This window comes from Prunus persica, chromosome G7 (assembly GCF_000346465.2).
Source record: "Prunus persica cultivar Lovell chromosome G7, Prunus_persica_NCBIv2, whole genome shotgun sequence".
NCBI lineage: Eukaryota > Viridiplantae > Streptophyta > Magnoliopsida > Rosales > Rosaceae > Prunus > Prunus persica.
Window position 1 is genome coordinate 17,254,892 of NC_034015.1, and position 534,431 is coordinate 17,789,322.

The 534,431-nt window shown below is 37.6% G+C and overlaps 113 protein-coding genes, 4 long non-coding RNA genes, 2 other non-coding genes and 2 pseudogenes across 155 annotated transcripts in view; 51 read left to right on the top strand and 70 right to left on the bottom strand.

Annotated features, from left to right (window-relative positions):
* LOC18770453 (protein EARLY-RESPONSIVE TO DEHYDRATION 7, chloroplastic) overlaps nt 1-2,420 on the top strand; it is a 3,464-nt gene extending 1,044 nt beyond the window's left edge. Inside the window, exons 1-4 of the mRNA XM_007203623.2 lie at nt 1-257; nt 787-953; nt 1,528-1,612; nt 1,977-2,420. The exon at nt 1-257 is cut by the window's left edge and continues 1,044 nt beyond it. Coding sequence (XP_007203685.1) covers nt 1-257; nt 787-953; nt 1,528-1,612; nt 1,977-2,166 — 699 coding nt within the window. The 3' untranslated portion in view covers nt 2,167-2,420. The remainder of the gene's footprint in view (nt 258-786; nt 954-1,527; nt 1,613-1,976) is intronic.
* Nucleotides 6,525-12,653, top strand: LOC18770717 (histidine kinase 1). Its single transcript, XM_007201864.2, has 13 exons — nt 6,525-7,107; nt 7,373-7,615; nt 7,717-8,514; nt 8,614-8,861; nt 8,991-9,150; nt 9,318-9,444; nt 9,520-9,609; nt 9,705-9,890; nt 9,996-10,065; nt 10,327-10,369; nt 10,477-10,617; nt 10,722-11,873; nt 12,177-12,653. The coding sequence occupies exons 1-13, from the start codon at nt 6,853-6,855 to the stop codon at nt 12,390-12,392; spliced, it is 3,729 nt and encodes a 1,242-aa protein (XP_007201926.1). The 5' UTR covers nt 6,525-6,852; the 3' UTR covers nt 12,393-12,653.
* On the top strand, nt 16,234-18,220 carry LOC18769042 (proteasome subunit alpha type-7). The gene is made up of 3 exons (XM_007202418.2): nt 16,234-16,533; nt 17,261-17,675; nt 17,817-18,220. Exons 1-3 carry the CDS (start codon nt 16,361-16,363, stop codon nt 17,976-17,978), a joined length of 750 nt encoding a protein of 249 aa, XP_007202480.1. The 5' UTR covers nt 16,234-16,360; the 3' UTR covers nt 17,979-18,220.
* Nucleotides 18,801-18,874, bottom strand: TRNAI-AAU. Its single transcript has one exon. It is a non-coding gene; the product is annotated as a tRNA-Ile (tRNA).
* Nucleotides 18,948-20,761, top strand: LOC18769544. The gene is made up of 3 exons (XM_007202708.2): nt 18,948-19,069; nt 20,146-20,259; nt 20,391-20,761. Exons 1-3 carry the CDS (start codon nt 18,965-18,967, stop codon nt 20,526-20,528), a joined length of 357 nt encoding a protein of 118 aa, XP_007202770.1. The 5' UTR covers nt 18,948-18,964; the 3' UTR covers nt 20,529-20,761.
* On the top strand, nt 22,063-24,418 carry LOC18769805 (protein POLLENLESS 3-LIKE 2). Its single transcript, XM_007201915.2, has 4 exons — nt 22,063-22,573; nt 22,683-22,895; nt 22,991-23,146; nt 23,242-24,418. Exons 1-4 carry the CDS (start codon nt 22,406-22,408, stop codon nt 24,175-24,177), a joined length of 1,473 nt encoding a protein of 490 aa, XP_007201977.1. The 5' UTR covers nt 22,063-22,405; the 3' UTR covers nt 24,178-24,418.
* Nucleotides 24,454-26,598, bottom strand: LOC109950245 (L-ascorbate peroxidase 3, peroxisomal-like). The gene is made up of 9 exons (XM_020568606.1): nt 26,463-26,598; nt 25,995-26,128; nt 25,873-25,922; nt 25,719-25,784; nt 25,585-25,633; nt 25,411-25,493; nt 25,246-25,325; nt 25,061-25,163; nt 24,454-24,809 (listed from the first exon to the last, which is right to left on the bottom strand). The coding sequence occupies exons 1-9, from the start codon at nt 26,573-26,575 to the stop codon at nt 24,627-24,629; spliced, it is 861 nt and encodes a 286-aa protein (XP_020424195.1). The 5' UTR covers nt 26,576-26,598; the 3' UTR covers nt 24,454-24,626.
* On the bottom strand, nt 26,800-29,606 carry LOC18769065 (L-ascorbate peroxidase 3, peroxisomal). The gene is made up of 9 exons (XM_007202343.2): nt 29,343-29,606; nt 28,898-29,022; nt 28,538-28,587; nt 28,034-28,099; nt 27,897-27,945; nt 27,653-27,735; nt 27,486-27,565; nt 27,271-27,373; nt 26,800-27,166 (listed from the first exon to the last, which is right to left on the bottom strand). The coding sequence occupies exons 1-9, from the start codon at nt 29,453-29,455 to the stop codon at nt 26,975-26,977; spliced, it is 861 nt and encodes a 286-aa protein (XP_007202405.1). The 5' UTR covers nt 29,456-29,606; the 3' UTR covers nt 26,800-26,974.
* Nucleotides 31,835-35,296, top strand: LOC18769472. Of its 2 annotated transcripts, none has more exons than XM_020568041.1 (5): nt 31,835-32,052; nt 32,345-33,092; nt 33,266-33,483; nt 33,713-33,936; nt 34,248-35,296. In XM_020568041.1, the coding sequence occupies exons 1-5, from the start codon at nt 31,981-31,983 to the stop codon at nt 35,026-35,028; spliced, it is 2,043 nt and encodes a 680-aa protein (XP_020423630.1). In that variant the 5' UTR covers nt 31,835-31,980; the 3' UTR covers nt 35,029-35,296. The 2 variants fall into 2 exon arrangements, with proteins under 2 accessions (XP_020423630.1, XP_007204230.2); XM_007204168.2 differs by having other exon boundaries at nt 32,348-33,092.
* Nucleotides 35,790-37,862, bottom strand: LOC18771250 (L10-interacting MYB domain-containing protein). 2 transcript variants are annotated; one of them, XM_020568044.1, is made up of 4 exons: nt 37,576-37,862; nt 37,148-37,250; nt 36,630-36,986; nt 35,790-36,551 (listed from the first exon to the last, which is right to left on the bottom strand). In XM_020568044.1, exons 2-4 carry the CDS (start codon nt 37,148-37,150, stop codon nt 36,024-36,026), a joined length of 888 nt encoding a protein of 295 aa, XP_020423633.1. In that variant the 5' UTR covers nt 37,151-37,250; nt 37,576-37,862; the 3' UTR covers nt 35,790-36,023. The 2 variants fall into 2 exon arrangements, with proteins under 2 accessions (XP_020423633.1, XP_007204771.1); XM_007204709.2 differs by lacking the exon at nt 37,148-37,250.
* On the bottom strand, nt 38,235-42,779 carry LOC18771771 (cell cycle checkpoint protein RAD17). The gene is given in 13 exon segments (XM_020568042.1): nt 38,235-38,745; nt 38,968-39,028; nt 39,118-39,316; nt 39,511-39,636; nt 39,892-40,095; nt 40,098-40,242; nt 40,336-40,646; nt 40,927-41,029; nt 41,364-41,420; nt 41,679-41,726; nt 41,819-41,904; nt 42,158-42,215; nt 42,327-42,779. Coding segments are annotated over 13 exon segments (1,797 nt in total). The 5' UTR covers nt 42,522-42,779; the 3' UTR covers nt 38,235-38,541.
* Nucleotides 44,070-47,107, top strand: LOC18771889 (3-dehydroquinate synthase, chloroplastic). The gene is made up of 8 exons (XM_020568043.1): nt 44,070-44,597; nt 45,056-45,206; nt 45,297-45,464; nt 45,557-45,783; nt 46,064-46,187; nt 46,360-46,422; nt 46,506-46,649; nt 46,739-47,107. Exons 1-8 carry the CDS (start codon nt 44,230-44,232, stop codon nt 46,868-46,870), a joined length of 1,377 nt encoding a protein of 458 aa, XP_020423632.1. The 5' UTR covers nt 44,070-44,229; the 3' UTR covers nt 46,871-47,107.
* Nucleotides 49,086-52,100, top strand: LOC18769059 (rac-like GTP-binding protein ARAC1). The gene is made up of 7 exons (XM_007202478.2): nt 49,086-49,805; nt 50,625-50,712; nt 50,805-50,914; nt 51,069-51,132; nt 51,350-51,414; nt 51,505-51,570; nt 51,656-52,100. The coding sequence occupies exons 1-7, from the start codon at nt 49,707-49,709 to the stop codon at nt 51,755-51,757; spliced, it is 594 nt and encodes a 197-aa protein (XP_007202540.1). The 5' UTR covers nt 49,086-49,706; the 3' UTR covers nt 51,758-52,100.
* Nucleotides 53,017-59,864, bottom strand: LOC18769600 (vacuolar protein sorting-associated protein 35A). The gene is made up of 21 exons (XM_007203726.2): nt 59,698-59,864; nt 59,504-59,600; nt 59,254-59,377; nt 58,604-58,789; nt 58,412-58,499; nt 58,162-58,218; nt 57,975-58,064; nt 57,738-57,860; nt 57,063-57,197; nt 56,700-56,816; nt 56,285-56,524; nt 56,148-56,213; nt 55,895-55,984; nt 55,322-55,411; nt 54,877-54,966; nt 54,691-54,759; nt 54,522-54,602; nt 54,258-54,365; nt 54,075-54,178; nt 53,678-53,791; nt 53,017-53,585 (listed from the first exon to the last, which is right to left on the bottom strand). The coding sequence occupies exons 1-21, from the start codon at nt 59,788-59,790 to the stop codon at nt 53,375-53,377; spliced, it is 2,373 nt and encodes a 790-aa protein (XP_007203788.1). The 5' UTR covers nt 59,791-59,864; the 3' UTR covers nt 53,017-53,374.
* On the bottom strand, nt 60,604-64,462 carry LOC18770818 (putative mediator of RNA polymerase II transcription subunit 26). The gene is made up of 3 exons (XM_007203594.2): nt 64,099-64,462; nt 61,873-62,197; nt 60,604-61,759 (listed from the first exon to the last, which is right to left on the bottom strand). The coding sequence occupies exons 1-3, from the start codon at nt 64,177-64,179 to the stop codon at nt 60,906-60,908; spliced, it is 1,260 nt and encodes a 419-aa protein (XP_007203656.1). The 5' UTR covers nt 64,180-64,462; the 3' UTR covers nt 60,604-60,905.
* LOC18770688 (heavy metal-associated isoprenylated plant protein 27) lies at nt 66,300-67,280 on the bottom strand. The gene is made up of 2 exons (XM_007202876.2): nt 67,164-67,280; nt 66,300-66,827 (listed from the first exon to the last, which is right to left on the bottom strand). Exons 1-2 carry the CDS (start codon nt 67,242-67,244, stop codon nt 66,441-66,443), a joined length of 468 nt encoding a protein of 155 aa, XP_007202938.1. The 5' UTR covers nt 67,245-67,280; the 3' UTR covers nt 66,300-66,440.
* On the bottom strand, nt 68,182-70,544 carry LOC18769971. Its single transcript, XM_020569019.1, has 4 exons — nt 70,007-70,544; nt 69,698-69,918; nt 69,324-69,532; nt 68,182-69,229 (listed from the first exon to the last, which is right to left on the bottom strand). Exons 1-4 carry the CDS (start codon nt 70,542-70,544, stop codon nt 68,182-68,184), a joined length of 2,016 nt encoding a protein of 671 aa, XP_020424608.1.
* Nucleotides 71,442-76,550, bottom strand: LOC18770550. The gene is made up of 6 exons (XM_007204568.2): nt 76,222-76,550; nt 74,631-74,960; nt 73,445-74,096; nt 72,928-73,127; nt 72,591-72,835; nt 71,442-72,444 (listed from the first exon to the last, which is right to left on the bottom strand). The coding sequence occupies exons 2-6, from the start codon at nt 74,897-74,899 to the stop codon at nt 71,648-71,650; spliced, it is 2,163 nt and encodes a 720-aa protein (XP_007204630.1). The 5' UTR covers nt 74,900-74,960; nt 76,222-76,550; the 3' UTR covers nt 71,442-71,647.
* LOC18771640 (GDSL esterase/lipase EXL3) lies at nt 78,847-81,178 on the top strand. Its single transcript, XM_020568702.1, has 5 exons — nt 78,847-79,165; nt 79,334-79,464; nt 79,544-79,777; nt 80,107-80,362; nt 80,744-81,178. Exons 1-5 carry the CDS (start codon nt 78,880-78,882, stop codon nt 80,935-80,937), a joined length of 1,101 nt encoding a protein of 366 aa, XP_020424291.1. The 5' UTR covers nt 78,847-78,879; the 3' UTR covers nt 80,938-81,178.
* LOC18769486 (translation factor GUF1 homolog, chloroplastic) lies at nt 84,168-86,692 on the top strand. The gene has a single exon (XM_020568560.1). The coding sequence runs from the start codon at nt 84,355-84,357 to the stop codon at nt 86,398-86,400; it is 2,046 nt and encodes a 681-aa protein (XP_020424149.1). The 5' UTR covers nt 84,168-84,354; the 3' UTR covers nt 86,401-86,692.
* On the bottom strand, nt 86,805-89,693 carry LOC18769287 (F-box protein At4g35930). The gene is made up of 6 exons (XM_007202394.2): nt 89,465-89,693; nt 89,293-89,339; nt 88,706-89,175; nt 87,647-87,721; nt 87,427-87,536; nt 86,805-87,341 (listed from the first exon to the last, which is right to left on the bottom strand). The coding sequence occupies exons 3-6, from the start codon at nt 89,054-89,056 to the stop codon at nt 87,080-87,082; spliced, it is 798 nt and encodes a 265-aa protein (XP_007202456.1). The 5' UTR covers nt 89,057-89,175; nt 89,293-89,339; nt 89,465-89,693; the 3' UTR covers nt 86,805-87,079.
* LOC18769521 (protein MID1-COMPLEMENTING ACTIVITY 1) lies at nt 97,018-102,395 on the top strand. Of its 5 annotated transcripts, none has more exons than XM_020568711.1 (9): nt 97,018-97,471; nt 97,561-97,636; nt 97,854-98,525; nt 99,278-99,678; nt 99,964-100,073; nt 100,371-100,442; nt 101,580-101,686; nt 101,844-101,940; nt 102,091-102,395. In XM_020568711.1, exons 3-9 carry the CDS (start codon nt 98,115-98,117, stop codon nt 102,141-102,143), a joined length of 1,251 nt encoding a protein of 416 aa, XP_020424300.1. In that variant the 5' UTR covers nt 97,018-97,471; nt 97,561-97,636; nt 97,854-98,114; the 3' UTR covers nt 102,144-102,395. The 5 variants fall into 5 exon arrangements, 4 of the variants coding, with proteins under 4 accessions (XP_020424300.1, XP_020424301.1, XP_020424302.1 ...); XM_020568712.1 differs by having other exon boundaries at nt 97,059-97,471; nt 97,554-97,636; XM_020568713.1 differs by having other exon boundaries at nt 97,059-97,471; nt 97,561-97,964; nt 98,054-98,525.
* LOC18769239 (SKP1-like protein 1A) lies at nt 104,539-106,119 on the top strand. The gene is made up of 2 exons (XM_007202646.2): nt 104,539-104,995; nt 105,702-106,119. The coding sequence occupies exons 1-2, from the start codon at nt 104,699-104,701 to the stop codon at nt 105,873-105,875; spliced, it is 471 nt and encodes a 156-aa protein (XP_007202708.1). The 5' UTR covers nt 104,539-104,698; the 3' UTR covers nt 105,876-106,119.
* LOC18769748 (pentatricopeptide repeat-containing protein At3g51320) lies at nt 106,233-108,405 on the bottom strand. The gene has a single exon (XM_007204708.2). It carries the CDS (start codon nt 108,375-108,377, stop codon nt 106,671-106,673), a length of 1,707 nt encoding a protein of 568 aa, XP_007204770.1. The 5' UTR covers nt 108,378-108,405; the 3' UTR covers nt 106,233-106,670.
* On the top strand, nt 108,879-110,080 carry LOC18771770 (UPF0434 protein ECH_0194). Its single transcript, XM_007201941.2, has 3 exons — nt 108,879-109,047; nt 109,156-109,210; nt 109,573-110,080. The coding sequence occupies exons 1-3, from the start codon at nt 108,947-108,949 to the stop codon at nt 109,705-109,707; spliced, it is 291 nt and encodes a 96-aa protein (XP_007202003.1). The 5' UTR covers nt 108,879-108,946; the 3' UTR covers nt 109,708-110,080.
* On the top strand, nt 112,243-113,822 carry LOC18769090 (SKP1-like protein 1A). The gene is made up of 2 exons (XM_007202645.2): nt 112,243-112,699; nt 113,355-113,822. Exons 1-2 carry the CDS (start codon nt 112,400-112,402, stop codon nt 113,526-113,528), a joined length of 474 nt encoding a protein of 157 aa, XP_007202707.1. The 5' UTR covers nt 112,243-112,399; the 3' UTR covers nt 113,529-113,822.
* Nucleotides 113,930-116,399, top strand: LOC109950476 (annotated as a pseudogene).
* Nucleotides 117,135-117,206, bottom strand: TRNAE-UUC. Its single transcript has one exon. It is a non-coding gene; the product is annotated as a tRNA-Glu (tRNA).
* LOC18771451 (protein FD) lies at nt 118,760-120,424 on the bottom strand. Of its 2 annotated transcripts, none has more exons than XM_020567878.1 (3): nt 119,434-120,424; nt 119,216-119,293; nt 118,760-119,085 (listed from the first exon to the last, which is right to left on the bottom strand). In XM_020567878.1, exons 1-3 carry the CDS (start codon nt 120,178-120,180, stop codon nt 118,954-118,956), a joined length of 957 nt encoding a protein of 318 aa, XP_020423467.1. In that variant the 5' UTR covers nt 120,181-120,424; the 3' UTR covers nt 118,760-118,953. The 2 variants fall into 2 exon arrangements, with proteins under 2 accessions (XP_020423467.1, XP_020423468.1); XM_020567879.1 differs by having other exon boundaries at nt 118,760-119,098; nt 119,434-120,422.
* LOC18770005 (la-related protein 1C) lies at nt 124,182-130,313 on the bottom strand. The gene is made up of 6 exons (XM_007204258.2): nt 129,401-130,313; nt 128,451-128,970; nt 128,226-128,376; nt 128,026-128,116; nt 125,560-125,631; nt 124,182-125,330 (listed from the first exon to the last, which is right to left on the bottom strand). Exons 1-6 carry the CDS (start codon nt 129,935-129,937, stop codon nt 125,067-125,069), a joined length of 1,635 nt encoding a protein of 544 aa, XP_007204320.1. The 5' UTR covers nt 129,938-130,313; the 3' UTR covers nt 124,182-125,066.
* On the bottom strand, nt 131,697-133,614 carry LOC18771086. The gene is made up of 4 exons (XM_007204671.2): nt 133,201-133,614; nt 133,062-133,119; nt 132,824-132,901; nt 131,697-132,042 (listed from the first exon to the last, which is right to left on the bottom strand). The coding sequence occupies exons 1-4, from the start codon at nt 133,513-133,515 to the stop codon at nt 131,849-131,851; spliced, it is 645 nt and encodes a 214-aa protein (XP_007204733.1). The 5' UTR covers nt 133,516-133,614; the 3' UTR covers nt 131,697-131,848.
* On the top strand, nt 133,700-135,726 carry LOC18771738 (methyltransferase-like protein 23). 2 transcript variants are annotated; one of them, XM_020567615.1, is made up of 6 exons: nt 133,700-133,985; nt 134,076-134,162; nt 134,588-134,638; nt 134,758-134,863; nt 134,977-135,061; nt 135,198-135,726. In XM_020567615.1, exons 1-6 carry the CDS (start codon nt 133,764-133,766, stop codon nt 135,367-135,369), a joined length of 723 nt encoding a protein of 240 aa, XP_020423204.1. In that variant the 5' UTR covers nt 133,700-133,763; the 3' UTR covers nt 135,370-135,726. The 2 variants fall into 2 exon arrangements, with proteins under 2 accessions (XP_020423204.1, XP_020423205.1); XM_020567616.1 differs by having other exon boundaries at nt 133,710-133,985; nt 134,770-134,863.
* LOC18771476 (peroxidase 64) lies at nt 135,566-137,061 on the bottom strand. Its single transcript, XM_007202188.2, has 4 exons — nt 136,803-137,061; nt 136,525-136,713; nt 136,271-136,433; nt 135,566-136,168 (listed from the first exon to the last, which is right to left on the bottom strand). Exons 1-4 carry the CDS (start codon nt 137,010-137,012, stop codon nt 135,774-135,776), a joined length of 957 nt encoding a protein of 318 aa, XP_007202250.1. The 5' UTR covers nt 137,013-137,061; the 3' UTR covers nt 135,566-135,773.
* LOC18769329 (pre-rRNA-processing protein esf1) lies at nt 138,894-142,645 on the top strand. The gene is made up of 7 exons (XM_007204182.2): nt 138,894-139,531; nt 139,640-139,714; nt 140,026-140,255; nt 140,343-140,505; nt 140,724-140,849; nt 141,130-141,851; nt 142,048-142,645. The coding sequence occupies exons 1-7, from the start codon at nt 139,037-139,039 to the stop codon at nt 142,319-142,321; spliced, it is 2,085 nt and encodes a 694-aa protein (XP_007204244.1). The 5' UTR covers nt 138,894-139,036; the 3' UTR covers nt 142,322-142,645.
* On the bottom strand, nt 142,716-146,146 carry LOC18771264 (aspartyl protease family protein 1). The gene is made up of 10 exons (XM_007203583.2): nt 145,629-146,146; nt 145,371-145,506; nt 144,654-144,889; nt 144,282-144,512; nt 144,025-144,160; nt 143,863-143,936; nt 143,697-143,778; nt 143,554-143,617; nt 143,241-143,312; nt 142,716-143,145 (listed from the first exon to the last, which is right to left on the bottom strand). Exons 1-10 carry the CDS (start codon nt 145,952-145,954, stop codon nt 142,943-142,945), a joined length of 1,560 nt encoding a protein of 519 aa, XP_007203645.1. The 5' UTR covers nt 145,955-146,146; the 3' UTR covers nt 142,716-142,942.
* LOC18770677 (aspartyl protease family protein 1) lies at nt 149,225-152,881 on the bottom strand. Of its 3 annotated transcripts, none has more exons than XM_020569516.1 (10): nt 152,415-152,878; nt 152,188-152,299; nt 151,386-151,621; nt 151,069-151,293; nt 150,825-150,960; nt 150,603-150,676; nt 150,422-150,521; nt 150,280-150,337; nt 149,944-150,015; nt 149,225-149,849 (listed from the first exon to the last, which is right to left on the bottom strand). In XM_020569516.1, exons 1-10 carry the CDS (start codon nt 152,735-152,737, stop codon nt 149,638-149,640), a joined length of 1,548 nt encoding a protein of 515 aa, XP_020425105.1. In that variant the 5' UTR covers nt 152,738-152,878; the 3' UTR covers nt 149,225-149,637. The 3 variants fall into 3 exon arrangements, with proteins under 3 accessions (XP_020425105.1, XP_020425107.1, XP_020425106.1); XM_020569518.1 differs by having other exon boundaries at nt 152,188-152,309; nt 152,415-152,535; XM_020569517.1 differs by having other exon boundaries at nt 149,751-149,849; nt 149,940-150,015; nt 152,415-152,881.
* LOC109950178 lies at nt 153,775-154,359 on the bottom strand. The gene is made up of 3 exons (XR_002272476.1): nt 154,262-154,359; nt 154,045-154,096; nt 153,775-153,949 (listed from the first exon to the last, which is right to left on the bottom strand). It is a non-coding gene; the product is annotated as an uncharacterized LOC109950178 (long non-coding RNA).
* On the bottom strand, nt 155,120-158,087 carry LOC18771828 (CSC1-like protein At4g35870). Its single transcript, XM_007204589.2, has one exon. The coding sequence runs from the start codon at nt 157,680-157,682 to the stop codon at nt 155,238-155,240; it is 2,445 nt and encodes an 814-aa protein (XP_007204651.2). The 5' UTR covers nt 157,683-158,087; the 3' UTR covers nt 155,120-155,237.
* On the top strand, nt 161,166-164,969 carry LOC18771659 (probable protein phosphatase 2C 60). 3 transcript variants are annotated; one of them, XM_020568050.1, is made up of 5 exons: nt 161,166-161,562; nt 162,017-162,429; nt 162,653-163,020; nt 163,784-164,039; nt 164,349-164,969. In XM_020568050.1, exons 2-5 carry the CDS (start codon nt 162,111-162,113, stop codon nt 164,489-164,491), a joined length of 1,086 nt encoding a protein of 361 aa, XP_020423639.1. In that variant the 5' UTR covers nt 161,166-161,562; nt 162,017-162,110; the 3' UTR covers nt 164,492-164,969. The 3 variants fall into 3 exon arrangements, with proteins under 3 accessions (XP_020423639.1, XP_020423638.1, XP_007202114.1); XM_020568049.1 differs by having other exon boundaries at nt 161,168-161,562; nt 161,998-162,429; nt 163,784-164,020; XM_007202052.2 differs by having other exon boundaries at nt 161,168-161,562; nt 163,784-164,020.
* LOC18769197 lies at nt 165,995-168,012 on the top strand. The gene is made up of 4 exons (XM_007204427.1): nt 165,995-166,499; nt 166,588-166,808; nt 166,974-167,185; nt 167,280-168,012. Exons 1-4 carry the CDS (start codon nt 165,995-165,997, stop codon nt 168,010-168,012), a joined length of 1,671 nt encoding a protein of 556 aa, XP_007204489.1.
* LOC18771501 lies at nt 170,984-174,470 on the top strand. Its single transcript, XM_020569020.1, has 4 exons — nt 170,984-172,227; nt 172,683-172,915; nt 173,238-173,416; nt 173,503-174,470. The coding sequence occupies exons 1-4, from the start codon at nt 171,297-171,299 to the stop codon at nt 174,314-174,316; spliced, it is 2,157 nt and encodes a 718-aa protein (XP_020424609.1). The 5' UTR covers nt 170,984-171,296; the 3' UTR covers nt 174,317-174,470.
* Nucleotides 174,565-177,179, bottom strand: LOC18771798 (probable serine/threonine-protein kinase PBL22). Its single transcript, XM_020568868.1, has 7 exons — nt 176,862-177,179; nt 176,295-176,498; nt 176,120-176,191; nt 175,955-176,023; nt 175,810-175,872; nt 175,394-175,716; nt 174,565-175,226 (listed from the first exon to the last, which is right to left on the bottom strand). Exons 1-7 carry the CDS (start codon nt 177,058-177,060, stop codon nt 174,747-174,749), a joined length of 1,410 nt encoding a protein of 469 aa, XP_020424457.1. The 5' UTR covers nt 177,061-177,179; the 3' UTR covers nt 174,565-174,746.
* On the bottom strand, nt 181,487-184,398 carry LOC18771436 (NEP1-interacting protein 2). Its single transcript, XM_007203830.2, has 5 exons — nt 183,463-184,398; nt 182,745-182,923; nt 182,543-182,626; nt 182,274-182,441; nt 181,487-182,157 (listed from the first exon to the last, which is right to left on the bottom strand). Exons 1-5 carry the CDS (start codon nt 183,614-183,616, stop codon nt 182,035-182,037), a joined length of 708 nt encoding a protein of 235 aa, XP_007203892.1. The 5' UTR covers nt 183,617-184,398; the 3' UTR covers nt 181,487-182,034.
* Nucleotides 188,190-194,538, top strand: LOC18770920 (aconitate hydratase 1). Its single transcript, XM_007203178.2, has 20 exons — nt 188,190-188,443; nt 188,562-188,666; nt 188,889-189,049; nt 189,145-189,237; nt 189,393-189,578; nt 189,687-189,848; nt 190,023-190,167; nt 190,291-190,433; nt 190,506-190,562; nt 190,653-190,732; nt 190,834-190,909; nt 191,642-191,827; nt 192,083-192,150; nt 192,238-192,356; nt 192,444-192,565; nt 192,741-192,839; nt 192,972-193,451; nt 193,601-193,699; nt 193,787-194,029; nt 194,126-194,538. Exons 1-20 carry the CDS (start codon nt 188,440-188,442, stop codon nt 194,192-194,194), a joined length of 2,697 nt encoding a protein of 898 aa, XP_007203240.1. The 5' UTR covers nt 188,190-188,439; the 3' UTR covers nt 194,195-194,538.
* On the bottom strand, nt 194,949-197,745 carry LOC18770273 (probable prolyl 4-hydroxylase 10). The gene is made up of 8 exons (XM_007202339.2): nt 197,133-197,745; nt 196,967-197,048; nt 196,608-196,705; nt 196,376-196,473; nt 196,053-196,182; nt 195,764-195,951; nt 195,419-195,507; nt 194,949-195,260 (listed from the first exon to the last, which is right to left on the bottom strand). Exons 1-7 carry the CDS (start codon nt 197,336-197,338, stop codon nt 195,434-195,436), a joined length of 876 nt encoding a protein of 291 aa, XP_007202401.1. The 5' UTR covers nt 197,339-197,745; the 3' UTR covers nt 194,949-195,260; nt 195,419-195,433.
* Nucleotides 198,138-199,457, bottom strand: LOC18769468. Its single transcript, XM_007202623.2, has 3 exons — nt 199,063-199,457; nt 198,699-198,838; nt 198,138-198,586 (listed from the first exon to the last, which is right to left on the bottom strand). The coding sequence occupies exons 1-3, from the start codon at nt 199,267-199,269 to the stop codon at nt 198,442-198,444; spliced, it is 492 nt and encodes a 163-aa protein (XP_007202685.1). The 5' UTR covers nt 199,270-199,457; the 3' UTR covers nt 198,138-198,441.
* On the bottom strand, nt 199,940-200,578 carry LOC18769729 (uncharacterized protein At4g08330, chloroplastic). The gene has a single exon (XM_007202671.2). It carries the CDS (start codon nt 200,537-200,539, stop codon nt 200,108-200,110), a length of 432 nt encoding a protein of 143 aa, XP_007202733.1. The 5' UTR covers nt 200,540-200,578; the 3' UTR covers nt 199,940-200,107.
* On the top strand, nt 203,660-212,795 carry LOC18769771 (DNA-directed RNA polymerase II subunit 1). 2 transcript variants are annotated; one of them, XM_007202996.2, is made up of 15 exons: nt 203,660-203,983; nt 204,317-204,580; nt 205,293-205,592; nt 205,671-205,829; nt 205,958-206,119; nt 206,263-206,483; nt 206,609-206,750; nt 206,836-207,171; nt 207,259-207,545; nt 207,939-208,197; nt 208,302-211,384; nt 211,580-211,651; nt 211,800-211,853; nt 211,959-212,106; nt 212,336-212,795. In XM_007202996.2, exons 1-14 carry the CDS (start codon nt 203,900-203,902, stop codon nt 212,068-212,070), a joined length of 5,535 nt encoding a protein of 1,844 aa, XP_007203058.1. In that variant the 5' UTR covers nt 203,660-203,899; the 3' UTR covers nt 212,071-212,106; nt 212,336-212,795. The 2 variants fall into 2 exon arrangements, with proteins under 2 accessions (XP_007203058.1, XP_020423833.1); XM_020568244.1 differs by having other exon boundaries at nt 212,339-212,795.
* On the top strand, nt 213,157-213,759 carry LOC18770091 (uncharacterized protein At1g76070). Its single transcript, XM_007203074.2, has one exon. It carries the CDS (start codon nt 213,157-213,159, stop codon nt 213,757-213,759), a length of 603 nt encoding a protein of 200 aa, XP_007203136.2.
* On the top strand, nt 215,399-221,810 carry LOC18770169 (phospholipase D delta). Its single transcript, XM_007204223.2, has 10 exons — nt 215,399-216,660; nt 217,262-217,378; nt 217,503-217,697; nt 217,961-218,260; nt 218,386-218,454; nt 218,560-218,707; nt 219,193-219,341; nt 219,744-219,905; nt 220,595-220,795; nt 221,185-221,810. The coding sequence occupies exons 1-10, from the start codon at nt 215,716-215,718 to the stop codon at nt 221,476-221,478; spliced, it is 2,580 nt and encodes an 859-aa protein (XP_007204285.1). The 5' UTR covers nt 215,399-215,715; the 3' UTR covers nt 221,479-221,810.
* LOC18771303 (serine/arginine-rich splicing factor SR45a) lies at nt 222,564-226,215 on the top strand. 3 transcript variants are annotated; one of them, XM_007202438.2, is made up of 8 exons: nt 222,565-222,674; nt 222,768-222,787; nt 223,778-223,906; nt 224,423-224,446; nt 224,579-224,678; nt 224,797-224,946; nt 225,545-225,614; nt 225,715-226,215. In XM_007202438.2, exons 1-8 carry the CDS (start codon nt 222,672-222,674, stop codon nt 225,939-225,941), a joined length of 723 nt encoding a protein of 240 aa, XP_007202500.1. In that variant the 5' UTR covers nt 222,565-222,671; the 3' UTR covers nt 225,942-226,215. The 3 variants fall into 3 exon arrangements, with proteins under 3 accessions (XP_020424273.1, XP_007202500.1, XP_020424274.1); XM_020568684.1 differs by lacking the exon at nt 224,423-224,446 and having other exon boundaries at nt 222,564-222,674; XM_020568685.1 differs by lacking the exon at nt 223,778-223,906.
* LOC18769563 (ankyrin repeat domain-containing protein, chloroplastic) lies at nt 226,635-229,672 on the top strand. The gene is made up of 7 exons (XM_020569320.1): nt 226,635-227,433; nt 227,759-227,835; nt 228,070-228,168; nt 228,265-228,363; nt 228,452-228,550; nt 228,640-228,738; nt 228,999-229,672. Exons 1-7 carry the CDS (start codon nt 226,710-226,712, stop codon nt 229,095-229,097), a joined length of 1,296 nt encoding a protein of 431 aa, XP_020424909.1. The 5' UTR covers nt 226,635-226,709; the 3' UTR covers nt 229,098-229,672.
* Nucleotides 229,883-232,758, top strand: LOC18769207 (bifunctional nuclease 2). 2 transcript variants are annotated; one of them, XM_020569321.1, is made up of 9 exons: nt 229,883-230,414; nt 230,717-230,929; nt 231,022-231,074; nt 231,157-231,213; nt 231,500-231,508; nt 231,648-231,719; nt 231,916-232,025; nt 232,107-232,198; nt 232,339-232,758. In XM_020569321.1, the coding sequence occupies exons 1-9, from the start codon at nt 230,156-230,158 to the stop codon at nt 232,389-232,391; spliced, it is 918 nt and encodes a 305-aa protein (XP_020424910.1). In that variant the 5' UTR covers nt 229,883-230,155; the 3' UTR covers nt 232,392-232,758. The 2 variants fall into 2 exon arrangements, with proteins under 2 accessions (XP_020424910.1, XP_007202227.1); XM_007202165.2 differs by having other exon boundaries at nt 229,893-230,414; nt 231,500-231,565.
* Nucleotides 233,226-235,124, bottom strand: LOC18769306 (ammonium transporter 3 member 1). Its single transcript, XM_007203424.2, has 3 exons — nt 234,522-235,124; nt 234,131-234,416; nt 233,226-233,760 (listed from the first exon to the last, which is right to left on the bottom strand). The coding sequence occupies exons 1-3, from the start codon at nt 235,122-235,124 to the stop codon at nt 233,240-233,242; spliced, it is 1,410 nt and encodes a 469-aa protein (XP_007203486.1). The 3' UTR covers nt 233,226-233,239.
* Nucleotides 240,635-247,497, top strand: LOC18770759 (serine/threonine-protein kinase STY17). The gene is made up of 16 exons (XM_007204140.2): nt 240,635-241,018; nt 241,377-241,491; nt 241,773-241,867; nt 241,984-242,103; nt 242,669-242,723; nt 243,584-243,694; nt 243,783-243,833; nt 244,300-244,475; nt 244,551-244,658; nt 244,749-244,822; nt 245,124-245,299; nt 245,476-245,571; nt 246,600-246,680; nt 246,805-246,858; nt 246,945-247,079; nt 247,149-247,497. The coding sequence occupies exons 1-16, from the start codon at nt 240,822-240,824 to the stop codon at nt 247,224-247,226; spliced, it is 1,722 nt and encodes a 573-aa protein (XP_007204202.1). The 5' UTR covers nt 240,635-240,821; the 3' UTR covers nt 247,227-247,497.
* Nucleotides 247,585-248,454, bottom strand: LOC18771228. Its single transcript, XM_007204742.2, has 2 exons — nt 247,908-248,454; nt 247,585-247,807 (listed from the first exon to the last, which is right to left on the bottom strand). Exons 1-2 carry the CDS (start codon nt 248,163-248,165, stop codon nt 247,622-247,624), a joined length of 444 nt encoding a protein of 147 aa, XP_007204804.2. The 5' UTR covers nt 248,166-248,454; the 3' UTR covers nt 247,585-247,621.
* Nucleotides 248,605-250,152, bottom strand: LOC18771804 (senescence-associated protein DIN1). 3 transcript variants are annotated; one of them, XM_020569322.1, is made up of 6 exons: nt 249,742-250,152; nt 249,502-249,612; nt 249,316-249,389; nt 249,155-249,225; nt 248,948-249,076; nt 248,605-248,829 (listed from the first exon to the last, which is right to left on the bottom strand). In XM_020569322.1, the coding sequence occupies exons 1-5, from the start codon at nt 249,906-249,908 to the stop codon at nt 248,993-248,995; spliced, it is 507 nt and encodes a 168-aa protein (XP_020424911.1). In that variant the 5' UTR covers nt 249,909-250,152; the 3' UTR covers nt 248,605-248,829; nt 248,948-248,992. The 3 variants fall into 3 exon arrangements, with proteins under 3 accessions (XP_020424911.1, XP_007202638.1, XP_020424912.1); XM_007202576.2 differs by having other exon boundaries at nt 249,023-249,076; nt 249,742-250,141; XM_020569323.1 differs by lacking the exon at nt 249,742-250,152 and having other exon boundaries at nt 249,023-249,076; nt 249,316-249,412; nt 249,502-249,608.
* Nucleotides 250,911-253,562, top strand: LOC18769685 (thiol-disulfide oxidoreductase LTO1). The gene is made up of 6 exons (XM_007202020.2): nt 250,911-251,326; nt 251,481-251,740; nt 251,834-251,946; nt 252,566-252,713; nt 252,951-253,088; nt 253,242-253,562. The coding sequence occupies exons 1-6, from the start codon at nt 250,960-250,962 to the stop codon at nt 253,320-253,322; spliced, it is 1,107 nt and encodes a 368-aa protein (XP_007202082.1). The 5' UTR covers nt 250,911-250,959; the 3' UTR covers nt 253,323-253,562.
* LOC18769166 (ganglioside-induced differentiation-associated-protein 2) lies at nt 254,369-255,671 on the top strand. The gene is made up of 3 exons (XM_007202535.2): nt 254,369-254,764; nt 254,861-255,125; nt 255,225-255,671. Exons 1-3 carry the CDS (start codon nt 254,641-254,643, stop codon nt 255,442-255,444), a joined length of 609 nt encoding a protein of 202 aa, XP_007202597.1. The 5' UTR covers nt 254,369-254,640; the 3' UTR covers nt 255,445-255,671.
* Nucleotides 256,342-257,475, bottom strand: LOC18769646 (F-box protein SKIP23). The gene is made up of 2 exons (XM_020569021.1): nt 256,584-257,475; nt 256,342-256,466 (listed from the first exon to the last, which is right to left on the bottom strand). The coding sequence occupies exons 1-2, from the start codon at nt 257,473-257,475 to the stop codon at nt 256,342-256,344; spliced, it is 1,017 nt and encodes a 338-aa protein (XP_020424610.1).
* Nucleotides 258,965-260,501, top strand: LOC18770364 (UPF0548 protein At2g17695). The gene is made up of 5 exons (XM_007203037.2): nt 258,965-259,078; nt 259,527-259,587; nt 259,685-259,861; nt 259,951-260,149; nt 260,253-260,501. Exons 1-5 carry the CDS (start codon nt 258,982-258,984, stop codon nt 260,439-260,441), a joined length of 723 nt encoding a protein of 240 aa, XP_007203099.2. The 5' UTR covers nt 258,965-258,981; the 3' UTR covers nt 260,442-260,501.
* Nucleotides 260,585-262,292, bottom strand: LOC18770132 (F-box protein SKIP23). Its single transcript, XM_020569022.1, has one exon. The coding sequence runs from the start codon at nt 262,290-262,292 to the stop codon at nt 261,045-261,047; it is 1,248 nt and encodes a 415-aa protein (XP_020424611.1). The 3' UTR covers nt 260,585-261,044.
* LOC18770403 (F-box protein At2g17690) lies at nt 266,560-268,005 on the bottom strand. Its single transcript, XM_020569023.1, has one exon. The coding sequence runs from the start codon at nt 268,003-268,005 to the stop codon at nt 266,560-266,562; it is 1,446 nt and encodes a 481-aa protein (XP_020424612.1).
* LOC18770335 (zinc finger MYM-type protein 1) lies at nt 269,439-270,263 on the bottom strand. The gene has a single exon (XM_020569024.1). The coding sequence runs from the start codon at nt 270,261-270,263 to the stop codon at nt 269,439-269,441; it is 825 nt and encodes a 274-aa protein (XP_020424613.1).
* Nucleotides 274,546-276,099, bottom strand: LOC18771717 (uncharacterized protein At1g65760). Its single transcript, XM_007203343.2, has 2 exons — nt 274,786-276,099; nt 274,546-274,712 (listed from the first exon to the last, which is right to left on the bottom strand). Exon 1 carries the CDS (start codon nt 276,021-276,023, stop codon nt 274,791-274,793), a length of 1,233 nt encoding a protein of 410 aa, XP_007203405.2. The 5' UTR covers nt 276,024-276,099; the 3' UTR covers nt 274,546-274,712; nt 274,786-274,790.
* On the bottom strand, nt 277,275-289,818 carry LOC18769592 (putative F-box protein At1g65770). The gene is made up of 6 exons (XM_007203303.2): nt 289,738-289,818; nt 288,773-289,093; nt 288,600-288,656; nt 287,936-288,077; nt 280,538-281,818; nt 277,275-277,482 (listed from the first exon to the last, which is right to left on the bottom strand). The coding sequence occupies exon 5, from the start codon at nt 281,806-281,808 to the stop codon at nt 280,555-280,557; it is 1,254 nt and encodes a 417-aa protein (XP_007203365.2). The 5' UTR covers nt 281,809-281,818; nt 287,936-288,077; nt 288,600-288,656; nt 288,773-289,093; nt 289,738-289,818; the 3' UTR covers nt 277,275-277,482; nt 280,538-280,554.
* LOC18770438 (F-box protein SKIP23) lies at nt 277,682-279,160 on the bottom strand. 2 transcript variants are annotated; one of them, XM_020567909.1, is made up of 2 exons: nt 278,056-279,160; nt 277,682-277,847 (listed from the first exon to the last, which is right to left on the bottom strand). In XM_020567909.1, exons 1-2 carry the CDS (start codon nt 278,935-278,937, stop codon nt 277,782-277,784), a joined length of 948 nt encoding a protein of 315 aa, XP_020423498.1. In that variant the 5' UTR covers nt 278,938-279,160; the 3' UTR covers nt 277,682-277,781. The 2 variants fall into 2 exon arrangements, with proteins under 2 accessions (XP_020423498.1, XP_020423497.1); XM_020567908.1 differs by having other exon boundaries at nt 277,682-277,853.
* LOC18769946 (putative F-box protein At1g65770) lies at nt 289,843-292,203 on the bottom strand. The gene is made up of 2 exons (XM_020567907.1): nt 290,929-292,203; nt 289,843-290,092 (listed from the first exon to the last, which is right to left on the bottom strand). Exon 1 carries the CDS (start codon nt 292,156-292,158, stop codon nt 290,959-290,961), a length of 1,200 nt encoding a protein of 399 aa, XP_020423496.1. The 5' UTR covers nt 292,159-292,203; the 3' UTR covers nt 289,843-290,092; nt 290,929-290,958.
* On the bottom strand, nt 294,471-296,660 carry LOC18769196 (putative F-box protein At1g65770). Its single transcript, XM_020569057.1, has 2 exons — nt 295,359-296,660; nt 294,471-294,738 (listed from the first exon to the last, which is right to left on the bottom strand). Exon 1 carries the CDS (start codon nt 296,594-296,596, stop codon nt 295,388-295,390), a length of 1,209 nt encoding a protein of 402 aa, XP_020424646.1. The 5' UTR covers nt 296,597-296,660; the 3' UTR covers nt 294,471-294,738; nt 295,359-295,387.
* Nucleotides 297,114-298,734, bottom strand: LOC18771410 (GDSL esterase/lipase At4g16230). Its single transcript, XM_007202813.2, has 5 exons — nt 298,488-298,734; nt 298,223-298,368; nt 297,806-298,051; nt 297,474-297,723; nt 297,114-297,378 (listed from the first exon to the last, which is right to left on the bottom strand). Exons 1-5 carry the CDS (start codon nt 298,732-298,734, stop codon nt 297,146-297,148), a joined length of 1,122 nt encoding a protein of 373 aa, XP_007202875.2. The 3' UTR covers nt 297,114-297,145.
* LOC18771203 (protein S-acyltransferase 10) lies at nt 304,064-309,093 on the top strand. The gene is made up of 12 exons (XM_007202242.2): nt 304,064-304,158; nt 304,333-304,587; nt 304,811-304,925; nt 305,462-305,536; nt 305,653-305,724; nt 305,874-306,011; nt 306,284-306,317; nt 306,905-307,014; nt 307,491-307,577; nt 307,875-307,958; nt 308,279-308,344; nt 308,632-309,093. Exons 2-12 carry the CDS (start codon nt 304,494-304,496, stop codon nt 308,807-308,809), a joined length of 1,053 nt encoding a protein of 350 aa, XP_007202304.1. The 5' UTR covers nt 304,064-304,158; nt 304,333-304,493; the 3' UTR covers nt 308,810-309,093.
* Nucleotides 310,006-313,148, bottom strand: LOC18769379 (lysine histidine transporter-like 8). Its single transcript, XM_007201980.2, has 5 exons — nt 312,609-313,148; nt 312,243-312,379; nt 311,724-312,148; nt 310,901-311,032; nt 310,006-310,791 (listed from the first exon to the last, which is right to left on the bottom strand). The coding sequence occupies exons 1-5, from the start codon at nt 313,049-313,051 to the stop codon at nt 310,303-310,305; spliced, it is 1,626 nt and encodes a 541-aa protein (XP_007202042.2). The 5' UTR covers nt 313,052-313,148; the 3' UTR covers nt 310,006-310,302.
* Nucleotides 315,698-316,627, top strand: LOC18769127 (40S ribosomal protein S30). Its single transcript, XM_020567698.1, has 3 exons — nt 315,698-315,855; nt 315,967-316,104; nt 316,373-316,627. The coding sequence occupies exons 1-3, from the start codon at nt 315,852-315,854 to the stop codon at nt 316,417-316,419; spliced, it is 189 nt and encodes a 62-aa protein (XP_020423287.1). The 5' UTR covers nt 315,698-315,851; the 3' UTR covers nt 316,420-316,627.
* LOC18770337 lies at nt 317,167-320,332 on the bottom strand. The gene is made up of 8 exons (XM_020567657.1): nt 320,050-320,332; nt 319,550-319,682; nt 318,960-319,063; nt 318,716-318,887; nt 318,419-318,559; nt 318,203-318,282; nt 318,048-318,110; nt 317,167-317,960 (listed from the first exon to the last, which is right to left on the bottom strand). Exons 1-8 carry the CDS (start codon nt 320,139-320,141, stop codon nt 317,375-317,377), a joined length of 1,371 nt encoding a protein of 456 aa, XP_020423246.1. The 5' UTR covers nt 320,142-320,332; the 3' UTR covers nt 317,167-317,374.
* Nucleotides 321,244-322,921, bottom strand: LOC18769155. Its single transcript, XM_020567892.1, has one exon. The coding sequence runs from the start codon at nt 322,443-322,445 to the stop codon at nt 321,507-321,509; it is 939 nt and encodes a 312-aa protein (XP_020423481.1). The 5' UTR covers nt 322,446-322,921; the 3' UTR covers nt 321,244-321,506.
* LOC18769531 lies at nt 324,000-325,128 on the bottom strand. The gene has a single exon (XM_007204796.2). The coding sequence runs from the start codon at nt 325,037-325,039 to the stop codon at nt 324,146-324,148; it is 894 nt and encodes a 297-aa protein (XP_007204858.1). The 5' UTR covers nt 325,040-325,128; the 3' UTR covers nt 324,000-324,145.
* LOC18771858 lies at nt 329,032-331,711 on the bottom strand. The gene has a single exon (XM_007201926.2). It carries the CDS (start codon nt 330,720-330,722, stop codon nt 329,784-329,786), a length of 939 nt encoding a protein of 312 aa, XP_007201988.1. The 5' UTR covers nt 330,723-331,711; the 3' UTR covers nt 329,032-329,783.
* On the bottom strand, nt 331,880-334,928 carry LOC18769075 (pentatricopeptide repeat-containing protein At2g17670). Its single transcript, XM_007204123.2, has 2 exons — nt 333,267-334,928; nt 331,880-332,489 (listed from the first exon to the last, which is right to left on the bottom strand). Exon 1 carries the CDS (start codon nt 334,662-334,664, stop codon nt 333,270-333,272), a length of 1,395 nt encoding a protein of 464 aa, XP_007204185.1. The 5' UTR covers nt 334,665-334,928; the 3' UTR covers nt 331,880-332,489; nt 333,267-333,269.
* LOC18771211 (endochitinase) lies at nt 335,246-336,701 on the bottom strand. Its single transcript, XM_007202208.2, has 3 exons — nt 336,215-336,701; nt 335,833-335,983; nt 335,246-335,738 (listed from the first exon to the last, which is right to left on the bottom strand). The coding sequence occupies exons 1-3, from the start codon at nt 336,642-336,644 to the stop codon at nt 335,369-335,371; spliced, it is 951 nt and encodes a 316-aa protein (XP_007202270.1). The 5' UTR covers nt 336,645-336,701; the 3' UTR covers nt 335,246-335,368.
* On the top strand, nt 339,546-344,666 carry LOC18769349 (probable acyl-activating enzyme 1, peroxisomal). The gene is made up of 2 exons (XM_007203745.2): nt 339,546-339,779; nt 342,991-344,666. Exons 1-2 carry the CDS (start codon nt 339,576-339,578, stop codon nt 344,422-344,424), a joined length of 1,638 nt encoding a protein of 545 aa, XP_007203807.1. The 5' UTR covers nt 339,546-339,575; the 3' UTR covers nt 344,425-344,666.
* LOC18771150 (protein STRICTOSIDINE SYNTHASE-LIKE 7) lies at nt 348,082-363,605 on the top strand. The gene is made up of 4 exons (XM_007204004.2): nt 348,082-348,536; nt 352,123-352,224; nt 362,096-362,182; nt 363,318-363,605. The coding sequence occupies exons 1-4, from the start codon at nt 348,264-348,266 to the stop codon at nt 363,603-363,605; spliced, it is 750 nt and encodes a 249-aa protein (XP_007204066.2). The 5' UTR covers nt 348,082-348,263.
* LOC18771092 lies at nt 353,951-356,252 on the bottom strand. The gene is made up of 3 exons (XR_002272623.1): nt 356,204-356,252; nt 355,666-355,995; nt 353,951-354,550 (listed from the first exon to the last, which is right to left on the bottom strand). It is a non-coding gene; the product is annotated as an uncharacterized LOC18771092 (long non-coding RNA).
* LOC18770394 (protein STRICTOSIDINE SYNTHASE-LIKE 5) lies at nt 364,225-366,632 on the top strand. The gene is made up of 4 exons (XM_007203388.2): nt 364,225-364,804; nt 365,580-365,887; nt 365,981-366,113; nt 366,230-366,632. Exons 1-4 carry the CDS (start codon nt 364,325-364,327, stop codon nt 366,509-366,511), a joined length of 1,203 nt encoding a protein of 400 aa, XP_007203450.1. The 5' UTR covers nt 364,225-364,324; the 3' UTR covers nt 366,512-366,632.
* LOC18770483 lies at nt 366,674-369,893 on the bottom strand (annotated as a pseudogene).
* On the bottom strand, nt 369,710-372,719 carry LOC18771859 (probable acyl-activating enzyme 2). 3 transcript variants are annotated; one of them, XM_020569277.1, is made up of 3 exons: nt 372,290-372,719; nt 370,567-372,042; nt 369,710-369,896 (listed from the first exon to the last, which is right to left on the bottom strand). In XM_020569277.1, the coding sequence occupies exons 1-2, from the start codon at nt 372,626-372,628 to the stop codon at nt 370,588-370,590; spliced, it is 1,794 nt and encodes a 597-aa protein (XP_020424866.1). In that variant the 5' UTR covers nt 372,629-372,719; the 3' UTR covers nt 369,710-369,896; nt 370,567-370,587. The 3 variants fall into 3 exon arrangements, with proteins under 3 accessions (XP_020424866.1, XP_020424865.1, XP_007201990.2); XM_020569276.1 differs by having other exon boundaries at nt 369,710-369,901; XM_007201928.2 differs by lacking the exon at nt 369,710-369,896 and having other exon boundaries at nt 370,174-372,042.
* On the bottom strand, nt 373,429-377,223 carry LOC18769077 (isocitrate dehydrogenase [NAD] regulatory subunit 1, mitochondrial). The gene is made up of 5 exons (XM_007204313.2): nt 376,338-377,223; nt 375,289-375,528; nt 374,612-374,690; nt 374,152-374,439; nt 373,429-373,844 (listed from the first exon to the last, which is right to left on the bottom strand). Exons 1-4 carry the CDS (start codon nt 376,857-376,859, stop codon nt 374,165-374,167), a joined length of 1,116 nt encoding a protein of 371 aa, XP_007204375.1. The 5' UTR covers nt 376,860-377,223; the 3' UTR covers nt 373,429-373,844; nt 374,152-374,164.
* Nucleotides 376,858-379,462, top strand: LOC109950412. The gene is made up of 5 exons (XM_020569025.1): nt 376,858-376,922; nt 378,015-378,209; nt 378,298-378,386; nt 378,566-378,664; nt 379,274-379,462. Exons 1-5 carry the CDS (start codon nt 376,858-376,860, stop codon nt 379,327-379,329), a joined length of 504 nt encoding a protein of 167 aa, XP_020424614.1. The 3' UTR covers nt 379,330-379,462.
* On the top strand, nt 382,331-386,186 carry LOC18771390 (serine acetyltransferase 2). Its single transcript, XM_007204081.2, has 10 exons — nt 382,331-383,119; nt 383,431-383,628; nt 383,726-383,785; nt 383,881-383,976; nt 384,077-384,101; nt 384,574-384,668; nt 384,779-384,945; nt 385,033-385,106; nt 385,408-385,467; nt 385,575-386,186. Exons 1-10 carry the CDS (start codon nt 382,865-382,867, stop codon nt 385,610-385,612), a joined length of 1,068 nt encoding a protein of 355 aa, XP_007204143.2. The 5' UTR covers nt 382,331-382,864; the 3' UTR covers nt 385,613-386,186.
* Nucleotides 386,604-423,386, top strand: LOC18771169 (protein GRIP). Of its 2 annotated transcripts, XM_007204207.2 has the most exons (22): nt 386,610-386,838; nt 386,978-387,404; nt 387,542-387,657; nt 387,753-387,922; nt 388,033-388,126; nt 388,248-388,334; nt 388,463-388,543; nt 389,335-389,460; nt 389,625-389,733; nt 389,821-389,900; nt 390,050-390,178; nt 390,289-390,389; nt 390,855-390,988; nt 391,129-391,226; nt 391,309-391,428; nt 391,547-391,574; nt 391,719-391,777; nt 392,229-392,300; nt 392,374-392,421; nt 392,596-392,701; nt 392,797-392,855; nt 392,988-393,774. In XM_007204207.2, the coding sequence occupies exons 2-22, from the start codon at nt 387,005-387,007 to the stop codon at nt 393,096-393,098; spliced, it is 2,328 nt and encodes a 775-aa protein (XP_007204269.1). In that variant the 5' UTR covers nt 386,610-386,838; nt 386,978-387,004; the 3' UTR covers nt 393,099-393,774. The 2 variants fall into 2 exon arrangements, with proteins under 2 accessions (XP_020423686.1, XP_007204269.1); XM_020568097.1 differs by lacking the exons at nt 392,229-392,300; nt 392,374-392,421; nt 392,596-392,701; nt 392,797-392,855; nt 392,988-393,774 and adding an exon at nt 423,303-423,386 and having other exon boundaries at nt 386,604-387,404.
* LOC18771288 (ubiquitin-conjugating enzyme E2 J1) lies at nt 394,753-397,175 on the bottom strand. Of its 2 annotated transcripts, none has more exons than XM_020568102.1 (2): nt 396,462-397,175; nt 394,753-395,731 (listed from the first exon to the last, which is right to left on the bottom strand). In XM_020568102.1, the coding sequence occupies exons 1-2, from the start codon at nt 396,915-396,917 to the stop codon at nt 394,919-394,921; spliced, it is 1,269 nt and encodes a 422-aa protein (XP_020423691.1). In that variant the 5' UTR covers nt 396,918-397,175; the 3' UTR covers nt 394,753-394,918. The 2 variants fall into 2 exon arrangements, with proteins under 2 accessions (XP_020423691.1, XP_007202470.2); XM_007202408.2 differs by having other exon boundaries at nt 396,372-397,174.
* LOC109950184 lies at nt 397,251-397,950 on the top strand. Its single transcript, XR_002272480.1, has 2 exons — nt 397,251-397,336; nt 397,552-397,950. It is a non-coding gene; the product is annotated as an uncharacterized LOC109950184 (long non-coding RNA).
* On the bottom strand, nt 399,660-404,075 carry LOC18769547 (ubiquitin-conjugating enzyme E2 32). Of its 3 annotated transcripts, XM_020568100.1 has the most exons (4): nt 403,253-404,075; nt 402,071-402,595; nt 401,900-401,985; nt 399,934-400,063 (listed from the first exon to the last, which is right to left on the bottom strand). In XM_020568100.1, the coding sequence occupies exons 1-4, from the start codon at nt 403,769-403,771 to the stop codon at nt 400,045-400,047; spliced, it is 1,149 nt and encodes a 382-aa protein (XP_020423689.1). In that variant the 5' UTR covers nt 403,772-404,075; the 3' UTR covers nt 399,934-400,044. The 3 variants fall into 3 exon arrangements, with proteins under 3 accessions (XP_020423688.1, XP_020423687.1, XP_020423689.1); XM_020568099.1 differs by lacking the exon at nt 401,900-401,985 and having other exon boundaries at nt 399,660-400,063; XM_020568098.1 differs by having other exon boundaries at nt 399,660-400,063; nt 401,900-402,595; nt 403,253-404,073.
* LOC109950183 lies at nt 409,289-413,330 on the bottom strand. Its single transcript, XM_020568106.1, has 2 exons — nt 412,415-413,330; nt 409,289-409,612 (listed from the first exon to the last, which is right to left on the bottom strand). The coding sequence occupies exons 1-2, from the start codon at nt 413,066-413,068 to the stop codon at nt 409,580-409,582; spliced, it is 687 nt and encodes a 228-aa protein (XP_020423695.1). The 5' UTR covers nt 413,069-413,330; the 3' UTR covers nt 409,289-409,579.
* On the bottom strand, nt 415,282-416,775 carry LOC18771733 (ubiquitin-conjugating enzyme E2 32). The gene has a single exon (XM_020568103.1). The coding sequence runs from the start codon at nt 416,366-416,368 to the stop codon at nt 415,424-415,426; it is 945 nt and encodes a 314-aa protein (XP_020423692.1). The 5' UTR covers nt 416,369-416,775; the 3' UTR covers nt 415,282-415,423.
* LOC18769885 (phosphoserine aminotransferase 2, chloroplastic) lies at nt 417,189-417,890 on the bottom strand. Its single transcript, XM_020568107.1, has one exon. It carries the CDS (start codon nt 417,873-417,875, stop codon nt 417,336-417,338), a length of 540 nt encoding a protein of 179 aa, XP_020423696.1. The 5' UTR covers nt 417,876-417,890; the 3' UTR covers nt 417,189-417,335.
* Nucleotides 421,265-422,709, bottom strand: LOC18769915 (ubiquitin-conjugating enzyme E2 32). Its single transcript, XM_007202847.2, has one exon. It carries the CDS (start codon nt 422,312-422,314, stop codon nt 421,535-421,537), a length of 780 nt encoding a protein of 259 aa, XP_007202909.2. The 5' UTR covers nt 422,315-422,709; the 3' UTR covers nt 421,265-421,534.
* On the bottom strand, nt 424,829-426,559 carry LOC18769942 (ubiquitin-conjugating enzyme E2 32). Its single transcript, XM_020568104.1, has one exon. The coding sequence runs from the start codon at nt 425,809-425,811 to the stop codon at nt 424,975-424,977; it is 837 nt and encodes a 278-aa protein (XP_020423693.1). The 5' UTR covers nt 425,812-426,559; the 3' UTR covers nt 424,829-424,974.
* Nucleotides 427,089-428,788, bottom strand: LOC18770835 (phosphoserine aminotransferase 1, chloroplastic). Its single transcript, XM_007202017.2, has one exon. It carries the CDS (start codon nt 428,719-428,721, stop codon nt 427,423-427,425), a length of 1,299 nt encoding a protein of 432 aa, XP_007202079.1. The 5' UTR covers nt 428,722-428,788; the 3' UTR covers nt 427,089-427,422.
* LOC18769163 (G2/mitotic-specific cyclin-2) lies at nt 429,214-432,716 on the bottom strand. The gene is made up of 11 exons (XM_007204849.2): nt 432,475-432,716; nt 432,211-432,346; nt 432,061-432,117; nt 431,773-431,818; nt 431,524-431,691; nt 431,301-431,426; nt 430,651-430,740; nt 430,302-430,523; nt 430,078-430,176; nt 429,811-429,989; nt 429,214-429,681 (listed from the first exon to the last, which is right to left on the bottom strand). Exons 1-11 carry the CDS (start codon nt 432,527-432,529, stop codon nt 429,537-429,539), a joined length of 1,323 nt encoding a protein of 440 aa, XP_007204911.1. The 5' UTR covers nt 432,530-432,716; the 3' UTR covers nt 429,214-429,536.
* Nucleotides 434,194-439,316, bottom strand: LOC18771911. Of its 6 annotated transcripts, XR_002272667.1 has the most exons (16): nt 439,155-439,316; nt 438,984-439,065; nt 438,803-438,913; nt 438,516-438,613; nt 438,332-438,415; nt 438,049-438,182; nt 437,842-437,914; nt 437,695-437,740; nt 437,483-437,592; nt 437,285-437,392; nt 437,133-437,195; nt 436,864-436,925; nt 436,218-436,530; nt 434,882-435,741; nt 434,729-434,781; nt 434,194-434,430 (listed from the first exon to the last, which is right to left on the bottom strand). XR_002272667.1 is itself a non-coding variant. In XM_020569192.1 (15 exons), exons 1-14 carry the CDS (start codon nt 439,224-439,226, stop codon nt 434,890-434,892), a joined length of 2,208 nt encoding a protein of 735 aa, XP_020424781.1. In that variant the 5' UTR covers nt 439,227-439,316; the 3' UTR covers nt 434,194-434,781; nt 434,882-434,889. The 6 variants fall into 6 exon arrangements, 4 of the variants coding, with proteins under 4 accessions (XP_020424781.1, XP_020424780.1, XP_020424782.1 ...); XR_002272666.1 differs by having other exon boundaries at nt 434,729-435,741; XM_020569192.1 differs by having other exon boundaries at nt 434,194-434,781.
* On the top strand, nt 446,551-451,684 carry LOC18769913 (ubiquitin domain-containing protein DSK2a). Of its 2 annotated transcripts, none has more exons than XM_020568387.1 (8): nt 446,551-447,175; nt 448,080-448,811; nt 449,335-449,540; nt 449,612-449,725; nt 449,998-450,062; nt 450,719-450,747; nt 451,110-451,199; nt 451,273-451,684. In XM_020568387.1, exons 1-8 carry the CDS (start codon nt 446,932-446,934, stop codon nt 451,419-451,421), a joined length of 1,629 nt encoding a protein of 542 aa, XP_020423976.1. In that variant the 5' UTR covers nt 446,551-446,931; the 3' UTR covers nt 451,422-451,684. The 2 variants fall into 2 exon arrangements, with proteins under 2 accessions (XP_020423976.1, XP_007203623.1); XM_007203561.2 differs by having other exon boundaries at nt 446,689-447,175; nt 449,332-449,540.
* On the top strand, nt 453,079-454,009 carry LOC18770655 (CCR4-NOT transcription complex subunit 3). The gene is made up of 2 exons (XM_007204758.1): nt 453,079-453,730; nt 453,846-454,009. Exons 1-2 carry the CDS (start codon nt 453,079-453,081, stop codon nt 454,007-454,009), a joined length of 816 nt encoding a protein of 271 aa, XP_007204820.1.
* LOC18771820 (phosphoinositide phosphatase SAC6) lies at nt 455,131-461,929 on the top strand. Of its 2 annotated transcripts, none has more exons than XR_002272403.1 (21): nt 455,131-455,402; nt 455,539-455,710; nt 455,815-455,898; nt 456,151-456,278; nt 456,405-456,496; nt 456,632-456,689; nt 456,883-456,939; nt 457,043-457,076; nt 457,292-457,372; nt 457,887-457,993; nt 458,141-458,227; nt 458,319-458,396; nt 458,810-458,880; nt 458,981-459,079; nt 459,744-459,843; nt 460,137-460,245; nt 460,395-460,467; nt 460,732-460,825; nt 460,925-461,017; nt 461,203-461,351; nt 461,454-461,551. XR_002272403.1 is itself a non-coding variant. In XM_007204526.2 (21 exons), exons 2-21 carry the CDS (start codon nt 455,563-455,565, stop codon nt 461,582-461,584), a joined length of 1,791 nt encoding a protein of 596 aa, XP_007204588.1. In that variant the 5' UTR covers nt 455,133-455,402; nt 455,539-455,562; the 3' UTR covers nt 461,585-461,929. The 2 variants fall into 2 exon arrangements, 1 of the variants encoding a protein (XP_007204588.1); XM_007204526.2 differs by having other exon boundaries at nt 455,133-455,402; nt 461,203-461,269; nt 461,454-461,929.
* Nucleotides 461,935-462,925, bottom strand: LOC18771599 (dirigent protein 19). Its single transcript, XM_007202797.2, has one exon. The coding sequence runs from the start codon at nt 462,621-462,623 to the stop codon at nt 462,051-462,053; it is 573 nt and encodes a 190-aa protein (XP_007202859.2). The 5' UTR covers nt 462,624-462,925; the 3' UTR covers nt 461,935-462,050.
* On the bottom strand, nt 463,051-465,751 carry LOC18769892 (rubber cis-polyprenyltransferase HRT2). 2 transcript variants are annotated; one of them, XM_007202040.2, is made up of 2 exons: nt 465,607-465,751; nt 463,051-464,399 (listed from the first exon to the last, which is right to left on the bottom strand). In XM_007202040.2, the coding sequence occupies exon 2, from the start codon at nt 464,355-464,357 to the stop codon at nt 463,269-463,271; it is 1,089 nt and encodes a 362-aa protein (XP_007202102.1). In that variant the 5' UTR covers nt 464,358-464,399; nt 465,607-465,751; the 3' UTR covers nt 463,051-463,268. The 2 variants fall into 2 exon arrangements, with proteins under 2 accessions (XP_007202102.1, XP_020423211.1); XM_020567622.1 differs by having other exon boundaries at nt 463,051-464,392; nt 465,607-465,718.
* LOC18769186 (probable serine/threonine-protein kinase PIX13) lies at nt 466,655-470,160 on the bottom strand. The gene is made up of 6 exons (XM_007202195.2): nt 469,651-470,160; nt 469,115-469,461; nt 468,273-468,408; nt 468,038-468,180; nt 467,716-467,839; nt 466,655-467,344 (listed from the first exon to the last, which is right to left on the bottom strand). Exons 1-6 carry the CDS (start codon nt 469,721-469,723, stop codon nt 466,923-466,925), a joined length of 1,245 nt encoding a protein of 414 aa, XP_007202257.2. The 5' UTR covers nt 469,724-470,160; the 3' UTR covers nt 466,655-466,922.
* Nucleotides 472,129-475,637, bottom strand: LOC18769336 (protein RKD5). The gene is made up of 5 exons (XM_007202517.2): nt 475,128-475,637; nt 474,726-474,975; nt 473,480-473,715; nt 472,882-473,099; nt 472,129-472,606 (listed from the first exon to the last, which is right to left on the bottom strand). Exons 1-5 carry the CDS (start codon nt 475,195-475,197, stop codon nt 472,394-472,396), a joined length of 987 nt encoding a protein of 328 aa, XP_007202579.2. The 5' UTR covers nt 475,198-475,637; the 3' UTR covers nt 472,129-472,393.
* Nucleotides 476,746-481,668, bottom strand: LOC18769635 (rab escort protein 1). 2 transcript variants are annotated; one of them, XR_002272404.1, is made up of 9 exons: nt 480,587-481,668; nt 480,050-480,172; nt 479,473-479,569; nt 479,055-479,093; nt 478,703-478,946; nt 478,524-478,608; nt 477,702-477,856; nt 477,276-477,356; nt 476,746-477,158 (listed from the first exon to the last, which is right to left on the bottom strand). XR_002272404.1 is itself a non-coding variant. In XM_007204515.2 (9 exons), exons 1-9 carry the CDS (start codon nt 481,306-481,308, stop codon nt 477,051-477,053), a joined length of 1,692 nt encoding a protein of 563 aa, XP_007204577.1. In that variant the 5' UTR covers nt 481,309-481,659; the 3' UTR covers nt 476,746-477,050. The 2 variants fall into 2 exon arrangements, 1 of the variants encoding a protein (XP_007204577.1); XM_007204515.2 differs by having other exon boundaries at nt 477,702-477,894; nt 480,587-481,659.
* Nucleotides 481,858-484,017, bottom strand: LOC18771588 (heterogeneous nuclear ribonucleoprotein F). Of its 2 annotated transcripts, none has more exons than XM_020567623.1 (2): nt 483,875-484,012; nt 481,858-482,829 (listed from the first exon to the last, which is right to left on the bottom strand). In XM_020567623.1, the coding sequence occupies exon 2, from the start codon at nt 482,615-482,617 to the stop codon at nt 482,141-482,143; it is 477 nt and encodes a 158-aa protein (XP_020423212.1). In that variant the 5' UTR covers nt 482,618-482,829; nt 483,875-484,012; the 3' UTR covers nt 481,858-482,140. The 2 variants fall into 2 exon arrangements, with proteins under 2 accessions (XP_020423212.1, XP_007202459.1); XM_007202397.2 differs by having other exon boundaries at nt 481,946-482,918; nt 483,875-484,017.
* LOC18769524 lies at nt 485,572-486,310 on the bottom strand. Its single transcript, XM_007202967.2, has 3 exons — nt 486,187-486,310; nt 485,978-486,069; nt 485,572-485,864 (listed from the first exon to the last, which is right to left on the bottom strand). The coding sequence occupies exons 1-3, from the start codon at nt 486,231-486,233 to the stop codon at nt 485,572-485,574; spliced, it is 432 nt and encodes a 143-aa protein (XP_007203029.1). The 5' UTR covers nt 486,234-486,310.
* Nucleotides 486,689-487,851, top strand: LOC18770062. The gene is made up of 2 exons (XM_007202968.2): nt 486,689-487,093; nt 487,205-487,851. Exons 1-2 carry the CDS (start codon nt 486,809-486,811, stop codon nt 487,751-487,753), a joined length of 834 nt encoding a protein of 277 aa, XP_007203030.2. The 5' UTR covers nt 486,689-486,808; the 3' UTR covers nt 487,754-487,851.
* LOC18770063 lies at nt 488,182-490,799 on the bottom strand. The gene is made up of 7 exons (XM_007202573.2): nt 490,487-490,799; nt 490,299-490,378; nt 490,082-490,152; nt 489,405-489,475; nt 489,221-489,302; nt 488,869-488,918; nt 488,182-488,632 (listed from the first exon to the last, which is right to left on the bottom strand). Exons 1-7 carry the CDS (start codon nt 490,601-490,603, stop codon nt 488,549-488,551), a joined length of 555 nt encoding a protein of 184 aa, XP_007202635.1. The 5' UTR covers nt 490,604-490,799; the 3' UTR covers nt 488,182-488,548.
* Nucleotides 494,480-497,089, top strand: LOC109950299. The gene is made up of 3 exons (XR_002272609.1): nt 494,480-494,536; nt 496,052-496,781; nt 496,869-497,089. It is a non-coding gene; the product is annotated as an uncharacterized LOC109950299 (long non-coding RNA).
* LOC18771114 (ankyrin repeat-containing protein At5g02620) lies at nt 500,252-503,087 on the top strand. The gene is made up of 3 exons (XM_020567837.1): nt 500,252-501,212; nt 501,702-502,219; nt 502,326-503,087. The coding sequence occupies exons 1-3, from the start codon at nt 500,567-500,569 to the stop codon at nt 503,040-503,042; spliced, it is 1,881 nt and encodes a 626-aa protein (XP_020423426.1). The 5' UTR covers nt 500,252-500,566; the 3' UTR covers nt 503,043-503,087.
* Nucleotides 504,476-508,184, top strand: LOC18771789 (ankyrin repeat-containing protein At5g02620). Its single transcript, XM_020569027.1, has 3 exons — nt 504,476-506,242; nt 506,384-506,907; nt 507,144-508,184. Exons 1-3 carry the CDS (start codon nt 505,444-505,446, stop codon nt 507,813-507,815), a joined length of 1,995 nt encoding a protein of 664 aa, XP_020424616.1. The 5' UTR covers nt 504,476-505,443; the 3' UTR covers nt 507,816-508,184.
* Nucleotides 509,314-511,598, top strand: LOC18770228 (protein ACCELERATED CELL DEATH 6). The gene is made up of 6 exons (XM_020569028.1): nt 509,314-509,775; nt 509,910-509,976; nt 510,110-510,170; nt 510,248-510,632; nt 510,960-511,226; nt 511,533-511,598. Exons 1-6 carry the CDS (start codon nt 509,314-509,316, stop codon nt 511,596-511,598), a joined length of 1,308 nt encoding a protein of 435 aa, XP_020424617.1.
* LOC18769639 (HMG1/2-like protein) lies at nt 517,063-518,710 on the top strand. Of its 2 annotated transcripts, none has more exons than XM_020569402.1 (8): nt 517,063-517,212; nt 517,310-517,365; nt 517,506-517,607; nt 517,722-517,779; nt 517,898-517,942; nt 518,048-518,128; nt 518,214-518,267; nt 518,416-518,710. In XM_020569402.1, the coding sequence occupies exons 2-8, from the start codon at nt 517,322-517,324 to the stop codon at nt 518,434-518,436; spliced, it is 405 nt and encodes a 134-aa protein (XP_020424991.1). In that variant the 5' UTR covers nt 517,063-517,212; nt 517,310-517,321; the 3' UTR covers nt 518,437-518,710. The 2 variants fall into 2 exon arrangements, with proteins under 2 accessions (XP_020424991.1, XP_007202727.1); XM_007202665.2 differs by having other exon boundaries at nt 517,067-517,212; nt 518,214-518,306.
* On the top strand, nt 520,133-521,946 carry LOC18770435 (high mobility group B protein 2). The gene is made up of 8 exons (XM_007202528.2): nt 520,133-520,419; nt 520,518-520,572; nt 520,707-520,808; nt 520,931-520,988; nt 521,112-521,156; nt 521,269-521,349; nt 521,448-521,540; nt 521,635-521,946. Exons 2-8 carry the CDS (start codon nt 520,529-520,531, stop codon nt 521,653-521,655), a joined length of 444 nt encoding a protein of 147 aa, XP_007202590.1. The 5' UTR covers nt 520,133-520,419; nt 520,518-520,528; the 3' UTR covers nt 521,656-521,946.
* On the top strand, nt 523,038-524,689 carry LOC18769765 (cancer-related nucleoside-triphosphatase homolog). The gene is made up of 6 exons (XM_007202560.2): nt 523,038-523,145; nt 523,273-523,360; nt 523,457-523,544; nt 523,747-523,831; nt 523,991-524,147; nt 524,409-524,689. The coding sequence occupies exons 1-6, from the start codon at nt 523,104-523,106 to the stop codon at nt 524,522-524,524; spliced, it is 576 nt and encodes a 191-aa protein (XP_007202622.1). The 5' UTR covers nt 523,038-523,103; the 3' UTR covers nt 524,525-524,689.
* Nucleotides 524,765-532,829, bottom strand: LOC18769669. The gene is made up of 24 exons (XM_007204730.2): nt 532,558-532,829; nt 530,394-530,524; nt 530,211-530,295; nt 530,057-530,110; nt 529,867-529,958; nt 529,665-529,762; nt 529,466-529,538; nt 528,986-529,367; nt 528,551-528,874; nt 528,245-528,448; nt 528,024-528,119; nt 527,866-527,929; nt 527,616-527,743; nt 527,251-527,497; nt 526,978-527,126; nt 526,768-526,889; nt 526,464-526,587; nt 526,316-526,374; nt 526,110-526,206; nt 525,838-526,021; nt 525,588-525,701; nt 525,384-525,502; nt 525,213-525,272; nt 524,765-525,061 (listed from the first exon to the last, which is right to left on the bottom strand). Exons 1-24 carry the CDS (start codon nt 532,594-532,596, stop codon nt 524,960-524,962), a joined length of 3,147 nt encoding a protein of 1,048 aa, XP_007204792.2. The 5' UTR covers nt 532,597-532,829; the 3' UTR covers nt 524,765-524,959.
* LOC18771792 (DNA (cytosine-5)-methyltransferase 1) overlaps nt 533,260-534,431 on the bottom strand; it is a 5,656-nt gene continuing 4,484 nt past the window's right edge. The window contains exon 2 of the mRNA XM_007203144.2: nt 533,260-534,431. This exon is cut by the window's right edge and continues 3,586 nt beyond it. Coding sequence (XP_007203206.2) covers nt 533,429-534,431 — 1,003 coding nt within the window. The 3' untranslated portion in view covers nt 533,260-533,428.

Sequence of the window (534,431 nt, forward strand, 5' to 3'; positions counted from 1 at the left end):
TTGATTTCGGATAAGAAGAAGGAGTTGGAGGAGAGGAGTGCTGCGTATTGGACCACATTGGCTCCGAATGTGGAGGACTACAATGGGAGGGCGGCTAAGTTGATTGCAGCCGGGTCGGGCCAGCTGATCAAGGGGATTTTGTGGTGTGGTGATGTGACAGTGGAGAGGTTGAAATGGGGAAATGAGGTTATGAAGAAGAAGATGGACCCGCTTTCGAATAAGGAAGTCAGTCCCCAAACCATGAGGAGGATTAAAAGGTACAATGACTTGTGTTATTGCTTGCCCTTGTGATTATTTTTATTGTTACTTTTGAGTTTGATATGTAGTTTGTCTCTCATGTTGTTTGGTTCTTTGATCCTGGTTGTCTACTTCTGATTAGTAAATGTTAAATGTCTTGTTCTGGTTGTTGTTTTTCTGAGGGATAATAAGGGCAAGTGAAATATTCCATTGAAATTAAAAAAAAAAAATTGTGTTGTAACTTACAATGCACATTTCCACTGAAACTGGTTAGATTTTGAGGCTACTTATGGGAAAATTATGAATTTGATCTTACGGCCATGCCCGTAGACCCAATATCCCTTTTTGGAGCTTGGTCTTTTATCTTCATATGTTATTGTAGGATGCTGGGTAGATATTAGTTGCAAATGTTTTGACATGCCCTTATGGTTCTACCACATCTGTGTGTCTATGAACATTTTGCAACAAGGATATCATTTTCTAGTTGAGTGTTTGGGTCCTTGCAATTTTCTCTTTTCGGTCAGGATAATATTTTGACTTTTTCTGTAGGGTTAAGAGTGTGAGCAAAACGACACAGAAAGTTGCAGCTGGTGTCCTTTCTGGGGTTTTGAAAGTTTCTGGATACTTCACAAGTTCGGTGGTAAATTCCAAAGTAGGAAAGAAATTCTTCCGTCTTCTGCCTGGGGAAATTTTGCTAGCATCACTGGATGGATTTTGTATGTTGATTATCCCTCTTTCTTGATTTTGATGCTTATTTAATAACAGATAATACTAAATCTTTTGTTTGTAACTCTATCTTGCAGTTTTTTGTCTTAATTTCATTAATGTTTCCACTCTGAATCATATGTAGATTGTCTAAATGCGTGACAGGGTTAGTGAGCTGGTTTATAAACTATAAGAGTGGTGAAGATAATCTATTTCTTAGTGTAGGTTCAGAACATAAGTTTTCTTTTTAACCCACTGTAGAAGGGTGGGATTCTCTTGCAGCTAAAGAGATTTTTTTTAAACCATTATCTGCTGCAAATTACCATGTATTTTGAGTGGTCTGTAGATTAAGATGCAAACATGCCATCATAAATGATCTATTAAGTGTCTTCATCTTTTCTATTTCTGCAATCACTATATGATCATATTCCAATCAGATGGTAGAACTTTTGTCCTCGGAGTACACTAGGGTTGCAACATGCCTTCTTAGATTTGTTTCTTTACTGGGTCTGAGCCCAGTTGTCCATTAATATGTTGTGTTTTATTTTTATAGTATTTTAACTGTTTATATATTCTTGTAACTAGGCAAGGTGTGTGATGCAGTCGAAGTAGCTGGAAAAAATGTCATGTCAACGTCATCTACTGTAACAACCGAGCTCGTCTCCCACAGGTAAGCTTCACCAGATGCAGCAGTAAATGAAATAAGGCTAGAGTAAAGTAGCAGTAAATTAAATGAAGTAAGACTGAAAGATAAACATGATTCATGCTGACCTACTATTTGGCTCACTTTAAATAAAGATGCATTGACCAGGAGCTATTGACATTTGTGTTGATTTACATTTATTAACAAGTTAACCCCAGTTTCGTACCCAACTTATGTTTGTGGCTGGAATCAATAAAAGGGATACTCTGTCCACATCTTTATGAAGCAATAGTTGACCGTCTAAGGATTTGCGATGTTAGAAACTCTATAGATGAATGATGTTTATGATTCTGTAATAGTGTGTAAATTTTGGAGTATGTCTGTCCTGCAGGTATGGTGAACAAGCTGGTAAGGCTGCGAACGACGGGCTTGATGCAGCTGGACATGCCATAGGAACTGCGTGGACTGTTTTTAAGATCCGCAAGGCACTCAACCCAAAAAGTGTTTTCAAATCCTCCACCCTAGCCAAGACTGCTGCTAAGTCAGCGGCTGAGGAAGCAAGGACTAAGAAATCCAAATAACTGGTTGTGGGAAATTCTTCATTTGAAGGACTTAGCAGCCCCCAAAATTTTTCATCCCTTATTTTTTCCGAAAAGGTTACACACTTGCATGGAACGTCGAGGCCTTTGTTGCTGTTGTTGATACTGTTGCTGTACTACAGGTAAGGCGAACCATGAAAATATGTTTATCTTTGTAATATAATTCTTGTATTTATAAATTTGATGTTCATATTTGTTGCCTTAGCAGCACAAAACACAAAGCTGTCTTTGGTTCTTTTCTTTTCTTCTTCTCTCTTTCCCATACCAATTGATGTTCATATTTGGAATTTTTCACCAGTGCTCTCGTAGGTAGGATTATCTGTTTGGTAGAGAGTATGGAACGCCATTTTTGTCATCGCATGGTTTGTATCACTCAAATTCGAACATCACAAGACTATCGCTAAAAATATTCGTCCATAAAAGTAAAGAGAATAAAATATTCATCCCATATGACATTAACTATTTGTTGGATGAGTGGAGTTGATTAGTATTAAATGCATCTTCACCTAATTAGTGATTAGCGACGAGCATGCATGAATGTATTAGCAAGATTCTCACTGCCATGCCTATTATGAAGCGAAAACACATGTTGAGTTCGATTCTAAAAAACACAACATGTTGAGTTCGATTCTAGTCCGATTTTGTGAAATGAAAGGGTTTTTATCCTTTTCCTCACTATCATTTTGCTCATGGACTTTGACTGGCATCCACCCCCTTCAAGATTCAACCAACATGGCACCATCCACCCACGGAGATTATAATGTGTGCTTTAAGCTCAAGCTTTGTCCTAACTACCTAGGTCATCATGCTCATGGACTTCGAGTGGCACCCACCCTCTTCAGGATTCAAACCATGGTGCAGTTAGCACCATTGCACCCACCAAACAACCTGTGGACCCCATCCTATCGTACCCCATATTTTAGTGTCCGATTATATAACTTATATGATTTACAAAATGAGAAATTCTGGTATTATTAAAGCGTTATGATATGGTTGGATGATGTGGTGTATACGGAAAGTGAAGTGTATAAATAACAATGTGATAATGTGACCGTCACATCGAAAAATTGCTCGAAAGATAATGAATGGTGGACCCAAACAGCTCTTGAGGTTGCCATGTGTACACCACTTTTCCGTCCTCTATGGCAAACAACAAACAAACAAAGATTATGCATTTCTGTGTACACTAAATTAAATGGATTGAGAAGTACAAATGTGTTGTTTTATTTCCTTTAATTCTAGGCCACTAGCTATTCTTGGTCTCATGGACTTTTTCAAGTCATAAGTAACGAATCAAATCCCTCTTTAGTGTAAATCCTTCCACAGATGATATTCTTCTCCAAAGCCAACTTCTACATCAAAGTGTCTCCACTTGATTTGTTTGTCTGATTCTAGATATCAGTTATATATACTCACCCTAACTTTTATGATTAATTTGAGTGATTGTTTTTATCTCTCCAAATTAAGAAAGAAATATTTTGTAATCGGCATCACAATCATATCCAATATTTTTCTTTTTCCCATCTATAGATTTCCACTTGTTGACATTAACAATCTTACCTAAGATTCTTTCATCATTATGACTCAAAAAGCTTGAAGAAAAAGAGACAAATTTCGTGAATCCTATATACCTAATAACTCAGTATTTTATTTCGAAAATAAGACATCATATATTCTTAACCACTTAAACTACGACTGCATTGAGCTAATCAACCTATTTGAATCCGACCTATAAGTTGTCCCCATATTTGCGACTTTAGCTCATTTTGGTGCAAAACTTGCTGTGATATCAAATGCCATGACTCGCAGTAGATTTCATTGAGATTCAAATCATGGTAGAAATAAGTTAATTCTAATCTTTTCAACTTTTTACCTGCATGTTTTTCCAAGTAGGAAACATATATATCAAATGACCTTCGAGCTGGAAGCCATAAAATAACTCTAAATTGGTCAGCAAGCCATTCACTTGTGTATACTCCAAAATCTATACCTTTTCTTTTCTGTAAAGGTAAAAATCAACATAGTAAGTAAATGAAGAGAAAATATAGATTAATTGTTATCTTTCACTTGTCATGCACAAAAGGAAACAGCTGTAACTCCAAGTATGAAAAAACAAATCATTTATCAATATCTCTAGAGAAAGAGGATGAGCCACTATCTGGTATTTTTTATGAGGATCTTTTCTATTGAAAGAAGCGATAATAATATACTAAATTTTTATACATTACACTGATGTGACTCGAATCTAAAATTTTGGAGGGAGCAATACTCCAAACTACTATACTAGTAAGTCCTTTGCGCTATATAATTTTTTTAATGTGAACAAACTACAAATGGGAAACAGATAATGATATCGTTTCCTACTCTTTTAGTAGGTTATCCTTTTAGCCAATCAAATATAGGGTTGGAGTAAAAGTGTAAAATTTGAAGGTAAATCCAAGATCTTGATTCTTAAGAATAACTAGTCGTTTTGTCACGCATGTGCCAATTGATTTTATTTTTTATTTTATTTTATATTTTTAGAATTAAGAAAAGATAATATTGGTAGTTATGTTCCATAAAAGTAGGACTTATTATCTGATTTTTGTTTTTAATTTAAAATTTTTTTAATATGAAAAAAAATGTGAATTTACCATGTTATCCTTATTTAATTAATAATTTCAATTGTTACTGTTTGAATTAACCAACAGCATTTTCTAGTATTTTGAATGTTTAACCATTCTTTGCCTTTTGCTATATATATAGATGTTAGTTTATAACATAAAAATAATGTTAATTTGTCAGATATTAGCAAAAGATCATCATGGGTAGTGAGGTGGATCACAAAACCAGTGTTCTAGAGGATGAACCATGCAAAGTCAAAATCCATTTGCACGCCCATATTATGTTTGTATTAATTAGTTCCAATCAATTAATTAATTAATTACTTAATTGCTTAGTTAATTAAGCCGCCTTCATCATCTTAGTCTTATCGTAATTAAAAAAGGAATGTTATCAGCACTCAGCAGCTACCCCAACTTGCCCCAAAAACTTACGACTGCTGAGATATTGTTCTTAATTTATCCCCTAAAAAGTTGGGTTACAAACATCTTAATCTCACCTAATAATCAGAATTATAATCACTAGATTACAATATGAAATCCTTTTAGCAAATCAAACCGGGTTTGCCAGGTTGATGTGGTTACAGTCATCGAAATAGAAACTAAATATCGCTAAACCAAATGATGATTATTTAAAGTAAATTTAGGTTTTACCCATAAAAAAACTTTCACTTTTGGAAAAAGCCAAAGCTTTTTCAGGCTTTTTCAAAAAAGACAGAATAACCTCTCAACTTTCAAACCAAAGACATGCAAATGTAAAGGATTTCTTAGGAAATTAAAAAATAAATAAGGGTAATTTTGTCCATTTTTGCTTCTTTTAAAAATTTTCTCTCTCCTTTGGGTTTTTCCAAAGTCTCCCATTATTTAATGCCTTTATTTCAGTAGGCAAGTCGGGTTCGAATCCGTTTTGTGTCATTCAGTAGTTGTATTTTGTCTAATTCTCTATTATTTAAAATTTTAAATATATATATTTTTAAAAAACCAAATGATGATAGACTTATTTAGTGAAAATTTGAGTCCAAGGTGTAGGGAGTGATTAATTATCGTTTTATGAGCAAAATGAAGAAAAGCAAAAAGAAAAAGGAGTTAATTTAGGACTTTGACTCTTGCAGCATCTGGTCCATAGGCTTTTTATTCGGTATCATTTCAACCTACCGACTAAATGAAAACACATCATGACAGTTGACAAAATAGAAAGATCCTTCATCCGAGAATCTCCTTACGAAATTCTAGAAGAGGCTCATTCTAGGACCACTTCCATCTTCAGTAAATATGTCCTCAGTTTCCAACTTTCACCCATTGGCATACATCCTAGGGTGAGTGAGTTAGGGAAGCCACCTCTATGTACCTTTCATTTTTTTTTTTTTCCTTTTTACAAGCGATAATAAAAGAGAAAAAACAAATACTGAAGATATAGATTGAACTACAAGCCACTTGCGCCTTTTACTCACTCGAATTTTGTTTAAATTTCACAAAGTTTATTGGTAGCGCCATAGATCAAGTATTTTCACACAAACTTGATTTGCTTTAAGGAGATTCATTAACAAGAATTAACACCCAGCAGATTAAAACTCAAATTAATGTGTTTAAGTACCAGTTGATAAGGTTGCTTTACAAGGGCATGAGGGGTGTGGGCCCTGGCTAACCCACCTCATGTAATTCTCAAATAGCTGTAATGGCTGTACCAATATACACTTCTGTGTCTGGTAGTACTAGTGCCTTAAACAACTGTGTATAAAATCCAAAACCACACCAGAGACACAGAGGTGGAATTTGGCAAAGCACAATTTGGAAAAGGAGCTTAGAGATGTGGCATTGATGCTGTGGATGATGAGGAATAAAAACACCACAACCCCCCACTCACAGCCATTGCAATAACCAGATGTGCCTCTTGCCTTCAAAAAGTGGGAAATGACACAAGAAAGCAGTATATTATAAACACACCTCCACCCAACAACCCTCTCTCTCTCTCTCTCTCTCTCTCTCTCTCTCTCTCTCTCTCTCTCTCAAACATAAACACAAGTTTTCTATTGTTGCTAATGCATACTTTTTAGTTACAAGGCTTGTTATGGCAAAGCAAGCAGAGGAAGGCCTTTTTGATAGTTCTGAATGTTCACCAAGTAGAAGCACACCAATCGGAACTCCTTTAAGAAAGGTGTTTGATAAGATTTCAGGTTTTGCTACACCTTGGAGAAAAAACGGTACAATTCCTCAGGGTAGAAGAATCTTTCATAGGGATGTTGAAAGAGACCAGTTTCAGTATGCAAATGCTCATTGCCTCTCCTCATACTACAGCGTCTTCGTGGCCCGGCTTGCTATCATGGTTAGTAGAATTTTTTTGTAGAATTTCATCACGTCGATGAAGATATAAAGGTTGAATTGGGCTGTCAGAATATGTACTTAAAATAGTAAGCTTGGTGGTGACTTTGTCTGTGCATTGTTCTTTTTATCTCTTGTCTCAGCATTGAAAAAACCCTGTTCTTCAAAGTGAATATTAACATGTGTATTTGTAAATTAAAAATATAAATAAAAAGATATCACTTTTGCTAATTCATGCATTGCCTTATATTGATGGTTTTTGTGTGCAGGTTATGCTAGCCATTTTAATTGGGCTATTGACCATACTGACTTGGCATTTCACAAGGGTCTACACAGCAAAATCACTGAGCAACTTAGCATACGGGCTACGTTATGAACTTCTGCAGCGTCCCGTTTTACGGATGTGGAACATCTTGAATTCTACAGCCGAAATAACAGCAGCACAGGTTAAGCTGTCGGAGTATGTAATCAAACGGTACAGCAAGCCTACTACTCAAGCAGAACAAGTTGAGGTTGATTGTTATGCCATTGTCCTGTTCTTGTAATGTCATATATGATTGAGTTGAGACCATTTTGCAATTTTCTTTATTTGATACTTTTCTGTTCTTAGCAGCTATACGAATCGATGAGGGCTGTGACATGGGCAATGTTTGCAAGTCGTAAAGCTCTCAATGCAATTACTATCAACTACAGAAATGGTTTTGTCCAGGCATTTCATAGAGATCACAGGAGCAACAACACATACTACATCTACTCTGATCTTGCAAACTATTCAATCAGTGCCAGTGGAGCTTACGATGCTAATATGATGTCAACACATCAGGGGTGGAGTGATCAAACCATACATGGCAACATTTCTGCAAAATGGTACCGCGAACCCCTCAATCCTGTCACGGGTGAGAAGATAGGAAAAGCAAGCCAAATCCAGCCAGATGATCTGATCAATATAGCAGGGCTTTCACAAGTACCAGATGGTGTGGCCACGTGGCACGTGGCGGTGAGCAAGTACTCAGATTCACCACTGCTCTCAGCAGCACTGGCAGTTTCTGACCCTTCAAATAAAAGCATAGTGGCTGTTGTGGGTGTTACTACAGCTCTATATAGTGTTGGGCAGCTGATGAAAGAACTGGTTGAGTTTCACAGTGGACATATTTACTTAACGTCTCAAGAAGGTTACTTGCTTGCTACTTCTACAAATGCTCCTCTTTTAAGGAATTCAACAGAAGGGCCTAAGCTTATGATGGCTGTCGATTCTGAGGATCACATCATTCGAACTGGAGCGGAGTGGTTACAGAGAGCCTATGGCAATGAGTTCCCTCCTAGTCATGAGGTTCATGTTGAGAATGCCAGGCTTGGACACCAGCAATACTACATCGACTCGTTTTTTCTAAAATTGAAGAGACTCCCTCTGGTAAGTCTTGATCTTGAACATATATTATTTGACAGAAAGAAACTAAACTAATCAAATTAGCACCTAACAAAAAACTAAATTGAGCTAAGCTTTGTGCAGGTAGGGGTTATTATCATCCCAAGAAAATATATAATGGGGAAGGTAGATGAGAGAGCCTTCAAAACATTGGTTATACTGATTTCTGCATCATTTTGTATCTTGGTCACTGGATGTATTTGCATTTTCATACTGACAAATGGAGTATCAAAGGAAATGAAACTCAGGGCAGAGCTGATAAGTCATCTTGATGCAAGAAGAAGGGCAGAGGCCTCTAGCAACTACAAAAGCCAATTTCTAGCAAATATGAGGTAGGTTTTCATAATTTGGAGCTACTAATTGTATATCAATATGACACAATCATGTTTAAATCTCTCCACAACTAACCCATGAGAGACTAAAATTAACCCTTTATTGTGTTTTACTTTGTTGCATTGCAGCCATGAACTGAGGACACCAATGGCTGCAGTGATTGGGCTGCTGGACATTCTTATCAGTGATGATTGCCTTACAAATGAACAATATTCCACAGTCACTCAGATTAGGAAATGCTCGACGGCTCTACTTCGGCTTCTTAACAACATATTGGATATCAGCAAGGTGAGATATAAAGAGGTTGATTATCTTATTTTGAGCCATTCAGCCAAAAGAAATTTATTGACTAGTGAACTTGAAAGAAAATATATTCCTGTTTAATTTTCCATTTTTGACAAAAATGTTATGAACATTTCTGACTCAGAAAATCAATTTTGAAATATGAATTACAGGTTGAATCTGGAAAACTGGTGTTGGAAGAAGCCGAGTTTGACTTGGGAAGAGAACTTGAGGGGCTCTTTGATATGTTCTCTGTGCAGTGCATTAACCACAATGTGGAGACTGTTTTAGATCTCTCTGGTATGACTTTAATTTCATTGTGGAAAGGAACTGATTAACTTGAAGCAAATATTTTCTGATCAATCTGTTTTTCAGATGACATGCCAAAATTAGTTCGAGGAGATTCTGCAAGAGTTGTTCAAATATTTGCTAATCTAATCAGCAATTCTATCAAGTTCACTACATGTAAGTACAACTTCCATACTGATGACTTGACAAGATCTGTTTAAAAAACAATTTTGTGTTATATTTGATTTGTTAAATTTGGCAAATGTTTCCAGCGGGCCATGTTATACTCAGAGGATCATGTGAGAACATTTCTGGTGATATCAGGAGAATCCCTTTCGATCAGAAAAATTTTCGGCCTTCTCATAAGGCAAAGCTGAAGCAAGGGAACCATGTAAAGAAGGCCCCAAAGAAAGACGACAAAATGATTCTTTGGTTTGAAGTTGATGACACTGGCTGTGGTACGCACCTATGAAAAGTTAGCTCATTTCAAGCACACAATCACACAAAAAACCGTTTTAATCCATGATAACTTGTACAATTTATCTTTTTCCAATATTATGCAGGAATTGATCCTGGTAAATGGGAGTCTGTCTTTGAAAGCTTTGAGCAAGCTGATCCCTCAACAACTCGAACGTAAGTAAATCAAACAATTTCCACTGACCACAATTAGGTGATGAGTTTTATTAAATTCTGAGATGACAGATGTTTCAGAAAGCAGTGCAACTCAGACTGTGAACAATTCCACCCACCAGACCATATGCATACCAATGTAGCATATGCTTGACTTTATTTGGCTCAAGAAAGAGCTTAATCATTTCGGACTAGGCCTACCTTCTGTGGTTTAGATTAGAATCATTTATTTGCAGGCATGTTTAAGTGTGTTATCTTTTTCAGGCATGGTGGCACTGGACTTGGATTGTGCATCGTACGGACGTTGGTGAGTTCAGTTTCTCAAGTATATAGAATAGTCATGCTTGTCAAAGAAAATCTCCTTCTTGTTGAATCTCCTTTTTTACACTTGAACAATTGTACTGGTGGTGACAGGTTAACAAGATGGGTGGAGAAATCAAGGTTGTAAAGAAGGATGGGCCTGGAACTTTAATGCAATTATACTTGGTTATCAATACGCCTGCAGATGGCACAGAGCAACTTTGTCAAGTAGATTTAGCAAAGCACAATGTAGTGGTAAGTTAAGTTGCTTTCATTGGGGTTTCAGGTAGAAAGTAGAAACTGTTGAGTTTCTTGTATTTGGTTTCTTATCTGCTTACGATTTTTGAATGTGAATGCAGGTGCTACTTGCACTACATGGCAGCATGGGTAGATTGATTACGTCCCAGTGGTTGCGTAAAAATGGAGTGTTCACTGTGGCAACATCCGAGTGGAATGAACTGACACAAATTCTTCGAGAACTCTTTCAAACCAGGAATTCAGGTCACAGTAACAGCTTTGAAACACAGTTTTCACTAAGCGACTCTTTGAGAGGTGAAATTCGAAGCGTATATGACATAAGGAACCCAGCTTTCGTCATGGTTGTCGATATAGGGCTGCTGGACTTGAGCACAGATATATGGAAGGAACAGCTTAACTTCCTTGACAAGTACTCCGGGAAAGCAAAGTTTGCATGGATGCTGAATCATGATACCTCCAACGCCATAAAGACGGAGCTCCGGAGAAAAGGGTACGTGTTGATGGTTAACAAACCTCTATACAAGGCAAAGATGGTTCAGATTTTGGAAGATGTCATAAAAGAGAGAAACCTTGAAACAGAGAGGAGAACTGCAAATGCTTTGAGAAGTACCACAAAAGAAGGTGAATTGCATGAATGCCTTGAGATTGATTCTACTCAGTTTGATGTTGCCAGCTCTGATGATTCTGATATATGTGAAAAGAATAACCCCAATTCCAAAAATGCACTTCATATTGAAGAAAACCAAAGAGACAGGAACACAAAACCTAGTTCCTCACAATACCAGACGGTTAACAGCTGCTTAGTTGAACTGACAAATGTATGCTCAAAAGAAAAAAATTCAAGGAAAGAAGAGTCATATCAGATAAGGTCCAACTTATGTGACATGGAAGATGAAGAACATAAATCTCAATGTGGAAATTCCAAATTTCAAGAACAGCATTTGATTGCCAACGGACGTGAAGAGCATGGTAACTCACATAGAGCTGTGAATCAACAGAAATCTCTCGAAGGCCTACGCATACTGCTCGCAGAAGACACACCAGTGCTGCAGAGAGTTGCAACTATAATGCTAGAAAAAATGGGGGCTACAGTAATTGCTGTGGCTGATGGGCTGCAGGCAGTTGATGCTCTAAACTGTTTGCTCACTGCAGAAGACAGTAGAAGGGAGCTTCGCTTGAAGGATAGAGATACAAATGCAGAAAACAAAAGTTGGGTCCCCCGTCCGTTTGACTTGGTTCTAATGGATTGTCAGGTAAGAATCATAGCTCAGAAGATAGTTCATATTTTTCTGAAGCTTTTAAATCTGTCTTTGATCATTAAATTATTCATGTTGAAGGATATAAAACTTACTTAAAACTAATGAAACCCCTATGACTGTCAATTGCAATGAACTTGTCTGGAACTCAATTTGTTTAATCCAAACTTGTGGATTGAGCTTAACTGGACTAGAGTGAAACAGAATATCTAGGATTTAGAATTCAGATTGACCTTGGATAAGTATAAATTGCGCGATACAAATCCGGCCTGTTTGAACTTGTGTGTTTGCTTGAATCAGATGCCAAAGATGGATGGTTATGAGGCAACAAAAGCAATCAGGAAATCAGAAGAAGGGACTGGTTTACACATTCCAATTGTTGCTCTAACAGCCCATGCAATGTCATCAGATGAAGCCAAATGCTTGGAGGTGGGCATGGATGCTTATCTAACAAAGCCTATTGACTACAAGTTGATGGTGTCTACCATTCTTTCACTCACTAAAGTGACAGCCTAACTTTCAAGCTCAATTTCAGGCAAATCAGATGTAAGCAAACAAATTGCTTAGAGAAATGTGAAATTAATTGTGCTTCGGAAAATACAACATAACCTGTACATTAGATATGTAGAGCCAATTTTCCTCTTAAGTTGTGCAGACCAAAAGGTCACATGCTCCAATTTTCCAATTTTCCCATTTTCTTCTTGTGTTTTGCTTTCTTGGTTCCTTGATGTGGTTCTTATGGGAAGAAATATAAAGGTTGGCTCTGATGTGAGGAAAGCAAAGGTGTTTTTTATTTTATTTTTTCCAAATCCCACAAAAAAGGAATGAAACTACAAACAAATCAACCAAGGCCTAGAAGCCCCAATCATGTCTTTCAAAGAGAACATCCTGACCTTGAGGAGGGGAGCAAAGAACATTGTGCAGCCTAATTAGTCCAAAGATAATAACCCAAGGCTGGCCAAGCAAAGTTCCTTTCTGCATAGACATGAGATAGGCTGTCAATCCTCACGAACAGATGTTAGAAAGGATAAAATTAGAAAAACAAAACTTCTAATCCTATAAAAACTTGTACAATACTATAAAAATTACCCCCAAAAAAGACAAAATAGACTTGCGTACTATTTGTGGTTATGGCGAGCACAATCATCTTCTCTATAATTTAGAATAATTTTAACAATATCTTGTATAAAAACCAAATAATAATCAATTGAAAAATGACCGAGAATGATGCAGGACGCGTAGGACCTAAATTTATTAGTTTCCTAGATTCTCTAGTTTTTCAAATTCTAGTCGGATTTCTACTTTTCCAGATTTCCAAATTTCTAGTTTTAAGCTTCCTATTTTATTTGGGTTAGGATTTCTGTTTAAGCAAGAGATTTTTATCCTATTATGTCTAGGTTTTAGTTTGCTAAAAATACCCCCACGTAATTCTTTAAAATTTAGATTTGAATGTTGAGTAAACCTTTTCCTAGAACTCTCTGATTTCGTCTCTTCGATCTATATTTTCTTCTCCTCGACCTCTGATATTCAATCACTACGAAACGAACCCTTAATTTGAAAGAGGCTTTTGCTTAGCCCCAAAAATATTTAAATATCAAGGCCAGCCCATGGCCTAAGCCCACGTGGCGAAGAGGCCTAAGCCCACGTGGGAAAGCGGTAAAGCCATACTGTTTTCTAAATGCAAAAAAAAAAAAAAACGTATGGCCGCACGACTATACTTTTTTTAAAATTCAAAAAAAAAAGGTATAGCCGTGCGGCTATACAATTATATATATATATAAATACAAAGGCCGGCCCATGGCCTAAGCCCACGTGGCGAAGAGGCCTAAGCCCACGTGGGAAAAAGGTAAAGCCATACTGTTTTTTAAATGCAAAAAAGAGGTATAGCCGAGCGGCTATACTCTTTTTTAAAATTCAAAAAAAAAAGGATAGCCGTGCGGCTATACAATTATATATATATATATATACAAATATGAAGGCCGGCCCATGGCCTAAGCCCACGTGGCGATGAGGCCCAAGTCCACGTGGGAAAGAGGTAAAGCCATACTGTTTTCTAAATGCAAAAAAGGAGTATAGCCGTACGGCTATACTGTTTTTTAAAATTCAAAAAAAAAGTATAGCCTGGCGGCTATACAATTATATATATACATTTAAATATAAAGGCAGGCCCATGGCCCAAGCCCACGTGGCGAAGAGGCCTAAGCCCACGTGGGAAGGAGGTAAAGCTATACTGTTTTCTAAATGCAAAAAAGGCGTATAGCCGCACGGCTAACGGTTTCTTAAAAGAGATATTTAGTGATATACCCATTTCTAGCACTAATATTATAAATAAACCCTACACAATTGAATTCCTATAAACAAACCCAAAAAAGACCCAAAAAATGATAGCTGGCCTTATTGAATTTAATATTGATTATTAAATTACTTTGATGCCCTATTGAGTGCTTTGGGTATTTTTATGAGATTTTGGGGTTGGGCTTGTTTTAAGAAATTGATGGCAGTTTTGTAATTTATAAGAAGTTAAAAGCTTTTTTGTTATGTGGTAAATGGGCTTTGGGTGTGTTTCTAAAGTCCATTTTATATAGGATATTTTTATAATTTGGGCCCCTATATTGGGTATAATAGTGAATCTCCCTTCTTAAAATTCAAAAAAAAAGTATAGCCGTGCGGCTATACAATTATATATATATATATATATATATTTAAATATAAAGGCCGGCCCATGTCCTAAGCCCACGTGGGAAAGAGGTAAAGCCATACCGTTTTCTAAATGCAAAAAAGGAGTATCGCCGAACGGCTATACGGTTTTTTAAAATTCAAAAAAACAATATAGCCATGCGGCTATACAATTGTATATATATATTTAAATATAAAGGCCGGCCCATGGCCTAAGCCCACGTGGCGAAGAAGCCTAAGCCCACGTGGGAAAGAGGTAAAGCCATACTGTTTTCTAAATGCAAAAAAAAGAGTATAGCCGCACGGCTATACGGTTTCTTAAAATTCAAAAAAAAAAGTATAGCCGTGCGGCGATACAATTATATATATATATATATATTTCAATATAAAGGCCGGCCCATGGCCTAAGCCCACGTGGCAAAGAAGCCTAAGCCCACGTGGGAAAGAGGTAAAGCTATACTGTTTTCTAAATGCAAAAAAAGAGTACAGCCGCTCGGCTATACTGTTTTTTAAAATTCAAAAAAAACGTATACCCTTACGGCTATACAATTATATATATATATATAAATAAATATAAAGGCCGGCCCATGGCCTAAGCCCACGTGGCAAAGAAGCCTAAGCCCACGTGGGAAAGAGGTAAAGCCATACTGTTTTCTCTGTTTTCTAAATGCAAAAAAGGCGTATAGCCGCACGGCTATACTGTTTTTTAAAATTCAAAAAGACAGTATGGCCGTGCGGCTATACAATTATATATATATATAAATATAAAATCCGGCCCATGGCCTAAGCCCACGTGGCGAAGAGGCCTAAGCCCACGTGGGAAAGAGGCCTAAGCCATACTGTTTTCTAAATGCAAAAAAGGAGTATAGCCGCACGGCTATATTGTTTTTTAACGTTCAAAAAAGGGTATAGCCGTGCGGCTATACAATTATATATATATATATATACATTTAAATATAAAGGCCGGCCCATGGCCTAAGCCCACGTGGCGAAGAGGCCTTTGCCCACGTGGGAAAGAGGTAAAGCCATACTGTTTTCTAAATGCAAAAAAGGAGTATAGCCTGTTTTTTAAAATTCAAAAACCAATATAGCCGTGCGGCTATACAATTATATATATATATATATATAAAGGCCGTCCCATGGCCTAAGCCCAGGTGGCAAAGAGGCCTAAGCCCACTTGGGAAAGAGGTAAAGCCATACTGTTTTCTAAATGCAAAAAAGGAGTATAGCCGCACGGCTATACTGTTTTTTAAAATTCAAAAAGAAAGTATAGCTGTCCGGCTATACAATTATATATATATATATATAAATATAAAGGCCGTCCCATGGCCTGAGCCCACGTGGCAAAGAGGCCTAAGCCCACGTGGGAAAGTGGTAAAGCCATACTGTTTTTCGAATGCAAAAAACCAGTATAGCCGCACGGCTATACGTTTTTTAAAATTCAAAAAAATAGTATATCCGGGCGGCTATACGCTTTTTAATTAAAAAAAATGCGTAGTATAGCCGCCCGGCTATGCTGTTTAAATACATTGTGTTTGAAAGGGTCTATCCCCTTTAATACAAAATTAAAAACTAAAAAGGACCCCTCCTAGTAAATACAATATAAGCCAAATAAGCAAGAGCAAAAATCTTATATGACCATTTTGCCCATATTGCGAAAAGAAAATTAACAAGTGACTTGTTGCCTAAGTTGAGAATTGCAAAATATAATTTGTCACTGCAAAGTTGTAAAAGCAAAAAGACCTGCTCGCACAAATACTACTAGATCAGAAGAATCCGAAGAGGAAAAGGAAGAAGACAGTGGAACGATGGCGAGGTACGACAGAGCCATAACGGTGTTTTCTCCTGATGGCCATCTCTTCCAAGTCGAATACGCGCTCGAAGCTGTGCGCAAGGGTAACGCCGCCGTCGGCGTACGTGGCACCGACACCATCGTTCTCGGAGTCGAAAAGAAGTCCACTGCCAAGCTCCAGGACTCCAGGTCCATCTCTCTCTCTCTCTCTCTCTCTCTCTCTCTCTCTCTCAAACAATGATTTTCTGTGCTTTGATCTAACAGATTGAAAATGAGGTTGGGTTTAGGGTTAGGGTTTTTATATGACATCGATTTCTAATTTTGCTTTCGATTTCTTCAATCGGTTGATTGATGCATCTGCATTTGTAAAGAAATTGAACTAAGGAAATGTAAGATGTTAATTGGGTCCTTGCTATTTTAAACAAACATTATGTTAATTTTACTTAGGAAATCCCAGTGTAAAAAAAAAGATAGCTTATTTATTCGTTTCTGATGTCTTGTATCGCCCTTTTATTCAGAATTTTGGTAATCAGACTTTGAAGTCCTAATCAAATGAAAACTATAATGAAAATGGGGAAGAATTTTTCAGAAGACTGTATTATTATTGTGCACTCTGCGTCCTCTAAGATATGAATTATGATAGGCCTTATATTTTTGTTACATTGGCCTTGAGACGAGCGTATAATAACACTTTTCAAGTATTCCAAGCTTTTATATTTGACAGGACTCCCAACCACATATCAGTTACTCATTTAGGAATTAGGAAGCAATTCAAGTCCTAAATCAATAGCCTTTTAACTTTATAAGTTTTTCTTCTCCTTATATTTCATAATAGAATCTAGTGCTTCTCAGGGAACAGAAAGAGAGGTCCTGCTTTTGACTGTCTTCTAACCATTTTGTTGCTTCTGCTGTGCAGATCAGTGAGGAAGATCGTGAACCTGGATAATCACATTGCTCTAGCCTGTGCTGGGCTCAAAGCAGATGCTCGTGTTTTGATAAACAAGGCTAGGATTGAATGTCAAAGCCACAGGCTTACTGTTGAGGATCCAGTAACAGTTGAGTATATAACGCGTTACATTGCTGGTCTTCAGCAAAAGTACACACAAAGTGGTGGTGTGAGACCATTTGGTCTTTCAACTTTGATTGTTGGGTTTGATCCATACACGGGTTCACCATCACTATACCAGACAGATCCTTCTGGGACTTTTTCAGCATGGAAAGCTAATGCAACTGGAAGAAACTCCAATTCGATAAGGGAATTTCTGGAGAAGAACTTCAAAGAAACTTCTGGGCAAGAAACCATAAAGCTTGCAATCCGTGCTTTGCTTGAGGTATGTTGTTTGTGCGTGTGAGTTTAGATGTTTTGCTTGAGGCCTTAGCATCTAATTTGTTCTTGTGTTATTGTATGCTGAACATTTACATATTGTTCTTTAGAAGCCAAACTTTCAAATTGTGTAAAATTTCATTTGTAGGTTGTTGAAAGTGGGGGAAAAAACATAGAAGTGGCTGTGATGACTAAGGATCATGGTCTGCGGCAACTTGAAGAAGCTGAAATTGATGCTATTGTTGCTGAGATAGAAGCAGAGAAAGCGGCTGCTGAGGCGGCAAAGAAGGGCCCTCCTAGGGAAACATGATCTTGTATCATCCTATTTTCATTTTGCAAGTTTATTTTACTAGCTCTGGTTGATGTCCTCCGCCTTGCTGTTCTTTTGGAGTTGTACTTTGCACTTGCTGTGGCTTAAACTGATCACTGTCATCAGCACTTAGTATTCTCATGAGCTTCAAAACTGCTAGTTATTACTGCTAATATTTTCAAATGGATTGGGATTTGCTTAATTAAGTTTTAATTGAGACTGGTAGCGTCATTGTCTTTTAATTTGTGATGATTAATTTGGTGATTTTATGAAGATTCAACAGTCCAGTTTATTCTACCATTTGCTACACCCAACTTAATTTGGGTGTCCTCCAAATCTGGCAGCTTTCCTCCCATTAATGGCTTAAAACTTACTTGGAGGAAATGGTTCTGTAAAGAGTGACCGGATCCAGATTTGATCTTGTTTATAGTGCCTTATTCTCCAAGTTGGTAAATCCTATTTTCACCTTTGCGTTTGATCCCTCTTTATAAGACCAAAATTTACAACTTACCCGCTATAAATGCAGAAAAACAAACTTACAAACTTAATTATAATGGGGATAGCAATGTTTTGTTCTCTCTGACTAATAACATAATGACACGTGAAAAAATTATCTTATATGTCATTGCATTATTGGTCGAAATAGTAAAAATTATTATCCCCTTGGATGAAAGTCTTTCTATTAATGGTTTCCAACCTCAGATCAGGCCGAAAACATTTACTAGGTTTAGTTTTAGTTGACCCGCGAACTTAGGGCCTACAAGTACTCAACAATATAATATAACAAAAGCCAAATAAGAAAATTTACTCAAAAACACAAATTGGCCCATGCAGGTCTCGAACCTGCGACCTTCGCGTTATTAGCACGACGCTCTAACCAGCTGAGCTAATAGGCCGATTTGCTCTTTCGTTCGTTACTTTTTTATTTCAATCGTATTTTATTTATCTAACTCTTTCAATCGTATTTTATTTATCTAACTCTGTTCATGCCTTTTGGTGGCGGTTCTTCCTACTTCTCCTCTCTTCTCTTCCCCGATATTGGAAAAAAAAAACATAGACGCAGAGTTTCCGCCATGAAAGAAGATTACGAGGTACAGTTTTCAAAACTTGAACTTCAATTCTTTTCTTTTATTCCATCATTTAGAATAAATTAAATTTCGTTTCAATTCTGATACCATCGACATCTGCACCGTCTCTAAACCAGAACCAAAACCAAAACACGACCTTCATCTGTTCTCTCTTTGGCTAACCCTCGAAACAACACCCAAATCCAACCACAACCACCTCATCAAAATTTCGATTTTTCGCAAGTTTACATGTTCTTAATCTATTTAGTTTTTGTTTTACGTTGGCTATTGGAAATTTTATGGATTGTAGGCGTGGTTGGTGTCAGATTTTGAATCATGGCGACCTTTGTGTAGTGAAAACTTGTAGCTGGATTTCAGAAATTGAAAGTTTTGGTGTGTTTGTTTAGAGGGTCAATCAATTTTATGAACTCTGTGGTAGAATTTGCGTATTGGAAGATTAAGAATTGGGGATGTCCCCAATTGGAATTTTCTGGGCACATAAATCTTAGAAATTCATGTTCCAGTGATCTGTGGATTTTGGACGATAAATCACGTTTGCATATGTTATGTTCTGTAAAAAGCAAAAAAATAAACTAATGCATGATTGAATTGTTTTGGGTGACAATTGTAGAAAGCAAACGGCAAAACGAAAATAGGAAGTGATAGTTTTTCCTTGCTTTGTCAGTCTAGTGTTACCTTGTGCCCCTTGCTCCAATGGGGAGTGATGGTACACCATTATCATTATGCACAGATAAAGTGAATGGCAGAAGAAATTTGTTGAGGTTAACATCAGATTATGCTTATGATCGTGTTTTGGAGCTCCATGAACAGGTGTTTTGTTCTATGATACGTTTCACTTCTCGTTGGTTTTGCGGATAGAGATCTAAATTAGGTGACTGAACCCTTGGTGCCTTCTCAAGTTCATATGACTTAAATCATTTGTGTTGTGTGCTTCAGGCGGATAGAGGTTTATTTAGTACTTAAATTTCTTTCGTTTATGTTTTGGATCAGCTGGTGCTTGGTGTTGCAAGTTTGATGAGATGCTTCTTAATTGCCGAAACGACTTTAATTTGTTTTTTTCTGGCTTTATTTATATATAGATTGATGAGAAAAAGCAAGCTGCTGCTGATGTATTGTTTAACTATTCAAAATTTGTGATGGCGTGCATTGGAAATCAAGTTCGACCTTGTGACTTGAGGTTGCATCTAATGAAGGTAATCAGGAATTGATTGTTTTATATTGTTCTATCTGATGAGAGAATAGATGTAGCCTGTAGGATTCTTGCCTTATGTATAGACATGTTAACTTATATTTGCCTCTGGTGATTACTCCTTTCATTCTTCAGGAGATTTCAGGTATACCAACTTCTCTGAAGAAAGATTCAGCCCAGAGAGCAGCTTCTCCTGATGCAATGGGCGAATCATCAAGCTCGGGTACAGCTAGACTTGATAAAACAGACAGTTTTCGGGATCGGGCGCTATAGTTTGAAGTAGTGGCAGTTATTTATTTGATATTCAAGGCTATCTGTCTTGTATGGCTCCCTCGCCTCACCCTGGTTTCCCATTCCCTTTATGTATGTAATGTTCTCATTTTACTTTGTGATATAGCAGAATTTTACCTATACTTGTGATCATAACTTGGGGTAGATCTTGCTTCTCTCTTTCTCTGTTCGCTAATGTTGTTGTCTCTATGATTACTTGAATTTTTGGACACAAATTTATGCGTTAGTTTGGTGAAAATTGGTCGGGCAAAGGTCTGGGGCAACTCAGACAACCCATCTATCGGACCAATATTATGGCCCATCACCTTAGTGTGATTTTTTGTGTGGGCCCATTATGCACAGTTTGTTAATCCAAATTATAGTCTCGTTCATCTAAATTACCTAAAAATGAGTCCTGTGAGGTTCCTCATAAATACCGGTCATTGGATTAATCCGATGACGCATATAATTAGTAGTTTATTCTAACCCAATAAATAAAATAAAAATCAGGATAAACGTTCAATTTGTCTTCCACCCCAGCCATCTTCTTCCCTCATCCCTTCTCTCGCTCTTCCTCTCAGCATCTTCATTCCCTTTCTATCTAACCCAGGGATACACATTCATTTGTCTTCATTCATCCCAACTATCTTCTCATTATCCCCTCTCTCTCTCTTTCTCTCTCTCTCTTCCTTGTGTCGTTCTAAGTTTAGGAAAGAAGAAGAAATTCATACAAGCGATTCCCTGGCGGCTTTTCATTCCATTGACAACGAAAATATCTTCGTGAGTCAGATTATTAAATTCAATAAATTTCTTAAATATTTTGCAAATAAATATGATGGCCTCAAGTCCAAAGATGGATCATGGATGTATGGCATTAACATGTCATAAATGCACCAAGAAGGGAGAACATGCCTGGGTTTGAACGTGTAACCCTAATTTTTATTTATTTATTGGGTTAGACTAATTAAAATAAATAATTAAAAGAGTTTGGGTAAGGTAAGGAGCACGAGTGAGCGTTTAAATTACTATATCACATGTGTCATTGGATTAATCCAATGGCATGTATTAAAGAGGCCCTCACAAGACTTCATGTTTAGGTTTTTAGGTGAGCGGGACTGTTACACTGCATAATCAAATAAGAATATACTCAATTAATGATCTACAAAAGCACTAAGTGATAATCGGTTAGCGACATAATACGACACTAATAACTCAATTGAACTTATTAAATTACTAATGAGTTAGTGCTTGAGCATTATTAATACAACTTAACATCTTTATAACATAATATATCTATTGTCGAAGCATATAACACTTCCTTGTATAAGAAATGAAATTTTAACTTAATATTTCTCCATCCATATAATTGGACGTTTATATCTCCTTGGTCATTTTGAACCTAGGGTAGAATTTAATTTGAAAATAATCACCTATGTTCTTGAATTTGAATATGTAATTAAAAGGGGATATTCGTTCAAAATTGTCAATAAATTTTTTTATGTAAATCTTGTATGTATGGCATGTAGCATCGAATATAGAAAATGGAAATTAATAATAATTAGCAAAACTTGGACAACGGCGCAGATACGCGCATACTCCATTTTCCGCCACAATATAGAAAAACACCCGCAACGGCTAGTTTGTCGAACGGTAACACCCCAACGGTCAAAAAAATTCAAATCTCTATAATTTCTCATATTACCCCCCACGAAACCACACCGTTTCTTTCATTCTCTCTGCCCCTCTCTCTCACCCTCCTTCCCCATTCTTCTTCTCTCCTCTGAGACTTCTCTTCTTCATCTAAAAAGCCTTCCGTATATCTTCTTCATCTTTAGATCTCACTTCTGCTATAAGATTATATATATCATTCAAATTCAAAGATGTTGCAAGATATGTGGAATGCTCCGCCTGGTTTCAGACCCACCAAGTCTGCCCCTTCCTCACCAGCCAAGCCTCTTGGAGTTTCGAGGACCCGGTCAGAGTCGTTTCATGTGACTCACAAAGTCCCAGTAGGCGACACTCCTTATGTTAGAGCCAAGAATGTTCAGGTAAATCTTCTGGGTTCTTTTTAAAATTTGGATCAGAAATCTGGAAATTGTTATTTTTTCTTGTTTTGGTTCATGTTCTAATTGATGGGTGCTTTTTGTTTTCCAATAGCTGGTGGATAAGGATCCAGAAAAGGCGATCCCACTATTTTGGGCTGCCATTAATTCTGGGGACAGAGTGGACAGTGCTTTGAAAGACATGGCTATTGTGATGAAGCAACAGAACCGGGCTGAAGAAGCCATTGAAGCCATCAAGTCACTGAGACACCGGTGTTCGGATCAAGCCCAAGAATCTCTTGACAACATTCTTTTAGATCTTTACAAGGTATGAAAACCCCCCAAAATATTCGTAAATTCTAATTATAATATGAGACTTACAAGCAGTTACTGAAAATTTGGACGAAATTTTTTTTTCTGTAGAGATGTGGGAGATTGGATGACCAAATAGCACTTTTGAGGCACAAGTTGTACTTGATTCAGCAAGGGATGGCCTTCAATGGAAAGCGCACCAAAACTGCCAGATCTCAGGGGAAGAAATTTCAAGTCTCTGTGGAACAAGAAGCCACCAGATTACTGGTAAGATTTCGATATGCAAACGAAAACCAAAAATTTGTTATTTCACTTCAAAATTAGTGACAACAGTGAGACTAATTCTGTGTTTGTATTTTCAGGGGAACTTGGGGTGGGCTTTAATGCAGCAGAACAACTACATTGAAGCTGAAGATGCTTATAGGCGTGCTCTAACAATTGCACCAGATAATAACAAGATGTGCAACCTTGGGATTTGTCTAATGAAGCAAGGAAGAATTTCTGAGGCTAAAGAAAATCTTCGCCGTGTTAAACCCGCAGTTGCAGATGGTCCAAGAGGAACGGATTCCCATCTCAAAGCCTACGAAAGGGCTCAGCAGATGCTCAAGGATCTTGAGTCTGAGATGATGAACAAGGGCGGGGACCGGGTTGAGCAGAGCAGGCTTTTCGACGCCTTCCTTGGGTCTTCATCGATTTGGCAGCCTCAGCCTTGCAGAGACCACCACCACAGCAGCTTGCCAGTAACAACAGATTCTGTCAAAACTCACCAAGATGAGTTTCCTGATGAGAATATCAATTCAAACATAAACGTATTCACAAACCAGATGGGGCTTCCTCAGCATAAAAGTATAAAGCAAGTTCCTCAAGCCCCTCCTCCTCCTTTTGGAAACTCACTAAATGTTGCTGCACAGCCTTACTACGCAAAGTTCATGCCAGCCCCAACTAGCAATCAAATTGCTGAGACCCTTAAGAGAACAAGGTCTGGAAATGCTGCCAACTCAATGAGAGTGACCGATGCGGCTGAGATCACAAAGCCTACTGTGGAATTGGGTGTACCAGAGAACAAGACCAGAAGAAGGCTCTCTCTTACATCTGAAGAAACAGGGGACGAGTTAACAAATTTGTTGCCCGACAACAAGGACTTTGAAGAGGCTATCATCTCTGCGGTTATTGACCCAACTAATGAAACTGGGAAGGTGACTGGTACCAGCAACAGTTCCGGGATCTTTCCGAAGAAGATTGAAAAGAGGCTGAGGGTTTTTCAAGATATTACTCTCTCTTTGAGTCCAAGGGCCTGAACTAATTTAATCTAATTAGTCTTCTATATTAATCATTTACCTTTAAACTCATTTAATTTGAAGAATTGCATAGTTTTTTTAGGCTGGAGATGAACTTGTTCTCCTTTCTTTATCTTATCTTCTGGGAGAGAATAGAGTATGTAGTTGAAGTTGTACGGGTAGAGTTATTCTATGTATGCCTTGCAAATTGTAAACAGGGCCAATCTTTAACAGAACAATAATAATAAAGGCTCTTTTTCTACAACTCTCAATACTGTGAAGTGTGAAATCATTTTTGTTCTGGCTCGTTTAAAATCAACTGTCACACCATCATATTTATTCATGACAATTTACATAAAATCTGGACAACAATAAAATTTAAAAGAAAACATAAGGGTTTAAAGGAGGGATATTTTGGAAATATTGGTGATTGAGTTGTCTCAGGTTCCCAGTTAACTGTAGTTTCCACTCTAATTGAGGGTCTTCATGTCTTGGATGAAACCTTGGCATTTGTCGTACACTAGCGCTGCAACTATTGCAGCAGCAATGCTAAGAGTAACTACTAGTTTCGGACCCAGAGAAGGTGAGGTAAAGCCAAGTTCTGATAGTTTCTTGTGTGATACTGCATAATCTCTGAAGAATGCTTCATTATCCTGCTCATATACAAAACACTCATGTTAATTGCCAGATGTGAATATGGTAAAATTATCAACTACCACAGCCTGTGATGTGATACCAATCTTTTTTCTTCTCGTAAGCATGGAACACTACAAGGAATTGCAGAAAATAGATAAGTTTCGTAACCACAACAATCAACGGTATCAACTAACTGCGTGGAAATCCTTGCGTTCTCCTAACTTCATTTTGTTTTTGGTTTAATTTTTGGCTTGGAAACTTTATTTACCTTTGCATATAGCTCAACATATCGACGGAACACAGGATCCTCCACTAAAACCTTGTCTGTGGGAAGTTTCAACAGTCCCTCTGATTCCCCTTTCAGCAGTTCCCTGATCACAGAATTTATATCTATAACCAGAGGGAACATTCATTATTGCATATAAAAGTAGACAGCTTTCATGAATGTCTTACACAAAATATGAGTTATCAAACTTTTCAGGCTCCTTTGTCCAGGGGCCATCAAAGCCAGATCTGTTCTGATGTGCCCTTCCCTACAGAACCAAAAGAAAAGAAGAGATGAACTCTACGTACAACGAAAACATTGCCCACTTTTAGTATATGGATGGAGAAAGTTACCAGTGTATGGCCTCCAGACAATACCACAATGTCCTTGTCAGACAGGCCCATACGATAGAAAACTTCCCTCAAATGGGATGCACCTATTAACGAAAGGAAACAAACAAACATATTTCTTGTGCTACAAGCTGAATTTGCAAATGAAAAACTTGATGAACATGATTGATGACATACCAAGTTTTGCATCGGGAACGCGCCCGTCGGCTGGAGATTGAGTTGAGTCCTGATTGAGAGATAAAGAAAGGTATACATTTTTTAAAGAAAGAAGAACACCTTTTAAGTAGGTGTTTCAAAACCGATATGCATACCTTTCTGCCCGGAACAAAGTTAATGGATGGACCTCCAGTGATCTCTACTGCAACAACCCCAGCAAGCTGGAAGACAAACCTTTGAAGTTAGCCAAATTGAGGGTTTCATCAATAATAGCTATTATCCATGTCAAACTATGCATTGCATAACAACCTGGTAGAGGTCAGCATATGTAATTTTGGGGTGTTTGGCCTTCACTTCTTCTGAAAATCAAAGCACAATCAGAAACACGTAGAGAAAGTGAATTGAGAATAAGTAAAAAAGCAAAAGCTTACCACATAAATTAACCGCAATATTCAGTCCAAAATTTGCACTACGGTTTAACTCTTCCTCGTTCCTGATTGAGCCATTAGGCCCTCCAGCTACTCCATTCTTTGGTTTAGCGTCGTATGTTGCTGCATCATGCCACCTATCAAAATAATGGTTATATACTTTACTTCTGATTGATTTAAGATCACCTGAACCATCATTAATTAGTTACCATTTCGATAAAAGTTAGAGACTAGATTTTTAAAATGGTATATTTAAGGCCTAAGAAGGGACCAAATTGTTAACAGCAACAATCGGGTACCCCCACGAAAACAGCTAATGATCCTGTTTGGTTGCTGAGAAAATGATGAAAATAGCGACAACAAGACATCACATTCAAAAGGGCATTTCCTTTTCACCAGTTTTCTTGAGCAACCAAATGTAAGGTCATGGGAGGACCAAGTTTAAGGGAAAAATGAAGAATGAACATTTACGCTAAACGAAGCATGAGAGGGGCGCAGTTCTTGCTGTAGATAAGAGCACGCAGGTCTCGTCGAGCCTTCTCAATTTCATTGAGGTACTCTTTGTTTACTACTGGTGCGGCCATGACTCGAGAGAGAAGGGCTTATTTTAGTCACACTTTACAAAGAAGACGATTTTGATCCAGTTTTTATGGGGAGGTTTAAAAGAAGAATCGGAATAAAGGAATGACTGGCAGGAGGGTTTTGCAAGCGAACAAGAAAAGCATTGGTTCCCTGTTTCGAAGGCCAGGGAAGCATCATCTTGCACCTTCTTTCTTGTGCTTTCAAATTTCTTGGTGAAGTTACGAAAAGCAAGCAATATATGGGCCATATCTATTGGAAACATGTCCTTTATAAGTTCAGTTCTAGAATTTCAGAACTTATTACAGAACAGTAAGACAATTAAGTACTAATAACATATGTTCCCCTGACGGAATATGCTTCACTGGCTTCTCATGATATTATTTAAAATATTTACATTTTTACTAGACTTTTTTACGAACTTCGTATAAGTAACTCAGGATCACAACAGCTGCAGCAACGGCAACTCCCACAGCACTTTGTGCCACCAAAGTACTTGTCTTTACAGCTTCCTTGACACTAGACGATGGAGCAAAGCCTAGCTCTGATAGTTTCTTGTGTGACACTGCGTAGTCTTTGAAGAATGCATCCTCATCCTGCAAGGTAATAGAGCCAAAAGGTAAAGCCTTGATTTCACCCAAGCTCTTAATTTCCTTGCAATTTATTTACTGATTTACCGAAGATAAATCAAATTAGTTACCTTTGCATAAAGCTCAACATAGCGGCGGAACTCAGGATCGTCCAATAAAGCCTTGTCTGTGCGAAGTTTCAACAGCCCCTCTGATTCCCCCTTCAGTAGCTCACTGATAAAAATTTAATTACAACATAAAACAATTGTCAATGTGTGCTGCATTTGGTCCTACCAATTGAAAGTTTTAAAAATCAATTGTGTTAAGTATAATATTGATTTCTTACACAAAGTATGAATTGTCGAACTTCAAAGGCTCATTCGTCCAAGGGCCATCAAAGCCTGACCTTTCTGGATGTGCTCTACCCTACAGAAACAAAGAAGTATTCAATATATGTATATTTTATATAACTGAAAAGTATTTTGCACATTGTTGAGTCCATTAAAAAGCTACCAATGTGTGGGCTCCTGACAATGCCACAATGTCTTTATCAGACAGACCCATGCGATAAAAGATGTCCTTCAAATGTGATGCACCTGCAGCAAAATCGAAAAAACAAACCATTACAACATTGAAGGAAATCAGAATAATGATTTGTTCATCTTCCTTTAGCACACTAATAAAAAATAACCCAAGAAGAAGAGACAGAACCTAAGTTTCTGTATTAAAGCAGCTGAAACTTTATAGGCATGCATACCTTGTTTGGCATCTGGAAGCCGTCCTTCTTCCGGAGACTCCAGTGAATCCTGGATTCAGAGATAGAAAGAAAGTTGAACAACTGCAAGGAACATACTTGATAAATATGTTATTAACAACTGCCATGAAGGAACATACCTTTCTACCAGGAACAAACTCAATAGTAGGGCCACCAGTGACCTCCACAGCAACAACCCCAGCAAGCTAAGATCATAAGACAGTAAAATTACGAGTTACTCAAATCTGGTTCTCACATGGAGCTAGGTAACTAGCTCATCCAATATTTACAGAAAAAAATAAAAGCCCCTAACTATTGAATGTGTGTGACGTTTTTTATCTGATCAAAATAAAACTTGCTCCATTCATAAAACAAAATAAATAAATAAAAACTAGACCTACATTGGTAGATGAGATAGAAAGTTTCCATAAAGATGAGATCCTCCCCAAAAAATCACACATCGGAACCATAATTCATAAAACAATGGCCCTTGAAATCTACCAGAGTCCATTGAGCTTTGCAGTGTATTATGTTACACAAACATTTTCCTTATGAAATAGCATATATCAAGGACCAAACAACAAGTACAACATAAAGCCAAAGGTTCACAACAAAACAATGAGAGATTATAAAACTACAGCCACCTGGTAGAGGTCGGCATATGTGATCTTCTGATACTTGGCTTTCACTTCCTCTGTTATCAAAACAGAACAACAAAAAGAATTAGGGGAAAATTCAACTGTTTGGCATCTACAATTAAATTTCTTGGGAGACCGAATGGTTTCCAATTTCAGTCATTTCAAAGAGTACAACAACTCAGAATTGGAATTAACTCTAGGATACTGCAAAAACAATAGAACCCAATAGATAAGCTCTGCATATGAGTTGACCTCATCAAAATCAGTACAAATTTTTTGCTTTTTTAATATGAAAATTATCAGTATAAACTATCAATGAATTGCTTAAGAACTTCAGTACAGATAAAAGTTCCCAAAAATTCTCACCACAAAAATTAACAGCAATTTTCAAACCACTATTTGCGCCATGGTTTAGCTCATGCTCATTCCTGATGGAGCCATTAGCGCCACCGGTTTTCGTTTCAGCATTGTATGTCCCAGCATCATGCCACCTGCCTCAATTGATTGAAAGTGACTTCTGATTAGTAAGAATTTAAAATTTAAAAAAGAAAGAATAAATTAAAACTTTCTTCTTCTTTTATTCATTGACTTTGTTGATCGAACAGTAACAGACTAATGAGCTGTTTGGTCAAACGGAAAATGCAAGAAAGAAAAAAAGAAACTAAAAACCTAAACAGTAAACTCATCCTTACTCAAAAATAAAACTAGACACTAGATATAAATTTCATTTCCCCTTCCTTCTCCTAGTTTTTCTCGGAAGCCAAACGGAACGTGGAAACAGTAAAGACGAAAGTGAAAAGAGAGCACTTACGCCAATCGAACCATGATAGGAGCGCAGTTCCTGACGGAGATGAGAGCGCGAAGGTCCCGACGAGCCTTCTCGACTTCCTTGAGGTACTGCGCGTCCACTACTGGTTCCGCCATGAGAGAATCGGCCGACGAAATCGCAGGCTTTGCGGAATCGAAGGAAAATCAAAAGCGAAGACGGCAACGAACCAAACGATTGAATTGAAGGCAACGATTGGTGTATGGATATACTGGATTGGATTAGCGGGAGAGAAGCTTGAGCGTTTTATTGTTATTATTATAATTTTATTTTTCGTTATTATTTTATTATTGAAGGTGATTATGGTGCAGCGTAATTAGAGCGCGTGTGGAGCACCTGGCTTGGAGAGCACGATAAGTGAACTATTGGGAGGTGTTGGTGGAGCGTGGGATTTAAAATGATTTGTGAGCGCGTGTGGAGGAGAAACTCCTTATCTTTCTTGGGCTTCGGACCTTCCAGTGCGGTCGTGGAACGGATTAACGAACTATTTTGACGAAAACCTTGGGGTATACGGAAGGACGATTATCGTTACGTTGCGCCCGCAGTTTTGGTCTGGCCCAGTAGGGCCTAAAAGGCTTTGAGAAAGATGGGAGTTTTTGGTGAACGTACTGTGATTCTTGTAGCCCAATCATTTCCAAGCCTTGCCGATTACCGCAATCCGAGAAAAACTTTCATGAGGCGGTTCTATAACAATTCTGTGTCTAGACCCTAGGTGATATGAGACATAGACCCAGAATATGAAACCGTCTCATGAAAGTTTTTCTCCTTCCAATGTTTGTGGAAGTTAGGTTCTTAACTCTTTCTTTCTATGATATTATCCTTTTGGGAACTGATTTGTATGTTGCACTCATTCTCTCTTACCTTGACTAGAAGGGGATGTTCTTGTGAGAAAAATTAGCAATTAGGTTATATTGTAAAGGGTGTTTTTGTATAATTAGCTAGTGTTTCAAGTTTTCCTATTTAAAAAGTTTGTATTTTATGTTGGTTATTAGAATTTAACACGATATAAATGTTAGGTGAACAACATAACGTACCTGACTATCTGACAGGAAAATATTTATCCTTTCGTACTTATACGTGTACTTCAAATCTGCTCACTTATGTTGCCACCATGTTGGTACCCGCATTTCTTTTTGTTGACTTATTGTTGAATTTCAAGTGCATAGTGGTTTAGGTGCATGTGGTGCAGTATTGTACGAGTACGTCTGAACACTGAACACTAATTTTAAAACAAAGGCTAGCATATGTCCGTACAATTGTTGATGCACTTGGTCTCCATCTCTAGCTTCAAGTTTGTGATAGACGTGGTGCAGGCCAAATTAAGAACCCTAGATGGTAACAAGCTCAAAAGCTCTCTGCTTTCTTCATCAGTTAATAATTTTCTGTCAAAGAAAACAGAAGACGTATAATTGCATTGCTGAGATGAGTCAGGAAGCTTCAGTTTGTGAAGTAAAACCATCACATAATATTATGATTAAACATGAGTTCCTGTCAACGACAATGGTCCACATATGCATTGGTCACTTGAAATCAACGGTTTATAGTTGCCCAAACAAATCTACATTCACTTCAATCAAGGGCCTATAACTGTTGATGCACACGTTAAAGACTGTGTCTAACATTTTATATATGTGCCCTGAAATGAAATGCTCTCTCTCTCTCTCTCTCTCTCTCTGGAATCCACCACGGTTCCCAAAAAGAACCAAAGAGATAGAAAACAAAACAAATTTTAACTTCCAATTTGATACCCATCTGATATCCGTATCAAACAAAATTTTTGTTTATATCATATGGTAATAGAATATACTTAAAAGTACAGTTTTTTATTTTGAGAAGAATAATGCTGTCTGTTTTTAGTATTAATATAAGGTTTCTTTGATCGGATTAACATTAATTTATTTGAATTGTTATTTTAAGTAATTCTCTATTTTCATGTTTCTCTCGAGATATCACAACACCGTTTGATTGTAAATTGACTCAACTGTTAATGAAAAGAACAACTTATATGTAATATGTTTCATATACATAGATGTATGAAACACGATATGTATATATATGCTTTTCTCTTTAAAATCCGTCAACATAAACGTGCAATTTGTTTACACACCACTTGTTCACTTGGGATTCAAATCATCAGCGTCCCAAAATCCAAATGTTAGAGTTAGTTAGAGTTTGAGGTTATGAGAAAAGGAAACTTAACGTTATGAGTAAAATGTTGAGGTTAGAATTTGAATTTATTTTTGCCACAAAAAGCTCTCCAGCACTTAAATCAGTTGTGGCAATCCAATAACTTAATAAATGGTGGTAAAAACAAAAAAGAAAAGAAGCTTGAAGAGTTGAAGCCATAACTCAAACTTTGGATGCTGACGGTTTTGAGTTCCAGACTGACACACCAGCTCATGGTAAATACAGACACATGGTTGGGGTAATTTGGTCAGTAAATTCAAATATATACAATGCTCTCTGGCTCGCTTCCCAAAGCCCAGTGTCTCTGCTCCAGCTCAAGCCCTGTCCCTTGTCCCTCCACCACATCCTAGATAAGTCCCAAACCTACATCTTCACTTCAGAGAGAGAGAAAGATAGATCGAAAGCTCCTGAGTTGAGATCAAATCAAACTGGGCAAATGTTGTTTTGCCAACCCAGAAAATCCTACAAGAAGAACATTGCAGCTACTAAAACTGTGTGGTTTTTGGAGGTAAGTGTGTGCTTCTCTGTCTTCTGTGTCTGTGCCCATCTGGGAAAGAGTTACAGAGCCAAAGCAGCCAACTTTGCCTTTAAAATGTGCACAAAATACAACCACTTTTAGAGTTTAGACCACCTTTAGCAGAATCCATGACCCCAATAACATGAAAGACCCTCCATTGATGGAGACACTGCAAGCTTCATCTGTTAATATATAGCTAAAAGAACCTTCCTTTTTCTTTTTCTTTTTTTCCAAAAAATCCTTCTCATTTTTCCTTCTTGTTCTTTTTCTCTCTGGTTTTTAGCAGCAAATCAAGCGGATCAAGAGGAAAATGGGGTGTTGCTATTCGAGAATAGATAGAGAAGAGATGGTTTCGAGATGCAAATCAAGGAAGAGGTACATGAAGCAGCTCGTGAAAGCAAGACAAGCTTGGTCTGCAGCTCACACCATGTATCTTCGTTCTCTTCGCAGCACTGGTGCTGCTCTGCTCCAATTTTCAAATGCCGAAACTACCGTCCATCACCACAACAACCACTACAGCCACCACAACAACCACCACTCGCCACCACAACCGCAAACCCCACAAACCCCTCTCACCCCACAACCGCCGCCGCCGCCGCCGCCGCCGCCACTCAGCTCAAGCTCTGACACATGGACAACATCAACCACAGCCTCGACAGCTCTCCCGCCTCCGCCTCCCCCGCCGCCGCCTCCGTCGTCCACATGGGATTTCTGGGACCCATTTGTGGCTTCTTCTTCGAGGCCAGTGACTGAAGAAGAGTGGGAGGACAACACGACCGCCTCCGAGGCGGTGATCACCGTCACGGCTGCGAGCACGGCGGCGCCGCTTTCTGTCGTCAGTGGGTTTTCTAAAGAGAGTGGGGCGCCTACAAGTGAGCTTGCCATGGTGGTTTCGAGAAATGCTAAAGATCTGGTTGAGATTATAAAGGAACTTGATGAGTATTTCCTCAAGGCTGCTGATGCTGGCGGACTTCTCTCCTTGCTCTTGGAAGTTCCCACCCCTGGATTTTCTTCTTGTCAAAATAAAGGGGGTAAAGTTTTTTTTTTTTTTTTTTAATGTTTGAAGTGATTTTCTTTTTGGGTTCTAGTCTGTTTGTTTGCTGAGAAAACTGGGGAAAAATGAGAGGAAAGAGAACAATTTTAATTTTTACTGTTTTATATTTTGATGTAATGAATGGTTTTGTTTTTCTTTTTTTTTGGGCAGGTAAAGTTTATAACCATGGGTGTAATTTGAGCCCCTCACTGTGGACATGGGGAGGTTCAAGTCCCAAGTTTGGTGGGTTTGGAAAGATGGGTTGTGATGAGATGGTGCTTAGCCATTTAGGTAGTGGGGTTGGAGAGGAGGGTGTTGTGAGTAGCAGCCATTGCTCTACTGTGGAGAGGCTTTATGCTTGGGAAAAGAAACTATACCAGGAAGTCAAGGTAAACTTTTGGTTCCCATATCTTTTGTGGGCTCCTGGTGGAGCTTTTGCCCTACACAATCATATTGTTTTGTTATTTTAATTTTACTTTTGGGGCCCAAGCATGACATATGAACTTTGGAGTTTTAAAGTTATTCAATGAGATCATGCACATCCATGTGTGTGTGTGTGTGTGTGTGTTTTTTTTCATTTAGTTTAGATTTATGTTTTCGTTTTGGGGATGGTTTTAGGATGCTGAGACAATAAAGATAGAGCATGAGAAGAGGGTGGCTACCTTGAAGAAGCTAGAGATGAAGAGGGCAGACTATGTGAAGACTGAGAAGACCAAGAATGATGTGGAAAAGCTGGAGTCACAAATGATGGTTGCTTCACAGGCCATTGACACAACTTCTGCTGAAATCATCAAACTCAGGGAGACAGAGCTGTACCCTCAACTCATTGAGCTTGTCAAGGGGTTAGTCTTTTTTTTGGTCAATACTCAAAGGGTTAGTCTTGAGCATACACGAGTTTTCTTTTTCTTTATCTTCTTTTTGGTAAATATATCATCTCAAATTAATAGCCATAGATATTGAATATCTGGCTTAAGAGAGTGAAAGTCAAAGCTCTGATATTTTGGGGTAGCAGTAAAAAATTTCGTTTGACTGCTTTTGACTGGTTGTTTTGTGTCCTTTGTTTGCTTTTCCTTAGAAAGATTTACTGATTCGTACAGCCATGTAAACTTTGAAAATACCTTAACACAATACCATATTTTGCTTGCTTTTACAGATTGATGTGCATGTGGAGAAGCATGTATGAGTGCCACCAGGTCCAAAAGCACATTGTTCAGCAGCTCAAATACCTGAACACAATACCATCTACTGAACCTACATCTGAGATTCACAGGCAAGCAACACTCCAGCTTGAGCTTCAAGTCCAGCAATGGCACCAGTCATTTTGCAACCTGGTCAAGGCTCAATTGGACTACATCCAGTCCCTAACAGGATGGCTCCGGCTTAGCCTCTTCCAGTTTAGGAGACATCCAATATCAAAGACAAGTCAAGAATCAAGAATTTACATGCTCTGTGAAGAATGGCACCATGCAGTTGACCGGATTCCGGACAAAGTAGCATCTGAAGGAATCAAGAGCTTTTTAACCGTAGTTCATGCTATTGTAGTTCAACAAGCAGAGGAATATAAGCAAAAAAAGAAGTCAGAATCGACATTTAAAGAGCTTGAGAAGAAGGCAACTGTGCTTAGATCGCTGGAGTCCAAGTATGGCCCATATTCAATGCCTGATTCTGCTAGCACTTCTACAAAGAACCCAGTTGTTGAGAAGCGGGCAAAGGTGGAGGTGTTGAGGGCAAAAGCAGAAGAGGAGAAGAGCAAGCATGAAAAGTCAGTGAGTGTGACAAGAGTCATGACACTAAATAACTTGCAGATGGGGTTTCCTCATGTCTTTGAGGCGATGGTGGGATTTTCAAGTGTGTGTATGCAGGCATTCGAGTCACTATATAACCAAGCCAAAAGTGCTAATCAGGAGCTTGACGTTAAGAGGTTACTACCGTAAGGAGAAGATTCGAATTTCAGGAAGATTGGCAGCACTGTAATCAGTTTTCTGTGTATATCGCGCATCCATTCAGTAAGCTTGATGTTGAGGGGGTTCCTAAAATAATTAGAAGACTTAAAAGTTCTGGAGGAATGACAGCATTGTAATCAGTTTTCGTGTATAGATAGATGCACATCCTTTCAGTTATCATTAACCATAGTGGAGGAGACTATCAGTGGCAGGATTCCCCTTTTTAAGATAACCTTGACACAATTATGCAGATTAGGGAAACACCGACCCGGAAACAGAAGTGGTTGAATGTTTGGAATGCAACAGAGTAAGGATATTCTAGTTAGTTTTCAACTTTTCAAATGTTTGTTCTGTTTTCTCACATGAAAGGCGTCCGGAATGCTATTTACTCTTCCCTTGTTTAGTTTGATAGTTTCCCTTTTCTTCTTGTGGGTTGACTGTTCAGTTTTGTTTAATTATTCTTAATGAAGGTGTTTTTTGGTTTGTTTTCTAATTCGTTTGTTTAAAGTACTATGGCAGTTGTTATGAACCACAAGCAAAATTCAAGTTCGGAGAAAGAGAAGGCTTTGTAGGTTACCTTTTCTTCTTAGTGTTCACACATTACATTAAGCCTGATTACAATATTCAGATTCATTAAAACTAGATTTTCATATCAGGAAGAGGAGGCACAACAGGTTGCTTTCCATAGCATCTTTGCCCATGTTCTCTGTGTTTTGGGCTAAAGCCAAGATATTGTTCATGTTGGCATAATATAAGTCTAGAATTGAAGGGATTATATTTGGACCTCATGTTTCTTTACAGTTCTTGTGTATTACAGAAAAAATTTTGCATACCTGAGATTCGGAATGTAAACACACTTACGAACCAGAAGTTTGACGAAATGGGTTAAAAGTAAAACCAGGCTGCTGAATATATATACAAAGCCAATATTCACACAACACAGATTAGATAAAGATCAAAACTACATGAAAGTTTTATCAATCAATCTAGTGAACGGGGTCTGATGTGCACTTCCTAAGCAACCAAATCAAGCGTTTTTCACCTTTGAGAGACAAGAACACCTCCCTTGCAATAGGTTTGTTGAACAGATCAAGCGCAGCAAAATAGACTTGCTCATCAACACCTTGCATCTTATCCAATTCTGCAATACAATTAGCTATGGTGTATCTAGCATTATGTTGCTGTGTAGCAGCTGTCCTTAGCTTTGATGCAGCTGCCATCTCCAATATAGCTCCTGCAATAGCATCATCAATACCCTTGCGCCCTCTTTTACGGATGCCAGTAGTGCTAGGTGTACTAGGTTGAATTGTTTCTTGATCATTGATGGCGTCATTTGCTTCCTCAGAATCTGATGAGGACACTTCTTGCTCCGGTGGACGAGAATTTGGATCCCCACCCTCATGTTCAGCTGGATGGTCATGTTTCCCGTTTGTTGGTGGTTCTGAAAATATAGTGCACAGCTCTTTATAAATTGGGCAGCCACTGACTTTTAAAGTCTCGGAATCAGGATGTTCCTGCTTAAAGAAGAATCCTACATATCAGGTAGGTTTAGAATTGTGCTGTACAAGCAACATATATGACGAGGAACATACCTTGACATATTCAGCCCACACTTCATCACTGGCTACAATAGCCCCTGTGGATTCATCCCAACTGAAGTCACTTCGATCAAGAAGTGAAGTAACTGTAACATAGATCCTCCTCAAAACTGCGCCTCGGTTCTTCAGTTGTTCCTTGTCCCATTTCAGACCTGTTCTCTTATGGAACTCATCACACATATACTTCCATGCTTTCTTGCCAAAATTATGATTTTTTCTGTTCCCTTTGTGTACTTGATCCACCATTAAGTTTACAAGTATTTCAGTAAGATGTGTTGTCCACCTAGCCCTTGACTGTTGCTGCTGATGTTGAAGCGTTAGTCCCCGTGTCCGAGTAGGACGGTTTGCCATCTGAAATCACAAAACATGATTCAAACTAGAAGGCAGGTATAAGCCCAAACAACTAATGCCAAAGAATGAATATTGCCCTAAATTTTATAATTGTGTCAACTTTACATAGACAAAAAAGCAACAAATGAGTTGACTAACAAGCTCAAAGAAGTCAAAATTACCATGTTCTGAAGTCTGAACTGACTTAAATGAACCACCTTTTTATGACCAGGGGATGGTTGCACGGATTCTGATGGCAACCCATTTCTTCTTATAACCCCACTTCTATTCAAGAAGTCATTTCAGAACATTCCCATTACAATTTTTACATCAAAATGCAGACCCACTTGGGATAATCATGCATCTGCTTGACTTTGAGTACGGGTGACAAACAACATGCAAAATACAATACAACCTCAATTGATAAAACTTCTACAATTAAGACAATAGTTTTCCCTGATGCAATTTTCACCAAATAAAAAACATATTAACTGAAAAATTAAGTGCAAAAATAATTTGAAATGATTCATATTTCAAAATTAAAAGATTGAAAGTGTTAAAATAAGCGGAACCAAGAATAAACCCTAAAGAAGTGGAGAGAGAGAGGTACCTTTGAAGAAGCCCCAACTCTCCGTTGAGGAATGAACTGCTGCTATATTATTAAGGAGTCTATATACCCAATGATGATGATGAGGCGGAGGAGGAGAAAGTAGAGGGAGAGTCTGAAGACAAAAAAAAGCGGAAGAATCGCCGATTTCCTCCGAGTTTAAGAACTGCGTTTTTCCGGCGAACAATTTCGTGCTCCCAAACAAGACTCTCTCTCAGTCCCAAAAAAATTAAAAAAGTTAAAAATTTCTCGCTTTGCCTTCGTATGTTCAGGAGAGAAGAGTAATTTTGCTATAAGTCGGAATTAGATGTTAAAGACTTTTTTTTGTTTGCTTTTGTCTTTTTAGCGAAGATTTTTCTGTGCTAATTTTTTCTGTGATCATATTTATTTTTTAGTCATCTTGAATAGGGGTAAATAAAAATTTATTAAATTACCATTGACGTTACATACAGTCCATAGTAATTTCAAGTTTCAGCAATAAAGAGAATTAGGAGATAAAATTTATAATTTCAAGTTTTGACATTGACTTTACAGTCCATAGTTATATTTTAATTTATATTTTCTTACACCAGATCATATTATTTTGTCGGAGATAAAATTTGCATTTTTATTATTTCTCAAGAATATTTGTAAGTTTCATTTGTTCTTCTGATCACAAGAAATTTCTCAAGAGAATCAAAAAACGAAAAAAATACAATTCTCAAGATAGTGGTTTTTATAAGCACTTAATCAGCTCCTAAGAAGACTAGAGCTAGCTCTTTATATGACAAAACTTCCACTAATGACTGTACAAACAACTCGGATTTCCAAATCTGGCATTGACCACAAAAGGTTGTACAACTTTCGTTCGGTACCAGAATTTTTTTTAACATTACCCAAAAAAAAAAAATAATGATTACTTTCTAGGAACTAGTTTACAGGAACAAGCCAATCTAAACTAAGTTTTGCTTCTCAAGTACTCCCTATGTCTTACCATTCTTCTATTTCATCATCAGAAATTTCGGTTTCTTGACCGTCAAAACTTATCGTTTCAACATTGTCTTCTTCCTTGTAGCCTTGCAGTGTCCTAAATCCAAGCCATTTCAACACAGGTGTGTACTCAGTAGCAATAACTGTCAAATCGGATGCACACATTCCACTATAAGCGCCAAATCTCCGTTTTACCATCTCCTTCTGCAATGGCACATAAAAAAGAAATGTCACAAACAGCGGGGAGTAAGTACTATGGTGGTTTAAGCCATTAAAGTGACTGACATGAATATTATACATAACCACATCAATCATCTATAAAGACCTAGTACTAGCTACCAACCATATAATTTATTTCATTAAGTTCGAAATATGACACAGAGCAGCACGCAATCGAAAGTGATGCAATTTAAATTCAAAACCAACCTTGTTACGCAATGATGATTGCTCAACCTGCCAGACCTTTGGCCGGCGAACGGCATGCCACCTGCGTACTTGCAACAATTGGTGATATTATCTGAAATTACATGAGTCGTTGCTCACACATTAGGATTAATTCAAGCATATAGAGAATACCTGGAAGGCAATGGATGAAAATTTCCAAATAGGACACCCCGAGCAGCAACTGAGGCGCCAGCTGATTGTAGAATATTCTCTGCCTCATACTGTCTACTTAGCATTCCACGGAAAGTAGCAAGAAGCAAGTCAGCATCACCTAAATATGAAGCAACTGCCCATGCATCATCTATGGCCTCCTCACTCAGAAAATCTAGAACTGCAAGAAAATTGTGTGGAAGAGTTAGAAATCAGCAGCAGTCTTATGACAGAAAACAGCAGCATCAATATGCTACCATTTTGCTCTCTGTCTCACATGTGTATGCATGTGTGCATACACTTTGCATCCATGTATGACAAAGAATAATTGTGATTACATTCAGGAAGTCACAATTTATAGGTAAAAAAGGTCACCATTTTCATGTAGAAAGTCGGCAACAGGCCTAGCTTGTCCATGTGCTTGGCATAGAATCTTTTCTGGAGCATCCATTTTTAGTGGTAGTCTAGACAATCCTTCCCGCACATGAAATGCATCTCCGTCTACAAAACAAGAACATGAGCACAGATGTGAACATCTGAAGTGAAATTAAACCCTCAGGTGGGTATCCACACTTGAACGATTGTATATATGTGTGTATGTATAATACATATATATAAGGGATTAAGTTGTTCCCAACTTTCGAGTAATATATTCTTGAGAATTTAAATGGGGAAAAACATTTAACAATATGCATGCACCAAAAAACTGACTAAAATAAAAGGTCAAAGCTGCATACTACTTTCATCAGAACATACCCGCCATGACATTTTCCGTCTCTCTTTTGTTATGCAGAAACTTCCCAAGGGCATGGAATAGAGAAAGTGTATCATCTCTGCCAAATTGGAAGGAAAACCCGTCATCCAAAGCATTTACTTCATATGGTTTCTCTTTAGCAGATGTGGTAGCAGGACTTGATGAAGACAACAAATGCCTCGGATTTGGTTTCAGAAAGAAAAATGCAGAGATGTAATTGCATGTCTAATGTCACCTCCACTTGCTTTTGCTATTAGACTGACTTGTTCAGTAGTCACATTACACTGCTCTTCTTTACATATTCTAGAAAGTACTTTCTTGATGGAATTATCTGTTATAGGATTGAAGGAGACCTGACAGTTTCCAAAATCATTATAAAAAGTAAGCATTCAATAATGACCTTAAAATTTTTTTAAAAAAAAAAGAAATTGATCAAGAAAGGTAACCTTACAAGCCCCAACATTTTCAAGAGACAACTGAAGTTCTTCTAAGTATCCAGTGGAGTGATCTGCTGAATCGGCTTTACCATAGTCGGTGATCAATATAGCAGTTGGTATCCGAGTAGATTGCACAAGAAGATGCAAACAGTTTTGAAGTCTTCCAAAAGCAACTCTACCATTTGTCACCGGAAGGTCATCAATTAAGAGTATGATTGATGATTTTGAACCCTCATTAAGGGATGATGGGATCAATCCATACTTCCTTATTCTCTCCACAAAATTTTCAAATTCATCCAACTTTGACATGTAGCGTATTCCTAGTAGCAGATTGGTATATGCCAACAACAGCATAGTCTCCATTAGATCACTTCAAATTCAAATCCTTTACGGAGATTTTATGTATTGTAATTTTGAAGCTTGGTTTTTCCTCTTGCATTACATTTCAATTTGTTTTCGTTTTATCTTTTATTTTTTGCAAAAATACTGATGGTAAAGTTAGATTTCAATTTGAGAATACTCAACTGCAAAGTCATGAAATTTATACTCCACTCTATTTAACAAACCCTTGGCTGCATGATTAAGAATTACTCAAAGTACCTGCACTGGAGTTGTATAAATGTTCTTGCCAAACTACAGGAGTTGGTGTGTTCCATTCACACAATGTGGCTCCAAGGTGAGATGCAATCGCATGAATAGTTGCCTACAAGATGAGAAGAAGCATAACTTTTAGTCAAGTGTTTGATTCTATTAGCAGAGTTCATTCAAGAAGCAAATTTTTAAAAATATAGTAAATAGCCCATCACATAAATTATCTGAAGCAGCAAGTCAATCACTTGAGAAAAATAATATTAATCATGCAGGTCATAAGCCCATTAATCAAATTCTTGGGGAAGTTTTGTTTTAAACTTAAATGTTGGAAAGGATGACACAAGAATTCTTTTGCATATTTTGAAGAATGGAAATCCATGAAACTAACAAAGCAACTGAACAAAAGATCTCAAGAATAAATACATGAATGAAACTATGACACATACGGATTTTCCAACACCAGCTTGCCCAGTGATGACAAGAACATGATTACTAGATGAACCCTGTACATTATGAGAGAAAAAAAAAAATTGAGATCCACAATAATGAATTGCAAGTAAAACAGAAAAGAACAGAAATTGTGAAAAATGAATCAAGAACAGGAAGAAAAAAATCACATAAAAAGAAATAAAACTCCATAGTTGTAATCAATATTGGAAAAGTAATCAAAGATGTCTACCAATTAAAGGAATCATTTTCCAAGTAAAATTAGACTTGCTGATAGTCTTTTGAAGGAAAGGATCAATGAAAAATATAATAACCTTTGAACTTGCTAATCTTTCTTCAAACCACAACTTAACTTCTTCCACCTGCAATTACAAAGACAAAGATGGAATAAGAAATACGATCAATCTGGTAATCAGATATTCATTATTTACAAAACAAAGCCAATAAAGTCAACCTTCTTCTTGTGAACAGCGAGCTCCTCAAAAGAACGGGGTTTGTATTTATCGACCCATAACTCCTTTACGTTGCTTCTTCCAGAACCTGATTCATACTTCCACAATTATTATAGGTATTACCCACTTCAAGAATTAGTAATATTAGCTGTGGCCAATTTTATTGTATCAGTTGTAATTGTAACCATAATAGCACACGATAAAATACCAACAGAAATCAACATTTGTCAGAGCCACAGAGATTACAGAGGCAAATGGAAGCAATGAAACCAGTGTTGAGTGTAAACAAAAAGGAAACCAGCACATGAAGAACAATAACTATAGTTACATCAATGGCATACCATCAGATACCTTGAACCCACTAAACACTTCGTCAAAATCTTCACAGAACAGCTTGACCTGCATAAAAAACCATTTCGCTTAAATTGCATAAAACTTATCTCTACTGTGGTAGGCTGCATATTCGATTAAGTATATAGATACTAAACAACCAAGAAATTTACAAATTACCTCATCCCAATTACTTGGTACTGTGCCCAAGCTAGCGCGAGAACTCGAAACACGAGCCCTTTTGGATCGTCTAGGGTTTGTGCGCGGAACCGTAGAGGTCAATTTGGTCGGTGTATATCTCCGATTGGCGCTCGATGAACGATCTCTATCTTCTTCGTCCGATGACAAGACCACCACAGTGTTCCTCTTCCCCATCACAAAGACAACAAAAAACTCAATTTCCTATGGTTTTGTGCAGACGATGATCCCTCCAGCTCGTAGCTCCATAGCTCGAGAAGATGCACAACCCTAAATCGTTGAAGAAAGAAGATTTCGAAGTACTTCGGAGCCTAAACGCTGCGTTTTGAATGTGAAATGAAACAGAGTGAACAAAAATAAAGCTTGAAATGCCAGATTTTGGGTGGAGTGGCACTGGCAGTGAAGAGAGGTTTGGTTTCGCGGGTTCGAAAATTCGCGGGGTTTTGTCACATTTTGTACTGTGAGAATGGCAAGGCGTCGAGGAGAAGCCAATGGGGTAATGCTCCGGTGCATCGACTTTTAGTAGTAAATTCGTAAGTCTACGCTCGGAGCCGTTAGATTCATCGATTGGATATTTATAATCGTAGTGGGCCTGTGAGGTTTTCGGACTCTTTGTCTCATCGTAGTGGGCCGATTGCCTCGGCAGAAGTAAAAGGTTGGTCTTTTTCTAAGCCCAACTCCAAAATACGAGCTTCAATTTAGTTATTTTCTAAAACCTCCATTTGCCACGTCGACTTTGGAGTTGTAAATGTCTTACATAAAAATGGAGTCCACTTCATCTAAAGATTGGTCTTTATTTTTGTCACGTCAACATTTAACAGAGTTACTAACACTCCCACTAACAAAGGGTTTTATTTGTATGTTTTATGTGACTTCATGTATTGTTTTGCAAGATTTTAAAGTTTGGGTATGAATTTGATATTTCTCCCAAAGTTTAGGGGGTTTTATATTGTTAACCCTAAAAATAAAATAAAAATTATCAAAAAGGTTCAGCCTAATGAAAAAGGGTCTTAACTTGCTGACTAGAGATTTCAAATTCAAATCCCCACATCATCATAGACTCATAGTTGTGTGTTTGTGAAAAATCCCCTCTCATATAATTTAGTTATAATTTAGACTATCGCTTATACTTTAAAAAAATAGAAAAATAAAAAACAAACAAACTTATGGTTTCATTTTGTATCATCCAAAATGTTATGTGATAAAAAGGGTGATGCAATGCAATGGTCCAAATTCAATTTTATTTTTTTATTTTTTTATTGATGACACATTTTTTAGTAGTGACACATGCTTCTCATTTTGTTTGTGAGTGGCACATGTTTTTCATTTTTTTTATTATATATATACAGTCTTGATCTCTTGTACCACAGGAGTTTAAGAGATTGTAGTCACTCACTATTAGATATTAATTCAATGGTTCAAAAAAGTTTCTTAAAAGAAGTGCAAGAGTGAGTGAACTATTGAATTTACATCAAACGGTGAGTGACTATAAATCTCTTGAATCCATGTAGTCCAAAAAATCATGAATGTATATATATATATATAAGAAGAGAGCAAATACACTGTATGAGCCAACTGATGTAATCTACAATTGTGCAAAAATACCATTTTTAAAATTATCAAAGTTGTTTTTATCACGAAAATTTTTAATTTCTCACGATAAGTAGTGTCCATATTGCGAACTCCTCGAATCGGACCTACTGGTCGGTCCATCTCGTGGCGCCCTCCAATCAATCTCTCCCTCCCACTCACCTACCCCGCCACAATACATCTTCTTCCTTCTTCAGCATAACACAATGCCCCACTTCTTTATCACACCAGAACCAGACGCAAAATCACCACCCTCTCCTCTATCTCCACCCAACCCAAACCCCCACCCGAGTCCATGGCTTCCACGGCCAGCCCATTCTCTATCTCCGTCTCTTCCAAGCCGACCCTGAAAGCTTCTGTCTTCACGCCCAACAACTCGGCCGAGCTATCTCTTCGGGTTCAGAGCTCTAAAGCCGCTTCTCTGCGGTCTTCGTTCGTTTCGCAGGGCTCCGTTGAGTTGACTCGGCGCGGGAACTCGGCGTTGAGAGCGAGTCGAGTGAGATCGACGTCGAGGATTATGGCGAGTTCGGCGCAGGTGGTTGATCAACCGCCAAGTAAAACGGGTCCTGTGGCTCCCACCATTGTGGACGTCGATTTGGGTAATCGGAGCTACCCAATTTACATCGGATCCGGACTTCTTGATCAACCCGAACTTCTTCAGAGGTTTCGATTCTTAGCTTGCTCTTAAAAGTTTCAAATGCTCATAATTTAACATTTTGTAGGTCGTGTGTATTAAAATTCTGTTGAAATTGATTATGTAAACTCGTAATGTTTTCAGTTTCTGAGAGAAATGTATAAGAAAATGAAAAATTAAACTTGTGAATTAAAAAAATTGTACTTGGAGTGATTGGATTTAGTAACAGGGCAAGCTAGCAGCTTTCTATGATAGTAAGTTTTCGGAGAAATGCTGGTTCTATCATCTCTTAATGCTGACGCTTTAAATTTTCTGAGCGAAATATATACGAAGTGAGAAATTAAGATTTGAATTTTTAATATTTTTACGTGGAGTGATTGGCTTTAGTAAAGGGCAAGCTTTCGTTTTTCTTTGAAAGTAAGCGTTTTTAATTCTTTTGGTTTCGTGGATACCGGGGTGCTCATAGTTGATTATTAATTTAATATAGGCATGTTCATGGAAAGAAGGTTCTTGTGGTCACTAACAACACAGTTGGGCCATTGTACTTGGATAAAGTTGTTGATGCTTTGACAAGAGATAACCCAAATGTGTCGGTTGAGAGCGTGATTTTACCAGATGGTGAGAAATATAAGAACATGGTAGGTGTCCAAATGCTTGTTTAAAGTTTAGTCTATAAGGTGGTATTTTGGAAGTTGCATTATGAGTAACTGTGTTCTTTGAACTGGTAGGATACTCTTATGAAAGTTTTTGACAAGGCTATTGAGTCAAGACTGGACCGAAGATGTACATTTGTTGCCCTTGGAGGTGGTGTGATTGGTGACATGTGTGGCTTTGCTGCTGCTGCTTTCCTTCGGGGTGTTAATTTCATTCAGATTCCAACAACTGTTATGGCACAGGTCTGTCACTAGCTACTTCTTTCCTTTTTATGAATCATGAACTTATCTATGAATTTCTCATGCATCAAATTTTTATGTTGGTCGACTTGCAGGTTGATTCTTCTGTTGGGGGGAAAACTGGTATAAACCACCCTCTTGGGAAGAACTTGATTGGTGCTTTTTACCAACCCCAATGTGTGCTTATAGACACAGACACACTAAACACGTTGCCAGAGAGGGAACTGGCATCAGGGTTTGCTGAGGTCATCAAGTACGGGCTGATTAGGGATGCAGAATTCTTTGAATGGCAGGAGAGGAATATTCAGGCTTTAATGTCCAGGTATAAAATTCACACTAAGGAACAGTGAAAAGTTTCCAGACTCAGTACCGTGTTGCATATTTCTCATCATTTGTGGTCTATTTGACATGAAAAATGTCACAGGACATGAAACCAAGAGAATATTTTGTCAGAGCTAGTGCTCGTGACTTTAAGCCTTTAACAATATGTATAGTCTAGCCATTTTTTCTTTTCTAGTCTGTTGAAGCTTCATGACTAATTGTTCTTGCAAAGGATGCATTTTAGATTAGTTATGTTGATGAGTATAGTTGGTGCATTGCAGGGATCCAGGGGCATTGGCTTATGCTATAAAGCGCTCATGTGAAAACAAGGCTGAGGTTGTGTCCTTGGATGAGAAGGAAAGTGGACTGAGGGCTACACTGAATTTGGGTCATACATTTGGCCATGTGAGTTTTGGCTTTGAACACTTGATTGTCCAGTCTAATTTCTTTTTATTTTGTGAAAGTTTTGCGAGCATTTGTATTAGTATGTGATCTTCTCCTTTTGTTATATTTTGGAATACTCTGCTAGATGGTCCATCTAATTAAATCTTTTGCATGTTCTGCCATGTCTATTCAGGCAATAGAAACTGGGGTCGGCTATGGGCAGTGGCTCCATGGGGAAGCTGTTGCAGCTGGCACGGTAATCAACCTCTACTTTTTCATTTCTTGGTTCCCTCACAAAAGCATTCCTCAATGTTCAAAGAGCTTGTGTGATATGTTTAGGTTATGGCTGTTGACATGTCATACCGCCTTGGTTGGATCGATGAATCACTTGTGAAGCGAGCTAACAACATTATCAAGCAGTTCAAGTTACCTGTTGCCCCTCCTGAATCCGTGACGGTGGAGATGTTCAGATCTGTAATGGCGGTAAGAGGATGAGGCTGTAAGATTACTGAAGGAGCTGAATAACTTCTTTGCTTATTTCTTAATGTGTCTGTCTTCTTTTGGTATGGCAGGTTGATAAGAAGGTAGCTGATGGGTTACTAAGGCTCATCCTTCTGAAAGGTCCTTTGGGCAATTGTGTTTTCACAGGTGATTACGATAGAAAGGCCCTGGACGAAACACTCAACGCATTTTGCAAGTCCTGAATCGTCGTCGTGTAGTTGATGTTGTACCAAATGCGTGCGCCTTCTGAACCTGCATTTTGTATTTTAGATGGCCCCAGGCTTCCCTTTAATTTATTGGCAAGAGCCCTTGGCGAGTTGTAATCCTATAAATTGTTGCATTTACAATATATTCAATTATGGGAAATCATGTTGTTTTAACACTTATTCTATTGTGGATATCTCGAATAAAATGTGCACATGCTTTTCTAGTTCCAACAATTTTTCATTCCTTCATGTTTTGTTTTACTTTTTAACCTCTGATCAGCCGCATGCTTGTAAGTCATAAACACACAAGGAGCTAGCATTGTCTAACACATCAAACCTGTGGGAAACTACCTTGAGAAGCAAATAAAGCATTCTTCCTCTTCCCTCCAGCAGTCACCGGTCCTGCATTGCCTCATGAATGTTCCTGAAGACATAGGTTAGAGAAAGATGGAAACCAACTGGAAAATGTTTCGGAGTATTTCATGGTACTACTAATGTGCTGAATATAAGTCAAAATGATGTGCAGGAAAGTGTCAAATTAGGTTCGAAAATCCCGGAGCTTTGGTTGCATAATTTGTGTCATCGTGGTCATGATCTATTTTGCTTCAACTGACCAGGTTGCTAACTGAAATTCGAAAATGGCGGGTGTTTCTCTTTCCACTTAACGCTGTAATTTTTCTTTTTCTATGGTTTTTTAATCTTTTCTCACCTTAGGCCATCTCTAATCATGGACCATAGGCCAAATGCAGCCCTTAAAATGTGTAAAAAGTTAAAAATCAACTCTAGTCATGGGCCCACAAAAAAAATAGGCCAAATTTTTTTTGTGAGCCCAACGCATTTGCTGCTCAGATGGAGGAACAATCATGCGTGGGCATGATCAGTGGATGACTTCGTGCAACTTTATTCAAGAGCCCAGCGCATGTATGCTGCCCAGTTAATTTCTAACTAAAAGTTCAAGTCACTTGGATGCTTAAAGCAGCTCATTGTGAATGTAGGTTTTAGCCATGGGCTTTGCATTTTTTTAATACCTCCTTCCTTCCCAGCATATATATGATTAGTTTTTGTTCTCTCTCCAGCCTTGCAATTTTATTCCACAAATAAATAATGTTCTGCAATATACTTTTCAAGGAGGGGAATGCAACTGTTCTGTTCCATAATGGGGAGGACACAGCTTGGAAAAAGATCTTCTGCCAAGCTGTCCTTAGATTTGATGTCAACTTCAGCTACCCTTATACTTACTGTGTCTGCTCTTGTTAATACATCAGTTCGCAAATGGAACTTGGGTCAAATAGCTTTAACAAAAATTAAAAAGAAAATTACCAAAAGCATAAGGGTTTTTTTTCCCTCCATAATCTTAGGTTACCTGTCTTGTACTTGAAGAAATTATCATATATAGTAATGGAATTCTCTTGTATTTGGGACTGGATGAGGTTGTTGTTGTCATGTGAAACATACTCTTCAAGTTCCAACCACCTCTGCTGTCACCATTGATTGGCAAGCAAAGGTTGTTGGTATGGTAGGAAGACTAGTTGCCCCACTTTTAAAACAATTCTCTGATCAGAAATATGAGTTAATTGTAATTGTACCCCATGTCTTATCATAAAAAGAACTAATTAATCATCAATTAGGCAGTTGATTACTGCTTAAGATATCAACTAATACAATTTCGTACATGACGAATTTGCTTTAAAAAGGAAGACTTTATCACAACTCCATCCCTAAAATGAGTTGTGTTTTCCTACAAGCAAAGGACTACTCTCTTCTTTTTTGGGTCAACAACAAAGGACTACTTGGGAAAGCACTCTTATCTCCTTAGGATTTATACTAAACTATAGTACATCATGAGACTCCAAAAACTCTTTTAAGTGCATTAGGTTTTAATGTACACACATAATTACAACCTTCTCTAGTGTTCCTCCTAAGCTAATCAATAATATAAAACAAGTAACGTTTTCTTAGTAGATATTTAACGTGTTGTATTATTGTCATAAGAATTATTAATCAATGGTTCATATTAACACGTCAAACTCTTTAATACCTTGAACATAAATAGAAATTGCCCGATAATTACGCGTGACAGAACCAACCATTCCAATATTACCTTAAATCGGGAGACGATTTCGAATTAAAAAGGATAAAAATTTAAATCACGCAGAGAAGATTTAACGTTGAAATAAAATCCATTTTTGTCATCCACTGAAAACACCACAACCAACCAAGACTGAAATAGCATATTATCCCTTCCACTCCACCCCCGAAACAACACCACCAAAATCCGGCCCGACAGAGTCAAGATCCGATATCCAGAAACAAACCGGATCGAACTTCCTCGCGATTAACGCGTTAAAAAAGAAAAGAAAAAACTCAAAATTTACTAAGAAAAAAACAGAAAAGTAGAGTGAGAGAGTAAGAGAGGGAGGCTCACACAAATTGTTGGTTTGTTGCCCAACGAACGCTTCAACGGCAAAAAAAAATTCGCGGCCAAAAATAAGGAGCCATTTTTGTTCTCTCGCCTCCTCTTTTCTCTTTCTTTGATCTCCAACTCCAACCACACCTCGCCCATTTTTCTCTTTTCATTTTCCCCTCTTTCGAAATCCCCCAATCTTTTTCTCTTTCCCTCTTTCTCTCTCAATTTTCCCTCGTCCCCCATTTGGTCAAATTAGGGTTAGGGTTTCGTTGAGATTCGTCCGGATTTCGATCCTTACAGATGTGTGATTGAAGAGGAGGAAGGAGAAGAAGAAGAAGATCGGGTCCTCAGGTTGAAGATCTGGGGCTTGGGTTTTTCTTTCTTTCTTTCTTTGCTGTTTGAGAAAGTGAGAGCGAAAATCGCAAAATGAGCGCGTCCAGGTTCATAAAGTGCGTCACGGTTGGGGACGGGGCTGTGGGCAAGACTTGTCTGCTTATCTCCTACACCAGCAACACCTTCCCCACCGTAAGTGGAGACCCCCCAATTCGTTGTTTGATTTTATTTTTTCTTCTCAGTGCTTTAATTCAATTTCCTTATCTGGCATTTGATTTTAGGGTTCTATTGTTGTGATACGTGGAATGTATTTGGTAATTCATTTATTGCTTTTAATTGGGTTTTGTTTGGTCCTGGGGAAGTTTAGGTCAAATGCAAAGAATTATTGGTGACTTTTTTCTTTCGATGCAAGAATTTTTTTCAAATTAGCTTCCTTTGAAAATTGAATGTGTTTTTTTTTTATTTTTCTTTTTGTTTCTGCTCCTAGCTAGGACCAAATGGAGGCTTGGGGACTTTATGTTATTTCCTTAGCTCAATCTTGTTGACGTGACTGGATTGGTTTAGGAAACATTGGGAAAAGATATTTGGAATTGTATTAATTTTTGTCCAAATTGCCAAATTTTTTTTTAGGGAGAAAGGCTCGAGAGTTCTATCTCCATTTTGAATCTTCAGAAAGGTTGGGAAATAGTGGTTTATTTCATTAGTTAATGGATTTTAATGTCATTTTGGATCTTTTCTGCAGTTAATTTAATTTCACACATGCCCGTAATGTATTTGGAATGAAGGTGTTTGATAGGAGTTCTTTCAGATTTTTGGCATTTTGCAACAGCAATTTCACCTCTAAGATGTTATTTGATCTTATATTTTCAATTTCTTTCTCCCTAGAGTGTCTTAACTTCCGTACTTTTTTGCAATGTTTGTTTGTAATTTCATATTGTTAAGGTTGAATGAGAGAATTATTCATAATGTTGTATGGTTAATGACTTTCCTTTGCACTGTGGTGGGAAACAGGATTACGTGCCAACTGTTTTCGACAATTTCAGTGCAAATGTGGTCGTCAATGGAAGCACTGTTAACCTGGGGTTATGGGATACAGCTGGTAAATATGCATAATCACTTTGGTTTTTGTTTAGTAGGGATGGTATGCCTATATAATTTTCTGTGGGTCTGAATTTGTTTTCTGTGCAACAGGACAGGAGGACTATAATAGATTAAGACCTTTGAGTTATCGCGGTGCTGATGTTTTCATACTGGCGTTCTCTCTCATCAGCAAGGCCAGCTATGAAAACGTGTCCAAGAAGGTGAGATTATGCTATTTCAGATTCTGGCAGCTTTTGTCTGAGCACTGATACCACTTTCATAAGAGTAACATAATAATATGCTAATAATTATTGTCTTTTGACTTTACAATTGATGATGTGCTGACGAATTGAAATATATTGATTTCACTTCCAGTGGATCCCAGAATTGAAGCATTATGCACCCGGTGTTCCGATCATTCTTGTTGGAACAAAGCTTGGTAAAAGTTTATCTTTTCTAATGTGAATTCCCTGTACTTATGGAGAAAAAGTTGCCGTTACTTTGGAAATATACTTTTTTTCCTCAACTTGAGATAAATCTTGGGATGGGCTATTGGCCACGTTGAGGGTTTTCTAATTAATGGTCGTTCTAACTGTGGATTATCTTTAATGAGGACACTTCTTACTTTTCTTTTTTCATAAAATTTAATGAGCCAGATCTTCGGGACGATAAGCAGTTCTTTATTGACCATCCGGGTGCTGTGCCAATTACCACAGCTCAAGTAATGTTCTTGTCTTGTGTGTTGCCCAGTGTTGCACCTTTTTTTTTCTTTCTCTTGCATATTTGAGATTTATATTCTCTACCCTTCTAGGGAGAGGAGCTCAGGAAGCTAATTGGAGCACCAGCATATATCGAATGCAGTTCAAAAACACAGCAGGTATTTAGATTATCTATTGCATAATGCTTGGGGGTCTTTTTCATGCCTGGACTTTCATTTATAAATATGTGCTTGCAAACTGCAGAATGTGAAAGGGGTCTTCGATGCAGCAATAAGGGTTGTCCTTCAACCTCCGAAGCAGAAGAAAAAGAAAGGCAAAGGGCAGAAGGCATGCTCCATATTGTGATTGGAAATATGTGTAAAAAGATAATGACCAGCCAATCTGCCTGTATTCCCTCCCTCCCACCCCTTTCTCCCCTAATATTTTCCCTTTTGTCCTGAAGAAGTTGGAGTCAGTAAGTTGTCCTGTTTGACAATCCTATGGTTCTCTGTGAAGCATCAGGTGGTTTTGGTGTTGCATTCATGGAATTGTTGTGATCTCTTACTGTTGAATTGTATGGTTGGCAACTTTTTCTCAACTCCGGTTTTGATTTCTTATATGTATTAATAGACTGGACTCCCAGTTAGGAAATCGACCTTGTTTTGCATGGACACAGTTATATTTATTACTATCTCTTGTGTTTGAAGGCTTGTGGGTCTTTTCAGTTTTGGTTTTTTTAACTTTTGTGGTTTGCCTCTTATACAAAACATAGTCCTGAATGAGATTATAGATTAATAAATTTATTGGTGAGTTGGGGAGGGACCAATGCTAGAGAGGGATCTGTTCATCAAATAGGATAATTGTAAACTGATTTTAACACAAGCAACATGTGCTAGATTGGCGGCTAGGATGGGAATTTAAGATATGATTTTTCTTCTTTAATGAAACCACCATGACCTAGTTTGAGCAGCTGATGACTTTAGGCATGCATCAGGGTGTCTTCACACTAGGGGACCAATTGTAAGACAATATATATTATATACAAGTGATTATATTGGAGATTAACACGTAGGGAAAAAAGGGAGGCGGTAAAGTTCATACTTCCAAATATTAAACAAAAAAAGAAGGAACAAACCACCGGAAGAGCAATTAAAAAAAAGTAAATTCGAGCTCATTACATCAAAATAAGCTTTCCATTATTTCATTGCCCAATGTCAAGGAACTCGGCCAGGGATGGGAATGGCATAACTTATAAGACCTCCCAACCCTCATGAACCAAAGCCATGGTCCAATTGGTCATGACCCTGTAACATTCCCACCATGGTTCCATGGCAACGCTGCAACCATTGATCTAAAGAGTGGAGAGATCGAGTGGGCGAGGAGGGAGGAGTTTGAAAGTCCAAAACTATAAATGAGAAAAAAGGAAGAAAAAAAGTCTATGGAGTTGTCTTCAGCACACAATCAGAAATCACCTTTGTTGTTCAATCTTTACAAGAAACAATTGCACGAATCATACTGGAAAAACAAGGCCAACGAACTTTAAATTGAAGAAGAAAAAAAAGGCCGTGAACAAGTAAACTCATTGTAAGAGAGAGACTGATGAACACATAAAAGAGAGATGTGATTGGGTCTCCTCTAATCTAAGTCGAGTAAAAATAACGTAGGGCTGGCTAATCAAATATATGTTGTACATTGCACTATTGTAGTAACGAAATCAGTATACAGAGAGACTTCCTAGACGAATGACCATTTAACCACAGTAAATATCCTATTGGCCCCAGTGGAGTGGACCCCACTGGTCTAGTAGCCACGGGAGCCAATTCAACATCAGGGATAAAGCATACAATCTGATTCTCTCGGGTCTCAACGAAACAAAACAGTCAAAAAGAAGGAAATCAGTTCGCAGCCTCCACACCAAGGGTTTACTATCTGCAACTCTCACATTAATAACAAATATTCTTCGGCATCTGGTGGTTGAGCAGGTCACACTTTGATGGACTCGTATCTTTCACCAACTGCGCCACCTTTCTGCTTCTGGAACTGGATGTACCGCAGTGTGCTGGCAAAGAAAGCATCTGTAGCCGGCTCTGGTGAGGTCGAGTCGCTATGCAGTTCAGTTGTGATCAATTCAATCAGGCTTTGGACTGAAGCAACAGTTATCTGTGGGTTCCCCTTCTCGAAGAAATATAGGTACCTGAAAACACAATAAAGTAAGGCCTTCTCTTTCACTAGTATAATAGAAGATACAGAAATGAGGCTTGGTACAATCCCTTCAGTAACTATTACTTGTTCAGTATTTCAACAAAGAGCGCCACTGGGCCGGTGCTACCCCGAGTTGCATTGGACATCTGTTGGGCAGCATTTGCAATTCTTAAAGCTCGCTTTAGGCAAATCAGTACCCTGGATAGAAATTTTGTACAAGAGAAGACGAATGAATTATAACCAAACAAGGCAATGGGCATTTTCATAGTATAAACCAGGAACGGCTCCAATAAGATTTTTATAATTGGAAATCATCTCTTCACTTCCCATCTTTTTCCATTTTAACTCCTAAATGTCCTTCAGACACCCAAATAAATGATAGTGATAATCTAGTACTTATTATCTTTTAAGAGTTCACGCTTAAAAAAGGAAAAGATAAAAAGCACTCCAACAGTCGAAATGAAGAGAGAGAGACAAACACCTTTCTCCATCCTTCATGGTTTCTTGATCATCAACCCAGAAGAGATGCGAGCAAGCATAAACAGCTCGGCACTGATCAGGCTTCTTTAAAAGCTTCGCCGAATACTGATCAAAGACAACGCATTAAGTAAGATTTTCAGAAGAAAAGGACAGATAGATCTAGAGCTAATGAAATTAGGATTACCCCTGTGGCTTTGTGAGTTAAAGTATCCCTGTTCTCAACACCAAATACATGCATCCTCTGGAGAGTCCCAATAATCAAATGAATTGCAGTCACCTGTGCTTTTGAATCCTATTAAAGCAAAATTGCAAACAAGACAGATTAGATATAATTCAGTGTTCAAAAAGGAAAGAGAAGATACAATCTAGTGTTCCATTGAAAAACAAATGGAACAAGGTATAACACTGCCAAATAGGATTAGCTCCCAAGCAAAAGGGGGACACTTACTGAAATTTCTTCTTCGTAAAGAATATATGCTTGGGTGAAGAATTCATATGCAACAGGTTCCAAATCACAGTCATTTGCAGCCTAATTGATGAAAAATAAGAGGCATTCAATTAGGGATAACATTTGTTAGGTCATCTACTTTATTTATAAACCAAACATTTCAACGTACCTCCGCACATTGCAAGTATAACCGTAATGCCAGTTCAGGTGCTGGAACATTCAGCAGAGCCTCAATAGTCTGAAGTAATAAACCAGAAGTGTTATCCCATAGCTAGAAATATCAGAGGTCTAAGCTCAAACTGTTTGTGGATATACAAAAATGCGAGCCTTTTGAAAGCTTTCACTAACAATTTACCTGAGTCAAGAGCTGAAAAAGTTTCTTTGGTGTGGTTGATGCTTCATCTCCAAAAGGATTCTCATCCTGGGCTTGCAATTTCCTAACCAACTGCAGATTACAGATAAATCATATACAATGCAGATGGAGAGTGGTAAAAAGAAACAGATCATTAATTCCACGAAGAACAGGTTACTCAAAACTCTACTCTCGAGTAGAAAGGAGGAGCAAAAAGGGCAGCCACCTCTCATTTGTCACAAGTTCCCATTCTTGTCAAAGAATTATACAATTGATCAACAAAATAATGACAGAAACCAGAATTTGAGACCAAGCTATGATGCCACAACAATAATTGCACCATACCTATTCTTGAAATTTCAACAAATAGACTCAAAAAGCAAAAAGCTTACTAGCATAAAAATATAGCACATCCAACTGTTACATGATAAGGTAGACAGAAGGATACCTTTAGAGAAGAGAAAACTAGGGGAGGGACAGTAAAAGGTAGACGCTTTGGTCCTCCAGTAAGGATGTGCTTCTTCACAGTACATATGATCTGCAATTCAGTACAACGAGTATGACAAACATCAGGGATGAATGGTGCTCAAATTCATGTAAGATCCCTTGAAAGAAGAATCAATACACAGAGTAATCTGCATCTACTACAATTTCTATAATCTATATACCAACTAAATTGCCCATAAGTGATAATGTGATGTCTTCCATCAATATAAGACAAATATCCCACAAGCAGGAGTGGGGTAGCATGAAATCAAGGCACGACAACATAACTGTCACGTCAGTTCAAAATGCAAAAATGGTAGCTCTTGTAACATTTTCCGTATACTAGCACAGAAAGATGAGAAAACAATGAAAACATAAGGAGAAGGATATAACTCAGGAAGACTCCAAGAATTAATCAGAATCCCTTTCATTGGGATAACCTCAACAGATGATCATGTAACATAAGAGTAAAAAACAGAAGCTATGCAGACATATGAAAGAGGCACAAGAATATTATGCTCAACAAATCAAATACCTTGAACATCTCTTCAGAATCATCATTAGAGAACATTTGAATAAGTCGTGCAACTGAATTTTGCTCCTCCTTGAAATCCTCTTCATCAACCTAGAGTTGAGAGAAAAGATATGTTCACATCCAAAGCGTGTGGATTGACATAAGAAATAATTGGATATATCGGTTTAAAATCAGAGGAGAATATTGTAGAAGCCTAAAGAAGAGCTTTTGTATCATCAACAAATGTATGACCAATAACATATATAGAAATCACCTCATCATCAGGAGTTCCATCCAAATCCTCAATAAGTCCTTTTATCAATTCAAACAATGCCTCAACCTGTAAAACATAGCTTTCAATGTCATTAAGAAGTAAACTCAGAGAGAAGGGCAAACAATGTAAAGGCATACCTTCTCAGCAGTTAAAACATGAGTCGTATTTTTCATAATGCTTTGAATTATAACAGTAGCCATGACTTTATTTGTTCCGCTATCAAGGAATTCTAGGACACGTGGATAATTTGAAAGCTTCAAAGCAGTGACAATATCATTGTATTTCTCAAGTGGAGCGCTTAAAAGAGCAACCACTTGCTTTGTAGCCCTGCTGTCTTCAATTTTCCCTTTTCCAGAAAGTTTCTTAACAAATGATCCCTGAAAAGAGAACAAAAATGGAACAAATTACATATGTGCTGACCTTTTTATACAACAATATCTAAACAAGTACTCATAATAAATAACCCATTGATCAATTTACAAAACAGCAGGATATACACAGAAGATAGATCTAAGGATGCATATGTTAAAACAGTTCGTAAAGGGAACATACCAACACTTGATCAGCATAATCGAGTCGATCAGGGTGCACATGGAGGGTGAATTTAAGAAGAGATGAATATAAAGTTACAACACCTATGATAGGCATGTCAACTTGTGCTTCAATCACCTGCATTGGCATATTATTTAGGTATCAATATGACTGCAAATAAATACACAGAGATGCTCGTAAACACAAATATCAAGACAGTTTATATGTAAAACGAACGCCTTATCCTGCAGAAGAACAAGAAGTTCACAAAAGCTTGTGGAGTCCATGTGCAACCACTTGGTGACAGTAGATAAGAAAAAAAGATAATTAAAGAATAACACAAGCCCTGTATTTAATTGCCAACTTACTACACACAAGCTTTACCTTTCCAATAGCGTTGCTCAGTTTGGAAAAAGCTTCTACTTGTAAAAACTCAGGCAACACTTCTGTACTTGAAGCAGCATAATTTGAGAGCCTTTCCATTAATTGGGATAGAACTGTCTTGATATCAACAGATGGCTATAAAAAGGAAAGTCCGACAATCAGAGGAGAAATAAGTTAAAAAGACGATGATGAATGTAAATCCACAAAATATACATAATATGACAACATTCTCAAGAAAATTTCAAACACAGACAAAAAAAAATTCTAAATTAAGAGTATACCCAAATAAAGTCCATAAACTATTAGCCCAATCATTAACTAATTTATTAAATGAAAGCAGAACGTGAATGTAACATTCCATTCATCCATTCTTGGAGAGTTGACGCTCCACTTCTCTTCCTATGAAAAATTATATGCATCTATCCACGCAGCTAAAAATTAGTGCAACATGTCATAACAAAATGTCAAGACCTCTTACAATAAAGAAGGTGCATAAAATCCAAGACGACAGCAAATCACAAAAGAACCTTCAGTTTCAAAAGATCAGTGCATAAAACCCATGAAGGCAAGATATGAAATAGTACAGTATAAACAAAATACTGACTATGTTGGTAATGTGTCATGAATCAGAAACAATTCGGATCGCACACAATTTGTGCACATGATGTTAGCTACCTGAAGTTGAGGGCAAGCACCCAATAATATATCAAGAGTTTGCAAGTGGTACTCATCCGGGAAGACTTGAATTATGCAATCCATTAAATAAAACTGTGCAAGCTCATCTTTACAATTGACAACCTGTTAAAAAAAAGTTTTCAAGTGATGAAGCCACCTTTTATGGTTAACAGGTGAGAGTCACGCATGATAAGCTTTAAAAAATTGACCAATAAGATAAATCGAAATCAACCAGACCTGCTCCAAGACTCTCGGAAGTACTGTATCCTTGTATAACTCCAGATCGACACCTTCTATCTGGCTGAGGACATGCAGGTTTTTACCAACCTAAAGGAACAACAGAGAAGCCTTCTGTAAGCGTTCACTGCATACGTGCACAACATTATAGGAGAGAAATCAACCATCTATCAGTTACTGAGATTACAAGATCACGTAGCTCGCTCCTTTCTTTCTCCCGTTTCTCCTTTTCCCGGGCAGGTCCCTGCAGACCAGAAAGCCCGATAGCAAGCCTCAACTCAGGATCAGCTAAGAGTATGAATGATTCACAAGCACTACAACACCTGCATGACCAGAAAGCATGCCCTCATGACATATTTTTACCTTCATGACATGCAAGCATTGTGGTACCCATGCATGTCTAAACATGACAGCGCTCTATAAAAGTATCAACCAACCTGATGCTGCATCCGCACCCAAAGTTTGTTCATCTCAGTGAAATTTTGGAGCACAAACTCAACAGCATCCTTGACAGTGTCAGCATCTCTGCATAAGTTAAGAATACCGACAAATCAAATTGAATCAAATGCAAGCACGTTTACCTAACACAGAAAAATGATATAGGAATGAATGATATCTGGTTTCCTTACCCTTCATATTCAGAACCAATATCAGGCAATTTATCCCTACTCACTTGAGAAAGGTAACTCCTTAAGAAAAGCCCACGTACAGGATTCTGAATGCCCCTGGACATTTCCACGAGATCTTTCAGAACATCCTTGGCAGGAGCCTCCTTAGATTTGATGTACACAGATCCTACTGTACAGAGAAGATACCTGATAGAGATCATGAAACTCACATATTAGCCATGGAAACGCTATAGCTATGATTTATTCTTCACGTTAGATGAATTCAACACACTCAAAGGAACAAACTGAAAGGACAAATCAACCAACTCACATTTGTATAAAACTACATTACAAAGACACCGATACTAGATCAAATCATCAATTGCAGTTTCGGCTAATTGAGGGTCTTTGGATAAGGTTTAGTATTGTATTAGTGAATTTGTTAAATTGTAGCATGTTAACTGATTTTAAACTAACAGAATTACAGTACAGGAAGAAATAAGACCACAATGCTAATTAGGTGAATAAGATGGTATGTGCAGCATAGTTCACAAACAGGGTCATATCCTGGGCACTCTTAATGAACTACCGAAGCCAAAAACTAAGTAAGTGATACATGTGCAACTGAAGATTAACAATTAGGTAGAGTTTTTAACACAATTAAGACTTACAATCTGGGCAATATGTTGCCAGCATGCTGCACAAGCTCATAGAGATCGATAATGGAGCAACCGCGCCGAGCCTCCTCCTTGAAGAACATCTCCAATTTCCTCAATTCGTCAAACGCTCGCATATCTAAGGGCATCCAAACCACAAAATCACCAAGCCAAAAACTAAGCACACGTTCAGAATTTCCCAAACTGCAAAAAGAAGCCAAGACAATATCTCAACCTCACTGGATCACCGAGAAGAAGTACTTACAGAGTTCGTAGTATTTGTGAGGGGAAAGCTTCGAGGTTCGAAGTTCCGAAAGCATCTGAGCTGAATACTTGAGGGCATCTCTGAGATTGTTCGAGTCCTGACGGAAAAAAAGGGCTTCACTCAATTTTCAGGGAGAACAAACAAGGTCTAAAATCAGAGAGCAAAGAATTAAGGATTTGATTGATTGGAGTTACCAGAGCGCGATGCATATAGAAGGCGTTTTGTTGAAGGCCGGAGATTCCCGCTGCCAGCCATTTCTCTTCATCTTCCACTCCGTCCGAGATCATCTTCTCTCTCTCAGTCTCGCTCGCTCGCTCTCTCTCTCTCTCTCTCTCTCTCTCTCTCTCTCTTTCTCTCTCTCTCTCTGTGAAGTTGCGTTTTGACCAGTCTGGTTTGGCCTCAACTGCCCGTCCAATTCTATTTGGTCGAGCCTGTCTGTGAAACTGGATCCGGACCCGGTTTGATGGGTTATTTCTTTCTTTATCAATCCCTTATTTGGGCCCTTTGGTTTTGGAAAGGAAAAAGGCTCAGTATTCACTAACCAAAAATCTTATTTCTCCGAGTTTTTCTAAAATTACAACAATAAACTTGGTAAAGTTAATAGTTCCTTAATCATTTCGAGATTGTTGAAAATTATAAAGGAAATCCTTCCATACTACCTACGACAAGTGTTCATAGTGTTTTTAGTTGTATGAGATATTCAGAGAAATGTTAATAGTGTTTGTAGTCGTATGAGATATTCAGAAAATAGTGGAATGTGTTCGTAATTATATGTGATGTTTAGATATTTAGAGAGTATGAGATATTCAGGAAATGGTGGAATGTGTTCATAATCATATGTGATGTTTAGATGTTTAGAGAGTGATCGTAAGAGACCGATCAAAGAATTCCTTTATAATTTTTTATAAGGAGGATGCGAATTACAATTAATTATTCTGCTTAAACGAGTAATAAACCTTAAGCCAATCAGACCGTTGTAGCATACAATTACTAGTTAGAGACCGGCAGCTAATGAACGTCATTAGACGAAGTACACAAGGCTGATGACAACTGAGTGAGCAGAAGAACCAACTACCAAAAACAAAGGGAGAATGCCAAAATTATGAGAAACGGAATATGATATTATAATTTATCAAAGAATTGCAAAGTTGTGATACATCAAGATGCCATCTACCTACAAAAAGAAGAAACCTTTAATTCCTCAATCTCTACCACCCAATGCTATTTTTTTTCTTTTTTTCTTTTTTCCAACCCAACCAGGCACAAGAGGCAAACAACAGCACAAAAGCCGGAAACAAACTCTTCACACTTTCTGCACCTAGAACACGTATGAAGAACAAAGTTCACTGGAGCTCCTCACTTGTCTTTCTTCCACTTTCCAATGCAGTTTTCCAAGGGCAGTTCAGAACGGTACTGTAAAGGGCAAAGTGTATATATCGGCCTCGGGCAACTCGCGAGCACATGGCCAAGACGCTGAGTCTCCATAGCTCAAGCTGCCACTCACAAATATTCGTTCATCAGCCATGCAGCTCCGGTTCTGCTTTGTCTCAAACAACCATCCCTGATCATCAACATCCATGGGAAAGCTTTGCAACAAAGGATGTTGATCCCAGTTTTCAATTAGCTCTGTGTATTTCGATGTTATAGAAAGTGAAGCACTACCAGTTGCTCGGAGCTTTTCTTTACCAAGTCTGACAGGGACTTCTTTGCCAGAATTTCCAAAAGTAGAGCAGCGATGTTGTCCCTCATCTCTGCCTTGTCTAGGAGCAGCTTCATGCATTCCTTGTACAAAGGCATTATCAGTCCTTCCCGAGGCAGAGCAAGGCTGTTCTTGGCTGGGTAGCACTTGCGGATCTTTGTGCCTTTGGAGAGACAACCGGGAAGGCTGTTGTTGGCTGGGTAGCATTTGTGGACCTGTGTGCCTTTGGAGAGACAGTCGGTAAGGCTGTTCTTGGCTTGGAAGCACTTGTGGATCTTTATGCCTTTGGAGAGACAACTGAGAAGGCTGTTCTTGGCTTGGAAGCACTTGTGGATCTTTGTGCCTTTGGAGAGACAGACGGGAAGGCTGTTCTTGGCTGGGAAGCACTTGTGGATCTTTGTGCCTTTGAAGAGACAACCGGGAAGGTTGTTCTTGGCTGGGTAGCATTTGTGGATCTTTGTGCTTCTGAATAGGCAACTGGCAAGGTTGTTCCTCTCTGAGTAGCACTTCAGGATCTTTGTGCCTTTGGAGAGGCAACCGGATCCGGAAAATGCTTGCTTCACATCATAATAACATTTGGAATAAAGAATATCAGTGCCCATGAGAAGCTAACAAACCCAACAGGCAAGCAACCTTCTTCCAGGTAAGGAAGAAACATAAACACACTCACCAGAATTATGCATGCCATCAGGGTACGATTTCTGCTTCGGCCTTTTGTTGCTGTCAACAGTGCTATCAGAAGAATTCTGGGAACCAACTGGATGTTCGTGCTCTTCAGTAAGGGTACTCTTGTCAAGGTTTTCTATTTCATGCTTTCTTTTCTTTCCATGGTCTCTACCTTTCTCGTCTTCTTGATGCCTTTCATCTTTGTGCCTTTTTTTATGACCGTGCTTCTTATTTTCAAGCTCCCCATTTTCTCTAGCCTTCTTTTCTTTCTTCTCTCGTTTTTTCTCTCTCTTCTTTTCTTTCTCGGCCTTTCCATCTTCTCTTTGGAGCTTCAAATAACAAGAGTAACCATCAATTTTTGAACTCATTAAGGAACATTTCAACAGAAAGTCACAAAAACAAGCAAGCAAAAGCAAACAGCAATTTCTTGTATATGACATCCTTTTAAGATCAATTTTCAGTTAAGAAGTATGAGGACGCTTGAGGTCAGGAGGAGATGTAAGAGAACAATAGCCCTCATGCAATCAACATTGAAGCCAGAACCAGCTTCACATGATCTATGATGAGAATTTCTGTATCAAATTTTGGTATGTGACATCAATAACAATGTCATTGTTCCAACAAGCACCTAAACCAATCAGTGTGCAGAATTTAGAATAGAAACTACACCAACTTCTTTAGACGCACCATCGATACTTACTTTGTTGCATAGAGATAGCACTAACCATAGCACATCCTCCACTCAAATGGAATAAGTATTAACGTTCAGCTAGCAGGAGGGTATTTAAAGGTGAAACTCTATAAATAAAATATGATCAATGCAACTCCAACGAAAAACGACATGAATGTTCATTTTCTGCCTTGAAGAGGACTCGAACCTCCACGCTCTTAAGCACAAGACAATTTTATGTCTCGCGTGTCTACCATTTCCACCACCAAGGCATCTTTAAACATAACTTAAACCATACACGTCCCCCAGAAAAACAAACAACAAAAAAAGAACTCAAGTCCTACAACATACGCCACATCCCCAACCCACCAGTTGACATATCTAAGCGTACTTCTTTACATGTACACCAAGCAAAATTTTATAACATTATTTGATGCATGAACTTACCCAGTCTAATAAACTTAACTTAAATTAACACCCAAACAATAAGATACTTAACAACCTCTAAACTGATTATGAGTCTCTAAGGACACAATTAACCTCAATCACTTCATAATCCACTGTACTGCAAACTCATTCTTGGTTATCTCAAACTTTCAAACTATTTTCAACATAGTGAGAACTATAATGAGTTTCAAACAAGCCAGGACATGCTTACATATATACACATATACTTCTCAAAACATCTCATCTCATAAATAACGCAAGAATGTCATGCATTTCCATCTCATACATCTCAAATCATCTCCGCTTATTTTCCACATAATACAATCCCAAGCTTAACAACTTGGCACTGTGAAATGCCTAGAAGATATCATAAACACAGGCAAACGCATGCATTAGCAAAAACCTATTCAGCTATGGTTGAAGGCCAAACGACACAATTAGAAACCAGAGCATAGCATCAAGGAATACAAAGAGGTATCAAGCCTGGTTGTTTGATTCCAAATACCATGAACACTTCACGTGCAAACAGATGACTACCATTGACACACATCAACCGAAATGTTACCAAGTTACTACCAAAGTTTCAGAATACCATTTTCAATTCGTACAAGGAAGACAGCAGACAATAATGTGCCACAAGCATGAACACAAGATGTAAATACCGCAGTACAAGTACAACTTGGACAAAGATTGGTCTTCCTACTTTAATCAAACACCGGGATGATGTTTTTGATATATTAACATTAAGAGTCCAATGGCAAAGACAACAATTTGGGAAAGGGGCAATTGCTAGAGATATATATATACAAACGAGCAGTCATCCATTCAACGATGCTTGGGAGGTTTGATAATGATTACTGGCTTATGTTAGGTTCCCAGGGGATTTAAAAGAGCTATCGATTGTAAAACCCACCATACAGTTCTGGTAAAACGGTCTTTTCATTTTTATTCCTTCTTTTTTTCATTTTTTTTGTTTGCTCTTTGTTGGGTTCTCATAAGTACAAAAGCATTATCATAGGAGAGCTGAATATACACATATCGAAAAGAACCCAATCGAACACACTACGTCGAGCACAAAGTCAAAGACCCACAAAGCAACGATGCTCAACAAACCTTAATCGATTCGATTAGGGCCTCATCGTTGATCCCCTTCTTCACGTATCGAGGAGAGGGATACGGAAAGCACCGAGACATTACACCAGCAACCGAATCATAAGCGATACAAGTTTAAACAAACTGATTCTTGATGTTTGAGAACAAAGATTTTCTCAAACCCTAGCTTGAAAAAGATCGCAATAGAATGCGACTAGGGTTTTGATCCTTGTCTCAACGGTTAATTTGATTTATATATGTCCCGCGCAGACAGTTTTGAGTAGAAAGAGAGGGAACAAATTCTAGGGTTAAGGTTTGGAGGGAGAAATCAATAGAGACCGAAAGGATTTTGGGACGAGAGAGGCCCCAGATCCAGAATGTGTAGCTCACCCCAAAGAGCAGTATTTATAGTAGGTATTGCGTCTGCCTGCCAACGCTCTTTGGACACCACACACCCCAAAACGACGTCGTCTGTGCACTTAGCAACGCAAGGCCAGAAATATGTGTTAGGGTTGGACTAATATTTGTCAAGCCTAACATAATATTAATTGTATCATGTAAATTAGCCCAGTCCAACATTATGGGTTGTGCTGCTAACCTAGGCCCAATTTTCCTTTATATATATATATATATATATATATATATATATACAGTCCCCTTCTATTGAAGGATCCCTCAAATAATTTATTTGAGGGACGCCCTTTAGAGTACCCTACAATTCTTTTCCCAATAATCCAAACCATCTATTTTTTAGGTATTCATTCATAGATCATCCTTACAAAAAATTAGACAAATCGGAAACCGTTTCGACATCCAATTGTGTCTTACAAAATCAATGAACACGGTGCTTTAAGAAAAGTACTAAAATTTCAATAACTCAATTGAGTGGTCACATGATATCGGATTCAAGTGATTTTTTGTAGAGATGATCTTTGAATGAGTATCTACAAAATAGACGGTTTGGATTAGTGAAATACAATCCGGAATGGGGCCTACAAGAGGTGTCCCTCAAATAAGCTTATTTGAGGGATCCCTCAATGGAAGCTCTCTGTATATATATATATATATATATATATATATAGTTAGCTTTAGTTGAGGGGTCCTTAAAATAAGTTATTTGAGTGACATCTTTATAGGGCCCACTTTATATTGTATTTTACTAATCCAAACCATCGATTTTGTAGAAATTCATTCAAAGATCATCTATACAAAAAAACCACTTGAATCCTATATAATTTGACCACTTAATTAAATTATTTAAATTTTAATACTTTCTTAAAGCACCGAGTATTGTATTGAAAAATACGTACATATGTGTACAATATGAGTATTGTACTTTTGTTTAAAAAAAAACATGTATTTTACCGAGTTTTTAAGACATGTACAGAAAATATGTGTATTATTGAAAAATAGGTACGTACGGAAATAATACGAGTATTAAACGTGAAAATACTAAATTATTTACACAGGTAATAACTCTGGAAAAGTAAAAATATCAAAAGGGGACAATAGAGACTCGAGTAATTGCCTAATAGTGATGGATAATGATCTAAACTACTCTTATCGATAAATGAAAATCAGGAAAAAAAATTTAAAAAAGGATCCCAATATATATATATAAAGAGTATAGTCGGGTGGCTAGACTATTTTGAAAATAAAATAAAAAATAATACCCAAGTATAGATAAAATAAAACATGCGTATAGCCGCGTGGCTATACTATATTACTATTTATAAGGGAAAAAAAAAAGGACAGGCCTCGCGCCTATTCTATTTTTAAATAAAAAAACGTATAGCCGCCCGGCTATACATTTTTTAAAAAATAACCATAGGAAAGCCGCGCGGCTATATTATTTATATAAAAAAGGACCCGCCTGGTGGCTAGGTCCCCACGTGTGAAAACCAGTATAGCCGTACGGCTATACTATTTTTAAAAAAACCCATAGTAAAGCCGTCCGGCTATACTATTTTTTAAAAAATAATTATCATAGTATAGCCGCGCGGCTATACCTTTTTAGAAAAAAAGTGCCCACCTCGTTGCATTAGTTTATAATTTGCCATCCAAAAGACATTCAACAAAAGTTTGTTGGACCAAATAGTGTCGATCAGTATACCAAATGATCATACACTTATTTGATCGGTGGATGGTTCTTCTCTATCGCGTATATAAAAAAAAATACAGAATTACTTGAAAATCTATAACAATAAAAAGATTTGGTTCTTTGTAATCTTGGTAAAAAAAATAAAAAATTTGGTACTTCAACTCCATTGACATAAACGAATTTTTACAGCTAGTATTACTGCTACTTACTACTGAAGCGTTACAAAATTTACAAGTGCAATTAGAACATATTTAGATAATAATTACATGACCACACATGCATTTGGGTTGTCGTCGCTAAACGCCGTCGTATACTTCACTTCAGTGGAGCTGGCACGTGCGATAGCCGAGGCCACCGGATCCTCCAGGACGTTCCGCACGTACCCAGGTGGGGCCTTCCTGTCATAAGCCTCCGGAGCATACGGATGCGGAACAACATCGTACGGTACATAGGGCCATAAATCAGCCTTCTTCCCCGTCCGATGCCTGACACGATGCAATACCTTGTTGGGGTCCACATAGCCAATCACGGTGAGCTTGCTCAGCTTGCGGTCCACCTCAACCTGTGTGACTCCCTTCATGCCTTGCACTGATTTCTTCACTATTCTCTCACACCCTTCACAGTCCATCCTCACTTTGATCTCCACCGTCTAATGTTATAACCCAATAAACAAAAATAATTAAAATAAAATTCCACACCTATATTATTATATATTATATAGAGTAATTCTTTTCTTTTTTCTTTTAAGAAATAGTGTAATTCTTACAAACCAATAGATAGTTAAAAAAAAATATACTAAATGAAGAAGCGGGATGTGAATAAAGAAAATAAAAATTTCTGAATATTTAAATAGTCATACTGTGAATCTAAATTGCACATTCATAAAAATTAAATTGATCAATAATTCAGATTCGGAGATTCGGAATCGAGAACATTCCTCATAGGGTAGGGTAGGGTATCTAGTAGCATATACATACACACATACCTGTAATTGCTTGTTTTTCTTTAGCCTCTCATGACTGTGAGAGCAGTCACAAAGCTCATAGACTTTACTCAGAAGACCCATTCTGCATGCAAAGTTGAAGGTAGAAAAAATTGTTCAAGGGCGATGCTTGATCATGTACAAAACATCAGCATGAGCCGCCAAACTGTTTGTGCGTGTGGGTGTAGGATGTTGACATGTGTATTTTTCTGTAAATGTGGAGGAGTCTAGAAACTACACGTTGTTGTTGATGGATGTTTGGGCTTATCACATTTGGTTCACGTTTGATGTCCATCTACAATACAAGAGTATAAAACTACAAGTTATTGCTACATGTCAGCATACTGATAGTAGCTAATGTAGGTATTGCTCTGTCTGGCTGCCACAGAGTCCTAAAACGACCACGTTTCTGCCCTTTGCATACTGGTCGAACCCAGCACGATATTAACTGGGTCATGTAAATTGACCCAGTCCATCTTTATGGGCTCAGGGCTGTCCTAACCCAGGCCCAACAACAATTAGACCCAGATTGAACAAGCCCCATTCATTCTGGTCTTTATTATTATTATTATTATTTTAAATTTAAAAGCCATTTTTGTTTTCTTTCAAATAAAATTGATTAGATATTATTTCATTTTCAGGACCTTTTCGAAGATGGATCTCTGCATTGTGGGTGCCCTTGTTCCTCTTGTATTAGTTTTTATATTTGTTTTGAGTACAAGTTATAGTTTAAACTATAAAAGAGAGGAGTTTCTCGCATACACGTATATAACTAAGATGTCATGGACCGTGATAGTTCGAACATGAAACTTCTTGTTTGTAAGTTAATGATATTTTTCACTAGACTAGACTCGTTGATATTAGCTCTCAATACATTAGAAATCTAAGAAAGCAAAGAAACGGGTCTGCCTGTTGATGTGATATATTCTCAATCCCTTTAATAACTATGTTCCATATATATATCCTTAAAAGTTAAAAATAAACAATTTAAAAAAAAGGTGCCTAAGATTCTAAAAACCTTTTATTTTTTATGTCCTCTATGCATTTTTTTGTGTCCTTTTCCTTTATGTATATTTTTTATCTCATCGGCTTCAACATCAACTCTTGGTGGTTGGCTACTTTGGTCATCGGCTTCAACACGAATTCTTGGTGCTTGGCTACTTTGGTCATCGGCTTCAACGCGAATGCTTGGTGCACGGCTACTTTGGTCATCAGCTTCAACGCGAATGCTTGGTGCTCGGCTACTTTGGTCATCGGCTTCAACATGAATGCTTGCTAGGTGGCTACTTTGGTCATCTATCTTCATTCCATTCTCGTTGAATCTTATAAGGCCATCATACATTTCCACAACACTCTTTGAAAACTCGGTTAAGGATTTAAACACGGACGAAAACCCCGTCTGGAATCCATTCACAGTAATATTTTGTGTCTCCTCCACGCTTGTATGAAGTTTCTCCTTCTTTGAGTTTAGCCTTGTCTTAAACTCAATCACCTTGTTCTCCATCTTTTTCAACCGCTCATGCCATTCCTTTTCCTCATAACGCTTAAGTCCCATAATCCTTCTCTCCCAATAAAATACACTAGCCTGCCAATGAAGTTCTTTAGCAAGCCCATCTATCTTCCTCTTTTGTTGATGATCCTTGGCTTGTCGAACCATCAATGCTTGGACGTCCTTGCCAAAGTTTTCCATGGCACTAGCCACTGCTTTATGCGGCAGCTTATTTATGGAAGCTAACCAATTCTCACAAATTTGAGTTGATGGCAGCATGCCAACTCTACACGACCGTAGCGAGGACCACATATCGGAGTCGGCTTCACTTTCAGGAGCAACAAGCTTATGTAGCCAACCATCAAGTGCTTCAATGTATTCTTTTTGTGAAGAAACATAAGAAGCAAAGCGAGCACGCCAATTTTGAAGTTCTGCTTCAAACTCATGAGTAGCAGCAAGTTGGTGTGAGTTGTCATTACACAACTTTTCATAGGATGAACCGCTTACATACTTCACTTCGGACATGATTCTGTGTTGGGTTTCATGAGTTTCTGACATGATCTTCCAATTTTTCATCAGCCTGCAGAAAGTGGGAAACAGAGGTTATAACAAAATAATTCTAAAAAATTCAGACTCGTCATGTGTTACAAATAAATTTCTGACATCTATCTTACCCTTGTAACAACTCAATAAGTTGTGGTTGCAGCTCCTCATCTCTCAGTTTTCGAATTTTTTCAAATGTTGATTCCGCACTTCCTTTGGCAACCGAAATTCTGGAATGCAATTCAACTCGAATTTTGTCTTCAGTCTTTAGGCCATGTCCTTGGTTTCTCGAATACTGGGAGCATTTTCGATCAAATAATCTTCTGGTTTCCTCTCCAGCCTGCACATAAAAATTTAAAGATGATTCAAGTTATTCTCAAATTATCTAGGTTGTCCATATGGAGGAGGGAACACATAAGCTAAAACAATCGTATTAATTAATGATCAAGTTATGAGAAATCCATAAAACTGAATAAAGCAAATAATTCTTAGATTCATATTTTACCTTCACCTCCTCATAGAGTTTTTGCTCCAAAACATATAGCATCCCTAGTGTTAACGAATGGCACTTGGATCCCATTGCTCCATTGTCATCAAAGAGACCACCATTCAAATGGGTGATTGTTGAAGAACTTCTGGTGCTAGATCTAAGGAGGCTTTTTCGGGAGGAAGACGAAGATAATATAGATGAGACGGAGCGGCTTTTTTTGAGTTTACTTGAGTTCTCTGCACCCAAAATCATATAAACATGAATTATACACCATGACCAAGCAAATCAAAATAACAAAAAGGGCTTTAAAAGAGAAAAACCCACCTTCAGTTTCCTCCAAGGCAGATTGCATTTGATCCGTGTTGGTGCCTAGCATCCTGGTAACATCCAAACTGGAATGATAGGCCCTAAGGAATTGGACCTCAACCTCTTTCAATGCTTCCAACAATTCCCTCCCTTCTCTCACAGCCTCATCATTCAGCAAAACCAACCCAAATTCTTCCCCATCAGTCCCAGCATTATGATCCCTATTCTCTTCAACTTCTTCTCTATCATCTGAGTTTTCTTGCAGCTTTTTTTCTCTGTCTATCTCTGAAGAAGAGCTTCTAGAAATTCCAGAATCAGAAGAAGGGTAAGCATTGGTGTTTTTGGTTGGTTCAGAATCAGAATCAGATGGAGAGGAATTGCTTTCTACAAACGACCTTATAGCAGCTGCCACTGCTGACAGCGACTTGTTATACTCGCACTGTGCATCTGCAAACGCATACCTTCTCTTCACAGCCAAATTCAGCTGCCGCTTTCTCTCCCGACAAAGCAAAACCACATCGTCTTTTTTACTTTGCTTAGAGACCTTGCCACCCATGTCTCTTTTTCCTCTGAATTTCGCTTAATTCTTTAGAACGGGCTTTGGCGGGAAAGTAAGAAAGAAAAAGTTGGGTTTGCAGAACTCAACTGAAGTTACAGGCTTAGAGAGCTTCAAAGTATTGTGTCTCTTTGTTTGTTCATGGAGGGGGTATATTTATACAAGTACGAAAGAAGTCCTTGTTTCAATGGGTGATTGTAACTTTAATTTTGGGCAACTCTTGTTCTTAGCCGTTATGGCAGTGTCTGGACATCCCTTTCCTTGCAAGCATGGGAGAGTGTTGAAAACAAAAGGGTAAGTTTCTGGGGTTCGAAACCAGAAACCTCTTTCCATGCAGAAAGTGAAAATTTACTTTCCTTTTTTATTTCGGAAGTTTTTGGGCTTTGTTATTCTTTTTTCTTGGGGCCAAAGTTACATTCTCTCATGGACGTGATGGGATAAATATAATGTCATGAATTCAAATTTTTATATTGACTGGGTCTGGGTAAAGCATTGCTCAATGTTAGAATATAAGCTTATTTTCTCAATCGAGAACATTCCTCATGAGAACAGTCGCGAACCTCATAGACTTTGCTGAGAAGACCAGTTGCATGCAATTACTATATCCTCTATTCAAAGGGGCGAAATGAGTGGATATTCTGATGATTCAAAAAGATTTAACTCTTACAGAACTGATTAAAAGGGGAATTTTGATTATTAAACCAATTTGTCTACCTATAAAAAGTGACGGAAAATTTATTATGTATCAAACCATCGGTATTTCATTAGTTTATAAAAGTAAACACCAAATTAATCAAAGATACCGAGAAGAAAAACATGTTGATAAGAATTCTGAAGTTGAAAGTGTAAACATAACATTTTAAGGGTTATTTGGTGAAGAAAAAGGAAGTATCAATCTGCAATGGAAGCCAAGATTTTCATGTATTGTAAATTATCACGTCAATGGTAACTCAAATATACAAAATTTCCTGTGAACATCGAGATCATAAAATTGACACAACTGAAATGAATTTTTTTCTCTATATTTCTTTCAAAATGAATGTGAAACAAAAGGGAGTTGTGAAAGTAGGGAATCATATATCTAATCTGCCAGCCTAAAACAATTATCTCAATCTTGACAACCTTTTTCGCTTCCGGTTCTTTTTCCTTGCTGCTGCAGCTCTGTTTGTATCAATGGAACCAGAAGGAAGAGCCAGAGAAGTTGATGGCTTTCCAACACCTGTTCTGCCTTTCTTAGAAACCCACTGCAATGGCAGATTGTTTACCACGGTGCCAATGTCATTAGAACTCGTCACTTCTACAAGCTTTCGTATTTGATCGAACATCTGCATAGTCCAGGCCATCGACTGATCAAGTGCAACTGAATCATCCATTGGTTTTTTCAATAGGCTCATCAGCAACTCTTTGAATGACTGAAAAGACATGGAAGGTTGATAACCCTGACGACTTTCACAGATCATATTGACTTTGATGATATGCTTGCAAAGGTTTCCTTGCATTGACCATGCACAATCGCAGAAAGAGAATTCTGATCCAGGATTCCACACAAGATGCACAGTGCTGCTGTCCTTCTGGCTTAAGACCTTGGCATAGAGATGGTCTTTGTCATCCAAGCTAATAGCAGAATCAGGAATTTGCAGTGCCCTGTGCCATGATGTAGAAGCAATGTATTCTTCCTTAACATTTTGAAAAGAATCACATTCATCTGCATAACGGTCAAGCCAGTAGCTTGAATGCAGCTCAGTTGTCAGCTTGTGCACCAACCAATCAACTCTTTGGAGTGCTCCAAGATGTGAATCATCAAATAATTTCACTTTCATCTTCACATGATACGCTTCAATAGCACCAGATGCCTCCTGGCTTGCAAGCGGAAGACTTCTCATAGTCGAAAGCCACATTTCTGTTAACAAGAAATAATATACGATAGTTTCATGCAAAACTTATAATACAATTCAACATCTTTGACCCAAAAAAAATAAAAAGACTATTCAACATGATGCGTGCATGAGAGAGAGAGAGAGAGAGAGAGAGAGAGAGAGATCTAACCAATCTTAGGTACCCAAGAGCTCTTAAAATATTCCATAAAAGCCGTCTGATCAACAAATTCTTGGGTTAGTTCTTCTAAGGCACCCAGGGTACCATTTCCACCCCAAATGCCATACACAATGTTACCCAGACGTTTAAAAATTTCCCGCTGAACTTCAATGTTATTGCATTTCTTTACAATATTCCTCAGCCATGATCTACGAACGCGCCAGAGGGAAAATAGTATGGGACAACAAAAGATATCTCTGAAAGAACAGAAATGTGTTATTAGAATGCACTATATTCTATGACCAGATAAATTTAATGCATGAAGAATTACAGAGCAAGAACATCCTGCCTGATGGGATCAGTCTCAGCTGCTGCATCATCAATTAAAAACCCATTGATCTTCCATCCAGGCTCAACACTACGAGCTCGATCAAGTAGAGCTTTCATCCATTTAGACACATCTGGCTTTGCAAAGCTACGTGTGATGACCCATGCGACAGGGAGTGCGTGTTGTCTTGAGTCAAAGACAAGAAGTGTGCACAAAGGATACTGCCATTTCAAAACACACATTTATAAACATCTACATCACCATGCACATTGTCTAATCTATAAAAAATTAAAAAATTAAAAAATTAAAATCCCTTATACATTCATGAACCATTTCATGCCTTAGTAACCAGTCCATTCCAAATGAAATGTGATGACAAGATAACCACCCACAAACGTTTTGATTTATTTATTACCACCTATGTACTTCCTGGAAACAGGTCCTACTAAACCTAGAAATCAGGAAAGCAATCTCTTAGCGCGTGTGAGAGGGTTAGTCAGTTCGGAAGCTTCTACAAACAGCATCAATGATTTGTTACCTTAAGTCTCTTTATGCCGAATGTTGAATCAGCTGCAATGAGACTGCAATGGCCAAAACGAATCATTTGTTGCAGCTGCCACTCTGTTTGAATCCCCAGAATGAAAGAATCTTTTTCTGAAGTATCCTGATATATGAATATGGATTTTTTATTGCGTTCAACCCACATGCGGATGCTAGCTTGATCATCAAGATCCAATTCATGGGTAGAGCGTTTAATAATCATCCCAAGTTTGTGGACGTACTGGGAAGCAAGGCTATTGACTTTTGCATTTGAACCACAATATCGCTGAATCCCCTCAATGTGTTTCTCTAGTATATTTTCTTCTGGAATGCCCAGGTAGATCATTGACATTGTTTGTTGTTGGATCTCATTACAGATATATGGAACTGTCTTTGCTCCGGGGCCAATCGCATCTCTGTCAAGTGGGCCATGGCAAACAAAGCCAGATTTGTTCACATGGCGCCTCTCATGATATATAATTAGTGCAAGTGATGGACGGGCATACAAACGTTTCACTACAAAATTGCATGTACAGCCCCGCATGGATTGAGGTCTAGCAGCGCGATTGCGGGTGTTGAGGCGATATCTTCTGCTAGGCAATATACTTCCTCCTTCCCCATAATTTTCAGGACCAAAAGAACACCAATACCTTCAAGGAGAAAGAATGATCAACTTAATAACTGTAGCGCCTAAGTTAAGGAAAAAGAAGGGGGGTCTATCTAAACACCCATTGCTCATATGGCTTATTTGTTAGTCGAACCACAATATTAATAATTGTGATCCAATTTTTTTATATCCAAAACAAGGTTTAAGCTTTCAGTTATAACCATCACAAATACAATGGTGTAATTGGAGCAGAAAAAAATGCCAACGTTGTCCTTACACCTGATTTATATTAGTCAAATCAAGATAGGTCTAAATTAAATTAAAGAAAAGAACACACACACACACACACACACACACACACACAAATTAGTTCTTCAGAACTTCATTAATAGTGAATCCTGAACCAGAGATTAGATAAGCTGGGAAACTCAAAGGTTTGAGATCATCGAAGGGTCACCTTATCAGAACATCATTATACTATTTCAATGATATATATGGAAAATTATGGGTTTTTTTTTTTCATCAGCAGAAGGAAATATAAGAGCAATAAGTTAAGTTTAAGAAGTTTTTTACTCACATCCTATATTCCAAATACTCATCGTCCTTGTATTCCTTTAAACTGCCCATCTTTCTTTTTCTTCCTCTCTCAATATGAAACCTTGTTGGGCACTCTAAATTTGAGCCTTCGCCAATTATAAATTCATCCACTCGATCATATGGAATGAGGGCTGCATCATCATGGTGCTCAGCAGTGCCAAATTTGGTCCAAGTCAAATCAGCAGCAGAGAACTCCTCTTCTGGTGGATCTTGAACTGGAAGATCCCCTATACATTCAACAATAGCCATAGGGCTGTAGATCCTTACCGTAATATATACTACCAAACCAGCTTAACAATTAGCAGCACATCTGCGAAATACAGCAAACACAATCTCATTAACAAAGGAATATCATAAACCAGTCAAATCAAGAAGTTGCAAATATACTTCCATGGTTGTTAAACTTGGAATTTTACTTTGGATATACTTCCATGAAATTAAATCATCACATCGTAAAATTCTTAGAATTTATGTAGAAGAAAGTACACAATATAGTACACAATAGACAGTCCAACATATTTGTTTGCAGTCTAATGTATAATTTAATACTCACACAACCCAGATATTTAACAAACTAAAATAGAAAACAAGAGAACTAGGCATTATCGACCAACAGAGAAATTTTATTAGCATATGAAACAGAGAGAAACTTATAAGCTTATTCTGTTTTTTCGTGAACTGAAGGAAAGTTTGCAGTGGAAGGAAAGACCAAAAGAGAGAGATCCGAGAGAGTGTGGAAATCAGTTAGACAAAGAAGGCTGGACATGGATGCCGCAGCAGTGTAACTTTCTGAATCCCTAGAGGTTCCACTTATTTTGTGAAATCAGAAACAGTATTCAGGATCCAGAGAAGTGAAAACGAAAACTGTTCTCATTTCACTACTTCCCAAATATCTGAACCCCTTTTGCTCTGTAATAGATCAAGATAGTTTTTTTAATACATAAAATTGTGAAAACATGATTGTCAATGGACTTAGCTATAAACCCACCAACACCATTACTCAAAAAATACCTACCACAACTGCTCAAACACGAACTCTGTTTCTCTTTCCTATTTGATAAGTTTGTCTAACAAGATAAAATTCAAAATTTCAGGCTGAGCTTAGCTAGAGTTTCCGACTACTAACTACTAACACCACCCCCCATCTTCCTCTGTTAACAACCAACAAAATTCAAGGTTTCTCTCAGACAGTCAGACTGTTAGTCACTACAAGCAACCAATATCACCAATATTTATTAGGTATACAATCCAACTCAAACCCCAGAAAACAGCCACCTTTTTAATCACCACCAAAAACCCAATATCCATTCACAATACTAAACCACGTTCAAGCAACCTAAACACTACAGTAATATTAGAGAGGAAGAGATAGAACAAAACCACAATTTTAATCCAAAATAAGTAAAAACAAAAGAAGAAATTGAAATTGGAACACATTTCAGCGGGTTCAGTTGGTGCTTAACTTGACACAATATCACGCAACTGACATGAATAAATTTCATACAAAAACACAACAATCTTTGATTGAGAACAAGGGAGAAGAAAGAAGAAGACAGACTAAAAGCACTTACCTTGCACTTGCAGCTGCTGCAGCAGAGGAGCTGGAGATACGCCTATTTCATCTCTTGATCTTCTCCGTCGATTTTTTTTTGTTTTCAATAAATTGCCCAAAGGGATTGCCTTTGTTGTAGTTGAGGAAGTTGAAAGAGAAGAAAGAGAGGCGACAGCGTAGGTTTAGATAAAAAGAAGTTACATTTTCATGTAATTGCTCTCAGGGAGGCTTCAATTTTGCAGCAGTCAGTAGTTCATGTCCAGGAAGAGACTATTTTGATAGGAGGGAGCTCAGAAGTTCTAGTCCTGAGGGCTAATGGCTAATTTCTTTTTTGTTCGTTTTTTGGTTCTGATTATAAAAAATAAAAAAATTTGTTGCCATTCAGTCCTCTGACCTGAGGTCGTTTTCATTTAGAAACCCTAAATAGAGGTCCGACTCCAAAGTCATACCATAGTAATTTGGCATGTCACGCTATTAGTAAATGAAAATATTTCTTATAATGATACAAATATAATAAGAGTAGTATTATTCATATATAAAGTCAACTTATATTATGTCCGATAAGAAGTTTTTCGTCCAATTGACGTCCAATACTCTATAACAGGTCTCCTAAGAGTTTTTCGTCAAAAAAAAAAAAAAAAAAAAAGGGTCTCCTAAGTGTGTTGAAATGGGTTGAGTTATTGTAGGTTGTCCTCCAATATAATAAACAGCTTTATCAGTTAAATAGTTGTTTCACCTAGAAATGCTTAAAGTATGCCAAAAAATCATATATACCTTATAACCATCAAGTTTTGTTCCACCTTAGATAGAATAAAGTGTTTGTCCTTTATACAAACAATATTGAAGAAAGGGAAATTGAATTTGAGAACACAAATAGAGAAAATCGAATTTGAGAATATTTTTAACCACTTAAATTACAATCCTGGATGAATAAGTGTCTTAGAATAATACTAAACAATAATGCATGTTTTGGCTTTGGGCTGACATATCATGGATGGATACAAAACAGTGCAATACCATGTGCTGATGGTGAAAATGCAGTTGGATATTACTTGTCAGAAAGCCATTAAGCAGTAGGATATTTAGCAAAAAAGTTTGGAAATTCAAGTTTGGAAATTCAATGGTATCCTGGCAAAAGTGCAGATCGCATGGACGGCCTCAGAATAGACTTATAACAGCCGCAAGGGACTAATTAATGGTTCTGGGTTGTGAAGATGGATGTAAAAAGTAAAAACCACCCAAAAAGGCAAATGATTTCTGAGTTAAATTTGGTTTTCTTTGACTGCAAACCAATAAATTGGGTGACCTTTTGTTAGTTGCCCTTAGTCATTTGTGTACACATCTAGAACAAGAAAAGGAAGGAAAACAGAAAACAAACAGGACCATGTGTTCTCCTGATTTAGTGAGGACAGGATTTATGCAGCTACAGGAAGCTGGACTCTCTTTTCTTTCTGTGGCCCTCAATAAGCTTGACTCTACAATGTGAGCTTTACGGAACACGCATTTTGTGATACCAAAAAGTTTTGAATCGGCAAGCTAATATCAACTAGCTATTGATCTAATCGTACATATTTCTCTTCCTAATGTTAGAAGATGTCCTAATTTCAAATCCTCTCCCCCGTTAATTAAAAAACATTAATACTCTTATGCTCATATAAGACTTCTTCATTGAAATACACGGCAGCAAAGAACACAGAGGCAAAACCAGTCAGATGATGGACAATTTTTTTATTTCTTCTTTGGTGGCCAACAAGCCAATTCAAAAGGGGGAGTTTTGCATCTGTAAGAGTATTAGAGAATGAAATTGATATGTAACTGACCATATTAACATGCCTTGAATATAACATAACATGCCAGTTAGGCAAAAATCAAACTACATTAAATTAAACCAAACTACAAGCCCCATGCGAATAAGTGCCTTATTATAATACTAAACAATAATGCATGTTTTGACTTTGGGCTGATATCATGGATGGATGCAAAACAGTGCAACACTATGTGCTGATGGAGAAAATGCAGTTGGGATATTTAATTTTTGCAGTTGGGTATTCCTGGAAAATATAATATGCAGAGATCACAGGGCAGCCTCATACAAGACTTTTTAAGAGCCTCAAGGGACTCATTAATGATTCTAGGTTGTGGAGATGACTTTAAAAAGTTGAAAACCAGCCAAAACATATAGAACCAAGGTAAATGATTTCAGAGTTTAATTTGGTTTCAAAGTCTTAAGTTTTTGACTGCAAAGCAAACCAGTAATTGGTGTGCTTCTGTTAGTCATTTTGTACACACCTAGAACAAGAAATGCCTTGACTCTGCAATGTGAACTTTTACAGCACACGCGTTTTGTGATACCAAAAAAGTTTTTGAATCAAGTAGCAGCTCTTGATCTAGTGGAACATTTTCCCCCTTGTCAAAAAAATACGACTGTTACCTTTCAAATGAGGGACTAAATTTTTTTTCTTTTTCTTTTGTGACCAAAAACTAAATTCAAGAAAAGGTGTTTTGCAGCTGTAAGATGCATCCAGATGAGAATACTAATGACTGAACCAACTCTATCTAACAACTACTAAAAACTACACCTTTTGAGACAATAAATAAGCTGACTCTACTTATATGGAGATGCTTAAAAAGACCTATGATAACTTGGAAAAGCAGTGTATTTTCTCCACTGAATGCAATGAATTTTCTCTTCCAAAAACTTCTTCCTTCATCTAATTCATCTGTCAAAGTTTTCTTAATCATCATAGTTTTATTCTTGTACCATAATGCTGCTGCTGTGACACTACCCGAAAACGAAACAATTCCAGCAGTGATTGTTTTTGGAGATTCAATTGTGGATCCTGGCAACAACAACAATATCAGAACTATAGTCAAATGCAATTTCCCACCATATGGCAGGGACTTCATAGGGAGAAAGCCTACTGGAAGGTTTAGCAATGGAAGAGTCCCCTCAGACTTGATAGGTAACCTCAACACTCTTTGAGGGTTATAAGATTTTTCTGCATTCACACTACTACTGTTGCTACTATTATCATTGTTGTCTTTAGTTACCAACAAGAACAAAAGGTCTGACCTGAAATTTTCATCTCAATCAACAACTGTAAAAAGGTTAACTCTTTGCAAATTTTCAGCTGAATCGGTTGGAGTGAAGAACATTTTGCCAGCTTATCTGGATCCAAGTCTGAAGGTTCAAGACCTACTTACTGGTGTAAGTTTTGCCTCAGGGGGTACAGGATATGATCCTCTGACTCCCCAAGTAGTGGTATATATCTCTATCTTCCCCTCTTTTCTATTTAGCAGTCTTATATATCCTTGATTTATTTTAATTCTATTTCTATCAGTCCGTCTTATCATTATCAGATCAACTAGACCTGTTCAAAAAATACCTAAGCAAGGTAAATGCAGCAGTCGGGGAGGCGAGAACCGCGACTATACTATCAAAAAGCATATACATTGTGTGCTTAGGAAGCGATGACATTGCAAACACTTATTATTCTACATCACTGAGGAGACCTCAATATGACATTCCAGCATATACAGATCTGATGATTAAATCAGCTTCAAGTTTCTTTCAGGTAAAAGTCGAACGACTGCAAATGCCAGCACTAGAAAAGAAATAGTTTTGGTGCTCATGCATTGCCACTATGTAGGCAGAGACTAAATTTGCAATGGCCTGCATCCTGAGATACACATAAAATTAAGCCTGCAGGATTCAGAACTAACCAGCCACTATAGAAGAGGAATAATTTCCAATCTGCCTCATATGTTATTGTCCCATGTAAAAAACAAGCAATCTGGTTCCCCAAGTAACCTAAAATCAAGCACAAATCCATTTAAAAAAAGTGTGACATTAACTAGTACTTTGTTATTTATGTTAATGCGGGCAGATAAAATGGGACTGCAGGAACTATATGACCTGGGAGCTCGAAGGATTGGCATAGTAAGCTTGCCAGCAATTGGGTGTGTGCCATCACAAAGAACACTGAATGGAGGCATAGACAAGGGGTGCTCAGACAATGCTAACCAAGCAGCAAGCCTCTTCAACTCCAAGCTCACTGCCCAAATAGATGCCTTCAACAAGAGGCTTCCAGAAGCAAGGCTTGTCTACATTGATATCTACCACACATTGCTTTCTCTCATCCAAAACCCTTCTCAATATGGTAAATCATCATCTTGCTGCTAAATTTTTGGCTCATTCCAACTTCACAACCTGATCGCAAATGCGGGTGAGGTCAGTTGGTCAAGGCAGTGTGTCTGCCCCATTGCATCCGAGTTTGAACTCCCTTCCTGCAATAATTAAGAATATCTCCCTTGTAAAAAAAACATAAAAACTTCACAACCTGATCAAATTCTTTTAAGTAATACAACATGACCCACCATTACAATCAGACTTCACTTCTGTTTTTTATTTTTATATCCTTTCTATCTTTCTGATAAATGATTCTGTACAAAAGAGTGGTAAATTATGTTCAAAACCCAGATGCCACAATTGCATATTTCAACATTATGCGTTGATCTGATTTTTTTTTTTATGGGTTCAGGATTGGAAGTGGTGAACAAAGGCTGCTGTGGAACAGGTAATATTGAGGTCAGTGTTTTGTGTACTCGTTACTCTCCAGGTACCTGCAAGGATCCATCAAAATATCTATTCTGGGACAGTTACCATCCCACAGAGAAGGCATATAAGGTTCTTGTCCCTCTGGTTTTTGATAAGCAAGTTCATAAATTCTTCTGAGGCTTCTCTCTCTCTCTCTCTCTCTCTCTCTCTCTCTCTCTCTCTCAAGCCTCAACAATCAATAAATTGTGAAGCCAGATTAATTTGTTGTAGTTCCCTTCTTTCTTTCTTTCTTTTTATTGTCCCAGATGTTTTGCTTTTCATGTAAGCTGGACCCAATTTGGTAGAAACTTATGTAGTTTTGTATTGTGTGTTCCATTCCATGCAATGCAGGAACTGTTATATAATTGTATGCATTCTGTTCTGCTCTACTGGCATTTTGTTATTATACATGGCTAGGACTGGAAGAAGCTAACAGAAACAAGCAGATCTTGTGAAGTCTAACTCCAAACAAATTTATTTATTCTTATACTTCACAACGTTTTCAATGTGGTCTAAATTTAATTAAATTATCAATCTCTAACATTGGTTGAGGATGAACAATAATTTTTAGCCTAATTTCACCCACCAATGTGACATAAATGTAAATATAACTAAATTAGTACAATTGAGAATAAATTGTTAATTTTTGTAAAATTCACAAGGGGTTTGTAACTCGAACATTCATTCATGTACCGAAACAATGTGCTCCAATTTGAATTTTTCGAGAAAGCTAAGTGTCGTATCATAATAACGACTAGACCAACAACCTATAACCAAGTACATATTTAGTTATTTACCTTGGTTTATAAAAGAAAACCATAATAATGCAATCCTAATTTCGTGTGGCATAGTGTCCTAAGTTTTGTTAAGACATGCCGCCAAAGTTGGTTGTTCTTAAACCCGTTTCCTGTTTAAGTTTGGATGACTGGTCCTGTCTTCGAATATTAGTTGGAGATGAATGCCATGTCATGTCATTGAGAAGCATTCAAAACCCTTAAATACTGAGTCTGCTGTCGTCAGTTTCTTGTTTTCTGGCAACCTTAAATAATTATGCTGCACTCTTTAGTTTTCAAAAACAATGCATCATGATGAAGAGTGCAGGGCAGAATTGTCTTTGGATTTTATGAATACTTGGAAAGTTCTTTGGACATGTGACCAGGAAAAAACAAAGCAAAGGTTATTGACTGGATCCACTGAGTTGTAAATTTGTAAAAAGATCTAAAAACGACACACAGTTTGAATCCTTATAGATCTCAGGGTTGCCTCCTTCCATTCCATTCATTTCTACAAGTTCTGCATATGATCTGTGGGGTCACCGACATAGCTCAGATAATTGAGCTTTGGCCGTTTGAGGTTGAAGAAAGTGACAGACCAGAAAGGTTATGTCAACCATAGTGCGTTTGACATATGGTAAACTGTGTAGTTGGATATTTAATTAACCATTTATGCAAGTATGGCCCAGAAATCTTACCTCATAGGGTCATAGTGTAACAGTTTGAAGAACTTTTTCGATCAAAATAACATTAGAAATGAAACATTCATTCATAATTCACATTTTTTTAAAAAAAAAACATTACAAGCTATAATTATCCACGACGAGGTTTCATATTTTGAAAACGTAGCATTCATTTTTAATACAAGCAAAAACATCATTCTCAACGTAAACAAGCAAATTATCACTCAAATATTGATCTTCCATTTTGTTTCAAAGTAATAACTCACATTAATTAAAGAAAACACCAAATTTATACCAATTAACTACAAAAAAATTCATAAATGAAACATCCAATAAATCAAAACAAAATAATAAAATAATAATTTCAATTCTATTAATTTAGGCTTAGAGTTAGAATTTATTTGAATTATGAGGTGGTGGACGAGGCGGCAACAATGGAGGAGGAGGAGGAGGAGGAGGAGAGAGGGTGGGGGGGGGGGGGGGGGGAAAAAAAAAGAAAAGAAGGGAGGGGGACAAATTGGGGATTTAGGGTTCAGGACAAAAGAATTGGGGTTTTGGGAGTTGCTGGGATAGGTGGAGGGGTTTTAGAATAGTTGGGGCAGTTTTAATTTTTGTTTTAAAGACCTGGACCAAAACAACGTCGTTTTGGCCAGTTCATTTATAAAAAAATTCGTTGGGCCAAAACGACGTCATTTTGCCAGCATTTTTTCTAAAAAAAGAAGAAGCGCAGCGCTTCTTCTTCTTCCTCTTGCAGCAGCCATTTCATTCAGGCCAAACAACAAGCAAGTGGAGGGCATCTATGGGGTCGCATAGTCAGCTTAAGGGAACCTTCAAGCTTATTTTTATGGAGTCCATAGGATCGTTTGACCCCACTGTGAGTCCGTCCCTGCATTTATAGGCAAGCTTGCAATTTAACGTATGTTTGACTATAATGTATGCCTAGTTGGTTACCTTGTACATCTTCTCTTGTATCTTCAAGATATTGCATGCATTATTAACATGTTTTCACATCTCATGATTCATTTGCTTGCCCTAACCTTTCATATATTAATTGTCAAAAGGGATCAATTGAAGTTGTATATTTAATATGCAAAATGTATGGATAGAAACATAATTTCAATGTGGAAAAGGGCCTTGAATTGATATTAGTAGTCTTGGGTTCAAATCCCATGATACATTGTCAGTGTGTGTGAGGAACCCTCCAATTAAAGTTGTATATTTAATATGCAAAATGCATGGATAGAACCATAATTTCAATGTAGAAAAAGGCCTTGAATTGATATCAGTGGTCTCGGTTTCGAATCCCATGATACATTGGCAGTGTGTGTGAGGAAACACACCCTCCACCACCCCCCTAACTTTGGCACAAAAAAAACCCATAATTTTTGAGTTCGAACCCGATGATACATTGACAGTGTGTGTAAGGAAACACCCCTCCCCTCCCTCCTAATTTGGCACAACAAAAAGCATTCAAAATTAAAAATAAATAAAAAAACAACCATAGTTTCAAAGTGGGTTATAGGCTTTTAAGCTAGAAGTATACTTAGAGATTTATGGTATGTTTGGGAATGCTTCTGGGAGAGCTAAAAGCACTTCTAACTGCGTTTGGCATAAAATGTTAGAAGTATTTCTAGATTGTGGAAGCACTTTCTAGATAAGCATATGCTGAAGCACTTGAATTTCTTATGAAAAGTTCAACTTCTTTATAATCAAAGCACTTTTAAAGCGATTATGAGCAGAGATGCTTCTAGAGAAGCAATCCTAAAAGAACCGTTAATTTTTATTTTTATTTTTTAGCCTCATTGCCTTATACAGTCAAATTCATTTACGTCTCACCACATAACTTAAATTTTTCATTGCACATAACAAAGGTAAATGAGATAATCAAGAACACACATATGTTAGCTCTTTTTTAAAAAAAAAAAAAATTTCTTCTTTTTGTTTTTGTTTTCTAATTTTCTTTTAATTAAGAAAAGTAGTTCATTTTTAGTTTTACATGGGCCATAGATATCAGACGAAGACCAAAGTCAAAAATCCAATCCAAAACCAACTATAGCCCAAGCCATTCATACGATTCAATCCAAGTTTGGTTCTTCGCCATGGCCGCAGACCTCTCTGCTCAATCTCAGACCCTCCTCCTATCCACAACCACCACCACCCCCCAACGTTCACATCCCAGAACCACCTCCTTCTTGCCCTTCTTCTCACTCTCTCACTCTAAACCTCTCCTTCATCTCTCCAGAACCTCCTCCAGGCCTCGGCAAAGACTCCAAGTGCTCTGTCAAGCCACTGGAACCCAACCCATTTCCCAGCTCGGCCATGACCGTCTTTCCAAGGTACCCATTTCCCGTATCAGGAACTTCTGCATAATTGCACATATTGACCATGGCAAGTCGACTTTGGCTGACAAGTTGCTGGAGACGACTGGGACTGTTCAGAAGCGTGAAATGAAGGAGCAGTTTCTTGACAACATGGACTTGGAGAGAGAAAGAGGCATCACCATCAAGCTACAGATTGCTCGGATGCGTTATAGTTTCAAAAATGGTGAGCCATATTGTTTAAATCTCATTGACACTCCTGGGCATGTCGATTTTTCTTATGAGGTGTCTAGGTCTCTTGCTGCTTGTGAAGGTGCTCTTCTTGTTGTTGATGCTTCACAGGGAGTTGAAGCTCAAACATTGGCCAATGTTTACTTGGCCTTGGAAAACAACTTGGAGATCATCCCTGTTTTGAACAAAATAGACCTTCCAGGAGCTGACCCAGATAGTGTAATAAAGGAGATTGAAGAGGTTATTGGGCTGGATTGTAGCAATGCAATACTCTGTTCTGCCAAGGAGGGAATTGGGATATCTGAGATTCTTGATGCAATTGTTGAGAGGGTTCCTCCACCAGCTGATACCGCTGATAAACCATTGAGAGCTTTGATTTTTGATAGTTACTATGACCCATATAGGGGTGTAATTGTGTATTTTAGGGTAATTGATGGGAAGATAAAGAAGGGTGATAGGGTTTATTTTATGGCTAGTGGGAAGGACTATTTTGCTGATGAGATTGGGGTTTTGTCTCCCACTCAGTTTCAGGTTGGAGAACTTTATGCTGGTGAGGTGGGTTATCTTTCAGCTTCTATAAGATCAGTGGCTGATGCTAGAGTTGGGGACACAATCACAAACTATAGTAGAAAGGCAGAAAGTTCATTGCCTGGTTATGAGGAAGCCACTCCAATGGTGTTCTGTGGCATGTTTCCTGTGGATGCTGATCAGTTTCCTGAGTTGAGGGATGCACTTGAGAAACTGCAGCTTAATGATGCTGCTCTGAAGTTCGAGCCCGAGACTTCAAGCGCTATGGGTTTTGGATTTAGATGTGGATTCTTGGGGCTTCTCCACATGGAAATTGTTCAGGAAAGGCTGGAGAGAGAGTACAATCTGAGCCTGATAACTACTGCCCCAAGTGTCGTATATAAAGTGAACTGTGTAAATGGTGACATTGTTGAATGTTCAAACCCATCTGTACTTCCTGAACCTGGAAAAAGGAAGTCAATTGAGGAGCCTGTTGTCAAGATTGAGATGCTTACACCAAAAGACTATATTGGTCCCCTTATGGAGCTGGCACAGGACAGAAGAGCAGTGTTTAAAGAAATGAAGTTTATTGCTGAGAATAGAGCGTCACTCACATATGAATTGCCCTTGGCTGAGATGGTAGGTGATTTTTTTGACCAGCTCAAGTCCAGAAGTAAAGGCTATGCTAGCATGGAATATACTTTTCTTGGGTACAAAGAAAGTGACCTAATAAGACTTGATATTCAAATTAATGGTGAACATGTAGAACCATTGGCAACCATTGTGCATAAGGACAAGGCATATGCTGTAGGGAGGGCTTTAACACAGAAGCTGAAGGAGCTCATACCAAGACAGATGTTTAAAGTGCCTATTCAAGCATGCATAGGTTCGAAAGTGATCGCTAGTGAAGCTTTATCAGCAATCAGAAAGGATGTTTTAGCCAAATGCTATGGTGGGGACATTTCAAGGAAAAAGAAGTTGCTTAAGAAACAGGCTGAGGGAAAGAAAAGAATGAAGGCGATCGGGAAAGTCGACGTGCCTCAAGAAGCCTTCATGGCTGTGTTGAAACTTGAGAAGGAGGTATTATGATACTGCAATTCTTTGTGGCTTCTAACATTGTTGTGTAAATGATAAGTATTTTGGTTGAATGAGGAGCTTGTGTAGTCATCTTTGTCGTTAAACGTCAACGTATACGGTATAAATCCTATGTTGGTGTATTTGTCTGCTATGCTACCAAACGGCAAAGAACACAGCAGGACCAGACATGACCAATTTTTGCAATTAGTGCCTTTTTTCTTCCTTTTTTTTTCATTGTTTCCAAACGATGGGTTTGGTTTGTGAAATACTCATAAGTTGTAAGGAAAGAAGGCGTATTGGTTTACACGGATGCTGTGATTCAGGATTTGAAAGGGCGGACGGAGAGGATCCAAAGAAAATCATACAGAAATTCATAAAACAAAATAGTATTTATCAAAGCATTTTGCATAGTCAAATAGTAGAAAATAGAAATGATATTGCTGAAAAAACAACTAGCCATTGTTTCGAAACACATATAGGAAATATACAAGTAACCAGTTTTAAAAATTAAAAACTATCCCACAACCGTGATCTGAATTCTTTTACCTCCTAATTCAAAATATGAGGTTCCATTTCATATCTCCTAAACTGCCCCAAGCAACTCTACAAAACTGCTACTTCCTACCTGACCACGAAATCTATAGATACGGGAGAGGAACTATATACATGTAGAAAACACAAGGCAACCAGCTTAAAGAAGTTTATTCTGAGCAACAGCCTGACATAATTCGTCCTCATAGAACAAAACTCTATTTGAAGCCAATGATTTGCAGAGGGGCTTTGGTAAGACAGAAGGGACCATGCATCTTGTAGGGAAGTTTGACTCCTGGAAGAGAACTGCTGCAACCTGCCGCATTTCCGAGACTTTGAGGCGAGATGGTGGTCGGGGACCATGCCTTGGTGCTTTTGGAGTATGGGGGCTTCGAATGAATATGCCTTTCCCATCTCCCTTGCTGCAAAAGTCATGCAAAACTCGGTAAAATAAGAAACCTATCTGACAGGGTAAACAGTGATAAAAACACAGTTTAGAATCCCAACCTTAAAAAAGGCCAGTGCTCTGTCGGATGGGGTGTCATTGTATTTAACATCTCCTGTCTAGAGCGATCTGGAGTTGTATAATTAAAATAGAACTGCCTTGCAAGTAAAACCTGTTTCCAGTAGTATAAACATGGAAGGTCATTTCTATTCAGATTAAACTAAAACAAAAGGCAAACACATGAGAGAGAGAGAGAGAGAGAGAGAGAGAGAGAGAGCTTACAGCTTTTCTAACTCGTTGAGAGACATGAAAAACTGCCTTCAGTTGGTCATGGTGCAAGTGACACAATACTTTAACCTTCAATTACAAAAATAGAGGAATCAATACCAGCAGAGAGGCATGTGATAACAACATGAAGTAAAATACATACACATGTACATCTAAATTAATAGTGATAACAGCACTTTTATACCCCCAAAACAGTAATATCTTTAATTCTTACACACATGATTAGTTGGCTATATCTCATCAGTAATTGGTTTGATATATGATATGGCAGATTCTAATAAGAGTGTTAAAATGTTAAGTTCCCAGTGAAATTGGAAAGATTCAAATCCACGTTTGTGGGAGGGAATCAAAAATCAACCCCAACATCCAGTTTTATGTTGACACGGAAAAAACTGCAAAAATTTGGTTCCAAAACATACATCAAACGAAGGAAAAAAAAATAAAATCTATTACTTAAAAAGCAACAAAAGACAAAGGCAATTTGTTCTTTACAGCATAGTCATAGATCAAAGGACCTAACATCTCTATTAGACTTCTTACAACGCTCGTCAAATACCTTGAATTGGGTCTTCAGACATTTCAAGGCAACCTGGCATAACTAACCAGTATCCAAAGCAAACCAATTATGTGTGCAAAAAGAATCAATACCAACATAAAAGGCAAAAAATACCACAAACACTCTAAATCTCAGCTCATCTAAAAAACAATCACACCATACTATAAAGAACTATTGAGAAACCACGTACTAAAAGAAAAAGCTCCAACCTACTATCCTATATCGTCTCCACTTATTGATTGTTTTGCCTCAATCAGATATACAAATTGAACAGTGGCACAACAAGAAATTGGTAAATCCAAGTAAACACAAATAAATCACAAAACAACCATCCTCTCTGACAGCCAAATTTTCAGAAAATATCAGATTTACAAAGAGAAATCCCAGTAATAGATTTACATCGGCATACATAACATTTCTTACATACACAAGTGATGCTAAATCAGCATATAGCAAAACGAAAACTGTGAAGACAGGGTTAATAATATAAACAATACCAGCAAATCCATGGGGAGAGATTCAAGCCGGGACTCCGACACGCAATCTTCAGTTCGAGGGGTCTTTGGAGTTTTCAACAAACTATTCTGTCTAACCAAATTCACAGGCGACAACATCAAAGGGCTTTTATCAATAGCCCTGTCTTCAAGCACCATATCGCCCTTAACCTTCTTGGTCTCCAAGACAGCCACCCGCTTCCTGCCAAGATCGGTGCACGACTTAGCTGAAGAGGTCTTGCTATGCTTAAGCTGAGCAAGAGCACCCGGCTTCAGATACTTGTTACCTGAGCCTCGTCGCTTTTTCTGTTTGGCCTTCTTCGAATTCCTTTCTTTTGGAGACACTTTTCCCATTTTCCCCTCTTTTTATTCAGCCCCAAATTATTTCGAACAATTCCTCAATTTTCCCAAATAAAATAAATCTTCAATTACTTTGTTCAATCAGAAAACCTAAGCAACCGCAGCTTTTAAACCTGAAACAGACAATTTCAATCTTAGCTATAGCCCTAATATAAATATAATCTAAAAAAATCAAAAACAAAATCAGCGAAGAAATTGGTTACTAAACATTATTATGTGGCGAGCTTTACCTTTTTAGGGTTAGAGATCGTCTCGATTCTTCGTTCAATTTTCCCCTCTGTAACAAAAATCACAACCGAAAACTCATCAGAAACCCTAGATTACCAGGCTTGGAACTAACAGATAGCTACTAGCTCCCCGAAACAAGAACGAAAGCACAGAAAATTATACAAAAATTCAAACCTTCAATCAAAACGAAAGCGAAAGGCAGAGAAGCACGAGCATCGTAGTGACAGAAATTCCAGAGAAAATCCAAAAATAAAAATAAATAAAAATAGGTAGCAGTGCAAACAGAAGGACAGAGAAGGAGAGATAGAGAGAGAAAGAGAGAGAGATGGGGCCGCTAGGGTTTACTCCTGATTTGAAATTGATACAAATGCCCGCCAAAGTTTTTCCAGCAAACAGTTGCTGAGGCTATACAAAACAAAAACCATAGAAAGTGATTTGTATAAATAATCTAGCTGGCCACCACGTGGCGGCCTCTGAATGGCGAGGTGATTAACTGCGGAGAGGAGTGGGCCAGTGGGTGTCTTTAGTGCTTAGGTCACTGGGCCACATCGGACGGCGTAGATTGCGTGATGGGTACAGATATTGGACTTGTTTCCTAATCGGGTGGAGTTTTTGTTTAATTTGAAAATAATGTTTGGAGGGAAATAAAAAAATGTGATTAGGTTTGAGAGGGAAAGCGAAAAATAATTTCTACGATGACTAATCTACCCTCGTTGTTTGGTTTAACTTCTAGCTTAATGAAGGGTATTTTGGGGGATATTGGTTTGTGTGAAAGGCGGTGCTTTAGGAACCTCGATTCTTGTGAGAGCTGGGGACGTGGGCCCATATCAGGCCCATCTTATGATGGATTCAATTCGGTGAATGTACATAATCGACCCTTTATGGCAGCATTAACCACGCGTGACTGCCGCTTCTCTGTGTTTTGACTTGGAGGGCATAGCAGTCAATGCAAGTTCAAATTTTCCGTAGCCTAACCATGGTAAAATGGTAACCTGGTGAACAGTCAATTTTATTTTCCAGGGTCAAAGTTCTCTTATTTGGGCTGGACCCAGCTATGTTTAGCACGTTTGAATTCTTCATAATACTCCTGGGCCCAGCTAACTTTCTTTTTCGGGTACAACCTTGTTAAAAATGCCCCAGTGCATGATGATTCGAAAACTTCAAAAACGGGCTTCATAACTTATTCGGCCTTTCGAAAAAACTCTTACTGAGTAGTCAGACGGGAAGGTTCTATGACGAGGGTCTATGTTGACGGGTTACAAAGAGGAAAGAGGACATTCAATCCAATAATCCAATAATAATTCTACATTGGATTGGATGGCTATTAAGGACCTCATCATTATAACCCTCCTTATAACCCCTCATTCTAGCATCTTTGAGTCAGACGTATACTTCTTCCTCTTATGACAATCTCATCACGTCACTCATTTGGCTGCGAAACCTGCAAATGTGGGTTAGGTTAGGTGGTCAGGGCAATGAGCACACCACCTTTCTTTCACCCAATTTAAATCCTTATTTAGTTTAAACTATCGTTTATATGACGAACCTCTTGCAGCAAGAATAAATACACTTTTTCATTAGGTTTGGTTTGGATTGGAGTTTGGAGTAGGTATGTAGCACTTATTTGTACACATAGAAAAACCAACCATGTTAGTCATTCAACTTTTGGCCACCATGATTGATTATCAATGATGATTTTCACATAAAATGATCTCATGATGGTCTCCGATTCAAATTTTCCTTGCATGCGTTTTATCCTCAATTCCTACCACGGCATCAATCTGAGCAGGCCAATAAAGCACATATGGTCTACCAATCACAAGATTCTAGGAAGCAAAGCTTTGAATGATGGGATGAATTGTACGACAAGATTACAAATATATAATAAAAAAACTTATGTTGAAGATCGTTCTAAATTGATTACATAAAAATAATAGAAAAATGTTCGATTAAGGATTATATATATACAGTCTTCTTATATTGAGAGTACTCAATGGAAGTTATTTCTTTTTTTCTATATATATACAAGGGATAGTAAGTGAGGAGGAAATCGAACTTAAGAGTTCAGGGAGATTCACTATTATACCAAATTATAGAAGCCCAATTTATTTATTTATTTAAAAATCTATATGAAATGGACTTTAAAAATACACCCAAAACTCATTTACAACATAACAAAAAGGCTTTTAACTTTTTTAAAATTATAAAATTGTCATTGATTTCTTAAAACAAACTCAACCTCAAAACGTCATAAAAAAGCTCAAAACACTCAATAGGGTATCAAAGTAAATTAATAATCAAAATTAAATTCAATAGGGCCAGATTTTATTTTTTGAATTTTTTTTGGGTTTGTTTATAGATTTTAAATAGTGTAGAGTTTATTTATAATTTTAGTGCTAAAAATAAGTATATAACTAAATATATCTTATAATATCAAGCATTGAATTGCACCAACAGTAAAAAAAATCTGGATTTCTCTGTAACATAAACCCAAAAAACTATAGAATGTACTTTACTGCCACCACCAAACCAAATCATAGACAGAAAAAAATCTTCTTAATTTTCTTGAAAAATCACAATTAAAACCCCAGTTCCCCTGCATGTTGGAGTCAGAAAATATAAAATTATGAACAAAGCTGACGATTTAACCCCGCCTTGCGAACCTCCACAGGTGGGGTGCTTGAAGTATACATATTTCTTGTCCACTAGAGTTTTTGTATTTTCACTAGAGTTGTTGCTTCATGTATGGATCCAAAACCAAGAGCATATGATTTTTCTGTACTTATATTGTCTTTCTAAATAGAATTTTTCATTCCCAAAAATTTTGTTCTAGAATTACATATATATATATATATAAATAGAGAGAGAGAGAGAGAGAGAGAGCTAAAATTTTCATTTATGATCAAGATAACTAGTCTAGAACTTGCAGCTATATTCTTTAAATATATACGAATTATTTAAGAATTATTTCCATATTCCAATTACGTGTTTCTTCCGTTTTTATTTTTTTCCCAAATATTTAAAGAATATATCTGCACGGCTATACTTCTAAAATATTCTATTTATATATTTAACCTCCTAACAAATCCAATTGATGATTGAGAGTATAAGTCTTTAACCAATATTTAACTTTCAATTCTTAAAATTCTTAATTTTAAATCTGACTAGAGGTATAACTTAGTTAAAAATGACTTTGACTTGCAGACTAGGGGTCTCATATTCGAATCCCCATACACTGTAGTTGTGTTAAAAAAATCCTCCTCTCCTATAAAATAAAGAGTGTTACATTTTATTACGTGCTAACCCATTTGGTATAAATTAGTTCACTACAGCTCAATAAAAATTGGCCCACGTCACCTCACCAACTCAACTATGAAGAGAAAACTAGTTAATCATTCACATGTAATAGATCGAAACAAAATATAGACCGCCCCTTAAATTTGTTGATTCCCTCTTTCAATACAATGAAGTTTAAACATGTTTTTGTAGTAGTGATCTTGAACTTTTAATGTCTCTTTCGTTGCGGTTCATCGTTTTAAATTTGTCACTTTCTATGATTTAAGGATGGATATTAGCTTCGATGCGCTTTTTGTTAAAGGAAAAAACAAATTACAAAAATTGAAAGAGATTCCTTAAAAGCTATTACAAATTAATTGGGATAACATTGCTTGTAGGACAATGCACCAACAAAAATGAAAGGCATGTTCTAGCCTAAGAGAAAGGACCACTTATGAGATGGTGGGTTTATAGCTTGAATGAATACAAACAAATTGGGTAGGGGCATTGACACTATCGTTTTTAGGTACGCACCAACAAGGGCTCTATCAAATGATGTCAATTTGCCATTGGGCTTCCTTGCCTTTTGGGCACGTAATTGTCAATGTTTCTGACCAGCCAGCCAGAAAATATAAGACACCAAAATTATAAATGGAAAGGTTGTTGGTCACCTTTTCTTATTTTATTTTCCAATTGAGCACTTAGGTTTCTTAAACAGAAATTGATTAGGCCATAATATTTTGGCCATGTTACTCCAATCATTCATTTTCCAATGGGTCACATCCTTGGGTAAATGGGGTAAAATGCAAAAGTTGACAACCAAGTACCAACAATCACCTCTTTTCATATTCCTTTGTTTATATTATTTTTATTTTTGACTTCTACCCCTTTGTCCCCAGTATTCAATTATACAGACAGACAGTACAGAGATTCGTCCATCTATATTGTATTATATATGTAAAGCTGGAGTTTTAAACACCCAAAAAGAAGAGATTACGAAGCTTTTTTTCTTGTGAATCTCTTTGAATATGGAAGCCAAATTGATTTTCTTTTTGTTCAATTGTAGTGTGAACTGATTGGAAAGCAATACAATAACAAAAAAGTGTCACATGACAAGTTAACGTGTTGTTATTAACCGTATCACGATTCATATATAGTTAGAATAATTTATAATTAATTAATTACAACTTATCTTATTTTTCGCCCACCGAAATTTAGAGAAAACACAATTAACAGTATTCAGATTTTTGTTTTGGTAATGTGTTACATGCATATATATGATCAAACACTTGACATTGACAGGGACAATGAGTAGTAGGTCAATGGAAGCTAGGTATGTGCCAATTGCAACCTCCTCCCTCCACAAAATTAAAAGATAGAATAAAGAAAGTAAATTGGGTCACATTCACAGCACTTAAAAAGGGTACAAACTTTCTGTACCATTGCACAGAAGTTTATACTCCAAAAGGCAAAAGGTATAGAATTTTTAAAAAAATAAAAATAATTCTGATATTGTTGTTGTCACACACAGCCTGTACATTTGTGCCAGCCAAACTTTTGTACCTTATTTTAAACCTAGACATTTAATTTTTGGTTCACCTATATATTAAAAAATACAATGCTAATGTTATAGTACAAATTTTCAGGTATTTTTTAAAATATAGTGGGCAGCACCCAACTTGTATTTTAATGGAAATTTTGTCCCAAACCATTGAGAATGAATTGCTTAGCTACTGTTTTAAGTGACCTACTTCTCACTCTAGGCCTTTGTGGTGGGCATGTCTTTATCCTTTTTAATATTGCCTAATTTTAGCCCACCATGTCACATGCTTACCATTGCGCTATCAATAAAATATACTATACACATGTGTAAGGCAAGCCTGTGGTTTTGTCATTGCCTTCCCAAGGTTAACAATGGAACTCAACATCCAAGGTTTAAAATATTCAATTAAGCTAGTTTAATTATATTTGATAGACGGATTTGTTTATTTTAAAGTCCCGTTTGGTTTGTGAAAAATGAGGTTTGAAGATGAGAAATTAATTAATGTCCTTAGTTTGATAAGTTTAGGCATGAAAAATTGTTGCATGATCAGTGTGCTTTCCTCCTTATGAGAAAATTTGGAAAAATGAGCAACATTAAAAGTGCCGGGCATCCAATTTATGCTCATACGCATCATTTTTTGTTGTTAGAGAGTAGTTTTAGCCCTTTTATACGCGGTCTCAAAACATATCCATAAAATTTGACATGTTTCTAAGCAAAACACATGTCATTAGAGAAAGTCCCAAACCAATTCTAAAGTTGCCGGCGTACGCTTCTAGGATACACATGTTGTGCATAAGCATCGATAACAACCCGTGAACCAAAGAATCGAAGGTGCCTGCTAAATATTATATATATGCGTTCGGATGAAGAACAGATAAGACACAATTAGCACAAAATAATATGTTTTATCGGACAAAATTCTGATGATTTGTAACTTCATAATGCAGCGAGGAAGCAAAGTCCAAGAACAGTCAGCCCATGATCAAAGGTTTTTCCTATTTGTCGTCCCCACCACATTCCCCTTCATTATGTCCCCACGATTTTGTCTAATTGGATTGCCAGGCAATCAGTACCCACCGAATGAAACTTTCTCCATATAATTATATATTGACGATGAAAACTTTTAAATGTAGGAGCTGTAGTTTCTGTTTTTGCTTTTGGCTAACTGATAATCGCTTCCTACCAATCTTTCTTTTGACTAGACGCTTGGGCAAATAAAACACTCATTCAAATACTTTTACGTTGAACCCATTGGGTATATAATTCTCCCTTGACTATGTCGACGTGTCAAGTTTATTGTAGGAAAGTACCATCCTACCATACCCTCACATCATTTTTTGATACAAATAATATTGGGAGAGGTTTCGAACACACCGTACATCTTAACCACTTAAGTTAGAAACCCCTTAATTACCACCCTCACATCACTAAAAATCAACATTGGTTAGGAAAAATGTAAACATTACACATCTTGTAAGACCATTTGAGTCCCGTTTTAGGATCAAGTTCATTATCAAATCTTAGACTTTAAGTATGAAATTCCCGGTGGTCATAGTTCAATATTCAAGGATGAATTTAATGCTCATAGCTCTTATGTATTGGGCTTGGAGCTAGGTCGTAGTACAATTTTCGAGTCATGTTTTGGTTGGTTTCGAGTCCCAAATTACCGGTCTTAGGTTATTGGTTATAAATTGGATCAAAGTTATAGATTTAAAGTTGAAATTCAAGTTCAATTATTGCGTACATAAAGTAGAGCACAAATCTTTAAATTATAAGAAAATTGCAAGAATGAAATTGATATTCCTTATCTCTAAGTTGAGAATGCTCATTCCATGTTTGGAGATATTAGAGTGAGCATTTCAAACCACATTTGGTGAACCAAACAATAAAATTAACATTCTATTAAATAGTTTTTTATTTGAGATATGTGAGTTAAGTCAGTTGATGCTATATGTGTTTTTTTTTTTTAATTACTCATATTCGATCTCTCCTCCAATAAATAGATTAGAGTAATATCAAATAAGTTGCAATATCGCATTGATAGGGAAAAAAAAAATCCTAAATTATGAGTGGTGGTGGAGTTAACGTGGATTAGTTTAAGGGTACAAATACCATTTCCCATATTTTTCTTTTTGCTTTTGAAAACATTATTGTGTTGAGGTGATGAAGTTAACGTGGATTTGAGGGACACAGAGAGAGCTATCAGCGGGGGTGTTGTGCTGGAAAAGCTAAAGTTTACACGTGGCATTAAGGTCATGTGGAGTTCGTCACCGTCGTACAACATTGGGTCCACATGGCAGTTGCCAGAGAGTGGATGTTGAGCTAGAATATGCGGTCTTCCTGTTTATCGTTGAGCCTTTAAATGACGCTTTTAGCCTTTTCTCCTTCTCAATGACCTTGTCGGTTGATCTTCATTATTATGCCCTGCCCTCCCCAGCTGTCACCTTGTTTTCATCGATATATTTTTTTCCCAACAATTATTTACCCATTTTAGGATAATATATTATACAAAAGCTTATATACAGAATTAATTTAGAGAAAAAAAATTCAAAACTAATAATTTGTTATTTTTAAATTGTATTTTAACATTTTAAGATTTTATAAAAACTAATTAGAAAATAACAAATAACTAATTTTGAATTTTTCACTCCTTATGAGCTTTACTTAATGCATTTAGATGTTTTTGTTTTCGGTCTGATTTAACTACAATTTACCGTTATATATAGAGATATAGATATAGGTTACCGAAAACAATCTATTCCAAAAAAAAATATAATAATAAATTTGGCGCAAGTTTTACTCTAAAAGTACCCGCCACCTGGCGAACAGCGGCGTACCCTCCGGACAGCGTGGTAAAATCGAAAGCGAAGTAGGGGTAAATGTGTCTTTGTATCAACACCACTAAATCCCAGCTCGTCTGGCGTGGCGTGTGCGCTCAAGGGCAAAGAGAGAGAGAGAGACTTTGGCTTTGGTGCAAACAATGCACGGACAAACAACACCGAAGCAGTGAGAGGTTTTTTAGGATAAAAAATTGGGATGAAGAGAGAGAGGAGAGAGAGAAAGAGATAGACTGATATAGTGTGAGTGAGTGGGAGTTTTCATCAGAGACCTCTCTCTTTGTCTCTGCTCAGATCTTCCAAAATCCACACACAGGTTGAGGAGAAAGAGGAAGAGGAGGAAGAAGAAGAAACTCGTTCCGCAAAGCAATGCCTGCAATGCCCAAAATCCGATGCTTCAATTTTGACGTTTCTTTCAGTTTCATGCAATAAATACAGCAAAAAAGGAAAAGAAAGAAAAAGAAAAAGAAAAAGCCGAGCCAAGCCCAAAAGTTGCTCAAAATTACAGCACCTGTTGCAGAGAAGGTGAAGCGCTCTCATAGCCTCATACTCTCTTGCATTTTTTATTCTCTCTCATATTTGCATTCTCAGATTCTGTACCTTTTAGTTTGCAGGAGCCTTTTCTTTTTCTTTTTCTATTTTCGGCAAAAAAACACAGCGGCTTCTTCTTCAAGACGACGGCGAAGAACTGTGAGCTGACGGCGATATATTTGTTTTTTTTTTCTCAGTATTTTTGAGTTTGTTTCTTCGGGTCAAAGAGATAAAGCAAACAATCTATTTTTTGTTTTGATTTTATACCTATTTTTTCGCTTTTGTTTATTTTGTTGGCGTTGAAAAGCAAGTCAAGAAGCGTAAAGGTTAAAATTGGAGATTTCGTTATCTGATATTTTGCGTCTTTTGGATGCAGTTGAAATGCACTCTCAATTGTTCTAAAGCTCCGAAACCTGAAGATCTCCAATGGAAATGCGTTTTCGTTTCTGAAAACCCAGTAATTTTCACTGAGATTTCAATTTTCAGAGTAATTGCTTGCTTTAGAATCTCAAATTTGGTTCATATCTCGTTGATTAAAGTCAAACCGAAGTGATTATGGTGAAATGCAATCTGTAGCTGTGAGCCTGTGAGGTGTTAGTTTACACAAGTCGAGTTTGGTCCATTTTGAGAGGAAAAAATGGCGTCGTCGTGGGACCACTTCGGAGAGATTGCAAATGTGGCTCAGTTGACCGGCCTCGACGCCGTGAGGCTGATCGGAATGATTGTGAAGGCGGCGAGCACGGCGCGAATGCACAAGAAAAATTGCAGGCAATTTGCGCTGCATCTGAAGCTGATCGGGAACTTATTGGAGCAGCTCAAGATCTCGGAGCTTAAGCGGTACCCGGAGACGCGCGAGCCTCTTGAGCAGCTCGAGGAAGCTCTAAGAAGGTCATACATTTTGGTCAATAGCTGCCAAGACCGGAGCTATCTGTATTTGCTTGCAATGGGATGGAACATTGTGTATCAGTTCAGGAAGGCTCAGAATGAAATTGATAGATACTTGAAGCTTGTGCCTCTGATTACTCTGGTGGACAATGCTCGAGTCAGGGTACTGAATTTTTCTTTTTATTCTTTGTTCTTTGGTTTTGTTTTTCATGTTATTGTTGTTTTTGTTTTACTCATTTGCTTTGCGGACAAATTTATGAGTTTGGGTTGCAAGGAATTTGTGATCTTCATTGAAATTGGACCTTTTAGTTAGATTTTCCTTCTTTCGGTGATTATGCGCTATCCACCTGTTCATCAAAAGTGCTTTCGGGTGCTAGTTGAAGATTGAACTCCTGAATTTTGCTTTACTCCGTTGTTGGATGTCTAATTTACTCAATAGGTATGCTATCTAATGTTGAAGTGATAAAGATCGCTTACTTTGAGTAGCTGGGATGTCTAGTCTAGTCGGTGCTTTAGTCAGAGCGTTAGATGTTTAAGTGGCATAGATGGCTTATTTTACTCGCTATGACTTTTGTTTTCCAAGGATGTATAAACTGACATGGATTGGGCACTGAACCTCGACTGGCAGTTTCTGACATATTGGATCACCAAATCATGCTTTAAATAAATTCTAAGAATTTGTCATTTTTGTTTGTAATTACGAATTACAGTTAGCACTATATCTCTTCATCAACAAGCATATGCTTCTCCATTTACCTTTTCTTTGTCTCCAGATCACAATCTATTATCTACATTATGCCCCACATGTAGAATTAGACTAAATTATTTACTTAAGATTGCTAAATTTGAGCTGTTCCTGCTATTCTATAACCGTTTAACCTGATTTAAGTTCATTCGTTCTTCTCGCAACTACAGGAGAGACTGGAAGACATTGAAAAGGATCAACGTGAGTACACATTGGATGAAGAGGACAGAAAGGTACAGGATGTGATCCTTAAACCGGACCCCTCGAAAAATGACACTGTAGTGCTGAAGAAAACACTTTCTTGCTCTTATCCAAACTTGGGTTTTAATGAGGCGCTGCAAAAGGAAAATGAAAAGCTTCAACTTGAACTACAACGGTCCCAATCCATTTATGATGTGAGTCAATGTGAAGTAATTCAGCGTTTGCTAGAAGTGACAGAAACTGTCGCTTCAAAGTCTTCCCCCGAAAAAAATAATAAGAAAATAGAGCGGAATTATTCAGATGCCAATAGTGAGAAAGAACCTTCATCTAATGAAAGCTATCAGAAAAGTGAATCTCGCAAAATGTCAAGGTTAGTTTTCTGTTTATTTTAGTACATTTGTCATTTATGTTTAGTCTAAATAGTGCAGTTAAAATATTACTGTTGCATTTGGTGAATGTAATAATTGGTGATGTACATTTGCTAATTTCAGTCTTGGCACTTCTCAACATTGAATGATCTCCCCCAATCAGAATTTTCTGATGAGAGGAGCTATATATGTTATGCAAGGGATTCAGATTTCCCTATCTATTTATGCACTCACATCACTGAACTTTTGGGGTCTTTGAAAATATGATTTTGCATTTATCTGTGTAGAAACACATCTTCAGTTTCTTCTGGACATGATTTGCTGTCAACTAGAGGTTCACATCGCCATGAAGAATGGAATACTGATCTACTTGGATGTTGCTCAGAACCATCTCTGTGTAAGTTTCTTTATTCTTTTTGTGTAATGGTGACTTAATGCATAATCAACAAGTTTTATTGCATTAGCATTACTTTAATTTTTCCCTTATGTTCCCTGTGCATCTCAAATTAAGTTCTGGGGATATGTATAGTATTAATTTCATATAAATGCTTTAGAATATTATCAGGGTTGGGTGGTCAATCAAGAGCATCATTAGACACTAAGCACTAAAATTGACAAAATTGTCCTAGATCAAATGTTTAAAGGGAAAACTGTTCTGTATATGCTAAAGTTTTGCACACTTTTTCCTTTGCAGGTATAAAGACATTCTTCTATCCTTGTGGGACGTTTTCTAAAATTGCTTCTGTGGCAACTAATAGGCATATGTGTAAGTTTTATCTGGATTATCTGCACTACATGTTAAACTGTTAATGTACTGCAAAATCTTAGGAATGGGTAAACAATGTATATCCAGCTAACACCCTTGCTCACATGCAGCCCCAATTTGCATGTGGTCTGGTAGAGAGAAAACATAGGTGTCCAGCCCCATTCTGCATTGCAGTGAGTTAGAAAGTATCCGGGGAATGGGGAATGAGATGCTTTGAACCCAAAACCTCTTAGAACCAAAGCTCTAATATCGTTTAGAGTACCAACTTGGCCAACACATTAAGGAGAAAATGTGCCTACAATCTATATCAAGGTAACCATGACGGGGTTGCGTACTGGAAAGATTTGGAGCCTATTTAAATAAGCTATATCTGAATGCTTCTTTTGCATTTTGTTCAAGTCTTGTACTTTCACATTATAGAGTTTAAGATAAATTAAGTAACTGGTGGCCTTAGCCTTTGGTACCACCAGTACATTTTTCATAGAATCTCTGACATTACTTTGTTGAAAATGGGGTGATCAAATTGTGATCTGGTCTTTACTATGCCATTGCGATCTTTGGTATCATAAATCCCTGCTAAAATGACGTCTAGACCCTGAATAAATGCTGAATGTGCGTTGATGTTGAATTTGTAGTATAGTCTGGATTGTAGTGATGCCTGATTTGTGTGCTATTAGTTTGCATAGGATGCAGAAAACCAGATGATTTTTGAAAATCCCTATTCAAAATATTGCATAGTAGTTTTAACGGAATCTCATTTTTCTTTTGATACTGAGTACTGTCATTAATGCGAGTGAATGTCTAAACCCATCCTTTGGATCCAAGGTTTACGTGATTCTCTTGTGCTACTGAGTTGTGATGGCGTTATAGTTGTGACGGGGCCATAATTTTGAATTTGCCATGATTTGATTTAGAGAAAATATTTTATGGCTTGTCGAGTACATATGTAGAAACCAACTATTTTTCCTGTAATTTAGCTGTGCTCTATGTTTCACATTATTTCCACACTTACTGTTAAACAAAGTTGCAACACTGCAATATTGATTTTCTTTTTGGCCGTTGGGATATTGACATTCTGCACATGGCTTTCGTATACTGTTGGAAACTCATACAGAAATTCTTTTCTATGATTATCAGCTTCAGCAGAAGCATGTAATGAATTGATGGCTTATTCGTTAGTATTGTCTTGCTGTTGCTATACATGCTGCATTCGAAGGAAACTTCGCAAGACGTTGAATATCTCGGTAATTCCTTTCCCAGTTTCCACACTGAAATTACAAAACCACTGTAATTCATCTTCGCCGCTGCATATCATGACATGTATTTTGTGACATGACAAGAACCCACTCTAATCATTCTCCTCTGTTCTGCTCTGCTTTTTCTTATTTCTCTTTTTGGCAGGGAGGCTTCATTGATGACTTCCTTTCACATTTTATGTGTTGCTGCTGCGCCCTTGTTCAAGAATGGCGAGAAGTTGAACTACGCGGGATTCCTTATGGTAAGTGCTTCCATGCTTGAGGCTTTGTATCTTTGCTCAAACGTAATCGGTATCTTGTATATAAAACACAATATTATGATCTCTAATCTCATCCCGTTCACTGCTTCTAAACCAAATATGCAAAGTGTTTGATATAAAACCAACTTGCAGGTGCTGAAAAGACAAAAATAAGCCCGCCACCCTCACAGTACATGGAAACCTAACTGATAATGGAATTTTGAGATTCATCCACTTTGAACGCCATATGTAGAGGTAATGGCTAGTTGCCATTGTTACAGGAAAACTTATTTTGGGGGAGTTTATGTCTCACTAATTTTCCCATATGTAAATTAGCGCTTTTTATATTTTTTTATTTTATTCAGCACATTGTGTATCATAGACTTGCTTTTCTTTTTCGAAAAATAGTATAGAAGTGCTTGATTTTACCAATTTGTTTTATATGATTGTTTTTCCTTCTTTTCTTTTGCTTTTGTGACTTTGCTTTTTCTACATTTAACCAATAGGATTGATAGATCCACATTTGTGGGTTGCTTAAAGGAGGTTTGGTGTTGGTCATAAAATTATCACAAAATCTCCTCTTTTAAGTATTACCTGAATATTATGCATGCATTTGCAACCAGATACATATAAAACGATCACAGCGTCTTTATTTTGCAGTCAGTAGGGCCCGGCCATGTGTTAGAGAGAGCAATTCCCCCAATCTCATTTTCATTGGTAAATAAGTTGGGAATTCTGTTTAATCAATTATCCTTATCAATTCTAGCAATCAAATATAAACTTAATAGTGGTTGTTGCTAATTACCAACAAAATAAAATAAATACCGACGAGTTTAGCAGAATGGAAAAAGCATTGACTAGAAGATTAGTGGTCTCATGTTCGAATTTCTATGATATTACAGTAGTGTGTGTGAGAAACCCCTCTTCTCATCAGTTTAGACTATTGTTTGTATTAAAAAAATAAAAATAAATAGGATTCACATAATTTCTTTTAGTATAAAAATTGTATTGTATCACATTTTCTTTATATTATCATTAGCCAAAGAGATTCGAACGTAGAATTTTAGAATTTCTTCCCCAATTGAAGGGAAAATTTACGATTTCTCTCACCGTTGAGAAGAGAAATACAACTTAAACTAAATCAATTGACTCGTTCTTACCAACAGAACTTTAGTTCAAGGTTTTTTTTTTTTTTTTTTTTGATAGGAACTTTAGTTCAAGGTTAACCCGTAAAGTTACCCATAACTTCTTACTTGGCCCAATCCACATTTCTGAAGTTTCTTTTTGGTACGCACTTTTTTGAAGTTGTGGATTTCTGTCTCACTACTTTTGTTTTGAAGGTTCTAAAGGAAGGGATTAAGAATAATAACCTATTGCGTTATAGGTGTCGATGGCCTAATTACTTTTCCGCCAGAAAGCTACCAAGGTCAATCATTGCGCAAAAAGTAATTTTATAGCACAAATCAAAATAATTGAGTTGAATTTTACACCGCAAGAATACCTTTTCCCCATTTTATGCATGCCATACTTGCATTAGGCGTGCCAAATCTTTTTGGTTTAATATATCGCTACATTTTATATTAAAAAACAGTATACCTTTACCAATTTTGACAATTATAACTATAAATCTTAAAATTAAGATAATAATTCTGGTTCATGGTGGTGAATACTTAGATATGAATGTGTGACAAACAGATTAGTTAAAGTTTACTTTGAGTTTATGTTATTTTGTATTCCATGTTTGTACTTATATTGCAAAGTTTTTAACCAAGATTATGCTTTTGTTAATGATATTCACGTTTCGATTGTGAATACATGTTTTTTACTATTCATTGTATATTTTGTTAAATTTCAATATTAATATTGTCTCCAACTTAACCATCTACATAGTCCGGCGAAGTTTTATCACAAAAGACCTTGGTAATATTAGTAATGGAACAATTCATTATATGTTATATTTTATTTAGTCAAGTTTCCGATGCTCGACTTATATTCTTCCACATGCCTCCTCATGTAGGACCATCATACGTGGAGCCAAATCCACATCTGAGTCAAACATTGAAGCCCAATACGTGAACACTGCATATTGATAAGGGTAAACATTCAAGTCTAACATGTGAACATTGCATATTAGATAACAGGCAAGGGTAAAGACATAGTTAATCAACTCACTCTGATACAAAATGTGTTAACCTTAATTAAATTAGGAAATAAATCTAAATTACAATAAGAAATAAATATCAATTACAATAGGACTAAAAAAACAAGTAATGAAACAAAATCATAACTAAATAAGGAATCACCAACACATTTATTTAATAAAGTATCTTAATAAATAAAAAAAGTTACGGTCAATTTATTTTATTCTATTCGTTTTTTTGTAATAATAATATTGACTTGCAAAAATAAATCAATATGTGCGACCGACCGCGGGAGATTGGAAATTACCTTTCCGATTTGGATACGCACGCCTCTCCGATTCATATTGGAATGGGTTTCCCAACCAAAAAAAAAAAGTGAAAAAGGGACAGGCTTCAACGAATAATCAGTAGAGCTCAGTCCACGTGTCCAAACCCTCCTCTATAAATGAAGGAGCCTCATATCTCTTGCCCATCTAACTCTTCGTCTATTTGTTATTTTCTTGCGAAAGCAAAATCACTCACTAACCAGAAACACAAAGCGGTCTCTCTCTCGCCTTCGAGTTTTCTAGGGATATCCAAGACCGGTGCTGTTTCGAAACCCATCAATCGTCATAACCATCATGTCGTCGTCGTCGAAGAAGATCACCCTGAAGAGCTCTGATGGCGAATCGTTCGAGGTTGAAGAAGCGGTGGCTCTTGAGTCGCAGACCATCAAGCATATGATCGAGGACGATTGCGCCGACAACGGCATTCCTCTGCCCAACGTGACGAGCAAGATCTTGGCCAAGGTCATCGAGTACTGCAAGAAGCACGTCGACGCTGCCAAGCCTGATGAGAAGATCTCCGAGGATGATCTCAAGGCTTGGGATCAGGACTTTGTCAAAGTTGACCAGGCAACCCTATTTGATCTCATTCTGGTACGTTAAAACCCTATCTTAACCCTAATAATGATTTGCTTATTTGTCGCGATTGTTTTGTTCGAGTATAGGGTTTCGGAAATTGGGGCGTGGATTAGGTTAGGGTTTCCGAATTAGGGATTGGGTTCAATCTTGTTTGAATTTTGGATATGTTTCTATCTTTAGAGATTAGGTTTTTACTCAATTAGATGTTTTCCATGATGATTGGGTTGGTGATGCTGCGATTAAATTGATTTGGCTTTCTGTTCGGGATTTGATTTGGGAGTGTTTGTTAATTTGAATTCTTTACTGATGCGATATCTTGATGAAGAAAATTTGTGCATGTACAGCAACTTCTTCATGTATGTACTGTGCATATGTTGAAGTTGAGATAAAGATGCGATAGCTTCATAAATTTTGTTGCCTTCTCTACTTATATTTATTTTGTGTTTCTATAGAAGTTGAGATAAAGTTCACTAATATGAGAATCTGTCTCTTGAGGTGCTAGTATGTAGATTGTGGTAACAATTAACTAGTTTTCTTTGTAATGGTATTGTTCTAGTTCAGCTAATTTGATTATGAATGTTATGTATATGTATGTTCTGAAACTACAGTAATTTGGTAATTTTTTTATATTGTTAATAGGGGTGGCTAGAAAGTCTGACATAGCTGATTGCTGAAGCTTACCTTGAATATTTTTCTAATATGTTGTGATATCTGTTCACAGGCTGCAAACTACTTGAACATCAAGCTCCTGCTGGACCTGACATGCCAGACTGTTGCGGACATGATCAAGGGGAAGACCCCGGAGGAGATCCGAAAGACCTTCAATATCAAGAACGACTTCACCCCGGAGGAGGAGGAGGAAGTTCGTCGCGAGAACCAGTGGGCATTTGAATGAAGTTATTGTGATGGTGTTTATTTAGTTGGAACTTAAAACAGTGGCATACCCTATCATGTATTCTAGTTAATCAACTGACTTCTTATCATTCTCTGGTATTTAAGTACTTTTTATGGAAGTTGTGAGTCCTTTTAAATTGTAGATAAAACTTGGATTCTGGTATTGATAGTGGTTCGTTTCGTTCTGCTGTCAATCCTACTGTCAGTACTATTATGAATCAAATCTTTTGCTGCCATTAAGTTGATCTGTGGTTTCTCTAGCTGAAAAGGGGGATTTTCATTAGAGCGCAACTGTCCATGCATTTTTGGGAACTTATCAAAACCAGTGACTTGATGAAAGACACAGAATGCCAAAAAAGGTTTGAAAAATATTCTGTAGCTTTTTAAAGATAATGTCAACCCCGTAGAAATAAGGAACAAAGAATCTAACCTAAAAGAAAAAGAGGACCACACTACACTTTTAACCAAAATAATATTTGACTAGAGACCCGAAAAAGAAGAAAATGATTGAAAGCAACGCTTTCATTACAAATACAAAATCACTTAATATCCCTGTACCCAAAAGAAGAATCCATTGATTAACGTTTGTTTTTTCTTGTCTGGGGCATTCATTGATACCTCTCTTACAGAAACACAATTTTCATCTGAGCATTCCCCATCTCGTTAGAAGGAAGGATCACACGGCTGCTTTGGCTCAGGCCGTGCCGAGCATTCACCATCTTATTCGCTTGTCTCTGTAGTCATTGCTGTTAAAACTCAATATTAAACAAGCTCAACTTCTTAGCCACTTCATTCATCATAATGCACAATTCTCTTGCCAATGTCGACCAACCCTGAAATTATGGACAATTTCATTCAACTCCACAAGATTGCATCCAGGCATTCTTCCAACCTTTTTTTCTTTCATCATCTCTTTCACCCGAGCAACATCCTCCCATCGACATGCCACAGCATAGACATTCAGCAGCAAGCGATAGTAAGCAATGTTTTCAGGTTCCTTGTCAATGAGGGACCTTGCAATTTTTTCTCCCATTGTGATACCCCCTTGAAAACGACATGAACCAAGCAAATTAGCCCATGCCAAGGATTCCGATGACAAGTCCTCAGCAATTTCTGGCATGTTCTTAATTATTTCCTCTGCCTCCTGGATAAGCCCCGCACCAGCAAAAGCATTAGCCATGCACCAATAGTGTGCAAACTTGGGCTTTACGCAGAATACATTAATCATTTGGCTGAAGTAATCTGCAGCTTCTCTTACAAGTCCAGCACGGGCACACGCACAAAGAACACCTATGAATGTAATTTCATCTGGGATAATTCCTCCTCCATCATCATCTGGCCTCGAACTCCCCTTCGCAGGGATGGTTTCACCATCTTTTGATTTCATTCTCCCCACCATTTCTCTATATAGGTTAAGTCCATCCTTAGCATTTCCATGGATGCAATGCCCCAAAATAATTGCATTCCAGCAAACCAGGTTCCTATTCGCCATGCTCTCAAATACTCTGCACGCCACTTCCACCCTTTTGCATTTACAATACATATCAATCAAAGCTGTGCTGATAACTATGTTAAACTCAAATAATTTCCTAATTAAATATCCATGAACTGATCTTCCTTCATTCAGTCTAGCCGACCGACCACAAGCCGCTAGCATATTCGCTATGGTAGTGCTGTTCCCCTTCAATTCCATGCCCATCATTTTCCTAAACAGCTTCAATGCACACCCCGGCTTCCCACCCTTCCAATACCCACCAAGCATAACATTCCAAGAGACCACATTTCTCTCCGGCATTTCATCAAACAAATTATGAGCAACGTCCAAATCACCGAATCTAGCATAGCCGTCGAGAATTGTATTCCAGGATACCAGGTCCCTTTCGGACATTTCATCGAACATCATTCTAGCAAGCTCAACTTTCTCACTACTACAATACATGTGAATCAAAGAGTTCTGCACTTGCAGCAGAGAGTCAAGCCCATGCTTAACCACCTGCCCATGGCATTTTCTCCCAGATTCAACAGAACCCATTTTAGCACAAGACCCAATAAGGGGCACAAAAGTATAGCTAGTGGGAGCAAACCCATTTCTCAGCCATTCGAAATAGACCACCAAAGCTTGGTCGGGCATTGAACTAACTGAGTAAGCTTTAATTACCGTATTGACGCAAAAAGTACCAGGCAAATCAATGCACCTGAAGATCAATATTACATAATCGAAATCTCTGAAATCAGAATAGCTCTTAAGCAACTTTCTGGCCCAAAACGAATCGAAAAGACCCCGCGTGATCAAATGGGCATGGATTTGGGTGATCTGGATCAAATTCTTACACGCATCGAGAAGCGAAAAAATATGGCGGTTAAGAGATGGTTGGAACGAAGAAGAAGAAGAGCAAAATGGGGAGGATGATACAGAAAGATTGGGTTTTGATGGGTTAGAAGTGAGATGTCCGAAAATGGAGCTCCTGAAGGGACGAAATTCTCGTCTTGAAATCCTTGCCATTCAATAGGGATATGGTGTTGAACGAATCGTACGAATCGTTTCGAACTCCACTGGGTTTTCGCCATTAACGCACACTGGCAATCTTCTCTTTGCTTTAGCTTGGATTTCAGGCTGCTGCTTCTTTTGGAGGCGGGCAGTGAGATTCATTGGACCAAAACGCGGCGTTTTAAACCATGACGTCAGGTTCGCGGGTTTTGTTTGTGCTTTCACCAAAACGGTGCGTAGCAAGGAGGGGTATTGTGTCTCTCGGGGGTTGGAATATTGAAGGGGGAGGGAAGGCCGGGGTGGGTGGTTGAGTGGGGGAAGGGAAGAGGGTTGTGTGGCGTCTATAGCAGGGGCATAGCACAGGGAAGCCGGAGGGGGAGGGGTGAGGGTCGTTAAAGTTGAAGGGTAAAGTTGTAAGCCAAAGTCCAGTTGTAAAATATATTTTAATTTTGTTTTAAAAAATGCATGTGGCAGATTTTGAGTGGGAGTATCACCTCACTCTATAATTTCTCTTTGGGGAGAGCCTCTCCAGACTCGGGAGGGAGGTTGGCTCAGAAAAGAAAAACGGAGTTGAGAGAAATGAAATGGTGAGAGGAAGCATTAAACTTCTCAAGGATGCTGGGTCTGGACTCAGCAAGACCCTCTCTGAGATCCTCGTCTGCCCGCTTTCCAAACAACCTCTAAGGTCAAATGCTCATCTCTCTATTTTCTGTTCTTCTCATTTTTTATATTTTGTTTTTTGTGTGGTAATTTTAGTTGGTTAAATTGGCTTGTTGTGTGTGTTATTTGGTAGGTTTTGTGAGGAAACGAATTCCCTAGTCAGTGATTCAATTGGTGTCTCCTTTCCTGTGAGTTCCAATTCTAATTTTGAAGCAGCAATTGAGTTTTTTTTTTTTTTTTTTTGGGTTTCACTTCAGTACCATTATGCTGAAAATTTTGGTAAATCCAGTTTTCTCTGAAGTAACAATCACAGTGCTGCATAAATTCTGTCTATTTGGTTTCTGTTCAGTTCATGCAACATGGGAATAATTTACAATAAAAGACCCTATTGTCTCTGTGAGAATTGATAATGCCCTTTTACTTTGCTAGAGGTTATCTTCAGAGTTGAGCATGAATGATTATGATCGTCAAACATTTCATATTTTCTATATGTTTTTGCCTTTATAGCTGCTGTCCTGTATGATTCTTTCTTGTACTGATCATTTGATAGATAAAGGATGGGATTCCTTGCTTAGTACCAACAGACGGCAAGGCCCTTGACCTTGAGGCCGATAATACAATAAAACCCGAAGATGCTGTGACATCATCAGTCGAACACGAGGCAGATCGAGGAGGCAGTCACTAGGTTGAATTTTGAGACTTGTGGTATTGTCACAAAGTGAGTTACAATTGCAAATTCTCATATGTGTCTCCTTTTTTAAGCTTTTTTTGTTGAACTGAGTTCTTCATTAATAGTAAGCAGATGGAAAGGTCACATGATTAAATTTTCTTAAAGTGAATTCTTATTGTCACAAAGTGAGTTACAATTGCAAATTCTCTTATGTGTCTCCTTTTTTAAGCTTTTTTTGTTGAACTGAGTTCTTCATTAATAGTAAGCAGATGGAAAGGTCGCATGATTAAATTTTCTTAAAGTGAATTCTTATTCCATTTGTGAGGAAATTGCCTGAGGAATTTTGTATGGCTTGTGACCCGATAACTTACGAATGATTTCTGTGCTTTATTATCTGAGAGGAATTCTGTTAGGGATGCTCTTGGAGATTTCTTCCCAGATGAAAAATTATACTAAGAGTTGCCTTTCATGAATATTATTGTTTGCTGAATAATTCATTTATCATTTCCATGGCTGCCATGTGTTAATCTCTGTTATTAGCTGTTATTAAAAGGATGAAAGGTTTCTCTGTTGTCTAAAATGCTTTCCAATGGATTTTGCTTGTGGTTGATCTTTCACAGGCTCGCATTCTATGTGCTATGTTTTGGTGTCTAGGTTTTACCAGCTCCGTGTGGGAATTAAGACTAATAAGACTTGTATTCGTTTCTGAGAGACATATAAGATTGCTATGGTAGCTGGTTATCTTCTGTTCTGTCACCCCACCCACACCTCTCTTGCTTCAGCTTCACTCTCGAGTCCCGGCCCTAGCGGTTATGAAAATGTCTATTTTACTTCATCAGAGTCTCTCCTGGCTCTATTATGCTTGTGTCAAACAAAACATCATGTTTTAAGCTGTTGGATGAAAATCCAATGATTTAGCATGATAGACTTCAAACCTAAATCTGCCCTGTATGCGTGAAATATATTCTATATAGTACAGACATGATACATTACATACGTAGCTCTCCTTGGCCTACATGACAGTGTAGCTCTCCTCCTCCCTTACCCTTTAAACTATCTGTACTGTTGCCCAGTTAGAAATCCAAGCCTTCAAACACCTTACATTCATTTTCCAACAATACCTAAGCAACGTGTCCAAATGTTAAGTAGCATTTGTTTGACACTTACTAGTGTGTAAATTTTTGAAATGTAATGAATGATTTTTCATTCCTCCAACTTCAATTTCCTCATCTAGGTTGCCCTTATCCAATTTTGCTCTCAAGTTGATCTGTACGCAATTTATGAGTTGTCCAACTGCTGAAACGCCAAGAAACTCTTGGTACGCACGCAGAGCAAGCTTTTGCGCCCTTTGGATAAAAGCCAACTATAAAATAAAGTGATTCTTGGAGAGAGAGAGAGAGAGAGAGAGAGAGAGAGAGAGTATTCTTCTTCACCAAAAAAGAAAAAACTAACAAAGCATAGCTAGATAGTCACCAGCCTTGTTTTGCTCTTTATACTATGCAATCTTCAATGAAGGAGGTGTGTACCTTTGTAGAAGAACTTATATGTAACATAATGCCATCGTGGCAATATTCCAAACTTATCACACATTTATCATATTGAAAAATTATATTATCATGTCAAAAAGTTAAAACACATGACAATGACCATTAGTTCAGGATCGCATGTATCCTAGTGTACGTAAAATTTTCTTGTACCTTTTGGATTTGGGCACACACCTTCCAATTCATAATTATAATAGGTTTCAACCAAGCTGTCACGAACCGAGCTCACGGCCCAAGATCTCGGATCGTTGGGCCGAGTCCATTGTACCACGACGGTGGGCTTCAAAGCTCAACCATCCTAGTCTTGGTCTTGGGCTCGGAGTTCACCATTTGGGCCACAAATGTGGTCAGATACACTAATGCCACATTATTTCTTGTGAGGCCCAAGTGGAAAATTTCAGGTATAAACCCTTAACAAGAATAAGGTAGAAGAAACAGACGCTGAGCAGCAAAACTATCTTGAAGATCACATCGTCATTGAACGAAAGATGCAGAGTCAGCGGCCCAAACTTGAAGGCAGACCCCAAGAACTTCCACCTCCAAACTCCACGACTCTTTATTCATCCTCTCAAAGAACAACCACCTCTTCTTGCCCACCGTATGGAAGAAGAGAAATTCAGTCATGCCTGCCTAAAAGTTCAATATACCCTTAACGACAACCTCACGTGCTATTTACATGGTCAAACTCTACGGATTCAAGACCTAATTGCAACTACTTGTCAATTAACGGATCTAATTGCCTAAAAAAAATATTGCGAGACTCAACTCAATTGAAATTCAAGTTAAAGTTTAAGGACGTCTACAGTTAGATGGTTATTATTATAGTTTTTATTAAAATATCGTGTTCGTCTATTTTGTTAATTTTCATTAAATATTTTAATAATTTTTAATTTACATTTTGTTTAGAATGGTTATTTATGAAGGAAGATATGTCGCTGAAAAAAAATGAAAATCTGAAAAATGGACGGTTTGGATGTTAAAAAATATTTCGTATGAGACCCTAATGTCTCTCAAAAGATCCTCAACAATAGGATTGATGGCGCGCGAAAGCAAATTCATTCACTCACCAACCAGAAACAAAGCGCTATCTCTTTCGCCTTCGAGTTTTCTAGAGATATCGAAAAGCGGTGTCGTTTGGGAACCCATCAGCCGTCATCATCATAATGTCGTCGCCGTCGAAGAGGATCACCCTGAAGAGCTCTGATCCCGCACTTTTCGAGGTTGACGAGGCGGTGGCTCTCGAGTCGCAGATCATCAAGTATATGATCGAGGACGATTGCGCCGACAAATGCATTCCTGTACCCAACGTGAAGGGCAATATCTTGGCCAAGGTCATCGTGTACTGCAAGAAGCACGCCGACGCTGCTAAGCCTGATTCGAAGATCACCGAGTACGATCTCAAGGCTTGGGATCAGGACTTTCTCGACGATGTTAACCCGGCAACCATATTTGATCTCATTCTTGTACGTTAAAACCCTATCTTAACCCTAATAGCGATTCTCTTCTTGGTGGCGGGCGATTGTTTTGTTTAAACTTTAAGTATAGTATAGGGTTTTGGAAATTGAGGCTGGCTGTTTCCGAATTAGGGATTTGGTTCAATTTTGTTTAAATTTTGGATATGTTTCTTTTGTTAAAGGTAGGTTTTTACTCTATCAGATGTTTTCTATGATGGTTGATTGGTGATGCTACGATTAAATTGATTTAGCTTTTTGTTAGGTGTTTGATTTGGGGGTTTTTACGAATTTGAGTTGGTTTATGCTGTGTTTTCTTTACTGATGCGATGTCTTGATGATGAAATTTTGTGCCTGCATAGCTTCTACTTCTAGTTTGTGTGTGCGTCTGTTGAAGTTGAGATAAAGATACAATAGCTTCATATTGAAATTTTGTTGCCTTCTAAAGTTCGGTAGTAAGAAAATGTGTCTCTTTCTGTAACATCTGTGATGTGTTAGTATTGATAATACTTAACTAGATTATTATGTAACGTTATTGTCTAGTTTGTGGTGATAATATGGTCAGAATAAATGGATTATGGATATTGGATGTCATGTCTATTCTTGCTCAGAAATTACAGTAATTTGATATGTTGTTTTTCTAACATGTTGCATTTTCGGTTCACAGGCTGCAAACTTCTTGAACATCAAGAGCCTGCTGGACCTGACATGCCAGTGTATTGCAGACATGATCAAGGGGAAGACTCCGGCAGAGATCCGAAAGACCTTCAATATAAAGGACAATTTCACCCCGGAGGAGGAGGAGGAAGTTCGTCGTCAGAACCAGTGGGCATTTGAATGAAGTTCTTGGCGGTGTTGTTTCTTTAGTTGGAACGTGGAACTCAAACAGTTCCATGCCCCATCATGTATTATAGTTAATCAACTGACTTCTTATCATTCTCTTGAGAGGTTTACATTCTTAGATTTCGACCCCTTCTCGATTTTAGTTTCTCTTTTGCAAACCCTCTCTTGTAAACATAATTCCCCGTAAGTCGTGTGCATAACTGGTATCAGAGCTGGTACCTTTGGTCTTGAAGACTGTAACATATGTCTGGTATGTAATAAAATTCCATGTTACTTCTTACTACATGTTTAATTATTCGGGTTTTCTGGTATCTGTTTGATATTGATCAATCTAAAACCAAAAAGGAAAAAACAAGATCAATTTATGTTCTCAACAAATTACACATGAAAATTAGCTTGAAAAAAGGTGGGATCATATCGATATTCCTCTCTTTGCTCTAGCATGGATTTCAGGCAACAGTCACAGAGAGCTGCTGCTTCTGTTGGAAGCAGGCAGTGAGATTAATTGGGACCAAAACACGGCGTTTTAAACCACGACGTCAGGTTCGTGGGTTTTGTTTGTGCTTTCAGGAAAACGGTTCGTGGTGAGAAGGGAGTTCAGCTCAGAAAAGAAAACCCAACAGAAACCGGAGTTAGAGAAATGAAATGGTGAGAGGAAGCATTAAACTTCTCAAGGATGCTGCTGGGTCTGGACTCAGCAAGACCCTCTCTGAGATACTCTCTGCCCGCTGTCCAAACAACCTCTAAGGTCAAATGCCCATCTCTCTATTTTCTATTATTCTCATTTTTATTTATAAAATTTTCAACTTTCGTTTTTTTTTTTTTTGGGTAATTGTTGGTTAAATTGGCTTGTTTGTGGGTTATTTGGTAGGTTTTGTGAGGACACGAATTCCCTAATCAGTGATGCAATTGGTGTCTCCTTTCCTTTGAGTTCCAAGTCTAATTTTGAAGCAGCAATTGAGTTTTTTTCTTTTCTTTTTCCTCCAAGTTTGCTCTGAAGTATCAATCACTGAACATGAATGGTTGATAGAGGTTATCTGTTGATCTGAACATGAATGATTGTAAAAAAATTCATCTTTTCTGTATGTTTTTGTGTTGTATAGCTGATATCTTGTATGATTCTTTCCTGTACTGATTACTTGATAGATAAAGGATGGGATTCCATGCTTAGTACCAAAAGATGGGAAGACCCTCGAGGCCGATGATACATTAAAACCTGAAGATGCTGTGAAATCGTCAGTCGAACACGAGGCAGATCAAGGAGGCATTCATTAGGTTGAATTTTGAGACTCATTGTATTGTCACAAAGTGAGTTACAATTGTGGGGTATACTGCAAATTCTAATGTGTCTCCTTTTTCAAGCTTTTTGTTGAACTGGCTTCTTCATGTGTTAGGAGATGGATGGAAGGTCACATCACTAACTTTTCTTAAAGTGAATTCTTATTCGATTTGTGAGGAAGTGCCTGAGGAATTCATGAATGGCTTGTTACGCGATACCTTTCAAATGATTCTGTGCTTTATGATCTGAGAGGAATTCTGCTAGGGATGTTCTTTGAGATTTTTTCCAAGATGAAAAATTATACTAAGAGCTTTCTTTAATTTTATTGTTTGGTTGAATAAATTCATTTTTCATTTCCATGGCTGCTGCTGTCTTTTTTTTCCTGTTATTAGCTTGTGTTGAAAGGTTAGGGTTGTCTGTTGTCTAAAATGCTTTTTTAATGGCTTTTGCTTTTGGTTGAGCATTCACAGGCTCGCATTTGCCTGTGCTATGTTTGGGTGCCTAGGTTCTACCAACTCGATGTGGGAATTAGAACAAAGACTTATATTTGTTTCTTAAGAGACATTTAAGATTGTTAGCTGGTTATCTTCTATGTCACCCCACCCACATCTCTTGCTTCAGCTTCACTCTCCCTGCCCTCGCGGTTATGTTATTCTTCCTCGGAGTCTCTCCTGGTTCTAACATGTTTGTGTCAAAACACAGCTTGTTTTAAGCTGTTGGATGAAAATCCATTAATTAGAATGATAAAGACTTGAGACCTATTTATGTGCATGCATATATAAATCTTATAAGTAGCTCTCCTTGACCTACATGACAGAGTAGCTCTACCTTACCCTTTAAACCATCCGTACCATCGCGCGGTTAGAAATCCCACCCTTGAGACACCTTACATTTTGCAAGGATACCTAAGCAACTAGTCCAAATTCTAATTAGCCCTGGAATTACTGTTAGTTTCTGTTGGAAGAGATACTGTGATTTTCTGGAATTATTGTTTGAAGTTGGAGGCATCTCGTCTGTATTTAAGCATGTCATCCAATTCATTGTGGTCTTCAAAGGTTACCACTTGACCAAGTAGTCTGGTATGAGACATCAATTTACCTCCTGACTTGACAAGCAAGCAGTTTGCTTGACCCAGACATTTTTTCGGTTGCAAGTTTACATCGCAATGTTACCCTCTGCCATAAATCCTTTGGCTCACCAGAAAAAAGGAAAAAAAAAAGAAAAAAAAGAAAAGAAAAAGAAGAGAAATTTGAATGATAGATCCAATTATGCCAAGATAAAAATGCTAATTATTTGCCATCAACACTGATTACCTTAATTTTTTAAGGTGTCATTTGTTATAAGAAGAAAATGAAGCAACATAGGGAAGCAAGAAAACCAAAGTATTTAGGTTTTAGAATAATCTACCTATGTGATTAATTAAATTAAGAAAGGTCAAGAGTAACACTCTCTTTAGGTGTAACTGCCTTGCGTTGTTCCTTTGAGAAATTGTTCCTTAACATATCAACCCTTCCAACCCACGCAAAACTGCTGACCACATTCTGTTTTCTCCAACTATAAACTCACCTTGTTCAAATGCTAATCTAATCCTTCATTGACAAACCCAAATGGTTCTCAATAGGGCAGCCTCCTTCATCTACAATTTCTTCAGTCCGCTTTTAGGGCAGACAAGTTTTAAGGCAGCCCCATGTTGCTATGAGGTGATTGAATCAGAGGGTGGGAAGATAGTTGAGGAGGATGTTTGTTGTGTGTGTTTGTCAAGATTGGTGGAGGGTGAGGACGTGAGAAGTCTCCCTTGCCTGCATGAGTTTCACAAGGTGTGCGTTGATAAGTGGTTCGACGCATGCCGGACCACCTGCCCGCTGTGCCGTTTTCCGGTGGGAGGGAACAAGTCTCAGGTGGTGGAGTTGCTGACTGAGGAGATGATGTTGTATTTTTCTTCTTTTCATATATCTGGGTTCTAAGTTGAGAATTCCACTTGATGTTTGCTGGTGGTGTTAAATTTGCATGGCAATGGCAAACCACAGGAACATTGAGTGGATGTGTAAATGTTTTAAAAACAATCAAGGAGACTCTATCGACAGCTCCAACTCAAGCCTGCGTCTTTTGAATCAAACACACAACATTTCTTGCTTTAATTTAATTTAATTTAATTTACTTGCATTTGGAAAGAAAATTTCAAAAATAAAACAGTGAACATTTGAATGAGGGCAAGCCAAGCCCATTACATTGGGTTGGTCGAAATTTCCATCAATTCCATAAACAAACTGATGGGTGCGGCCCAATAAGAGGCCCAGATGAACTGGGTGCTTAAAAAGCAAAAAGTTCCGTTGCCGGGAATCGAACCCGGGTCTCCTGGGTGAAAGCCAGATATCCTAACCGCTGGACGACAACGGATTGATGTTAAATTGTAGCACAAACATCCTAATATTGGAAATCTATGTGCACTGCTCAAGCTTTTTGTATAAAGAGTGTTTTCAGACCCTATTTCTTCTTTGAGTTTTCTCTGTTGTTTGCAGACTAATACTCACAAACTAGTTTCATTGACTATGGACGAGAGACCAAACTTGCCTCTTTATTTAGACTACCCCAAATACCATGAATATAACTTTAGACAAAGACACAAACAGACAAGTAGGTTCAATCACACTTTACATCTTGCAAACCAACAAAGAAAGAAGTGGGGAGACAAACATATAGGTGGAACCTCACTTCACACCTTGCAAACAAACAAACAAGTGCTTAACGAGAATCTACCAAACTGAGAATCAAAACCAAACTGAGAATCAAACTCTTTCGTCCAAAAAAAAAAAAAAAAGAGAATCAAACTCGGCACCACTGATGCCTTGATAGATAAACACCAGTCCTATAAATTTAAGAGTTAACTGTTGATTTGCCCTATAAACTTGTACACTACTTTCAATTTGTACCCTCAACTTTTTTTTTTTTTGAAAAATTAAGTGCACGACCTAATTTTTATCGCCAATTTCCCCATGCCATTTAAATATCGACATTTAATTCAATTTACCGTTAAAATATAAGGATAAATTAGTCATTTTATATTTTAAAATAATTAAATACAATAAAAATAAAAGAATATGATTTTTAAAATGAAAAAAAAATCAATTTAAATAAACATCAATCTTGCTAACACAATTAAAAGACAACTTTATGATGGGCATAATACTTGCCCTACATGTTTCATAGACAAAATACTTATCAATTGTTTACACTGCATCCACTGTCTCCCCCCCTATCCCTATTTGGAACTAGAAACCTTCTCAAACCATAACTAGAACTTGGAACTCCTAATCTGACGCGTGTCTTGCAAGGAGGAGAGGAGATGATAAAAAACTGAGTCTGTATTTACCTTTGTCCTGACCCGCCGACAGCAATCTCCACATCAGTCCAAAAAATGATTAACAAAGGCCAAAAAAAAAAAACTTCCCACTTTCCAAAAGTTAATCGCAGGCATAATCACTTGATTAACTTGCTAAGTTGCAATTAAGGGTCAGTAACTTTTCCCCACGTTATCATGATTGCTTCTTTTAGACCGTCCTATAGGGGCATGGCAAGTAATCATCTCCATGACCAAGATATGCCCTTACAGCCGACAACATAGTACATTAATGGCTGCCTGCCATAGCAAAGAAAAAGTAGAGCTTCTGCATGTGGCTACGCCCATTCTCCATGAGCTGACTAAAGGCTTGGGATAAGAGATAAGAAAATGCAGAAAGCAATTGGCCAGGTGAAAAGTTATTCAACTCTATACATGTTCTTGGCATCCTATAAAATTGTCCTCGCTATGATTCCCACTTACCCTTCAAACAGTTCACTATGGGGGTATTTTTCCATGAAAATGGAAAATTGGTTTCAAGAACATGAGGGGGAAAGAATTTTATGTCAACGAAAGCGAAGGAAAAAAGAGATGAATACGAACAAAATAAACAAGACCCACCAAAATTAAGTTCCTTCTTGTTGGGAATTTTTTCTTTCTTCTTCTTTTTCTGCATACATACATTGAGATTTGAAAGTCATTGTTATAATATTCTAAAGCCTAAAACCTCTACTTGTAGAAAAAGATACATTCATTTCACCACCTAAATATTACCACAAAATATTGAAGCACCCATTGGTCCGGCTCTTATAACTCAAAATCAAGAGGACCTTGGAAAAAAAGAAAAAAAGAAAAAGAAAAGAGCAATGCCCTGAGGTTTTCAAAATGGAGCTGTTGAGGATCGATGAAGATTGTGCTTTTTGGGTTGTTGAGAAGCTGCTGCAAAACATAACTGCATATATATATAAACAAGTCCAAGTCAAAAAAAAAAAAAACACAGAAGAAAATAACTTTTTTTGGAAGCAGTAGTTTTGCTGATAATAAGTACAAACTAAGACTGCTTTCCTACCTGTTCTTGCTGCCTTTTGAGTCTTGTATTTTCTTCCATCAAATGTGCAACTTCTAGCTCCAACTCATTTGTGTAAGCCTGTTGGTACCAACCAGAAATCATAAAAACATAAAAAGCAAAAGACAGTCCAAAACACAAAAAAAGCAAGACTAAAAAAATAAAGAACAGACATAAAGTTTATATGAATAACAAATTGGGATTATTAGACAGATACATTCCTGCTTCCTGGCTCTAGATCGAGCAGCAGATTCTCTGTTCTTGATCATGCGATTATGTCTTCGATCTCCTCCCGAGTTGCTGTGATCAGAGTCAGGGAATGCTCTCTTCCCAAAAGAAGGCAAGCCAGAAGAGGAAGCAGCCAAGCTCTCAAATGGGGAAGCACTGAAAGAATTAGAAACACTACTAGAAATGTTGTTGGGGTTAGACTGACGGTGATGAGGATGAAACTCTGAGGAGGGAGGCCTAATAAGAGGGTCAGAGACATAGAAAAGCTGAAAGTGATCAGAGCCAGAATTGGTCAAGCTGAGAACAGGGGGAGGGCCTGGTGGAGGCAGAGGAGGAGAGGCAGGGCTGTTGAGAGTGGCCTGTTCAGTGGGTGTGGAGACCAAGCTGACTGGAGGTTCATTGTGGGAAAAGGGTCTAGCAAGGAAGTCTTGAAGATTTCTGAAGTTTGGGTCGTGGGTTCCATGAGGGAGATTAATGTGGTGAAGGAGTGATGATCTCCTGTTTGGGGTGGTCTCAGAGAGAGAGGCAAGATTGATGTCTTTCCAAACCTCTTCCATGGTTCTCTGGGGGGTTTGGAGGGAAAAGGGTTGGTGTGAAAAAGGGGAAGGGGATGATGAGGACCAAGATGAATTGGTGGATGAAGAAGCTACTCTCTTTGGGGTATTAGTACTGTTGTTGCTGGTTGTGTTGTAGTTGGTTTGGTCACTACTACCTCTACCAGTTGATGTTGATGACAACATTGAAGAGAGAGAGAGAGAGAGAGAGAGGGAGATGTGTTTTCAGAGAAGAGATGAATGAGAGAGGGATTGGTACTTTTTGGCACTGTATATGTGAATGACTCAATTGTTTATGTCTTTTTTCTTTTTTGGTCAAGAATGACTCAATTGGTATTTGGTAATGTCTAAAATAGGCTGCAGCCATGGAGCTCTTGTTATTGGGAAGGACATATAGTTTTGTGCGTGCGTGTGTGGGTATCTGCAATGAGGCCATTTCTTTCTCACTTTCTCTTTTTAAATTGGTTAAGGGTCTCCCAAGGAGAGACAAACTTCAGCCTCCTCAGCTTATAATCAAGTCAAAAATGTCATCTTGGCAAGTGTATTTTGAAGGGAAAATGATCTTGGCTCTGCTGTCATGAAAATTCTGCTTTCATCTAACCTAAACCCTAGATTGAAAAAAGTTTTGATCTTTTGTTGCAAAAGAGTTTAAATTTTCGGATTTTGCATTATATTATACTATGAGTTACTATTGGCAAATATGATTCTAGCATACATGGAAAACGTTACATATGGTCCCCAAAGACTTCTGGTGGCAGCAGCATCAACATGAAAGTGAAAGGGCAATTCGTGGTCAAACTCATACTGAGCTACGCAGTTGACAGTTTGATAGATATTTTATGTACTTTTTGATTTGGCAAATAATATTTTATTTCTATGAAGATCAATTTATTTAATGTTTAATATTTAATACCTTGATTTGCACCACAGCCACCAACTCCAAGGAAGCATGGCAGCTTCTGCCTCCTCTCTCTCTCTCTCTCTCTCATAAAATCAGTCACACTATCTCACTTGTTACCATTTTCATTTCATTCAAAAAGGGTACCCACTTAACAGATATATATATATATTTTAGTCGAAACCACCTACCGGATTTACACACCTGTATTATTCATGGGATAATTTCCTGCACCTGCAGGTGGGCTTGCTTGGTCCCCTTTTCCTCCCGAAGCCCGACTCACTTCAATTGGAGAATGGAGAATTTATCTCCTCCGCAATCATTATTTTGGCCAGTAGTTCTGTTTGTCCGTGTGTGTCTCACCAGGTCAATAGTGTTTCTGGTTTTTATTTTATGTTGCAAACTTTGCTTAAATCAGGAAAGGAAATGAAATGAAATGAACATGATCATGTGTGTACGTTCTCTTTATAATTACAATATGATTTCTTGGTGAATAAGCTAAGCAATATAATTTATGTTAGCAATTTTGGCATTCCTCTATTCAACATCGAGCGTCGGATTTCTGAATTGACCAGAAAATTTCTTATAAATCCTTAATTTGGACACATACGGAAATGAAAACAGATACGAAATTGTAATCCCCAATTTCGAGTCTCAACCTATATAAAGAGGCTACAAGAGAAGTGTGGAAAATCACTAATCATATTGTAGACCGTCCTTGAATGCCAGCCAGGAATGCAGTGCTACATTTGGCCTTGCATAGGAATATATTAAAAAAATACTTATACTTTAATGGGATGTGATTTCTTTGGATTTGCAGTGTTCTTTTACATGGAAAAATAGTATTATTTTTTCTCATTTACAAGTGCCGTACATTGACAGTTGGCTCATTACGTACGATGAAATTTTGGCACTGTGAATTTGACACAAGACAACCGTTGGACCATACACTGTTGACCAGTTCTTGAAGATTTTAGCTTTTTTAAATTTATTTTTCCAACCAACCAAATTAGAAACAGTAAATTTGTTACTTGTGTTGTCAAGGGAAAGCATGGGAAGTTGGTCAGGGATTTGAGAGATTGATCAAAATATTGCAAACAGAGTCTAGTCCTGGAGCTATAGCCATCTGTCACCACAGTATTGCTCTGTCCCAAACTCCTTCACACCCTTTATGCTTCTCTCTCTCTCTTCACACTGAACCAGCTGAGAACTCCAGAAATAGTTATAATTTGCATAATTGGTTTTTTCGTCAAATTCTATTAAATTTTTTGTCATATTGCATCATTGGAAAAATAGACAGATTTGCTAGAAAGGGCTAGTAGTGCAACAACTTAGGTGACTTTTATAAATATTTTTAAAATTGAGTGACCAAAATATAACTCCGAATATAATTCAGAAACCATTGCTACACTTAAGCCTTAAAATTAAAATGAAATTATAAAGAAAAGGAAGAAACCCTTTTATCACACTCAAGTTCAACCTATTATGTGCCAGTTTTTCTTTTTCTTTTCTAATGGCCTAGAAATATGCATGGTATTGTACCATTACTAGTTACTGTTTGCTGTTTTCTGCATATGCAAACAATAATAAGAAACTTTCTTTTATGGTTTATTTATACAGACAAAGCAATAAAAAAGGAGGACACCTTGTTGCTGTCTATATTGATGGGATGGGGTTTGATTTGATTGAGGCTAAATGGCTTTCCATAACTGAGTTACCAGAGAAACCCAGAAAATTAAAATGAATAAACAAACAAATTCAAGCAAGGTTCTGATATTCTGATATTATTTTTAATACCCAATGTGATTGATTTGTCTGTTTTGCTCAGTCTAAAAGCCAAGGGGTGGTAACAGAGGAGCAGTCTTTTAACCTTTGGATTTTGGGATAATGCTGTATAAAATCCAGTAGGCTCAAATTTCAAGGCAAATCTGTAGGTATGGTGGCACTAAAAACACTTATTGCTCTTCGAGCTCCTTTTTCTGCTTTATGGGTTTCTTTTTGGCCACTTGAGGTTCTAATTCTAGCCAACCAAATCCATGATAACCGTTGCACTCTTCTTGTTCTTGCGTTTTTTCTGTGTGTTTGGGATGTGCTTGGAGGAGCCTCTGGACTTTATAACCATTTATGCAAAAGAAAATACCACGAGCTCAATCAGAATGTCTAAATTTGACACCTAAAATGGTTGGAGGTTGGGGGGGAAGTAAAGTATGGCCATTTGCCCAAAATCCCCCAACCAAGATGTCATCTGCTAAACAAACTAATACATATATTTATATAAGATGTTACCATATTATATAGCTTTGTTTGTAGGTAGGTACATGTGTTGTGGGGGCAAAAGAGCACACTTGGGGCAGACAGATGACTGGTTTCTTTCCCTTTTTTGGTTTTGGTTTTTATTCAAATGGGCTGGAGATGAGATGACTAATTAGGACTAGCGGAAGATGCCATGACCCAGAAAAGTTAATAAAACTGAGTAATATCCATGCACCAAAACTGACTAATTATGGCAAGCATGAGATGCGTGATTGTAATCAGGGTTTTTTTCTTCTTCCAAAATCAACGGAGGAGAACAAATTCTAACTCGAGAATTATTTTAATATTAGGAAGAAAATTATCATTAGATTAATAACTACTCGGTTACGCATCCTCTCACCTTATATGAGGTACATTATTTGATGTCGAGCTAATATTAGTGGGAAAAGAGTGGTGGATCCATCCAAATACAAAATGATATCATGAAATGCAAACAACTCTCTTCACATGATGTGATTTGCTTAACTTTACCTCCAAAATGTTTCCAGTACTTCAGTTTGGGAGGAAAATCCAAGATCATCGGCTTTTATCCACCATGACATTGACAAGCTCTTTTTTTTTTTCTTATTGGGTGAAGCATGAACTATTTGTCACTTTGTTGTAGTTGTACAAAAACTATTTAGATATGGCCCAACCAAGATGACAACAATCTTTAAAAGGGTTAACTCCAAGCCTTTCTTTGTCATACCCCATTTTGCACAAACTACAAACAAAAGAACATTCACAAAAGAACACATTCTACGAAGAAAAATCTTTTTTTTTTTTCTTTTCGTATTGTACACGTTTACGTGCAGAAAATTGATTTGTGATTTATTTACATACATTATGCAAAAACATATGTAGTTTGACAAAAAACTAGTGAGACTCAAACTAATAAATATAACGTGAGAACCTTCGGAAATTTTGTTCCAACAAGGGACACAAAAAACTTTTTAAAATATGGGGAAACTGAAATAAAAAAAAATAAAAAAAAACAGATTAGAAAATAATAGAATAAATAAATATGATCCGCTACATTTAATTAAAATATCAAACAAAAGCTTAATCCAATGATTCTGAGCAGGTAAAGTTCCAAACTGCAATCAACATGAAGTACCAACCACATCCAGTTCCGACCTGGATGGATACATCAGTTCGTTCCACCAGGAACCATTTATGCCGTAAATCCTCAAATGGTGAAGATGATAGAAGGTATACATATATGTCAATTTAATTCTAAATATTATATTAAAAGTGAGAAAATAATATAAGATGACCCTCATGCCATCAATAGTAGCCGAATTTACTGTAGCACCGTCCAGCAGAATCCGGCGAAGACCACCCTCTCCCCTCAGACACCCAAACACCATCCATCCATCCCTCCCTCTCTCCCTCTCTCCATCACGCTCAAAATCACATAATCTCTTGAAATTGGAGGTTGGCTGACCCCAAAGATTGTAAAAACCAGCTGAGGGGCAGTATGGGGAAAAGACAGCAAAAATTCCCCAGAAGAAAGCACCAACCATGCCACCATAAAATTTAAACGGAGAGAAAGAGGAAACATAAAAAAAGTACAGAAATCCCAATAAACTCATGCAACTAGCTCGAGTCATCAAACGTTTGGCTTTTTTTTTCCCCAACTAGTCTTTTCTTCTGTTCCTAGATGGTTCTCTTTTCCCCATTTTTAGTTTCTTTCTATTTGCCTGGCGAGAAACCATGTTTCATCATGCCAAGGCATCAGTACTATTTTCAAAAAGAAGAAGAAAAAAAAAAAAAAAAAAAGAGAAAACAAGATATTCACCATCGCGTCTTTTAAACACCTTTTCCCACAGTTCATTTTTCTCCAAGAGTGTGCATAGTCAGTGCACATCCCTCTTTAACTCTAATTTCTTGCCGAAATAGAGCGATCGGCACCTGCTTGAACACCAAATTGACCTGCTCCCTCGCCACTAGACGGCTGTGGCTGACTACTGTTCTCAATATTGATGTTGCTAGCAGTCTTCTCATCCAGAGCAATACTTTGGATCTGAGCTGACAGTATATCTTGACCGGACTTTCCTAGGGCCTGAGAGCCTGACGCATTAGGAGGCTGGGCAGTTGGCATTACCCATCTCATCCAATCATTGCGCCTCCTTATTTTATCACCCTAAACACAAGGCAAACATTACATATCACAAGATTTGGCATGTTATTAGAATAGCTATAGAACTCAAACACGTAACACTTTTTAACTGTATATTATGGGATAGGAGGCAAGAGGGGGGTGGGAAGGAAAAGTTAGAGAAGAAAGGAGATTTAATACTAACTCAACAAGTAACATTAAATTCTTGATTCCATGATTACATCGGACCTTAAATTATGGATTCCAGAATTACCTGTACTTCCACAACAGTTGACATTCTCATAGCATCCAGTATAAGCTGAATGTTGTCTGTCAAATTCATAACCTGAAAAGGAGATACAGAAATTGTGTTTGAATTGATCATATTAAAAAGAAAAAAGAAATCTCTGACAAAAGCAAAAGAATCAGCGAATTTTATGAGTATAGAGATGCGCAAAAATTGACATTCTCACTACTTCCATGAAATCTCTGGCACACTCACTCTTAGTTTGCTCAACAGTACAAAAGATGAGAAAGAAATCAAACTGGTACAGAAGGTAAAGGACTTGATTCTAAACTATTTTGAGTAGATTTATTGCAATATCGGCAACACATATCCTTGTTAAAGTTTATATACAAAGACATTGATAACAGTTTCATTTCAGTAACAAAATATGTTTAAAGCTTATGTATGTTGGAAATTGCACATCTGATGTCACCAACAAACACTTTAAATAGAAAAGGATGAAAAAAAAACAGAAGCACAAAATAAGACCAATATTATTCCCCCCACCAAAAAAAAAAGAAAAAAAAAAGCATAAATTTGCCATCAATGTGTCATTTCTCCACATGACATAGATAGACACAACTTTTTTCTAAATAATATTAAAATGTATCGATGACAAATTATATAATCTGAATCTGATGATAGTCAACACCAAAAGGATATTTTTCAGATGGGTATATCATAAAACAAGATTAAATTGTATTTTCTTAAACTGTAACAATTACCTATATAGCTATGTGCACAATAACACCCATGCTTTTATGGGAGGAAAATACTACCAAAAAGAAAAAGACTACCTCATTGTTAACAGACAAACGACTAAGGTATAGGGAGTGACAGACTAAAGTAAATCACCAAAGGGCAAAATATTTATTACTGAGGTTTTAATTGTTAACTTTGATTCATTACTTTTACCCATTTATACTCCTAAAACTCTGTAGCAAGATAGCTATGGGAAAGAAAAAAAACAATTTATACGAGGTGATATACAACTAAAGTATAAGGAGAGAGCATAAAGTAAATCACTGAAGGTCATAATACTTATTAGTGAAGTTTGTAATTGTCAACTTAGATTCATTATTTTCACCCATACTACCTAAAGTTTGTAGCAAGATAGCCACGAAAAAAACAGATTGTATAGTCTAGGCACAAAGAAAGGCAATGGGAGTTTTACATAGATAAATTGGGACAAGAGAGTAGTAAGACGTGAAATGTATTGCATCAAACTAGTAAAGTACAGATCAAGGAGTATTATGCCAAAATGACCCTGTTGACCATCTCATAAATGCTATTGCATAGCTGGAGTAAACAAACACAATTAATACTTCTCCAAATTTTTTTTTTTCCATTAAAATTTGAAAGAAAAGATTTGACATTATGAGACAGCTATAAGACAGGCTGTGCTCAAGATAGAAATAATATGCAATCTAGGGACAAAAATCCCACAAAAAGAATTAGTCTTATAGAAAATGAAACATGATTAGCAAACCGCAAAAGATTAAGCACAGTGATAAAAAAGGATTGGAAAACTAGTATCCTATACAGCAAGATAAGGAAATATTTTGGCATGTCAATGAAGATAAGTAACTTCACCACTAAGTAAATGCATCTGACAAAGTATGTTGGCCTCAGAAGGACAGGATGTCCAATAATTTCATAGGAAACAAGCAAAATGCAAAATACTTTTAATTCACAAGCAAAGGGTACAAATGCTACATTAGGTATAAAATACCTAAAGTAGTACATTTGGACCTACTAAACTCAAAACACTTATAGATTGCGCATTCACAATGAATAAGCAAACTGAACTTTAGGGAACCCAAAGAATACAAAGAGAAATCAAGAAAGAAGAGGACAAAAACCTTAACCAGAAGACTGACAACACTTCAAAGAATAGGAGGAAAAAACACAACCAGGAGTGCAGGATGTCCTTAAAAGTTTTCCAGCTAAGCAAACTCTTTTTGGCACATATCAGCATTCATATACCTATTTGTATATATCTAAATCAAGTCATAAGAATCACTTTCTTCAGAACATGTAAATATCATCCCATGTCGATGTAAAAGATAACAAAAGAATCACAGAAGTACAGAATCTGAAGGGCTCTCCTGAGCATGACATGCCATAATACCATCCCATACAGCACCACATGATAGTAAACAAAATGCTATTATACTTGGTATAAATCACAAGTCATTTTCCTTAATGTGTTTCTATCCATTATTTACTTTTATTTATTTATTCAGTTACTTCTTTTAATGCATAAATTGAAGTGATTAATTGACTAATTCCAGTGTTGAAGATAACCTAATCATCACCAAGAATTTCAACAACTGAAAAACCTAAGAGACAAGTGAATGTAGAACATAAAAAATATATATGTATATATGCACAGAAGACCAGATCACTAACACCATAAGTAATCCACAAAAGAAAGTTTCCCGAAAAACTCACTTTATTGAAGCCTGCTATTAATTTAATACGAACCCATCCCTGGTCATCCATGTTCCGCCTCAAGAATGTATCTTTAATTAAATTGTCATTACTGCAATAAACGAGTATGAAGGGCAACAGCAGTTAAAGTTTCAAAGGACTTAAAAGGGAAAATCGCGATCACTGATCTTATGATAACAAGCAAATAAGAAAAGGAGTACCTGAAATAATACTCTATCTGATTAATGATCTTAGTATGCAGCTGAGGATCAGGAGCGGGAAAAACCATGGGATGTCGCATTGGTGCAACGAAAGGCACTCCAAGTGGCTCATGTGGTGTATGTGTAACATAAACCAGTTGAGGTTGCATTTCTGAAAAATAGAAAGATATTAGAATGAAGTCGCCTGTTAAAACCATCTAAGTTCCATTATGCCTAAGTGCTTACCAAACCCTATGGGCCCACCAAAAGCCCTCATCTGTGGTTGGTGGATAAATTGGGCTGCATTAGGAGGTGGTGGTGGTGGTGTTTGGTGGGGCCTCATCATCCTAGGGACACTCCTTTGAGGATGCATGTGGTTGTCTCTATTGTTAAAATTTCGATGAGTGTTCCAATCTTGGCCGCCGCGGTCCTGATCCCGCCTATAGTTGTGATGGTGAGAACCATCTCCACGAGGATGTGAACCGCCATTTCGGTTCCTGAAGGAGTTACGCTGCTGTGGATGATCATTATTGCTGTGAGATTGTGAGCCGATTGCACTCCTATGTGTATGCTCCTTAGGAGAAGGGTTATTTGGAACCGTTTCAACACCTTGACCAGCTGAGGATTGATGCTGGGGAAGACCTCCATTAGAGGAGGCACTTGCATTATTTCGTTTCATAGATCTCTGGCGCGCAGGTCCAGTATGGTTTGGAGTTGAAGACGAATTCACTTGTTTCGGTGATGAGGTAGGTGTGGTTCCAGTCCCCTATACCACACACATCAAGGAATATGAATGTACATATGCACATAGAAATAACCTAATTAACTGATATAGGGAACATAAACTATAGTACAAAAACCAAATACAATACCCTCCATTAAGGTTAATCAAATTTGCTTTAAAAATATAATTTTTCAATGCCTCAAACAATCAGAACCAGTAATTCAAGATATACTTTCCACTTACTTTCCTTCTTTCTCAATGAATAAGAAAAAATGTCACTTATGCAATTACCCAAATTTTCTCACAAACGAACACGCTCACTATAAAATAGCACCATTCAAATGCAGAGAAGTATAATGCATTGCTTGATTATAGTCAAATCAACTTAAAAATAGCATATCAGCCTAAATCATATAGCATTTTACGTTCTTCTCAGCAACCAAACAATATCAGAGAGATTCAAGGAAGAAACCTGCGACATGGAGACAGACAAAGGTGGTTCCGATACACCTTTGAGTGGTTCCGGAGACAATTTCGTCGATGCCCGAGCCGACTCGGACAAGGCTGGCCAAGAAACAGCTCCCATTACGGGCCCAACCTCGATGGCCCCATTCGAGGGCTTGTTCCAAGCTGGCCTCTTACCCGCATTGCCGTTCTCGGAGCCCTCACCCACTGACTCCTCCGCCGGAGGAGGCGAAGACGAATTCGACTGAGGAGCAGAGTTAGACTGAGACTGAGAAGACGAAGAAGAAGAAGGAGGGGGAGGAGGAGGCGCAGCAGCGACAGCTGGCTCAGTCACAGCCGTCGACGGCGACGAAGGAGCGACCGCGATCGGTTCAGATTCTCCCCGCACGATTTGGGTCCACGGAGACGAGACCGCCCTGGCGGCTCGGCGCGATTGGGTGGTGGGGCTGCTGACACTCTCGCCGGCGTGACGCGGCGATTGTACGGCCGGGTACGACGCCGTTTCTGGATTGCTGCTCTTATTCGCGGAGTTAATCATGGCCATAACAAGCAAAAGCTAGGGTTAGCGAGCGCGAGAGAGAGTCGACGAGTTGATCGACGAGGAGGGGAGGGGCAAAATGGGGATAGAGTGATCAAAATTTCAGCGGACTTAGAGCGATAATGGAGAAGTGATTAGGGTTTCAGAGCAATGTGAGGGCATAAATTAGGGTTCCAAAGATTTGGGGGCGATCGGATCGCAGAGAAGAAGGAGAGAGCAGAGAGAGAGGTGAAGAAGAGGAGCGAGCGAGCGAGTGCTCTCTGATTTTTCTCTCTCTTTGGGGCGTGTGTTTGTGTGTTTCTTCTTGTTCTCGTAGTTGCTTAGCCTTTGGGCTTTGCGCTGTGAGATTTCCTGGACGCCCAGGTTTTATACGTATAAGATTACTTAAATACCCCTTCTAGCGTACCCGCGGGGCAGCTTTGCCTTCCTGTGTTTGTTTAGGTCATCCACACAACACCTGAGTTACATGGGATTCAGGATCAGGAATGCAAATACGACTAGGACTCTCCTTTTAACTTTTTACTAGACTTGCTCTATTTTTTTAAAATATATTTTTTACTATTACTTGCCTAATTACGGCTCTACGTGGAGGCAACTTCTTGACCAAATAGGATTAGGACACATCATCGACTGCACAATGTGATGGATATTCTATCGGTGTGTCTCATTCATATTGGAGATTAATGCTTTTAAAACGCCTTCGACCAAGTTATGAGTGATTAGATGTGATTATAGAATACTATATTAGTATGGTCACGTGGTATATTTTGTATACGTGTTATAAATTATAAAATAAGTGGATCTTTATTCATACTATTCCCTAAAAGGGAGAAAAATAAATCATGTCGTCCACATATATTATAACACGTGTACAAGATATACTATGTGACAATACTGCCATAATATTCTATAATTTCTCTTATCCATCAAAATTGGTAACATATCCTACTTCAATGTCTTCCCAAATTTTTAGTTCATTGAAAAAATATTTTTCCATATTTTTAAATTGACATACATCACTTACCTTCTTTGGATTTATAAAAATGAAGAAATCTAAAAACTTCAGGTGGAAAAAGAAAAAAAAACCCTTGGAATTTAGAAATAAAAAATTATGACTTTAAATTTTATCTAAATAGAAATCTAAAGAGTAAACAAAAAAAGAAAAAACAGTGCCATCACGACTATTAACTACTATCATTCATTTATAAATTAATTCCTCAAAAAAAAAACCTAAACATGAAATTCCGTGTTTAAATCTCGTTATTCTTTATAAGTCGGTCAAACAAACTAAACTTCCACTAATTTTACATCAAAGTCCCATCATTTTGTCTGACCAACAAACAAAAAAAAGGTCCCATCATGTTGAAATTCCCTAACACCAGCGTAGGTAGGAATAGGTTCTCGATCAAGAGCTGAACTAAATTGTGGTAAATTTGGACCAAAATAAAAACCTTAGTAAAAAAAAAAAAAAAAAAAAAAAAAGAAGGTTTCGATGAGTCTGTAAATCTGTCTGGTTTTAAGTATATTGATTTGGTAAATGGTTCTACTTCTCAAGAGCAAAAACCTGAGCAACCGATGACAGAGCCTGTAATTCCAAGTGAATAAACCTGTTCCTCCCATGACTCAAGCTCTAAAATTCAATTCAAACAATGTTAACTCAAGACCATTTGAAAAATATCAACCTCAGCTGCTGTCTTCTATCTTTGTATGATAAGGTGCCTACAAAATAAGCATTCCCAATGAATGCGAATGGTCCCCAACACCCTTCAGCGAATAAATTCAATTCTATATTGATTTTTTTTCTTCTCAACACAAGAATAAAAGGTCAAAGAAAGAACCAACACGCAAGAAACTGGCATTTGTAAATGGGAGGGAGTTTGAGTTTGAAGTGATTACTTTACAAGTTATAATGGAAAGTTACAATGGCAAAAGGATGACCGGGCAAGGAATGAACTCTGCAAGCAGGTTTGCATCAACATGCTTGGAATGAATAGCTTCCATGCTTATAACAACTAAATCCAAATTCAGGTCATCAGCAACCTCGCCGATGATGGCTGTCGGCTTGTTCCCTTCCCCAAGTCGCTCTAGCAGCTTGTATTCTTTGAACCCACCTATCAGTAATTTTTTGAAGGGGTTACAAGTAATGTTAGTGTTAAAGATGCTGCTCTAAACATATACAAATCATAAGTAGATCAACAATCAATTCTTTTACAAGCATACTTAAAAATGTTCACAAACCCTATTCTTTGAAGTAGTAAATTTTGTCAACAATTGCATACGATATTCTTACAACACAATAATAAAAACATGATGCCTAGATCCTCTTCTACATTCAAGAGTTTTTGACAAATTAGCATAGCCCCCAATAATACAGTATTATAGTCACTTCTTTCTAAGAAAAAATGCAACTTGAATCAAGATTTGATGCTTCAACCCTTTTCTAGTATTTGAACTCCCTTCAAGCATCAAACTTTCACCTAAGGTTGTACCTTTACTATAAATTGAATATATTAGGGGGCTAAACTTTGGCCATTTTTGCCAAAAACTTCCCATTCAATATCAGAGTTATCAACTAGCAAATCACCCTTTCGGTTTTCTAATGAAATATGACAATGTGGCTCCTTTTCCATTGCCATTCTTCTCTATGCATGTTTTGATTCAGTCAGTAGAATTAAAACATTTAACTTATTGTGAAAAACTGCATACAATCAAAATAACACCCCCGGAAAACCCAATCGGCACATTTGTACATGCAAACATAGTGTGTACGCTTTCATTCCTTTGTTAATTCACATCCCCAATCAGTCCTCACATTTCAAAACATATCGATTGAAAGTTGAAACCTTCCCTATTGCACATAAAATTGTAAGAGCATATATACAGCACACAAACCTTCAGAGAGATGCCAGCGGATAGTAGAAAGTTGGGTTTCATGTTGCGGCAGAGACTCCTTCTCCTTCTCATCGATAACTGCAAACAACACAAAATCCTATATTTCTAGACTAGGCATATCGTATCAAAATGCAAAAAGGGTCTGTACAGTGAAAAAGGCTATATCTTGTGCTTGATTTCCACACCATATATAAACAACGTAAAAGCAGAGAGGTCAGTGGTGGATCAGTACACATACCCACAACCGTAATGTCAGCTCCATACTTGTTTGCCAAAGCAGCAGCAGTAGCTATAGCCTGTAGAAAAATAAAAATTCAAACTTTTTTGCATGCATCACACACAGAAGCAGCCATGTAAATTATGTGGGTCAAAATTACCTGTCTTGTTCCCTCGGAGAGATATGGGTTCCCATCGACGATGGGCAGAAGCAGATGCTTGAAATGGGTAATGGCATCTGCAGCTGTACTGACTTGAGGCTCTTGCGGCTCAGCCTGTGCTGATGGAGAGTGAAAGTATTTACCATTATGCCCCAGCCGTCTGAATCCGGAAAATATGGAGAGATTGCGAGGTTTGAGAGGAGGAGGAAGAGAAAGAGAGAGAGACTCAGAAGAAGAAGGTGGTTTCAGAATCGAAGTCTTTGCGTGCTTTGTGGTTTCGACAGGAATGGTTACTGGGTAGTGAGCAAAAGCCATTGGAGAACTAGGCGAGCTCCGAGTTGACGAGTTCACTCAGTGAAGCAGAGGAAGAAGATGTTGAAGATTAGGGGTGCTTCCAGAAAGCGCTATCAAAGATCGACTTCAAAATTGATGTTGGTTTTGGATAATCTTAATTGGGCCTTGTTGGATTCGGCCCATTGGGCCTTAGTGGACCCATAACTTGCCTTCACAGCTCACTTCGTCCCTCTGTTACGAACTTACGACTTTTCGCAGGTAGCGAATCTATGGAACCCATTGACTCGGCCGAAACCGAAACGGCCGATACTCTTATGACGACGGTGTCTCGTCATCATTTCGGGGATGAAATGGACGAACCGGCCTTCTCCATCTCTATCATCGAGAACATGAAGGAAGACTATGGTCTGTTCGTGTGGCCCTGTAGCGTGGTCCTAGCGGAGTATGTTTGGCAACAGAGATTGCGCTTTTCCGGAGCCGGTGTGTTAGAGGTGGTAAAATGTACATGTTATCCTTATCCGGGTTTAATCTTATTCTTTACTTGTTAATTAATTATTAATAATTACTGGGTTAGTTTGCAGCTTGGTGCTGGAACTTCCTTGCCAGGTTTAGTTGCAGCCAAAGTTGGTGCCGACGTCACTCTCACTGATGACTCGAGTAGATTAGAGGTATTGAATTTCAATTAAATTTGTTTTTTAGTTTCTGTTCAGATCTTAAATCAGTTTCTTCTTTCTTATTTGCTTGAAAGCTCAATTATCTTTATGATGGTCATTGGTTAGAATATATGTTGGGAAATGTTATGTTTTATGTTACTTTTTGCTTAAAAATCCCACTGGAAAAATTTTCATTTTAATCAAGGAATGTATTTGAGTTTTGGTCCGTTGCCGAATTTCGATTTTTTTGATTCAGAAGTATAATTTTGCTATGAACTGCCTGCTTTGGTCCCAATTGACCCTTAAAGTTGATAAAGAATCTTCATTTTCTTTGCTACTTCAGTTACTTAGTTCAGACTTGTTATTTCTTCTCCAAGCAACGTCTCTGTTTTAAATGGCTATAATTAGCGATTTATGGCATTGTTGTTTTGCATCTGCAGGTGCTGGACAACATGAAACGAGTGCTTGACCTTAATAAACTTGAGTGCAATGTAATTTCCATCAACAGACCAAACTCCGTTTCTTATTTGCGTATCGCCTAATAAGATGATGTTAATTGTATCTTCCTTTTGTGTCACCATGACCTTGTTTATCTTGTTAGGAGATCTAGTTCTGTTTTCAGGTAATGGGATTGACATGGGGAGTTTGGGATGCATCTACATTCAGTTTACATCCAAAATTTGTTCTTGGGGCTGATGTGTTATATGATGCTAGTGGTAGGGTTATTATTATCTACTAGTTTTTTGTTTTTGTTTTTTCTCGTTTTTCCCTCTTACCATCTCGATCACTTAACTTGAGCTGAAATGTGGATTTTGTTTGTGTTGTTAAGCCTTTGATGACCTCTTTGCCACTGTTACATTCCTGCTCCAAAGTTCTCCGGGGTCAGTGTTCATAACAACTTACCATAATCGGAGGTATTTTCACCTGCTTTGGTTTCTAATGTTATTTCAACTCTAGAACATGTGCACATGTAGTATGCGCATAGCGCTGGAAACGAACTCTCTCTTACTTTGTTACTCTCTGAAAACACTTCGTGTGTATAATGTGCAGTGGACATCATCTGATTGAGTTTTTGATGGTCAAATGGGGGTTGAAGTGTGTGAAGCTTCTTGATGCCTTTTCATTTATGCCATCCCACAAGGCATCCGGGCTAAGCGGCAACCTTCAGTTGGCAGAGATTGTTCTGGATAGTCAACGGGCTGAGATACCGGTTTTGCATTAGCAGTGTGGGAATGCAGTAATGCAGCCGCTCGGACTTGCATTAAGACTGCTTGTTACTGTTGGAACTCTGCTGCAGCAAGTTCAGTAGTCCAGTTGATTGAGCGCACTGTAATGGAGGACATCATTTGTTCATCTTTATTAAGAGTTAGGTCAACATAGACAGATTTCAAGTTTCACAAAAGAAAGTATTGTTTCCGTTCAAACCAATATTTATAATAGCTTTGTATTTATAACAGCTTTTGTTGTAACAAGATCCTTACAAACATTATGAATTACAGCAGACAAACAATTTCTCTCTGAAATCTCTCAAACAAAGAAAGATAATAACAGAGAACCATCTTATTTGATGGATTTTTCAGCTCCCTGGTTTTAAATTTGACTACAACTAAGATTGAAGGCCCTCAATTAATTTACTATCCTGCAGTCTTTCCTGACCTCTTGTCCACCTGTAATGCTACTCATCTTAATCATAGAATTCACAAAAGCATCTAAGAAAGCTTCCTTTGAAGTAGCAAACTTAGTAACCAAATTTTTGGTCTTTGGAAAACTAAGCAGAGCTTGGTCTGAAGAAAACAAGCTCTTCCCCTGGAGGATCAACTTGTAGTATGCGTTATCAAAAGTTGTTGAAGAAGGATCCATGGTGGCGCCAGCGTTTTTTGGCCTGTTATTGATGGGACATGTATTCTTTAAGCTTGCTGCAAAGGATGGTCGCAGTGAAGGATCGACGTCGTGTGTGGCATTGAAGTTGTGGATTCTGTTTTGGAAAGATGAGCAGTGAGAGAACCCTAGAGTGTGACCTCCTGCAGATGTTTCAATAGTTAAGCTCTCCATTTCTTCTTGAGATAAATGAAAAATATGAAATAGCAATTGCAATTGCAATTGGGATATTGAAGTTAGTTTACCTGAAAGAGCCACCAGGTCATTCAAGGACAGACCTCTCTGAGAGAAGCTCTGCTGCAGTTGAGATATGTTGAAGGTTGGAGCTGGCAATTGTCTGGTTTCAGTAGCCTTTGATGTTCTTCCATCTTTTCTTCCTTTTGGCACATCCCAGTTTGGACCTCCAGACTGCAAAGATTAATAGTACAATCAGAAACAGCAAGAACTTTTTCTTGTCATTTTTGTTTAAAACCAGTTGTGAGGACTTTTTCTTGCTTACTTGCACAACAGCATCCCTTGCAGCTAGAGCCAAGATATCAGCACATGAGACCACACCAGGGCAGGAAGCCTCCACTTGTTTCTTTGCATTGTCAATGACATAAAATGCATGCAAAGAAATATTTGGTGGCCCATCTTTCTCTGCTTGGTTGCTCCCTTTGGAATTTAACAACACAGAGGCATCACAACCCTGCAAAAACAAGGGAAAAAGTTTCGGCTAACTCAACCAGTGCATTTAAACTGTCAGACAACTTGTACAGAAAAAATATACATATGTACCCTTATGAAACAGTCATGGAAATGCATCCTGAGCAGAGCAGCCGGGACAGTTCTGTCATTAGCTGCCGCTTTCTTGACAGCATTTGAAACTATTTGGTCAACGTTAGGACAGCTCTTATCGTAATAATTCGAGCTCAGTGCGGTAATCACCGGGGAAAAGGCTGAAAGGATGATGAGGACTGAGCTCAAGAATGCAAGATTAAAGGCCATCCTTACAACTCTCTTTCTTAACTCTTTGTAACTTTGTTTAAGTGTGGGAACTAACAATGGATTAGAGTGGTATTTATAGATGGAGAGGGAGAGAGATTGTTTACTGATACAATGTTGGCCCCATGTAATGAATTAGTTAAGAAAGTATGCTTAGAAGTAATAATGAAGGCAATGCATATGCACCTTTACTACAAGACAATCACCATCCCATCTGTCCTTGCACCTTGAAATCTCTCTTTATTTATTTTAATTATTTTTTTACTAAGAAAGTTACCATCAGACAGCAAAAGTGATCTCAATAATTTCTTGATATTAATTTCAAGGTGTTCATCATCAAGCATGGCTCATGTCTCTCTATAATTACCTCTTGCTAGCTAGGCTATATTATTGAAATTCCGTTTCAATGAATCAATCATTTAAAAGGATGAAGTTAAAAGTTTCCTCTCTGAACATTATGATTTTAATACTTGAAAACAGAGAGGATTCTCAAAACCAAAAAGAAGCAGAAGATTCTGCATTGGGAGCATTGTTCCATTCCAACAATTACAACAAATATTCTCAAATTAAAAACTCAAATATAAAACCCTTCTGCATGGTATGGTAGGTGCTCCTAATTCAGTATCTTCCCTTTTTTAAAGGCTATGCATGCATCAGCAAGTTATAGCAAACAGTTCTCTCTTTCATATATATATATATATATATATATATATATATAAATATATAACATCCGGACGTCCACATAGCAGAATTTTTGTATTATTAAAACCTGTTTTTCAACTCTTGATGTGAAACAAAGAGAACCAATAATTCTGCTGCTTTAGCAGAAAAAGGAACGTCTCTGATCTGAAGTGGGTAGGGTTGAGCAATCAAAAGTTGTTATTTTTATGGTCAAGTTTGCTCTCAAAGTCTCATGCTTTATTAGTTATAGTGGGTGCTGGCTTATCTAATTCATTCATGCTTGCTAATTTGTACGTGAGCCTCAGATCGTCATGTTCCAGACATAATTAACTAACTTCAGTTGCCCCCAACAACCATGCCCCCAAAATCTTTTCATTTTCTCATAATACAATTAAGGGTACTTTAGGTGAATGCTGGATTACTTAGCCAACCTAATTTCCAGAAATCCTTTAAGGCTGGCATGATTGGTTGCAGCATTTTGGTCAACGGAGATTTGACTATATTTTATAATTTTGAGGCTTGACTTACAGCAGGCTATAAAACTAGGGCCTAGAGGTTAGTATAAATCCTAACAACTTGTGCCAAACTTAATCCAATTATTATATACCATCAAAATTAGTTGGGGTTTATCTGGTTTGGTGGGTTGAGTTTAGTCACACGCTTCTATGAATATATATTTAATAGTAGTAAACCGGCAGACACTGTTTTTTTATGTAGCAGTCTTGCTGGCTTATCTTAAATGGCAAACATAATCAACCATTGACCAAATGAACTTGAATAAATAAAAACATACCTCCTGGCCTCTCTTGGGTCAAGTTAGAGATTGAATTGTGTTCTCATAGAAAAATACTTGGAAACCTTAAACAAAACTTGTGCCAAATTGTCAAATGATTAGCTTCAAACTTCTGATGTTGTGTCCATGAGTGAAATTGTTAAGTCGGTAATTGGTCGAGCGGTTTTATCATTATGTCTAGATTCACAGTTTAGTAGTGCAAACATTTTATGTTGCCAGATTATGAATGTGAACCATTCATCTTAACACAATCAACTAATGAATTTTAATATTGTATATAATGCATCAACAACGGACAACTGGAGAAAGAAAAAGGAAAAATTAGAATTTGGAGTTGGAGTTGGGCTTCAACTATAAAGAGAATTTAGAGTTGGGCTTATATGACATTGGGCTCAGCAGGTATCCAAGGTCCACCTCAGAACTGTTTCTAATTTTTGTTGGAAAAAACAACCCGCGATGTTAAACCCTAAGGAAGAAGAAGAACGTTAAGCCCCTGCAACGCCACCACACCACTGAACTGAAACCGAGCAACGGCGAAAGCTTAGCCTAGACCATGGGATCCAATAAGAAGAACAAGAAGAGCAAGAACAAGAATGAAAAATCCAAAGGCAGCGATGAGAACCTCATCACTGACTCTCGGTTTTCGTCCGTACACTGGGACCCTAGGTTCCAGAACGTCCCGAAGCACAAGGCGAAGGTGGAGATCGACTCGCGATTCGATCGCATGTTCTCGGACAAGCGATTCGGCTCGTCCTCGGTCCCGCTAGACAAGCGAGGCAAGCCGAAGAAGCTCGACCAAGGGAATTCGCTGCGCCATTACTATAAAATCGAAGAGGACGAGGATAAGGTCAATTCCGAAGTGAAAAAGAAAGAGAAAAAGATTGAGGAAGAGGTAGAAGAAGAGAGTGAGGAGTTGGAGGAACTCGGTGGAGAGGAATCGGAGGATGACGTGGCGAGTGGTGACTCGGATACGACGACGGACACAAACACGGATGATGAATATGAAGAAGAAGAAGTGGTTTTCGAGGACGGTGAGCCTGGAATGGAGGTATTTATTATTATTAAGATTTAATTAGTTTAAATTTGGAAGAAAAGAGATCATTGAGTAGAAAATGTTGGTTAATTTTGGTTACTTGATTCTTCTTTGTGCGGGCAGGCGGAAGATGTACCAGAAATTGATAAGGAAACTCACAGGCTTGCTATTGTTAACCTGGATTGGAGGCATGTTAAGGTATGCATTTTTTAAACTTGGCATCGAATTCATTTTCATTATGTATGTATTCAAGTGGCACATAGTAAAAGCATCAAAATTTGAATTTGTTAGTTTTCTGTAATTCGGTCTGGAGATGGAGATTGTGTTGTCAGTACTGAGCACTTTTATTATTCGAAGAAATATGAGTACCAAATGAATTGTCATATAATATACTTTGTGTTAAGTTGTTTGAGTAAGAGTCTTTTGAGTTGAAGACTGTTAATTTTTGTGTAAGCTTCCTCTTTGTGGACATTTGCTGGTAACTGAGTGTTTTGTTGCGTTTCGTGTAGGCTGTTGACCTGTATGCGGTGTTGAGGTCTTTTCTCCCAAAAGATGGAGAAATGAAGTCTGTGGCTGTCTATCCATCTGAGTTTGGACTCCAGCGTATGAAAGAGGAAGAACTTCATGGTCCTGTTGGCCTATTTGATGATGAAAATGAGAAAAGTGATGAAGATGAGGACGACGATGATGATGAGTTTGATGCTCAGAAATTGCGTGCTTATGAGATAAGCAAGCTAAGGTGGTTAATTGTGCTTATTTCATAGTTATTGTTTGTTGTATGTTTTTAAATTATATGTTTACTTATATATAACTTATTTTTTCTTAGGTACTATTATGCTGTAGTGGAATGTGACTCAAGTGCCACAGCAGATTACCTTTACAAAAATTGTGATGGAGTTGAGTTTGAACGGTCATCAAATAAACTTGATTTAAGGTTTATCCCTGATTCAATGGAATTTCAACACCCACCCCGTGACATTGCAACAGAGGTATATGTTCCAACCATTTACTTATAAGTTTATATAGAGTTTGAGCAATAGATTTTTATATGCTAATCTGTCTGTAGTGAGCGAAGTAGGGATTATGTGCAAATGATGGCTCTTCATGCTTCTTTATGGAGTCTGAAACTTTTTTTTAACAAAAGGAAATGAATTGAATTTTTTCTGTAAAATGTAGCAGTGATTGTGAAGTCTTTGGCTTTTGTTAGGTACCTGCAAACTATGTGGGTTTGGATTTCCAGACTCAAGCTCTGCAACAGAGTAAAATTGATATTTCTTGGGATGAGGATGACCCAGGACGTAAGACCCTGAAACGGAAATTCACTGACGATCAGGTCAGTAGATTTTATCTGAGTGATATAAATGCTTGCATTTTATGTAATTTGTTAGTAGGGTTCATATCTTGCTCCATGCTTGAGGACCTGAATAAACATTTGCTACACTTATCTGAATGGGCATTATGTTACACTGATCTGAATGAACAATAGGAATTGCAAAGATGATGGGAAGAGCAACTGAAGAACTATCAACTCCAAATTTGTATAAAAATAATATAAAGTAACTACTTCGTGTACTTTTTGCTTCTAGCTGATATGATCTTTGGTTTGTTTCTAGCTTTCTGAATTGGAGCTGAAGGAGTTTTTGGCATCTGATGAGAGTGAAAGTGATGAGGATGAGAATGATGATGCTACAGAGGACAAGTCCGATAAAAAGAGTAAAAAACGAGATTTGTACCGCACTTTAATCCTGTCTGGAAATGGAAAGGGAGATGCTTCAGATGGAGATGGTGAAGGTGAAGACGATGACAAGGACATGGAGATCACATTTAATACTGGCTTAGAGGATATAAGCAAGCGCATTCAAGAAAAGAGAGATAAGGAATCAGAAACAGTTTGGGAGGCCTATCTCAGAAAAAGACGTGAGAAAAAGAAGGCTAGTAAAAACAGATCTAAGGATTCATCAGAGGATGAGGGTAGCGACACTGATCGAGAGGCAACAGAAGATGCAGATGATTTCTTTATTGAAGAGCCTTCAGTCAAAAAAAGTAAAAAGGGTTCTCAAGGTAAAGGTAAAAAAGGAGATAAAGGAAACCAAGATATGGATAGGGAAGCAGAAGCAAGCAGAAACGAGCTTGAGTTATTGCTTGCTGATGACAAGGGAGCAGATACAGGTCTTAAGGGCTACAATTTGAAACGTAAAAAGACTAAGGGAAAGAAGGGTAAAGAAGTTCAAGAAGAGGACAATATACCAGCTGTTGATTACGAAGATCCACGGTTTTCAGCCCTCTTCACATCTCCCCGTTTTGCTCTGGATCCAACAGATCCACAGTTCAAAAGGTATCTACCTCTTGTTTTACTTATTATTTGACAAAACATTTGTTTCTATCATATATGTTGATATTTTAACAAAATACAAATTATTGCTCTCCTTTGTTTTCCATACTTCCAAAAGATGGCTCCAATAGTTGCCCTAATATGTGCCACTTCACTTATTGACTGTCATGTCATATACATTTGTGGTTCGTTGTTGCAGGAGTGCAGCTTATGCTCGGCAGTTGGCATTGAGACAGCAGAAGGGTGACCAAGAAGAAGTGGTAGAAAGGGAAGTAAAATCTGATGTCTTGCGGTCAAAGATAGAGAAATCGTCATTAATCAGATCAATAAAGATGAAAGCCAACCCCTTTGATGGTAAGATGTCAAAGAAACAAGAAAATTTGCCATCCAAAGGGAGAAAGGAAAAGAAAGATAAGCAGGAGGCCCCAAGCTTGGTTGAACCAGTTAAGAAAAAGAAAAAGACCAAAGCTTAACGAAAATGAAAGCATTGTTAAAATTGAAAGGAGTCTTATTGCTGCCTGAAACATCATCCAAATGAATGGATCTTTGAAGGGGTGGAGGCCATAACGAACCATGCCTGCTCGGTCCGACTCCTGAGACAGTTGAGTTGTTGTTCTAATTATTGTCATATTCTTTTTCTTCAAATAGAAGATTATTGTCAACTGTGAAGGTTTTTATTTAAAAAAATCTAGGCGTTGGCTTTAGGAACTAAATTTATTCTCTGTAGAAGACAGTTTTGTTTGTTTTTTGTTATGTTTGTTTTTGGTGAAGGTAAATGTGAGTTTTGGTTCAATTTCCATTGTTATACATATAAGACCGCCTGAAAAATTTTGTTTTTCTTATTGAAAATGATTAGCACGTTAAATAAGAGACCGAAAACGATATTTATTTATTTCTGTAGGAAAAAAAATTTCTTTGTTCCCTATAGTCATAACTAAAATCATATGTACAACCCCATGTTTCTATCAGTATAAATTGTGTACCAAAAATAGGAAGTCGACGTCTTCCAATTTTCTCTATAGTCTACCTCAAACAAATGCCTATGGATACATATGATACGGGGCTGAGAAAATCTCAGCACCAAGAAAGAATGATCAAACTATGGCAAAACATGCAAAAAGAACCATGGTGAGCGCACACGCAAAGGAGTTCAACTTGGGTGAATGATTTGATGGTGGTATATGAGAAGTGTTGGTACTCCCTGCTGTGGCTTCCGGATTGATGGTAGAGCTAGGGGATGCGGCCGGAGATTTGGATTTAGTGACAGGAAGAGTGACGGTGTCCTCAACATTATAACCTGAAAAGAAAAAAAGGATCTTACTGTCACTGCAAAAGATCATGAAGAAAATTTGTTTGCCAAATTTCATTCAAAATGGTAGAATTAGGACTCACAATTGGACTCCTTCCAACCCAATACCATCCTCTCACGGTCAAAAATTACACGATAGCCCGTCATGAAGTTTTCTGCACGAAAAAATCCACATTGTGAGCAAAAGTTAATTCAAACATGAACTAATATATTTGAATGACAGTGATCGTTAAAATATCTCTTTAAGGGTGTTGGATTTCTTCAAGCAGTATCTTAATCAGGGTTTGACAATTCTCAGAATCGCATACTATCGTACCATTTGGAATACAGAAAAGAAAAAAACAACCTTAACTTGAAAGATAATCAAAAGTTATTTAGAAAGAGATGGATGCTTACGTCCAATGATATTTACATCTCCACTTTTGACGATGCCCAGACAATAAAGCATTGGTGTTCCATCCTGGGGATCAGAAAAGGAAAGTTTAGCATGACATGCTGCAGGACCAGGAAAAATAGACATGCTAAAAGTAGAAACTTACTTCATTAGCAAAAACCACAAGCGGATCAAGCAGAGGATATTGCTTTCCACCTTTCAGCGTCAAGTTCACTGTTTGATTTGGACTGCACATAAGCTTAAGTCAGTGCCTGTGGGTTCGGAAAAGAGAGAATTGAAACAAAGTTTTTATCGTTTGATAGAAATATAACCTTATATCATAACAGTATTCAAAAGGGATGCTAGAATCCTTCGAACGCTGCTTGTTTTTTAGAGCGCTGTTGAACTGGAAAATGAGAAACAATTACAAGGACTGATATAGTAAATCAGAAAATCGAGAAAACATTATGAAACAATGAACTGAAACTACTTACATTCTCAGTAATCTGTGTGTAAGCTGGATCATTTAGGTATGTAAATGAGGTACCAGAGTCAAAAATAGCATAGAATTCAAGATCGGTAACACTTTCTCCAATAGCTAATTGAGTAATGGTAATGTTGTAAGTTGGACTGTGACAAGTTCGAGAGGGGAAGATTAGTACAACTTGCATGATATTCAAAGCCAAAGCAGTTTACTTGTGAAACTAGTAAACTTGTCATCAACATATGGATATTTAAAGGGGCCACTTACTATGCACGCCCATTTTTAAGATTGAATGGCGTTTCTGCTTGGTCTAAGCTTCCATTATCACCAAAGCTAATTCTCCCAGATCCATCAAGTCCGAAACACATGGAAAAAGAATTTGAAGCAAGCCCCTGGCTCGCTAAAATGCTAGGAATGGATACGTCATCCATACCAAGCCCTAATAGACCGTTGGGAGCTGCACCATCCAAAAATATTCCAGTCTGCTCCTTACCACAACTGCAATAGAGTAGCACCTCAACATCAAAAGTGTCCTATACAAGTTAAAATTGGCATATCTAGGAATAATATAAACATCATACTCTCTAATGCAGATTTCAAATATCCTTTTAATGGCAGAGCAATGAAAAAATTACCCACCCAAAACCAATCTGTGCATTAACATCTTTTTGTTTCGCATCGTCAGTGGTTAGGTGCAAAACATCCTCTACCAGGACCCCCGTAGATGAGGTGTCATTCGACAGATACTCAATCTTGTAATGACAATCACTAGCTGCTGAAGCGCAGTGTTGTGGTTGTTCACAATATGTGCTGTTGCAAGAAACCTTTTTGCTTGTTGACGACGTATTAGGGCTGTAGATTTCAAATTTTTTTACCTGGTTGATAAAAAGGATACAAAAAGGTAATTGTCAATGAAATGAACCACCAGAGCATGTTTCATAGAACCAAAGGCACTAACAATGTTTACCTGTCTGGTAGAAAGTTTTGGATACTGCAAGAAGCAGCTTAATAGTTTTTTACGGTATAAGAAAACAATGTTATCTTGTTGCACATTTTGAAGTTTTTTACATTTGCATTCCTTCTTGATCAAGAAATTCTCACCCTAAAGATGAGGACTCGAACTTATTTATTGCAGTTCAAATTTCACAACAACAAAAAAATGACACATTTAATCTTTTTAAGTCATCCTTCCTCCTAGCCCTTACATTAAAAAAACCAACATAACACTAAAGTCCATTTGAAGTAATTACAAGTCAAAAGACTTCAAGTAACCAAATTTTCAAGAGAAAAGGTAGCAATTTCCCAAGCTGTATAAGATTCAAGGAAAAAAAAAACTGAGGAATTCAGCTCACTTACAACTCCATTTGAGAACTTTAAGCCACGCACGCAACTGCTACAATCACATGGCAACCAGAGCAAATCACTGCCCGTGTCTAAGGCCACAAGGTATGATGTGCTTGGTGTCCCCACAGAAACATTCGCATAATGCAAACTGAAATTCAACAACAACAACAACAACAACAAAATAAAAATTATACGCTGGAAAAAGTGAGGACCACATGACCCAAAACAACAAAAATATGAGAACTTTAAAAAATAGAAAAAAGCCCATACTGTCCAAAAGCACCAATCTGATAAGTTTCGTTGCCATAAACGAAAGTAAGCGGCGTCGTTTCGTCGGCGGTGGAGAGATGACGCCCTCGAATCAAGCGATCTCTGTGCGCCATAGCAGCATAGTATTCGGCACTCCCCTTCTCCGGCAGCTCATCGGAACCCAGAATTGCCTTGACGGGATCCGAGAATCGGTGGTGGATATCGAACCCGTATGACCCGAACCCGGAACAGGTCCGAGAAGCCCAACCCAATATGAAAACAGACACTAAAAGACGCGTGGCAGTGAAAGAAGAAGAAGAAGAAGCTCTGATGCAAGTAAAGGCCATGGCTTTATTGATTCAGAGTGAGAGGCAGAGCTTTTCGATAATTGGGTTTTGGAGGGCATGAGTTAGAAACAGTGAAATGCGAGCAAATGGGTTTATATGGTGGTTGAGGTTTTGGGGCGGCAACGCGTTCTCATGCCCAAGTCGTCATTGTTGAAAGAGAGAGGGAGAGATGGCAAGCTCGGAGAGGTGTTTGGTTGTTTAAGTTTGGTCAGTGTTAGACGAAATCGCGGGTAAGTGGGTCCCATTTTTCCCGTATTCTCAGCTTGGGATGATTTTTGAAAGTTGGGAATTGCTTTAACCGTCCATTTCTTTTCTCCTAATTGTGGATCATGATCCAAGGTAAATCTTGGATTATAATTTATATTCTAATAAAAAAAACATCCTGTCTACCTAATACGCGTGGTTCAACCAATAAATGCATATAAGCGAGGTTTATAAAACTTATTGATAGGATTCCGAACTTCTGTATTTAGTATCTGTGCATTTATATACGTTTAAAATAATATTAATCATTAAATTAATTTAATAAACTTTAACAAGTCTACATCATCATAATTGTATTAAACCATTTACATCTTATTATATTTATCCAATAACTCTGAAGAAAAAAAAAAAAAAAAGGTATCTCATAGAAAGAAAAAAAAAACATCTACCCCAACTCAACCTCCTACCCCACTGCCATCTATGGCAGCTGCCCCTCACTCTCTTTTACTCACACACCTTTTTTTTTTCTTTTTTTTTTTTTAACTAGGTTCTATAGTTGGCAGACACATATAAGATTTTCATATGCAGTATTTGTGGCCAATTGGTTTTCAGTTATGAATTTGCATATTTAATTGCAGTGCTCTGTTAAAAAGATCCATATTTCATAAAACCTCTTCCTAGGCCTTGTTGAAAGTCAGTAATCCCAAATCGAGGGAGGGAGAGAGTGAGAGGGAGATAGAGAAAGAGCGAGAGAGGTAACCATGGCTGTCCTTTTGGGGTAGGGTGCTGCGGTACTTTTATTTTTTATTATTATTTATTTCAAAGTTATTGGATAGTATGATATGGTGCAAATGCTTGTTTTTGGTTTAATACAATTATGATGATGTGGACTTATTTAAATTTATTAGATTAATTTAATGGTTAATATTCTCTTAAATGAGTGTAAATGCATGAATATGGACTTACAAATACCGTAAAATGACGAAATAAATACATCAAGAAAATGTGATGAAGTATTTAAATATTCATCACCATGCCTTGTTAAGAACTTATAAGTTAACCCGTAAACGAATAACACGAAAATGCAGGGCCAGGGTCGGAGTTGCTAGACCATTCTCCCTTCTTCTTTCTTTTTGGTCTCTCTTTTGTGCAACCCCTTTTGGTTCTAGGGATTTTTCCCTAAAATCAACCCCTTCAGCTAATAAATCGGGTGACTCTCTCCCCCGTCATGTTGTGGAGAGATTTTCCTCCCCAATTTTATGATGGGTTTTGCTTCTCACCAATTTTGTATTGGGTTTTGTTTTATTTTCAGTCCTTTTGGACTGACTTTTAAAATCCTTTATGTTGAGGAGGTAGAGTTGCTAGATCTAGATGGATATTTCATACTAGGTGCTATGAGATCATGTAGGATGTTGGAGGTGTTATGACCTTCTTTGGCCAAGTGGATGTTGAGCGGTAAAGCCCTTTTCACTTTTGGTGCTTCCGGTTCCCTGTTTATGCATAATCAATGGTATTCTTGATCCTCTATCTGTCAACTATGAGTGAACTGGGCTTGAATTTGTAATAGTTATTATTCACTATCTTACTGAATTTATTTTTCCTAATTTATTGTATGCAAAAACCTCCATCTGAGGTGTATTCTTCTTGTACATATCTTATAATTACCCCTTTACTAATGAAATTCTACTTGCTCTCACCGAAAAAGAAAATGCAGGGACCAGTAAACAATAACATTGAAGTTAAAGGATGTGAAAGGAAAAGTGTGATTAATAAGAGTTGGAGGTAGTTGGGTAAAAACCAAAAAAACATTGACTTTGAAGTCGTAGTTGGAAAGCTTAAGCTTGGAAATGAGTGGGATAAATCGCACGCCATGTCAACTATCATCAAGCCACTTGTCGAAAATCAAGCATTGAATAGTATTGAAGGATCGGTTTACCGTAATTCCTACTTTAATTTAATGTCTCATTGGATCAACATCATCCCACGACCAAATTTTTGTCCATTAAATTGTGTGGACGGTACCTAGAACACATGAATTTTTTAGTATTGTATCAAACCACCATCACAATTTAATTATAATTATAAGTAACCCAATTTTTTTAGTATTGGAAACTAATAATAATATTTAGAATTGAATAACAAACTAGCCACTTGTTATTTTCTAATTAGACTCTATAAAGATTTTTGTATAATATGTCATGTTAAAATAGGTGTATTTGTGAAAATTCCTTTTTTTATGGGTACAAATAAGCAGATGAATAATTGAGAAGGTGGTAGGTAAATTATGTAAAGATTCGTTTTCTACATAGAGCTTTAAAATAAACACCGTGAAAAAGGGGCCGCAATAGGTGCTTCAATTTTCTACTTGTAGAATTTTGGTAGGCTTCTGGGCAATAACATTTGGAATTATATATAAACTATCTTTGACAATTGAAACCATTCTTCTAACTTAGACTCGGGAACCCAAGAAATAGAAAAGAAAGAAAAAACTTAAAACCCAAGGTTCCTACGGTTCAGACCTTTCACCATCTTTTCAAAGGAAATTTCAGTTTCATCTTCTCCAAATTTGACAACTCAACCAAAATGTATGGAATATACCAAAGAACGGAAACAAAAATGAAATTGAAAAAGTTGTCATTTTGCTTTTTGTGGCTGGCTGAGTCATCCTTTTACCACCAATCACTCTCCTACTCATTTTGCTTTTCATTTGGTCAAGTCCACCTACAGAGAGAGCATTACAAAATTCCATTTACTATGCAGTGGGGCAATTGGAACCTAGTTTAATGCCATAAAAATGCACGAACAAGAAGATTCCAAGAACAGCTCAAAGTCCTCTTTGTACTAATAATGCCATCAGTGTCTGATGGATGGACCATAAAAATAGACCAAGATAAAGACCAGACTAAGTCTTCTCTCTCTCTCTCTCTCTTTTCCCGCAATCCAAAGGCAGGAGGAGGTCGGGGTGATTAAAATTAAGATAAATTAAGGGTTCGATTCCCTCCAATGTAACTAAAAAGATAAAGAATCCCGAATGGTTTGTGTTCACATAACAATCTGACATCCAAATGCATATAATATGAGCTTGATATCTTTAGACATTATAATGACTGAAACATGTAGTATCATATATTGTGTAACTGTCTATTCAAAGAACAGGATCTCTTGATCCCTGTGAAATTTTCAATTACAACAATAATGTGAAGATGCCTATGCTAGATGATCAAAGGCTAAACATTATGGGGGAAATTGAGGCATTTCACATGGAGAAAGTGAGATTTATCCACGGCAAGGAGCAAAAAGCTGGCCTGCCCATGAGCTGAGTAACAGAGGTATTGCAAGATTCCCCCAACCATGAAGTATAAGTGGGACTGATTAGAGAGGATTTACATTAATACACGATGAAAGGATTTGATCTAAATTCTTATAACCTGTGGAACTGCATGACCGGATAAAAAAGATGGCCGCATAACAGCTATAGCCTATAACAATACGAAAAGAAGGATGACAAACCGAAACCAAGTCAGAGGAAAATGGCTATGGTAAGGCAGAGATGCAGCTGAAGTCTGACTATTCCGGGTCTTTTTCGTTGATTCTGGAGTAGAATGGTGACCTAGTCCAACAGCAACAGCAGGAGGCACATTGGTAGAGTTAGGTTTAAAAGGCAAGCTAGTATGGTTCTCAACGTCATAACCTGCATTGGGATCCAAAAATTTGGTCATGCAATTAGTTCATACATCAGGGCATGGAGAATAGCTGTGTGCATAATAAATGAGAGTAACACCTACAGTCAAACTTCTTCCAGCCCAAAACGAATTTCTCTCGGTCAAATACAACATTGTAGCCAGTCATATAGTTTTCTGTAGAGACACCAATAACTGAAGCATAAGCCAACATGTAATAGCAAAACAAATGCAACTAGGATATTTAGATTAAAGTGGGCTATTGATCTGAGAGGAAGAAGCTGATTCGTTACGAAAGCCTCCTTGGTGTATCATTATGGAGTACCAGGCAACAAAATAACCCAACACACTGAGTAATGGTCAGCTAAGTTAGTCCACAAGTTAGAGCAGTCACAGCCACTTTACTGTGAATTAAAATCAACTGCCATGCAAAAGACTTACGTCCAATTATATTTAGTTGCGTACTCTTGACAACAGCCAGGCAATATACCAGCTCGCTCTGCAAATCAACAGCAAGCAAGATATTTGTGACCATTCTTGGCAAAACAACAAATAAAACTGGGGCAAAAAAACAAAGCATTACCTGGGTGGAGATGACAATGATCGGATCATAGACTGCGAACTGGCTCCCACCTTTCATGGTTAAACTTAGACTAGGTATAAAACTAGCATTTGCATCAGAACTGCACATTGAAAGAATTTTTTTAGGAATAGAAGAAATTTTTTAGCTGGAGTTAGAAATGGAGACAAATAAGTACACAAACCTCATATCATAACAATATTCAAATGGGATCCTTGGGTCAGGTGGACGACGCTTATCTCGAGCCAGTGAATTGAACTGCAAAATTCATAAAGCATCAACTATTGAGTTGTATGTCCATGTGTGTGTACATGGTGTTCTCTTGTCCGACATACTGACGTGTGTTGTCAATTGACTGTCTGATAACATAAAGAAGTAAAATTATTTACAACACTTAAGTGCTTACACTCTCTGAAAGCCTTGTATAAGTTGGGTCACCCAAGTATGTGAAAGACGTCCCAGAATCAAAAAGAGCTGTGAAGTCAATGTCCATAAGATCTGTTCCCACTCGAATTTGAGTTACGGAAATGTTATAGGTTGGACTGTAACATGCGTCCCATTATATGACATAAAACCAACGTTAAAACCTCCTTTCATGAAAAATTAATTATGAAAAATCAGCATAAAGTATCTGAGAAGTTACCACTTACTGTGACGGGTTGACATTAAATGGGGTCTCTTCCTGGTCAGGACTCCCCTTGTCACCAAAATTAATTCTCCCAACCCCATCATGTCCAAAACACATGGAAAAAGAATCGGCTGTAAAGCCTTCCCGGGATAAAATGCTAGGAACAGAAATCTTCTCCATACCAAGCCCAAACAAACCATTAGGCGCTGCAACATCCAGGAAAGAACCACTTTGCACCTGTCCACAACTGAACAATTTACAATGCATTTTCAGCTACCTGCATGAGACTAAAACAAAAGGAACAAAAAGAGGTCCAAAAATTACGATGACAGAGCTCACCCAAAGGTAACGTATGCCTCAACAAGTTCCCGATGACTATCTTCTGTTTTTAAGTGGAGAACATCCTCTACCAATATCCCAGAAGTAGAAGTTTCAGCTGAGACATAAGAGACCATGTAAGGGCAATTGTTGAATGAACCCATACATCTATTACGGTGTGCACACAAACTGTTGTTGCAACTGACTCTTTTGCTTGTCGACGACCCTTCAGGGTCATATTTGCTAACCTCAAAATCCTGCCACGGTAAATCATATGTATTTACTAACTGCTAAAGCAGAAAGAGTAATAGATGAATGCATCAGGAAATTGATATCACCATTCTTGTCCTTTACACCCAAAATCATAACAAGATCTCAGAGTGCCATTCTAAACTGCCTACCCCTTTTTGCATACAAAAATGATAGTAGCTACATTTTCCTACAGTCGAACTAATATGACATAATCTGCATAACTTAGAATTTGATTTCTCTCTGCCAACTCTATAAAGATAGATAAACAAAGGAATACAAAGTTTTCATTTGCTAATTATTTGATTAGTCTTGAAATCAGATGCCGGTGTGTGACCAACCCAAATACAAGTTACATTTTCTTGATAAAACTGAAACAAGTCGGCATATTAAAAGCAAATCAAACAGACACCAAATTCAAATGACACTCTCATCAACAGTTCCACCATCTAATTGGAACGTGCACATGGATTGGAATAGAAAGAACTTATCTTTTGTTAACATAATTAAAGAAAGAAAAGAAAAGGCCCAAAAACTGATAGGAATAGGAAATGAAAATGAGTGCAATACTTACAGGAGCATAAGCTGTGCCTTCACAAGGCACCCAAAACAGATCACTCCCTGTATCAAGCGCCACCATAAACTTCATTCCCGGCGTACCCAATTGCACCGTGGTGTAATGCAGGCTACAAAAACCTCCCCAAATATAAAATGTAAATAAATTAAATTAAACTCCAAGAATTTAGTTAACAAAATTGAAGCTTTAGAGAAAGGCATTGATAGTAACACAAAGAAACGTACAATCCCAAGGAGCTGATCCGAAAAGTCGAGTTGCCATCAGAGAAAGCTAGCGGAGTAGTAGTGTCGCTCTGGTCGCTCTGGGCGAGCTTGCGGCCGCGAAGAAAGCGATCGCGGCGGGCCAATTCCGAGTAGTACTCGAAGCTTCCCTTCGCCGGAAGGTTGTCCGCCGGCGAGAGTTTCCCGGAGACGGCCGACCACTCCTTGACGGGGTCGGAGAAGCGGTGGTGCATCTTGAAGCTGAAGATGCGGCCATGGCAGCTCTGAAGGCCCAAGATTGACAGAAAGAAAAGGAGGACGACGAATTTACAGAGATCAGTAAGCATCTCTCTTTGAAATTTTCTCGAACCCTAGAAAGATTTGCATTGGGGAAAGAAGAAGACAACGAATGGATCGAGAAACAGTGGAAGAAGAAGATCTTGGAAGACGAAGAAGAAAGTGCGTTTGGTGGGAAATGGAGTAAGTGAGTGAGAGAGTTTGCTTTGCTCTGATGCACTGTTGTTTTTTTTTGGCGTTTGTGGCGGTGGGTCCCGCAACATGATTTTAATTTGACAGTTGAAGAAGTTATTCAACTCGGAAGTGTGACTCACTGGATTGCGCGAAGTCCTGACTTCGAGGGAAAACGGACAAATTGAGATTCGACGCGCGTCAAATGTGTTTTTTACCTAGGGAGATTTTCAACGGTCAACTTTTTTTGGAGGGAAATAATCTACTACCTTATCCGACGGTCCGGATCAAAACGTGGTTTATTAATCATGAATGAAAATACTCAAAGCTCTTGCATATTTGGGAAACAAAGTGTAACAAATATATATATATAATATTTAGTACCATACATTAAAGTTTTGATTGATATTTTAACTCTTGCTTCTACTAATAATTTTCCTTGGTATATTTTGTCACAAGTTCAACTTGAGCAATTTCAATTTCAACAAGTTTATGGATAAGTAAATATGGTCGCAAACTCATTAGTAAATTTAGAATATACTTTCATTTAATTATGTGTTAAGATTTATTTCGATATTCAGAATATTAGGTTTCGATGGGAATTTCGTGTAATTTTACTTTTTCATAAAAAGAAAAATATTGACAGATTTCTGATTATTTTGATTAATTTGTTAGGATTTTGATATATATTTATATATAAAATATTCATTTGAAGTGGCCACACATAAAGATTGAAAGCTGCAAATTTGAGGTACTCATCTCATCATATATACAATTTGATACTCACAATTGAACTCAAAAGGTTACAAAACTTTTACAAATGAACACTACAAAAACAGAACCCTGAAAATTCAGGGAGAAAAAAACTCTCATTCTTCCAACAAATCGGGAGACGATCACAGTGGAGAGGCAGAGGTACTAAAACCAAATTTATCTGAGAGCTTTGTTCTTGTGAATGGAGAAAGAAGTTCCATCTGATGAAGAAACTGCACATCATGAACCAGAGGGTTATTTGTTCTGCCTGGTGGAGATCCTGAGTAACATGCTGGTGAACACTTGGTGCATACATGTTCTCTCCCATCAAATATTTCCTGCACCAGGTCCCGAGTTCAAATTTTATAGACGACAATTATTTCGATTTGAATAATAAAAAAGTAAATAAGATTCAAAAAGCGTGAATGCTAACCTTTTCAGTGATCATATTCAGAATTCCGCTTCTTTCATCAGAATTTTGTTGGCTGGTTACAAAAAAAAGTAAACAGAAAAGAGCTACATAAGTTGGTAAGCTATGGAAAAATTATTGTGTTTTGAAGAAAAATGAAAACCCAGAAACATTTTTTTGTTAAAGATCATGGAACACGAAAAAAAGAAGGTTAAAGCAACTAAATAAAATTAATTAGGACCTGTGCTTGTTACATCTTTGAGGCTTGAGGAATTCAGGTATGGCAGGGCCAGCTCTACGAGGCTTGGGGCAGAGAGGCTGGTCATGTTTGCCTGTAGAGCCAAGCTTGTTTGTCTCTGCAGAAGCCAAATCAAGAAGATTGCTTTTCTTCACACCTAAATGGTGCATAATTTTTATCTTCTATATCTTCTGCCTTCCTTTATAACAACAAAATGAAGAGGAAGAAGAAATCAAAGTCGCAAGTACTAGAAAATAAACGATTAACTTGTGACTGGCAATTCAACTGTTGCTATTTATTTTACCCTCATTGAAATGGTAATTAATATAATAAAACCTGCCCAATTTATTTAAATATTAGCCACACATTTAAGACAGATAGGAGAGAGAGAGAGAGAGGAGAGAGAGGAGAGAGAGATAACAGTGAGAAATTAGTGAGAAGTGGAGCCACATTTTGGTTGTAGACCCTGTTCAACTGTTCAAGTATTGTAGAAAGAGCCTCTTGAAGAAGCAAAGCATTTGCTTGGCCAAGAGTGGAGTTAGGATGAGTCTTGGCTTTTGATCTCCTAATATTCCTCAATTTTCCATCTTTGCCGACGATTTTTTTGGTCCGGGTAAGTTACACTAATCCCATTATTGAACCATTCTTTTTTCCAAAATGTATCATCATCAAGTGCATGTTTTTAACATTCTCACATCAATCCAGAACCTTATTGTTCTCTTCTTGCAAAAATGCATTGCAAGAATATTGGAAGAAATACCGAATTCAAATCTCCGTCCCCATAATCAAAAATAAAAAACACTGACCGATGCCAAATACTTGCAATCTTTAAAATAAAAAAATTTGTCATAAACACATAAATAGCCACAAATGAACACAGATTTTTTTCTTCTTCTTCATAATAACGCCAATATGGACAATAATTACGGTGCAAGTTACAAAGTCAAACAATTGGTGAATAATAGTATTGTAGCTCAAATTATGAATAATATATATCCCAATCAAACTTGGGCTGTGAATAGACCTCATAATCGATGGTTCCATCCACAACAACACTGTCTACAGTTTGTATGCCTTCCAAAAGGGCTGGATGAAAACTATCATTCTGGGAAGGCAAGAGTTTATACATTACTAATAACCCAAGTGTGAATATGGCTTGCAGCTTTGTTGAGTCTCCATGGACAGAAAAGAACAAAAGCATTGCAAGCAGGAACAAATCAACACAAAAACGCATGATGCACAATACTGTATCCATCAACTTCCCATCATTCCCAGCAGGAAATCCCCGGACCCTATAGACAAAGAGAAAGTTGTACTTATCAACCACATACCTATACCCAAAATAAACCGCACCAACAGGAACCACTAGTGGAGCAAAGGAAGAATATATAAAGGTCAGGGCGAATATCGTCAAATTAAACGCATAATATTGTGCAAAATCGAATGTCTGCTTCGGGGCTGTTGAGGTTCTGTTGATGGGATATTCAGAAAGATCTTGTCCCGGGAGATCAATTCCATTCAGTCTGGGAGAGTCATATGTGTGATCCACAATCAAGGGCCTCTCTAGACTATCAGTTTCCTGAGTTTCTAATGGATATTCTTCACTTTGTTCTGGTACCAGCTGCAGCATGTCATTCTTCCGAAACTTCTGAATCTTCCTTTTTATCCAAGGGATTGGGGCCAGTAGATCATACGATATTCCCAGAAAAGTACTTGTTATCAAAAATGCAAGAGAGGAAAGGCATGATCTTGACAAAAATGATGCACTCATGTACTGCTCAATCCTCTTGCAATCTTCTCCGTCCAAATAGCACCTTCCCATCTTTAGGATGGCACTCTCTAAAGATGATTCAACCAGACCCTTAAGAAGTATAAGATTCACCAGGAAGAAACAAACCATCTTAAGAAGAGCAGCTCTTTGCTCCCCTGACACTGTAAGATGCCGCTCAAACTTAGAGAGATAGGAAAGTGCTGATGGGATTATTATATACATGCTTATAAAAATGAACACATTGGGTAAAAACTGAAAGATAAGACTCCCAAGCCAGCTTGAGCTTTGCATCCAAGCTAACCACAACTGGGCGTTATCCATAGCTTCTGCATTTATAATCCGCCAGGCATTCTTGAAAGCACTAACAACTGCAAGAGGAGAGCTAAAGAACAGGAGAATCAACAGCAAGCATGTGTTCACCAACACTCTCCTCAATTTCAGTGAGACTTTTGACGATCCCAAATGATTCCAGTAAATATCTGTTGCCAGGGGTGCCTGCTCAACTTTCCATTGGTTCCGTTGTAAACGCAACTCCACAAGAGAAAAGAACTTCCCTATCCGACTCTTCTTCTCATGTCGAAAGTCCTGAACCGCTTTATTAGCAGTGTACACATCCTTAAACACCACAAACGCAACACCAGCGCCCAGTGCACGCCCTTCTTTATAAGCTGCAAGTTCAGTCTCCAATTCAGCTCTCAATCCCTGCAACTTTCCTAATTTCCTTTCATCCGTGTAACCCAACCTAGCCATAGTTTGATACCAGAAATCTTTTACCTTTCCCCACATATAACATGCCCGACCCCTTACTCCCTCTGATGAAGCCCCAAGATATCCTTCCTCTTCACTTTCATATGGCAAGAGCCGGGAGTCAATTCGTGCAACCAACCAAGAAATTTCATCCCTAACCTTCACCAATTCCGAGGCTAAATCATCCAATGCACACAAATCCATCGGCATTATGACCCTATAAACCTTTCCCGGATACCTATGTTGAAAATATTCATGCAACACAGTCCTATCATTTCCTATAGTTTTTGGTACCCCCTGGACCATTATAGTAAAAATAGCAGTGGAATTCGCAGTTGGGTCACTCAAATTCCCGTTCCCATCCCTAATCCTAGTGATCCTCAGCCTTCTCTCAATAGCAGATATACCAAAATGCACCAAAACAACAACCACCACCACGAAAACAAAATGCACCCAAAGCAAAGCCGAACCTTTCTCAATGTGATTGATGGTCGTCTTCGAGAATTGGTCTCCAAGCACAGCATTCCCAGCATATAGATTCAACGGAAGCATCACAAGCACAGCCAAGACCGCCATGGACAAGAGCAAGCCGCAGCTGCCACCCTCGATCAAGAGAAATTGGGCCGCGTCAGCTCCGCAGTGGCGCGCAATCTCGCGACACGTGGCGTGCCACACGGCGAGGAGCTTGGAGACGAGGGCAGACGGGCCAGGCATGCGGCGGTGGTCGCTGCGAAGCTTGACGAAGATAAAAATGAAGACACAGAAGAAGGAACCGATGGCGGAGATGTTAATAAGGTATTGGATGTTGCCATACCAGGCCTCGAAGGTATCGTCGCCATCGCCAGGGGACGGTGGAGGAGAGAGAGTATCGTTCATGAAGGAGATTGGAAATAGGGTTGAGCCCATTGGCGGGAAATCTAGAGTTTGAAGAGCCAGAATTTGGGGTTTCTTTGGTGGGATTTGAGGTAATTGACGCTGAATTGGATTGGAATTTTCTTCATGTGGGAGATGAATTAGGGTTTGGGTTGAGGGGTTTTTGGGGGGTTGTCTTGTGGAGGTGAAGAAGAGGAAGACGCTGGATTTTTTAAGGTGAAGTGTCCGAGGTTCCAAAGGAAGGAATAATTTTGCGCTAAAACCCAAAAATAAATTTAGAGCTGTTTCCTTTTCTTTTCTTTTCTTTTTCCTTTTTCAATTTTTGGGTTGGGTTTTGGTAAAATCATGTCATATAATACAAGTTGGGCTTTAATTTATTAAATTTCTACATAAAACTGTGATTATGAGTTGGATGCTTTAACTAGTAAGCTAGCAAGAATACTACTCCTACATGCTAAATAACCAAATTCTAATTCAAATTAAGAATGGAACAAAGAAAGGACATCAATGGATTTGGTCTTTAATTCCACATGGGTTAATGATGTGATGGTTACAAGTTTGGTAGCATAAGGAATCATGAAATTCGATCAACCTTTTTACTTTATGATTATATTTGTTTACGACTCATGACTTAATAGACAGTATCTTCCTTCTACTCGAAATAGCTAAATAGCTTCTATTCTTATTACCCTAACAATAAAATAAAAACATTACAAGAAAGGTAAAATTTTACCTTTTATAGTAATAAAGCTTTTTATTTAGCAACTGTCGTTGATCATTATTTGAACACATAACCCCTCCTTCCTAATACAATGAAAATTTATTAGCCTAGACAAATGGTCATGGGCTATTATAGTTTTTTGTGATCGACCTGAATTTTGGGCCTATATTTATTTCTTCTGTGGTTTGTTCTCGAGGTTTCTAGCTTCATAATGTGGGGCCTCCCCTTCTTCTATTGCCTTTGGGCTAAATGAAGCAAAATGTGCATCACCAATTGTACGGTACCATGCTATGTTTTTATTTTTTTTCCCTTCTTTTTTTTTTGGGCGTTTTGACAAGAATGTAATAATGATTTAGAGCGTTACATATCAATCATTCTTGGCAGTGATACTTTCCACCAAATACGCGTTTTAGACTTTTAGCTTTTGTTTTATAGCTTTTGAACTTCAGAGTGCTGCATTTGTTTCTCTCTCTCTCTGTCCATATAAAAACTTTGATTGCCTGACCTCAACCTGTTGTTTGTTGAGCCCGAAAGCGATCAACTGCATTGCGATTGCAATTATTGGGTTCCCACCCAGATTTTCACTTGGGTCTAGATTTGGACGTTTTCGTTCTCATAGTTTTCTGTGGCCGAATAACATCATTACATATACTTGTAATTTAATTTGATCAAGTTTATTAAACATGCAATCAAACACACACGCATTTTTTTTCTTACATTTTATTAGAAACAATGACATATGTAATAATATTATTGATGGTAAGAACGAGAATGTCAAGATCATGACCTAAGTATTGTCCAATTTTTAATGCTTTCTAATTGTTCTCGAGCTTTCTAAAACCAACTTTTTCGTAAATTGTTAAATACCAAAGCTACGTATAAACACAACTTTAGCCTAACCCTCTAGGTCTAGGCCAACCAAGCTACCTAACGAATAAACAATGTGAACCTACACTAAAGCTTCTTTTTGCTTTCTTTAATTTTTTTTAATCGAGGAAATGTGCACTCACTTATAGATAAGTTGATTCCATATAATGCAAAGCTTGGGATATCTCGACTGCGAGCATCCATATGTTCTTAAAGTTGTAAAGTTTAATCACAAGAAGCACCTCCTTCCCAACAAGGCAACAACAATAAATATATTTACTTATTTAAATTTTTAAAAAATAAAAAATAATAATAATAATTGGTCGGCTTGGTCTTTGCCTTTCTTGTGTGAATTGAATTACGATTGCAATGGTCCTAAAAAGGATATGCTATAGTTTCACGAATTTTATCCCCATTTTCATGTTTAAAAATATGAATAAGATAAAAAGAGAAAGCAAGTGGTCGGTTTGGTCGTTTTCTTGCGTTGACTGTGAACAATGCAAGAGAGGGTCTTACCTCTACTGTCGGTGGGCATAAAACCATTCAACTACATCCTAGTCCAAATCCCAAAATACCGAAGCATAAATCATAGTCAATAATGAGTTTTGACACACAAGTACTTCCTTAATTAGGGTTTTGCAAAATTCAAGACTTCAAATTTTGGTATAATTAACTTTTCGATTCAACTTGTACTCCTTAGTGAGTATGTATATGTGTAAAGTATGACTCAACTACAAAAAATGAATTACATGTCACGTGCATTAGGATGTTGCTAAGAGCAGAACCACATTTGGTCCGAAATAATCATAGCACCTCATAACATCAGAATTTCATGTAAAATTTATATGAAATGTCTACCTAATAATAATACGTCAACCCTTATGTCAAACAGGTGTACTAAAATGCATCATTGCATACAGATGCAAAATGTTGAAAATCATATTTTGCAACTGGTTTATTTTGGGATATTCATCGACACATATGCTCAAACGACAGCCTAACTTTGTCGTTTGCCAATCAAAGAACAATAATTTTTAGTCACAATCAAAGAACAATAATAAGAGAAGAAAAAAGAAAAATAAAACTCTTGCTCGGGAATTGGCGCCACAAAATGCGACAATGGTTTTTAAATGAATAGATCTTGTTCATTTTCTGGGGGCGCAATTTTTATAAAAAATCTGGCATTCTTTTTATAAATATTATTTTACTTTAAACCCTCCAAAACTCCATATAATGATTGCCACTTTCTCGTGATTGTGTGTAGACACGTGTCCTCAAACCCTTGACGTTTGGACACCTATGCAAGGAAGTCACAAGCTCACAAACACAACCCATCTTCAAGAATCAAAATTGGTTATGAAAACCTTAAACATTAACTCAAACAACACGTAACAAAAATCTACAAGTAATGTGTTTCAATATATTAAAAAATAAAATAAAAATAAAAAAAGCAATTAAGAAATAGAGAATTGCATTTTTCAATTTAAAATTCTTTTGCAGCAAAAGTCAACTTTTGCTTTAAAAAAAAGTCAAGACAATAAGCAAATGATAATAGATGCCATATTGCTAATTGAATCATAAATGTCATTAGAGATCCTTTATCTAACAACCAACTTAAATATAACATGTCATAACTTATCACTCTAGCAATCTTTTTGGAAAAAATGACATACAAAAGCACTTTTTGAAAATCAACTACAAAGAAAAGTACTTTTTTTCCTCCACAATAAAAATGTTAATCCTTTTCTCACTATAGATTGATGAAAATATACCCAATTTTGATTTTTATATTTTGATTTTATCATAATATATTATTTATTAAATTATTCTCCCTCTTTCTATCTACTTTCTCTTTCTTTGGTTATATGTGGAGCCCATGGCTGCCCATATGCATTGCTGGCTTTCAGCCATCGCTTTGTTCGTTTTCCTTTATAGGGGTTTGTCTGCTGGAAAAGACCACCACAGACAGAGAGAGAGAGAGAGAGAAAAAAGAGAAAAAGAGTTTCAGTTCGTTCAATCACACTGATTGAGAGCTCTCTTTTGTTAAATCATCTATATCTTCTTCTACCTTCTGCGTCACCCACAAGAAAAACCCAAATTCAGAAGAAAAAAAAACAACCACCAGTCGAGCAAGTTAATCCCAGGATAAACAGAAGTGACCCCTATCCAAAAACCCTTTTGCCCACAGTTTTTGGTTTGATGGATCTACAGATCTAACGCGTTAATACCCACATGTATTGCTCTGTTTCATTTAGATCTCCTTCGTTTTCATCAGCCACGATTCAGTAGCTGACCTCAACTCATCAAGCAGCCTAATTTTACACTGTGAGTTTCTTTCCCTCAAATTTTTTCTCTTCTGGGTTGTTATTTTTGTGATTGGTTTATCAAAAAGGTTAGTAATTCGTCAGTGGATGTTATAAAGTCGCTGAATTTTTTTGTGAGTGTGTGTGAATAATTGTATGGTTGAAGTGTGAGATATAGAGAGGTAGATATGACTGCCACTGTTTCCCAAAACTCTCTGTTGCTTGTGTTGCTTTCTTCATTTCAAGGTAGTATTAACATGTGGGTCATGGTCCCGCTAAGCCTGTTAGCAGAAATGTGGATGGGTTGATGTTTTGTACCTGATTTTATCATCTTGGTTGAATGAGACTGTTAACTGAATTTACATAGTAAGCTGATTCTGTGGTCAAGTATATGATCAAATTTCGTTAGCTAGGGATTTTGTTGTCCTATATTAATTGGCTGTTTTCCCTTTTATAGTAGATTTTTTGTTCTTCAGGAGAGGAGGCTGGTGGTGGGGTCTTTGGTTGGGAGTGATTTTGCATCCATTTTGGATGTGGAAGCATTGGAGGCTGGCCCAGGTGAAATGAGGGATGTTATCAAGGTTGATGAACTTTCTGAGGGCCTGCTGGCTGCCATCCTCGGACCGATATGTACAGCTAGGTTCGGATGCAGCTGGCAGACAAGATGGGTTACTTTGGTACAAAGACACCGGGCAACACTTGAATGGTGAATTTTCAATGGCTGTTGTACAGGCCAACAGTTTGCTTGAGGATCAGAGTCAGGTTGAGTCTGGTCCCTTGAGCACGCTGGAGTCTGGCCCATATGGCACCTTTGTTGGAATATATGATGGTCATGGCGGTCCTGAGACCTCCCGATACATCAATGATCACCTATTCCAGAATCTAAAAAGTAAGCTACATTATCTCAGTCCCAGATGAGCTTTTAAGTATAAAAGTTTTTGTTGCAGGAATAAATTGGATTCGCTCAAATTCGTTCATGTTAGGATTCATTTTACCAGAATTAAATGAATCTCCTTATTACAATTCAGGGGATGTGTATTATCGATATTTCAGTGATGAGTCTTGAGATTGGAATGAAGTCATTGCTGATGACTTTGTTTTTTTTTTTTTAGGGTTCACATCAGAGCAACAGTCCATGTCAGTGGATGTGATACGGAAAGCATATCAAGCGACAGAAGAGGGATTCCTCTCTGTTGTTACCAAACAGTGGCCTATGAAACCCCAAATTGCAGCCGTTGGGTCTTGTTGCCTTGTTGGTGTGATCTGTGGTGGCACCCTTTACATTGCCAATGTTGGTGACTCTCGAGCTGTGCTGGGGAGAGTTATGAAGGCTACTGGGGAGGTTCTTGCCATCCAGCTGTCATCAGAGCACAATGTGGCCATAGAATCTGTCAGACAGGAGATGCATTCTTTGCACCCAGATGACTCACGTATTGTAGTTTTAAAGCATAATGTATGGCGCGTAAAGGGATTGATACAGGTACTTCAGTACGCGTAAAGGGTTTCCATCTCCCTGAAAGCATGTTCTTTATAGTTTCATCTTAAATTATACATGACAGATTTTGTATTCCTGATATTGACTTGTTTAATGGTTCAACAAGAAGATTGAAATGACTAAGCAGTTTGTGATTCTTGGGAAGAGAACTGTGGTCCTTAATAGTACAAAGTGGTATTAATATCTCACATGTCAGGAGGCTAAGATGTTGGCTTCATGTCGGGTACTTAGACCTTTGAGCTAGTAGATAGACTTGTAGGCTAATTTTTGCTTTTACTTGAAGAATAAAGATGTCATGGGTAATTATTAACATTATCCGTGAGAACCTGGCCTGAGAGTGGTTTAAGCGGTGATAAATTTTGATTTTATCAGGGTTCACTTAGATTGACTTAGAGCTGCTATTATTTTAATATTTCAATATAGAAATGATTGAGCACATGCAGGTGTTACCAGTGTTCAGCAGATTGATTACATTAGCCCTTCAGAAAAAAGAAGCACAATTTGAACTTTGTAGAACAATTTTTAATGGAATAGTGTGGAGATCTCTGATTATTTAGGAGAAGTCCCTTTAAAAGAGCTATTTATTTAAGGTTTTTAATGCATCAAATTTATTATTCGAGGTGAAATATTTTTAAACATTTCTTTATTTTTGGTGTTTAATGGATCAAAATTTATGATTCATAATTGAATGTTTTATTGTTATTGATAATTGTTGTTTTTAAAGAAAAAGGATATTTGTCTTTTGCAGGTTTCTAGATCGATTGGTGACATATATCTGAAAAAGGCTGAATTTAACAGGGAGCCTTTGTATACCAAGTTTCGCTTACGTGAACCTTTTACAAGGCCAATTTTAAGCTCTGAACCATCGATCTCTGTACATGAACTTCAACCACATGATCAATTTGTCATATTTGCTTCTGATGGGTTGTGGGAGCACCTTAGCAACCAGGAAGCGGTTGATATAGTTCAAAATCACCCACGCAGCGTAACATACTTATCTCAATGTTGGATGCAATTTCTGTTTGCTTTAATATGTTTATTTAAATGGAATAGCCAGTTGTGCGTTGTACTATATTTGGGCTTTATCTGGCTAGGATAGGATCAGTGTGCCCTATACATGTTGTTACTGATAATAAACAAGTTGTTAGATGGGCAAGAAGGCTTTGAGGGGGATATATATGCTTGCATTGATAGGTTTATGATTAACAATGCAGGAGCAGCAAATAATAGTGCAGAATTGTACATCGAACACCATATTATGATATTGGTAAATAAGAGACGGAATGTGACTTTACTCTCTTCTTGTTTTTCAGGGAAGTGCTCGGAGGCTTGTGAAAACTGCCTTGCAGGAAGCAGCCAAGAAAAGAGAAATGAGATACTCAGATTTGAAGAAAATAGAGCGTGGTGTCCGCCGGCATTTCCACGACGACATAACAGTCATAGTCGTATTTCTTGACTCAAACCTTGTGAGCAGAGCCAGCTCAGCTAGAGGCCCTAGTTTGTCTGTGAGAGGACGTGGTATTAATATACCTGCAAAAACTCTTGCCCCTTCCATGGAAACCTCGTGAAGCCGGCTCATGTAATATTGTACCTATTGTTGAGTCCTTCTGAGAGCTCCGGTGAACCATCAGCTTGTAAATCCAAGAGAGATAAGGGAAGGTGCAGTCAATTTTTTTTCACTGTACAATGTAACAATTAACTTGAACATGTATGTTACTTTAGTTTCTGAGATCTTGAGCAGAGGTATAAGGAAAGAATCAAAGATGTAGAGCTTCAAAGATGACAAACACGAGATTCTTTCTTGAGGAAATCTTCTCTGCGAATTCGTATTCTGTTCTATTTTTCTTTGTGTACTTCATGCAGAGCATTGGGTTTTGTAAATCATGTGGAAGGACAGCCCTGGAAATGGAAATCTCTGCATGATGTTGGTTGCATATTGCACTTAGGCCCCGTTTGGTTCATGGGAAAGGAGACTTAGAAATGAGAATTCAATTGCTTTCCCATGTTTGGTAAGTCCATACATGAGAAATGATTGTCTGGCACATGGGAAAGTAAGGGGGAAAGTAAAGTCCTTTTCTCAACTTAGGTTTTGTTTTTTTTCCTCATGGGAAAGTTTAGGAAAATGAGCCAACATTTTATGCACAATTTTCATGACTATTTTGTTCTCATGAATAATTTAGAATTATAATGTATCATTAAATGCATTCTTTTTTTATTTGATTTAATCTGGGTATAATTAGAAAATTATACAAAATTTGTTTTCTATTCCTACTCAAGACAAACATGGGAAATGAAACAAAGTGAAATTTTTCGGTTACTTTCCCGACATTACCAAACGTAGGAAATGAATCTTTCATTCTCATTTATTAGGAAATGATATGAGAATTGATTTCCTCTCAAATTCATTTCGTGAACCAAACAGGGCCTTAGGGGGTGTTATGACGGCTGAAAAGTTGGCTTCACTGCTTTCGCCAGAGAACTTTGATGGGGCAAATAATGGGAAAACCTTCAGGGAATCAAGGAGACTATCAAAACGAAATCCATGACAAAATATGACTTTGGCCCCAAGAAAAAAGAGTAACAACAATGTCCAAAAACTTAAAAAATAAAAAAGGAAAGTAAATTTTCACTTTCTACATGGAAAGAGGTTTCTGGTTTCGCACCCCAGAAACTTACCCCTTTTTTCTCAACACACTCTCATGTTTGCCAGGTAAGGGATGTCTAAACTTCTGCCATAACGGCTAAGAACAAGAGTTACCCAAAATTAAAGTTACAATCACCCATTGAAACAAGGACTTCTTTCGCACTTGTATAAATATACCCCGTCCATGAAAAAAGAAAGAGACAATACTTCGAAGCTCTAAGCCTGTAACTTCAGTTGAGTTCTGCAAACCCAACTTTTTCCTTCTTATTTTCCCGCCAAAGCCCGCTCTAAGCGAAATTCAGAGGAAACAGAGAGATGGGTTGCAAGGTCTCAAAGCAAAGTAAAAAGCTTTGTAGGAAGAGAAAGGAGCAGCTGAAATTGGCTGTGGATAGAAGGTATGCGTTTGCAGAGGCACAGAGGGAATATAACCAGTCGCTGTATGCAGTGGCAATTGCTATAAGGTCGTTTGTAGCAAGCCACTCCTCTCCACCACCATCTGATTCTGAACCAACCAAAAACACCGGTGCTGGCCCTTTTCTTGATTCTGAAACTTCTATAAGCTCTTCAGAGGCAGACAGAAAAAAACAGCTACAAGGAAGCTCAGATGAAGAGAATAGCGATCATAATGCTGGGACTGATGGGGAAGAATTAGGGTTGGTTTTGCTGAATGATGAGGCTGTGAGAGAAGGGAGGGAATTGTTGGAAGCATTGAAAGAGGTTGAGGTCCAATTCCTTAGCGCCTATAATTCCAGTTTGGACGTTACCAGGATGCTAGGCACCAACACGGATCAAATGCAATCTGCATTGGAGGAAACTGAAGGTGGGTTTTTCTCCTTTAAAGCCCTTTTTGTTAGTTTGATTTGCTTGGTCATGGTGTATAATTCATGTTTATATGACTTTGGGTGCAGAGAACTCAAGTAAACTCAAAAAAAGCCGCTCCATCTCATCTATATTATCTTCGTCTTCCTCCCGAAAAAGCCTCCTTAGATCTAGCACCAGAAGTTCTTCAACAAGCACCAATTTTAATGGTGGTCTCTTTGATGACAATGGAGCAATGGGATCCAAGTGCCATTCGTTAACACTGGGGACGCTATATGCTTTGGAGCAAAAACTCTATAAGGATGTGAAGGTAAAATATGAATCTAACAAATATTTGCTTTATTCAGTTTTATGGATTTCTCATAACTTGATGAGTAATTTATAGGATTGTTTTAGCTTATGTGTTCCCTCCTCCATATGGACAACCTAGATAATTTGAGAATAACTTGAATCATCTTTAAATTTTTATGTGCAGGCTGGAGAGGAAACCAGTAGATTATATGATCGAAAATGCTCCCAGTATTCGAGAAACCAAGGACATGGCCTAAAGACTGAAGACAAAATTCGAGTTGAATTGCAATATTCCAGAATTTCGGTTGCCAAAGGAAGTGCGGAATCAACATTTAAAAAAATTCGAAAACTGAGAGATGAGGAGCTGCAACCACAACTTATTGAGTTGTTACAAGGGTAAGATAGATGTCAGAAATTTATTTGTAATACATGACGAGTCTGAATTTTTTTGAATTATTTTGTTATAACCTCTCTTTCCCACTTTCTGCAGGCTGAAGAAAAATTGGAAGGTCATGTCAGAATATCATGAAATACAACATCAAATCATGTCAGAAGTGAAATGGCTCAAGTGTTCATCTTATGGAAAGTCACAACAGCATGCAACTCAAACGCTTCAAGTAGACCTTAAAAAATGGCGTGCTTGCTTTGCTCAATATGTTTGTTCACAGAAAGCATACATTGAGGCTCTTGATGGTTGGATGATTAAGTTTGATGCTCCTGAAACCGAAGCCTCCTCAGAGAATTGGTATTCGCTTCGACCGTGTAGAGTAAGCGTCCTACCAACAACAGAAATATGTCATAATTGGTTAGATGGCATAGATAAGCTGCCATATAAAACAGTGGCTGGTGCCATGGAAAGCTTTGGCGAGCATGTCCAAGCCTTGATGGTTCAACAAGGTAAGGAGCATCAACAAAAGAGGAAGGTTGATGGGCTTGCTGGAGAACTTCGTAGGCAGGCTTTGTTACTTGAAATGAATAAACACGTGAGTGAGTTAAAGTTATTTTATGTGCAAGATGATAAACCGCATGAGCAAAAGCACACGAAGCCCTTGAAAAAGATGGAGAACGAGCTAGAGCAAGAGAAGGCAAAACATCATACAGCCATGGAGGAGACACGTGATATGTATGTGAATGGATTTCAAAAGGGGTTTTCGTCAGTTTTTAAATCCTTGGCCGATTTTTCCAAGACTTCCATGAAAATTTATGATGAGCTTTTAGAATAGAATGACATTCAGTGCGATTCAGTGAGAATCCAGTCAGGGTAGATGACAAATGACTGATGAACAACAACAAAATTGCATAAAGGGTTTTTAGAATGCTAGGTACTTTATTTTTATTTTTATTTTGGAGGAAATTTTAAGAATTGATTCATGCTTTTTTTTCCCTTCTTTTTGCTGGAACTTGATCTGATGCACTTTGTCTTTTGGATGAACTTCTTTATATCAGTCTGGTGATTCCCAAGAATCCTTTTTATTTTACTTTTTGGCTGTTGTCAAGCCCAAGAATCCAATAGTAAAATCTGAACAAACAATGGCTGGCTGGGGACAACAGAATATAGAAAAGCCAGCCTACCTACCTATCATGGAAACTTTTTGGGTGAAGGCAATATCTGTGCAGGAACATGAGTTTTCTGGATTCGTTATAACAATATATAGTGTTTACCATGTGATGTGGTCCATCTATAATTATGCATAATTAAGTCAGTATTACTATTAATCTCTCTTAAAAGAGAGATAGTAAATAGATTAAGATTTCCAAGAGCGGCTTTTTATCACTGTGACTGTGTGAATATTCACATAAATCTATATGTGAGAGAGAGAGAGAGAGAGAGAGAGACCTTTCTAGGCACAATTCTCCATGATATTAGAGCTGTCACACCTTCCTGTTTCAATCTGCCAAGCTAATCTCTGTGTATTTGTTGAAACAAAAAAGTTGTTTGCAGTCCCCGAGGTACTTCCCTCCTTGCCTATAAGGAAGACCTGATTCAACCACAAATTGACATGTGTCTTTTTTTTTATTTAAATAAGTCTCAAAAGTGTTTTTCCCTTCTCTTTCATTAGCATAACTAATTTCCTTTTTTATTTCATACCTCAATTAAATTTTATGTTTGTTGTAGAATTTTCTAACTCCAACCACCCCAACAATTCACCTTCATCCAAATTACCATTGACAATGTTGGTAGGCGTAGTTTGTTTATAGAGGAAATTAAAATGCATCTATAATGTCTCCTTGCCTAGTTATGAAAAAAAACTAAAGAGATGGTTTGTGTTATAGATGAAAGCAATTTAAAAAAAAAAGAATTCAATTATGAATAATAAAAGAGAAGAAAGAAAAATATTTTTAAGGAAAAAAAGGCACATGTCAGTTTGTAATTGAGCCACATTACTAAGTAAAAAGGAATTTTTCTTTATAAGTAAGGAGAGAAGTATTGTCCGTATAATTTTAACCCTTCAACTCTTCTATTAACCTCACTCCAATTAACATGTCATGTGTAAATACCTATCAAATTTTTTCTTCTATAAATACCTATCAATACCCTTCACTTTCAACACCAATCCTCATACATTTTCTTCTACTTCTACCATTATTCACTCTTTATACTCAACATTTTTCTCTCTATACCTTATTTCCATTTTCAACATTTAAGTAAATGTCTTTGTCCTTTTACTTTCATTTATTTTTATATTACTCCATTTACTTAAGTTTACAATGTAAATAAAGAAGTACCCCCCATTTGGATTCAAATAAAAATACTAGAAAATTAAATTCCCACCAAATCAAAATATGAAAAATCAGTTTTAGTGCAAAATACGATTTATGCTAAAAATGATGGCTCATTAAGTCAATATATACTTCATATTAAAATCCCATAAAATCAAGTTTTCTTATTTGATGTGTAACGAATAAAAGCCGCCAAAAATTATCTTGAGAAAATGATTATTCCGAAAAATCATTTTTCATACTTAGCCAATATTGCACCTCCGCTAAAAAAATTATGGGTCCGCCCGTGTCTATAAATACCAACCAATACTCTTCACTTTTAACATCAAATCCTCATACTTTTTTTTTCTATAAATACCAACCAATACAACTAATAAAATAAAATCTTATCCGATATGAATAGTATTGACACGTAGGAACCCAAAAATCTTATCCGAAAATATTATCCAAATTAATTATTTAAGTAAAAAAAAGTTGTGAAAAAACAAAAAAATGAATAGTAATTGCCCTTAGCCATGGCAATGGGTGGAAACACAAAATACTATTTGCAAGGACAACTACTATTCACGTGAATAGTGGCTGCCCTAGCTCCCCCCTTGTCATGACTAAGGACAAATGAGTGGAATTGCTCTAAGTATACCAGGTCTTCCAAGTACAAATCCCAATCAATTCATGTGATGCGAGCTCATGGAACCAACAGTAATAAGTACTCAAAAGTTTGACCCAGGAAGAATGCAAGCAATTGATGGTAAAAAAGAGGTGGGGTGGGGCTATTTACATCCGTACACATTTGCCTTCTTCCAAGGTCAAGGGTTTTTTTCGGGTAAGCCTGCCATGGTCAAAAGTTTTGATTCGTGCAGCCAGTGTTCCTTAATGGCAAGAGTTAAATATGACTTTTGGTAGACCAATTCTCCCCCATTAGTTAGCTTAATGGTGGTCTTCTCTACTGAAATATGGTTTTTATGGGCATCTCAACAATTTCTCAATAAACAAATCTTCTTATCTTGTTCTCTTTCTAAGATAGATTTATTTAATTCAGCTGAACAAGGAATATTATGGAATGTAAGAAGAAGGTGCAGAGAGCTCACTAACCCTCTCATAAAAATTCTTAATTATATGGGGGTGACAGACAGATGAGCCACCCCATAAAACATTTTATACCAAGTTTCAGTCTTTGGCTGACAAATGTCAACTATTCATGCATGCATGGCCTTCATGGAACATTAAACACACCAACTAGGCAAGAGACCCCTGTAAATTAATTAATTAACCCTTAATTATGTGCTAAATTGCTAATGTGGGAATCTAAATATGGCAGGGAAGTAAAGTTTTTTCAGTTTTTTTTCAGGCTGCATTAAACAGAACAGCTAAACATGACTCTCAGAATGGTAAGGAAGCAAGTGGGCTACTTTTGGTTCAGATTTTTATGTAACTTCCTCTTATTATATGCAATGGTGAGGGAGATTTTGACAAACCCATATTTTTTTCTCTCTTACTTTCCCACCAAAACCTGTGCTAAAAGACTTAACCAACCCACCTCCATGTTTCAGCCAGGGGCAGAGGACAAACTTATACAGTGGTGTATCAGTTACATTGATATGATGTGATTCTCTACAGCTTTTCCAAAACCACTTTCTGGCTCTCTCTCTCTCTCTGCTACCAAAGGCCACAGCTTTCAGGTTTAGTTTTACTGTTTAGCATAACCCACCTTCTGTTTTGCACTGAACCAAGCTGAACCAAACCCCTTTTACCAAAGTACATCTCTAAATTCCGAGGAAACAAAGACATGGGTTGTGTTGTGTCTAAGAAAGGTGAAGAAGAAGATGTAGTTTTGCTTTGTAAAGAGAGAAAACGGCAGTTGAAATTGGCTGTAGAGCGCAGGTATGCGTTTGCAGATGCACAATGCAAGTACAATCACTCTCTCTATGCAGTTGCAGCTGCCATAAGGTTGTTTGTAGCGAGACATTCCTCTCCTTCTTCTCCATTTCTCATCACTTTTCCTTCTACTAATTCCTCTGAGACCACTGAGACCATCATCTCCAACAACCCCATGTTCCTTCAACAGAGGCCATCTGAACCCAACTACCAAACCATTGGTTGCCCATTTTCTGATTCTGCAAATTCTATAAGCCCTCCGAAGGTAGATAAAGAAAAACAACTGCAAGAAAACCCAAATGGCAGAGAAGAAGATGAAGAGGGTGGTAATGATGATAGCGAGACTGATGAGGAAGAAGTGGCTTGTGAGCATTTTTATAGTGGGATGGCTCCAACAATGGCATCACCGCAGAGAGATTTTGGGTGGGATTTCTTTAATCCATTCTTTGATGGTGTGAGAACAGAGATGGGAAATGGGTTGAGTCAGAACTCTGATGAGGATTTGAGACTGGTGAGAGAGAAAGAAGGGATTCCGGAGTTGGAAGATGATGGAGAAAGAGTAATAAGTGATGAGAAGGTTGGAGATTTAAGTAATTGTGGTGTGGGTCAGGAAGAGAATGGTGGGACTGAGGCTGTGACAGAAAGAGAGGATGCTAATGTGAGCCAAGGGGAGCAAAATGGTCTAAGGGTGATTGATACACCCACAAATGGGAGGGAATTGTTGGAAGCATTGAAAGATGTTGAGGACCATTTCCTTAGGGCCTATGATTCTGGTTTGGATGTTTCCAGGATGCTAGAGACCAACATGGTTCAAATGCAATCTGCCTTGGAGGAAATTAAAGGTGGGGTCTTTCTCTTTTATGTCTCTTTGTCTTCCCTCAACAAATGCCATGTCTGTTATTTTTATTTTCTTGGTGAAATTCATGTCTATATGTGGGTTTGATTATAAGACCTTTTGAGATATGTTACTGATTGCATAAGAAAAAAGTTGCAATTTTTCCAGCAACATATCCATCCTATTTATGCCCCAAAAAAAAAAAAACCAACTTACTTCCCTTGTGCATATGTAGAACTGTTGAAATTACATCTCTTTGTGATCTTTTTCCCATCCTTTTTACCTTTGATGGCTTTCGGGTCAGTAACTTGGCTTCTGGTCAAGTTGTCCCATGAACATTTTATTTGGTATTCCATGAATTACTTGAACCAGTTGTCATTGTCGTGTGCAGCAAATTGCAGACCTACTGATTCCCATCATATTCTAGCTCTACTATCATTTCATCTATGATTTTGGGTGCAGAAAATTCAAGTAAGCTCATGCGGTCAATCACACGGAGCCGCTCCACTTCATCCACATTATCTTGGTCTTCCTCCTGTAAAAGTCTCCTTACATCTAGCTCCCAAAGTTCTTCAACGTGGACTCAATTCAATAATGATCTCTTTGATGACAATGGAGTTATGGGATCTGGGAGTCATTCGTTAACACTAGGAAGGCTATATGCTTGGGAGAAGAAACTCTTTGAGGAGGTGAAGGTAGAATACGAATCCAACATTCTTTTGCTTCATTTAGTCTTTTATATGATTGTTCGTATTTCTTGGGATGGATGATCTACATTGGTAGCCTAATGATATTAGATTAATGTATATGACTTCTGCTTCTTATGAGTTAAATTGTATAAGATAAATTGGTCCGGGCTTACAAATTGTAGACGAGCTATCAGTTTTTGGGGTTCTTTTGGTTTCCCTTTCCATTTGGACACACAAAATAATTTGAGAATATATGACCACCATCTTTCAATTTATATATTCAGGCTGGAGAAGAAACCAGGAGAATATATAGAGAAAATGCTCCCAGTTGAGAAACCAAGATACTAGAGGAGATGGCCTCAACACTGAGAACAAAATTGTAGTTGAAGTACAAGACTTGTATACCAGAATTTTGGTTGCCATAAGAAGTGCTGAATCAATCTCCAAAAGAATCCAAAAACTCAGAGATGAAGAGCTGCAGCCCCAACTTGTTGATCTGCTACATGGGTAAGATAGAAGTCAGAATTTTGTTAGTAAGGTATAAGAAGCCTGTTTTGAATTTTATTATAACCTCCGGTTCCCATTTTCTGCAGCCTAATGAGAAATTGGAAGATGCTGTCAGAATCTCATGAAACCCAAAACAGAATCATGTCTGAAGTGAAATCTCTCAACCTTCCATCCTATGGAATGTTCTGCAATGACTCACACCAGCTTGCTACTCTTAAGCTTGAAGCAGAACTTCAAAATTGGCGTGCTTGCTTTGCTTCGTATGTTTCTTCACAGAAGGCGTATATTGAAGCTCTTGCTGGTTGGCTCTTCAAGTTTGTTACCCCTGAAACTGAATTCCACTTGAAGGGTATGTCTTCACTTCAAACGTGTAGAGTCAAGGGGCCAACATTACTTGGAATCTGTCATGATTGGCTAGCTTGCCTGGATAAGCTACCTGATGAAGCAGTGACTTATGCCATGAAAAGCTTTGGGAAGGATGTCCGAGCCCTGATGGTTCAACAAGGTGAAGAGCATCGACAAAAGAGGAAGGTTGATGGACTTGCCAGAGAACTTGACAGGAAGGTTTTGGCATTTGAAAGGACAGAGAGAAGGGTTCTTGGGTTGAAGTTTTCTGAGCAGGAAACCGAACTGCATGTACGGAATCGCATCGAGTATTTGAGTGAGATGAAGGATCAGTTGGACATGTTTAGGAAGAGGCTAGAGGCAGAGAAGGTGAAACATCATTCCAGTATGCATGAGACCCAACATATTGCCGTGAATGGATTTCAGACAGGGTTTTCTTCAGTTTTTGAAGCCTTGGCCGAGTTTTCAAAGAGTGCTATGAAAATGTATGATGGCCTTATAGCATTCAGTGAAAACGCAATGGGATTCGATGAAAAAAATACCAACCCATCATAAAATGACTATGCAACATTCATGTTGAAGCCGATGATAGATGTAGCGGATGCACAAAGGTTTTTGAGAATGTTAGGAACCTTTAAGAATTTATTCATATGATAGGTTGTATCAAACTTGCTCATTGAAATGATTATATATTGCAGGACCTTGCTGTGCGGAGGCAATATATAGTTTTCGAAATGTTTTTATATAAAGTACAGATAATAGTGCTTCTTAAAGGAATGAGAATATATTGCACTCAAGCAACTCAGAATGTACCCCCAATCTGCACAGAAACAATGGAACTATAAAGGAATTGAGAATACATCACAATTCAGCAAATTCACAGTATACCCACAAATCAGAAGCACAGTTACACTGGAACTTTTCTCTCTCACACACACACAGGCGCACACAAAGGAAAGAAAAACAGGGCGTCAACTTACATCAGTTACATATTTAATTCTTTTTCTCTACTAGATTCCTCATGTATGTCTTCCAAATTATCAATGTCGATACTGATACTACTATTGTCCAACTCCAAACACCTTAAGCTTGTGCTCTGAAAGGAGAGGCTGTCTATGTCCACATGAAACCTCTGAAATCCAATGCCATCTATGCTCACGGAGTTTTGAGACTGATCATAGTCGATCGATCTTTTATGCCCTGGCTCTGTTGGTTGACGAGAGCCAGTTGATCTTCGAGACTCCCTTGAAGGCTGTTTGTTGATGAATAAGTTGTCTGCATTGTAAAGGGCCTCTTCAAGTTCTTGACACACTTCGGACATTGTAGGACGGTTTTTGGGTACTTTTACAACACATCTTAGGCCAAGTTGTCCCATCTTTAGCATCATCTCTGTGTTGCATGGCTCTGTTAAAAGATTAGCATCTAAAATCTCCTCAACACGACCTCGCTCTATGCTAGGCCTTGCCTGCATTGAAGAACACAATACTTATTCACTAGAACTCATAACAAAGGCTAATGTTTTGCAGTCCTTATTAGCAATGAGTGATGAAGTTTGTTGGTTTACCCTATTAGGATTAGAAAGATCTTAAGTTTCTTACATTCTAACAATGAACAACGTTTAAGTATTTTTACCCAGTCAATGATATGTTGATTAGGGCGATGTCCCGTTAGATCTACTGCAGGCCGGGAAGAAACAAGTTGCAGAAGTATGACACCAAAGCTATAGACATCACTGAATGGGGTTAGATGGAAACTTGAACAATATGCAGGGTCAAGGTATCCTGGAGTTCCTTTGATTTGACTACTGACATGTGATTGATCCCCAGTAGGCCCTGATCTCACCAGTCCAAAATCTGAAACCTTGGCTTCAAATCCATCTCCTATCAAGATGTTACTCGGCTTTATGTCACGGTGGATTATGCTTGGGCTGACCCCTTCATGCAAATGAGCAATGCCTGTAAAATTGCACAACCAACTTCATTATTATCATCAATTTTTTCTGTAAACGTAATCGGTTAATTGTAGCATAAAATCTGTATGCAACCAACCTTTTGCTGCTCCAATGGCTATGTTCACTCTTTGCCTCCAAGTTAAGCTCCTCCATTTTCTTCCTACATATAAATTTACTAATTAAATAGGAAGATTAACATGTAACAAAGTAAGTTTAATTTTCAGGTAAGCGAAGGAACATACCCATAAAGTAATCAAGTAGAGAACCATTTGGTACATATTCATAGATCAAAACTTTTCCTCCTCCTGCTCCTATCCCAAATCACAATTCAGCCATATTAATATGCAGGAAGTATTTATGGAAACAGAGAGGGCAAGACCTGAAAATTACACAATGCATGCAAATACCAGATGGTTCTTCACAAAATCCAACCAAACCTACAAGGTTTCTGTGCTTGACCTTAGAAAGTAGCCTCACTTCTGTTCAAGGAAACACTACACAGAAATCAGATTGATATGCAACTTGTGAATCTTAATCTCTTCTGATGCGTGACACATTTATTATATATTGGTTCAGGCTCACCATTTCTGAATTCTTCTGCACTCTGAAACGAATCAGCGTGGGTTCGCTTAATGGCTAGTGTCTGCAGATCGTCAAAAGTCCCCTGGTAGACACTTCCAAAAGCACCACAACCCAACAAGCAATCTTTGCTGAAGTTCTTGGTGGCCTTCACCAGTTCCTCTAATTGGAACCGCCTGAGCAATATTTTCTCTTCTTTCAACTTTCCTAATAGACATAAACAAATGAAGTCACACCCCAAATTTTAGTTCAAGGTCTTTGCATTTTACAAAAATTGTAACTAATGTTCTCTTATCAAACAATTTGAAGCGTTAGTAAATTCTTATTTTTAAATTTTAATCCACGATGTTTAATTTGACACTCAAATAACATAACATGTGGTACATTTGATAATATTTGATAATTAAGAGAAGATTACCTAGCCAAATAAGCTAGAAGAATGTGCAATCTTATTTCTTTCATGGTTTTCCAAGAAGAGTGTGCAATAAATTGGGTTAACTTGGTGGGGCCTATAATTACTTAGAAATGGGAAAATGTTAATTGCTGCAAACTGATCAGGGTTCTGCTCACCTTTCTGCCCAAGCTTCTGTGGTAATTGCCTGTGCCTGAGAGCTGGTAAGAGCTTCGTCTTGATCAAGTAAAATAACAAAGCAACCACCAAGACTGTCAAAATGCCAACAACAAAGCCTCCCAATATATGAGTTCGATGAGAATGACCAGAACTTGGAGATGGTGGTGAAGCCACTGCCAAATAACGCTGCATTGCCATTGTCACACCAAATAAGAAATTAATTCAAATTGTTCTTAAAACATGTTGCTCATTCTATATCTGCTCATCTGCATCAAACTAATAAATTTTTCTTCCTTGAAGAGAGAGAGAGAGAGAGAGAGAGAGAAAGGTGGGAAGGAATATTGGAAAGTGTTGGTGCATATAAGCTGATCACAAACTGATCATCTGCCGGCTAATTAATGTTTTCAAATATATATATATATATATATATATATATATATATATATACAGAGAGCTTCCATTGAGGGATCCCTCAAATAAGCTTATTTGAGGGACACCTCTTGTAGGCCTCACTACGGATTGTATTTCACTAATCCAAACCGTCTATTTTGTAGATATTCATTCAAAGATCATCTCTACAAAAAATCACTTGAATCCGATATCATGCGACCACTCAATTGAGTTATTGAAATTTTAGTACTTTTCTTAAAGCACCGTGTTCATTGATTTTGTAAGACACAATTGGATGTTGAAACGGTTTCCGATTTGTCTAATTTTTTGTAAGGATGATCTATGAATGAATACCTAAAAAATAGATGGTTTGGATTATTGGGAAAAGAATTGTAGGGTACTCTAAAGGGCGTCCCTCAAATAAAATTATTTGAGGGATCCCTCAATAGAAGGGGACTGTATATTATATATATATATATATAACAAGTCTATGATTTCTTTAATTTTTGATAAAACAAGTCTATGGTTTCAAAGAGTCAGTATTCTAGTCATCACTTATGACTAGGTCTTACATGCGAAGACGGCATATAAGCCAAAAATAACATATGCATCTATACGTATATGTGAATTGATGTTTGCATGACTCTACATTTCCTGCTATAAGAAGCATAGAATTCCCATGCTTCTTAAGTTCAAAACTGACATGTGTTTGCTCCTAAGTATATTGGCTGTTATAGTGAAATGATTCAAAATTTAAAGGTTCCTAACATCCACACGATATGGAGTGTTAGGATTGTGTGCTTCGATAAAAATCATGGATGAGGAAGTGATTAGGATCACTGAGGTTTTTTGAAATAAAACCACACACTTAGATGAGTGGCCTTATCTCATCTAAGATATTAGACCTAAATGGATAATTTGGTGAATATCATTATGTAAATTAGTGTCCTGAAATGACATGAAACCCCTAAGGTGTTTCTTTGCTTCTGCAATCTCTAAACAAGATACTTAGAGCATCCACAATGATGCTTTCTATTTCTTAGCTAAAATTTAGCTAAAAATATAAGAAAGCTATTTTAGGAGCTCTCTAAAAAATTTCAACTCCAACCATACTCCATAATTTGGAGAGTCATAAATGCTATAACTCTTTTTTGATTGGTCAATCTCTATTAAAAAATAAAAAATAAAATAATTAGTATTAAATAAAGGTTTGAAATACTCATTAAATAAAGCATCATTAAATTATAGGGAGTCATTAGGAGTTCTTTCTCTCTCCTCAGATTTAGGAGCTCCTAGAGGACGTTGTTGGAGTTGCGCCCATTGTGGATGCTCTTAGGTATAAAAAAAATGTCAGTGACAATCCACAAAAGAAATATTAATATCAATAAAAATATTTGACTTAGACAAAGGAAGAAAAAAACCCAAAAGAAAAATAATGTTTATTATGCAAGCAAACAGCACCAGTGACAATGGCAGGAAAAAAACAAATGAAGAAAAACTGTTTATTGGTAGAGTATGCATCCAAAACGACTGATTCATCTTTTTAAGTAATTGCAAAATATTTCCCCCACCCATCTAGAGACAAATTGACATGAATGCTATTTGTTATATTTATATAAATTATTTCTTTAAAAATTGTATACATAATAATTTGCATGGGTCCAATATTGATGATTTGAAGCTATACGATGTCTTTATGTGCAATTGGTTTTGTAAGAGCTGATTAGCTTTGGATGATTTGGACACCATGTCCTTGGTCTTTGGTTTGCATTAGATTCTTTTGAGAATGGAAGTTATAATTAGTATATTTGTAAGACATATAAAACAAATCATCCTATCATAATAATAAGACGAGTTTCTACCGAATTACTTCCGGACGAGCCCTTCAATATTGGGGGTTTTAAGCAAAAACGATAATCAAATTTACATATTTATGTACAAAACCAACTTTTTATTTGCACCCAACTTCTTTCTCATTACACCCAATATGTATATATAAATACATTTTGCCCTTATTTATTTGTCCACCACAACAAATATCTGAGGCAATTCACATGTTATCAATTGGGGAGAGGGAGAGAAACGATGGCGAAAATTGAGAAACAATGGCGAAAATTTACGAAAATAGTTAAAATAAGCTATGATTAAGATAGCCTAAGAAAACCGAATAATAGTGAAAAATAAGACAAAATGCTCCCTTCAAATTATGACATGTTCCTGTAATAAGATAATTAAAAAAAAGTGAGTATTATAACATTTTACTTCAAATTTTCATAGACACATATATACATGAAGTTTAATTGATCAAAGAATATATATATATATATATATATATATATATATGCTCAAATATAATCTTATAGAGATGACTCGGATCTTATTCTAGGGCGGAGGTGGGCTCCAACCCAATGTAATGTTTTTGAAGTGCAACAATTTGGTGTTAATTCATCCCACTAAATGGAAATTAGCCCACTCAATCCCTGCACGAATAGGTCCGTTACATCCGAACAACTCCTTATATAAAGTCACTCAGCCACTCATACATAAATATATGAAAATAATAATAATTATAGCAAGTTTTGAAAAAAATTTCCCCTAGATCTTATTAGTTACTTTCTTAGCTCCACTTGATGCACTTTTTCTTTTGTTCAATTGATGCACGCATCTTAGGTTTTCTCTCGTTTATCAAGCACGACACGAAATGAAAGTGTATTCATTTGGAATTATGCTTCAAAGTCACGTGAATTACTTTGAGATCATGGCCTTGCAGGTGATTTGCAAAAAGGCCTATGCAAAAACAAAGTCTCATGTAAGGAAGATCACATGATTCAACAAATTATCCACACGATACTGGGAGGAAGGAGCCAAATACAGCCGCAAGTACAGAGAGTAAAGACACGAAGGATGTTGAAGGTGACATATACACGCATGTTGATGAGTGTGGTTTCACCTGAGGTGGCAGATTGCTGGCTATCTCTTTGATTTAACCAAAGAATATGTAGGTAGCTAGGCGCATTTATTTCAGAGTGTAAAAGAAAAGAAAGAGCTACTTGGAAAAGAAAAACTGCCCACCAGAAAATATAAATGTAAACCATTAACCTCAAGTTATTTTATTAAGAGGGAAAATATATTATCACTCGATCACAGTTTGATACTGTTGAGATTGTGTAGCTCGATACAAATTATAAATGTAAAATTAGTTGTGATTTCACGTTGAAAAAATACCGTAATGATCTAAAGTTAAAAAATAAATTGTTTATCACTAATCACATCGATAAAATTTCACATCTTTATAAGTCGCTTTAGACCTCATTTCACCCAAAATATTGAATTGCGTGGTTAAGTTGATGAAAATGGTCACTATTCACGTGATCTTATCATGTTATTAATTACTCGTACTGAAAGTTGCATACCTTCATAAATGTGAGAGATGTAAGGTAAGAAATTAAAGCTTTCATAGATAGATATACACTATCGCTGGCCCGCATGTTAATTTGAGATTTCTAAATTATTCATGTGGTAGTTGAAGTGCTTATGACTGTACTCTATTTGTTCTCTGCAAGGGGGGTTGTGGCAATTTCTAGCTCAATGACTACAAAGATATTTTATGCCTTGTTTTAATGACTTTGCCTGTGGTCCGTCCTGTCCAAACGAATGAAAAAAATAAAACAAGCATCTAACTCAGCATTGCCTGAATTATTTAGTGAAAAACAACCCATCCCATGAATCTCTTTTCTTGATTTCCCAATCTTTAGTGGTAGATGACTGATTTCCTTTTTTTAAGTACTGACTTGAGTCAGAATTCATCTCCAATCTTGTAAGGGATGGGATAAAATCTGATGCACCGGGAAGAAAATTTTACCTAATTATTTGTCTGGTTGGAAAGTTTGTACTTTGCTTGTTAAATTGCACAGGCTTTGGAACAAGTCAGGGAATTTGAAACCCCAACAAAAGACACACCATATCTAAAAGAAAAGTGTTTTCTATTTGTGATATAATGTTCCTACCTACCTGATTAGATAACTTTATCAGCAAAATTTACACCGAGATATCTCAGTTGTGGAGGCAACTAATTCTCCATCACTTGCACCAGAAGAAAAGTTATTGCAGTCCTTGCACTCACAGATCAGATGAGAAAAATAGGCATCTCCGCAGAAGGAGAAGAATTTACATGTCAGGAGAATGGCTTTATGCTTATTTGAAAATCTAGGAGCAATTGGTATCTGAGTTAAAGTGGAAATCTGGATAAGTAGCTTTACGTTATCCTTGTAAATAGTTATTAACATCTTTTACTCTCTGCAGACAAATTCTGGCATTGGATCCCAATATGCTGGAGAAAAAAGTACCTCTGATCACTAGTAACTCAGGATTCAAAATACATTTCTTCTTTCAGTGTCTTTACTTCTTCAATTCACCAAAAGAGAAACGTTTCTAATTCTTCAATGGAATCTGTTTTTGCAGATAGAGCCTTGATGTCAAGCAGGGCCCTCCACCTCTAGGCTGAGGCTAGAGGTTAAATGCCTTGCCACGCCACCATTAACCAACCAAAAGCACAATTGTCCTTGCCAGTACAAAAGAGTAAATGTGGTGCTGTGAAAGTAGGGGTAGCTGTGCAATAAAAACTATCATAAAATCAAAAAATTTATACATCAACTCACAGTGTTGAGCATGAAACTACTGGAGCAGCCTGGTAACCAACAATACAGATGAAAAAAGGGTACAAAATTTGTATGATCAGTAAAAGAACTTTACTCATTTGGTAATTTACAGACACATCACAGATCACAGATCCCTTCTGCATAGTGGGCATGAACCATGCCGCAGGAGCCACTTATCTATACAAGGTAGATGAAACATGTGATGGCAGTGGGGCAAACTTCTAACTGTCTCTCCAAGCTGAAAGTCCTGATAATGTAAAAATTCATAATTTCAATCCGTAAGTTTCAAATTTAACAGCAACCCTAAGAGCCTGTGAGAGAAGAAAACAAACGAAGAAAACAATATGGCTTTAAGATCTTAACCTGAAGGCAAACTGAACAAGAGACTTTCTCCCCAGAAGCATCCACATTATTGTTGCTAGTAATAATGATCTTTGGGATCTTTTCAACTGAATCTCCAGGCAACCCTTTGGACCCACCAGTGTCAAAGATATTGGGGATCTCATCAAAGCTTGATTCAACTGCACCCATCTGGTTAAACACAAGGAAATGAACAATAAATTAGTAAGCACATAAATTAGCACTTGGAGTTGATTCTCACATAAGAACTAGCATCTAGGTATGGAAATTACCTGACTTTGCACTGCACTTAACATGGCTGGACCGATCCGCTCACGGACTAGTCTACCACTTAGGAGACTTGCAATGACATCAATCTGCATAGTTTAGGAGAAAACATGAATTAGGCACTCATAATGGCATTTGCTAATTGCAACTCTATTAAAGCTTGAAGAAACATTTGCAGTGACCACCTAGCCCTATAAATAATCTCACCAAATAAAGAAGACACCCAATTCCGGACTCATCTGATTGCCAAAGAATAAGGGAAGATTCAAACACTTCGATAGAGAAAACAGCTCCTGATATTGCTCCAACAGCAGCCCCTCTTACAAATCCACTCTCAGTCTCTTGGCCTATCAAAGCTCCAGTCATAGCTCCTAACATGGTGCCCACTGCACACAAAAATGTCATTTCCATTAGTGAGAATGTTAAGATAAAACACGTCTTAATTACCAAAACGCTCTCTGTTCCAGGGATCCAGACATATTTGGATGAATGTAAAAGGACAATAATTCACAAAAAAAACCCTTGTCTATAAGTGAAAGCTTTTACTTTAATTAGAGCTAGATTTTAACAAATCAATGGCATATCAGCCCATGCATCATGCTCCCAAATGAAATTCAATTCTGTTAACAAAATCTACAAATTCCAATGCATGAAATTGAATTCCTTTCCTCTGTCAGAGTAACAGAAAACAATTTGATCTTGGTTGCAGATATCAATGATTCAAGAGCCAAATCCAATTAATTGCAGTACCGACGTCAAAAAGACAGAAACAGATCAAGAGGCAACACCCATGTAAGCATTAACAAAGAAAGATAAAAACTTTCATCAAAGACAACAATGAACAAACAGAACCCAATAACATAAAACAAAAACAAAAGGCTGAGAATGGACCGTCGAAAGGAAAATGAGACAGAGAAAAACGAACCTAATGCAAAGAAGAAGGTGAAGATCGCAGAGAAAATGTTCCCAAGAATCGCAGAGACCGCAAAGTTGCAAAATTCCTTGATCCTCTCAAAGAAATTCCCAAATGAAAACGAAGAAGATGAAGAAAACCGAGATGGGTGTGCAATAAAATCCATTGTTGGGTCAGAAACTGTTGGGTTTATAAAAGCCTTTGTAGCTGGATGTTGTTGATCTTAAAGCAATGAAATTTAAACCCTTTAAAGAGGTCACCAATATCTGCGTGTATATATAAAAGAAGGGATAGGTATGCTTAGTCCTTAAGAGAAGAGATAGAAGACGGGAAAACCACATCAACCAACTCGCATTTAAAGCTTTTTTTTCTCTTTGACATACAACTCTCTCCCTCTGTCGCTTTCTCTCTTTCTCTCTCTATCTAAAAAGCCCTGTTTTCTTCCATTAGAGCTATATTTGCTCGTGGATGAAAGAAAATATAGGCCTTTACCTTTGTAGAAAAAGATTAGTAATTTTGGCTACAAATACATGTGTGTGTGTGAGAGAGAGAGAGAGAGAGAGAGAGAGAGAAGAGAAATAGAAACCCATGACTAAGAAGCTTCTGCTTTGACAATCGAGCGTCCTTGTTCAGGCTATTAATCGTCCACAAAACCCGTCACTGCAAAATTAAATTTTTATTTTCCATCACCCATTTTTCAACAATGAGAGAGAGAGAGAGAGTCAAGGGTGTGGGGTTGGTTTTGTGAGCTTTTGAGCCCAATTGATTGGCCACCGCTGCCCACAAGTAGTTACTACGAAGCTTGGAAGATTTTCCTTTTTTCCAGAGCAGGCGAAGGCAATGAAAATATCTGCAATTTTTTTTTTCTTTCTTTGTTTTTGGGTTGGTTTGGTTATTGGTTTTTGCTTGAAATGGTATGTTCTTGCTTCTGCCACCTCAACATAGAAAAGCCATTACAATGGCGGATTAATTACGCCTCAACAAAGATGACCAAATACAAACAGATTGCTAAGTTTTAACTTAATTTTATAATAATTGTCCAACCAAAAATAAGAACGTGGCAAAATTAAACTGAATTTTAAATTAAGGAGCGAAAATAGCTAGTTATTGAGAGGGGGAGCTTAATAAGTTCGTTACATATTATTATCCGATTTTATGTGAGAGAAAGGAGTGTTGTTTTGTGGTAGGTGTGTTAGGTGGGTGACGCATGTTTTATTTTGTAATGCTTGTATGAGTTAATTCAACCGAGCTCGTCCGAATTCAATTTAAAAAATTTCGTATGTATGAAAAGATTAGATGGAATATCTAGGGTTGGGATGGGCTCAAATTCGAGATGAAATTTAACTAACATCTTTGACAATTTTGTTGCTGATTGAGTTTGGATTATTTGAATCCAATCGAGCTTAACGGAGATTTAGACGTGTATAAGATTGGACTATCCTTGCTCATTAGCCAAACTTGAATTTCTAAACTACTAGGAACATTCTATGTTGAATTATGACTTTCTTGTAATCAAATCAAGGATGACTATATAGTCTGTACAAAACGCCTCATTTGAAAACATGATGCTGCTTCTAACGCGGTTGGAAAAAGTATAAAACGGCTTAAGGCGAGTGCTTCCTGGAAAAGTATCACCCACCATCCACCCCTTTTAGGCTGCTAGCTTATAAGCTCCGCTTGCTTTTTCTGACTACTTATTATATAGTATAAGATTTAATTCTATTTAAAAGACTGTCATGTACATCTAGACATATGTAAACATGCAATGATTCTCATGAAAAGAAAAAAGAAAAAAGAAAAAAACATTTCGTATCTAGTGTATGTACCCTTTTTATTTCTCACTTAACTTAATGAGTGAAACGAGTGAGAAAGAGAAAGTGTCGTTACATATACGTTTTCATCTCGTTTTCGTGTCAACATACACGCCTTTCAAATTTAACCTCACCAAAATGAAAAATGGATTTTTTAAGTCATGGAAATATTGAGGAAGTTGGAGTGGCTATTTTTTAAGTCAAATTAAAGTTCTTGATGATATGATGAGAGACCAAGAGAGTTCTGGAATATGTAAGTAAGTATATGTTTACCTTCATCTAAGGGAACATGTATTACGCATATAATTAAGATATGTGTGTCATCATCAATTTCAAATTGGCAATATCATTTAGAAGTTGATGTCAACAAAGTTTGAAAGCACTTGAACCTTTAGCTAGCTAGAACTTTCTTTTCTTCTTTGTGTTTACTGTACATTGCCTTCACCACACGCTAGCTGCTTCCAAGTCCATATAATATATGCATTACTCTCTCTCCTTCTGGAAAGAAAAATATATCCAGATTTTGAGATATAATTATGCATTCTAATCAAGTCTAGGCTGTTCTTAATTATCTAATCAGTGGGATCATCATATGTCATGCATATATTATGTATATGTCAAATACCCTCTGACGTTTTCTTTCTTTCTTTACTCTGGTGGTTAGGCTAAACAATGGCCCATATCATGTTATGATCAATAAAAAATTTCTTACTCAAATTTTTAATTAATTGTATTGCAATCAGAGAAAACCTACCAGATCTTACTACTTAGAGCACTTCTAGTCATTTGCTATGGCAAAGGGCAAGGGCTGTTACTATTCACATGAATAGTGACAGCCCTTGCAAAGGCTTGTGGGGTTTCCACCCATTGTCATGGCAACTACTATTCATATGAGATATGAGAAGAGGAATTTGTATAAAGTTTTAGTGTGGGAAGTGAAGAATATGACTAAGTATTTATTTTTTAAAAATTTGAAATTTTTAGTATTTTTTAAGATTTTTTTTTTATTTTTTTGTTGTTGCTAACATCAGCAAACCCATGCAACAGCCCAGACTATTTTCACCTTTGGCCTGGCCTGGTTTGCTGGGACCCATCTACTGCCCGGGCAGCTTAGGCCCCTTAGAATGCCAACCTGCGATTTGGGCTCCCTCTTGCCCTAACAAAGGCAACCGCTGGAGTTGCAGGTTGGCATTCTAGAAGGCCTAAGCTGTCCGGGCAGCAGCTGGGTCTTAGCAAATCGGGCCAGTCCAAAGGCAAAAATAGCATGGGTTGTTGCATGGGTTTGCTGACGTTAGCAACGAAAAAATTTATAATTAAAAAAAAACTAAAAATTCCAGAATTTTTTTAAAATAAATACTTAGTCATATTCTTCACTTCCCACTCCAAAACTCTATATTTGACGTGGGAAGTGAAGAATACGACTAAGTATTTATTTAAAAAAAATTCTAGAATTTTTAGCATTTTTAAAAATTTTTCGTTGCTGACATTATCGTTGACGTCAACAAACCCAGACAATAGCCCAGGTTGTTTTTAACTTTGGGCCAGCCCAGGCTTATGGAGCTCGCCAGCTGCCCAGGCTGTTGAAGCCCGCTGGAACATCAAACTGGGGCTGGGTCCCTTGTTGCCCGGGCTGAGGAGCACTACTGGAAGTGCTCTTAAAGTCCAACTGGGCATTTTATTTTCTCGAATTTTTTTAATAAAAGTATATTTTCTTTTGAGAGGGGCGATAATAACAATTAATTTAATTTTATGACAAGTTCATGCTCTCTTTCCAACTCCAAACAATGTCCTATTGAAAGATGATCCTAAACACTAATGCCTAAAACATTATGTGGTCCCTTTTCCATTTTCAACAAACCCATATATATCCTAATATTTCTTCTTCATTTTCAACCCCTTTCTATTGAGGGATTTCTCAAATAATTTTATTTGAGAGACATGGAGCTTCAAGAAAGTACTAAAATTTCAATAACTCAATTGAATGGTCAAATGATATCGGATTCAAGTGATTTTTTGTAAAGATGATATTTGAATGAGTATCTACAAAATAGACGGTTCGAATTTGTGAAACACAATATGGAGTGAGCCCTACAAGAGTGTCTCTCAAATAAGCTAATTTGAAAGAGATCCCTCAATAAAAACTCTTTATATATATTGTGTTCCAGCTTTAGAGATATAGTGATGGTTAAGGCCCTTGAGGGCAGTTTTTCTAGTTGTAAAAATCAGGTAAACCACCACAAGGTTTTGCTAATTCCAAAAACAGCATCAACATCCAGTGGCCTCTGATATTTCAGCAATTCACATATGGCCACAGATACCCGAGCATCCACCCATAATCATGATATGAAATATCTGGTGGTGGTGATGTCTACCAGTGAAGTTTGTTCTTCGGTTACTAAATTTGTATTTTTGGATAGAGAGAAATCGTGTGGGCAAGAAAAGTTGCCAAATGCTTTTGTAGAAGGTACCTAGGCTCATAACTAGAAAGACGTCGAAATTTTTATTAAAGATAAAAAAGTTTTTTCAAAAAGCAGTTGGAACTATTTTGTTCATAAAACGCTTTTTACGATCTAAAAATACTTTTAAATTATTCTGTCAAACACTGTCAGAGACATTTCTAACTGTTTTTAATCATTTCATTAGCAATCTCAAACACGCCCTGAGTGACACAGAGTAAGGTTTAAGGTTGAAGTTTCAAACATTTTCACATGTGCTATAGGAATTCTCCAACATTTAGTGGGGATTCTATTCTATAGCAAAATTAAGATCAAAAAAGAAAAAAAGAAAAGAACCCAAAATGGTCTAAAAATAGCAAAAGGCAAGAAATAGAAAATTCATGAAAAGCCACACGCCCAGCCCAAGAAGGCCCACGCTTGGCCTTAACAGAAGAGAAGATACCCAACAAACAGGCCAATACCAAATCAGATAAAAAAGCGCAGGAATTATTAAAGTAGGCGCGCTCTCACCTAATTGTTGTTCACTAAGATCAGGATATTCATCGGACCAAGAAAACGCACGACAATAAATACTCCATATAACGTGTAGTCCTCCTCCTCTTCCTTCTTCACTTCCACCTTCTCACTCTTTCAAAATCTTCCACGTCATTTCGAATTAAATCAAAACCCTAAAACTAACTGGATCGATCCGATTAGCTGAAAGCTTGGATCAGTATATCGCTATGGGTACTGCAGCACGATCTTACTCTTCTTCTTTTTTTTGGTTTTTTTTTTCTGATCGCTGCTTTTTTGTTTTGTTTTTGGGCTTTTGTTTTGGATTTTGATGTTTTGGGTTGATTTGCAGCGACGGCGAATCCATTTCAGAAGATACTGACGGCGCTTGAGAAGCCAGATGGTGGTGAATTCGGAAAATACTACAGCTTACCAGCTCTCAATGATCCTAGAATTGGTTTGTATTTTTTGTTCCTCTAATTGGTTTTCTTGTATTTTCTGTTTGGTTTTCGAGAAACATTGGGAAATGAGTAGAAATTTTGAGTCTTTGTGATTTGTGTTGTGCAAAGTAGTTGTTTTGGATTATTGCAATGAAACGGAGTGTTCTTTTGTGTGATATACTTTAAAGTGTGAAACTTTGTGATGAAATATTGACCGTGTATTGGTGTTTGTGTTGCAGACAAGCTGCCATTCTCTATCAAGATCCTTCTTGAATCAGCAATCCGTAACTGTGACGAGTTTCAGGTTAAGAGCAAGGATGTTGAGAAAATTATTGATTGGGAGAACACATCTCCCAAGCAGGTTGAGATCCCATTCAAACCTGCTAGAGTTCTTCTTCAGGTAAATACGTTGTGGATAGTCAGTGTTGGAACTTGCCATTATCACAACGTTGGTGAAATGTGGATTGTCACTGTGTTTGTTCATCTGGTTCACAGGATTTTACTGGGGTGCCTGCTGTTGTTGATCTGGCTTGCATGAGAGATGCCATGAACAATCTAAAGGGAGATTCTAACAAGATTAACCCGTTGGTGAGCTACATATATATGTGTGCGCTATTGTCTCACATTGGCATTTCTTGTTTTCTATAACGTGACAGTCATCGGGTTTCATTACACACATGCCATTTGCTTTTGTTCTCTTAATTATTTCAAAGAGTATCAACATTAGTTTCTCGTGAATGTAGGTCCCAGTAGATCTTGTCATTGATCACTCAGTTCAGGTAGATGTGGCAAGATCAGTAAACGCAGTGCAGGCAAATATGGAACTCGAGTTCCAGAGAAACAAAGAACGGTTTGGTTTTCTGAAATGGGGATCAAATGCATTCCATAACATGCTTGTGGTTCCTCCTGGATCAGGGATTGTTCACCAGGTAATTCAATTAGTATGGAAATAAAAAATTGTAATCTCTGATGTATAACGCCTATTTTCATTCCAGAATGCCAACCTGAGACATACAAATTGAATTTCTGATTTACAGGTTAATTTGGAATACCTTGGTCGAGTCGTGTTCAACACAGATGGCTTGCTTTATCCTGATAGTGTGGTTGGGACCGATTCTCACACAACAATGATTGATGGATTAGGTGTTGCTGGCTGGGGAGTGGGTGGGATCGAAGCAGAAGCCACAATGCTTGGCCAGGTAAAGGAGTTTATTTCCATGGAGAGGCCTGCTTTTTGATAAATAACTTGATATCTTCTTTTCATTACTGAGCCTTGTGTTATATTTCAACTTGGGTTTTATTGCAATGCACTTCCTTCTGCAGTTTCTTATCCGGAAATATTCATTTACTCTTTTAATTTTTTTTTAATACAGCCCATGAGCATGGTCCTGCCTGGTGTGGTTGGGTTTAAATTACTAGGAAAACTGAGAGATGGTGTGACAGCTACTGACTTGGTCCTGACAGTTACTCAAATGCTGAGGAAGCATGGAGTTGTCGGCAAGTTTGTGGAGTTCTATGGTAAACCCATATATGTAGTCTTAGTATCTAGTGATATTAGGTTTTTGATGATAGAGGCTCCAGCTGCTGTCTGGTTTGCTTACTCATCTCACATTAGATGTTGGCCTTTACTTTCTTATGCAGGAGAAGGCATGAGTGAATTGTCACTAGCAGACCGTGCCACAATTGCCAACATGTCTCCCGAGTATGGTGCAACTATGGGCTTCTTTCCTGTGGATCGTGTCACGTTGCAATATCTGAAACTAACAGGCAGAAGTGATGACAAGGTAAGTGCTTGGTTAAACATTTTCATTATCCTGTCCGTTTGTTTATATGCTGAGATAAAAATTACCATGCAGGTTGCTCTGATAGAATCCTATTTACGGGCTAATAGGATGTTTGTCGACTACAATGAGGTACAATATGCGCACCCATGACCTTGAATACCATTCTATTGAACAACTTCTGCAATATGGTTTCTGAATGAATATTTTTCCTCAACTCAGCCCCAGGTTGAGAGAGTGTACTCCTCTTATCTGGAGCTAAATCTTAATGAAGTGGAACCATGCATATCAGGTCCAAAGAGGTACAATTTATTGTTAAATCAAGCTATTATGCACACACTTAATACCAATTTTTAATTTCGATCTTTTTTTTATGTGCCACTGAGAAGCATATGTCTTGTAGGCCACATGATCGTGTTACTTTGAAAGAAATGAAAGTGGATTGGCATGCATGCCTTGACAATAGAGTTGGATTTAAGGTGAGAAGTTCCAGCATTTACACAAATTTTCATATAGTACGGCATGGAAACTGTGGGGCCATTTGAATATTCCAGAATTTGATTCTGTGAATATGGAAATTTCTATTTGTTCTGTGTCCATGGTTAGAAAACTTTTTCCTCAAAAGCTTATCCTAAGGATGGGATGGTAACACATGGACGTTTAAGATTTTGATTAAGAAGAGAAAATGCAAGGATCATAACTCGTTTTTGGTCGATGACCATAGAAAACTGTCAGTGTCTTAGGGCCCATTTGATAACCGTTTCAATTTTAGTTTTCATTTTTTGTGCTAGATTATAGAGGGAAAAGAGGGAGAATGGAAGTGAGAGTGAGAGTGAAGATGGGATTGAGAAGGAACATGAGAGTGGAGGATGGGAGGGATGAGTAACAAAAGTGAAAACAAAACTAAAAACTGAAATCTATTTGAAATTGTTTTCACTTTTGTGACTCCTGCTTCTCATCCTCCCCTCTCATCCTCTCTCTCAATCTCATCCTCACTCCCACTCTCACCCTCATTTTCCTCTATACTCTAGCACAAAAAATGAAAAATGAAAACTAAAACTGAAATGGTTATCAAACAGGCCCTTAGTTTTCCATTTTACTAATTTGATGACTGAGACTATTGCTCATAGTAGTTTTAATGATATTATCATCATGGGTAATTGTGCATCAACCCTCTCTCTTTTTCTTATGTTTCTTGCATGGTATTGCAGGGTTTTGCTGTGCCGAAGGAATCTCAAAATAAAGTTGTAGAGTTCACATTTCACGGAACCCCAGCGCAGCTAAGGCATGGGGATGTAGTTATAGCAGCTATCACCAGTTGCACAAACACCTCAAATCCTAGTGTAATGCTTGGAGCTGCTTTGGTTGCAAAGAAAGCTTGTGAATTAGGATTGGAGGTTGGATGTCTCTACTTGTAGCTCATTTCTCATAATGGTATAATCATTCATAGGATGAAAAAGAGAAAGTGAGAAAAGAAATATATTATACTAGAGCCACTAGAAAATTGCTGCCTCCATGTTTTTTGGTCTACTGAATACTTTTGGAGTTGAATAATGAAGGTTTGGAAGCTTATCTTATTTCAGCATTATATAATGTAGGGCATTATAGTGAGTCTTTTTAATTAATTCTACGTGCAATGTGTCTTTTATTAGGTCAAGCCATGGATTAAGACGAGTCTTGCTCCGGGTTCTGGGGTTGTAACCAAATACTTACAAAAGAGGTACTTTTAAGAATCTCTGTACCACATCTTCTGAAAGTTATACTACTTTTGTAAGGTATTCATCATAAGTCATGTATTGTCCTGCAGTGGGTTGCAGCAGTATTTGAATCAGTTAGGGTTTCATATTGTTGGGTATGGATGCACCACATGCATTGGGAATTCAGGAGATATTGATGACGCTGTGGCATCAGCTATTACAGAAAATGGTAAACTTTCTATAAATTTTCTACAGTAGTGCTACTCTATGGAGTCTCGCAAGGTGACTAAGTAGTTGATTTTCTCCTCATTTACAGATATTGTAGCTGCGGCTGTGTTGTCTGGAAATAGGAATTTTGAGGGTCGTGTGCATCCGTTAACAAGGGCCAATTATCTTGCATCTCCTCCCCTTGTTGTTGCCTATGCTCTTGCTGGAACGGTACGGAGCTCATAAGTTCTTGCACAGCTGCTTGTTACTCTCTGTATCATGTTATGTTATATGCTTCTTTTCTGCTATTCATATGCATATGCCCTTTTTTGTTGTGCTCAAATAATTTTGTGCCTGTCACATTTGTCTTTTTGGTGCAATACCTCATTCGTTAGCTGTGCTGCAGGTAGATATTGATTTCGAAACAGAACCAATTGGGTTGGGAAAAGATGGTAAGAAGATATTTTTCAGGGACATTTGGCCATCTAATGAAGAAGTAGCAGAGGTAAATTGCTCTACTGCTTTACTGGGAATTTCTTTTTACTTTTCTGATAACTTTGGAATGAATTCACTAGTAGAGCTACTATAGAAATTGAGGGATTGGAAATTCTTGTTGGTCTAATTATTCTGTCTTCAGGTTGTGCAATCAAATGTGCTTCCTCATATGTTCATGGCTACATACGAAGCAATCACCAAAGGAAATCCAATGTGGAATCAGTTATCTGTACCAGATGGCACTCTTTATGCCTGGGACCCAAAATCAACTTATATACATGAGCCACCTTATTTCAAAGATATGACCATGTCTCCTCCGGGCGCTCATGGAGTGAAGAATGCTTACTGCTTGCTCAACTTTGGAGATAGTATCACAACTGACCACATCTCACCTGCTGGTAGCATCCACAAAGACAGTCCAGCAGCCAAATACCTTCTGGAACGTGGTGTTGATAGAAGGGACTTCAACTCTTATGGAAGTCGCCGTGGTAATGATGAGATTATGGCAAGAGGCACCTTTGCAAATATTCGGCTAGTCAATAAATTTTTGAAAGGAGAAGTTGGTCCCAAAACAATCCATATTCCCACTGGAGAGAAACTGTCCGTGTTTGATGCTGCCATGGTAATGCCCACTAATCTTAACTTTTACATAAGGTTATCCAAAAATGGTTTAAATTCCTTGGGAAGATTTTCTGTATTCAATGTTTTAAAGTTGATGCCTTCAAGCCCCACCTGAATCTACAATTTTTGCTCTTTGACTTTTATTAACAGAGGTACAAAAGTGAAGGGCATGCTACGATTATTTTGGCTGGTGCTGAATACGGGAGTGGAAGTTCTCGTGATTGGGCTGCTAAGGGTCCAATGCTACTGGTATGCCCTCTGGCTTTTAATTCAAATATATGTTTGCCATCTCTGACTTATTTAATGAAGTCTACTTTAAATCATAATTATTTTCAGGGTGTGAAGGCGGTCATAGCAAAGAGCTTTGAGCGCATTCACCGCAGTAATCTTGTGGGCATGGGCATCATTCCACTATGTTTTAAGACTGGGGAAGACGCAGACACCCTTGGGTTAACCGGTGAGGAACGTTACACCATCGATCTTCCAAGCAGTGTTGGCGAAATTAAACCCGGACAGGATGTTACAGTGGTGACAGATAATGGCAAATCCTTCGTATGTACACTACGATTCGATACAGAGGTAATGGACTGCATCATGCTCTGCTTCTTTCGTATCTTTATTAGCCTTGTCAAGTTCAGGTTGCTTCAAAATTCTGTTGTATTTTCTTCGTTGCAGGTCGAGCTGGCATATTTTGATCATGGAGGCATTTTGCAATATGTCATCAGGAATCTGATCAAAAGCTAGATCAACCAGAAAAGGCTATTTGGCATGCAGGTGTAGTTCAACATTGTACCAATTTTTCCTCAAGTTCTAATAATCTACATGGTTCGGCAACAAAACGTTGTTTCAATCCCAGAGCTGACCCCAACTACATTATAAATAATGGAATATTGGTGGGAGTATTCTATTCTTGTATCAGAATGTTCAGGCGTTTTAGTGTTTGTATTATTCGTGATGAATTTTTTTTTATACTGTCGTGTCATTGATGGTTTTATAAATTTTCCATTTTTAACTTTTTAACTTTTGGGTTATAAGGTGTGGAGGGCAATCAATGCGACCTTGTTTTCAGCTTGCTAGAGCAAGTTATACATTTCAGCGTTTTAACTTGTGTTAACGCATAACATGACAATTGATAACTTAATTTTCAAAAGGTGGAAGGTCAACCAGAGTCGCGTTATCAGAGTGATGCTCGTGTGTACGTAAGTGGTTGTCAGACATTTATGCAAAATAGGCCTTGCCTCTAATTGACAGCATGTGAAATTGATGCTTCACTAAGCTCCCAACTGGCACCTACACATGCGGGCGATTGTCGCTTACACAACTTTAAACTATCCACAAGATTGTAGCAAGTCCATCGATTGTGTGATTTGAAATTCCACGAATTTGAATCATCCTTGGCTCGGGGTTTGGGGTGAACCTTACATGGGTTGATTCCATACAAGAATACATGAATTGATGAGATATAAGAAACATACAATTGGAACGTGCAATTTTTTGGTTTCCCGTGAATGAACTAGCTCATCTCTTTTTACTGTTTCTTTTCAACAATTCAATGTTCTAAACCTTCTGAGAGTTGGAATTCCCATTAAAAATAAAGAAGATTGATGTTTTATTTCATCAGGGGTTGTGATAACAAGAATATATAGCTAAGAAACAAAAATTGATTTAGTAGAAGAGCAGCTGTAGTACATCAAAACCTAAGGGGCATGCAGGCGCCGGTGTATTAGGTTACAAATGAGACCTGAAGCACAAGTACTGAAGCGCTGGCTTGAGATGTTGACAAGTACTACAACATAAGAACTCATATAGCCTGCCAGAGGTAATCGTGAAGAAAACAATATTATATAATTGCAACGTAGAAATAGCATGACAGCATAACCTGAACCAAGCAATCCATAATGTGGAAGCTTCACAGAATGCAGCGACCATATAAACTGTTAGTTATCTATTTTGGGTATAGATAGTTACCTTTGGTGTAATAGTTTAAATTTTGTACTCATTGACACGCACCCATTTAGTAGATGACCATTTATTTCCCTTAATCACAGGGCATCCGCCTGAAATAAACAGGAGAGAAATTTGACTCATTATTAATAAAGGTATTACAAGTCAGCATGTTTGTGAATGAACTAATAAAAGTTCGAAATCTGATGCACAAAAAAAATCATTGAAATCTATGTTTTAAATTAGGATTAAATTCATAAAGGAAGCACACATAAACACGTCATTTTCCATGATGGATATTTTGGAATCATAGAAGCCTGAAATTGATGCTTCACAAAGCCAATAATTAATTATGAGTAAGCTACTAACCATGCAAACTTGAAGGATCTAGCGACGCATCAGGCCTCATGCTCCAGAAAAGCAACGCATCCCCCATCTTGGGTTTAACAGAAAGTCCCTTTTTCCCACATTCAGATAGCTCATCCCACCAAGGCACAGAACTAATATTCCCTTTGGCAGCAGGGAACACAGTCTCACCCCCTTCTTCAACATCTGAGCTGCACCACATGGGAGGAGAAAACATTGCCGAAGAATATTAGTGGGTCTATGTAGTGCACCAGAAGCAAGGGTATTTAGGCAGACACACTATGAAACTTACAGGTACATGAGAACCGTGGCTATACGTTGACCTCCATTCCTAGTGTTGAACTCATCTTGAAAGTAGTCATAGTGAGGCTCATACTTCTGTCCAACTTCATAGTGGAGAACTTGAAGTCCCTCCCCGTGTTCTGTATTTCGTGTAAAAAAACAGCTCGTGAATTGTATGGAACATGCATAGCTACATTATTAATAGATGAACATCATAGCTTTAGGTAAACATTGTAGTCCACATGAAGGCAGTACCTTCAACTCTGAAGGCAGAAAAATCAGTAAAAGGCACAAAAAATACATATATAAGAGGGCATGAGCTCAACAGCATACCTACAGGTAAAAAGGTGAAATTAGCAATTCTCTTCTCAATGTTCCTGATAATTTTATCGCGCCCTCTTTGCAAAAATGTTCCAGAGCTTGTGCGGACCCTGCATACAAGATATACAACAATTGCACCGCGCATGAGGGGATAAAGCAAGGGAATGAAAAGAAAGACAACAGATTTTCCCATCTACATCTTTTAACTGAAATGACACAAGAGAATGAAGTGAGAAACCAAGACCTGCTATCTTTGCTCTTTCCAGTTTCACTATCAACTACTGTTGACTTGTGCATACTAGGTTTGGCAAGATCGATTAGATATTCACATTCCTCCTTGGTCTGCGAAAATTAGCCAACTGGGTTCAGCTTTTGGTGAATTTAGATTGCATCAAATCCAGTTATATATGAAGCCTTAATTTCACCCAAAAGCATATGCAATTACGTTAATTCCACACTAAATACTACCCAAGAGATATTGGCACAATTATCAGAAACTCCAACACACAATAGATGCTCATTTAGATTTTTTACGAAAATACAAGCTACTAATTCAGAAACGTCATAAATTCTTCATGAGTGAGAGAGTTAAAGCGAGCTCACCAAGAAATTGTGATAGACAAATGCTCTCGGCTCCCATGAGATGACTTCGACCCACTGCTCCCCTGCCCCTTCTTCTTCATTTCTATTAAAGTCAAAACAATTACCAAATTACCAACCAGAATTGAAACCCAAAAAGAAAAACAACTCAAACCGACCCATCACGCACCTGTCGGCGCTCTTCCGTACAATCGAGCTGAGATCGTTTGCCTTGGCCGAGTTGCCAGAGGAGCCGCTCGGGACCGAGAGTATTCCAAGGGCGAGAAGAATGAGGATCACGAAAGTGAACATGACGAGCAAAGTGAGGACCAGCGTGGAGGAAGAAGACGATGTTTTGCGAGTCTGAAGGCGCGCGTGCCTTGGCTTAACCGCCATTGATCTGTGAGAGATTGAACTTGAAACCTAGAGATTAAGATCGAGGATTGGATTTGGAAACTGGAACAGCAAGATCTGAAGGTCTGCGATGAGAGATTTAATTATATTAGAGCATCTTACGTCTACCCTCTACAACCTCTACGCGCTTTTGTTTTCAAAGTCTCAAATTAAAATCCCAGTACTGTATCTGCTTATAAATCGTATTTAATTCCTTTTTGTCTTTTTATTTTTTTTATTTTTATGTTTCTTCTATCTTTTTATATATGCAATTATTCTCAAGAAAAGGAAAATTATTAATTACAACTTCCCCTTCGTCAAAATAACAATTATCCATGGCTTAGTCCTCCAAATAACAATTAGGTGTTCCCTTGTCAAAATAGTACTCTACTCTTGACATGTTACGTTTTTCTTTGTCAGATAACCGGACACGTTCGACTTATTTTAATACATTAATTCTTATTAAAATGCATAAATGTGCGGTTTAAATTAACAATATGATTAGACCTGCTTGAGGTCTTTTGAAATAAAATTTAGAGCTGCGTTGATCCATTCGACCAATTGCTACAAATGCTACGGTTGATTCAGATTTTGAGGTTAATAATTAGAGATCCAAAGTTTGATGACTCAAAATGTTTGGGGTTTACAATTACAAATTCTATACATATTTCAGTGAAGTTAGGAAGGGTACTTGAGGTCTGTTTGCTACAGTCAAGATTAGGCCAGACTGATAATGATATTCTTGTTAATTGGGATTGGCTGCTCTCAATCCAACATTTGAATTTGGACCTTCCAGCATGTATTTTGAGCAGAAAAGACCGGACAAAATTTTCAGAATATTCAGAAAGACAGCAACCTATTATGCTGAACAGAAACAGAAAAATATACATGACCTGCAGATTGCACTGCACTCACAAACCAAACAAACAAAAGGACTCTTTTCTTTACACTACATCCCAATTAAATTCTGTGGTTTTGTTTAGAAATACACCACATGATGAAACCAATGCTTGCAAAGGCTGCAAACCTTTACTTATTCCAAAGAGACATACAATTCATGAACCATTTTCAGTCCAATCAATTGAAGCCGCTGCTGATCAGCTGTTCTAAAACACACCAAGAGAGGTAGGGTAGAGAGGGGTTGGCTTATAGGCAAAACAATTGGGAACATATGCGGAGGTGCGCCTTTTCGGAGGCTCCATGGACTCTATGGCTGGCTGGTTCAAGTATGCATACTTGCTCTTTGTCCACCTGCAAACATGTTTGTTTAAAATCTCTGTTAAGAGTACTTTTAGAATTTTCAAGCAGGCTTGTTTAGTGAACTTGCTTAAGCTATTTGATTGATTGAGACAAATTAACTCACCAGTCCTTAATCCCAACACGAACTTCGTCGTTCTTTCCATCCTTGTTGCTGTCATTAGTGGCTGCAGCAGAGCTATCCTTACCATTGGCTTTGTCGTCGTCGTTGTCCAAGGACTCCTCAAAACGTCTGTAATCTTCCTCCTATACACCATACACCTTCAACAAGTTAAGCAAATGTAAGAAATTCAACTACTTCTTTCAGCCTACCCTCCTAACAATTCATTTTGAAGTCTTTTCTTTTGCCAATAGATTCTGCATAATTGCAAAAACTAGGCTGCAATGAAGATTTGATCATCTCTCTTAAAATTTTAGCCAAGGCCCCTTTGAATGCACGGCTTTTTAACTTGTGTCATGAAAAATCTTACCGAGAGCTTGAGGGCTCTAATACGTGCTGCAGCCTTGATAGCAGCGAGGAGGTGCTCCTCTTCCTCAATGCGCTTCTGAAACCAGAACCTGGCAATTTCTCGCTTTGTCACACTCTCCGGCGCAGCCTTCTTAGCCCAGAACCTTGGAAGTGGTGGTGGTGGTGGAGGCGGTGACGCCGGTGCCTCCTCTATTTGCTTCATCTTCATGCTTATCCCTTTGCCTACTTGAATTCGCAACGGTGCCTGCTCTGTTTGTGAAAGATTGCAATATGGTGGAAGGAATAACTAATGATTGGAAGTCTTGGATATCGATTTTCATGACCAACACTCCATAGCTACTGCTCCAACCTAACTTTCAAACATGACTGATAGCTTCGTTTTCCAGTCACAACGCCCATTTCTTTTCTCTAATCAGCCATTTTACAAGGGGGGGATTGAATTTTAAATTTATATCAGTTAGCTAGAGCCTGACGGTGTTCCCCGTGAAGAAGAATCACAAAATACAAAGAAAAATTGACTGGTTGTTGCAGATCGAAACTTCGAGTAAGATTGAGAATTTAGATTGCAGTAACTCCCCACCTAAATATTTTGGCAGAATGTTCTTAATTCCAGGCATCCAAAAAAATTGACCAACCCCAAAAAAAGTCCACCGACAAATGTGCTTTTAGTTGCTAATCATCTTTTTAATTTCATAAATGGATTCCTGTTCTTCGACCATTAAGAAAATAGGCTGCTGCCTGCCCAAAACGAAGAGTCCACAGCTTTAGCCTCAAATTGAAACAAGAAGAGAAACAGGGGATTTTTTTTTCCTAATTTCCCAGAAAATGCACCTGGATTTTTCTGTTTTTAATGCAATAATTTTTGTGGGAACCCAGAATTATATCAAAATTTTCAGACTTCAGATTAATTACAAATTTAAGACGATCTTCTTCAACCACAAGACAAAGTATATAGAATCAACAGAATCAAAAACACAAAAGACCCTTCACAGTATGTTAAAGAAAAACAACTTCAAACATTACAGAAACAATTCTCAGAATTCCAACTAAGTCCCAGACGATGAAACACGAAGGGCCTTGGTCTTGAATCTATATCTAGCAGCTCTGGGAATGACCTGGCTGGGCCCCATGTGGAGCTGACCTGGACTGTCAGTCATGGGGGTGCCATCATCGTAGATATGCCCGACAAGCCGCCCGCAGCCGTTGCACTTGATCTTGGTCCTGGTCCTCTGGATGCCCCAGTAGTTTCTGGTTTCGAAAAAGGGCCTGATCTTGTCCTCCTTCTCGAACCTGAACTTGGTGCCGTCGACCCACGAAAACGACAGCGTTCCCTTGTTGCCGGCCTCGAAGAAGAAGTCCGGTGGGTAGAGATAGGAGGCGCTCAGGTTCAGGTTTGCCCCGCACTCCGTGCAGGTGTAGATCGAATCGGAAGCCATTGTTGAGTTGAATTTGGGTTTGGAGAAGAAGACGTTTCGCATTTTGGCGTTTGGTTTTTGAGGTGACGGGGAGAGAGGTGAGGAGAATTTTCCAAACCGCGTTTGGCTACGTGGCGTGGAAAATCAGGTGGACCCCATCACAGATGAGATGGGTGATCCAATGGGAAAATACAACCCGACCCATCTATTGCGAGCAAATAAGTACAGCCAATAGTTGACCTAAAAAAATAAAATAATAAGTACAGACAATTTTCTAATATTTGATTGGCCATTTGGAACTTTGGGGCATAATTAGGTCTCGTGTGTTGGTCATGATGAAATACCAAGATTGTCCTTATATATTCTCAATTTTAAGTGTTCGTTTGACATTGTTTATTTGGGGTAATAAAATATTTTAAAAAAAATTTGAGAAGCCCAATGAAGTGCTTTTATTTTCTGATTATGCATTAATCAATTTTGAAGAGGCGCTGTGTTTAATGATTATGCTACAATCATTTTTTGATTATGCGTAAAATCAATACCAACAACACTTTTAACAAAAATTTTACCAAACGCCAAACTGTTTTATCTCACAACAAATCTGACAGCAATTATTGTCACAACGCAATAATGCCAAACTGACCCTAAATTATTTTAGAAAATGAGTTAAAAAGCAAAAACTATAAATAAGAGTAAAATGTGTTGTAAACTAGAGGGGGATATGATAGTAATAAATAATGTGAAAGCATAATTGTATTTATGACATATTTATTAATTTGTAATTGAATTAGGAGGAATTTAATTAAGGAGGAGTTGATTGAGGAGAATTATATTATGGATTCTTATTGAAGTTGTTTACTAAACCATATAGATTGAGGAGAGTTAGATTATGGATTCCTATTGAAGTTGTTTACTAAACCATATGGATTGAGGGGAGTTAGATTTTGAATTCCTATTGAAGTGGTTTGCTAAATCATATGGAATTGAGGTAGGAGTGGTGCTAATTACTAAAATGTCATCGTTGTTAGGTTAAGGTAGATGACAAATTTAGAATTTTTAAAATCATATGAGGATATATAATGGGTAAAAAATATGAATTCTTAATGGGTTAGTTCTCCATGAATTATAATATCATCTCTCACTCAATAATTGAATTTCTCCAAAATCAGGAATTCAATTCCTAATTTTGTGTGGGCCCCACTTACTTTAAAATTTCTTAATATGAAGTAAACGCATGAATCCTCCATAAGTGAAATTCAATTCATGACGAGAATTCAAATTCTTGATTAGTAAACACACCATTAGAGAAAATTGTATTTACTCTCTCAATGCTAAAATGAGTAGAATTTGCTCATCTCTAACATTAATCAACGTATTTATTCCTATTATTAATCATGTCAACTACACAGACCAAATTAATCTTCAATTTACACACAATTTAATGCATTTGTTATAGCATACATCCAAAGTCTTTCCCTTTTTCGATAACGAAGAAAGTCTTTCCTTTTTGGTAACCCTCCGCTTGGATAAATGAATTGAAAAGTACATAGAATTCTAAAATAGGGGAATTTAGATTTCCATCATTTCAATTTATGGCAATTGAAGATTTCAATGTTTAGATTTATGTATGCTGAATTTTGTAAATGACACTATGAAAATTGTGAAATAATGCATATTTTGGTGGAAATTAAATTCGGGAATTTGATGCCCTAATTTTCACGGTTTTTTCTGCGCGTCATTTAATAAATTTCATGGTTAAGTTGTTAACTTCTCCTATTAAATTATGAGTTATTTTCCCTCATTCAAATGGAGGGTAAGTGATGTTTCTTCACTTTTTATCATTGATTGCAAAGACTTAAAATTTCCGTACAGTGTGTGTGAGTTTAATATACTATTACCCCTCTTAATAAGAAATGTCCTAAACAAACATGTTTGGCACTTGTTTTCAATAGGGTCTAAAAGCATAAATAATTAGAAGCCATTTACGATAATATTTAGCATAAAAACAAAAAAATGTTTATGTGTTATACAAATATGTTTTTGTACTTTCTATATTATAGAAATACTTTTTCAGAAATCAATTGAATTTTTATCAAACAAAATTTGTTGTGCTTTGTAACATAAGCATACTCAAACGGGCTCTTAATTGTGAGGATTTATATTTCTTATTCATCATATAAAGAAACAAAAAAATTGTGCTACCATCTCATCTCATGGCAAACTTGAGTTGAGCATGCTATACACAAAAGAAGAAAAAAGAAATATTTGAGTTGACATTGGGCCTATATTGTATGGGCTCATGTTATTCATGTTCCCTTATGTTATAAAGATCTTGTTTTATTATGCGCCTAGCCCACCCCAATTAGGGGTGGGCACGGTTCAGGTTGGACTGATTTTTACCTCAAATTAGAACCAATTTGATACTATTTATATGGTTCGGTTCAGTTCAGTTTTAATTTTAAAAAATTCAAAAACTGTTCGATCTGGGTTGAACCTATTCCGATTTGGTTTTGGTCCAGTTCGATTTCGAACTGGATTATAAAAATTATTTTTTAATACAATTCTCAACTGAAATATTATTATTTTTACTTGAAAAATAACAAATTATTCAATTTCATATAAAAATAAATATTAAATTAGAAAAAGAGATATTTTGAAATTGAACTTGGATAAATATTAGTTTTTTCTTTTGTTAAATTAAAAATATAGCATTAAATATAAATATATATTAAAATTATATATTTTTTAATTTGTGTTTAGTTCGGCCCAGTTTAGTTTTTGAAGATATGAAATCGGATCCAAAACCTGTCCAAATTAGTCCGGTTTGATTTTTGACTGGTTGTTGACTTTTTGGTTAACTGGGTTTTTTTCGATTTGAATTAGTGTGGTTCGACTTGAATTTTTGGTTCGCCGATTTGAGTGCCTACCCCTAATCTCAACACAGAAGAAATGTAAATATTGTCGTATGTGGATATTATTGACATTTCACCTATCATTACAGATAAGTTCGATTTGCTCTGCCGCCACTCATATGGAGGAGGCAAGGCAACCATGGTTAAAATTAGAGGGTAATTTCGTCTTTCAAAAATATTATTATTATCATTTTTTTTAATTTTCAATAAGTCGGTAGTCCCTAGGTTCACCTATTTCGCCTATAAATATACGCTTAGTGCTCCGTTTTCTTTTGTTTTGTTGGAGACTCTCTCGAAGAGTTCCAGAGAAGGTCGAGCAAAATCGATCTCTCGCAGTCACCATAAACAGAATTCAAATTAAACCGAAAAATAGAAAGAGAAAACAAAACATAAAGAAAACCCAAAATATAAAGAGAAACAGTTCGTTATTTCCACTGAATTTCACTCACTCACACCTTGTCTGAAAAACCCTAGGTTTTTTTCTTCTTTCCATAATCGATCGAAGATCGCCATGGATATACGCTTCCCATTCTCGCCGGCGGAGGTTGCCAAAGTCCGCTGTGTTCAGTTCGGCATTCTGAGCCCGGACGAAATAGTAATTTCCGTTTCCTCTCTATTCTTCGTTTTATCTTTCTATTTTCGTCTGTTTGTTTGCTGAGAAAGGAAATCAATGGGAAAAGGAATGGAAATCCTGTAACTGCTTATGCTTCTGCTTTCTTTTGCGAGTTTTCAAATTCGAAAGCTCTTTTACTGAGCTTGTTCAATTGAGTAGTGATTGGATGAAGTGTTAGGGTTTGATGAATATTGTATTTAGCTTTCAAATTCGAAAGCTCTTTACTAAGTTTGTTAGATTGAGTAGTGATTGGATGAAGTGTTAGGGTTTGATGAATCGGAGAATGCTGAAGCCTTTTATGTGTTTTGTTTGCAGAGGCAAATGTCTGTAGTGCAGATTGAGCACAGCGAGACCATGTTGGGAGGCAAACCCAAGACGGCAGGTTTAAGTGATCCTCGGCTTGGTACAATTGACAGAAAAATGAAGTGCGAAACATGTACTGCCAACATGGCTGAGTGCCCGGGCCATTTTGGGCACCTTGAGCTTGCCAAACCAATGTTTCACATTGGTTTCATGAAGACCGTGTTGTCCATAATGCGATGTGTTTGCTTCAATTGCTCAAAAATTCTTGTCGATGAGGTACTTAGAAGCCTTAAATTATCTCTGCAAACTAGTCTTCGGCTTTGTTTAATTGACTTTCAAGAACAACCTTATTTATGTTGGCAAACATTAAATTGGTAAGCATGTTACTCTTTGAGATAGATTGAAAGGTCATTTGGAAGTACTTGGCTGTTGTATTCCCTGTTTGTAAACTTGATGGTTATTTTGGTGGCTTGAACGAATACAATGCATATCTTTCTATCCTCAGTGGTGTATGGGATTTTCTAATGCATCAAAGGAGTCTGTCATCAACAAAGTGGTTTGTTGGAAGAAATAGAGAGGAAAAAGATTAATTAGGATGAAGTTTAACAGCGGACACTTCTTATGATTAGGAAAAATAGGAGTGAGGAATTAGTTTCTTCTTTTATGTGCACATATTGTAGGAGTGTTTCCTAGGCACAAACCTTTAATCGTGGGTGTTTCATTTTTGTCGTGAAATGAGCTATTACCGTAAAGTTTCCTTTATATGGGATATGTTATTTTTGGAGACAACGATTTTGACAAGGCTTGCTTTCCGTAAAATTTAATTCTTAATGATCAACTGTTTCTCTTACCTATTTGCTGATGTTTCATTGTGTTGGCTGTGTTTGCCTCAAGGATTCTGAGAAGGTTTTTGTTTCAAAAAAAATCTTAAAGCTCAAGTCTAGACAATTGTTAATCGTAACAAGTTTTATGCGACTTTGTTTTGCAGGATGATCACAAGTTTAAGCAGGCTTTGAGAATTAAGAGCCCAAAAAATAGGCTAAAAAAGATTTTGGATGCATGCAAAAACAAAACCAAATGTGATGGTGGTGATGAAATTGATGTCCAAGGCCAGGAATCTGAAGAACCTGTAAAGAAAAGTCGCGGCGGCTGTGGTGCTCAGCAGCCCAAGCTCTCTATAGAGGGTATGAAAATGAATGCAGAATACAAAGCCCAACGGAAGAAAAGTGATGACCAGGAACAGCTTCCTGAACCTGTGGAAAGGAAACAGACACTTACTGCAGAAAGGGTTGGCATACTTCATTTAGACAGATTCTTCCTTCTATCACACTTGCATGATGCTAACATATTGTTGAATTTGTTTTAGGTTCTTAGTGTCTTAAAAAGGATAAGTGATGAGGACTCCCAGTTATTGGGATTGAACCCTAAATACGCTCGTCCTGATTGGATGATTTTACAAGTTCTGCCTATTCCTCCACAACCTGTGAGACCCTCTGTGATGATGGACACCTCATCCAGGAGTGAGGTAAGCTTCTTTTGTGCAGTTTTTCTCTGTTTAGAGACCAGTAGCAAGCTGACAATTTTAGTGGCTGAAGAGATAATCCAGGCATTTGTTGTTGGTGATCACTGACTTCATATGTTTTCTGTGTCCAGGATGATTTAACACATCAGTTAGCCATGATTATTCGTCACAATGAGAATCTGAGGAGGCAGGAAAGAAATGGGTCACCTGCTCATATAATTTCAGAGTTTGCACAACTGTTGCAATTCCACATAGCCACGTATTTTGACAATGAGTTGCCTGGACTACCGAGGGTATGTGTACATGGGAACATATTTCTTCATAGTATCTATATGCCTTTATGTTGTCTTTATTTGTATGTATATACATATAAACTTCTGTTAACTGGTAAGATATTTTTTTCATGCATATGCTGAACCTTTTCTTTACTGAACAGGCTACTCAGAGATCAGGGAGGCCTATTAAATCAATATGTAGTAGGCTTAAGGCAAAAGAAGGCAGAATAAGGGGAAATTTAATGGGGAAGCGAGTTGATTTCTCGGCACGAACGGTGATTACTCCTGATCCAAACATAAACATTGATCAATTAGGAGTACCATGGAGTATTGCTTTGAATCTCACGTACCCAGAGACTGTGACTCCATATAATATTGAAAGGTAAACTTTATTTGTTTATTTTCTCATCTTTGTGCTTTTCTACCTTTTCTTTTCTTTTCTTCTTCAGTTCATTCTATTTTCTATTAATGGAATATTCTTCAATTTAACAAAAAAAAAAAAAACAGGTTGAAGGAGCTTGTTGAGAATGGGCCCCATCCTCCACCTGGTAAAACTGGTGCGAAGTATATAATACGAGATGATGGGCAAAGGCTTGATCTTCGTTACTTGAAGAAAAGCAGTGATCATCATTTGGAGCTTGGATATAAGGCATCGCTCTTTTATTCTGATAAGTTTTGATCTGGGTCTTTCCTATTTAAGAATCACTTCTGAACTTCTACTATTGTGGTCGCAGGTGGAGCGCCATTTGAATGATGGAGACTTTGTCCTCTTCAATCGTCAACCTAGTCTCCATAAAATGTCTATTATGGGGCACAGAATCAAGATCATGCCGTACTCAACTTTTCGCTTGAATTTGTCTGTGACCTCTCCTTACAATGCCGACTTTGACGGGGACGAGATGAACATGCATGTTCCTCAGTCTTTTGAAACTAGGGCAGAAGTACTGGAGCTCATGATGGTGCCCAAGTGCATAGTGTCTCCTCAGTCAAATCGGCCCGTGATGGGAATTGTGCAGGATACCCTTTTAGGGTGCCGTAAGATTACCAAGAGGGATACCTTCATAGAGAAGGTAACTGTGACCTGATCATTGTCGCCTCCTCCTGAAAATTGTGTTTTTCATTAGCTACATAGTCTTATATTGAGTGATTCTTTTCAGGATGTTTTTATGAATATTTTGATGTGGTGGGAGGATTTTGATGGAAAAGTTCCTGCTCCTGCAATTTTGAAGCCACGGCCATTGTGGACTGGCAAGCAAGTCTTCAATCTTATAATACCAAAACAGATAAATCTCCAAAGGACTTCTGCATGGCACTCGGAAGCAGAAAGTGGCAACATTACCCCCGGAGATACTTTTGTTAGAATAGAGAAGGGGGAGCTACTTGCTGGAACACTTTGCAAGAAGGCACTTGGGACATCTACAGGAAGTCTGATACATGTCATATGGTATGCAATTTTACTCTGTTTAGTTCAGAAATGGATTCATTTGTGTGTTAATTATTTTCTTAAAAGAATGTAGCAGCTCTTTTATGCACAGAACAGACCAGACCAGAATCTTGATTGCTTTGATGTGTATGTCATGTTATGTTGGTGTAAGCCCAATATACTCTACCCAAAAGCTTGGAACTTTTCATTCTTTTGTTGGATTTGTGAAGTGTACTCCCCCTAGTATATGATATGACATAATGGATCCAAATTGGAAATATCTTAATTTTAGGCCCAAAAAAAAATAAGGTTCTACTTCCATCTGAGTATCAAGCATATAATTTGACCACCTTGACAAAAAATAAAATTCAACAGGAAGAGAAGTTTAATGGATTGAATTTTCTTGTTGTGCAGGGAAGAAGTTGGCCCGGATGCAGCTCGCAAGTTCCTGGGTCATACCCAATGGCTTGTTAACTATTGGCTACTACAAAATGCTTTTAGCATTGGAATTGGAGATACAATTGCTGATGCTGCAACAATGGAGAAAATTAATGAAACAATTTCAAAGGCGAAAAATGAGGTGAAAGATCTTATAAGTAAAGCCCAATCCAAGCAGCTGGAGGCTGAACCTGGACGAACCATGATGGACTCATTCGAAAACAAAGTGAACCAGGTTTGTTTTTTTTTTTTTTTTTTTGTTTTTTTTTTTTTGTGTACACGCAATTTATTCTGGTTTAGTTGCCTACTGTTAAGTGATAATATATTTGGTTTGGTTAGGTTTTGAATAGGGCTCGTGATGATGCTGGAAGTAGTGCTCAAAAGAGTTTATCGGAGAGCAACAATCTTAAAGCCATGGTTACAGCAGGGTCCAAAGGGAGTTTTATCAACATATCCCAGATGACTGCTTGTGTGGGGCAGCAGAACGTTGAGGGTAAGCGTATCCCTTACGGGTTCATAGACCGGACTTTGCCCCACTTCACTAAAGATGATTATGGACCAGAAAGTCGTGGATTTGTAGAAAATTCCTACCTGCGTGGGTTAACTCCACAGGAGTTCTTTTTTCATGCTATGGGTGGGAGGGAAGGTCTTATAGATACTGCGGTCAAGACATCTGAGACTGGGTACATTCAAAGGAGACTGGTGAAGGCTATGGAGGATATTATGGTCAAATATGATGGCACTGTCAGAAATTCGTTGGGGGATGTTATACAGTTTCTTTACGGGGAAGATGGGATGGATGCTGTTTGGATAGAATCACAAAAGCTGGATTCTTTAAAGATGAAAAAATCAGAATTTGATAAGACTTTTTCGTATGAGCTTGATGATGAAAATTGGAATCCAGACTACATGTTGCATGAACATGTTGAGGATCTCAAAACTATTAGAGAGTTTCGCAATGTGTTTGATGCAGAGGTTCAGAAACTTGAAACAGACAGATTACAACTTGGAACAGAGATAGCAGTAACAGGTGATAATTCTTGGCCATTGCCTGTTAACCTGAAGAGGCTCATTTGGAATGCACAAAAAACCTTTAAGATTGACTTCCGAAGGACTTCCGATATGCACCCAATGGAAATCGTGGAAGCTATTGATAAGCTCCAGGAGAGGCTGAAGGTTGTTCCTGGTGATGACTTGTTGAGTGTTGAAGCTCAAAAGAATGCTACACTGTTTTTCAGTATTTTACTTCGCAGCACTTTCGCTAGCAAACGGGTGTTGGATGAGTACAGGCTTACTCGTGAAGCATTTGAGTGGGTTATTGGGGAGATAGAGTCACGCTTCCTGCAATCACTTGTAGCACCTGGCGAAATGATTGGTTGCGTTGCTGCACAATCTATTGGTGAGCCCGCCACTCAGATGACACTGAATACTTTCCACTATGCTGGTGTGAGTGCAAAGAATGTTACCCTAGGTGTTCCCAGGTTGAGGGAAATTATTAATGTGGCTAAGAGAATCAAAACGCCATCTCTGTCTGTCTACTTAAAGCCTGAAGCTAATAAAACAAAGGAGAGGGCAAAAAATGTCCAGTGTGCTTTGGAATACACCACTCTCCGAAGTGTAACTCAAGCTACAGAAGTGTGGTACGATCCAGACCCCATGAGCACAATAATTGAAGAGGATGTTGATTTTGTCAACTCTTACTATGAAATGCCAGATGAAGAGGTTAACCCTGATAAAATTTCTCCTTGGTTGCTTCGCATTGAGTTGAATCGCGAAATGATGGTGGATAAGAAGTTGAGCATGGCTGACATTGCTGAGAAGATCAATCTTGAATTTGATGATGATTTAACTTGTATATTCAATGATGACAATGCGGAAAAGTTGATCCTTCGAATCCGTATCATGAATGCTGAAGCTCCAAAAGGGGAATTGGTTGATGAATCCGCTGAAGATGATGTATTTTTGAAGAAGATTGAGAGTAACATGCTGACAGAAATGGCTCTTCGAGGTATCCCAGATATTAACAAAGTGTTCATTAAACATGGTAAAGTTAACAAGTTTGATCCGAATGAAGGATTTAAAGCAGAGCAAGAGTGGATGCTGGATACAGAAGGTGTTAATCTCTTAGCTGTCCTGTGTCATGATGATGTTGATGCCAGGAGGACGACGAGTAATCACTTGATTGAAATTCTTGAAATTCTTGGAATTGAGGCAGTTCGTCGGTCACTGTTGGATGAGTTGCGTGTTGTTATATCTTTCGATGGGTCTTATGTGAATTATCGGCATCTGGCTATCCTTTGTGATACCATGACCTATCGTGGGCACTTGATGGCCATTACTCGTCATGGCATCAATCGAAATGACACCGGTCCCATGATGAGGTGCTCATTTGAAGAAACTGTCGATATTCTTCTTGATGCTGCAGTGTTTGCAGAAACAGATTATTTGAGAGGTGTAACTGAAAACATAATGTTAGGCCAGCTTGCACCTATTGGTACAGGAGACTGTGCCCTGTATCTCAATGACGAGATGTTGAAGAATGCAATTGAACTCCAGCTACCTAGTTATATGGATGGTCTTGATTTCGGTATGACACCATCTCGTTCTCCAGTGTCGGGAACTCCATATCATGAGGGCATGATGTCTCCAAATTATTTGCTGAGCCCAAACCTTCGTCTGTCACCCATTTCAGATGCCCAGTTTTCTCCCTATGTTGGAGGAATGGCATTCTCTCCTACTTCATCTCCGGGCTACAGCCCATCATCCCCTGGCTACAGTCCGTCCTCCCCTGGATACAGTCCCACGTCCCCTGGTTATAGTCCCACCTCGCCCGGGTACAGCCCCACTTCTCCTGGGTACAGTCCCACCTCTCCAACCTATAGTCCTAGTTCTCCAGGTTATAGTCCAACCAGTCCGGCCTATTCTCCTACAAGTCCATCATACTCACCCACCTCACCCAGCTATAGCCCCACTTCTCCAAGTTACAGCCCCACATCTCCAAGTTACAGCCCTACATCTCCAAGTTACAGTCCAACTTCACCAAGTTACAGTCCAACATCACCTGCTTACAGCCCGACATCACCTGCTTACAGCCCGACTTCACCTGCATATAGTCCCACATCACCTTCCTACAGCCCTACATCGCCTTCCTATAGCCCTACATCACCTTCCTACAGCCCAACGTCGCCCTCCTACAGCCCCACATCTCCATCCTACAGCCCAACCTCACCGGCCTACAGCCCAACTTCTCCTGGTTACAGCCCAACTTCTCCTAGTTATAGTCCAACTTCTCCCAGCTATAGCCCTACATCTCCAAGTTACAATCCTCAGTCAGCCAAATACAGTCCATCATCGGCATACTCTCCAAGCAGTCCAAGATTATCACCATCTAGTCCATATAGTCCTACGTCTCCAAATTACAGGTGAGCTGTCTATCGAACTGCACTTATGGCATCAGAGTTGCTGAGTGTGGTTGACTGATCAGTGCTTATGAGTGGGATTATTACTCTCACATGATTTATAAGCCTCTTCAGTTCCTTGCTCATTGACTTGCCGCTTATAATTATTAAAGAAATCTCATGTCTACTTGTGTTCTTTTTTCTTTTCTTTTTTTGCAGCCCAACCTCACCATCGTATTCACCTACGTCTCCATCTTACTCTCCTTCAAGCCCCACGTACAGTCCTGGAAGGTAAGCTTCCTTTGTTTGGTCACCTCTGACCACACTTCCTATATTTGCCTTTCTAATTTAGTATTTTTGGAGTCTACTTGCTATTTGTGTGTGTATTAATTTGTTGAAAAATGCCTATTTTTTTCTTTCTAATTTTGTTATTGTTCAGCCCATTTACCTCTGGAGTGAGCCCAGATTATAGTCCAAGTTCTCCACAATACAGGTAAACTGGGAAACAATATTCTCGCTAGATATTTCTTGTTTTGATCTTCATTGTGCTGTGCCGAAATGTTTATCTGTTTTCCTCGTTGCTTTTGTTTCCATGCAGTCCAAGTGCTGGGTACTCACCTAGTCAACCTGGGTACTCGCCGTCATCTACTAGCCAGTACACGCCTCAAACGAGCGAGAAGGACACTAAGGATGACAGAAGCACTCGTTAATGCATTTTACATTTAGAAGTTTGAGATGATGTAGAGGTATATTTTTCTTCAAGCTTTTATTCTTGTCGGTGCCTGTTAAATTGAGTGGGAATTTCTCTTTGTGCTCCAGGTTGATTACTGCTTATAACGCAATTCGTTCAGAAAATGCTTTTTTAACATAATTTTTTTTGTGGTTATTAGGATTTTTTGTTTCTATGTCATCAGTTCTGTGCATCCTTATTTTATTTATAAATGCCACTCATGTTTTATCTATCTGAATCTACAGCAGCTCACGTGCAGCTATCAGAGAACCTGGACTTGTAATGTGGATAGGTTGATGGAAGTGGTGAGTCACATTAAAGTTGGACCATCAACTGCAGGATGTAAGCTGGTTTCGCAGCGCATCCATGCCTAAGTTGCTCCCCGTATATAGCCCGAGACTAGATTTTACGTGTTTTACTACTAGCGGTCGATTTTACATTGAAAAAAGACCCACTCCTGGTCATGTATCTCAACTTTGGACCACCTTTTTGGTTTCGGTTCCAAAAAACTTTGCAACTGTACTGTTTCATATTGCACATCTAATTTGTTCAGGTGCACTGCGTGTATAATCAAAATAGTTTGGCTCTCGATTTTATTGCAATTGTAATTTTGACATTCTAGCAGGACATTTTCCTCTCTTGATTAGCAAGTTTGGTTTTGAAATTCGAACAAAAAGTTTATAATTTGTTAAATTTGTTGTCACACGTTGCTATCCTTCTCTATCCACGGCTCTTCTTTTAAAATTCGTCGACCCCTTTGGATGTAACCTTCCAACACAAACTTGAACGATGAGGAATTAACAAAACGTTTGACATTCGAGAATGGCATGCCAAGTGGAGCTTGCACTGGTAATGCAATTATTTAATTCTAGGCGGCAAAAACCCTTCTCACCATTCCAGTACACTGTCTACGAAGAGGTCAACAATCTCATAACCTCTCCGGCTCTTCCAAAGCCTCTAAAGACCTCTCTCTCTCTCTCTCCTCTCTCTCTTTCTCCTCATATAAACACACAAGTATACAACAAACACAGCTAGAAGAGCTGCAAGAACAATTAAACTGAAATCAATGGAGAAACAATCAGGACTTATTGGGAGCAGAATTCTGAAGCTTTTATCAAAAGCTGCACAGCCTGCCGTCACATACCACAGCCCACCGCCCAGCCCTAGAAAAACCTCAGGTCCAATGATATCACTCATTCCCTCTGAGGCCAGAAGGAAGCCCAGGAATGGAATTACCTTTGGTCCAAAAGAACCCACTTCTCCAAAAGTCTCATGCATGGGCCAAATCAAGGGCAAGCAGAAGAAGAAGAAGAAGAAGAACCAAAGCAAAAGCAAGTCAAATACTAGCAAGGGGGCTTGCCCTCCACCACAAGAAAGCACCACCTGCAATCTAGTTTCATGTGTTCCTAAAGAGGTGAAGAAAAAGACATCAAAGGGTTTGCCCAAGGAAGCCCCACCAAAAGAAGGTGATAAAAATGACAATAATCACCCTGATGGTTTGGTGGGCGGTTCATCTAGAGGTCCAGAAAGAGCGCCTTCTTTGGGACAGATGAGGAGGTTTGCAAGTGGTCGTGGTGTGCTGGCGGATTTTGATTTGATATTGGAGGTTCATGATGATCAATTGGGTGATGTGAAAAATAGGGTGGGTGGGGATAGTCAAGGAGATTGATGTTAGTATGGACCAGAAGAAAGAAGTTACTTTGAGGAAAAGGAGGACCATTTCTCCTCATCCAAACCCTCTTCAATTGTAAAAACACTTGCAAAAAAATTAATCAGTGTTTATGGGCTGTTTATGATAATTGTTGTGGCAATACTGATCAGTAACTCTTGAGAATTTTTTTAACCAAGATGGTTTTTCCTGCAAACCAAACAAACATTTGAAGAGCTGTTCAGCTGACTGGTGGTTATTGTCCTAGAGGGCTCTGTGGCTGCAATTTTAATACACATGTAAAATGCTTGACACTTAAAAAGAGTTCAAATTCTTGCATTATTTTTACTGGAAACAAACCAAGAAATAAAATTCATCTTTACAAGATACCAAACCCTTCCTTCCTAGGGGCAGCCGTAGCATCAGAATTTTAAATGGCAGTGTCTGCAAGCCATCCTTCACATCAGCAGCCCAGCCAGCCATGTGGGTTTCTATATTTCTGGAATAAAGAATTGCATAAACATGAAATGATGGAAGGACAGATATTTTGGGTTTTGGATTTCGTTTGTAGCTCAATGAGGAAATAAAATAATTATTTTGTGAAGATTATGTTTGTGATAGTGAGAGAGAGGGTAGGACATCTTTCCAACTAGACTGATAATGATTGTGGGCAGTAGGGTAAGATGTAGGCAAAATAAGTAAAGCAACTTGAGCAAACTTTCTACTTTTCCATGATTCTCTTCTTTTAAACGTAAAAATATTCAAAAGTTGGATTTAAAATCTCATAAGGAATAAATAAGTACCTAAGAGTATCTCTAATCGATATATCAAAAGTGTTATATAGATATTTAACGGCTAGAAATAACATCTCACATCACTCCAATCGATGTGTCAAAGCCGATGTGGAATGAAGGCTGAAGGTTGAGATGTTATTTTTGACATCTCAAAAGAAAAATATCAAATAAATATTTTATTATTATTATTTTTTAAAATTAAAAATAAATCAACACTAAAATAATAATTTAATTTGACATATCAGGTGGAGTGTAAAACTGTGTAAGATATCAAATTGCCACATCAACTATCAAATTTAAATTTGATATTTGGTATTTGAATGCTCTAATCAAGGCAAAGTTAATTAAATATTAGGTTATGACACTATTCCTAGAGTATGCTGATTGCATTCTGACCGGCAAAAAGGATACTAAATGGAAAAAATCTTTCTTGTAATGGAACTAGCAAAAAATGATATCCTCGTTGTATGAGAGTTTCTCTCCAACACCTGGTATGAAAAAAGTGGTAATTTTCCGACATGACTCGATTTGGCAAACATAAACAATCTGATTTTACTGCAAACAAATTTATCTAACATTATATGGGGAAAACAAAAGTTGTACTTTTCTCATTTTAAACTTATTCTAAAATATAAAAGATTAAGATTTTAGATGATTTCTGTTGCCTTATATTAAAATGGGTTGGTGTTGATTGTCACTATAAGTAGTTGGTGGAGCCACAAACTCAATACAAAATGGAAATGGAAAGATGGGTCCGGTCCATATGAAGTATGAACATGTTCTAATTGTTCATGGGTCTCACTCCAAGTATCCAAACCGAACCAATTATTTCACCCAACCAAATATTTTTTGCATTAAAAAAAAAAAAACCAATTTTTAATTACAAAAAAAATCCCAATTTTTGTAACGGACACTAACTCCCCACTCCGCACTCATCCCCTCCCTCTTCTCCTCCGTCACTCACAATCTTCTGTGTCAATATTATAAGATTTCACGAGATTTAAAATCCCCAAAAGCCTCTAGGCGCCACGAGGTCTCTGAAACTCCTCTGTGTTTCTCAAGCAACGCCAAACCCATAAACCCAGTTTTTTTTGTCGCTATTCAAGGCCCCCAACCCCAACCCTCTCTGAACTGCGGTTCGTACAGTGACCTCCATCCTCCGGTGCCACGTCACCCCGCCGCAATGGCCGAAATGACGTTGGAGCTGGTGACCTACCTGCACGGCGACCTCGACCTCCATATCATCGAAGCCCGGCGGCTGCCCAACATGGACCTTGTCTCCGAGCGCTTCCGCCGTTGCTTCACCGCCTGTGACACTATCACAATCCCCCACTCCTCCCACTCCCGCCACACCGAATCCGACGGCGGAGAACACAAGCCCCAACACAGCCGCCCTAAGATCATCACCAGCGACTCCTACGTCACCGTTATGGTCCCCGAGACCACCGTGGCCAGGACGCGTGTCATAAAGAACTCGCAGAACCCGCAGTGGAACGAGCACTTCTTCATCCCCCTGGCACACCCCGTAATTAACCTCGAGTTTCAGGTTAAAGACAACGACCTCTTCGGCGCCGAGCTCATCGGCACCGCTAAGATCTCCGCCGAGAAAATCGCTACCGGAGAACTCATATCCGGGTGGTTTCCAATTATCGGGTCATCCGGGACGCCCCCGAAACCCGACTCGGCGATCCGGGTCGAGCTAAAGTTCACGCCTTTCGAGAAAAACCCACTGTACAAGCATGGTATAGCGGGCGATCCGGAACACAGGGGTGTGCGCCACACGTATTTCCCGTTGCGGAAAGGAAGCTCCTTGAGGTTGTACCAAGACGCGCACGTGCCGCATGGGCTGCTGCCGGAGATCGAATTGGATGGAAGGAAGGTGTATAGGCCTGAGAATTGCTGGGAGGACATTTGCTATGCGATTTCGGAGGCTCATCACTTGATTTACATTGTGGGTTGGTCTGTGTTTCACAAGGTGAGGCTGATTCGAGAGCCCAGCCGACCGTTGCCACGTGGCGGCGAATTAACGCTCGGCGACTTGCTCAAGTACAAGTCTGAAGAAGGCGTGAGGGTGTTGCTGTTGGTCTGGGACGATAAGACCTCACACGACAAGTTCTTCTTCAAAACGGTCACAATTCCAAATCTGCATTGTCGTTTTGAATTTGGTTTTTGCTTATTATGGATTTGTCAATCATTTTCAATCTGTATGGTTTGGAATCTTTTAGCGGTGTCTTTGATTGTAAATAGGGATGGATAATGGTTACCCATTGGCCCAAATGGGTACCTATGAGTTGGTGGTGATAGTGGTGGTGGCTTTGGTAGTGATGGTGATGGTGGTTGGTTGGTACCCATTGCTCATCCAAGTGCATACTGCAACCTATGCAATGCACTATATGGACTGAAATGTAAAGCCAGAAAAAGAAAAGAGAAAAGAAGAAGAGATCCCAAGTTGGACTATTTTATTCCATTTCGGGTAATGGGGTGTTAGAGGGGTACTTAAGTAGTTAATTGGGTTGGTTTCACACCTTCTATTACTCTCCCAGACTTTTGGACTGTAGCATATCTGTTCAGTAGTTCATCATCTTTATTCAGTTATGCTGTTTCCCTCCCCATCTTACTCTTAGTGAGATAACAAATTTTTAGTGCATTGTGTAATTTGTCAAGATGCTTGTGCAAGTATGTGAGGTCATGGAATTTTGTTCGTAATGTGAAGTTCGGATTGGTTGCAGGCAGGAATGATGGGTACACATGATGAAGAAACCCGGAAGTTTTTCAAGCATTCATCTGTTAATTGTGTTCTGGCAACTCGCTACGCCAGCAGTAAGCTTAGCATTATTAAACAACAGGCAGGTTTTGGACGCCCTTATTTGCGTGATTCAGCAAGCGTTCCTTTACTTTCATGTAAGATTTTGCTTTCCACTAAGCTGTTCAACTTGCTGAGTCTAACTTGCATTTTATGGGTTTGTGCAGGTTGTTGGAACCCTCTTTACCCACCATCAAAAATGCGTTCTCGTGGACACACAGGCACATGGTAATAATCGCAAGATAACAGCATTTATAGGAGGTCTTGATCTCTGTGATGGTCGTTATGACACACCTGAGCACAGACTGTTTCGTGATGTTAACACTGTATTTAAGGATGATTTTCATCAACCGACTTTTCCTGTAAGTAATTGGTGATTTGGTTATACAGTTTATTTCTGCATTGTTTCTAACATCCATAACAATTGGGATATTATTTAAGACCCTGTCATGATTTTCCTTGTCTTTCTTGTTTCTTTCTAATTCACTCACGTACTAGCATAATTTGTATATGATATTTTATTTTCAATGATTACTCAAGATCCACAAAATGAGGTTTGTATTCCTTTAAATAGACTGCTAAGATGCATATCTTTTTGGCTTTTTGTGTTTTGTTCCTGTACTAGGCTGGAACCAAGGCTCCGAGGCAACCATGGCATGACTTACACTGTAGAATTGATGGGCCTGCTGCGTATGATGTTCTTATAAACTTTGAGCAACGTTGGAGGAAAGCAACACAATGGAGAGAGTTCGGACTAAAAAAGAGGGCTTCACATTGGCATGACGATGCTTTGATAAAAATTGACCGCATCTCATGGATACTTAGTCCTCCACTATCTGTTTCAAAGGATAGAACAACTATTCCAGAAGACGACCCTGCTTTGTGGGTTCAACGTGAAGATGATCCCGAAGATTGGCATGTTCAGGTTGGATGATGAAACTTTCTTTCACTCTTTTTGTTATTTTCTGTTTTGTTCAATATATATATATATATATATATAATAAAAGAAAAAGGAGAATCAAGCTGGGTATATCTTTCTTTCTTGTGCAGATTTTTCGGTCCATTGACTCAGGATCACTGAAAGGATTTCCCAAAGCCGGCCCTAGTGCTGAGGCCCAGGTTTGTGTTTGAATTCCCCTCTCCCTCCCCCTTCTATCTTTCTTCCTTTTAATACTTTTAAATGTGTGGACAAAATCTGATCGTTCCTCTTGATTGTAACTGCAGAATCTTATTTGTTCAAAGAATCTGCTAATAGATAAAAGCATTCAAACAGCATACATCCAGGCAATCAGATCCGCTCAACATTTTATATATATTGAAAATCAGTATTTTCTTGGTTCATCATATGCATGGCCAGATTATAGAAATGCAGGTAAGCTGACAATATGCTGAGCACTGCATTATGATGCTTGTTTCTAGGAATTTTTTTTTTGGGGAGCAAAACTTTAGCTTTGCGAAACAATGCATCATGGGTATTATTTTATGTGCATAACTGCACTTGAAATTTATGGGTTCTAGCATTCTGTACATGGGAACCAACTCAACTTCCACACACCCCTCCCCCTTCCCCAAGTACAAATCTTTTTTTTTCCTAAGTAATTGCAATTTTTATTATTTACTCCATAATTGACTAGGAATATTGAAAATTTGCATCTTCATTCTATTTCTGTCGTTGGCTTTAAATTAGCCTTAATGACCCAAGACTATTGCACCTGCCACCTAACCACTTATATTTTTTCAAATTCACATTCTTCGGTTTGAAAAATATAAATAAAGTAATTGTTATTAATTGATACTAGATATATGCTTTCCTTGCATTCAAATTTATCTGAATATTTTCTTTCATGGTTTGAGCAGGAGCTGATAATCTTATCCCGGTGGAGTTGGCATTAAAGATTGCTAGCAAAATTAAAGCTAAGGAGAGATTTGCGGTGTATGTTGTTTTACCTATGTGGCCTGAAGGTGATCCAAAATCTGCTGCAATGCAAGAAATTCTTTTCTGGCAGGTATGTGATTATATATTATGGAAATGCTTATACACGGGAAACACATGTTTTGGTAAACTGGAACATTAAGATGGCTGTAATGTTCTTCTAATGACTATAAACAGCGATGGACTTTTTGCTTTGACATCATTGATTCTTTTTGCTGGTAGCCTTTTTTTGAGCTACTCTTTGCTAGTAGCTTGAATAATACATCATCTGTTGTTTGGTTTCCAATCAATGGGATTGTTTTCTTTGAAATTATTGGTTCAGAATTATTACTTTCGTGTTGTTCATCGTAGTATTGGTATCATGGTATCTATTATTAGATGTCAAGGACAAGGAACTAGTGAAAGTGTGTAAGAATAAGAATGGAAAGGACACATAGAAGTTGCTTTCTGACTTGTGCATGTTTACTTTGTGCAGAGCCAGACAATGCAAGCAATGTATGATATTGTTGCAAAGGCACTAAAATCGGTGCAGCTTCAGGACTCACATCACTCACATCCTCAAGATTACCTCAATTTCTATTGCCTTGGTAACCGGGAAAAACTTTCAGAGGAAACTTCAAATGACAATGGTGCTTCGGTAATTATTTGAGAATAATTGTCTTTCCAACTGCTCTGACTTTATCACTCAGTGCTAGCTTCTTGGTTGGCATAAACTAAATAGTAGGCCCTTAATCTGCATGGCTGAGAAATTCATGGTTTCCAACTACAATTTTCACAATATATTCACTTAATCTCTCTCATGCTTTCAGCTTTGAGATCTTAGTATATGCAAAATCTTAGCATGTACTCTGTGGGACCTTGAAATTTCAAAATATGTATCAAGATTAGTGCGCAAGACAGTAGAAAGATTTCCTCTATCCTGTTTGGTATATTTGGAAACCCCAAATAATTAAAGGTCAATGTCACGATCTGTCACATTTACATTATTCTAACAATGGGAAGGCAAAAATATTTTGTTAATGTAGATTATTCTAGTAGTTGTAGTATGTTACACATTTTAAGGCGAAAGCTCTATTTTTACTTATTTTAAAGGTTGGATTTTTGTTTTTGGCCATTGTTACAGATTAAATGCATTCACTTTTGTATTCCTACCATGCCAATGACCTTACGCGTTTTCCTGAGATTTACCATTAGTTCATCCCATGCCTCACAGAGGATAAGATGACCACTCAAGCTTAGATCTTTAAATTCATTAGATATCTGCCTTAATTTATTGTCTGCGAGAACTTTTCAGATGTTGGCCTTTATAATAAAATTTTCTTTCAGGTCTCCGATGCATATAAATATCAGCGGTTTATGATTTATGTTCATGCCAAGGGTATGGTAGTAGATGACGAGTACGTAATACTTGGATCTGCCAATATCAACCAAAGATCAATGGCTGGTACCAAAGACACTGAGATAGCTATGGGTGCATATCAGCCCCATTACACTTGGGCTGAGAGGCGGAAACATCCATTTGGTCAGGTATGCCACTCTCTATAATTTTTCTTGTGTTTTGGCAAACTTCTTATATGAGGCTCCTTTCTTGGCTGATGCCGAGGAGGATATTTATGAGCATGAGTCAGTACCTTCAGCTTCCGAGAGACTTCATGAGCACTAGCTGTTATAATTGTTCTCGTCTTGGTTCAGAGTAGCAGTTCCTTTGCTTTTTGCCCCTTCTTTCCATTGTTTTCCAAGAACAAGTTCAAATGCATTTAAGAAACTTCACAGAATCCCGTTGTGGTCGAGCTTATTGAATATAGTTATTTACCTCCCGGATTTAGAATTTGTTGACAACATAAAGAATTTGCCTTTTTTCAATTTCTTTTACACTTACGTGCTTTAATTAGACATACAATATTCTTTTCATGCAGATATACGGATATCGAATGTCACTTTGGGCTGAGCATCTTGGTAAAGATCCATGCTTTGGAGAGCCAGAGAGTTTGGAATGTGTGAGGACAGTCAACGGGATTGCTGAAGAAAACTGGAAGAGATTCACATCTCCAGATTTTACACAACTGCAGGGTCACCTTCTGAAGTATCCTCTGCAGGTAGATGCTGATGGGAAGGTCGGCCCCCTGCCGGGACATGAAAATTTCCCTGATGTCGGCGGTAAAGTAATTGGAGGTCATTCTGCCGCACTTCCTGATACTCTCACAACATGATCTCTCTAGAGTCTTATGTTCATACACGATTCGTTAAATAAAATTGAAGCGATACGTCACCCAGCCTCCGAGTTACCAGATCAACCTAGTTGCTGTTTCTTTCTTGCTGATTCAGTCCGTTTCCTTGTTGATTAGATTCTGTGAATTTCTACTGTAACTGATGCATATGTGCCAACATAGTTGAAAAGATCACTCTGTGAATTTACACACAATGACTTGGAAGATTAGATATTGTGAATGTAGATTTTTCATTTCTTTTTCTGTTTCTGTTTTTGTACTAATTGGTTGAAGTTCTTAAGGCAGTTGCATTATATATTTTTATTCCTGTTCCTAATATGGATGGCAAGCAAGCAGTAAAGTGCAATAAACCAAAGTTACTTCCAATGAACCAAAATTCAACCATAAACTTGACATTAAACCATGCAATAAAAAAACAATTAAAAATTGTTCCCTCTAAATTCAAATACTAACCAAATTTATTCGTGATAATAATCAAATTGACTAGTCTAGTATTTTTTACGGTAAAAAAAAAAAAAAAAAAAATTCCTACTTGATAGATAAAAGAGAATCAAAATTTTCCGAATTACCTTAATAAATAGAAATTACTATAAGAAGAAATATTTTTACAAAAACTTTCTCCCACCAAAAAGTTTATCGTTCAATCAAATTTACAGGTTAACAGATTAAAATTGAAAAAAATAAAAAAAGAAATGGTTATCTATATATATAAAGCAAAATGTAGAGAATGATAAAACATTGAAAATACCAGAAAATGTCCTTAGTTAATGCAAACATTAAGAATTAAAATTATTAATTAAATGAGGATAATATAGTAAATTCACACATTTCATATTAAAAAAAATTAAAATTAAAATTAAAATTAAAATCAGATAATGAATCCTATTTTTATGGAACACAACTACTCATTATTTTTTTAATTCTAAAATAAATTTTAATTTATAAAATAAAAAAAATAAAAAATAAAAACTTCTTGCAAGCGCTGCTAGTTTAACATAACAAATATGTGCCTTCAACGTAGGAGATTATACCCCTGACAGATATATAATGTAATTTCCGGTTTACATACACAATAGATACAAAGTGGGCTTTTCCCCTTTTAAGAAAGCTCATTGACCCCAAACCCTAATACCTCGACTTTGTTCTCTAGGGTTCTTCGTCTTTGCCCTCTGCGAATGGTAATCTCTCTACTTACGTGATGCTCTGCTGCTGTTGCATGCTTGAGAGAGCTGAAAGATTTTAATGCGTTTTTCTTTTTACATTTTTTGCAGGCGGATTCTCCTCGCAAAAAGTAAGCCCTATAATTTCTATTGCTGTTTTTCAATTTCTGGGTTCGAATTGCATCCTAATATATATTATGTATATTTGTAGAAAAATAATTGCCTTTCAACATACTTGTTGGGTCGAGGCTTTCGATCTATTGGTGCTGATACTTTTGCTTTGTGTCAGTGTATTGGAGTTATTGGAATTTTTATTTGACTATGTTTGGCTATTGAAGCTTTCTTTGTCTGTTTTTTGTGAGCCACTTACCATCCGTAAATCATTTTGTCAAAATCACTCTCTCTCTATCTTTCTGTTTTTCTTATAAGAAAGGAAGAACACAAATTCCCTGTTTTAGGATTTTCAATCTTAGCTTCGATTTTTACAAATACAGTCATAGATATGCGAGTGGGTAAGGAAATCATACGGTTCTGCTTATATGCTGTGCCTTAGTCCATGGAAGATGTTCTACGGGCAATCTGTTTATTTGGGAAACCATCCAATGCGGAAACTGTTCATACATGCGAGGTTTTGTCTTTACCATGTAGGTCTAGGTGGTGTAATTTTAGAATGGTATATGCAAGTTATGTTTATGCTTGGAAGTTTTCACTTTGGAGTTATAGAGGATAAAGTCACCCAGAAGTTTTATGTTCAGATTTGTTACTTTTTCCATTATGTTTTGCAGAACGTTTTAAATGTCTTATTTAGTGGGGCGAAAATTGTTGAATTGTGATACTAATGAATCAGGGAGACTCTAGTTAAATATGTGGTGTTCATATGATTCCATTTGGGGTAGTTGGTTATGATCAACATGGCTTGCTTTCTCATTTTTCACACTGAGACGACCATTCTAGGGTCTGGTAATAAAAGAATTATAGGTGAATATTATCTTTTAGAGCATATTAGCTGTGAGTTTCTTTTCATTAGGAAGATTCACTATGTGGGAAAGTGTTTTGTGCTGTTTGGCTCTTATTTTTTGATGTTGTTCAGAAGTTTTATGCCATACATATGTGTAAATCAGGTACTCACGATCCCCTTCTCCGTGGAGAGCTCAGTCCAGGTCCAGGTCCAGGTCTTGGTCTAGGCCTAGGTCAAGGTCAAGATCTTGGTCTAGGCCAAGGCAGAGTTCTCACTCTAGAAGTCGTGGCAGGTTGGTCTTTACTTTTTTTGCTTAAATGTGTTGTTCATGTTTATTAGTATCAGTGTTTTTAAAAGGCAAAAACAAGCACTCCATGACTCGAGAGCAGGGTGCCCAAGGTGTTTCTTTGTTGCATGACACAGTTTTGCCTAGGATTTGAAGAGGAAAATTAATACCCCACTTAGAGCCCCTTTCTAAATAATTAGAATATCTCAGTAGTCTCTAACCCAAACAACCAAGTAGCTCTCAGATATTTTTGGCCGCTCTAAGGTGGTTCCCTGCAGATTTATATTTCTTAAATTTCAATAATTCTCACCCCTGAAGGCTTACACCTCAATGCCTTGTGGCTTATGCCTCACTTGTGAGGCACAAAACACCTCACATTATGCCTTTGCATTGGAAAACATTGGTTTTGAAAACATTGATTTATTAATTTTAGTTTTAAAAATACTGGTTTTAGTAACTTCAGTTTTTCTGCCATGTGACACCAATGATTCTTATAAATGGTTGGCGTTTTTTTGGGTGCAGATCAAGGTCCAGAAGTCCTGGCAGGTTGTTGTTAATTTTGGTTTTTCTTTACAGGAGAATATCTGTTTATAAAGTTGACAGTGGTCAAACCTTCTTTCGATTTATGACACTGATATTTTTCTCTGGTGCTCATCTAAGTTTTGTTTTATGTGGTAGGCCTGCTGCTATAAATCCTGGAAATACACTGTATGTGACTGGCTTATCAACAAGGGTCTCAGAGAAGGATGTTGAAAGGCATTTTTCAAAGGAGGGGAAGGTGCTTTTATTATTTTCTATTTTATTTAGTGAAAGTTTTTTATTGCACTAACTATTCCATTATTCATGGTATAGTGATGAATTTTGCATTTATATATTCTGCTTGCCTTATTTCACAGGTAGCCTCATGCTTTCTTGTTGTGGAGCCCCGCACTCGAATTTCTCGTGGTTTTGCCTTTGTTACTATGGACTCTGTTGAAGATGCTGAACGGTGCATTAAACATCTCAACCAGTCAGTTCTGGAAGGTCGATACATCACTGTTGAGAGGGTAATGTGATTTTCATACGGTGATAAACTTTAAACCATTTGTTTTGTTTTGTTTTTCTTGACTTGGCGGTTTTCTGGTTATATTCATAACTCACTGCGTCAGGTATGTTGGCAGCAATCACAGATGATGAGTTTATCCATGTCAACTTTAGTGAAACAGCTTGATCAATGGCAAGCTTAAACAGCTTTTCAAATGCGCCTGATCAACTAAACATAGCAACTATATTCCAACAACTATACAACTTCAGCATTCACTTTCAACTCTCAACTAATCCACGGACATTACCAACAACTTTCTAATGAGGCTTTTATGGTATTTCATAACTGGCATTCATTTTGTGGACACTAATCGTATCACATATGTGCCTGGATATCTTGTGCTTGTTTCTGTGTCCAGATTTCCCACTTTATTTAGTTTCCTCTTAAGTTTTCTTTATCAAATATATATTTTTAAATCTGATCAAGTATAAAAAATAATGTTGCTTGTGGTAAGATATATTTCAGTTCTTCAAATTTTGTTAATGATTCTTGTATGATTAATTTTTCTAACTGTATAATGGAAATTTCAAAGAATTAAGGATTTATATGTTTATTTTCAGTCTCGGAGGAAGCGGCCAAGAACTCCAACACCTGGGCATTATCTTGGGTTGAAAAATACTAGAGACTATGGTATGCTTAATATGCTTTCCTATGTAAATAATAAAAGTGCAGTTGTCTCACTGTGGTTTGTTTGCCTATATCTCATATTTTATCTCTGTATTGGTGACAGGTTATCGAGGTGATCGGGATGGGGATCGGGATCGGGATCGTGGTAGGTATCGTGGGGGCTCAGGTCGTGATGACTATGGATATCGGAGGTCTCCAAGGCGCTCACCGTACAGAGGTGGCCGTGATTATTCTCCTAGGGGTTCACCTTATGGCGGAAGATCTAGAAGGGAGAGGTCTTATTCTCCCTATGGCAGCCCTGAAAGGAAGTATGCTCGTGGCTCTAGATGAGTGTGTGTTGTGATTTCCTGTCCAACAAAATTTACAGACTAAGGGACAAAATGTAGCAATGTAATGATTGTGTTCTGAAGTCTGAAGTTCCTCTGGTTTCGTTTCTCATGTTGTTACTAAGTAGTAGGATTGCTGGTTTGTGCCTTTGGACATGGGAATCGATATATAATATGTGGCTTAGCTTATCTCCAATTTTAGTCTTCCCTGTTTGTACACAGTTTTATGTGAAATTTGAACTATGATATAGTTGGTTTCGATCTTGCAGAAAGCCTAACCAACGGTGCAAGTTTGGCCAAAGAAATTGGCCCTTTTACTTTTGTAGTCTTGATGATTCTCACCTCATTACTTTTCCTAGCCTAGTTAAATGTTGTCAAGTTAGTAGCCATGTTTTCTTCCAAAGAAAATCCCAGTTGACCTCATCTTAAAAAGTTCAAAGGTTACAAAGGACCACTAGGAAAGGTCTTAATAGGAAAGGTCGTCTTTGATTCGAGTGTGTGAGTTTGGTACCATCACCCTCTTGATAGGAAAGGTCTTAAAACATTAAAAAACAAACCAGATTTAAAGGTTTGGGCTAAAACGTGCTTTCGGCGCAATCAATCTCAACCCGATAAAAGCCATAGGCCTATAGCTGGTTGCCTAGGTGATAATCAGCAATCTGGGCCTAGCCCAACTATTAATTGTACAACTTATCACTCCAAATATGAAGAAGAAACAGACAACTCCTTGTTTTCATTTTGAGGGAAGCTTGAGCTTAGCAAGTGCAAGGCCATGTCACTCTCTGTAAACCCCCAATCCTCTAAGCTTTTCTCTCTCCTCCCCGCCAAACCTCTCTCTCTCACCACCACACCTCACAAGCTCGCACCGCCCACAACCATAAAGTTTCAGAGAAAACTACACACACTCTTACCCTCTGTTAACTCTTCTTACTCCATTCAAAACGACTCTTTCGAAGAAGACCATGTAATCGGTGACTGCGTTGTCTTCGAAGAAGGCATATTCGACGACCCTTATCTCCAAAACAACACCAAAGTCGATACTTTTAACCCAACCAAAGCAAAACCCAGAAAAGCTATCGATGAAATTGGGTCTGAGAACTTGGTTCCGGACCAATGGAGAGAGGTACAAGCGGAGATTAACATAACGAAGAAAGAGAGGCGCAAGATAGCTCAAGAAGTGCAGTTTGGTACGAGGGTCGAGAAGCGGAAGAAGGGGTTAGAGCCCATAAGGGATTTGAATTTGGAGGAGTACTTGGCGTACAGAGAGGCCAAGTTGAATCAATTGAAGCCTCTTGTTTTGGATGACGCTTCAGGTTTGGCTCAGGTCGAGTATGCTAAAGCTAAGGAGTTGAAAGATAATGAAGGTAATGATGGGTCTTTGAGTGAGCGAGTGGCGCCTAAGAATCCAAGGTGGGCGGTTTATGGGAAGGGTCTGGAGGATGTTACTGAGTTCTTTAACAGTGAGCATTATGAGCCTGGTGCTAAGAAATCTGAAGGTGATTGCTTTCCTCTTTTCTCTGTTATATATTTATACTGAGCTTTCAGATGGGGCTGAGATTTTCTAGTATGTTCATGTGGGTTCTGTGAAATGCTGGTTTTAGCTTTGAGTTTTATTGAAAAGTAGTAAATTTTGGTATATAGGTCTAGGATAATGTAACAAAGTATAATTTTTTTTTTTTATACTGCAGATAATCAAGCTCTCTTTTTAACCAATTTTTCAGACATGGACAATTTTTCCTAGGTTGAACTTGAATTGGTCTTTTTTTGGGTGTGTTTGATGGATATGGTCTGTGAAATATTGTTTGTTGCTTGAATGAACAGGACCCCGAAAGTTGTTTACGAAAGAGGAGAAGGCTATGCTAAATAAGCGAAAACCTGATATAGCTGCTGCCACCTCTGTAAGTGTCACTTGTGTTATGATCATTAATATGTAATGGTTTCTGTGTTTATTGTTAGATTGATTTTCGTTTTTCTCATTAGAAAATCATTCCTTAGTGAAACCCTTACTTGTTGTACCTTACGTAAATTTGAACATATACAGCTGCCCCCGCACACAATCACATTTTTGTAGTTCTAGTTCGATGAACTTGAAGGTTTTAACTTGATTTTGGTGTATTTGAAATCTCTTTCAGATCAAATGGCTACCACTTCACACTCTTGCTGCATCAGGAGAATTTTACCTTATGGATGCTTTATTGAAACATAATGCTGATATCAATGCTGTGGATAAGGTATATAAATGGCCACCTTTTCTATTGGAATGTTAACTGCAAAGATTGTTCTTTCCTTTTCATTCTTGATTTGAGCTTTGGTTCATTGCTTTCCAGGATGGTTGGAATTCTCTTCGTAAAGCAATTCTTGGTAAAAATCAGGCCATCACGAACTATCTTTTAAGAGAATCAGCTAATCCGTTTATTCGTGATAAAGTGAGTAGATTACCTAGTGAATCTCCCAATCCAGTTTGGTTTTAGCGTTACTATTATTGTTCTAACTAAATGTTTATGTTGAAAACAGGATGGCGCCACCTTGATGCATTATGCTGTCCGAACAGCTTCCAGTCAAGCAATTAAAATTCTTCTGTTATATAATGTTGAGATAAACCTTCAGGACAATGTACGGATTATAATTTCCCATGCTTGCTTACACTTTGGTATGCAATATAAAGAAACAATTATTCAAAAAGTTTTACTTTGACTTTATAGGATGGATGGACACCATTACATCTAGCTGTTCAAGGCCGAAGAACAGATGTGGTGAGGCTTTTATTGATTAAAGGATCGGATAAGACATTGAAGAATAAGGTAACTTTTGAATGATTCCTTTAGCTTGTGTTTGTAGTGCATAAGTTTTCTGCATTTTGCACATGCTTGGTTGGATGCATAAAAGAAACTATGAGCGATTGCTTCTTGAACTGTCCTTCATATGATTTCTGCTCTCACGTGTCGTAGTTCGAGTCTAAGCACCTTATCGACATTCTGGTGTATGCTTTAGTTCTTATTGCCCTGACGTGCGACTGTAAGAATGATAGTTGATTGTAATGTAAGTCATCTATTTGTTGCAGGATGGTTTAACCCCTCTTGACCTTTGCCTCTATTCTGGTCAAGAAACAAGGACTTACGAGCTAATTAAGCTGTTGAAGCTTCTTCCCAAGCCACGCTAATTGGTTAATATTCGAACCACAAATATACCTGATCGGTGTTTCGGCTGCCCAAATGATCTGATGACAAGCCGGGGTTTGATCTATACCATAACTTTTACATAAAAGTTTCAGCATTTCAGATGATCATCCATCAGTCCAACTTACCAGTCACAAGAGCCAAGTGCCAACCACAATATCAACCAGGGAAGGCCTGTAATTTTGTAATTGTTTGTAATTAAAAAATCATTGAAAAATCATTGTAGAATGCAAATTTTTTTTTTTCCTTAAATGAGAAAATCCCATTAATAATTTGGGCCGGTTCATGTTATGCTTGAGTCTGCATCAGCATGGCACATGCCCAACACAATCAAATGGAGCTTGACACGAACAGGCATGACATCTATGCATGAAGAAGAGTGTGCTAGATCGTGGTGAAACAGAGTATCCTCTTTGTTTTCTTTGGGTTCAGCGAGTATCCTAAACTATACGTCCTCACATTATGCCATGTGTCGTAACATTATCTCGTATTATTATGTAATACCTAGCGTTATGCCATGTGTCGTAACGATATGTCACATGTAAATTCATTTTTAAAATCGTAACATCATATTGGATGGGAGATTAGAAGATAGGATTTCGGGAATAGGGGTAAACTCGTTCAATCACTTGAATTTTAAACTTGTTATACGCAATTGTTTTTTAATTCAACATCGGTTTCGATATTTTGAGCTACAAATCTCTTGCTCGTAATCCTTTCTATTTTATTTGATCTCGAAAGGGAGGGGTTAGGTTGGAACAAAATTATAAAAATTAATTATGAGTTCATCTAGTTTAATGACATTGACATATAATTGACTGGGGAGACAAGCACAGGATGGGCGTATCTTTGTCAAAATTCCCCTTGATAAAAGCGAACCGAAGTTGAGCCAGCAAATGAAAAGAAGAAAGCGCCATATTGTTGAAATCGAAAGAAACTCAACCAACTCTCTATTTTATCTGTTTCTTCAGCTCTCTCTCTCTCTCTCTCTCTCTCTCTCTCTCTCTCTCTGTACATTGATATTTCTTCTTCTTCTTCTATAATGATCGGAGCTCAATTTCATGTGACGGATCGCTCAGCTGCCATCCGTTCGATCCCAAGCACTTGGCCTGCTGCTAGTTCTGCTTCTTCCTCCTCGCTCCACTCGGTCTTCACGGTTCGATTAGGTTTCAGAACGACAGAACGGTGTCGTGGCCTCAAATCGATCGCCATTAGCTGCAACAACTCTTCCTCTCGTTCCAGATCCAGGAATGCCGATCACCACGATTACGATTATCTCCAAGCTTCTCTCCTCCTCTCAGGTCCCAACTCTCTCTGCACCACCTATGATCACATACATATATGTATAAATATACGTGTACGTATATTTCTATGTATCTGTAATAACTTTTTGAATTGATTTTGATTTGAATCTGTTAAATTCTTACTTTTTCGTCCAAAGATGAAGTCTTTACCTGTTTGTCCATATATTCTGTTGATTTTTATTGTTTTTAATTTGTTGGTTTCGAATGTTGCAGTGTAAAGTGAAGTAATTTGTTGCTAATTCAGTGATGGGGTGTGATGATCATGTTTTGAAGTTGTTGACTGTGTTAAATTAGTGCAGAAACTATATCTCACTACCGTATGCAAAAGCGAGGGTTTAAAGAAGAGACGAAATGGCAGTCCTCTGGTAAATTGCGTCCCTTTTCAGCTCAAGCAAACCGATCTCGAAACCTCTTTGATACCTTAGGCCGAAACTTTCTCCAGCGTTTCCAAAATCCCACGATTTTTCTCAAGATTTCTTGTGATGGAGACTTTTTGCTTCCAATTGTTGTAGGTATATAAAATTATGTACAGGAATATAAGTGTAATTTGAAGTGTCACATCCTCTGGTCACCAACTGTAACTTATCTGATTTTTGTTTTTCAGGTGAATTTGCCATAGAAAATCTCATCGATGCCCAATGGGGAGATGAGAATGGGGTAACTGTTTGAGTTCTGTAATTAAATGGGTTGCTTTCTTATGTAAAATGTACATTGACCCCAAAAACTGGTCATTCTACAGGACTCCCCTGATCAATTCCAGTTTGTGAGTAATCTCGTCGGCAAACTTGGTTATCAAGTATGTAGTTAATTTTTTTCCCATGTATTAATTACTTTCTGAAGGGCCGAAGGCTTTTATCATTTGTCCTTTTCCTGCTTTAGCTACTCAGTTTATGTTTATTGCATGTCTATAAGGAAACCTAATGATACTAATAACTAGATTTTTAGAAAAAGTGAGTGGTGAGAAGGGAATGTATGTAAGCTTTTTGTCTTAAGAGGACATTCAGTTTTTTATCCAAGTTGATAGTGGGGTGTAAAACCATTCAGGTCATTCTCTTATTTTGTTGCTACCTCTTCAATTCCAGGTGACTATGGTGAGAATTACAGAAAGAGTGATGAATACTTACTTTGCCGGATTGTGTTTTAGCAAGGTGGTAAACCCTTGTGAGTTATGAACTAATATTTTAAGAAAGTGAAGCAACCTAATGACATCAAGGTTCCTATTATCTGCAGCCAGGGGAACACGAGGTTTTTAATGTGAATGCACGTCCGTCAGATGCCATAAATGTTGCACATAGAAGCAAGGTAAATGTCTTTCTTGCATTCATCAATACAAATGCTCATAGACTTTGTGTCCATGCGTGTTCCTGCTTCTTCATGGGCATGAAAAAAACTGTTACCTTTCTGTTGAAGTTCGCAAGATCTAAAAATCTATCACACATGCACATGATCATTTCTTTTGAAACTACTGCTAACTTTGTGTGACGCTTGCCATATGCAGGTGCCCATATGTGTAAATAAACAGATTGTCTTAACTGATGCTGTAAGAATCAGTTATGGGATGGGCCGAGTGCGTGATACAAAGTCTGTTTATGATGTATCTCTTGACAGGTATTGAGTTGTATTTTGTGCACCTCAAGTTTGTTTCATCAGTTAATTTCTGGTTCTAATCTTTAGTTAAATTCTTTTCAGTGCCGCAGATGGTCCCGATTTTTTAATTCAAGAACTTGAGTTGGTTAATAATATCAGTTTAGCTATTAAAGAGGAAAGATATAAAGATGCAGGTATTTTATGTACTGCATTTCTGATATACACAACATTTCTAGGTCACATTACTTCTTCTTTTCTTCATCAATTTGCTTCTGATTGCCTGATGGTTTTACATATATTGGATTATTTATCAATTAACGAATGGATCCTGCAGCCATGTGGAGAGACAAACTAGTCAAGCTTCGCAAGTCAATTCAAGGGCCTTAACCAAATATATAAGGTTAATCCGCTTCTAAATAAGTTGATGCTTCTACGCACTGTTGGCATAGCAATTCATTATGGAGATTCTAGTGCAAGGAACACCTTTATGCATTATTGGATAATGAGAGAACTTTTAAAATATTGAATGTACAGCTACTGTAGAATATTGAATACTGCCCCCAAGTTTGTATATGTAAAACCATGTACTCAGATGGATACTTCAAACCATAAGCATGGTCAGCCTTCTTTGGAGATTCGTATCCACGGTTTGTAAATCTCAGCAAAGTGTTATATGACAAGAAAGAATGAAATTGCGTTCGTTTGAATCTAATTGAAACAATATATTGTTCTTTCTAAGATCTTTGGTGTATTATTAGATTTGTGCAATGCTTAATCTACTGGTATTTTGAGCTGACATTTGAAAGCTTAGTGTACTCTTAATCCTTGGCAACTACAGCTACAATGGGGGCTGAACTCGAAATTCGAAATATGTCATCAAATTCTTCAAATTTTGACTCTTTCTTTTCTCTTTTTTTATTAATTCATTTTCCCAAATTACAAATTTAGCGTCTTCTTAACTTCCTTACCCAAGGGACAGATGTTTGTTCAACAATTGTCACTCCAGTAACCTAAACTACATGCCACAACATGTATTTTAATGATCCAAAGAGTAGCCTTTGTATGCAAAAATGACCAGTAGCTATATTCTTCACCAATATGAACATGTACACTTTACAGACGAGAGAACAAAAATATGGATTAAAATAGCAACCAGCAACGAGAGTTGCAGTATGCATTTTTTTTAACGACAAAGGTGGAGGCACTACAACTTATTAGAATTTCCACTACAAACTTTAATTCAGCCGTCTGCACATGGAAGGAATCCTTGGAGGCATCTGCCATCTGATCGGCATCTTCTCACCGTCTCCCCACAGAGCATAGGCTTCTTCTCCATGCGCAGCATCATCACCAATGTCAAGGTCCTCTTCCTTCATCCTAAGATCAACGATACGGCTGATCAAAATGCAAATCAAGCTTGTGACAACGACATTCCATACGATAATGAAAACTGCTCCAATGATCTGGTGCCCCATTTGTATGAGGCCATCTTTTGGTTTCCTATCAAGGATGCTGTACATTAAGCCTGGACCGTAATGGCTAGTCGGGTACATCATTCTCAGAAGGTTGGCTCGAGCAAAGAAGCCTGAGAGGAGACCCCCCAACAGGCCAGCCACGGCGTGGGTGTGAAAGGCCCCCAATGTGTCATCAACACTTTGGAAGAGGGCTGATCTTCTGTGCAATACCATCATGGTGTACCAAGGTATTGAACCAGACATTGCTCCCATTATTATTGCTGCCCATGGCTCCACAATCCCTGCGCAGGTAGATATTATTTGGTGGGATGCTGCAAAATTGCTTCTTCTTACTTTTTTAAATCAAAACTCAGTTCATAAACATTCATAACCGTCATGTTTTTGTCTGGTTGTTTTACTTCAGTTCATAGAAAGTGACAAGCAGCTACCAAAAAACATGTTCTTGAAAGATATTTTCTACGGCCTTATGAAAGCAATGTTTATGCTATGTTTTCTTGCCATATATAATATATAAATGTTTCATTATCAACCTATTTGACACTACACTTTAAAACAAAATGGACGAGAGATAGTTTGATAACATAACATGTCATGATTTTGTGCAAGAGAATGTCTTCATTCATTATGTGAATTGAGCAAGGACTAGTTTACCTGCACCAGGTGTGATGCAGACGAGGCCAGTGATCATCCCCTGGACCGCGCCGATCACGGAGCTTTTCTTGTACACTACCATATCAAGGGAAACCCACACCAAGAGGCTAGTGGCAGTGCATATATGGGTGTTGATAATGGCCAAAGATGCAATCAAGTTTGCTGCAAATGGAGAGCCACCATTGAACCCTGTCCATCCAAGCCACAAAAACCCTGCACCTCCCAACATGTGAATTATGTTGTTTGGAGGGAAATGTTGCCTGTCATGTGATTGCCTTGGTCCTACCTATATGATAGCAACATTCAATACTAAACCACCGCCAAAAAACAAAACAAAAACAAAGAAACAAGTATTATACATAGAAGGGTTTCGGGTGTCCATATCAATTACCCAATAAGCAGCAGTAAAACCAGCCACACCAGATGACAGATGAATCACATATCCACCAGCATAATCAATGATGTAGTTCTCAAGAAACCCTTTTCCCCAAATACTGAAAGCACCAACTGTGTAAGACAAGGTGAGCCACATTGGCACAAACAACATCCAAGCATAGAAGTTCATCCTCCCAAGCAAGGAGCCCCCAAGCAATATCACAGTAATGGCAGCAAAAACAAATTCATAGTAGACATAATCAGCCATTGGAACATAAAAACCTCCATACTCATGGAGGAGAAACCTTCGGGTCAGAGCAAAAGCAGGCTTGCCCAATATTGGGCAAAATCTGGTACCAAATGACATGTTGTGAGCCCAAAGAACCCAACAGATGAGGACTGCAGCAAAGGCATATAGGGCCATGAAAGCTGAGTTTACAGCCCATTTCTTCTTCACCATGCTTCCATAGAGTATGACAAGGCCAGGAACACTCTGCATGCCTACCATGGTGGTTGCTATTAGCTGCCATCCATTGTCTCCTTTGTTGTTCCATCGTGGTGATGCTTCGTCTGGCAGGAGATTCACCGGGAGAACTCCGGAGTAATTGCTATAAGTCATCGAAAGTGGTATAGAGGAGGAGAGAAACTTTGGTGAAATTTTGGAATAGCTTAGCAGGAACAGCAAATATATAACAAAGTTATGAGTTGTTATTGCACTTTGTAATAATCTACAAGTTTGATTTCTTGTAGAAAAGTATATACTGAACACTCATTGCTGGCTGATGTTACAGATTCAATTTGAAAATTTTAAAGCAGTAAGCAAGGGTACCATAATTTGGGTGCACTTAATCAAATTAGTTTTGCTTGGCCTCTGTCATTTGAGTTGTTGTTGCACTAACATTCTGAAAGCAACTTTTATTAGAAAACCTCAAAATTTTGATACTGTGTGTCTCCACAGTCCACATTAGCAAGAAGAGTTCCGTCAAATGGCTCCAAGAAGAGGCATAATTTGGATGTTGGCATGGGTTTGAATATGGCAGCTATTGCTTGGTGAAAATGTAAGAATTTTTTTGGGTGTAAATTGATGGGATTTATTTTAAATTACACCTTTGAATATTCATTTTTGTTTCCCTTTTATCTCTTTGTGAGTGATTTCATTAGCTGGGACTGGGAGCGTGGAAAGCTATGGCCCATGGTATATTCTGCTTGGCCTCACCTTGAGAAAGAATCACAACTTGCAAATTGTTTAGGAACAAATAAATAAAATACATCTTGCATGCGTTTGCTTTAGCTTTGAACATATTGTTCCTTCCTCAAATTGCCTATAATGAACTGAGAGGCTTACACACACAACATTTACACAAGAATCAATATTAAAAAATTTTAAAAACAAAAAAAACAAAAGTCTCTCAATTCTCCACACGAAACTTGTTGCTTTATAATTTATATGCATGGCTTAATCATGCAATACTTCTAATTTTTATTTAAAATATTAAAAAAAGAATAAAAACATTTTCCAGCCATGAATTTCATGAACTGGGGAAGATTAGACCACCAAATGATATCCAAATTCTTCCTGACACTTGCAAACCTCCATTGATTTATACATGAAATTAAAAAACCAATAGAGAGAGAGAGAGAGAAAAAAAGAGGAGGAAGAAGAAGAAGAATTAATGAAGGTTTCATTAATACTTGCCATATTTGTGCCAACAAAGAAGCATCACCACACACCTCCTAGCAATATAGAACCTGGACCTTTTCTCTCTGATCATGCTCCAACATCCTTGCCTCACTGCACACCCACCACCTCCACCTCCACCTCCAGATGAACTTGAAGAAGAAGACCCACCCAACCCTTTACGCCTCACTTGCTTTGATGTGCATTGACCCATAATCTGTCACCAAACCCTCCAAGCTACTTTGAAAAGACCAAAAAAAAAACAAAACAAAACAAAACAAAACAGAATGATATATGGTACAAAGAATTGATCTAATTAACCCCAACCCAAAACAGAGCAAACCCAACAAAGATTTCTCATAAATTTTTACAGCTTAAACCTCAATTTGTTGCTCTGCTTAAGCAAGAAACTTTGAGATTTATGGTACAAAAGAAGTAAGCTAATACACCCCCAATCTAAACAGAGCAAACCCAACAAAGTTTTGCCATATCTTTGCTGCTCAGCCCACATCAGCCAGGGTTATAAAAACCCATAAGAAAACCACTTCATGATGTTCTTCGTGTCAACCACTTGTCTATCTCTCTCTCTCTCTCTCTCTGACTCTGTTTTTGTCTTCTCTGTGTTTTTGTTCCCATGAATATTATGAATTGACAAATTAATTGCCAAAAAGCAAAGGTTTTTAGTTTTATTTTATAATTCTGTTGTTGTTACGTTTCCTCGCATAAGACGATCCATCCGACGGCGGTGGTTTAATCGAGACCACTCTTGCGGTTTTGTCGTCCACGTTTCCTGTTATGATTGGATCATTACTCAACCGCTGTGTTAAGCAAAAGGTTTGATTGTTATATTGGTTATGGACTTTTTACTCGAATAATAATATTTCCTTTTAATTTCAGCTCGAATTAACAATTCCTAGACAATTATGAGTTGCAGCAACCCAGTTGGTTTTGGAAAGGTAATTTATTGGGTGGAACAGCCTTTGTTTAATTGGATAAAAGGTAATTTACATTAACCACTTCACGGTTAATCTAAACACAATAATATCAAAATTTACAACAACAAAAAAGAATTAATACGGAAAATAAATTATAAATGAATGTTTAGGTTTTCTTTCTTGCATTTAGAGAATTATTTGAAGAAAGGGAAGAAAAATTATAAGAGAGAATCAAAGGAGAAGAGTGGGGTTCCACAAGTAAGTCATCTCGGCTCCAGATTGTGAATATGCCCTAACGCTGATGGTGAGAGTAGCCAATCTCCCTCTAAATTTTTCTAAATCAAAAAGGAAAAGAGTAGAGGTCATCCCACCATGGATGATGTTGCATAACAGCTTGTGGCGTTCATATTTTGTGGTTTAATAAATAAAATAGAATGCTATTGAAAACCATAATTGAGATTTCTGAGTTTTGTTGTTGTTAATAATAGGGCACTTTATCAAATAATTCCTACCAAATTCGAGTCTAGTAAGGGACTTTTGTTCCAATAAAATAAGTTAATTGACTTTTGTTTATTTGGGTCATGCACTGTGTTTTCTTCCAAGCCGCATATGCTATTCACATTTCGATTGTCAAGGGAATGGCAATAATCCCCACTAGAAGAAACAGAAAAATATAAATTAGCAAATAACTTCAAAGTTCAGCAATAGGCATTTGTGGCATCATCAAGCTACCTGTACTCTACAAACCCAATGGGACAAGTAACAACCAACATGACATGATCACCCTAAGGACCGACACCATCGTCTCCACCTTGTAGAACTACGAGATCACCCTAAGGACGCCTTTGGCATTCAGGGGTTGCAGACCGATCATAAAACCTTTTATTTTTTTTTCATAAATATGAAAGTTCTACGTACGATTCGTCTCCTTATGCATCTAGGAGTTGCCGACCAATCATTAAATCCTTTATCTTTCTCACAAATATGAAAGTTCTACGTATAATTCGTCTATCATAAGGATTATTATATATAACACAAAATTTCTCTATCAATTCATTCAATCTTAACTTTTCAGTCTCTCATTCTACCTCGAGAACTAAAACAAATTACAATCCTCTCATTCCGCCTAAAATTTGAATCATTGTTCTTATTATGTATTTATTATGTATTGTGAGTGCGACGTGGTGCCTACGCCCAAACCGTACATCATGAAATATATATCTAACTAAAATTATGAATTCCTTTCTTGTCTTTCATGGGACGATCTCATAGGCCAATTTTGCCGCGTCCATCGCTTTCACTCGTTTTCAAAGCTCCATCTCAGCGTACAAAAAGGTGGCGACGTTTTTTTTTTCTTTTTTCAGTAAATGATTTATTATACTTGAACAATTCCAGTTTGTATCCACAATTTATAATAGGGAGATTCACTATTATACTCAATATGGGGGCCCAAATTATAAAAATATCCTATATAAAATGGACTTTAAAAACACACCCAAAGTCCATTTACAACATAACAAAAAAGCTTTTAACTTTTTATAAATTACAAAACTGCCATTAATTTCTTAAAACAAGCCCAACCCCAAAATCTCATAAAAATACTCAAAGCACTCAATAGGGCATCAAAGTAATTTAATAATCAATATTAAATTCAATAAGGCCAACTATCATTTTTTGGGTCTTTTTTGGGTTTGTTTATAGGAATTCAATTGTGTAGGGTTTATTTATAATATTAGTGCTAGAAATGGGTATATCACTAAATATCTCTTTATAATATTCTAACCTAATTGTGTTGATCCTACAAGAAAATCAACAATGTCATCGCATATGTAGGCAGGTCAATAAGAAACAGAAACGTCATCGATCAATATATTTATTTATTTGTTGCTCTCACCTGTCCAATGTTAGATTAGATACTAATTTTTATTCTCTTGAACGCATAGCATCAAAATGGAAATAAAATATTGTCCAAAAAATCAATTCATGATTCAAAATTTCACTCTTTTTTTTTAAAAAAAATTGGTAGGAAAGAAACTCTGAGATTTCGATTCAGGGTGCCATATAAGACGAAAGGGAAAGAGTCACAACCACGTAGTACCCCACTCGACGAAAATTCAATATTTGAGAATTAACATAACAACATTGCTAATGAGGGGTTTTATTCATCATCCATATATAGTATATACCACAAAGTGTTAACTCAATTTTAATTCTCTATTGAAAAATAATTTGATCAACAAGAAAATTAAAAACCAAAGTGAGAAAGACTTCCATATAAATGTATGATTGAATTAAAATTAAAATAGGAAATGTGAGCAAAGCAAGCAGATAGAACCCAAAATGGAATATGCTTTAAAAAGCAGAGTAGGATGAGTACTTGTTCTTTTAAGGCTGCCCCATGAGCCTCACACAAATTAAATTACAAACGACCAAACCAATAGTATTAATTATTATTCATCAAGAATATTGAGCTGAGTTAGACTAACTAATCACCTACTTTTGCTATAGTGTGTGTTGGAGCTAGGAAGGGTCAGTTTTTTTTTTTTTTTATCAAGACATTTTACTTTGTCTCTAACATTTTCAACTTGACAATTTCAAGGGTAACCAATTCAAAACAAACTAGTTATAATCCAATACAAAACCTATTACAAAAACTAAGCTTTCATATTTTATTGCAGCCAAATAAACTTGTAAGATTTAGATAATCATCACTAAGCATATGGAGTTTATGGATTCTCAAAGACTAGTTCTAACTTATGAGTCGTGACTAGGCTAGTGACATAACGATTATAATTTGAATAGATCTCTAATATCACATTGGTATTCCTCGAGGTATTATCATACATGAACCGGCTCATTCAAATGGAATGAGTGAAGGAAAATTCCAAATTTGTCTTTTTAAAATAGAAGAAAATTATAATATAATAAAATAATTTTTTTTAAAAAAATCACATTATTTATTTAATTTCTTGTGCTAGAAACCCACATTTTTCTTTAGAGATATCCATAATTTAAAGAACTAAAAAAAAATCAATCCATCATTTTCTTTACCCTCCGTTTGAACGAAGAAATTGAAAATTACATATAATTCTAAAATGATAGAATTTAGATTTCCATAATTTTAATTTCTGGAAATTGAATATTTTAATATTTGTATTTATGTATGTTGAATTTTGTAAATGACACTATGAAAATTGTGAAATAACTCCTATTTTGGGGGAAATTAAACTCAGGAATTTGATGCCCCAATTTCTACTATTTTTTTCCGTCTGTTGCCAAATAAGAGAATTTTCAATTTCTTCTCTTAAATTCCTGACTTTTAATTAAATTTTGAATTATTTGTCCTTATCCAAACAGAGGGTTAGGGATTGCGCAATGTGCACCATAAAACAAAATTAGTTTTTGCTAATAATTAATTAGCGGCAGTGATAGATAAGTCACAGCTGAGTCAGCAGCAGGCAGTGGACCCCTTGCTAAAAGCCATGGCCAAATGCAAAGAAAGAAAGAGAGAGAATCTTCTCCTTCTCTGGCTGCCTTTTTCCAGTTGAAGCTTCTCCTTTCTCTCTCTCTCCAAAATCTCCATCTCACTCTTCTTATTAATAGCTCTGACTGAGCCTGCAGAACAGTGCTTATTCTCCATTTGTAGTCTATAAATCCATTTGCAGACTTGGATTCGCTTCTCCCAAGCTTTGCTTCAGCTCCAATGGCTATTGATGAAGACGTAGAGAGCTGTGGCAGCAGAGCCGCTCTCTCGTCCCACGCTCAGCCTCGCCATCAGAGACAGAAGCTCGAGGTTTACAACGAGGTGCTTCGGCGCATCCAACAGTCCAATTTTGAGGAGGCTAATCTTCCCGGATTTGATGATCAGCTTTGGCTTCATTTCAATCGCTTACCTCCTCGGTATCGTCTTAACCCTAGGTTTTCTGTTTTGATTTGTGTGTTCGTTAATTAGTTTCTTTGGCTTATGGCATTGCTTGATTGGTTGCTGAGAAACTATAGGAAGTGTAAGCAAGAAAAAAAAGTTGGAATCTTTCTCATACTTCTGTCAAGTATCATACGAAGCTTTGTTTTCCTATTACTAGAGTTTTCATTTTCGAATTTGTAGCGCGCTGACAGCTGGCAAGAGCTGGAAAAGAGTGAAAAATAGGAAAAAAAAAAAGAACAAAATTTGGTTGAGTTCATTAATTTTTACTTTTGGGAATTAGAGTGTATATAATTTTGAGATCTCGCTTGGCTGTTTTCTATTGTAACTATGTAGATACGCATTGGATGTGAACGTGGAGAGGGCAGAAGATGTGCTTACACATAAGAGATTGCTGCAATTTGCAGAAGACCCTGCTAATCAACCTGCCTTTGAAGTTCGCACTGTGCAGGTGAACACATAAGCAATTACTCACTATGTTGATGCTTAATGCCATCTGTCTTTGTGTGTGTGCATGCATGCACTTATGAATTGTGCATGTGTTGGTTGAATAGAGTTAGCTAGTGGCAACCATCTTACTTGTGTTGCCCGAATAGAGTTATCTAATCTTATCCTATATAAAAAAATAGGTATGTCGTCTTCGAGTTGAAGTATTAATTATAATCAATGTAATTACCTGAGCCAAGGATCCATAAATACTTGCTATTGATGAATTTTTTTTCATCGATTTAGGTTTATCATGTTGGAAACTCTGTTGATTCGGTGCATTCAGATTCTTCAATGATAGAAGATGCACAAAGTTCTTTTAATTATTCGAACAGACAAGGGTATGGCATGATATATCAGCTGTCTTGTCCATTCTTGTTTTGCATTCAATAACCTCACTCTGTTGTTTTGTATGTTTATCTTATATGTGCTACTCTTTGAATTCTGCTATCATCAGGATCCATCCACCACCTACTTTTGGTTCATCTCCTAATCTTGAAGCATTTGCACTTCAAGCAAATAGATATCATGTTGAAGATGGAGGTAGTGCAATGAGTTCAACACCATTATTTTCTAGGTAAGAAATGAACATTCAGCCCGATCGTAAGTAGTCAGTCTTCCACTGCAAAGTGGCTTCTCCCCATCACTTTGTAGAGGTGTTTAGTTTGTTAAACTATCTGCTATTTTGTTTGTTTAGATTATATTTTGATAATGGTGTCTGCCCATGGACTGGGTTTGCATTTGTGAGTGATAGAGACAGAAACAGAGATATAGAAGAAGTCATGGTTTCTCCTTTTTCTTAAAAGTTTCTCATCTGCAGTGGAATACGTTTTATGTTCTATAGGATAGTTAGTGAACGGCGTGTTAAAAAAATTACTGTATTCTAGAATTTTTACATTTTTTTTCCGGTGCTCTCTCTCTCTCTCTCTCTCTCTCTCTCTCCTAGTTGTCAACTTTTCGTAATTTATAAGATTTTGAGCTCTACTAGCTAAGTTGGGCGGGGCTACATATTTTAGGCTTATGCTCATGAGCCTTCTATACCACAAAGAAAAGAGTTTGATGTTGTTTACCATGAACACAAACACAAATATTCTTAGTAATTTATTTGTGTTGGTTTGTTAATTTCGGTGTTAATTGTGTAGGCCTATGCATGAGATCACGTTTTCAACAGTTGACAAGCCCAAACTTCTTAGTCAGGTAGTCCTCATCTTTATATCCACATGCCTGCGGTAGACCTTTAGGTTTTTACCAAATACTATTCAAATACATGCCATCATCTTTTGATTTGGATGCTTTTACATTAGCTGATTACACATCTGATTATGCTCATATCTATTGATATTCGGCATACATCATTAAAATATGTGTTTCAATTTTCCTTCCAGAATTTCCTATATGGTGGCTTTTGTTTTATATTTGATATCATTAAAATTCTATGATCAAACTTGAGTACCAAGATAGATAATGTCTCTAAACTTTGTTCCATCCATTTAAAGAATATCTTAAACAACGATGTTTTCTTAGTTTCCATATTCCAATCTCAGCTGTGATATATATAGTATATTTAGGTTACTGCTGAATGGCTCTGAAATTCACATTTGTTTATCAGTGGTTATTTGTTGCATGAATTGGAAATTTGTGCTTGAACTGGAATTCAATCAAGAGGCAACGGACGTGTAGGTTTTTAGTTTCCTTTTATAGAATAAGTTTTTATTTTCTAGAAGGATTATGCTGTAATAGGATGATCTGACTAGTGGGGCTCTAGAGTCTTGATTTGTCTATTTTCAACCATGTAAATAATGTCAAATGTTTGGAACTCTATCAGGTAGCTCCGAGTGACTTATCTTTTTCCACGAGGTATGTTTGGTGGAACAGTTCCTAGGTTGTGAACCTTAGAATTCCTTGTTAATTGATTAGGCTATCAACTGAATATAATTGTGAGTTTTCTAGAATGTCTAAGATTCAACAGTTATATGGAAACTTTTGTGTCCTGTCCGTCTCTGACTGAAGTACTCACTCGCTTACTAAAAGATACATCTTAGTGATTAATTTTCCAGTTAACTTCATTACTTGCTGAGATTGGACTGAATATTCAAGAAGCTCATGCTTTTTCCACTGTCGATGGATTTTCTCTGGATGTTTTCGTGGTCGATGGTTGGCACTATGAGGTACGAGTTTGGATGTTTCAGCATAGATGTTTGGGTCACATTCTTCTTGTTCATTGAACAAAGTGTTCTTCCATGTGGGAACATTTAGGAAACCGAGGAGCTTAAAAGTGTGCTGCAAAAGGAAATTTCAAAATTAAAGGTAATTTTGCTCCTTAATTTTCCTTAGTTTATTGTTGTGTATGCTCTAGAACAAAAGTTGAATTGTCTCATGCTTTGAATAGACTCAGACTATTTATGGGTATGTGAATGCTCTGGCTGGTTTCATATCAAATTTAGTGAACTTTGCTTTTTGTCTTGTGAAAGCCGGATACCACCTAACTTGTAACCGTCAGTCAGAAAGTTTGGGTTCACCTTTCCCAGGTGATCATATGATTCACTGCGAATTCATCCTTTGTACCATCTTTCAATCTCATAATTTGTTTTCCACTACTATTTGATTATTTAATAAAAACCATTTGTAATCCATATTGCTAGTAATACTTCACTTGCAAATCCAGACTTGTAGTTTATTTTAAACTTTAATACTGCCACGGAATGTGCATCTATTTTGCCTCCCCCCACCGAAAAGAAATATTCATTAATGATATTTCTCAAATGTTTTGCAGGAGCAATCTTGGTCAAAACAACATCCAATTGCTGCTATTGGCGAGGACAACCAAACAAGAAATGAGTCCTTCCCGGATTGCATAGAAATACCAACTGATGGAACAGATGTCTGGGAGATTGATACGAGGCAGCTGAAATTCGAGAACAAAGTTGGATCTGGGTCATTTGGTGATCTGTAAGTTATATTTTGAATTCTGTGTTGGATTGCATGCAGGTGCTTGTTTGACATTCTATTTGCAACTTCTTTCAGGTACAGAGGCACATATTGTAGTCAGGAGGTTGCCATAAAAGTTCTCAAACCAGAGCGCGTCAATGCAGAGATGTTGAGAGATTTTTCACAGGAAGTTTATATACTGAGGTTTATCTAAATACCTGCGTATGCTTGTTAGTGGCAGTTTTCATTTTTTATACATCTTTTTTAAACTTCTTGATATCATGATTTTGGCAGGAAGATTAGGCACAAGAATGTTGTGCAATTTATAGGTGCATGTACAAAGCCTCCAAACCTATGCATTGTGACAGGTATGTGTAAGAGAATCCTTTATATTAACGATCCTCGTGTGCTCAAGTATCTCATTATATGAGAAGTCATGATTGTTACTGATGGCTGCCGTACTTTCATCTTTGCTACATCATGTCTAACTAGTTACAACTAGAAGAAAATAAGTCTGTGGTGTTGTGATAGAAGTGATTGGTAACATTTATGAATTTTCATTTTATGAAATATGTGGTGCATTTTGAATTTGTTATTTATAGGTTTACTTGGCCTCCTTTTCCAATTCACTGACAAACACCTTTTGATGCTTATGTTTCTGCTTATCAGAATTTATGTGCAGAGGAAGTGTATACGACTTTCTGCATAAACATAGGGGTGTGTTTAAGCTTCCCTCTCTGCTCAAAGTAGCAATTGATGTTTCCAAGGGAATGAACTATTTGCACCAAAATAATATAATCCACAGGGATCTTAAGACGGCCAATCTTCTGATGGATGAGCACGAAGTAAGTGGATTCCCCGACACTTCAGTGAATGATTCATTGTGTGTCAAATATGTTTTTCCTTTGCATTTATAGAGATTTAAATTCAAAAGGAACTTTCCTGTGTCAATTAACTATTCTTTCTTAAGCATGTTTTCTTTGATTTGTAATGATTAAAGTTGTAGAGCCTTCTTGTACAGGTCGTTAAGGTTGCTGATTTTGGCGTTGCCAGAGTGCAGACTCAATCTGGAGTGATGACAGCTGAAACTGGAACATACCGCTGGATGGCTCCTGAGGTAGGCATCTTCTTGGCTATCAGCTTTTATTTTGTGGAATAATATTGCAAAGAGAATAATTTCCAAGTGTTTTAAGTCAAAATTGCTTTATAGCTAAGAAGCACGGATACGCTGGTTGAGGTGCGTATCCCGTATCCGATACGCTAGGGGATACGATACGCTGTGAATACGTGCGGATACGCGATGGATACGTATCCGAGTAAGCGGATACGGTCAACGACAAAAAGATACGCGTATCTGACATTACAGATACGAGTATCTGATGTTTAGGATACGCGTATCAGGAAACGTCTCCACTTCTTCTTTCAGATCTTCCTTCTTCTTCTGCATCCAGCGGTGCCCCCGCTCATCAATTCTTCTTCTTCGTCCTTAAGAAGCCCAGATCTTCCTTTTTCTTGTTCATCCAGCGGCGCCCCTACTCATCAATTTCTTCTTCTTCATTCTTCATTGTCGGCGGCGTCGGGTTCTCTTCTCTGTTTCTTTGACAAAAGGATTTTGTTTTGTTCTTGTTAGGTCAAAGGATTTTGTTTGTTTAATATTCACAGTTTCACCCACACCCCACGTGATGGCTGGTCTTATCGTTTTGACTAAAGGATTTTGTTTTGTTTGTCTTATTAAAAGTAATAATATTATAACCAAGACAAGTGGAAGTATGTTAAAAGTAATAATATCAAAAGTAATAATATTATCATTTTTATGTTATTTAAAATATGTTATAAATTATAAATTATAAATATTGTTATTTTTAAAATTATTATATATTATTTAAATTGCCGTATCCACGACGTATCGTATCCTAATTTTTAGAAATTTGTCGTATCCCCGTATCGTGTCGTATCGTATCCCCGTATCCGTATCCGTGTCCGTGCTTCTTAGCTTTATAGTGATACGATTAATAGTTTAGTAATTCATAGGGTTCATGCTCAAATCAACTAAGCTTTTATCCACAAGGGTATTTAAGCTATCATGGGGTTTAACAATGACTAGGTTGGTTGATTGGACTTTAATTCATTTTTTCTTGAATGAAGGTCATTGAACACAAACCATATGATCACAAGGCAGATGTTTTCAGTTTTGGAATAGTACTGTGGGAGCTTCTAACAGGACAAGTGCGTGCTATTTTTCTTTGCAAGAATAATATTTTTTTTCTTTCCCTAATTACTTCAGCAATCCATGAGTTCACAATGGCATTAATTTCAAAACTCATGGTCATCTTTATGATGTATTTACCAGCTCCCTTACTCATCTTTGACCCCATTACAAGCAGCAGTAGGTGTGGTGCAAAAGGTATACTTACCCTCCCAATTTGGCATAAATGTAACGTGCACAATATTATTATCGAATCACTCTAATTGGCATGGCTGTCCTGTCAGGCCTTACGACCTACAATTCCCAAGACCACTCACCCAAGGTTCGCCGAACTGCTTGAGAGATGCTGGCAGCAAGACCCAACTCAAAGACCCCCCTTCTCCGATATCGTAGAAATCCTGCAGAATTTGGCCAAGGAGGTACTTTCTTACCCAACTGTAAACCTTCTGGCCCATAAAACATATTTAAATCCTTTAATCTTGAAACAGGTCGGAACTGAGGGAGAAGATCGACGCAAGGATAAATCAGGTGGTTTTTTCTCGGGACTGAGATGGGGCCATCACTGAGCACAGAAGATAAGAGAAATCTGATTTTGTATGTGGACCATTTTCATTGCACATACCTTCTGCATTGTACAGACTTTGCCAAGCAATCACACAGTTTTTATTGAAGTTTGTTCTTGTTCTTTCTGGTGGTCTTCTCTTTATAGACTCAGTTTTTCTTCGTCTAAATTAGGCCCACCGGTTAGCGGTAGAGCTGTAATAGAAAGATAATGTATACTACCTTGTGATATTAAAATTTTCGTTTTAAAAAGAAACCGCACCTTATATAGGAGAAGAATTTTGCTGAATCTTAAACTTAAAAGTACACAGCCTTTTATCAGGAAATTCTTTGACTTCCCAGATCTTTGTATTTAAAGTCTTAATGTTGGACATTCATTAGACATGTTTATCAAACAAAGTTAAGCTGCGACGGATCTGCCATTGCCAGACTCGCTGAGGAGCTGCCGTGCACGGACCTTGACCTGCAACCGGACAAGCGCATGCATGCAATGTAGAGCCATACGTGCTTGTTTCCGCACACACGCCCCACGAACCAAGGCTTGCAGCTTCACCAGGCTCCTCAGTGCTCGAAATGCTTGCCTGGCCTGTCAAATTGTTTAAATCATCACAAACCTACAAATTCAACAATTATCATCCATCAACCAAAATCTGGCCATATGAAAAATAACAAGTGGGGTTACGTACAAGATGCCCCCTGAAAAACGCTTGGAGCTTGATGGCTGCAATATCTTCGTGGGATAAAAACTTCTTTGTGGATGATGAAGATGATGAAGCAGAGCCGTTGAGATCTTGGTACCTGGCTGATTCTTCATGAGTGCTTGGGCTGGTGTTGGTGTAGACGACAATGATGTCTCTGTTAGATGATCTGCCTAGCTTTCTTCGAATTGTTTTGAACCATTTCCGGTAACTTCCCATTCTTGTATACTTGTTGTCGTGTGACATTTAAAAAGAATGCGAATTGAGTTGGGGCATGCATTCTCCGCTTTAAAGCAAATTGAAAACGGTGACGTAAAGGGAGGAGATGTGGTCACCATGTTCATGTTTTCCTTTCATTTCCCCTGAGAGAGAGGGGGAGAGAGAGAGAACGTGGAGGGATGAATATATCTACCCACCAGCTGTGTGTGTGTAAGTTTGAAGCATTCTACAGTGAGAGTCTCTCAAACTCATAAATAAAAAGGCTGAAAAACTCAGAGAGTTGGCAGAACAACAACGTGCACTTTTCACTTGCGAAACGACATGTCGTATTTCTCAAATGGTTTCATGATCAGTAGCATCAATCAACAATTTTTGGTTGTGAACTCTAATAAGCATAAAGCAAGCATATGAGATAGAATTTTCAACTCTGGTAAAAGTAGAGCACTTCTGTAACTTGTTTACAAAGTTTGCTGTTTGTAAACTGGGTGATTGATTTATTTACCAACTTTTCTTTTTGTTTGATACACATTACATTACATATGACATTTTCTTTGACCTTCTCTCTCTCTCTCTCTCTCTCTCTCTCTCTCTCCCTGTGGCAGGACACAATCAAGTTTCATTTCTCCGTTGGAAGTCCAGTCTGTGTCCAAGCAGCATATCCACCAGCTATGTCTGTAATGCCACTGAAACCCTGCAAAAAATGGAAAGCCCTTGAGAAAACTCAACCAATTTTCAAGTTCTTTGAACCCAAAACCAGTTCCATTAATAAAACATTGCATCTTTTTCTGAATTTTTATATGCAACACAACCTATTTGATATCGACGTTCAACCAAAATGTGATGTCCGTAAGTAATTAATTGCTTAACAACAAAGTTGTGCTTACAGCAGCTAGGAGATCAGTTGCAGCCATCATGGACCTTTTCCCAAGGTGGCATCCCTGTCGAGCCATGAGGTTAAAAACTTGAATGGGGGCTAAAATTCATTCAAAAAGATAGTGAAAATAACTGGAACTCACAACAATAATCTCATCATGTTTTCTGAAATGTGATGCCACTTCTTTTAGAAATTCAGGGTTCTTTGACATCCCTGCATCAACAACAAAATTACAAATGAATACAATCATTTAATTTAGAAAAAAATTAATCAAGAAGAAGGTGTGAAGAACAAAAAGTGAACCTGATCCAAGTTTGTACAAGTAAGGGATGTTAACAGCCCCAGGGGCATGCCCTTTACTGAACTCATCAGGGGTCCTACACAAACACAGACAATTAACCTAAAAACAAAAACAATCAAACAAAGAAATCAAGATTAATTAACAGAGTGATTAACTTAATAGAGAAATTAAAATAAAAGAGAGAGTACCTGACATCCAAATATTTGTGTCCAGCTTGAAGAAGCTCATGCGCCACACGAACTGGCACTGAAGTTGGAACACCAACAGCCTCCAAATTCCCTTTCTGGGCAGCTCTCGGACTTTCCCAGTTGCCAAACAACACCACAGTTGATATCAAACACAATATTTTTAACTTATAAAAAAACAGAATTCTATAAGAAAATTATTATTATTATTTTATGGTGGGTTTCTTTGTGCTTGCTACTTACCAGAAGTTGCAGTTCTTGTTTTGAATTCCAGTGCCAAGTCTCTGCAGATTCACATTGAGTGAAAAGAGAGACCTCTGATTGAGATTTTGAGGAGAAAAAAGTGGAGGGGGTTGAAGTGCAGAGCCAGTAAAGCAGGAGGAGGAGGACACAAGAGAAATTGCCACCATTTTCAATATTGTTGGATGGTTTTGAAGATAGCAAATTGATTATGTTTTGGCTTTGGTATCTGGGATTTGCAGATTGCAATGTGCGAGTGAGTGTTTTAGCACTTAGCAGCAGTGAAATATGGAATATGGTTGAAGAGGTTGTGTGTCATTATTTATTTAACGGGTGTGTCAGCAGAGGACAGAGATGATGACTAGATGTGAGAGAGAGAGAGAGAGAATAGGGGCATGGATGCCACGCCAAGTCTGGCTGTTTCTGATTTCAGATAAACCCAACAGGAGGCACACATACTTTTGCATGGATAAGTTTCAATCTTTCAACCTTGAGTTCAAAGAATAGGCAATGCATGTACACCTGGGTGGCTGAGAGTGCAGACAAGATTCTTTCGGTTTTGGAATTTGATATTATATATCCCATCCAATAAAAATCTCAATGTTTTTTGTTCTTTCAGAAACAATCACATAAATGATCTTTTTATTTTATTTTGGGTAATATGTGATATGTCAACTATTAGACGAATTGCGTAATTTTTTTTTTCCTAAAAAAAAAGTACTATTTGGTCAAAAATATTTTATATATATTTTTGATTCTAAAATTAGAAATTACCATATATTAAGAGCTAGATAATAGAAAATTGTGTCTTAATATAAAAGATGAATGTAAAGGACTTATAGCTCAAGTGGTTAGGAATATTTACCCTTGCATCTGAGATCTTAAGATCAATTTCCCCCTCCCTAATATCACTTGTATTAAAAAAAATAAAAATGTAACATGATGTAAGTCTGTGTTCTTGTTCCTCGTTGATGTGAGTAAGTTTAGTATGCGACGGTAATACCGTATTATGGGCCTTCTTCGCCAAGGTATAAAAACTTTCCTAGGATGATTTGGGCTCTCCTCCAAAAAAGACCAGTAAGTAATTTGGGTTGGGCTATAAGCAAGGCTTCAAAGACAGAAGGCCCACAATTGAGGTCACAGGAATTTAGTTCGGCCCAGCCAGCCCAGATTAATCCCCGCGAGTCACAGTTGATTTTCAGGTGGAATGTGAGAGTGGAAATGGCTACCTTGGCGTTCGCGAGCCTAACATCTCCTCCATTCTGGTCGGCGCGAAGGTCTCTGCCCATCCATGGAAGATTCGCTTTTCTCCATAAAACGCTGGGTTGGGGTCGGAGATCTCTGCTGCTTCCCATAACATGTTCTTCTTCCGAATCCGAGCCGAACCAAAACGCCGACTCCGATGCCAAAACGGCGCCGTTGTCTTCGAGTAGCTTAACCGACAAACTATATGTAGGGCTCGGAGGCGTTGGGTTTCTAGAAACGACGTACTTGACGTATCTCAAGCTAACGAATTCCGATGCCTTTTGCCCAATCGGCGGTGGTAGCTGCGGCGACATCCTCAGCAGCGATTACGCAGTCGTTTTTGGTACTCTCTTGAACTCCATACCCAACTGAATTCAAATATACAATCACCCAAAACAAGAAAATTGAAACTTTCGACTGGCCTTTTGTGAATTGGAAATGAATTACATTGATTGTATGCAATGTGTTTGAAAGAAGGTTCCTCTTCGTTTTCCCAGGTGTTCCTCTTCCATTGTTTGGGATGGTTGCATATGGGTTAGTTGCTACTCTTGGTGTGCAGCTATTGACTGCAAAGAAGTTGCCTTTTGGGATTGGTGAATCTAATGCTCGCCTGGTTTTACTTGGGACTACAACTTCCATGGCAGCTGCTAGCGCTTGTTTTTTGTACATTCTTAGCACTAAATTTTCAGGAGCTTCTTGCTCGTATTGTTTGTTATCAGCTTTGCTCTCTTTCACCTTATTTTTCATCACTTTAAAGGTTAGCTAGCTTTTTTCTACTTTTCATTTTCATTTTCTTTGATTTGATGTTATTGGCAATGACTAGAATTTTGGTGGGTTTATTATACTGTAGGATTTAGGGTTGGAAAAAGTACAGAAAGAGGTGGGCTTGCTGCTGTGTATAGCTAGCTTGGTGTTTGTGACTCTCAACAGGTCATATAGTGCTTATCCGCCTGTCTCCTCAAGGTGATTAGCCTCGCTCGTGCTATTTTGTTTTTCATTTTCATGAATATGTTAGTTTGGCAAGCTATTCAATGATATGAACACATGTTTTGCTCTGAAGCTCAATCTTTTAGGATTATGGGCATGCCCTTCCAACTAACTTGACACAGGAGGAAATAAAAATGTAAACTTTATAAGAGTGGCAGTATGATTAATAGGAAATATAGGAGATTGATAAACATAAGTGATGTAATGACTTCCATTAGTTCTTAAAAAAAATTTATTGTGAAGGACGTTCTACTTCACTTTCAGAACTTTTTGAGTAAGCAATTGATTGTGAACTGCCAGTTCGATGGTTATTTATATGAGTTGGATTGTTGTTTTACTATGTAGTCTATCTAACTGAGACTAAAGGTGTTGGCTACAAAACATTTATATAGATGAAATTAAGATCAGTATTGTGTGTTTATTGACCTCATCAAACCTTTCCCATGGTTTGGTTGGATCTAAATCACCAAGTCAATACTTATTTGAATGATCACAAATATCATCTTGATAGATTATGTTAGCCGGTTATTTTCTTTGTCGGTTTTCTGTGTTTATTGCGCTCATATTTTTTTCTTATTACTTGTGTTGTTAACAGCCCGTCGGAAATTGATCTTCCATATTTTACAACTGAGATAACAACACCGTCAAGTCCTTTTGCTATAGCTCTTGCAAAGCATCTGAAAGCTATAGGTGCTAAAATGTATGGGGCTTTCTGGTGTTCGCATTGTGTAGAACAAAAACAGGTACTTTGCCCTTTTTAATTCCTAATTAAATGTGATTCAATCATGAAGTTCGTCTCTTCATCATCTCTTTCTAGGTTTTCCCTAGTTTCTTCCAATGAATAATATTCAAAAAGGCATTATCCATAAGTCTTGCTGCCGGCCAATCATTTCATACTCGATGAAAAACAGGAAAAATATGTATCTGCTTTGTATTCTATCTTTTGATGTATCATATCTTTTGTTTTGTCCATCGTGTAGATGTTTGGACGTGAGGCAGCAAAGCTGCTGAACTATGTTGAGTGCTTCCCTGGTGGATTTAGGAAGGGAACTATAATGGAAAAGGCATGTATTGATGTTGGAATTGAAGGTTTTCCTACATGGGTGATCAACGGGCAGGTGATGAATCCCATCACAGATACTATTCAATATTTTCATCTGGCATCCCTATTTATATACATTCTCATGCAAACCTAGCAATAAGAACCTGTTGCTGTAAACTTGTTTAAGATAGATATACTTGGTTCTCATAAAGCTTGGCGCTTCTTACAGGTTTTGAGTGGAGAAAAAGATTTTACAGAGCTCGCACAGGAATCTGGGTTTGAGTTGAATGAATCCAGTCCTCCCCCATAGATTAAGCCATTGTGTTTAGTATGCCATCACACGTAAAGATCATAGAAAACTTCTTGTATTATTACATAGCCGATCATTGATTGCGACGACTGGGAGGCACCTTGGGGTGTTCATTATCTTGTACAACTCTTGCCTGTAACTGTAAGCATTTGTTACATTTCACTGGAATGAAGAAACTAGTTAGATGTGTAGATTGGAAACTTATTATTGATTTACGAGATTTAAGAGTCCTTTGTAATATGTTTGCCCACCAAATTTGTTGTCTGTAATGACTTCTTTGTAAGCAAGCATGGGTCATAAGTCCCCTTTAAGATGAACAATAAAGTCGCAACCGAAAGACAATCTTGAGCGTTCATACAGAACTGGACAAAGGGATTCGGTGTGGACTCTGCCAAAGTCTTGAGCTAACTTTAACTTATATTATCACCAACCAATATAAATGGAATAGAATAATTCCTATTGGATGAGATGATGAGATCATGCTCACTGTGGAAGTTAGCTGCCGTAAGATTATTGTTGAGTTTTCTTTAAATTATTATTTTTGTCTACGTGGAGCTTATATAAACATTAAAAAGTTGCATTGTTTACTACGTAAGCATTTAACCCATTTACTAACAGTCTGATTAATGGATAGGATAATTTGTGGAATTGAGTTCCTTTTCTTTTTTATTTGGTCAATAAATTTGTTTGACGTTGCGTATACGTTTTTTAAATTCGAGTCATAGTCTAAACTACGAGGAAATAAATAGTGACGGAATTAGAATTGTAAGATTGGGGGGATGAAATAGAAAATAAAGTATATCAAATACATATTATTTAAAACTTACATGTTAGAGTTAAATATTTCAAACTGAATCATATCTAATTTATTTTAAAAAGATCATTAACTTAAATTATAAGTTGTCGATTATTAAGTGTATAGTGGAGGAGGGACGTCAAAAAATAAGCTATACTCCGTTGGGAAAATATGGGCTTTCATCTTTTCTTTGTTTGGCTTCATTTATTTGAACTGCCTACACTATCCACAAATCATTCATGCCATCATCAGCTGTCAGCAGTTAGCAATCCAAACCGCTATCCGACGCGGACACACCGGGCCCCACTTGGCCCGCTCAAAAGTGAAGATGCCTTGGAATATTCCCTCGTCCCTTGAATTCCTGATCCAGTCACGAAAATAATTACGCTTGTCCTCGCCTCCATTCCTCCTCATCAATCAACCCTCTCTCGCCTCGGATGCCCATCAAATTCCGCTACCCCTTTATAAATTCCCTCACTCTTTCCATCCAAACAAACCACAACACCCAAAAAAAAAAACAAAATGCCTACTCAAATATCCGAATCCGAACAACTGCAACTCATCGAAAAGCTCGAAATCTTCAGAATCAAAGGCAGAGACAAGCGCGGCCGCTCTATCCTTCGCATCATCGCCAAATTCTTCCCAGGTATATATATATATGTATTCATCTTTTTATTTATTTTATTTTTTTGTCGAAGTGTCGTGATTTTTATTTTATATTTCATTTTGATCATTTAATTAGCGAGGATTGTGAGCGTGGATGCTCTGCGCAAATATTTGGAGGAGAAAATATTTCCAGAATTAGAGAAGAAGCCGTTCGCAGTGTTGTACGTGCACACCGGAGTTCAAAGGTGCGAGAACTTCCCCGGAATCTCCGCCGTCCGATCAATCTACGATGCGATCCCGATCAACGTCAAGCGCAATCTCGAAGCTGTGTATTTCCTCCACCCTGGCCTGCAAGCCCGCCTCTTCTTAGCCACCTTCGGCCGCTTCCTTTTCACCGGAGGGTAATATTAATTAATTAATTAATTAATTAATAATTCTTTTGGATAAGCGCATTTTAGCATCTGTTTAGTTTCCTGAGCTAACGTGCGCGAGGGCTGCAGGGTGTATGGGAAGCTGAAGTACGTGAGCAGGCTCGATTATCTGTGGGAGCACGTGCGGAGGAGCGAGATTGAGGTGCCTGAGTTCGTGTACGATCATGATGAGGACTTGGAGGACCGTCCGATGATGGACTACGGATTGGAGAGCGATCATCCGAGGGTGTACGATGCGCCCGCGGTTGATTCGCCTGTGTCTATGTACTCCATGAGATGCATCTCATAGCCAACAATTAATTAGGGTTAGAAGTTACATCGGATGTTTCCATTGGGCCTTCCAGTTAGAGCAGTCAGCCAATGGTTTAGTTGCGTCTTTGTTCTCTGTTACAATTTCTTTTGATAAATACTTTTGTATAAATCCAAAATTCAAAATTTGAGTGTTCCTTAATAGAGAACTTATCTTCTCACTTACAATAATGACTCGTAATGAAAGAGATAGACATTAAATATTAACCTAATCACATTCTTTGATCGGATCTAAGCCTGACCTTGAGGCGCCTAAGCCCGACCTCAGGGAGAGCGTAAAAAAATATTTCTGGCCTAAAAGGTATCATTGGATCCTTAAGTTTTTATGTATGCTTGATTAAATTGGAGTGATTTACCCCAACTCCATCGGCACAATTCTAACTTTTTTCTTTTGTTCTGCTCAATGTGTCATTTCTAAGGTTACTGGGCTAGGCAAACTCCTCAAGAAGAGAAGGGTTGCCTTGACAGGTAAAGAAGACTACCTCTTATTAATACGACTTCACTTCTGCTATAAATGAAGTGGAAACCTTCCCTGCCCATCACTGACTGCATATTGCCTTGTATGAACTCATGCCTAATTCAGAGGAAAAAAAAATAAAATTATAAAATGTATTTAGCGACGATGCGAACACATCAGGTTTAGAGATTGTATGTGATATTTCATAAGATCAACCATAAGGCAATCAAATTACAACCAGATACCATAATTTTAACTAAGATTTACATAACTCAACTCAGTGCCAATAGGCCAAGTGTGGTTTGTTTTTTTTCTTTTAGGCGTAGGCCAAGTTGAGGGTGGCAAAAAGATGTTACAGGAGCCTGGATTATATGTAGTAGTGGCAAGAGACTACCATCTTCTAAGTTGAACGCACCAATCTTAAATTTTCTTCCTAATGAATAATCCAGGAAAGTAAGGATCAGAGAAATAAATGCAGCTCCTTTGACATCCAGGAAAATCCCCAGCAGGAACAGAGAAGCTGTAGAGATTTTCTGGTTTCAGTTCTACATATTAACATTGAACCACTTACAATAATATATCCTACCAACTAGCTCATTAAAGTACTAACTAACAGAAGCAACAGTGATTATCACCCACACACAATATCCTACCATCCAAACCTTCCATCTCAACCCATTTCCTCTCAACTGCATTCAACTTGTAAACCCTGAATTTAACCGGAAATAGACGACGTTGTTTCATTCTGCTCGGGTATCTTTCCACTAGAATTATCTCCCCCAGTGACTGCACTAAATTCTTGATGCAATGGACGCTGCTGCCATGATCAGGACTTATCGGAGATGCAATCAGTGTCATCTCCAAGGAAGGATCAACCACCACAGCTGTGCCATTGTGGCAAACAGCATAGAACTTTCCCTCAAAACAAATAACATCTTCAAAAACCTCAGAGGTTATATCGACCCTGGTGCACATTTCAATGTCAGGGCCTAATTTGCAGTGGTATAATTTTCCAGCCGCAACAACCATGATTGCAGGCCAATCAGGGCTCAGTGATATGGCCACTCTGTAACTACTAACACTATGGTCAGAGTGGTACATGGTGTAAGTTTTTGCCAATTCAAATACTCGAAATTCCAACAAGTTTATTAGCTTTGGAAACACCGACTTGGGCAAACGCTTTATGTGGAAAGAGGAGGAGAGTGGATGTAACATGCTAGGTTCACCTGATTCTCCTTCCCTGAGCCTAACCACCCAACCCCTTGTACTCGAAGTCGAAGCAGAATCATCTGAGTTTATGTTGGGAGGAGGTACTAGATGGTAGACTGTGTCCTCGGTGATTGTCAAGAAAAAGCAGTTAACAGGAAAAGGAAACTTCATCATAATTCTGATGGGAAAACGGGGTTGTTTCTGATCAAAGGGAAGAACAGATGATCGCCATGACCTACAGATGGCACGAAATCGTGAGACATCGGTTTTAGTTTTGAGGCGCTTTCCTACGGCCTCTAATAAGTCGGTTGGAAGATTGTTCCATGGGACGACTCTATCAGCCATTTACACGACTTTGAGAAGTTGTTGCTCTATAATCAGAACAAAACAAGGCATTAAGATGTGTTTCAGAGCACTTGGGTTGTGTCGATCCTCGCCTTAGAAAGCAATGTGTGGCCGGCCTAATCTGATGTACACAAGAAGGAAACATTGGTTTCTTCTTGTATTTACAAAGTATTCAAGAGGACTAGCTTTTATAAAATATTGACCCAACATATAATCAGAGACTGCTTTTTTTTTTTAAAGGACCTAAGCCAGGTCGAGGTTGACAAAAGATTTTGATTAAACAAGCTTCTCTTGAAGATTCTAAAAAAACAGTGTCCTACTAGCTCTGCTCCAAACTTTATACATATTACTCTGTTTTAATTTTCTCCCTCTCCACAAGCAATGGCCAGTGAAAGAGTAGTCCAATGGAACAATCTTCCGAGTGAATTATTAGAGGCCATCGGGAAATCGCCTCGATACCATAATCGACGTTTCTCTTGCGATCTGTCAGTCATGGCTGTCATCTATTCCTCCCTTTGTTCATCAGAAACAGCCCCATTTTCCTATCAAAGTTTACATGGACTTTCGGTTTAGTCTATATCACATCAACACTAGGGTAAGTGGCTTTAGAGTGGCCATATCTTTGAGCCCTTTTTGTCCTGCCCTCATGGTAGTTGCTGCTGGAACATTATACCATTGCAAACTATTAGGGGTCGACAATGAAACATGCACCTTACTAGAGGATATAAGAACCTCTCAGTTATATTATAGAGACGTTATTTTTATGAGGGGAAATTATATGCTGGCTGTTGCTGAGGAGGGTACAATTCTTGTGGTTGATTCGTCTTTGGTGATGACAACGATTGCACCTCCGGTAAGTCCTCCTGGTGGTGGCAGTGAGGTTGGTCGCCCTAAGAACTTGGTGGAATCATTGGGGAGGTACTTTTAATTGATAGATATCCGAGTACAATGAAACAAGGCCGTTTTATTCCTTTCGGGTTCAAGGTTTACAAGCTGAAAGCAGTTGATGAGGAGCAATGGGTTAAGATGGAAGGTTTGGATGGTCAGATATTGTTTCTTGGAGATAATTGTTTCTCCTCAGTTTCTGCTCAAGATTAATTAGTAAGTTAATATGGTATTACTAAACTAGGTCAGTTTGGCATTGCTGTGCTGTGAAAATAATCGCTGTTAATAAGTGATTTTCTCACAGTTTAACAATAAGTGATTTTCTCACAGTTTACCAAACGGGTTGGGCTTTCCAAAATTTTTAAAAAGTCACTTACCACCCCAAATAGACAATGTCAAACAGGCACTTAAGTAGAATGATGATAGCAAATAATCCTTGTTTAATGTAGATGAGCCACACTCTAATGTCATGGGGGTTCTAATGCATGTTATGCTCTTTTGGGGTTGGCTCGAAAAACTTTATAAAAAAAACCGTTTGGGCCGTTTAGTTGTATTGGGCTCTGACGGGCCCTTTTGTTTTGGCCAATGTGGTCCATCACTCACTTCCCCGAGTTCATAAAAATGAAAAAAGAAGAGGGTCTATCAGCTCACCCCACTCTCTCACTCACGGTTTCATCTCTGCAAATCCGAACCCAGCGCAACATCTTCAGACTGAAAGGTAGAACAAGTTTTCAAATTTTTGGGCACAGCGTGTCGTATATGCGGTTCTAAAGTTTCATTTTTTTTTTTTCCTTTTCATGAAGTTTGATGTCGTTTCAGCGCTCCCCGGTTTCAGTTTTCATTGATGCTTTTTGGGTGAATAAATGTTTCAAAACTTGCATTTGAATGATGGGTTTCATCTAATTCTAGCTTCAACTAGCAACCGTTTGCATAGGACTTGAGCTTACCTTGTAGTTGTTCTTTTAGAGAATTTTGGCTCTTTTTGAATGATGGGTTTATCTATTTATTTTGGAGAAATCGCATGCCTTGTTTGTATATAAATTATATTGATAATTAGTTTGCATTTTCTTAAGTCTGAGAGGTTTGCTCAAACTGCACCAGCACAATTAAAACTATTTTTTTTAATATGCCATTTTTGTTGTTGAGGTTATTGATGTTTATGGCAGGCATGGTTTTCTTGAGCTGGATTAGGCCAAGTCCTGAAGAACAAAAGGCTTGCATTGACAGGTAAAGAAGATTAATCTGAGTTTGATATGGTTTCATTTCTGTTATCAAGGAATTTGAAACATTGTATGAACTCATCATGCCTGCTGCTTATAACCAGGTCAGGTAGCTTTAACTATGAGGCTAAATTCAGGGGAGCTACTACTAAGTCCCTGTCTTCCCTCCAAGAAGACAAGGGGCTCTCAAACAATGGTTTCTTGTTCAACCATGCGCGCGTTTTGGTTGGTTCTGGTGTTGACACTTATGAAAAGGGCAAGAGAGCTCTTCAGGACTGGAGGTCAGCCCATGTTTAATTCTCTACATGTAAAGAAATCTCAGTTGAGAAGGACAACTTAATCTTATGACTGGTTGTATGTGGTTTGGCAGGCATTTTGGACTGAATTGGGCATTTGTTGACCCAAAGACGCCGGTTCAAAATGGAGTTAAGTTCTGTGTTTGCGTCAAGGAGTTTCTGCCATGGGTCATGATGCCTCTTCAGGTTGTATATGTAAATGAAAATAGACCTAGTAAACAGTCCATGGCCTCTTTTCGTTTCGGAGGTGGTACCCTTCAAGGCCACTTGCTGGTTAGTTTTTCTTCACTCAGTTGAATTATATTTGTGTGTTTTTGGTTTCAAATGAAATATATGAATCCTCTGATTTGTGGTCTGCAAATTTTGTGCAAAACAGGCTGGGGAAGAGCGATTCTCAATCGAACTGGATGAGAACAACCAAGTGTGGTACGAAATACTTTCCTTCTCAAAACCAGCTCACCCTTTGTCATTTATTGGATACCCATATGTAATGCTTAGGCAAAAGTACTTTGCTCATCAATCTTCTAATGCAATTATGAAACATTTGAATGCTTTGAAATCCTAGTGCATGTATATATGCTAGTGGAATTCTGCTTATATGAAAGCTTCATTGCCCTTTCTTATCTTCGTTATAAGTTTAACTGTTCTGAACAAGTCATAACTGGCAGCAAAAAACTATGCTATAGTATTTGTTTGAAGCAACCACATTAAAATGAGAGTACATGTTAAAATAAAAAATCAAACTCTGCAGTAGGTTATGCCTAAACTCACAATCTCCATCCAGCTCCGCATATAGATCAGGCCTTTGGCCATGTTGGGGATGGGCAAAAGATACTAGCAGAGGCTGGATATGTTAGTGGGACGACGCAGCGACCATCGAAGTTGCTCTATCTACCTTTACATGTTTCCTATTACATGAAAATAGGGAGGAGGCACTGCAAGGTTGACAACTAAATTTCTTTCTCCTTAAAGCTCATAATCGGCGTCCAGCTTTTCATCGATCAAGCTTGGGGAAGTTGGAGATTGTGATGCTTCACAGTCAAGCACTGAAAGATCCAAAAAACCACCTATACTAAACCACATTACATGAAACAATAAATTTTCAACCAAAAAAAAAAGAAAAAAAAGAAATTGCAGTAGTGTGGCCAAACTCAAATGACCATCCAACTTAGCATCGATCTAGCCGCCAAGATCTATGTTTAATTTTCTTTTTCTTTAACTTTCTTGAAAGCCAAGTCCAAATCCAAACACGACGCCAAATCTTCTTCTTCCTTTTCTTTTCCTTGCTTGACAACCAAGTCCAAGTTGGGGGTGGGTAGAAGATATTATCACAGCTTGGATAATATGTTAGGGGCAAGTGACTGCCAAAATCTAATCGGAAAACTCCCATCTCACTAAACATTCCTCCAAACTCACCCTCCATATTATTCTTCATATAAAAGAAATTAGAGAAATAAATGCTATTCCCTTTACATCCTGGAAAATCTCTAGCAGAAACAGAGAAGCAGCTGTCATCCCCCACGAGCAATATTCGATCGCTCAAAGCATCCCTCTCATCAACTTCAATCCATTGATTTTCAGCTGTGTTCAACTTAAAAACCTTGAATTTAAGCTCAATGTCGAGCCACTTGTCTAAATAACTATCTTCTCCCATTGTACTCGGATACCTATCGACTAAGAGCAACTCCCCCGATGACTCCACCAAACTCTTCTTGTGATCACCACCCGAACAAGCTAATATTGGCGGCGCAACTACTTTCACATTCAGACAAGAATCAACTACTACAGCTTGTCCGTCCTGGCAGACAGCGTAGAACTTCCCTTCGTGGAAAATAACATCTTCGTAATCATAATGTTGATCATGATCCAACTGAGAGACCTCAATGCAGTTGTTAACGCTGACATCTAATTCGCCTGGGTATAATACCCCATCGGCAATTATCATGACCACAGGGAAACCGAGATTCATGGACAAGGCCACCTTATTATTACGGTCCCACCAACCATCGTCATGTATGCTGTAAACTCTTGCATATTCAAAAACCCTAAATTCCAATAGGTTAAATACCTTTGGGAACGAGTGGGGCAGTCTCCCTACAACAAACTGGGAGAGTGGATGCAACATACGAGTTTCACCATATTTTCCTTCTTCAACCTTAACCAACCAACCTCTTTTATGAGGATCATCTCTAGGAGGCGCAAGATGAAAGACAATGCTCTCGGTTAGGGTAAAGGTGGTGTTGCTGCCATTGGTGTTTCGAATGAGAACTTTGATGGGAAATTGAAGCTTCTTTTCGAAGCGAGGGATGGAGGACCGCAATGACTTGCACACCGCACGAAATCGAGAAACATCTGTTCTAGTGTTTAGGCACTTTCCTATGCTCTCTAACAGTTCACCTGGGATTCTACTCGCCATCCAGGATGATTTTCTTGGCGATTGAAGCTCATTTGAGACTAAAGTCAAAACTAAATACACAGGGAAGGAAGGTCTTGAGCAGAACATCAGCTTTCATATTTGAATAAGAATCTCAAGAGAATTGGAAAGTTTGGTCCCGGATTATAGGGGTTGATAGATAGAGTCCTACTTGTTTTGGTATTATAGTTATGGGAAGGAAAAAAAAAAACCAGAATTAATGCGTACAATAAATAATTGTTTTGGTGGCGTTATGGTTAGTCTAAACAATACTTTAATTGGTTATGATTTTGGTAACAAATATTGTTGAGGATTTGTATGTTACTTTAAGCAATTGGTAAATGCATTTTTACCACACAATTCCTCAACTACCCTGTTTCCATAATCTCCATCCGAATCATAATCGCCATCCGACTCATCCTGGCAGTCCGACTCATACTGGCCGTCCAGCTCATAACCCCCATACAACTTCTAGCAAGGCCAAGTCCAAGTTGGGAGAGGGTAAAAGATTTTAGGAGAACTTTGATCATCAAAATCGAAGTTGAACTCTCCAATCTGGTTAAAGGGTCTTCCTAACGCATTATACCTATAATGCTGTTCCCCAAGAACCTTGGAAAATCTCTAGCAGAAACACTTCTCAACGGCATTCAACTTGAAAACCTTGAATTCGAGCTTACTTGTGCTGCAAGACTTGAAAGGCGGACATCTATCAACTGACAGCAGCTCCCCGGATAACTCCACCAAATTCTTCTTACGATAGCCGGCAGAACAAGCTACCGCAGACGCAATTGCTGTCACACTCAGACAAGAATAAACTGCGAAAGCTTTTCCGTCCTGGCAGACAACATAGAAGTTTCCTTTGTGGAAAAGAACATCTTCATAATCATTGCGGTCGGGATCCAATGGAGAAACTTTGATGCACTTTTTATTGTCAACACCTAATCTTCCATAGTGCAATCTTCGATGGCCAATGACCAGGACATTGACCGCGGGGGAACCAGCTGAGAATTGGAAAGTTTGGCTGTAGAATTAATGACTATTGAGTTATGTATTGCCTACATAATACATACATAAACCTGTTTTTGTAAAAATCTCATATTGTAATTGGTTGAAGATCTGTTGGGTTTCTTATGATCTGCTGCAAACCTGGCATATAATTTGAGGGATAGAAAATAAATAATTTTAAGCTGCACATTTCAAACACAATGATTCTTATTTGATATAAAGTGATACCATTGTCAATTGCAGGAAAGTTGGAGGAAAAAGAATGAAGTACTTATAACAAAAAATATGAAATTTTAAACTTGACATGGATCAACAGCCCAACTCATGCACAAGTTCAAGTCCTTTTCTTTTGTTTCTTTCTTTTCCCTTCTTCCAAATTCATGTCCAAATCCAAGTCTTCTTGTTTCCTTTTCCTTTGTTGTTGGCTTGGCAACCAAGTCCAAGTTGGGGGTGGGCAAAAGATGTTGTGAAAATTTGGACAATCTGTTAGCGGTAAGCAAGTGCCAGAATCTAAGCAGAACACTCCAGTTTGGCTCAACATGCTTCCTCTTCCTAACGCGTTTGTGCGATTATAATGATCATAGAAATAAATGCAGCTCCCCCTGCACCCTGGGAAATCTCCAGTAGAAACAGACAAGCAGCGGTTGTGCCCCGCCACCAATATTCGATCACGCAAAGCTTCCGCCTCAGCCTCAACCCATTGTTTCCCTTCTGCATCCAACTTGAAAACCTTGAATTTAATAAGGTCAGTAGTCATGGGAGGCTTGTCTGCATAGTCAGAATCAGAAGAATCTTCACCATGAACGGGGTTCCGTGCTGCCGCCCTTTGACGAAGTATTTCTCTGGCCACAAGAGTACTTGGATCTACTTTCGCCCACGAAAGCTTCTTAGAAGAATCTTCATCAAAAGAATCAAAATCTTCTGAATCTGATGAAAAATCAGAATCTTCTGATGAAGAATCAGAATCTTCTGATGAAGAATCAGAATCTTCTGATGAAGAATCAGAATCTTCAGATGATGAACCAGAAGAAGGGGATTGGTCTGTATCCCAATATCTATGAACCAAAAGCAACTCCCCGGATGACTCCACCAAATACTTCTTGGGATTAAGGCCAAAAACACCGTCTATTCGAGACGCGATCACCGTCACATCAAGAGAAGAATCAACCACTACGGCTGTTCCATTCCGGCAGACAGCATAGAACTTTCCTTGATAAAAAATGACATCTTCATAAAACGAGTGTTCACAACCCAACCGAGAGACTTCGATGCACTTTTTACTGTCAACGCCTAATTTCCCATACCATAATCTTCTCATTCTCACCATCATGACCGAAGGGAAATCGAGATTTAAGGACATGGCCACCCTATTACCAAACCATCGATCCCGTAAACGTAGGCCGTATACTTTGGCCACCTCAAATACCCGATATTCCAATAAGTTGATTAACTTTGGATATGCGTCGGGCAACTTCCTTATGATAAATTGGGAGAGTGGATGCAGCATATGATGAGTTTTTCCCCATTCTCCTTCTCTGACATAAATCAACCAACCCCTTTCGCAGGGATCGCCGGCGGGAGGTGCAAGATGATAGAGTACGCTCTCGGTGAGGGTGAAGCTGGTTCTCTTAGCAACAACTTGGATGGGGAATTGCAGAGGAAGCTGTTTTGCAAAGGGAGGAAGAGAGGACCGCCATGACTTACAGACCGCTCGAAATCGAGAAACACCAGTTTTTGTGTTGAGACGCTTACCAATTCTCACTAATATATCATCTGGTATAGTGCTCGCCATCCCTAATAATTATGGTGGTGATCCGCCTTGTATATAGTTTGTTAAGTTCACCAATAATATATAGGATGCTCAAGGTTATTTAATGCGCTGGTGAAGCAAAAAAAAAGTCCTAAGAGAATTGGGAATCTTGAATGGCTGATTTCTTGCGCAACAAGTAAGTCAAGGCCACGAGTTAGCTTTCCTTCCTATTTTTGTGTCATTGAGAAAAATTAGCTTTTATATCTCAAAACGAGTCCTATGAGAATTGGAAGTTCACTCAATAACTTTTCCATCCACAAATTCCATATTTGATGTTGATGGTAGAAAAGTTGGAGGAGAAAAGAAGAAAAACTTAAACAAAAATAAATATTTATTTTCCTCATTTTCCTAGGTATCAAAGAAGGGATACCAAATATTTATAGAGGTCTCCTACAATTATAGTATTAAATATTGTTTATGTTTGGAAACACGAGTTTGAGCATCCGCCTGCTTCGAGGGCGGACCTAGGAAGGGGCTCAAGTGGGCTTAAGTCCAGTGCAGATTTTGTATTTTAGTCTTTATTGTACAACAAAATTCACTATAATTAAATATTAGCCCACTTATCTTTTAGAATTCAATCTATCCTAGCCATTCAAATCAGATTTTTTTCTCTTCTACCCACTGAAATTATACCATGTTTTCCATTTAAAAAAATATATAATCCTACCATATAATATTTATAATTAGCCCATAAATTCTTGGTTATAAAAGATCTCTCAAAATAAAAAAATTTAGCCCACTTGTTGAAAAATTCTTGGGTCCACCACTGCTATGTGATATTCTCATTACAATTTTATAAAAACTATATGTCATCGCTTTCAGATTTTAGAGGATAGAGAAGAATTCAGAGTTATATCGGACATATGTGAAAGGTCCAGAATGTTTATGGATGATGAGTTCTCCTACTTGGCTGACCTGCCTTTAGTTTTGAAAATCCTTCATTGCAGGACGAGGGCGCTGTTATGATGTTGTTTTCGTCGCATTTTATAAATAAATAAATAAAAGGAATAACAATCAACAATACATGTAATAATAATTAAATTTAAAAAAAAAAAGAAAAAAAGAAGAAAGGAATAACTTGGTATCAATCAAGAAGAGGCCAACTTCATGTCCTTTTGTTTTGTTTCATCTGTTTATTTTCTATTTTTGGCTTTGGCTTCCAACTTCAATCTAAGCAGAACACTCCAGTTTTGCTCAACACACTCTTCCTCTTTCTACCGCTCTTGTATCCTGATCATAGAAATAAATGCTACCCCCCTGATGTACCCTAGCTGGGAAATCGCCAGTAGAAACGGAGTAGCTGCCCTCCTGCCCCAGCACCAATATTCGATCACGCAACGATCGTACAACAGATTCAATTATCATATTACGAATAGATCAAAATTTACAATCGTCATCCAAACTATTAGCATCGCTCAACAGACCAACTTCATGTACTTTTGTTTTGCTTTCTCCTCATGTCCAAGTCCAAGTCCAAGTCTTGTTGTTTACTTTTCCTTTGTTGTTGGCTTGGCAAGTTGGCAACCAAGTCCAAGTTGGCGGTGGGCAAAAGATGTTTTGAAAACTTGGATAATCTGTTAGCGGCAACCAAGTGCCAGAATCTAAGCAGAACACTGCGGTTTGGCTCAACATGCTTCCTCTTCCTAACGCAATTGTACGATTATCTGGATTGTAGAAATAAATGCAGCTCCCCCTGCACCCTGGGAAATCTCCAGTAGAAACAGAGAAGCAGTGGTCGCTCCCCACCACCAGTATTCGATCACGCAAAGCTTCCGCCTCAACCTCAACCCATTCTTTCTCATCTGCATTCAATTTATAAACCTTTACAGAAGAACCAGAAGAAGAATCAGAATCCTCGTCATGAGCTGGGTGGACAACTTCAGCTGGTGCTGGCGCTTGCGGCAGGCCCTCGTAAGAAGAATCTTCATCATGAACCGGCTTGGCAAGTTCAGCCGGTGCTGGCACTTGCGGCAGTGCAAGAACCAATTCACCAAGTATGCGCAAGTCTCGATAGTTAGCTCCACTCGAAAACCCACCTTCGTGGGTAACTTCAGCAGGTGCTGGCGCCAGCGAGAGCTCCTGGTAAGAAGAATCAGACTCTTCATCAGAAGAATCAGAATCTTCACCGGAAGAGTTACAAGAAGAATAAGAATCTTCACCAGATAAACGAACCAAAAGAACCTCCCCAGATGACTCCACCAGATAATTGAGGGTAAAACGACCTTTTATTGGAGACGCGATCATCGTCACGTCAAGAGAAGAATCAACCTCTACGGCTGTTCCATTATAGCAGACAGCACAGAACTTTCCTTGATAAAAGATAACATCTTCATAAATGGAACGTTCACGAGTCAACGGAGAGACTTGGATGCACTTTTTTCTGTCAACGCCTAATTTTCCGTACCATAACATTCCCCGTATCACCATCATGACCGCAGGGAAATCGAGATTCAAGGACAGGGCCGCCTTACCACAAAACCAGCAGTCATCCCTAAAACGTGGGACATATACTTTGGCCACCTCAGATACCCGATATTCCAATAAGTTGAGTAACTTCGGATATGAGTAGGGCAACTGCAGAACGGTAGACTGGGAGAGTGGATGCAACATATGATGAGTTTCACCCGTCTCTCCTTCTTCGACACAAATCAACCAACCCCTTTCACGGGGATCAGTGGCGGCGGGAGGTGCAAGATGATAGATTACACTCTCGTTGAGGGTGAAGCTGAGGGAGCACTTCTTAGTGACTTGGATGGGGAATTGCAAAGGGAACTGTTTTGCAAAAAGAGGAAGAGAGGATCGCCATGACTTACACACAGCACGAAATTGAGAAACGTCGGTCTTTGTGTTGAGGCGCTTGCCAATGCTCTCCCATAATTCATCTGGTATTCTGCTCGCCATCCTTAATATTTTATAATTGTATGTTGTTTTATGTTTAAGAATACATAGGCCAGAGGGGTTATTTAACGTCCTGGTGAAGCACAAATAGTCCTATGAGAATCGGGATTCTTGAATGATCAATCAGTTCCTTTTTTTTTTTACTTTATTGTTTTCTCATTGAGAAAACTTAGCTCTTGTATCTCAAAGCGAATCCTACGAGAATTGGCAAGTTTTCACTCCCAATTTCTATATCCACAACTTCCATATTTGATTGGAGAAAGTTTTGGTAGGGGGAGGAGAGAGAGAAGGAGAGAGAGTAGTACAAAAATAAATAACACAGCATAGAAGAAGCAAAATAGAGGTATGACGTTAATCAGGATATTATTGAGTCAGAAAGTGCTACAATCTGCTCTAGTTGTCTAAGCTCTAAACAAACATGAACTAAAGAAAATCTTCAGATAATGTTAGATTTGAAAGGGAAAAACAAAGTGATTTTATTATATTTGGAGGAGAATAGTACATGGCTCGGTGTAGGCTAATTGACCTTCTACACTTAGCATATTGGCTTATTGGCCACCACACTTGGTTTAGAATAGTTTGGGCTATTTGGCCCTTACACTTTGATTAGTTTAGGCTATTTGGCCCTTACACTTTGATTGGTGAGCTTATTGGCTCCCTAACATAGCTGACTTTGGGTAGCTCTTGGCTCCCTAATAGTTTGGGAGTTCTTTTGGTTCCCTCCCACAGATTGGGAGTTGATTGGTTCACTCCACATAGATTGGGAGTTCTATTAGTTGACTCCACTTGGCCTTATTGCAAAGCATGCCTATTCATGATTCTTCTAGAATTGTGTAGAACACAAGTGGACATTATTTTTCAACAGATAAGATATTCAAGCTGAAGCAACGTGTTCTGCACTTACAAATGCCGTCAAACTAAAACGTAGAAAGGTCTCATCCTGATGAGTTAACGGAACATCTGCCACACACAGTTAGACTGCTTGTGATACCATCCTCCAATGTGGCTCAATAATCATCTTGGTTCAACACGATTTTCAGAAACACTGTATGATCTGGGAATTGGTGAAACTAACTCAATACCCCTTAAATCTTGTGAACTCTTGAACAAAAGCAGAGAAAGATAATCACCACCCAACACCCACAACACTTGACTTTTCACCCAGATGCTTTCTTCCATATGTGAACTGAACTTTAAAATCTTGAATTTGACAACCTTGACGCTTTCAGCTACAGACAGCTACCAAAACTTCCTGTGACTACCAACCAACACCATATGTTGAAAAATGCGATGCGATCTGTCACTTCCAAAGATGAAATAAACGTGACTGCTCTCCCAAAGAAGAATTAACCATCTTCACTCTCCCCAGCAAGTCAATGAGTGCAAACCTGCAGAAAAAAGAAAAAAAAACAATAACTAGTGAGAGCATCAAAGTATCAATGTGAAGCATTTCTTGTTGCAATTTTTGTTGCAACATCATTGATAAATTTTTCATAATCAATATTTTCTAGAAGATCATTTTCAACAGAAATCAAATCTCGTCCATCTAATTTTTCTTGCGATATTGGTGATTGCAAGTAAGATTTTAGTAACTTCAATTTTGAAAAACTATTTTCTGTAGATGCCAATGTAACAGGTAGAGTCAATAATATTCTATAAGCAATGCATGCATTTGGAAGACCTAGTTCTTTTATGAAATTTAGTATTTCAAGGGCTGTCATTTTTTCTTTTGGTAAATTCCCTCGTAAGAATTTTTGTTCTTCAAATAAATCATTTCCATCAACATCACAAGATTTTCCATGCTTTAGACTGAATTCAAGATGACCACAACAAGATTTCAAATGATTATCATCCAATGAATTTAACTTCTCTGAACTAAACAAGAACCCAAAAACATCCTCATATGCCTGAAACTGTTCAAACATTCTCTTCAATAAACCTATAACTTGATCCACTATATGTAAGAAATAATGAATTCTAAAGGATTCCTCAACAGATTCAGGAGATGATCCGTTGACATTCTCAGCATGGTTCTTTCTATGGGTTTTACAAGTTTCATTAAACACATAATCACTTTCCATTTCAGTAGCAATTCCTTTAGCAACAGTCATGGCCTGTGTAAACCTTGTTTCTTTATATTCTTCAAAGAAATTAATCAGCCTTTTTACCTCATCTATAGCAACATCAACAAGCATGTCTTTAGATTCTAAGTATTTGCTAACAGAGTCAACAACAGAGAGTATGTCAAACCAAATAATCATGCGTAATAAAAACTCAAAATCAAATCCATATGTTGCTAAAGAAAGAGCTTGGCACCTCACGTTGAGGTCAGACACAGTTTCTCCTAATTGAAGTAAAGCTTCTCTTACTTCTAGAGCATGGAGTCTTATTGCTCTAACACTTTCAATTTCACTCTCATAATGTGAGATCGTTAATTGCTCAAGAGTTAAACATTTTACATTATCTTCCAAAATTTTCCAACACTTTGAACAATGAGAAAACAATGTATAAATATTTTGTATCACTCCAAAAAAAGATTTTGCTTCACTACAAGAGTCTACAATGTCACAAGTGTTAAGTTTAGACTATGACAACCACATGGCATGTACCATGCTCTACGATTTATATCTAAAAGCTTATTCTGTACACCTTGGTCTCTCCCTCTCACATTAGATCCATGATCATATCCTTGTCCTCTTACATTATTGTCAAGATTAAGGTCAAGAGATTTTAACACACTTTGCCATTCTTCAAAAAGTCCTTGGCCCGAACACACATTTAAAAACCCTAAAAAGTACTCTTCTATTTTTATTGGACTTGTAGAAACATCTACATATCGTAAAAACAAAGAAATTTGTTTTTCGTCATTTGAATCAAGAGTACAATCAAGAATCACAGAAAAATACTTCGCTTCCTTAATTCTTTTTATAGTAAATTTGGCTTACACCCTTCAAATTCAATTTGACGTACCTACAACCCTTCACTTTTTGTTCCTATAAATAATACCCAATTTGTATAAGTAAAAACCCATGATTAGGATCCAACTCAGCAAGTTACCTAATTAAGCATAAAATCTGATTTATTGTACTTTTCAGATTCCAAAAATACCCCCAACTAAGCCATTATTGCATTTTGTATATTAATGTAGGAATCAATATGAAAACCGTTTTTAATTGGATTGTATATAATGACAGATGTTGAATTTGGAAAGATCTCCAAATGGTTGTAATGGACTTAGGAATTAATTTTGAAACATTTTTAAAAAAATTTAACAATAAATTCAAATTTAGGTAATCGGTTTGTTTAATAAAATGTTTATGTTATTTTCTTTTTATGAATTATACATGACTAATAATCCACTTTATAATTGTTTATAAATAAAACTGTACATACTAATTATGTTGAAAAAATAATGTACCTATTACTTGTTTGTTTTATGAAAAATATAATTTAGCTAGTATGAAAAGTGTACATAATTATCTATTCCAATATACCTACATTATACGACATCCAATATACCTACATTAATTTTAATGTACTTACAATTAGGATTTAGGTATTATATGTCATCCAATGTACCTACCATTTGAATAACATACCTACTACGAATAACGTGCCTATTATTTATCTAAATAATGTACCTATTTTTTCTATAAATAATATAGCTTTTTTTCTCTGAATAAAGTACCTATTATTTGTTTGATTAAAAGTAATTTTTTTAAATGAACCAATTTTCTCTCTCCAAATAACTTACCTATTTTTTTCCTCTAATAATGTACCTATTTTTCCTCTCCAAATAATGTACCTTACACATTTATAGGTATGTTGTAAAATAATTTACTTGTGGGTAAATAATGTACCTATATTTTATATAAATTATTGTGTACCTATTTTTAATTATGAAAAATGTACGCAATTACAAAGTAACTGACTTTGTTTTTTTTTTTTGGTAAATAATATACCTATATTTTATATGTATATATTTATATTATATTTTTCATAGGTACATTATTGGATATGTAATTTAAAGATTTTTTGTTTTGTTTGCAATTTTAGGGGGCAAGATGTGAGAGGGAAGGACAACTAAAAGAAATGGGGTGATTGATATGCTATTAATAGGGAGTATATTAATTACAATTATGGCAGTTAATGAAATGCTTGAAATAAATTATAAATAAAATATGAAGTTTAGTGGCAACAATGTAAAAACATATAAATACTACGACCTCTTATATCCTACTGGTCATTTAAATTTGAAATTGGGTTTTACACATAGATTTATAGAGTGCTGGGTATATATCTAGGAAATAGAAAATGTAGGGATCTATATTTAGACTATGATTGCACTTTTGATTTCAGAAGCTAACAAAATTATCAATTCTTGAATGTTACGACCTAGATAATGACAATGAATCTCATTGTTTTGAACACGTCCAATATGCATTTGCATTACTTGATCCCAGACTGCAATCATTTCAATTTGGGTAAAAAAAATTCCACAATCATTTTGATAAATCCTGTCATTTGTTCAAAAGAATGTGAACAAATGTTTAACAAGAAATTTCACAACTGAAATGATTCTTGGCAACACATTTCTCCAGTGTTGTTTCTCCTGGTTAATCTTGTCTTGATTTTTCTCCAATGTGAGACGCACATCCTTCCAAGTGATCATGTGAAAGATGTGCTCAACGCCTGTTTCATGTTCTTTGAGCAAAAGACTAGGTTGTTCCCAGTCTCCATATCCTTCATTTGCTAACTGACATTTTATCAAGTTAGGCATTTCTTTATTATATTCTCGATAAAAATCTAAGCTCAAACGGTCAAAAAAAAATCGGGCCACCGTCTAGAACTGGGCCTTTAATGCTGTAATGTCTTTTTGGGCATTATTATATCAAATTGGGCCACCGTCTGTGTTGTTTTATTATTATTATATTAAGTTAGGCTTTTAATGTTGTGATGTGAGATGTTATTTCTAGTTGTGAAATATTTATGTAGCACTTTTGACATATCAGTCGAAGATGCTCTTAAGCATTATTATATCAAGTTAGGCATTTCTTTCTGGGTTTACCCATTGGGCTGTAATAATTATGATGGGTCTAGTTAGGCGGAAACCAAAAGTCTTTTTTATTCTTTTTTCTTTTTTAATTTTTCGGGGATTAAAATTATGGCGAAGTAATATGATGATCTTGAACACCACCCAAGAATTTGATCTCCACACCTATTCACAAAATTTCAAAGACATTGATCCCTAGTTCATTTCGTGTCAACGTTTTAAAGATTTTCAAAGAGATGAAGGAAAATTCATGGGGTAAAGTTGGAAGTGAAGGAAAATTCTTGGGTGTGGAGAGAAATTAGAAAGTCTCTAACATCGAAATAAATCAAAATTTTGGATTATAAAGATATTTTATTTTGTAAATAGCATGTGACTTGGACTGTTACCACATAACTCGACATGGAGAAGGAGCTTATGCGAACAAGATCCAACACTTATGCATAACTAAGGATCCCATCAATTCAACTCAAGCTAGCATACAAAAATTTGTTCTGACAACCGAATCAAATTAAGCTACAACAACAAACACATTCGAAAACCTAAGTTCTAGTCTAAAAAATACGGAGAAATAGAGAGTGTGATAAGATATAAAACAAAAGAGAGGGCGTGACGAGATTTGAAAATAGAGAGAGAGAGAGAGAGAGAGAGAGAGAGAGAGAGAGAGAGAGAGAGAGAGAGAGAGAGGAGCTTTGAAAAATGGAGAGGATATAGTTCTAAATAAGAAAAGAAAATTAGAGAAAGAGAGCTGCATATTTAAAGGAAAAAAATTGAAGAGATAGAGTCAATTGCATAGAGAAATTAGAAACTCTCCAAGACTGAAATAAATAAAATTCTTAGATTAGAAAGATATTTTCTTTTGTAAATAACATGTGACATGGAGCTACTTTGCATAATCACTTTACTATTACTACATTACTCAAAATGGAGAACGACCTAATCCAAACCAGATTGAACACCTATACATAACTAAGGAGCCTAACGATTCACCCAACTCAAGCCAACACACAAAATTTTGTTGTGACAACCAAATCAAATAAGCTAGCAACAAACACATTCGAAAACCTAAGTCCTATGTCTACAAAATATAGGGAGATAGAGAGAGTAATAGGATATGAAACAACGGAGAAGGCATGATGAAATATGAAAAAATACGGAGAGAGATGAGATTTGAAAAATGGAAAGGAGATAGTTCTAGATACGAAAAGAAGAAAAAAAATTAAAGATAGAGAGTTTTTGCAGACTCATGAAAAAGAAAGAGATGCAAGATAGAGGTGAGGTAGAAACCATTGTCACATGGGTTCTGTTCATACCTATGGAAAAAATATATTACGTACTAATATGTAACTTGAAAAGTTGTCAAACACCTATTTATAATTGATCATTTCTTCCTGATTGCAAAAGATAATAAGCATAAAGTCAATTCATTATTATTTCATTCAGAATAACAAAAGATAATAACAATAAAATCCCATGCTAATATAATTGGAAACTTGAAATTCATAGACTTCCAGGTCAAATTAACTTAAAAACTGACTGAAACTGTTCCATAAGTTCTCTCCTTCACTGCACTCCTGCGAGCCCTGGTTTTTCTGATAACATGGCATGGCATGGCAGGACCTCCAAATCTCTGAAACTCCAGAGCTCTCTCACACTTCACCTGTCAAGATCATGTCAAGAAGCAATCAAACACAAAAACCCACAAGGAGAGAGAAAGAAGAGCAATTGCTTACAGAAGCTAAGGCAGGGAAGGCCAATATATATCGGCGAAGAATGGAGCTCCTGCAGCATTTACAACGCTAATGCTATGGTCTGCCAAATTGAAAACCGAACCATCTCCAACAGTGCTCAAGCTTCTCAGCGCCAGAGGATTCTCCCGGTGATCGGAGAAGTAAATGCAGTTCCTTGAGCACCCAACAATGTCTTCAGCCGAAACAGAGAACGAAAAATCAACGTTCAAGAAGAATGCTTGGTCATCCAAGTTGTGCACTTCATCCCATCTCCTCCTCTCTTGATCCAACTTATAAACCCTGAAATTAACGGTATTCAGCGGACATTCGTCGATTGCATCAGGCCAACCATTCCCTTGATGCCGAATAAAACGATAGAAACTGGTAACCGGGTCTGGTCTTCCATTCGGGTCCGCCATCATGTACCTGTCAACCAGATAAAGATCTCCGCAGCTCTCGACCAGATGCTTCTTGTGCCCAAAACAGACCAACCGAGGCGCGAATTGAACCACTCCCAGAGCCGGGTCGACCAGGAAAACCGTGCCCCATTTGTCCACAACGTACGGCCGGCCCTTGTAAACAATCAGATCACTGTAACTAGAAAACCGATTGCCGATGCTTCTCAAACGCTCGACCCCATTCTGAGCAAAACCCAGTTTTCCTTTGTGGTGAATGACGAGAATTGAGCAGGGTTCAGAGTGAGAGAGCTCAATGACTTTGCTCACGCGATCAACGTAGGCAGAGCCAGCTGAGTTTTTGAGAGCGTAGGCTTGGCCCAGCTCCACCATCTTATAATTTAAAAAGTTCAGGTGCTCTGGGAAAAAGTCCTCCCCGCACCTCAATTGGCGGTTGGTGATGGGGTGAAGAAGGCGCAGGTTCTGGTTGCACTCTTCTAGTTTCAGGAGCCAGCCCTTTGGGGAAGATGATGATGAGGATGGTGATGACGTGGAGGCGTAAGGAAATGGGTTGGTTCGGAGGAGGTAGAGAGTGGTTCGGGCGAGGGAGGCTTTGGAGTGGAAGGAGAACGGGTATGGGAATTCTGTAGGAATGGAAGGGTGGAATCGGGGAATGGAATGGCGCCAGGAGTAGGAGACGCTGCGAAATCGCAGCCGTTCGATGAAAGGTTTGAGCTGCTGGCCGATCCGGTGCCAGAGCTCATCTGGGAGTTTGGACCCGTCCACTGAACAGGGGGCTCTGGAATCCATGGTAGGACCTCTGTTTCTGTTGACAGATGATGACATGCAGAAAGAGAGAGTGAGAGAGAGAGTGAGAGTTTCAGTCAAGGAGGCAGAGGTGATGGTAGGACCATTGTCCAAGAACATAATCCTTTTATACTGCAATTCTAGGGTAAACAAATTTGTTTTTCTCCAATTTAGTCATCAAATAATCTGGAATTTTGCTCCCAAACCGGAGCACTGCTCCGGTTGGGAGCTTAGTTAGTAAGTTAGCATGCTAATCAACTCAACCAACAAAGAATGAATGTTTTTTAAGACATTTTAAGATAATTCGAGGTTTAGTAATGTTTTAACAAATAAATGTAGTTCCTTCCTCTATTTGATAAATGACGCGTATGATTTTAATTGGTGATTGATAAATGGCGGGAAATCGATGTACTTATTTTTTTAATTTTAATTTTTGCTTTTAAGAGTGACAAAATTTACAAAGTCTAACTTCAAACAAAGGTTTTCACTTCCCTCCACGTTGATAATGGGTCGGCGACTGTCATCCATCAGAGTGGATGAGTGAAGGAGGGTGAGATGCAAGGAGGATAGAGCAAGGAACTATTTGAATTATAATGTTGTCATGCTTTATTATTAATTGATTATGCTTTAAAAAAATTGAAATTGATAATGTGGTAAATAATGACGTCAAAATTTGATATTCTAGAATCATGTATTTGTTTTCTTTTAAGGTAAGAAACTAGATAAGGTTGTTTTCCATTTCTGGACAAATCCAGACTACACAGAGTTGTCTTGTGTGTCACTTGAATAGGCAAAGTTGCTTCCCTGTCTCAGTGTGCCTCTTACAAGTCTCTTCCCAAAATTAAATACCATTTACAGTCATTTGCCAGACAAAAATACCATTAGCACTTAACTCACCAGAAACAAAAGAAAAATACCATTCACACTCACTCACCAAAAAAATACCATTAGCATTTAGCACTCACTTACCAGAAAAATATACCATTAATACTCATTTACCAAAAAGGATACATCATTAACCAGAGAAAATATTTAATCTTTTCCATTTAGTTGCAGTTGGCCAATGAAAGTTGAAGCTTTAAAGCAGAGAAAATGCTTAAGAATTCCTTTTGAAATCAACATAACATTAAACATTAACATTCACACTCACTTACCAGAAAAAAAAAACCATTCGCACTCACTTACCAGAAAAAAAAAAACCATTAATACTCATTTACCAAAAAGATACATTAACCAAAAAAAACTTCTAGAGCCCGTCTGGTAACCTCTTCGAAGGGAATGTCTTAAGAATTCCTTTCAAAATCCTAGAAAACCAACATAACATTAAATAGTAACATACAAAGATACAAGTTCAAGAGAGAATGCCTGGTATTACATAAATGTATAATTTACAAATCCATTACAACATTAGATTACACTGTAGATAATTTTACAAATCATTCTTCATGAGAAATTGGAACCTCCAGCCTCTTTCCCCTGTAAGCAGGAAGCAAGTTCCCTGTGAAGATCAAGTTCAGAAATAATTAATACCAAAAAAAGAAAAAAAAGAATCCTTTTCCTTTTCCTAGTGACACATGAACATCATAAGTAATTAACATATACAGAAAGCTTGTTTGTCAAGTAAACTTGTTAAGAGCATATAAAAACAACATAATCATTTGTATACTTACATTAATCCAAAGGATAATTAAGCTGGGAGTGGCCAAAACATCTGAGAATAAACAGGGGAAGAACTAAGCCAATTAATGCTTTGATCTTCCAAGCAGAAAACAGACCCATCTGATCTGATCAACTCTCTCAACGCGAAACCAATGTCATTTGAATCTGTGAAGTAAATGCAATTCCCTTTGCACCCCTCCAACTCTGCAGCTAAAACAGAGAAACAGCAATCAATACTCAAGAAGAAAGCTTGACCCCCCAAGCTCTTCACTTCAACCCATCTACCCCCCAACTCTTCATCACCCAACTTATAGACCTTGAAATCAATTGCCTTGGGCTGATCGGCTTCGTAGATTCTTCGACCACGACGAAGAGGATGGCGAAGAAAAAAATTAAAACTAGCATTACGTACATGAATTTTTGGTGATGTTTGTTGTTGCTGATTCGCACCAAGGTACCTATCCACCACATAAAGCTCTCCACAACACTCAATCAAATTCTTTCTGCAACCAAAACCAATAGGAGGCGAAAAAGGCACCAATTCCAGAGACGAATTGATCCTAAAAATTTGACCCCATTTGTTAACAACACAAGGCTGACCCTTGTACACAATTAAATCATCGTAATCAGAAATTTGGTCATTAATGAGTGTGAGCTCCTCATTTCCAATTTGGGCAAAACCCAATTTTCCTTCATTGTAGATCATGAAAATTGAGCAGTCTTTAAAGTTAGGGGCTACAATCACCTTGTTTATACCAAAAATGGAACCAGACCCCTTTGTGTATCTCAGCGCATATGCTTTGCCCAGCTCCACCATGTTAAGGTCCACCAGGTTCAAATCCGTTGGATTTCTTGCAACGTCGTCCTTGACAGAGCTGACCCGCCAGTTGGTTATCGGATTCAGAAGGCGAATCTTGTCCGCGCACTCTTCGAGCTTCAGCAACCAGCCCATGGATGAAGGCGATGAGGACGACGAGGAAGGATTCGGATTCGGATTCAGATTCGGATCCGGGTCGGGCCGGGTGAGGTAGACGGTGATTTGGGAGAGGAAGCCAGTGGGCCCGTGAGGGAAAGGGAAATTGGGAGATATGGAGGCGCAGAAAGGAGGAATGGAAGAACGCCAGGAGCTGCAGACGCTGCGGAATCGTCGGACTTCGATGTGGGTTTTGAGGTTTTGGGCGATGAGTTGGTAGAGTTGGGGTGGAAGGTTGGTCCAGTCGACTCTGATGCTGCTGCCATCCATGGCGGCCTTGTGCTTCCTCTGTTGACTTTGATGAGTAGTTTTGCAGAGCATTGTGCTTCTTCAGTTAAATTTGATGGAACACTCGGAGTTAAATATTTTTTTTCTCTTGCGCTACTAGTAGTTACTCACTGGTTTACTTTTTTTAACAAGTAAAGTTACACTTACCACATTTTTATTCTATATTTCTATACCACATAATGTGGCATATCCATATTATATATCACGTCAATTAAATCAATGAAGTGTATTTTAATTAAGATAATTAGAAAAATAAATATTAGAATAAATCATAAAAAATAAAAAAATATTAAATAATTTTAATTGATGTGACTGTTCACCTCAGCTGCCATATAAGATTGTATAAGAATGTAGTATGCAAATATGATAAGAGTAGCATTATTCTTTTTTAATAGTCTCATGTCACAGGCTTCGCGAAAGTCAATATTTTCTTTTTAAAATACTAGCCTCTTCGCATGTGCGGACTTTTTTTTAAAATTTAAAATTTTATTTTAGAATTAAAAATAATAATGAATAGTTGTGTTTCATAAAAATATAACTTATTATTTAATTTTGTTTTAATATGAAAATTATGAATTTATCATATTATCCTCATTTAATTAATAATTTTAATTATTAATATTTGAATTAACCAAGAGCATTTTCTGGTATTTTGAATATTTCACAATTCTCTGCTTTTTGCTTTATATATATAGATTTATTATAGTTAAATATTTTTTTGGTAATTGAGTTTTACACGAAATTGTAATTTAATTTCTAAGAAGAAAAAAAAATGTTTAGGTATAGTTTAAACTATAAAGTATTCTCATACAAACAACCAACGTGCCATGAGAATTCGAACCTCGAACCTGAAATCACCAATCTGCAAGTTAAGACCATTTTTTCATTTTGCTAGACATTGTTTGCCTTTTTTAATTTTATGTTTAAAAAACTTATCCAACAAACGCATATTTTTGCTCACCACTCTAACCCAAGGTGTATCCTTAACATCATTCTCAACACTTAACATGTGTCTATGTGCATAACTATAGTTAACTCTTTGCTTTGTATTTGTGGAACTATAGTTATGTTCATAGACACGTGTCAAGTATTAACAAGAATTGTGGAAATATATTGAAAGAAGAGAACTTGAGGGAAATGTAATGGATAGATAAGGGTGTTTGGAGATAAGAGGAAATAGAGATGAGGGAGATAAGAAGGATGGGAAGAAGTGAGATTGGAGATTCAGAGAGAAGTAGGGAAAGGAGGAAAAGATGAGAAGAAATGGAACAACAACCAGAAGATGTAAAAAAAACTCTCACAGAGGAGAGGATGAACTCTCACAGAAGAGAGAAAGGAAAAAGGAGGAAACAGAGACTCTCTCTCCTCCTTTAGACAATGCAATTATGCAACCAGACAGTTTTGGTATAAAAATCTTAGATTAATAATTTGTAAAATCTCAGATAATTATAAAAATAAATTGAAAATAATTTGTAACATCATAAGTAATTAATATATAGAGAATATTAGGGGGAAAACAACTAAAGCTTGTTTATCAATTAAGAACAGGTACCAGAAAGCTTGTTTGTCAAGTAAGCTTGTTAAGAGTATATAAAAACAACACAAGCATATATATATATATATACACACTTACATTAATCCAAAGGATAATTAAGCTGGGAGTGGCCAAAACATCTGAGAATAAACAGGGGAAGAACTAAGCCAATTAATGCTACGATCTTCCAAGCTGAAAACAGACCCATCTGATCTGAGCAACTCTTTCAACGCGAAACCAATGTCATTTGAATCTGTGAAGTAAATGCAATTCCCTTTGCAACCCTCCAACTCTGTAGCCAAAACAGAGAAACAGCAATCAACACTCAAGAAGAAAGCTTGATCCCCCAAGCTCTTCACTTCAACCCATCTGCCCCCCAACTCTTCATCACCCAACTTATAGACCTTGAAATCAACTGCCTTGGGCCGATCAGCGTCGCAGATTCTTCGACGACGACGAAGAGGAGGATGGCGAAGGAAAAAATTATAACTAGCATTATGAAGAGGTACTTGTGATTTTTTATCTTGCTGATCAAGGTACCTATCCACCACATAAAGCTCTCCGCAACATTCAATTAAATTCTTTCTGCAACCAAAACCAATCGGAGGAGAAAAAGGAACCAACTCCAGAGACGAATTGATCCTAAAAATTTGACCCCATTTGTTAATAACAAAAGGCTGACCCTTGTACACAATCAAATCATCGTAATCAGAAATTTGGTCATTGATGAGTCTGAGCTTCTCATTTCCAATTTGGGCAAAACCCAATTTTCCTTCATCGTAAATCATGAAAATAGAGCGGTCTATAAAGTTAGTGGCTACAATCACCTTGTTTATACCAAAAATAGAACCAGAACCCTTTGCGTATCTCAGCGCATATGCTTTGCCCAGCTCCACCATGTTAAGGTCCACCAGGTTCAAATCCGTTGGATTTCTTGCAACGTTGTCCTTGACAGAGCTGACCCGCCAGTTGGTTATCGGATTCAGAAGGCGAATCTTGTCCGCGCACTCTTCGAGCTTCAGCAACCAGCCCTTGGATGAAGGCGACGAGGACGACGAGGACGACGAGGAAGGATTCGGATTCTGATCGGGTCGGGTGAGGTAGACGGTGATTTGTGAGAGGAAGCCAGTGGGCCCGTGGGGGAAAGGGAAATTGGGAGATATGGTAGCGAGGAACGGAGGAATGGAAGAACGCCAGGAGCTGCAGACGCTGCGGAATCGGAGGACTTCGATGTGGGTTTTGAGGTGGTCGGCGATGAGTGGGTAGAGTTGGGGTGGATGGTTGGTCCAGTCGACTCTGCTGCTGCTGCCATCCATGTCGGCCTTGTGCTTCTTCTTCTGTTGACTTTGATGAGTAGTTTTGCAGAGCATTGTGCTTCTTCTGTTAAATTTGATGAAACACTCGGCGTTAGTTTTTGGCTGTTGCGCTACTAGTAGTTACTAGTTTACTTTTTTTAATAGTCTCATGTCACGCTTCACGAGAGTCAATATTTTATTTTTAAAATATTTATTAAAGTTCAATATTTTTTTTGGTAATTGAGTTTTACATAAAATTGCAATTTGGTTTCTAAGCCAGAAAAAAAAAAAAAAAAAGTTTATATTAAACTAGAGGTGGACTCGGTTTGGTTTGGTTCGGTTTTAAGGCCAAACCGTGCGCCTAACTAATGAGGTGAGAAACCGATCATCTCGGTTAACCGGTTACTTCGGTTTGGTTTGGTGAAAACATGTAATCTCTAAAATTCATTCAAACTCAAACATTCATTCACAACCTGCTTGATATTCATTCACTATTCACATCACAACATATTCAAATTCATTCATTCAATCAATCCTTTCAATTCAAACTAAAACTAAAACATATGCATCATTCATTATTCACATCCATCCAAAGTTTCAAAGTAAACCATATGCATCATTCAGCATTTACAAATTACATCCATCATTCACTTTTTAAGTACAAAGTTTATAAATTACATCCATCATTCACGTTTTGAAGTACAAAGTACAAAGTTTACAAACCTATCTTTGTAAGTGCAAAAAGTTTTTGGCAAAAAAGAGCTCCAACTCTAAAATATTTAAGTGAGCTCATCAAAAAAGGGTTCCACATCTAAATTTCCTACTGTCCAGCCCTTTTCATAACAAACCTATCTTGTTATGTTCAAAAACCAACTTCAATCTCATCAAAAAAGAGCTCCAACTCTAAAATATTTAAGTGAGCTCATCAAAAAAGGCTTCCACATCTGAACTTCCTACTGTCCATGACAGGACCCGACCCAAATTCCGCTTTGGAATTCGAGCTGGACCCTGTGCGTGTCCGACACCTGGCGGATGTCGGGCACAAATGACCTAATTGCCCTTCTATGCAAAGCACGATAACATAATAAAGTTGACTTCTACCGAAAAATCGGCAGAGTTTCTCTTGTAACTAGCTCAATACCAAAACATTTACACATGCCAAACAAGTATATATATACAACCAACTGCCAGCATACGTATATATACATTCCAACAGTTCAATTCTAAGTCTAGGGCAAAACATCAGAGCGGTTATTAAGAATTTACAAAGGAGTCAATCCTTTTACAAAACAAAAAGTCCTACATCAAAAGGAAGGCATGGAAGGTGGAAAACGGCCCGGTGGTGGATCCCTGTGCAAGCCTACTGCCTGGGGGCACAAAACATTAAAAAGGGTGAGTGGACCCAAAAATAAAGTTTAGAAAAATACATAAGAACATACTAACCCCACTGTAAAAACAGTTATACAAACTAAATTATTCTCTTTATTACTAAAATCAATGCACTCAGATAATTATACATGTATATAAGTCAATCATACTCATGGTACTAAGAATTTACAAAGTAGTCGATCCTTTTACAAAACAAAAAGTCCTACATCAAAAAGAAGGCGCGGAAGGTGGAAAACTGCTCGGTGGTGGATCATTGTGCACGCCTACTGCTTGGGGGCGCAAAACATTAAAAAGGGTGAGTGGACCTAAAAACAAAGTTTAAAAAATAGCATATGAACATACTAACCCCACTGTAAAAACAGTTATACAACTAATTTATTTGCAATGCACCCTGGAAGCACAAACATGTATCATACTCTGAGAGAGCACTACTGGTGGCCTTTTATGAAGAAAGAAATAGCAGAGTACATTAGAAGGTGCCTACTTTGTCAGCAAGTGAAAACTGAGCGACAGAAACCATCAGGGTTGTTGCAACCGCTTCTGATTCCTGAATGGAAGTAGGAGCGGATTACGATGGATTTCGTGTTCAAGCTTCCCCAAACATAGAGGAAGCATGATGGAGTGTGGGTAATCGTGGATCGACTCACCAAGTCCGCTCATTTTCTGCCGGTGAGAGCAAATTATAGTTTGAACAAACTGGCTAAGATTTTCATAGATGAGATAGTGAGACTTCATGGAGTACTAGTATCCATTGTTTCAGAAGAAAATCCGCTGGATAACTGAATTCTTGTAACCTTTAAAAATTCTGCTGCCATTTATCTGATAATTAACTAGAATTTCTTTTCTTATATCCGTTAAAGGGTATTCCACTCGGCAGCATACAAAATAAAATATTCAAAAGCATAAAACAGCTTATAACACTAATCTTGGAATAAAATTTATTCAAGATCAAATACTGTAACTGAAACTGAACTGTTTAAATTCATTTATAAAAACAAAGAGTCCACTTACTGGTAGTCCGTGCTCGCTGGACCTCTTGAAGGTCCCTCTTGCAGATCAACTGGTGCCCGGGTGCCTGATTCAATGACCATAATATTCTATTAATACAATATAGTATTAATTTAAAAACCCTAACCCCTGGCTCCTAGAAGTACGTGCGTCAAATTAAAATTGGTTCTATGGCCATAAAAGCTTGGAATAGTTTAGCAGTATCTTGGGACTCAAAAAGCGCTAAAGTCCCAAAAAGTCAACCCGGGACCCCTCGGGTCCATGACCTCGCAATATGATCCGGAAGCCTCTAGAAGTTCCAATATACCTAGGACACATGTCTCGAGGGTTTGTCTCGATTGGACGGTCGAATTGATCACGATTGTACAATCGCACGATTTCTAAACCCTAGCCCTAGGGTTTGCGATTTCGGAGTATCCGGGACTTCGATTCACGATTTTGAAATTGTCTAGAGTAAGCTAGCTGAAACTGATTACGATCCAACGGCTCCACAGTATTGCACCCAGAAATCGCACAATATGTAAAATCCGTTCGAGACTCAAATGGTATCCAAATTGAGATCCGCGAATTCCTACGCTCTCATGACAACCTAAGGATCTCATCAAGACACAGTGCCACTTCACTACCCTTGCCCACGCACCGCCACACGTACTGGCAGCGCTGGGTGCCCAAAATGATTACGTATCGCCGGAAAATCTCCAAACCGCGGCCCCAAACTCCTACCCTAGATATAACACCCTATTTGGAACCACTTTTGTTCTTGGACCTACCTCAAAAACTGACCGGAAGTGGCCGAACTCGGAGGCCGAAAATCGGACGAATTTCCAATTCGAAAATCAATTATCTACGTTCAAAATCAATGCAATCCTACCCAACCATCAGCTAGAGTATGGAAAATAGGTAGAAATCCATACCTTACTCGTCAAATTTGGAGAAGAAATTAGGAAGAATAAGTGGTTTGAAGATTTGAAAAAAATCATCGGATTTCTGCAAATTCCGGCGACACCGGCGGCGGAGTGAAGCAGCCGAGGGCTAGGACTCGTAGAGGAGGATGAGCTGGTTCTTTTGGGACCGGTGCCGACGAAGATGGTGGCCGGACGTGGTGGCAGCGAGGAGAGAACCGATCGGCTGTGTAAGGGGGAGGGGATTGTCGCGACGAGAGAAAGAGAGAGAGAGAGAGAGAGAGAGAGAGAGAGAGAGAGAGAGAGAGAGAAGAGAGAGAAGTGAGTTTTGTAAAATCTGATTTTTTTCAAATTATTGTTCTGCCCTTTGGAGTATTTTAACCATATTTACTTCGTTAAAGCTCCGATTTGAGTCCACTTCGTGTCTACGAACTCGTTTCGTCGTGCTCTACGCAACAGGGTGTGTGTGAAATTGTCAAATTACTTCTTGGTCAAAAAGTCAACTTTTCTTTAATAAATTATTCTAAAGGCAAAATTGTTTTTTCCTCTTAATAAATTACTAATTAAATATAAATTAAGATTTGGGTTATTACAGTCCAGCCCTTTTAAGTAACGAACCTATGTTGTTATGTTCAAAAACCTACTTCAATATCATCAAAAAAGAGCTCCAAGATAAAATATTTAAGTGAGCTCCAATATAAACCTAGTGCATACAAACTGTCCAGCCCCTTTACAAACCAATTCTTCATGCTTCCTTTAATTTTTTGCAGTAAGCATTAGTGGCCAGTGGCCACTTGTTCATTTTCATTCCGTTGCAAAGTTTGAATATCTACAAGAATAAAGAACATGTAAGACAAATTCAAATATACAAGATTAAAACAGAAAAAAATAAAAATAAAAACATAACAGCAGTGCCTGATTCTATTTTCTCCAAAGCTTGATAAAACTCAAGCTCATCTTCACTTGGCTGCTTGTTGAAGTCAAAAGCCACTTGGCTTAGCCAATCCTTAGTGCAAACAAGGGCCTCAATTGTTTTAGGAGTCAAATACGCCCTAAAAGGATCCACAACCCTTTTTCCCATACTAAACGCAGCTTCCAAAGGCACACTTGAAACAGGGACAGCAAACACATCCCTTGCAATCTTAGATAGAACTGGAAATCTTGGAGAGTTCTCTCTCCACCAATCTAGCAAATCAAAGTTTGCTATTTCTGGATCTTGAGCTGCCTCTAATAAATACTTGTCCACCTCATTCTTAATTTGAACCACGACTCTATCTTTTCTTGTTCTCGCAAATTTTTTAAGTCTTGGATCATTGCATTCAACTCTTACCTCCCCTCCACTTTCTACATTAGCCTCTGCAGTAGATTGGACAGCTGCTGGTTCCACTTTCTTATAGGCCTCATACATCCGCATTAAGAGATCCTTCACTCATTCTACCATCAAAGTAACCTTCGAATCATCACTTTCTAACTCATCAAAGCTATATTGGATATAGTTCATTTTGTAACGGGGATCAAGCACCACCACCACAATCAAAACTTGGTTCACTTCTTGAATATTACCCCAATACTTATCAAACTTCTTTTTCATTGAAGTTGCAACTTTTTTCAAAAAAATGTCTTCACTTACAATCATTGCATTCAACTCATCAACAATAGAAAGCATCTCATTGAAGGGGATATTGGAAGTAACCATCTTATATGCACTAAATTTTGAAGGTAGCCTCGTAAAATCTTTTCAAGAACTTCGCAAAAGCTCTTGCATACTCCCAATCCGCAGTGGTTGGAGGCTTCTTTTTTTTAGTGCAGATTTCCCCTTCTTGAACCTTTCTTTTCTTCTTTTTTAGAATACCATCATCACGATCACCACCACTTTGATGAAAGTAAGATACATAGTCTGTCACCTCCTCTTCCAACTTATCAAACCCTCTTTGCAACTTTAAGGCAGCTTCTAACATAAGATAAACTGAGTTCCACCTTGTTTTACACTCCAAAGGTAATAAAGCTTTGCTGTCAATTTTTTGCAAACAATGCCTAAATTTGTCCAACCTAGATGGGGACGACCTTGTATATACACAAGCTTTGCGAATACTTTTAATTGAGTCATGCAATTCACTCAACCCATCAAAAACTATCAAATTAAGGATATGCGCACAACATCTCATATGTAAACAATCACCATCTAGCAAAAGAGTGCCCCAAAGCTTCAATTGCCTCTTCATATGCCTAATGGTCCCATCATTAGCCGTAGCATTGTCAAGTGTAATTGTGAAAACTTTATCTATTCCCCAATCATGCAAACAATCCTCCACAAGTCTCCCAATAGCCTCACCTCTATGATTTGTAATTTGACAGAAATTGATGATTCTCTTCCAGCTATCATCAATGAAATGGGCTGTCAAAGCCATATAGTTCACATTTTGCAAGGAAGTCCAAGTGTCCGTGGTAAGCGACACTCTTTGTGAATTTAGATTTAATACACTCTTGATTTTTACCTTTTCTTCTTGAAAAAAATCTCACACATCTTTAGCAATGGTTCTACGAGATGGTGGATCAAATCTAGGTTGACACTCTCTCATAAATATCCTAAAACTGACACATTCCACATGCCTAAATGGAAGCTCATCAAGTATTATCATCTTCACACAGGCAATTCTACTTCTCTCCTTGCTATATGAATGCACAACTACAGTTCCTTTGTTGTCAAATACAAGAACTTTTTGTTTGTTCTCTTCTCTTAATGGACACCCCCCGTACACTTATCTCTCAAATGTTGCATCATTGTAGATGTCCCATTTTTTTATGGGATCACATGCATAAGATGCACGACAATACTTACAAGAAGCTCTAGGTCCAATATTACTCCCTAGTTCAAATGGTTCCTTAATGAAATGTTTCCATACCTCCGATGCTTTCCTAATAGGCTTGATCTTTCCCGAAAGTGGAAGGACGTGAAGGGAGTGTAGCTGCTCCATCCCCAACTACTTGTGGTGTATCATTTGTTGTAGGTGTAGGACTAGCTTCCATATTTGACATTTTTAAGGCCTATTAAATGAAAAACATATTCATAAACAAACTCATAAACATGCCAAAACATGTTAACACTTCAAATGTAATAAACATTTACACACCAAACAGATTTTCAAAGCTATGAGTCAAAACTTTTACTTCTTTATTATTGTTTTTCAAAACATATGTAAATTAAACCCATTGACTATAGATTAAAATTATTCACAACTGCTTTCATACAAGTAAAGAAAATTGTAATTATATTATCAATTAAACTGCATAATCTTGACATGAACAATAACCCAATTAAACTGCATAATCAAGCCTTTTACAGAAATGTGTTCCTTAATACTTAATAGTACATTAACCCTTTCTATCTAATAATAAAGCTAATCAAGGATAACAAATGACAGCTAAACTAGTCTTGAATTAGAGGCTTTTATGTGTTCAGGCTTCAATACACACCACAGAATCACAGATATCTATAGAGAATAGGCTATAACAGTTACAATTTACAAACAAAACAAAACACATATATAGGAAGGAAATGAAACTTACCCTTGATTTTCAACACAAACACCAGTTCAAAACTCTCCAATTTGCTAGATAAAATGTCTGCATATGCAAGAACTACAAAAATTAGGGCTATACCAAAACCCCCAATAATTAGGGTTTATAACATAAACAAAAATCACAAAACAAAAAAAGAAATTGTTGAGGAATCAACTAACCTTTGCAAAGAGAAACCTTGTCTGAAAAATAAGATGAGAGAGCAGAATGAGTGATGACAAACTCAGAGATGAGAGACGTAGAGATGAGAGATAGAGAAACTGAAAGATGAGAGGGAGGTGCGTGCAAGTCAGGCTACGAAGAAGAGGTGCCGCCGATGATGCGACGGCGCCAAGTCGACGGTGAGTGGTGGTGATGATGCGAGGTTGAGGCGGTGAGGCTGAGGTGACGTCAAAGAGGCAAAGGGGAGGAGAGATGGATGAGGCCGCACGATTGAATTGGGGATGATCGACCTAGATTAAGTTTTGAATGGCTTGGATATGCTGTGCACAAGTGCACAGAACATAAATCATAATCCAATAGAAATCAGCCACGTGTATTATAATTATTTAATTATATATAATTTAATATACCCAGTTCGGTCCGGTTCATTGACGGTTTTTAAAATTATGGACCTAGCGCCCAACCGTGAAGGCCAGTTCGATCCGGTTCATGCACCGTTTACCAAAAACAAAGAGAAGAAAACCACACCAAACTGGACCGATCGGTTCAGTTCGGCCGATTTGGCCAGTTTTCGGTCCCATATGCCCAGCTCTAGTTTAAACTATAAGGTAGGGGATTCTCACCCAAACAACCAATGTACCATAAGAATTCGAACCTCAAACATGAAATCATTGATATGCAAGTGAATGCCATTTTTTCATTGTGCTAGACTTTGTTTGTCTTTTTTAATTTATGTTTAAAAAACTTATCCAACAAACATATATTTTTGCTCACCACTCTAACCTAAGGTATATTCTTACAACCATTCTCAACACTTGACACTTGTCTATGAGCATAATCATAGTTTCACAAATACAAAGCAAAGAGTTAACTATAATTATATAAATGAACACATGTTAAGTGTTGAGAAGAATTATGAGGAGATATTTTGAGTTAAAGTAGTGAGAAAATGAGAATTAATTACCAAATATTCTCAAGGTCTGAACATGACTCCAAGGACAACAATCCAAAACCGCTATTAGAACTAGAATATGAGAATTCCATCTGAAATCCAAGTAACCCAAATATAACACAAAACAAGAACATTTAAAAAATATAAGTTCAAGATAGAACAGCTTACTTTGTCTGTTTGTAATATTAACAGGCTCCAACCTTAAACATTGCATTGGACCGATAAAAAGACAAGAGTCTTAAACATTGGACAAACTAGACTGATAATTTACCACTGTTTTTATTCTAGGGTAATTTTGCAAATCACTCTTCATGAGAAATGGTATTTTCCACCTGCTCCGAGAGATGCAGAAATGGAAGTAACTTCCCTGTGTCAAGTATTGAAAAATAATTAATACCCAAAGAAAATTCCTTTTTTTTCCCCAAGTGAAACACAATTATTACAGAACATTCAGAGAAGAAAAATTAGTTAACAATAGCATACATTGTGAAGTTTTGATCTATCTCCATACCATAACCACAAATATACTGTCTTGAAGGATTAAAATGTCTTCTAGGCAAATTTCTTTTCTTTAAGATTTGTAGAATTCTCTCTTAAAATAAATAACTATACTCTCCAATTAATCTACCTCCTGAATTCTAGGCAATTTTTTTCTCCTTTTTGTTACAACGGAAGGAATCGAACCCTCGACCTAACCTAATTCTAACCCATATTCTCACCCACACTCACGACTAGGGCTAACCCCATGGGGCAACTCTTTCGGATTTGAAGAGCTATTTCTTCTTTTAGTTGCCTATGTTGTAAAATGCACCCTATATAGATCAGAGTGTTTGTATATAGCCCCTTCAATTGGAGCCTCTGTTCAACTTGCCAGACATTATGTATAAACTTGAGAGAGAGAGAGAGAGAGAGAGAGAGAGAGAGAGAGAGAGAGAGGACTGCACGCACTAACCATGTTATGATACCAAAACATGGATGCAAATACCCCAATTTTAAGTTTAAAACAATACAATCTACTCAACAGAGCCAAGCTTGTTTATGAATTAAGCATGATCCAACATTACTATACACTCAAGACCCCAACCTAACAATAGCTTATTAGTTTTTACATTGTGAATATGAAAGTTAGTAAGAAAATTGTAAGCATGTAACCAGTAAACATTCTATTCTATATCTTGAGAAGTAAGAACAAATATTTCATACTTAATTCACCAATCAGCATGCAGACAGACATCAGTCGGGGGATAGCCAGGCTGAGGGTGGCTGGAGCATCGGAGAATAGCCAGGTGAAGCTGCTAGGTTCGTAATGCTGCCATTTTCCAAATTGAACACAGAACATTGCCGAGTAAGTGTTCTTGGCCCTCCAAATTCTGGCTCATAAGTACGCTTTTGGTCGGTGAACAAAATGCAATTCCCCTTCACTCTAGAAACGCCTCTGGTGGAGACAGAGAAAGAGTCGTCATGGCTCAAAACAAACACTTGATCTCCCAAGCTATTCACCTCAACCCACCTACCCCATTCTCGTTCCAGCTTATAAACTTTAAAACTAACTGTCTCAGGATAAGGGGCAGTGAGATCCCCAAAAATAAGGTCCCGGTGCTCTAACATCTTGCACATCTTGAGCCTCTGCCTCTCAGTGAACCGATCAACCACATAAAGATCACCACAAGACTCAACCAAATGCTTCTGCTCACCCAACCTACCTAAGGGAGGCGAAAATTGAATCACCTTAAACTCTGAATTCATGCATGAAACTATTCCCTCTCTATCAACAACATAGCAGTGACCCTTATAAGCAATAATATCATCAAACCAAGAGTCTTTTTGTTTCAAAAGGGTCCATTTCTCATCTCCGAATCTGGCAAAGTACAACTGGCCTTCACCGTGCATCATCATCACAGCAAAATTATCCAAATGGGTTGGATTCAAGACTATAACTTTGTTCATACAATCAACGGTGAAATCGTTAAGCCGATACTTAAGGGCATACGACTTGCTCAATTCCACAATCCCAAAGTCCAATAAGTTGAATTGCTTTGAAGAACCGTCAGGAGAGTTCCTGAGAGGCGAATTTGTGATTGGATGACGCAAACGCAGCTTTCCAGAAGGGGACTCTTCGAACTTCACCAGCCATGGTTTTGACGAATTGGGTTCTCCGTCGACGAGTGCCTCCATGCGGTAGACTGTGATTAGGTAGAGCACGGCTTGGATTTCAGTTCCGGCAGCCCTGGCGCTTGCAGAGGAACAAGAAGAATACATGTGGGGCAGAGGAGGAAGAATGGTTCGCTGAAAAGAGGGGATAGAGGAACGCCATAACTTACAGACGCTGCGAAAGCGGAAAACGCCGACGGAATTGTCAAGGCATTTTCCGATATTCGGCCACAACTCCTTTGGAAGATCAGACCAGTCCACCTTCTTCTTCCCCCTCTCCATTTTCTCAGCTTATCACAGTGGAGACTTGACGAATAAGTTTGTGTTTAATATTGTCTGGTCCCCCCACAAAAGCTAGATTTTATTTTGGTTGGGTTGCGAATTTGCATGTATTCTAATTGGTCCAGATTGATAATTTCATTTTTAGTATAAAAATCTTAGATTGATAATTTGTAAAATCTCAAGATAATTATAAAAATGGATTTTCTGGATTTGTTTTTGTATTACTTCACTTGTATATTAGGGCCCTGATTTTCTCACTCCTTTTGTTTTTTCAATATTTTTTACTATTACATACAATTTCAAACAATAGAGTGTAAGTGGATAAAAAAAGAGTGGAAAAATCAGTTCCTTTTATGTAAGGTGTATACTAGCCCCTTGGCACATGCTCACACATGTGCCAATTGGGTTTCTTTTATATTTTTTTATATTTTTAGAATTAAGAAAAGATAACATGGGTAGTTATGTTTCATACAAATATGACCTATTATCTAATTTGTTTTTAATTTTAATTTTTTTTAATATGAAAAAAATATGAATTTACCATATCATCCTCATTTAATTAATAATTTCAATTCTTAATGTTTGAATTAACCAAAGGCATTTTCTGGTATTTTGAATGTTTCACCATTCTCTGCCTTTTGCTTTATATATATATATATATATATATATATTATATTTAATAATTAAAGTCTTCACATGATAATTTATCGAGAACCTATAATTGTTTAAGAGTTTCAATACTTAAATTTGGATTAGTCCGCCCACTGCAACTTCGACTCCTATAAGAGCATCTCCACTCATAAGGGATAAGGCAAGGGCAAGGGTTGCCACTATTCATGTGAATAGTGGCAGCCTTGCCTTTTTTGGTTCCACCCCAAAAGGCTAGGGCAAGGGCAAGAAAAAAAGAAGAATATGCAACAAAATATAAACTTGTTATGTATTTATAGGGAAAACATTCATAATTTTTTGGTTTTTTTTTTTAAAAAAAAATTTTGATTTTGATTTTTTCCATTTTTTCCATTTTTTTTTTACCCGCTGACATTAGCGCCCTCGGGTTGAAGCCCAAGCAAGATCTGCCCTTGGGCTTGCCCAGGCTGCAGGTGCTGCGCTGGAGGTCCAAAACTGAGGGAATGGGCCTCTTGTCCTGGCTAAAGTCCTTGCAGTGGAGATTCTCTAAGTGGTTGACAGTTTTAACGGTTGGAGGTTTATGATTGTCGGTATCTATGAGCAGCTAACAGTTTCAACAATTAGGAGGCCTATAAGCAATCGACATTTTCAACAGTTGGATAGAATTCAAAACCCTTCTGGACGGCTAACAGTTTCAACAAACTAAGGGCCGATGAGCTACTGACATTTTCAATGATCGGATATAGTTCAAAACCCATGAGTAACTAACTTACAAAAGCATATCCAACGGCTAAGAGTTTTGGGGAACATAGGCATCTTAAATATAAGTCGGTGTAATATAATGCTTTTTGTTTTGTTTTTGTCAAAGAAAATTTAGGGGGAGATTGGCTACTCTCGCCACCAGCACCAGGACAGACCCACAACCTCAAGCCGAAAGGACTTATGTGTGGCACTCAACTGCGAGCTGTCACGGGTATAGATTTATTAGGAAATTATAGATTGCGCACCAATGAGAATTGCTGGCAGCGGGACTTGAACACTGGTGGAGCTACACATAGTGCATGAACCTTACCAATTAATGCTTTGCTTTGCTTAAATGCTTTTCTTTTTGTTGATCAACGAGAAATGTTATTTTCCAATTTAAATAAATATCACTAAATCAAGAGTTAGTTAATAAACTTAACCCCAATCATTGTGAAATCTACTTTTTTTAAAATTGCTATTTGTTAAGGTGTTCAATAGACTATAAAAATAAAAATAAAAAACTATCTGGTAAAGGAAAATAGTTGGCAATGCATCACCCCAATGTGTGAAATGAAGGAAAATAAAATAAAAACTATTTGGTGTTAAATAGATTATGCAAAACTGGAAAGTAAAAAAAAATTGCATTGGAAAGCAAATTTTTTTTTTTTGGAAACAGTTTATGTGACACTTGTTGAACATGGATGGTCAATATTATTTCAATTCAAATCAATAAAAACAATTACCATCACAAATCATCAATAATTAGAGTAACGATTTCACTGTTTTTTTATATTTTTTCTTTTTAATGTCGGGTCTCGTGAGAACTTTAGAGCCCGGAGCAACTGCAAAGCCCAGAGCAATTGAGTACGACACAAATCGAACACAATTGGCTAACATTGACCATGACCAGCGTTGGTCGCCATGGCTAATTAGTTTGAAAATAAAGGGTAAAATAGTCATTTCCATTATTACACACCAAGAAAATAGTAATTAGGTCAACAGACAGTTTAACTACATAATCGGTATGTATACATCCAGAATAACATTAACAGACTACAATATTAAACATTTGGATAAACTAGCCTGATAAATTTTTACAATACTTTTACTGCAGATAATTTTACAGATCACTCTTCATGAGAAATTGGATTTTCCACCACCTCCGAGAGATGCAGAAAAAGGGGTCTTCATTAGCAGTAAGCAAATTTCCTGTCAAGTGTTAAGAAATAATTAATATCCAAACAATTTTTTTCCAAGTGAAACACAATTAGTACAGAATATTCAGGGAATAAATTTTTTTTTACCACAAAGCATACTTTCTAAAGTTAGGATGTGTCTATATGAAAACCACGGGTAGTAATAACCAAAATCAGGATTAAAATGTGATCTAGGGGAAATCTTTTCCTGAAGATTTGAGCTTCCAATCTACTTGCTAGACATTTGGTCAGCCACGAGGGTTTGTTATCTCTCACATCCGGCAATTCTTCGAGCTGAATGCTCATATTCTTTTGCAGAAGGACTGCAGGCACTAACCTTGTTATTGATGCCAAAACTTGAATGTAAATACCCCAATTTTAAGTCTAGGAGAATATAATCTACTCAGAACAGCTATGCTTGTATATAAAGTAAGTGTGATAAGATCCCACAATATACAGTACACTCCCACCATGAAATTTCACTCCTTCCTATTGCTTACTAACTATTAGATTGTGAAGATAAACAAGCACTTTTGTCTCATTGACTGGCAAGACAAGAAAATTTATAAGCGTGTAATCAGTAAACATTCTAGATATACAGAGAGAAGTAAGGATGAAACATTTCATACTTACACTCAGCAATCAGCACGCAGATGGGGACATTAATCGGGGCTGAGCCAACTTGAGGGTGGCCATAGCATAAAACAGGCACGAAAAGCCGCTACATTCTTGATGCTGCCATCCTCTAAGTCAAACACACAACTGTGACATTTTCTTGCTCCTGATCCTGCAACTCCTGGTAAATGAGCATGCCTGTGGTCGGTGAACAAAATGCAATTTCCCTTCACTCTAGCTAAGCCTCTGGTGGAGACAGAGAAAGACCCATCATTGCTCAAAATAAAAACTTGATCTCCCAAGTTCTTCACATCAACCCATCTAGCCCATTCTTGATCCAGCTTATAAACTTTAAAATCAATAGCCTCAGGGACCGCAGCATTGGCAAAGAAAGGATTAGGATGAACAGGATTATGAAGACCAAATATAACATTATTATCCTCAAGATGGTACCTCTCGGATCTCTCCCTATCAAGGCAACGATCAACCACATAAAGATCACCACAAGACTCAACCAAATGCTTCTGCCCACCAAACCCACATAAGGGAGGCGAAAAAGGAACCACTTTTAACTCTGAACTCACCCAAAAAATTGTTCCCAATCTATCAACAACATAGCATTGGCCCTTATAAACAATAATATCATCATAGTGAGAGTTTCGTTCATCAAAATGGGTCCATTTCTCATCTCCAATTCTCAGATAACCCAACTTGCCTCCATCAAATATCTTGAATATACCACAATTATCCAAATGGGTTTGACCCATGACCACCACTTTGTTCACACAAGCAATAATGACATTGTTTTGTCGATACTTGAGACTATACGATTTGCGCAATTCAACAACGCCAAAGTCCAATAAGTTAAAGTTCTTAGCTTTAGGGGAGTACCTGAGAGGCGAATTTGTGATCGGGTGTAGTAAACGCGACTCACCAGAATTGGACTCTTCGAGCTTCAGCAACCATGGTTTTGAATTTGATGAATTTGGTTCTCCATCAACGAGTGGCTGCATACGGTAGACTGTGGTTTGGAAGAGCAAGGCTTGGAATTCAGCTCCGGCAGCCACGGCGTCTGAGGAGAATTTGTGGGGCAGAGGAGGAACAGTGGTTTGCTTGAAAGGGGGGACAGAGGAACGCCATAACGTACAGACGCTGCGAAATCGGAGAACGTCGATGCGACTGTCGAGGCAATTTCCGATCGTCAGCCATAGCTCCTTTGGAAGAGCGGACCAATCCACCTTTTTCTTCTTCTCCATCTTGACTGACTTGGCAGAGTGGAGAACTAACAGCTAACGGCTGTGTTTTTATGATGCCTGGTCCCCTCCGCTTGTAGCTAGACAAATTTATTTATTTTCCTTTTAATTATTCACATATTAGTATTATTTTACCTATTTATCCCTTTAAAATAAAGTTGTTTTGAGAAATTTTCTTACATTAGGGTAAATTGAATATTTTAAAAAATTAACCATAACGAAATTTAAAACAAATACCATAAAACGAAGATGGTAATATTTGTAGTTAGATTTTGAGCATATGTGAATCTCAATCCTTAATTGTATAAATGTTATTTGATCTAAATTGACAATTTGTCAACATAAACATTGAAAAATAAATACCATAAAACGAAAATCGTAAATCATATCTTCTTCGAAATGGAAACAGCTTTATATTAAACACTTGTTATAGTGGCATTTCAATCCAACACATACATGGATCAAAACTATAAACCTTCACAAAATCATCACACACACACATCAACTTATTTTAGGAAAAGGAAATGAGAAAATTCACGGGTGCCACAAATCTTAAACAGGAATAGCCGCCAACTGACTGAAATTCATGGGTGCCACAAATCTTGTCCCTGCGCCATAGAGGGTAAGTGCTGCTAGTCGGGAAGCATATTCAGTTGGATGATACAAGTCCCAGAACAAATACTCATGCCGATTCGCACAAAGGTTGGGGTTTAAGGAATGCATGCATGGGATTACTCCATTTAACTGTCCATTTCCACAACAAGCTGATTGGATGTCCTTAAAACCTAGCAAGTAGTTTAACAAATTTTTCTTTAATTAAGAAAAAAAAAAAAAAAATTTCAACATGATCTTCATTTTACTATTTGTCTGAAATACTTACCAAAGGCTAATGGGTCTTCAATGATGCTCATTGTCATCTCATAAGCGTTTCCGAGTGAGTATTTCATCCCTTTCAACTTTGAGCTCATTTCGAGCAGAAGATCCTTCAGTGAAATGAAAAAAGATTGAGCAAGCCTGTTTAGTTCCTCCCTGCAAACACCCGACGTATTTGAAACACGTGCATGAGGGCAACATCCAATTGGAGCAACACTTATAATCCCAAATTTCCGAGCTCCCAACTTGTACAAACCCTGCATTTAATCACAAAATCATCAAATTATAAGCTTATTTAAGGGATACTCTTATCTGGTCCACCCTCCGAACCGTCTATACCTCTAAATGGTTACGGTACGTGAATTGAAGATTTGCCATGTAGAAGAACTCATCCTCTGGATCAACTGAGGTAGAGGAATTGGAAGGAAGTTCCACATGGTCGAACAGGTCGTTGCTTCCGATACTAATGATGAACAAAGACTTGGCAAGAAATTTATCAGTCGCCTCGGGACCCATCAACTTTGTGAAATTTCCCCGGACTGTCGCAAATTGTTGGATTTGGTCTCCGAGTGGAACAACCTCGATCTACAGTTAATTGCAACAACACAGATTATGAAAGAAATATTTATAATTTCGACTTCAAGGTTAGTTAGTTTTAGATAATTTATAAATAAGACCCCCAACGTTCAAACAAGAATTAATTTTAATTTACAGTCTGACAACATAACCATGAAGTAAATAATATTGCATGCTTACATATCTGAATTTTCCGGTATCTTTGAGTATGCCGGATCCTCCTGAAGCAAAGTTCACCCCCTGCAGAATATCTCTTTTAAAAGTGGAGGTACGGTTGAGAATATACAAGAAGGGTGGCGGACTTCTCTGGTAGCCAAATAGTCTCGCTACAAATCAAAGTAGGAAAATCGTCAAAACCGTCTAATTAACTAAGTTAGATAGCTAATCAGTTAAGTTGCTGCATGCATGGTATATATAAACAAATATTAATTAGTGAATTAATTACCAATTTGGTCAGCGCTGTTAAGGCCATTGCTGAACCTCCCAGTAGGCACAGAATATGGAAAATCAATCCCATTCGGGGCGAAATCAGCCCTCGAAGAACTTGATTGTAACAGATTGTTTGTACCAACATCAGCAGTTGAGTCTCCAAAGATGAAAATAGTTACTGGATCATCTGCATTGGCTATGTGCCCCAGACAAAACAGAAACCACCAGAAGCAGAAGAAGAATGCACAAATCTGCTTTGCCATAACAACTAAGATCACTAGGGCTAGCTAGCTGGCTTTATTATATATGTTGCCGGCCAAGGTTCCAATTCAGCTACCTTTTCTTCATGTAGCTCTCGATTCATTCCATATTTATATTAGCGGAAGATGTGAAAAATGAACAACCAGGTGATGTTATGTTGTCACTGTCCCAGCCTCTATATTAACCAAGAACTTGATTTTTATGGCGGATTTGCCTAAAATTTGAATTTATGCACGTGTCTATATCTGTGCATGTCTGCTCATAATTCACCAGAATATTGACAATCTAAAAGGTTAAAACTCTTGGTATGAAATTTCTTCTGTTTCTCTCGACTCCGCCATATATTTTTCTTCTTTCTTTATTACTTTTCATTATAATGTTGTGTTTGTTCTTTTTCGTTTTAGGATCCACTTTATTCCTTAGTTAGGAACGATAACCATGCAATTCTCAACTTATTGTTATTGCTAAGAACGTTTTGTGTCTATTTGTGTCTTCATTTGAAGATTCCCTTTAGTAATAAACTATATGGAAGTTGGAATTTATAGGTTCGGAATTAATCTTGAATATCCCATATTCAATACGCCTCATAAGGAAATAAATATTCTTTTTATTTATCGGACATAATAAATTAAATATTCAAATTTACTTTTTATTTGTTTCTAAGCATCTTTTTGACAAAAATTAAGTTCTACACCAACGAGGTATAGTTAGTGGAAAATGTCATTGACTTGCAAACCAATAATAATCTTAGGTTCTGAACCTCTATGACATATTAGCAGTGTGTGAGAAAACCGTCATCATTTTTCTAACGTTGGCAAAAACAAAAAAAAAGTTCTATGTATAAACTATTTAATTCCTTTTTCTTTTTTTATTAGTTTACAAACAGATAAAAAGGAAAATTGTTGAGCTTTTGTGGTGTTTGTGGAGGTAAATGCTCACAGAAAAATAATTGATATTGGTGGACGTTTTGTCTCGTTGTTTTTGTAATAAGATTCACCAGAAAAGAGAAACCCAACAAATTGTTCGGCAAACTATTAGCAAATGCATAACTTCTTGATGATCCTCTTGACACCATACTTCTTCTTTTTACCTTTATTTTTAATTTTAAAGTAACATCCAATTTGATGACCAGGTGGATGATTTCCCCGGCTGGCTGGGGCCCTGACTTGGGTTAAGACTAGCAAATGGGTTAAACAGACCTTGAGTGAACGGACCTCAAAGAACTATCTGGGTAGGGAGGTCCCCTTGATCCTTTAGAACAGCATGCACACTCTAAACAACAAGAGAAACTATCAAGAGAGGGGGAAGAGAGACCAGCCAAATCCCCTCTAACGCTTACAGTCACTTGGACTTAATTTGAAGTGCATTAAGTGCTCCCTTTCAGTCTTGTCCAGACACCCACGTGATTTAATTTGGCCAGAGAAGCGATCTTCCCCTAGATTCTGTAGTCAGCTTAATTTGCTACTTAGGTTTGACTGTGGGGGATCTTGGGAAATTTTGCCCAAGTATATGGCTCGAGTGGTTCTAACCGTGAGCAGATGCCATTCAATTGACCTTGGTCTGGCAGGGCCTGTGATATGATCGAGTCGATAGGTTTGCTTTTGAGGTAGTGACCCGTCATGGTGAGTCAGGTCGAATCAGCATGCGGAGGTGTCTATAGGCTTGGCGGTATGGTCTATTAACACAATTCCATGGTCAATTATTATAAAGGTGATTTTGTTTTGTGTTTGAATCGGTCGGTTTGCTCAATATAGCTCAAAGATTTCTTGTTAACAAAATACAATTCTTCTGTTCTTCAACAATTATTTCTTATTGAACCACCCTTTGGTTGAGATCTTATTACACAATATATTTAAAATAGGCATGCCTTAAAAATAAGACTATGATCACAATTGCTTCAAGAGAGTCATGGAAGCTTAAGAGAGACAGAGGGGTATATATATATCATGGAGATACCAATTGACCAAAAGTGATGGGTACCACAAACTCATGATTACCAAAAACAGCTAGAGCTGCAAGATAAGACGCAGCTTGTGTTGGATGATATTGGTCCCAGAACAAGTACTCGTTGTGATATTTACACACTTTCGCGTTTGGTGTACATGGCTCCTCAGCATTGAAATTTCCTTTTCCGCAGCAAGCTTTTGTCACCTCATTAAAACCTACAAAAATTATTGGATCATAATATATCCTAAAAATATACTTTGACAAATAAGTCGTAATACGATTTGAAAATGATAAACTAAAACTCAGTCCACATATTATAAGTTGAGTGGATTTGTTACACCACTACATAACACATAACATATATGTAGCTTTATTTTAAGTCACACCGAAAAATTACTCTCACATTACCAAATTTCTGAGGGTTTTCGAGAATGGGTGTGGTCATATTATAAGCATCTGCAAGAGCATACATCATCCCTTTGCATTCTGAGCTTAACTTAAGCAACATGTCATGCAGTGCCTTGTAGAACAATTGAGCATGCTCATTCATGGGCCCAAAACAATCCCTAGTTTGAGTAACACTATGTATCAACGGGATGCACCCGATTGGTGCAACGCTAATAATCCCAAATTTTTTGGCTCCGATATCAAATAGATTCTGCAATTGCAAACAGTAATTAAGAATCTTAATTTATTTTGATTAATCTATAATGTAAAGAAATTAGAAGAAAGCATTGATTGTTACCCTTAAACGACTTTCATAAGTGGACATGAGAGTGGTGATGTAGGCTTGTCCAGATTGGTTATAAGCAAAATGTTCTAAGATGTCATTGCTTCCAACGCTGATGAGGAAGAGAGACTCGGATATATTAGCCGCTGCACCCTCTTCACCTAATAATTCTGAGATCTTGTTGCGTACTATTGCAAATTGCTCCACCTGTTCTCCAAAGGGAATCACCTTTCCCTATGTGCATAATGCAACATAATTAATTTCGTACATATTTTTTCAGAACTATTATTATTTGGATCGTATTTACTGATCGCATTATTCCAGTCTCTCTAATAGTAGAGAAATTACAAACTCGAGAGAGAGAGAGAAAGGGTGAGATATATATATTCAGCTTACCCACTGTTTTCCAGTATCATCTAGAATTCCAGATCCTCCTGAGGCGAAGTTAACTCCCCTACTTAGCAATCTGATCATCCTTTTGGGCAATTGCTTATTCTTGTCTAAAAGAGAGAGAAAAGGTGGCGGGCTCATCTTGAAACCCAGAAAGATGGCTAATTAAAACCACACCAACAAAATGAAAAAAATCAATATAATTAACAGATTAAAAAACCCAATTGAAAACTTACAAAAACAAAGTTAAATAGACATGGCATAAAATCAAAATTATATATACCAATATAATCAACAATGTTGAAGCCGTTGCTAAATCTGCCTGTTGGTATAGAGTGAGGAAAATCAATCCCATTATAAAGGAAATCAGCCCTTGATCTACACTCAGACTCAGTCAAGTAATGGTTGGTCCCAACATCAACAGTCGAATCACCAAAAATATAAACTCCTGGCACTCTTGGCTGATAGCATTCATGCAGACCAAGCATGCCCAGATACAACACAATCAACCAGACAGAAAATACTGATCTCAACCCTTTGGCCATAGCAATAGTTTTGTATATTCTGATCGAGCTATAAGTTGTATATGAATTATATCAGAGACCAATATATATACATATATAGAAGCTTCGTTTAGATTAATTGCTACCTCGGATTTTGCAAATTTACAAGACAATAAGTTGAGAAAGAAAGTACTAGAAGCAGTGTCTGGGGCCATAAGATGTTTAAGGGTGTCATTGTCCTAAGTTTTTTCCAGTCTGGCTAGAAGCCGCATATATTACAAGGAAATTAATTAAAACAATGCTTGGTTTAGCTTTGGAGGCGGAATTTTCTAATTTAAGGTGACTCAATGATTGCAACAGCTTAGGATATTCCGTCTGAATCTTTGCTTCCTCCCTTGTTAAATGTGATTTAACCCATTTTTGTTCTCTAATTTATTCCATCTTGATACTCCTTACAGTTGCATGCGTTTTGCTTTCTCAGGATTCCCTCCGATACAAATTTATATGCATCAACGGTTGACATTTGTCTACGTTGTGTTTACAATTGATAGATGGATCCTCCAAAAGTACCATCAATCCACAATTTTATAGGCTACATGGGGTCGAAGCAGAAAGGCCCAACAAACAAAGAGAATAGTGTAGCCCAAACCCTAATATTTGATAACGTTTGATTGCAAGCCTAGAACCAACAGAGTTCTCTAGCTACACGTATATGTACACTTATATATTTAGTGTGGTGCTTTGGCTTGGGGATATATACATTTTTTTATAGTAAGAGAATAATTTGTTGAAATTGAATGATAGATGGGGCAGCTCGCGTGTGGACAAAGGAGTTAAGGGTTGGATCGCGTATTTGTGGACTGCTAGTTTTAGTTAGGTGTATGGGAGTAGGACCTGTCGGTGCAATGACTATCTATCTAACTTGTTACGTTCCAATACAAACCATCAAACTTGTGTGGTCTCCTTTTATGACAGGGTTTTTCTTTGCTCGAGTTATTAAATTTCTTGTTGATTTTTTCGTGCAAAAAGTTTCATGTTATTCGTGTGTGATCCTTCAAGAATAGTGTGTATTCGATATTTTAAAAGTTATGCTCGAATCATATGTAATTTGTGTGTATAAAATTAGACGGAATTACATTATTGATGAAACATTGCAACAAAATTTTAATTGAAATGAGAAATACATATAATTGATATTGAACTAATTTCCCTTTGAATTATTAACTTGCCATTTTGAGAGAACTAGTGATTCATCGTTCAAGAGAAAGTATAAATATTCCTCCTACATAGTTTAACCTATATCCATGTTTCACGTTCTTGAGTGTCAACAAATATATTTTGGAAAAAAAAAACAGAGTGGAGACTTTTTATATTAAAAGGCAGTGTGAACTCCAAATGCTTGATTCCTAACATTCAAGTTTAAGAACGAAATCAACTAAATTTTAAACACAAAACAGATTAAATTAGGCGCTAAGCTAAATGAATAAAGTGAATTCCTACAACAACCTTTGACAAACTAAACCAAGCCTATTTAGATTGCATTTGCTTTATATTTCACTCTTCAAGATCTGAGTTCGATCCTCATTTCCGTAAGTTTTGTTCATTAAAAAAAAATTACTATTTCTTTTCATATACATATATAAAGTAAAAGGCCATATAAGAGTTGATATCCAATGAAAATTCTTTATAAATAAATAAATAAAAGACTACTTACAGGTGTGAGCGCAGTTGGAGAAGTATTACATTATGAAGGTTTGTAAAAGCTTAAAATTGGGATTAAAACTTCCATGGACTTGCATCTGACGAAAGAGAGACAGAGACAGAGACGGAGAAAAAGAGTACGGTAATAGATAGGGGTAAGTTTTCTAAAATGGGGGTGGTGTGGTATGCGCAATACGCACATGACAAATCAAAGTGTTAAGAGACAGAGGGAAAAAGGGCTGAGGCGTATAGCTACGTATTGAATTTTCCAGTTTCTGTGAAAAGAGTGAACGCTAATTTCTCTATCCAAATCCAAACCCTTCTTGCAGGCCCGTTGCTCTGCCAGTTTAACCACTTGGGTTTTCCAAATTCCATCACTTTCTCGAGAAAGTTCGATTTTTGGAGCGAAACAAAGCGTTTCCCTGGAAACCCAGTTTGTCAGAATACTGACATGTAAACAGTTTCTCGTTTTCTTTATAAATTTCGTCTGATGACGATCGTGAACGTGTGCCGCTCCTTACCAGGATCGTCGTGTCGACCATTGGACCGATGCTACCGCTTTCTTCCTTGTCTCTCCGATCCCGGTGAGTTTTTTTCTTTAATTTTCTTATTTATTTTTTAAAAAATCGAAATCGAAAACACAATCTGACTGTTTCGGTTCAGCTACTTAGTTTGGTAATCTCAATTGAGTCTAGAATTTTACTTTTTATGCGAAAGTAAGATTTTTATATTATTGTTTTAACAGAGCTTGACTTTTGTCTTAATGAAAGATTGTATTTTTTTCTCCTTGGGGTACTTGGGTTTCAGCTCGGAGGTCGGCCTTGGGTTTAAAAGTTGCATTGGTGATGCTACATCTGATATATGTGGGCATGCTTTTTCTGTTTGACGGAGGATTGATAGAGAAAACTAAAAGAGAACCATGGTATGCTAATGCTTCTATACAATTATTTATTCTATATTTGAATTGCATTTCATTTTGTGGTGAGAAGCCTAATACACATTTGATAGACAGACTTAGCTAATTTACGCGAATGGGTACTCTAGGACCATTAACTGGACAGGTCCTTCATAGTATCTTAGATAGTTGCATAATTGAAGAGGAAACCATTTAATTGGAATTTTCAATTTAAGAACACAGAGTGAACCTCATCATGTATGTAAGGCTCAGTGTCAATTAGCGAAAGTCAAACTGATAAGCCAGTGCCTATTGTTCAGCAAGGTTCAGCAAGTTGCATTGATGATAAACATGTACAAGTTACTTATCACAGTCTGTCTGCACCTTTTTTTTTTTTTTTGTCGTAACAGTCTGTCTGAACTAATCGTGGAACTTATGGAATTTCAGTATCAATGAACTTGAATCGGGTCACAAATGACTGAGTCATCATGTTTGAAATGCTCTACTAGTGTTTGCTGTACCAACCCCCTCCTTACTATGTCTTTCTTTTCTGTCCTTTTCAGGTATACTGCTATCTATTTGACTCTCTTTGTTGCCACATTGGTCCAATACTTTGTTACTTCTGCTTCTTCTCCTGGGTAAATGTCAATGCACTTAACCTGCTTTAAGATTAAATCTGTTTTAATATGATCAGAAAACTTGATGCTTGTGGTCCAATTTCAGCTCATTGTGATTTTTGTAATTTTAAATTTAGCTTTGTCCTTGATGCAATGAGGGCAGTCAATGAGTCAAATACAATTTTCAGAAAGGCATTAGTAGCCTCAAAGTAAGTGTTGCTTTCCTTTGTTTACTTTTGTTTTGTTTCTTTTTTCATATGATAAACAGTATAGACGCATATCTTAAAACTATGACGTGAATTAATTCTTTGATGTCATCTTACTGTCTCATTTTTAAAATTATAATGTTTAAGCAAAGACAGCCTGCTTCAAGCAAAAATGGAAACGTGGTTGTGACAGTGGAAGGGAGTCAGATGGCAAGAAGTCTTCTTGGAAGTAATGCAACATCTTGGACCAAACTTGTGATGGACTTGTATCCCCCGGGAACTTCTGTTCGGTATGCAATTATTTCATAGAGCAGTATCCTTTTGGTTGTACTATTTCAAAGATATTATTTGGTGTTTACACATCAGTATGTGCATCTCATTTTAGTTGTGTTTGTTTCTACATACAATAAGTTAGGGAAACTGAGTTTAATTTGTTTTGGTGCAAACTATTTCTTTTGAATATAACATCGAATGAAAAGTTAAGTAAAAGAGCTGTCAGCTTAGAGCTAGTCTTGATGATTCACAAATATTTCTGCTGACTGCTTCCTTTTGGTTATTGCAGAAGTTTGACTTGCTCGTACTGTAATGTTGAGCAGGTAGTACCATCTCAATTTTACATATTCATCTTTTATGGTGGTTTACTTTTTATCTCTTGCCAACATCTGTTTAATAAGGAACTAAACTTTAAAAGAAAGGAATACTCACTAGGAAACACAGAGAAGATGTCCATCTTAGGGGAGAGAAAAAAAAATGTTATAATTAAGCAGCTTGATGTGGAAACCTCTGTCCTTAAATGCTTTTGTTATAGACTAGGTGAATTGACTGTCAATATTTTATCCTAAAGTGTAAAGCAGTGAGAGATTCTACGGACTCATCATGCGTCATTAACACCATCAGTTTCCCTCCTTTATCATTGCTCAAGGTTCTTAAAAAACTTCATCTATTTCGCATTAGACCTTGGGACAAATGAGTTTGCACCACTGGAGACATTAGAGCATTCAAATTTATATGCTGCTTACTAGACAAGATTCTAGTTGCAATCTTCTAGATATCCATTGCCCCTATTATTCAGGTTATGCATCAAGACTCTTAGCATATATTTTTGACCTTGGGACAGATGATTTCTTGTTTGCCCATATGCAAATTTTGATGATTAAACATTTTGCTTTTAACTTATATGCAGCCTCCCAGATCCAAGCACTGTCATGATTGTGACAAATGTGTTCTCCAATTCGATCATCATTGTGTTTGGCTTGGAACATGCATTGGTCTGGGTAATCATTGTAAATTTTGGTGAGTATGCTTTTCTACTAGTATAAAAGTTGGCTACTGTAATCTGCATTCTTAAGTTTTGCTATAACCAATAGGCAGAGATATTCCTTGTTCTGTTTGTGCTGTGACAGGCTAATATGAGTGCCGGTTTTTGAATTTAGATTTGCAGTTATGTACATTAGTCCAATTGTTTCATTAACATTTGTATTCCTTCTCCAAACTATGCTTAGTGTTTCTTTAATAAAAGGAATATTCTATCCTTACTAAGTCATGTTATTTTGAAATGGATTCACCTTTTTAAAAGAATTTTATTCTAATTTGGTTGGACTAGTCTTTTATAGTTTTGAGTTTCTTGACTGGTCCTTTGTAAAATAGTTGGTTATACTCAGATAGGCAATCAGTACATTTTAGTTCTGCATGTAAAACTTGTATAAGTAGATTTCAAACTTAAAAGTCCTAATCAAGAACTTTTATATCTTTTGGTCTAAATGTTGTAGGTGGTACATTTGTGAAGAGACATCATTGTGCCTTTGGACTGGCATCATGTACATCACATATCTGAAGGAAAATATATCAAGTGCTTGGTATGGTATCTTTTATGAGGTCTTTATTTCATGGGAACAATTTCCGTTTTGCCCTTGTCATTATGCAAGTAATGTCTAAGGGGTTTGCTGCTCTATTAAAATCTTACCACATAGAAAAAGATTGAAGAGAAAAACAAAAACAGAAAAGAAAGGTTATTGATTGGATATTAATGTATTACTGTGGTCCTTTGTGGTTTTCATTATGAAATTTTATTTGGCTATTTAGGGTTTTCTTTTCAATTGTAATTTCTGTTTTAATTTTGATCTGAGTTTGGATGGGAATGTTATAATTGTCAGGTGGAAGGATGCTATTGTGATATTGCTGTTGGTTACTTTGTCAATTTCCATTATCTTTCTGCTTCTCCTGCTGCTATTTCACAGGTAAAATTTTTGTATTTGACATCAGCTTCAGGCTTCTTGAATACAAGACCTTTCCTCCTATGCTTGACATCATGATCATAATGTCAATTTTGTAGAAGTACCTAACTTTAATGCTTTCACAGAAAACTTTCTGGTTGTTTCTGTTATGATATTTTCACTAGTAGTTTTCTAGTGAAATAAATTTAAAGAATTGAGATCTCTTTCTTGCTCTCTTTCCGCTCCCTCGCTCCTGCTTTGTTATTTCTAACTGAGTCTTTTACCTTTAAAGTATAACTTCAGTTTATCAGTTGAACATGAATTTATTTATTCTTTTTGTGCAGTTATCTTGTTCTGACCAATCAGACTACCTATGAGCTTGTAAGACGGAGGCGCATCCCATATTTAAGGTTGGTTATTTTCTTTTATTTTCTACCATGTAGTAGTACTTACTGAAAATAACTAAACTTACTAGTCATCATATGTTGAAAATATGCGGTGTCATATATTATACTTGGTATTGATTCATTAAAGAAGTGCAGGTGAAAATATAACATATGGTTAGACATGTCAATTTGTTCAACAAAAATTTATCTGAGTAGACTTCTCTGGGAACATTGTAATGATGCACGAATTAAACTGTTTGACCACTATGCTTTTAGACTCTCATTTCTTCTTACTTTGTTTTGACTGACAGAGGAGTTCCCGAAAGAGTTTACCCTTTCAGTAAAGGAGCATGCAGAAATTTATACGAGTTTTGCTGTCTTCGAAGCAGTAAATACCGAATGGAACGATTACCCACAGCTCAGGAACTTGAAGAAAAGTCTAGACCTTACTCCATTTGTGATGTTGTAACCTGTCGTTGTTGTTGCTGACATTGTGAGCAATTGTATCATTAATTTGTAATTTTTCCCCCATGAATTTTTTGGGAGCACCATCTGGAGGCATATCTGCTGATGCATTTAAAATATGGCAACCACAGATGGTTTAAGTTGGAACTGGTTGAGGCTCTATAGTTTGTACTTCATTTTAGGCTAGATCTTTAGGCTTGATATACAGTCGGTTTTTTTACCATATTGTTTTTGCTGGATAAAAGATTCTGTATTGTTTGTTCGTGTCAATTTATATACATGGCTGAGCTCTTCCAATAATTACCGAATTTACTCTCTTCTAGCTCTGCAATATTTGCTGAAAGGAGTAACACTAGTTATGCCCACATATGATATACGGACTTCATATCTCACAAAGGTTATCCATCTACGTAAGTGGAATTTTGTCTGAGATATGATCAACAATGAGATTCATAAATATCGTATAACACGCTGCAAGTTTTGTTTATTACTATTAATTCACATGTTATAATATGAACGCGCAATAAGTTATATTTTAAAAGTCATGACTTGAAAGAATGTGGTGCTTAAAAAATCATTCAGTCGCCTCCACCCCTTCAAGGGGTTGTAATTTTAACCGTTGGTTGGTTGAATAAAAGTATACAATTTATCTACCATCATTTGACAATGGTATCGTACCATCAAGTACTTGAAAATTATACCCTCCCTCCTCACCTAATATTTATTCTGTGAGCAAATGACAAAAGCATAGAGCATAAAGTTTCTGTGCGTCCACCCCACACCAGTTGAAGCATGGGTCAAGGTCATCATGTGAAACATTGAATTTGAGCCACCTTCTGAGACTGAATAAAGCTCGTTGAACAATAAAAGCATGGCATACTTGGTAACTAACAAGTTGCCCTATTTGGCCTTGATATTGTGCCTTTGCCGTCACGTTTGAGTTTCATGAGACTTTTGGGTTAAATGATGAGTGAGGGAGTTGATTTTAGAGAACAAAAGGCTGGCCAGTCAGCAATGAGGCACTCAATCAAGACTGCCAAAGTTTGCCAAAAGTTTCATTTCTTTGAATAATTGCATAAGTCCACATCCTAAGGGGAGATATTTCAATTAGCCGCACTGTTATTAGCTCTTTGAAGCTTCAACTAACCGACTTATTAGTGTGATCCTTTTCCTTTTATTAGAGAGAGAGAGAGAGAGAGAGAGAGAGAGAGATTGACGAGTATATGAAGCTTCAACATGAAGATTTTACTTAAACTGATATTACACACACCTAAAGATTCTAGAATGTCAACTACAACATTTCCAAGCCCAAAAAGAACAAAAGAGATTATATATATAATTGTGTTATCTTTTCCTTTGAAACTCAGCAGCAGCAAAGCAGGCAGCAAACTACAACTGTAAACACCATTTTTTTTTTCTTCACAAAAGAACAATAAAACAAATTAATAAGTGTAAAATTCACCCTTATCCTCAGATTACTCCCCCAAAGTTTCCTTTTTTTGGTGGTAATTGCCTCATTAGTGAGGCTTGAAGAATTGGACTTTAATACCAGTATCGATGACAACATACAAACCAGCTGCAATCATGAAGCCACTCAGAATCATCCCCAAAACCCCAAGAGAATAATTGAGACACCACATTGGGCTATACTTCTTAGGCTTGTGAATCTTGATCCACATGAAGCAAGGGTATGCGAATGTCACAGGCAGTGATATGCCTCCAATCAAACCAGCCACACTTCCCAAAAATGGAATTGCCACGGCAAAAAAGAAGACCCCAAAGCCAAACATGGCCCTAGAAATGCACCTCAGCCACCATGGCACTGGCTTCTTCATTCTGCTAGTGTATTTTGACTCTGTGTCATCAAACATTGGCATGCCATAGATTTGGAATGAGCACGCTGCATTTATCACCACAAACAAGCTTGTGAGCCCCAAAATGGATTGTGACACATCTTTTGAATGGTATTCGTAAAGAGCTGGAAGCATCCCTCCATCTGCTGGTATCTGTAAATCAGAACAAAAACAAAATTTAAATTATATATTAAAATCTTTAATTGAGCTTATAATTCAAGTTTACGGTTTTGTTTGATTATTTATGATTAGGGTTGCTTACCAAGTGACCATAGGCCCAGTAGCCTCCAATTGCAAGGGGAAACAAGCATACTGCAATGAGTGTGTAGGACACTTTAACTCCTCTCCACATTGGCACATGTGAGGGATGTTTCTCACTGGAAGGCATGGTGGCCTGCAACACACGCCATTAATTCACAAAGTTAAGTCTATGATTGTACCCCAAAAATGAAAAAGGTTAGGCCTATGATTGAATAATATTCACAAAGTTCCAACCTAGGCGATGGTGATGATCATGATAAGTGATGTTTGAGGGCCCCCCACTATTTTTATTATTATTATATATATATATATATATATATATATAAAGCTAATAGAAGAGTCATAATCGGTCATGGTGGGTTGTTAATTAAATATTCAGCTAGGAAAACTAAAACTATTGGAATAGTTGTACTGCATCAAGGACAGTGCCTAAGCAACCTGTTATTTTCTAATCTTTGACAGTTGGCTTCTTGTTCATGGGAAGATGTTCAAGTGGTCAAAATTGTCACTTTGTATTTGTGAAAGCAATATGAAGTCTCATATTCTGGCCTGGCTTCCTAAGCAAGGAGGAGGAGGAGGAGGAGGACTTAGACTTATTGTTGGGAAATATGCTTGTCCTAAAGGAAAGCGTGCATAGACTTGTAATGCACATTTGATTTGTTAGGTGTCAATCACTGACTTCAAAAACAATAAAAATTGATATTCTTTGACCTAGTTTGCAGGTTCTCACAGGCCAAGCATTGGGAGTTGAAAAAAAACAAAAATCAATTTATGCTATGGTAAAAAATAATTAAATAATTACCCAGATGGAAATTATCAATTACCTGAATCTCAAGGATAAGATTGTGGCCTCTGAAGGCAAAAGCAATGATCCCAATTGCATTTAGCACACCAAACACCCTTGCAATCTGAGTGTCAGCTCTAATAGGATCATAAGAAACACCAGGAAGCCTCCCTTCTGCTACAGAGGTCACCCAAATCAAGGTACAATACCCAATTGCAGTGATAGCACCAATCAATGAGACACCAGCTATGGAGTTCAAGTTAGGCAGCAGAGACAGCACCACAGCTGCACATGTAAAAACCAAGTACCACTCAACTGTTGTTAATGGCTTGGAAGTGCATGTAGGGCACACAATTTCGTAGAAGAGCTTGGAAGTTGATCCACCAATGACTATCAGAGCCACACAGGTTCCACCAGACAGATACATGATTGGGAACAGGCCTAGCCAATTTGCAATTTTGTCACCTACAACAACATAGCCATTTTGTACCATTAGTTCCTGTCCAGAAATTTGAATAGAAAAATTTAATGAAAATAATCACAGTCATAATCTTATTACCATAGGTGAGACTAAACAGTTGCATGTATCTGCTGTAACGCATCCCAGTTTCTACATTCTCATGGAGATGAACCAGTAGCCATAGAGTGTAAAGCTGCCATATGAATCCTAGAGTCAACAGAATTATACCCCATGCCCTGCAATCAATCACAAACGAGAAAAAAGAACCATAAAACTATTAGCAACCACATAATAGGCAAATTTGTAGCTGCTGAAATGACTTAAAAACACCATCTCGTCAAACAGTCTGGCGTGTAATATTGTCATACTCTGTCACAGTTATTACTTAGTGATGCTACGATCCAGATTGATATTCTGACAACATCATAAATTTGAAAATGAATTCTGGGTTTTTGGGGGGCTTACCATCCAAGAACTGTGAAAGCCACAGGAAGCACCAAAGCCTGGATACCAATCCCAGAACACAGTGTGTGAAAAGCAGCATAGTACTTGTTGCCATTTCTAGACTCAGTGATGGGAAGCCAAGCATCCTGAGGGTCAAGCCTGGTCATCTTGAGAGCCTTCCTCACAGGGCTACCCAAAGGAGTGATGAACCTTGGGGTCAAAGACATCCTTGGGGTTCTAATTGCCAAAGGGGTCTTGGGGGCCTTAGCCACAACTGCACCTTCAGCTCCAGGTTGCTGGTCTGAGGCTCCATCAAGAAGGGGTGATCTGGACAAAGATGGTGAGTTGTACTGAGAAGGAGGACAAGACACTTGTGCCTGTGGTGCCACTGAAGGATTTGGTGCCACAGTTGCTGGCCTTGGTGTTATAGGAGCTGAGCTAATCTCATTTGCTTCCCTACTCATCTTGTGCTTTTCTCACTATTTTTTGTTGCTCCTTTGCTCTCTAGTTAGCTAGCTCCCTCTGCTGCTCTGTGTGTCTTGGTTAGAAAACCCACATAGCAGCATATATATATAGTGTAAAGATTGAAGTAGGTGCAAGGAAATAGCTTGGTGGGTCTTGTTCTCAAACTGCTATAGAGTCTACAGAAAGGTGTGTAATGACTAATAAGACTTGATTCGTTTTAGACAGCTTTGTAGGACCATAAGAGAGAGAGGCAGAAAATTGGTTGGAAAATAATTAAAGCATTTGTTTGACGGGCAAATTTGGCTGCCTGTTTTTCTTGCTTTATGCGTTTGAATATTTTACATGTAAAAATATATAATATATCTTACATAAGAATTTGAGCTCCTTTGTTTGTGCATAGATTGTAGATTTAGATATATTTGAAAAAAAATATGGTGAGTTGTGAGAACCTCTCTTCGTAATTTAGACTATGACTTGAATTAAATAAAAAATAAAAAAAGATGGTAGACATAAGCTTAGTCAAGTTTGTTAAAACGAGTGTACTATCACTGTCAATTTCAAATCATACTCCAATATTTAAGAATTTTTCTTTTTAAAGCAGGAGAATAAATCCCAAAAAACCAACAACTACACAATAGTAATCAAAGAGGGCTTCACAATCACAACCCCCAACAAATCAGGTAGTTATTATTAGATTACAGTATAATATCTCTTGCATAAGTTCATATTGAGTATGATTTGGTCAACGTATTACTCCTGAGGCAAAAAAGGCCAAAGACGACAAACGGCTATTATTTAATTCTAGAAGCATTGAATTTTAGACTGCCATTCTAGCATGTGGATATTTTGGAAATATAAACATTAAAATAAATAAAAAAGGCAGAAAAGGGGATACAAGTTGCTCTCAAAGATGAGCATCGCGGTCAATATTAGTGTTCTTTTGGCATCGGATTTGGACTTTCTCAAACCCCCAAAAATGAAAGCGAGAAAAAACAAAGTCTCCTGGTCACTTTCTTGGCTTAGACCAGCCAGCCATCAGAGGGATTAAGGAAATGAGATTACATTACTGGACAACTCCAATGTAAATTACTTAATTATTATTGTTCACTCATAAAACTATCATGCTATTTTTTAAAATGATACGTTATAGTAAAATAAACTGATAAAATTCAAACACGAATAACTTGATTTCAACATAATCAGTTTTGTCAGCATGTATTGTAGACTGAATGAACTTTTCGTGTTAAAATATAAACTTGATTTATGGATAATAAGGGAATTCACCTTGAGCTATTTGTGAGTTGACACCCTAACTAATTTGCTATTGCTTTAGAACACACTTTTTGTTGTTGCTTAATATCAAATGCAATACTTTTCTTTCTAGCCTGACAAAATATGGGATTAGCATAAAAATATCACATTGCATTAGAATTATCTGCTGCAAGCAGCAGCGATGAAATTTTTCAATGGGCGAGTGTTGAATTTTGCATCAAAGTGAGCACTTCATGCACTTTCTCTACATCATTTGGAGGGGAGAAAAAAGTAGTGTTTATACAATAATAATAATTGGACAATCTTTCCCTTCGATTCAAACTTTTGAATTTCTAGAAATTTGATGATAGAAATTGAAATAATACAGCCATCGATCATCACCACCTTAAGTCAAAATAGCGGCCATTTAATAAGTTCTTATTCTTGATATATGTCATCAATTAACCGTTTGATGCGACTTGATGATTGAAAATAAAATAACGATAAAAAAATATTTTCTAAAGCAAAAAACAAAAACAAGAAATAAATAAATAGCTATCACTATGTATTACATATAATTATGTAGTGATTTTTCATGAAAAATCACATTTAATTGCTACTATTTAGCAATCCATAGTCTACATCCATTACTTTATTTGCCCCATAATTAATATGATAAGATGCATGGCCTCCACGACAAATCAATCTTGGCCTCTAGCGGGCACAACAAACCCGCCATTTCTCGAAACAAATTGCATCTAGTTTAATATTCAATTAGTTTTCACTTGTCCATAAAACATTACTCTCACGTTGCATTTAGAATAGGGAAGTGAGTCTTAGTAAGACTTTAAGTTTAATCCTAATTGTAAGTGAAAAGAACAAATGTTAAGCCCAAGATTAACTCCACTGAGGAGGTACGGGTGGAAAAATGAGTTAGAAATAAGATCGGTTTATGATTCGATTATTTCATTATAAAAAAAATTTCCTGCGAACTCGACATTGAAGTCAACAACAACAATCCGAAACAAGATGCAGCTCACTTTGATAAGTTAGCTCGTTTCGGTATTGTATTTTCTCAAAATTTGTTATAAATTGAAGAATTTTCAGTGTGATCATCACATCGACACGTAATGTTATCAATCAACTAACGTTAAAATTGGCCCCCAAAAACAGTCCGAAAGGGCCAAGCAGTTGGGTATGCATTGTGATACAATTACAATATGAAACTGGGTTAATTCTATTATAACGTTTATTTTTCACCCATCAATATAAATGGGCTATCAGACCCAAATTATAAATGGGCTAGTACATTTACACTTGGGCCTTTACCCATTTGGACCCGCCTAAAATGACACCGACATTAGAAACACAAGGATCAATATGTAATTACACAAATCTATCCTTAAAAACGCAGCAACAAAAACCCTAGCGCTCGCCTCTTTACCGCCGTGCTGTTTTCTTGTCTTCTTCAAGCTCTCTCATTTTCGCGATCTCGTCTGCAAATACAAACACCACCTCAAAGCTCTTTCAAGCTCTTAGTAAGGAACCATGGGTGAGCTTAATTCCTCTCTGCCCCTCATCTTACACCTTGCGCTTCATTTCATTCACTATATTTTTCGTTCTATTTTTTAATTAATATATATGTATTTATTTTAATTTTCAGGAAAGGTTCATGGATCTTTGGCTCGTGCTGGTAAGGTGAGAGGCCAAACTCCCAAAGTGGCTAAGCAAGATAAGAAGAAGAAGCCCCGTGGACGAGCCCACAAGCGCATGCAATACAACCGCCGATTCGTCACCGCTGGTAATACCACCGCTTCATGATTTCCCTTCCAGTATTTTGAGCTTTTTTAACTAACTGATACTAACTTACTTGGTGATTATTCTTTAAATGGGTTTTTGAGAAATTTATGATTTTTGAGAAACCCGCATTTGGATTTTGATGCAATTTAAACAATTTTAGTGAGTTTTGAATTGATTTTAAATGGGTCTTTAGGAATTCATGTTTTATGAGAAACCCATGTTCGGATTTCTGATGCAATGCCTTGTGTGGTGTGTGATTGTTGTTGCAGTGGTTGGCTTCGGCAAGAAGAGGGGACCCAACTCATCTGAGAAGTAGACAGAGCTTTTGAGAAGATGAGAAGCAATTCGTAGATTAAGAAAAAGGCTTTATTTTTATTTCTTTTTATCATTATGTCATTATCAATTCAAGACCCCCAAATGCTGGTTTGGTAGTTCGTAGAGAGATTTGAAAGTTTTTTTTTGGAATTTGTGCTCTATTTGAATTATCAGTAATGTGATTTTGTTTCTGGGTTTCTTGTTTCAAATTATTGTTGGCATGGCTGTTGATTTGACTTAAATTTCTGCAAAGTTAAGAGTTGGATCATAATGGTAAATGAACTAAATCTCTAATTCCAGATTTCTACATTCTTAATTGGCATGATAGTCTACTAATTTGAGATGAGAGAAGAAAAAGTGTAGAGTGGGTCAACAGTGAAATGGAAAGGACCTTGCCCTTAAAAGTTCTCCAACCCTGCAATTTACAACTTTCTACAAGAAAGATCCCAAATCCCTTTCCCTGCTTGCCACCCAAGATTGAAACCCGAGGGTGTAACGCAAAAAAAAAAAAAAAGATCTCAAATCCTCATTTGACAAAGCATATCAGGTGATGAACTACTTTTTCAGAACTTATTGGGTTTACATTATTTTTTTATGCAATCTGCGTTGGGATGCTTCGTGTCAAGACTTTGGAATTTTTCGTAAGCATTTTTAGTTAAAGATTACACAAGTGATTGATGAATTAGCAGTGTGTTGAAATCAGAAACCAAAAGGTTTACTGTGAAAGAACGAAGCTGAAGAACAGAGGGACAACATGCAAAACTTTTGCGATGTGAATATTATTTAGTATCAAAATGATAGAATGACAAGCATCCACCATGTATATATGAATTATACAAGCAACCCAAAATTGGTGCATACGGAATTTAGACATAATGTTGGTTTGTGATTCGAAATATGTATATATATGAATTATACAAGCAAGCCAAAACTGACGCAGAAGCAACATCTAAACATTATGTTGGCTTGCGAAACTTAAGGGCATCAAAGCGGGCAGCAAGTGCGTCGTAATCTGGTAATTTCGGATGAACTCGAGAAATCGTAGCTGCTGAAGGTGGGGGTGGTGGCGGACGCTCAGGTGCTTGATGAAAGCCACTAGGAGGTGCCTCCAGTTCAACTTCTTCATCACAGTCTGATTCATCAAACCTAATATCTGAATGTTCTGATGGGGCATTATAGCTGTATCTCCTGTAGACGAATTTCTTCTCATCTCCATGGCTAAGCACTGTTTCCTCATTTCTTGAAGAATGAGACGTATCAATTCCACAAGCTTGAGATTGGTGATCCATATTCTGAGAATCAACTGGTGGACCATCTGGCATGAAGTGGCCAGTGGAATGGCCAGAAGGGGTTCCAAATCCATTATTGACGCTTAGAGGAACTTGAGGTGTTTGACTGAAGTCTTTGTTGGCCAGATATGCAGCAACTTGTGCAGCAGCCATTGCATCATTTGCAGATTTTGCAGCTGCTTCAGCAGCAGAGGCCGAGTCTGCAAAATGCATATGTCCCCTTTCTCCACTGCCACTTGTTCTGCGTGAAGAGCTGGAAGGAAGTAAGACAGAAATATAATTAATGGATGATCAAAATATGCTCGAGTTTAAATTACAATGAGTAGAGCAGCCAAGTTACCTGGTGCCTGGCTTATTGGGCTGAACAGATCCCCTTTCTCCACCGCCACTTGTTCTGCGTGAACTGGAAGAGAGAATGATAGAAATAAGATAAATGGGAAATCAAACTATGGTTGAATTTAAATTACAATGAGATACGTAGAATAGCCAAGTTACCTGGTGTCTGGCTTATTAGGCTCGACAGATTGGGCCTGCAAAGGCATGCTGGTAGCACTGACAAAATTGCTCGGTCCTTGCTGTTCAAATAACAGTAAACAGAAATCTTAAAATGGGAAATTTCTTGAATATAACCTGTGAGAGAGAGAGAGAGAGAGAGAGAGAGAGAGAGAGAGAGAGAGAGAGAGAGAGAGAGAGAGAGAGAGAGGAACACACTATAAGCTCTTCTGGAGGCTTGAGAAGCTCCTGTTCAGATTCTGATGTATCCCACTCAACCTGGTATTCCTTTGCTATCTCCTTCAGGAGTTTCAACTTTACTTCACCAGTAGGGGTTCTAACAGAGAGCTTGTCAATCAGCTGTAAAAAACATAAGCACTCAACTATCATTCACAGAAATAAAATATGAACTGAAATCAGAAAATTCAAATAGTAGATTAAATCTACAACTCTAAAGCAAAAATGTATGGTATAATAACACTAAAAGAAATGCTATGACAGGAAGATCATGCTTACCATGCGGTTTACACCACAGCTGGGTCGTAGGTCAACAGCGGCAGATACAAAATCTCTTCCATATTTTTTCTCAAAAATATTCCGAAGCTCCACTAGTTCTGGAATCTCAGAGCACCTTGGGGATGCAAAGATTAAACTGGCAATCCCTTCTTTGAGATCAGCTGGACATTCCCTGTAACAAATTGGATCAGCATTGGGATTAAGATAGCTGCGAAATGCATCAAATATATTACATTATCATTACCTTTGCTTTGCAATGATAGAAAGTCTGGACACTACTAATTCACAGAAAAGCTCAATGAACTCATTTGCAGCCAGAACATTCTGCTCTCTGATCACATGTTCAACCTACACAACAAAAAATTCATTTGTAATTAATGCCACATTCCAGATCACAAATATTGAGTCCACAGCAAATTTCAGCATAAGCAGAACATTGGGTACTATACGAAAACTAAAATATTTTTGGATTCACATAAAAAAGAAAAATCAACATCCACAAGCTTGGGCAGCCGTTTGAAGGGACATCCTAAAAATTTATAAAACAGATGATGCTGTCTACCCACAACAGTGTCAATAAAATATATAAAGAAACAAACAAATCGAAGAGGAAATTGTTCTAATCACTGTCAGGGTAAACCATTCAGACAATACATATTAGTCCAAAAACATGTAGACATTTGATAATTGAATAGAAACGAAGTAGTAGAAACTATAGTGGGCTGTTTTTCCAAACAAACAGAGTTGCTGACATGCTTTTAGAGCATAGAGACCAAAAGCCATGAACTTTAGATTACTATGATAACTAAATGAATAATAAAAAGTGTAAAGTACCCGGATTCGAGCAGTGGCGTCTTGACCTGACTGGAGGAGCAAGGCAATGTCACGCCTCATCTGCTTCACCACCGCCTGTCTCTTGTTCCTCAGTAGCTTTATCCTAGCCACCGCCATCTTCGCTTGCATTTTGCTGTTTCATTATTCAATTCATTTATCCCCATCAAAAAACGAAAACCATTCAGCAAAAGACTAACTCCCATCAGGTTAAATTGCAGAGAAAATGCAAACACTGAACAAAAGATTTCAACTTTAACAATTTTACCATCTGGGTCTCTAAAACTCCTATTCCCACCCCGTTAAACTGCCGAGAAAAAGCAACCATTGAACAAAGATTTCAACTTTAACTTTTCATCATCTGGGACTCAATAACACCTACTACCCACATTTTCTCGGCAACCAAACATAGGAACTAGTTAAAGTAACACAGAAAAGTTGCCTAAAAATTAAAAATTTAAGAAACCCAGAAAGGGAAACGGCAGAGAGAGAGAAAAATCTACCATTTGGAGGAGTTAAATCCCCAGCGGAAGAGAGACCGGCCAAGCTTCACGAGCTTCTTGGTGTGGGTTGTGGCTACAGTGGCAACAGTCATGGTCTGAGAGAGAGTGTGTGTCTGAGTCTGAGACCTAAGACTGAAACACAGCTTCCTTGGGGGGTTGGGTTTATAGGGAGTGTAACGGTAAGCCTGAATTGGAACGTTTTTTTAGCTTACTGAAATTGGAACAGGGAACGCTTACTCATAGAATTAGAAATTATACTTGAGATCCTTTTGAGGGGCCCACTTGATTACCGACCTTCCTATTGACTTGTTTGATGTTGGGATTATAAATGGCGAATGGGCCTCTAAAAGGAAAATATAGCCGTTGGGATATGACGCGTGGGAGAGAGCTGGATCGTGTGAGAGAAGAATCCAATGACAAAGTCGGTGTGCTGCAACTACAATCTCGCAAAAAGCAAAAAATAAAAGAGAAAAAAAGAGAATGCTGTCTGTGTTGTTGTTCGATTTCTTTGTCATTAATGGTTTTTTTAGTTGTGTGGTCACACTCACACCAGTTTATATAGTGTTATTAGTTCATGAGTTTTGTCATAACATCAGTAATTAGTAACACTACGTGATGATCTGATGATCATATCGAAAAATTATTCAGGTATTATATTATGTTTTTGTGATTTATTGTAATTATATAGATATAGATACAGATTTGTATCGAAATCATATTAAAATCCGATCTATCTTGAGGCATATACAAAATAACTTGCCTTTTGGTATAAATCTAAACTTGTGTGAACGAGTAATGAACTTCTTCTACCTATTTTTTTGGTTGTTGAATATATGAATAAAATAACAGAGGAAGAAATGCCCCACTAATGTTTGGATTTTTAAATAAAAACAGTAGTTATTTGTGGCTTATTACTAACAGCTTCTTTTTAGATCTAATAAATAAAAAAGTAAATAAATGTTGTGTCATATAGGATTGAAATAGTCATATTTGAAGTTGGTAAGGACAGTGAACTCATCTCCTTGCACTTAAGTTTGAATCCATCTTTCCATAAATTAGATTAATATTTACCAAAAAAAAATTGTCATATTTGATTTTTTTTGGCCATGATTCATATATCTAGCTAGATGTTATGATACAGAGCTCATGATTCATATATCTAGCTAACCGTATTAGATTTGAATGGTAATTGGATTTTTTTCAGAGCAATTGTAACATTTGGATTAAAATCGAAACAATCTTAAGAATACGTTTCGATTCTCATGGATTTGGGAATACATCTTAAAACTTTCTAGCACTAGAACCATAAAGATTGAGACTTCAATTCAGCTTGTATTATATATACATTTATACACGAGCACATGAAAATTCACATTTACCAAATTGGTGAAGAAGAATATATTTTTGTAGATCCTCTAAAATTCGGATCCCATGCCACCAATGGGGATATGATGATCTCAATGAGAAAGTATGTTTAGGAGAGAAACTCTGGTGCGGATCAAGAGCCTAAATAAGCCCTCCAAACCATTTTCAAGGCCTTCCATGCTTGAATCCAAAACCTTCAATCTTCTCTGTGCAGATTGAATCTTCTCAGCTTCAATATCTTCACTTGCTTGATTCACAAGCACGTTGCCAATTGCAATATCTACATTTTCCAGCTCGTTCATGCTTTTGTGTTGGTTGTTTTCACACTTCAAAACCCCTTTCTGCACCAAAATTGAAACGAGAGACCATCTGCTAGGCCTTGGCTTCAAAACTGGTGTGGAGAGGAAAGAAACAAGTGACTGGAAAACAGAACTGGTGATCAAACTTGCCTCTCTGAGCACCCTCACCACCGCGGCGAGATGGTTGTCTAGATCCAAAGGGAAGGCTTCATGCTTGTGATCCATTTGCTTCAATGATGCTACAAGCTGCAGAATTTCCTTCTTGGTCTTTTTCCTTATGCATGTATATGAACTCAAATTGTCTTCAAGGCTTGAATCTCCTCCAACTTTTCTGCGCCGAAGCGCAGATTGAAGATCCCTAACACTCTCCTTCATTGCCAAAATGGTATCCCTTGTGTTGCAACACACATCCAAGTAGTTGACAGAACCATCCAGCAATTCTTCAACCCATCTCTCATTTTGATGCAGGGCTAGGGCCTGTTGTGTCATTGGCAATTGAAGAAGATCCTCAATACAAATGTACAAGTCTTTAAGCCCACCTAGCCCCTTGCATATTGAATCTGCTTTTGCTTCTGATGTTGTTGTTGTTGCCTCCCAAGCCTTGAGCTTGTTCAACTCTTCTTCTGTTCTGAGTGTGCTGGGATGTGATCTAACAGGCAAACTAATAGATCGAACATTGTATCGCTTTGAAGGCTTTGCAGAGAATGAAGCCATTGTTGCTCTTTTCATCATAGAAAGATTAAGAACTTAAGATTGGATTTCAAGAAGTTTCAAAGTGACATTTTTATACATGGGAAACAATTTGAAAGAAGATGGGGAAGGGAGGGGACCAAAGGCATCTTTTGGGTCCTTAGGTCAATGTGATAAACATGGTGTGGGTTATGTTGTCACGTCTTGCACCAACTATAAAACTTACCAAATGCCTCCAAAATTTAGTATCAAATTCATGCTGTTATTTAGGTAAGGTGTCATCTCAAAGTTGGATTTTTTTTTTTTTTTTGCATCAAAGATAGATTCATTTGGCATTTTCTTCCTTCCATGCTCCACCCGCACCGACCCTTTTTGGATTATCAAAAATTGGTCAAATTCATGTAAGTGGGCAGCAAAAATTAAAGGAGGAGTGAGGCATTCCAAAGTTCCTTGGATATGGAAGCTCTTCGAGAAATCCATATCCAAAAAGATCTTGAAAACGTGTTTCTTTAATTCATTTTGGAATTTGGCTGGAAATGATCAGGAAGTTACATTGATATTCATATAAGGGTTGCACGAGTGGCTTGTCTTTGTAAAACAATTTGATAACAAAAACAGAGGGGGTAAGATTAGTATTAGTATTGCTTGCAAATATTTGATTTTGTACCTTTGCTTGGGAAAGAGACCACCAGAAAAAGATTTTTTAAGGTATATTTTAATATATTCTGTGTCAACTTAATGTTAGAGTAAAGGGTGATCAACTTAAAATAATTGAACTTTCCTTCCCAAGTCTCCTTCAGTGAGCTGCACATGAACAACTAGATTTATAGACTTAATTCTCGTGGTTTAATTTGTACACATCAAATTAAAGAGGAAAAGAACTGCATTTAAATCGTGTGGTGATTGATTTGGACTTGAAAATGAACAATATGGTTAGGGAAAAGAACAGAAGAAAAGTACAGATAAATGCAGAGAGAGACGACTAGCTGATGACATTTGTGAAGTTGATACATTACCAATATATGGCTAATTGTCTTTTTATTGCTACATGATATCATTATAGTCCGTCTCTCCCACATTTATGTATTCACTTGGTGTTATTTACCGTTATGAGCGGCTATGAGGTTGTGCAACTATGCCACCACACAGGGCTCCCGATATTTCTTATGTGTATATATGCAATTGTGCACTTAACATTGTTGGTTTTGTCACCCTTCTATACTTGTTAGGGAGTGTATAGGCGTCAATTTAAGTTTCGAACAGGGCCCTTAAATTCTCCGGACCGGCACCATCACACTCAAAAATCACTCCACCGCGTCTTGGCTTGTATGGGAGCGTTTTATTGTAAAAACAGCACATATCCTGCTCCATAGATTGCAGACTTTCTTGGGGAAGAGATCCGAGTTGGAATTCAGCCTAAAGATCTAATCTTCGTTATTTTTAGTTTGATGAACCCAATAAAAGAGATATTTTAGTGGACACTCAAAACTTATTTGGGTTTGAAAATCCTGGGACTTCACACGTTACATATCCAAATGAAAAAAGAAAAAGTAAAAGAGAATAAACTAAAAGATAAAAAGTTATGCCAAGATGTGATTCAAGAACTCGGGTATCAATTGTATTTCATTATTTGTATGTCTATACATATTACCAATGTGTCGAAAGTTTATAATCACAAAGGAAATCCTGATAAAATGTGGATGCCTTGGATTTTCGAGGCAAAAATGGCCTTCGACAGCTCATCACTGTGAGATTATGTTCAAAAGAGAAGCTCTTGTTTTAATCAAGCGCCTGAAAACGCTTTCCAAACCACTGTCAAGGCCTTCAATGGTGACTTCCAAAGCCTCCAATCTTTTCTGTGCACTTTGAATCTTCTCAACATCAGTACATTCAATTGGAGCCGCTGATGACTTGCGCAGTGTGTTCAGAGCAGCATCAACACCGTCCATCTCATTAATGTCTTCCTTCTGCCCTTCACATGCTATCACTCCCTTGTGCATGAACTTTGACACCAAAGACCACTTGTTTGACTTTGGCTTGGAAACAGGCACTGATAAAAACACCAAGAGTGATTGGAAGATGGACATGTTATTGGAGCAAGCTTCTCTAAGCACTCTGATCACAGCAGAAAGATGCTGATCTTGCTCTACCATTTGTGATGCTCCAATTTTGCTGTCAACTTGCTTCAATGATGTGATCAGTTTCTTGGCCTCCTTCTTCATTTTCTTTCTGAAGCAAGTGTAGTTGGCAATGCCGGTTTCAATGCTTGAGTCTCCCTTTCTCCTCCTGAGAGCAGACTGAAGAGCCCTAGCATGCTCCTTGATTTGTGAAATGGCATCTTTTGTAATTCCGCAGATGTCCAGGAGCCTCACTGATCCATCCAACAACTCATTCATGTACTTCTCTTGTTGGGGTTGAGAGAGGAGCTGTTGGGTTGATGCCATGTGGAGCAAATCATCTACACACTCATACAACTCCTCTAGCCCACACAGAGCTCTGCAGATTGAGTCTGAGGTTGAAGCAGATGAAGAAGCCTCCCATGCTTGGAGCCTGCTCAGCTCCTCTTCAACTCTGAGAGTGGTAGGATGAGATCTTGAAGGCAAGCTGATTGATCTAACATGGTACTTAGCAGCCATTTTGGCTTAGGGTTTAATTTGTGTTTGACAAAAAACTCAAAGTTGAGGATGTTATTTGTTTCTTTTTCTTCACAAAGCTCAAGTTTGAGTTGATTGGTCTCAACATCTCTTGAAATGCCTATATATAGATGCACAGACAGAGAGAGAGAGAGAGAGAGGTGAATGTGGTGGTAAGCATGTGGAGCCAGTGTGGGCTCTCATTGAGAACTGGCTAAGTTGTCACCTTTTTGGGCAACATTTGGGGCAATAATTGGCAATTTGTTTAGGCATCAACTGGTATGGCATAAGGCATGAGGTGTCTCAGAATCTTATTATTGATGCATTGGTTAGGGCAAAAGCCTGAAGAGTCATCACCAACTTTGCCTCCCATGGTGCCACATTACCCTTCACATCTTTTGGTTTATTAAATTTGTGGCAGACCAGTCCTCCAATGGGTGGCCTTGTCTGGCTTTTCTCTTTTTTGGAGAAGCTTTCAACACCAAAACTGCATTAAACAAAAGCTCCCCAAACAGATTGAGATCCAGATCTATTAAGATTTAAATAAATAAAATTTAAAAATTTAGAAAAATAGAAGGCCAAGATCAACATCATCATTTTTGTAATGAGTATTTTATTTTGTGCACGAGTGGTTTGTAATATTCATGTCTCCATTTAAATTTTCTCTAAATAAAAAATGTTTTCATGTGTATATGTGAAGGAGGTGTGAAGCGTATGTTGCTGCTTATGCTGACACGTGTATGTTACCTACAGTAGTCAAAAGTGCACCAGAATATGACATGTGGGGCTTTGGGACAGGTGGTGGTCTCTGCGTGGCCCTCTCATTTTGAGTCATCTCATCACGAAATCATTGAAGTAGATTTCCTATTGAGATTGTAACTTGGAGTATTTTCTTATTGAAATTTTTAACTTTGTAATTGACGGGTGGTGTTCTGTGCTGGGCATTCTAGATGGAGTCATTTCACCAAATCATTGGAGACTTGGACTAGTATTTTCTTATTGAAATTTTAGCTTTGTAATTGACAAGTGGTGCTCTATGCTTGGCTCTCTCATTTGAGCCCATTTCACCAAATTATTGGAGACTTAGAGTAGTATTTTTCTATTGATTTGAAATTAACTTTGCAATAGACAGGTGGTGCTCTCTGATTGGCTCTCTCATTTTTCAGATATTATTTAAACTTAGGTTTTGAAGTTATTATACTATAGTATACTGGATTTCAGTTATGTGGTATAATTTATTCACGTGTTATAATATAAATGAATATTTATTGACATTACACTCTAAAATGTAAAAAATTATCATGTCTCGTCCACTCATAATATAATACATGAACAAGTTATAATTCACTCCGCTATACGCATATGCAAGCATCATGCATGTGAATATCGATCTGTGATAGCAAACCTCAGCTCTCTGATGCCTCTGCAACTGCAACTTTGTTGCCCAGCCAAAACGACAAACAGCAGTTTCTTTAATCTCATTGGGGCATGAGATATAAGATGAGACGGGTGGCCTTATTATTATGCATTGCACATTCTTACAACATTACAGCATGAATGAGTCTGTGTTGTACAATTAATTTCTCTGCCTTTCTGTTTGTTCTCTGCCTCCCCCAACATCATGCGTGATGCTTGATGATGAGTTCATTTCATCACTGACATTATTATTATTATTTTGTTTTATGGATGTCTAAGTTTTGATACCAGCTAGAGTTAATTTTGCAATGGATCCCATGTCATGAATGATCAGTGAATGTGTTTGTGTCTTGTTTCAGAGAACCCAGAGAGGCCATGAACATAGGCTCGGATTCGGAATAGCTTGTAATTTCATAATATTATTAAGATCAATGTTTCATATTTGTATTTATTCCAAATTGATAATAGTTTAGTTATTAATTCAAGTGTGGCTCTCAATTATATAGGGAAATGCATTATGCATATATACATATATGATGGTGTTTTTTTTTTTTTTTTGAGAGAAGGAGGCATTAAGAGCATCTTCAATAGTTTTGAAATTCTAAAATAGGTGAGTCACATCAGAAAAATTCTCTCCAACAGCCTTTTCAACCTCAGTCATTAAAGCTGCAACATCTTTCTCTCTCTTCAAAATTAATAAGTTGATTTTAGCTCTTCAAATACTTAATTTTACTTTGGAAAACAGAACCTACCTTGAAAATGTTAAAAACATGCTTTTTTTTTCTTATATGCATCGCCATAAGAAACCAAATTTGAGGGTTGGCGGCTTTATGCCGGATATGTATATATTCTTCTGCTAATCATATCGATCACATGCTCATTCTTGTATGTATATATATAGTATATACATGATTCTTGTTGTCTCCTTTAGGTAGTTTTCTGCATGCAAATTGGCATTCATATATGAATGAAGGTCAGTACATTGTCTATGCATTGAACATAAATATCATTATGAGGATGGAGTTATACAACAAGAACAAAAAATGTATTTATATAAATTGGTATCTCAAATATTCTCTGAGTATAGGAAGAATATTTACGGTATATCTATATCCACGTACGTTGTCTATACCAATTCAAGGATAAATAGTAATATTAATTAATTAATTATCACATGCTAGCTACAATACAAGCTTTAATATAGTACTAATGCAGACGATGAAGTGAGGTGGCGGTCAACGGGTCAGCTAGATAGTTGACCATCTTGGCTAGGCTAGCCACCATGAGCCATGAGCCATGAGCAATGAGGGAGGGACAACATGTGAAAAGGCCTTAGCCCAAGCGAAGCCAACAATAGAGAAGAGATTAAGATCACTCGATTACTCTTAATAATAGGAGATTTAAGAATTAATACGACGTACACACTACACATGCATGCAAATAATCGATGCCAATCTTTAACTTGAGAACGTATTAAATCAAGAGAAAACATATGCGCTGCCTACGGCTCAATAATCATAATTATAATTAAGGAGGAGCTCGTTAAAATTGAGGATGAGCTACTCCTCATAATAAAAAATTATAAAAGAAAAAAAAATTTGAAGGAATTCAAAAGAAAATTCAGTTTTAAGGAGTCAAAGTTTTTTTCTTTTTTTAAAAGGCGATAGAATTTTATTAGATCAATATGAATAAAGAGTACAAAGGACAAACTCTAAGGGGAGTCATTTCAATAACAATATGCAAACATAGGTAGACTTCCCTAGTAACTTGAGCTAGCCGAAAAGCTGAAACGATCTTTAGAGAATCAGTTTTGAATATAAATTTTTATAACCCTTTTCAATCGTTATAATTTTCCCAAATCTAATTCAATATCATAAATAATTCATACTTAAGTCCTGAATATATGCATATCGTACAGAGAATAGTTGAGAAATTGTGTTTACAATTGATTTTTTTTATTTATTAATGTCTTTTTCTATGGCTTCATTCTTCTATATATCTATGTCATGCCTTTAATAAAAAGCTTCGAGCTAGAAATATATTTCAGAAAGGCACTCATAACATCCAACTTAAAGTAGCTTTCATGCTCACATCGGGCATAAAAAATAAAATAAAAATAGTGTTTAATGACCTATTTTATTGATTATTTGATCGCTAACATTCTACTACCATCTCAGACCAAAATTAGTTGTAATGATGTTCATGATCCCCTTTAATAAGGCACTAAAGACTATTATTGCAAAGGTATTGAATATTAAATATAAAGCTTATAACCCCATTTTCGATGGATCTAAAATACTAATATATATGTATATATATATTTTGAGAGAGATGTAAAGTACTAAATTAAACATGCAAAATAGTTCTCAAATTTCTATTTTAGCCTTTTGGGCCCATTTGGCCGTACAGAGCCCACAAGGGCAACCTTATTAACTCACTTAAGACCCAACTAATCAGCAATTAGAGCATGGGCATATCATTAATTCACGAGTTGCATGTGGACTGACCATGTTCGCAAAAAAAAAGCACAAGCATATGATGCATGATATATTATTTTTCCTTTTCTTTTTCAAGGCAAAACAAATAATTTATTATTATTTTTATATTTATTAGCCGACGTGCTCTCAATAATGTTTGCATACCTTTTTTTTTTATTTTAAATTTTATTGAAAGCATGGTGGATTAATTTTTGTCTGTATTCGCATAAGTTTTCTTGGGTCAGCAAGAATCAAGGACTTATTCATGAGACAAGTTTATGCCAAGAAGTGTATAATACATAGTAGGCATAAACCTATTCCTATTAAATATAGGGCTCTCAATCATTGAAAGATGTGTAGGACACATCATGTTAGGTTGGGGGTAAGCATTTTATGACAATATTCTTAGGTCTAATATAATTGGGCGGCATTGTCCCATTGCATTCTAATTGGTAATAATTTGTTTTGTTTTTTTTAATTTTTACGAATGAAGGAAGAGATTCGAACTCACGACCTTCTTATAGTGTTTTATTGAAGTTTGGTACATTGATTGTGACATTTTGTAAGTGATTAATGCAATTCTATTTTGATGATAATAGATAATCCATAATTCCAATTAGTACAAACTAAATCAATCTTACAAAACAAAATGATTTCCATAGCAGTAACTTTGTCCAAATTAACTATGCATTCATATAGGACATACTTGGTGCAAATCATGCATGTAAACAAAAACACAGATTATGTTGAGAAATTCCAATAATTTTGGAACAAATGTACAAAATGGTTTCTTGAACATGGTACAATCCTATAAAATGGGGATGCCATGACTGATTGGTGAATTTTGAGTAGCTTCAAGGTGTGAGGAGATTAAGCAGAGACACTCTGTGTTGCAATAGGCATCTGAAGAGTCTTTCCAAACCACCCTCAAGCCCACTTATGCTGCAATCCAGTGTGTCTAGTCTCCACTGAACCCCCTGCACATCAGTCTTGGCATAATCACTCTTTTTCATGTGGCCATGGAGTGAGCAGAGAGCAATATCTACACTTCCAACTTCATTGTAAATCTTTTGGCCGTTCTCTGATGCTGCAAATCTCACAGCCATTAGCTTTGACACCAAACACCATTTGCTAGCCTTTGTGTTGTTGGTCAAAGGCATGGATAGGAACACACAGAGAGACTGAAACACAGAAATTGTGACAGCACTTAATTCTCTTAACAATTTAAGCACTATCTGCACATTGTGGTCTAAATCTAAGAGACAAAATGACCCAATATTGATATTGCTTTCCATTTTCTTCAAATCTCTGAGGCTCTTTGCAATGCTCTTCTTTGCCTTTTTTCGAAAGCAAATGTAAGCGTGAACGTTGCTTTCGATGCTGCTCGAATCTCCGGTCCTCCTCCTGCGCAGTGCAGATTGAAGGTTCTGAACATGTTCCTTCATTGTCAAAAGCAGGTCTCTTGCATTGCCACAAGAGTCTAGCAACCCAACTGAGCCATCAAGTGCTTCCTCCACTAGTGTTTTGCACTGTTGGTGATGGTTGAGAGCTTGTTGGGTCAGTGGAGAGTGAACAAGTTCCTCAATGCAATTGTACAACTCTGCAAGACCAGACAAGCCCTCTAGAAGAGCCTCACTGCCTAGAGGACTTGAACTTGCTGCTTCTGCAGCACATGAAAATCTCAAAGTCTTTAACTTCTTGAGCTCTGACTCAATCTTTTGAGAATTGGGATTTAGCCTAGATGGTAAGCTAATGGACCTCACAGGTACTATGGATGAAAGTGAAACAGCCATCTTCAATCACTTGAAAGAAAAGCTATGTGCTTTGAAAAAAAGTCTCTAACTTTTTCTCACAATTGAAAGTGAATACTGAATTGAATAAACCAAACTCTTTTAAGTCATATATATATATAAGTTATAACATCAAATGACAAGGATTACATGTATGGTCTTTTTCATGCCAACCCAGTACGGCCTGCATGTGATTGTAATCTGGGTCACCCTGCAATTTGAAGATCCTGTATCAAATTTGGCCAACAACTACAAATTCTATATCTTTTTTTACGAACAACATGTACAGGCCGTGAGAGCCGTATGCCTCCTTGCCTCCCCCAATCATTTAGCAGTACCATTCTCTCAATCACAATTCAATCATATCCCTTTTGAATTGTTTTATGGACATGAAAGGCTGGCAGTGCTTGGTGGTCTTTTAAGAAAACCAAAAAGAAGGTATCAATGGGTTAAAATCAAGCCAAAAGAACAAAACTTAGACAAGATTTAGCCTAAATCTATAGACCTCAAATACAAGAATCTAGCCAGGCTTTGCTAGTCAAATTAACTAGGTACGTCTAACCAAAATGGTCTGGTTCATCCAATCAAGTAACCACTCGATTTCCGTATCATTTTGTGTACCATACAATTAGCACTAAGGTGGCTTGTTTATTCGCAGACAATGAGACAATTTGACCCTCTTTTTAATTACTTTTTATTCCCAAAAACCAAGCATTATAGTTAAACATTTTTGGGTTAAGAGGGGCGGCAGGTTGTTGGCAGTACTGTCACAAAACAGCCTGAACCTCAGGAGTCAGAAATGCCCACATTTTGTAATTTGTGTCACATGCACTTTGCATAACCATGTTGGAAGGACGCAAACCTAGCAACCTTAAATCACAGACAGAGTAATGCTACACTCTTTTTTCATTAGGAGACCGCTAATTGATGCATTTTTAAGGGCACCCTTTTCTGCCTTTGCCTAATTGTGTTCACCGATCAATAAACAATCTAATTTGATTTTTTTTTTTTCTTTTTGGGTTTTAGATTTTCATTGTAATTGAACAAAACTGGAGAGAGAAATGCCCATGCCCATGTCCACCTGTGGTCAAAACTTAAATGGGGGATATATTAGAAAATAAAAAATATGTGATATCCCCATGCAATGGTACATACAAATATGAGAATTTGGGTCTTATTCTATTCCTTTCCATAAAATTCAAAAAAGCCACAATTACAAGGAATAGATATAAATACCTTTTGACCACTTTAACAAAAATCTGTGTGTGGATAACAGCAGACAGTACAGCTCCCCAGAGTAGTAGGCTAGTAGCAGATCAACAATCAATAGCAGATAATGACTGATGCCAATCAGGGGGAGAAGTTTTGCTGCGACCATGGTGATTTAGTTGGAGGATTATTTGCACATAGGATAACTTTTGTCTGGATGGTGAATACAAAATGGGGAAATTGAGTTCTTAAGGTTATTAATGCCGGTCGACAATCTGGCTCTGCTATATGCTCAAGCTGGTCCTGTAAATTGCAATTTGTTGCAGCATCATGGAATTATAGATCTTAGGGATAACGGCTAGATGTATGAACCTTCCCCATGGCTTCACATCCAGGACGGGCCTTCCACTTGAGGGATTTTGTTATCATTGTCGTTCACCATAAGAGTTGTTTGTCCTGGTGCAGATAGATTGCAGGTGTGCTAATATGTTACATTCAGCTTTCTTGCTTCACCAAGGATGAGTCTTGAAAACTTAAACCTACAACAGCCCCGTAACAAACCTGGTGGCCCAAAATAACAAGAAGTGTTTCGATTTAGTCAGGATATTGTATGATGAAAGATATACGTAATGGCCTTACATGCATAATAATAGAAAAAGAAAAACCACAATTCACATTTCGAGCCTTAATAGAGCACAACTAGTGAAACCCACATAATCATATTATATGGACATCAACTACATATAAGCATTGATGTGAAAAAGGTTCTGCTCTTTCAACATTCACTCTTGAAGGGATCAAGACAAGAGGGTTCAAAATCGTGATTACAGTTGTGTCAATCCAAGATATGACAACTAGGCATTTGGAAGATGACAAACTTACAATTTCAAATTTAACAACCTAACAGCTCCAATAATCTAAAACTAGGTAACCAGAAAGCATACAAATCCAAGCAGCATTAACTTTAGCATATCTCAGAAACAAAACATAGGATTCACCTCAGTACCTTTAAACTCGTGTAATATCTCTCTTCAAGTAAACAATAAACTAAACAAACACAACCGGGTTAATGTCATTTGCTTAACCTTGAGTGTTACAGTTTCACTTTCACTGAGATTACCAAGTTTAGTCGTTACTGAAAACAAAACAACAGCACAGTCCAACCTTTGTAAGTTTCATAAATTTAGAAAAACCAGAGGCCACTGTTGCCAATATGGGAATTGATAAACATCACTGTGGCATCTTGAGTTACAAGGATATAATCAATCACAGAACATTTGAAAACACTACTGGAATCCATGGACAAAATATGGTTGTTATAGAAAATAGAGAAAATACCAGTTAGGTAGCAAGGCCATGTTCCCTTGCTTTCTTAAGCCACTTCAGTGTACCCTCCAAAGTTGTATAAGCAGCAACATCAGTTACACTCTTACTCTCAACTGCATAATCAAACACTTCATAAGCATCTGCCACCCTCCCCTCCCTACAAAGTGCCCTCACAAGTGTAGCATAAGAAGCTGTATCAAGCTTCATCCCACATTCTTTCATCACCCCATACAAGTCTAGCCCTTTCTCTAACAATTTTGCTTTACACAATCCATGAAGCAATGTATTATACGTGCAAACATTCGGTTCACACCCCTTTTCTTGCATCTCCTCCAACAACCCTAATGCACCCAAGACATCCCCTTTCCGACACAATCCATTCATCAATGAAGTGTATGTCACCGCATCCGGGAAATGACCCATCTCAACCATGACACCCAAATACTTCTTAGCCTCAACAACTCGCCCACATTTCGATAACCCAAAAATCAAAGTATTGTACGTTACAAGATCAGGCTCCACACCATTCTCCTTCATTTTCTTCAAAACCTCAAGTGCCTCATTGCCCAAATTCAACGTACAACAACCTTTCATAATTGTATTGTAAATATAGCAATCAGGCCTAATTCCCTCCTTTGCCAACACATCCACTAGCCTAGTAGCCTCACGTAAATTCTCTCTATTAGTCACATTGTCAATCAAAATTGTATAAGTGATAATATCAGGCTTCAAACCGAAAGACGTTTTAAATTCTTCAATAAAATCATAAACAGTACTCACAGCACTTGACTTGCAGAGACACTTAACAAGAAAATTGTAGGTATAAGAATCCGGTGCTGCGTTTTTAAGCGACATTTCTTTGATCAATTCCACGGCAAGGCCAACATTATTAGACGAACAGAGTGACCGGACTGCGATATCCGTGGTGACCTTATTGGGACTGAAGCCATTGGTGAGCATAAAGTTGAGGACTTGGTGTACGGGTTTGAGGGTCTGATCAGGTGCTTTGCAGGACTGGGAAAGCAAAACGTGGTAGGTCGATCGGTCGGGAGAGAAAGTAGGGTGGGTTTTGATCATGTGGTTGAAGAGAGAGATGGAGTCATTGAGGGTGGAGATTGAGGCATAGGATTGGAGGAGGGCGTTGTGGACGCGAAGGTCAAGTGGGACTTTTGTGGTGGTGACGATGGAGTTGAAGACCTTCTTCGCGTCTGAGAGGTTGGCGGAGGTGAAGGGGTTTCTGAAGGTTGGTTCTCTGGTTTTCTCGGAAAGTTGGGGTGGGATTTTCTTGGTGGTTTTTTTGGGAAAGTGATGGGGTCTGTGAGATGGGGACTCGTTTGGGACTAAAGAAGATGGCTTTTTAATAAGTGAGGTTGAAACTGATGATCGAAGTGATGGTGGGATTTTCCCCATTTCTTCTTCTTCTTCTTCTTCTTCTTCTTCTTCTTTGGTGGGTGGAAGCTCTGTGCTGGTGAAGGTGTTAGGGTTTTGCAGGGGTTTGAGATTTGGGGATTGCGGGTGCTGTGATGGGTCATGGGGAGGTTACTCCTTTAGGTTCGTTATTGACATTGTTAGCGCTAAAGCCCGGTTTTTTGTAATGGCCCAAAATGAAAAGCCTGGATGTTGATGAAAAACGACATATCGTAAATTGCAAAAGATTATGACCTTAATAAATTTAGAGAGCAAGTGGAGTAAGTAACAAATTGAATGAAATTACCATATGCCTTTAATTTTAAAGTAAGTTATTACAATTGTCCTTTAGTATATTAACCAGAGTTTATTTAGAGGATGTTCTATGTTTAAATTTCATGGCAATCGAATCAAACAAAGAACGATGTTTTGATATTTTTTATATAATAATTGACAAGTAAGTAGTATAAGGTTAACTGATAACTGGAATGTTTAAAATTATTTACAAGCTCATTCGGTGTTTGCTGCTCTCAAATTTTTTATTTTTTATTTTTGGTAATATCACTTGTATTTAAAGAAAATTAGTGCAAATGGTAAGTAACAAGCTTTTATTTATGAAATAGAAACGAGACATTTCCTATTACATAGGATGATTATTGTATTATTTGGTAGACCGTACATAAGATTATTTTAGCCTTTTGTATTTTTCAGGCAAAAGGCCTTTGGTTATAACAATCCAAGTTGTCCCCTGGGCTCACTCCCAAAATCTCAGAATACCTTTTGTAGAACCCAATCCTATCAGCCACCCTAGCATCTTGGCCACGCCCACATTCAAGCCCACCGTTGATTATATTGGTGATCACTCCATACCCGGGGACCCGACCCGCCGACTTGTCTGCAGCAGAAGGGCTCCACCTGCCAGTGATGACGTCATGGCTCGATGGCTTGTTTCCCTGTGGGGTCATCCAGAACCACATAGCTGTCCTGAATGATACAACCGGGTCAGTGGCCACTAGATCCGGATTGGCTATCAGATCCTTTCCGATTGCATTACCCGCTGGACCATAGTTGTAGTTGCTAGAAGAAAAGTCAACAAAGTAAACAGTTCAGTCAAAGTCAACAAGTCAATGGACCGGAACTTGTTATGTGAAGAGATAAGAGAGAGACTTACTGCGTGAGTTGGATGGGTCCTCTGCCGTAATATTTCTTGCCGGCAGCGCATGGGTATTGGGCGGATGGTGTACAATATACGTCTTGGTTATTTTCATTGATAAAACAATATCCCCATGCATATGGTCCATCTGGTGCAGTTGCCCATCCTCCTGCATAATCAAAATGAATAAAAATTTTACAATTAAATTAGTGTTGGTCCTCTTTTAAAGATAAGAAAACCGGTTTAAATTGACCAAAAATGTAGTCCCCCAATCTAAAAATCCTAGCTCCACCTCCGTGCCTAACTAAGAGGTAATCCGCAATATAATCCATAAGTCAAAATGATCATTAAACAAGTTTTATACCAAACAAACAATCATGACCAATGTTAGATTACTGACCAGTAGTCTCATGAGAGGTTTGAGCCAAGAAAGCAGCAAGCTCCTTCTTCCTTACATTAACATCCCCAGTTGTGCCAAACCCATTAAAAGTCCGAGCAGCAGCAACGAAAGCATCATACTTGTAGAACCCATTACTTTTGCATCTCGCGTCATTTCGATACTTAAGCATCTGGTCAAAAACAGCTGAGCTAACGACGCTGCTGACATCACCACCACCGCCACCACTTGGGTTTGGGGTTGGGGTTGCGGTCGAGGTACATTGGCTCTGGCAACCAGTGGCGCAATAATCAGCTGTGGTGCCGCACCACCCATGTTGGCTGCAGCACAGCCCATTGGGGCACACTGCATTTCCAGCTTGCCTCCCACATTGCTCTGCTGAGATCCCTAACAGCAAAGCTAGGGATAAAATGATAAGACTCTGTAACTTCATTTTCCTTTTCTGAAAGTGTTTGATGTCTTTTTGATCTGTGGATTGGGTTTCGTGGGGATGTGTATATATAGCTTAGCGAGGAGCGTTTTTGTTTGACTATTCCTTTCTCAAATGGAAAATGCTAGGGAGAACAATTTTAGATACCAACTTGTGTGTCAACTCTCTAATAGAGTGTGGGACCCATTGTATTGGTGGGCTTCACCTCTATTAGAGAGTTGGTATCTAAAGTTGGTCTCCCTAGCATGACCCTTCTCAAATTGGCAAAGTACCCACCCCATTAATTGTATTTGCTTTTTTCTTCTAAGTTTGTTTAGTTGTGGAAATTGCACAAGAGGGTTATTTTTAGTGACGGTGTATTTGGACAGGCTGCTGGAAAATATCTGAAAAGTTTGCGTACGGATTGAATAGCTCGCCTCAGAACACGTCAGTCGATTGAAATCTCAAAATTGAAGGATAAGGGCAGGAATAGTGCAGACCTAGAACTAGAGACTTAGTCGTGCTTTGAATATCTCTTCTTTTAACCAAGTCTATAGAAATCAAGGTGAATGTGACTGATCAAAGTTACCCCAGTAGTATAATTTTCTTACTATTTCTTACTTCTTTGTTTTATTCTTGTCATAGATTCTTATCTTTCGCTCACACAGAACTCTCTATGTATTTGAAACTTTTTATTTTGTCTATGTAAAAATATGTCTGCCTACAGGAAAAGGAAAATATCAGAGGATATATCAGTTTACGTGGGGTAACGGGAACTGTTTGAAATCACAAGCTTGCAAAAGGGATTTCTTTATCAATAAGAGGAAAAAGACTTCTAGTAAATAGAGATATCACTATTTTGCTATTATCGGTCAATAACGTTATAATTCATGTGATAACATTTATATGTGGTAGAGCATTATTAACCGGAAATAGCAAAATAGTATTATCCCTATTGTAACTAAGTTTTTCTCCGATAAGAGTTGCCTGATCATTATGCCTTACTCCAAGTGGAGATAAGATTATTTTTTATTTGTGAAAAAAAATATAGCATTATATTGATTAGCGATAAGTGTTGGAAATATTGGTTTAACCAATAACTTTTCGTTTACCTAACAAAAACCAATACATTTTCAGTCACGAGCGGCTAGCCGATCATTTAGGTGAGAAATTGAATGCCAACTTTGCCAAGTACCGTTTTTGTTTGAAGAGAAAAGCATACATGGTAACATGGGTGAATATTCTTCCTTGGTCTCCCCACAAACAAGAAGGAAATGAAATTGTTAAAAGGACTATATGTTAACTCTTGGGCTTCGGCCCCGGTCGCATTATTTTGGGCTGAAATTTTATATGTTGTTTTTTTATTATGACTTTTCAATTTCAATGGCCTCTTTCATAGAATATTGCAACCGCCACACCTTTGAAAATTGGCCGACCATTAGCACAATGTATGGTCATGGTTCTAATAACGGTGAAATATATATATATATATATATAAAGTAAAAGGCAAAGAATGGTGAAACATTTAAAATATCAAAAAATGCTCTTTGTTAATTCAAACATTAAGAATTAAAATTATTAATTAAAAGAGGATAATATGGTAAATTCATATTTTTTAATATTAAAAAAATTAAAATTAAAAACAAAATAAGATAATATGTCCTACTTTTATGGAACACTAGCCCCTTGACACATGCTCACGCATGTGCCAAGTGGTTAGCTTTCTCTTATTTATGTAATTTTTAGAATTTATAGATTATAACTTGAATTTTTTGAATATTAAAAAATGTGAATTTACAACATAATCCTCTTTTAATTATTAATAATTCAATTCATCAAGTTGGAATTCCCAATGGGCCTTTTCAGGTATTTTGAACCTTTCACCATTCTCTGCCTTGTGGTTTATATATACCGATATCCATAACTACCCGGTTACCTTTTATTAATTCTAAAAATAAAATAAAAAAGAAAAAGAAAACCAATTGGCACATGCGTGAGCATGTGTCAAGGGGCTAGTGTTAATGAAAGCACAAAATTCATATTCCTAAGAAATGGAAATCCATATCAAAAGGGGTTCGGGGTACCATGTCCTCTAACCTGCAAACTAAACCGGGTTCTCGGTGGTTGTGTTTTTGGAACCAAATAACCGTTTGATTGCAAAATACAAAAAATTATGTCCGAATTTCGGGATAGTAAAAAAAAGTTTAGAGAGTGATCAAGAATAAATCAAGAACTATACGTATGATTCCACTATGCATTCGTCCTTAATTCTTATCTTAATTAATTACTCTCACGCGAGACACCCAAAAAGAATTTGCATGATTAACTCTCTTATTTTATTTTCTTCCTTTTATGTGCCGAGTCAGCGGAGCTAGTAACGAGATCCGCATGGTTTCTTCTATATAACTCATATATATATATATATATATATATATATATATATACAGTCCCCTTCTATTGAGGGATCCCTCAAATAAAATTATTTGAGGGACGCCCTTTAGGGTACCTACAATTTTTTTCCCAATGATCCAAACCATCTATTTTTTAGGTCTTCATTCATAGATCATCCTAACAAAAAATTAGACAAATCGGAAACCGTTTCGACATCCAATTGTGTCTTACAAAATCAATGAACACGGTGCTTCAAGAAAATGCTAAAATTTCAATAACTTAATTGAGTGGTCAAATGATATCGGATTCAAGTGATTTTTTGTAGGGATGATCTTTGAATGAGTATCTACAAAATAGACGGTTTGGATTAGTGAAATACAATCCGGAGTGGGGCCTACAAGGGGTGTCCCTCAAATAAGCTTATTTGAGGGATCCCTCAATGGAAGCTCTCTGTATATATATATATATATATATATATATATATATATATATATATATATATATAGCCTAACTTATGTAGAATCATATTATGCGGAAGACCCTATAAGCTAGACGTAACAAACCATGAATAAGGGTTGTCTTGTTCAGTGCTCAGCAAACTACATGCCCTTGTCACCTATAAGCTTCTTAGAGCGAGCAGCTGTCGTCTATGGCGACAAGGTTTCGATCGTCTACGGTGGCCAGAGATTTTCATGGAAGGAGACGCATCAAAGATGTTTCAAGGTCGCTTCAGCTTTTGTCCTCCTAGGGATATCTCGCCATGACGTTGTGAGTAGCTATTAATCTTAATTCTTTCATGAACATGAATATATCTTGTGGTTTAAATTTCGTATAAAATGAATCTAATTAAACCAAACTTATGTGTGTTTTTAATTCAAGCATTACAATACGTATATTAATCCGTCAGTGTACTTAGAGTAAGCTAATACATGTTTTAGGACGTCTATATAAACTTGTGATCATGTTTTCCAAATGGAGGAAGTGCATGGACATGTCATGTTGAGAGATGGAGAGATCGAGTGAGAGAGAGGTAGATATTTGATCTGTTTGATTAAAACCAGTGAGGAAAGCAGGTAGCCATGAATATTGCAAAGCCATCGAAGCAATGACTAGTTTGCCAAAAAGACTGAGACTTTAGCAAGTCAATAGTCCATTGTACTTTATTGCGTGACTGTCGGGGTTTGATATCTTTTTTAATATTTAACAAGTCAATACAGACAACTTGGGACGATATTATTTACACATTGGCGGGTCAAATGGACAATGGCCATGAGCCCCATGATCACCGAACCACCAAGTAACATGGTGAGCCTCCTTAGCTATATGTGCCTGTCGGCGTTTTATTTATATAAAACTGTCCCATGACGGCTGGCTGACCAACTTCAATTAATCTGTCAACCATAGAGCTGCAATTGCGTGCACATACATGCATCATATACTATACATATATATATATATATAGCTACAAAGTTAATATATAAACAACTCTAGAAACTTGTACTTCCGTTTGTTTCTTGATTCGTCTCTCTTTATTATATTGATCTCTTTTGCTAGCTAAGCTATGACAAAATAAAAAGTTGTGTGAGTCTCGCATGATTTCCACTAACGGAAAACTTTGATCACGCACATATACGAATATAAATCTATTATGAAATTCACATGCATCTGTATATAATACTAGTAGGGTAATATTCGTTTACCAATTTTATATGGTTGATAGATAGTATGTTAAAAATTAACAGTGTATATGTAATGGACAATAGTGGAAATCATATTGTGAATCCAGCAAAAGAGATCAATACAAAGTAATTCATGCATGTGCGTCCAAGGTGACTGACGAACGTAGCTTTTGATGTCTTTGTTTATCCTTTGTTGTCTATTGCTAATCGATTCCAATTTGTAGATTTTGTCTTTTGTTTGTTTTTCTTTTCTTCTTCTGGACTAGGCGGACAAAGATAAGGATAGATAGAGACTAGCAGAAAAGGATGAGAATACATCCACCCCTCTCCCTATCTTTATTGAGAATAAGAAATCAATGGAAACACAAACACTTACTAAAACCCAAAAGTTTCGTCAGTCAAGTGCCTTTTTTATTTTTAGTCCTGCATGCGTTACACGCATTCATGCACTTCAAGAGCAAGTGATCCTAATTAAAACAAGAAGATAGTTTTAAGTGAAACGGTTGGACTAAGTGGAATTCCTGCATTTGAATTCCACCCGGCCTTATGCTAGAGAGATAATCCACTTATATTATGACATGTGAATAAATTACACTAGGCGGTCGAACAATCGTATTATTCTATAACTTCTTCTTATGTTAGTCCTACCTCAAATACAAGGAATCAATTTTACTTATGAAAGTGATTAGATGAGTGATGACGTGATCCCAGAATAAGAGAGTCTCTTACGAAAAAAAGAGTCTAGCATAATTAATCGTATAAAATTCGCATACCTAGCTATGACATCACATCCTGAACAGAACCAGTATTGTGACGCTAATCTTTAACAATACAATAAAGTGCAACCACACATATAGGTTGATTATTATAACTTAATGGTCGTGTCACTAATTGATTATGTCACTAATTATAAGATAATTCAAGATCATGTCACTAATTGATTAATTTTGCTTTTAATTTGAAGTGGGATCATGTCAAAAGCCAATACTTTTTGTGTTGGGTACGCTCTTTAGTGTGAACATATTGTCCAATAGAGAAAAGTAATAAAGGAGAGGAGATGTTCACATTTCTTTTTGGTAGAGCAATCACAATCAAAGTAGTACACAATGTAGTACAAGACCCACAGTCAGTCAAAGTAAGATAGGCTTACAAATATATGCGCGCATACAAACATACACCAAAAAAAAAAAAAGTAGGCTCAATTCGACTAACTAGCTTCTATCTACTTTTAATTTAGTATTAGCAAGAGTAAATAATATAGTTTTATCATACATAAAAAGAAATATTTCTCATAGTTCCATTTTGGTTTTTTTTTTTTTTTTGGTGTTAACCGAATCCTAAAATGAACTGAGTACACCATATAATCTAAATACACCTTAACATTGAAATCAAAATGTAAAATTAACTAAGTATACCCCATTTAACTACCAAAAATGCCTCTATTACACCCTAATATATTTTATCACACAATACCAAATTCATTCGAGAGCTGACTGCTGAACAATATTAGACCACTAAACTCACCTTGCTCGTGAACTTGCTCCTTAACCCACCTTGTTGTCCTTGTGACGGTTTCTGTGCTTCTTATGATCTTTAGTAGTTGATATCATGGTTGGCATAACGAAGACAATCAACCCTCTTTAATTTGCTTCTTGTTTTGTTACCAATCTTCTTCTCTGTAGGACAACTACAACTCAAATAACGATTGCAGTCAATTAGACAAAAAGTTGTTTGAATCATAATTTTCGGGCTGCAGTGATGATTCTGTCATCCATCACTACTAGTGTAGGGGTTTATAAGCCAAATGGCAAATGCCACAGGGAATTAAAGTTATAAAGAAATCTTGAAACATATATATCAGGAAAAAATCCAAGAAAAAAGGAGTCCTGGAGACATAACATGCTATAATTTAGTGTAGGTTTTTCTCTTACGTTTGATTAGAGTTGAATATGGTGAGTAGTGTGTACTTATTAAAATTACATTTGTTTCACAATTTAATATATCATTTTGGTCATTTTATGTTAGGATAAATTAGTAATTCAATAAATAATTTGGTAATAAGGGGTACTCGGTTAATTTTAGAGTTCGTTTAACAACACCATTTTTCTTTTAATTGAAAGTAAGAGAATTTGATTGTTTAACATTCTCTAATAACATGAAGAAAATATACTACTAAACTTGTAGTTAGTTGTGGTTAATCTACCTCAATAGTGGATTCTACATGCTTTATATTAGAGGCAGGTCTAATGTACCTAACAGTAGCCAAGTAATTAAAATTGTTGATTTTCTTCCCTGGCCAGGTTGCAGCTTTTGCACCAAATATTCCAGCACTCTATGAGCTTCATTTCAGCGTTCCAATGGCAGGGGCAATTCTTTGTGCACTTAACATTAGGCTGGACTCTCCCACATTATCATTGATATTACAACAGTTGGAGGCCAAAGCCATTCTTGTAGATCATCAGTACATTGAAGTTGTCCTCCAAGCACTGGACATATTGTCCCAAACAAAGTACAATCCACCTCTGCTCATTCTTATCCCAGAGTTTGACCAATCATCATCATCATCTTCTCCCATTGATCTTGACCTTCCACCAGGTACCCTGAATTACAATGACCTGCTGCAGGCAAAAGCAGAACCCAACTTTCAGATTTTAAGACCCAGCAATGAATGTGACCCAATTTCAGTGAGTTACACTTCTGGCTCAACTGGAAATCCCAAGGGAGTTTTATACAGCCACAGAGCTGTGTATCTTAATTCATTGGCAGCCATTTTTCAAAGTGACATGAGAAAAATGCCAGTGTTCTTATGGACAGTCGAAATGTTTCGGTGCAACGGTTGGTGCTTCCCTTGGGCAGTTGCAGCTCTTGGAGGCACCAACATCTGCCTCAGAAATGTCTCAGCCAAACTCATTTTTGAAGCAATTCGTCTCCACAAGGTAACACACATGTGTGGTGCACCTTCTATTTTGAACATCCTAGCAGATGCCTCAGAAAATGACCAAGCCAGGGAAATAAAATCAAGGGTGGAGATTATTGTTGCTGGTGCATTGCCAGCACCTCAGATTTTGACCAAGGTTGCAGAGCTGGGATTCAATGTGAGCCATGGATATGGCATGACAGAGGCTCTTGGGCCAGCAATTGTCACACCATGCAAGCCTGGTCAAAAGCAATCTCAGTACAATCTGATGATGGAAGGGGTTGACGTGAAGGATCCAAACACCATGGAAAGTGTGGAATTTGATGGGAAAACAATCGGGGAGATTATGTTCAGAGGCAACACTTTGATGCTGAATTATCTAGAGAATTCAAAACCAGTTCATGAGGTTTTCAAGGGTGGATGGTATAGGACTGGTGACCTGGCAGTTAGGCATCCAGATGGATACATTCAGATGAAAGACAGGGCAAGGGATATTATCATTTGTGGTGGTGAGGTTATCAGCACGCTTGAGGTGGAGGCAGTTTTGCTGACTCATCCACAAGTTTTGCAGGCTGCTGTTGTGGGGAGATATGATGAGGTTTTGGGGGAGACTCCTTGTGCTTTTGTGAAGTTGAAGGAGGGGTTTGGTGGTGGTGGTGAAGCAAGTTCTAGAGAGGTTATAGAGTTTTGTGAGGGGAAATTGCCTGGTTTTATGGTTCCAAAAGTCGTGGTATTTGGGGATTTGCCTAGCCCAACCGGGAAGATACAAAAATTTGTTCTGAGGGAGAAGGCCAATCTTGTGGGAGGCCAGGAATAAATCTCTGATTATGGCCATTGGATTTGACAATTGGCAAACAGGTTTGTTGGTTTTCATGAAAACTTTCAGTATTTGGGTAGTGGTGTGGATGATTAATTACTTATTATTTTTTGGGTATACTATAATAAGGTTACAATAGCGTTTTTCTTTTTCTTTGATACGTTGCAGGAAATCGAACAATAAACATAATTATTATACTATGATGTTCTTCCAAATCTAAGTTCTCCATATATTTGAAGTAACTTGTGTTACAAAAGGAGATCCTTAGGATGTCAATCATGAAATTGAAGTCTCAAAGTGAATATTGTGACAACCATTTTGCCATAATAGTCATATCAATTGTAGCAATAGTTTTTGAATTTGTGCCCCAATTTGAATTCGAAAATGGCTTCTAGAGTTCATGAATTCCACTTCCGTTAGCACCGTTATATTTGCTGTTAAATTTAATGGCAAAATGGGCATTTCATGTCTTCAAATCTGCAAAATGTTGCTACTAGGGTGTGGATGAGGGTGTGCTAAGTCTTCTCCGCGTAATCTCGGATTGTAGGCTGTGCTAAGGATGCTCATCTGAGTCCACTTATTTGGATCCGCAAATGCTTTATCAGTATTCAGTAGCAGCCTGTAGTCATAGAGAGTCAACTCCCACCCATTATACAACACCAAACTCAAACTGCATATATATGCTTTGGGTTGGGACTGCCAAGTAAACAGAAATAAGAAATAGAATTATCTGCTATACCATAAACAAGTATATACCAATCTAAAATCTTGAAATAGTCAATACACAGATTCCATCTTGCAGAAGTTACAGCAAAACCAAATTTCAGTTGGTCGACAATACTTGACATCACAATCAGCTAAACTATTTCTTTTTTAAAAAATTAGGGAAAAAAAAAAAAGAGAAAAAAAGGGGTATAGCCGACCGGCTATACTATTTGTTTTTTAAACAATTAAAAACAGCGTATAGCCGCGCGGCTCTACGTTATATAAAATTTACCAGGTTGTCTGCTCCTATCTATTTCTGTAACAATTTCAACTGTAGTCCCATCTTCTGTAGCTAAGAGTAAACATTCCATTCATAAGAAATTTCATGCTTCCAGTTCCAGAGGCCTTGTGTCCTGTGCTGCTGCAAAGGAATCATCACACGTTGTAGAGTGAAAAACCTGAGATTTTAACTCTCAATATTTGTACAAAACCGGATAGGAAGAACGAATTGAAGGATACAAAATTCTTTCTCTTACCAACTTCAGAAGATCTCCGACATCAGTGTCATTATTTATTTTTTCTTACCAAAAAAGAAAAAACATGAGAAGAAAAGAAAGCTCCAACTCCACATCATATCTCATTGAAAAATCAGCAAATTACTGTCCAACAACTTCTTAAATTACTGTGACAATAGTTATGCACAATGTTGGACTCCCTTTAGAAGGTATAAGGTAGTTCTTTGTTAATAAGTTATAAAAATATGGAATGCAAAGTTCTTCACCACATAAAATCAGATTCACCTTGATACTGTCATATCGATGGATAATGCCAAGTATATTAAGCAGCTGTCTATTGTACTCGTGTATTCGCTTTGTCTGCACATCAAACATTGCATCTAAACTAACCTGCAGCTGAAAGTGATAAATTTCAGTGTAATCTATTAGACATACCTCCTAGACAAAAGAGAAAAGATGAACAGGATAAGTTCTAAGAACTTGTGACCACTCATTGCTTCAATGTAGTCAACGAGCCTCATTTTGTTAACCTTCTTAACCTACAACATGAGCCTATTTAAAAATATATGAATATACTATACTATATGAATAGAATATTTTTAAAAGTATCTATAAATAGGCTATACGTTTAAAATGCAATCTCAGTATAATCTGATGATGGAAGGGGTTGATGTGAAGGATCCAAAAACAATGGAAAGTGTGGCATTTGATGGGAAATCAATAGGGGAGATTATTTTCAGAGGCAACACTTTGATGCTGGGTTATCTGGAGAATTCAAAACCAGCTCATGAGGTTTTCAAGGGTGGATGGTATAGGACTGGTGACCTGGCAGTTAGGCATCCAGATGGGTACATTCAGATGAAAGACAGGGCAGGGAATATTATCATTTGTGGTGGTGAGGTTATCAGCACCCTTGAGGTGGAGCCAGTTTTGGAGGCTGCTGTTGTGGGAAAATATGATGAGGTTTTTGGGGAGACTCCTTGTGCTATTGTGAAGTTGAAGGAGGGGTTTGGTGGTGGTGTTGAGGCCAGTTCTAGAGAGATTATAGAGTTTTGTGAGGGGACATTACCTGGTTTTATGGTTCCAAAAGTTATGATATTTGGGGAGAAGGCCAATCCTGTGGGAGGCCAAGAATAAGATGCCTAATCTCTGATATGGGCATTTGATTTGACAATTAGGAAGAAAAAAAACATCGTATAGCCATACGGCTATACTATTTCTTTTTAAAAAAATTGGAAAAAACTGAGTATAAAATTACAAAAACATAGTATAGCCGTGCGGCTGTACTATTTCTTTAAAAAAAAATTAGAAAAAACAGAGTATATCTGATATTTGACAGCATGATATAATTGAATTTTGAATATCTTGTTTATCATGGTAAAACATCTGATTCGAGTTTTTATTTTAACTCCATACTGCACAAGATTTGTCTGTAACCAGGTTTGGTATATCAAAAAACTGAACAGTGTTTTTGTGACTCTGCAGAAAGAAGATAACATTATTAGCGGGGGATCATTCTGAAAATACTGACAAGAAATTGCACTGTTTCTTCTGAGTAGAACAAAGTGAGAGATGACCTAGATCATCATGAAAATTATTTCATTCCTCCGATTTCTGTAATTTCTATTCATGTTGTCCTGGTTACATGATCAATAATTTTGATGAATATGTTAATGTAGCCTTTTCGATTGGTTCTTGTAAGCAACTACAATTCCGAATGATCGAAACAAAAGTTCTGTTACTCGTAAACCTTTAGTATGTGTGCCATGGCTATGAAGCTAAAACCTTTGCGCCATGGAAGAATAGCTTGTACTATCTGGCCGACATTTTTATTGCCTCTGTAAGTAAATTCAGGGTGTTCAATCAACCTGACTGTTGCTTTGATAATTGCTACTAGTAAAGGAAAAAAACTTGTATACCCTGGTTGTATGCACAGGTTGTCTCTACCTCTCTTCTCACGTGACTTGTTTTTGTACAACTCATAATGTGCAGTGACTCTGTAATGCGCTAAAATGAAATTGGAAATTAGGAAAAACGGAATATATCCAGACGACTATACTATTTCTTTTTGAAAAGTTTAAAAAAGGGAGTATAGCCGGGCGGCTATACTATTTTTTAAAAAGAAAAAAAAGTAGAAAAAAGGAGTATAGCCGCTATTTCTTTAACAAAAAGTAAGTAAAAACCGAGTATAGGCTATACTTTGTTTCCGAACTTTTTGTTAAAGAACGGCTGTACTATTTCTTTAACAAAAAAGTTAGAAAACATAGTATAGCCGGGCGGCTATACTTTCTTTTAAAAAGATGAAACCCCGAGTCTAGCCGCGCGGCTATACGAGTTCTTAAAAATTAGAAAGACAGAGTAAGCCGGCCGGCTATACTTTATATAAAATATATAGGCAAAATGGTCATTTCGTGTCCAACCCCATCCCCACACCACCTCCACCAGTCAAAATAACCCAAACAACAAATTAATTAACAATATCGAGATCATGCTTTGGACGTGAAAACTGAGCTCTGCGTACAATAATACACCAACCAACCCGTTTATAATTCTAAATGGACCGACTGACCAACTCATTTATTTATTTCTCCAATTGACTATAGTTTGATCACTTAGTTCATGTCCGAGTCAAAGAACACTGCAGACTCGCCCGAGTCAGCTACCCAAACCCAACCCTCCAACTCATGGCCCTCAGCCACAACTTCTCTGTTTCTAATCCTAATACTTCCCGTCATCACCGCCACGCTCATCTACCAACTCGACTCGTTCGACCCAGCCCCTCTGCCTTATCACGAGTTGACTCGCCGCTTAACCAGGAGAGCTCCGGCTCACAACCCTCGCATGCTTCGAGGGTCAGAGCGTGTGGGCTTTGGGGTCTTGCGGGCCCCCGAGGACGTGCAGGGACGGACCCAGAAATTTTGTGTCGTGGGGTCATAGTGTAAAAGTTTAATTTTTTTTTTGAAAGATTAAAATAACATTGAAAATAAAACTAGAGTACATTCATTCATAATTCATGTAAAAAAACAACATTACAAATTACAATTGGCCACGACGAGGTTTCATATTTTGAAAACGTAGCATTATAGCTTCATTTTCAATACAATCAAAAACATCCTTCTCAACATAAACAAGCAAGCTATCACTCAACCATTGATCTCCCATTTTGTTCCGAAGTGGACCTTTGATAATATTCATGACGGAGAATGCCCTCTCGACTGAAGCAGTAGCAACCGGTAAAACTAGAGCCAATGTAATAAGCAAATACACATAATTGAATGCTCGATGCATCCTTGTCTCCACCATTTTTTTTGCAAGATCACCAATCCCATGCAAGTCAGAGAAATCACTACTCGAACTCACATAATGAATATAAAGCTCAAGTTGATCATCAAGTGCCAAAAGATCCCCATAAGAAAAGTCTTGAGGATAAAATTGAGCAAGACGAAGTAACTTTTGTTTATCAAAAGCTACAAATGAATCATTTGGACTCAAACATGCCAAACAAATAAGCAACTCAGTATTTACCTCATTAAAACGATCATCTAACTCCGTAAGTTGCTCGTCAATGACATAAATAAAGAGCTCCACACGATAATGATGACGATTTGTCTTTATTGGAGCATTACGCCTTGACCTCCCTGGAAGTACGAAGGGCTCATCCATGGTAGGAACATCAATATGATGTTTGTCACAAAATGAAGACACCTCTTCAACCAATGCATCAAACCCATTATTCCTCATCCAATGTAGTTTTTCCTTGCATGATTTCACCAAAGCCATTGCATTCACAATTTCTTGATCTTTCTTTTGCAATGCTTGTGACACATCATTTGTGAGTCCCAATATAGCCTTCATTAAGAATAGGTGAAACACAAACTGAAAAGTAAGCATTTCCCTTTGAATCTTATTTGCTTCACCGGCACTATCATTGGGATTATCATCAATAATCATTTGAAGCACATGAATCACAGATGAAAACATAGAAATGATGCTAATAATGGTACCGTAATGTGAGCTCCATCGTGTGTCACCGGCACGTATGAGACTTGTTTCTTGATGCAAACCTCGCCCCGTTATAAGACAATCATTTTCAAAAGCTATCACAAGTTCTTCTTGGAGTTGTGCTCTAAGTGCATCACGCCGCTTACACGATGCTCCAACATGGTTAACCACACTATTAGTGGTTGTGAAGAAAGAGGCAATATCAATATTCTTCTTTGCTACGGCAACAAGTGCTAGTTGAAGTTGATGAGCAAAGCAATGAACATAGTAGGCACAAGGTTGTTCTCTCAAAATCTTTGTTTTAAGGCCATTCAACTCACCTCTCATATTGCTAGCTCCATCATAACCTTGTCCTCGTAACTTGGAAAAGCTCAAACCATTGGAAGAAAAGAATATGTCAATGGCATCCTTTAGTGTACTTGAAGTGGTGTCGGTAACATGTTGAACCCCCACAAACCTCTCAATTACATGCCCTTTGTCATCCACATAACGCAACACCATAGCCATTTGCTCTTTCACAGAAATATCGCGTGCTTCATCCACCAATATAGAAAAGAATCTATCTTTTAAACCACTCATGATGACATCAAGTGTTTCCCCGGCACATGCATTCACAATATCTTTTTGAATCTTTGGAGCTACTAACTTGAGATTCCCCGGAGCATTTTCCAACACAACTTCTTTAACTTTCTCATCATTGTCTGCAAGGAATTGCAATAACTCCAAGTAATTTCCCCTATTGCTTGAAGTGGCACTTTCATCATTTCCACGAAAAGAAAGACCTTGTCTCAATAGAAACTTAGTGCACTTGATTGATGCAATTAAGCATCTTCGATATGCCATACGAGCTTGTTCAGAGTGTTTGCTCACAGCCGTTTCAATATGTGTATTTTGATTCATCAAATTTGTAGCGGCTTCTCTAGCTTTATTATGAACACTACCAACCGGTCCAACATGCACCTTCATTCTTTCTCTCCCTTTCTTCTAATTCTTAAACCCTGCTCCAGTGAAGGCTTCACTACCCACTTGTTCAAAATTGGATTTAAAGAGATAGCAATAAAGACAAAATGCAGCATCTTTAGATACACTATACTCCAACCAATCAAATTCATCAAACCATTGGGGAATGAAGCGTCGATTAAGTCCTGAGATATTACTTTGTGGGAAAGAATGACCTCTAGGTTGACAAGGTCCTTTTTGTAGATATGCCCTTCGAACCTCATCTCTAATATTAGCATCATACTCAATCATACGAATTCTTAGTCCCGGGTCTGCCTGAAGATTAGCCAAAACCTCATCTAACTCACTTTGTCTTGAACTTGAAGTTTTTGAACTTCCCACACTATCCGAACTACCCAATGATGACTTTCTCTTAAAAAATCTTTCCATAATTCTACATAAATTAATCAAAATAATAACTAAAATCAATTCAAGAGAACACCAAATTTATACCAATTAACCACAAAAAATTCATAAATGAAACATCCAATAAATCTAAACAACACCAAATTTATACCAATTAACCACAAAAAATTCATAAATGAAACATCCAATAAATCTAAACAACACCAAATTTATACCAATTATCCACAAAAAATTCATAAATGAAATATCCAATAAATCTAAACAACATCAAATTTATACCAATTAACCACAAAAAATTCATAAATGAAACATCCAATAAATCTAAACAATATAATACAATCATAAATTCAATTTCAATTTAAGTAATTTAGGTTTAGAGTTAGAATTTACCTTGAATTGTGAGGTGGTGGAAGTGGAGGCAAGCTTTTGGAAATGGCGGAGCTGCTGGCAGCGGCGACAATGGAGGATTTGGGGCTTCAAGGCTTGGTGGGGAAGAGGGTTAAAGGTTTGTGGGGGGTGGGGATTGGGGATTTAGGTATGAGGGTTTAGAAAATAGGTATTTTGGGAAGAAAATTCGGGAGGAAGAAGAAGAGAAACTGATATGTGTTTTTTTTTATAACACCTGGGCCAAAACGACGTCGTTTTGGCCAGGTCTTTTAAAAAAAAATTTCGCTGGTCCAAAACGACGGCGTTTTGGCCAGCGGATTTTAAAAAAAAATTCGCTGGTCCAAAACGACGCCGTTTTGGCCAGCGGGTTTTTAAAAAAAATTCGCTGGTCCAAAACGACGCCGTTTTGGCCAGCGAGTTTTTAAAAAAAATTCGCGCGTCTGGTCCAAAACGACGCCGTTTTGGCCAGCGCATTTTAGTCCAAAACGACGTCGTTTTGGCCAGTCTGTTTTAAAAAAAAAATTAGAAGCTGGGCCAAAACGACGCCGTTTTGGCCAGCTCCTTTGAAACAGAACACAGCCCCCTGTTCATCTTCTTCTTCCTCTTGTCTGCAGCCCCTCTCTCATGGGGTCATACCCCATTTCAAAGCTACCTTGTAGCTTGCTTCCATGGACTCCATGGGGTTGTTTGACCCCATTGACCCCACTGTGGGTCCGTCCTTGAGGACGTGGCTTATCATTCCGGGTCGGGGCTCATTTACACGGGTTGTGAAGACGGGTGGCTCAAGCGAGTTAAACTCAACGACTCGGAAAATCCCGAGTTTGTGGTGGAGAGCTGGGTCAACACGGGCGGCAGACCGCTCGGGCTCGCTTTCGGACTTCACAATGAAGTTGTCGTCGCTGATGCCGATAAGGTTGGTACACGTAGGAAATGTTAAATATTTTTTTGTTATTTGGTTGTTTCTCTTCAATATATTTGGATTAAAAACATTATAATAGTTACGATAATCAAAGGTCTAATATCTATAATTGTTTAAAAAAGAAATAATTAGTTTGTTTAATCTCAGCCATTCATTTTGGCCTAATTTAATGGTTGAAAACTTTTTGAGTAAGAATTACTTGTGTCATGATCCGCACTCATATCTAAATGGGCTTGAAAAAACTAGAGTTTATGTGACACCGTTGATGAGCCCGACGAATAAATACAAATGTAATTTGTAAATTACAAATCCAGTAATATACTTATGAAAAATATAAATATATACGTAAAAAAATATAGGTATATTGTTTATCAAAAAAAAAAGTACATAATAATTTATAGAAAATATAGATACACAATTATTTATAAAAAAAATAATAGGTACACAATAATTTATAGAAAATATAAATACACAATAATTTATAATAAAAATAATAGGTAGATTATTATCCATGAAAAATCTAGGTACAAGAAATGAGATCCAAGTTCTAAAATCTGTAGGGAAAGATGGAACAAAATTTCAAAAAGGCAATAAGGAAAACTGCATTTTTTGGCCAAGACATTGTTGATTGTATTGATGAATTTTAATAATAAAACGGATAATTAATTGCAGACAAAATTTTTAGAGGGAATCACCACAATAAATTGGGAACCAAAAATTAAAACACCACCCCATTACACGTTGAAATATAAATAGGGGTATTTTGGCAATCAAAAAATGATAATAAATAAAATATTGAGCTTAATAAGGTAACTTGATCAATTGGATCTTAGTCATTGGTTTTTACTTATAAAAATTGGGTATTATTTAGGGAGCTTTAGTAATATACCCAAAATAGGAGCTGAAATTATAAAAAAAACCTACATGAAATGCACTTTAGAAACATACCCAAAAATCATTTACTACATACAAAATGAGTGTTGAATTTCCTATAAATTACATGACTGCCACTAACTAACTTAAAAGAAGCCCAATACAAAAAACACACAAAAAACCCATAACAAGCCAGCCTATATTTTTTTTAAAAACCCAAACTTAACTATAAATATAAAATAAAATAAAAACACGAAAACCAAGGGCATGTCCCCACGACCATTCCTTCTCCATCAAACCTCTGCAAATCATGTCATAGAAGTACATTGTTAATACCATGTTATAGAAAACACTGTTAATACTATTTTATAAAAAAATATTGTTAATACCATTTCGTAGAAAAACATTGTTAATACCAATTCATATAAAAAAACATTGTTAATACCATTTCATACCCAACAAAATACATTGTTAATACCATTTCATACCCAAAAAAATATATTGTTAATACCATTTCATACAAAAAGACATTGTTAATACCATGTCATACCCAAAAAAATACATTGTTAATACCATTTCATACAAAAGACATTGTTAATACCATTTCATACCCAAAAAAATACATTGGTAATACCATTTCATACAAAAAGACATTGTTAATACCATTTCATACAAAAAACCATTGGTAATACCATTTCATACAAAAAGACATTGTTAATACCATTTCATTCAAAAAATCATTGTTAATACCATTTCATACAAAAAACATTATTAATACCATTTCACATTAAAAAAAAATCCAGCAAGACATCCGATTGCAGAAACCACCTCCAATTGTCTATAGTTTCACCAGATATAATCGCAAAGGCAAAAGGAAATACTTCTACAAGAAAAAATAAGTACACTGTTAATACTATGTCATAGAAATCAACTTAGTTGCAAGGTATGAACAGTTGTTATACTGTTCATACCACTTACTGGAAGTTAACAACTACATCATTTTATTTACATAATCGATACAATAAAAGTGTACAACTCCATACCACTCAAAATCAATTACATCATTTCATTTGCATAATTAATTGATCTTTCATCACTCCACATACCATAAACATTGAATCGGAGCGGCTCCCACACATACTGCTCATTATCATTGTGCTTGTGGTAACAATGACCTTATCTCCAAACATATGAGCCTTTAGAAAACTGCTGTGACATATATGTACCCAAATGACCTGCAATGAGACTTCGCCAACTCAGAAACTTTCAACCCATGAATTCCTTGCTCTAGCAGTACTCTAAACAATTCACCCTTCAAAGTACTAGGATGTAAACCGTACTTCACCATAAGGCTCATTTCCTAGATAACAGAAGATTCAATTTGAAAAACCAAATTTCACATTTATAGATAGGTTTATACAACAACAGATAAAGCTTATTAATTGTAGAACATAAATAAAACCACCATAAGAAAGTAAATAAAGGCTCCTGCGCATGTGTAGTCATTAAAGCAAATAATTCCAGAGACAAGCGGAGACAAATAAACATATGCTCAACAGTTGTTATTCAGGAATGCACGATAATGCCAACAAACAAAAGTGAAGAAACTATTTCCTTTAACATTCAATCACTACATGTTATATGTAAAACCTAAAATTTCTGATTTAGGTCCTTAAGTACGGAAAATGAGTCTATCCAACTGGGGCTCTGCCTCAAGGTATAAACAGATTATTAGGGGTAATGACAGATCTGTTATGTGAATGGAAAAACCTTTACCGATTCCACCAAATTGACAGCCTCCTATATATTTCCACACCAAATTTTGATTACCCATTGAAGTCTCAATTTTTCATTTGTTGGACTAAAATGGTGGAACCACCTACGAAGCCATGAGATTGATTGGACAAAGCTACAACCCAATTGGAATATGGGAATGTATTGGACAAATGAACCCCTCCCATTCACATAACAGATGGCAAAGCTCTACTTGCCAAATTGATGCACGGTTTGCAATCAACTCTTCTATGCTTGAAGTTTCTGGCTTGTTTTTTACTGTGACCCAGAACCTAACTAACCCATTACCCATAGTATACAGACAATTTTTCCACTTTTCAAAGCCAAGGTCGTCCTTTTGGAATTTGGATAGCACTTAACTTGCAGAATACAGATGTGTTGATAATCAAATCTCATAACATCTCTGCAAGAACAACCTATGACTTCAATCTATGCAATGAGAGCGTAGACGAAAAAGAATGGTAAGAGTAATGAGAGACCATTAGGCAGTATTAGCGAGCACAAAATAATTATTCCAAGCTTTTAGAGGTCGTATAATCATGAATAAGAAAACAGACCTCATAAATATGAAAAAGCAAATGCAATAATAGATAGAGCATATGACATCTTTCACGAACGATGTCCTATATTTGTAAAAGAACTTAACAAAATCAGGCCTCCAACAGTTTGAAATTCACATACCTTGAACAGTTTCTTGACAATCTTTGGAGAAGAATCCCAAGGTTGCATACAGAATGGCTGCTTCATCTTTATAGAATTTAGAGGAAACTTGGCCAGCAAATCTAAAATCCCAAAAATTCCTTATCCACAGCTGAAAATACAATACATGTAGACACATACATATTACAACATTTCATTTTAGCTTCCACAAGACTGGGCCTCATTTACGGTATGTTACGACCGTCGAAGTTCTGGTCGTTCATGCCTTCGGGCATCTCTCATGGCGTTCTCATTGCTGAAGGTGACGAAGCCGAAGCCCCTGGACCTCCCAGTCTCACGGTCGTTGATGATCTAGAAACACAAAAAGAAACCAAATCAAATCAGAGTCGTCCGTCAAAACGAAAACGTCAGAGTATAATCAAACAAATACACAATAATAAACAAAAAATGAAAAGGAATCTATCGATCTTCAATCTTTGGGAAAGAAAGATCAAGTAACATAGAGAAACAGAAGATCAAGTAGTAAAGGTCGAACGACCCTGCGATTCGATGATCTCACCGAATGGAGAAAGGCCTTCTCCAGTGCATCATTGTTGGTGGCCCAGGCGAGCCCTCCAACGAAGCTTAGAATGAAGAGATTGAACAAAAACTGAGGTGGAAGAACAATGATGAGATTGAAGTGGAAGAACAAAAAATGAAAATTGGGGTTGAAGATAAAGATGAGAGACTGGAGGTCGTGTAATGAGTTCTAATCTGGTGTTGATTAGAATTCCAATTTTATGTTAAAAAGGTAATAAAGGTATTTCATCTTAATAATTAAATTAAAAAATATACAGCTGTCGATTTTTGGGTTTATTTTGAGTGTGTTTATATACATTAAATAGTATAGGGTATTTTTATAGTTTTATGTCTAGGAATGGGTATTTAACTAATTTTGTATAAAAAAAAACCACCTTACTAAGGACCATCCGTATTGTTAATAAATATATTTTTGAATACAAGCGATAGTGAATTACGGGGTGTGGTGGGGCTGATGCAAGTTCTAGAGACATTCTAAAGTTTTGCGAGGAGAAATTGCAAAAGCTATTATATATGGGAATTTGCCTAGCCCAACTGGTAAGATAGAAAGAAAGAAAAATTGTGAGGGAGAAGACCAATCTTGTGGGAGGCCAATAATCCCTGATATGGGCTTTTGATTTGACAATTGGCAAACGGGTTTGTTGGTTTTACACCCTTTGGTTACATGAAAACTTTCAGTGTTGGGGGTTGGGGATGATTAATTTACTTATTCTTTTTTTTCTTTGTTACATTGCAGGAAATCAAACAATAGACATAGTATTACTATTAGTAGTAAAATGAAAACGATTTTTTCAATTCTAAGTTCTCCATAGACATGAAATACAGAACGAACCAACCACTTTGTTCTTCATTTGGGGTCAACAAAAAACTAAGGTCCAAATGCCACGTCAGTGGGCTCCCTAGTTGGAAAAATCTTGGTCTAGAAGATAAACACCATCTGATTCTCATCCATATCCATATACACAAGATAAGTCACCAGCAAGAGCAACCCACCACTCGCTCACCCCACCCCACCTGCACAATATCTGCAAGCATGCAGATGCAGTGCAGCCAATAAAAACTCCACAGACACTACTATAATCTGAACACATACAATAGAGAAAACTACCGACCCAAAGTTATTGTTAAATTTAATACACATTTAAAGAATATAGAAAAATCTAGAAGAAATTAGAAAACTCAAGAAAGTTCATTAACTTTGACAAAGTAAAGTTTTAAAAGATGATTATTGTAAACTCTAGAAAAAATTTAATAAGAATCTTATAATAAAGTAATAATATTATAAAGTAGTGAGGAGAAGAAGCCAAGTCCACCGACTTGGACAATGGCGGCAGCTTTAGTGTATAAATAGATGTTGTTGTCTCTTGTACAAGCCAAGAGAGTGAGAACGGGCCAAATAGCCAGCAAAAAGAGAGAGAATAGGCCAATAAGCCTACTCCTCTAGAAAGCCTACTCCAATAGGCCAATATCAATCACCCCATTTCTTTTGCTTGCCACTCCCTCTAACATATCGGCCCTAAAATTGCAAACCAAAAAAAAAAAAAAAAACTATAAATTACATATCTAATAATGTACTTATAAAAAAATATAAATATAAATATATACGTATAAAAATATAGATATACTTTTTACCAAAAAAATTTACAAAAAAAATAGGTACACAATAATTTATAGAAAATATAGATACACAATAATTTATAGAAAATATAGATACACAATAGCAAGAGTGATCTTAACAAAAACAAGAAGATAGTCTTAAGTGAAACAGTTGGACTAAAGTGGAATTCCTGCATTTGAATTCCACCCAGCCTTATTTTGGAGAGATAATTCACTTATATTATGACATGTGAATAAATTATACTAGGTGGTCGAACTACCGTATTATTCTATAACTTCTCCTTATGTTAGTCCTACCCCCAAATGCAAGGAATCAATTTTACTTATGAAAGTGGTTGGACGGGTGATGACGTGATCTCAGAATAAGAGTCTCTTACAAAAAAAAAGTCTAGCATAATTAGTCGTATAAAATCCGCATACCTAGCTATGACATCACATCCTGAACAGAACCAGTGACACAAATGTTGTGACACTAATATTTAACAATACAATAAAGTGCAACCACACATATAGGTTGATTTGGGGACACCTTTATAGGACTCACTTCGCATTGTATTTCACTAATCTAAACCGTCTATGTTTTAGATAATCATTCAGAGATCATCTCTATAAAAAATCACTTGAATTCGATATCATTTGACCACTCATTTGTGTTATTGAAATTTTAGTACTTTCCATGAAGCGCCGTGTTTATTGATTTTGCATGATACAATTGGATGTGGAAACGGTTTCCAATTTGTTTAATTTTTTGCACAGAAACCGCAAAATTCCACAGAAATTCCCACAATATAAGGCTCAACATCTGGTTCACTCTGAGGAAGTACAGTGTATTCTGTCAAGTTGACTAATTTGCAGGACATTCTTGCAAAACATCTTTCAATCCCAAAAATGCTCCTTTTGCTTGCTTTTCCATCTTTACTCTTCAAACCTAGTAAAACACAAAACTAAGTAAAAATGGACAAAACTCACTCAAGAACATAGCAAGAATCCAAGAGAAAAATAATAATAATGCACGAAATAATGGTTATATCCAATAACCCCCAAACTTAGACTTTGTTTGCCCTCATGCAAAACAAAGACTCAAAGAGTGTTATGCCTCCACATATTAGTCTCAATAAATTGTCCAAGGTATATAACTCTAAAGAATCAAATAAGCATCATATAAACCACAAGCATGATTCAAAAGTTAACAAAACCGTACACAACATTCTCAAGTGTAGTGTGTGAAATAGCCAATATCAATACAACTCACTCAACCAGGATAGGTATATGCAAATCAAAGCTTCAACTTCAAACTTCACCAAGAATGTCATTCACGACGAAAACGCTCAAAGTTTGGGTTAAGTGTTTCACTCAATAAAATGAATGCATGAAAATCAAATCAAATCCTATAAGCTTGCTCTTCATATCACATCTCCACAGATTAAATTCACACAATTTCTAGGATCAAAAGGTCTTAAATTACGGTTGTAATGGGGTTAGGGGTTAAGGTTAAAAGAAAGAAAGGATATGGAAAACAAAAATATTCTATGAGAATTAGTAGAGCACTTGATGACCATGAAGGATTGCAAATTCTCTTGTATCTCGTGCGATATCACCAATTATGTACTTCATTGGAAGCCAAATTTCATTGTTGGGCTTCAACTTCATTTTGATCAACATATTTCTCAAACTTCTTCAGTCTTTGACAATATTGAGGTAGCAAACCAATTTTTTTTTCTTTCTTTTTTTTTTCTTTTCATTCTTGTTTTTAACAAACACCAACCTCAAAATCATCTTTGCTTTTATTTTTTTCTTTTCACAACTTTGATACTCACAAGGTATAAGGTGCAAATCGCCCAAACTTAAAGCTCCACCAATTTTTCATAGAACAAGGTAGGTTGAAGTGTTTAAGTTTATGGTTCAGGATAGTGTGGTTCATGAAAGAAAATGCTTATTTAGGCTCAAAGAGGCTATCTAAGGGATAATGTAGTAGGGACAAAAGCTTGTTTGGCTATGGTGGTGATCCTAGGTGCCTTAATCACTTCCTAGATAGAATCATGTGAATCAATACAAAGCCTTGAAAAATATTGAAGCAAGTTCTAGTAAATGATAGTTGCACTCATGAAAAGAATTTACAAGTCTACACTAAAATCCACATATAATTCTCTAAGTCAAAAGCAAATTGCATTAAATTGGCTATGTGCATTAAAAATATGAGAATAATCATGCAAGAGAAAGTTAACTAAAGAATCACACTTGAAATTCACAAAATGATTACCAATCCTCAAAAGCTATATAACAAGTAGAATTCAAGTGTTATCATTGACTTGTGGAAAGCTTAATTAAAATGACTCAAGAAAAGGAAAAAAGAAAATCTTTTTGGATTTTTGAAAATTTTAGATTTTTTTGGGTTTTGTGACTTTAAAACAACTACTTAACTACCTAAAAACACAAAAGAAACAAAATAAGACTCAAACAAACCAAGAAAACAAAGAGTTTCAAAATGCAGCTTTTGGCAGTTTCAACCTCTATTCAAATTTTAGCACATAACTTTCAAACTGCTGGTCCGATTTTCACGTTTTTTATATGGTTAGATTCAACACGAAAAAACGAAGAACATAGTACGGTCTAAATTGTCAACACATTTACCAATTAAAACAGTTTTTAAGCAAAACGAAACCCTATGTTTTCAGACATTAGAAATTTTCAAAACACAAAAACAAGCAATAAAGCTAAATCATTCCCCCCAAACTTAAATGAAACATTGTCCTCAACGTAAAAAGAATCAAAATACATGCAATGAATCAAGCAAAGGGAGAAAAGAATTAAAACAGTATAATAAAGAGTAAAGAGTAAGGGTTAGAGCTCCCTGGGCATATAATCTCTAGTAGGAGATGCTGCAAATGCCAAGATCCTCGCATCATCATCATGCATTCAAAACATGGGTTACCTCCCGAGAAACGCTTAATTTAAAGTCTTTAGCCGGACTCAGCGACCATCATATATCTGGGGGATCATCGAGGTACATCACCTCAATGGTCTTGGTTTGTGCCGTCAAAGTATGAATATTCTCTATAGGATCTGTGAGGCTTGATTCAATGAATGGCTTCCCTATAATTTGATCCACAACTTCGATGTGAAAACAATCATAAGGATCTAAGGGTCTGTCAAACCTTCAAAGACCTAAAAATTTATAGTAGTATCTTGCATCCGGAGATGTTCCTTCCTTTTTTATATTCAACGGCAATTTCCATTTGGAGAGACGTTTAGTTTTGCTTTCAAAACCAAAAGAGTACTGAACAAAACCAAAAAAGTACTGAACAAAACCAAAAAAGTAGAGACCAAAACCAAACAAGTAATTACCAAACCCATCTCATTCATAGAATTATTAGAAAACACAATTCTTACCGTGTTGGAATTGATAACATTAATTATATTCCCACTAATATTGAAGACAGGGGCCCCGTGCTTGCCATCATTTTGGGAATGCTGATGCATACGGCTCTTGAAATCGTCGGAGTTATTGAGTACAGCCCCTGTAAACTTCTCTATAATCGACTCAAAAATCCAACGCTTTACTCTCCCCCGCTTCAACGGTACAGGCCACCGCTTCATCGCTGGGTAGCGATCTGCGTCGGACGATGATGGGTGCACGGGTTGATGTTTATGCGTATTGAAGCCGAGAAGTCATTTTGGTCGGAAAGATGCCCAATCAGAAGATATAGAGAGAGAGAGAGAGAGAGAGAGAGAGAGAGAGAGAGAGAGAGAGAGAGAGAGAGAGAGAGAGCGAGCGAGCGAGTGACTGAACTGTTAGGATTCTAAAGTACATTCACCTTTTATTCATATTTATTATTTTTTTTTTTTAAATTTATTGGTGGGCGATTCTAAAGAACATTCACCTTTTCATATTTGGTGGGCCGTACACTGTGCTCACATACGTGTGCGGTTTTTTTTTTCTTACTATTGAAGGATAAGGGCAGGAATAGTGCAGACCTAGAACTAGAGACTTAGTCGTGCTTTGAATATCTCTTCTTTTAACCAAGTCTATAGAAATCAAGGTGAATGTGATTGATCAAAGTTACCCCAGTAGTATAATTTTCTTACTATTTCTTACTTCTTTGTTTTATTCTTGTCATAGATTCTTATCTTTCGCTCACACTCTCTATGTATTTGAAACTTTTTATTTTGTCTATGTAAAAATATGTCTGCCTACAGGAAAAGGAAAATATCAGAGGACATATCAGTTTACGTGGGGTAACGGGAACTGTTTGTGGTGGAGAGCTGGGTCAACACGGGCGGCAGACCGCTCGGGCTCGCTTTCGGACTTCACAATGAAGTTGTCGTCGCTGATGCCGATAAGGTTGGTACACGTAGGAAATGTTAAATATTTTTTTGTTATTTGGTTGTTTCTCTTCAATATATATTTGGATTAAAAACATTATAATAGTTACGATAATCAAAGGTCTAATATCTATAATTGTTTAAAAAAGAAATAATTAGTTTGTTTAATCTCAGCCATTCATTTTGGCCTAATCTAATGGTTGAAAACTTGAGTAAGAATTACTTGTGTCATGATCCGCACTCGTATCTAAATGGGCTTGAAAAAAAAGTTTATGTGACACCGCTGATGAGCCCGACGAATAAATACAAATGTAATTTGTAAATTACAAATCCAATAATATACTTATAAAAAATATAAATATATACGTAAAAAAAAATATAGGTATATTGTTTACCAAAAAAATTTACAGAAAAATAAGTACATAATAATTTATAGAAAATATAGATACACAATTATTTATAATAATAAAAATAGGTACAAAATAATTTATAGAAAATATAAATACACAATAATTTATAATAAAAATAATAGGTAGATTATTATCCATGAAAAATCTAGGTACAAGAAATGAGATCCAAGTTCTAAAATCTGTAGGGAAAGATGGAACAAAATTTCAAAAAGGCAATAAGGAAAACTGCATTTTTTGGCCAAGACATTGTTGATTGTATTGATGAATTTTAATAATAAAACGGATAATTAATTGCAGACAAAATTTTTAGAGGGAATCACCACAATAAATTGGGAACCAAAAATTAAAACACCACCCCATTACACGTTGAAATATAAATAGGGGTATTTTGGCAACCAAAAAATGATAATAAATAAAATATTGAACTTAGTAAGGTAATTTGATCAATTGGATCTTAGTCATTGGTTTTTACTTATAAAAATTGGGTATTATTTATAGGAACAAAAAATTAAGGGTTGCAGGTAAGATAAGTTGAATTTGAAGGGTGTAAGCCAAATTTACATTTTTTTTAAAATTATGAACAAAGAAACTTGTGACATTTTTAGAAACTGGAAAAACTAATAATGTAATCAGTGTAAAACTTGAACATTATTTTGAGATAATGTATCTGCTTAAGAAAGACGGACCTTATATGAGGTAGGGTATGGATGCAAGTTGTGCATAATAAAATGAAATTTATGGCAGGGCCTGCTGAATGTAACAAGTGAGGGTGAGGTAAAGCTGCTGACTGACGAGGCTGATGGTGCAAAATTTGGAATTACAGACGGTGTAGATGTAGCTGTGGATGATACGATTTATTTCACAGATGCTTCATACAAGTACAACTTGACAGACGCTATTTTGGACATTTTGGAGGGTCAGTCTCATAGTAGATTCTTGAGCACAACCCAACAACCAAACAGACCAAAGTGCTGGTCCGTGACCTATACTTTGCTAATGGAATGGTGGTTTCAGCCGACCAAAGTCACGTAATCTTCTGCGAAACCCCCAAGTACGATATTAGTTCACCATGTTATATATTGTAATCCGAACGTGTGATTTAACGTAACATGTTAGATTGTGTGTTTTTGTGCGTGCTAGTCTTGGTACGGGAAATTGTGTCATCATCAATGTCTCACTAAATCCACATATCCATGGTGTACACATGCATGTGTGACGCTTGCACTTCTCCTACCACCCATATTCACCAATCCTGGGATGGTAGAGTACAATATACAAGTGAGCAAAATTTATAAATAATTGCTTGGCTAGCATGCAGGATTTGTACGCACCGCTTGTTCCTTCCTGACATTTCGTTCGGATTTTTCTGCCACAGTTAATAAGAAGATTGAAGGTTTTGTCACTAGCATAGCAGGAAATGACATCGGTGGTTCATACATGCATGCAAGCTAACTGGAAATTATTAATGTAAGCGAATCATAACACATCCACCATGTAAGTAAATCTCATAACACAAAATTGAGAGTCCACAATCGTCTCGCACGTGTATAGGCGTCGGATGCTTTCATAAGGTTTAGGGTTCAGTTTTTCAAAATGTTGGGCCCGCTGGGCTCTAAGGCTCTATACAAGTCCACATATTTAGGATTATAAGGAGGTATAGCATACACTGCCAAATACTGAATTTCATACCACTTGCTTCTTCTTTCATATCCTCTATTGACTTTCTGGGACGAGTTCATCGGTACGTGACAATGTCCAACTCAAGCGACTCACCTTCCCAAACCCAACCCTCTCATCACACTCATCCCATTCCCACAACCAAACCGTCGTCGTCGTCTTCATCATCATGGCCCTCAGCTTTTCTCATCTTCTCAATTCTGGTTCCACTGGCAATAGCTCTGCTCATCTACCAACTCGATTCTCTCGACCCAGCTCCTCTCCCCCTCCACGAGTTGACTAAGCGAGTCGCGGCTGTCCCAACGCGTAATGCCCACATGCTCAAAGGGTCGGAGTTTGTGGGTGCTGGGGCTTTGGTGGCGCCCGAAGACGTGGCTTATGACTCAAAGTCGGGGCTGATTTACACGGGTTGTGCTGACGGGTGGGTCAAGCGAGTCACGCTGAACGAGTACGCTGCTGACTCGGTGGTGGAGAACTGGGTTTTCACCGGTGGGAGGCCACTTGGACTCGCTCACGGCCATAAGAACGAGGTCTTTGTGGCTGACACAGAAAAGGTCAGCTCGATCCTAAATATCAGCGCATATTAAATTTGTTCGTGTTTATTATTTGGTCAAAGTTCAAGTACACATGGATTCTTACCCCCAAAAAAATAAAGAGAAAAACAAAAACGTAACAATGAGGGGGTTGGTTCAGTTGTTCGATACACTGTGTGTAGCCTTATTAGTGTTCGAGTTCCGCTGTTATATCAATAATCCTAATTAGTGCTCAGTTTGTAATTTTCTATATAAATCCATATCAATGACAATTTATAATTAGATGCCTCCGATTCGAGATTACAGATATATCCTGATACCGATGGTGAAAGTATAATCAATCTCCCCGTAAACTTTTCATAACTAAAAACAAAAACGTACAAAAATTGGTCACCCGTGAATTATTAACTAAATTTAATCAATGCTCATGTTGGTTTTAGTTTCATACAACATGCAGGTAGGTCCCGCTGCTACGGTTTACGCATGGAGAACAATTTGTAACCTATCAGTACTGTCACGTTACTTAGACATATAACCTGACATGAATTTTTCTGAGAGTAGGGTCTTATGAACAAAACTCGTATAGGAACTTGCTTCTCACTGACAAAACTCGTAGGGTCTTATGTAACGCTTGTTATGATTTAACTAGATAGTCCATTTCATGTCACCTAAGTTTTCTACAGTTTCACAACATGCATAAAAGTAAGTCCTGATCTCATGTGCATATTGTAAGAGGGAGGTGGCCTCATAATTATATCATTTTTTTTTTTTGGTTATTATTTTTTTTTTCAATCAGGGGCTATTGAAGATAAGTGAGGACGGAACAGTAGAACTGTTGACAGATGAGGCCGAGGGTGTAAAATTCAAGCTAACGGACTGCGTAGATGTAGCACAAAATGGCATGCTTTACTTCACGGATGCTTCACACAAATACAGCTTAAAAGACTTCATCTCGGATATTTTAGGGGGCAGACCCCATGGCAGATTGATGAGCTACAACCCAACAACCAAAGAGACCAAAGTTCTGGTCCACAACCTCTACTTTGCCAACGGAGTAGCAGTCTCTCCAGATCAAAACTTCGTTGTGTTCTGTGAAACTGTCATGTAAGTTCTTAGAACTTAAAGACTTCTGTTTTTTTCTGTGAATCTGAAAGTATGGACAAAGTTTTTTACTGCCTTAAATGGTTAATATTGCAGGAGAAGGTGTAGAAAATACTATCTACAAGGCAGTAAAAAAGGGAGTGTAGAAAATTTTATTGACCATTTGCCAGGCATGCCTGATAATATCAGATATGATGGGGAAGGCCAGTACTGGATTGCTTTGGCTACGGTGATCTTCATTTTCTCTCTGTTTTCTGAAAAATCACATCAGTTGTTCTGTTTTGAATGGAACAAGGATGCATTTTTTTTCATGGTTTGTTGACATTTTGTATGCCAAATTGGCAGGAGGTTACACCATACTGGGATCTAGCACTTAGATATCCTTTTATTCGAAAGGTTCTGGCAATCGTGAAGCGGTATGCAGCAGGCAGACCGCATATGGAGAAGAATGCTGGTGTGTTGGCTGTGAATTTGAATGGGGAACCTACTGCTCACTATTCTGATCCTGAGTTGTTTCTCATTTCAAGTGGGATCAAGATTGGAAATTACCTCTACTGCGGTTCGATTGTTAATCCCTACATTATCCGCCTTGATGTCCATCAACATCCTGCACATCCCACTACATGAGCTATGGTGTACTATTTCCTGCTTCCTTGATATAATTTGCAACAAACATGCAATGCTAGTGTAGCTTCATTGGAGAACCTTAAGCATACATAGATGCAATGGTATAGCTTGGTTTATTAAATTTTTCCTTTCGTACAATAGATAAGGAGCCAACAAGTTACCTTCCAATTACACTTGTCACAGCTTGTTCAAGAGAGGCTCCCCGAGGCCTTTGCTTTTTCTCTGAGAATAAATTTCTGTACCTTTCCGGTTGCAGTTTCTGATATATCATCAAAAATTACTGTCCGAGGAGCCATATAATGAGGCAAATTATCAGGGCAGAATTCGATTAGGTTTTTAGCATTCAGATGATCAAATCCCTCCTTCAATTTCACAAATGCACAAGGAGTCTACCCCCAATGGTTATCTGGGCGTGCAACAACTGCAGCCTCAAGAACTGCTGGATGGCTAAACAAAACTGTTTCCACCTCAACTGTACTTATGTTCTCTCCCCCGTATATGATTATATCTTTCAACCGGTCCTTCACTTCGATCAATGTAATTATCTGGATGTTTCACAGCTAGATCCCCGCTCCCCAACCATCCACTCATAACAGTGTTTCCCCTTAACATAATCTCACCCACTGTATTACCATCAGGTGTTACACTTTCCATAGTGACAGGATCTTTTATGTCAACCTCTTCCAAACCAAGATGCTGCACCCCTTGTCGAGCTTTAAGCTTTGATCCTTCAATGGAAGGCAGAGAATCCCACTCTGGTTTCAATGAGCAATAAGTCCCTGGACCATAAGATTCTGTTAGACCATACAATTGATTTACTCCAAACCCCAATTCTTCCATCCTGAAAACGATCTGTGGCATGGGTGGTGAACCACCCGTCATTATTTCCACCTTGCGAGGAAGTGGCCTCCAGTCACTGACCGGTGAATTAACAATCATGTTCAAGACAGTTGGTGCCCCTCCCATGTGTGTGACATTGTATTGAACTATGTTGTCAAATATGTGTTTTGGATTGACTTTCCTGAGGCAGATGTTAGTTCCACCCTGAGCAGCCACCCCCCAAGTGAGGCACCACCCATTGCAGTGAAACATAGACACTGTCCATAGATAAACAGGCATTGAGCCTATTCCATGAAGCAGAACCGTAGACAACGCGTTAAGATAAGCACCCCGGTACTGTAAACAACCCCTTTTGGCCTGGGTGTTGTGCCGGAGGTATAATTTACACTGATAGGATCCCATTCACTCCTTGGCCTTCTTATCTCAAATCCACCATCTCCTGTTTCAAGAAGACTCCCATATTCATAGGTGTTTGAAGTGCATATGGTGGGAGATGTATCAGATGACCCCTCGGAAACAGCAATTAAAACAAGAATAGGTGGTTTTGTATCTGTTTTTTGGGTGAGAAGATCAAGTGTTCCTTGGGCAATTTCAAGTAACTGGTAGTCTACAAAGACGATTCTCGCCTCGGAATGACTCAGCAGCAGGACAGATAACATAGCTGAATCAAGGCGTGCATTTAGTGTCCAAAGAACTGCCCCTGTCATTGGAACTGCAAAATGCAGCTCATGCGTGGCTGGGACATTGGGGGCCAAGGTTGCAGCCTGGTTCAACAATGGAAATGCTCGAACATGAGAACAGGCTTCATCTGCAATATCATTTGACTAATAATGTAACATAATAGATGAGCAAATCAAATAATAAAAAATTTAAGTATGATTTTGAGGTATCTGTTAAGGAAACATGATATTCTGAAATGGGAAAAATATAATATTTTAAACGTATAGCCGTACGGCTATACTCCATAAATATAATGTATAGCCGCGAGGCTATATAGATTATTTTAACAGTATAGCCGCGCGGCTATACCCTTTAAGTAGCATAATATGGTTTTCTCTTTTTTAATTACTTTGATTAGTAGTTATATTTTAATTATTATTTAGTTAATGAATATTATAGGGAAAAATAGAAAAATTAATTACTATTTATTAAGTGATATAATTCATGAAGTTAATTAAAATATTGAATACTAATTATTCACTATAGAAATAATAATTAAAATATAATTACTAATTTAACTAATTAAATAAGGTAAATATATTATTTAAATACTAAAATTAAAAATAAAAAAATTAATTAACCTAAACATTTAAGCTTATATTTATTTTAAATAAATAAATACAAAAACCTTCCCCACGAAATTTCGTCGTCACATGTCTATCCTAGCAAAACTTGTTGTATTCGACCTTTCCTGACGAAATTGTAGTATAGCCGCTTGGCTATACTGTTTAATAAAAATATTTATGAAAAGAGGACCCTCCTAGTTGCATTAGTTTATATTTTATAGATATTAATTTGGTCACTTTATAACATTTTACTATAATTTATTTAAATAAAAATGAAAAAACCTGTATAGCCAAGCAGATATACAAATTCTTTTTTTTAAAAAAAATTAGAAAAAATCAAGTACCGCTCGGCGGCTATACTATTTCTTTTTTTTTTAAAAAAAACTGAGTTCCTTCGGGCGGCTATACTATTTCTTTTTGAAAAATTAAAAAACAATATAGCCTGCTATACTATTTCTTTTAAAAGGTTGAAAAAACCGAGTATCGGGGCCAGGCTATACTGTTTCGTTTTTAAAAATAAAATAAAAGGAGTATAGCTAATAGGCTATTTATTTTGAAAAAAATTGAAAAAACCGAGTATAGCCACGCGGCCATACGATTTCTTTTTTAAAATTCAAAAACAAAGTATAGCCGATCGGCGATATTATTTCTTCAACAAAAAAAAAATTTGGAAAACGGAGTATAGCCTGACGGCTATACTATTTCTCTGAAAAATTTGGAAAAAGCCGAGTATAGCCTCCCGGTTTTACTATTTCTTTACAAAAAGGTTAAAAAAAACAGAGTATAGCCGCGCGGCTATACGATTTCTTCAAAAAAAACATATTATAGCTCGGCGACTATACTATTTCTTTATAATAAAAAATTAGAAAAAAAGTGTATAGCCGCGCGGCTATAAATTTTCTTCGGGAGATTTTTTTTTTAAACTTACTTTATTTTAAAAATATATAACTAGTTTCTTTACTTTTGTTTTTTGGCCAACTTCTTTACTTTAATATATGTAGTTAAGTAATATCTTAGTTTTTTTTAATTACTTTAGTTAGTAATTATGTTTAAATTATTATTTGTTGAGTGAATATTTAAATATTTTACTGATTTAAGGAAATATGACAAAAGGCACCTAATAAGATAAGTTATACTCTGTTCTTTATACACATGCAACACACACAAACAAGGCATACCCTAAGCGCACACAACTGATTGAATTTGGAGCCTGCTTCAGCAGATAACTGATGTTCAATAGCCATCTGCCCGCCCATATCCTGCACTGCACACGATGCCATGTATATATATATATTAGTAGCAGCAATGTTTCGAAAAATGGCTAGGCGGTAGACTGGCGGCAGGCAGGGGCCTAGCGCCTAGAGGAGTAATCGCTGCTTAGGCGGGTGCCTAGGTGTTTATTTTTTTTATAATTATTTTGTATTATAAATTTATGCCAAAATCTTGCAAAATAAAAGGATATATAAATTATAAAGTACTATAATTGATATAAAACATGGCGAAAACCTAGGAGGCGACGGCTCAAAGGAGAGAGAGGCATAAACATCATTATGTCATTAAATCTTCAAGATTCCTACCATAGCTCTTAAAACTATCATCGTTTGCAGTCTTAAACTTTTTTACTTTTTTTTTTTTTTTTTTTTCCCATTTAACTAGGTTAATTGACTTACATTTAAATAATAATTGGTACCATCAACTAGGTTAATCCAATTATCCCTACATTATCCTCCTCGATCTCCATCAACATCACGCACATCCCACTACATGAGGTATAGTGTGTACTATTTCCTGTTTTTCGATATAATTTGCAACAAAAATGCAATGGTAGTGTAGCTTCATTAGAGAACCTTAAGCATAGATAGATGCAAGGGTTTAGCTTGGTATATTTAATTTTTGCCTTGCTTATAATATAAGGAGCCAACAAGTTACCTTCCACTTGTTACAGCTTGTTCAAGAGAGGCTCCCCAAGGCCTTTGCTTTTTCTCTGAGAATAAATTTCTGTATCTTTCCAGTTGCAGTTTTTGGTATATCATCGAGAATTACTGTCCGGGGAGCCATATAATGAGGCAAGTTATCCCGGCAGAATTCGATTAGGTCTTGAGCTTTGAGATGATCAAATCCCTCCTTCAATTTCACAAATGCACAAGGAGTCTGCCCCCAATGGTTATCTGGGCGTGCAACAACTGCAGCCTCAAGAACTGCTGGATGGCTAAAAAAAACTGTTTCCACCTCAACTGTACTTATGTTCTCTCCCCCAGATATGATTATATCTTTCAAGCGGTCCTTCACTTCGATGTAGTTATCGGGATGTTTCACAGCTAAATCCCCACTTCGAAACCATCCACCTCTAAAAGCTTCCTTTGTTGCTTTCAAGTCTTTAAGATAACCACTCATGACAGTGTTTCCCCTGAACATAATCTCACCCATTGTTTTACCATCAGGTGTTACACTTTCCATAGTGACAGGATCTTTTATGTCAACCTCTTCTAAACCAAGATGCTGCACCCCTTGTCGAGCTTTAAGCTTTGATCTTTCGTTGGAAGGCAGAGAATCCCACTCTGGTTTCCATGAGCAATAAGTCCCTGGACCATAAGTTTCTGTTAGACCATACAAGTGATTTACTCCAAACCCCAGTTCTTCCATCTTGAAAAGGATTTGTGGTGGGGGTGGTGAACCACCCGTCATTATTTCCACCTTGCGAGGAAGTGGCCTCTGGTCACTGACCAGTGAATTAACAATCATGTTCAAGACAGTTGGTGCCCCTCCCATGTGTGTGACATTGTATTGAACTATGTTGTCAAATATGTATTTTGGATTGACTTTTCTGAGGCATATGTTAGTGCCACCCTGAGCAGCCACCCCCCAAGTGAGGCACCACCCATTGCAGTGAAACATAGGCACAGTCCATAGATAAACAGGCATTGAGCCTATTCCATGAAGCAGAACCGTAGACAATGCGTTAAGATAAGCGCCCCGGTGACTATAAACAACCCCTTTCGGCCTGGATGTTGTGCCGGAGGTATAATTTACACTGATAGGATCCCATTCACTCCTTGGCCTTCTTATCTCAAATCCACAATTTCCAGTTTCCAGAAGACTTTCATATTCATAGGTGTGTGAAGTGCATATGGTGGGAGATGTGCTAGACGACCCATCAGAGTCAGCAATTAAAACAAGAATAGGTGGTTTTGAATCTGTTTTTTGGGTGAGAAGATCAAGTGCTCCTTGGGCAATTTCAAGTAACTGGTAGTCTACAAAGACGATTTTCGCCTCGGAATGACTCAGCAGGACAGATATCATAGCTGAATCAAGGCGTGCATTTAGTGTACAAAGAACTCCCCCTGCCATTGGAACTGCAAAATGCAGCTCATACATGGCTGGGACATTAGGAGCCAAGGTTGCAACCTGGTTCAACAATGCAAATGCTCAAACATGAAAACAGGCTTCATCCGCAACTTCTTTGACTAATAATTTAACATAATAAATACGAAAATTAAATCAAAATTTTATGTACGATTTTGAGGTATCTGTCAAGAAAACATGATTATTCTGAAATGGGAAAAACTGAAGAAACATGAAACAATTAAGCAGCACAGAAAGCAGTGAATTAAAGAAGCCAAAAAAAAACATGAAGAGAAAAAAACCAACTCACCACATCACCAGGGGAAATTCCCAACTGGGTTAAAGCAGAAGCTAGTTTCAGACAGCGTTCATGAGTTTGAGCCCAGGTATATTTCAGACATCCATAGACCAGTGAGGTCCTGTCTGTGTAGGCCTTTGCAGCTCGCTCCAAGAACACTATTGGAGATAAAGGAACATGGTTGGCTGGGCACCGAACAAGGCCCTCCATAGATTTCCATGACTCTGGCTCAAAATTATTCCCAGAGAAGTGAGAGCAGAAACGATAATAATGAACAACACCAGGACGAAAATGATAAGGACTGATGACAGAAGCCAAGCGAGTGAACGAGTTCTTGACCAAGTGGTTCATGGTCTTGACGGAGATGACAAGGGGATTTCTGAAAATTCTGTGTCTCTATGAATATTGGATAATTGGATTGTCTACGAGAACGTTAGTTGGTCAGAAGAAGTGGTTTGTTAGTACCGATTCCTAGGCTGGTAGCTGACACTGAAAAGATAACTACTAGGGGTAAATTTCATGTTGGTGCCATGCTAATCTTGCCACATATGGTAACAATGTTTATTTTGCTAGACTGGCATGAGGCCAGGCAACATTAGATTTGGTAACAACATTATTTTAGCCGTTAGATGGATGAATTCATTCGTATTCTATTATGATATAGGTTAATTTCGATTTAATGGATAGTGAAAGCATGATGAATTCACCCTATTCTATTATAATTTATAGTATAAATTAATTTGATTCATTCATTGGATTGTGTAAGGTTGATGCACCCTTGATCGATACTTTAGATAAAAAAATTATATTTTATATTGTTTGATTGTTTTTTTTATAAGAGAACCTTATCATGTAGCAAAAGACGTGTGTTTTGGATTTCAAGTTAAAAGTCTCTAGATAGCTGATAAAGACTGCTTGGCCGGATTTGACTAATGGACACGGGATATGGTTATTTTCAATGGAAAGGAGTTATAAATAACTTGGCAACACAAATGGACTTTAATTATATAATATAATATGGGTTCGTTTGGAGAAAAATTTGCATGTAACGGAAATGCCACCGTACTGATATTTCAAACTTATACAAATTACCATATGTTTTAACTTTTCAACATGAAAATGGGTGATATACTTGGAATATTATTATGATATATGGGCATACAAAAAATTCATACTTTTTTAGATATAGAAGCCAATCTTATCACTACATTCTCTCAATAAAGAAATAAATAATAACAACTATTGCATTATTGCTATGCTATGAGAACCAGTTGGACGTTTTAATGTTAGGCCAATTTTCTTCTATTTTATTGGCCCCATGGCTTCAAACATTTATCAGCCCAGCACCTTACCAGCACACTTGATGCAGCAAGCCTAGTGAACCCAACAACAAGAGCCTACGGTCCAACTATAGCCCAGCCCCATTTTGGCGGCCTCCTCAAAAAACCCCAGGCGTAAAATGGGCCAAAGATCAACTACAGCCCAGCCCATTGCAGAAACCCTTCTCTATAAACTCAAAAATTGATGCTGCGACTGCGTGTATGCACAAGTTCAAAAGCCTTTGTTCCTGGTTCATGGTGAATTCAATTTTCAATGTACACAATTGAACCCCAATAAAAAATGGACCAGTGTGTTGGTAAAGTTTATGAACAGAGTAGGAATGAGCATAAACTTGATCAGGATTTTGTATGAAAAAAACACCAGAGATCAGTGTTGTTCATCTTTGAGAATTATTATGAAACAAAATTTGTGAATAATATCTAAAGGCAATCAAAGAATTATGTTAAAAATGTTGGAAAATTTCTGGGGGGTAACACTCCCCCCTTGCCAAATCCAAAAATTCTATGGGATGAACAGTAGTAGCTCGAGAATACCTTCTCTTCTCTGTCATTCTAGGGCAGCAATGACTCCATCAACAACCTCTTGGGTGGTGCTTTGTCCTCCGAGGTCTTTTGTCCTGCATTTACCCTCTAATATGACTCGCGCCACGGCAGTTTCTAGTCGATCAGCAAAGGAAGGAAACTGCAGATGTCTCAACATCATGGCGGATGAGAGAAGCAGGGCCACTGGGTTTGCTTTCTTTTTATCCAATATTTTCTGATTTCCCACGTTCCCTGCAGAAGCGCCTTGCTCGAAAATAGCATGATCAGCCCCAACATTGCCTGCAGGCAAAACACCAGAACCATCATTGTTAATTTCCAACAAGAAACACATTGTTCAAAAATGGATCAGGTTTCTTTTTACCTATAATTTTTCATTTGAAAGGGGCATTGCTGACAGTATTATAAAGAAGACCGTGAATGGAATATAAATCAAACAGTTGAATTGATATACCTCCTGGCATGACACCAGTGCCTCCAGCAATACCAGCTGCTGTATTTGCAACTAGATTACCATAAAGATTTGGTGTAACCTGCAAAATGCAAATCAGCCTGCGTCAGCTGCAAAACTCACTTTGCCTCTTTGATTTATAAAATAAAAACAAAAAACTGAGATAGTTCGACCCAGTAGAATTGTTAAAAGCAACAATCTTTCAAGAAGAGCAAGAAAACTCACACTGCACTGGTTTTAATTTTACTCATCTTCTCAAACTCCCTTACTTTCTACAATTCAATAATTTTTTCCTAAGAATCTAGAAGGTACAATGCTCCAACACAATCAGGTTTTGCTTAACAGAAAGATTACAGCAAAAAGAATTTAACTTCCTAACCAAGGAAATATTCATGGTAATCCATAGTTTTTTCTCTGACGGAATCAAAGCTTCAGGAATCTTCTAACCCTCATAAGAGATGCCTCATCATTTCTGAGGCATCCTAGGCTGCTCAAAAGTGCTCAACCAACAGAAGGTCCAGTCCTACTGTCCCACACAATAATGGTAAGAGATGCAGCATACTTTCTTTATCCAATCTGTACAGTAATAGCCTATCTTTACCATGTGGGGTTCCATTTTTCTAATAATAAACGAACAATTTGCTTATAACGACCAGATTCACTGAATGTAATTGGCATACCATGACATCAAATTGCTCAGGCTTCGAAACAAGTTGCATGCAACAGTTGTCCACAATTATTTCCTTGTAGTCAATCCCAGGATACTTTGTGGCCACCTCACGACAAGACTCTAAGAACAGGCCATCTCCAAGCTTCATAATGTTTGCTTTGTGCACAGCAGTCACCTTCTTTCTGTTGTTTAGGTAAGCGTACTCAAAAGCATATTTAGCAATGCGCTCTGAACAGAACTTTGTGATCACCTAGCAAAAGAGTAGGTATAAGTGACAAAAATATCCCCAACACTATGCAATATGGAGAGGATAACAAGAAACATTCCTTCAAATTGCAAGAAATGTAAGGGAAAAGTTTATAAGCAGAAAAAGAAACCCATCAAACAAAGTGATACTCCTGCTACAATTACTAGATCACTTTCTATAGATTGAATGCTAAAATATCACAAACTCAATCAACATACAACCACTTAACAGCACTTGCAATTGAAGAACAAACATTTCCTGCAATGAACATATCACAATCTTCCATGCATTCGAGAATATTTTGCGTGTCATCCTCACATATGGCCTCACTCCCACGACACGCATGCCGGTCCCAGTGCCATCTAAAAGTGGGTCCCACGTACATGTTGAACAGAGGGAGGTCATATACAACAGTCACATGCAATGGTTCCCATAGTGTGGGACCGCATAGGTCAGTCAGTGCAATCTTTTTTTTTTTTTTGGTCAACAGTCAGTGCAATCTTAACAATGAATTATAAGAGAGAATAATTTCAATCACTACCGTAGGACCATTGCCAAACATGTGTCATGTGTCACATTTTCTCACTTTTTTAAATAAATGCAATCAGAATGTTAAACATAGTTAATTACCATGTACTGAATATGATTACCCTATACTTAACCTTAAACAAATTCAATTCCACATGATTAAACTAGAAAACGACAAAACCCAATCAATAATCAAACAATAAACCAAATAACAACAAAAACCCAAACAGTATTATTCAAACATTAAGAAATCTAAAAATCCAAACAGAATTTGATATATATACCTTAAGGCTTTCAACGACGCCAGGAACAACCTCATGCTCGAGCCCCGAGTACTCGCCCTCCGTATTCTCCCTAATCACAACAATGTCGACGTTCTCATGCTTAGTGACGAGGCCCGGCAGATTGACGCAGTTGACGAGCGAAGCGTAGAGATCGAGCTCTTTCCTCAGCTGCAAATTGAGCGAGCTCACGCCGCCGCCCATGGGCGTCGCGAGCCCTCCCTTCAAGCACACCTTGTTCTTCTTGATCGACTCGATCACCTCGTTTGGAACCTTCGGCATGTCGCCGTGGACCTCGAAGGTCTCGAAGTATACCGGCGCGTGCATTGCGTCCATGACCTGCTCGACGGCGTTGGTCACCAGGGGACCGATGCCGTCTCCGGGAATTAGGGTTACGGCGCGGGGGGCGCCGTCGCCGGGTCGGGGCATGTAGGTGACGGATCGTGTAGGGTTGGCGGGGGCGAGGGTCGGGGTGGTTGGTTTGGTGAGAAGGTGGCGGAGGATGGGTACGGATCTTCGGGCCATGGCGGTTAGGGTCCGATTGGGATTTTGGACTTTTCGGGAGAGTAGGGCTTGTTTGGGGGACCGGTGATTTGATGTTGATGTTCACGCTTATGCGATCCGAGAAGACATTTGCGGAGAAAAGACGCCGAATCAGAAGAGAGAGAGAGAGAGAGAGAGAGAGAGAGAGAGAGACTGACTGGAATGTGAAGATTCTCAAGAACATTAACTTTTTATTTTTATTTATTGAAAATTTTATTGTTTGAGTGAAAGTGATAAAAAGCTTGGTGGGCCAGAAATGGTAAGGACCGTCCAGGGCTCTATGAATGGTGGGCCCCGGTGGGGAACAGTTGGACTGCATGCAGAGCCCACAATTAGAAAAAGCAGCGGCAGAGCAGTGCGCGGGAAAAAGGTGCCATTTTTCCGGAGATTATTTGTTTGACCAAAAAAAAAGGAGGTCGACGAGATTAATAAACATAAAGACATTCCACTTTAAAGCTTTTTAATATGTTAATCAGGGCGTGTTCGTGCGGGTTTCTATGTCATACAACAGATTTAGAGGTCAACAAATTCATATTGTAGTATGGTCAAATAAGTCCGTTGTTTTTCAAAGATTATAAACTTATAGAAACGATTAGAATTTCACCATATGCAGATTACATTTTAAAGAAAGTTAAGTTTTTTATTTAAAAATAAATTGACAATAAAAAAATAACTCAACTTTTTATAAACACGCATACAAGATTCTTTACACGTGAGGATGTAAACCTTACAAATTTCACCATATTTACTAGATGGCTCTACAAATTTGCACCACAGAATTGTTCACCACTACCCTCAATCATTACATATATTATATATATACCTGTAAAAGTTAGGGGTGGGCATTTGAACCGCAAAACCGCAAAACCGAACCAAACCAATCCGGAAAAAACCGAAAAAAACCGTGTTGACCAAAAAAGTCAAAAACCGAGAAAAATCCAAACCGAACCGGTTCAGACCGGTTCCGGTTCCGGTTTTCCATCCTAAGGAACCGGTCCAATCCGAACCGGTCCAATAGAATTAATTTATATATTTTTTAAATATTATATATATTTATATTTGAAATTATATATATTTTCATACCTGTCAAATTTTGATTGGGTGTGTATGCTGCTACCATAGGTAGCGCACACACAGGATTACACCAAATTCAGATTGGGTTTTTTCATTCTTCGTTCTTTCCTCTCCTTCCCATTTAGTTTCATACTCACTCAGCCAGCCGCCAGCCAGCCGCCAGCCACCGATTCCAAACCTCTCTCTCAACCAGCACGTCACAGTCACACCCCTCTCTGCCGCCGCTCTTCTCTTAGCCTCTCAGTCGTTGCATTGCAGGTCAGATTCTCTCTCTATCTCTCTCCTTTTTTTTTTTCTTTCCCCAATTCAATTTTCTGACTCTCTCTGGCATGGCTGTGAAGGCCAGGTTTAGGTCTTCCAAGGGTGGTGCTGGGGTCTTGGAGCGCCCAAAGTTTGACCAATCCCAATTTGACCCTGCTACCCAGCTTGAACAAGGTACCTACTTTATCATTTATCCTTCAACTGTCTTGATTTTTCTCATCTGGGATTTTTGTTTTGTATTCAATAGTTGAGATTTGTTATGAAAAGGGGGAGAAAAACATATTAGAAAACCCAATTGCAATGTAGCATTGTACTGTACTATTCTTCTGCCTTATTTAATGTTGAAATTACAGGAGGAGATATTGGACGACTCAAGGACAAGAGAGGTATTGGGAGTAGGGATAGTTACAGAGTTTTGCTGGTTGATGATGTTCGCCACACTGAGAAATTAGGTAATTTCCTTTTCCTACATATACATGACATTGATATATACAACTCTACCAGACTTTTTTTACTGCAAGACTTAATGTACTCTTTGGTTTGGAAACAGTTTATAATTTAGTAGATTTATTTGGCAAATTTATTAATGCAATTGTTTATTTTTTACAATTGTACTAATCCAATTCAATTTGGCAAATTTTCGAAGTTGGCATTATTCTGCAGAAAATAGAAAACTCTGCAGCCTAGTCTATTTTGGATTTAGTCTTTGACTGGCTTCCTTAACTCGGAATTCGATGAATTTTTGATATGTTGAAGTTTTATATGTCTACGTGTGATCTGGAAATGTTCACACCATTTTGAATCAAAATGGATTTTTAATGATTTCCCAAAGGCATAGTGTTCCTGCCTAAATTGTTTAACAAAACTGAAGTTTCTGTTTTTAATGGAAGTCTTTGATTTTTTTTATTAGTCCAGAGCAGAATCATGATCAGAGGCTTTTCTAAGAGATAGAATTGTCCTAAGAAATGGATATATTGGTTTAACAAACCCAACAAGTGGAAGTGGGTTGTAAATCAAAGTGTTAATGTGAGTATGTTGATCCTTTGATTTTTTTTATGTAGATATTATGAGTTCATCCACACCTAGCACCATAGCTCCAACTACTTTTCAATGTTAGGAGGAATTTAATTTGGGTTGTAATGTATATTTGGTTGAATTTGGGTTGTATTTGGCTAGTAATTTATTTTGGAACTTATTTTGTTGAAGTTTGATTTAATTTGGGTTGTAATTTATATGTTGAAGTTGGATTGAATTTGGATTGTATTTTTGTTGAAGTTGGATTCATTTTGATGATGTTGAAGTTGGATTGAATTTTTGTTGAAGTTGGATTCATTTGAATTTGGATTGTATTTTTGTTGAAGTTGGATTCATTTTGATGATGTTGAAGTTGGATTGAATTTTTGTTTAAGTTGGATTCATTTGAATTTGGATTGTATTTTTGTTGAAGTTGGATTCATTTTGATGTGTTGAAAGCTTGATGGAACCTCAAATTTGGGGTATGTTAGTATATAAATACATTTTGGGCAGATTTGTTAAATTTTAAATTATAAAAAAAAAAAAAAAAAAAAAAAACCGGAACCGCAGGAACCGAACCGGAACCGGACAGGTCTGGTTTGGTTCGGATTTCTGTATGGATGTTGAGCAGAACCGGTCCAAACCGAACCGGTCTGCACTATCGGATCAGGTTCTATTTTTTCCCCGAAACCGATCCAAACCGAACCGTGCCCAGCCCTAGTAAAAGTTGTGTTTTTTTATAAAAAAAAAATGAAAGCTACTCAGTTCACTTTTGTTTTAAATATTAAATTGAAGGCAGGACCATTGCCTATGTTCTATTTTGGTCAAGCTCTGGTTGAGATTCTTCTTGGTCATAGAAATCTTCAATATTTGTCCACTTACAATAATATAATATGAACCCTCCATTTCTTCTCTCTCTCTCTCTCTCTCTCTCTCTCTGTATATCTAAAGTTATTGTTGTTTTTTTTACTGCTCCCTGGATATTGTTTCATTGGCATACAATTGTTGGAGAAATGAACCCATCAACCCAACAAATGGAAAAAGTGTGAGTCGGATGTGCATCAGCTAACGTGTAATTTTCTAATGAATCCCAGATGCCAAAGATGCCATTGTCTTCTTGTAATAATCCTAGATGTCTTGAATAAAATTCTGAATGATTGGAAGAGCAATGATTAGTTATACAATATGGTTGGAGTTGGGAGGGAAGGGAAAGGCCATACAAAAATGAATGGAGGAATGTCTCTGGCCGAGTACATGACCACATTCAATCTCAAATGTCCCAATCCAATCCTCCTATCATACGGGTGGCTTTTTTCTTTTTGTGGGCTTTCATTTCACGTGCCTACAGTAACACTAGTAAAGTAACTCACTAAGTCACTTGCACCTTCCTCATCTCCTTTGTCAGCTTCTGCACCCTTTGCGGCGAAGGACACTTTATCCGTGCGCACTTGCGGTGCTCATTTTGGATGGAGCAAAATTCATGAGGCGATGGCAAGTCTGGTTATGATTATTAAGAGACTGATTAACCCCTTAATTTATAATTAGATAGATGATACATTAGCAGCAAATGTATCATATGTCTATTAATTATAGTCAAATGTGCAACAATGCTAATTTTGATGTTCAAATTTCATCACGCTTCTTTGGTTTATTGGTTAGGATGGATTTTTCATACAAGTAATAATCAAAGGGTTTAATAAATTGGTGTGCTTTCTAAAAGTTAGTGCGTAAAATACAAAAATAATGCATCGAGTTGTGATTAATCTATAACTTAATAAAATATAATAAATTTATTCATCGATCAAACAGCTACAAATTATATTCGAATACAATACGAATTGCTATTCCGAATAAATTTCATGAATCATTAATTTTTAACATAAAATAAAAAATCATAACACCATGCTGGGATAACATGCACGTCCCATCGAGTTACATATGTCGTAGACGTATTTTGTCTTAAGTTGTTCGACCCACCTCAATCAATTTTAGAAAAGCATTGTTGATCAATGAATGCATAAGATAGAGACGATATGCATAAGACCCCCCTCTCATTCCTTCCATTATTGAAGCAGTAAACGTACATTTAACATGATCATGCGATGTCTTCCTAATTGCATTAGCTGATGAGCAGGTAGCTTGTCCTAATTAAACAGGGATGAAGTCAATCAGGTTAATTAAGTGGGTTAAGAGAGATCGACTTAAGTCTAACTCATATACCTGAGTTAGCTCCATGAGTTTATATACCATTTAGGAATGTTTCTACCAAACGTTGTTAGAAGTATTTTAGGTCTATAATGTAGTTAAGTTTTCTTAAACTAAATGTGAACTTGTATCATTTCTCCAAATTGAATTCACTAAACTAAATTTAGCAATCCTACAAATGAAAGAGTAATATGGAAGCGACGCATATGTGGTATTCAACTTTTCATACCTAAAGTTAGAAAATCCTTGAATAAATAAGTTGATAAAATTTCCAACAAAAAATTTTCGTGCATTAGAATGAATTGTCTCCAAACTACTATTTAAAGCCAAGTAGGCTAAGCTACTTTTAACTAGATATTGACAAGAGTAATTGATGATTGACTTATTGTATTTGCTGATTTCAGTAAAAAAATTCATCATTCTATTCTTCTCAACGAGCTCCTCTCTTATTGAGTTTTCGATTGTCTCGAAGTTCAACCATGTCGTTGATTCAATGAATCTCCCGCGTCATCATATTCGTCTCAACGAGTCCTTCCTTCATTGGGATTTCGTTTGTCTTCAAGTTCAATCATGTCCTCAAATCGATGCATCTCCTACTTTAAAGAGTTTAGCTTTAATGTTGTTTTTATGTTATTGATGCTTGGTTTATCCAAGCCCCACTTGGTTGGAGAAACACCTTATTGTCTAGATGTTATTCATATAACCCTGGTATTTGTACTGGCCCTTGAAACTACTAGCCATTTGCGGCTAGATTACTAACACAACTTCCTCCTGATAAGAAAAAGCTTTACAAAACATAATTTGTCACACAGCGTTGACTCTTATCTACTAAAAGGAAAAATGGATTCACTATGTTTATTCATGAATCATGACCATGGTGTTAACATATGGTTTACAAAAATACAAAGGGGTGATACACCATTGTTCCATTTCCAAAACATTTAATCAATAAACCTGAGCAATAATAACAAATAACAAATAATAATAATAATTACACGAATTTTTACGCAATAAAAAAGACGAAACAGCAGGGGAGGCAAAAAAAGCGTACCAAAATCAGAGCCAGAGGCTTTTAAAAAGGAGAAGAAAACCCAACTCATGATATGAACCATCCGTTCGAAGAAAATCACAATTATCAAAATCGCTCGCAGAGTCGCAGCCGCGTCTCTATCTTCATCCCAGCCACGACAATTTTCTCGCCAAAAATATTGAAAAAAAGGAAACAAACGCGAAGCGAAACGCAGCAATTTCGTCACCTCCGCCACACCAAAGCCACACTCTGCGACACACAGGAACCCATACCACCACCACCGCCTTTTCTCTCTCTCTCTCTCTCTCCCCATGCTTCTCGTTATTTATGAGGCTCTCTTTCCCAATCGAGTGATTGTGATTCAGTAAATCCCTAGCTAGCGAAGCTTCATTTTCAACCTCTCATGGCCTGCGTCAGTGATGAGAGCTGGGTCGCGCTCCCCAAAATGCTCTCGGAACGCTTGGCTCTGAGACAAGAAGACCGCCACGACGACGAGCAGCCCAGCTTTTTCGGGTCCGAGTCCACCGCGCACCGGTTAGAGAAGGTTTTTCCTGTGTACGCATTGGGGATTCCGAAACCCGACTCCGACCCGGTTAAGCCGGCTTCGGTTTCGGGCGACCCGATATGGGATGCCGTCAGGGAAGAGGCCAAGTTGGAGGTACAAAGCAAATTTTAACGAGGGATTTCTGGTTCTTTAGTTAGTTGAACTTTGGTGCTCTGAATATTAATATTTTTTTTTAAATTTTAAAAATTTTTGTTAAATGGTTGAAAATAGTTGTTTTCAGCAACCAGAATAAGTGTATTTTTGGTAATGAAAAAGTCCGGGAAGTTTTGCAAGTGAGGAAGTATGAAGCTTTAAGTTATTTTAGGCAACAAAATTTGCTGCAATTATTAACAAAAATCCCATCGATCTTTTTCTTTGGCGGGTTTTACAGAGGCTAATGATTTTAATTGTTTTTGACACTGCAGGCAGAAAAGGAGCCAATTTTGAGTAGCTTCTTGTACGCGAGCATCTTGGCGCATGATTGTTTAGAGCAGGCGTTGGGCTTTGTTCTTGCCAATAGACTGCAAAACCCGACTCTTTTGGCAACCCAGCTGATGGATATATTTTATGATGTGATGATGCATGACAGAGATATTCAACGTTCTGTTCGCTTAGACGTGCAGGTAACTTAAAGTTTGTGTTGAGAATATAGTTTTGACTTTGTTTATGCCTCGTAACTGATGGAAACTGTGTTCTATTGTTTTGAACTTGTTTCCTCAGGCATTTAAAGACCGTGATCCAGCTTGCTTGTCTTATTGTTCTGCCCTATTGTATCTTAAGGTGTTCTGCTCTTAGTTTCCTTATCAGTTTTCTTTCACTCTCTTGTTATAGATGTACAAGAGTGCATAAGTGATGTTGTGACTTTACTTTTGCAGGGTTACCATTCTTTGCAAGTGCATCGAGTAGCTCATTCCTTGTGGAGTCAAGGACGCAAGGTTTTGGCCTTGGCATTACAAAGCCGAATTAGTGAGGTATTTTCATTTTCAGTTGATGCTCGATGACCATTACTACCTGTTTTATAGGTTTGTGCTTTTCTGTTCTCCTTCTAATCTTATAACCATTTTATCCTAGGTCTTTGGAGTGGACATTCACCCAGGTATTTTCATTTCTGCACTGCTATCGGTAGACATGATAATATTGAGTTTTATAAGAACAATGGTGGAATATTTTAAACATATAATCGATGTGATTTTGGAAACTTCTGACATGGTCCTCCCAACACGAAAGATTTTGCTTCTCATTGACATAGAGTATCACTGGATCACTTGCTATTGTGTCATTCATTAGCATAATTTAATCCAAATGATAAAAAATAATTAAAGCAAGTAAATAAACATATTAATTCTTTTATTGTTTTTAGCACTTGCTTATGGAACAAAGAACATGTTCAAGCAAGTGAAAGGTTTGGTCAAATCTAGAGTAATTGAAGATTTATGTACAACACTTGATTTGTTTGTTGAAACCATTGCTCTCAGTAGAATTTGTGTCTATAGGAGATAGGGAAGGACCTCTGGCTATAATGTAAAACCAACATTTGATATAATTTCTCTTTGATGGTTTTTCTAAAGCTGCAAAAATTGGAGAGGGAATACTGCTGGATCATGGTACAGGTGTGGTTATTGGTGAAACTGCTGTTGTAGGAAACAGAGTTTCATTGATGCATGTAAGTTCATTCCATAATTCTCTTTTGTTCTAACTCCTGGGTTCACTTCTGTTGTGTTGATAAGTAATTGTTGATGACAAAGAACTATGTGTGCTGCACTTTATTGACAGGGTGTAACTTTGGGGGGAACTGGGAAGGAAATTGGTGATCGTCACCCAAAAGTAGGTGATGGTGCACTAATTGGAGCCAGTGCAACAATACTCGGGAATATAAAAATAGGTCAAGGAGCAATGATAGCTGCTGGTTCCCTTGTGTTGAAAAATGTCCCTCCACGCAGGTAGAAAGTAGCTCCTGATTTTCAGTATAGTAATGATTCTTGATATGTACTCTTAGGAAAGTGACATTTCTTTCTCTGGTTCTCAAGCATGGTGGCAGGAATACCAGCAAAGGTGATTGGATATGTAGATGAAAAAGATCCTTCGTTAACAATGAAGCATGGTATGTCATATGAGCAGGGCCTACAAATAAAAAATGTTCGCATTCCGCTGAGGTCTTGCATTTGTTTTATCCATTTGATTTAGAACTAGGATATTGAGATCAAGACCAGAAAGTTGTAAGGAAATCACATATCCATTAGGGATTGAAGTAAAGTTATATGCTACAGGCAGGCAACTTCACATTCTATAGTACCATGGGTTGAATGTCCTCTGTTCATCTTGTTTTTTTAAATTAAGATTAGTCTTTGCTTGGTTCAATTATATTATCATGTCTTACATTTAGGTTTGTTGTGAATCTGCAGATGCCTCCAAAGAGTTTTTCGAACATGTAGCTGTTCAGTGTAGAGATACAAGATCTGCTGGTTAGTGTGTTTTTTTGGTAATTTTTTTTATTCCAAATGTTTCTCAAGAAACTGTTTCCAGAGCTTTATTTGAGCTTTGTCCTTGAAGATCTGCTACTTGTTTTCAGGAGGTCACAGTTCAGAACGAACTCATAGGAGCACTTAAAGAGATGTAGCTAGGCATAGATCTCCGCCACTACTAAATTGCCAATGTGAAGGCACTTTGTGGTGTTTGGAGAGGAAAGTGACTTATTGTATCAGCCTGTCTTATACAATTTCATTAACCACGTCCACTCTCTGCTATCCATGCTGATGTTGAGGTTCTCATACCAGTTGTTTAAAGAACAGGAGATGTTAAGCTTAGTACCTGATTTCTTCTCTTTCTACCCCCCATAACAAATTGGGAGAAGAACCAGCAGCAAATTTCTTTAGAAGTAGCCGTGACCCAGAAAGAATGAGCCCATGAATCAGATGGGGAGAAGTTGAAGCTGGTTGGGGATCCACCTTAGTTTTTCATTTTATGCCCGTGTAAGTTATAATCAAACTGAACTGCATTGAAACATTGAATGCATCAGATTTTAAAAAAAAAGTTGATAGGAGTTTTGGGTCATTTTATTTGAGCCTGTTGGTGGGTGACCAATGTACTCCTTTTCATATTTAATGCATACTTTTTGCTAGAAGCAGATGTGATTTACGTCAAGTTCAATGGAGCCAGCAGAAAATAATGAGTTTTGTATTCACACTCGAAAATTAATTTTCATACCCAAATTCATAATTTATATTTTTAGAAGAATGTGTTCTTTAAAATTATTTAATTTTCATTTTTTAAAAAAGAATGTGGAAAATAGCCTAGATTTATGGACCATATATCTTAAGTTCGAAACAACATGGCATCTTAATTGTGTGTGTGTGAAATCCTCCTCATCTTTGGTTTGTACTCTAAAAAAGAAAAAAAAAGTGTTCTTTAAAATTAATTAATTTAAAGAAAATTAAAGAAAAGCCAGCAACACTGTCCTAATAAGAGGTATGGGCTCTAGGCCTGCAAATTTTGAGAGTTTGGGCTTCACAAGAAAAGTTCAGTTAAGATTCCCACCCAAATTTGGGCTCTACTCTTTTGTTACTAAAAAGCCCTTCTCAAATTTAAGTAATTACGGCTCTTATGACGGAGGCATCGGCCCCGTCCTCCCGCTCCACCGTTGGAGATATAGACAAACAGCAGATGCACGTCCGTGTCAAAAACGGCGACGTTTACCATTCTCAGTCCCGCCCTGTGTCTGCGACTCTCACTTCTGTGTGTTTGGCTAAGCGTTAGACTCAGACTTCCAGCCGAGCAACACCAGGGCGGGATTTCAATTTTCTGGATAGATCTTCAATTCTCCATCTCCCAAAACGGTACCGTCTGGTTGTTGCTTCGAATTTCAGCAGCGTTGATTTCACTGAATTGGCTTGTTTGGTTTGGGATCTGAGATTCTGATGACATCCACACAGCATTGATACGCACCGTTTTGATTGTCGTGTTTGTCTCTCTCAGGTTGAAACTTGAAACCAAGCGTTAACAATGTCGACGGAGGTTGAGGCTCAAATGGAAGAGAAATCGAAGCCGCAGAAGCACGGAGGCAATGGCAATGGAGATCTCGCGTTGGAGAATGGCGGCCAGGGCTCGAGCGATGCTCATGATCAGCTTGTTCAGATGGTCATGGAGCTCAAATTGCAGAACGAATTCCTGAAGTCTCAGTTCGAAGGATTTCAGAATTTCCAACAAACAGAGCCGAGTGAGACGGAAGGCGGTAAATCTGAAGAGGTGGAGCAACTGCGTCAAACGATTGAATCGTTGAATGTGGAGCTTTTGGAAGAGAAACAAACACGAGCTGCAGCTGAAGTGGCTTTGAAGCATCTTCAGGAAGCACACTCGGAAGCAGATTCTAAAGCTCAAGAGCTCTCTGCGAAGCTCGCTGAAGGTCTGATTATGTCTCTGCATTGGTAAATTTGTTGTTTCTGTTAGGAAAATGTAGCTGATAATATCCAATTATCGTAATTCATAAGTTTCTCTTTGTAATCTGAATGTATTGCACTGTTTGCTGTTCATTTTGTGTAGCTCAACAGAAGTTGGATCAAGAAATAAAAGAACGGGAAGAGAAGTATTCTGATCTCGACTCGAAATTCACCAGGCTTCATAAACGAGCAAAACAGCGTATTCAAGATGTTCAAAAGGTAAATTCTTTCTGGATTGTCAACATACGTAGTGGAAAACCCTTTTAGGTGGAAATTAAGTTCGGAAGCTGGTCGCTATTGTCTTGTTTCTTCAGGAAAAAGATGACCTGGAGGCTCGATTTCGTGAAGTAAATGAAGCTTCTGAGCGAGCGTTGTCCCAACAGTCAGCATTGCAGCAAGAGCTGGATAGAACAAGGCAACAAGCAAATGATGCACTGAAAGCAATTGATGCAGAGAGGCAACAACTAAGAAGTGCAAACAATAAGTAAATCCTCAGTTAACTTCCTACCATGACCCATTTATGCATATGTTGAGAGACTCATAACTGCTTTTGCCATTTCTTATGTTAACTGTAACTATGTTCTTGTCATACAGACTACGAGACAACATTGAGGAATTACGGCACCAATTGCAACCAAAGGAGACTGCTATTGAGGCATTACAACATACAATTTTGGAGAAGGAACAGGTATGACTATTTGTGCTTATACTTTGGGAGGTTCTGTATTATTCTTTAACATGAGATATCTATTAATAAGAAATAAACAGAGAAGGATATCTATGTTAATGTTAACTTGCATTTATCTCAGATGTTGGAAGACATGCGAGGGTTGCTGCAGGCTGCTGATGAAAAAAGGCAAGCTTCAATAGCTGAACTCTCTGCTAAACATCAGAAGGTGTATTTGCATTTGTATGTCTAATTTAGTAGTCCTATTTGTTTATAATAAAAGATGGTGTATTTCTTTCCCTGCTATTACTTTCACCAACAAATTTGTGCTTTAATTACTGTCTCTGATTTCTTCAGAATTTGGAGAGTTTGGAAGCCCAGCTTGCTGATGCATCATCTGATAGAAATAAAGCAACTGAAACTATTTCTTCACTGCAGGTGAGAGTTTTGATTATAATGTTCACTCCGTTTTTAACAACTTATAGATAGGTTTGAAATTCCTTTTTTTTTTTTTTTGAAAAAAGAAGATAGGGCTGAAGTTAATCTGGGGCTAGCTTGAAATCTTACTTTGGTTTTTGTAATTTTGGATTGAGCATGAGCTGATACAGCATATTAATGAGCTCCAGTGCATTTTCAAGTTTAGTTCCTTAATGTGTGAGTGGGCATGGGCATGTTTACAAGCTTGATTGGTAGATGTTTTCACTCCCAAAACGTCACTAATAATCCTGAGTTGGACTTGAAATCTCAACAAAACAGTAAGTCCTTTTAAGTACCAAGTGAATAACCAAGATCCCCAAATTTTAGATACTTTTGTAACCTTTTCAACAAGCTTATATCTATCAGTGTTTGGCCCGTAATTAGATTAGGAATAATTCAACCTTCTTGTTCATGAATATGCTAGGAACTGATTAGCATGTTTGAGCTTAGGCTGTGGCTTAAATAGATAACCATAAACAACTCAAGTCATGTGAAGCCTGAGTCTTGTGCTCCTCTCAATTGCAGCCCACTGTTGGAATAAAAGAAAGGTATAAGATCCATTAAAATATAAGGGGCTGGAAAGTTGGCATCAGAATGGGAAGACAATAAAGTAGAAGTGGATTAGTGGTTGTGTTATCTTATATCTTTGCTTGTTTTGGGGATAATAATTTTACTCCATTGCATAGTTTAGTCACCTACTGTTTCTGTAACTTGCAAATGGATCAGACTAATTAGTGAATGTAATTCTCCAGATGCTAGTTGCGGAGAAAGAGTCTAAGATTGCAGAGATGGAAGCAGCATCAACGGGTGAGGCAGCAAGGCTTAGAGCTGCTGTGGAAACTCTAAAAGGAGACCTTACTCACCTGAAGCATGAGCATGTATGAATTATGGCTTCCAGGATCTCTTATTTGCCAGACCATTATGTGTAGTTCCTTATTTGATGCCCTTTTGTCAACTGAGAGTGGTTTTTTGTGTGCCTCTAATCAATGTCACCATTATCCTTGCCTGGTTACTTTACCATAAACATATATAATTCTTCCAGGAGAAAGAAAAGGAAAGCTGGGAAGCCGCCTCCAGGGCACTGAACACAAAGCTCCAAATTGCTGAGAGCAACCGGATATGTGCTGAAATTGAAGTAGCCAAAATGAGAAGTATATTTATATTCCTTACTGAATTTTCATCTGTTTAGATGTGTATATATATTTATATCAATTTCACATGCTTTTCCCATTGGGCAGGCCAGCTGGAATCAGAGGTGTCTGCAAAAACACGAATGCTTGATGCTAGGGATGCTGAACTTGCAATTGTCAAGGAGGAGGTTTAAATTTATTATCCTCTACCCCGGCCCCGCACCCCCCCTCCCTCCTTCTCAACGGGGTTAAATTTAGTGAAGATCTAGTTGCTTACATCCAAATATTTATTGATCTGTCTTCTGTCCTCATATGTTCTACCTATTATATCCTGCAGATCAACCGCCTTGAACGTGAGTTTTCTTCTTACAAAAGCCGTGCTCATGCACTTCTCCAGAAGAAGGATGCAGAGCTGGCTGGAGCTAAAGATTCCGAACAAGTCAAAGCTCTTGAGGAAGCACTAAAAGTGTGTACTTGCAATTAATCTTATTTTTTAGCATGAAGTAAAATCTTGAACTGACATGCGCATCTTCCAATCCTTATTAATTACTTATATATATTCTTTTTTTTCTGTAGGAGGCTGAAAAGGAAGTATCTTTTGTGTGTGCTGAAAGGGATAAGGCCCTTCAAGATCTTCAGAATGCCTTGGCTAATCATTACAAAGAAATAGCAGAAAGGTAAATTTATTGCTGAATCTGCTGTAGTGAGCCTTGCCCAGGGGCCCAAATTTGGGATTGGTTTCGAATTTCCCTAATCCAGAAATGGTATAGATATATGTTCCTCATAAAAGGGCAAGGTAATTATAATTTATTAGTAATTGTAATAGAAAAATGGCAAGACGATTCTTAAAATAAAAGGCACCAACATGTGTTTTACCAGAAGTACATAAAAGCTCAATGCTCTGTTGCAACCAATTTCAACAATTAGCTATTTTAGACTTGTAGTAAACTATTCACCATTTCATGACCATAATTACTTGCGTCATGGTGGCTGTTCCTTCCCCAATGTAGTTTGGTCTTGTTTGTTGTCTAAAAGCCTTCCACTCTTCATGGAGTATCATTTAGTTGTTTACGAGTTAGGTAATATACTACTGTAAAGTGTTACGTAATGATCTTGATCTTTCAGTTCCATACTTGTTACAGAGATGCTGCTCTTAAGGACGCCTTGCAGCAGATCAAGAGCTTAGAGTCAATGCTTGAATCTGCTAATAATCATCACCGATCAGCAAAAGAAGCATGGGAGGTGAACCTTAAGAGTTTGGAAGAAACATGGCAGGGTACTATCTCCATGCTAATCTAATTACATATCTTGTTTATTTATGTTTTTCCCTCCAATGTTTATCTTCTTGCTTGTTATAGGCAATGTTTATTGTTCAAAATTTGAATGGAGTTATTCTTGAAATAATAATTTTTGCAGTAAGATGTGACACACTGAGAGCCCAAAATGAAGCATCTTCTGGAGAAGATATAAAAAAAGAATTGGAAGAGCTCAAATTACAGTATAAAAAATTGAAGGTAATTTACTTTAATCTCTCTCTCTATGCTCCTTTACAATGTTTACATTTTGGGTTTCTCTTAATTGTATTCATCATTTTAGGAGGAGCACAGTTCATTTCATGATCTCGCTGATAGAATGATTGAGGAGAAGGACAAAGAAATTTCTAGACTTGTAGATGATAACAAGAAACTTCATCAGTCATTGAACTCAAGACCACGAGTATGTTCCTTTTTCTTAAGTGACATCTAAACTTTATCCTCACACTTCAATTTTCTGATAAATTTCTTTCTTCCGTATTTGTAATCCGTTGTCCTGACATTGCGGTGTATAACCTCAGGCTGATCATAACGATAATTATAACACAGGTAGGAGGATCCTGAGTACAATTTCTTATTATTTGTTCCAGTTAGAATAAGAGTTTCTTTATTACTGGAACTATGGTGTTTTTTACCTGTTGGGGTACCTAGTGGAGTTTTAACATTTCTTTTTCTTCACACTGGTATAATCAGGCATGTATAAACATGACACATCAAGTATAAACAACTCTGCTGCAGAACAGCAGATTCTGGTAATTATATTCTCTCTCTAGATTTTTCTTGCCATGTACCACCCAACTGGGAGCTTCTTGTTTTTAGCAGTTTGCTTTTAATTGTTATATTTTACTCTCTAGTCTTGCCAAGAAAAAAAGAGAGAAGGAAAACCTTGGGTTATTGTACCTGGAGTATTATAATTTTATGGCTGGTTATGTTAGATACTTATAGTTGTGATCTCAAAATAAGACAACTGGATTTGATAAAATTAGAATGACTAGGTGCTTCACTTTTGTAGTGATGAACTTAATGGTATAATGATGGTCTAGAGTGCTGATATTTATTGTAATTAGGCTACTTGGGGGCTTTAAGATCTTATTATGAGTTCAAGTGTACGAGTTATTATGATTGCAGACTTGTGCACTGGCTTTTACCTTTTCATGCTGTGCATCCAGATGTGTTCATACACTGTTTTAATATGAATTTCAGATTTTGGCAAGGCAGCAAGCCCAAAGAGAGGAAGAACTAGCACAGTCACAGCGGCACATTTTAGCGCTTCAAGTGTGTAATCCGTCATCTTGAATACTACTGTTCTTTAGGTCAGTTCTGATACATGTTTTTTGTTTCAACTCAGGAGGAAATTGAGGAGCTGGAGCGTGAGAATCGGTTGCATAGCCAACAGGTATCAAGAAGCCTGGATTTTTGCAGATTTTAGCCTCTGTTCTTTTGGCTTGATTGATTTCAATTGTTTGGAAATTCCTTTTGAAAGTTGTAGTAAATGATAGAATGTGTATGAATTGAGCAGATCTGAAAATGAAATTGCTGATGAACTGGCAATGGTGTGACATATATGCAGGAATCTATGTTGAAGGCTGAGCTTCGCAACATGGAAAGAACGCAGAAGAGGGAAGGAGTAGATATGACATACCTGAAAAATGTTATCTTAAAGCTTCTTGAAACAGGTATTTCTATTATAGACTGATGTAACAATCAAAGTCGTCTATTTTATATTCAATAGATGAAGTGGAATGTCTGATTGTTTTTATTACTCAAATAGGTGAAGTGGAGGCCCTATTACCTGTAGTTGGTATGCTTCTTCAATTTAGTCCGGACGAGGTGAAATTCTTATCTCCTATGTTGCTGTTGTAGTTAGTGAGTTGTCTATGATGCTCCGAAACTATCACACTTCCCTTGTGGTTTTCCTAGATTGTCAATTCCATTCTAATTTGTGCACACTTACTAATGCAGATACAGAAGTGTCAACAAGCGTACCGAGCATCCGGAGATGTTCCTCCTAGCCCAGCGAGTGATGCTTCAGGATCAGCGACTTCTCTTTTCTCAAGATTCTCATTTTCATGACCACAGAAGTGAGATTGTAGAGAATTCTTTGCACGGAAAGTAGCTGCTCCAGCTAACCAACTGCTTGCCTCCAGATTCAAAGGTGGAGGGTGCGGTCATAGTAAATCTTGTATTCTTTTGTAACGGCGAACCCCTTGTTTATCAACACTGTCCAGAAAATGTAAAGTACGACAGAGCAATTATACGTCACGAAGAGATAGAGAGAGGGTGAGTGAACATTTGGCCGGGATCTGTAAGGAACCCCCTATTCTCAGTGTAACAACAGAAGAGCAACGGCGTGATTTTGGAGATTATATTGGGACAAGAGTACCTATCATAAATTTGAAGGCGTGGTGTTACTCGACACAAGAGTTTACGCATACTCTGATAATGGTAAATGATAAATCTCAATGGTAGTCAGATAGTAGAGCCTCCTCAGCAGGCAATTGGTTGTCTTCGACTATGCTTCTCTTGTTCACGTTGCCATATGTCTTTTGCCTTTGAAGTGATGAGTTATTTTTGTTTCCGTAGTGAGTTGGGACTATCCATTTTGCATTCCACCATCTGGTGGTTTGCAATAGGTGATAAGGCGGGTTATTTTCTTCAATAAATATTAATTCAGTCTCTATTACGTGATATTACTTGATATGAAAGAAGAACAAATATAAGACGGAATAAATAAGGCCTTGGGTATTTAGTTTATTGCCCAAATATCTTTTTTTTTTACTTGCATTTTGTCTTTTAAACAGCTCGATTGCCTCAAGAAGTAGAAGGAGAGAGGTTTAACTTAATATGAAAGAAGAATACTCCATTGTCTTCAGTTTATCACTACTAATTTCCATTAGGAGATTGAGAAGCTACCAAAAATAGAGGCCTACGCTACAGACTTGATCACCTCAGTTAGTTCATCATTCACTCTTGGTCTGATGGGTGCTGAAGTAAAAAAGAATAAGAAAATAGAAAAAATGAGATCCCTGGCATGGCGGCAGCTCATACCGAGCTTAACAACTTATTCTTCTTTACAAACTGCCATTACACTTAGGGGTGAGCACGGGTTGATTTAGGTCAGATTTTTGCCCAACCCCTAACCCAACAGCTTCGGGATTAGAAACCCATTAGCCGAAAATTAAGCACAAAACCCAACCCTATTAACTCGGGGTTGGGTCGGTCGGGTTGTCAGGTTTCACAAGAAGAGCCCAACAAGACCTTGTTTCTTTTAACGCATACTGAATTCAAGTCTACTTGTTTTCATTTCTGAATGTAGCCTATTTTCTATTTATTTATGAAACAATTATGTATATGTAACTGAGAATTGTTGATTGATGAGAATTTCACATTACTAAGAAGTTATCTTCACAAAAGAGAAAAAACCACTGAGCCTTATCTTTCGATCTCTCTATCTCAGATGGTCAAGTTTTTCGTTCTTCACTCTTGCTTAAAATCTAGCTGACTTCCTTTTATGAGCATGAGGGTCTGATCTCTGAAAAACTTAAATATTTATTTATTTCTTTTTCTGTTGTGTACCCTTTGAAGCCCCTCACTTGATACTTCAACGTGGTGCTACTTTCGGCAGAGAGAGAGAGAGAGAGCAGTGCTTGTTCCCCCCGTGTCCATTAACCAATATTGCCGCGATGCTGAGTAGCTTTATTATGTCCTTGGTTTTGGAATTTTCTCCTTGGTGGCCAATGAAATACGACATTGAGTAGCTTTATTATTACATCACATAATATTCCTTCATTACAATAACCTCACACCCATTCATTATCATAGCTCTATTTAATTGAAACAGACAAACTAATCTCTCTATGCCCATATGATATCCGTTAGGAGAAGCTACCAAATCACCTCCTTCGCCCGGACAAAATCCCATAAAGTATTGACGAAAACAAGAGAACCAAACCAAATATTTTTGCAATCATGGGTTCGGGGGGCCCATTCATAGAACGCAAAAATCGTACCCTGCCGTTGGTAGCATGAACTTTATTCCCAATAATGTTGTTGAAGACAGAGCCTGTGCCTCTGCCGTGCTTTCTTTCGGCTCCATTTTGGGAGAGGCTGCTCAGTTGGAGTTGAGGAACAGGTGGTGCCTTGCTTAGCATATATTCATGAATCGCATCAATTACCTTCTGACGTTCAGAAGTGCCATATTTTGGGGCTGCTATACGAGAATTGATGGCCAGGACACGCATTATATTCTTATTGTATTTTACTGAATCCAATTCACCATCACCATCTGGATAGGTGGGCATTTCCTCAATAAGTGCAAGTAAAGCATTTCGCACAATCCTTGGTGACTGCCAGTTCAATAATAGCCTTGCGCTGATGTCGGTTTGGGTTTTGAAGCGACCATTTTTCGTCAAAAACATGATTGAAGGAGGCTTCGATGGGTATCCCTCCGAAAACTGGACCACCCCATGATAAATCCCACCCTCGAATTCAGTTCCACTAGGGCCTCTGATTGCAAATTGCCATTCATATGGGTTCCAATCGAGCTTGAGGCACTTGAAATCGTTGGAGGGATTGGATTCAATCTCATTATACTCCTCTAGAATCCGCTTCTCCCCTGAGTTCTGTATGTTGGACTTGTCCTCCACTATCACACTCCGATCCAATTCCATCTGCGTTGATCCGACTCGATCCACAACCACCTCTTCCTGTTAACAAAAATTTAAATATACAATTATTCCCAAAATACGAAGAGCAAATATGATAAATAGCCGGTGTCTGTTTATAGGTAGGGCTAGTCATCCAGAGTAAATATGATAAATAGTTTTGCTTTCTTAGGGGATTTGTAGAGGTACTCATTCATAGAACCCAAAATTCCTACCCCGTCGGAATTGGTAGCATTAATAAATGTATTCCCAACAACATCGACGACATAGGCGCCTGTGCCTTGCTGCTTTCTTTTGGCTCCATTGCCACCCTCCTCCTTCAACTACTCTCTCACAAATCTTACAAATTGTTATGGAAGACAAACTTGGATTGTAAAAGCCCAAGCATTTTCCACCCCTAAAAGGACCCTAAGTAAAACAAATACATAAATATATATACATATATCCATATACATCTTCTCCGTCCAGAAATCGCAGAAGCCCCTTCCCAGAAATCGCAGTACTCTTCCTCAGATTTTTAAACTCTGTTTTCTGTTTTTTCATAGATAGACTAAATAAATAAATAAATAAAATAAAAAGAAGAGGGTTGCAGCGAGAGAGAATGGAAGAGAAGAGGTAAAAAGAAGTTTAAAATTTTTCACCCAAAAAAAAAGTCAAAATAATTGACCGGTGGATTGCTGACCTGACACGGAACGTTTCTCGTCCGTCGGACTTGAGGAACAGGAATAGGTGGTGACTTGCTTAGCAGATATTCATGAATCTCATCAATTACCTTCTGACGTTCAGCAGTGCCATATTTTGGGGCTGCCGCACGAGATTTGATGGCCAGATCACGCCTTTCTTCCCTATTGTATTCTACTGAATCCAATTCACCATCTGGGTAGGTATGCATTTCATCAATAAGTGCAAGTAAACCATCTCGCACCCTCCATGATGGCTGCCAATAATTCAATCGCCTTATCCCGGTCTTGTTTTGGGTTTTGAAGCAACCATTTTCCGTCAAAAGCGTGAATGAAGGAGGCTTCGATGGGTACTCCTCCGGAAACTGGATCCACCCATGATAAATCCCACCCTCTAATTCAGTTCCACTAGGGCCTCTGATTGCAAATTGCCATTCATATGGGTTCCGCTCGAGCAGGCAGCACTTGAAATCGTCGGAGGGATTGGATTGCATCTGATAAAATTCCTCTTGAATCCGCTTCAACGATCGGTAGCGATCCAATTCCATTTGATTTTGTTCGATCTGCGTCGAAACGACTCGATCAGCCACAACCACCTCTTTAGATGGATTCAAGGCTCTCACAACTTACAGGGGCAGAGAAGAAGAGGCAAAGCTGTAACTGTTTGAGAGTTGGACAGAACTAGTCTAGAGATGTCTATTTGGCTGAGAAAGAACTGAACAGGGGAAATCGAGCATGAGATGAAAGCGGAAGGGTAGAGAGTGCAAGAGAGCCAAGTCGAGAGGAGGAGATTGCAGAATGAGGGAACGGCGCCCAAAGATAGGAGTGCGTGAAAATTTTTAGGTAGTATACCAGGTGCACCGGTAGCAGGTAACATCGCACACCAGTTGCACGGGTAGCAAGGTAGCGTTGGTAACGTACGTAGCAGGTAATATCATACACCAGGTGCACCGGTAGCAGGTAGCAGGTAATATCACTTTGAACTGTTCCACATGTCGCTTTACAAATCTTATTCCCAAATAATCACTTTGGGACTTGAAATTACCCAATTAGCCTCCTTATAAAAGGATATCTATTGTGGTGAAGATATAATTTCTGGGTCCAACCCAGAAAAATAAGGGCTTTGCCAAAGCCATGGATACCTGTCCATTAAGTTTTAATCCTTTATTTTTTTCTTTCCAGAAGAAGAAATAATGGACGAAATCAGAGTCGATTTGCCGCCTTCTTATAGCATTTACTTCATGGTGGGAATCATTAACAAGAAGCTCGATGTGGATCAGTTCCAAAAATGTCCATTCTTGCCGCAGTGGGCTATCGGGTTCTTGTCTCGGATCGTTGAAACGGGGCATCCAGGTATTTATTTATAACCTTTCTGTTCTGATTACATTTCGAACTTTGCGTTTCTGTTTTTATTGAAATCATTTTGTGGGCATTTCAATATGTGTGTGTGTTTCTTTTGGGATTCTTTCAATTGTCTGTTTTTGGGTTGTTGTTCTATTGGTCCTGTTCTCACGTAGCTGAGTAATTGCATATGAATTTGTATGCTGGAACTAAATAAGATATATTAAAATATATTTTAAATTTTGGAGTGGTCTTTTTTATTAAAAAAAGGATCAGTTTTCTTTTTAAAGATTCTCCTTTTGTTTATGTGTACATACATACAGTTCGTGATATTTATCAGAGGTTTATTTCAATTCCTAGATAATCTTTTTTCCCCGATAATTGACAATGAAGTTTACTCATCGAATATTGTGATAGTAATTAGCTCAATCCTGTTTTGTATGACGTTCATGCATTGAATTAGAATGGACTATGAATTGTTGTTTGTGGAATGAAGTTGTGGAGGGTTTCATAGAATGGTTGAAAACTTTTGGAATGTGAGAGCATGCTGTTAAGTGTATTCGAAATTGAAAGAAAATCGAGTGTCGGAGTGTGTGAGTATCATGAACTTGAACCAGAACATCCAATTTTTAGAACTCCTGTTCGATGCAAGTGCATGATCATTATAAATTCTTCGCTAGTTTGTCTGGTAATATGCTATAAGCTCGTCGTCGTTGTGGGTTATGGTTCTTATGAAACTATACAATGGTTTCATTATGTGGGGGGGGGTGAAGATTGGAAGTAAAATATTGTTTTTCTTGCTTACCAAATCTCTTCAGTATAAAAGGCAACATAGGAAATTGAGGACGAGATTGTTGTTTCCTTGACTTAGTATAGTTATGGGGATTTGGCTTACTCGCAAGTAGAGGAAGAGGAAGAGGGTCCAACAGATGACCTATGACCAAGAAAGAGGGTAAGATAAGAGTTACAGCTCATTCCTAACTCATGGAATATTACTTATTCTAATTAGATACTATTTCTAGAAGTTTCCCTGCAATGGTAAGAAATTATAATGGGTTGGGCTTGGGTGAGTGCACTTTATCTTTCAGTTCTACACTTGTTACAGAGATGCTGCTCTTAAGAGCATCTCCAGCGCAGGGCCTTTAGCCCTGGCAGGAGGTTCCTTTTGAAGGGTTTGGACCTCCAGTGCACAACCAACAGCTCGGGCAAGCCCAAGGGCGCTGATGTCAGCAAGCGAAAAAAAATTCAAAAAATTGGAATATTTTTTTTATAAAAAAATATCAAAAAATTATTTTGTTGCATATATATATTTTTTCTTGCCCTTGTCCCAGCCTTTTGGGGTGGAACCAAAAAAAGTAAGGCTGCCACTATTCATGTAAATAGTAGCAGCCCTTGTCATGCCTTTGCCTTAGCCTTAGCCTTAGCCTTTTTGGGGTGGACATGCTCTAACAACGCCTTGCATTGCAGCAGATCAAGAACTTAGAATAAATGCTTGAATCTGCTAATACTCTGAAGCATGGAATGTGAACCTTGAGAGTTTGGAAGAAACATGGCGGGGTACTATCTCCATGCTAATCTAAATACAAATCTTGTTTCTTGATGTTTTTTACCCGCCAATGTTTATCTTATTGCTTGTTATAGGAAATGCTTATTGTTCAAAGTTTGAATGGAGTTATTCTTGAGATAATAATTTTTGCAGTAAGATGTGACACACTGAGAGCTCAAAATGAAGCATCTTCTGGATAAGATATTTATTAAAAAAAATTGGAAGAGCTCAAATTATGGTGTATTTGTAATCCATTGTCCTGATAACCTCAGGCTGATCATAACGATAATTATAACACAGGTAGGAGGATACTGAGTACAATTTCTTATTATCTGTTCCAGTTAGATTAAGGAATTTTATAGGATGTTGTTAAAAAAATCCTAAAATTAACTGAGTACACCTATGATCTAAGTAAGTCATAATATTTAAATTAAAATGTAAAATTAATTAAGTACACCCTATTTAACTATAAAAAATACCCTTGATACACCTCAACATCACAAATTTACTCAGCAATTACAACAAGAAGGAAGAAACAAAATATATACGCATGATCAAATGAATAACCTCAGAAGCTTTGTCGTTCCCTTCAAATTATTACCACTACAATGATCTGTTGTTATAGTCGAACATGATGATCATGAACGCAATTGTAGTGGTCGTCACGAGTGACGTACTCAAGAAGTGGCTCCAGTATGCCGTCGTGTAGCACGCCACCACCGCCTGGCCACCTCCCACTTCCCACTCAAGAAGCCTCGTCGCTCCATTCACCGGATTTATAGTCCGCCCTACCGCCTCAAAAAAGGACTGAAATAAAGAGATTACAAAACAGAACCTAATTAGCATAAACAAATAGAAAAATAAGTAATTCAACTAAAAAGCTAAAGACCAAATGTCTTGGGTACAGCCATGCATGCAACAAGACCAAAAGTTTTTAGTGCTTCTGCTTTCTCTTTTGTTTTGGTAGGAGAGCACAGTGCCTCAAGAAAATTTCATAATTCATAAAAGAAAAAAGTACATACCTAGTAAATAATATGTGCAGTTGAATATAATATGTATAGTTTATTTATTAAAATTATATTTGTTTTATAATTCAATATATTCTTTAATCATTTTATATTAGGGTAAATTAGTAATTCAATAAATAATTTAATAGTAAGATATACTTAATTAATTTTAGAGTTCGATTAACAACACTCATTTTATAATATATTATGAAATGTATAAATATATATATATATATATATATATATATATTTGGACAAGTAAGAAAAGCGGAAAGAGAAGGGATTATATATATGGGAAAATTCTACGTTGTGCCGGTGTATGGAAGCCATTGGCTCACTTGAAATCTATGGCTGTGAATAACCACTATAACTCAACCCCATCAACTGGTACAACCAGTCAAGGAAGAAAGAGAAAAACAAAGGGGAAATAAGAATAACGCAAAATACTGCCCAGCTCTCCCTAGCAGTTCTCTCTTCCTCTCTCCATCGTCTAGCTCTCATCTCTCTCTTCTGATTCACGAAACCCACCATCAACGATGAGACAGAGGAAGAGGAAGATGAGGAGAATAGGCAGCATTCCTACGCTGTTGACGAGCCATGTTGACTACAAAAAGAAAAAAGGAAAAACAAATCCCAATGAAGTGCTTTTGTGCAAATTCATTTTCAGCTATGTTTAACCTCTGCTGCGATATGCTAGAGATGCAACGTTTAACCTTGACAAGCAATATAGGTTGTGTGTGAATGTGATATTAGTAGGTGGTTTACAGATATGATTTCTTTGAGATATTTGTAGCATTAATTATTATTATTATTTTTTCCATTAATTTTGCAAGAGTTTTCATGTTCATATGTGTGACAGTATTATTATTATTTTTTGTACCACTTTAAATCAATCAATAGTCTTTTTTCTGCTTCCTAGAGAAAAGAGTAGTACTCTACTACTCTATGCTTATTATCTCCCCGAACCCCTGTCCATCTCCATCTTCCTTATCCTTTTCTCTTTTCTCCCCTATCTCTCCCCCTCCCCGACCTAACAGCAACTTCGAGATTTTAGGGGCCTTGTGCCAAAACAATAAGAGGTAAAATAGTCTTTAACAAAAAATTATAAAAAAGAATCAAACTATATAATCAAAAGTTTGTGATAATAACTAAAAATAATAATAATATATAAAATATAGGAAAAATAAAATCTGAGAAATCGAGAGAGAGAGAGAATTGAGTGGTTGATGGCTGAAGCTTGCAAAAAAATGAAAAGATAAATGCGGTGAGAAATATTTTTTGCACACGAAGTTCAAAGTTGTATATTGAAGTTGAAGGACTCTTATATTGGTTTTGGGAAACATGAAAACCAATATTAAATAAGAATATGAAAATCAACATTAATATTATCCTATTAATATATAAGAAGTCAAAAGTCAAAGCAATCGGATACTAATATAATAAAGGAAAAATTCTTGCCCTAAACCCCCTGGATCAGAAGCTGCGCCAGCTCCTAAATTAGAAGCTACCAATAAAAGAGAAGTACGCTAAAGAGTATGACCAAACTCGAAAGTGTACCGAAGACCCAAAAAACCCCCCAAAAACGTTCTGTTATCATGAGGTTGGGGACCTCATTCTCAGATTGAAAAATTCCTACCTGTTTGGAACCGTGAACATTAAATGTATTGCCAACGATGTTGTTGACGACAGAGCCAACGATGTTGTTGACGACAGAGCCACCGCCTGTGCCATTGCTCACAGGGCTCAGTTGAGAAACAGGAACAAGTGGTGCCTTGCTTAGCATATATTCATGAATCCCATCAATTACCTCCTGACGTGCAGAAGTGCCATATGTTGGGGCTGCTGCACAAGATTTGATGGCCAGATCCCGCCTTTTTTCCCGATTGTTTTCTACTGAAACCAATTCACCATTTGGGTAGTTAGCCATTTCCTCAATAAATGCAAGTATAGTTTTTCGCACACTCCATGATGGCTGCCAGTTCGATAATAGCCTTAAGCTGATGCTGGTTTTGATTTCGAAGCAACCATTTTCCGTCAAAAACACAATTGAAGGAGGCTTCGATGGGTATCCCTCTGAAAACTGGACCATCCCATGATAAATCCCACCCTCGAATTCTGTTCCACTAGGGCCTCTGATTGCAAATTGCCATTCATATTTGTTCCACCCCTGCGTGAGGCACGTGAAATCATAGGAGGGATTGGATTTAATCTCATTATACTCCTCTAGAATCCGTTTCTCCAATGAGTTCTTTATGTTGCACTTGTCCTCCACTATCACACTCCGATCCGATTCCATCTGTGTTGATCCGACTCGATCCACAACCACCTCTTCCTGTTAACAAAACTTTAAAAATATAATTATGCTCACAATACGAAGCAAAGAGATGAGGAAACATAGTCGGCGGTGTCTGTTTATAGGTAGGGCTAGTCATGCAGAGCAAATATGCTAAATAGTTTTGCTTTCTTGGGGGATTTGTAGAGGTACTCATTCATACAACCCAAAATTCCTACCCAACAACGTTGGTGACATAGCCGCCTGCTCCCTGCTGCTTTCTATTGGCTACCTCAGTCAGCTGGGAGAAAACTTTCCCTGACACGGCGATATCACGTCAGCAATCCAACTCATTATCCCAACTCTGTCTCTCTCCTCAGTAACACCTCTGCCACCCTCCTCCTTCAACGACTCTCACAAATCTAACAAATGGTTATGGAAGACAAACTTGGATTGTAAAATCCCAAGCCTTTTTAACCCCTAAAAAGCACCAACTATTGAAATTGGGAAAACACTTTACCAGCTTTGGAAGATATACTAAAGAAAGATGGACAAATGCTAGACACATTACATTATATATTAGATTTTGTATTGGTGAGCTTCACCTCTCTAAATGTAGTATATGAATGTGATAAGCCTGTACAAATAAATAAATAAAGGGTTGCAGCATGAGAGAAAGGATGAGAAGGTAAAATAATTGACAGGGGGATTGCTGACCTCACATCTCTGTGTCAGGGAAGTGTTTCTCGTCAGTTGGAGTTGAGGAACATCCCTTTGCATATAGTCATGATTCACATCAATTAACTTCTGACGTTCATAACTGCCAAATTTTGGGGCTGCGGCACGAGATTTCTTGGCCAGATCACGCCTTTCTTCCTTGTCTTTTACTGAATCCAAATTACCATCTGGGCAGGCGGGCATTAAACCAATAAGTTCAAGTAAAGCATCTCGCACCCTCATTGATGGCTTCCAGTTTAATGTTACCTTGGTTTTGATATTGAAGGAACCATTTTCCGTCAAAAAGATGAATGAAGGTTCCTTCCATGGGTATTCCTTCGGAAACAGGAGCCGCACATGATAAATCCCACCCTCGAATTCAGTTCCAGAAGGGCCTCTCAGTGCACCTTGCCATTCATATGAGTTCCAATCGAGCTTGCGGAACTTGAAATCGTCGGAGGGATTGCGTTCAATCTTATCATACTCCTCTAGAATCCGCTTCTCCCCTGAGTTCACCATGTTGCACGTGTCCTCCACTATCAACTCCGATCCAATTCCATTTGATTTTGTTCGATCTGTGTCGATCCGACTCGATCCACAACTCTTCCGTCCGGTTAACAAAAGGCAGGGCTCGTCATGCCCAGTAAATATGCGGATCTGGGTTGTTGCTGTTTCTTCAGAGCAAATTCAAAAGCTTGGATGGATTTGAAGTTCAAGGCTCTCACTTGTGCTTGCAGCTGCGGCGAATCTTCAATTGCAGACACTTGCTGTGCGAAGAAGAGGCGGCTTAATTACAAAAATTGTTTTATCTATATCTATAAAGCAAAAGGCAGAGAATGGTGAAACATTCAAAATACCAGAAAATGCCCTTGGTTAATGCAAACATTAAGAATTGAAATTATTAATTAAATGAGGATAATATGGTAAATTCACAATTTTTCGTATTAAAAAAATTAAAATTTAAAGAAAATTCAGATAATGGGTCCTATTTTTATGGAACACAAATATCCATTATCTTTTTTAATTTTAAAATAAATTTAAATTTTTTTTTAAAAAAACCTCTCGCATGCGCGGAAGCGCGTGCAGAGAGGCTAGTACCTTTTTAAGTTCGATACATTCATTTGGGAAAAACATAAGGAATCAGAAAAAAAAAAACAAAACAAAAAAGGCCAAAATGCTAATTTTACATATATATATATATATATATATATATACAGAGAGCTTCCATTGAGGGATCCCTCAAATAAGCTTATTTGAGGGACACCCCTTGTAGGCCCCACTCCGGATTGTATTTCACTAATCCAAACCGTCTATTTTGTAGATACTCATTCAAAGATCATCTCTACAAAAAATCACTTGAATCCGATATCGTTGTGACCACTCTCTTGAGTTAGTTGAAGTTGTAGTACCTTGCGGGAAGGTTTCTACAATTCTTTTCTTAATAATCCAAACCATCTATTTTTTAGGACTTGGTTTATAGATCATCCTTACAAAAAATTAGACAAATCGGAAACCGTTTCGACATCCAATTGTGTCTATCAAAATCAATGAACACGGTGCTTCAAGAAAATGCTAAAATTTCAATAACTTAATTGAGTGGTCAAATGATATCGGATTCAAGTGATTTTTTGTAGAGATGATCTTTGAATGAGTATCTACAAAATAGACGGTTTGGATTAGTGAAATACAATCCGGAGTGGGGCCTACAATGAGTGTCCCTCAAATAAGCTTATTTGAAGGATCCCTCAATGGAAGCTGTCTGTATATATATATATATGTTTATATATTTATAATATTTATATTTATATCGGTGTCGTATCCGTATCTTATTTTTTTTAGAGATTTTCCGTATTGATATATCGTATCGCTGTATCCGTATTCATATCGATGCAACATAAGTTGTAACTGTTTATTGTAAAGTGCACAAAAGTAAAAGAGGATAGGCAAAAAAGGAAAAAATATTCATTCGTTGACTAGTCAAAAATAGGCTTACATGGAATAGCAAAACAGTAAAACAATGTTATTAGGCCTCATTTGGTTCACGGAATGAATTTGAGGGGAAATAATTTCCTATGTCATTTCCTAAGGGATGGAAAATGGAAAATTCCTTTTCCACATTTGGTAATGCTGGGAAAGTAACCAAGAGATATCACTTGTTTTCCATTTCTTTTCCCATGTTTGTTTTGAGTAGGAATGGAAAACAAAATTTGTATAAATTTTCAATTATACCTATATTAAATCAAATAAAAAAAGAATGCATTTAATGATTTATTGTAATTCTAAATTGTTAATAGGGATAAAATTGTCATGAAAAATGTTTATGCTCATTTTCTCAAACTTTCTCATGAGAAGGGAAAACAAAACTCAAGTTGGGAGGATGACTTCATTTTCTCCCCTACTTTTCCATGGGCCAAGAAACGATTTCTCATGCCTGGACTTACCAAACATAGGAAAGCAATTGATTTTCTATCCCCAAGTCTCATTTCCCATGAACCAAACGGAGCCTTAATGTTCATTGAAGTGTTATTCAGTTGCAACTAAATACAGCTCATCCCTACAAGAGGAATAGAATATTACTTATTCTAATTAGATACTATTTCTAGAAGTGTCTCTGCAATGACAAGAAATTATAATGGGTTGGGCTTGGGTAAGTGCAGCAAGTAGACTTTGAATAGAGCTTGGGCTTGTGTACATTGCTAATCAATGATCTTGATCTTTCAGTTTCACACTTGTTACAGAGTAGTTATTCTATGGTGAGAGCCTTATATATGGTCCTTAGAGTACTTCCACTCATTTTCCATGGCAAAGGATAAGGGCAAGGCAAGGACTGTTACTATTCACGTAAATAGTGGCAGCCATTGCAAAAGGTTGTCGTGTTTCCACCCATTGCCATGACAATCACTATTCACATGAGATATGAGGAGAGAAATTTGTATAGAGTTTTAGTGTGGAAAGTGAAGAATATGACTAAGTTTTTATTTAAAAAAATTCTGAAATTCTTAGTATTTTTTAGGCTTAAATGTTAAAATGGTCTCTGTGTTTTATCTCATAGGCCAATTTAGTCCCCGTGTTATGAATTTGGCCAATTTGGTCCTTGTGTTTGTATATGTTAGTCAATGTGGTCCATTCCTTTAAAAATATAAAATTAAAACAGTTTACTTCCATAACTTCTCACGATTCGATGGTATTCTATTTTTGAAATATTTAGCTTCTCATGGGGATAAGTACACCTTTAAACCACTTATGAGGGACCAAATGTAATTGATGATAAAATTTTTAATTCAAACTGAAAATGGAATATATTTCTTTTAAATTTCACCTTCCCCAATTCGCGCACACACCTCAACCACCTCCCAAACCCAGCCACCATCACCACCACCACTCCAACCCCAAAACCATAGCCACCCTCACCACCATTCCAACCCCACCTAAACTACAACAACTCTCTCTCTCTCTCTCTCTCTCTCTCTCTCTCTCTCTCTCTCTGACAAATCATGAAGATCATCATAGCCAGTCACCGTAAGCTTGACGGCTCTACCGCCAATTGATCATCTTGGCTGTAGCAAAAGTCGATGACATCCAGATCCATGGATCGGAGAGGAGAGAGAGATGAAGGGTAGAGTATGAGAAAATCTTAAACAGAAGATAGAAGAAAATTTGCAGCAAGAAAAGAGTAAGCATCAATTCTACTAAGAACCCTTTTTTTTTTCCTACGAGAATCGAGACCATTGGAGGTTGAGGTTGTGTGAGTTTTAATCATTTTAGCATTATTATTATTTGAGTTTAAATCTTTACAATTAATTACAAAATTTTAAATTAATTTTAAATGTTCTTTTTTAAGGTTTTAACATAATTTTGACTAAAAGGGACTAAATTGGCCAAATTAATAACACAAGGACTAAATTGGCCGATAAGATAAAACACAGGGACCATTTCAACATTTAAGCCTATTTTTTAAGATTTTTTTTTTAAAAAAATTTTGGTTGCTGACGTCAGCAAACCCAAATTAGAGGTCAAGCCAGTTTGGCCTGTGGGCTGGCCCAGTTGCGTGGGTCCTATAGCTTGCCTTGGCAAGCATGGCCCTCTAGAAGCACTTCCTTGGACTTGGGCCCTGTCTTGCTCGGGCCGCAGTCCACCGCTGGAACTGCTCTTAGGTGAGGTCATATCTCTTAATCATTAGATCAGGCTATCTAATTTGATTCAACGGCTAACCAATTTGATCCAACGTTTAAGAAATAGGACATCACTTAAAGGCCATATATAAGGCTCTCACTATAAAATTCTTGTTGTGGTGCATTAACTTCATCCCACACAACAAGAAGTTCATAAAAATTTACATACAAACTTCTTGTTGTTCACTCACATTCAACAACAATTGCCCACGGTTGCATTATAATTTCCAAACATTATTAATATCAATCAATTATAAACATTCGACGACGAGTGAATAATTCTAAGTCGAAAACAAGTTGCCGACACAGGGCCAACACGCTGTTAGCAACAGTGGGCGCCTTGAGAAAATTCCGGCAACGAAAAATCCTCAAAACTCCTTGCAATATTTGTTCCAACACTTTCATACTAACAAGAGGAATAACTTTTGATCTCAGACCACAGCCAAAAAGCGACCGGATCTAAATGAAATCACGGCCAAACCGTCGGCCCTTTATGGTTATTTTGATTGACTTCCAAAATTCCAAAATCAATCCAAACCACTTACATAAACGGATAGAGCACGAAGAGTAGATTAAGTTTCATACCTCGATCGACGAAAATAGAGGTCGGAGTCGCCGAAAAAGACATCGGAAGCTTTTAAAATCACGGACACTTCTAATCGTTCCAGCGGGGACCAATTTCACCTGAAACGGTCACCGCAGGGCGATGCAATTGCTGGCCAAAGTCTGGCGTCTCGTGGAGTGGGAGAGAGAGAAAGTCGAGAAAGGAGAGAAAGCGCGCTGCCAGCTATTAAAATTTTGACTTTGCAAAAATTACAGTTGAATAAAGCTCGGACTTTGAATAGAGCTCGGCTTTATATATGCCCTTTAGGTGAGGTTATATCTCTTAATCATTGAATTAGGCTAATTAATTTGATTCAACAACTAACCAATTTGATCTAACGTTTAAGAGATAGAACATCACTTAAAAGCCATATATAAGGCTCTCACTATAGAATTCTTGTTGTGGGGCATTAACTTCATCCCACATGACAAGAATTTCATAAACATTTGCATACAAACTTTTTGTTGTTCACTTACATTCAACAACAATTTGCCCACGGTTGCATTATAATTTCCAAACACATTATTAATATCAATAAATTATAAACTCTAATATAAATAACAATCAATCAATATTAAGTCAATCGTTAATGACATAAACTATGATGACTCTGGGGCTTATTATATGCTCGAATGAGTGTGGTTGTACTTGTGTTTTTGACCTATGTTATTTGCTTCTCAACCTATGTTGTAGGTATTACATCATATTTAGGTATTTAACTCCACATTGAAACGCAAATTCTACTTCAACCCATTTACATAGGTTTTTAGACTAATATGTTCATTGAACACTGATTGACTTTATGCAACCTCTTGTTCATATCTTTCTGATTTCTTCAAGAGTTGAGATAGCATCTCCTTGATAGAAGGATCTTCTTGTTGACCCCGATGAATTTGTGGGTCCCATTATATTCTGTGAATTGCTCCAAGAAAAGTTTGGGTATTGTCTCCAACCCGGGTTGTACGTATTGGAGTAAGGATCATTTTGGAGTCTTCCATTGAATGCAATGACCTCTTGCACATCTTCTAAAGTAGGATTCGATGGGCAATTTGCAGTGTCGTGGGCGATGTTAGCACATAAATTACATGGTTGTGCAGTTACCTTCTTTATCAGTGGCGTGAGAAAATAAAACTCAGACTTCGATTATCCCATTACCTTCTTTAAATTACATGGTATCAAGCAAATTCGACTTCGATTATTCCAATTTACTAGATACAAAGCCATAAGGAGATCAATCAAAGAACTTAAACAAATAACAACAATTAAAATAGTGATTATTCATCTAATATAAACCAAGAATCAATTAAATCACATTAGAAATCATAACTATCCATGCTTGGGCGTAATCCTCGCCCTAGAGAATAATTTAGTTACTCATGTTCAAAGAAAACAAAATTGAAAAACTAGAAAACATAACTTATGGATTGTGATGGTGCTCGAGAACTTGACGATGGTAGCGGCTCTTTGACTCTCCTTCTACTCCAGCATCCGCGAACCCTATTTTGTGCTCTTCTTTAAATGACTTGGTAACGATGATTTCCTAATTTTGCTTCAATTGTCTTTGATGCGTTGGCATCCAAAATCCTACAAAATATAGGATCAGACCTTAGAAAATAACCTTGCTTCCTTGTAGGCACTTCCCATATACAATAGACATAAATTAGACTCCAAGGATTGAACTTCAAAAGGATTATTTTGCAAAACCCGCAAAACGCATTCTGCCCTCACAGTCTGTATTAAAAGGGCCACAACTCTTTCCACACACGTCTAAATCACAAACCGCAAAATTCTACAGAAAGCTAACATTCGTATCTTTCCAACGATAAGGCTCAACATCTGGTTCACTCTGAGGAAGTACAGTATATTCTGTCAAGTTCACTGATCTGCACAGGACATTTTTGCAAAACATCTTTCAATCCCAAAAATGCTCATTTTGCTTGCTTTTCCATCTTTACTCTTCAAACCTAGTAAAACACAAAACTAAGTAAAAATGGACTAAACTTATTTAAGAACATAGCAAGAATCTAAGAGAAAAATAATAAAAATGCACGAAATAATGGTTATTTCAAATACCCCCAAACTTAGACTTTGCTTGCCCTCATGCAAAACAAAACAAAACAAAGACTGAGTATTATGCCTCCACATATTAGTCTCAATAAATCGCACAAGGTATATAACTCTAAAGAATCAAATAAGCATCATATAAACCACAAGCATGATTCAAAAGTTAACAAAACCGTACATAACATTCTCAAGTGTAGTGTGTGAAATAGCCAATATCAATACAACTCACTCAACCCGGATAGGTATATGCAAATCAAAGCTTCAACTCCAAACTTCACCAAGAATGTCACTCACGACGAAAACGCTCTAAGTTTGGGTTAAGTGTTTCACTCAATAAAATGAATGCATGAAAACAAAATCAAATCCTATAAGCTTGCTCTTCATATCACATCTCCACAGATTAAATTCACACAATTTCTAGGATCAAAAGGTCTTAAATTACGGTTGTAATGGGGTTAGAGGTTAAGGTTAAAAGAAAGAAAGGATATGGAAAACAAAAATATTCTATGAGAATTAGTAGAGCACATGATGACTATGAAGGATTGCAAATTCTCTTGTATCTCTTGTGGTATCACCAATTATGTACTTCATTGGAAGCCACATTTCATCTTCAACTTCATTTTGATCAATATATTTCTCAAACTTCTTCAATCTTTCTTTCTTTTTCTTTCCTTTTTTTAACAAACACCAACCTCAAACTCATCTTTGCTTCTATTTTTTTCTTTTCACAACAACTTTGATACTCACAAGGTAAGGTGCAAATCGCGCAAACTTAAAGCTCCACCAATTTTTCATAGAACAAGGTAGATTGAAGTGTTTAAGTATATGGTTAAGGATAGTGTGGTTCATGAAAGAAAATGCTTATTTAGGCTCAAAGGGGCTATCTAAGAAATAATGTAGTAGGGATAAAAGCTTGTTTGGCCATGGTGTTGATCCTAGGTGCCTTAATCACTTCCTAGATAGAATCATGTGAATCAATACAAAGCCTTGAAAGATATTGAAGCAAGTTCTAGTAAATGATAGTTGCACTCATGAAAAGAATATATCTCTCATGAAATGAATATACAAGTCTACACTAAAATCCACATATAATTCTCTAAGTCAAAAGCAAATTGCATTAAATTGGCTATGTGCATTAAAAATATGAGAATAATCATGCAAGAGAAAGTTAACTAAAGAATCACACTTGAAATTCACAAAATGATTACCAATCCTCAAAAGCTATATAACAAGTAGAATTCAAGTGTTATCATTGACTTGTGGAAAGCTTAACTAAAATGACTCAAGAAAAGGAAAAAAGAAAATCTTTTTGGATTTTTGAAATTTTTATGGGTTTTGTGACTTTAAAAACAACAACTTAACCACTTAACTACCTAAAAATACAAAAGAAACAAAACAAGACTCAAACAAACCAAGAAAACAAAGAGTTTCAAAATGCAGTTTTTGGTAGTTTCGACCTCTGTTCAAATTTTAGCTCATAACTTTCAAACCGCTGGTCTGATTTTCACGTTCTTTTATTGTTAGATTCAGCACCAAAAAATGAAGAACAGAACGCGAACCAAATTGTCAGCACAATTACCAATTAAAACAGTTTTTAAGCAAAAAGAAACCCCCCCCCCCCCCCCCCCCAAACAAAAAAAACTTAAATGAAACATTGTCCTCAATGTAAAAAGAATCAAAATACACGCAATGAATCAAGCAAAGGAGAAAAAAATTAAAACAGTATAATAAAGAGTAAAGAGTAAGGGTTAGAGCTCCCTGGGCATATAATAATCTCGAGAAGTAAGTGCTGCAAATGCCAAGATCCTCGCATCATCATCATGCATCCAAAACATGGGTTACTTCCCAAGAATCGCTTAATTTAAAGTCTTCAGCCGGACTCAGCGACCATCATATATCTGGGGGATCATCGATACATCACCTCAATGGTCTTGGTTTGTGCCGTCAAAGTATCATTATTCTCTATAGGATCTGTGAGGCTTGATTCAATGAATGGGTTCCCTATAATTTGATCCGCAACTTCGATGTGAAAACAATCATAAGGATCTAAGGGTCTTTTCAAACCTTCAAAGACCTGAAAATTTATAGTAGAATCTTGCATCCGGAGATGTTCCTCCTTTTTTATATTCAACGGCAATTTCCATTAGGAGAAGCTAACACAAAAGAGGCTTACACTAAAGACTTGATCACCTCAGTTCATCACGCTTGGTTGTCTTTGCAGACGTTTTGTTTTGCTTTCAAAACCAAAAAAGTACTGAACAAAACCAAAAAAGTACTGAACAAAAGCAAACAAGTACAGACCAAAAGCAAACAAGTACTTACCAAAACCAGATTCCGTATTTCTCTCACCTCATTCATAGAATTAGAATGCGAAATTCCTACCCTGGTGGAATTGTTAGCGTAAATTATATTGCCACTAATAATGGTGTTGAAGACAGAGCCCCCGTGCTTTCCATCATTTTGGGAATGCTCATGCTCTCTAGAGGCCTGTTGAGGAGGAACAGGAATCATATCAACTACCTCCTGACATTCAGAATTGCCATATTCTGGGGCTGCTGCACCCGTGGTTTCAAATAGCCATACATATGGGTTCCACCTGAGCATACAGCTCTTGAAATCGTCGGAGTTATTGGGTACAGCCCCTGTAAAATTCTCTATAATCGACTCAAAAATCTGCCGCTTTACTCTCCCCCGCTTCATCGAGCCCCCGTGCTTTCCATCATTTTGGGAATGCTGATGCTCTCTGGAGGCCTGTTGAGGAGGAACAGGAATCATATCAACTACCTTCTGACATTCAGAATTGCCAGATTTTGGGGCTGCTGCACCCGTGGTTTCAAATAGCCATATATATGGGTTCCGCCTGAGCATACGGCTCTTGAAATCGTCGGAGTTATTGGGTACAGCCCCTGTAAACTTCTCTGTAATGGACTCAAAAATCCACCGCTTTACTCTCCCCCGCTTCAACGCTACAGCCATTTGATTTTGTTAGATCTGCGTCGGACGATGATGGGTGCACGGGTTGGTTCCCCTAAAAGAAAGGGAAAAGATAAAGAAACGCAGAATTAAAAATGGGAAATGTATATTCTTCTGTGCCTCACTGCCGTAAGGCCACGGGGCTCCTTTAATTCAACGAAGATGGAAAAGCTAATGAGGATGGCAATATAAGACACGTGGTAGCTATCTTAGAGTTACTCGAGTCTGCCCACCAAAACTAGGCATGAAATCCATCTGCAACTTCTTTATAGTATTTGATTAACAATTAGATATTTACTTGATTTACGTGGAAATTTTTAGGGTTAGAGATGCGGCGTCGTTTTAAAGATGAGGTAATAGAATTGGTTAGGGCTCGTCAATGGGCTGGTAGCCTGGCCGAAATGGGCTTCTTGATATAACAATGGTGATTTTTTTTCTCTCTCTTATTTCTCTGTTTTTCTATGTAATCCCTCATCTTGATTACCTACTATTCTGTAGGCCAGTTCTGATACATGTTTTTTATTTCAACTCAGGAGGAAATTGAGGAGCTGGAGTGAGAATCGGCTGCATAGCCAACAATAGGTATCAATAAGCCTAGATTTTTGCACATTTTAGCCAACAATTGGTTGTTTTGGCTGGGTTGATTTAAGTTGTTTGGAAATTCCTTTTGAAAGTTGTAGTAAATGATACAGAATGTGTATGAATTGAGCATATCCGAAACTGAAATTGCTGATGAACTAGCAAAGGTGACTGATATTTGACGTAAAGCCTCAGCAGGCAGCTGGTTGTGTCTTTGACTCAGTGTTACTCTCGTTCGCGTTGCCATTGAAGTGATGAGTTCCATGGTTGTGAATCAATTTCTGAGTCGGGGGACCATCCATTTTCCATTTCACCATCTGCTGGTTTCCATATCAGGTCCTTTTATTCAATAAACATTCAGTCTCCCTACTTGCCATGTTACTAATTTTATTTGACTAAATAAGAATCAGACAGGATATCAAAATAACCCCTTGATTGAGCATTCATTGCCCAAAGATTTTCTCACTTGGATACAGCACAATTGCCTCAAGAAGTAGAGAGGTTTAACTTGATATGAAAGAAGAGCCCAGAATTGAATTATTCATTACTCTCAGCTTATGACAACAAAGTTTTAAACAGAGGATATTGGCCTAAATTCCTAAACTTGTTAGGGCATTAACTTCAGTTGTTTGGAAATTCCTTTTGAAACTTGTGAATTATAGAATGTGTATGAATTGAGCATATCCGAAAATGAAACTGCTGGTGGACTGGCAAAGGTGACTGATATTTGACACAAGGCGAAGCTTCCCTTTTTATTATAGACTGATGTAACAATCAAAGTCGTCTGCCCTTTTTTATATTCAACGGCAATCACTTAGTGAGACATGTTTATACAAGTAATATTGGAATGTCGTCTGATTGTTTTTATTACTCAAATAGGTGAAGTGAAGGCTCTGTTACCTGTGGTTTTCCTGGATTGTCAATTGCAATTTCTAATTTATGCACACTTTATATACTAATGCAGATGCAGAAATGGCAACGAGCATAGTGATGCTTCAGGATCAGCGACTTGTCTTTTCTCAATATTCTTATTTTCGTAACCGCGGAAGTGAAGATTGTAGAGAATTTTTCCCACGGAAACTAGCTGCTCCAGCTAACCAACTGCTTGCCTTCAGATTCAAAGGACAGCACAGGCGTGATTTTGGATTCTTGTATACTTTTGTAACGTCGAACTACTGTTTATCAACAATGTCCAGAAAATGTAAACTACGACAGCCATTATACGTAGAGTGCAGCGTGATTTTGGAGATTATGTTGGGCAACAACACCTATTGGAAATTTGAAGGTGCGGTTTTACTCAACAGATATCAGCTGGTTTTGTCTTTGACTCTGTTACTCTCGTTCGCGTTACCATTGAAGTGATGAGTTCCATGGTTGTGAATCAATTTGTGAGTTGTGGGGGACCATCCATTTTCCATTTCACCATCTGCTGGTTTATCTGCTGGTTTGCAGGCGGATGATGGCGGTCCCTTTTTGTCTTTGATATTACAAATTTTATTTGACTAAAAAAGTAGCAGACAGGATATTTGAGTATTCATTGCCCAAAGATTTTTCTACTTGGATCCATCGAAATAAGGCCTTGGGTATTCATTAACTAGAAGCAGGGAGGTTTTAACTTGATATGAAAGAAGAACAAATGCAAGAAGAGACAAGAATATTCATTAAACTAGAATGCACATTTTCAATTTCAATTTCAATTAGTACTACAGCTACAGGACAGAAGCTACGCTACAGACTTTATCACCTCAGTTCATCACTCTTGATCGTGTTCACAGACGTCTAGTTTTGCTTTCCCCACCACCTAAGAAGTTTTAGCCAAGAAGGTAAAAGAAGCTTGTGGTCTTTGTCGGAGAAGGCATTCATAGAATCCAAAATTCCTACCCCGTTGGAATTGGTAGCATGAAATGTATTCCCACTGACGACATAGCCGCCGTTGACGACATAGCCGCCGCCTGTGCCGTTGGAGGCCTGTGAGGGGATCAGTTGAGGAACAGGAACAGGTGGTGATTTGCTTAGCAGATATTTATGAATCTCAGCACTTAACTTCTGACGTTCAGAAGTGCCACATTTTGGGGCTGCTACACGAGATTTGATGGCGAGATCACGCCTTTCTTCCTTATTGTATTCTACTGAACCCAATTCACCATCTGGGTAGGTGGGCATTTCATCGATAAGTGCACCTAAAGCATCTCGCACCCTCCATGATGGCTCCCAATCATCCAGTCGCCTTATCCTGATCTTCTTGTGGGTTTGGAAGCGACCATTTTCCGTCAAAAGCGTGAATGAAGGAGGCTTCGATGGGTACTCCTTCGGAAACTGGATCCGCCCATGATAAATCCCACCCTCGAATTCAGTTCCACTAGCGCCTCTGACTCCAAATTGCCATTCATATGGGTTCCGCTCGAGCATGCGGCAGTCAAAATCGTCGGAGGGATTGGATATAATCTCTATATACTCCTCTCCAAGCCGCCCCACCACCCTAGCGACAGTAGGTCCGACTCGATCGGAGGGTTTGGATTCAATCCCACGAATCCGCTTCATCGCCGGGTAGCGATCCAATTCCATTTGATTTTGTTCGATCTGCGTCGATCCGACTCGATCGTCGGAGGGTTTGGATTCAATCTCACTATGCTCCTCTAGATTTCGCTTCATCGCTGGGCAGCGATCCAATTCTATTTGATTTTGTGCGATCTTCGTCGATCCGACTTGATACACCATCACCATCTCTTCCGGTTAACAAAACTTTAAATAAATACTTCTCAAATACGAGGAAAGAAAGCCGGCGGTGTTTAATTATTCTCAAAGGAAAGAGCCGGCAGTGTTGAATTTCATAGGTCTTGTCATGGAGAGTAAATATGCATATCTTGTTGCTATTTCTTCAGAGAAAATTCAAAAGCTGAGATGGATTTGAAGTTCAAGGCTCTCACTACTTACAGTGACAGAGAAGAAGAGGAAAGCTGTAACTAGTTTAGAGATGTCTATTTGGCTCAGAAAGAACTGAACCGGGGAAATCGAGCATTAGATGAAAGCGGAAGGGTAGAGATTGCAAGAAAGCCAAGTCGAGAAGCGGAGAATGCAGAATAGGAGAGTGCGGCGCGCAAAGAGAGGAAAGCGTGAAATTTTTTAGGGTTACAGATGTGGCGTCGTTTTATACATGGGGTAATAGAATAGGTTAGGGCTCGTCAATGGGCTGGGCTTTCTAAGGCGCACCGGGCCGGGCCGGCCTAAATGGGCTTCTTGATATAACCAAGGTCTTTTTTTTCTTTTTTTTTATATGCCATGTTACTAATTTTATATGACTAAATAAGTATCAGACAGGATATCAAAAGAAGCCCTTGATTGAGTATTCATTGCCCAAAGAATTTTCTACTCGGATACAGAACAGTTGCCTCAAGAAGTAGAGAGGTTTAACTTGATATGAGAGAAGAGCCCAGAATTGAATTCTTCATTACTCTCAGCTTATGACAACAAAGTTTTAAACAGAGGATATTGGCCTAAATTCCTAAACTTGTTAGGGCATTAACTTCATCCCACACGACAAGAATTTCAAAAACATATGCAGACAAACTTCTTGCTGTTGTCCACTCACATTCAACAACAAAAATATAGCAAACACAACAAACCAAAGATGCGTTAACTCTACCAGTAATGTATGCTACTATATCTTAAGCATGCTTTGCCTGGAAATCCTTCATGAAATCAACTTCTCAACCCCAGCCAAAGGCATGGCATTATAAATAGAAGCCCTCATCCCTCCCACTGACCTATGCCCCTTGAGCTGAACCATCTTCTCCTTAGCTGCCTCCTTCACAAACTCAGCTTCCAACTCTGACTTCTCAAACGTGAAGGGCACATTCATCAATGACCTCACAGACTTCTCAACTGGGCACCTGTAAAACCCTTTGCTCTCATCAATGGCGTTGTACAAAAGATCAGCCTTCCTCTTGTTCTTCTTCTCAATCTCACCCAAACCACCCTGCTCCAGCAAGTCCTCAAACACCAACCCACACATGTAAATACCATAGCATGGTGGTGTGTTGTACAGAGACTTGTCCTCATCATGAATCTTGAAGTCCAGCATCACAGGTGTGATCTCTTGAGCATTGCCAATCAGATCCTTCCTGATGATCACAACGGTCACTCCGGATGGACCCACGTTTTTCTGAGCCCCAGCATAAATGATCCCAAACTTGGACACATCCACCGGCTTGGAGCAGAAATTTGAGGACATATCAAGAGGCCATTTTTGGGAGTTGGGTAGGTCTTGAACTCAACCCTGTGGATGGTTTCATTGGCGCATATATGCACAAACTTGGCGTCTGGGCTCTGCTCCAATTCTTCAAAAGCTGGGATCTTTGTGTACTTCTCGGACTTGCCGGACCAGATCACCTGGGCTGAGAATACTTCTGGGCCTCCTTGAAGGCCTTTTCTCAATCTCACTCAAACAACCCTGCTCTGCTCCAAGTAGTCCTCAAACACCAATCCACACGTATATATCATAACATTTTTGATGCAGAAATGTTATAAATATTACTTTTATAATTTATTAGTTATTGTAAGAGAAAAACAATTTCAACAATTTCAACAATGCGTTTAACCAGAAGTACATACTATTGCTCTGACGCAACCAATTTCAACAATTAGCTGTTTTAGACTAGTAGTCGATTGTTCACCATTTCATGACCATAACTACTTGAGTCATGGTGGCTGTTCCTTACCTGCTCTTCATCCAGTGTCGTTTGGTTGTTTACTAGTACTATATCTTAAGCACATTTTTTACAGAGATATGTTGCTCTTAACAACACCTTGCAGCATATCAAGAGCTTAGAATTAATGCTTGAATCTGCAATACAGTCTTAATTGAATTGTTTGGGATTCCGTAGGAAAAAAAAAAAAAAAGTTTGTCAAACAAAAAAACCAAAAAAAGAAGTATAAATCCAAAGGAAAGGCGAGAAAATTGGTCGTTCTCTCTCTGGTTAGGTTACATATACATACATTGTCGTGGAGCACAAGTCACAAAATCCTCTGGGGCGGCCCTGCCCAAGTCTATATATTGTATTAATAACCTCTCTCTTCTCATCGACTCAAAATCTTTCAATCCATCGTCGTCTTCTCAGATGAAGAAACCGGTGCAAGTGTATATCAGTTCGGTTCTGAAAGCATGCCGGAACCATGTCGGCAATACTCGTTCACCTCCACAACTGAATATCAAAAGAGTAAGGGCTCCTGCTGCAACTCTAACTGCTCCAACAACAACTCTTGTTGGTCCTCCAGATCTCACAAGATTAACCAACAAGGTCTTCCCCTCCTACGGTAACCCCTGCCTAGATCTGTTTTACCAAGTGGTACCAGACGCCGCCGACGCTGGTACCGATTCCCACAAATATCTTAAGCAACTGCTGCCGGTGGCCTGGTCCCACAATCCCTCAACGACCCTCAAGCTCATCTGCAACATACTCAATGTCCGTGGAAAAAACGACGAAGACGGCTTCTACACGGCGGCGTTTTGGCTCCATCAGAACCACCCTAAGACCCTAGCCTGCAACGTCCCGTCTATTGCCGGGTCCTTGGGCAATTTAACGACCCTTTTGGGAATTCTATACCGGATCCTACAAGACCAAGATCGCCCCCTCCATCTCTGTCTCTACGGGGATATCAGTAAAGTCAGCTCTGCTGGTAGCGAGAAGATCCTAGCCTTGGCCAGAATGGCCGTTGAGAGGTACCAGCGTGACCCGGATTATCGGTTCTTACACGACCGGATTTCGGATCTTTTCGCCGATTGCTTGAAGTCTGATATTCAAAACCTGAACAAACACCAGCAGCAGAGTATCAATGATGATGAGGATGATGAGTCTGCTAAGTGCTTGGAGATAACCTCCGCGGCGGAATGGTGCCCTTCCATCGACTCCTCTTTCGATCACGCCACTCTACTCTGCGAGAGCATCGCCAAGAAGTTTTTTCCCCGAGAATCGTACCCGGAATACGAAGGTGTTGAGGAGGCCGATTACGCCTACAGAGTCCGTCACCGTTTGAGGAAGGAGGTTCTGGTGCCTTTGAGGAAGGTCCTGGAATGTTCCAACTATCACACACGTATGAACAAGTGGGGTTATGATCCGGGATTCAAGCGAGAGCCCTGTGCGGTCAAGAAGTATTTGGAGGACGTGAAAGCCGCTGGCAACTCCAAGATTGAGCCCGGTGCTTTGCTTCCACATGAGATCATAGGCTATGTGAACGACGGGGATGTCGGCCAAGTCGCTGAGATTCAGTGGAAGGCAATGGTGGAGCACATCTACTTAAAGCAGGGCAAGTTCAAAAACTGCTTGCCTGTATGTCATTACTTCGGAGAAACGGCTTTGCAAATACTGATGTCCGAACTGAGTGAAGAGCCATGGAAAGGAAAATTGATCAATTTCAGTAAAAACCCTCAGCTATATTCATTACAAGGGCTTGATGATCTTAAGTCCAAGTGCGAGCTTGTGAAGAGGATGGACTGCCAGGACTGGGAGGTTGATATGCACAAGGTGTTTGATTTGATTTTGGAGGTTGCCGTGAAGGGTCATTTGAATCCAGAGCAGATGATAAGGAGGGTGTTCGTGTTCGCCAGCTACAAAGGCTTTGATGACGCTTTGGGCTATGACCGTTGCTGGAAGACTGATTATGAGGCGATACAGCGAAAGTTCAAGGACAAAGGGTACGGGGATGTGGTGCCACAGATTGTGTTTTGGAATGTGTGCAATGTTATCCCTACTTCCGTGCGTTCTACACAACAAGGGGTGGCGATGTTGAGTGGCTTCCACACAAATTTGATCAAGTCCTTTTTGGACAATGACGGCGAAATTGGTCCGGAGCATGTCATGGAAGCAGCCATATCTTACACAGAATATCAAAATCTAGTAGTAGTGGACTGAATCTCTGATCATCCTATGCTAGAGTCTAGGAAATGACAACACTATTTTCATACTAATAGATTGCGACAGTACGGCTATTCAATTTTCACCCGTTAACAAAGCGCACATACATCAATGACCTAACAGACTTCTCAACTGGCCACATTGCTCTCATCAATGGCGTGCGTTGTACAAAAGATCAGCCTTCCTCTTGTTCTTCTTCTCAATCTCACTCAAGCTACCCTGATCTGCTACAACAAGTCCTCAAACATCAATCCACACATTTATATCTGATATATCATAACATTTTTCTGCGCCCCAGTATAGATGATCCCAATTTTGGACTCATCGACAGGCTTGGAACAGAAATTTGAGGACATATCAGCAATCAAGAGGCCATTTTTGCTACTGAATATTTATGTAGCTGCTTATATTCAAATATTTCCTCATCTGTCTTCTGTACTCGCATGTTGTACTTGCATTTGCTTATAAAAATAAAAAATAAAAGAAGAGGCCTACGCTACAATCTTAGTTATTTAACTGTATAGGTAAATTGTTACATGGTACCCAATTTACTATAAATAAAGGTCAATTATTTTACTATAAAAACAAGTCTATTATTTATTGACAATTTTTTTTTTCTTGCTATAGGTGGGTTACATGACGAAATTAGTAAATTACCAATTCATAATTCAAATTTTGAATTCGTAGTGAAAGATGCATTAAATCAGGATTTTAAGTTTCTTACTATATGTATTTCCAAGGGCAAAAGGGACAAACAAAAAAGAGATATAAATGCAGTGGGACACCATAGATTAAACTTAATAAAAACCGAATTTCGACAACAACAAAATTAAAATAAGAACCGAATGATTAAGGCTGGAGGGCAACTCATACTGAGCCTAACTACTTATTCTTACCTACACAACCAACGGTGGACTAAAACATAAGTGTTGGGCTGGAGAATTGGCATCCTAAACATGGTCGTCCAATTTTTGCTTCTTCACCAAAGCCAACACCGTTTTGCTTTCTTGGGGTTGAAGGCCTCATTCATAGAATCCAAAAATCCTACTCCGTTGGAATTGATAGCATGAAATGTATTCCCAATAACATTCACGACAGAGCCGTTGTCGCCGCCGCTGCTGCCTGTGCCACCTGTGCCGTGCTTTCTTTTGGCTCCATGATTTTGGAAATGCAGTTGAGGAGGAACAGGAATAGGGGGTACCTTGCTTAGCATATATTCATGAATCTCATCAATTACCTTTTGACGTTCACAAGTGCCATATTTTGGGGGTGCTGCACGAGATTTGACGGCTAGGGCACGCCTTTCTTCCTTATTGTATTCTACTGAACCCAATTCACCATCAGGGTAGGTAGACATTAAATCAATAAGTTCAAGTAAAGCATCTCGCACCCTCCATGATGGCCGCCATTTCAATCTGATCTTGGTTTTGATTTTGAAGCGCCCATTTTCCGTCAAAAACATGAATGACGGAGGCTTCGATGGGTAATCCTCCGGAAACTGGATCCTCCCATGATAAATCCCACCCTCGAATTCAGTTCCAATAGCGCCTCTGACTGCAAATTGCCATTCAAACATGTTACGCCCGAGCAGGCCGCACTTGAAATCGTCGGAGGGATTGGATTCAATCTCATCATACTCCTCTGCAACCCGCTTTAACGCCAAGTACAACTTGTCCTCCTCCATCGCACTCGATCTACGACGGTCAAACTCCTCTTGAAACCGCTTCCGCGCTGAGTGGCACTTGTCCTCCTCCTCCATCACAGATCCACCTCTTCCGGTTAACAAAACTTTAATAAATATATAGCAGATCTGGGTTGTTGCTGTTTCTTGAAATACCACGTAAATATGCAGGCTGGTCTAAAAGATTACCTATTGGTCAATATTTTGACCCAAAATAAAAAAATTATCCAGGTAAGAGTGACGACAACTCATTGCTCCTTCCCCTCATGTGGCATCCGGGTTTCAACGCGTAGTAATGTGCACTCTTGAGGAAACCCCAAATAATAATGTATTATCCCCCTCCCCTTCGACTAATTTTGGGGTGTTCCGGCTACACCACCCGGAACATATAAAAATTTATCCTCCCTCTCCTTCCTAGTGGCAGAAGAAAATAAAAAATAAAAAAAACTTATCCTTACACTTCAATTTTATGATATATATTTCTTCCGTATTTCTCATTATCTTTTGCTTCTTGTTGTTTGCAGTTTTCTTTAAATTTTTAGTTACACTTACTTTCAAGTCTTGCCGAAAAAAGAAGGAAAACTTGGGTTATTGTAACCGGAGTATTATAATATCATGGCTGGTCACAGCTTACAAGTGTTTGGAGCCAGGTGATGTTCTTGTTTGCATGAATGGGGAAGTGAGTTATGCTTTTCGACTCACGATTAATTTATGCTCAAGGCTGAGCTTGGCAACCTGGGAAGAACGCAGAAGCCTCCTCAGCAGGGAGGTGGTTGTGTCTTTTGGCTATGCTAATCCGGTTCACGTTGCCATATCTATTGCCATTGAAGTGATGAGGTGTTTTTGTTTCCTTGGCAGTGAGTTGGGACCATCCATTTTGCATTTCACTATCTGGTGGTTTGCACTAGGAGATAATGTTGGATTCGGCTTGAATTAAAAAGCCCAATTTTTTGTTTCATAAAGCTTACGGCCCATTTATTTGGTTGGGGTCAGCATATTTGCCCCACATAAATATATTATCCCCCTCCCCTTCCTACCTAGTTGTTTGGTTTAATATGAATTTTAGATTTTGGCAAGGCAGCAAGCCCAAAGAAGCGCTTCTCTTGATTACTACTGTTCTTTAGGTCAGTTCTGATACACGTTTTTTCGTTTCAAATCAGGAGGAAATTGAGGAGCTCGTGAGAATCGGCTGCATAGCCAACAGGTATCAAGAAGCCTTGATTTTGCAGATTTAAGCCTCTGTTCTTTAAAAAAAACTTACATGTAACGGAAATAACACTGTTTTGCTATCTTTGGTCAATAACACAATGACTCGTAAAAAAGTTATCCTATATGTCATTGCGTTATTGACCGGAGATAGCAAAACCCATCCCCATTACATGAGAGTTTATCTCCTGTGCTTTTGGCTTGGTTGATTTCAGTTGTTTCGAAATTCCTTTTGAAAGTTGTGAATTATAGAATGTGTATGAACTGAGCATATCCGAAAATGAAACTGCTGATGGACTGGCAAAGGTGAGGTGACTAATATTTGACATAAGGTAAAATCACCTCCAATTTTGTTTGCTTTTATTGATATATATCTATTTATGAATGTTGTGACATATATATAGGAATCTACGTTGAAGGCTGAGCTTCGCAACATGGAAAAAAACGCCGAAGAGGGAAAGAGTAGATATGACCTACCTAAAAAATGTAATCTTAAAGCTTCTTGAACAGGTATTATAGACTGATGTAACATTCAAAGTCGTCTGCCCTTTTTATAAACAAGTAATATTGGAATGTCGTTTGATTGTTTTTATTACTCAAATAGGTGAAGTGGAGGCTCTGTTACCTGTGGTTGTCCTGGATTTTCAATTGCAATTTCTAATTTATGCACACTTTATATACTAATGCAGATGCAGAAATGGCAACAAGCGTACCGAGCATCCGGAGATGTACATCCTAGCCCGAGCGAGTGATGCTTCAGGATCAGCGACTTCTCTTTTCTCAATATTCTTATTTTCGTAACCTCAGAAGTGAAGATTGTAGAGAATTTTTTCCACGGAAACTAGCTGCTCCAGCTAACCAACTGCTTCCCTCCAGATTCAAAGGTGGAGATGCGATCATAGTAAATCTTGTATTCTTTTGTAACGTCGAACCATTGTTTATCAACAATGTCCAGAAAATGTAAACTACGACAACCATTATACGTAGAGTGTAACAAAGAACAGCACAGGCGTGATTTTGGAGATTATGTTGGGCAACAATACCTATTGGAAATTAGAAGGTGCGGTTTTACGCAACAGATATCAGCTGGTTTTGTCTTTTGACTCTTTTACTCTCGTTCGCGTTGCCATTGAAGTGATGAGTTCCATGGTTGTGAATCAATTTGTGATTTGGGGGACCATCCATTTTCCATTTCACCATCTGCTGGTTTGCAGGCGGATGATGATGGGCCCTTTTTTTCAATGAATATTCAGTCTCCCTACGCGCGATATTACTAATTTTATTTGACTAAAAAAGTAGCAGACAGGATATTTTGAGTATTCATTGCCCAAAGTATTCATTAATTAGAAGCAGAGAGGTTTTAACTTGACATGAAAGAAGAATCAATGCAAGAAGAGCCAAGAATATTCATTAAACTAGAATGCACATTTTCAATTTCTATGTAGTTGTACATGAGAGAAGCTACAAGAAAAAGAGGCATACGCTACAGACTATCACCTCAGTTCATCACTCTTGGTCGTGTTCACGGACGTCTAGTTTTGCTTTCTCCACCTAAAAAGTTTTAGCCAAGAAGGTAAAAGCTTGTGGTCTTCGTCGGAGAAGGCATTCATAGAATCCAAAATTCCTACCCCGTTGGAATTGGTAGCATGAAATGTATTCCCACTGACGACATAGCCGCCGTTGACGACATAGCTGCCGCCAGTGCCGTTGGAGGCCTGTGAGGGGATCAGTTGAGGAAGTTGAGGAAAAGGAACAGGTGGTGACTTGCTTAGCAGATATTCATGAATCTCATCAATTAACTTCTGACGTTCAGAAGTGCCATATTTTGGGGCTGCTGCATGAGATTTGACGGTTAGATCACGCCTTTCTTCCTTATTGTATTCTACTGAGCCCAATTCACCATCTGGGTAGGTGGGCATTTCATCGATAAGTGCATCTAAAGCATCTCGCACCCTCCATGATGGCTGCCAATCATTCAGTCGCCTTATCCTGATCTTGTTGTGGGTTTTGAAGCGACCATTTTCCGTCAAAAGCGTGAATGAAGGAGGCTTCGATGGGTACTCCTTCGGAAACTGGATCCGCCCATGATAAATCCCACCCTCGAATTCAGTTCCACTAGCGCCTCTGATTCCAAATTGCCATTCATATGGGTTCCGCTCGAGCATGCGGCAGTCAAAATCGTCGGAGGGATTGGATCTAATCCATCTATACTCCTCTACAATCCGCCGCACCGCCTCTGAGAAAAGCCTAGGAGTCACACAACCGATTTCCGTTTGATATTGTCCGATCCGCGTCGATCCGACTCGATCGGAGGGTTTGGATTCAATCCCACGAATCCGCTTCATCGCCGGGTAGAAACCCAATTCCATTTGATTTTGTTCGATCTGCGTCGATCCGACGAGTCTCACTATACTCCTCTAGAATCCGCTTCATCGCTGGGTAGCGATCCAATTCCATTTGATTTTGTTCGATCTTCGTCGATCCGACTTGATCCACCACCATCTCTTCCGGTTAACCAAACCTTAAATCAATACTTCTCAAAATACGAGGAAAGAGAGCCGGCGGTGTTTAATTATTCTCAAAGGAAAGAGAGCCGGCAGTGTTTAATTTCAAAGGTCTTGTCATGCAGAGTAAATATGCATATCTTGTTGCTATTTCTTCAGAGAAAATTCAAAAGCTTGGATGGATTTGAAGTTCAAGGCTCTCACTACTTACAGTGACAGAGAAGAGGAAAGCTGTAACTGTTTGAGAGTTGGACAGAACTAGTCTAGAGGTGTCTATTTGGGTGAGAAAGAACTGAACAGGGGAAATCGAGCATGAGATGAAAGCGGAAGAGTAGAGAGTGCAAGAAAGCCAAGTCGAGAAGCGGAGATTGCAGAATGTGAGTGCGGCACCCAAAGGGAGGAAAGCGGGGAGATTTTTAGGGTTAGAGATGTGGCGTCGTTTTAAAGATGAGGTAATAGAATAGGTTACGGCTCCTCCGTGGGCTGGGCTTTCTAGGGCGCACCGGGCCGGGCCGGGCCGGGCCGAAATGGGCTTCTTGATATAACCAAGGTGATTTTTTTTTTCTCTCTCTCTAATTTCTCTGTTTTTCTATGTAATCCCTCATCTTGATTACTACTATTCTGTAGGTCAGTTCTGATACATGTTTTTTGTTTCAACCCAGGAGGAAATTGAGGAGCTGGAGTGAGAATCGGCTGCATAGCCAACAGGTATCAAGAAGCCTAGATTTTTGCACATTTTAGCCAACAATTGGTTGTTTTGGCTGGGTTGATTTAAGTTGTTTGGAAATTCCTTTTGAAAGTTGTAGTAAATGATACAGAACGTGTATGAATTGAGCATATCCGAAATTGAAATTGCTGATGAACTAGCAAAGGTGACTGATATTTGAGTAAAGCCTCAGCAGGCAGCTGGTTGTGTCTTTGACTCAGTGTTACTCTCGTTCGCGTTGCCGTTGAAGTGATGAGTTCCATGGCTGTTAATCAATTTCTGAGTTGGGGGACCATCCATTTTCCATTTCACCCCATCTGGTGGTTTGCAGGCAGATGATGATGATGGGTCCTTTTTTTCAATAAACACTCAGTCTCCCTACATGCGATGTTACTAATTTTATTTGACTAAAAAATTATCAGACAGGATACCAAAATAAGCCCCTCGAGTATTCATTGCCCAAAGAATTTTCTACTCGGATACAGCACGATTGCCTCAAGAAGTAGAGAGGTTTAACTTGATATGAATGAAGAGCCCAGAATTGAATTATTCATTACTCTCAGCTTATGACAACAAAGTTTTAAACAGAGGATATTGGCCTAAATTCCTAAACTTGTTAGGGCATTAACTTCATCCCACACGACAATAATTTCAAAAACATATGCAGACAAACTTCTTGCTGTTGTCCACTCACATTCAACAACAAAAATATAGCAAACACAACAAACCAAAGATGCGTTAACTCTACCAGTAATGTATGCTACTATATCTTAAGCATGCTTTGCCTGGAAATCCTTCATGAAATCAACCAACTTCTCAACCCCAGCCAAAGGCATGGCATTATAAATTGAAGCCCTCATCCCTCCCACTGACCTATGCCCCTTGAGCTGAACCATCTTCTCCTTAGCTGCCTCCTTCACAAACTCAGCTTCCAACTCTGACTTCTCAAGCGTGAAGGGCACATTCATCAATGACCTCACAGACTTCTCAACTGGGCACCTGTAAAACCCTTTGCTCTCATCAATGGCGTTGTACAAAAGATCAGCCTTCCTCTTGTTCTTCTTCTCAATCTCACCCAAACCACCCTGCTCCAGCAAGTCCTCAAACACCAACCCACACATGTAAATACCATAGCATGGTGGTGTGTTGTACAGAGACTTGTTCTCATCATGAATCTTGAAGTCCAGCATCACAGGTGTTATCTCTTGAGCATTGCCAATCAGATCCTTCCTGATGATCACAACGGTCACTCCGGATGGGCCCACGTTTTTCTGAGCCCCAGCATAGATGATCCCAAACTTAGACACATCCACCGGCTTGGAGCAGAAATTTGAGGACATATCCGCAATCAAGAGGCCATTTTTGGGAGTTGGGTAGGTCTTGAACTCGACCCCATGGATGGTTTCATTGGTGCATATATGCAAATACTTGGCGTCTGGGCTCTGCTCCAATTCTTCAAAAGCTGGGATCTTTGTGTACTTCTCGGACTTGCCGGACCAGATCACCTTGGGCTGAGAATACTTCTGGGCCTCCTTGAAGGCCTTGTCGCCCCACGACCCAGTAACCACGTAATCAACTTTATCGTCAGGTTTGCAGAGATTTAGAGGTATGGCGGCGAACTGGGTGGTGGCGCCGCCTTGGAGGAACAAAACGGAATATTCCGGTGGGATGTTCAGAAGGGTTCGGAGGTCCGCCTCCGCCTTCTGGATTATGGAGAGGAACTCTTTGCCTCTGTGGCTCATTTCCATGACGCTCATCCCAGATCCGCGCCAGTTGTAGAGCTCTGATTGGGCCTTCAAGAGGACGTTCTCGGGTAGATTGGCAGGTCCGGCGGCGAAGTTGAAGACCCGATCTTGGGACTGGGGCTGGGCCGGTGGGCGATCCTGGATGTGGGTCGTGGTGGCTGAGCATTTGACGGAGATGGCCTTGTTGGGGTTTAGGGTGGTAGTGGTGGTGGTGAGACGAGTGGAGGTCATGGGGATGGTGGTGAAGGGTATTTTGGGGTTTTTGAGGAATTGGGTATTTGGGTTTTGGAGGAGGAGAGAGTGAGGTGAGGTTGCCATTGCCATGGTGGAGCTGTTGCTTCAGAGCAAGCGAAAGAGAAAGAAGAAAGAGAGAGGGTGAGAAGAGGGCAGAGGGGTTTGGTGGCAAAGATCTGAATCATGTTGGGGGTATTTATAATTTAATATTTAGTGGGATGGTAAAATTGGATATCGAAATAGGTTATGATATACTGCGAAGCAAAGGCCATATATTAATTAACATGTATTATATTTGAAAGTTTCGAATTTTGATATGTGGGGGTTGGTGGAAAGGTTAAAAACTTGAAATTAGCAAAAATATTGTTGTTTTGAGGAAACGTCGTCGTTGCCAAGTATTTATCTGTGTGCGCTTTTGGTGTCTTCTTCTGGTGGGGGGCCTACATTTCAGTCAGAGGTAGTTCAGTTGTGGAAGACACAAACACCTTGCCGCACAAGAACTTCTTTCCCAAGGACAAAGAAAAATTGGTATTTTGCTCTATAATAAATAGAAAAATTGGGCATTCATATCAAACAGAAAAATTGAGAAAATGAAGTCATTTCATTTGTATCATCACATTATTTATTCTCCAAGAAGGAACAACAATGGAAGTAAAGTTCAAAGTAAAAAATTTCAAATGAAAAATGAGTATGTTCAATTAGAACATACAACCATGGCTGTCAATCAAGCTAACACTTGAGGCTGCAAAGCTTAGAAATCTAGAAAACCCAATTTCCCCAGGTGCAACCACAGTTGCTGCTGAATTATTATGTGCAATTCTTCTTCTTTCTTCTTCTTCTTCTTCTTCCCCACCCAATGAAACCCAATTACAAAGTCATATGTAATGTTAGTAGTATATGCTCTGCTATAGTTGAGTCTGTATGAGAAACTGTGCTGGTTCCGAATTTGCGGTGAAGCCAAACTTGGATGTACAATACTTCCTATGTACCCCTGTGAGTCTCCCTGTTGGTGCCTTCTGGTGGAAGCCAACCATCAAACTTGAGCATTCTCTGTTACCACAATTCAAGAAATTACTACTCATTAGTAAATTCTCCATGTAAATGTTAGTTGTCAAGAAATTACGTAATAGTAAAAAATCTTTTCATGTAATGCTCTAGTTTAGGGAAGGAAGAACTCACAAAAGCTTATCTTCTGAGTAGCTTGTGTGCCACTCACAGGTTCTACTCCACTGCTTGAACCCATAAAGAGTAGCTTGAGCAGTATAGACTGCAGCAGCAGCTAATAAAGATGGTGGAAACTTGAGCATCTCATACTCCACCAGAGAAAGCTCTATCAAGAAGAAGGATAGCAGTTCAAGCTGTTTTGAGGTCATTTAAAATAAAAAAAATTAGAATCCCATTACCGCAAAAAACTAATTGATTGATATTAGATGAAGCACTGCCTACCTTCTTGTCAGATTGAGCAGCCTTGAGGAACCTTTTCATGAAAACATACGGTGTCGGAACTGACATGTTAAATTGCAATGTATTAAGCATCAAGTTCTCCTGCAGGTTTAAGAAAGGTAAGGAAAGAGAATTTCAGTTAGACCTATTGCTTAGAGAAGTAACTTTATTTTCAAAGTATAAAAAACCATTAAGGATAGTCAACCAAATAAAGAAAACTGAATTACCATTTCCAGGACTTCCTTCCTTGTGTAAGCCTTATCTGATATAAGGATTAAATCCCCAACTACTGGAACAGAAACTTCCTCATATTTGCATGCTAAAAGCATGGCAACCAGACCAACCAATTGAAGCTTCTTTCTTACAACTGTTTGCTTGGATAAAAATCTATCTATAAGATTCACAGTAAGAAACAATGTCTCCTTCAGGAGTTCAAACTTGTCGTGCACCTGTTGATTCCGATAAGCAGATTAATCATTTACGAACGAGGTTGATTAACAATATGCATTGCTGATTAACGCACCAGAAACCAATTGCCATTTAGGCATATTGAGTCAGTAGGAAAGGATAGTATACCTCAATAAGCCAGTCAATTAGTATAGCCCTCATCTTCTCATTGATGTCAAATTGTTGTTCCAGATAGTTAGGTGGGACACAGCTAAAACCCTGCACATATGAGTGTTGGTTAGTCATCACACTTGGGTTGAATTTGATGTTTTCCTACTCAGTTTCAAAGAGCACATCAATAGTTTTGGCTGAAAGAGGAAATATATCAATTTCCGCTGAGAAGCCTAAGTGACAAAATTGTACAAGCATCTTACAGAAAAGCTTTTCATGTCCACTAAGAATGCAAGCCAACCAATTTTAAATAAAGTTTTAGCTCCAACATAAATGCTTCCCCCATATGTAGATGTTGCTATTCTCTTATGACCTTAAAAAGAAATCCAAAATAGATTTACTTGTCATTCTAGATATGCAATTCTAAATGTGGCAGCTAGGTTAGCATATAGTATGCCTTAGCATAAGCCTACGCTATTTCCTTGAAAGCGCAAATTGGATGAGTTTAAAAATATAATTTTAAGGTGTCATTCAGGTCATGTTTCTTGTGTAATTTGTAGAATTGATTTCTATGAATGATTGAAAATGAATTGACAGTAAGGCTAATTTTTCAACCACAGAATGTTGCTAACTTTTCAACCACATTGGAAAAAAAGAGAGCAACTTACCTCCATTCTCCTATAATAAGCATAAAGATCCTCAACATATTCTACAACTGCAAGTGGATTCTTCAAATCGCAGCCATCAATGTCCACAATCGGCTCTTCCATAATATCCTCCATCTCAATCTCCTTCTAAAAAATTTAATTTTTAATTGAATCAGTAAATTGTGTTTGCTAATAAATAAACACAGTCCAAAACTTGACATGTTTTCCAGAAAGAAAGAAGTACCGTATCATCTGCTTCATCCGGCACTGTTTCTGCTTGTTCTAAAAACATGGGCTCCGGTTGGTCAGCCTGGTCTTCAGGTGACTCGCATTCCTCGTCTATGAATATACAATCTCCAAAACCAGTTGAGTTAATGGCTGATGTGTTTGGTAGCTCGGGCAACTTTGTTTCCTGCTTATATAAATCACACCAACCATCAATATAAGGTAAATAGAGTTATAAATCAAATCATAGGAGGGATAATGGTACTACCTTCGCACAATGCTGCTGAGTGCTTTCAATTTGTGCAGCGAACTTCCTATAGAAAAATGCAAATCAAAATCACATTCTGATGAAAATGCAGATTAGCAATTTCACATTGGTGTCTCATCTCATCTCATGTTGTCTTGGGATTTGAACAAACAAAAATGAAAATGTCTCAGTTGAAGCATGAAAGATCTGAGATCAAAATTTGAATTTCATTCTTCCCGCCCCAACACATTCTCTTGACAACCCAAAAATGGAAAAGAAAAGTGAAAAACAAAAGGGTCAAATTCTAACCTTGTAATTGGTCTATGCGCTGGATCTGCCTGCTTCTTTTCATAGAATTCACGTTTTCTGGGTAGAGAAAAAAAAACAAAAATCAATTCAAAAAAACAAAGGCTGTCCTAAAGATGAAGAATTCAAAGATGAGCAAACAAGGAAAATTACTCTGGGAAGGCTCTCTTGTTAACAACACAGGGGTATCCTTGAGCCGCCACTAAACTTCCATTAATGACTCCTAAGGCCCTCCTGGTGTGCCTAACCTGCTGTTGTCCAAGCTTACCGGTACCCACATTTAGTCCTCCTACATTTTATTCCAAAAATAAAAAATAAAAAACCGAAAAAAGTCAGAATCTTTGGCTTTTACATCCATCTCCACCCTTAAATCTCACAAATCTAATGCCAAGATTGTGCAAAATCAACCCCATTCACCTTGCATAGTTGTTGGTCTGACCAGATTAGAACGGTTCTCATCAGAAATAACCATTTTTGCTGTTAATGATGGTTATCTGAAAGGAACAATCAATCAAAATCAAACCCAAGTGAGCAGAGGCTTTGAACAACTCAGCCACCCTCTATAGTTTACCCCAAGAGAGCATCTAAGACTGAGAGAGCCCACAAATACAGGTACTGGTAGAAATAAAAGTGACAGAAACTGTGGGTATTTGTCTGAAGGGAGAGTGACCCAAAAGCCCTCACTTTTTTCAAATACAACGGCTAGTGAAATCTGACCGTTGGATCATGCGGATTGAGATGACTTTCTATGTGTGCCTCCTTCCTAACAACGGTCACCTGGTTGGCATGTGGTGCGGTCTTATGGGATTTCAAATTAAACAAAATTTTATGTCTCAGAGTGAGAGAGGGAGGGAAAGAGTGAGATTTTTTTACCTTTTTTATTTTATGATATCCAATGATTGGGGGTCGGTCGGTACAAGACAGTGCTTTTTGGTTACGCCACCTCCAGCCACAGAACAATCATATGCGCTCCAGCCCACCGGCGCCTTCTTTTTTTCTTCTTTTTTTATGAAAATTTTAAAAGTAAATAATCCTATTTACCTAATTAGGATGGTTATATTTAGTAGATTAGTAAGGCCTGAATGATTTAGCATCTGACCAATTTGTGTACCTTCTTATTTGTCGAAAGATTTTGAACCTAATATTTAAATTAAGAATCCGACTCTCGTAATCTCTTTTTCAATTTGTGTACAAAAGGGATTTTCTTATATTTTCTTATATTTACCGTTATTTAAGTTATAAGAGCATTCTCACGCTAATGAGCGGGAAGAATTTGGAGAACCGTTGACAAGATTTGGTAGAGCGGGAAGGACCGTTGGAACACAGAGAAGAATTTATAAAAGCATTAACGAATTTGTTGTTTCATTTATTTGATATATTAACATAATTTATTTGATATATTATTTTCCTTTTTGGAATAAAAGCAAAACCATGTTCAATGAAATGGAGTGATGAGTGTTGCATGCAATACACCAAATTTATTGCAATGACTTATTGAGTTAGGTGTGAAGGACCTATCATAGCAGCTTTTTGTGGCACAATAAATACTTTTCCATAAGTATGTAATAATCAAAATAGGGAAATTAGTCAACAAGATGACATAAGTAGACTAGAATTGAAAATTCCTATTTGGATGGAATTTTTTTTAAAAATTTAGATTCAACATGTAGTAGAAATTGATTAACTGGATTTTAGAAAATTTTATTATATTATTAACCAAAGTCAGGTATAATTTATAAACTTGATTGGTGTTTGAAAAATATACAAATTTGACTTATTAATTAAACGGGAGATTTGAATTTTATTCGACGAAAAAAACAGGGAAATTTGAAATCTCTCAATTTCTTTTAAAAAAATAAGAAGTATGTAAATTTATTAAACAAAGAGTGGTCCATTACGAAAATAGTATGTAGTTTTATTTGTGCATAATATGAATCAAAATCATTGATAGATAGACAATATCATATCCAAACTGAGGATAGTAAAATTACTTTTCCTGGACATAATGGGACATCTGCTTTGGCATACCCATTCCCGAAAAATATTCAAGCTATTCAAAAGTTGGACAAACAAGAAAAAAGGAAAAAGAAAGAGTAAATTTATTTCTGTTAGATACACAAAATATAACAAATGATATGATAAAAATTGGATTTTTAATTTTCCACGTAAGGTAATTTATTAATACAATCTCCCTGTCATTTTGAAAAATTAAAAATTAAAAATAAAATAAAATAAAAATAAAGTTGACATGAAAAACAAAGCTAAAATTAAACAAGAACAGAGAAAGTACATTTCATCTGAGCACAAAAAAGAAAAAGAAAAGAGAAAAGTACGTTTCGCGAATTCAGGCCCACTCCATTGCTCTGCTCTGGCCTGTAACCAAACAAATCAAGAAGAGAGTCTAAAACACCCCTTTAATAAGAAAACATACTCAATTCAGCCCACACACTTATTCAAAAGACCATCCTTGAAAATTTGTATCCCACTCCCCCAGTCGTTTGTACTAAAAAAAAAGACCATCCTTGAATAAATTATGAAATAGATACAAAATTTGTGATACAATTATGCTCCTTAATCAAAGATCAGTATTAACTACGGCTAATCAAAATTGTTAAACCGAAGAATGAAGTGAAAAAGAGGGCAGACGGCATAATGATACAATGAGCACAACCTTGAGGTATTTTTAAGGGTATTTCCCCCAGCTCCTAGGATTTTATGACACACCTGCAGACAAAAATGGAAGAATTATTCGTGCCAATTGCGTGCATACGAGAAAGAGGATAGAGGGGGGAGGTACAAAAACAAACGCCATTTTGTTAGTTACAGAAAATATTATCTCTTAAAGAGACTAGATAGTCGAGGTAGACCGCCTTTCTTGTTGTCTGCTACTTGTTTGCGTTTCTGAATCTCCTCACTGCTGACGACACTAGGTAACGGAGGTAGACTGCCTTTCCCCTTGTCTGTTACTTGTCTGTCTTCCACAATCTCCTCACTGATCACTTTCTGTGTTTTCTTCTGAAACATGTTTTTCAGCTTAATGGTATCCTCCTGACTTGAATTATGCTTCTTAACTTTGTTTAATTGCTGTTTGGTAGCCATATCAGGTGGCATACATTCCTGCAGCTTCTCTATCGTCTTCAAGTGCATCTTCTTCTCTCCCTTATTCTGGAACTTCTCATCCTCAGAAAGCTCCTGATTTTTCTTAATCCCCTCCTCTTCCGGTAACTGAAATTTTCTCTTCGCCAACATATTTCCCAGAACTGCAATTAACTCTCTCTGAGGTGCTTGACACAATTCAACGACCCCTTGCTTATCGATAGCTGTATCTTGCTCAAACAGATTGCATTTCTGTTCTTTCAACTTCAGTTTCTTGGACATCTCTTGTTTTACTTCAGGGGTATCTGGTATAAGGCTGTGTTTTCTACCCTTATTGTAATTTTTAACGTTCTCCTGCAGCAGGTGGTAGTCCAACTCCTGAACAACTTCCTTCCCTTGCAAAATCCCACTGTTCATGGTTTCTAAAATAACTTTTCCAATAACAAACCTAACCTCACTCAAATAGCCTTTCCCAAGAGAGTGGTAATCAATCTGAAAACTCTTCCTTCCTTTATTGTAAGATTTGATGTTCACCAGCCCTTTAAAAATTTCAGCAACCTCTTCAGCCATTTTCTTTGGTACAAATACCTAAAGCATCAAATAAGTTTTACTCGTATTAGGGACATATTATAAAACATAAAAGCACACCAACCAAAGAAAATCTACATACAAGCACTCTAACGAACATTTTAAAAAGAACCACTACAAGGGTTACCGCCTGGGATGGCATTTGACAGAAACAGCACATAGTAGGCCATTAAAAGAGTCAGATAAGGAGAAACTATCAAAAACTATCATTTAGTCTATAGTCCAACAATTTGTGACTTTGTCCTTTGAGAAAAAATCAAGGCATGCTAAGATAAAAGGTAACAAAAGTGCAGATAAAATCATTCTGAACCGTGGTTGAATATTAATGCTATATGTGATAACAACACCATTTAAGGGTGGGATCAGCAAACTGAAGATAAGTGACATGAGAGGCACTACAAAACATACTTCTCTTTTTCTTTTTCTTCTGCTCCAAGTTACAGCTTAGGAATTGAAAATCAATTAGATGTACTTACCAACCCAGAGCATGGGAAAACAGGATATCTGGACATTGATTCAATAAGACTCTCTGTTGCAGTTAAAGCGGAAATAGAATCTAGCACAAAAGAAGCTAACTGGGAAACTTCTTTTGCAAGTACTTTGTCTGATTTAAATTCAGATGAGCATAAGATCTCAGGTACATAATTAACGATCCCTTCAGCATTGTCTCTGGAAAATTTAACACCTTCTTCCCATTCTTCATGATACAGGACAGAAGCAAAAGTCAACACTACAAGAGCATCTTGTGGGTTATTCACTAGTGCAAGGTGAAATGCCAACAGTCCGACCCTGTAATAAACACAAGTAATCAGCAGTGACATCTACAGTACACATAAAAACCCAAAGTTTGTACCAAATGCTGAATTCCAATTTGCTTAGGAGTAATGAACAGGCAAAACTAGCTTAGGAAGTGTCAAGTCCTGCAAATCTTGTACTCTCACTTGAAATCATTTCCATAAGTTGATTGCCAATATAAATGGGAGCAAAACTGTTAATTCCTAAATTCAAAATTTTAAACTAGTACCCGGGAACAAGCTTATAAACTAAACAAATAAAATGAACTTTCCATGATGTGTTAAATACTATAAATTAACAGAAACAAACAATAAACAATTATCTCACCATAAAGTGGACTCAGAAGGTCGATCACAGCTAACCACTTTATCCAAACTAGAGAATAGCTTCTGTTGAAAAAGAAAAGAACAATCAAAGTCTAACTAAATTTCAGTGCTGGGTATACATTAATTTGGCTCAACACGGAAAAAAAAATAGTCATGCACTAAAGACCTATACTTTCTTGTCTTTCATAATCTCCTAAGATTTCCAGGAATTATGGATTTCCTTTTTTTTTCGGTTACAGCTGAAGAAACTTTTTGTAGTGCTATGCTTACCATCAACATCGTGGAACTCTGAGCAGTTTTCATATTTTTGCTCTGTCGATCAAAGTATGCTGCCTGCAATGCTAACAATCTATCATATATGCAACTAATGACTAAGAAATTATTTTATAATAAGGCAATTCAGGAACTGTGAAAACACATACATGCAAGGGAAGTAGAATTTTGAGTAGATCAAATCTCCATAGCAAACAGAATGATGGCTCAGCAGCTCCATAAGAGAGCATATAGTTCAACTCCATCATTATTCTGGACTGAATTGAAAATGAATGTCAGTTTAAACAATTGGAAAAGGAGAAAGGTACAGCAAATAAACTTAAACAAATACAGTCCTTCAGAGGTACCTTATCCAACTTTAAAATGGATGAAGAAAGCCTATGCATCGCAGTCTCAGTTTCTTTTGATATTGACAAACTCAGACGAGCAGCAATTCTTAAACCCCGCAAGATTCGTGCTGCATGACAGAGTTTGCATATGATCCCGTTATTTTAATCCAATACAATCATTCAGCTGTTGCATCCAAATGGTGTCAAAGTTTGCATAAAAAAACACCTACCGCAATCCTCTTCAAATGATAACTTGGCAGAGCCTAACGTCCGCAGCTAAGTCCATGTCACCCAGCAATAACTCATCTTAATAAACTTCAATTGATATATTGGTAAGAAATGAAGTCCACTATTAACAAATGGAAATTGAGAGATACCTTTAAGGACCTCAAGTCCACCATTCCATTGGCATAATCATAGATCTTATTTGCAAAAGGATCAAAGAATAAACTGCTTGCACAATTCACAATGTCTCCTGAAGTTAGATGGCATTGAACTTACACAGTTCAAATGAATTAAGAGTGTTTAAAATTGCTAGCATACCGTCATATATGGTAAATTGAAAAATGAAATAACGGTGTTACCTGTTAATAGTGAAGTCCCGATGCATGCTGTTTCTCCAACGGATGAAATCTTTCTTATCACAGCCAGGTGGCCTGCAAGGGGAATCAGCTTCCTTTTTTCCAGCATGTTTTGCCACTGTTTCAAAACTGGACACCTGTTACAGGAATCAGATGAAGAACAAAAGAACATCAAGATAGGATACTAAATGCAAGAGGTGCACGCTATTTGAACTAGTTTAAGACATCTCAAAAAATAAAATGGCCTGCCAACAAGATAATATAATTACAAAATTCACCAACCAACCTCGATGACAGAACCTTTAACATGCACCCTACATATAGGGAATCGTCTTCCAACAATTTCTGCACGATAAAATTGCCTCTTGATCTGTAAAAGCGTTAAACAACCGAAAAGCCTGAATTTCATCCGCAAATTATCACAACCTAACGGAGTTGAGAAGAAAACTTGAAAGACAATGTTACAAAACCTGTTTAAGATTAGCTGTAGTGATCACATCAAAGTCCTTAGGTATTCTTTTGAGGATCAAATCTCTGACACATCCACCCACTAAGTAGGCTTCAAACCCTGCATGTATAAAAAGATAAGCAAACCATCCAACTCCAGCCTAAGAGAATAACGTCTTTAGCTGAATAATTTGCACCAATCCTTGAACTGGGGAAGAACACATAAGTTCTTAACTTTATACAAATACAAAGCAACATCAACACACAAACATATAATGACAACGAAGGCAAAAGTAGAACAAAATGTTACCTTCACTCTGAAGAATTTTTAAGACAATCCAAGAGGGTTGCGAAACCATGGAGGGTTTTATCCCAAGGTTCCTCGAATCCAACTTTTTCCATTTTGACGTATCAATGCAGCCTACCAATTCACAAATGTACACAATGCAATTAACGTTTCTTTCAAAGAAATGTGAGTTTAATGAATATACCTTTGTCAGGAACCGAGTCTGGCACCATTTTAGTATGAAATTGAGCTTGCAATCCTCCTTCAGACAATGCATGGACGAGTCTCTGCGCATTAAGAAACCATTGTCACCCACGTGTTCGACAAAATGCCTGAACGAAAACAGAAGCTCAGGGAAGTAGAGAAAAAGAGAGACCTGTTGTTTTATTAAGGCTCTGAGGCGAGATAACAGGCAATTATTGGAGCCTCCAGGGGATATTATCGCCATCGGAAGATGAATATCATGGCGCGCTTTCTGGTACCTTTTGATTATGTGTCATGAGCAAATTTTCCTGCCCGTGAGAATTTGTGCTTTACTACAATCGTTGTCTTTCTTATAAACCTAGTTTAATTGCACAAACACCCCTGAAGTTTAGATGATTTACACATGCCATGTCAATTGGAAACCAAATTTCTAACGGCAGTTTTATCTTTACGTTTTTGTCTGGACTTTTCAACTTTTAAATGGCACATAATTAGGATCACACACCATACCATCACAAATTAGTAAATAAATTAGGTTAGGAAAAAATTTGTTAAAAACTTTGGGTTATGTAGCATTGTTCAAACTCACTAATTTTCTGAAGGACGTGAATTAAAATAGAGACTCATGATATTGACTCATGCATTGACCCTATATAACATTGTTCAAAGTCGATAATTTTTTAAACAACTTGGATTGAAGTCGGGACATGAGGTCTCCAACTCATGCACTAACTCCGTTTTAATTTTTAATTTTTTTATGTTTAGTTTATTTTTTCAATTGCAAGAGGCGACATGTAACTCAAATAGTTTAGAGCATTGAAAGATAGAACCCATTAGAAGCATCTTCCCAATGTTTGGATCCAATGGGCAGTGTGCAAAGATGGTGACCTGTCATGTAAGATTTGTCAGTCAACTACCATAGCTGATATTCAGTAGAGACTTGCATAACTTACATGCCAAGCGGAGTAAGCTCCTCTATGTCATCTAAAGCTCCAATGGTTTTGAGAAGTTCGATTGCATTTTGAACAGCAAGAGGATCTGGTGGCTGAAGTGCCTTAGCCAAAAAAGACCCAATAGCTCCAAGCTGCAAACTTTTGATGTGGAGGCATAGCTCTTGCAAAGGTGTTGGGAGAATTTCAGGTAACTGATATTGGAGCATTGCATCATGGATCATTTTTGGATATGGTCTGTAACAAAATCCATGCTGCACACGGCTAGCACGCTCTCGCCTCTGGAATCATCACCAAAGCAATGAAATTTAATAAAATGTTTATTTTGACAAACCATAAATGGAGCCAGCTTGGTAGAGTCTCAACAAGTTTGACATACAGGTAAAACCTTGAATTGGGTTACTTCTGGTAGTAAATTATACCTGATGTGCTAAAGCCTTTGAAATCCATGATGGTAATAGACAAGCCAACTTGTTTAAAGCATCAAAACTGGTTTCCTTTGCCCTTCCACAGTCTATGACATACACAACATCATTTATGGTGATACTACTCTCTGCTATGTTTGTAGCCAGCACAATTTTTCTAAGAAATAGATTGAGGAAATTTAGTATTTGAAAAACAGGTGAAATAAAATTGGGGGAATGAGAGGTTAATAAATTATAACACCGTGGATCATGCAGGTGTCGGAAACATATCAGAAAAATTGTATTACTAACTGTCTAAGTAATACTCCAGTGGTGCAAAATTCACGTTTTTTCGAGCAGAACGTTTCGATTCCAGGCGGATCTAATAACCAACAGTTTCACCAAGATTCTCTTCCCTTTCAAATGATATACGAGCAGCAACAGACACAGCAAAAATACGACGAGGTTGTGTGCGTATTATGTTGTAGTTAGCACCATGTAGACGTGAAATCTCATCTTCTAGAATAAATTGAGGAAAGGGTTGTTTGAAAAGTGAAGCATAATTTAGTTTTGTTGGTTTTGCAAGGCATTGCAAACATGTTTGAGTTTCCACATTGGAACAATAGAGTTCCTTGGATGTCTTTATAAGACTTACTCTTGGAAATAGACTAGTTTGTATTGGCCATGCAAGTGGCCCAATTGAGTGGCTTGTGGGTATGGCCTAGGGTTAAATGCCTAGTTAGATGGGTCAATGGTTAATTAATACATTTAATTAATCAAAAGATAGGCCTTGGGTAGGTACGTATTTTTCAACAATACATTCGTGTTCTATACACGTCTCACATTTTCTTTAAAAAGCAAACATATAATAGTCGTATTGTACATGTACATACATATTTCTAATGTTTTATACACGCATTTTTTAAAAAAATTTCAGTAACACACAAATTCACGTATTCTACAAATAGTTCTCACATATTATTGAATAAGAATAATATATGGTACAAAAATTATATTAAAACATCAAATAGTGGGAGATTAATATCCACTTTGGATATGTTGCTAATTAATATCCATAAGGTACAAACCAATGCAACTAGGAGGGTCCTTTTTTATTATTAACTTTTTAATTAAATAGTATAGCCGTGCGGCGATACAACAATTTTTTTTATAATTACGACAATATAGCTGGGCGGCTATACCTATGTTTGACATGTGGCTTTAAACGATAGAGGTTCTTCTTTATTTTTTTTTGAATTTAAAAAAAAAAAACGTATAGCCGTGCGGCTATACTCGTTTTTTGCATTTTAAAAATAGTATGGCTTTACCTCTTTGACACGTGGGCTTAGGCCTCTTTGACACGTGGGCTTAGGCCATGGGCCGGTCTCTATATATATATGTATATATACATAATAGTATAGCCGTGCGGCTATACTCGTTTTTTGCATTTTAAAATTAGTATGGGTTTGCCTCTTTGACACGTGGGCTTAGGCCATGGGCCGGTCTTGATATATATATATATATATATATAATAGTATAGCCGCGCCGCTATATTCATTTTTTGCATTTAAAAAATAGTATGGCTTTGCCTCTTCGACACGTGGGCTTAGGCCATGGGCCGGTCTATATATATATATATATATATATAATACTATAGCCGCCCGGCTATATTATGTTTTTGAATTTAAAAAAAAATAGTTTAGTCGTGCGGCTGTACTTGTTTTTTTGCATTAGTATGGCTTTGCCTCTTTGACACGTGGGCTCAGGACATGGGCCGGTCTTTATATATATATATATATATATATATATAGCTATACTATTTTTTTGAATTTAAAAAAAAAAAAGTATAGCCGTAGGGCTATACTCCTTTTTTGCATTTTAAAAATAGTATGGCTTTGCCTCTTTGACACATGGGCTTAGGCCATGGGCTAGTCTTTTTATATATATAATAGTATAGCCGCCCGGCTATTGAAAAAAAAATAGTCTAGCCGTGCGGCTATACTCGTTTTTTGCATTTAAAAAATAGTATGGCTTTACCTCTTTGACACGTGGGCTTAGGCCTCTTTGACACTTGGGCTTAGGCCATGGGCCGGTCTTTATATATACACTATTGTTTTGAATTGTTTTAAAAATAGTATAGCCGTGCGGCTATACGCCTTTTTTGCATTTAAAAAATAATATGGCTTTGCCTCTTTGACACGTGGGCTTAGGCCATGGGCCAGTCTTTTTATATATATAATAGTATAGCCGCCCGGCTATACTATTATTTACAAAATTTTCAGTAACACACACAAATTCACGTATTATACAATTAATTCTCACATATTATTGAATAAGAATAACATATGGTACAAAAATTATATTAAAACATCAAATAGTGGGAGATTAATATTTACTTCGGATATGTTGCAAATTAATATCCATAAGGTACAAACCAATGCAACTAGGAGGGTCCTTTTTTATTGTTAATTTTTTTTAATTAAATAGTATAGCCGTGCGGCGATACAACAATTTTTTTTTATAATTACAACAGTATAGCCGACCGGCTATACCTATGTTTGACATGTAGCTTTAAACGATAGAGGTTCTTCTTTACTTGTTTTTTTTTTGTAAAAAAGAGTATGGCCGCACGGCTATACTCAGTTTTGGAATTGTTTTTAAAAAGAAATGTGTTGACACGTGGCGCCTAACGGCTGGTGTCTTTTTTAAATTTAAAAAATAGTATAGCCGCACGGCTATACGCAATTTTGAAATTTTTTTGACAAAGATATGTGTTGACACGTGGGGCATAATGGCTGGGGGAATTTTTTAATATTAAAAATAGTATAGCCGCCCGGCTATACCCAGTTACGAATTTTTTTTTTTAAAGTCATGTGTTGACATGTGGTGCCAAATGGTTGGGGTCCTTTCTTATATTAAAAATTAATATAGCCGCACGGCTATACTCAGTTTTGAAATTTTTTTTTAAAAGACGTGTTGACACGTGGCTCCAAATGGTTGGGGGAACTTTTTTATATTAAAAACAGTATAGCAGCCCGGCTATACTCATGTTTTAAAAAATATATATGTATAAAGTATAGGCGGGAGGAGTTAAGCATATATATATATGAATATATGTATGTGCATATTTTTCAATAACACATTCTTGTTCTATACACGTCTCACATTTTCTTTAAAAAGCAAACATATAATAGTCGTATTGTACATGTACATGTGTATTTCTAATGTTTTGTACATGCATTTTTTACAAAATTTTCAGTAACACACACAAATTCACGTGTTATACAAATAATTCTCACATATTATTGAATAAGAATAACATATGGTACAAAAATTATATTAAAACATCTAATAGTGGGAGATTAATATCAACAATACATTCGCGTTCTATACACGTCTTACATTTTCTTTAAAAAGCAAACATATAATAGTATTATTCTATATTTTCTTTAAAAAGCAAACAAATTAATATCCATAAGGTACAAACCAATGCAACTAGGAGGGTCATTTTTTATTATTAATTTTTTAATTAAATAGTATAGCCGTGTGGCGATACTATAATTTTTTAATAATTAAATAGTATAGGCATGTAACTCAAAATGTTTTATATTCAAATCCACCTCTCTCAATATCGCTTGTAAAAAAAAAAACCAATAAATCATTTGTTAAAATAATTGTTAAATTTGTAAACGGATGAATTATTCATAGACGAGGGATTTCTCTAGAAAATGCCAGTAATCCCCAACTGAGAATCAAGGATTACATTATTTAAATTTATCAATTTAGTACTACAATTCAATTTAAGATTATAGGATGATTTTATAATCCTTTTTTGGTTAATAGTTTTTATAATGCTCTTTTAAACCCTTTACTTTCTCATATCAAACATATTATTGGGAAATAAAAATAGGACAAATCCCATTGTTTTTTGGCTTATTTATGTACATGGCATTTGTGCTTTCAAAAGTTCTCTCATATTACCACATGTTCTTTGAAATGTCTCAAAATACCACCTACACTTTTAATAACTGTCTCACGGTACCTATTCCATCAGTATTAAGAGACGTTCCGTTCCGTTGCGCGATGGGTTTATTGAGTAATTTGGGGTCTATGTTGGTGGTGGCTGGAGATTTTTGAGAGAGAAATCTTCTGAAGGCTGTTGTGATGAGTGGGTGATGCTTGGTTGTGGGTTCAAAGGTTGAGAGGGTGAAGAGGATAAGGGTGATGAAGACCAAAAGGGCACACATGGAAATTGTGGATTAGGCTCTGGACATAAGGAGATTATTGGAATTGGTTAGTCTAAAAATTGTGCATGTTTTTTTATGAAGAATAAGAAGAAGAAGAAGAAGAAGAAGAAGAGGACGATGAAGAAGAGAAAAGCTTGTTACTTTTGTCAACAATGGCTGTGCCGTTGTCTTCTGGAAAGAAGACTAGAAGCAAACTCATACCCCAAAAAGTAGGGGCCACATCACATAATGAAATGTCTCTTAATATTGACGAAATAAGTAACGTGAGACAGTTATTAAAAGTGTAGGTGATATTTTGAGAGGTTTCAAAGACAACTTTAAAAGCATAGGGGTCTGTACATATAAAACATATAATTAGTTTCTTTACTTTTGTTTTTGGCCTACTTCTTTAATTTAATATATGTAATTAAGTAAGGGTAATAATTTTCCCACTCCAATTTTATCCACTTACACTCCTTTTTTAGTTATAAAATGGGGTGTAATTGGATAAAATTGGAGTGGGGACATCACTACTCTTAAGTAATATCTTAACCTTTTTGAATTACTTTAATTAGTAATTATATTTTAATTATTAATTAGTATAAAAAATTTATAGAAAAAGTCCACAAAATAATTAATTTCTATTTACTAAGTCTTTTGTGAAATCGTTTGGGTGTCCTAATTAAATTTCTCCATAGCCCAAGAGCCATATCCATTACTATTAGACCATTACTCGAGTATCTATTATCCATTTTTCATTTTTTTACTTTTTCAGAGTTATTACCCGTATAAAGATTCTAACACTTTCACGTTTAATAATGTATTATACACGTATGCAAGTATTTCTCATCTTTAATACACCTATTTTTTACAAAAATTTCAATAAGACACACAAAATTTATGTATTATACACATAATTCTCACATACTATTGAATAAAAATAATATATAATTTTTAAAAAGGCTAATTGTCTTTAAAAATAGTATAGCCGGTCGGCTATACACCTTTTTTTAAAATGTTTAAAAACAAAAATAGTATAGCCGCACGGCTGTTCCTGTTTCACACGTGGATCATATGCTAGGCGTGTCTTTATATACATATATAAATAGTATAGCTGCCCGGCTATGCTAGATTCTTTTTTAATTTTTTAAGACTTATTTATGTACATGCCTTTGTGCTTTCAAAGTTGTCTCAGATTACCACATGTTCTTTGAAATGTCTCAAAATACCACTTATACTTTTAATAACCGTCTCATGTTACTTATTTCGTCAGTATTAAGAGACGTTCCGTTACGTGATGGGTTTAGTGAGTAATTTGGGATCTATGTTGGTGGTGAGTGGAGATTTTTGAGAGAGAAATCTCTGGAGGCTATTGTGATGAGTGAGTGAAGCTTGGTTGTGGATTCAAAGGTTGAGAGGGTGAAGAGGAGGAGGGTGATGAAGATCAAAAGGGCACAGATGGAAATTGTGGATTGGGCTTTAGACAAAATGAGATTATTGGAATTGGTTCGTTTGAAAATTGTTCATGTTTTTTATGAAGAAGAAGAAGAGGAGGAAGGAGATGGGGAGGAGGAAGGAGATGAAGAGAAAAGCTTGTTACTTTTGTCAGCAATGGCTGTGTCGTTGTCTTCTGAAAAGAAGACTATCCATACCCTAAGAAGTGGGGGCTATATCACGTAACAGAATGTCTCTTAATACATAAGTAATGTGAGACAATTATTAAAAACTAGCCTCTCTGCACGCGTTTCCGCGCTTACGAGAGGCATTTTTAAAAAAAAATTTAAAATTTTTTTAGAATTAAAAAGTGTTCCATAAAAATAGGATCCATTATTTTTTATTTAATTTTAATTTTTTATAAAAAATATGAATTTACCATATTATCCTCATTTAATTAATAAGTTTAGTTCTTAATGTTTGCATTAACCAAGGATATTTTCTGGTATTTTGAATGTTTCATCATTCTCTGCCTTTTACTTTATATATATAGATGCAAGTGGTATTTTAAAATATTGTAAAGAACATATAGTAATATGAGACAACTTTAAAAGTACATGAGGCATACATGCCTTGTTTTTTTATATACCTTCCTTGGCTTGGTTGGGCTAAGGCACCTCAGATTCCACCAATTATTTATTTATTTGATTATAAAATTCTCTTTATTTATTTTTCTCTTCTTTCCCATTGGCATTCATTCACCAGCTGAAGCCTGTGAGCTCTCTCCCTTCAATCCCTCGTCGTACCTCAAACCCCCCAATCACGACCCAAATTTTCGTCCAAGTCTAGTTCCGCTAGGGTTTCTAGTATCGCTCTGATCCGTCTGATATTGTCACTGAGTTTTTGTAATTTCAGAGTGTGAGACACCTCCGACTATGGGAGGAGGAGGTGAGGGTTCTGTGGACGACGGGACCTACTCCGACGATGGAGATGGAGTCAAGGTCAACGTCAACGTCAGATGCTCCAATGGCTCCAAGTTCACCGTTCAGATTAACCTCGAATCCACCGTTGGATCGTTCAAGGAAGTTCTCTCATCAAAATGCGACATTCCGGCCGATCAGCAGCGTCTGATTTACAAGGGTCGGATCTTAAAGGACGATCAAACCGTCCAAAGCTATGGTACTATCTATTTCTGATTTTTTCACCACATTAAACAATTTCGTGTATGTTTGTATTTTGGTGTGTGTTTTGTGGTACAGAATTGAGATGGGTTTTCATTTCACTGCTGTGATTGAATCAATGTGTTCTCTGATCCATTTGTGTTATGTTTTCTTTCCACTATAGATGCATTTTCAAGTTACTTAGGGTGCTAGTTCACATTACATTGTGGCAGAGGCTTGGTGATATAGTTGAAGTTCAATCTTCATCCAATGTGTAATTATGGATTATACAGATACCAGAATGTGTAATGTTGGGTTTGCTCCTTAGGTAATCGACTTGAACCCTTTGATATTATGGTTGAGAGAATTAGAGAAAGCAGGACTAAAAACTTGAATAATAGGGCTGGTGTCACTAGGAGCAGAGAACTTTCCTCATCTCACACGCATAGAATCTGGTTGCATCTCTTTTCCCCAAAAGGCTTTTGACTATGAAGCTTTGCTCTGAAGTTACCGGGCTATAATTTTTAATTTTTTTTTTTGAATTCTTTTAGAATTCTTTTTTCTTATTGATAGGATGCCAGAATCTCATTTAAAGAATAATTTCTGGGAACCTTGCTTGTTTTATTTGTCTTTGTAGTTGCTGGTAGCGTTGCCTGGGGTGCATGCTCTGAAATTTTTTGTTTAGACATTTGACAATTCCCAGCGAAGAATTCTTTGTGTCATGTAGAAGACAACAATTTAGGCTTAAATTATTTGGTAAGTGAAGCTTAAGATTTATAATGGAGCAGTACTGGTTACATTTTGCAGACTTTAAAGATGTTCTGTTATTAAGATAAGTCTTGCTTAACTTTAAAAAAAAAATAGAAAAAAGAAAAAAGAAAAAGTCTTGCTTAACTGTGGCTTCTGTTCTTTGGTATCAATAGGTTTGGAGGCAGATCACACTGTTCACTTGGTTCGTGGTTTTGCACCGCCTGCGTCTGCCAACCCTGCTGGTGCAACCAATGCTGGAGCTGCAAATTCCACCCAAGCAAGGGGTGTTGGATCCAATGATGGTGGGACATTGGGAGGGTCTGGTTTTGGAGCCTCACCATTCCCAGGACTCGGACTTAATGGTATGGGTGGCACTGGTGGTCTGTTTGGATCTGGGTTTCCTGACTTTGAACAAGTGCAGCAACAATTGACTCAGAGCCCCAGCGTAATGAGAGACATAATGAACACGCCTGCCGTTCAAAATCTTATGAATAACCCTGACATAATGCGGAACTTGATTATGAACAACCCTCAAATGCGTGAAATTATTGATCGAAATCCCGAGCTCGCACACGTACTTAATGATCCTGGCACGCTCCGTCAGACACTTGAAGCAGCAAGAAACCCCGAGCTTATGCGTGAAATGATGCGTAACACTGACAGAGCCATGAGCAACATTGAAGCTACTCCTGAGGGATTTAACATGCTCAGGCGGATGTATGAAAACGTACAAGAGCCATTTATGAATGCAACAACAATGGCTGGGAATGCTGGAAGTGATGGTTCAAACCCATTTGCATCTCTTTTTGGGGCCCAAGGTGGCAACCAAACCAGATCTGATTCAATGAATGGTTCTCCCGCTCCAAATACTAACCCGCTTCCCAACCCATGGTCCTCTACAGGCAGTAAGCTCTTGCTCACTTGTTTCTGTTCTACAATGTTTTGGTTTTGAAGATGCAGTTTAAACTTTGTTTGCTTTGAGTCCCTTATGTTCGTTGGGACATATTGCACATCTCTTAATGAACCTTTTTTTTATTTATAACATTCTATGTTGTCCGGATAAAGATGTGGTATTTCATCTATCAGTCAATGGCACAAAGTATGACGAGGCAGAAAAGTATTCTCCTTTTCTAGATAAGAGGAGAGTTGGGCTGTGGACTAGATAAGAGGTTTTAGGCTTTTCTCATCCTTGGTGAAGCGGAAGATACCACTTAAGCTAGCAGGCATCTTCTCTGATTTCAACTTATAATTGAATTGGTTGCTGCTTTGTCCAAAATAGCAGTGGTAGTAACAATATTAGACACAATACAATGAAGAACTTTAGGAAACTTTCCAACCTTTAGCTTCCTCTGGTTAAGGTCAAGATTTTTATGTTCCAGTGTTGTTTTAGTCATTAAATCAGTCGTTAACTAGATCTGAATCTAGCAGCTGGAGTTGCCGAAACTAATACCACAGCATCGAATCCTATCAGTGATGCTAGGCTGCAGACACCAACTCCCATACTTAACTTTCCAGAGTTTGAAGCATTGGGTGCTCTGCCACAGGATTACAATTCAATGAATCAGTTTATGCAAAATCCAGCTGTTTCTCAAATAATGCAAAGCCTCATCTCCAATCCTCAGTATATGAACCAGGTATCATTTTATTCTCTAATAGAATAAGCTTGAGATGAAATTTCTCCTTTCTTAACATTACCCGTCTGCAGATTCTAGGTTCCAACCCCCAGTTTCGAAGCATGCTTGATTCCAATTCTCATTTAAGAGAAATGATGCAAAACCCTGAATTTCTTCGTCAGTTGGCTTCTCCTGAGACTATGCAGGTATATTTGTTCAGTGTGCCTAAGCTTTTGACACATGCATGTGCTCTCTCTCTCTCTCTCTCTCTCTCTCTCTCTCTCTCTCTCACTCTCTCAGAGTTCACTTGAACCTTATTTTTTGTGGTTTTGAATGAGTTTAACCTGGGAGACAGTGCTGCTAATGTTTGCATATGTAAGAGTGACGTATGATGTCCAATTAATGATTAAACTTGAAAACAGTACCTATTTGATTCTTGCTTCTTCATTGCCTTTATTTGGTCTCTTCTCTCTTGCAGCTGCTCTTGACTGTGCAGCAATCACTTATGTCTCAGTTTGGTCGGCAACAGCAACAGTCAACCCAGTAAGAAGTGACATAATTTTATGTTCGATATGTCTGATAGATATATCCTGAATTGATATTTCTCCCTTAGCTGCCTGAGGATTCCATATTGACCACTATGGATTAATTATGCAACTTGATTGAAGTCTGAAACTGTATGTCAACAGTTCTTGGCCAGTTCAATTGGATGTTTTACTTTCTCCTCTGGACTAAGCTTTGAATTGTTATTGTCATTATTTGTCCTGGCCTTGCATTTAGTTGTTAAAAAAGTTGGGTGCTGATCATTGGTTCAACTGGTTGGACAAATAATAAATTTAGTCACTTAGTGTAGAAATATTGGCTCAGGATCATTGAATCAACTCTGATTGGAAAATAATACATAACATAACTGTGCATGTTCATTGGTGCTTCCTTTTCAGTGGTCAGGAAGATCGCAGTAAATAAAAACCCCTAGTTTAGTGATATTTCCAATTAAGCTTCATGCTGACTTTTGGCTTTGGCCATGTTTCAGATTGCTGCATCTCATAACTTTAATTGGTTTATTTCTGTTACCTGCAGGCCTGGCTTGGGCCATTTTTATTTTTTGCCTTGGAACACTATTTGCGTTGCTTCTGTTTGATCAGTTGTCATTACTGGTTTTTGCTCTTAGAGTTGTACTAAATCAGTCTTTCTTGCAGGGAAACAGGTCAGACTGGTGGAACCACAGGTATCCAAGTCAATATCCAATTTCTATTTGCCTTTCTTCGGAACTACTTGTATGCCTGACAGATTTTAGGAGATGATGTTTGCACAGGCAATTCAATTTGTCTGCATTGCATCACTTGAAACTATTCCTAACAGTGTTTGTCACACTGAATGCTTTACTTGTGATGGGTTGGGTTAACATTTGGTACAGGGTGGGTTATTGTTTCTAATTTTCAATGAATGAAAACCATATTGTGAAGTGAGATTCCAGGAAAACGTTCCCTGTCATTTGCCTAATTTAAAAGAGAAGAGAGCAATCATTTTTCTGTTTCAAATATATTCATCGCGGTAATTGGTTGCATGCTAATGGTTTTGTGAAAACAGGATCATTCAATAACACGGGGCTAGAGATGCTGATGAACATGTTTGGTGGGCTTGGCACTGGCAGCCTGGCTGTTCCCAATAGGCCTGATGGTTACTACTTATCATTTCTTAGAAAAGGATTTCCTTTGTTTGTTCTGTACTAATCCTATCCCATATATTTCAGTGCCACCGGAAGAACTCTATGCTGCACAGCTTTCACAACTTCAGGAGATGGGTTTCTTTGACCGACAAGAGAACATACGGGCTCTGATGGCCACCGCAGGAAACGTCCATGCAGCAGTAGAGCGACTTTTAGGGAATTCCGGTTTATAGGTTGTAGTTACAACTTTTCTATTAATCTGGTTATGTTCATGTGGTGGCTGCTGAGATTGGTCATGCTGGACCTGAGATGTATGAAAGTGCCCATTGTGGGTGTGAATAAGCTGATAATACGAGCCCTAAGTTTGTTGCACAAGCTATGGTCAATGGACTATGGTCTCTCTCTCCGGAGGCCTGGCAGTCAGTGTACATGCTTAAGAAAATTTCGTCATATGAATGGTTTGGCAAAATTTGTTTACTAAGGAGTGCTTGCAAAATTTTACAAATATCCCATTTTTTTTTTCTCGTGTCAGAATAACTTGTTTAGTAAGGTTCAATTTCCAACGAACCCAATAACTTTTTAAAAAATTAACCAAACGACATGTCGTTCAACTGGCCGAACTCATGATTAACTCATTTAACTTATCTCTCTTTAATTTATTCGGTTGCCAAAATATTGAACTAATTCAAAGTATTCCCTCATTTAGTTAATCCTAATTAGCCAAGTGGAAGTTGTCTAATGTTAGAAATGATTTGATAATTTGGTATGAGCTTATTGACAAAGTTGCAAATAGCCGATTTGTCATTGACCTAATCAATCCAGTTCAACCCAATACCATCATGTGCTTTTTTTTTGGATGAACGAAAGTTTATGGGAAAAGAGGCTACCCGATTCCTAGACTAGGGCATACCAAAGTCTCTTTGAAGACTTACATAGCGGGTCTTAGCTTCTTTTATGGTAAAAACAGATTACCCATCAAAAGGGATTATCAGTAGTGAGACACGAAAATAGGCCTTGATAGCAAAGAGAACAATCCTTACTAACTCAATCATCCCTCGTTGACATGTAATTTTTCTTTTAACCAATAACTAAGAGATGACTCCAACAACTTGAGACCTATTTCAACATTGAAAAGAAAAAAATTCCAAAAGCTGGTCAATACATATGACATGTTAATTAGTCATTGAAGTTGAATTTGGCCAACTCATAAATATATCTACTTCTCACTTTGTTGTATGAAATTTATGGACATACCATATCTGGTTAGACAAGTAATATGACAAGTGATACTTAGCTCATGTGCGGTAATTTAATACTAATTGCCTATTTTCCAAATTCGAATTACTAGTGCAATGTATCTTAGCTTGTTACAAACGAAGAATTTTCCATATTTGGTGTCTACCATATTTGGTTTACTTGCCACTATTATTTTCCCAAGGTCATAATTGTCATTTCAATAACCAAAGCTTTCATTGCGTCTCTCATCCCCAACCGGTTCGCTTCCTGCCTCTATGAAAAGGTACCCAATCGTGATTGGCGATGTGGCCGTACCTTCATGCGTTGACCACCACTCACCACCGTGTGATGGATCACACATGAACCTCAACGGTCGATATTGAAAGAACACAACCCTACACAAAGTGGCGCGCTGCATATTATTTTCCAGAAGTTCCCATTACAACATGAAGAGTCGCATTGCAGTGCCCATTGAGATTGAGAGACGCATCCTTTATACAGAACACCATGTGCGCATTGAGATTGAGAGACGCATCCTTTACAACCCTAACTCGTTGAAAACAAAGTTCAAGGTTTTGCCAACCAAATATTATATAAACATTTTGAGCACCATGTGCGCACGGACATATAGTTACCTATTTTTCTCACAACACCATGGCTAACCAGCAGAACACCACCACCAACAACACCAACCGCCTAGCCTCCTCCGCTGAGGGACAGCAGCAACCCGGTAACGACAACGTTAATGTTAACGTTACGGGTGTTGCTGCTACTGGTACTCCATCATTTCCAAACCCTCCCCCTCCGAGCACTGTTCAACTCAATGTTGCTAGAGGGTCATCTGTGAGTCCTCCTGGTCTCAATAGAGGACCATCTGGCAGAGGGTCATCCAACCCTAGGAGGGTTTCGCCCTCTGGCAGAAAGTCTCCTCCTGGTGGCAGAGGATCACCCTCTTCTGGGAGAGGGTCATCGTCCTTTGCCTCTTCCCCTGGAGCGGGACAAATCACTCAGATTGGTGGAAGAAATTTCACTCCTCTCAGTGTGGAAATCACTATAGGAGGAGGGTCAGGGACCGCAGGAGGGAGCATGATTCCTGGCAGCAGCAGCGGCTCGCCACCACGGGCCAAGCGCAAAGCGGAGATAACTGCCCCAGAAGGAGTGAGCCCGGTTTGCAGCGTATGCAAACGCTCAAACTTTTCCTCGTGGAAAGCATTGTTTGGGCACATGCGTTGCCACCCAGAGCGTCAATGGAGGGGCTGCTTCCCACCCCCAGGATTCGAAGAAGCACAGCGAGCCCTGCAACAAGGTATAAATAATATATCAACCAACAAATGGCACTGCATGCATGGATGCGCTGTAACATTAAACATTAATTAATCAATTTTCTTATAATCTTTAATCGATGTTCTTGGTTTGTGTAGGGGAAAGGCTCGGTGCGCTGCGTGGGTTTGATCTGAATGAGGCAAGTGATCCAGAAGAAGAAAATGAAGGTGGTGGCGGCGGCGGCTTCGACCTCAACATGCTTCCCCCAGACGAGGATAAGGATGGTGGCGGAAGTAGTGGTGGCGCTGCCAAGACTGGTTAATTAATCATACATGCAAGCATGCATGTTAAGTAACGCGCATTTGGCATAGATCGTAATAAGCGCGTTGGCGTTTCTTAAGTAATTTTAGTGTCTTTGTTTGTGTCACTGTTTCTCTGTAACTGGTGTGCCCTGATGATTTCATCACCGGTGGCCGTCAGCCGGAGAGATGGTGATCAGATTAATATATGTTTGAGTCTATCGATGTTAAGTCTATTTCTTCTCTATATTCTTTATTATTAAATGTATATAATTTTTGTTTTGATATACGTGTTTCGTTTCATGGTTTTTTTAGTGTCGGTTGCTCAAAAACAAAAACCAAACATTTCTTCGTTGGATTTCATGAATGTGGGGTCATAACTATATACATGCATGTATGGTATAATATCCAGCTTAAAAAGGAAAACCATCTATATATATGGAGTTGTAAATATATATGGACTTCATATTGCCTTCAATATGGTGGCAAGAAGGGCAGTGAGTTTGAAGGGTTTAGGCCGGTGGAAGTACGAGATAATTCAATATCAATTCAAGTAGTTTGTTTAAACCCTAATATCGAAACACTTAATTAGTACATATATATAGACGTCTGGATATCTTTTGTTGATATTATATTTCTGAATCTTTTGTTGATTTATGTTATGATCAAAAATTACTTTCATTAAGTGCTTCGAGTTTAAGATTTGTTACGGAGAATCTAAATTTGGATATAGAGCTTTTTGAAGACCCTAAAATGATAATTGAACAAAAATAAATTTAAAAACCTAGAATGGTAATTGAACAAAATAAATTTAATTAAAGAGGAGGAAATTGTAAAATACACGAACAAACAAAATTGAAAAAAGAGGAGTGTTACCGTTTACACACCAGAGGGGTAAAAACTGTTGACACGTGTGCAACCGGTGCCAAAAGGGTACAAACTGAATTTAGAACCGTGCAAGTTCAGCAGTAGTATGTACATCTAACGGTGTTCAATCCAACTTCCACAACGACCAAGTCTCTGGGTCCCCCAAATACTTTGCTGACCCACCAATCAACAATTTCCACGTTCGTTTTTTAATTTTTAATTCTCTGATTAATTCAAGTCCTCTGACACTGTTTTGGGCAAATCAGTTATAAGAGTTTCCGCCCAAAATTTCGTTAAAGCTTGGAAGAGAAGAAGAGAGAGAAGAGAGAGACCGTTACCGGCTTATGCGTTTTGTAAGACACGCAGGCAAACACGGCCTTAGCCTCACAAGTTCTTCTTTTACTTTGTCGATTTGTCAGACCTCCCAAAAGCTTTAGCTTTGCTCTTTGATCTCTTTCATTGCTTTTTCACAAGAATTTGGAGAGAGATTGGATCTCATTATTATTCTTTTCCTTTACACGCCATTTTCACGTGGTGATCTCTAAACAGGTATCTTTATCAAATTGTAATGCTGTTTTGTCTCGATCAGTTTCTTAATTTGGAAAAAGATTTGAAATTTATTCAACTCTGTTAGTTCTTAGATGAAATTGAAATATTCGGTCTGTTTGTGACGTTTGATTTTCAGTGGTTTGGGTTTTTACCAAGTAATATGATGGAGAAGGCTGACTCTGGGCAGAAGCTATACACACGAATGCGGCTATGGGAGTTTCCGGATCAGTATGTGATTGAGCCCACTGATGGCTCTCATGGTTCCTCTTTGGCAGTTAGTAGGGTTGATGGGTCTATGCAACTCATTGGTGGGTTTTCTTGGCCTTTTGTAAAGTAAGAATCTTGATTTCAGTTCTTGGCTTAATGCTAGACATTTTATTGTTTTGTGTTTTTGGGTTTTCCAATTCTCCAGATAAGCTTCCAGATTCAAACTCTGTTCGGGTTCCTAAAATTCGAACTATTTTTGGTGTCGTTGGAATTCTAAAGCTTTTGGCAGGTAACATTGTCTATCTTTTTTTTATTTGGAATCTTATATTTGTAATGATTTATATGCCGGTTAGTTGCCCATCTGAGACCCATGTCCCCGTTTTTTCATTTTTATTTTATTTTTTATAATGTGACTTCGTACATTAACCAATCCTTTTTTTGTTACACACTTACCAAGTATTGTTGAGAAATTGTATAATTCTTTCTGCCCCTGGAGTTTCAGCTTTTCCAATTCTCTTATCTTAATCCATTATGCTTTCAGGATCATATTTGATGGTTATAACAGACCGTGAATGCGTCGGTTCTTACTTGGGGCATCCTATCTTTAAAGTTTCATCGTTGAAGGTTTTCCCCTGTGACCACTCTTTAAAGAATTCCCCTACGGAACAGGTAAATCTTTTCTTGCTTTACCTCTTACCACTTCTTTAGTCTCTCTTATATGGTTCCTATTGATTTTTTTTCTTCTTTATCTGGGAGTACTTATGTAACTCTATTATTGTTATACCTTCTTGGCAGAAAAAGATGGAGACTGAGTTTTCTGGGCTGCTAAATATAGCAGAGAGGACTCCTGGTCTTTATTTCTCATACGAGACCAATTTAACGCTGAGGTGAACTGTTTTTTACGTTAAATTGCCCACCCTCCCCTTAAGCCCCCATGAGAAACAAGAAGAAGAAGTAGGGTTACATTATATTTGACTCGAAATTGTGCTAGTCATTATGATAAAAAATTTGTGTAATTGCAGTGCACAGCGATTGCATGATTTAGGTGATGAATCCAAATTGCTTCCACTTTGGAGACAGGTAATTTGCAGTAACTGACTGACTTTTATTATTAATTTTCTCTGAAGTGTTTTGAGTTTGACAATGGAAGACTGAAATTGATCCTTTTTTTTTATTGTTTCCAAAGTTATGTATAAATGATGGTTTCACATATCCATGTTTTATGCTTGGTCTTCATGGTTTCAATCTCATATCTCCAAATGTTTTGCCACAGGCAGAGCCTAGATTTCTCTGGAACAATTATATGTTGGAAGGGCTTATCGATAGTAAGGTGAGGTCGTTGCCAAGTTTTACTGTTACCTGCTCAGTTTTCTGCAGAACTATTACTTCCCAATTTACTAACTGCTGAGCACTGATACGGTCTTTGCTTGCAGCTTGACCCGTATCTGCTTCCTATTGTTCAAGGGAGTATCCTTGTCTCGTTTTTGCTTTCAGTTTTTAGATGTTTCTCATGCATGCTTACATGCATGCATGCATGCATGCATAGAACATGGATGCACGAGCATACATTTAATATAAACATACACAAGTGTGTTGTTTAGTTTGTTTATTGCCATTTGTGTGCTGGTATTGGAATTATAAATTGTTTTTCCATTGGAAGGTTCTCCTTAATTGATCATCAGGCTTTCATCACTTTCAAGCAGCCATTGGAAAAGATATTATTGATGTTACTCTGATTGCTAGGAGGTGCACTAGGAGAAATGGTATTCAAAGCTTGTACTTTGCAGTTATTTATTTATTGCTATGGTCTGCTTATATTATAATTGTCATACACATGTAATTGCAGATATGTGGATAGTACAGATGTTAGTTTTAGTACCATACTATCTATGAGGGAGAACTTAAGATTTGGATACTTAAAATATTAATTTGGCATGGACTTAAAAGTGTTTGAACTATGGACCAACTACTTTTCACTTCAATACGTAACTGAAAGAGGACAGATGAATGGTACAGTAAGAAAGTACTAGAACATCTAGAGTGATGTGCTGAACTTAACTCTGTTGCATCTGTTCTGTTCAGGAGGAAGTAAAAGATCTAGTGATTTCTGGTGCGGATATATGTGGATAGCATATGCATTTTCAGCAGAATTATATTTATACTAAAACTTGGGATTGTAGAGGTTATATAATCTTATGCAGTTAGTGGCATGAAATCCATCAGAGATAAAACTTATGTCATTGTTAATCTAGTCTAACAATTTGCATTTTTCGGAAGGCACTCGGATGTGGAGAAGAGGAGCTGATTCTGATGGGTATGTAGCAAATTTTGTGGAAACTGAGCAGATTATGCACTTGAATGGGTTTACAGCATCATTTGTCCAGGTAAAATGATATCTAACTGTACATACGCAATCATGTTATGGATTTTTTGTCTACTTGGTTCCTCTTTGTGGGGGTTTCTTATCAACTGTCCTAAATGGTAAAGTTAACTGTCTAAATGGTTTACACATCGTTAATTGCATTTTGCAGGTTAGGGGGTCAATTCCGTTGCTTTGGGAGCAAATTGTTGATTTAACATATAAGCCTAAGTTTGAACTTGTGCGACTTGAGGAATCTGTGAGTTGATGGTTATTTGTTTCTACATTCTAAGATTCTTTCTGTAGCATTCTATCTCCATTTGACTGGTTGTGTACTGAATGTTATGCAGCCCCGAGTGGCTGAGCGGCATTTTCTGGATTTAAGAAAAAAGTATGGGGCTGTGTTAGCTATTGATCTTGTGAACACGGTGCGCTCTTTCTTTTCGAAACTCTGTGGAATAACTTATCTGATAATACACAACCAGTAGGCATGCATGTGTACTCCATACAAATGTATGCGTGCGTGATATATATATATTTATACAGAAATTCTCCTATGTGGACATCCATATGTTATTATCGTGCGGACGCCATGTATTTTGTACTACCCTGCTTTCCTGCCTGTTTACAATAGCATCTGCACGATAATAACGTGCAGACATCCGGATAAGAGAATAACTGTGTGTGTATATATATGTAAAGATTGTGGATATGCACACAAGTTTGTGGGTCAGTATATTCATAGGTGTACACACTATTGAACTTTTCATTATTTGACATTCACATAAGTTGGTTTGCATACAATTTTGGGTGTTCTCATGATGCTTTCTTATCTTACCAGCATGGAGGTGAAGGACGCTTGAGTGAGAAATTTGCAAATGCAATGCAGCATATTGTTAGTGATGATCTAAGGTAGAAGTACCTTTCACCTCATCCTTTTTCACCCTTCCTTTTTTTTTCTTTGGCAGTAGTAATAGATATGTTTCATGGTGAGACCTGCTGAATATTGTAGATATTGGCACTTCGATTTTCATCATATCTGTGGGCACGTCCATTTTGAGCGCCTCTCAATCCTTTATGAACAAATTGTAGATTTCCTCGACAGGAATGGGTATGTTTCTCAACAAATGGTCCATTAATTTAACTCCTTGACATTTGCTTGAGTATAAATCACTTCATTGTTTCATTTGCCCTTTTCAAATTTATATTTTGAGGGTTAGTTTCACAGAAATAGATTAATCCTAGACACTTATGTTGCATCCTGCAGAGAAATGTGTAGGCATAGTTAACTTTTCTAATTAATAGGTGTATAGGCATAGGTGGCTTTTTAATACGCTGTAATCTGTGATACTATGCAACGAGGACATATTCACAGGTTTAATATCTGATGTGGATATGGCATAGATGCATGGTATGTGACAAATCACCTTGATAATTACCAAATGTTAAGACTACTACTGTACCCCAAAAGAAAAATCTAAATTTGTTAGCGAATGGACCTACAACATATACGTTAGCTAACATCAAGACCAAAATTGTTATGCAACCTCAGAGTTTGTTAAGAAAGTATCAGAAATTTCCTTTTAAAAGTGCTGGTTGATAAATGAACTAAAGAGCTCATATTTCTCCTCCTATTTCTTTTGATATTCAATGATTTTTCTCCCATGCATATGCATGACGATGTATTTATCAAAAGTCAATTATTTATTCAATGCCTAACAGTAGCACGCTGTAATCTTAGTTCTTTTCACTTATTTACAACGATTGACATGCAGGTATCTTCTATTGAATGAAAAGGGCGAGAAAATGAAGGAGCAACTAGGAGTTGTAAGGACCAATTGCATTGATTGCTTAGATCGTACAAATGTTACCCAGGTAGGTTAAAATACAACCAAAGTAGTTTGTTTTTCTCATTTTCAAGGAAAATACAAGCAAGAGAAATACATATTGTTTTGACTGTTGTGAGATTAATTCCACAGAAAGCGGCTACTTTTACATATGCCACATTTTTTAAATATATTTTTTAATTACTTCTTTTTTTCTATGATTAAAATCCATATTAGTTAAGCAGCCAAAGCCAGACTCTACTATTTTATAATCACCTTGATGGTTCTAGTTATGCAATATTTTTGCCATAACTCATTCCCTAAAATTGTTATTTGTTGCAGAGCATGATAGCCCGAAATATGTTGGAAGGCCAACTTAGAAGGCTTGGGATTTTTGCTGCTGAAGAAACTATTAGCTCACATCCCAATTTAGACGAATGCTTTAAAATCCGTGAGCACATCCATTTCTCTTACTTTTCTTCTACCATCTGTGTGTGTGTGTGTCTCTAGCATATAAAGATTAGAGTTAAAATGCTTACCATGTCTGTGGGTTTGTGCACGCACATGTGTGTGTTGCTATCAACTTTTTCTTTTTTCCAGTGTGGGCTAATCATGGGGATGATATAAGCATCCAGTATTCTGGCACTGCTGCTTTGAAAGGGGATTTTGTAAGGTACGTGAACGTGGATCTACTCTGAAATTCTTTGTCTTTGCATGTGATGCATTTTTATTCAAGAATATGTGATTCTGACTGAGGAAAACATGGGTGGAAAACTTTGGAATATTTGGGAGCATGGTTATTTCTTTCATGTAGCTATATTTATGATGTGACAAGCAGTATAGAACTGACATAAAATAAGATTTAAACTTTTAGCTTTTGTTTTGGACAATTAAATTTTTTAATTTTCTTATTTTTTTCTATTTGGTTGGATATTAGATGTGGGAAGCGAACAATGCAAGGGATCGCTAAGGATGGAATCAATGCCCTTCTACGCTATTATTTCAATAACTTTGTTGATGGAACCAAACAGGTTGGTGTGCTTCCTTTTATCATCTCTTCTTTTCTCTGTGCATAAATCTCGCATTTTTTATGTATTGAATATTTTCTTTTTGGGTGGAAATACCTGAAGGATGCAATTGACCTCCTGCAAGGACATTACATTGTCTCTGTCAGCAGAGATATGACACCATCATCTCAAAAGGGAGGACTTGAGGCTGTTGCTGTAAGTAGAAGCTTTGTGTCCATTAGTTTTTTAATTAAGATTTTAGGATTTTTCATTACATTTTCGAAGGTAATTTTTCATAAATCTCACAATAAATCCTACTTTGCGTCTTACATTACTTCGTTTTTTATTACCCAACTCATGACCTTTATCGGCCTCTTAACTCACTTTATTTCATTTTGCAGTCATTTCCACTGGCTTTATCATTCGTTTTGACAGGGTTCTTTTTCGCAACATTGTCATTGAGGCAAGGTAAATATCAACAGTTTATACTATGACGAAATAAGATTTGGAGAAATTCATGGCTTGGTGATGAAAGGGTGGGATGGGACTGGTATGATGTTGGTTCATAGTGGGTTCTTTTCTGGAGAGAAAGTTGTAAACATCTTTGCGAATCTGCAATCAAATGATTTTTCCGTCTTCCATTCTTTTGCAGTAAGGTACGATCTACGGCACTTGTTCTTCTCAGTGATATGGGCTGGTCTAAGTGTTGCTATAGCTGCATTTGTGAGGGCCAATGGGCGTATCTTCTGCAATAGACCCCGTCTACACAAGCCTCGGTGTTGATTCTGGGTTCAGAATGTTATGGTTAATTCAATTTCCTGTGAAGCATTTCCTGTTTGCTTCACAGCACTTAATTCTTTGATTTGTAATCCATATGGTCTTGAATTTACCACATGTAAACACCTGCTGCGTTGGTGTGGTGCCTTCTTATCATCATTCCATTCTGTGTAAATGCTTGCACCTTGTTCAAGCTTTTCAGGTGGTGTTATCATGGACGTGGAGGGTCTAGCTTATTAATACGTTCCAGAAAACCCTACTTGAGATACAATTTTTTTTTCTTGTCAGTTGTAACTTGGAAGTTCTGTAACTTCATTATGATGTTAATTACAGGATCGAAACTTTGATTCATGATATGTAAATTTATTTTTGCAATTAAATGGATTTAAAGATAACCCATGATCTAATCGATCTTATTACATCCTTAGATAAGAATAACATTAAAGCTAAAGTTGAGATACTAATCAAACCACTAAGAACCTTGAGTTGCATATGGAGGCCAGTAAAGGTGAAATTCAATCTTGTAGACAACAGTTAGTCCCTTGAGATTGACTGGGGATGATGTCACATAGCCTTGCACAAACAGGAAATCACCAGTGCCTCCCACAACAGGATGATCAGCGGGCTTAACGTTATGCGTGCCTCCGACTATGGAAACCGAACCAGAGTGGTGCTTTAAACGCAAAGTGATCTTAGCTACTGAGATGCTCTGAAGCCCATCCAAGCTGGAGGTGACAGAGGTTCCTTGAGCTATTCCAACTACTTTCGAAGATCGATTGGCTGTGACGGTCATCGGATCCTGGAAAACAAACACTGTGCCAAAAGGTGTAGTGGTTTGACTAATGCCTGCTCCACCTACACCATTCACTACAATATATCCGGTTCTGTTTATGGTTTCGTGTTGAAAGAGAGCGAAGTGGAGGGACTTGAGTTGGTGGTGGTGGTGGTGGTGATGCTCGTGGTGAGAGGTAGAGGAGGCTTTACTTACGAGGAGGGAAACAAGTAGAACAACAAAAACTCCATAGAAACGAAGAGACAGAGCCATGACAAAGTTAAGAATGCAGAGATACAATGCTGCAAAGAACTTGAGAAGACTGAATTTACATGAAAGTCTGGTTCCAGCATAAAGCAGTGGTGTGAGTTTTTGTTTTGTCTCAATATAGAAGTATCACTCCAGTCAACACGGCATTATCTGGCATCCGATGTAGAAAACACAAACTAGGTGGTTTTGATCAAGACCATTGAAAGGGGGGTTAGGTTGCTTAAGGGGCCTTTATGTCTGCCGTGAATTTTAGGTTGGAACAATTATCAAAAAGTTGATTTGGTTGCTGCTTCATTTTCAAAAGCTATAGTCGCCTTTGACTGCATATAGTTGCAATTACAATTGTTGATCACAAATTTATAAATCCAAGCAAACTGATTTGAATAACCAAATTGGTGCCAGATCCAGAGTCCACTAGACATTAAACTTGTAAATCGCAACACGAAATTAGGATGGTTAATAAGAATATAAACATGGATATACTGTTATTATTATTACATTCAATCTCATTAGCAAATAATTAGGGAAATTTTCAGCTTGTATCCCATTCCCAAGCTTTCCAAGCTTCCAGGGTAATATTAAGCACTATGCTGTATATCTATGCATGGCTACCACATGATGTGCAAAATCTCTGTGGCATTGAAAATGTTACATTTGCTTCCTTTTCTTCTCCAAATAGTAGTGGTTTCTCTGGAAATTCAGAACTGCCCAAACCAGGTGCCATAAGCCCAACTCTGGCCACAGAGCAGCAGGGGAGTACAATGGGCAGTTAGAAGTTTGCCAGAGTAGGAAATTGCTCAGGCGGGTCTCACCCGAAGTTCGAATCATAATGTCTGGATCAGGTGCCACTGCCATGTACAGGTGCTTCTCAACATCGACCAGCTTTACATTAGGAATTTTGTGTGGCAACTTCTCACTCTCTTGAACATCTTCAATCAGACCATTGCAAATTCTACTTGCAACTTCACCCCCTTTATCTTTTTCAACATGATTAACAGTTGTATTTTCCTTCTCATCCGCCTCATATCTTTCACTGCAAGGTTTACTGGTATCTAATGCTGCTTCTCCATCCAAACTGCCGTTGCATGATTTATGAACATCACACTCCATCACACCATTAATCTTCTCTCCCCTTTCAACTCCATAAGTCACACCATTGCTAACCTTGGTTCCATTCAATGCCTGAATTTCATTCCCTTTCTCATTGCAGGATTCTTGTACAGCATGAACAATCTCATCACATGAAGTATAGGCCACACAGATCAAAAGCACAGCCTTGGAGTTGTTGGCAGTAGCCTTCATTGCCTTTTCAGCAGCATCCCTGACAGGCTCATTCAGAAGTTTCAAGTTACCAATAAAATATACTCTGATACCATATTGGTTAACAATACTTTCTTTCTCAAGCAGCACCTCAATCTTCTCCTGCAACAGATCCATTAGAGTTTGCACCTCCTCTGGCCGTCGCTTGAAATTATCAATGCTGAAGGCATAAACTGTTACATACTTGACTCCCAATTCATAGCAGTACCTCAGAATGGACATGAGAGCCAAATATCCGGCTTTATGACCTTCCGCTACAGGTAAGTTCCTCCTCTTTGCATACCTTCGGTTCCCATCCATGATGAAGGCAATGTGCTCAGGAATGGGGCCCACAGATACAACGCTAAACATACATTTCCTCAAGAAAGTACCTAAACCCCCCAACCTTTGGCTTGCACCAATAACGCTTTTCTCCATCGTCTGATCTGGCACAGAAACCGACCCTGCTGATGCTGAAGACTAATAAAACCTCAGTCAACATGAAAACTTAACACCCTCTATAAATAGAAGAAAATTCTCTAGACATGTTTGTTTGCTTGAGAGAACAAGGCCAAAATGGAAAAGAAGGCAAAGATACATAGAAACAAGAAAAAAAAGAATATTTTCGGCGAGAGTGTTTTCTGAGAGTATTTTCGAAGAATGAAAACAAGAAAACGAATTTGCATTATGCCTCTGGTGGATTAATTAGAAAATATATTCAGAAAATAAAACATGTCTGATAGTACAAATTGAGAATAATATTATGTGAGTTATTTTTCAAGATTATTTTTGCTAATTTATGTTTTGAAAAAATATTTAAAAATATTTAAAATTTAACAAATAAAAAATTCTATTGTTTTTTAAAAGCTAAAACTATCTTGATCTACTTTTTTTTTTCTTCTCCATTTCTTTCTTTCTTCCTCTCTTTGTTTTGTTTTTTTTTTCTTCTTTCTCTCTGTCTTTTTTTCTCAGTTGCAGATTTGGGTGATTATGAGTTTTTTTTCCTTGAAATTTTGGGGCTGATTATGGTTGGAAGGAGGAGATTTGATTGTTTTGGATATAATTTGATTGGATTGTTTGCTCATTTGATGGAGAAGAGTTGACTTTGATTCAGAGAGACTGAAAACCAAAACGACTTTCTGACGTTTTCAACATTTGTTCATACTTTTATTTTCATTCTCAGAAAACAATATGAGCTTGTTTCTCAAAATAACCCACCGAACACGTTTTCACATGAAAACAGAAAATGGCCCTTGAAAATGATACCGAACAGGCCCCTGTCTGAAGCAATTTCTCAAACACTAGGGAGGACACCCAACTACACGGGATTCAAGAACCTCAAGTCATATTATATATCAATATTTCTCGGTGATCAATTTCATGTTCAACAAAATAGCTCAAGCAACAAAGATATACTTGAGAAATTCAGTCAAATACGTTAAAAGTACTGTCTTTTGTACGTAAAAACTGAAAACCCACCTCAACCAAGTCCAAAAATAGCATTAAAAGTAATTTCAGCAGTCAAAAGCTAATTTTGGGTTCCAACTTCCAAGTAATGAACACATAAAACCCAAAAACAAATTTAAAGTTTCTGAGAGCAGCCAAAAGAAGAAAAAGAAAATAGTCATGAAGACACATCCAATCCAATCACACAACACAAGCAACTTAATAAGCGTAAAGGACTTACATGAATATACTGATCAATGAGCCACTGAGCGTCGGCCTCTGGCGACCCAATGAAGAACTAAGAGAATTGAGGCCTATATATAACATACAGAGTGAGCCAGTGAGCCACAAAAACACCCATTTATTTTAGAAAAGCAAAAGAAAAACTGTGATCGTAGAAAATGGAGGATAATGGTGAAGAACACAGAAAACCACGTAAAATACGAGTGTGAGAAGAAGAGTTTAGAAGAAAGTGATGTTTGGTTTTCCGTATAAAAATGAGAAACCAAAAGCATCCACCCATATACATACACACAGATACACAACACTACAAAGTTACAAAAGCACTCAAAGGAAGCCAAAAGGAAAGGTCCTTCCGTCACCCCCTTTTCTAACATTTTCTTCCGCGCTTTGTCATTTGTGGGTTTTTTTTTCAATTAAAAAAGAAAAATAATTATTCTAGTGCCACCACAATTTTAAAACATGGCCGTGAATGCGTTGATATTAAAAAATTGTCACATCATATGATCAACTGATGTGTAAAATGAGATCTCAAGACTCGTGGCACACTGAATTCGTTGTTGATTAGATAATTGTGGTCCGTAAATACGATACAAATACTGTATTATTGTAGAAAACAAAGATATATTTTGTGAAATGTTTTTGTAATGTTTTAAGTTAAGAAAGTTTAAATTAGAACAAAATTAAGGTGATCCATAAAATTAAAGGACATGATTTATCAATTGCGTTTGAACATTCTCTTTGCAGTTATGAAAGTCATATTACCAGTTTAAACAAAACTTAATATACTAATCTTCGAGAACAGCATGCGATTAACATGAACTGTCTTCTCCCCCCGTTTTTCAGGATTATCTGGTGCCGTGGTTGCATAGGTTGGGCGACAAACCAACCCTGCAAGTTCAAATGCTCACCAGCTGCTTAATATTTCCATGTAATTGCATTATTGTTGTTAACAATGATTAAAATGTGTGAAACCAATAGTTGATTGACAGGTGGAGCTTGATAGATTTGTGCTCTGCTGAAGACTAAAGAATATTGTGAATTTGTGATTGCTTGGCAAAAAAGAAAAAAACTGTACGTTTTAACAAACAATCCTCCAATTCATCACAACTGGTGGTGACTACAGGTACAAAATTGGTTATGAATTTCAACAATTGCTACACAAAAATATAAAAAATCACCATGAAAATTGACAAGAGAAAGAAAAAGATGAATGTTCAAGCACTTTAAATTTTGATGCCTGAACATACCAACTAGCAGTATCCTTAGCGCTTGGTCTTGATGACAGGTTCCTATGTAATTGACATTTTACCTCATTTACTCAGTGCCATGATACCTAACGTGAAGCGGAGACCGATGAACAGACTGTTTATTGCTTCCAAAACTAAAAGTAGGTTGTGCAGATGCAAGTCTGGATTGCTTTTGCTTCTCCTTGATTGCTTGAATCTTTTCCAATTCCTCCACAACTTCTTTCATGGAGGGCCGGCTTTTAGGATCCGGTGCTAGGCACTTTTGAGTAATCTGTGCTGCTTGTAATGCTGCCTTGAAGGCATATTGACCTTCCATCCGCACATCCAGAATGTTTTTCAGCTTTCTTTTATGAAGGAGAAGTGGTTTAGCCCACTCTACCAGTTGTTGTTGCTCCTTAGGGCGCTTCATATCAAGTGCTCGTAACCCTGTCAGAATTTCAAGCAACACAACTCCAAAGCCATACACATCGCTCTTCACATACAAATGACCTGTTGATTTGAGGCGTGAATGTTAGGCAGCGGATTTACTATACTAAAAGAAGATAAAGCTGGACTTCTTTTACTAATTTTATCTTAAACGCATGTTCATAACAGAATGCATTTTAAAGCTGTCTCATTTGTCAATCCCCCTAGCCGAAACATAAAATATTCTGGTTTCTTTGTGTTTGGTTTCCAAAATCAGACCCCTTTTTACCCTGGTAGTTGCACCCAAACTCTCAAAGTCAAAGGCTCAAGGGCTAGTAAGTATTGGTAGTGAGAAAGAGGGTTTATCAAGAATCTTATTATTAGTGGATTTTTATAAACCATGCATCATATATGAAGTTTCCAAAAAGCTTTCATTTTTGTTAGAGATTCATTACCTGTTGCAATGTACTCTGGAGCAGCATAGCCATAGGTGCCCATAATCCTAGTCGAAACATGTGACTCTCCACCAGCCGGCCCCAATTTCGCCAATCCAAAATCTGAAATTTTTGCATTGAAATTCTGCAGAAAAGAAAAGAGTGTTTGATCAATGTTATGTGCATGTACAGAAGATTTTTTATATAAAAAAAAAAAAAAGGGGGGGCAGCTATGTTCTTACATGTTACGATTGTTCCTATCTTCTTAGGTAGATAAATAATAGAGCAGAATACATAATACTAATGAGGGGTAGAAAGGCCAAGATATAATAAGAGTACAAACCCCATCAAGCAGTATATTTGAGGCCTTGAAATCTCTGTATATGATTTGTTTTTCTGAACCGTGTAAGAAGGCTAGGCCCCGAGCTGCTCCGATAGCTATTTTTAGCCTTCTGTCCCAAGATAGTGGTTCAATCCCCGCGCTCCCTACTCGAAATGGAAATTCTAGAGTCAACAAAATGTTGAACAAGCAAATAACTTCAATTTTTAAGTTCTCTGTTTTCACATTGATTTCATACTTCTGAAAAGATGATTCTCCAAACTTCCTTTCTGCATGAACTCATAAACAAGGAGAAGCTCCTTGTCGTCCCAACAGTATCCTAATAGCTTGACAAGGTTTGGATGAGAAAGCCTTCCTAGAAAGTTCACCTCTGACTGCATTATCAAACATGGCAACAACAAAAAAACATAATTAGTTTCAACACAATGTAATTCTGAAAATATGCAGGAAGAAGAAAATGGGTTATGCAGCATGTGCCAAATTTTATAACTAGGATGGCAGTCACAAATATGGAATTAAAATCACACCACAAACTAGGATTGGAATTTAAAGGATATATGAGTTAAACTGAACTAGATTTTTAAGCTGAATGATCTCAAGACAAAAAAGTGTTTACCAGATGAAAATGAGTTGAAGTCCCAGCATGCCGTCATACTAATGTGGTCAGCAATAGCAGAAAATTTAAATACATTATCAAAGCAAAGGACAGGGATTATTAAGAAAACAAGTTTCCAGTTAAATGCTATTACAAGAGTAACATGACTAATTCAATGCATGACTTCATGATTGTAGAATTCTTTTCCCTCATGACTTGCTCACTATCTCTTTCGCAACAGCTAACTTTTTAATCAATTGGAAAAGGACATATAATATTTTTTTTTGAAGTGGGACCCACATCTTCATCTGCTGAATTCCAATGAAATTGAAAAAAACAGTAATAATACTAATTAAAGGCAAAGGCCTTGCCAAATCATGACAGTTCATTTAAAAAGTTGCCGTCTTGATAAAGAAATAGGATAAAAAATACAAATGGTTCAAATTAAAAATGCTCAATAATGCAATCAGAGTTGAAAACGGAACCTGCCACTCTTGAAAACCTTGCACACTTTCTGGGTTCAATTTCTTGATAGCAACCATCATTCCGATGCCAACCTTAGAAGGTGCAAGTGTTTTCTCATCCACCCAACCTTTGAAAACTCTCCCAAACCCTCCCTCACCCAGCACTGCATCTGACTTGAAATTCCTAGTGGCAGCCTTCATCTCTGCAAAAGTGAAAAATCTCAAGTTGGGTGAGTCCAAAATCTGCCCATTGGTTTGCTGTGGCTCTTCCATTCTTGGGCTTGATGCCTCTGAAAATTGACTTCTTCCTGCACTGCTGCTTGTGTTTGAAAATATGTTTCTGCCGCTGCTGTGATTTCCAGATGTCCCTGAAAAACAATTGGCACAGAGTTAATAAGCATCAATCATGTATGGATTTTGATGATTAAGGAAACAACCCATGTAAGAGCATGTTAAAATATTAGGATCCAAGTATGTTGCTTGAAGAAATGAGAGATTTGTGAAATTTTCCATGACCCTTTTAAATTTCTTTGTTCAAATGTTGAAGCAAACTGTACCTGTAGTTGATGATATGTTGGTGTTAGGATGAGGATCAGGAGGAGAAGCAGGAGATGTCCAGCAAATACCCATAACTCAATCTTTGTTAACTAATTTTCTTTGGAGTGAATTGAGAACAAGATGAGTATATAAATTGCAAATGGTAGTTGTGGGGAAAAAGGAGAAGAAGAGTGCATAAAGAGAATGGAAGTGGAATCATCTCGTTGGCTGGCTTTGGCCTTTTATATATAGTTGGGGTGTTGGACTTTCTGCTCTTGGGAGTTGCCATGAAGCCACTTGGTTGTTTCATTATTAATTTCTAAACAGGCTGATTTTGGATAGTTCTTCTGGCCATTAAAAGACCAAAACTTTCAATTCAGTTTTTAAGTGTTCATACTTGTTTTATTTGTAAATTGTATCCTTTGTTTCCTTCCTTTAGTCAACTATTTTTTTTTTATCCAGGCCTTTTTTCTTTTTACTTGGTTAGCAATGGCAGGCACCAACTGTAGGCTCTGTAGCAACAGATATTTAACCGGTTTTTGAGAGTCAACGCCCTGTTATCATCGAGGTTCTGTGCGTGACAGCAGAGTTTTCTACCAAGGCTTGCAGCAGCAGCAACATTTTTATCATCGGCCTTTAATATATTTACAATGTTACATTGCATAGAGGTACTCACAAAACATAACCATGTCCTAGCCTGTTGAATTAATAATTTGAGAAAAAAAAAAATGCATTGTTGAAGAATGTAAAAATACCACGTCGGAAACTTATAATAGAAGATACAATATATAAGTGAGTGGTTTCACCATTTAAAATCAGTACTTTTAACAATAAAATCTTATCTGATAGTCTACCCATGATTATCTTTATCCGTCTTTTTTAAATTTAACATTGACTTAAATGCTCTAAATTTTTGAATATTGATGTTATGACTTAGGAGAAGAAACAAAAACAGAACACCCATTCAATATTGTATCTTGTTTTACTAGATATATTGTATTAGAGTACCTAAACGTGGACTGCTATAAACCCACAAAATATCACGACAAGTTGATATTTGTCTGCTTGATTATAGGAGCAATGTCGGTCCCGCAATTGGAAATTCTGCATCTATTTTTTCTTTGGGTTCAAAATTAAAATTAAAACATACAATAAGTCAATAAGGTTGAATCAAGTGTTACTAGTCTTCATTCACTAAACCAAGAAGTAAAAATTTGCTTGGTCTCCGTACATACGTGGAAGTGGCAACGTGATGTATGTATGCAGTTGACAAAATAGATGGCCACTCAACTTACAAAAGTGGCTTTAATAAATAATTTTTATTAAAAAAAAAAGAAAAAAAAGAAAAAGAACTTATAAAAAGTGGCTTACAACAGAGCAATCCTCACTCGCAGGACATCATTGATTTTGCCCTAAGCAGGGGATGACCCTACCAACGGTCCAATCATATCTTTCTCATTATTTATGAATTTAATTTATATTTACATTATCTAATACGTCACAAACAAAGTTTAGGCGTGTTAAATAAACGAGAAAAACTTAGTTCTCACGGATTCATATAAGTTAATATACTTATTCTCCTCATCAAGTGACATATATGTACTCTTTCTATGTAAGTCTTCCTCAGAATAAATTAGGATGAACTAGTGCGACATACCTAACATCTAACATATCTAGAAGGAAAAAATATATTGTAACTTGAAACATGCTTAACTTTTTTTATTAAATGAAATTAAACGCAAAATGAAAGGGAGTTGACGATTGATTGCTTTCTCTTCCACTAGCATATTGTTAGCAAGTAGAAAATGTATCCCTTTGATTCAATGAGGGATCTAATTATTCTAGCACAGGACCAAAGAAAACAAAATAATAATAAAAGAATGATTCAAGGATTTTGGTTGACGAGGATCTATTTTTGGATTTGAACGTGGATTTTCCTTAATATATATTACAAGGGATTTGTCTTTCTGAATTTCCTAAAACGTATATATATGTTTTGAGAGACTGTTTTTCTATATGAAAGAAGAAAAGCGATAGAAACATCCTCGGACCTCGGTTAGCAATCTTGCACCTCAACCGAGTGAGTCAAACCCAGCCACAATTATGGCCAGCAGCAGCCGAAAAAACATAGACAGCCGCAACTGCCACGTTTTACACATGTTAAGGTAACTAAGGCCCGAGACGTGGCAACCACACACTTGAGCACACAGCCCCTGGGGGAGAAGAAGCTTCTTTCCAGGCAGGTTCCATCAAACATTATATATTTCTCTCCTCAGGGGAGATATTCAAGTACGACGGAGACATGTTCTTCAAATATGAATGTCATGTACGCCGTACTTTCTTTTTTTATTTTCAAGGAATGAGGGAAAAGGAAAAAGAGCAAAGTTTTAAGATAATCGTCAAGGGGGGATGAATGCATGTTTCGGGCTTTTCAAACAAGAAACTGAGATTTACAGTGTTTTTACATGGAATGGAAGCATACATGAAGCTACGACATGTCAAACAAGAAATTCGTTGACTCGAAGATACAATGAGCTAAAAAAAACTGAAATGGAAATGCCATGAAACTGTCATGGAAACACAATACAATACTAATAAATGTAAGAAACTGCAGAAAAAATCCATTGGTTTACCAAAAAGTAAATATCAGAAACTAAAGAAGAGAGGTTCAAGGCCTTGAACACCAATGCAAGAATTTCAAAAGTGATGTTTTTACCATTTGGAAATGAGTTCAAAAGCTCTCCTAATATTTATACAGATGTTCTAATTGTCAGAGTTCGATAGGCCCTGGCTTCTGAGAAGTCTAGCTCTATGCCTTCTCTTGAAAACATCTTGCCTGAACTTCTTGGTCTCGGTCTTCATCTCCAAGAAGGGTTTCCTCTCTATACTTTCTTTTTCATTCTCCAACATCCTTTGCCTCTTTGCAACAGCCAAGGCTGCAGCCTGGTTTTCCTGCTGTTGAATCTCTGTCTCTTCCTGTACATTCATATCTATAAACAACTGTGCACGGATAATAGGTGTCCATATATGCACGTCTGTGCGCTTGTATTTGCTAATATGTCAAATGTGCATATTAAGGACTTCATTCATTACACACATAATCTTTCATCTTTTTAATGTTGGTGAATTTGTTGGCACTCATTTTTTCTTTGGATTTGGGAGATTGATAGTGCCACTTAGTAAAAGCATGTCAATAATCACTCAAAATAAAAGTGAGTAAAACATATCAGGAAGGGTAAATGAGGACCCACCTGAAGATCACGAATGAGACCATCAAGCGATTTAATTTTCCTATGTGGCCACCGAGGAATACCAAATTCTCTACATTTCTTTTTAAGTACTGTAAGTCCAACATTCAGATTTCTCGAAGCTTCCACAATTGGGAGATCAAAATACTTGGCCAGATCTGATAAAGCGATATTCGCTACATGTTCACTTGGTGCCCTTTTCTTCTTCTTCTCCATAATACCTGCAACCTTGCACCTAACCTATGAGATATCAAATTTAAATAACGAGCAGAACATTTTTTTAAGACAAAATATTATTGAATATCAATTTCTATGAAAGATCCAGTCTTTTACTACCTCATATATTAGCAAATGTTAGTCAGATTTAAAATAAACATATCACTTGTTAGTTGCTTCAGTTTATGGAAATGAATGAAACTTTTAAGTTCTAGCATTCTAAAGTAAGCTTCTGCTGAGACAAACTCTAGATTCAGCTCCATATTACTGCAATGCCATAGAAGAAAATACTGAAGAATGCATAGAAATTTGTTTGGTGTCTTCTCATATATTTTTTTAAGTTCAACTCATGTGGCAATAGAGATAGAAAACAATGGCAACTAACCTGGTAAACTTCTTCCAATTTCTTGATCCTCAGACGATTCGGACATTGGGACAGGACATGGAAGACTGTTAAGATCCAGATCAAGTATGGGCGAACTTCTTATTAGTTGATGGTTATTGTCATTACTCCCTTGGCATGTTTCCTCCCCTGACCTTTGCAATGGTTTTTTGTTGCTCAACTCGAAAATCATCTGAAGATCATTAGCCAAAGCTGGAATCGACTTCAACTTCCGATTTCTGATCAATTGGGAGGAAAGATTGTTAGAATTATGAACAAAACTAGAGAGAAAACAAAGAAATTTGAAATGATCAAAACTTTCGATAGAGGTGGGGTAGGGTAGCTGGAGCTGGGGTTGAGATTAGGTCTAGAGCAAATAAGGGTAATATCTTCAGCAACCAATTAAATGTGATGAATTGTTTTGCAGAGAAATTTTAGAAATGGAAAATACTTTCCATAAAAGTGTTTTTATGTCCTATGCTAATTGAGCAAGTTATTCTGTTAAAATCCAGGAATTTTCTCCTTTTAGGTGAATTTTAAATATATACTATCTATGTTAAACTGCTATGAAAACCTCAGGGGATCCACATCAAACTCTATAACACTCCTCATTTAAGTTTGAAAGAGCATAAATCATTATGAGCAAGTTGCAACACTAATAAAGTGGCCCACTTGGCCATGCTCCAATCTTTGCAAGCCAATCCCGAAAATTCTTACATACAATGGCCTAGTGTGAAGAGCACTTGACCCCTCCTCATAATAACTGGTCACGTAACCAACAGGTGTGAATGTCCCCGCTATACAGCACGTAAGGGGTGAAGGCGTGAAAGGGCGTTTTATACACCCATTCCATGTAAGAATTTCTCGTACACTAAAACCTTATATAAAGGGTATCTTTACTCCTTTGTCTGTACCTACTTAACTAGGATTGGGAATGCCTGGAAAGGAAGATAAAGCTGCACATAACAAAGATATTCGAAGAAACTGCCTATTGTCACCATGGAGAAATGAGGAGAGCATCACCATAAATTTCTTATCCAACCATCTCTCTACTTTGCAGGCCAAACATGAAGTTAGTCATTCAAAAATATACGTACAGAAAGAAAATCATTAACCACTTTATTACAAAGTTTAACAATACAAAGCATAGACAATGACACACCCCAAACCAAAATAAAAGCAAACAAATTTAAGAAAGCAAAAACAGAGAAACAACATCAGATTTTATTTGTTAGACTGAATTGGGTACCTGGAGACTGAAAGTATGGAAGGAATGCATGTAAAATTAGGAGGAAAATTGGCCTGAAATGCAAATATGCAAACCCAACAACCATTGACATGTCCTTCGTGCACTTGGGAAACTGGAAATTTCATCAATCTAAGAAGCGGGTCAGCTGGTAACTCCACATATGGCTCACTGGCGGACAACACGAACTCCCTCTCAACCTCATTTTCCTTCCCCTCATCTAATCGGTACACATGCAAGCTCCTGATCAACTCTATCAAAAACCCAACCAAAAAAAAAAAAAAAAAAAAAGCTTTTTAAAAGACAACAGAAAAAACCAACAAGAAGAAGAACAATAAAGGACTAATCTTTGGAGAGCACCAGCTGAAATTGATTGCTGAGAATACTGGGTTTTGATAAGCTTACCTTGGTTGATGGTGTTCTTGAAGACTAAGAGAGATCTCAGCAAATGGGGTTCACAGTCACTGGAATCCATGTAAAGGAAGGAAGAAATATCATGGTTGTGGGGTAAGCAACACTACATTACCAGTTAAGTAGTGACAAGAAAACCGTGGGCAGAAAGAGGGAATGGGATGAAATGAAAACCCAGGCTTTGAACTTTTTGGAACAAGTTTTTTTTTTTTTTTGGTCTCAGGTTGCAGACCTTTGATTAGTTTCACAGTTACCTTCACTTGCCCATTTCTCTAGAGTCCTGCCAAGCCAAGCTTTTTTCTTTTTCTCTACTTTCTTTCGTGTTGGCTTTTTCTATATTTTGTTACTAGATGACCAAAAACCTTTTTTTTCTTCCTTTTTAGATAGAGATTACCAAAATCTTTATTGCATTATTCCAAGTTTTTTTTTCTTTCTAAAATTTTAAAAATGTTTAATGGCATATAAATGTCACATTGGAATTAAAATTTCCTTGGTCAAAAATTGTAAAACTGAATGCCTCACCTAAATTCAAAGTGGACTACCACATGAACGAATAATTAGTTTTAGCAACTTATTAAATATATAACGAACTCCTACAATGTCGTAACAAGAAACGAACTTTTATCTTATTATTTATGTAACGGAATATAATTGTAACTTTTTTATATAATAGAATGACAATTGTGATTTATGTGCATATGCAAACGCATACTCACACATGTACAAAAATAAAGTCAATCATCATAGTTAAGTTAGTTGTTTATGATTCCTACAACAATTTTCGTGGCAATGATTGTCTTGAAAATAATATTGTTCATCCAATAAAATATTGGAGCCTAACTTGAGAGAGCTTCCTTAAATAAAAACCTTTTGGCTAACATTATAAATATATTTTCTAAATGGTAATTTGACTAAAAAAAATTTCTTTTTTGTTTTTTGTTTTTGTTGTTAGTAATTGCTCCTAGCCATTAAGAGAGAGGACACAGAATTGGCTTCGAAAACTTTGTAAAATGGACTTCCGAGGTTTTGAATTTTGTCACGCAGCTACTAATACACGCAGACTGCCACTCCAATCTCTGTACTGTTCTGACCCACACAATTGACATTACAGTGCATCATTCATCTCTTAAATTACCTGTTATACCATGGAAAAACTTGCACTTACTAAATTAACCTTGGAATGACCCAAGAATATTCCGCTTCAGAATGTTGGATTATCAAATTGTGGCGCGACGGTAGGGGCACATGTGTCAAAGGAAAAGAAAACTGGGTCCCGATTCACGAAAGCCAGAGCAACGACCTTTAGCTTTGGGCATGTTTGAGAAGTGGCACAAAGGGCGTTACAAATGAATTATAAAAATAATTAAATTCAGCTCCTTTAGTAGTATGCAATTTCCAGCAAACCAGAAACTGCCATTGAAGCGCACCTTTTTATGAGATTGGACGGTTGGGCCGGTTGGGCTCACCGGAACTTCACTGTTTCTTTTTTGTGATTTGCTAATAAGGCCTTTCTTATTCTCTAAATTGCTGGTTCCAAATTTTCTTATGCTAGCATCTAGAACGATGTTCTCGTTCATTCAATGGCGATGAAAAATAAACACGTAGTCAGAAATGAATTGTCAATTGTAACTGGAGGCAAGATAGCTAACTAAATATATTTTGAACTTTGACACAAAATGTTGGCCCTTTTGGATATCACAATAAAGTCAAAGTAGGGCTCCGGACAATAGCAGTACAATTGATAATGGGTAATGCTTGCCAAATTATAGGAAGCAAGAAGTACCCTGCTTGTTGTTCTAGTATACAAGATGCTAGCAGTCATATTTCGACGTCTGCAAATTCCTGCAGCAATGCATTCGAGGGGATGACTTAATGCCCTAGTACAGCAGACACTGACTTGAGTCCAACAAACCACCATTAGTTCTCTAGACTAAGCTCGGTATCATCCTCTGAATTCTCAGGCACCTCAGGGGAGGAGGGTGTCTCCGGAAAGAATACCTCATCTGGATACATCTTCTGGAAAAGCTGTCAAGTACCAGCACCAACACCAAATTTTATAAGGGCTTAACATTAGGTGATATGTAACAAGTAATTAGGCATAGTGAAAGTTATCAAACTTAAGCCAGTTAAAAGAGGACATACCACCACTGTTGATTCTATCAGATCACTGAAGTTAATATTTCCATCTAGCGTCGGAGTGGAGATGATATTTTCATATTGACCCTGAAATCAATGCAAATCAGAAAAGGCATCGAAGGTCATACCTCTATCAAGATTTATGTCGCATTTACAAAAACCAGTACAACATGGTTCCAATGTCTTTCCAAAAAGGTAAATATTATATCCACATCACATGTGCCCTTTTTCAGTTTGATCCTCAAATCATCCACAGATGAGAACAAGTCATTACATTGCCATCCTCAAATTTAAAACATCTATGAGAACACATCATCCTCATCATCATTGCTAAACATCAATGGAGGCAAAGAACAAAAAAGCATCAAACAAGCGAACAATCACAATGCAAGACATAGAATTACTGAGAAACAAACTTTTGTGCAGACATACAATGGGCACCGTTGTGAGCTCCTGAATGTATAACATGCTCCAAAGCAGGGTGGGTTTTACTTCTGCGTCTTCACTACCAGCTGCGGAACCACTTTCAGAAACAGGAAGGGTGAGAAGAGCATTCATGGCCGCATGTAGCAACCTTTTCCCCTGTCCTGCATCATCACATAAACCAGAAAAGTACAACACAAACCTGAAGAAGAGATGGTAAACAAAGTCAAATTTAACAGATTCCTGGATAGAGTGAGGGTGGGTATCTAATATCTAATCCATATGTACAATGGTAAATACTCGGTATGGAAACTCTTTTTTTAAAGACAATCCCAAAAGAAGAAAGAATAGCAACCATGACTAGATAAGAATCAATAACTATTAACAAGTTGATATACTTCGCGACCTAACATTAGTCATTTCTAGGCAATAGGACCAAGTATTTAGGCAGTTCCATATCATAACTACAGGAAACCAAAGGCTTGACCATTTTTATTTTTAGAGCTTAATAAGTCAACCAACTTGGGTTCATTAAATATACAGTTACAAATCCACATATGTAGGTGGCAAGTGGTGCTTCTTTTTCATTGCTTCAGGGTAGTTGGTCTATCGGATCTCATTGCTAAAGCATGGAGAACAGATATGATGTGCCTAACATATACTTGAAGTTGTACATGTAATGCATAATTACCAAATATTTAGCCATCAAGATATTAAAAAAGGTTAAAAAGAATGTCAAGATAAAAGATAAAACAAAATGTGTATATATCTCTTTGTCAACGCAGAGAGAGGGAGAGAATTATTATTTTCAAAGATTTAGCATAAACATACATGCCTGATGGACAAACAGCCAGTTTGTCCAAGCCGCCTCCTATCTGGAGAGCCCGAATTGAAGTATCCTGCTCAGGAAACAAAGCTGGGGGGGAGAGGGGAGGAAAGGAGACAAACAATTTCAGTTCTATTATTCAATTTCAACAAAGCACACTAACATAACCAGAGTTAATTCTTACATCTAGGAGGATATATGAGCAAAAATTGTGATATATCTGGCTTCAAGGAACTGTTAATTATACATATTCCCCTAGCCACCTTTCTTTTATCATCTTTCAGACTTAAAACTTGAAAACTTTCTCTCAGGTCTGGGGGAGATGAAGCTGGCGGCAAAGGGACTACGAAGGTTGGATCCAAAACCAGCTGATGACTAAACATATCCTCGCCTGAAGCTAATCTAACACCTTTGTATTGTCCACTATTCTGCAAAAGTCCACGATAAACATTAACTAATTCGCAACTTTCAGGTAAAAATTTATTTCAATAAATATGTTACATCGGAAAAAACAATAAGTACACTCATGCCCATACCTGGTCCATAAGCAGAGCTGTCACTGGCATTCGCAGAACCTGCATTAAAATAGTTTTCAGACAAGGATAACCATTCCAACTGTATGTATGTAAGTTTATCTATACGTCCAGTGAATGTAGGAACTAATGCACATGAACATAACTCCAACTCCTATAAAAGTAAATAAGTAGAGCTAAAACATTAAGCTAACCCACCATTCTTTTTACAAATAACATGATTCACAATTTGTGAAATGCACATAGTTGGGGACGAACCAAAAATCTCAACAAAGAAAAGAGTAAAAGTTAAATAAGACCACACATATAGGCCAATAATAAATAAATAAACAAGGGTGGACATATATGAAGAAGTATGCCAACAACTTTAGGATACTTTTTTCCTTGAAATTAAGTAACAGAAACTTCCGCTTAAACTTACATAAATGCAACCTTTAACAGCAGCGCGACGGCAAAAGGCTTGTGATAACTCCCCAAGACCATAAGTAGGATAAAGCAAAGCCCCAGATGCACCATACCTAAGAAGAACAAGAATGATAAAGAATCTATTTGTGGCATACTGAGTAGCATCTTTTATAAAACTTTGAGGCCCATAACTATTGATTCAAGGGACACATCAAAATCAGTTGGCTCACGTAAGAAATACAACACATCTAAGAAGAAAAGCTCTCCTTTCTGAAATTTTAATTTCAATGAAATTGACAGGATTCCACCCATTCATACTTCCTTATTGCTTCCCATTCTAGACAGATGTACATATTCTCCACAATCATAAACCATTGCCATCAAACATTGTGGAGTTTGATCAATATTTTTGTTACTCAAAGACTTATTCTTCAAAATATTCAAACTGAGCCTAGATCATGGATGAATAAATAAACTCATTGATAGTATAAATACTACAGAGGTACTGGGTCGAGCATCACTACAATAGTACTACACAGTACCTAAAATGTCATATAATAAACGTTAAGTACAAACATAATAACAAAACTAACCTGCCAATTGAATTTTGGTAGAGGGCTAACCGCTCCATCCCATCTCTGGTCTTAAGCACAGATTTACAAACTTCCAAGTTATCTTGATCATAATCTACCATGCAAATGGCATACAGAATAATCCTACATGGAAGAAACAAAAAAACATCTCAGAATACCGAAAATAAAACTCTCAGAGGTGACGAAACCAAACAGAATAACTCATTTGAGAAACAGTTTTCAGGATAACAGCGACCCGTTTGTTGGTGTAGACTATTACAAGGGCAACCAATGCTTGCTTTGTTTGAAGGAAAAACAACAGAATTACAAATAATAATAAAAACAACATTCCCTTTTTCCTTTTTACGATAAATAATGTAACAAGCAGCAAAGAGTACTAATGGGTATCTATAAACGTTTCAATCGCCAACAGCTCACTGAATCAATGGGGAAAACTCAATACCCCAGTAAAGCAAAGCAATCTTATCAAGACAAATGAGAGATGGGAAAAAAAAAGTGCTGTCACTAACAGATAGAGAAAGGCAATGCGATCTGTACAATTTTATCTTGGGCGGCAACCGCATCTTCTTCAAGAACTCAACAAAGGGGCTCTCCAAATCCTCCTCTGAAATCTTCGAACTTTCCCTCCCTTCATCATTGCCGTCAGAGGCTCCCAAATGCCGCTGAACAAGCTTGAAGAACCTCATGAGTTGGTTCTTCTCTAGAAGACTCAAGCTCTTGTCTTTGAATATTGCTGATCGAGAGTCCGGCACATCACAAAGCCTCCCACTTCCATCCCAAATGAAGCTCGCTTCGATGCCCTTGAAATCCAAATACGAGTTTACGCCCGATTTGATCAGAAGGTCGGTAGCTTTGTCGGCGCAAAGAAAAACCCTTGGCCCGCCAAGGTCGACACTGAATTTTGTGGAGTGTTGTGCTACTGTTTCGGGGGCATAGTTGGAAGTCTCAACGTTGGAGTATAGGGATCGGAGGCTGAGATTTAGGGCGGTGAAATCATGGCTGCTACTTGCAGAGTTGGTATTGGCGGCGGCGGTGGAGGGTAGGTTAGCATGGTAATTTAGGAAGGAAGTGAGGTCATTAAGGTGAATAGAGGCAGAGTGGCTGCCGTAAAAGTCGTTTGGGTCAAGGTGGAGGACGGTTTTTCCGGTGGCAGAGGCTGCGGCGGCGATTACTGATTCGGGGATGCCTGTCCCAACAACGATAAGGTCAAAGGTTGTGGTTTCAAGTTCGATTGGAAGGTACGAAGGTAATTCAGTCATGGCACTGGATGGGGATGGAGAGAAATTTCAGAGGGTAAAGGAAGAGCTCTCAGCAAATAGAATTTCTGTACTCGGCAGAAGAAGCTACGGCGACCAGCGGTGAAGAAGAAGAAGAAGAAGCAAGGCCAAGTGAAATGAGACCGGTGCTCGGAGAGTTTAATGAATAATTTCAATATGCCAAAAATGACCTTGAAATGATACTCCCATTTCTTTCTTTGGTTCTTGAAGTACAGAAGAGAGCCCAACTAGTATAATGTCTAGAATCGTAAGTCCAACTCAGGTCAGGTGAGCTCTACTGCTCAGAAACAGGAAATGCTCCATAAATTCTATGAGGATCTTCCCCATTGGAAGGAAGTAGTGCATTCCTTTTCTTTGCCTTTTATGGAGTTGGGGGTCAAATATAATCTTCAAGTTTGATTTTTGCTTAGGATCAGCTCAGCACAGCACAGCACTTGCCTTGAAATTTGATTTTTGCTTGCTAGTGCTTTAATTTTACACACAGAAAAATAAGGAATTATGACAGCACCCGCCACTTAGAAATCATATCCATCCAATTTCTTTCATTGAGCAAATTTGATTGCTTATATGGCTAAGCGGGCGGCTCAATAAGCAAGCAGAAAAATGAAGCAATTACAAAACAGAAAGTAGAACCACAACAACTGTGGTAGCAGATGCTAGTAAAGATAACCTACATGTTCCTTTAGTCCACATATGAACCTCAATTTAACCATTTAAAAAGATAACAAATAATGTTTGTATATAACCTAAAGAGAAAAATGTCTTAGCCCCACAATGGAAATTTCACATAAAAAAAGTTTACAGTCTCTGATCATCACTGCCTTGATCTGGATTCAGCCCGTCTAGCTTCATCTGGTGTCGATGGAAACAGCTCCACGTACCTCGACCCAATTGTCATCTTGTCCTTGCACATTGCCTTTTTGGCCTCTTCCGCAGAAACAAACTCAACATATGCCTCTCCAGTAGATTTTCCATCCGGGCGGCAAGCAATATGCACCCTATCTTCTACAACCTTGAATTCTCCAAAAAAATCAAGAATTTCAGATTTTTTAACAGAGAAGGGGAGACCGCGCATCTTCAATATCTCAGTGTACTCCATTTGGTCCTTGTCGCTGAACCTCTTTGATTTAGATGGAGGAGGACTTCCTTGATAGTCATTATCATAAATACCTTCATAGTTTACCTCCGCTGCAACAGCATTGTAGTAGTCCTGCCTCTTGCACCGGAAAACTTCGACATACCTCCGCCCCATGTTCTGACGATCTCTATGAAGAGCAAACTCAACCTGCATGGGTCCAGCAAAGACTACAAAGGCCTCTCCTGAGAAGCGTCCATTCTTGTTGACCAGCAACACATCAACAATATCCAGTCCCGCAAAGAACTTGAAGATGTCGATATCAGTGCAGTTGAAAGGAAGCCCCCTGAGACGGGCCACAGGAAAGGCAGGGGGCTGATAACCCCCACCATAGTTGTAAGGTTGAAAGCCACTTGTGCCGCTGCTCACTGCGAAGTAGGGATTCGAGTCCATCATTCTTGGTCTCTTTGAGCCGACCTCGTACCCGTCCGAAACCCCCCCGCTTCCCAACATTGCCCTTAATACCCAAAAAAGAGAAAATCCCCCACTCAACCTGTTAATAAAACCAAACCCAACCCACACTTCCCTGACACCTAATGTCTAAAACCCTACATTTGTTATTCTTAAAAAATATAATTATATCTACCAGTCCCATATCAAACAGACAAAAACAGAAATAACCACAGATGCATGACAAAGCATAGAAAATAAAACACCTTTTCCTAGATATGAGATATCAACCAACTGATGCTACCAAACGCAAGAAACCATATGAGATGTCACACGCAGAAGCATTAGGTTCGCATTCACACAATTGAACATAGTTTATATATGCTCTCAGGTTTTTTAATAATATAGAATCAATTTCTCTATCCATTCCAACATGTCACAGACTGCTCATGAAAATCATAAATTCAGTAAATTTTAGGCTAAAAAACTACACTTATAGTCCTTGAAAGATAGATTAAGTTTCTATTTCGCCCTAACTTCCAAACTGGTAAAATGGGCCCTTTACTTATTTATTTAAATTGAGTTACCATTGCATAGTCAATGAGCTTTGCAACGGTTCACCTGTCTTTCTCATATGAGAGTTGCAGGATTTTGTTTGATGAATTACATAAATGGTCAATACCAAGCCAAGCTCTACGTATTTTACTAACTTGATCAATGAGAAAAAGACCCAATTATGTTTAGCTTAGATTTAAAGCAAACACGTATCAAAAACTAAAATTCCCAAAACTCAATTCTACGTGAAAATACAAGAGCCACGAAATCAAATTATCAAATCAACCAATTCCTTTTCCTCTTTAATTTTCTTAATCCAAGACGCGTCAGAATTAGATTAAACCATCAATCGGGTTCCAAGATAATCAATCACAAATTTAGCAACATAACGAAGCAAAATAGCAACAAGAAGATCCCAAGAAACACACAGATATTTGAAAGATGCAAACAAAATCGAACTAGGCTTACCCTCTCGATCCGTACATGGCTGCGACGATTTGAGTCTTCGAAGGCAGCTGCGACTCTAAAGGAGAAGGAACGACTGAAAAATCGAATTATTTAACTGTTATCTACCAAACCCTAACCAAGCTTGTTCGAAAGAGAAACCAAAATTATCGAGAGGCTCCTTAAATATTTTCCTTTTTGTTTTTGTTTTGTTTTTGGACTGTTTGATTGGGTTCATGGCCCAAAGGTTTCTTGGGCTTTGACCCGACTCTCTACACTATGATCTGGGTCCAACCCAAAATAACATGTGATGCAATCCAAAGTCATTTTGATGTATGTGTATTTTCTGTTTTTGGATTTAAATTTCCAAATTTGCGGGATTTTTTTTGGGGAGTTCTCTACTATTTGAACGTCATAATTGAGAGATTTTAGACTCCAAAATTTGTGGGAATTAAATGACCAGATTGATTATAGGGGCAGTTTTGGAATATATAAAAAATTAACGCGGCATAACATTTTAAAATCTATATATACAAAGAAAAAGACAGAGAATGGTGAAACATTTAAAATACCAGAAAATTTCATTGGTTAATTCAAACATTAAGAATTGAAATTATTAATTAAATGAGAATAATATGGTAATTCACATTTTTTTCATATTAAAAAAATTAAAAATAAACAAAAATCAGATAATAGATCCTATTTTTATAAAACATAACTACTCATGTTATCTTTTCTTAATTCTAAAAAGATAAAATAAAAATAAAAATAAAAACCAATTGGCACATAGTTTAGTCTTAAATCAAAAACTTGAAACACAATAGTATACATGAGTTTAATCAATTGGCTAGAGCAACGATTCCACCTTCTTATACCAAAGTTTGAATCCCCATCCTTATAGATATTTTTTTTAAAAGATAAATTCCCATAAATCAGATTAAATAAGAATAGTCAAGACCAACGGATTCTTCCGGGACTAGTTTGCAAATGGAGAAAGACCTTTATTGGGGTAAAAGAGTAACTTCATAAAGCCACAAAACGGGCAGAAGAAAACAAACGGAGGGAGAAGCCCACAAAGCATGAGAAGTTCAGAAACCAAACCGACCCCAAGGAAGCTCGAGTTTGGGGTTCGCCAAATTTTTAACGTTTTCGGGTTTGGTCTCCTGCAGCAGTTAGATGAACGTGCCGACTATCCATATTTAGGTACTTTTATCTTTTGACCAAAAAGGTACTTTTATCTTTATAGTATTTTAATTAAAAATTAAAAAAGAAAGACCTTTATTTTTCGTAATAGCATTTTTACTGCATCTTTGGACGAACCCCAATGCAAAAACATTTGAACAAAAGTCTTGGAATCTGCTCTGCGGAAAGGAACCAGTTTACAAACCAATGAAAATTTTAAGATTTGGCAAATGGGACATAGATTAAGAAAATGCCAGCTTGCTTAGGATTTGATAATCCATTTTAAACAATAAATTATGCTTGTTAAACGACCCTTTTAGCAAGTCTGCTGGTGACCCGAGAATTATAAATAGGGTAATACTAGGGAGACCATCTATTTGTACCATATTTATGTACCAACTGATGTGGCTGTTGAGTTGGTTATGCCACATCATTAAGTGAGTTTTTATTTTTTTACCTTTCACTTTAAAGACTCATTTAAATCATTAAAAAAATCTTTACTCTCTTCTCCTACCTCCTACCCAGCCAACCCTCTCTCCCTACTCAACCCCACCTTTCAGCCACCCCTCTCCCGTCACCCATCCTTCCCTCAGCCATACTCTTGTACATGTACCTACCCTCAACCATCCAAAGGATAAACGGAGGCCCGTGGAGACCACATTGGGATTGTTGTGGTCGTGGTTGTTGCTGTAAAGTTGGGAGAGGTCGATGAGCTGAGGAGGAGGAGGTTGGGATTGTTGTTGCAGAGAGAAAGGAAGGATTGAAGGTGAGATTTCAGTGGCAGCTGAAGTTTCTCTTCCTCTTTTGCGCTGATTGATAGTATTATTGACTGCTGTGATCAAATCAATCAAAACCAAATTCAAAAAAACCAATCTTTTATTGATTGAATTGGTGTTTATAGCCCAAAAGCAGAATTGGGTAATCAAAAGATATGAAGAGACTCACCTCCTCCTCCATTGTTGAATAGCATGTGGGATTGATCAAGATATCCTCCTGGCTGTGCTTGTAAGGAATAATCATGCCCTTCTTGTGAGTTTCTGCAGAATCAGTGGAAACCCAAGCAGGGATTAATTAGATAAGAAAGATATATAGATTGCAGATACGGTTTGCTGATAAAAATCCAAAACCAAGGAAGCAGAGGAGAGAATGCAAACCTGTTTAGAAAGAGGATATTTGAAGGGTATTGAGCTTGAACTGCCATTGTTGATTGTAGATTGGTGATGCTGATGATGATGATAAAGAGAGAGGCTGAGGGAAGGATGGGCGACGGGAGAGGGGTGGCTGAAAGGTGGGGTTGAGTAGGGAGAGAGGGTTGGCTAGGTAGGAGGTAGGAGAAGAGAGCGGAGATTTTTTTTTTTTTTTTTAATTTTTTTTTAATTTTAATATGATTATAATATGATTTAAATGAGTCTTTAAAGTGAAAGGTAAAAAAATATAAAAAAAATATTAAAAATATTAAAAACTCACTTAATGATGTGGCATTGCCAACTAAATAGCCACATCATTTAGTACACAAATATGGTACAAATAGATAGTCTCTTTAGCATTACCCTTATAAATATCCATACCCAAAATATAAAAGTAGAAATCTCATCACGTGCCAAAAAAAAAAAGGAAGCAAAAGCTGCATTTGAATAAAATATAAGACCCACTTGATTAAATAAGGACCTACACCTACCCAATAATTCAGTCCACAAAACATGGACTTGGAAGAAGGCCTCACGTTTGGTAGATTCAGATAGATCATGCTTCCAAGAGAAACAAGGAACCAGAAAAATGAAAATGGAGGCTTGGAATTTGGCCGAGGCCAAGCTACAAGCAGATCGGAGAAACCATGAAGCTGGCATGGATCTTGATGTACACAATGCTGCAGACGAGGTCAATGTTGATGCCCTTTGGCAGCACAGAGAGCACGTTGACCAAGTGTTAACCCCAACCAAGGACACAGTTCTTTCGCACTGTCCTGGTTGCTGTGAGCAGCTACTGGTTTATAACAAGGAAAACTTGAACGCTTTACACATTGTTATAGCTGATGATGATTCTCTGCTGCCGACACTGAAGGTATGTAAAGTACGCATTTTTTGTTTACTTTAGAAAGGTTAGCTAGCTGCACTTTTATAATTAGACAACTCCGTATGTACACCTAGCATTTATATACGTACATATATACAGGAGCGCTCAAGCGCTAAAGCCGAAATGGAGGAGGTGGAGGAGAAGAAAGGTGGTAGTAGCTGCAGGGGATTCAGTGTGTTCAAATGTGGCAAAGACGCTGATGTAATATTGAAGGAAGTGAAAGAAGCTCATCTGGTAATGGCTACATTGATAGCAACTGTGACTTTCGTAGCGGGATTCGCCATGGCTGATTACGAAAGCGAAAAAGGAGGCGGCCAAGCTAGTCCAGCAAGAAATGCAGCTTTGATAGTTTTTGTTGTAACAGATACACTGGCCCTGTGTATGTCGGCTTGTTCTGTCCTGATGCACTTTTATTTGCCAGGGCCGAATGCCATTGTTTTGTCCTTATCTTCGACCATGTCCGCCTTGATTTTCATGGCGATTGCATTCATTTCTGGGGCATATGCAGCATCAGGTCATTCTCCGGGGCTTGCCGTGGCGGCTAGTGTGCTCGGCTGCTGGTACTTTTGGGCAGCTTTCTTCATGCTTGGCCGTCCATCTGCCAAAGCTTTTCTGAGGCATTTTAATCATGCTGCCACTGCAGCTTAGTTGAGCCAAAAGATTCTCTTCTTGTCTTGTTTTTTACTTTGCTTTCTAATCTAATCCAAGCCTTTTGTCACATGTCCAAAGTTATCTGTTACTTTCTAACTTGAGGTATCAAATACTCAAATAGGCCGGATGCATGCCACAGAAGACAACGCGATATTTTACTGGATTGTCCTCATGCCAATTAAATTCAAAGAAAGGATTTTGAGCATAGGTGAAATTTCTACATATTCTACGAACAATGAACTCCATGAACATGGACCTAAAAAGCTATGCTGCTATGCAGCCCAATTACACAAACGAAATGTTCTATTGCTCTGTGATTCTCTGTTTAAGGTTTTTATCTGTCTGTTTCCATGTTATGAGGCTTGAAATCGTAAAAGTAAAATCAACAGAACTTACTTTATATAAGCAAAGCAACCATGGCTAGATCGGTTAAAAGAATTAACTATATAAATAACCAAATTTCTTCAACACGAAGATGACGGGAACACACCCATCCCTCAAAGAAAGCTAAGTACTGAGTGGCAAACACAGAATACATAACAGCATCTGACTAGATCTTTCTTTCAGTAAATAAAATTAAAGAACAGGTTTGCCAAGAGTTCCGTTTTCTGCATACTACAGAGTTCACAAACACTAAACTAAATTTACATAGACCAAAAAAGTACAGCAAATCAATACAAATTCCTTGACTAAGGAAAATTCCAAATTCCTAAGCTCTTGTTTAGATTTTGTTACGAAGTAAAGAAAACCAGACCTAATTACTTTTCTCCACGTAACCACTTCACGGGACGATCACTTCAATTCTTTGAACTTGAACAGTCGACAAACAAATTTGCTAACCCTAGTAGATAATATCAACCAAGGTATAATTCCTACCTGCAAACACATAACGAAAAGACCAGAAGCACTATGAGAAAACTGTAGACCCTTATTACATAATAATTAAAAGAGCACCTGACAGTAGTTAGATCATTTAGTTGCTAAGGGCCAAAGAGACATATTTCAGCATCTTTGCTTAAGGGATCACTTCAAACCCCTTTTCCAACATAAGGTTTCACCCAGGAAAACTATAAGATAATAACAGTGTAAACATACGGTCGAACTTTATTTACCATGACATTTTCATTTAAAATTCCTCCAGCCCTCCATGATAGCACTTTCCCTGCAAAGCAATAAGAAGAATCAATCAGAATTGCAATCAGTTTTGTTATACTTCCTGCTACTTACTCTGATTTATGTATATAGTTGCTCCATTCTTTCTTCTTTTTCTTTTCAAAATTTAGTAATTATCCTAACTGACATAGGCTTATAGGCCAATAAAACAAGTAAAAACACGCGTTATAGTAAGTGGAACTCAAATCATCAAGTGACAAAGATAAAGAGGAAAAAAGAAGATTCTTGCAAATAGCCATACTGGAAGAAAGAATGGGACTCAACAAGTAATATGCAACAAAAATGCATTACCAAAGGGTTGCACAAGTTGTTGTGATATGGAGGCAACAGGAACCCTCCAAAACCACCAAATCAGCACAAGATACGTTAAGACCTAAGAGGACAATCAAGTGTGTCAATAAAAATAAAAAAATAAAAAAAACCTTGATTAAGGAAGAAGAAAAACTTCTAAAAAATCCAGTATACCCAGAATTACCTTCGAGATGAACAGAACTTTCAGATACAACTCATATGAAAGTTTTCTCTCCTTGCCATGCAATTCTTGATCTGGAAGTCAGGTACTAGTGTTAGAATCTCACATCCATAGAAGGGCACCATATCTCCACTAAGAAAATAAAACCGCGCCACAACAGAGTACTGAAGCTATGAAAGATAGGAAATATAACCAGGCATGGGGCTGAAGGAGGGGGGGATAGATACAAGAAGTAAAAAATTAAACCAAGTAAATGTAGCAATAACTTATATCAAGTGATCTTTTTGCACTCACTTTATGTTTTCTAAATCATACAATCCACCTGATGGGCAGTGCAACAAAACTAAATTTGTACTGAGAACATAGGAATTAAGAGTATATGCTATAAAAATAAAAGAAAAGCAAGTTGGCTAATCTAAATAATCAACCACTCATATCTCTGAATGAGACTGATATTTGAGTCAATAAAATGAATGTACAGGGACACCTAGTAATTAAAGACATTGAACAACTACCTAAACTATACTAAACATTCAACCCTTTCGCTTAACAACTTCATCTTCTTAAAGTTATGTGGCTGCTACTATACAAACACAATTTTGAACCCAAGCATGTTGCAAATAATTATTTATAAACATATAGAAACATAATTGAATGGGTGGAGTTGCAGCAACTAGTACAATTTGCAAGTTCTTTCTCCTTAACAGCTGCCATCCTCCTTAGCTTTGCAGCTTGTGCAAATGTTGAAGGCCTGGATTCAACAAAAATAAGATCACAATCCTGCTAGTGTAAATGTAAAAACTTTGAAGATGCAATTATCAAAAGAATGCTAAGAACCCAAAAACTAAATGTATTTAAATTGATGGAATATATATTTAATTAGTAAGAATCACTCACTGTGACAATGAGCTTGCCTCCTTCAAAAGGTCCTTAATTTCTCCACGCAACCGGTTTGCCGTAGCAGTCTTCACTCCCCTCTGCGAATAAATACAATTAAGGAATCAAAAACATGATTAAGAGAATGATTTCACACCAAATTACCATTAATTGCTTAAATGCGTATCGATAATCGTTGAAACAAGTACCTTCTTCAACTGTTGTAGCCCCCTGGAGACAAATTGTAAAACGACGACGACTATGAAGACGAGAGGAGCTGCCACCGACCTTCTATGGCCCTCTAGGGTTTCAACCACCTCTCCCATCTCTGATGGTCTCCTTGCTCGATCCTTACCAACACCACCTTCTTCGTCCTCTCAGAATCTCAATACCACTGCCACCTCTGCATCTGGCTCTCGGTTTTCTTGTTTTTTTTGGGACAGAATGGCACTCGGTTACGTTCTCCTGCTTCTCACACCTGCCTCGTCGTCGTTTTCTCTGTTTTTTTTTTTTTTTTTCTGTTCAATATCGTCGTTTTCTAATTGTTTTCTTGGGTCAATGTCGTCGTCTTTCTCGGTTACTTTGTTGTTCTGACCCAAGTCCAAATGGGCAATTTAAGGGCCGATATTTGCTTGGGCATGGTCCAATTCAAATTTGGCGCAAATCTGAGGTTAGAACTTAGTATCGACATTACAAATTTACTAATTTACCCCTAAAACAATAATATCAGTAACCACTACCATTCCTGTTTCCATGATTATTTAATGATTAATTGTTTGTTTCCTAGCTAAACCCTACTTCCATTCCAACTATCTTTACTTTCCGCCCAAGAAAAAGAATACTCTAAGTTTTCCTATTTTTTCTATTCCAGTTAGGAAAGCGAACATAGTATATGAAGACACCAAGTCATCAACAAACCCTATTCTTATTTCTTGACGCAGAGTAGCTGGGACTAAGATGAAGGGAATCCTTGATAGTTGCTGGTTTGGAAGAAACTTTTTAACCGGATGGATGGATCTTCTATTAATTTTGATGCCGCATCTTTTAATATTTTCGATCAAAAGTAAGTATTGTTGATTTGTTGTTACAATTTAATTTACTTGAATATGTAACTGTATGACGTCAACTGTGATACTTGTTTGTGTTTTTGTTTTTGATAAATAATACAATTTTGTGTTAATAATATATTGAGTTATTTGATACAATTCTTATCAACGATCTATGTGATGAGTTCAATACTTACATTCAAATTTGTTATTAGGGTTGGAGAAGTCGAGGGCTAAGGAAAACGAGAAGCCAACCTTAATGGACCTACCCAACGATTTCCTCTTCGACGTCTTTGCAAGACTGCCGGTAAAATCACTTTGTCACATCCGTAGCGTATCTAAGACCTCTTTAAGCATAGTTGATAACCCATTTTTTGCTACGCTTCGTTTATTGAATCCTGCTACCAACACTGCTGTTGTTGAACTACCTCAACTTATGCTTCTTACTCATTCCTGGTCCTTTTGGCCTTCGGATCGTGGCCGCTTTGCCTTGCAATCATTGAAATATAGAGGCGAGCACAACTTGACAAAAAGCAAACATCGTTATTCACAGATTTTGTACCAGCGTTACGAATTTGATTTTGTTTTTTGCAACTTGTTTTGCTTTAAAGCAAAATATGGATGCTTATTGGTCAATCCTCTCAGAGAAGAAGTTCTAGATATAGAACTCCCAATTAATGACCTTGTTCGATTTCATGCTAAAAAGTGGTACGGCATGGGATTTGACAGTGTAACTAGGACTCACAAGATTGTTTGTGTTTTTAAAAGTACATCGCATGATATGTTAGAAGCTTATGTTTATACATTGGGCACAAGATCATTATCGCGACAAAAAATACATTCAGTTCCTCAATGTGAGTTTAGTAGCAATAATGTATCTGCATACGGAGACATGCATTGGTTGATTCATCGTCATGTAGCTGGAGGAAACCCTAATCGTATTATTTCTTTCAATTTCGAGAAAGATGAATTTGTTTGGACCCCTTATCCTGATTCATCACGTAGTTTCAATTATAATTTGAATAACATGCGTTTGCTTAACGTGCAAGGGTGTTTGGCTATTATGTCATATCAGCATTCTTCTATCGATATATGGGTGATGAAAAATTATGAGAAGAAAGTTTGGGAGTTAGATTACAAAATTGACAACAAAAGATTTCCTCATTATCCTAGATCAATTGAGACTTGTGGTGAGTGGGAACATGGCATATTTTTCAGTCAAAGATATCCTAATATGTTTTACTTTTGGGACGTCAGAGATAAATCCATAAAACACATCAAAGCTGAAACATTACTCCCAGGCATATTCAGTTATGATACTCTTCAGAATCTTCTTTGGGATGATGAGTGGAGGCAACTGAGGGTGATCAGTATCTTCAGTTATACTGACAGCCTGATTTCCTTGAAGACTTTCGGCAATTTAGTTGAAAGCTGATTTCCTTAAAGACTTTCGGCAATTTAGTTGAAAGACAAGTGTGTAGGGGGCAGAATCGAGTACATGGGATTCGATTTATTGAAAGAGAAGTCTGTGTAACTTGGAGTTGCAATTTTTATTTAATTTAATTTACTGTAAACTTTCATGGATGGAGAGACTGTAACTTTGTTCGAGTATCATTTACTGTTATGCAATGTATTATATGTAGCATGGTAAATTATTCATGAGAATTGTTTCAACTTAAGGATCCAAACAAAACCTACTTGCAGTCTTGATTATGACGAAGTAGGTTTTGTTTTTTGCCTCCTTTTCACATGAGAAAAAGAGGACCGAATTAAAACGATTATGTTTGCGAAAAAAAAGAGCAATCATTACAGTCTGGTACAAGATTCCTGCATCTTTCATTTATATTTAGTATTCAATAACTTTACAATAATAGTCATTGGTGCCTATGAGAAGGGAGGGGATCTGTTGTCCCCAAATTTAGGTTGGATGTTATGAGTGCCTTTTGAAATTTATTCTAAGAGCATTCATAATGGACTCCTTAAATCACTTCCTTAGCTAAAATTTAAAGAGAAATTGAAAGAAAAGAAAAACTTGAATTTTTCTCAAGCAATCACGCATTTCTTTCTGAATTCTAGACTTCTTTTATTTTTGGCAATAAGTGATTGAAGCACCAAACGCTGGAGCGAGCCAGAAACTTAGTAGAAACAAAATCCAAGTTCCAAACCAGTAGGACGTACCAACGCTCCCCAGCCGATGAAGATGAAAGGGGAACAAAATAGATCAAAAGTCAAACTCTAAATTCCAGTTCATCCGTTCCAAAATATGCCCATTGTTTTCACATAGTAGCACATGTGCATATGGTGTTAATAATATCTTGACTTCTTTGATACAATTCTTATGAACCTTCTACGTGATGAGTTCATTACTTATATTCAAATTTGTTACTAGGGTTGGAGAAGTCGAGGGATAAGGGAAACGAGAAGCCAACCTTAATGGACCTACCCAACGATATCCTCCTTGACGTCCTTACAAGACTGCCGATAAAATCACTTTGTCACATCCGTAGCATATCTAAGACCTCTCTAAGCATAGTCGATAACCCATTTTTTGCTAAGCTACGTTTACTTAATCCTGTTGTTGAAGGACCTCAACTTATGCTTCTTACTCAAACCTCATCTTTTATTCCTAGCCACCGCAGCCGCTTTGCCTTGCAATCATTGAACTACAAAGGCGAGCACGACTTCACAAAAACCAAGTATAGATATGGACAGGTTTTGTGTATTGTGAAGCAGATTTGTGTATTGTGAAGTTGAAGAGATGAATGCTCTAATGAGTATGTTTCAGTACAATGTAGTATTTTGGAATTTGGAATTTGATTTTAATTCATACTCTCTCTCTGCTTCTAAATTTGTGTATTGTGAAGTTGTTTGAAATTTGATTTTAATTCATATTCTCTCTCTCCCCCTCTCCCTCTCTGTGTTTCTAAATTTGTGTATTGTGAAGTTGAAGAGATGAGTGCTCTGAGAGCTCGTTTATGGGGTTGTTTATTTAATGCAAGCTAAGGTACATTGCTGCCATCCTTTCAAATTTTGTTCTGGCTGCTGCATTTTCCCCTCTCAAGTTTATGCAGCTTTGACTCGAATGGGCTGCCATAAGCCTTCTTGGTGACCAAAGGCCTCCTTGTTATGTGGTGGCTAAGCTCAGTGTAATTTGACCCAAGGCACAGAGTTGGAAAAAAGTGATCTTGGAGCAAAAATCCCCCGTCTTTAAAGGTAAGGTACATTGCTGCCACTCCTTGCATATATCTAATCTCTCTGTAATTTTTGGTGAGGCATGCCATGCCCGTCTATGTATGTCACATTTTTTCTTCTTTTTCCCTTTCTTTGTTTCTTTCTTTTCTCTTGGAGTCAATTTTTGCTGACTTATTCTAGCTCACCACCCAAACCGAAGCCAGCCCAGACCCTCTTATGCAATATTTTGACACCACCTTTTTAAACACAAACATGGTATGAAAATAAAGGCAAGAAATTGAACCCTCTGCTTCTTCTTCGAATATACTTTTAAAATTGGTCTTTTATTGTTTTGTTTTTTTTCAAAGGACATGTAGATGTTATGTTTAGAAGATGGTTGTGTATGGCTTCTGACTTGAGGACCACCATTGTATTTGTAATGCATTTTAGTTATATTATATCGGTTACCAATTTTTAGTACCTCTTGCTCTGTTTTGATGTGTATATTTCTAGAAGTAAAAGGTTTTATGCAAATTTAATGCAAGAGATTCAATCTCTTCTTGCAAACTTCATTTTAATTATAATAAATGGATATTTAAAAGCAGTTTTCTTATTGTATACTTCTGCTAGAAAATATATTTTTAAGCTAACTGAAGTTTTTTGGATGGGTAATTCTACTAGTTTTGTAGAGTCAGTATTTATTTGAACTAATACATGAAGTTGCAAAATTATTTTTCTAATTTGTTTTTTGGTGGAGTGAGATGGTATTGTGAAAATTTCCTTTGTTTATCTTTTAATATTAAAGAAGAAGAATATAATAATATGCCATTTTGCCAGATATAACAATTAACTACCTTTTTTTCTTGGTTTTTTTAAAATTAAGCACATGGGATAAGATAGAAACAAATGCAAAACAAACAAAAAGTTTGCTAGTTTCTGGAAATTGCTTGCCAGTTGAATGAAGTTATTATTAAAAATAAATAAAATGAATGCATACGGCATCAAACTTTATTTCCTAATGGAATGTCAAGATACTGTTATGTTCAGTTCATTCATTCAACTTTATTAGGTCTTCTATGTTCAGTTCAAATTGATTGTGCTCTGTGTTTTTTCGCAGTTTTAGCACAATCTTTTGTTAATGAATAAATTGTAATTTATTGCTCGAAGAAGGTGAAATACATATTATGGCATTTGTCATCTAAATGTTCTTCTGCCCCCTCTACCTCATGCCTCTGCTTAATTTTTTTGGCGGATCCCAAGTACATGATTGCCGTCGTCGTTTGAACTCTATCCTGATATGAAACTATTCATTATGCTATATATGGTCAGTCCAAGTGAGGCCATTGTAGTTTCTCAGCATTGTCTTAGATGTTTTCCCTCTGGTGTTATTTGTAGAGTTAAGCATGTATATGCACACATATGATCATTGTGGCTGATCCAGCGTTTTATTTTTCATCAGATCATAAGAAGTATATTTGAGGTTTTGTGTTTTGAGTGTTGGTATGTTATAGAATACATTTGCTTGACTCTTCATCAACTGGACCTTTGTTTGAACAGGGAGGTGGATGGGCAAATAATCAGTGATAAGATATGCATCGGGATGGCACCACTATTTTTAGTGTAAGATCATGGAAGTGCTCCCTTACTCCAGCTTTCAGCAACAACTTCTGTCTATGATGGAGAATCCAACTGCCCTGAGCATGGAAAGCAAGAGCAAGTGGCAGATGGCAGAGTAGATGACTTATTGCCAAATGTGGAAGGGCCTCAACTAGTAAGACAAGGTCAAGTTCAAGAGGCAGTTGATGAATTGCATACCTCAGAAGGATGTCAAAATGGAGCTTCATGTCTTGATTGTCAAGCGGAGGAGGGCCAAAAGTTATCCAGTGTTTTGCATGATTTTGATGGTGATGACATAAATGAACAGAATTACTGCACAGAACCTTGCCTAACCTCTGGCAATGGTCATCTGATTGTAGATAGCAGGGAAAGTGAATTGCCAAACAACATTTGGGAAGGAGAGTCGTATCTTTGAGAGCCTACGTAGCTAGAAAGTGATGAATCTGTGGCACTGTGGATCAAGGTAACTTTTATTTCTTCCACTTTCAAATCTTTGCTTTGTTATCACAACCTAAACCTTTTCTTATGCAATTTCTCGTGCCTGTTGCATATCAAGTTGGCTAGCCTCATTATCTTTACCCATAAGTTTACAGTTCTAGGATGCCTCCAACTGGCTGCTTGTGCTTTTCCTCCTTTTCCCCCTTGATGTTCAAACATAACATCATTGCAGGTTTGATGCTAGGTTTACCCATAAGTTTACATTACACTTTTAAAATTTTAAATTTTTTGTTAATTATTGCCTAATGTTTGATGCTAGGTTCTTCTTTGAAGCCAATGTACCAGTGTCTTTTGTTAATTATGACGATAGAAAACCCGCAAAATACTGGCTGAGAATATTGCACAGCTAAACTCCGCCATAGACGATGTTTCTGCTCAGCTGCATGCAGACGATGCCCCAAACGGAGCTGCATTGGCTTCAGATGAAATTGAAGCTTCCATATAATAGAATGCTTCCAGAGTTTTTGTATAACTTGGTATGTGTTTAGCTGTGGGAAAATAATGTTTCAAATCGTCTTGTTCTCGTGTGTTTTTCTTGTTTATAAATACGTCGAAAACAATGTCAGCTATTGAAAACCATCAGAGTTGCTGCAACACTATTTGCTTTAACACTACCACCTACTTCTCACTTGATTTGCATCGATAGCAACCTTCCCATCATTGTACTGACTAGGCTATAATTTGCAACTGGCGTTTTAGTTGTGATTGAATTGAAGTATCTTTTGTAAACGACGTGTCGTTTAAACTTTGAGTTGGGTCGTAATTCTACCCAATTTCATCTGAGTCGCCAATGGGCCCAAAAGAACACGGTGCCCCTAAACTGCTCAGAAATACTTGTAGCCCGCCATGGAGAAAAAGAAAACAATAAGTTGTAGCAAGCCCATACGCAGATCCTCATAATCCACTTAAAGATGAAAACCCAATTCAGATTCTACCCCACAACAAATCACCTTTTTTACCAATATATATATGTTGGATATCAACTCCATAGTTTGCTCAATCTTTTCTTTGCAAATTTCAATCAACTAATTGCATGATGAAATTAAAATTGGTCTTTTATTGTTTTGTTTTGTTTCCTTTTTTTTCAAAGGACATGTAGATGTTATGTTTAGAAGATGGTTGTGTATTGCCGGTTGTATTTGTAATGCATTTTAGTTATATTATATCGGTTACCAATTTTTAGTACCTCTTGCTCTGTTTTGATGTGTGTATTTCTAGAAGTAAAAGGTTTTATGCAAATTTAATGCAAAAGATTCAATCTCTTCTTGCAAACTTCATTTTAATTATAATAAATGGATATTTAAAAGCAGTTTTCTTTTTGTATACTTCTGCTGGAAAATATATTTTTAAGCTAACTGGAGCTTTTTGGATGGGTAATTCTACTACTTTTGTAGAGTTAGTATTTACTTGAACGGGAGACTTTGGAAAAGGCCAAATGAGAAAAAAAATTTTTAAAAGAAGCCAAAATGGACAAAATTGCGCTTATTTATTTTTGGATTTCCTAATGAATCTTTTACATTTGCATGTCTTTGGTTTGAAAGTTGTGAGGTTTTTTTTATCTTTTTTGTAAAAGTTTTGACTTTTTTCAAAAATGAATGTTTTTGTGTGGCTAAAACTAAATTTACTTATCTTTGTTTTAATATTAAAGAAGAAGAATATAATAATATGCCATTTTGCCAGATATAACAATTAACTACCTTTTTTTCTTGGTTTTTTTAAAATTAAGCACATGGGATAAGATAGAAACAAATGCAAAACAAAAACAAAAAAAAGGTTTGCTAGTTTCTGGAAATTGCTTGCTAGTTGAATGAAGTTATTATTAAAAATAAATAAAATGAATGCATACGGCATCAAACTTTGTTTCCTAATGGAATGTCAAGATACTGTTATGTTCAGTTCATACGAAGAAGGTGAAATACATATTATGGCACTTGTCATCTAAATTACTAGCCTCTGCTTAATTTTTTTGGTTGATCCCAAGTACATGATAATATATACTGACTAGGCTATAATTTGCAACTGGTTCAGCATGGCGTTTTAGTTGTGATTGAATTGAATTGAAGTATCTTTTGTAAACGACATATCGTTTAAGCTTTGAGTTGGGTCGTAATTCAACCCAATTTCATCTGAGTCGCCAATGGGCCCAAAAGAACACGGTGCCCCTAAACTGCTCAGAAATACTTCTAGCCCGCCATGGAGAAAAAGAAAACAATAAGTTGAAGCAAGCCCAAAGGACTCTTCAAGGGACTACAATAAGTTGTAGGATTTTAATAAATAAAGTACATTATAAAAATTAAAAGAAAAAAACCCAAAGGAATCTTCAAGGGACTAATTTGCAATTCCATGAAATTTTGGATTGGCAAATGGGACTAAGATATTCTTTTTGTTTGTTTTGTTTTATATGCGAATGGGACCAAGAGTTAAGAAATGCCAACTTGCTTGCTTTCGTTTCGTGCAATAATAAAATATGTTTCTTCAACGGCTTTGTTATTCCTTTATAGCGCACGTTTTTTTAATAAATAAATAAATTCTAGTTAATTTAAATATTAAAAATTAAAATTATTAATTAAATGAGAATAATATAGTAAATTTATATTTTTTCATATTTAAAAAAATTAAAATTAAAAATAAAATCAAATAATAGATCCTACTTTTATGGAACATAACTACCCATTTTATCTTTTCTTAATTCTAAAAATAAAATGCACGAGGCTAGTAATTTAATTAAAAGAAAACCACTAATACAGAAGTGGCATGCTTATAATTGTTCAAACTAGGTATTTCTTTTTTGTTTGATTCAAGCAGATGGAACTGAATATATTTAAGAGTAAGTTGCTTGTGATATTATATTATATATTAGCGTTTCCACTACTGTTTTGTTAAACAAAACGAAGTATCTATATTAGTATTTAATCTACTGTTTCTAAATAAAAATGGTGTATATGTAGACTAATTTTTCAATGATAATATGCTTGCCTGATCTGATTTAGTAGCACCATTCTTTCTTCATTTTCTTTTGACAATCAGTAATTATCCTAACTCATAGGCTAACAAAGATGCATTGTAGTAAGCAGAAAACAGAACCTCTTGCAAATCAAGTTTGGATTGGCAAATGGGACGACTCAGCGTTATGGTCAACTACAACATGAGAAATGCAAGCTTGCTTGCTTAGCATTATAACTCACTCTTTTAATCATTGTTTTCAGTTTGGACTGGGTCGAAAAAATTGTGAACTCAAAGAATTATTAACTTAATCAAGTCAAATCAAATAATCGGTTCGGTGTGTTTGGTATGCGGAATATCAAATGCTTTCCCTTTAAGAGTATTTCCACCCATTTAGCATAGCAAAATGCAAGAGAAGGCAAGGGTTGTTACTATTCATATGAATAGTGTTTGCCATTGCAATTATTTTATTAGTTTTCCATCCATTGCCATGGCGACCCAAGTGCAACTACTATTCATGTGAGATATGAGAAGAGGAATTTGTATAGAGTTTTGGGGTGAAAAATGAAGAATATGACTAGGTATTTATTTGAAAATTTTAATTTTTTTATGTGTACTTTTTTTTGTTATTTAAATTAACTGTGACGTCACAATCACCACGTGAGCATTATGTCAGCTTTTGTCCTCTCCCCTCCCTAGGGCTTTTACTAGCTTTTGCATGGCTTGTATTGCTTGGTCGTTTTTGCTGGATTTGTGCGGCTGCGTTTGCTTGGTTGCACTCATCTCATCTGCTAATCAATTAAACGTCTTTCATCCACTCACGTCATCTTCTGATTAATATCCCAACATCCACTCAAAAAGGGCCGTTGGTTTAGAGTTTCCGGTACTTCCGATACTTCCAACGGCCCCAAAATGGATCATTCGACTGATCAGACTTAGAGTAGTACTACATTAGCATCGGCCAATGCCGTTGACCAGGAAGCTGCAGCAGACAACACAGTTTTAATCAGGGGCATGGATCTTGATGTTTTCAACGCTGCAAAAGAAGGCAAAATTGATGTCCTCAAGGGGAGACACGATCTTGACCAAACATTGACTTCAACCAAGAACACAGTCCTCCATATTTATATAGCTTCTGCAAGCAGCCCAAATTTCGTCGAACCAGAAGAAAAAGGGCTGAGGCCACCCAGCGTTGTGGATAAAATCCTTCAAAAGTGTCCAGCACTGCTATCGCAAAAGAACGAGAGTGGCGATACTGCCTTACACATTGCGGCCAGACATGGGCGTGTTGATATAGTTGAACTTCTTATCGACATTGCAAAAGCTGGTCGTCGTGAAGACCTTGAGAATGGGCCCTCATCATCAGCAGTAGAAGCCTGGCAGTGGCAGATGCTCATAAGGGAAACCAATAAGGAGAAGGACACAGCCTTGCACTTTGCAGTGCGATTTAATCACTTTCGTGTGGTGAAGATATTGACCGAAGAAGACCCTGACTTTTCCTACTCTGCTAATGATGCTGGGGAGACTCCTCTTTATTTGGCTGCCGAGAGGAGATACAAAGCTTTGTTCTACGAAATACTTAGTACTTGCACGGATCCAAATTACCAAGGCCCCAATGAAAGAACGGCTTTGCATGCTGCTGTCATTTACGGTGATGAAGGTAGGTCTATATAATATTCTTACATAATTAATTATTTCTCCTGTTCTGTTCACGTTCCAAGCAAAGCATGGATATATATATTATATACAGTTTTTAGTTTTGCACTAGTTAATTATTATTTTTGTATATTTTAGAAATGACCACAGAAATACTAAACAAGGAAAAAGATTTGGCGATAGTGGCAGACAAGAAAGAGTGGACCCCACTTCACTGCGCTGCATTCTATAAACTTACATTTTCTTTTCCTTTTTGATTCACTTTCGAATTATTCATTGTTTTTCATTCACTTTCCTTTTTGGTTGGATATTTCTAAAGCTAACTGAATCAAGCCGATGCTGAACCGACCACGGTTAGTAAAACCTATGGACGGGTACTCCCAAAAGACGTCTCACCAATGACGTTGGTTCGGTTGTTAGAATGTCTCTCGGTTCGGTTGCCTAACCCAGTTTGTATTGATTTTTATTTCGTTTTTTTTTTTTTTAAATTTAGAAATGACCTTAGAAATACTAGAGAAGAAAAAGGATTTGGCGATAGCAGCAGACGAACAAGGGTGGACCCCACTTCACTACGCTGCACTCTCTGGTTGTACTTCAATTGTAAAACAACTTCTGCAAGCTGATAGATCCTCTGCCTACATTGTTGACAAAGCTGATAAGAAGACCGCTCTTCACATCGCAGCCTCCAGAGGCCATATAGGTGTAGTGAAAGACCTTATTTCTCATTGTCCTGATTGTTGTGAACTGGTCGACCAAAGACGTCGAAATGCTCTTCACTATGCTTTGGAGAAACATCAATCACGAATCACGACTTTTGTTCTAAAGGATTCATGGCTTAGCAACATCCTCCTAAATGCCAAGGACGTTGACGGCAACACACCCCTCCATCTACTCGATGTTTCTCTCTTCGGGACTCGTTTCATTGGTGATGTTAGAGTTGATAAGATGGCATTCAATAAGGAAAACATGAACGCTCTTGATGTCATTATAGCAGATGATTCAAGAAATGAGGTATGAACTTTTATCTATATAACTTAATAATCCCTCGTTAAGTGAGAATTTGTGTCGGAGACTCAACTAAAAATTTGCAACTCTACATTGATGGTCTGTGTTGCAGATATATCTGGAACAAGCTTTGAAAAAGAATGGTGCAGAATCAGGCCATCGAATTCTAAGCAAAAGTTATGGTGGCCATCGGAAATTGAAGGAAAACAAAGGTCGTGAATACACTGATAAAACGAACAATGTCAGGGAAGCCCATCTGGTAGTTGCTGCCCTCATAGCAACTGTAACATTCGCAGCAGGTTTCACCATCCCTGGTGGTTACCAAAGTGAGAAAGGACCAGAGCAGGGTTTTGCAGTTCTATCAAAAAATGCAGCTTTCAAGGCCTTTGTTATAACAAACACACTCGCCTTGTGTATATCCAGTTTCTCTGTCTTGATGCACCTTTATGTATCGATGCACACAAAGCGAAAGGGGATTTCTACAGCGTTTGACGAGGTGTTGTATATCACTATGTCGGCTTTAATTTTGATGGTGGTTGCATTCATTTCAGGGACATATGCAGTATTATGTCATTCCCCGGGACTTGCCATTACGGCTTGTGCGATTGGCTGCTTTTTCTTCCTTATCTTGACTCATGCCATACTTCTTGAAATTTCCCCTCCCTATCAACGGCTTGGACAATTCATAGGAGAGGCATCATTATGGATGACGAGGATGTGGATAACATTCCTGTCACTTTGGCATTTTTCATTTACTGATAACTTTTGTCACAAAACGTTTGATTCTTTACGTTTACGTGTTAATAATTGGAGGGGAAGACTCTCATAAACGTTTGATTCTTTGTTGTGTTATGTTACATAATGTTTGTTACTATTTTGTTTCTATCCTTGAATTTTAGTTTATATAATATTTTTTTGAAAGTACTAAAAAAAATCACACAAATAGTTGGGGGCCATATTTTTGTAGACTGTCATCAAGTGACAGAGTTAAAGATGACGACCCTGTCATCTTCATTATCTATGCTACCTACAGAAAATGTCACAACACACATGCGGTAGCTCGTTTCGTTTCTAGACAAGGGGTTCTTATGTTTGGGATTATGTTGAAACTGAATGACTCTTTAATATTCTTGCAGCCGATGTAAACCTTTCTATTTGTTTATAATAAAACTAAGTACTTTCCAAAAACTTTGACCAAAAAAAAAATATCACAACACACAATTGAGCTAGTATTGGCCCCTCGTTTTAAAAGTAAATAATAAAATCATTTACTACTAAGTTTTTAACTTAATCCCCTAATTTTAAAATTATTTCCATAAGAAAAAACAAAATTCTAGCTACCCCTCGTTGCATGTATTATTGTGGATATGTTGGAACCGCAGGTTATTCTAATACACTTTTCTAATTGAAAGAGAAACAACAATTTAGACTGATATGCGTCTCATGAATGCTTTGAAATGAAATTAATGGTGCAGCATCACGCCTCCCTTCCCTTCCAACCTTCGTCCATTCCTCTCCCCTCCCTTGGGCTTTTATGAGCTTTTGGATGGCTTGTATTGCTTGGTACGTAGTTTTTCCTGGATTTGTGTGGCTGCTTTTGTTTGCTTTGCGTGTCTTCATTTTGCAGATTTGGAGTTCCTGCTTTTTGTTTTCTACTTGGTGACGACAAGGTGGGAGAGAAACTTATGTATTTCCTTTTCTGTGTATCAACTCTTTTTGAGTTGGGTGCAAGTTTGTAGTCTATCGTGACGAGAGTGTAAAGATGGTTGTAAGTTCGTGCGTTGATGTGTACTGTATAAGGTTGATATTATCACATGAGTTTGTGCATTAGATTTGGTTTGTTACTTACTTAAGTTTATCATTTTATTTCAATTGCTTGTGACCAATTTATCAACTAAAATAGCTAATTCTTTTGGATTGAATTATGAAAACACTGAAATTTAAAATTAGTGTTCTAATTCACTAAATGGAAATCTACTTTCTTTTAATAGCTGTTTAGTAATTAGAAATAACATAAATAATATATTATCGTTTCTGCATCTGCAAGCTGAATGAATTAATCATCTATTCGATAGTTTGTCATTTGAAGCATAAAATATTTTTAATGAATTAAGCAAACTGTATGTATAAAATAAACTTAAATAAATGGCTGAAACAGCGCTCAATTCAGAGAAAAAACACTATCAGATAGTGGCTAAGAAATGAAACTTTCAACTTAAGGGAATATCCTAACACAATTTAGTCCATTTGGGTGTACGTCAGTTCAAAACCAATATAATTTAGTCCATCCGATCCAATATAAATTGGATTGTGATTTTTTCAATCCGATCCAATCATATTAGATCGATGTTTAAACCTAATCTAATCTTATCCAATTGATATTGGATTGGATTAGCCCTCAGCTTTAGCCCTAAGCGCGGGCTGCCTTCACTCTTTTTCTAACCCTCTACGTACTCATTAAGACACATGGCTTTCTCTTTTTCTTTTTCTTTTTTTATTCTCTCTCCGCCACTCTTCTTCTTCCTCCTCTCTCTTTTCCTACCAGCGTTGTGTCACTCCAGCCTGCAAAACATAATGAAATTAAAAAAGAAAAAAAGAAAAGGAAGGTAGTTTGTTGATTGTTCTCCTTGTCATGAATGATGAACAATATTAGCTCTCAGCTTTGGCTCCCTTCACTCTTTTTCTAACCTTTACGTACTAATTAAGACATGAATTTCTCCTTTTCTTTTTCTTTATTCTTTCTCTCGCCGCCACTCTTCATCTTCCTCTTCTCTGTTGTCCTAAGAGTGTTGTGTCGCTTCAGCCTGCGAAACAGAATGTAATTAAAAAAGGGAAAAAAAAAAAAAGGAAGGAAGGAAGTTTGTTTGTTGATCGTTCTTGTCAGGAATGATGAAGCTCTCAGCTTTTTTCTAAACTCTAGGCTCTACGTACGTACTAAGACATGCATGGAAAACACATTCAGATCTTTTTCTTTATTTTAATATTCTTTCTCTCTCCGCTACTCTTCTTCCTTTTTCCTGTTCTCTCTTTTCTTTCCATCTATATAAGTTTACCGGTTTTCCCTCTCCTTGGTCACTCTTTTTCACTCTCTCAAATTCAATATCAACTAGTTAAACCAATTTTCATCCATTCATTCATTCATCTGACCTTGTCATTAACTTTTCCCAACATCCACTCAAAAAGTGGAAGCTGATCAGTATTTTGTCTTGCCCACAACCAAAAAGAACCGCATGGATCGCACCACTTGGACTGATCAGACTCCGTCAGCATCGGTCGAAGTCGTTGACCAGGAAGCTGCTGCAACAGACATCAAAACTGATGAAGCTGCTGCAACAGACGTCCCAATTTTAATGGGCATGGATCTAGATGTTTTCAACGCTGCAAAAGAAGGCAAAATTGATGTCCTCAGGGGACACGATCCGCAGCATCTTAACAAAATATTGACTCCAACCCGTAACACAGTCCTCCAAGTTTATATAGCTTATGCAAGCACCCCAAAGCTCGTCAAACCTAAAGAAGAAGCGCCGATCAAGCCAACCAGCTTTGTGGAGGATATCCTTCAGATCTGTCCGACACTGCTATGGCAGCAGAACGAGAGCGGTGAGACTGCCTTGCACATGGCGGCCAAACATGGGCTTGCTGAAATAGTTGAACTTCTCATCCAAACTGCAAAAGCTCGTCGTTGTGAAGACCTCGAGCATGGGGCTGCCGCCTTCGCCTTATCATCGTCATCAGAAGAAGAAGCAGCCTGCTGGAAAAATTTTATAAGGACACCTAGTAAGGAGAAGGACACAGCCTTGCACGAGGCAGTGCGGTTTAAGCACCTTGGTGTGGTGGAGATATTGATCAGAGAATACCCTGACTTTTCCTACCCTCCTAATGTTGCTGGGGAGACTCCACTTTATTTGGCTGCCGAGAGGAAATACAAAGCTTTGTTCTCCGAAATACTTCGCACTTGCAAGCATCCAACTTACCAAGGCCCCAATGGAAGAACCGCTTTGCATGCTGCAGTGATTTACGGTGATGAAGGTAGGTATATATAATATTCTTACATAATTAATTATTTCTCCTGTTCTGTTCACTTTCCAAGCAAAGCATGGATATATATAAAAGATTATATACAGTTTTTAGTTTTGCATTGATTAATTATTCTTTTTATATACTTTTTAGAAATGACGGAAGAAATACTAAACAAGAAAAAGGATTTGGCAATAGTGACAGACGAAAAAGGATGGACCCCACTTCACTACGCTGCATTCTATGGTCATGAATCAATTGTTATACAACTACTAGAGACTGGTAAATGCAGTGCCTACATGGGTGACGAAGCTGATAAGAAGACCGCTCTTCACATTGCAGCCTCCAAGGGCCATGTTCATGTAATGAAACAACTTATTTCCTATTGTCCTGATTGTTGCGAAGTGGTCGACCAAAGACGTCGAAATGCTCTTCATTATGCCTTGGAGAAGAGTCAATCTCGAATTATAGATATTGTTATGATGGATGCATGGCTTAGCAACGTCCTCTTAAATGCCAAGGATGTTGACGGCAACACACCCCTCCATCTACTTAATGCTCCTATCTACAACCGGATTCCTTTCATTACTGATGCTAGGGTTGATAAGATGGCATTCAATAAGGAACACATGAACGCTCTCGACGTCATTAAAGCTAATGATAATTTTAAATCTAAGGTATGATATTTCATTAAACTTGCTTGTGTTGTGTGTGACAGTACATGTCGGAATCATGAGCAGTAATTTAGCCTATTTACTCTCAAAGCTTTGGATTTGGGTATCATCATGTAGACTTTTTCATTTAAGTACTAGTTATGGTTAGGTTAAATGAATAATCCCTCGCCCTCGGTTATGATTTGTGTCAGAGACACAACTGAAAAATTGCACCACTATCTCTTTGGTCTGTGTTGCAGATATTATTCAAGCATGCTTTGAAAAGGAATGGTGCAGTATCAGGCCATCGACTGCTAAAAGAAAATGATCATGATGGCCAGAAGTTAAAGGAAAACAAATGTGGTGAAGACATTGAATTGGATAAAAATATAAGAGAATCCCATCTGATAGTGGCTACACTCGTAGCAACTGTTACATTCACAGCAGGTGTCACCATGCCTGGTGGTTATTACCAAAGTGATGCATCAGGGGGAAATGCCATGAGTAAAGTATCAAAGCAAAATGTTATGGTCCCAGCCCCGGCACCGATTAAAGGAACAACTCCGGGTTATGCAGTTCTAACAAAAAATGCAGCTTTCAAAATTTTTTTTGTATTCAATATGCTAGCCTTGTGTTTGTCCACTTATTCCGTCCTTGTGCACCTTGTCTTATTGATACTCCCAGAGGGAAAAGTGAGGCACAAAGTATTTTGGCATTCTACTATATATATCACTGTAGCGTCTGTACTTGCAATGATGGGTGCATTCATTTCATGCACATTTGCAGTCTTAGGTGATTCTCCAGAACTTGCTTTCTCGGGTTTAGTTATTGTTGCCTATGTATTAGTTTTCTGTCTTTATGTTGTATTTTTTGAATTTAGGTGGGAGAACTTTCTCGTTTTTTGGAAAAGAAATATATATATATATATATAAACTTACCCGCTCGTTTAAGATGATAAAACGTAGATGTCACATCGATTGGGACTAGTCGGTGGCCACCCTTCCCTTCCAACCTTCGTCCATGCCTCTCCCCTCTCCCTTGGGCTTTTATTAGCTTTTGGATGGCTTGTATTGCTTGGTAGTTTTTCCTGGATTTGTGTGGCTGCTTTTGTTTGCTTTGCGTGTCTTCATTTTGCAGATTTGGAGTTCCTGCCTTTTGTTTTCTACTTGGTGACGACAAGGTGGGAGAGCAACTTATGTATTTCCTTTTCTGTGTATCAACTCTTTTTGAGTTGGGTGCAAGTTTGGATGTTCTTCCTCTGGTGATAGTTGTAGAGTTAATAAGAAGTACATTTAAGGTTTTGTTGTTCTCACCCAAGTCCAAACGGGCAATTTAGCGGCAGATATTTGCTTGAGCATGGTCCAAATCAAATTAGGCCCAAATCTGAGGTTAGAACTTAGTATCGACGATACAAATTTACTAATTTACCCCTAAAACAATAATGTCCGTAAACTACTACCATTCCAGAAACGCCATAGAATGAAAGCCTGAACTTTTTAATGCTCGTGCAAATTTTTTATTTTGGAAAAATAACCAATTTAGTCTTCGTAGCTTTGGGTATTCCTTTTATTACCTTTTAATTCAAGGAAAACAAAGGTGACGAAGACAATGATGTAAATCAGTTATATATATATATATATATTATGTTTCTTAAACGACTTTGTTATTCCTTTCCGCACGTATCTTTAAAAATAAAATAAAATTCTAGTATTGCATTTATAATTCAATCAAAAGAAAACCACTCATCATTAGATGAACAGAAGCGGCATGCTTATAATTGTTGAAACTAAGTATTTCTTTTTTGTTTATGGTTCAAGGAGATGGAACTGAATATATTTAAGAGTAAGTTGCTCGTGATATTATATATTAGCGGTTTCCACTACTGTTTTGTTAAACGAAACGAAGTGTCCATATTAGTCTTTAATCTACATTTTCTAAATAAAAATGGTGTACACTAATTTTTCAATGATAATATGCTTGCTTGATCTGATTTATGTATATATATAGTAGCACCATTCTTCTTCATTTTCTTTTGACAATCAGTAATTATCCTAACTCATAGGCTAACAAAAATGCGTTGTAGTAAGCAGAAAACAGAACCTCTTGCAAATCAATTTTGGATTGGCAAATGGGACGACTCAGCGTTATAGTCAACTACAACTTGAGAAATGCAAGCTTTAATCATTGTTTTCACTTTGGACTGGGTCGAAAAAATTGTGAACTCAAAGGGCCATATTGCTTGCTTACCATTTTTAATTCATTTCGATCAATAAATTTTGGCGGGTCCTTCGGAGATCCAACCAAGCAAGATGCACACATCTCATCTGCTAATGAATTAATATCCCAACATCTTCTGATTAATATCCCAACATCCACTCAAAAAGGGGCAAAAGCTCACTTTTTGACTTGTGCATCAAGGAAGAAACCAAAATGGATCATTCGACTGATCAGACTGCGAGTAGTACTCCATTAGCATCGGCCAACACAGTTTTAATCAGGGGCATGGATCTGGATGTTTTCAACGCTGCAAAAGAAGGCAAAACTGATGTCCTCAAGAGGAGACACCATCTTGACCAAATATTGACTCCAACCAAGAACACAATCCTCCATATTTATATATCTTTTGCAAGCACCCCAAATTACGTCGAACCAGAAGAAGAAGCGCTGAGGCCACCCAGCGTTGTGAATGAAATCCTTCAAATGTGTCCCGCACTGCTATCACAGAAGAACGAGAGTGGCGAGACTGCCTTACACATTGCGGCCAGACATGGGCGTGCTGATATAGTTGAACTTCTTATCAAAACTGCAAAAGCTGGCCCTCGTGAAGACCTTGAGAATGGGCCCTCATCATCAGTAGAAGCCTGGCAGATTTTCATAAGGAGATACACCTTGGTGTGGTGGAGATATTGATCAGAGAAGACCCTGACTTTTCCTACCCTCCTAATGTTGCTGGGGAGACTCCACTTTATTTGGCTGCCGAGAGGAGATACAAAGCTTTGTTCTCCGAAATACTTGGCACTTGCAAGCATCCAACTTACCAAGGCCCCATTGGTAGAACCGCTTTGCATGCTGCAGTGATTCACGGTGATGAAGGTAGGTATATATAAATATAATAAACTTACATAATTAATTATTTCTCCTGTTCTGTTCACTTTCCAAGCAAAGCATAAGATTATATACGGTTTTTAGTTTTGAACTAGTTAGTTATTATTTTTGTATATTTTAGAAATGACCACAGAAATACTGAACAAGGAAAAAGATTTGGCGATTGTGGCAGACGAGAAAGGGTGAACCCCACTTCACTACGCTGCATTCTATGGTCGTGCTTCAATTGTTACACAACTCCTAGAAGCTGATAATGCAGTGCCTACTTGGGTGACGAAGCTAATAAGAAGACCGCTCTACAAATTGCAGCCTCCAAAGGCCATGTTAATGTAATGGAACAACTTATTTCTCATTGTCCTGATTGTTGCAAAGTGGTCGACCGAAGACGTCGAAATGCTTTTCATTATGCCTTGGAGAAGCATAAACCTCGAATTATAGAATTTGTTTTGAAGGGTACATGGCTTAGCAACGTCCTTTTAAATGCCAAGGATGTTGACGGCAACACACCCCTCCATCTACTTAATGCTCCTCTCAACCCCTGGATTCCTTTCATTGATGATGCTAGGGTTGATAAGATGGCATTCAATAAGGAAAATATGAACGCTCTCGACGTTATTAAAGCTAATGATGATTTACAAGATATGGTATGATATTTCATTAAACTTGCTTGTGTGTGACAGTATATATCAGAATGATGAACAGTAATTTAGACTACTGATAGGGTTTGAATGCTCGTGCAAATTATTTTTTTATTTGATTTCGGAAAAATAACCAATTTAGTCTTCGTAGGTTTGGCTATTCCTTTTCAATTAAGTATCATCATGTAGACTTTTTCATTTAAGTACTACTTATGGTTAGGTTAAATTAATAATCCCTCGCCTCGCCCTCAATTAGTATTTAGTTTGGTGATGATTTGTGTCGGAGACTCAACTGAAAAATTGTACTACTACACTCTTTGGTCTGTGTTGCAGATATTTGTCGCGAATGATTTGAAAAGGAATGGTGCATCATCAGGCCATCGAATTCTAAGCGAAAATGATAATGATGGTCAAAAATTAAAGGAAAACAAAGGTGGCGAAGACACTGAAACGAATAAAAATATAAGAGATTCCCATCTGATAGTGGCTGCACTCGTAGCAACTGTTACATTCGCAGCAGGTGTCACCATGCCTGGTGGTTATTACCAAGCATCAGATCAGGGAAATGGCCCGAGTAACGGACCAACTCCGGGTTATGCAGTTCTAACAAACGATACAGCTTTCCAATTTTTTTATTTATTCAATATGCTAGCCTTGTGTTTGTCCACTTTTTCTGTCCTTGTGCACCTTTTGATATTGACACTCCATGAGGGAAAAGAAGGATCCAAAAGGTTTTGGCGTCCTATTATATATACCACTACAGCGTCTGTAGTTGCAATGATGATTGCATTCACTTCGGGCACATATGCAGTCTTAGGTGATTCTCCACAACTTGCCAGATCGGGTTTAATTGTCGTCGGCTATGCCTTCTTTTTGTTAAGTTATGTTCAATTTCTTGTTGTTCAGAGGGAGAACAATTCCATATTCCTACATAAACTTACCCGCTTGTTTGTGATTATGTTTAAAAAGTAGACCTCACATTGATTGAGACTAGTCGGTGGCTTCCCTTCCCTTCCAACCTTGGTCCATGCCTCTCCCCTCCCTTGGGTTTTTATTAGCTTTTCGATGGCTTGTATTGCTCTGTAGTTTTTCCTGGATTTGTGTGGCTGCTTTTGTTTGCTTTGCGTGTCTTCATTTTGCAGATTTGGAGTTCCTAATTTTTGTTTTCTACTTGGTGACGACAAGGTGGGAGAGCAACTTGTGTATTTCCTTTTGTGTGCGTCAACTCTCCTTGAGTTGGGTGCAAGTTTGTAGTCTATAGTTACAAGAGTTTAAAGGTGGTTGTAAGTTTGTGCGTTGATGTGTATTCTCGTATGAATTTGTGCATTATAATTGGTTTATTAGTTACTTAAGTTTATCTTTTTATTTCAATTGCTTGTGACCAATTTATCAACTAAAATAGCTAATTCTTTTGGATTGAATTATGACAACACTGAAATTTTAAAAACACTAGAGAGATTATGTAAAGACCCAAACCTAAAATTCACATGTAATTAGTAATTTATTATGCGGAAAGACAATTTTGCCCTTTGACTCACTTATGAACTCAACGTTGACTTTTTGACCGAAAAGGAATTTGACAATTCCACATACACCGTTGTGTAGAGCACGACAATACGAGTTCATAGAAACGAAGTAAGCTCGAATCGGAGTTGTAACGAAGAAATTACGATTAAAATATCACAAAGGGCAAAATAGTAAATAAGAAAATCAGAATTTTTATAAAAACCTCAGCTTCTCTTTCTCTTTCCCTCTCTCTCTCTCTCTCTCCCTCCCGATAGTTCTAGAAAACCAGTCGGGCAACCACCTTCCAAGCCACCCCAACGCCACCTCACGCCACCCCGACCCTCCGGACCGGACCCAGCAGCACCGGCCAGCTCCCGCCATCAACCCTAGCCCGTCCGCCGACCCTGCTGCTGTCTGGAGCCACCGGAAACTGCTGGAAAACGCAGCAGTTTTGGCAGATTTTCCAACCTCAGTTTCTCCCTCATCCGGCCACCAAATCAGTCGTGTGAGGTATCGATTTCTAGCTATTTTTCATGTTCTAACTGCTGGTTGGCTGGGTTTCGATCAATTTTTGCTGTAGATCACTCGATTTTCAAATTGAAATTCGGCCGACTTTCGGCCTCCGTGTTCGGCCATTTCCGGCCACTTTTTGGGGTAGGTCCAAGAACAAAAGTGACTCCAAATGGGGTGTTTTACCTAGGATAGGAGTTTGGAGTCTTGGTTCCGAGATTTTTCGGCCACTCGGTATCGCTTTAGACACCCGAATCTGCCCGCGCGTGCTGGGGCGCGTGGGCGAGGGTGGTGGAGTAACTCTGGGCAGTTTTGAGATCCTCGTGTCATCACGAGCGCGTAGGATTTCGCGGATCTCGATTCGGAGTCCGTTTGAGCCTTGAACGGATTTTTCATATTGTGCGATTACCGGGTTCAATACTGTTGAGCCGTTGGATCGTAATCAATTTTAGATATGTTACTCTAGATAATTTTAGAAACGTGTAGGATTCGACGGATTGTGAATCGGAGACCCGGATACTCCGAAAACGCGAACCCTAGGGCTAGGGTTTAGAAATTATGCGATTACAAGATTGTGATCAATCCGACCGTCCGATTGACACCAATACCCTCGGGACATGTGTCCTAAATATATTGGACCTTCTAGCGGCATCCGGATCATATTATACCCGTGGGGTTCCGGATTGACTTTTTGGACTTTAGCGCTTTTTGAGTCCCAAGATACCGCTAAACGATCCCACGTGGAAGGAAAGCTGTTATGGGCATAGGGATCACTTTAAATTGACGCACGTACTTTTAGGAGCCGGGGGTAGGGTTTTTAATTTAATACTATATTGTATTAATAGAATATTATGGTTATTGAATCAGGCACCCGGGCACCAGTTGACCCGCAGGAGGGACCTTCAAGAGGTCCAGCGAGCTCAGACTATCAGTGAGTGGACTCTTTGTTTTTATAAATGAATTTAATCAGTTCAGTTTCAGTTAAGCAGTTCAGTTTCAGTTATAAGCTGTTTTATGCTGTTAAATATTTTATGTTACATGCTGCCGAGTGAAGTTTCCTTTTAAGAATATAGGAAAAGATATTCTCGTTAATTATCAAATAAATGGCAGCAGAATTTTAAAGGTTACATAAAGTTAATTATTCAACAGTTTTGCTTCAGAAACTTTATATTTTCTTAAATCACCTTGTACCCAGTTATTAAATGTTGCCTTCGGTTTATATTTGTTACCTTTGGTTTAGTCAGCATGCTTGACAATTGCCCCACGAGTTCCTTGGTACTCGAACTCGTGTGGAGCGAGTAATGCGGATAAAGGTGGACTACGGTCCCCTGAATCCTGCGAGTTGCGGCTCGGACTGACTTCGTGTCACTGAGACCTACGAGTATGTGTCACCCATGGTGATGCAAGGAATTGACGGATATAAGGATTTGACGGAAATAGGGGTACACCTAGGTGATAGTTTTCAACTGTTTTCAAATGTATAGTTATATACATGCATTGATTTCAGAAATAAAGAAAATAAGTTAGTTTGTATAACTGTTTTTTTACAGTGGGGTTAGTATGTTCATATATTATTTTCTACGCTTTGTTTTGGGTCCACTCACCCTTCTTGTTGTTTTGCGCCCCCAGGCAGTAGACGTGCACAGGAATCCACCACCGGGCCACTTCCCATCTTCCGCGCCTTTCTTTGATGTAGGATTTGTAATTTGTACAACGATTCACTCTTTTGTAAATTCTTAGTAGTCGCTCTGATGTTTTGCCCTAGACTGAGCTTTGATCTCTTGGCATGTGTATATATATGTATGCTGGCAGTTGGTTATATATATATACTTGTTTTGACAGGTGTAAAGATTTTGGTATTGAGCCAGATACAAGGGAAACTCTGCCGGTTTTTCGGTAGAAGTCAACCTTGTTATTTTTATCATGTTTTGTATAGAAGGGCAAATAGGTCATTTGTGCCCGACATTCGCCAGGTGTCGGACACGCACAGGGTCTGGCTCGGATTCCAAAGTGGAATTTGGATCGGGTCCTGTCAGATTAAGTTTAATTAAGCTTATTAAATAAATAGGGTTCTTTGATCTAAGTCCAAAATTCCTAGCTGTCATTGGGTTTAGTCTACACCTTTTTTGCTGTAGATTTGGGTCCATTGACTTTTATTAATTTTTTTTCATGTGCCAATTTTACCCTTTGAGGTAAATAAGGAAAGAACAGTAATTGAAAATTCAAATTAATGTATCGATTCTTTCCTTCTAAATAGATTTCATATTTTAAATTTAGAATCCTTCTATTGCCGCCATGACATAAAGGAAGTTCATATAAAACAATTAAAATAAAAGAATTATTGATGATATCTTCCCAACAAATATTACCTGACTACTAGGTAAATATGATATAATATACCTAATTATTAGGTAAATATTACATAATGTACCTAACTACTAGGTAAATATAAAATAATGTACCTAATTACAATAGAACATAATGTACCTAACACATAAGTAGTATACTCTACTATACTTGATAAACATGTAGATTTTAGATAAAATGTGTGGATTTGACTGATACAACCAATAATCGTAAAACGTCATGGGAAAAATAGGAAAAACTAGAAGATAATTAACTATCAAGAAACAGAGGAATTGAGAGAAAGAAGGGGGAGGGGAAGAGGAGGACACAAAACCCACATGTGTTAATGGTGAATTGCATCTTAATTAAAGATATTAGGTGGGAATTAGCTTTACAGCAACAAAAATATGAAGAAAAAAAGTGAGCTAAACAAAATCAAACGTAAAAAAATGAGAGTATATTAGTGAGGAATTGTATTTTCAAAGAAGAAAACAAACAAACAAAATCAGTGAATAACAAAAGCTGTGGCAAAGAGTAAAAGAATATTTATATACCCTGTGTACAGGTTGCCATAGTGCAATAATACGAAGCCACAATAGAAAGAAAGCCAACGTTCATATAGGAGCATGACTGAAATATAATAGCTATTTCAAAAATTATAGGAGACGTGATTTGTTGCCTTATTTAATTACTAGCCCCTTGGCATATGCTCACGCATGTGCCAATTGGTTTTCTTTTCTTTTTTTAAAATTTTTTTTAAAATTTTAGAATTAAGAAAATATAACATGGGTAGTTATGTTCTATAAAAGTAGGACCTATTATATGATTTTGTTTTTAATTTTAATTTTTTTAATATAAAAATATATGAATTTACCATATTATCCTCATTTAATTAATAATTTCAATTCTTAATATTTGAATTAACCAAGGGTATTTTCTTGTATTTTGAATGTTTCACAATTCTTTGTCTTTTGCTTTATATATATAAATTTCAAAAATATAATAGCTAATTATTATGACAAAAATAAATTTCTTACCTTATTTAATTTTTAGAGGCATGATGAGAATAACAAAGTAATTTTAAATGAAAAATATAATATGTAAATATAAATAAATTTTTTTAAAAAAAGAATGTAATCATTCGTGGTACAAAAGTCAAATGATTTGTATCAACAGCAACAAATACAGATTGCATCCAACTTTTGTTTTCGATTTTGGAGTTACACCGAATTTTCTATAAAGAAATCACCACATGAAAATCTATGTTGAATCTCGTACAAGTAATTTGTCCAATACGTTACTAATTACTTTTAACATAAACACCTAACAACCGTGAAATTCTAGAGTAAGAGATGAAATATTATAGTAGCTCATACCATACCACTATGCCCAATTAAACTTCTCAATGTTCACAATACCATTGTTCTCGGCTGACATTTGCCCTGTACCATTACGCTATCAACTTTTGTTCCAACTTGTTTGAGTCAGCATATGTGAATTTAGGCTTGGGTTGTGGAGTCTCTTGCAGCAAGAGGCAACATGTCAAGCACAGGACACACTGTTGGGCACACACAACCCACCCCAAAAGATGCATCATTCATCTGGATTTCTTTCTTGACCCAGGCCCAACGGAATGGGTCCAATCAACACGCCCAATTTGAAATTGAGCCCAAATGTGCCGGACAAATAATATTCCAGAAGCCAATTTACTGATTTGCCCCTCACACAATGCTGTCGCTTTGCGATTCCATCACCGCCCAACTACCATTCCAAAAACGCCATATAAATATAAATCAAAGCCTATATTTGTCATTTCCAGCACTCGCCACCCATAACGCATGCGCCAAAGTGTCCACGTGTCTCCCTATTACCACAAAAAAACACAACGAAACACAACGAAACGAATCCCAACCAATGGATTGACAGCACAAGGATCGCTGAGATGGCAAATCATTTTTCAAAATCCCGCCTAAACCCAGACTTCAATTTTTCCGTGAAACGAAATTTAATTTCCGCCTTTTTATTTTTATTTTTCCGCCACTAGCCCCTACCCCTTCTTATCTCTTCACACACACCTGTGCCAAAATTTACACACGCACCGCACCAAACAAAGCAAAGCCCCCCAAAGCCAAAGGCATCATATATCTTAATACTCTATTCTCCTCGCTTTCTCTCTGCGTCTTCGCCTTATCTTCTTCTCAAGCCCTAGCCCCCCTGCCCAAAGGTAAACTCGTACGCTTTCCACACCGACTCGGACCGAGTCACCTCGGCCCTCGCCGTTCTCGAACGATTCTCATCGTTTTCTGCTGTTTTCTCTGCAGGTTCGCCTGAAAATGGGGAAATCCAGAGCTGCTGCTCCTAAAAGAACCGAGACCAAGTGAGTTTCGATTTTCGTTTTCTTGTGAATGAATATTCTGCGATTTCAGCGATTCGATCAGAGATCTCAATTTCGCACGTCAATTTTGCTCTTATTTTTGTGCTTATGTGCTCAATTTTGTTGTTTGTTGAATTTGCTAGGTTAAAGACCAAAAGTGCTGGAGCGAGTAAGAGGACATCGAAGAAGGCCGGAAAGGATCCAAACAAGCCAAAGAGACCTGCGAGCGCCTTCTTCGTTTTCATGTACGGTCAACGCTTTTCTCTCTAATCGTCGTTTTTAGATCGGTCGTCTCGTTTATTTTCCATTTTTATGATTTTATTTCTCTGAATTTTCGTCTTGTTTTGAATTATCTATAGGGAGGATTTCAGGGAGAAGTACAAGAAGGAACATCCTAACAACAAATCTGTCGCTGCTGTAAGTGAATTTCATTCTTTTAGATCTACGGGTTTGATTTCATCCAGACCGAATTTTCTATTGAATTGACAATGTAATTTTTATTTATATCCATTTTTTTGTCACTTTATTGGAACAGGTCGGTAAGGCTGGTGGTGACAAATGGAAATCATTGTCAGATGCTGTGAGTGTTTTGGCCAATCATTTTGTTTTTCCTGATTGTTTTGTTAATTATTTGAATATTCTGCGACTGTTTTTGATTGGCTCCTTAATTTAAAAAATTATTCAGGAGAAAGCTCCCTACGTAGCCAAGGCAGAGAAGAGGAAGACTGAATATAACAAGACCATGCAGGCCTACAACAAGAGTATTGTGAGTGCTCTTCTCTTCAATTTCTGGCAATTGGGTTTTTATAATTTGAACAATTTGTTGAGAATTGGTGCTTCATTTGAAATAGGCTGAGGGAGGCAATGGAGCAGAGGAGGAAGAATCTGATAAGTCCAAGTCTGAGGTGAATAACGAAGAAGAAGAAGATGATGAGAGTGCAGAGGTTTGCCCTCCCTCTCATTATTCTGATAATCAAGCTTTCTCTTTTCATTTTGATATTTGATTATTATTTTGATTGGTGGGATTAATTTTCTATTTGGGTTTTATCTTAGGATGAAGATGATGACGAGTAGAGAAGGAACGCTGGAAGAAGCAATTGGTGTAGGGTTGCTTAGAAGATATTGAATGACCTGCATTTTCTGAACTTTAGCTGTGTCTCATGATAAAATAGCTACATTTTTAGGATAGGGAAGGAAAAAGAGAAAGGCAAAAAACCAAGGGATTAAGTTTCAGGGGGTCTTGTAAACCTGATTTCCCATATCATCTGTACTTAATTAATGATCCTTTTTATGTCCAAATGCTTTCTATTTTGCGTTATAATGCTCCTTCTATGAATTGCTTTTTGCATATTCTTGTTTGGTGGTGGCTGAGCCCCATGTTTGTCTAGTATTCATTGTGGTTGATAGAGTTGACAAACATATATTGCCTCCCAATGACTTGGGAGTGGGAATTTTGTCTGCTTTTGAGCTTTGGATTTTGTATCATTCTCTTCATTGCTCTATCTTGTTTTATGCGATGGTGATGATGATGGCTTGACTTGAATCTAATGGTCTCTTTTGACTTTTTCATCCTGGAACCAGTAGGATTCATTTGTGGTTTCTCTGTTGGACCATCCTGTCAGTATTTTGCACAGCTTGATTGTCAACTCTGCAACTTTACAAATGATTCTAATTTTGATGAGAAATACTTCCCTAGCTCTGTTGTATTGTCCCGTCGAACTCTCCTCTTTTAGTAAGTTACATGAGAGTAGAGAGGTAAGAAGAAGGGGAGGATGCAATAGTAAAAACAAATGTTTGGCACAATCGTTCTTCTAGTTTCTTCCCCCACTACGTCTGTATTTTATCCCAGTTGTGGTAGCAGGGGATAAGGAAGCTGCGTTCGCTGGTGAATAATGTTATGTGTTTGTTTGTTCTACATTGAAAGAGGTCACAAGTTTTGTTTCTCCTTTGTCGATCGAAATAGATGTTTATCTTTTGTCGATTGACATAGACGTTTATCTTTTGTCGATCCACGTATAGATAATGAACTCAATTAAGGCATCAAATTTAGAGATACAGGAATTTACCAGAGATTGATTTTGCTTTAAAGTGGTACTATAAATCTCTCCAAAAAATAAAATAAAATGGTACTAAAAATTATTGTGGAGAATCTGATAGATAGAGTTTGAGTGATGCTATAGGGTTTGTACTCCCTCTACCATGTCTCTTTCCGTGATATTTACCAACTACTTTGATTGGTCTGTACTACCAACGGCTTCTAAGCCATCCACGGGATTTAGTAGCCGCTGTGTAGTAATCTCTTTTTGCATTTCAATCTAAAGCCATTTCAGAATTTCATTATCTCTTGCTCTGGGTTTTACTTCAGTTGCTTCTCTGCAACTCGATCGGATTCAAAGCCCAAGTCCACAGCTCCCTGCGATTGGGTGTGGCCCTTGTTTGACGAGGGTCCATTTCTCAACAGCCCATTTTGAAATATCTCAACTTTTCTTTTTGGTCAAATCCAATCAGAAATATCTAAGGAGTTGAAATATCAGGCATAGAGTTTTACCTATTTGCCCCCAACACAATAATATCCCGCACTAATACAGCTGTTGCGTACTACACGTTTTATTCTAGCGATTCGATCAGTCTCAACCACCAGACCATAAGTCCTCAAGGGCCAAAATATCAAACCCCAAATTCGTCATTTCACAAATAACCCCGCACGTGCCACCGCTGCCACATGCGCCCGAACGTCCACGTGTCCTCCAAGCTTGCGAAGAAACACACAAGGAAACACAAAGCGAAAGGCCAACAGCAAATGGAGAGAGGGCGCACGGATAGCTGACGCGGCAAAACATTTTTGAAATCCCGCCTAAACCCAAACTTCAATTTTTTTTCGTTAGTCGAAATTCAATTTTGCCCCTTCTTATTTTTTTTAGGCTGCACGAGGCCCCTCTTCTTATCCCTCTCACTCCTCTCGCAAATTTCACACACGCACCGCACCAAACAAAGCGCATTCTCTCTTTCTCTCTGCGTCTTCGTCTTATCTTCGAAAACCCTAGCCTTCCACCAAAGGTAAACTCGGTCCCCTTGCGGCACTGACTCGGTCCGAGTCGCTTCGTTTTTCATCGTTCCGGAACGATTCTCATCGAGTTTCGGCTTTTTCTCTGCAGGTTCGTTCGCCATGGGTAAAGCCAGAGCAGCTGCTCCCAAACGAACCGATACGAAGTGAGTTTCTGCTTATCTCGTTGTATATACGCTGCGATTGTATCGGTTAGATCGGAGATCTGCTACTGTTTGGCCACTTTGATTTCTGTTGTGCTTATGGATTTTGAAATTTTGCTTGTGATTGAAATTTTCAGGTTGAAGAGTAAGAGTGCTGGAGCAAGCAAGAAGCCAGCGAAGAAAGCTGGAAAGGATCCAAACAAGCCTAAGAGGCCTGCTAGTGCTTTCTTTGTTTTCATGTACGGTCAACTCTTTTTCTCTCTCCTGGCTTAAGTTTGAGATCTGACTTTTTCTTCGTTTTACTTGTTCTTAATCTTAATTTCCTGATTTTTTTTTTCACTTTTATTTGTGTTATATATAGGGAGGACTTCAGAGAGAAGTACAAGAAAGAGCATCCAAACAACAAATCGGTTGCCGCTGTAAGTTCATCTCAACTTCTCAGATCTACTCGTATACTTTTCGCTTCACCATGATTTTGTCATAAATTGATAAGAATATAATTTTACATGAATTAATTTTGATTTTGTATTGAAATCAAACAGGTTGGAAAAGCTGGAGGTGATAAATGGAAGTCGTTGTCAGAAGCTGTGAGTGTTTGGTTACAAGTTTATGGTCCCTGATTTGTTAATTGCGTAGTCTTTTGTTTATTCTGTTGAAGTTTATTGATCGTTTTCGTTTGTGTACAAATTGATTTTACAGGAAAAGGCTCCCTATGTAGCCAAGGCAGAGAAGAGGAAGGTTGAATACAACAAGAACATTCAAGCCTACAACAAGAGATTAGTGAGTGCTTGTTTTACAGTCATTGTGGTTTCTATTCTATAGGTCAATTATGTTGAGGATTTTGTGAGAATAATTGTGGCTTAATTTGGGTGAAATAGGCTGAGGGCCCAAATGGAGCTGATGAGGAAGAGTCTGACAAGTCCAAGTCTGAAGTTAATGATGATGATGAAGACGAGGACGAGAGCGGAGAGGTCAGTTGTGACTCAGCTAATTAAGTTAATGAAGTATTCTTTGTTTCTTAATTGTGATTATGTGAGTTAATTATATGAATGTGTTGTGTTATAGGAGGAAGATGATGATGAGTAGATTGAAGGGGTAACAGGAAGTGTGGAGGAGAAGAAGCAATATTGTGTAGGATTGCTTAGAAGATGTTGATTGACCTACATTTCTGATTTTCGCTGCTCTTTGTCTCTCATGGATAAATAGCTCTCTACCTTGTTTTAGGATTTAGATTAGGAAAAACAAAAAGACCCTAAAAGGGATTAAGTTTCAGGGATTCTTCTACCTGACTGATTCCCATATCGTTCTGTACTTAATGATCCTTCTTATGTTCAATTATTTTCAGTTTGCTTTTTATCATATGGTGCCTTTCATTGAGTTTGCTTTCTGCATTTGAATGGTTCCCTTGGTTGGATCAAATATTGCTTGGTCTTCTCTTACCCATGACTCATTGTTGCATCTTGTTTTTATGTGATGTGATCATAAAAAAGGTTGGACTTTACAATGGGGCTAGTGTTTGACTTGCCTTGTGCATGTTGGAACAATTGGTTGATAGATTCTGTGTCTGTAGTTTTAGCATTTACCAGGATTGTCAACGCTTCATGCTTAAGGGGTTGTTCTGTGTCTTCGGTATTTTGGTATTTTTACTGCAATTGGGGGTTGGAAATTGCCAACATGATTTGGATATAAACTGCTACAATGTGGGGGAGTTGAATCTGCAATTTGTGGTGCATTTCAGATGTTATGTAGCTTGCGATTTCTAGGAGGGACTTTGCTGTGGATTTCGTCGAGGGTTTCTAGCTTTTTGGCTGAATATAGCTTTCGTACTCGTATTTGAGCCGTAAATGTTGACATATATTGAGGATCTCTCCGTGATGTTTTGTGATTTCGTCCAATTTCAAAATGGTGCGCAAAATATAATGTAGTTTCCGAGTTGGTACATGCTGGATATAGTGAAAGTAAAAACATGAAGCTTTTGTTTAGCTAAATAGAAGACGACATGGGTTGTAATACAGCAAATGGCTTCATTGCGTTTTGACTTTTATTTAAATCATAAAAAAAGAGGGTAAAAATCACGATTCCATCTGTACCCGACATGAAAATATAATAATAATTAAGGCTTCAAGGATCAAGATGCTTTTGAAATACTGAAGAATTTAATTCTTTATCCTGAAATAATTAACAGATCTTGCGACCTTTATGTCAAATCAAAGCACTTAAAAATTGAATGTTTTAATCCGGATTTTTTTTCCAGTGTTATAATGTTATGTTTTCTTTTTCCTTAGTGCAAAGCAACTTAATTATTTATAATTAACAATTATAATAATGGGCAACCAAATGACTTTCTAAGTCTCCTGCTTACTTACCAAGCCCAAGAGCTCAAGCAGTGAAGAAATCAACCGCGTAGTCTATCTTTCATTACGACCTGTCGTTCTCATAATGAATTAGCTTAGCTCTGTATATTTTCGACTAGGCGTGTCGTTTACAGTTTGTCGTGTTGGCTAAAAACGAGAGAGAGAGAGAGAGAGAGAGAGATGGCAGTTCCCGGAAAATGCTTGCTGGTGACGGGACCTCCTGTAAGTTTCGATTCAATCTCTCTACATTTTCAGTATTAATTTCCAGCTATTCTTCATTTCAGAATTCGTATTGCTTTTTGCTCAATGTTTTCTCTCAATTTGCTTTCTTCTTCATGTTGATACACAGGGTGTGGGAAAAAGCACTCTAATTATGAGAGTGTTTGAGACCCTAAAAGCCTCAAATCCCAACTTAAAAATTCAGGGTTTCTACACAAGTAAGTTTTCAAATAAAATTTATTTGGTTGGGTTCTGTTTTCTTATATAATAGATTGATGTAATTGTTTTCGAGTTTGTACTTGTAAATTTTGTAGGTGAAGTTAGACAAGGAAGTGAGAGAATTGGGTTCCAAGTGGTCACACTAGATGGCCGCACAGCTCCTCTGGCCTCCACCATTTCCAGGTCTTGTTGCCTCCTTTTCCTCTTTTCATCCAATCTCAATGACTCTTCTGTTCTTTGTTGCATTGCTTAGGCAGTTTCTCAAACTCCATAATCCATTGTTAAGAATGCTATGTCAGATTAATCATTCATTTCACTTGCATCCTATTCCACCAGCTATATTATCAAGTAAAGCCTAAAGTATGTGTTTTTTCTTTAATGTCAGCCCAGAGTCTTTCAGGTGGCCCAATGTGGGGAAGTACAAAGTGAATGTTGCTTCATTTGAGTCACTGGCATTGCCTGAACTACAGGTGAGGTGGTTTTTCCACTGCTTACTGTTCAACTCATACCACCCCTCTCCACAATTTAATCTAAGTTTTGGCCCTTCTGGTTGGGGATTTTGTTATATTCTTTCAGGGTTAGACTATGGGATTTGAGTCATTTACATCCTTTTCCCGATTTCTTATCAGGTGAAAGAAGATATCGATCTCTTCATCATTGACGAAGTTGGGAAGATGGAGTTGTACAGTTCATCTTTCTTCCCTGCTGTTTTGAAGGTTCTGGAATCCAATATCCCACTTTTGGCCTCAGTCCCAATACCCAAATTTGGACGTGATATTCCAGGGGGTACATTTTCCTCATTCTTTCTCACTATGATGTTTTGATTACTTGCTTTGTCAGCTGTCACACATTTTCTCTAAGTTTGATTTCTTTATTCACAGATTTCTAATCATAATTCAAATTTTTCTTAAAGTAAATTTTGGGTAGAGTTTTTTGGTTGGTGTGTTTTTGTTATTTTTGCTTGTTCTATGGAGTTGGTGTAAGCATTCTGCCATCCTGCTTTTTGAGCTGAATCTGTATATGACTAGGGTATCTGATCTTCTGCAGTTGCACGGTTAAAGAATCATCCAGGTGCAACGATTTTCACACTGAGCCCGAGTAACCGGGATGCTGTTAAAGAAGAGATATACCTCCAACTGGTAGACTTATTGAGTAAACAATAGATGTTGGACAATCAATGTGGTCCTTGTTGTGAACAATATTTTATCAGCTGCTCCATACTCAAAAGTTAGGACTTGAAGGAGCTTTGATGTACTCAATAGGCTTTAACAAAATATAAAAACTAAATAGTGTATTTCTTCTTTCTCAATTTTAGCATTATCTTATTTTAGTTTGCTTCTAACCGAGAGAGAGAGAGAGAGATGTTAGGTTAATCCTCAAGAGACAAAGGAGAGGACAAACAATTCCAATCATGTAACTTTGCTTTCCTGATTATATATGCAAAAGTTTGTTCTTTTTATACACTCAATATATGCAAAAGAATTAAAGGAAACTGTGTGTCAAAAACAAACAAGATGGATGTTAAAGCCAAAAACAAATAAAATTAATACGAATATATAATTTTAATTTGATTGCTGAATACAATAAGCTCAACGGGGTCATGAGCCTCGCCTATCCTGTTCAGTTCGCAGCACTTCATTTGCCAAGGATGAGAATGATTTAGCTGTGTCTTGCATCTCTGTAGTCCTCAGGTTGATTCCCTGCTCATTTCAACAAAAATATGGTTTGATTAATTTAACATAAAGCAATTTCATTCTGGCACTTGAAAAAAATAATCTATGAATAAAAGGGTCCATTTCATCACTGCTAAATTCCTACAACTTATTTATCTGGGATGCTAAAAAGGTATACCTGCAACTTTTTCATGTTCTCCTGCAGCTTGCTTTCTGCCATTTTAGCAATATTTGCTTCCTGCAGCCAGAGGCACACGAAATGATGTTGTTGACAGCATTTTAAAAAGGTTTAATATCTAAGTAAATAAGATGTTCATCTTCTGAAAGTTAAAGAAGGATGTGTGCTTACACTTGACGAGAATCCATATCTCCTCTTAATTTGGTCAACTTGACCAACCTTCTCATCCTGTTGCTCTTCTTTGGTGGAGTTTTTCTCAGTCTTGGACTTCATTTGTTTCAGAACTTTACCTGTAGATTGGAAAGTTTTATCAGGTAAGACACTGCCCAGGCAGACCTGATTGATAAATTCATGCCATGTAAGTGTTGTACTGACCTTTAAAGGCCATAAATTTGCTTGCCAATTTTTCCTTGTTAAGAGCTGTCAACATATTCTGCTCTTTTGGTTTTTCTCCAGGAATGTCCATGTCCATGTCGATGTCAATGTCATCTTTAAGCAAAAAAATTCATACAAAATGGCTCATCTCAAAACTCCATGCAGATTGAAATGATATATAAATAACTTTCTCGAAATTTTTAATGATCACTTAGGATTTTATATGATATCAGTAAATTTATATGCATACCTAGGTCTAGCTCATCTTCATCCCTGGCCTGCTCATCTGTGTTTTCAGCATCAACTGTAAAGTTAGCAGTTGAAAAGATCGTCGAAAGTTCTTCGAAACTTTCTTTAGTATCTTCAGTTTCAATCTCAGGGACATTCTTCGCTTTGCTTCCCACAATATCTTTAATGACATAGCTGAATATACCCTAGCAAGAAAATAACATTTTTGAAACCTTTCATTCCACAAGAAATAGGTTGTAGACAGAGTTGGTAATGTATCATTTCCCTATCTACCTTTTTCTTTTCCTTTTGTATGGTCCGTCCAGGAATGAAATCTTCTTGTGGAATTATCAAATCTTTCTGGTAAGTCAAGTTGAAAGAGTCTAAAAGCCTTGTATGAGGAAAGAAAAGCACAAGAAATTATGACCTAGAAGAATTTCCATTATAATAGAAATTATGAAGAAACAAATGTACAAAGAAACTTTCAAGGATATGTATACCTGAAGCTTTTATTGTGGAGTGAAAGAGAGAAGAAAAAAATTTCCTGATCACCGTTCACCTGTGCAAGGATGAAGTAGAACAAACGATGAGGATTTTCTCAAGATCGTACCTTATGCGACTGATATGAAAAGCTTGAATTACACTTACCATAACAAGTTCTCCTTCACACGAAGAGCATATCGAACTGTCAGAAAATGAATTTGGTTTTGGAGTGGAGTATGTGAAGCCCCTTATTGATGTCTCCTTTATTAAGGATAACTCCGGCAAGGACCTAGCATTACATAATATCACTTAACACTCAGAAATTTGAATAACACACATGAACAACTAGAACATCTCAAAATTCTGGTTTGAGATCACATTCAATGCATGCCTATTTTTTCCTGTTACCCCAAATGATGAAATTTGGAGCTACAAGATGATTGGAAAATAGACCATGAGAAGTCACTACCTTATCTCAACTTTTCCACTTGTGAAAAGGAGTATAAGGCCAACATCAGAGGAGGTGTAGAATGTCGAAGCCCAGCAACAAGATGCTTGGAATTTCTTCTTGTAGATTACCTTCTTAACTCCCTGACATAAAAGAAAGAACAACAAAACTATAGAATCAGATAAAAATTCTTTTGAATTCATAGTTCGTACACAAGATGAAACACTTTACCTGCATGACATGAGTGAAAGAATATACGTATGCAGCTTTTTCAGAACATAGAAGGAGTAAAGACTGCTTTGGCACGCCGTCCTCAGCAGGGCTCCCTTTGCTCAAGTCAAGACCGTTTAATAAGTTTAATCTTTTAACATCCTGCCCATCTGTTTAACATTTTTAAAGAAAATAAACACACAAATCACATAATTTGATCCTTAAAATAGAGCAGTATATGGGAACATTTCAACCAAAAAAAAAAAGTGGGAACCTGAAGAGACCAGAACTTACCCAAGATCTGCATGAAAAGTGCTCGAGTGGGTTTTTTGGGATGAACCAAACTAGTACTCAATGTGTTTCCATTATCACTATCAAGAGCCAAAACAGATGAATCCTCTGTTGCAACTGCTAAGACATTCTTGTCAAAACCATGAAAACTGCAGGTTTGGAAATGCAGAGAGATGATGCCGGTGGAGATTTCACTTGCAATATGTTTTTGGTATAATACAGTTGGCCCTTCTATATCAAGAACTGAAACCTGTGAGGAAAAAAAGCTCAAGTGTAAGAATAGAATGGAAAGAGGACAAGAAATCGAGAATGGTTAAAGGCAAAGAGAGAAGATCAAAAAGTAGTTGTTAGATAGTAAGTAAGCTTACATATCCTTGACTAGACCCAACAGCAAGATGTCCTGTACTGTGGTTTATGTTCACAGAAAGTACAGAACCATTAACCTTCAAGAGTTTAACACTTTGAATGATGTGATCGTTTCCTTTTTTGGTACTTCCTGCCATAAGTATGTGAAACTCATAAGGCCCTTCGTAATGTACTTCATTGTGGTAAAAACGTGAAGCATATTGCTAGTTATACGGCAATGGCCTGATAGTTGAATCATGTGCTAAATCATACCTTGAAGAGACAAGAAACTGCTCACATTGGCATATGGTTCAGGTTTCAATCTAAAGATTCGAACCTGTAAATCACATATACATTAAATACACCACATATTTTCCTGAAAGCAATTAAATTGAGCATAATTCACCCAATCCGCTCAACATGGTACTTACCATTCCACTCTGATCTCCAGAAACAAGAAGCCGAGAGTTCGCATTGAAAAACAAGGCTGTGACTGGTATACCACTTAAAGAAAGATCATCCTCACTCTGCATTTTGTTTGGGGGTGTGTGGAGGAGAATAAATAAGCACAATAGTAAAGAATTATCTAATATTCTCCACTAATCTGCAAATAAGCTCAAAATGCTTTAGTGATATCAAATGAAATGTTCACCTGTTGCTTTAATGATAGTATTGGTACTAAAAGTGGACATGACAAATCCCAAAAGTTCAGGGCTCCATCATTGTGTCCAGTTATGTACAGATTTTTTACTTTCAAAAATCCAGTGAAGCGGGCTGCATTTAACTGAGTTCCATCTTTTGGTTTTGTCTCAAAAGAAAAGAGAGATGGAATGCTTTTCGCCAGGAGAAGGCAGTCCTATGTAATCAAGAATACCGCATCACAAACTGTAAAAACTAATACTAAAATCTTAAATGAAAAGATGTAGTTTTGGTATGAGATATTCAACGGTCACATTACCTCATCTGCAAAACTTAACATTTGGGTATTATCTGTGATAAATTTTGCCACTGTAATGTTTGAATCAATAAACGGTATCTTCACCATGACCTCCTTTGGCAATGATGGTGAAGACTTTGATTGGCTTTGTAGAAGATACTTTTCGATCAAACAATCATCATAGGCATAAAGATTTCCTGAATTACCAAGCAAAAGACAGCAATCTTGTTTATGCTTGCTTTGCTCACTTAAGCTTGAAACGATCTCCATGTCAATACAAGGCTCGGGCAACTGAAGCCCTAATTTAATAGTGCGACCTTCTGTATGTTCATTCAACAAGATTACCTGCCTCATCAAAACCAAATTTTCTCACTTGCACTCGGTTGGGATTGTGATTAAGAACCAAAAAACAAAATGAGAAATGCTTCAATAGCACATGTTAATAATGATATGTACCTGCAACAAGTTTGAAGAGATGGTGTCAGACCCCCCCATAACATATAGTCTACTTGCCTTCCCATCTGCATAAACCCATCTCAATGATGCTATAGGAATTTTGTCCAACTTATAACCAACATTCAGTTTAAAGATCGGAGTACTTTGCGTACTAGGCTCTGATGGTAATTCAGTTCTTGTTGAAACACTCCAGATGAAAATATCTCCATTGCTGTACCCAACAGCAACTTTACTCCCAAAGGGGCATGCCCAGCATGCAGAAGTCACTTTTTTCCCTTCATGATGAAGTGATTGCAATGCATTTCCACCTGCTGTGAATACGGTTTTGCTTTCTCGAATATCCCATAAGGATATGATACCATCTCTAAAAATTATAAGAACTCTGCATTGAAACATATGACTTAAGAATTGGTAAATCTGAGAGGTTGCATTGAGGAAGGCAGAGAGACAGAGAGAGGCAGTAAATTTTGGTGAGACTACCTCTTACTTTCAGCTGCTGGTTGAGGTAGTACATGTAACACAGAAGTATCACCAGTTTCTTCAGTTGGATTCCCTGATCAGATGATAAAATCAAGTTGGAAAGTAAAGAAAATGCTTATAAACCCCCAACATTTCAAAGGAAATGGTGGGGGCATAATCTATCCTCTGGGTATAAAAGGTGAAGAGGAATGCATCTAACCATGGGAAGCTGAATAAGGTATAGTGTACTTCATTTGTACTATATGTTCTTGCTCAAGCTTCAAAACTCTAACATTACCAGCAGAATCTCCAACATACCTGCCATCATACATTCGTCCAATACATAAACTTACTTGAAACGAAAGAACCACATTTCGATTCATCTACTTAATCCCCAACATTGGAAGCTGAAACAAACTTACATGTAGAGACTATGTTGCATGACAGTGAAAGAAGTAATATCTTCTTCAAAAGCATGCACATCAGCCAACAGGTTCTTTTCTATATCCCAAATCTAAGGACAACATCATTCCTTTTGTTAAAAACTAATCCATGCACTCATCAAACATTGGGAAAATCTCAGAGATTATAAGCGTAGTGGATCAAACTTACCTCAATATGGTTCTTGGAATTCACATTTACAAGTATGCCTTGGTTCTCCACAAACTGAACACAAATATCACCAAATAATATTACATGAAAATTACCACACACAAAAAAAACAGCTGGAAATTGAAGAAAGTATACATGATATTTTATACAGAACCTGTAAAAACTTGCTTGGTACTGCATTGACAGACTCAAGCAGAGCTTGAGTGTTACCTTTGCCAAATAATTTAATTCTGCCATCCCTGAGAGTGACAAAGATACAAATGAACACTAAAAATTGGACATAACATGAAAACCAATGAGGCTATTTTGGTGCAAGAAATAAATTATGAGAACTCACTTGGACGAAACTGCGAGTATTTTTTGAACAGGATCATAAGCCAACATGTTACACCCCGATGGGATCCCATAATGAAATAACAGACGGGGGTCTATATCACTGCCTTTGAGACCATCAGAATTTCCACCAGGCTACAAATTAAATTGAAAAAATTTATGTAAATTCTAAATTGCCTTTAAAAATTAAAACCCAATAATAATAATTATTTAAAATAAAAAATAGTTTACAACTGCATTTATAAAGTGAAGTTTGACCAAGATTTAGGCCATTGACTCTTTGACCAAGGGTAATTGACCTGCTTGCTCGTGGGCTTGTAAGGGAGCCTATCACATGACACGTACGAGCCCATCACATGACACTTGTCATGTTGAGATTTTACAATGGGCCCACAAAATCTGATTGTAGATAAACAAACATTTGATCCACCGCCCGTCACATGGATAGCTTTCTCTCTTTATTGTCTTTACAAATATTAACTTTTCTTTTGTTTGCCATGAGTTGACTATAAATCCATTATATTTCCTTCAATCGTTTTCTGGAAAATGGATCCAATATAAGATCCAAATTATACAATAAGATTGATGCTTTTGGTTGTTAATAGTATTCATTCATGGAAGATGGGAATGCGTCAGCGATCTTTCACATTTTCAATGGCATGCACCAAATACATTATAATACAAATTTAGGGCATGTTCGGCATCGAATTAAAAACTCGTTATAAAAATATTTTCAAGAAAAGCACCTAACATATACTTTTTCAGAACTATTACTATACGGATAATATGTTAACGGGTCTTTTAAGGTTAAGAACGGTTTTTTTTCTTCGATGGTAATACGTGGCAGCTATTTATATGGAGGTGGGGGTGTTAATCCCTTTAATAAAGTTTAAAAGGAGGTCTAATAAAACTTGAGACATACATTTAGTTAAAACCAATTTAAAGCCAAGCTTTGTGAGGTCACATCCCCTTGCAAGATGGAGAATGAGTCAAAAGAAAGGAGGAATTATAGCAAGAAAAGTAAACCCAATTAGATAAATTAATACCAAATTGGATGAGACAAGACAAGACCCAAGAGACGATACTAAAGTTCAAAGCTATAACACTAATCAAAATTTTCTTACAAATTCTTTTATGAAAACATTGGCTTTTTTCTTATCCAACCGCCCACCTCAAGGCCCCATCCATCCATTAAACGCGTTTCTTTCTTAATATTGACTCATATTAAAGAAAAACATTGCTATATTTCAGTGTCCCTTGCTTTTTTTTTTTCTTTTTTTTTAATACGAATGATAGTCTAAACTATAGGAGAATGAGGTTTCTCACATACACATTCTGCCAAAGTGTTATACGACTCGAACCTAATATCTATTATCTACAAATCAATGTCATTTTTCACTGGGCTCATACCCTATTGGCATTGTCCCTCTCTTCTTGCCTCTCTCGAAATAAAAAGAGTAATTCAATAACACCAATGACACCTGAGATATAAAAGTTTTTCTCGTATTAAATGAATGAATTAACGCATCACTATATTAAACAAATACAACTTAAAATTTAGTAACATTCTCAACAACCAAACAGACACCTATACCATCATGTCACATTCCTGATGTGATTAAGCATTGTCTATATCAAGCAAATGCAAACAAAAACCCAATCCCCTAATTTCATGTTTGTAACGCAACCAATAATATTTTATTTATTTTTCATCCCATCTTTATTACTGTTGTCATCAAAATAATCAACAAAATATGTATATGGCAGTTATTTATTTGTTCATAATTATTAACCTGACATACATAATAATATACACATTTTTAGTACTAAAATGATTAAAAATTTGGAGGCAACGTGCATCAAACGGCTAAAGGATACAGCATAAATGATAGCAAGTAACTTTATTTGCAGATCCCCCGACAATTATTATCTTAATGACAGATTTAATTCGTTATTAATTCTAGCTTTTGAGTACCCTTCTCTGTTTTTTTTTCACAAGAACAAGAAGAACAAGAGGGAGGAGGAGGAGGAGAAGAACAGTGGATCAAATTCAAAAGCATGGACTGATCTCATTGAATTGATATTGAACCATGTTCTTAAAGAAACAGAGAGATTGATAACTGGGTTGAAAATTCATTGAAGGTTAAGAGAAAAGGAACATCACTTGCCTTTTTGGAAGCCTTCTCCACAAGCTTTCTGACAAACATTGATGATGGTGATGAAGAAGAAGATCTGGTCTATGCTCTGCGGTTTTCAGAATCTGAGAGACCACCAAAAAAAACCCAACTCCTGAGATGGAGACAAAGACGACCTGAGAAAGCCAAAGTTCTCTGCTTTGAAATAACCGACGACAGAGACCAGAGATAGAAGAAGAGAGGAGGAGAAGAGAGTGAAGTGAAAACTTTGAAATGAGCCGTTGATCGCAGTTTTTCAATTTTTATGTTGGAAGAGGAGTGAGACAAGATTAGCGGTTTCTCAAGGACAAAATAAAATGTTGGTTCGGATCAAAGGACGGTGACACGTGGAGGCTGATTAGGTGACCCGAACCATTAAGAAGGAAAATATGTTTGACGTCCTTGACCCTTGACTTCGCTTTCACTTACTCACTCACCCACTCTCTTTGCAATGGCAAAGGCCAAACCTACAGATTGTTTCACAAAATGACAGAATTGACCTTCCTCCTGGGACAGAGCTTAATCAGTGAGCACACGTGGACATGTGGCAGGATATGATGTCAAACTGGGACCCACGTACCTGGTCCTGCCAATCGATGTTATAGAGCTACGTGGCCAAATCAAAAGAAGCTTACTAAATAAAGTAAAATAATTTCAAATATATATATGTACCAAACTTTTGTGACACTTGTCTCCTGAAGAAAAATGCTTGTGTGTATTGAATTGAAGTTCCTCAATCAAGACAAGTTTACAAACACAATACAAGAAGAAAATCAAAGACAACAAACTGAGCTGTGTTTTTGCCTTAGAAGGCAACCAAATGGAACTATCAGTATTACATAGAAACAAACAACAACAACCACTCTTACTCTTGTGAAGACAACCTCTTGCTGTCAATTGCTTCCTTGAGTTTAGTCCCCAATGCATAGGCCAAAGTAGGAGGAACAGCATTTCCAATCTGCCTATGCTTGTGAAGAATTGTGCCCGAAAACTGGTAGCTATCCGCAAAACCTTGAGATCGGGCGCATTCCCGGACAGTTAGAATCCTGTCCTGGTCAGGGTGAAAGCACATTCCCACCTTCCCCATTGGCTGAGGATCTGTAATGGAAGTTGGGAAGTTGCCTTCCCAATCCAACCTTCCAAACAGGCCCTTCCACTGATTGTGGCGCTTGGCTGTGTTGGGCAGGCACCATGGTATCAAGTCAACTATCTGTCCAGTAGAGAGCTTCACCTTTTCATCTGGAAGGCATTGCCAATCAGCACCTGGCCGCTTTGGAATTCTCTGGCATCGAATCAGATTCAGCTCATTCATTTCTTTCGAAATGTGATCAGTCAAAACAGCCATCTCCCCTCGGATTTTCTTCTGGAACCATGAGATGGGATCGCTTTCATACTCTAAGTTCACCTTGGATGCTCCATTCCCTACGGCCGGGAGATCACCGATTGTATCTCTTACAGTTATTGAACGGAAAGGGGCTCCACTTGCAGTACTACGAACAGCAGCATATTGTGAATTGCCTGATAATGTGATCTTCAACTCTGGCACGCCAAAGACATGCATTGGCTCTGGCCATTCAGGGAGAATCTCTCCTGGGGCAGCTGCCCATATAAATGCTCGCTTTCGTGACTGGGAAACTCCATAAGCTCCAGCTTCCAGAATACCAAACCTCACCTGATAACCCATCTCAAGAAGTGAAGCCAGAGTCAGACGGAATGTCTGTCCTTTATTGAAAGACACAAAATTCCTCACATTCTCCAAGAGGAAATACTTTGGCCGGAAGTAGTCGGCAAAGGATAAGAATGCCAAAATCATTTCACACTGAACTTTACTCCAAGTGCTTTGGTTGAACCTATTCATTCCAGAGAAA

Coding starts and splice junctions, on each gene's coding strand:
- LOC18770717 (XM_007201864.2), top strand. CDS start 6,853: ATGGCAAAGCAAGCAGAGGAAGGCCTTTTTGATAGTTCTGAATGTTCA. Junction 8,862..8,990: donor CAATTTCTAGCAAATATGAG/GTAGGTTTTCAT, acceptor GTTGCATTGCAG/CCATGAACTGAGGACACCAA. Junction 10,370..10,476: donor TGTGCATCGTACGGACGTTG/GTGAGTTCAGTT, acceptor TGGTGGTGACAG/GTTAACAAGATGGGTGGAGA.
- LOC18769042 (XM_007202418.2), top strand. CDS start 16,361: ATGGCGAGGTACGACAGAGCCATAACGGTGTTTTCTCCTGATGGCCAT. Junction 16,534..17,260: donor GCCAAGCTCCAGGACTCCAG/GTCCATCTCTCT, acceptor TCTGCTGTGCAG/ATCAGTGAGGAAGATCGTGA. Junction 17,676..17,816: donor CAATCCGTGCTTTGCTTGAG/GTATGTTGTTTG, acceptor TTTCATTTGTAG/GTTGTTGAAAGTGGGGGAAA.
- LOC18769544 (XM_007202708.2), top strand. CDS start 18,965: ATGCCTTTTGGTGGCGGTTCTTCCTACTTCTCCTCTCTTCTCTTCCCC. Junction 19,070..20,145: donor CCATGAAAGAAGATTACGAG/GTACAGTTTTCA, acceptor ATTTATATATAG/ATTGATGAGAAAAAGCAAGC. Junction 20,260..20,390: donor TGAGGTTGCATCTAATGAAG/GTAATCAGGAAT, acceptor TTCATTCTTCAG/GAGATTTCAGGTATACCAAC.
- LOC18769805 (XM_007201915.2), top strand. CDS start 22,406: ATGTTGCAAGATATGTGGAATGCTCCGCCTGGTTTCAGACCCACCAAG. Junction 22,574..22,682: donor TTAGAGCCAAGAATGTTCAG/GTAAATCTTCTG, acceptor GTTTTCCAATAG/CTGGTGGATAAGGATCCAGA. Junction 22,896..22,990: donor TTCTTTTAGATCTTTACAAG/GTATGAAAACCC, acceptor TTTTTTCTGTAG/AGATGTGGGAGATTGGATGA.
- LOC109950245 (XM_020568606.1), bottom strand. CDS start 26,575: ATGGCCGCACCAGTAGTAAACAAAGAGTACCTCAATGAAATTGAGAAG. Junction 25,634..25,718: donor ACTTTGTTCCGGGCAGAAAG/GTATGCATATCG, acceptor TCTCTCAATCAG/GACTCAACTCAATCTCCAGC. Junction 25,494..25,584: donor CGTTCCCGATGCAAAACTTG/GTATGTCATCAA, acceptor TTTCGTTAATAG/GTGCATCCCATTTGAGGGAA.
- LOC18769065 (XM_007202343.2), bottom strand. CDS start 29,455: ATGGCGGAACCAGTAGTGGACGCGCAGTACCTCAAGGAAGTCGAGAAG. Junction 27,946..28,033: donor AGTTTGTTCCTGGTAGAAAG/GTATGTTCCTTC, acceptor CTCTGAATCCAG/GATTCACTGGAGTCTCCGGA. Junction 27,566..27,652: donor TGTCAGGAGCCCACACATTG/GTAGCTTTTTAA, acceptor TTGTTTCTGTAG/GGTAGAGCACATCCAGAAAG.
- LOC18769472 (XM_020568041.1), top strand. CDS start 31,981: ATGTTGTTTTGCCAACCCAGAAAATCCTACAAGAAGAACATTGCAGCT. Junction 33,484..33,712: donor AACTATACCAGGAAGTCAAG/GTAAACTTTTGG, acceptor GGATGGTTTTAG/GATGCTGAGACAATAAAGAT. Junction 33,937..34,247: donor CTCATTGAGCTTGTCAAGGG/GTTAGTCTTTTT, acceptor TTGCTTTTACAG/ATTGATGTGCATGTGGAGAA.
- LOC18771250 (XM_020568044.1), bottom strand. Junction 36,552..36,629: donor TGTGGGCTGAATATGTCAAG/GTATGTTCCTCG, acceptor TTCTTTAAGCAG/GAACATCCTGATTCCGAGAC.
- LOC18771889 (XM_020568043.1), top strand. CDS start 44,230: ATGGCTTCCACGGCCAGCCCATTCTCTATCTCCGTCTCTTCCAAGCCG. Junction 44,598..45,055: donor CAACCCGAACTTCTTCAGAG/GTTTCGATTCTT, acceptor AATTTAATATAG/GCATGTTCATGGAAAGAAGG. Junction 46,423..46,505: donor AAGCTGTTGCAGCTGGCACG/GTAATCAACCTC, acceptor TGATATGTTTAG/GTTATGGCTGTTGACATGTC.
- LOC18769059 (XM_007202478.2), top strand. CDS start 49,707: ATGAGCGCGTCCAGGTTCATAAAGTGCGTCACGGTTGGGGACGGGGCT. Junction 50,713..50,804: donor GGGGTTATGGGATACAGCTG/GTAAATATGCAT, acceptor TCTGTGCAACAG/GACAGGAGGACTATAATAGA. Junction 51,571..51,655: donor GCAGTTCAAAAACACAGCAG/GTATTTAGATTA, acceptor TGCAAACTGCAG/AATGTGAAAGGGGTCTTCGA.
- LOC18769600 (XM_007203726.2), bottom strand. CDS start 59,790: ATGATCTCGGACGGAGTGGAAGATGAAGAGAAATGGCTGGCAGCGGGA. Junction 56,525..56,699: donor ATTATGCTGATCAAGTGTTG/GTATGTTCCCTT, acceptor TTCTCTTTTCAG/GGATCATTTGTTAAGAAACT. Junction 54,760..54,876: donor TTTTTCAGCTCTTGACTCAG/GTAAATTGTTAG, acceptor TTATTACTTCAG/ACTATTGAGGCTCTGCTGAA.
- LOC18770818 (XM_007203594.2), bottom strand. CDS start 64,179: ATGTCTCGGTGCTTTCCGTATCCCTCTCCTCGATACGTGAAGAAGGGG. Junction 62,198..64,098: donor CCCTAATCGAATCGATTAAG/GTTTGTTGAGCA, acceptor TGTTATTTGAAG/CTCCAAAGAGAAGATGGAAA. Junction 61,760..61,872: donor TGATGGCATGCATAATTCTG/GTGAGTGTGTTT, acceptor TATGATGTGAAG/CAAGCATTTTCCGGATCCGG.
- LOC18770688 (XM_007202876.2), bottom strand. CDS start 67,244: ATGGGTCTTCTGAGTAAAGTCTATGAGCTTTGTGACTGCTCTCACAGT. Junction 66,828..67,163: donor AGAAAAACAAGCAATTACAG/GTATGTGTGTAT, acceptor TTATAACATTAG/ACGGTGGAGATCAAAGTGAG.
- LOC18769971 (XM_020569019.1), bottom strand. CDS start 70,544: ATGGGTGGCAAGGTCTCTAAGCAAAGTAAAAAAGACGATGTGGTTTTG. Junction 69,919..70,006: donor TGCCTTGGAGGAAACTGAAG/GTGGGTTTTTCT, acceptor TTTTGGGTGCAG/AGAACTCAAGTAAACTCAAA. Junction 69,533..69,697: donor AACTCTATGAGGAGGTGAAG/GTAAAATATGAA, acceptor TTTTATGTGCAG/GCTGGAGAGGAAACCAGAAG.
- LOC18770550 (XM_007204568.2), bottom strand. CDS start 74,899: ATGGCTATTGTTGAATGTATAGGGGATCTTCCAGTTCAAGATCCACCA. Junction 74,097..74,630: donor GAGTATTTGGAATATAGGAT/GTGAGTAAAAAA, acceptor TTCTCCTTGAAG/GTATTGGTGTTCTTTTGGTC. Junction 72,445..72,590: donor CTCTTGGGTACCTAAGATTG/GTTAGATCTCTC, acceptor TCTTGTTAACAG/AAATGTGGCTTTCGACTATG.
- LOC18771640 (XM_020568702.1), top strand. CDS start 78,880: ATGAATTTTCTCTTCCAAAAACTTCTTCCTTCATCTAATTCATCTGTC. Junction 79,166..79,333: donor AGTCCCCTCAGACTTGATAG/GTAACCTCAACA, acceptor GCAAATTTTCAG/CTGAATCGGTTGGAGTGAAG. Junction 79,778..80,106: donor CAGCTTCAAGTTTCTTTCAG/GTAAAAGTCGAA, acceptor ATGGGACTGCAG/GAACTATATGACCTGGGAGC.
- LOC18769486 (XM_020568560.1), top strand. CDS start 84,355: ATGGCCGCAGACCTCTCTGCTCAATCTCAGACCCTCCTCCTATCCACA.
- LOC18769287 (XM_007202394.2), bottom strand. CDS start 89,056: ATGGGAAAAGTGTCTCCAAAAGAAAGGAATTCGAAGAAGGCCAAACAG. Junction 87,722..88,705: donor CTCTCCCCATGGATTTGCTG/GTATTGTTTATA, acceptor TTGTAATTGAAG/GTTAAAGTATTGTGTCACTT. Junction 87,537..87,646: donor CTCAACGAGTTAGAAAAGCT/GTAAGCTCTCTC, acceptor TACTGGAAACAG/GTTTTACTTGCAAGGCAGTT.
- LOC18769521 (XM_020568711.1), top strand. CDS start 98,115: ATGGCGTCGTCGTGGGACCACTTCGGAGAGATTGCAAATGTGGCTCAG. Junction 99,679..99,963: donor GAATCTCGCAAAATGTCAAG/GTTAGTTTTCTG, acceptor TTATCTGTGTAG/AAACACATCTTCAGTTTCTT. Junction 100,443..101,579: donor GGCAACTAATAGGCATATGT/GTAAGTTTTATC, acceptor TATGATTATCAG/CTTCAGCAGAAGCATGTAAT.
- LOC18769239 (XM_007202646.2), top strand. CDS start 104,699: ATGTCGTCGTCGTCGAAGAAGATCACCCTGAAGAGCTCTGATGGCGAA. Junction 104,996..105,701: donor CCCTATTTGATCTCATTCTG/GTACGTTAAAAC, acceptor ATCTGTTCACAG/GCTGCAAACTACTTGAACAT.
- LOC18769748 (XM_007204708.2), bottom strand. CDS start 108,377: ATGGCAAGGATTTCAAGACGAGAATTTCGTCCCTTCAGGAGCTCCATT.
- LOC18771770 (XM_007201941.2), top strand. CDS start 108,947: ATGGTGAGAGGAAGCATTAAACTTCTCAAGGATGCTGGGTCTGGACTC. Junction 109,048..109,155: donor CTTTCCAAACAACCTCTAAG/GTCAAATGCTCA, acceptor GTTATTTGGTAG/GTTTTGTGAGGAAACGAATT. Junction 109,211..109,572: donor CAATTGGTGTCTCCTTTCCT/GTGAGTTCCAAT, acceptor ATCATTTGATAG/ATAAAGGATGGGATTCCTTG.
- LOC18769090 (XM_007202645.2), top strand. CDS start 112,400: ATGTCGTCGCCGTCGAAGAGGATCACCCTGAAGAGCTCTGATCCCGCA. Junction 112,700..113,354: donor CCATATTTGATCTCATTCTT/GTACGTTAAAAC, acceptor TTCGGTTCACAG/GCTGCAAACTTCTTGAACAT.
- LOC18771451 (XM_020567878.1), bottom strand. CDS start 120,180: ATGTTGTCATCAACATCAACTGGTAGAGGTAGTAGTGACCAAACCAAC. Junction 119,294..119,433: donor GATCTAGAGCCAGGAAGCAG/GAATGTATCTGT, acceptor TGGTACCAACAG/GCTTACACAAATGAGTTGGA. Junction 119,086..119,215: donor TCAAAAGGCAGCAAGAACAG/GTAGGAAAGCAG, acceptor TATGTTTTGCAG/CAGCTTCTCAACAACCCAAA.
- LOC18770005 (XM_007204258.2), bottom strand. CDS start 129,937: ATGGCCATGATTAACTCCGCGAATAAGAGCAGCAATCCAGAAACGGCG. Junction 128,377..128,450: donor TGGTGGGCCCATAGGGTTTG/GTAAGCACTTAG, acceptor TCTATTTTTCAG/AAATGCAACCTCAACTGGTT. Junction 125,331..125,559: donor CAACTGTTGTGGAAGTACAG/GTAATTCTGGAA, acceptor CCTTGTGTTTAG/GGTGATAAAATAAGGAGGCG.
- LOC18771086 (XM_007204671.2), bottom strand. CDS start 133,515: ATGGCTTTTGCTCACTACCCAGTAACCATTCCTGTCGAAACCACAAAG. Junction 132,902..133,061: donor AGCTGACATTACGGTTGTGG/GTATGTGTACTG, acceptor TGTTGTTTGCAG/TTATCGATGAGAAGGAGAAG. Junction 132,043..132,823: donor CCGCTGGCATCTCTCTGAAG/GTTTGTGTGCTG, acceptor AATTACTGATAG/GTGGGTTCAAAGAATACAAG.
- LOC18771738 (XM_020567615.1), top strand. CDS start 133,764: ATGGAACCCATTGACTCGGCCGAAACCGAAACGGCCGATACTCTTATG. Junction 134,639..134,757: donor TTAATAAACTTGAGTGCAAT/GTAATTTCCATC, acceptor TAGGAGATCTAG/TTCTGTTTTCAGGTAATGGG. Junction 134,864..134,976: donor TGTGTTATATGATGCTAGTG/GTAGGGTTATTA, acceptor TGTGTTGTTAAG/CCTTTGATGACCTCTTTGCC.
- LOC18771476 (XM_007202188.2), bottom strand. CDS start 137,012: ATGGCCTTTAATCTTGCATTCTTGAGCTCAGTCCTCATCATCCTTTCA. Junction 136,434..136,524: donor CAAGGGATGCTGTTGTGCAA/GTAAGCAAGAAA, acceptor TAATCTTTGCAG/TCTGGAGGTCCAAACTGGGA. Junction 136,169..136,270: donor TGACCTGGTGGCTCTTTCAG/GTAAACTAACTT, acceptor AAACATCTGCAG/GAGGTCACACTCTAGGGTTC.
- LOC18769329 (XM_007204182.2), top strand. CDS start 139,037: ATGGGATCCAATAAGAAGAACAAGAAGAGCAAGAACAAGAATGAAAAA. Junction 140,850..141,129: donor GGAAATTCACTGACGATCAG/GTCAGTAGATTT, acceptor GTTTGTTTCTAG/CTTTCTGAATTGGAGCTGAA. Junction 141,852..142,047: donor ACAGATCCACAGTTCAAAAG/GTATCTACCTCT, acceptor TCGTTGTTGCAG/GAGTGCAGCTTATGCTCGGC.
- LOC18771264 (XM_007203583.2), bottom strand. CDS start 145,954: ATGGCCTTTACTTGCATCAGAGCTTCTTCTTCTTCTTCTTTCACTGCC. Junction 144,890..145,370: donor TAAAGTTCTCAAATGGAGTT/GTAAGTGAGCTG, acceptor TTTATCAACCAG/GTAAAAAAATTTGAAATCTA. Junction 144,513..144,653: donor AATGCACAGATTGGTTTTGG/GTGGGTAATTTT, acceptor ACTCTATTGCAG/TTGTGGTAAGGAGCAGACTG.
- LOC18770677 (XM_020569516.1), bottom strand. CDS start 152,737: ATGCTTACTGATCTCTGTAAATTCGTCGTCCTCCTTTTCTTTCTGTCA. Junction 152,300..152,414: donor CGGATCAGCTCCTTGGGATT/GTACGTTTCTTT, acceptor AGGTTTTTGTAG/CCTGCATTACACCACGGTGC. Junction 151,294..151,385: donor GAGGCATACGTTACCTTTGG/GTGAGCTCTGTC, acceptor TAAATTGTTCAG/TTGTGGACAGGTGCAAAGTG.
- LOC18771828 (XM_007204589.2), bottom strand. CDS start 157,682: ATGGGCTCAACCCTATTTCCAATCTCCTTCATGAACGATACTCTCTCT.
- LOC18771659 (XM_020568049.1), top strand. CDS start 162,111: ATGTTATCAAGGTTGATGAACTTTCTGAGGGCCTGCTGGCTGCCATCC. Junction 162,430..162,652: donor CCTATTCCAGAATCTAAAAA/GTAAGCTACATT, acceptor TTTTTTTTTTAG/GGTTCACATCAGAGCAACAG. Junction 163,021..163,783: donor GCGTAAAGGGATTGATACAG/GTACTTCAGTAC, acceptor TGTCTTTTGCAG/GTTTCTAGATCGATTGGTGA.
- LOC18769197 (XM_007204427.1), top strand. CDS start 165,995: ATGGGTTGCAAGGTCTCAAAGCAAAGTAAAAAGCTTTGTAGGAAGAGA. Junction 166,809..166,973: donor AACTCTATAAGGATGTGAAG/GTAAAATATGAA, acceptor TTTTATGTGCAG/GCTGGAGAGGAAACCAGTAG. Junction 167,186..167,279: donor CTTATTGAGTTGTTACAAGG/GTAAGATAGATG, acceptor CACTTTCTGCAG/GCTGAAGAAAAATTGGAAGG.
- LOC18771501 (XM_020569020.1), top strand. CDS start 171,297: ATGGGTTGTGTTGTGTCTAAGAAAGGTGAAGAAGAAGATGTAGTTTTG. Junction 172,228..172,682: donor TGCCTTGGAGGAAATTAAAG/GTGGGGTCTTTC, acceptor TTTTGGGTGCAG/AAAATTCAAGTAAGCTCATG. Junction 173,417..173,502: donor CTTGTTGATCTGCTACATGG/GTAAGATAGAAG, acceptor CATTTTCTGCAG/CCTAATGAGAAATTGGAAGA.
- LOC18771798 (XM_020568868.1), bottom strand. CDS start 177,060: ATGGCAATGCAGCGTTATTTGGCAGTGGCTTCACCACCATCTCCAAGT. Junction 176,499..176,861: donor ACAGAAGCTTGGGCAGAAAG/GTGAGCAGAACC, acceptor TATGTCTATTAG/GAAAGTTGAAAGAAGAGAAA. Junction 176,024..176,119: donor ATTTTGTGAAGAACCATCTG/GTATTTGCATGC, acceptor GATTTGGGATAG/GAGCAGGAGGAGGAAAAGTT.
- LOC18771436 (XM_007203830.2), bottom strand. CDS start 183,616: ATGGATTTTATTGCACACCCATCTCGGTTTTCTTCATCTTCTTCGTTT. Junction 182,924..183,462: donor CACCTTCTTCTTTGCATTAG/GTTCGTTTTTCT, acceptor TTTTGTGTGCAG/TGGGCACCATGTTAGGAGCT. Junction 182,158..182,273: donor CTTGTTCAGTTTGCCTTCAG/GTTAAGATCTTA, acceptor TTACATTATCAG/GACTTTCAGCTTGGAGAGAC.
- LOC18770920 (XM_007203178.2), top strand. Junction 190,434..190,505: donor CAGGCAGAAGTGATGACAAG/GTAAGTGCTTGG, acceptor ATTACCATGCAG/GTTGCTCTGATAGAATCCTA. Junction 192,840..192,971: donor CTAATGAAGAAGTAGCAGAG/GTAAATTGCTCT, acceptor TTCTGTCTTCAG/GTTGTGCAATCAAATGTGCT.
- LOC18770273 (XM_007202339.2), bottom strand. CDS start 197,338: ATGGCGGTTAAGCCAAGGCACGCGCGCCTTCAGACTCGCAAAACATCG. Junction 196,706..196,966: donor TTGTCTATCACAATTTCTTG/GTGAGCTCGCTT, acceptor TAATTTTCGCAG/ACCAAGGAGGAATGTGAATA. Junction 196,183..196,375: donor TTTCACCTTTTTACCTGTAG/GTATGCTGTTGA, acceptor CACGAAATACAG/AACACGGGGAGGGACTTCAA.
- LOC18769468 (XM_007202623.2), bottom strand. CDS start 199,269: ATGAAGATGAAGCAAATAGAGGAGGCACCGGCGTCACCGCCTCCACCA. Junction 198,839..199,062: donor TTAGAGCCCTCAAGCTCTCG/GTAAGATTTTTC, acceptor TATGGTGTATAG/GAGGAAGATTACAGACGTTT. Junction 198,587..198,698: donor CGTGTTGGGATTAAGGACTG/GTGAGTTAATTT, acceptor ACATGTTTGCAG/GTGGACAAAGAGCAAGTATG.
- LOC18769729 (XM_007202671.2), bottom strand. CDS start 200,539: ATGCGAAACGTCTTCTTCTCCAAACCCAAATTCAACTCAACAATGGCT.
- LOC18769771 (XM_007202996.2), top strand. CDS start 203,900: ATGGATATACGCTTCCCATTCTCGCCGGCGGAGGTTGCCAAAGTCCGC. Junction 204,581..205,292: donor CAAAAATTCTTGTCGATGAG/GTACTTAGAAGC, acceptor TTTGTTTTGCAG/GATGATCACAAGTTTAAGCA. Junction 211,652..211,799: donor CCCACGTACAGTCCTGGAAG/GTAAGCTTCCTT, acceptor GTTATTGTTCAG/CCCATTTACCTCTGGAGTGA.
- LOC18770091 (XM_007203074.2), top strand. CDS start 213,157: ATGGAGAAACAATCAGGACTTATTGGGAGCAGAATTCTGAAGCTTTTA.
- LOC18770169 (XM_007204223.2), top strand. CDS start 215,716: ATGGCCGAAATGACGTTGGAGCTGGTGACCTACCTGCACGGCGACCTC. Junction 218,708..219,192: donor GCCAGATTATAGAAATGCAG/GTAAGCTGACAA, acceptor TGGTTTGAGCAG/GAGCTGATAATCTTATCCCG. Junction 219,342..219,743: donor AAGAAATTCTTTTCTGGCAG/GTATGTGATTAT, acceptor TACTTTGTGCAG/AGCCAGACAATGCAAGCAAT.
- LOC18771303 (XM_007202438.2), top strand. Junction 222,788..223,777: donor GCGGATTCTCCTCGCAAAAA/GTAAGCCCTATA, acceptor TGTGTAAATCAG/GTACTCACGATCCCCTTCTC. Junction 225,615..225,714: donor GAAAAATACTAGAGACTATG/GTATGCTTAATA, acceptor TATTGGTGACAG/GTTATCGAGGTGATCGGGAT.
- LOC18769563 (XM_020569320.1), top strand. CDS start 226,710: ATGTCACTCTCTGTAAACCCCCAATCCTCTAAGCTTTTCTCTCTCCTC. Junction 227,836..228,069: donor ATATAGCTGCTGCCACCTCT/GTAAGTGTCACT, acceptor AATCTCTTTCAG/ATCAAATGGCTACCACTTCA. Junction 228,169..228,264: donor ATATCAATGCTGTGGATAAG/GTATATAAATGG, acceptor ATTGCTTTCCAG/GATGGTTGGAATTCTCTTCG.
- LOC18769207 (XM_007202165.2), top strand. CDS start 230,156: ATGATCGGAGCTCAATTTCATGTGACGGATCGCTCAGCTGCCATCCGT. Junction 230,415..230,716: donor AGCTTCTCTCCTCCTCTCAG/GTCCCAACTCTC, acceptor AAATTAGTGCAG/AAACTATATCTCACTACCGT. Junction 231,214..231,499: donor TCGGCAAACTTGGTTATCAA/GTATGTAGTTAA, acceptor CTTCAATTCCAG/GTGACTATGGTGAGAATTAC.
- LOC18769306 (XM_007203424.2), bottom strand. CDS start 235,124: ATGACTTATAGCAATTACTCCGGAGTTCTCCCGGTGAATCTCCTGCCA. Junction 234,417..234,521: donor GTTTTACTGCTGCTTATTGG/GTAATTGATATG, acceptor GCTATCATATAG/GTAGGACCAAGGCAATCACA. Junction 233,761..234,130: donor CTGCATCACACCTGGTGCAG/GTAAACTAGTCC, acceptor CTACCTGCGCAG/GGATTGTGGAGCCATGGGCA.
- LOC18770759 (XM_007204140.2), top strand. CDS start 240,822: ATGGCTATTGATGAAGACGTAGAGAGCTGTGGCAGCAGAGCCGCTCTC. Junction 241,019..241,376: donor TTCAATCGCTTACCTCCTCG/GTATCGTCTTAA, acceptor GTAACTATGTAG/ATACGCATTGGATGTGAACG. Junction 246,859..246,944: donor CAGTAGGTGTGGTGCAAAAG/GTATACTTACCC, acceptor CTGTCCTGTCAG/GCCTTACGACCTACAATTCC.
- LOC18771228 (XM_007204742.2), bottom strand. CDS start 248,165: ATGTCACACGACAACAAGTATACAAGAATGGGAAGTTACCGGAAATGG. Junction 247,808..247,907: donor CGTTTTTCAGGGGGCATCTT/GTACGTAACCCC, acceptor ACAATTTGACAG/GCCAGGCAAGCATTTCGAGC.
- LOC18771804 (XM_007202576.2), bottom strand. CDS start 249,908: ATGGTGGCAATTTCTCTTGTGTCCTCCTCCTCCTGCTTTACTGGCTCT. Junction 249,226..249,315: donor CTTGTACAAACTTGGATCAG/GTTCACTTTTTG, acceptor TTGTTGATGCAG/GGATGTCAAAGAACCCTGAA. Junction 248,830..249,022: donor CAACTGATCTCCTAGCTGCT/GTAAGCACAACT, acceptor CATTTTTTGCAG/GGTTTCAGTGGCATTACAGA.
- LOC18769685 (XM_007202020.2), top strand. CDS start 250,960: ATGGCTACCTTGGCGTTCGCGAGCCTAACATCTCCTCCATTCTGGTCG. Junction 251,327..251,480: donor CGATTACGCAGTCGTTTTTG/GTACTCTCTTGA, acceptor TCGTTTTCCCAG/GTGTTCCTCTTCCATTGTTT. Junction 251,741..251,833: donor TATTTTTCATCACTTTAAAG/GTTAGCTAGCTT, acceptor ATTATACTGTAG/GATTTAGGGTTGGAAAAAGT.
- LOC18769166 (XM_007202535.2), top strand. CDS start 254,641: ATGCCTACTCAAATATCCGAATCCGAACAACTGCAACTCATCGAAAAG. Junction 254,765..254,860: donor CATCGCCAAATTCTTCCCAG/GTATATATATAT, acceptor TCATTTAATTAG/CGAGGATTGTGAGCGTGGAT. Junction 255,126..255,224: donor CGCTTCCTTTTCACCGGAGG/GTAATATTAATT, acceptor CGAGGGCTGCAG/GGTGTATGGGAAGCTGAAGT.
- LOC18769646 (XM_020569021.1), bottom strand. CDS start 257,475: ATGGCTGATAGAGTCGTCCCATGGAACAATCTTCCAACCGACTTATTA. Junction 256,467..256,583: donor GAAATGGGTTGAGATGGAAG/GTTTGGATGGTA, acceptor GTTAATATGTAG/AACTGAAACCAGAAAATCTC.
- LOC18770364 (XM_007203037.2), top strand. CDS start 258,982: ATGAAAAAAGAAGAGGGTCTATCAGCTCACCCCACTCTCTCACTCACG. Junction 259,079..259,526: donor CAACATCTTCAGACTGAAAG/GTAGAACAAGTT, acceptor TGTTTATGGCAG/GCATGGTTTTCTTGAGCTGG. Junction 260,150..260,252: donor CCCTTCAAGGCCACTTGCTG/GTTAGTTTTTCT, acceptor TGTGCAAAACAG/GCTGGGGAAGAGCGATTCTC.
- LOC18770132 (XM_020569022.1), bottom strand. CDS start 262,292: ATGGCGAGTAGAATCCCAGGTGAACTGTTAGAGAGCATAGGAAAGTGC.
- LOC18770403 (XM_020569023.1), bottom strand. CDS start 268,005: ATGGCGAGCAGAATACCAGATGAATTATGGGAGAGCATTGGCAAGCGC.
- LOC18770335 (XM_020569024.1), bottom strand. CDS start 270,263: ATGATTATTTGGTTTGACATACTCTCTGTTGTTGACTCTGTTAGCAAA.
- LOC18771717 (XM_007203343.2), bottom strand. CDS start 276,023: ATGTCATCATCTGTCAACAGAAACAGAGGTCCTACCATGGATTCCAGA.
- LOC18770438 (XM_020567908.1), bottom strand. CDS start 278,937: ATGCTCTGCAAAACTACTCATCAAAGTCAACAGAGGAAGCACAAGGCC. Junction 277,854..278,055: donor AAACATCACCAAAAATTCAT/GTACGTAATGCT, acceptor TCTCTGTTTTAG/CTGCAGAGTTGGAGGGGTGC.
- LOC18769592 (XM_007203303.2), bottom strand. CDS start 281,808: ATGCTCTGCAAAACTACTCATCAAAGTCAACAGAAGAAGAAGCACAAG.
- LOC18769946 (XM_020567907.1), bottom strand. CDS start 292,158: ATGGAGAGGGGGAAGAAGAAGGTGGACTGGTCTGATCTTCCAAAGGAG.
- LOC18769196 (XM_020569057.1), bottom strand. CDS start 296,596: ATGGAGAAGAAGAAAAAGGTGGATTGGTCCGCTCTTCCAAAGGAGCTA.
- LOC18771410 (XM_007202813.2), bottom strand. CDS start 298,734: ATGGCAAAGCAGATTTGTGCATTCTTCTTCTGCTTCTGGTGGTTTCTG. Junction 298,369..298,487: donor TAACAGCGCTGACCAAATTG/GTAATTAATTCA, acceptor TTTGATTTGTAG/CGAGACTATTTGGCTACCAG. Junction 298,052..298,222: donor ATACCGGAAAATTCAGATAT/GTAAGCATGCAA, acceptor AATTAACTGTAG/ATCGAGGTTGTTCCACTCGG.
- LOC18771203 (XM_007202242.2), top strand. CDS start 304,494: ATGACGATCGTGAACGTGTGCCGCTCCTTACCAGGATCGTCGTGTCGA. Junction 305,537..305,652: donor ACTTCTGCTTCTTCTCCTGG/GTAAATGTCAAT, acceptor TTTTAAATTTAG/CTTTGTCCTTGATGCAATGA. Junction 307,015..307,490: donor GGTAATCATTGTAAATTTTG/GTGAGTATGCTT, acceptor TAAATGTTGTAG/GTGGTACATTTGTGAAGAGA.
- LOC18769379 (XM_007201980.2), bottom strand. CDS start 313,051: ATGAGTAGGGAAGCAAATGAGATTAGCTCAGCTCCTATAACACCAAGG. Junction 312,149..312,242: donor ACTGTTTAGTCTCACCTATG/GTAATAAGATTA, acceptor ATGTTGTTGTAG/GTGACAAAATTGCAAATTGG. Junction 311,033..311,723: donor ATCTTATCCTTGAGATTCAG/GTAATTGATAAT, acceptor CGTGTGTTGCAG/GCCACCATGCCTTCCAGTGA.
- LOC18769127 (XM_020567698.1), top strand. Junction 316,105..316,372: donor CCGCCGATTCGTCACCGCTG/GTAATACCACCG, acceptor TTGTTGTTGCAG/TGGTTGGCTTCGGCAAGAAG.
- LOC18770337 (XM_020567657.1), bottom strand. CDS start 320,141: ATGACTGTTGCCACTGTAGCCACAACCCACACCAAGAAGCTCGTGAAG. Junction 318,111..318,202: donor CCTAATAAGCCAGACACCAG/GTAACTTGGCTA, acceptor TCTCTCTTCCAG/TTCACGCAGAACAAGTGGCG. Junction 317,961..318,047: donor CCCAATAAGCCAGGCACCAG/GTAACTTGGCTG, acceptor ACTTCCTTCCAG/CTCTTCACGCAGAACAAGTG.
- LOC18769155 (XM_020567892.1), bottom strand. CDS start 322,445: ATGATGAAAAGAGCAACAATGGCTTCATTCTCTGCAAAGCCTTCAAAG.
- LOC18769531 (XM_007204796.2), bottom strand. CDS start 325,039: ATGGCTGCTAAGTACCATGTTAGATCAATCAGCTTGCCTTCAAGATCT.
- LOC18771858 (XM_007201926.2), bottom strand. CDS start 330,722: ATGGCTGTTTCACTTTCATCCATAGTACCTGTGAGGTCCATTAGCTTA.
- LOC18769075 (XM_007204123.2), bottom strand. CDS start 334,664: ATGGGGAAAATCCCACCATCACTTCGATCATCAGTTTCAACCTCACTT.
- LOC18771211 (XM_007202208.2), bottom strand. CDS start 336,644: ATGAAGTTACAGAGTCTTATCATTTTATCCCTAGCTTTGCTGTTAGGG. Junction 335,984..336,214: donor AACCTCTCATGAGACTACTG/GTCAGTAATCTA, acceptor TTGATTATGCAG/GAGGATGGGCAACTGCACCA. Junction 335,739..335,832: donor GGACCCATCCAACTCACGCA/GTAAGTCTCTCT, acceptor CTTTTCTTCTAG/CAACTACAACTATGGTCCAG.
- LOC18769349 (XM_007203745.2), top strand. CDS start 339,576: ATGAATAAGGGTTGTCTTGTTCAGTGCTCAGCAAACTACATGCCCTTG. Junction 339,780..342,990: donor GGATATCTCGCCATGACGTT/GTGAGTAGCTAT, acceptor TTCCCTGGCCAG/GTTGCAGCTTTTGCACCAAA.
- LOC18771150 (XM_007204004.2), top strand. CDS start 348,264: ATGTCCGAGTCAAAGAACACTGCAGACTCGCCCGAGTCAGCTACCCAA. Junction 348,537..352,122: donor GGGTCTTGCGGGCCCCCGAG/GACGTGCAGGGA, acceptor TCCGTCCTTGAG/GACGTGGCTTATCATTCCGG. Junction 362,183..363,317: donor TCGTCGCTGATGCCGATAAG/GTTGGTACACGT, acceptor AATTTATGGCAG/GGCCTGCTGAATGTAACAAG.
- LOC18770394 (XM_007203388.2), top strand. CDS start 364,325: ATGTCCAACTCAAGCGACTCACCTTCCCAAACCCAACCCTCTCATCAC. Junction 365,888..365,980: donor GTGTTCTGTGAAACTGTCAT/GTAAGTTCTTAG, acceptor TTAATATTGCAG/GAGAAGGTGTAGAAAATACT. Junction 366,114..366,229: donor ACTGGATTGCTTTGGCTACG/GTGATCTTCATT, acceptor CCAAATTGGCAG/GAGGTTACACCATACTGGGA.
- LOC18771859 (XM_020569277.1), bottom strand. CDS start 372,628: ATGAACCACTTGGTCAAGAACTCGTTCACTCGCTTGGCTTCTGTCATC. Junction 372,043..372,289: donor GAATTTCCCCTGGTGATGTG/GTGAGTTGGTTT, acceptor TTGTTGAACCAG/GTTGCAACCTTGGCTCCTAA.
- LOC109950412 (XM_020569025.1), top strand. CDS start 376,858: ATGGCGGTTAGGGTCCGATTGGGATTTTGGACTTTTCGGGAGAGTAGG. Junction 378,210..378,297: donor TCTCAGTCGTTGCATTGCAG/GTCAGATTCTCT, acceptor TGTGAAGGCCAG/GTTTAGGTCTTCCAAGGGTG. Junction 378,387..378,565: donor TGCTACCCAGCTTGAACAAG/GTACCTACTTTA, acceptor TTGAAATTACAG/GAGGAGATATTGGACGACTC.
- LOC18769077 (XM_007204313.2), bottom strand. CDS start 376,859: ATGGCCCGAAGATCCGTACCCATCCTCCGCCACCTTCTCACCAAACCA. Junction 375,529..376,337: donor GCGTCGTTGAAAGCCTTAAG/GTATATATATCA, acceptor CTCTTTTGCTAG/GTGATCACAAAGTTCTGTTC. Junction 374,691..375,288: donor CTGAGCAATTTGATGTCATG/GTATGCCAATTA, acceptor TGCATTTTGCAG/GTTACACCAAATCTTTATGG.
- LOC18771390 (XM_007204081.2), top strand. CDS start 382,865: ATGGCCTGCGTCAGTGATGAGAGCTGGGTCGCGCTCCCCAAAATGCTC. Junction 383,977..384,076: donor TACAAAGCCGAATTAGTGAG/GTATTTTCATTT, acceptor ATTTTATCCTAG/GTCTTTGGAGTGGACATTCA. Junction 384,102..384,573: donor TGGAGTGGACATTCACCCAG/GTATTTTCATTT, acceptor GTTTTTCTAAAG/CTGCAAAAATTGGAGAGGGA.
- LOC18771169 (XM_007204207.2), top strand. CDS start 387,005: ATGTCGACGGAGGTTGAGGCTCAAATGGAAGAGAAATCGAAGCCGCAG. Junction 388,127..388,247: donor CAATTTTGGAGAAGGAACAG/GTATGACTATTT, acceptor CATTTATCTCAG/ATGTTGGAAGACATGCGAGG. Junction 388,335..388,462: donor TCTCTGCTAAACATCAGAAG/GTGTATTTGCAT, acceptor TGATTTCTTCAG/AATTTGGAGAGTTTGGAAGC.
- LOC18771288 (XM_007202408.2), bottom strand. CDS start 396,917: ATGGAATTGGATCGCTACCGATCGTTGAAGCGGATTCAAGAGGAATTT. Junction 395,732..396,371: donor CGAGAAACGTTCCGTGTCAG/GTCAGCAATCCA, acceptor TTTTGTTAACAG/GAAGAGGTGGTTGTGGATCG.
- LOC18769547 (XM_020568098.1), bottom strand. CDS start 403,771: ATGGTGAACTCAGGGGAGAAGCGGATTCTAGAGGAGTATGATAAGATT. Junction 402,596..403,252: donor CCCTGACACAGAGATGTGAG/GTCAGCAATCCC, acceptor TTTTGTTAACAG/GAAGAGGTGGTTGTGGATCG. Junction 400,064..401,899: donor ATGTTCACGGTTCCAAACAG/GTAGGAATTTTT, acceptor TCTTTATTTCAG/TCCTTTTTTGAGGCGGTAGG.
- LOC109950183 (XM_020568106.1), bottom strand. CDS start 413,068: ATGGCTGTAGCGTTGAAGCGGGGGAGAGTAAAGCGGTGGATTTTTGAG. Junction 409,613..412,414: donor AAATACGGAATCTGGTTTTG/GTAAGTACTTGT, acceptor TATATTTTGTAG/GATTTTGGATGCCAACGCAT.
- LOC18771733 (XM_020568103.1), bottom strand. CDS start 416,368: ATGGTGATGGTGTATCAAGTCGGATCGACGAAGATCGCACAAAATCAA.
- LOC18769885 (XM_020568107.1), bottom strand. CDS start 417,875: ATGTCCTCAAATTTCTGCTCCAAGCCGGTGGATGTGTCCAAGTTTGGG.
- LOC18769915 (XM_007202847.2), bottom strand. CDS start 422,314: ATGGAGGAGGAGGACAAGTGCCACTCAGCGCGGAAGCGGTTTCAAGAG.
- LOC18769942 (XM_020568104.1), bottom strand. CDS start 425,811: ATGGAATTGGGTTTCTACCCGGCGATGAAGCGGATTCGTGGGATTGAA.
- LOC18770835 (XM_007202017.2), bottom strand. CDS start 428,721: ATGGCAATGGCAACCTCACCTCACTCTCTCCTCCTCCAAAACCCAAAT.
- LOC18769163 (XM_007204849.2), bottom strand. CDS start 432,529: ATGGTTATTTCTGATGAGAACCGTTCTAATCTGGTCAGACCAACAACT. Junction 432,347..432,474: donor CAGACCAACAACTATGCAAG/GTGAATGGGGTT, acceptor AATAAAATGTAG/GAGGACTAAATGTGGGTACC. Junction 430,741..431,300: donor CTTATTATAGGAGAATGGAG/GTAAGTTGCTCT, acceptor TCATATGTGCAG/GGTTTTAGCTGTGTCCCACC.
- LOC18771911 (XM_020569192.1), bottom strand. CDS start 439,226: ATGGCGATAATATCCCCTGGAGGCTCCAATAATTGCCTGTTATCTCGC. Junction 439,066..439,154: donor GAGCCTTAATAAAACAACAG/GTCTCTCTTTTT, acceptor CTTAATGCGCAG/AGACTCGTCCATGCATTGTC. Junction 438,614..438,802: donor AAAAATTCTTCAGAGTGAAG/GTAACATTTTGT, acceptor TTATACATGCAG/GGTTTGAAGCCTACTTAGTG.
- LOC18769913 (XM_007203561.2), top strand. CDS start 446,932: ATGGGAGGAGGAGGTGAGGGTTCTGTGGACGACGGGACCTACTCCGAC. Junction 447,176..448,079: donor TCAAACCGTCCAAAGCTATG/GTACTATCTATT, acceptor TGGTATCAATAG/GTTTGGAGGCAGATCACACT. Junction 448,812..449,331: donor CCCATGGTCCTCTACAGGCA/GTAAGCTCTTGC, acceptor ATCTGAATCTAG/CAGCTGGAGTTGCCGAAACT.
- LOC18770655 (XM_007204758.1), top strand. CDS start 453,079: ATGGCTAACCAGCAGAACACCACCACCAACAACACCAACCGCCTAGCC. Junction 453,731..453,845: donor ACAGCGAGCCCTGCAACAAG/GTATAAATAATA, acceptor TGGTTTGTGTAG/GGGAAAGGCTCGGTGCGCTG.
- LOC18771820 (XM_007204526.2), top strand. CDS start 455,563: ATGATGGAGAAGGCTGACTCTGGGCAGAAGCTATACACACGAATGCGG. Junction 456,279..456,404: donor AGAATTCCCCTACGGAACAG/GTAAATCTTTTC, acceptor CCTTCTTGGCAG/AAAAAGATGGAGACTGAGTT. Junction 458,397..458,809: donor CTATTGATCTTGTGAACACG/GTGCGCTCTTTC, acceptor TTATCTTACCAG/CATGGAGGTGAAGGACGCTT.
- LOC18771599 (XM_007202797.2), bottom strand. CDS start 462,623: ATGGCTCTGTCTCTTCGTTTCTATGGAGTTTTTGTTGTTCTACTTGTT.
- LOC18769892 (XM_007202040.2), bottom strand. CDS start 464,357: ATGGAGAAAAGCGTTATTGGTGCAAGCCAAAGGTTGGGGGGTTTAGGT.
- LOC18769186 (XM_007202195.2), bottom strand. CDS start 469,723: ATGGGTATTTGCTGGACATCTCCTGCTTCTCCTCCTGATCCTCATCCT. Junction 469,462..469,650: donor CAACATATCATCAACTACAG/GTACAGTTTGCT, acceptor ATTGTTTTTCAG/GGACATCTGGAAATCACAGC. Junction 468,181..468,272: donor GGAGAATCATCTTTTCAGAA/GTATGAAATCAA, acceptor CATTTCGAGTAG/GGAGCGCGGGGATTGAACCA.
- LOC18769336 (XM_007202517.2), bottom strand. CDS start 475,197: ATGGATTCCAGTGACTGTGAACCCCATTTGCTGAGATCTCTCTTAGTC. Junction 474,976..475,127: donor CAAGAACACCATCAACCAAG/GTAAGCTTATCA, acceptor GGTTTTTGATAG/AGTTGATCAGGAGCTTGCAT. Junction 472,607..472,881: donor GTCTCATTCGTGATCTTCAG/GTGGGTCCTCAT, acceptor ATGAATGTACAG/GAAGAGACAGAGATTCAACA.
- LOC18769635 (XM_007204515.2), bottom strand. CDS start 481,308: ATGACTGAATTACCTTCGTACCTTCCAATCGAACTTGAAACCACAACC. Junction 480,173..480,586: donor TTGCCGCCCAAGATAAAATT/GTACAGATCGCA, acceptor TCTTCCATGTAG/GATTATTCTGTATGCCATTT. Junction 477,895..478,523: donor GCTGTTTGTCCATCAGGCAT/GTATGTTTATGC, acceptor TCTCTTCTTCAG/GTTTGTGTTGTACTTTTCTG.
- LOC18769524 (XM_007202967.2), bottom strand. CDS start 486,233: ATGGCAGTTCAAGCTCAATACCCTTCAAATATCCTCTTTCTAAACAG. Junction 486,070..486,186: donor AATATCCTCTTTCTAAACAG/GTTTGCATTCTC, acceptor CTGATTCTGCAG/AAACTCACAAGAAGGGCATG. Junction 485,865..485,977: donor ATTCAACAATGGAGGAGGAG/GTGAGTCTCTTC, acceptor ATTTGATCACAG/CAGTCAATAATACTATCAAT.
- LOC18770062 (XM_007202968.2), top strand. CDS start 486,809: ATGAAAATGGAGGCTTGGAATTTGGCCGAGGCCAAGCTACAAGCAGAT. Junction 487,094..487,204: donor CTCTGCTGCCGACACTGAAG/GTATGTAAAGTA, acceptor ACATATATACAG/GAGCGCTCAAGCGCTAAAGC.
- LOC18770063 (XM_007202573.2), bottom strand. CDS start 490,603: ATGGGAGAGGTGGTTGAAACCCTAGAGGGCCATAGAAGGTCGGTGGCA. Junction 490,153..490,298: donor GAGGCAAGCTCATTGTCACA/GTGAGTGATTCT, acceptor TGTTGAATCCAG/GCCTTCAACATTTGCACAAG. Junction 489,476..490,081: donor GGAGAAAGAACTTGCAAATT/GTACTAGTTGCT, acceptor CCTGACTTCCAG/ATCAAGAATTGCATGGCAAG.
- LOC18771114 (XM_020567837.1), top strand. CDS start 500,567: ATGGATCTTGATGTTTTCAACGCTGCAAAAGAAGGCAAAATTGATGTC. Junction 501,213..501,701: donor TGTCATTTACGGTGATGAAG/GTAGGTCTATAT, acceptor TTTTAAATTTAG/AAATGACCTTAGAAATACTA. Junction 502,220..502,325: donor CAGATGATTCAAGAAATGAG/GTATGAACTTTT, acceptor TCTGTGTTGCAG/ATATATCTGGAACAAGCTTT.
- LOC18771789 (XM_020569027.1), top strand. CDS start 505,444: ATGGATCGCACCACTTGGACTGATCAGACTCCGTCAGCATCGGTCGAA. Junction 506,243..506,383: donor AGTGATTTACGGTGATGAAG/GTAGGTATATAT, acceptor TATACTTTTTAG/AAATGACGGAAGAAATACTA. Junction 506,908..507,143: donor ATGATAATTTTAAATCTAAG/GTATGATATTTC, acceptor TCTGTGTTGCAG/ATATTATTCAAGCATGCTTT.
- LOC18770228 (XM_020569028.1), top strand. CDS start 509,314: ATGGATCATTCGACTGATCAGACTGCGAGTAGTACTCCATTAGCATCG. Junction 509,776..509,909: donor TCATAAGGAGATACACCTTG/GTGTGGTGGAGA, acceptor GGCACTTGCAAG/CATCCAACTTACCAAGGCCC. Junction 509,977..510,109: donor AGTGATTCACGGTGATGAAG/GTAGGTATATAT, acceptor TGTATATTTTAG/AAATGACCACAGAAATACTG.
- LOC18769639 (XM_007202665.2), top strand. CDS start 517,322: ATGGGGAAATCCAGAGCTGCTGCTCCTAAAAGAACCGAGACCAA. Junction 517,366..517,505: donor CCTAAAAGAACCGAGACCAA/GTGAGTTTCGAT, acceptor TGAATTTGCTAG/GTTAAAGACCAAAAGTGCTG. Junction 518,129..518,213: donor AGGCCTACAACAAGAGTATT/GTGAGTGCTCTT, acceptor CATTTGAAATAG/GCTGAGGGAGGCAATGGAGC.
- LOC18770435 (XM_007202528.2), top strand. CDS start 520,529: ATGGGTAAAGCCAGAGCAGCTGCTCCCAAACGAACCGATACGAA. Junction 520,989..521,111: donor ACAACAAATCGGTTGCCGCT/GTAAGTTCATCT, acceptor GAAATCAAACAG/GTTGGAAAAGCTGGAGGTGA. Junction 521,157..521,268: donor GGAAGTCGTTGTCAGAAGCT/GTGAGTGTTTGG, acceptor TTGATTTTACAG/GAAAAGGCTCCCTATGTAGC.
- LOC18769765 (XM_007202560.2), top strand. CDS start 523,104: ATGGCAGTTCCCGGAAAATGCTTGCTGGTGACGGGACCTCCT. Junction 523,832..523,990: donor TGGCATTGCCTGAACTACAG/GTGAGGTGGTTT, acceptor ATTTCTTATCAG/GTGAAAGAAGATATCGATCT. Junction 524,148..524,408: donor TGGACGTGATATTCCAGGGG/GTACATTTTCCT, acceptor GATCTTCTGCAG/TTGCACGGTTAAAGAATCAT.
- LOC18769669 (XM_007204730.2), bottom strand. CDS start 532,596: ATGTTTGTCAGAAAGCTTGTGGAGAAGGCTTCCAAAAAG. Junction 530,296..530,393: donor ATACTCGCAGTTTCGTCCAA/GTGAGTTCTCAT, acceptor TGTCACTCTCAG/GGATGGCAGAATTAAATTAT. Junction 526,207..526,315: donor CTCCACAATAAAAGCTTCAG/GTATACATATCC, acceptor TCCTCATACAAG/GCTTTTAGACTCTTTCAACT.